Source organism: Scatophagus argus, chromosome 6 (assembly GCF_020382885.2).
Source record: "Scatophagus argus isolate fScaArg1 chromosome 6, fScaArg1.pri, whole genome shotgun sequence".
Taxonomy (NCBI): Eukaryota; Metazoa; Chordata; class Actinopteri; family Scatophagidae; genus Scatophagus; species Scatophagus argus.
In genome coordinates this window covers 23,293,819-23,782,637 of record NC_058498.1, presented here as the reverse complement: position 1 = coordinate 23,782,637, position 488,819 = coordinate 23,293,819, and the positions used below count along the sequence as shown (strand labels likewise).

The 488,819-nt window shown below is 38.9% G+C and overlaps 1 protein-coding gene across 3 annotated transcripts; it reads left to right on the top strand.

The window, feature by feature from the left end:
• Positions 1–15,772: 15,772 nt before the first annotated feature.
• LOC124061065 (inactive N-acetylated-alpha-linked acidic dipeptidase-like protein 2) lies at positions 15,773–482,502 on the top strand. 3 transcript variants are annotated; one of them, XM_046392589.1, is made up of 19 exons: positions 15,773–15,863; positions 36,661–36,723; positions 156,783–156,820; positions 207,801–207,887; positions 233,336–233,512; positions 235,991–236,168; positions 237,747–237,908; positions 294,239–294,506; positions 310,884–311,003; positions 314,788–314,920; positions 346,266–346,409; positions 360,970–361,062; positions 370,663–370,850; positions 372,886–373,014; positions 387,637–387,783; positions 421,320–421,409; positions 450,435–450,528; positions 465,398–465,596; positions 481,591–482,502. In XM_046392589.1, exons 1-19 carry the CDS (start codon positions 15,793–15,795, stop codon positions 481,832–481,834), a joined length of 2,625 nt encoding a protein of 874 aa, XP_046248545.1. In that variant the 5' UTR covers positions 15,773–15,792; the 3' UTR covers positions 481,835–482,502. The 3 variants fall into 3 exon arrangements, with proteins under 3 accessions (XP_046248545.1, XP_046248546.1, XP_046248547.1); XM_046392590.1 differs by lacking the exon at positions 15,773–15,863 and adding an exon at positions 91,450–91,484 and having other exon boundaries at positions 36,663–36,723; XM_046392591.1 differs by lacking the exons at positions 15,773–15,863; positions 36,661–36,723 and adding an exon at positions 102,487–103,047.
• The last annotated feature ends 6,317 nt before the right edge of the window (positions 482,503–488,819 follow it).

Sequence of the window (488,819 nt, the reverse complement as noted above, 5' to 3'; positions counted from 1 at the left end):
TTAAAGCATTGCTCAGCAGCGTGACGAGTGGTCAAAAGCTCCACAAGGTATCTTTAAGGCTGATGTTTTTTGTGTTGTAAAAACCTCATTTCACATTTGAAGTAAATTACAACATGCTTTCAAGTAAGGACTACAACTTAACAGACTGGAGCTGACAACCATTTATAAGTACGCCACATCAAATAAGCAATACTGTCATTCACGGTAACAAATATGACTTTGATTTCAAGAGATTATATGAGTTTGATTCAAGGCAGTAGCAGTGATAACACTCATTTTTACACTGTATAAGCTGCTCATAGACTGAGGATGCTGATTTATCCCACATTGCTGCTGATTGCGAAGAATAGAGCACATCAAAATATGCATCTCGACTTACATAGACTATGTGGACAAAAATATTGGGACATAGCTCTTTGTTATTGAATTCGGGTGTGGTATGCAGCTGTTTCTCAGTGAGGAGAAATCTTAATGCTTCAGCATACCAAGACATTTTGGTCAATACTATGCTTTCACCTGTGTCAACAGTTTGGGGAAGATCCTTTTCTATTCCAGCATGACTGTGCCCCAGTGCACAAAGCAAAGTCCATAAAAACATGGTTGGATGAGTTTAGTGTGGAAGAAGTTGGCTGACCCACACAGAGCCCTGACCTCAACCCCATCCATACATTTGGGATGAACTGGAACAGAGATTGCAGCCTGGCATTTCTGTCCAGCATCAGTGCCTGACATGGGCAAAAGTTCCCACAGAAACGCTACAAAGTTATAGCTGCAAAGCTGTCTATATATTTAGAATGAGATGTCATTAAAGTCTCTGTTGCTGTAATGGTCAGGTGTCTTAATACTTTTGTCCATATAATGTATATGAACTAGATCATCATCATTATTATTATTAGTGCAGAGGGTAAAAACTGGCACATAATGGCACATAAAAGAGCAAACTTGGAAATATGGAAAATAGCTTTTAGCCTGCCATAAGGAAGTAAATATTTCATATTTCCCCTAGACAATTCATCAACATGAGGCATTTACACCATCATGGGCCACTGAAACTTTCCACTGAAACCCAATTTGCTGAAATTCTTTGAAAAGGGTAGTTTTAAAGGCAGGGCAACTGAACCCTCAACCTTTTCATAGAGGATAATATTAGGCCTTTAAACTAAGAACTCATAACAATAAAACATGACTGAATAGTTAAACGAGCAAATAAAATATGAAAAGACCAAATTTAATTGCATCTTTTTTACTGTTTATATGCGGTGGCAATTTTAACAGGGAACATTATGACTTTCTTTTCTTCAGGGAACAGCGTAACTTTTGTTTAAGTTCTCTGGACCATAAAAAGATAAGCATACGCCTGTCTGTGCTCCATGACTAACTGTTTATGAAAATATGGGAAGCAGCATGCAGCAGGGGTGTGTTTCTTTGTGTGTTAGGTGAAACACACATCCTTTCAAGTTATAATACATTTGAAACATATGCCCCTCACAAGTGTGTGCCAGTCATTTTCAGTGAATTACATGGGAATTCATACGCTTATGTTGGTCATTCCTCCATACCACCTCCACCTCTATACTCCATTGTCAATAACTGAGGCTTGTGCGCATCCATCCGTGTTTATTTCTGCAGTGTGCCTAATTTTTGTTTCTGTGTTAAGATTTTTAATATTGTGTTATTTTGCGTGTTATCTGGCTTGTCCTGAATAAGACTTGAATTTGAATTTATTGGTTGTGTGCTTGCAGGAGCACTCGTTTTGAAACAACAACAATGCTCACATCCAAATGGCAGATGTAAGATAAAAGTCTGAGAAAGCCCCAGAGCTGAGAATGACTCCCATCATGTGTCCGTCATTCAAAGAGGGCAACTCCGAACCTAACCAGGTAGCATTTCTTCAGTCGTTTCTGTTGAATCCCAACACAGTCTTGCAGGGTGTCTGCAAATCCACGTAGTTTGGGACTGAAGATCATCAAGAAACCCTGTTCTAGGGGAGGGCTTCACTTTTGTTTCAGTGTAAATCTGCCCTGACTGTGGCCGACAGTGAGCCTGTGCTGTAGTGTGCGGGAGGGACGAGCACTGCGAATGAATGTAACGCAGCGTGCCATTTTCTAACCTCAAATCGCAGCAGAAATGACAACCAAAACCTCAGATTCATCCTGAGAGGTTTTTGCTAGCACTCTGAAAACTAAATGGTGGATTTGCTCTTTGAATTCCATGTGAAACAGGGGGCACTATGTGAGCTGGTCTGGCATTTGTAATGTAGATTATTTGTCACTTGTCTTTCTTTCTGGTTAAATAGTAATTACTCTTCTGGAGCACAATAAATGATTTTAATATGCTGATATGTTCTTCTTCTCTCGAGTCTTCATTTATTATTGTTTTCTTAAGACAGTCGATCTAATAACATCTTAGAAAAATGCTGCAATTTTGAATTTATTAACAATATTTGACAGTTATTTGACAACATTATATACTACCACAGACAGCAAACTTTAACATCAAAGTAACCTACGTTGAAAGAACCCCACAACTATGCATGCGGGAACGCTAATGCCTGAGAGCTCTGACGAGTGGATGCAGGGATTTACTGGGACACACTCAATCTGCAGATTGTCATTGTTAACTCCAGTGTGCTGTGTAGTTTATAGGCTGTACCACAGCGATTGGCTCCGAGTTCATCTGAATCAGCATGTATGCATAAATCACACACCTGCCATCTTCCCAAATGAATCATTTTATTAAATGTAATTATTTTCTGAATATTCAAATTATTTTCTTGTACTTTTTTGAATTCTTTCTGGTTTATAATTTTACCCACCTCCCTGGCTTTGATTTTTTTTTTTCCCCCAAATGGATTAATATACTGTCATGTTGTTGTCTGTTAACAATAAAAAAAAAAAAAAAAGTTGCTACTTATTATAGTTTACTTGCCATCTAAATGCTTAGATGGCAGGTAAACAGTCGTCACACAGTCTTGCAATGGACAGAACATTCTGATGATAAAAGATATTATTGTACTGTACTTCATTAATGTTTTTTCTTTATTTTTTATTGTTTTAGATTTTTGCCTTTATCTATTTTTTTCTGTAAGACTGAATTCTGGTGTACGGTGGATGTTAGCAATCCACATAGCACATGGCTTTTTTTGAATCATGTGACATGAATATTCTGAAATATAAGAAATGTTGCTGTCGGCTGTACTTTAATGCCACAAAACAAAAGCAAACAAAGTAAAAATTGACATTAGCACAGCATTCAGCTATTATGTGGCATTATTTGAAATACTACGATAGTAATAAGCGAAATGACAACGTGTGTCCAAGGTTTGTCTGGCCATGTTCATCACTTTTTAGTGCCCTTGCTTATTTTTTTGTTTGTTTGTTTTTTCTGAGTTGGCAGCAAATTGTTCTCAATACTGAGACGTTTACTTCATTTGCTCATGTTTCATCTATTTTTCTTTTTTTCTTTTACAGAGCTACTGAACCTGAGCTCCTCAGGTAAGCTATTCCAAAGTCCCTGACCGCGATAGTACTGATACAGAAGAATCTACAGAAGCTCTCAGGATACAAACAGTGAGATTATGAATGGCTTTGTAGGTTAATAATTAAATCTTAAAATCACCTCAAAAAGTGGACCTTGGACGGCAGCTAAATTCACAGTAACATGTTCATATTTTTGGAAGAAATTCAGAGCCTTGCAGTCATGCTTTGTACTGGCAGTAAGTGATGAACTCGGTTTTGGCAGAGTGCAAAATGTAAGGGATTAAACAAGTAGACAAGATAAAGTGAGATCACTTACCTTACCAACCTGAGATTAGACCTCTCCCTGCCCCTTTCTGAACCTTACATGAGGTTGCCAAAATGCTAATTGACCATACCTAAATGTTTGCACCAGAACTACTGCAGGACATAAACGCATTGGTTCGACTTTTGAAAGTCAAACCAATGCAGTTTTGAAATTGGGGTGCATTTGTTTGTCCTTGTTTAAAATGTCATATTTCAAGCACCTTCAAGCGACCAAGTCGTGCCACTTCTTTTTATACAGGTCCATTACTGTTGTAAAACCATTTACAAATGCGTATTGAAAGTTGTCTAACTGTATTTCAATCCATGTGTGCATAATCTGATTTGTAAAAATGAATGAATGTAGATTTCCAGATTATTGTATACATCCACACTCAGTACACTTTTAAAGATTCTTTTAAATATTTACAAATTAGATGACACACACAAAACTGAGACACAGTGAAACAACTCTCCACACACATTTGCAGATAGTTTTGCTACAATACTTGCTACAATGCTGCCCCGTCACATTTGGAAAACAGCTCAAGAATGTCTCAAGTACCACAACAAGGGCCTGTACACTCCCCGCTCTATACCTGATCGAGAATCGTCCCACCCGGTGGGAGATACAGGCCCCACCCTCAATGCACAGGACCCAGAGGATCCAACATTCAGATGCTGTTGACCACAAAATACCCCCAGAATTCCTGTATCTCTTCTGTCCTGGTGGGAGGGTGGATTCAGCTCACTTCAGTGCATCCCACCAATTCTTGATCAGGTTGGGATCTGGGGAGTCTGCAGGCCCTTGTTGTGGTCCTGAGATGTTTTTCAAATGTGACAGGGTATGCTGTTCAACTGGGGGAAGGCTGCTGCTGACAAGAAGAGTCGTCACCATGGAGGATTGGTGTATTTGGTCTGCAGTTATTAGGTGGGTGATGTGTGTCAAAGAACATCCACGTTTGCTCCTGCAGAACACTGCATTGTAAACATATCATTAATTTTATTCACATCTGTCAGTGGTTTTAATGTTGTGGCTGATCGGTGTGTATTGGATATTTTATATATTTTATTACTATTATTAAAAAAATGTTTCAAAAATTTGCTGTAAATGGTGAAATGAATTGAAACAATGTGTTCAAAAAGCTGCGAACCCTCACGGAAAGGAAATAAATGAACATATATCCAAATATATGCAGAATATATGTTGCATGTATGCCATGTTTAGGGTCATATATGTGCATGTATGTGGATATATAGGAAATATATGTGTCATATATGACATATATATCCACATATATGCCACAGTCAGGTGCATATATGCCATACATAATGCCTGACATAATGTCTGACTTTTTGCATATGTGCCATACATAATGCTTATATCTCACATTATTTGCAAATGATGTAATGTGCATATATATTCATACAAAATGTATTTATGATTGTACTTATTTTAATTCAATGCAGATTGAGGTTTGCAGAAGAAAATTCAATGTATAAAACAATAGCTGTTGATTGTTTTCTTGCATGCAGCAATGTATAGCATATATATGTGAATATATGTGTGCATATATGGATATATATGTACATATAGTTGAAAGACATATATGTAGGGGGCCAATTTCGAATATGTGCACATATGTTGGAAAATATATGTGGCATAGATAAAAAAACATATATGTTCATATATTTTCTTTCTGTATGGGAAACGGCAGATAAGGTGCACTTTAGTTGCAGAGCAGACATGCAGACACAGTAATACTGCAACAAACTGACACTTTTTGCAAAGAAAGAAATAACTTAATGTGTTGCAGTTAATGTCAAATTAACAAGGAGGCACAAATGATTATTTTGCAAAGTTCATTGAGTTTCATGATTCAAAATAGATTTAGATTTTTAAGATAGTCTGGGGTTATTGTGGTTTGTAGTTAAATGGTGAAATCAGTTCAAACAGACACTGTGTTCACAAACACCCACTGCCTACCTTGGCAGGTAAGAGAGACCAAACAGATGGAAATCAGACAGCATGTAATCATTATATGCCTGTTCTTGTGGCTTCTTGTTGAACAGAGGACATCAGTGAAGTAGGGGGTCCTTCAGTGTGACCCGGAAGACATTCACATAAACACACACTGCCAAAAGAATGTGGTCAGATGTGGGTTAGACCACCTCTGAATGTGATCTGAGTGAACAGATCTCAAATGCATCCTCAATGCATCTTGGGTGCTCAGACCTATTTAGAGATGTCCACTTGTAGACTAGATAGACCAGGTGGGACTTGTTCTATCACAGCAGGACGGACATGGCAGAAGCACTTGCTGTACTCCAGAGGCTGTCCTGCAGTGAAAACTAAACTGTAATCTTGTGGTTAGCAACACGACAACAAGCATACCCAACAACACGTAGGAAGAAGAGAAAATGTGTATCTGGTTTAAAGAAATCTTCACATTATTCACAACTTGGACTAAAATATTGAACAAACAATTTTGATACTTTTGATCAGTGGACCCTTCCGGACTAAAGAAATAAAAATTCATGAAGAAATAGACTCATAATTAGAATTTATGAAAAGTAATGCAGTAAGTCACCACTTCTCTCTCTCACTCTCTTTCTCTTTGGTTTACCATGCCTGTAAATCAGAATGAATTATTCTTTGGTGCTCATGGTTTCTATAAAACTGAACTACCAAACTGTGGGAAACCATTCTAACCGTGTATGACATGCCTTCATAGACAAGAGTTTTAACATTTAAATTATCATGAGCCATTCTGAACTAATCCCATTTGCTACTTCTGCATCTGTGATTTATAAATCTCAATTCAACTCAAATTGACAACATCTGCCATTTGATTTCCCCTTCGATAATGCAGGCGCAAATGAGGGTTTACTCAGCAGTAGCAAGTATAAAATAGAAAGGTTTGGAAAGTACTCTTTTAAGGTTTTTTTGCTCAAATCATGCTTGAAACAAATACATACTGTTAGGTTCAGATTACACAAATGGAAACCAATTAGCAGACAAGGACGAGAATGAAGAGAATAACAAAGTGGCATTTCACTGGCACACAAAACAGAAACAGGGTAACCGGAGCTGAGGTGAGCAGCGAACCTGGACAGAAGCGACGGCAAGTTAGAATCGCAAATCATGTGATGAACTGCCAAAAGAACAAAAAGCCTGACTAAATACATCTAGAAGTGTAGCAATAATCTGGTGGAGGTGGAGAGGTACAGTCAGACGACGGAGAGCAGATCAGAGAAAAAAAGGGAAACACAAATGCGATCCTCACACATACTGGATCAGACGTGATCGTGAGCATGTTTTCTAAATGAGGCCTGTACAGGTTGTCGTTAGGGGGTTTAAAGAACTCTTAAAGAAGCTGATTTAATCTACTCCTAATAACCACAAATCTGCGCAGTCAAATCTTTCTGTTTATGAGCATGTTGTTTTCATACACTCATATACACAAACAAGACTGCCTCTCTCTTTCTCACAGCAGCCTCTGAGTAAACACCCATCATTCAAGAGGTGAGATCAACAATGAGAGCAGAAATTAGTAAACTGAAGTTAAAAGTGTTATTTACATTAGATCTCAAGACATTTTGCTAATTATCTCTCTCATTCTTCTGTCTTTAATAACTCTAGATGAAGATGGTGTCTTTCTTTAAACGTTCTCTTATTTTGTTTACACGTGTTGCTTCCTATTCAGATATGGAATCATTCAGCAGTGCTTAATGTTTTATTGTTTTCCAGCATGTGATGGCTTTAGCGCCATAAATGCATGATATGAGCTGTAAAAACCCAGAGCAGTGTGCTTTGCGGCGCTCCGCCTACGGACTTCAGGATCTGTTTATGTGCCTTCGGGGTTGCAAGGCTGCATTATGTTTCCTCTGATCTTAACTACCACACCAATACAAGAACTCTCTAACGCACAGAGAGACTCACAAAAAAGCGTTTTTTGTTTTAGTGCTAATTGGAAATCAATCAGAATTCATCCTCCTTGGAAAAGGGTGACATTTTCCCGCTCTTTGCCAATGATTAGAAACAAATTATGCCAGAGACTGACATTTGGGGAGCAGGCGGCTGTTTGGAGTAGGGTGTAAAGGATCAACAGAGATGTGTTTATGCTCTCTGCCACTGCTCTGTGTGTATGTGTACACACATGTATTTGCCTGACCAAGGGCATACACTACTGTGGGCTGCTCAGCCAGAGGGCCCTGTAGGAATAGCATGATAAGAGAGGCTTATTTACCATAATAATGCATCTCATCTCTGCACATCAAACACTCCTGCCTGGTCTGATAACCCGCTCTTTAATTTAGCACAACTGTTTGATCTAGCTGTGTGCTGCTGCTGTCCCAGGGCCATTGTCGCAAGCAGTACAACAGTTGGGTAATTGCTGCATACTTCAGCACTGTTTCACAAGTAGAACAGTTATGTAACCTTTGTGCACCTATAGCACAGAGCTCTGATGAGTTGTTGGAAGCTGAGGAAGTGTAATAATGTAAAAAGTAAAGTTGCAATTACTGAATTTTAGAAGGCGTTGGTTGATATGAATACAGTATGACTATACCTGTTTATTTAAAACTCAAAGGATTCATATCTTTTTTCTCCCACTGGACAGAAGTTGATGGATTATCATGTTGAAGATGTTGTTTTGTCTGCTGCCAATCAGATGTCATCTAGAGTCACACAAACTGTTTTTTACAGGGTTGCTCTACCACTGAGAGTATCATATTTTGACCCGAGTGTGTAGTTAGCTTCTCTATAACCCATAACACATCAAAGGTTTTCAAAATAAAGTATGTGCTTTGGCACACTGATGCTTTTAGCTAAATAAATATGCTAGTGCTGTCAATACTTCTCTACAATTCCACTGGAATTTCATTTCTTATTATTTTTAATATTCAGTGCTCATATAATTTAGATTTACTGGCTGTTGGCTTAGAAAGAAGCTGAAGATTTGATTTTTTTTAAAGAAGCAATTCTCACCACAAGATGACTTCACACTTTCCAGCATGCTTGCTCTTTTTTTTAAAAGAAAATATGAAGCTGTTAGTCTGTTTTATAAATAGAAATTGTTATTTGATTTGTGCATGAAGAACACCCTAACTGGGAGGGCAGACATGTTTTTTTGGCCACCTGTTTGCATTTGCTTTTAAAATTTGACAGCCTATGACTTGTGACTTGAAACCAATCGGGCAGTGTTGTTGGCAGGACATTGAGTGAGACTTCAAAGAATGCGGTTGTATCAAAGTCAAAGTAACATATTTTAAAATGAATGTATTTTATGTTTCATCTTAAGGTGGCATTATTGCACTGATAATTGATCTATCCCTAGCGTGGAATGAATAGAATAAAATAGTCTTTATTGTCAGTGTACTTGTACAAAGAAATTGGAATGCAACAACTTTTTGAAATGGAGGAAATGGAATGTCATAGTGTCTGAATCAAGGTAAGATCAATATGGACTTTTTGCATGTGAAAAACTTCTTAGTACTCCCCTTGACAGGTAAACTGAACTTTATGTGCAAATTCTGTGCAGTTTCTCTTTAAATGGGCCCAAAACACATCTGAAAATATCTGATTCTTCAAGCTTTTTTCCTGTTTCAGGAATGTAATGCAAATGTACTGTGTCGCATGTGCTCAAAAAAATCTGATTTGAAAGGATGTGCTTCGAGGTTTCTGCGTTAAAAGGCACTTTTTCCTTGCCCCGTCAACAAGCGCATGCTAATAAGGTAATGTTCAGTCCCTAACTTTTGTTGCAGTTTGGGACTTTATCAATAAATTGAACTGTAAGGCTTTGTAAACCTGGCTGACAATAACATAAAGGCTTGAATCCATCTGTGAAGAGACAATTTCTGGGCTTGCTGCCACTCAAAAGACACAAAATTCCTCAACTACACTGCAGAAAATTTATTTTGGGGCTATATTTTTTAAGATAGATCATAACAATGAAAGTATTAGATGAAATTCCCTAGCCACTTATTAGATATCCAAAATTTGCCCTGCTTTGAGGCAGATGAGTCACACTTTCCCTGTTAACAAGAAGTTTTAATCACTCTTTTGTTCTGTTCCTGACAAACACACGCAGCAAAAGCTTTGTTCATCGTCTGTGTTGAATTTAATTGGGACTTGCTGACTTTCTGCATCGCTTGAGTCGGTCCACTGGATGCTACCCTCAGGTAAGGCAATTATCATCAGTGCGCTGTCTCTCTCTTGTTCAAGGCCCAGCTTCTTCTCAAAGAGTTTTCTTGAGCAGAGACACACAATATTTGATCGCAGTTCTGTTTACAAGTTTGGTGATCAAACACTTTAGGATTACAAATAACAGCTGTTCAACATGTTTGAGGTGCTTTAAATCTGAAAATTGAGTCCCAACATCTTTGATCCTATTTTGGGTTTATACAACAGCAGGCAAAAGATGCGACTGATGTTATTTCAGCTGTTAACAGATGTAAATACAGGTTTAAGAAAAAGAAAAGATGTCTGATGATACTTTTGTTGTAGTCAATATATGTAAATTCAGGCTTACCAAGAGCTATTATCACATCTCTTTTCATTTATTTCATTTGATCACAATGAACACAGAGCCATATTGTCTGAGTTAGAAATGAGTTACTGTCAACACGAGTGAATGAAGCATCTCTCTCGTGTTTCATCCTTATGTCTACAAGCGATCAGCCTGCCATGATTGAACCAAACAAATTAAATCTGAGAGGATCTGATGCTTCTCCCAGACTGTCCGTCTGAATATCTTTGAGCTTAATGAGATCTGGCAGTCAGCCTGTTCCCATTGTCTCTATGGAAGTGAAGAAAGTTGGAACTGTCCATATTGAAGCTAATTCAACAAATCTGCCCAACAAATCTAACAGCAGACTGTTAGAAGGTGCATGGCATGTAGACATGAGAAGGATCATTGAATAATGCAGGGAGACAGCAGTTCCATATACCTTTGCTCCATTTCATGAGGAACACTTCTTCAGTTGCCCACCACAGTGGAATATTTATTTAGTTATCTCGAACGTCAGAAACAAACCTCCGAAGTGAGCTCTATAGTGCGTGAAAATAATTTCATTTTCAATTAAATTTTAACGATGATTATCTTTTTATAACCTTAAGTTGTGTGCGCTGTGTTCCCTCAATGTTATCCATGACTGCTTTAATTTCCCATGGTGCCTTGTGACCCAGTGTTAGGATCCATCAGTTGTTTTCTCCTGATCCTTTCCTTGTGTTCTACTGTGTTTTCCCCTGCCAACCCAACCAGTCAAGGCAGATGACCGCCCACCTAGAGCCGGGGTCTGTGCCCAGGTTTCTACCCTCATTATTTGTTGGGTCTCTCTGTACTAAATTTAATTAAAGAGTTTGGTCTAGACCTGCTCTAATTGGAAGGTGTCATGAGACAACTTCTGTTGTGATTTGGTGTTATATAAATGAATAAAATTGAATTGAATGGTTCTGGTTTGTCTTGGTCTTAGGTCTTGTTTCTCCATGTGTGTCTTGCAGATGTGTGTCTGGAGGTACATGTGGCCTTCTGGTTGTCCCTCCTACTTGTGATCTGCACATCATCTCCTCCTTCTCCCTGATGTATTTAAGGACTGGTTTGTTCATCTACTCACTGCCAGATTGTACAGTCTCAACCCTTGGTACTAATATCAGGTCTACTTTTCCTCTTCACTCCCTGGACAACTCTGTGCCTTTTCCAGCTGGTCTTCCTCCATCTGACACTGCCAATTTGATTCAGTCTTTAGGAAAAGACTCAGTATCAGATAAGATTCATTTGATCAGTGTGCAACAAACAGTTGTGTAAATGATCTACTGTGAGGGTCTGAAAAGAGAACATTTTGCCTCTAGGCATAACACCCACAGAACTAAGTGGTCAGCCCCTTGTTGATCCTCTGTTCCTCTCCGTTTGTCACCTTCCAATGCCCATTACTATATATACACATTGCAAATTACACAATAGTATATTTAACAAAGATAACAGGCACTATCTGTCAAGGTTTGTTGTGCATAATGTGCATTAGTTCTGTCCATCTGACATGTCTGCACCTCAGCCATAGTTTTTTGCAAGACTGTCCATTGTGCCATCTTAAGCCCGCTTTACATCTAAATTAGTACATATATGCAGGGTTTTTAAAAGGTATATAAAATATAGAAACAAATAAATGAAAGGTGATTGACTTCCTTCCCATTTTCAGTTTGTCTCACTTCAGCCTCTTTAAAACTGTTCGAGCACTACTTGAGTGGAGACGGACACAAAAGTATTTATGTATCAATGTCGTTATTATCAATGCATGTATAGCATCACCCTGCAAAAGTGGTGAAAAGTAATATCAATATCTTACGTTAAAGTAGCTCCAAGGAACTTTCAACTTTTGTTAATTCTGGCTGCTGTTGCTGCAACACCAGTCTACAGATCAACCACTTTCCCTAGGCTGTGAGACTCTTCAGCACACTGCCATGAAAAACAAACAAAAGAAACCTTTAAATTTTAAAATAAAAGTTTGAATTTTCAGAATTCAATCTGGTGGTTGGTATGAAGAATAACTAAATACAAATCTCACTGTGGCCTTTAACTGAAACTTTTTCATAACCAATACTTTTAATTTAAAGGCAGTGCTATCTGTTACATGGTACTCTTCTAGAAAATAAAGAAATAAAACCCACATACAGTCTATACCATGAAGAAAGACTAAGGGTTAGCCAGCCTGCAGTCTCCCACTCTTAAATGGGGTAGATTACCATGGTAACCTATGCTGTGCTGCCTGTCAACACTTTTAAGTCAAGTCAAACTTTATTTGTATAGCCCATTTTTACAAGCAGTTTGTCTCAAAGGGCTAAACATAAAATCAGCAACATCCTCTGCCCTTCGACCCTCACATCGACTAAGGAAAAACTCCCAGAAAAACCTTTAACAGGAAAAAATGGAAGAAACCTCAGGGTGAGCAACAGAGGAGGGATCCCTCACCCAGGACGGGCAGACGTGCAATGGATGTTGTACAGGCAGGAAAGCAGTTAACAACATGAGAATGACATTACTAAAAAGACAACAAAATCCCAACTGTTTAGTTTCACTTTTGCTACCACCTCAATATGATTTTAACATTTCACAAGACTGAAATTATAATAATGAAATTATAATGAACTGCTGTAACATTCATGTATTTTTTATGTGCTGTTGAAATTCACTATCCTATCAGTTGAATTTCGGCCCGTAGGGAGAACCACCCCGCCGATAGTCGGTGCACAGAAGAATGACAGGCAGATGTCAACAGTAGACATTGGGTTGGTCATAGAGCCGGCTACAGTTCTACTTGAAGATCTGGATGGAGAGATACCTGCAGAAAGATACAGAGAGAGAGAGAGAGAAAGGGAGGGAGAGACATAAGACTACGAGGAGAACTGGATACACAGTTAGTGACAATGTTTGGACTGTATTGAAAGCTTTTGGAGCTACTGTTATTGAATTCAACAAATTCAAATCCATCCATCCATCCATTTTCTATACCGCTTATCCGTCAGGGTCGCGGGGGAGCTGGAGCCTATCCCAGCTGACTACGGGCGAGAGGCGGGGTACAGCCTGGACTGGTCGCCAGTCAATAGCAGGGCCAACACACAAAGACAGACAACCACACACTCTCACACTCACACCTAGGGGCAATTTAGAGTAGCCAATTAACCTAATGTGCATGTTTTTGGTATTGTGGGAGGAAGCCGGAGTACCCGGAGAAAACCCACGCAGGCACAGGGAGAACATGCAAACTCCACATAGAAGGGCCCAGACCGGGATTCGAACCTGGAACCCTCTTGCTATGAGGCGACAGTGCTAACCACTGCACCACCGTGCCGCCCCAATTCAAATCCATTGAAATAATAATTATAATATCAATGAAAATGACAATAGTTTACCTATGTTTTTCTAAGAATATATCCAACTTCCTGGCAGAAAAGGCTTAATAGTGAATAGTGACAAATGCATAAACATTCTATAATGCTTTATTTCATTCTTTGCATTAAGTTAGTGTGTATAAAATATCAAAAACAAGGGCTTTCATTTGAAAAACAGCAAATATAACAAGCGAAACATCTAACAAAACAGCATTTCATGGCTATTTATGGATACAATAGTGTGTTTTGGACTAATTGTGCTTTTTTTTATTTGTTTACTGTTTGTTGATTGTATCAGCTCCTGTAGTTGTGTATTGAACCAAGGAAGCATGTGGTTTGCACAGATATGGCCACCTTGTTGTGTGAATTATAGGACACAAGGACAAAAAGTGAGAAAGTCTGCACAGGAGGAATGTTGGGATAATGGAGGAATTAAACAAATGCAGGATTCAGGACCTTCACCCAGAAGACCAGTGCTTGTGTGCTGTGTGAAACTGTTCACTGTTCAAATTAATGTGCTGGCTTAGACATCAGAAATAAATGATACAAAAAAAAATATGAATACCCATACTGAGTGTAGACCTTCAGTGCCTCATCTTCACCACAAGATTGCAACTGTAACACATAAACTGCAAGCAGCCTACACTGCCCCTGAAGATCCTTTGTAGGCTATCACATAAGAGATCATTTTACATCCCATTCACTATTCAACTCTATACTTCAAGCTGCAGCTGACAGAACACCTGGGCTATCATTTGTTAATGCAAATGCTGAAATTGCCATGGGGACATTGACATGGCTGGATGGCTAGATAGTCTTTTTGTTTGTTTTTGTCTGTACGCAACATTACTGACTTTGAATCTTGCTAGTGAAATGTTAGCTTCCTGGCTCACAGCTGAGCCAGAACTGAGCAGATCAGAAATACTGTGTCTCCTTTTGCCAAGACTAAGGTTTGTCATATTTACTGGAGTGGTGAACAATGTTTTCATTGCATGGAAACCTTATGTAATGGAAATACTGAAGTGTGAAACAGAGTTAGAGCTTTTGAAAAATGTTAAAATCTTTATTGTAAAACACCTGAAATTATACACTGATGATCTTGATTCGTTTTTTCTTTGTTGGTAAAAGGTGAGAACCTGAGCCTGTTTCAACTTTATCTGTAAGACCACTGCATTTGGTTTCTTCTCTGGGAAAAACTCTATGGTGCACACTGCCGCAGCCTAAATGTGAAATACTTGTGTTCTCACTGCAACACCTGGTTTGGGCTGGCCTTCTAGAAAACACTCCCTCTAAAAAAAGTGCTAAAGCTTGACCATAATGATAATAAAATCCTCAATGATAATTAATGCTACATTCTAATGGCACATTTTTAATTTGATTCTATAAGCTTCCTGACATTGTTGATGCTTGTACACTTTATTCCATTACCTCCTTTCCACTTTGGTTTTATGTTATAATTTTATGTGGATCACGTTCAGTTTTTTTCATCATTAGTGTGAGGGACCAGAACGGTCTTCCCGAATAAAGGGATCTAGGCGAGTTTGGATTCAAGTGAAAGAGGTTGGAAACAGGAGGCAGCAAAGTGTCAGGTGCCAGTAAAAAAAAACAAAACAACTTTTCTTTTCCTGTAACACAAATACTCTAAACACAGTCTGAGAGCAGACAAAACACAAGAACAAAATGTCACTAGCATAACCTCACAGCAGGTTATAGTACTTCCCTCCCAGCCCTCCAGAAGCTGAATGAGGCTCCCTTAAATAGGGCTGCTGGTTGAGCCCAATTGGATGAAACCACTATTAAGGGGATCACCAAAAATCATAATGGTCCATACAGCATTATTAATCATAACAACTCAACACCAAAATAAACAATGCACTATTTCATTTTCTCACACACCATATATTCACACGTCACACAATAACTTTGTACAAATACTCCATAACCAACATAATAAAGAAATACAAACAACCCTGAGCGCAGTGGGCCGCGCCCCCTTGCCCCCTGTTCGATAAAGTCCGCCCCTGCAGCGGCGCGCGCTTCCGCAGAGGAGCAGTGGAACCGGACCGGGAGTGCAGATGAGTGTACGTGAGTGTATGAAAGACCAGAGTCTTCACAAACGGACAGATGAAGAGTGGGACGAGGATGGGTACCTCACTACACGCCTGGATGCTAGACCGCGGAGAAAACTGTCACGGGTGAGTTGTGGTTGTGGTGAGTGAGGGACGCAGCGGGCCGAGTTTCTGGCGCAGAAGCGTCCATGGCGCACGCCACGCCAAACATGTCACCAAGTACTTAAAATATGTACACGCTGTTCAAGAGTCCATCTGTGTGTGTGTGCACCCCGCGTGTACATGTCCAAACAGTCTTTATGTCCCGCGTCATCACAAAGTGCGCGCGCTCACCTTCTCACAATTAGATTAAAAATTTCATTCTCCTGAAGGGAGCCTTACATTTTGAAATTATTCCTAGTCTTTCTATGTGTTATTATTTTCTTATAGTTATGTGATTCTATTGTACTTCGTTCACATTATATATATATTACATATTTTCTTTTAATTTTTTAGCTTGTCCTTTTTTGCTCAACTTGATATATTGTGTTGCTCTGTTCCTAATACTTTGGCCTCAGATCTTTGCTGCTTTTGACCCAAAGCAAAGATCAATAGTTCAGTGGAACATTTAATGTTTCACAATGGATTTCTCGTATTAAGAGTGCGATTAAGCAAAATCAATACTTCTTTATCACAGGTTCAAATGAAAACATTAATCCTAAAGCTGGCCTGCATGAGTACTGTGTACTCTGTCACAGTGGAACAAACACAAGACATATGCTGAAAGTTGAAAATTCCACTGCAGTTGATCTTATAAAATCCCTAACGTCACCATCTGTGTCACGCAAGACAGGGAACATGAGTTTGTATGGAGTCGTTTCTGGAGATAAAGTTTATTCTATTACATTATTCTGAGTGATAAGAGGATACTGTGAAGTTCTGCCCTCTAGAAGCTGCTTTTCTCGTCATTTTCATACCTACTTGGGTTGTTCTGTCGTCTATAGTCATGCTAGCAGCCCTGTGAGGCTGATATGCTCATTGCACTCTTGTAAAGAAAGTCATTTTGTGACTTAAAAACTACAGACTTCAGCTCTATCAGTTCTAAGTTCTAGGGCTGTCATCCATCAGTTTTACTTGGCCTCCAGTTGCCATTGATCCAGGCCTTTCACAGACCCATGGATTTATTAGCATGCAGCACTGTTTAGGCACGTTCATAGTTTCTGCCTCTGTGTGTCATCATCCACCCATGTCCTTGTGGACCCTTGTTCTCTAGTTAGAAAATATATTCTCCACTCTAGCCCAGTTGGTGGCACGTACAACACTGGCTGGAGACCAAGAACAATAAGATGGGTGGTTGTTTGGAAGAGAGGTTGGTCACTAGATCTACTGTTTTTTTTGCATTTTTGATACTCTTTCACGTGCTTTATTTTTTTTTTTTTGTTTGAAACGCATATGCTTATTCTTACTGATGCTTAAGTTGGTTGGTAAACAACATTGTTTTGCATTAACAATACCTACTGGAGTGAGATGTGGAGGGCAAAGTGTGGATCAGACAGCATTTCCCCTCACTTGCCCTTAATTTCACCTGTTCTCTATTGTAATGCTTTTCCTCCCACTTACCCTTGTTTTGTTCTTATCTTGCCTGAAAGGTTAGCCACAGTATTTAAAACTTTATTTTCAAAGCAATCATTCCTGGCAGTTATGGTAACATTGCACATCCTTACAATTGCTAAGATCTCAAAATCAGGTGACATCTCTAGAAATTGGTCTGCAGGTCAGGTACTCTGATGTGTATACAAATCCCCAGATCACAGATGAATGCAGATGAAAACTTCCTGCTTCAACTTTGTACAACCTTCTTTGCCATTATTGAGGACAACCTTATGAAATATAAGGATTGTTAGCCATGCTCACTTTGAGTTTTATCTCAGATAACGTGGTATAATAATAAGTAATCTGGCAAAGCTTGTTTACGATATGTATATATGTCTAATCTCTTGTCCTTGTTATACCACCATATCCTTGGCTCTTCACAATTAGTTTGGCTGTAATTTTATCATGACCTATAGACAAGATAGCCAAAAACAAAAAATACAGTGCTTTATTAGCCTTGTATTGAAAAGCTTATGCTGAATCCTCAGTATATCTATGAATAGAGACATATGGTCTTGGCTTTGTCTGCTTTAAAGACAATATCTTGTGCAAATTCAATTATATATACTTGTATAGATATTTAAAAGCATTAAAACATTTTAATGTAAAATTTAAATCAGGTTCACTCTCATTCTTTGGTTCTGCCTAAGACATTTTTAACCGAAAGTAATGATACGAGTTTATATCTAACTAAAGTAAGTTAAATTTCATTGCATATGAGCTCACGTTAGATACAGATATATATGTTTAGGGAAGAGAGCAGGAACTTCAGCAGTTCTGTCAACATGCAGCTTCTCTTCTCAACACAAGGACAGCCTCCTTCCCTCCTCAGGTGCTGGGTTTCTAGGCACTGCCGTCCGTCATCCCGGTCAACATCACACACCAATTCTCCCACAGGACCAGATGGGACAGGTACAGAATATCTCTGTCAACCCTGACACACAAGTCACCCGAGAGGAAAAGGGGAATAAGACGTAGGGAGAAGATGGTAACGATGGATGGGACACAAACAGACAGAGAGGGAGGTAAAGTCCCCAGAGAGGAGGGTAAAGAAAGCATGAGCTGCATGCGAGGAGGTATGATAAGAGAAGTGAGGAGATAGGAGCTGAATGAATGTCAGGGAAAGATGTATAATGTTGTCGAGGTTTAGAAGACGATAGGCTTCAACTGTGGCACTGAGGCTGATATATAGGCCCAATAGTGTCATTATGTTTTTTAAACTTTGAGTCCAATCTGTGTCATAATGCTGCCGACTGACTAATTTTACATTTCTGGTACAGTGAGTAAACATTACTTTTTAATCAGCTACTTTATTTCTTAATTGAAAACAAAGGCATCTCCAATTTCATTTTGCCCTTTATAATACTTTTTTTTATGGCTCTTGCCGATACATACTTCCAGGAGGTCAGTCAAAACCTTCTATATGTGCAAACCTCTTTTCCCCTAGCTTTACCTACTGTCTACTGTCTATGGAGATAATCAAATCTTAATGGTTTGTTTTTTGTGTTTTAACAGACCCTACCACAACTTTTCACCTCCACGTACGCCTCAACCTTTCACCTGTTTAGATCATATATTTGAAGAAGGCTGGTTCCACGATTCATTCAGAGCTATTTTTAATAATAACCACTCTTTGCTCATTAAACTTGAGGATATTTTTACGCTTTCATACGATAACATATTTCTGTTAAATGAATTTCTTTAATGTTATGAAATCAGTCAGCAAAGTGGAGAGGACCACTGTGGTCAAAGTGCCCTGAAGTGCCATTCTCCAGTAAACTGCATTCATCTTCCAATCATTTCTATTCTTGTGTGTGTGTGAGTGAGAGATAGAGAGAGAGTGCTTGCCTGGGTGCAAGGTAGCAGTGAGAGCGTGCAATGGAATTTCATTTATTTGGACATTTTCTAAACAGATAAGCAGAATATTGTAGAATGTCCTGATTTCATGCAGTAAGTATGAAGATGCATCCAGTGCATCTTGTTGGATGCCAACTGCAAAAAAATCCCAAAAGAAGAAAAAATAGATGGAGGCGGAATAGCAGCAAGAGGTCCTGGGTAAATTATTATTATTTTTTTTTTATTAGTTAACAATTTTCTATCTTAATGGCAGGGTTACTTTTTTATCATACCATAGCCTAATTAGCAAGCTAATTAGCGAGCCCAGAGTAACTCATGTAGTTACAGATCTAGGCAGATGCTACACTTTAGAGATGAAATATATATATAAGACTTGAAGACATGCATTCAGAAGATTTGTTATGTTTTACCAAGGAATTTGTTCAATTGTGCTAACTTCAGCTGTACTAACTTGGCAATCTTGGCTAACTTCTGAAGAAGCACAAAGTAGTTTTGAAAGAAGCAGAGCAGCAGAATGCTGATGAGCTCAGAGGATTTCGCTTGGTTGATAGCAATGTTGGTCCAGGAACATGTCCATGTACATCATGTCCTGCTTTATCATTGAGACCAATCTAAATAACAGACAGTCCTCTTAAAGAGTTTCAATGAAAATATAATCTTCATGACGTAAGGAATTATTATAACTGTTGGTTTAGACTTTACCTAGCTCTTCCTAATCAGTGATAAAGATTTATTTTCCTCGAGCCAGAGTGGGTGCACAACAAAATTAGAGTAGGTAGTCCCCTTCATGCTGCACACATTGAATATAGAACAGGATAAAAAAAAAAAAAAAAGAGTAATATATATATTTGTTTACATATACACCTATACACACGAGAAATAATTCTGCACATTTTTTAAATATATTTTGTGTGACCAGACATTAGCTAGGATCAGACTCAAATCCAAGCTGGGCTAGCAAAGTTGTTCTTACTCTCCTCCCACGGAGGCCTAGCTTCTGGTTGAACAGTTGAAAGGCACCATGCGCTTTATTGCGCATTTAGTCAACATATACTATCATATTGCTGGAAATTCTCTCTAGAAGACAAAATGTCTCAATTTCAGATATGTTTCTAAAGACTAATTTCCCTGATGGTTAATCAGGAAATTTGAACTTAAACTAATTAAATAAGTGAAAGTAAGAAGCCACTCAGAAAATAGTCAGAACTGAGCTCAGTGTAATCTATTCTATTAATCTATCATTTGAAACTGTTAATCACATTCTTCTTAACATCACAGACACAACAGTTAACCAGCATTGATAACATTAGTAGCAGATGTTGTTTTTTTATGAAGCAACCGTTGACTGAAGACACAACACTTTGTTGCAGATTATGTCAGTGAGTAATATAAATGTGCACTGTAGCAGCCAAGCCTAAACTTAAAGCCACTGAGGAGATGCATGGACAGGCTAACACATGCTCTCTGTACAGTCTGACTTCCACTTAATATCTTTGATGGAAGGTTTATTGCTTACCGTTAAGGTTCTTCAGTGTGTTACATGTAACAATTCATAACCATTGGCTGTCCATACAGCCAAACATTTCACAAATACAAGAACAACAGAGCACCGTTGTTCACACACGAAACTCAAAGCAAACTGGACCAATGTGACGTCCTACATACACTTATATCCAGACATGGCTTCGTCAGAGTGGAACATCCTTTCCTTCACAGTCAGTGAAACTGTATTCAGATTGATTGAACCACCATTTTAATGACTAGTGGATAATTAACTTCAAATATAAAAACATCCTCAATAGGTTTGCTCCTTTTCTTCCTATCATCACTGTGTGCTGAATTTACCAACGCAGTTTTTGTTTTTTGATGTGACTAATATACCCACTGCAACTTTAATATTTAAGACAGAAGGTCACAAGGTGCAATGCCGTACAAAAAACTGGCATAATAGACACAGGAGCTGTCAGCAGGGGGCTTCAGCAGTGTGTCTCTGATGGCTTTGGAGCAAACCTAAAGGAGATGGAAGTATAAAGAGAAAACAGAAGTTATCTGTCTATTACAGAAGTTATCTGTATATCTATCTCTATATATAGATATATATATATATATATATGCACTCCTTTAGTTTTCAGTGGCTAGTGGGTAGATAGGTCCCTGGGGAGGTTAAGAAGAGGCATACATTTATGCTAGAAAGACAAAGCATCAAAAGGAAAAGAAGAGAAGACAGGGAAAAAGACGAAACATGACAGAGGTAGAGGAGTCATTGCGAAGTGTCTCTGAGCTGTCAATCATGGCAGAAAAACCAAATGGCTTGCTCTGAAGCGACCTGCAGAGGAAGAAGTAGAATGGAAATGAGGAGGTACTGTTTCCTGCAGCACAACAAATGCTCTCAGAATCTTTTAAATTAAGTTATTGGATTGAAGCAGACTTGTAACAGATGTGAGGTTAGTTCAGGTCAGATGAAACACGGGTAAAAATAAGAATGTGGGAATGGAAACTGAAATATGAGGTCTCTGGAGAGTGGACTTTGATTCATCTGGTGTACACACATCTCCAAATGAAGGTTAATTTTGCATTGTGTCGGCTGCATGTTCATAATAATAACTCTGTAAGTTAATAATATGCCAGGGGTGTGTTTTCATTTCATTTCTGCTACTCCCAAATGGCCTGAAAAAATAAACCGATCAATAAATTAAAAAATCAAAATGAAATCATTTGCTTTAAGTTAATTAGTAAAACATAGTTAAGCAGCAACACAGTAACAATACAGTTTGTGAAATAGTGACAAAACAATTAGATTCACGTACATGGCCACAAGTTGTACAGATTTGTTTGGACCGTTTGAACAAATTTTTTTTTTAGGTAAAATCTCCACTGTCCATACGTAAGATACACTGAGTTTTACCTGAAGATTATATGTTATCAGTATTTCTTTCCCTAAGCTTAACTGAAGTGAATCCCACAGATTATCTCATGCTTCATGAAACTAAAAATATCTTTTCCTAACTATCTTCAATGTGCTTTTATTGCCGAAACGTATATACAGATGTAAACCCTGGACTCTGGTGTGATAGTCCTGGTTGCTCTTAACATGTGTATAATCCACTCCTTTAGTAGAGTTTCATTAAGTCAAAGAAATGTGGTGCAGGCACAAAACATGAGAAAGGAAATGCTGAAAGACACACACACACACAAAAATAAAAGTGTTTAGTTCACAAGCTGATATGATATCATGTTAAGTATGGGAGAAATAACCTCAAAACTCTTGTTCAGAAATGTTACAGTGCCTTCCATTAGCTCAAGATTCTATTTATCTCTGATCGTGATGCAACAAATGGCTGAGAGCCTCAGTTTGTATTGCAGAACTTGAGGAAATTTGTAGTCACATCACTCACATTGCAATAGTCAGCTGAGTCTTGATCTTAGCAAAAACCTGTGAGACAGAAAAAAAAGGCACTGTTTCATTTACCTAATGAAGACTTTTACTCCATTTTAAACCTTTATTATTTAATTGCCCCTCATTTTCAATCAGATCTGTCAGGATCTGAAGTTTCTTTGATTTATTTCATGTTTTATTTTATAGATTTTCTCCAATTGTGTCCTGTTTAACTTTTCATTTCCTGTCTTTGTCCGTTGTCCCTCTTTTTTTGATTGTCTGCTCTGTCCTGATTGTTTTCCCCTGTGTCTAGTTCTTATTGTCTATATATACCTGCTCTCTCTTTGTGTGCTTTGTCAGTTTGTCTGTCTTCCAAGTACTTGGTTTGCTCCCCTCTGTGGCCTTTGTGTTGCTTGTGTTTGCCTTTTTGGATTTTTACTTTGTTTTTGCTATTGTTACCTGGACTGCCAGCTGCCTTTTCCTTTCATCTATTTTCTTTTGAGTAAGTTTTATTTCATTAAAGTTTCTTTGTTCACCTAATCCAATGTTGGAGTCTGCATACTGAGTATAATATCTTAATTTGGAATTTGTTTGATTCACTCAGAAATGTTCTTCCACATTAAACATGAATCGCCTACTTGATGCTTCCCCGGCGCTCCACTGAGTGATGGTCCATTACCTTCAGTCGATGCTATGACTTGTTTTGGCCTTGTTCTGGTCACACACAGCTGATGTCATCTGCTTCTGGTGTTTGTTCACTGCAGTGGATCTTTTTCTCTTCTCCTACAGGTCAGGAATGAACACAAATGCTTAAATTGTAAATGTGATTCCTGTTTGACTTTTTATTCAGAGGGGCAATGTTAACTTTGTTTTTTTTATGTCTCACAAGAGATTTAGTTTTGTCCTGCTAGAGTAGACTTTATTTCTTATCCTGTACCTCCGTCTGTTTTCCTGGCATTTGGCTAGTTCATACCTTCTAAAACATCTTCTGATACTTTTATGCTAAATTTACAAGCATTGCAGGATATACTGTTATGACCTGTGAGCAAAAACAAGCAGACACATAGCAACATTAACATTTCACTGAGTTTGCATTTCCTGCCACACTTTTATCAAATAATCACATCACCCAAATTTTAACTCTCACTTGGTTGACCAGCTTGTGAGAAAAATATGTTCCTTCAGCTTGAATGCTCAGCCTGCTTTACCAGCCGCTCATTTACTTTGACAATCTGTCACATTGCATTGGGGAATCAGGATAGTTATGTCAGCATGTGCAGACCATTCAGGGTAATACGGCTATAAACTGAATGTCTGAGCAAGATACAAACTGTTGTAAGTGGGAGAATACTCAAAAACTCCCCTGGTGCTGAATAATGCCAACAATATAGCGATCCTTCAATAGTAAGTTTGTTTTGTATCAGTCTTGGCTAAACTATGTGACACACACAAAAATCTCAAAGTCCTCATTTGGAAGAATTTTAAAATGAAAAATTCAAACAAACGGTCAAGTCTTAACTGTGACTGTCACTGCAATGATTAACAGCACACAGGTCAGCAAACTGTCAATCTCACATTTAAAAAAGGATCCCCAAGGTACAACAATGTTCGATATTTGCTAACTTTGATGTCTGTGACGAAACACTTCGCAACAGTTAAGAACCAGGCCATCAAATTAGAAAATCAAGCTGATGAAATCAAAGTAAAAAAAACCAAAAAAAAAAAAAAAAAACAGGTTGCTTCTACGATTTATTAATAGAAAACAAGACCACCAACAAAGTTAGCAAATTCAATTCAAAATTTTAGTCAGTGTTCTAAGAAGAAGAATCAGCTTTATTGACAGTATATATTTTTTACACATACTGAATTCGTCTTCTGCATTTGACCCATCCTTAGTTGAACACACACATGCAACACCCGGCAAATTACATGCAGTGAAACACACACAGGAGCAGTGGGCAGCATCAAGCGCCCGGGGAGCAAATTGGGGGGTTAAGTTACTTGCTCAAGGGCACATCAGCTGACTAATGGGGGGAGGGGGGAGCATTTAATATGCTGGTGATGTAAAAAGTGTTTCTGTTGAGTTAATATGTTAATAACATGTTCCATTGATAGAAAACATTTCAATATGTTAATTTTTCTGACAATTTTAGAATTGCTTTTATCTTCAATTTTCATTCTTCTTCTAGACGAACTATTTTAATCCAATTTACTGTAATTTAGTTTGGTATTAATTCTAATATTCATCTGGCTGTGCATCCTTTTTCAGTCATGTTTTTGCCTAATGATTAAAAAAAAAATAAAATAAAAAATGTGAATGCAATCAGTGCTGAGCAGGCACAAAGGTTCAAAGCCGGTTTCATTAAAGTGATACTTGATCCAAAGCCCATCTTTTATTTATTAGACATTCACTCCCTGTGATAGCTGTAAAAAAAACTTTGCAATTTTTGTTCTTTACAGAGAAAGGCAGCTGTGGTGAACTTGAATTCATGTTACTGTCAATGAAATTCAATAATAACTAAAGCTTGCCAAGAAACACCTCAAACCAGCATAATTTACTTCTCCACTGTCCATACTTTCAGTACCCTCAGTGTTTCCCTTAGTCATATCTTCACAGGTGCACACACCTGTTAAGCCCATAGTTATAAGTGTTGTGCTGTGCATTTAAGGAGCACCATTGCCTACTCATTCTTTTGTACAGTATATACAGTGGCTTGCGAAACTATTTGGCCCCCTTGAACTTTGTGACCTTTTGACACATTTCAGGCTTCAAACATAAAGATATAAAACTGTAATTTTTTGTGAAGAAACAACAACAAGTGGGACACAATCATGAAGTGGAACAAAATTTATTGGATATTTTTAACTTTTTTAACAAATAAAAAATGAAAAATTGGGTGTGCAAAATCATTCAGCCCCGTTGAGTTAATACTTTGTAGCGCCACCTTTTGCTGCGATTACAGCTGCAAGTCGCTTGGGGTATGTCTCTATCAGTTTTGCACATCGAGAAACTGATATTTTTGCCCATTCCTCCTTGCAAAACAGCTCGAGCTCAGTGAGGTTGGATGGAGAGCGTTTGTGAACAGCAGTTTTCAGTTCTTTCCACAGATTCTCAATTGGATTGAGGTCTGGACTTTGACTTGGCCATTCTAACACCTTGATATGTTTTTTGGTGAACCATTCCATTGTAGCTTTTGCTTTATGTTTTGGATCATTGTCTTGTTGGAAGACAAATCTCCGTCCCAGTCTCAGGTCTTTTGCGGACTCCATAAGGTTTTCTTCCAGAATGGTCCTGTATTTGGCTCCATCCATCTTCCCATCAATTTTAACCATCTTCCCTGTCCCTGCTGAAGAAAAGCAGGCCCAAACCATGATGCTGCCACCACCATGTTTGACAGTGGGGATGGTGTGTTGAGGGTGATGAGCTGTGCTGCTTTTACGCCAAACATAACATCTTGCATTGTTGCCAAAAAGTTCGATTTTGGTCTCATCTGACCAGAGCACCTTCTTCCACATGTTTGGTGTGTCTCCCAGGTGGCTTGTGGCAAACTTTAAAGGACACTTTTTATGGATATCTTTAAGAAATGGCTTCCTTCTTGCCACTCTTCCATAAAGGCCAGATTTGTGCAGTATACGACTGATTGTTGTCCTATGGACAGATTCTCCCACCTCAGCTGTAGACCTCTGCAGTTCATCCAGAGTGATCATGGGCCTCTTGGCTGCATCTCTGATCAGTCTTCTCCTTGTATGAGCTGAAAGTTTAGGGGGACGGCCAGATCTTGGTAGATTTGCAGTGGTCTGATACTCCTTCCATTTCAATATTATTGCTTGCACAGTGCTCCTTGGGATGTTTAAAGCTTGGGAAATCTTTTTGTATCCAAATCCAGCTTTAAACTTCTCCACAACAGTATCTCGGACCTGCCTGGTGTGTTCCTTGTTCTTCATGATGCTCTCTGCGCTTTAAACAGACCTCTGAGACTATCACAGTGCAGGTGCATTTATACAGAGACTTGATTACACACAGGTGGATTCCATTTATCATCGTTAGTCATTTAGGTCAACATTGAATCATTCAGAGATCCTCACTGAACTTCTGGACAGAGTTTGCTGCACTGAAAGTAAAGGGGCTGAATAATTTTGCACGCCCAATTTTTCGTTTTTTTATTTGTTAAAAAAGTTTAAAATATCCAATAAAGTGTGTTCCACTTCATGATTGTGTCCCACTTGTTGTTGATTCTTCACAAGAAATTACAGTTTTATATCTTTATGTTTGAAGCCTGAAATGTGGAAAAAGGTCACAAAGTTCAAGGGGGCCAAATAGTTTCGCAAGCCACTGTAGATAAAAGTATCCAGACATACCTCCTTATGGGGCTTATCAGGGGGTTGGGCTAGGCTCTTTACTTCCAGTGAAATGAAATCTTAATACATCAGCTTACCAAGACATGTTGGACAATGCTATGCTTCTAACTTTGTAGCAACAGTTTGGAGAAGGTCCTTTTCTATTCCAGCATCACTATGCCCCAATGCACAAAGCAAAGTCCATAATGACATGGTTTAAAAAAAATAACATGTCTTAAGGTCCCTGTGGGTGTAATAGTCAGCTGTCCCAATACGTTTGCCTGTATTCAAATTAACAAGGACTTATTGAATAGAGGCACAAAAGCACATTAAAGACATTTATTTCATCCTTCTTCAAGACAACATATGTAATTCTTGGCTGAAATTGCAGTGAATTTGAGTAAAATAACATTTAAAGGTTGAGAGAAAAAATACTCAAAAATCACAGTCTTACCATCTCTGATTTTGTACCAATTCACATTCCAGTGACTGATCTCTGTACGTCATTAATAATGTCACTGTGAAGGCAGAGTAAGAAGGCAAGAGCATAGGTGCATTTTTGGTTTCATGATTAGTTTTGCAAGACACACACACTTTTCTCTGTTTTTATGTTAATCACACAGTGTAATCAAGACTGGATGGTTTAACTGCCAGTTTCGTTTTGTCTTCAGTCAGCTATGAACATGATTGAATTGCTTTACTCTCAGTGAACTGGAATGAGAGCCTGAAACCACTGTCCATTTTCTATATATTCAATCAAGAATTTTATTATCATTAACCTCATGACAAGTAGCCTTGGGCTTGTACCACCAAAGCATAATGTGAACTGACTTCAAGGAGCTCCTGAAAGTTTATGGGAACTTGAAGCTGAAGTTGAAATCTACTTGTATTTTTTATGGGGAGGGGGGGTCATTTTTGTTCCAGGGCGCTTAGTGGATAAATCTTATCTGGCTCTTATCAAAACCCCTGCTTTTAGAGCAGTAGATCATTGCATGCTATTTTTCTCTGATGAAAACAATAACAAGACTTCTGTATATGCACAGCTCTCATTAAGGCTGATTCTCCCTCAGGTTTTTTTTTTTCTTTTTGTTGCACCTCATTAAACTGTTTTGTCATTTAAAGCAGTACACTCCATTGATGTTCGTTAGTGTGAAAGAGAAAGTAAATGGCGATTGTTACATCCTGACCTTTATCGTATTTATGGACCAATGTACTACATCAATAACACAAAGAGAACAGTGGGCAGTAATTATTGGTTTATCGGACATTGTATACACAAGTCATTTCGCTTTCCTGTTTTGCTGTTTGTTTAAGTAATGATTAAGGTTTGAGGGGGCATAAAACATGGTCATGTCAACATGACTGCTGTCTTCTCAACTCATCAGTTTAGGAGCATTGTTGAATGGATTGCTCTGCATTCAATCAGTCAGCCTTAATATTCAGGGGACCGTTTAATGAGAAATGTTTTTGCCTGTCATTGATTGTAAACAAAATTAGAGAGTGTCGTGATAATTGCAAAGACTTATCTGTTGCATTGAAAGCCATGACCTTATTAGGTGAGATGGCAAATTCTCTCTTTACTTTAGGCTTTGGAAACAGACAGCACAACAGCAGAGGTGCAGTGGTGTGTATTTGATTGCACACCATGTACAAAGTCTGTTAAAAATGAGTGTGTTTTTTTCTGTGTGTTTTAGGCTTATGATTCCTGGCCCACTCAGTTGCAGACTGCAAGTAGTCCGAATGCCTATTTGTTAAACAATTTATAATCCCTGGTTTCACAGCATGAAGTTTCTGAAATGTTGAAACTGGAACACATGGACATTAAATGCCAAGCCAGCAGTCAGTTTTGCATTTGCTTTTGTCCAAAGCAACTTACTTAACGTGTAGCCCAACCATACAGGAGTTAGAAATGGAGCTCAATCAAAATCGCACTACAGCCATTTGTAGTGAAAGGTTATTGCCGGTCATGTCACAGTCTTAAGTCATCTTTGATTGGAGCTCCACTTTTGTTCCCTTCATCACCTCATCCCTTAAGGTAGTGTCTAATCATAGGCAGACAAAACAGACACCGGATCTTTGGGAGAAGCAATGTATTAAGAGTTTTAGTTTTGCACTTGTATAATGTTTGATTGACTCATGATGGACAATTTCAAAAAATAATCCAACACAAAGCAGCAGAACCAGATATATTTTCTGTTTTAATTCATGCCTTATTTTTCCTTGTCCTGTGGCCAGATGCACAAACGTCTGTGCACATTCAGAACACTTAGATATATGTTCAGATTTGTAGAGCTTGCATATGCCCAATTTTGTTTTGTAAATCTCAGACATTGTGAAACACTTGCACAGTCATAAACAGATGTTTAAACATCCTTAAACTTCTGTTAGCATATCGATACTTGTGCCCGCCCCTCCACTCATTTGACCTATAAATGAGAAGAAGGTGAAAGAAGAAAAGTGCAATTTAACTGATTGTCTTGCATCAGTGAGGTCCCCCTACTGCATCAGAACAGCTGTCATTACGCACAGCTGCGGCTGTTTAACACCACTAATTCATCGCGTTTGTGTAGTTTGTTTGTTTGTTTGTGCATCACAAATTGGTATAAACTACAAAGCTCATTAATGGGTGGAAATTATATTTTGAATGTTCATAAAAAAAAGAATGATTAAAAATAAAGACTTGCAATTTTTAGGTTTATCTAAACAGTATAATGCACTTACTATAAGTAATTGGTAATGATAAAAATTATCACTCATAAATACAGTTGGGCCCCAGTCACTTTCGAACCAGTACTGGTATGTGGAACTCTAAAGCAGTGCCCAACTCTTTTTTGGTATTTGACTCTCTGTAATAAAAACTATAAAATTAATATCAGCTGAAGAAAATAAGTGACCAAATATGTTTTAATACCGGTATTGCATTAAAGCAGGATATAGTCTGCCTTATCTAAAGAAGTAGAAACACAAACTTTTTATCTGTCTGTTATGTTGTTGTTGTCACTATCACACTGCTTGCATATTGTAGTAATGCGTAATTCATACTATTGGTTCTGTACTTAGATTTTGGACATACTAAAAATCTCAATTATTGCTTTATTATCATTAAAATCCCTTTTGGTGTAATGGTCAGGTGTCGTAATACTTTTGTCAATATAGTGTACCTTGGTATTGTTCCATATATTGTTCATGGTCCTACTCCTGGTCATAAAGAATATTCAAGCCAAAATCGGACATCAAAATCCATTGTTTCTTATACCTAATTTCATCACAATATTTGAAGTATGACTTTGAATATGTGAAGTGGTGACCGATGATGCTGTGATGAAATGCTTTGTGGATGTACTACAAACCAAGTAAACCTTCTATCTGTCTGTCAATCTTTCTTAATGTGTCAAACCCCCTACAGTACATTTATAGAAATAATATGGCAGTTATACATTTGACAACATGTTCTTTCACACAATAGTTTCAAAATGTAAATGAGAGTTGTCAGTTGTCAAATAATAGCTTAACAATGGCCACCAGTGCTGAGAAAAAAAAAAAAAAAAGTTTAATTTCAGGATTTTAATTGATTGGTAGGTTTGGAGAAGTGTGATAAATATTAACATACCGAATTTCTTATTATCTTTATTTTAATACACAATATATAGTCTTTCTTGTTTGTCACTTTTCTTGTTTGCAAGAATATTAACTTGCAGCAAAATGATGGCCTTAAGTCCAAGGCCTGTAAGCTGAAAGACAGTATTTCCAGTAACCATGAAGCAATAATGGTCTGACCTTGCCTCGAGGAAACCAGTGAAAGCCAAGACTTTGTCAGTTGGAGAGATCCTCATCCAAAGAGACAAGGAGATGATTCAAACCCTCTGCTTCATTTAATGCAGAGTTGACCACCGACACGCTCACTCTGTTTGACCCTCCTCCATTTGACACTCAAGAGGAGTTAGTCGCTGCCATTAACACCCCTCTTCTCCAGCAAATCAAACTAATCTGAGCCACTACTACTGATTAACTGGTTTTAAAGCTTTAATTAAAGCTCTGTTCACTATTGACAGCAGATGTGCCTGTCAATAATAAGTTAACGCAGGCTTATTGTAAAAGGCCTTTGCACATGAACAATATAGTATTATTGACAGAATGAATGATGAAATTGACACTGACGGGAAATTAGAAAATGAATGTTTTACCCGAGAGTTTCAGTCCAGGCTCTCCAGGAGCCATTAGTCAAGGGGGGTTTTCACTGACATGTCGACTGACATTGACTGGAGGAAGTGTTCACTCAACGATGACAGTAATAAATGTGAGCCCACTGAAGCACAATGTTATTCAGCTCCACTGCCCAGTTGTTTTATAAAAGGCATCTGTTTTTATTTATGCTCAGACATTATAGAGATTTAAAACAGGATGAAGAGGGTGCTTAAAAATCCAAACCGTCATCTCCATAATCTTCAGCTCAGTAGGTTCCGCTGGAGTGAGAGAATGAAAATTACAGCCTGTCAGGCATCAATGACATAGAGAAATGGGAAAATGGTGGACTTTTTAACAGCCTTTCATTTTAGATACCCACAAAGGCAAAAAAAAAAAAAATAAAAAAAAAAAAACATACTTGCAGGTCCATTTAACACTGTGTCAGGCAAGGTCACTCCCCCTTAGTTAAGTTTGCTGGGAAATTGAACCTACATTTTCTTAGCTGAAGATGAAACAGCACCATAATTTAAGTGGAAGCTTAATTGAGCTGGGATTCCATAATGTAAGCATCGTAAAGGTAGGTGTGCATGCTCCAAAGCTATATAGACAAGAACATTCATAAGCATGATTTTTTTTAAACAATGGTGTTATTCAGACATCAAATTACTTCATCAACCAATTAACTTAACCAACCATTGATTACTAATTCTGTAGGCGACTGCAGAAGTGAGAACACACATCAAATTCAATAGATAAACATTACACACTTTTAATTGCAAATTATAAAAGTGACGATCAGGACTTTCAGTCAGGACTGCTCATTCAAGTTGTATGTTTGAGCTGAAATTGTTTTGGCCCTTCATACAATGCAAAAGTTCTATATACACTGAGTGATACGTTCGACTATGACCTAATATTATTTGGATTAGATGAATAGACTAAATAAAACAGTTCAATAAAAATTATACAGATAGGTTAGGATAGGATAGGAATTAATAGGATAAATTGGAACTTTAAATTTCATCTGTTCTATCTAGAAACCTGGATCAATTTACAGGTGTTTACTTTTGTGATAATGGCAGAGATAATAAACTTAAAACAGCATAGCTTATTTAATTCAAATTCAAAACCTGCACTATACGTAGGGACGACTTGTACGCAACAATAATAATAACCATATAGCAGTTAAAGCTCCAGATATCCAGATGTTACCGAAATGGGTCGTTGTAGCAGCTCTCTCTCTCTCTCTCTCTCTCTGAGCTAATGCTGTGAGCGAGTTCCATAGACTGACAGGATGGGACAAGACGCTGCTTGGCTCGAGGTGTTCCTGAAATCCTGATCGAGGTGATGAGCTTAAAATATTGATATGATATGCTTGGAGGTGTATTTGAGGAATTTTGACTTGTTTACTATCTGTTAGCATTAGCTGTCGGACATTCCTTGACTGCTCTGTAAGTAGACCACGAGGCTGGAAAGAGAGAGGAACAATTAAGCTAACACAGGATCGTTTATCAACATACAGACACATTATTCTCTTGGTGTAAGATAATTAAAGATTATTGTGTACATTTATAAGGACAAATATTAGATTTTTTTGTTTGGCTAACGTGACGTGAAATTAACATTAAGTGATGACAGCCAATCAAAATAAAACAAATTATACCCTTAATATTATTGAGGCGACTGGATGTAAAAGGATAACAGTGACAGGACTGTAATCTTTCTGGGGTTCATCACAACAGGACTGACTTAACACTGAAATCAAGATATGTCTGTTAATATTACATAACAGAAATATATCCTGGATAGAACAGGGTGCCTGGTCAATTAATCAAAGAATGCGTGCCAACTAGATCCAGGAAAAGTAAAATTTGTACACCAAATTCTGTCGTGTAAGTACAGCAAACCTAATGAACATGTACCTTGTTTATGAGCAGTGGTTGTGGCCATGGTTGAAATTAGGCTTTTGACTTTAACAACCATTCTGGAAAAAAGAGAAGAAATCAAACAAATGCCTCTTATTACACAGGAAGGTCTAAAACTTGTTCATTTTTATCCAACACTGTTCAGATTTACTTGCTTTTAAACATGGGAATGTAGACTGAAGCAGTTTCTATGGACTTGTGAATTGACCAATCCTTAGAGTAGTGTTCCCAAACTCTTTCTGTCATGCCCCTCTTCAGAAACTGAAATGCTGAAATACAAAATAAGATGAAAACTCATTTTTTGTGATTTTTATTTTTTCACCTACATAGGTCATATTCAGCTAGATTCAATCCATATTTTTCCAGTGGTCATCCATACCCTCAGTCACTCCATGCCCTACCTCTTTCAGAACTGTAGCTAGTATTCGGGAAAGCACTTTTTTTCCCTAATGCTTTTGTTCATTACCTTATGATGTCAGTTTCCACTAATGCCCAAATTACCTACATAACTTAAAAACATGTATTTAAAATGAAATGGCAAAAGCACATTATGAGCACATTTCCTCTTTTGCCCACTAAATCAAATTGTCAAAGCATTAAATTTAAAGTCATAGTGTCAAAATGCTCATAAAAATAACCTCTTAATATTACCCCCTATATGGAAGTTAATGCATGGTTCCATGGTTCAAGGCTATTTTTATTCAACTGCTGTGACTGAAACATCTGTGTGTGTCATGCTTAGTTACTACATCTGCCAGACTTTTATAAAGACTTCCCATGGATGTTGACATAGGTGTAGATAATATGTTAATGTCACTGTTGGCATGCTGCCTGAAAGAACTGAAAGGTACAGTCACTTTACAAGGTTGTAATGTACGTTTTACAGTCATCTCATGGGTTCCGACACTTTTACCATCCACAAACTGAAGCTGGTTGGTTTAGTTATCTAAGAGCTAAGTGAGAGATTTATGCCTTCAATTTGAGGAGTTCATATGTAATCCCATTGAATACAAGTTATGAGTAGGAAATATAGAAAGGTTTAAGGTGCAGTGATGGCACTGAGTAATTTTAGTGTCAACTTTTAGGTGATTGAAGTCTGTGTCATTATCCGTTCCCATTTTATGGGTGACCTTTACAGCTTTTCTTGTACCAATTTTGCAATTAGCCTCTGTCTTTACATACTGTCTGTCTGTCTTAAGTAGCACCTAACTGATCACTTTGGATTTTAGAGATCTGTTGAAAATGACGCATGTATCAACTACTTGGGGCAACAAAGCCTTGGGCAGCTACTCTGTCAGAAATGCATCAGACAAAGAGCAACTTGTTATGTACGATGACAACGCTAACGCTGAAAAGATAAATATGTTCAATATTCACTCCCCTTTCTCTGCCAGCTCCTAAAGGAATATTTATTTTTATTTCCTACATGATATGACAGTTCACCCCAAACTCAAAATAATACATTAATAATCCAAATAATCCTTATTCCAGAGAATCCACAGACCTTGTGAGCAGTTTCATGGGTGAATTATTCAGTATTATTTATATAATATTTTCTCACTACAATATTTTTGATTTTGGGGTAAACTTTCCTTCTAATTGTTTATCCACGTTTTAAATCAATTTACATACAACACTGTTGACCATATTACTTGCCCTACTGAGAGACCACAATGCACCATACAATGTTCCATTACACTGTTTACATTTTGTACATTATTACATTCACTACAAAGTCATGTGGACAGTGCTGGTGTGCCGTAACAATTACACTCAAAATATCTTCACAGAATTAAATATACTATGTTGTAGCTGCTGTTCAGTGAAGGTCTAATATAATTTAAATTTCACTTCAAATTCCTGTAGACTTCAAATCATACTGATGATTAATCTGATTACAGTAGCAGAGTTACTGTGGAATAAGTTAAATAAGTAAGGATGATGAATTAGGTACCACTGAAAGCTTTTTATCCACATGAGCTCTTTAATGTGAGACATAAGGCTTCTTTCTAATTTAATGGCACCTTGTACAACTTGTACAACTTGTACAACTTGGCCTCAGCCAAGCACCTTTACCTACATTGTTATGATGACCTGTAGCATTGTGCTCCTGAGAGCCAAAAATAGCGAAGGCATGCTACGATGGATTGAAGGTGACGTGATATCTGGGAAGGAAATTACTTGAGCTTAATGAAGTACATAACTCATTGCTCACATGCTGCCCAATATATAGCACACTCTCTCAATCTGCGAGGACAGTTTAGAGGGCACTACACACACTTTTAGAGGGTAATAGTTCATTTTCCTTGCTAGCTCCTCCACTGAGACCTCATTCCAGCTTGACCCAGTTTGTGGCAGAAAATTATGACTCAATCATTACTTTTTAATGGTTGTTCAATCATTTTAAATGATAATGGGTTTTGTATTTCCTGTGTGTCAAATGTTGAGGACCTCTTGGTAGGGCTGTTGTAACTTTTGTTGGAAACACTATTTAAGTCAGCAGTGGTGGAAGTACTCAAACCCATTAATTAAGAACCAATACCACAACATAAAAAATGGTCTCTCTGTGACTGATACAGATGCATCAATGGGTAAGTAGCATCTTACTGGTGTAGCTGGAAGTGGCACTCGTTTTACCTACTTCACAGAAAGGTTTAGTGTCATGATTCCTGATCTTTTGATTACCCCAGTCTAGTAAAGTTATAGGAAAGTAAAGTTATAGGAAAAATCTGAGAGGTTGTAAGATCAATCAATTGAACCTTCGCTCTATAATTTTTGCTTTTTGTGAAATATTAAGTTTTAGTACTTTGGGCTTCAAACAATAAATGAGACCATTTCAGAAGTTTCAAGAGGGAGTCACACTTTGGTAGAACTGCTAACAACTTGCAGACATCTGAAACTCGATAGACAATGTCAGGAAATGATGGGAACCACTTGTTTCAGCCACTTGTAACAATGCATTGTATTTTCCTTTCAATGTAAAAAGTTTGAAAAATAGCTAGCATCTAGAGAAGTAAAAAGTAGATCTCTCTCTTGGCCTGATATAAGTACAAAGTTTCATGAAATTGAAATACTCAACCAAAGTAAAAGTACCTCAAAACTGCATTTAAGTAACAAGATAATACTTCTGTTCCTACTGTTTGGCCAGGTTCTGTGAATCATTTCCAGTGTTCTTGTGGCTCCAAATGCTCCAAAATCCTTTTAACAAAAGCACTTGTAGCATCAAAGGCACCTCTGACAAAATAAACCCACAAAGAACGTTTTTTTCAGAGCACCAAAGAGGGTTAGTGTAGTTTTTCATTGGGTTAACCGTTTCCGAATGGTTGGGGTAGAAGATTGGAAGTGAAGGGCGTGCTCCTAGGCGAGAGAGGGGAGAGTGGATGAGAGAGCGGCCCTAATGCGGCATCTCATTACAACCTCTGTCAGGATCCCTCTATTCTACCATCAGCTCCCCTTAACTTGGTAAGAGCCCAACTGTCGTTTCGAGTGAGTGTGCCGCCAAGGAGGCATTTACAAATAAATGAAAAATGTCACATTTGATTTCACTCCTCTCGGACTGCAACGCCTCAGCTTTGTCACAAACTGTCTTTGTTGTTCTGGTCTCTCGCAGGTCCCGCTCCCGGTCGCCGTGGATGAGTTCTGGCAGGTTCAGGCCCTCTGCGTCTCTCCCAGGGTAAGCCCGGAGACAATGACCTTCGCTTAATGTTGTTGAAACACTGATTCCCCATTTTTTTTTCCGCCCTGCTCTGCTTCTCTCATCCTTGTCCTTGAATGGCATGCAAGTGAGCAGGAAGTTGGAGCTGGTTTGCAGTGACGGGGAAATAAAGAGCTGGCAAAATGGCGTGGCATGTCGTTTAGGGAGAGTCAGCATGGTATCGTCTTTAACCCTTGGCTTTGTGGTTCGCCTCGGATGCCCTCGCTATTGCTGCTGCTGCTGCCACAAAGGCAGGGAATTAAAGACACACGGCACCTTTTTGATCTCGTATGTTGGCTTTATTTTATTTTGTGATTTTAGTAAGAAATGTCGCTTGGCTTTTTAGTGTTTCAGGATTGAAATCTTTGGATATTGAATTATTCTAAGATGTTATTCTTGTGGAGAATTTCTGCTCCTAAACACACATACTGGAAATAATATGGTTTACCTCCATTATCACTGTGAAAGCATTCGTGAATATTTAATTTTTGATTTCGATCCATTAAATGCAAAAAAAGCTTCGCTCCATATTACGAAAAATGGCACAATATTCTGTAAAAATAAAACCATCTTTCTACTAATAGATTTGTAGGAATACATAATTTAGATTTCAAATTTGTACACAATGTTTACATTTTTTAGATCTTTCAAACTGCTACAAATATAGCATTGTCCTTTTATCACATTCATTTTACTGTGGAATCCATTGCTGTGATTTGTGAAGCCATTTTAGATCATCTCACAGTATTAGCCTGTTTTATCGGTTTGTACCAAACAAATAGTTTTCTAATCACTTTAAGGCATGTTTAATCTCATGGAAGGAATTCCACTGCAGTTGCGAGGCTTTCACTTCAGCTCCATGACGCTAACAATAGCAAACATGCCAGTAAGGTGCAATTGTATGTGTTTCAGTATATATGCAAGCCATATCCCATAATACGTACTACAGCCTTTAGTCTCTCTAACATCCTCAGCATATTGTTGCTAAATGCACCCGCAGCATATCAACATCAAACGCTGGCACTTCTTTAAAGCTCTATTGTCAGATATGAGGCAGTCTATATGTTATTCTCTGACATTTAATGGCATATTACAAGAAGCCATCAGCTTGCAGTACGTCAACCCTGTTGAAGCAGCCAAATGCTTGTTTTGATGTCGAAAATCACAACGACAAACGTCTTTTTCATTAAGGATTACCTTCCATCAGCCTGCTAACGCATTCACTTCAAAGAAAAGACCTGCACACTTCAACTACTTGACTGACGTATTAATATCCTGTACACTTTTCTAAAGACTTGAAAGTACTTGTATATAGGGCTTTCATAAGTTACCACAAGACTGCATGTTTTATCCACTTCTAACAATTCTCAGACCTCTTTGAACAATTATTGGAAAACAAGGGAGCTGTAGAGAAAACAGTTTTACTCACCTGCTGCTTCCCTTAACCGTCTCAGCACATCAACTGGTATATGTTCCAAAGGGGCGGTCAGTAAGGTACCATTTGTAGCTTGTAGCGTGGTTTTTTTTTTTTTGCTTTTTTTGTTTTTTAGTACAAATGCCCCATGCAGGCTTTTTGGAATGGGTTGTTAAGCCTCTTCAGTAACACTTTAAAGAGTGTGCGTAGTGGGTGGGATGTTGTAAGGAGGGGGAGATGGACGGCCTGTTAAAAGATCCTGAAGCAGAATGCCTCTGCAGTTTAAAAGCTGTTAATGATGCATGTCGTTCACCAAGGAATCAGTGGACTGCAGCCAGCAGGTTTCTTACACTAAATGTGTGTGTGTGCGTGCATGTGTGTGAGTGGGACACCTGTTGTGCTCTCTGTACTTGCCCATTAGGCAATGGAGATAAATAACAAAAAGTAAAGCTTTGTGTTGAGTAGAAGTGGAACCAGTATTTGTTGCTGCATTTTTGAAGCTGAAGACCTATTGATGACGACTGTTGTAATTGGAGGACATTTGTAATGGCTTTTAAGTGGCTGTAAGGAGGTTATTCATAAATTAAGGGCGCACTAGGTGGATGCTTTTGTTTAATGTGGTGTTTTTCACTGTGAATTGGGCATGGCTGCGATAGCTGCAAATCTCTGTTGTTCTAATCTATCACAGAAATGCACAAAGAATATTACAGTAACAGTGTGGAAAAGGTATTCCAGGGTCACACTCATTGATTAACACACTTGCAAGCTGCCCACACATGCCAGGTCTTTTGTTGGACAGCTCTGTCAGGGCAGTGAGAGGTTAAATCCCAGGCTTGAGGACACCTCTTCAAATGTTGCTGAAGCCAGGACTAGTTCACATTATTGGTTCAAAGGTGAGCCTTAAAAACATGCAGGGATGAGGCATTGAGAGGCCATTGCAATCAAATCCATTCATGACCTCCTGTAGTTAATTGTTTAAGTATACGAAAAAGTGTACTACTATGACTACCTTCCCAGCTGAGTGAACACTGGTGCGACTGGCTGCTGCTGCTGCTCTCTGGTGTTTTAACTCTCTTTTCCAAGCTAATTACCTTATTTTATAGCTCTTCATTCCTGTTAAACCCTTTTGCTGCTCTGTCTGACGGCAATCTCACTGTTTATACACTATACTGCTCTGCCTCTATCAGGACATTGTTCGACATCCCCATTCGAAATACAGCCACTGTGGGTCTCGACGGAGCTTCAGTTATAATAACACAAAAGCTATACAATCATTCTGTTCTTCCGCTGCCGGTGCAGCAAAAAAAAAAAAAAATCCAGCGGACTGTTGACCATAGTGTGCTAGTTAGCATAGTCAGTCCAGCTAGGTTTCAGCAGGGTGCAAAAAAGCTCAAAATTGGATTTCTCAGCATTAAAATTAAACAAGGGTCTTCTTATGAGCGACGTTATGGATGATCGTAAGGTTGACTCTTATGGTTCGGATGAGACTTGGCAGGAGCAAAATGACTTTTTAGAGTTGAATCAGGCATGTCCTCCTGGGTTTGTTTACATCTTGCAACCATGTCTCTCTAGACGTGAGGGAGGTCTTGAAATACTTCACAACTCGACCTTAAAGACATCTCTACTCACTGTACCAGTGGACGCATCCTTTGAATTGGTTACTTTACTTATCAGTTGTCCAACATCTCTGGTACTAACTGTTGTCTTTCGGCCACCAAAATACTTCAGCACTTTCTTAGATGAACTCTGTGTACTCCTCTGTGTACTCTCCAACCCACTATAAAGCACTCTGGACCCTCTTTGTTGTTCAGTTGTTACACCCCTGGACTGTGTTGCATCTGAAATACCCATATCTGATCAAAAACTGCTCTCCTTCAATGTCAAAGTTACAACTTCCAAACAATTCTCCATGACCTTCCGGGAATATAAAAAAGATCAACCCCTCAGCCTTGACCACTGGAATTTCTGACCTCCCACACGGTGGTCATTCAATTTTGCGCCTCTTAAAACCCAGACTGCATCATTCACTCAACATCTGTCAGCTCAAATCTAGAGGCCAGCACTTAGAACACCTTTATAAATGAGCTGGACTTATGGTACAGAGAGTGATGTATAGCAAACATGTTTGTCTTGATAAAGATGCTCTTTCTCCTGCTAAATCTGATTTTTATTCAGAACTAATTAAGTCTGGCGATGGTAACACTAAGGCCTTGTTCTCCACTGTTAATTGCATCCAAAAACCCCCTGACACACTTCCTGCAGGCCCGTACCACACTATTCAATGTCATGAATTTATCTTTTTTTCAATGACAAATTAACTGCCATCCATCAGCAGCTGGCCTTCTCTGCAATCCCATCCTGTACCTCTCTATACAGTGTATGAAATGATCCCTCTCCTTCCTTTCCTCTCCTCTTTTACCCTACCATCTGAACCAGAACTTTTCCATCTCATTCACAAATCTAATTTTTACACATATCTACTTGATCCCATAGCAACTTATCTGGTAAAAGCCTTCTCACCTTCTCTTTCTTATCTATCTTCCTGTATTATTCACTCCTCCCTCAGCTTCAATGCTGTCCCATCATCTTTAAAAATATCTACTAGAACTCCAATTCTTAAGAAACCTGGTGCAACAATCTAAACAACTTCTGCCCCATCAAATTGTCCTTTTATTTCCAAAATCCTTGAAAAAGCAGTTGCAGCACAGATCCATGCTCACCTCAACCTATATGAGTGTATAGTTTTTTCAGTCAGGGATTTGTCCTAAGCATAACACAGAAACCACCCTGTTAAGAGTAATTAATGGTCTGTTAATGGCCACTGATGGTGACCTCTTATTCATTCTTGCTATATTTGAGTGCAGCTTTTGACACTATTTCACACAACATCCTGTTGAACTGTTTAAACACAATTGGTGGTTACTGGTGTCCATCTTTCCTGTCAGGTCTCATGCTGTTCAGTCTGTTTGGGTTTGAACTCCTGTTTTATTTTGTAGGGATTCCCGTTTGTGTTCTTTGTTGGTGTCTTTACTTTCCATAATTGTCTACTCTTTTCATCTGTGTTGACTGTCATTGTGTTCACCTGTGTCTCAGTAGCCCCTCTCCTCATATATATATGTATATATATATACACATGTATATATGTATGTACTGTGAGTAGCTTTCTGGCATGTTTTTCCCCGTGTGGTATTCTTTCCTGTCTAGTTTCTCTTCCTCATGGTTTTTGACTTTGGCCTGCCTTTTTGACTACCCTTTGCATAGCATTTTTGTACTTTTGCCTGAGCTGACTGCCTTTTTGTACCGATCCTGGACTGTTAATAAACCGCCTCTCCACACCTGTTTGCCTCTGGTCTGCTCTGTGGGTCCAAGAATACTCTGTCTGGACTTGACATTGCCTAGTTAACGTCATACCTTTCCAATTGTATGCATTTTGTACAACAAAAAAAATTTTCATTCCCAACCTTCTTCTCTAAGCTGTAGTTTTCCCCAAATCTCTGTCCTAGGTTACCTGCTGCTGCTCTCCCCCTTGGCAACTTTTCTGCTAGATCTGACAGCGATTTCCGCTGTTACACTGATGATGCACAACTTATTCACAAAACCTTGACTCTGTGCTTTCACCTGTCTGTCTTCAACTGCCTTCTTGAAGTAAAAGCATGTTTTTTTTAGATTAAATTCTTTATTATCATTGTCACATGAACCAACAAAAACAGTTTAGCAACTCTATTTGGCAGTAGCAAATAAAGATGTTCAGATAAAAATAAAAAATAATAAATAAAAACAAACAAATAGGTAAATAGAGCAAGATATCAAAAGTGCAGTGTGGTCCCAATCATTCTTTTTCCTGTCTTATTGTGAGAGTAGGTACAAAAGAACAGTAGACCTAATAAAACTGACACTAAACTCAGACATCAGCAGTCAATGTTCAATAATTTAATCCAGAAGACAGTAGGAGTTATAAACAGTCCAAAAAGCCATAGTATATAAAAAACTAAACTGTAAGGTGGTGAGACCATGTCGCCAGAAAAATAGAACAAATCACAAAATTGTCCATAAAAACTGTCTATCCAAAACAGAGACTTAGCTGTTGATGTGAGACAGAAAATGTCAGTAGGCAAAAAAACTGGAAACTAGGGTGACTCTGAAGAGTAAAAAAGTAATCAACTTTGGCAAAACAAACAAACAAAACAAAACAACAAGAAATCAAGGCAACAACAGGAATAGCTTCAGTCAAACAAGTGAGCAGAGATGGGCGAGGGTAACGACAATTATAGGAAGATGCACCTGAGGCAGAGAAAACAGGTGTTAGCAAAAAGGTGACTTCAAAAACACTTGAATCACTGAGAACAGACAGACAATGCATCTGGAAAGTATTCACACCGCTTCTCTTTTTCCACATTTTGTTATGTTACAGTCTCATTCCAAAATGGATTAAATTAAATTTCTCCCACGAAAAATGTGACATGTACATAAATATTCACACCCTTTGCCATGACAATCAAAATTGCATCCTGTTTCCATTGATCATCCTTCAGAGGTTTCTACAACTTGAGTTAAGTCCACGTGTGGACTCCACCTGTGGACTCAACCACGAGAAACGAAATTGATGAAACAACGATTGAACTCTTTGGCATGAATGACAAGCGTCATGTCTGGAGGAAACCAGGCACTGCTCATCACCTGGCCAATACCATTCCTACTGTGAAGCATGGTGGTGGTAGCATCATGCTGTGGGGATGCTTTGTGGCAGCAGGAACTGTGAGACCAGTAAGGGTCGAGGGAAAGATGACTGCAGCAATGTACAGAGACATCCTTGATGACAACCTGCTCCAGAGTTCACTGGACCTCAGACTGGGACGAAGGTTTATCTTCCAACAGGATAACAACCTTAACCGTACGGCCAACATCACCAAGGAGTGGCTTCGGGTCAACTCTGTGAATGTCCTTGAGTGGTCCAGTCAGAGCCCAGATTTGAACCCTATTGAGCATCTCTGGAGAGATCTGAAAATGGCTTTGCACTGACACTCCCCATCCAACCTGATGGAGCTTGAGAGGTTGTGCATTGAGGAGTGGAAGAAACTGACCAAAACTCAGTGTGCCAAGCTTATAGGATCATACTCAAAAAAACTTGAGGCTGTAACTGCTGCCAAAGGGGCTTCAACAAAGTATTGATCAGAAGGTGTGAATACTTATGTACATGTTATATTTTTGTTTTTTATTTTTAATAAATTTGCAAAAAATTCAAGCAAACTTATTACACTTTGTCATTATGGGGTATTTTTTGTAGAATTTTGAGGGAAAAAATGAATTTAATCCATTTTGGAATGAGACTGTAACATAACAATATGTGCAAAAAGCGAAGAGTTGTGAATACTTTCCGGATGCTTTGTATGTGAAGAGGGATAAAGAATAACACACCCCATCTCTTCAACAGCTCCATTGGCTGCTCACCAAATTCTGCATCGATTTCAAAATTCTCCTCCTCACTTCCAGAGAGCTCCATAACCTCACTCCACCTTACCTCTCAGATCTCCTACAATGCTACACTGCCTCTCCAACTCTCTGCTCCTACTCATTTGGTCTCCTCCATTCATTCCCTGCTTGCCTAACTACTATGGGCGATGGAGAACAGAGAAAAGAGAATTCTCTCCCAGTTAACATCTGTAACTCAAAATCTCTACCCCAATTTACAGCCAGACTTAAAACTCGCTTACTCTTTAACTAGTGCCTGCACTCTAACCTATCTTAATCTTCAGTTTCTGTTCTGTTTCTACTTACTGTTGTCATGTTTTTATTTGTTGCCTTTATTTTCCAATGTCATTGCATCAAATGCAAATGCATCATCATCATTATTATTATTATTATTATTGTTGTTGTTGTTGTTGTTGTTACTATTAATGATACAGAACTGGGAAAGTATGACCTTTATAATCGAGCTCAGTGGGATTGTAGTTTGAACCCATGGCCTTAAGCAGTGCAAGCATCTGTGCTATTAGAGCTCAAATCTTGACAAACATTGTGAGTTAGAGGTTAGAGGGGTACAATAGATGCAAAGAACCTACTTGAAGGCATGATGTTAGGTCTCAGAGTCATAACCCTGATTGCCACATTATTGGTACAAACTATGTAATCTTTTTTCCATCTATAGCTAATTTGTCAGGACTCAAGTCCATCAGTTCCTGCCCTGGAGCAAATTTCAGCAGTCAGTAAAAGAAATTGGGCATGATGTGCTATATCAACAGTCAAAATATTAAAAATGTGATTTATAATAAATTGAAAGTTTAAGGGTTTCATCGTCCAAAGAAAAAAACATCACCATTTACATCTCATTTCTTACTTTCTTTATTTTTTCTTTACTTTTAATTAACAAAATAAATAAATTAATTAATTATTTTTAAAAAAGTAATGTTTGAGTATCTTCTCAACTTCAGCTTACTGCTTCCAGGTTTGAATCCAGTCACAAAGAACAGAAACACTGAAAATTAGCAACAACTTTACAGGGTGTGTGATTGGGAATGCTGCTTTTTACAGAATTTAGAAGTCTGTTACATCGAGAATTCAAAAAAAAAAAATCCAGCACATTACCTATTTCCTGTTTTCAATGCTAACTCATACTGTAAATGATCTGAAAATGTGAGAATCACAAATAAATCAGGAATTAGTAGAGCCACACATCACTGTCAGCAGTGTCATCTTTAGCAATGATGGAAGCAGATTTGGAAGAGGACATGGCCGACGAGTATCACCAAGCACAGTACAACATGCTTGGTGTCCTTAATGTTGACAAAGACCTTGGTCTGTGAAGCGAGAGGTTGAAAGTGTGTGTGTGTGTATGTGTTTGGCATATGAATGATGAGTTCTATTCACTCAAGGTGACTTTTGAGGAGTCATCCATTTCCCCAGTCATTGTCTCCCATTACTTGCTCCAGTGCACCACTTATGCTACACACACAAAAGCAATCATGGCTTGTTATCTGACTTTAAAGTATACTTCAATCTATATTGTGAACAGAATACATAAAAGGATGAAAATTTAAAAGGTTTTCAGCATGAAAATAATTTATGAACGCATTTCATAAATGTCAGATATTTCTTCTGAATATATCTCTGACGACATGTTAGCAAACAAAAATGAGTAACAAAAGAACAATTTTTATTTACATTCAGCCTCTGGATTGATTTTATTATAGGTTTGTTTTAAAATGTACTACAAGATTTTGTGTGTGTGCACCCAAAAGGTATGTTATTGCTGAGCCTTCTCTGCACTCATTGCCAGCTTAGTTTGCTGACGTGCTTCAAAGGCACCTGCTGTGTACATAACTGACTACTTGTCAGATTGTTGGTGATCTGTGCTGCAGAGTCAGGAGTATACATACTTTTTTTTCGGTGAGACTAGCGTGTTTGGTGCCTTGAATTGGTTCACAGTGGGCTTAGGTTCCTGTCTGAAGACCTCCTCAGATACACAGCAGCTGGATAGAGTAAGGGTTAACTATGCTGCTCGGCAACTCAGGGTTCAAGTCCTTGTCAGAGCACCCCCTAAGATAAACGATGTGGTGGATCAGTGAAGCATTGTGATGAGTGAAATAGGTTCAGTTGATAAATGAGCTTGATGAATGGTAAATGTAAGAGAGTCAGGTAAGGTCTAGTTAGATCAGTTTGGCAAATGTTTAGGTCAACCATTTGATTAGTTGGTTAGGTGTTAGAGAAGAAGGTTAAGAATGCTACAGGCAACTTGGTGACTGGGGTTCGAGTCCCTCAGAGCACCTCCTCAGATAAATGAGGGGGTTCAGAGGAAGGGAAGTTGATAAATGGGCTTGATGGATGGTAAGAGTAATGTAGGTGAGCCAGTTCACAGAGGCAGGATGTCAGACAGAGTCCCTCCTCAGATAAATGAGGTGGTATGGGTTTAGTTGAAGTGAAGCTGGTGTGGCTGTATGGTTAGTGAATGTCTCTGCTATCTGAGCCTCAAGAGCTGGGCTGCTAACGTGACAGCATTCAAACTCCAAATAGCAGTTACTGTAATGTGCTGAATGACCAAATCATTTTTGACTGTGAATGGCTCTTTGCTTCATTGTAATTCTCAATCACTCAGTTTCATATTTTCTAAGCCTGAAACTGTCATTTCTCTTTGCGTATAGCTTTCAATTTAGGCCAGTAATTTGAATATTCAAACATTTTAAAGAACATCACGTGGCTGATGGCTTAAAGAATTTTGTCTGTTAAGGACTATCTACAAAATATGGAGAAAATGAAGTAACACCTCTGCTCAGAAGATCTGTTAAACCAGAAAGAGGAACAAATAGATTTCCAGATGCCCTTGAAACATCTATGACTTATTTAGGTGATATAATACTTTCAGGAGTTCTGGCCAACAGTCTGGCTGCCGCCACAGCAAAAGCCATGTCACCTGTTAGACTTAACCTGGACCTTTAAACCCCCAGAGTCCTCTGATTAATGGATCTGGCGGAGCTAATATCTCTGCCTTTGCACATAGACAGTATTGTTTTTTGGGTTATTTTTTTTTATTATTTTGCCTCCAAACATGAGATGATATTTTTTTTCATTTGAGGCAACAGTTTCACTATGTTGCACAACACTACTTCGACACAGAGGGGCCCACATATTGTTTCTGGTTTTTGTTTCGGTGTCAACGTGAAGCGGCAGCTCCCATCTCTACGATCAGAAGATTTATCAAATGTACAGTCACTACAATGCAATCCGTAACAACAGCTCAAAAATATCTGAAAGCTTTCAATTGCTGTTGAGTCATCCTGTGAAACAGGTAATGGACACAGAATGGGTATTACACACATTCATTCATTTCTCATTTCTCATGATGTGAGTTGCGATAATCTCAAAATTGCCAGCGTTTTGTAATTCCATAAAGTGTCTTCTGTGTAGCTTACTAAGGTTGTATAACATGCCTTTATGATAAGAAATTTGCTCCTTGCTCTCTGCGAGATAGGGCATTGAGCATAGTTTACAAAGCTGCAAACATAAAGCGCAGTGCAAGTATACGTAATCATCATTTCCCCTTTCTTACGATCTTCTGCAGCAAGAGTTTGAATGTAACAACATGATGGGATTTACTGTTGGAAAGCTGAAGTTCTCTAATTACCAACAGGTAAAATAGCTGTGTTTGAGATACAGTGCAAACATAGCCTCTGCTACTGTGTCTGAAAACCACAGTTTTTTTTTGTTTTGTTTTTTCAACAGTCTCTGACCCTCTGAAATAATCTGAACTGAAGTGCAGTACTCAGTGGCAGTTTCAAAAGGTTAGGGGCTTCACTGAGTTGGACCCCAGCACTCTTCCCATTGGGAAAACAATGAGACAGCCAGCAAAGAGTGATTTTACCACTGATCGTGTGTAGAAGTCATTGAAAAAGAGGCAAAGGACCACAATAGTGGTCTGTGAGCGTCTAACTGTCACTATCAGCTTTCCTGCTTCAGGGATCAGCCAGGAAGCTTTGGCAGCAAGTTTCAAGCTGGGTTCTGCAACTGTGGGATGCATTGTTGGGGAGGTGCGCCATACTATATGAATTGGGCTCAGGCAGGAGTATGAGACTTTACCAGAGGGAGAACAGTGGGAGGTAATCAAGACTGATTTTTTGGGAGCTACAGGATTATCCCAATTGTGTCGGCTCAGCAGATGGGGAACATCAGTGTGAGAGCACCAGCCAACAATGGCAGTGGTTTTTATAACTACAAAGGTTACCTCAGTTTCATCTTGATGGCTGCCTGTGGTGCAAGGTACAACTTCAGGTATGTCAATATTTTTTGAACATGGAAGTTTGATTTTTCTCCATGCCTTAAAGTCTCTCTCTGCTGTGATGCTTGTATGAGTGCGTGATGGTTCGCAGTTGAGCTTTACTGAATGAGCAAATGATTGGTTCTAGCCTTTGAGCTTGCAGTTTAGAAGACCAGCTTCTTCCACCTCCTGTGTCGTTGTTTGAATTGCATTTTAAAATAAATCTTTTAATGGCAATAGATTCCTTGTCACTGGTTTTTCTTGGGAGCTAAGAAAAGAGGAGTGTCATTTATTTTGTGTTGTGCCTGTTAAGACCAGGAATTGTATATTGTGATTTGCTTTGCAAGTCAGTGTTAATATTGCTGTTATTATATATATTATTATTTGTCTCATCATTTTCCTTCTATATTATCTGTACCATAAAAGTTGATACTTAAAGGAGAGACTTTGGAATCTTGAGGTGTTCAGTTGAAAACAGTTGAAACAGCCATCAGAAAGGCATTTGTTGTTCTGCATAACTCTCTCTGTGATACAGAAAAGCTGAAAGGTGCATTATTCCTGTGCTGATGAATAATGGTGACAGGCAGTTCAGGGAGACACCAAACTTCTTGACACTCAGTGTTTGACTGCTAAAAACAGAATGGTGTGACTGAGAATGCTGCAAAGAATATTTTCTTACCGATTCGGGAAGGGTCAGTTGGCAGGATGCTGCCATTCAATAAGGCACATTGCATTAAAAAGACCACAACAACCATGACTGTAACAAATGTAACACCTTACTACAGCACAAAATTAATTTCAAGTTCAGTAGTTTTGTCAGTTGTGTGAAATAACAATATGGTGGCCTGTTGTGTTAATACTCTAAAAGCACTGTTCTGCTTTTTAAAATACTATAGGTATACTATGCAGGATTTTCCTAAACACAACATATAGACTCATAGAAAAGTAGTCCCTTTAAATCATCACTTATGACCCACCAGAAGAGTGTAGCGATTTTTGAAGCTTCTTTGATGCAAATCATTTCACGCCTTTACAGAGGGTTTTTATTCCATGTACTTGAACATCTGAAAGCGACAACAACAGTAGTTAATACACTAAACGACTTTGACCAGCTGTCTTCTGCATTACAGCAGAATATCTGGTCATTGTGAAAGCTGTTCTCTCCGTAATGCACAGATGTCTTTCTCCCATTCTGTGAATAATAAAGCCATTAAATGAAGGAGATCGTATGTTTTTCCACTGTGCCAGGTTACTGAGTAAACTGAATAACTTTGATTGAAAACCCAGAACAACTTCAAAACTGCAACACTAATTTACAAGACCGGTTCTTAGTTTTACTTTTGTTTATGCTGTAGTCATGGCGAATTTGGATCACTTAATATACTGATCAGTGTTACTTGAGTCAGTACCACCAAGAACCTAACGATGAAACCCAACTCCAAAGCCCTCTTAGGTCATGCACTCCGAGTTAATATCCCCATCACAATCCACGGGACTCATCACTGTAACTGAGATTTTACTGGCGCTTGGTTACAGTCACGAGTCCTGTGGTTCCGGATCTCTTTGCTGATGTGAGTCCTGCACGCTCACTCAAGTCAGTCGGTCACAGCCTTTTCCAAACGAGCTGGATCGGTAATGTTTCTGGCCATGCAGGAAGTTTTACTAACTCGACTCCATGAGTCCCCTGACGACGAGTAAGGTAGCAACTGCTGGTAGATTATAAAGAGATTATGAATTTATATTTATAATTTTGTATTGATATGGGTTGTTAGCAAAAAATGTAGACAAAGACTAAAGAGGGGGATTATTGATTATTTTTAGGAGTCAAGTGAATTAACCAACTGACTCTTGCATGTCTATTAAGCTGACACGCAGATAATCACGTACCTTCTTAAAACACCAGAAGCTTACCAGAATGGTACAGTTAGTCTACAGTTCTTCTTGGGAATAGTTGATTTCCGTCATGAGTTCCATTATATTTAAGCCTCTGAAGTGCTACAACTGCCAGCCACCTAATACTGTGTACGCAAACATACCTCCAGAGTCCTAATATGCCTGAAATAACTCTCCATTGTGGGAAAGAAAATGCTTTTCTGGGAGATTTCAAGAAATTGAAATTGCACCTGTAGAGCATCTGTGGTCATCTGGGGTGTGGAATCATTTTGATGGTATTAGAATTCCAATATCTTCACACATAGGTAGAAGTACAAGAATATATGCATGGAAATCTATGCATATTATCATGCATACAGTAAGTTTTTAATTAATAATACACTTTCCTTTTAAGTAAAAAAATGTAAATTCAAGAACTGAGTTTCTGACTATTAATTCAATAAATACACAGTTTGAAATGACAGGCATGTTGTCAGATAGTATAATGAATTTGTAACTTTACGTGCAAGGCTTCAGCTCCCTGAAAAAGTCTTTTTTTTTTGTGCTAGTATTGTGTAGTAGACGCCAGGCTGCACATGTTAAGAATTTCCCTCATCAGTATTAGTGAGAATGGTCAAGAAAGCATTCTTTGTCACCATGTATGACAAGGTACAATGTATCAATACAGTGATCTCCCTCACAAAAGGTTAGCTTTGCATTATAATTGCTGCTGACATTTCCCACTGAAATTGCACACAAGGACGAATCATGCACGTGGGATCAGCAGTGTGAGTCCCTTTCTCTCTTTTCCTGTGATCGGTAAATTCTTCTCACGTGTAGAAATTTCACATTTAAATTTCTTCAGGTGATTAGTTCACCTGATGATGTTTACAGTCTTTTTTTGCTCGAGTACATCGCCTATCATATCATCTTGTGACAGTTTTGTACCTGTTTATATTTTAGTCAGCATCATGCTTGCTGAGATCGCTCATTATCCTTTCATCTCTTTAGTCCTTGCTATGTTTCTCTCTTTCCTTTTGTATTAGTTTCTCCCTGTCCTACTCAGTCTCTTCTCGACCTTATTGCATCCTACAATGACACATAACTCAGCAGCACACCTGCGATCCATGACAGCTGAGCCCCTGGCCTGGTGCAGTGCTGTCACTCAGCTAGCTAACTGCCATTAAACAGCATGACCCTGCCGCCCCATTAGGCTTGAGTCAGATGGGAGTGTCAAACCATTCCCCGATGCACCTCGCTGTTTGGCGCTGCTGTGCAGATGTAGTTTTGGTAGATTTAAACTAACAGTGCAAGAGACTGTCTCATGTACAGTGACTCCGGAGAGTCATTCATATGTTGGTTTAAAAAAAAACAAAACAAAATGCAGTGAAAGAAAAAAAGACAGACAACAAAGGCAGTTGTTCAGTGCTGCTATGCTTGTACTGCTCGTTGGTGTTCAGCCTAATGACATTATGTGATGTAGCATTTATTATGGCATACTGTTGGGATGAGTTTTAGTTTTGTAGACCTTTAATGAATTTCCAAAAGTAAAAAATGCAGCTTTTTACAATGAAACAATGAAAGAAAATACAATTGTACATCATTTGCATGTCAAATGCACTGGAACTGTTTAGTAGGTATAAACTGATAAAAAATACTGAGACCCAATCTAAAATGGTTTCACAAATCATATCAATGGATTGCACAGTAATATGAATGCAATAAAAGAACACTCATACATTTTTAGTAGTTTGAAAGAACTAAAGAATGTAAACATCGTGTCCACATTGTAGTCCTTCAATATTTGTATATAATGGCATGAACATCTATCATAATGGAGTAATGTACCTTCAGCATCTTCAGCAATGCATTCTTACATTTCATGGATCAAAATGAAACCTGAAGGCTTTAATTCCCTGAATGCTTCACAGTAATGATAGCTGTAGACAATATTGTTGCCACTATGAGTACATGAGAATAGAAATTCTCCTACACAGGAAGAACATCTTACAGTATTAAAAATAAAATAAGTAACATCATATAGTGCCACAAAGAAAGTGTGACGCTATATGATGATGTAAGTCCTGGAAACTAAAAGGTAAAGCAACATTTATTTTCAAAATTACAAAATAAAATTGCCTAATCATAAGAGATTAAAAGGTGCAGTGTGTTTTTAATTCCCTGCCTTTGTGAGAGCAATATCAAGGACATCCCAGAGGGCATCTTAGGACACAGTAGTTCAAAAAAAATCATTACACAATGTTTAGTTCAGTCTAACCCACAAGGTACATTTAGACCAACCCCAAACATAGAGGGTACTCAGTTCATTCTTATTTGTTCACAGCTGTGTTTATGTAGTGTAGCATTGATTATGAATATGTAAATAAGCTCTTCCACATTCATTTCAACCAATTACCTTCTCATTGGGTGGTAATTAGTATTGATGATGAGATGTTACCCTTCGCAGTCACCTTCTGTTTTCAGAGATTTCAAAGGTTGATGGAATTACTTGAAGCAGGCTTTGAGGCAATATTTCTATATTAGTGTACATGCATTGTTCAAAATAATACATGGACACTCGCCTAATATAGTGTTCCAGCCAGTCCTGCTTTCTGAACACGCAATTTGTTAGGCCATTGACTTTTCAAGGTGTCAGAGGTATTCCAGTAGCTGGCCAACAGGTCAGATGCTTTCAAAAGTGCTGTCATATTGGCTGGTAGCAGATCTCTGGAAACCCTTGTTCCAGTGTATCTCACACATGCTCTTTTGGACTGAGATCTGATGACTTGGCAGTCAAGTTCCATAATGTTCACAGGACTGTTCCTGGACAAGTTCATCCTCAGGATGTGAGCAGGGACGCAGATGTGCAAATACAGGGTGGATATGTTGAGTAATGATATATATCAAGCCAAACAACCACACAACAACAACAAAAAACACACTACCCCCCTTACACAGAAAGAAAACTAACCTCACTTAAACTAATTCTGGCTAATTGTTTTGTAATAAGCATGGATGGGTTTGCCTTTTGCCTACATGATCTTTCATTCTCCGTGCAGGGTTATTTTATGGTGGATGGACACAGATGAAACTCTAACAGTGTCATCTTACTTTGCATTTCAGAGCATTCAAGTCAATTTCCAGTAAATGTTAGAATGGTCATTTACTCAGCACACCACACAGCCTTGCCTGTCTTCACCATCACCACCTACATCTGAATATGCTGAATATTACTACAGAATGGTTTGCCAAATATTATTTCTATGAAAACTCTCTGTTTAGGGCTGGGCTCATGAGGAAGCTCAGGTCATCCATTAATCACAGGTTTGGTGGTTCAATTCCCAGCTTATCCTTTCAACATGGCCTTGAGCAAGACAGGTGGCTCCATCACCAGTGGTGTGTGTGTGTGTGTGTGTGTGAGAGAGAGAGAGAGAGAGAGAGAGAGGGTGAATGGGAATCAAATTGTGCTTTGTCAATTAATGTAGAAAAGCAAGTCATAAAAATGTATTTACTATTTAACAAAGTATCTGTTCTGTACAAAACAGCAACAGATAAACAGAGGGTTCCAGTATTAGTACCGGGTGATACTTTACCAACTTTTCCTAATTTCAGAAAGAATAAGATCATGTCATTACCTTTTACTTTGAAAAAATTTACAGTACCAGAAACCTAGCTAGCCAGTTTGGCAATCATCATTTGGTCCATTTGGAAAGTAGCAAGCTTGAGAGAGCTATACACCAAACCAAACCTCATTTCCTCTTGTGTCAAATGGGTGGGCTGAAAATAAGAGCCATTACTGATATTCTTGGTCATGAGACCTTTCTCATGCTCATGATGACACTCATTTTAGGATTCCCTCCATACACTAAAGATATATACTTTATTCCTGTTCATACCATGTTACATAGTTGGTACCAATTGCATCCACTCTGTCATCAAATATAAAGTTACCTTGTGCTGCTATAAACTTTCAACTTTCAGCAGCTTTCACCATGAGCTACTTATGTAAAAACAGTACCATCAAATTACGCTGAATGCAGATCAGTATCACTTCAGGATCCCATTCTGTTTAGGGTCACTTCTTGTGATCACAGCCACTTATGGTGGAGACAGAAAACATGTTACTATGCACAATTCTTCAGTTTGCCTCGGTTTGCAGGGCTAAATGGACTAGCCCTTTTAATACTGGTACCACAAAAGGGTTAGAGCTAAAACTCTGGAGCTGCCTGCACTCTGTAGTACTCTAATGCTTCACAATCGAGATGGGAAGTAGAGAGAAGAGAGTGATAAGAGGGCAGTTAGATATGTGAGCACATACAGTAAGAGGAGATTGTAAGAATGGCACTAAACATAATTGTTTTGTCTTTAAAATAGCCAGAATGTGCTGTACCTGTGCAGGAGTCTCCTAGCAACTACAGCTGGCACCATCATGGAGGACGACTCCAATGGCTCCACTAAATAAATTGTTCTTGGAAATTATACTAGACTATTTTCCATAAGAATTGCTTTTTGACCAAAAATTACACTTTCACTTAGTCAGAGGATTTGTCTTAAACCATTGCAGATGTTGTGATGCAGATGTTACATTTAAAAAGTACATTGTATTGGCTATGCCTTGTGAATACCATGAGCTAGATAATGTTCAAAGCAAATTTCTTTACATAACCCACAACCCAGTATTTTAACCAACTTTGAATGTCATCCTCAATGCCCCTCCATGTGAAACACAGTAGTCTTTTGGATAATTTATAGATGATGATGATAAAATAATACCAACACCCAAGGGACTGGAGAACATGGTTAGAGGTGGAAATTGGTGCAAACTGGGTTCAAAATTGTGCCATGGTTGTTGTTGCAAAATGAAAGAATTTGTCACAAAAATAATTTAAACTGCTTAATGTGTTGTCAAAGCTTTGAAAGTGAAAGTTTCCAACTGAAAGCCTCTTTGAAAGTCTCTGATAACTTCTTTCCTTAAGTTTTTATGCATATGATCTTGCACTTCAAACTTATTAGATACATTAGCAGCAAGGCAGTGGGGATGAGGATATAAAGCAATGGGCTAACTGAGTGGATAAATCTGGAGGTGTTAAACGGATTGTCATGCAATTTTGCACACACATTTATAATCACCCCTACAAAATCCAGATGACTTTGGTGATTCTCTAATTTGTCCTGTTGACCCACCGTGAGGTTGACATTTTGTGTGAAAAGTCTTGATATTCAGTTGACATTGAGTATGGTATAGCTTCTCTTCTCAACAGAGGAAGTCCCACTCACTTCTCATTTGGTGCAACCAGCAGATCTGAGTTTTTAATTCACCATTGAAATATTCCAAAATTCACCAGATAGGCTGGCACAAAGGTGATGATGTTCAGGGTTATAGGAAAATAAACCTCATGGAGGCACCATCCATAAGAATATTTATTTTTAGTTACATCTGAACAATTCCTGCAAAAACCTAAAGCTATATATTTTATTTTTGTAGCTTGGTTTTCTTGTGCACTAGCGCTGTCTTTCCCTGTTTCCCTCCATAAACAATTGTTTGATCCTATTCTGATGCTTCTGATTGGTTCTCCTGTCATGTTTCAAATTATAGCATCAGCGTCACTGAGTAAACACGATGTCAGTTAAAAACGCTTTTCACACATGCAGGTATAAAACTCATTTCGCACAGATGTCATATTAGGGTGCAAATATAGTTGTGCAATTTCAAGAATGTTTACCTGCTATCAAGATGCTGTTGACCTCCAAGCATTCCATGTCCAACCTCAACACACATTTGAAGGTATGTAGCTAACTTACGTATGTACATGCTGATATGAACGCGCAAGATATTTATATCGCTAAAAAGCAACAATATGGATGATATTAAATGTGTAGATATAAGGGATATAGGACGAGATGTTATTTCATGCAGATTAAATAGTTCAGTGAGTGAAGTTGTCACAACTCTCCACCCGCATGTCTGCCTCTGCACAGAGACTCAGCTAAACCTGCTGAGAGAAGAGATTAGCAGCTAACCTTATTTTCTGATTGTCTCACTGTGGTTACGTTCAACAGCACGAGACATCTAGAAGTCGAGTCTTTTATTGATAAAGACAGTTATTATAGTTATTTGAATAAACACGATCTAGATGAAGATATGTTTAGTTTAATAAGTACAATAAGCTAAACTACTGATAAACTCTTAGACCAGTGATCCTGTGGTTAAACTTGTTATATATTTAATAATAAAATACAAATTTTCACTGATTTTCTTTACATATCGTTTAGGTAGGCTTTATTTTATTTACCATTAATGTCATGACTTATTACTCTGGGGAAATCTGGGTTGGCACTGAGTATGAAGCTAGAATGTAAAATCTTCATTAGGTCAGTACGATGTACTGTGTTTCATTACCAGTTGAATATAATATTTATGTACCGAAGAGTCATATTACAAAAACAGTGGTTGCAATCTATTTATTTTTTTTTTATTTATTTATTTTTTTAGAGGAAACATCTAAGGATTCTGCTGATGCAAGACACATCAAGTCTGCCTGATGAGAGGCAAGATTCAGAAAGCACTTCTACCCAAGGAGTTTCTCCACCTGCTTTGAAGCAAGCAAGGAAAGCGGCAAGGTTCAATGTGTGAACAAACTGGTATTCGAGTTGTGGTCTATGATGTACAGTGTTTTTCAGTGGTGGAGCAGCAGTCATTTCGAATGTTGGTTGAGGGAATCAGTGGCGGGAAAAAAAGTGATGTGTTGAAAAACCTTGATGCAGCGCATTGAAAGAGAGTTTGCAACTAAGAGCGTCGGTTTAGTCACGGAGGCAATCTTTTGACGGCATCTTGAAACCGAATGAGGGATGATCACATGGAACAGGTCCTCCTCTCTGTTACAACAATCCCAACACTATCCCAGTGATTCACAATAACTGATCTGTGTTGTGTGGACACCTGTAGTAACTTTATTTATTGCAGTACTTATTATTTTGTCCAGCTTGATTTTCACTGATACAGAGCACAAACTTTATATTGACCACTTCTCCTAAATTACACTGGCCCTTGTTAAATATTTGATGCAAATGTCTGATCTAACAGTACAAAGAGGTACTGAAGTTAAACCTTGTGGTGGCTGTTATTATATAGTCTGTGTTGAGTTGAGTACTGCTGGAAGACTCGATACTTGCTGCATCTGAGACACTGTCAGGTCTAAAAATGTAAAAAAATCAGTTATCAGTTAGATAACATTGATTCAAAGGAAGAAGTAGGAAGTAAGTTTAGAGAAGTAATCAAAAAGTAACCAAATGTAATGCTTAATTTTGATAAGGTAATTGAAATAGTTACATACTACTACATTTTCAAGAGAGTTCAAATGTAATTGTATCCAATTATATTTACAAAACAATCTTCCCAACAAGTGATTTAAGACAATACAAGTGATTAAAGACAATTTGCAACTTTGGTTCAGAACTATTATACAAGTAAGACAATCTGCCTCGTTCCATAGGCACAAAAAACACTAATCAGACCTAAATCATAACACTTCAATCATATTGCTTCTATTGCAGCCAGCAGTGCAACATAATTGTAGTCTGTAATAGCTCTAATAGTGTCACATGACTACCTTTGAAATTAGTTTTAGGCCACTTGCTTCAGAAAGCCATATTTTAACATCTAATCTCATGTCAAATCATTCCCTCTTTATTTCTGTTGCACTACAGCTCTGCTGTCCAGACCGGGACTCTCTTGCTGTGAGGCAATAGTGCCAACCACTGCACCACAAATCTCAGAAAAAAAAGATAATAAGAGGATAAAAGTATAAAAAGGTTCTTGCATTAAACCCAAATAAAAGTGTTTGTGCAGAAAATTAACAATACTTTTAATTCATTTGAAATACCTTCCCTCCCTTTGTAATATTATAATCATCCTTTAAATGGCAAATTAAAGTGTAAATAGACACCCCAAGTGTTTCCTCCCATGGAATTATTTATGGTGATACTGTGGTAAAGACAACACTTTCAACTTTCTGTTTTCCTTAGATAGCAGCTACCAACAACTGAGGACAAAAGCACGAGTTATTAGTTTATTTAAATGAGACATGAAAGAAGATATGATGCCAGGCAGGATACCTGAATGGATCACCAGTCAGCTTTCATTTTCTCAGGAGATTTCTCATTGTTCATTGTGCATAAATGAACAATGAGAATGAATAATAAAAAAAATGTCCATTTAAAGTTTTCCTCAAGTCAGAACTACAATTTTTTTATTCATAGCTATGGCTTCTGAAGTTGAAGACCCCCAGTATGTCTGCCAAAGAACATTAGCCATGACTTGAAAACCTTCCTTAACCAAACTAAGCCACAGCTTTCTGTCACTGCTTTCTCCACAGTTTGAATGGAGCTTGAACGTCATCTTAGTGGAGTTACAGCTGACTTCATTTCAGGATTATACAGACAGCACATAAACAGGGCATGTGTTTGCAATATGAATGCACTCGCTTTTCAGAGTAACATAAATGAAGAGCTTAGCTTATATTGTATAGGGAAACCACTATCTTTTAAGCATTTGGATACATTTCAAATAAACCCTGCGGAGTGATAAATGTGGTGGTCCCTTGAGACCACCATTTACATCTTTGTCTTAATAAGGTTTATCTTCACTTTGCAATAACACACCTCTCAGCAGACACATTCACAGCCACATTCAGATCTTGTACTGCAGACTGATGGGGTTGCTAAGTGTCATGATGCTAACTGTGGATACCTATTTGGAATAAAGGAGATTATTAGGCACTAAGAGGATTGACTGGTGAGAGGCATAGTGTGGGACAAGCCTTTCGCTCTCAAGGGACCAGATAGCACACAGGGAGATGATCAGTGGTGGAGGTAGAGATAGCAGTGCTGTTTAGAGTGAGATTAAACAGATTAATGCCAGCTGGGCATTTTTCAACCCCAAACACTTCTTAAATGTCTCTAGGTTCAGTGAAGGGTTTTACTTTAGATATGAGCTCCCAATTCTCTTAAGGCTTTTCCTTTTCTCTTTTTTTTGTGAGAGTCTAAAAATGTTCACCTCAGGCAGCTGTTCAGCTTTTTAGTTACCTGACCCCCTTTAAGCCCACATTTAGCCAAGCTTACCTTCCTCTGTGGAGCAACAAATCCTGTGGCACATGTCTAAATTGAGAAGGAGGGTGAGGTGGTTGGAAGACTGTCTAAAAACTAGCGAATGTAGTTTCTGAAGACATTGCAGCTGTGAATGCTGGATGTGGAAGAACTGATGCTGAACTAAATTACTGCCTTTAAAAGTTGAATAATAAACTGAAAATTTGAAAGATGTGTATTTAAAGGATTGTTGACAAGCTGATGCTAAACTGAATTGCTGACTTTATTTTTTTAGAGGTGAAGAAATTTGAACAGTCATTTACAGAAGAGTCTAATTAGTATGAATGGAATTGAAGAGAAGGTTGAAGAAAACTACACAAGGTGTTGGAGTTTCTGGTTTAAAGAATAAATGAGTAGGTAAGACTTTGAAAGAGTATCAGCAGTTGAAAAAAGGCAGAAAAAACTCATAATGTTTAAAATATTTGTTATTTGTGTTTTGTTTGAATAATACCCATAAAGTATGAAAGATGTGTAATATTGTAAGGTTTGATGAAAAGCTGCTACACTGAATTCTATGTGTGGTAGTGTGAAAAGTTTGGGAATAAATGCAAGCTAAAGAAAAGATTTTTAGACAATTTTCCAGCTTCCGTCTACCCATTAACTCAAGCAAAAATTCTGTGAATGTTGTGAACAGCATTACACCACAGTTTCTATGATGGGCAAAAATGGCCCGTTTGGTGCTTCTAGGTATGAAAGATTGCTCTCCCATGACTCACCAATTTCAGGAAAAGTCATTAACTGGGAGATCTAAGGGTTTTATTTAACACAGTTACATGCATTGAAAAATGGGGGATAAAAATTACCCTACCACTTTTGAAGTTTGAATGCTGTATAAACCTGTGAATGAATGGACAAGAGTTGAAAATGCACAAAAAACTGTGAAAATGGGGGAGTTTTAAACAATCTGTCCATTTATGTCAATTAGGAAATTTTCTTAGAAAATGCTCAATATTATGGAAAGTATTTAAGTTATCAAAAATCTGAAAATCAGCCAGAATGTCCTAATTGGGCTGAATATTTTGATGTTTGATCGAAGTTTCTGTGTAAAAAATCTTAGTAGTGTGTGGCAAAACATGGCTGAATAATAAATGAACAATATACTACACCCAATAACGCTTGTTGGCAGGAAGTTCCAATTTAGCAACACTTTTAAAAGTCCTCCAGAGAAAATTGAAAGCGGGAGGGGGTGGCTTTGCCCCACAGAAGTGTTGCAGTTATCAGTCAGGCATTCTTTGATAGAAAAGGATTGTGGATTACTATTGTGGAAGCATCAAGGCTGTTTTGTCCCTGTCTGAGCCCGTGATAGCCATCGGTACCCTCACTACCCTGTCGATGATGCTACCACCTTGCCTCTGGAGCTATCTGATACACACACAAACACATGCACACTGACACACTCGCACCCTTTCGAAAGCAGTCCATGACATACACAAACATACAAAGTTTGCTGAGTGAAATAATGGGGCAATGCATGGTATGTATTTAACAACCTGAGGAAACACCTCATTAAACACAAAATATATTTAAAATCTTTAGAGCGGGCCTTGATTGGTAACTAGAGAGCCAAGCCCTGTCAGCAGCCACAGCTGCTGAGGCTTCATTATCATTTGGACAAGTCATTACTAGATCTAACTGGGACAATATCTTGGATGACATTAGCTTCAATTCAGTTCAATTCAGTTTATTTATATACCAGCATTCCCCCATGAACAAGTGCTTGGCTGCAATGGTAAGGAAAAATGTCCTTTCAGAAGGCAGAAACCTCGAGCAGACCCCAGCTCTGGATGGGCGACCATCTGCTTTGACTGATTTGGTTGTGGGAGAGAAAGAGAGAGAAAAGAAGGGGCACAGAGACAGAGATGTGTAGCAACAGCAATAATAACAGAGAGCTGTATCTATAGGTAGTAGCCAACCTCATTAGTTAGAAACAAACAGAATTGAAATCCTTAGCATGAAATCAATAGGATATGAGCATCAGCAACAGCATATTCAGGAAATTATTACAATACACAAGTACGGCAGCACGGGCAACAACACAACCAACAAGGCTGGTGTTTCTTCTTCGGAGAAGTTTGGAGATGCTGCAGTGGCATATTGCTACCCTCCCGTGTTAGTTATGTTCGTTTTGATAGTTATTTATATATGTATTTATATATTTCAGTGCTATGCATCATTTCCATCAGTTTGTTCACTATAGCCCAATTATGCAAACTGAGCAACATGCTCAGATAAAAAGAATTTCTCCAGCTGCTTCCAGGTCTTTGAACAGTTTCCTCCTTTGCGATGTTACACCATATTTGCTGACTTATTTTTTTTGTAAGTCCTAAAGGTTCTTAGTTTATTCTTGATCTTGTTTTTGGTGATTTGGGTGAAATTACAAAACTGGGACTCCTTTGAAATCATTCTGCTTCCACTGACACAGGGGCTGACTCTTGTGCCCACCTGCCTCACAGTGGGAGGACGTGGTCAGGAATGAACTGCAGCAGTAATCATTTTCAGCATGACATCTTGCAGTAGGGTGCAATGTGGAGAAATCATCGCCTTTGTTAATATGTGTATACAGTAAATAGTAGATGTACATATTTCTACCGCAACGTGTTTAGAAACATTTTGCATGATAGATCCATGGTATTAGAACTTACACTGCTCGATGGCATTCACTGAGACACCTAAATAATGGGGTATTGATCGCTGGATGTGAATCATTGCCAAATAGTTGGAGGCCTTTGGTCACTTAAAGGGATATTGGATACATGCATCCTCTTGACCAAAAACATTCTCAAGAACTGTGATTGATAAAGACATCTCTCTATACAGAAGACCAGCTCAAATAATTTTGTTTTAGGGGACAGCACTTCAAAATCCATTAACATGAAGTGGTTGTATTTATCCTGATGTGAAATAGCAGCTACTCCATCAACTCTTACATTTTTACGATGGGTCTCCCTTTCATAATCTCAGCTCTGCTCTAATGTGTTGCCCTAATCAGCCTTAAATTGTCGTCTTGGTTTGATTTAAGTCCGCCATAATGAGAAATCTGCCTTTCGAATGACAGTAGCCATCCATTTATCCTTTCCATCTCTCTTTACGCAGCCTCTCAGCACCTCCTCCAGACCATCCAAATTGAAGTTAAAAGAGACAGCATGGTTGGATTGTGTGATGACAATATATAGTCCACTCTCCTCTAACCTCTCTCTCTCTCTCTCTCACTCTCTAATATTGGGTTTTTCATCATTCATATTGTAGGCTTATTAAAGAGTGAGGAGATTATTTGAAAAGTTCAAGTCAAAGGGTTCTTTGGAATAGATCATTAATGGGCTTTTGAAAAATATATTTATGAGTTTTGTGACCATGTTGACTGGATGGAAGCACAGAGTGAGGACAAAATCTAAATGGATGATTTGCACAAGGAAAAGGTCCTTTGTGTTCACAAGCATCACTCAAACTCAATTTCCCTCATATCTGTGAATAATTATCTAAGAATGAAAGTACAATGTAAGCAGACTTATTCCTATTTAGACTGTGTTTGGTTGGTGACATATTTGTTAGGTCTTTGTTGTGTTTTAATGGGAATATGCCTGAGAGTCTTGGTGTAGAATAGCGCCTTAGATCTTAGCTCTTTTCTCATGTCACAATGCATTACTTTCACTTTGCCTTTTCTACTGTTCTGACGGTTGTTTCAGTCTACATGAATGTCAATCAAGTAACTGTGTGTTGTGGTTCAGAGTGGTATTACTGCCCTGCTGGTGTGTATGCATTTATTTCTAAGTCTATGTGTTTGTAAATTTATTTTATAGACAGCAATTTACATGATTCCTTTCTTTACGCTTGCATGCTCAGGCACACAAGCCTGCATGAATGACTGCTGCAAAGGCTTAAATGCGTGTTTTTGTGCTCATGCTGCTGCTTGTGCTGCATTCAAAACTGATTCATTAGAGTTCTGTTTTTCAATATGTCAGCAGCAGTCAGCAACTCTAAATGAGAAGACAAACACTAAACCCATCCCAAACAGGAACAAAACCCAGTTTCTTTGTTATGTTATACAGTGTATACGGTATTTTAAACAACCATATTTATAATAGGGGAGAATGGCCTAAGTTGAGCCAATGAGTAAAATGAGCCGGTCTCTGTATTCTTCTATATTATTGTATCCAAGTGAATTTATCATTTATTAACCTGTCTTGTTTCTTAATTAAAATAGATATGTTTTCATATATGGCATGTTAATTTAATTCTGTCTAAGCTACAAAATAAGGTTGTGAACTTAGCAAAATTGTAGATGTGAGCCACTAGGTAAGACAGGTTTATTGGTTGATATAAAGAGCACCAAGACAAGTGTCGTTGGACCATTCAGTCATTGGCATAGGAGCACAGAGATAGACAGACAGACCAAATGACACTGAAAATGATTATACGCAAGTAAAGCGGATGTTCAGAGAACAGGAAAGGCTACCCTAACAATGTCACATCGCGGTGAGGTCTTGTCTTGTTCTGGGGTTTATGTCTCGTCATTTCCTGTTTTATTTTGAAAAGTAACTCTCCTCTCGTTTCAGGTCACTCATTCTTCCTTATGTGTCACCAGTCTGATTGTCTTCCCTGAGTACCTGATTGTGTCTACCTGTTTCCCATTACCCTCATGTGTTTAAATAGTCTACAAATAGTCTCTTTGTTTGTTCCTCCATTGGAGTGATTTTTTTGTTCCTTCAAGTTAATTCTTTTGTTTGTTCCTCCATTGGAGTGATTTTTTGTTCCTTCAAGTTAATTCTTTTGTTTGTTCCTCCGTTGGAGTGATTTTTTGTTCCTTCAAGTTTTTTCTAGTTGGGTTAGGGTTAGTAGGGTTAGTACTGACAGTAGTCTGACCTGGAGAAAATGAGGGCTCACTACCAAGGCTGATTGACGTCTGGGGATGTGGGGGGCTAAACAGTATAATTTCTGGTTTTGAGCTGTTGAGTTGAGGAAAGTTTTGAGCCATCCAACATTTTACATCACTAAGACAGTGAATGGCAGCAGCTAGGCTTATTGGGTCACCGGGTCTTAAAGGAAAGTATACCAAGTATAGCAGTGAAAAGATACTGTGTCTTTGAATAATTTGGCCAAGTGGGATCATATAAATAGAGACGATAACGTGTATTCACTTACGGTGACTGCAGAAATTCTGACCAAAAGATAAGAGCACAGCCAATGGAGTGCAAGACCCTGGATGCCCACCCAGGACTGCAGAGGGTTAATTAAAATGTTGTTGTCTACGATATCAAAGGCTGCACTAAGGTCTAAAAGGATTAGGATTAGGTCATCGGTCACCTTGAGGAGGGCAGTTTCTGTACTATGTAGTGATCTAAAACCAGGCCGAAATTTCGCGAAGAGGTAATTTTGACACACGAATCCTAAAACTTGAGTAGATACCACTTTCTCTAAAGCCTTAGATTGAGCCATTTTCTAACCATTTTCTAAGGAATTGTTTATGATAACTGAAATAATAGGCATTAAATGCATTAAAAACCACTTTGAGAAATTTAGTGGGAATAACATCAAGATTGCATGTGGTTAACTTTGTGTGTACCACAATATCTTCTAAGGAGGGTATTGAGATTTTCTTAAAATTACTAAAAAAAAAAAAATGAAAAAAAAAAACAGTCTATATCCCTGGGGGTGTGTAAAATCTGATCTGGTGGAGTTATTTGATTTCTGATATAAGTGGAATTGAAATTTATTACACAGCTGCACAGATGGGTCAATAATAACATGATTATTTAAAATTAGGTTGGAGAAAAATGACGCTCTGGACTCTTTAACTGCCTTTTGAAATTATTTCAATTTTATTGTGCTATATTTGATAAAATACCTTTTCTATTTATGCTCCATCCTTCTATACTCTCTTTTAAAAGTGGCTTCTGTCTCCTCCTTTGGCCAATTTGCTGTAGATCCTGGTGATGTCTCGTTCACTCTTGGCATACAACTTGATGTCATCCATGTAGAGCAAGGGGCTGATGGTTGCTCCACCTTGGAACCGGTATCTGTAACCACGCTTTGTGATGATCTGGCTGAGGGGGTTCAGGCCTATGCAGAACAACAACAGGAACAGCGCATCATGAATGTCGCACTTGATGGAAACTTGTGAACTTGGCATTTTGATCTCTAGAGTTGTCACATGTGTTGCTGGCAACAAGTCAAACTTGTTTCCAGTTAGGGTTGGACTCTGCACAGGGTTGGACAGGGTTTCCCTTTGTCACCGGTTCTGTTCATAATTCCATGGACAAAATTTCTAGGTGCAGCCAAGTGGCAGAGGGTGTCATGTTTGGTGGCCTTAGGATTCCACCTCTACTTTTTGTGGATGATGTGGTCCTCTTGGCGTCATCGAGCCTCCAGCTTGCACTTGGATGGTTTGCAGCCAAGTGTGAAGCAGCTGGAATGAAAATCAGAACCTCTAAATCCAAGGCCATGGTTCTTAGCCAGAAAAGGGTGGATTGCTCACTCCGCGTTGGAGGAGAGTTGCTGCCACAAATGGAGTTTAAGTATTTCATCTTGTTCATGAGTGAGGGTAAAATGGAGCGAGAGGTTGACAGGTGGATCGGAGTGGGAACAGCTTTGTATCCTAAGGACGATTTGGTGGAAGTAGCCAGGGAGAGGACAGTCTGGGCTTCCCTGCTGAAGCTGCTGCCCCTGCAACCTGGATTCGGATAAACGGAGAAAGACAAGACAAGACAAGAAGAGATGAGATGAGTCTTCCACAGTCCCATTGAGTTCTTCATGAAGGCTCTTCGTTTCCTGCTGATGGTGTACATTTCCAGGCATTCTTGTATCCATATGTGTTTCATTGAATCGTAGGCTTTCTTGTCGTCAGTCAAGGTGGTGCGCAGGTTGATCTGCCTGGTCCTGCTCTATTGGCTCCCCTTGGCTCCCCTGGTATTGCTGCCAGTTCCCCTCTGGGTCCCACTCATGTATGTATCTATGTGCAGTAGGCACATAGATCCATACTTAGCTGCTATGATGCCTGACAGCCGCTTGTATGTCGTGCAGAGTCGGGTTATTGGTCACTGGTTGGATGTAATTGCCCTCTTCTGAGATCCTTCATGATGAGGGAAACAGATGTATGATATAAAGTGATTTACTGGTGAATCATTGGTACGAGAGAATGCTGTTGAGTTACCTTTACTGTCTGCTGTAAGTGATAAATAATTGTAAATCCTGTTTTGAGACAGATTTGAAATTATGCTTATATACCCTGCAGCCATATAATACTATATCTGCATTTGATCTGGCATGTGTGTTTGTTTGTTGACAAACCGGATCAATAAATTGCATGCAGACATTATCAGGGAGGGGAAGTCCTCAATGTTATGTGCGGAAAGTAATGATTTAAACAGTTTAAATCTGTGTTTAGGCACTATTTTAGCAACCTATATTTAAAGCCTTTTAAATGAAGTAATTGGCACCTGGCCTTTAGTAGACCTTTCTTCCTAATAAGTTAATTTAAGCTCAAAAGGCTGGGAAGCCTGTAGGCAGACTTTATGAGGCTGAAGTGAGTTAGACGTCTTGCTGTGTCTAGTTTTCCCCTTACAGGACCATCTAGATGACGCTGAAAAAATGGGCTGGTAGTCACAGGCTAACAAGCTAACACATGTAGAATATACAGCAGATTCATTTGTTGTTCTGAAGGTGTGGTTAAAAGGAGAGTTTATGCTCATCGGTTTGTCTCTCGTCCATGTTCCATTCAAGCGATTTAAACACCGTAGCCTCTGATTGATGAGCTCTTCACACGCCTCACAGAGTGGTGCTCTGATTGATAACATGTTTCCTTGATGCTTCTCACAGAGATGGTGAGGATGCTTATGTGGATGGAGCATGTGGTGCTATGGCACACTCAGCCTTGACAGATGTGCAGGAGGAGGAGAAGATTAGTGTTGTTGCAGTTCCTTTATATAAAAAAAATAAATAAATAAAATCTTGTGTTACTTGTCCTGTGTAATTGAGGTTATTAGACAAGTCAGATATTTTTCAAGTCACAAGTTTATTTCTCTGTGTTTTAGTTTTGCGAAGTAGCAGAAGGCTGAGTTAGAAGTGTTCTTCACTGTGAGATGCTGCACCGTTTTAATATCTGTCAACATGCATGTTAACATGTTGACATATGATATATGTTTAAACTACTTGACAAACGTTTTTTTCAGATGTTTGTAGCGTAGGCTATGTTACATATGGCTGATGCCAACCAATGTTCAGCTCTCATCAGCTCTTTTCCAATATAAGTAGCTAGCAGTACCTCCAAAAGTTGCCTAAACTCATCAGATCATGGCATATGTTTATTTGCATAGGCGTATATATTTTTATGTATTTATCAGCTTTTCCCTGCCAAAGTTGTCACTAGTTGCATTTTGGAAATAAAGTCGCTCAAGGTCGGAAAAGTTGCTAAATTTAGCAAGAAAGCTAGGGGTGTGATCAGCGGCAACATTAAAATCACCTGCCTACTATTTTGCTGCCAAAACAGCTGTGACCGGTCAGGAAAACAGACACAGCACCTGTGGGGGGTGTTTTGTCGTCAGCAGCCTCAGAATGTCGGTTCTTTTGGGTCCTGTACATTGTGGGCGGGGCCACCAGGTGAGAGGGTGGATTCGGTTTATTCAGGTGCATCCCGCTGATTCTTGAGCAGGTTGGAATCTGGGGAGTCTGCAGCCTGTTGTTGCGGTCCTGGAGACATTCATGAGCTTTTTTCAAAATGTGACAAGGTACATTGTGCAGTTGGGGACAGGCTGCTGCTAAAAGGAAGAGTCGTTGCCTTAATGGGTGGTGTATTTGGTCTGCAATGTTTAGGTGGATTGGTGTGTGTCAGAGTACAATCACATGATCGTCAGGACCCAAAGGTTCCCCAGAGAACTTTGCAGTGTAAGATGGTGATTGCTATTATTCACTTCAACTGTCAGTGGTTTTAATGTTGAGGCTCATCAGTGTATAATGAGTCGAATAGACTGCCTGTCTGTGATAGATGGGTGAAATGGCAGGAAGGGACATGTTGCTTTTGTGTTACAACACTGACGTGCTATCTAAAATCACACACAGGCAGTATAATGCTTGTGTTGTTTTGTTCGGTGTTAAAAAGCAAAGCCTGTGACAATATAGCAGGATCCATTTAAAAAAAGGGTTTATATATCCATCTGTCTTGCTCCTTGTCCACAATAGACCTCTATCTTTGAACTAATGTAGCATTAGCAACGTTGTAGTACGAAGCTGTTCCATCAGGTCTTTCTTACAGTCAGCTATATTTCCATATGCTCCCAGCCTTTGCTTTGATGCCTCACTCCTGATTATTCTCCTTTCACCTAAACACATTTCCCTTTAATGCATTTTTCTTTACCTTAATACATTTATTTTCCCTGGGCAGGCTGAGGCATGGGCTGTTTGAGCTCCACATATTGATTGTTGTGGGGAATTTGATGTCTAGAGACTTGCTGTTCTCCTCTCCTCTCCTCTCCTCTCTCCTCCACCCCAGGGGAGTTTTAAATGGAAACACATTACTATGAATCACACAGCAGGGAGCACCATGATTGATAGCATTGCTTACCATTTACTAGTCACTGTCTGGAGATAAGCCCTGAATTTATAGAGTATTGAAAATCCTTGCCGCAGCTACATGCGGATTAGAGTGAGAAACGGCTCCCCCCGTACTGCCACTGGAGTCACCCGGTTAACAGCTTAAGTGGAAAGCAAGGAGCCCATTTCATTGTTTATTAAAATAATATTTAGTGTTTTTTTGTCTGGAGTGTTACTTTAAATGGAATGGGGAAGCCCAGCGAATGGTGCCTCTGTGTGTGTCTGTGTGTTTTTATGGTGCGTGACCATGCTTTTACATCTCCCTCCAACTCATTCTAAGTGCATCTCAGTAAAGCATTTGCTGACAAGTCACCATGACTTCGCTCACCTTAAACATTGCTGCTGCAAATCAGTTAAGGTAAATGGACTAAGGCCACACACCTGGTACTCTGTGTGTAGGGGTATATTTGGTTGAAATCCAACATCAGTACATCATCAACGAATGTGGTGACCTCAGTTGTCATACCTCTGCGGCACATTACAGACCTGTGGTTACATACTTCAAAAGCAACTTCAAGCTTTTATAACCCGCATGCAGTTAACGGACCCATGTTTTGCAGCTTATTTGCAGATCGAAGTTTTTCTACCTCAGAACCACATTAAAAACCTTGCAGAAACTTCTTCAAGAACTCAGTGTTTCAGTCGTTTGTCTGTGAGTGTGAGATGGAACAGATTCACTTTTATGATCATTTCAACTGTCTACACAAATACATAATAGCTTGTGTTTTACTAATGCTTTATGGGCATAAACGTTACCTAGAGTATTTGAACTCTTGTTTATTAGTTTGTTTAATTTGTGTAACTGCAGTGATTGTGTGTGGGGCTCTGACCACTGCCAATTCATGGTGACTCAATGCTGTGTCTACACAGAATGCATTTAGACGGAGGACTGAAGCCACAGCTGCTGCTTTGCTAATGTGCTGCCGGCGCTTAGCAGGCACTGTAGACAGTGTTAGAAATGGTTTGCACACACAGAACCAGTTTAAGCAGTTTATGCACCTCTTATGCTTTATAAAGCAGCATACAGATCAGGTTTTAGATCATGAATCAGTTTAGTTTTTACAACACAGAAGCAGCTTACAAACCTTAGATTTTATACCTAAGATGGACTTGGTTTCTAATCCACCAACTCTATGTTGCCTTACCAACAACAGAGGCAAAATACATACCTGTTTTTTGACCTCATGCAGTTTACAGATGTTTTTTTGTTTGTTTGTTTTCTTGTTTTGGATTTTACAACTCAGAAACAGCTTACAGACATTATTTTTATACTCTAAACAAACCTACATGACCACCACTTTTGCACCTATCAATCAACTTGCAGAACTAAGGTTGTATGTATACATCATGAAGAATGACTACCTCAGCCCCCCAACAGGCATGCAGACCTGAGGTTTTTACAAGCATTAAGAGGACTTGAGTTTTTTTACACAAAGAAGCAAGACATCTATTTTTGAAGCTTAGAGATCCCTGTCTCAGACCTCTGAGAGTTTTTTATACTTAGAGGCATTTTAAAGAGCTCAGCTTTTATCATTCAACAGCAGCTTTGAATTACTTTTGTTCACAAGCCCCTGTTTTAATACCTTTCAACCAGCTTCCAGACTTTGGCTCTCACAATTGATATCAAGCTAGGCTGCAGATTCTCCTCATTACAACCAGCTACAGACCTCAAATTTTATGGCACAAAAAATAAATAAATAAAGCAAAGCCCTGTAAAATGGTCCATATTGGACAATTTCACAGATCACAATTTGTGTTAGCTGCCACGGTTCAGTGTGAATGAAGGAATGAACTCCCTGGATTAAATCTGAGGTTACAAGTCTTCTGCTCATTGAAAACTCTGCAGCTTGACTATTAACCAGAGTCAAGAGGAGAGAGCACATTAGTCCAGTTTTAGCTGTGCTGCATTGGCAAGGACCATGCTACATTGCTAATTCCTTTGTTCACAAATTCTCTCCCAATTTTTAACTTTGTTTTGATTATTATTGTTTAAATATTATTATTCAATAGTTTTTATTTTCTAGTGGGATTTTCTCTCCATTTTATTTTACATTAATAACAGTATTTTATCCCTCTTTTTATAAATCTTCATGCTGTTTTTACTATAATTAGCAATTTTATATTAACTTTCTTTCCTTTCTGTGTGAAGCACTTGCATGCATGTGCATGTATTTGTTTTGCTGTTACGCCTTTTCAGTTGCATTTTTGTATGAAAACTACAATAGAGAAAAAGTTATTGATTAATATTACAGGCTCTTGCTCAGGATGCAGTGCATTAGAATTCAGTGTTCCAGTCATTGTGAGCACATTTCTGTCATATTTTGTCAAAAAGCCACTGAGTCTTGTCATCTTCTGATGGTAGGAGAAGAAGACTTTGTGTAGAGCAATTGGTATGTCCCTGCCAGCTGTTGCACAAATAAATAGCACTGAATATGCAAGTCAGAAAAAGCATTGTAAAATGTTTCCTTGTCTACATCCTCTGCACTGATATTTTGGGATTCTGTGTTTGCTGATGGAAATGTAGCTAGTTTACAAGAGCCCCCCCTTTGTTTTTTAATGGTAGGTGCTAGAAATCTAAGTATAGTTTTTCCTTCCTTCACAGCTGCATGCATCAAATGATGCCTCTGGTGTCACAAGAACAGATTATATTGGAAGAGCATATTTTGCAGCTGGAGAACTTGTCTTTCTTGGTCAGTTCACAGAAATTTGTTGCTCCAGATGACTACATTTATAATCATCATTGACTGGACAACCTTAGTAATCATGGGGTTTTTTCTTCTTTCAGAAGAAGAAGAACCTCACAACCATCCTGCAGACCTCAGTTTTTACACATCACAAGCAGCTTGTAGTCAGCAGAATTCATACCTCAGCAGCATTCAGGGAGAGGCTCATTGTGCCTCAGTTTTGGTAAACTGATGTTAGACTTAGGTATTGCTCTGGAGAGAGTCCAGCCTTACTTGAGTACAGAACCATTTCATACCAGGCTTTGTTTATCTAGCCACACTGTAGTGTATGCAGTGGTATGTTGTTCTGATCAACAGTCACTTTGGGCAAGTAGCCAGAATGATGACTGACCATGGAAGACTTGCCATGGCTGCAACCCTTGCCATCTGAGCCATTTTATCATATTAATATCCCACTTCACTGTGAATCTGATTTGCACTTGCTGATATTCAACAAGTTGTTTTACATCTACATTGAGCCGGCACATCACACGCAGGGGGCCATTTTTGTGGTGCGTGCCCCATTATGGAACAAGACTTAATTCTTGTTGACGCAAAGCCAATTCAGGGAGTGATTGTTTCACAGGTTCAGCCTCTCTCCCCATGCAGCGTGAGAGCAACGGGGTAGTAGTAGTGGTGGTGGTGGAGGGAGGGTATTAGGAGTTGAAAGACTGCGGTGGAGGAGGAAATAGCTGTCAGCCTGTGTGGACAGAGGGAGAGGACACAGGATAGCCCATCACTTCTGCTCCCTGAGAGACTTATTACAGAGGCAGGCCAGGGCGAGAGCTGGTAATTAAATTGGAGGGAGTAGATATTGGTTTTGATGCACCAGAGACTGACAACACTGAATGTCTGGTGCATGTGCCTTTTCACATGGTTCTGTGTGTGTATGTGTATATAAACAGGAAAAATGTTCAAGAGGAAGATCAGGAAGGAGAAGATGAGGGAAGGAGCTGAAGGAAAAGGAGGCGAATGACAGAAACCTTAGCTCTCGCTTGCAGCAAACGTCAAAGCTCCTCTACAAAGATAGCCCATAGCGTTGCATATTTATGCCTCCTCTCTGGTCCCCGGCCTCCCTGCTCCCCTGCAAATCGTATACTCACCTCTCATCTCTCACTTCCCTCTCTTTATATTTGACACCTATCCATCTCTGCAGTCATCTCCCTCTGTCTTTTGTTCCACTGTTCCTCTGTCATGAATGTGTGTCATTCAAGGCAGCTTTTTTAATGATGACTTTCTTCTATGTGTGGCAAATTTCTAATGTTGCAGAATGGAAATAACCCTGTTTTCCATCAGTTCATCCATTTAGAAAACTCCCAGACTGTATCGCAGCAGTACAATTACAGTGCTAAGCAGATGCAGAGATTGAGGAGTTTGTGCTCTTATTCATGCAAATCCATGGTTAGGTCACTACTAAGGACAAATTCAGGAATGTTTTGTAATGACTGAAGAAGAATGAGAAAATAAATTGGAAAAGACAGGATGCAAAATGGATTTATCGTATTAGCTGGTGTTACTCAAGGCTTTTTATGATGTACTGGGCATAGGTATTTGAGCAAATCTTTAATCATTTTTTATGCAGTTTCTTTTAACTCATGCCTTAGGTTTTAAAAAGCTAATTATGAAATCTTTGGATTGAAATTGCTCATGTTTTTCCAAGTGTTTAGTGGATACTAGATTTCATTACGATTAGAAGGACATTATTGGCCTGATTGTCATGCAAATCAATATCCTGGGTCTTGTCGACACCATCTTTGTCATTTTTTCACCACTGTATAGTCGCAATGGTTACCAGGTCACACCCAATGACAGTAAACATACCTCAAACCTGAAGAGACCTTCCTTGCATTAACCCTCTGCTGTCCACTGGATGCAGCTGTGACACAATTCACTGTCATTCTAAGAAGTGTGCCAATGTCTGTCAGGCACAGGTATTCAGTTATTATTTAGTCTATTAACATTTACGTTTAATGGTCTTGTTTGTCTTGTATGTGCAATCTCAAACTATTTTTTTATTTTATTTTTTTGTGGAAAAAGAGAATTAGAATCAAAATCAGAATCAGAATTCCTTTATTTATCCCAGAGGGAATAAAAATAGGATAAACAACAAGATAAGTATAAATCTAAAAAATACAGGTATTTATTAACCCCAAATTGGTCCCAATGTGCATGAACTACCCTGCATGGAAACTTGTTGCCATCGGTGTGTCTGTTAATTGGTGAAAACTTTCTAAAGTGTTTTGCATAAAAAAAATATTTAAATGTCGCCATTTACAAGATGGCTTACGGTAGTACAGAAAGAAAAAAATAAAGTACAGTCATACTGTATAAACCCAGTTTATACATTTGGCCAGATCACAAATCCAATATGAGTCTGTCCTTGTTTTGAGAGTCGGACCTTCTCCGGTCCAGAGGGAGGTAATAGTAATGTGCATAAAGCTGTTTGGGAGCTGTCAAAAATGTCACAATAAGATCTTCTGCACTTTAGCAATTTAGTTACAACAATTAGTTTAGCTAGCTTTAGTTAACAGTTATGCAAACTAATACAAACACATCATCTTCATATGCTCCAAGTTACGCTGCCTCCTCAGCTTTTTGGGGTCTGATAACCATCGGATCAAACCAAGACATATGAAGCGTAAGTGGGGACTGCTGCAAATGTAGCCTACTGTAAATGAACTATTACAGAACTGTGGTCCAGGCACACAGTGCAGCCACACAGTTGTTACATAGACCTCTTGTTCCAACTTTGTAAGAGCACTGTGAGAAATATGCTTCATAATTATCATTTCATAGGCACAAAGAAACTGGTTTAATGCACTATGAGATACTGTCAATTTAACTTTTTCAGTGTATTTGTGTATTTGGAGTGATTACCCACCATTTCCTAACCCCCCCCCCCCCCCCCCCCATTTTTTGTTTCTCACAAGCGCCTGTCTTGTAATCATCATGTCTAAAGTTAGAGCTTAGCATGCGAGCTGCTCTGTCCAACCAACACACTTCTCAGCCTTCCTGCCTCATAGAACCAAAGAAATCTGTGGATTAAGTAATTAAGTAATTAATCTGTGACTTCTCTAACCTCGGTTTGCTCAATGCAGGATGAACACATAAACTTTGTTTGAAAGAGGGATCAGTACCAACAGTCTGTGGCAAAAGTACAGATGGACATGTAAGTATCAAAAAAATAATTACACTAACAGCTGTGAATATCACATGTAAAATTATCTGTATTATTAATTACAGCCTAAACATTATATTTGTCAGTTGAATTTGAATTGAATTTCATCCTATCAACGCCAATAAATAACATGAAATTAAAATGAGATTATGTCCACAAGTTAGATGGCTCTTTGCAAGTGCCTTTACTGAAATTCCCAATATGTTTCAGGACTGCAGTGATTGCCATTTCACCCCCGTCCCGTCATACATATCATTAGCAGGCTTGCAGTCAAGTTACGGCCAACTAGTTGTATTAAGGTGCTATTCTCATACGGCTATGGGAGTATATGTACGTATGGAAATGCATGTTTACTTGTGTTATCTTTGTCTAATATTTAAATTTGTTTGATGATCTGCAACATTAAAGTGTGACAAACACGCAAAAAAATAAGAACTGTAGCCCGTTTTACCCTATCCAATATAGGAAAGCTACAGGTTCTTTAATTGATTCCTGTTGTTTTTTATTATCACCCCAATCTATGAATTGCACTTTTTAACCATGAACTATATGCTTTTAAATCATCAGGACAGACACCAGGAAATGTATTTTAGAAGGTTTTAGTCATCAAATGTATTTAAAGAAATAAGAAAGGAATATTAGAACAAGGGATTAGGACTGAAAAGGTCAGGGGAAATAAACACACTTGGGCTTTGCCCACTTTGGCAACACAAATGCAACACAAATACACACTCAAAATATTTCAATGCAACCAACACTGCAAGACCTCAAAGGCAACTTCAAAATACCAACAAACCTGTATGTGTGTGTGTGTGAACCTTAACACTCAAGCACACTTATCAAATCAATCATTCATCCATCTCAAACGTTCTCAAAACTTCAGGAGTGCACTCATTATCCTAAGCCGGCGTCTAATTTAATTAACAAACCCCACCCACGTTGCAGGCCTGTTAGGGTCCAGAAGATGGCGTTTCCAGCAAACGAGAGTCACTCACGACACACGTCCAACTTTCACATCCACGCTCCTGCGACAGCATCCACGGTGTAATCCACCCAGAAATCAGGGTTTGCTTCGGTCAACCTCCGTCGGGCTGCTGGCTGTGTCAGCTCGTAGCTTCTGCGGCGGGCTACCTGCGGTTAGCTGGCCGCTAACCACCTCGGCTAGCGTTGCCTCGTTGCGGCTAACGTTGTGCGCTAGCCGCGAACTCCACGGGAAAACACGTCCTCGCTCGTCACGAGACCTCGTCTCCGCAGCGCTCCTCGGCCAGTGACGTCGCCCGTCACCGACAGTTAATGTCCGAAGGATAAAGAACCGTTGTTCACGTTCAATCCTCAAACATCAGCTCACGCACTCATGCTCTCGTACATACAGCTCGCTCTCTCTGTGTCGCGTCTCCTCTCCTACGTCACTTTCCCTTTCGCGGCAAGCAAACAGGACCAAACTACATCTCTCCCAAACGAAATAAAACCTCGATACAGGACAAAACCTCATATGTACATTTAACAACCGACTCAGGTTAACATACTAACGTCTCCAATTAATCATATTCAAACTCTTCCTTGTCACATGTAATCACATTCACACATTAAACAAAAAGAAACCATCTTTTTAACAGTGGCCTTTTTTATATTTCAAAATAAATAAAATTACAGGGCTACAGAACTTATGAAGGGGATGGTAACACAAGTAGTAGCGTTCATACTACCTATGTTACCATCCTGTAGCATACATTCTCAGGCTCTGCAGGTAGGTGGTGTTTTTGCTCTCTAAAACTCTCTAAAAAACAAAGTTAAACTATGAGCTGAAGTTAGTCTGCTATCTAACAACTGTCTAAAATTGTTAACTAACCTACTGAATACTATAAACGCGAAACTATGAAATTTACACCAAAGCATCCATGCTAACATTACAATAAAACAAGTCGGTCACAATATTAAATTCACGTAATCCACTCAAACCGCTTATAACTCTCAACGGTCAGTGAAGTGCCGAGATCTCGGACTGGAGGAGGGAGGTGTGGGATGGTGGTAGTGGGGAGTGCTTAGGGTGTTTGGCAATGTAAGCTGCCTCCAAAACGTCACCTGTCTCCAGCTCAGCCACTCACAGGATTCGGTTCTAATAGCCGGGTTTCAACCAGTAGAGGGCAGTTGCTATGCATATTTATAACACAAAAGAGAAAATTCAAATTTTTTCCACTAAAATGTCAAGATTTGGACCTGGATTAATCCGTAACCCTATTACATAATTATTTTGATTGATTTTCAACAGAAAAAAACTTTAGTTACCCTTTGAGAATGTAAATTACCCAATTCCAACATTTCAGAACATCACTAATGTGATTAAGTAGAATGAGAAAACGATGCTAAATAGGTGCTAAATAGCAACGCAATAATACTAGTTAAAACGTGTTTGTATACATTCCTAACCCCCTAAGCAAGGCACATGGCTTTCTAATACCTACAACACTTGAATTTGACCGTTATTTATGAAAGAAGAACATCTTAATGATTTCTCCATAAATTTACATACTGTTATACAAATGCCAAAAGCCAAGCTTTGGATAACTGATAGATAAACTTACAATATAAGCACTGGATTCACTAGCAGTGGACTGTCCACGACACAGCTACCAAAGCTAGCAAGACCGTATAACTAGACCATTAAAAAATGTACCAAAAGAAATGTAGAGATGAAAAAAATGTTAATACTGTAACTAACCATTCAGAAGTGTTCTGCTGTGTCCTGGATTCATGAGGTTCCTCAGGAGATCCTTCTTGCTCTGCGTCTGACTCTGGATCAAACAAGTAACCCGGCAACACTGCCAAACTATTAGTAGGCTGCAGCGGGTTGTTATCTGCGGTAGCCATGTTTCTCTTGTGCTCACAGGTTGCCATGGAAGCGGGAAACCGAATCGTATCAGCACACCTCCTGGAGGATGGGGCTGGGCGTGAAGTTACTAATTAGCATTTAAAGCATTAAAGGGTCATCAGACATCAGAACATCAGTATCTTCCCTTGAATTTGCAGTTTACTGTTTGAAAATCTTATATCCATCAAAATGCTTCACAAACAGCATGTGAGAACTTTGGAGTCATGACAGTTTCAAGCTCTAATGTTTAAAACAGACTGATTCCTGTCAAACATCATAGGAGGCAGCAGAATTCTATTATAATCATCACTCAAGACTCCACTACTTAAGTATTTGTGATGGCTGCAACATGTGTGCAAACAGAAAACTGTCTTCTTCCTTTATGTTCAAATTGTCCACTGTTGTCCGGCGTTGCTACCTCTTCCTCTGTATACCAGATGCTACACATCACATAATCATATTGCAGCACAATATGAAATAGTCCTGTCATGCTTGAATAGAGCAGATGGAATGTTATGATGGAATGTTGGAACGTTAGATGGAATGTTATGGAGCTCTGTGTTTGAAAACACAATTCCTTGGTTATGTAGGGTAATTTGGAGCCAATTAGTACAACTTTACAGATTTCATGTCTGTAAAAAAAAGACGAGGGCTAAGGATTCATTCATTCGTTTGTTCGTTCATTATCTCTCTTGAGGGTGACATAGGGCTGAAGCTGTATCCCAGCATGCATTGGGAAGCAGACATACACCACAGACAGGTCAGCAACTCATCACATCTCATGTCTGTGTCTGCGATACATTTACAGATGAATGATGTTACATGTCACAGCTGGGAGTAAGTTGGAGGCATTAGAAACACGTAAACATGGTCTCATAGACGGAACAGCGTTGTAGCTGCTTTGTAAGAGTGTTCATAACTTGAACTCTCTGGAGTTCCGCAGAGACATGCTGCACATATGCCAAGAGCTCCAGACAGACAGCTGCTGATTTAAACTATATAGAGAAAAGTTTTCAGACACATCTCTTTATTGAATTCAGGTCTGGTATGGGGCTGTTTTTCAGGGGTTGGGCTTACTTCCAGTAAGGGGAAAACTGAATGCTTCAGCATGCCAAGACATTTTGGACCATTTTGGAAGTTATGCTTTCAACTTTGTGGCAACAGTTTGGGGAAGGTGATTTGCTATTCCAGCATGACTGTGCCCCAGAGTCCATAAAGACATGGTTGAATGAGTGTGGAGTGGAAAACTTGACTGGCCCACACAGAGTCCTGACCTCAACCCCATCCAACACCTTTGGGATGAACTGGAACGGAGATTGTGAGCCAGGCCTTTTGGTCCAACATCAGTGCCTGACCTCACAAATGCTCCACTGCATGAATGGTCACAAATTCCTACAGTACAGTACACAGTACATTCCTACAACACTCCAACATGTTGTGGAAAGCCTTCCCAGAAGAGTGGAAGCTGTTATCACTACAAAGCTGTCTTTATATTTAGAATGTAATGTCATTGAAGCACTCGTTGGTGTAATGGTCAGGTGTCCCGATACTTTTGTTTATATATGGTATCAGCTTTCTTTTCTCACACATTTTTTGTTTTTTTTTTTTGAAAATAACATTCAGCAAGTCAACTTCAGAAAGAAGAAATATCTGTTTACAACACGTTGTTTGTGCTTTCCCAAACAACCTATTCTATAAAAGCATAAAGGCTAACTTTCCCTGCTTTCCCTCCCTGCTTTCTTTTGTATTTAATGAAAGACAGAGACTTCCCTGTCTGGTTTGATTGATCTGAATTCAGTTTAATTGATGTATGCTGTTGCAGGGCTACATTTCCTCAAACTGTACTTTTCAGAGTTTACATTCAGTCACATCCAATCCTCTGTCTCTGTCTCATTCTCCCACCATCTCATTCTTTTCTTTTATAAATTGTGCATCTAAGACAGGGCCCATGGTAGCGGTGAAACTAGGTCCTGGGCTTCAAATAGCAGCCCACTGTATCCCAGGGGCCCACAGCCGAGGAAAGGCCAAGAGAAACAGAGAGAGAGAGAGAGAGAGAGAGAGGGAGCAGGAGAGTGAGAGATAGAGGGCGAATTGTTTGATGAAAATTAATATTTGTCATTTGGCGCAGCAGACAATACCCTGTGGACACATTCGGTACAGCGGACACTGTTTGAATCCATTTTCTTTTGAAGATATCACAGCGTACCTGTATTTCTGGCACAGTCAGGAGAATTTGGGTACTGAGGGATATGTGTTTGTGTGTATGCACACAAGAACAGTCCCTGTACGTTTTCTTTGATGTGCTCTGGGACTTCTGGCTATTTCGCATCGTGTTTCATTCCTGTACCAGGACCTTATTCATTACCATCCTGTGTGATGTTGTTTGGAAGTTTTGTGAGTATGTGAGTATGAGAGTGATTCTATAACCCTGACAAGGCAAATGAAGAAGAAACTACCTCATTTCCTTCTCATCATCCTTTCTTTTGCTTTCACAGAAGTCACTGTCTCTTTGTCATTTGTAATTCTTCCACAAATCCAGAGCCATCCTCTTTCTTGCAAGATCTCTGCTACATTCTAAGAGCTGTTGATGTCAGCATGCGACTCATATGGGTCATTCATACAAACACTATTACAATAAAACACTTTAACAAGATATTTTAAGGTAAATTGAGCTATGGAGCTGCTCCAGATTGTTCAAAATTCAACAGCTTCGTGACTGTAAGAAAGATTTTCACACATCACACCAATGTTGGCTTCACTGTGTTAGCTTCAAGTCCCTTTCAGAATTGTGCTTTTAATCACACACAGAGTTCTCAAAGATCTGATGCTCGACTATATAACTGAGCTCAAACAGGTACAGCCTTGAGCATCAGATAAGATGATTCTGTTGCTGCTTTTAAATTTTGTCTCGAGGTTTAACTTTACTTAGCAGTGGCTTTTCCTAACAGCTGACAGACTCCATTTCTGCATTCGGGGCATGCTGGGTTTTATTTCTTTCTTTGAGAATACTTATCTTTTGTGTGTGTGTGTGCAAAGCACTTTGTACTTATTGCTTGAAAAGTGCTCTATAAATAAATTATTGTTTCTATTATCATCATTGTCATTATTTTGAAAAATAAATATAGAAAAACTTATAATACAGTGTAGAAGGACATGTTGCATTCTCCGTTTTGTGTGTATATATATAGTGTATGACACTTCCATAGCCCTCAGGAATACTCACTCCTCAGTCAAACAAAATTTTGTTTTTAAACAGTGGTCTATAAATAAAGTTATTATTATTGCTACTACTGTTTTAATGAATTCCCTCAAAAGACCTGTCTCACAGCGGTCATTTTGATATGACATACCAGGAAAAGCAATGGTATTGCTCATAAAATTAGTGTTGGCAACATTCCAAATTAGGTGCATAGACATCTCAATAAGCCAGCATGCACAATACCAGAGCTCTGTTCAAACACCTAGAATACGACCAATCATGCACAGGCACCTGAAAAGAAAACAGCAGATAAGAAAACGTCTGGCCAACAGCCGATATTGACAAAGAAATTCTACAATATAATATGTAACATTGCTACATTAAAATGCCTAAACGCGACTTGACCTTTGTTTTTCAAGGTAACAGTGTGTTTCATTCGGTCGCCTGTCCTATAACTTCTTGGAGACAGTCAGAGAGTGAAGAAGAAGGTTGGCCAATATGACTAAATGTAACGTGAATTAAACTTGAATATTCCTGCTTGAGCATGAGAAACAGTGGTTCCCACATTACTTCACTACTTCATCAAACTGCGCCTTTTGTTTTCACTGTTTTGTCTGAGAGATGCCCAGTGACAGAAATTACAAACTGTGCATTTACTGGACAAGGAGAGATGTGTACGTGTGTGTGTGTGCGTGTGTTATAGCTTTTCTTTAATATGCCTCATGCAGGAATTATTCACATACATGTAGAACATGAAAATGGGATATATTGGCTCTGATCAGATGTTGCTATTCTAATACTGCACCTATGCATCTTTCATTTGCTCTGTGATGCAGTTGTGCAGCTCAACATCCCATAATGCCAACCTGCCTCAGTGTCTCCTTAGAGTAGTACAGCAGCCTTTAAACAGGGGTTACCGTGGAGACCACAGCGGTGCCACTGGCTGCAGCAGCAGCAGCAGCAGCCACTTGCTCGTTCAGGCTGACATTCAGACAAGCCCCTCAAGCACACACACAAACACACACACACACACACTAGAGAACTCACTCACATGAAGAACCTCGCACTAGCATCCCCATGTGCTCTACATACACAGTTCCTTGAACATACACAGCCTCAGACACATGCACGTAGTGACACATGTGTGACCGGGTTTTGCATTATTAATGACATGCGTACAGCTTTTTAACACAGAAGTCTCTGCAGGTGCCCGGCAGACCGATTACAGCACATTCAAGCATTTGTTTCAATAAGAATATGTTGTTTTTACATAACAAAAATCTAATTTCCATAGCAATATTCTTTGTGTCTCATGTCATCTAGTTGTCACTTCGATGTTAGATCCATTTTGTCATTTGGAGAGATGAGTGTGGGCTGTTTATAACGGAGCGCTGGAGGATGAGTGTGACAGCACTGTCAACAGCACCGTTGTCTGGACGCATATCCAATTTGATGCATTTTTTTTAAGCTGCTCAGTGTCATGTTCAATGCATCTTATTGTTGGTCCGAAAATTGGATCATAGGATAATAATAATCTATACAGCCTCATTGAGAAATACAACAAGATGCATCGCTAGTAAGCCTGAATCGAGAAAATGAAGAAAAAATGAGTATAGACACAGATTAGCATTAACTGAGAGATGAAAACCTGTAGTAAATCAAGACTAGAATTGCTCTAACACTCTTTATCCTTAATTTACAGGAATGATAAAGCTCCCTTTTGCATCTGTCTGGAGTCAGATTATGGTGATTTTTTTTTTCATTGCTATTCATGCTAGTTGGCGCGACCTGCACCGAAATACGCCTTATTCGTCTAGCACAGTGATCAGCCATTGTTACTATCAAAACAGATAGGTTTAAATAGGCATTCATTAATATTTTCTATCACGTGGCTACTCTGTAATGAGCTTTCTATGATTGCATTGTACTTTAACTTTGCATTTCCATGACAATGATACCATTTTCCAGTGCATTTATGGAATGATAGCACTACAGTAAAGAGAATAGTTACATTTTACGGTTATTACAAAACACAGAACTGAACACTTGAAAAAAGATGAAAAATAATTTGCTTTAAAGATAAGTAATACATACAGTGGTATCCTTATAGCCCCCCCCCCCCCCCCCCCCCCCCTTTTGTTCCCTTTTCTTTTAAATGAGCCAGTTTTAACTCAGTTATGAACATAACATAATTTTGGTATCATCTTCCCTTTCACCCCTCAGCTGTGGGGTCACTGACAAAATCACAACTTGCTAAACAGATACATTTTGCAAAACACTACCTTCATTAAGGACAGCATTCTCATGCGGTTATGATTTCTGTTTCTGAACATCAAAGAGATCAGGGCTGGAAGATGTAACAATAATTTTCACATTAATCTCATTCTTGCATAGGTATGTTGATGGACAGTACTCAAAATGCATACTTCTTCATGTTCATATAATTGCCTGGGATAACATTCCATCTTTCAAAAAGTTTTTTGAGCTTTGGGAGGTCTTCAGGATTGCCCCACTTGTAGTTTTGACATCTCCAAGTCTGGCTGTCAGACTCTCGCACCTGGACACCCGTAAAGTTTTTAACAGCTATTTTGGCCAGTTTAATTTCAAGGTCAGCATGACTTACTCATGTGAATGCTGACATGTTCAACAGAGATGGGTCAGTGAGTGTGGGATGTGTGTGACAGGGATAGATCGTGTAGTATGTGGCTCATCAGAGCCGACCCTAGCATTAATAACTTGGTTGAAATGACTTGGGGAAGAACCCAAAGAACCCCAGCTGATTATGTATGTTTCCAGAATGCTGTTTTTGAATGCTGAAGTTAGTGAAAGTAATTTTTTTATTTGATTTCTGTAACTCTGGTGTAACAAATTGCTGATAATTGCCTTAATATCTGAAAAGGGACTTGGTGATTTGACTACATCATGCCAGGGGTTTACCAATGCTGTAAAGGCTGGTTGTAATATGATTTAACACAGGTTGGAGCCACACATCATGGAAGTCAAGTACTACATTCATATTCATATGTTTAATTTCATATGAGTCGACTATTACAGTATGACTGTCTGCTTGTTGTGTTCCCCCACTAAGTTGTTTTTGTGGACCATGTCAGCCATATGAGATCATTGTCTTAATTGGACATGCAACGGCTCAGTAATATCCCACTAGTGTGCTGAAAGGGTGTCATTATTCATAGTGCTGAGATCACGATGACAGGCCCCTGACGCCTCTGACCAAGACCTGTCTGAGAGCCGGGGCCAATCACCATCATTCTGATGGTTTAATTGTACAATCATTTTCTGCATTTTTGTATGCTTATGTGACTGTACATGTGAAAAAGCATAATTGGTGTAGCTAAGTAGGGGGTTAAGGAAGCAGACTGGATAATTGCTGTTGGTAATGGCCTGGCTAGATGACTGGACATATGGATAAAGGGATGGATAATGTCATTTTCACCAAGGCAATTGAGGTCACCATGCAACTACACTCTAAGAAATGAAATGCTATACTTAATGTAGTTATCAACCGCTCCCACAAAACTTGGCTACTTAAATGGCAAGTACAATTACTTGTAATACTGTTTTAAGTAAATCTGAGCAATCTGTGTTAATTAAATGCTATAATGCTACAAAGTTATGTTAAATTAATTTAACATTATCTTAATTTTGCTACAAGATATAACTACAAGATATTATAATTTTAAGAAAGTATAGCCATAGTACATTGTAACAAGTTGTGGTGGAATATGCCATCTGTCAGGCAGAGACACACATTGTATTAACTCCACTTTAATTTCATCATTTACTCATTTAATGTTAAACTCTTACTTTGGTAGACTGGATGGGGGTTAATAAAGGTGACCACAGCTTTACATGTGGTTACAAGAAAATGGCATCTTTCAGAACTCATGCAAAGAACAACAGACTAAGTGACTGTGTAGCATATGTGGAAGGACTGGACTGACATTTCTCATTGAGAAGCAGGAAGCACAGGCAGATAAATAGGGATATCACACAACACAGGTTCATATTCAAAGTTAATACATTAAGGTTATTGATAGGGTTGAGCTTGGCTGAAACAATTGTCCAGTATGGATAACATACTTTTTACAGATACTTTTTGAGTAATATCTGAGTACAATGTGTCAAAATCCTTTAGAGCTCAGCAATAAAACTTAGTTAGTTGGGGGTTTGGATAAATATTCTTGTCAATAAATAGAATAAGCTTTGAGATCTTTGAGATCAGATCTAACAGCCTATCACTCTGAAAGTGCAACAAAACAGACAAAAAAGATCAGTTCGCCAAAAAGCTTGGTTGTTCAGCTTTAGTTGGTTGAACAACCAGAACCCAAACTTGCAGAAATGTAACACTAAAGTGCACTAAATTAACTTGTTGTTCAGAGCTGAGGAAATTACTGGAAAAAAGGTAACATGACCTTAATTATATGAAAGTAATGTGGATATTAGGCTGATCTGCAAGTATGCTGTCAGTCGTTGCAAGCAAAGAAATACAAAAAACTTCTCCATCTGCTGGAAAGTTACCATCTCAGAGACCACACCATTTTTTTTAAATAAATAACGAGGCAAGGTAGCTTGTACTGTTTTGTGAAGGTAGACAAAGCCTGTTTGCAAAGTGACATGTTTACATTGTTATTCTATTTTTTTTTTTACTTCTGATCAACTCCTATTAATTTCATGCTTACAACTTCCACCTAGATCCTCCTATTTCCAGGAAAAGTCCAGCCCATTCTAGATACAGATGAGAATCAGAATCAGAATAAGCTACATATAATGGATACAGATAATAAACTCACTCATGTCTAGTTCCGCAGTATTTGTCTTAGACTGTCAATGGCTGAAATGATCATTTATAACGCATCATAAACAGTTTTAAACAATATCAATATCAATCTGGTGTAATTAATTTTGATCTTGAGTGCTTTGTGTTGCTTGATAAACTAATCAAGCTTGAGGAAAGTTTCTGGTCTTGGTTTTGTGTGTTTGGCAGTGTGGGGACTGGACAATTTATCTTTCATACAGTGATAGGGACAAAAACAAACAAACAAAAAACCAAGATGAACCCTTATGGACCTGTAACTTCTTACTTTTCAGCAGGAAGACACTGAGTCAGTCTGAGTCATATCTGCAGTGTAATGACTCATGTGGCGGCTTGTGAATTTATTAATAACACCAATGCCTTGACCTCAGTGGACCATCATCAGGATTCCAGAAGTTCTTGTTCTCACCCACAGGTTTTAACTGATGTCATAGGCGATACATTCATCTTTGGGTGTTAAGTGTTCAGATTTTTATTTCTATTTTCATTTTTTAATTTTATTATTATTATTTGTCATTCCTCCCACCACAGTCTGCTTCCATTACACTGAGCTCTAAGAACTGTCCTTGAAGCTTTGAGGTTGACAAACATCTTCATGCCTGTCCACTGAACCTACCAACCTCTTCTTGTTCTCTCTCTCTCTCTCTCTCTCTCTCTCTCTCTCCCTCTCTCTCTCTCTCTCTCCCTCCCTCCTTGCCCTCTTTGAGAAATTTTATGAAATGACCCTCATGTCTTTCTATTCAAATACCTGCTCCATGTGCAAAAGATATTTAAAAAATAGATATTCCCTGCCAGGAGAAGATTAGCTGGAGCAAACTCAGCTGGAAATAGGCAGAAGTTTGAAATTAAGCTTGTGTTGTGAACAGTTAAAACATGCAGGTTACAGAAGATGGATTTAAGCCTGAAAACCCAGACCTAGTTCTCATTTCAGGCAAGAGAGTTTTCTTATTGAATGAGGTTTTCAATCTCAATGAAGGGTTTTATATTTTTAAGAATTAGAAGAACAAAAATCTCACTTTAGATTTGCCCTATGCAAGAAATGAAATTTTGTTACTTTAAACAGGCAATTTTAGGTGTCAGCTCCTTATTCATCCTGCCACTATGTTAGTGTTGACTCTTGTTGTACACTTTTTGTCGTACACTGTCTAGATTTATGGACCAGCACATTATCATGAAGAGAATGTAACACTCTTTATGGAGCTTTGCTTGCTTTCAGCTAGCTGAAAGGCAGAAAGTGTTTTTATATATCTGAATACACACCATTGCTTGACATAACAACACTTTATGTTCTGCCGCCTTGCTCATAATCTGCTTGCTCTCATTGAGAAGGTCGGGTTAAAGCAGACGAATCCTGTTTGTGCCACATCCTTCTGTTACTTCCCTGCTGAACAGGGAGACGGAAACAGGATTCAAAGTTGGACACATTTGGCTTCAATAGCTTTTCATCATGTCCTGACCTCTCTCACTTAAACATATATTTATCTGCAGTGAAGCCCTAGGCGCTTTCTGCTGCTTTTACTATGTGGTAATGACTCAGTCTGGTATCCCTAGGAGTTCTGTTCAAATTGGATATTTCAGCATTTCACAGTTTACACCCAAAGCAACATTTCATGTCAGCACAGAAGGTAGTGTGCCCTTTATGTAGCAAGGCCAAAGATAAGCATGTGCAGGACTGGGCTGGTGGATGGGTGTGTAGCACCTCAGACTTTCATGTCTTGTCACAGACTTTCAGTTAGTGTTTGATTTTCTATTAACCATTCCCATGATTTTTCCAGAATCATCACCACGTGTTAATAGATTTGACCACAGCGTAGTTGCCATAGCAAGGAACATTTTCTACTGAATATGTCTGCAGACTGATCACTGTCAAATCCTGAATATTTAGACTGAACATATCCAATGTCACAGTCAATGTATTTATTTTGGTTTTCAATAATATCTGATGCTGGCAACTATGTCATGATTTACTGGAGATTTTTATGGTTCTCTTTAGCTAACTCAAAGCACTACACAAAGATTGTGGCTATGGTTAAATATAGTAGGTAAGGAATACTGTATGCTTATACAATTCCAGTTTATTTCTTCAAAGAGATTTTAACTGAGTCTGCATGCCACATTAACAAGTAGAGCTAGTCTATTAATTGATTAATCAATTGTTGTCAATTGTCCAAGCAAAATATCAACATTTTCTGGTTTCAGCGTCTTAAATGTCAGGATTTTTTCAGTCATTTATGATAGTGAATGAAGAGTCTTTGGGTTTTTGACTGTTGGTTGGACAAAAGAAGCAGTTTGAAAATGAAACTTTGGGCTCTGGGAAATAGTGATGAGCGTTTTCAGGGTTTTTTTTTTTTTTGGCTATTTTTTTTTACATTTGAACAACAAGACAAAACAATTAATCATTTAATTGTGAAGTTAACAGGCAGATTAATAGATTAATTAATAGACCAGTTCAGTCATAAAAATTATTACTACACAGGATGCGTCTCAGACCCTGTCAGTGTGGCCCTCCATTGCAAAGAATTACTTGTAACAATGTGAACATGTGCAAGCAGAATGGCACGTGTCTGTCTGAGCAGATGCACTTTAGTTTTAGTCAATACAGTTGTCTTTAGATGTGTAATGGTTTGTTTCACCTGGACTTTACAACCAAACATCTTTTCAGGCTGTATTTTCTTTCATTTATTAAACTGCAGTTAGTAGCTTAAAACATACAACAGTCGTATGCTCAACCATTCACACAGACTACCTCTCTTTGACTTCTCTGAATTGTAACAATGTTACACTTCCTTAATTGAGGTAGAAATATTGGCATTTCCTTCTATCCAGCCATCCATTTTAGGCCTGGAGCCTCTCCTAGCTAACTACAGATGAGAGGCCGGGTACACCCTGGACTGGTCGGCAGTCAATTGCAAGGCTGACACAAAGACAGACAAGCACTCACGTGCACACTCAGACATAGGGGCTATGGATAGCAGCCAATTAACCTAATGTGCATGTTTTTGGTATTGTGGGAGGAAGCCGGAACATGCAAACTCCACACAGAAGGGCCCAGACCAGGATTTGAACCTGGAATCCTCTTGCTATGAGGTGACAGTACTAACCACTGCACCACTGTGCCACCAGTGTTGGCATTTCTTCCCAAATACATTCATCAGTTCTGATCAGTGTTATAGAAACACATTTTTTGAGGAGATAGGGTTGTAAGTTTAAAACATCCGTAAATAAGGACATCTGTGCATATTATCTCAACTATTTTGTCACTATATTTACACAGGTTTCAGCATTGCTGCAGGCTGTCGTATCAATATCTGATCCGTGTCAAATCATTTGCTAAGCTGTTGCTTAGTCTCTCATACGTGCATTTTTGCCATCTAATCCATATCCGAGTTCTTCCAACAGCCGCAGGCATACAAAGGACTGTTAGCTGCAATGGGGAAGATTGCCGACATTTGAGAGGGCTGGTTGTAATATTTTGTCATTTCACATTAAATGCTGTGCTCGGGAATCATGGTCCCAGTCAAGTCAAATTAATGGCAGGCATCTCACGATGCAATATGATCTTTCCACATCATACAACTGATATTCTCTGTTCAAATTCAACACAATGGCTGCTGTTATTCCGGGACAGCTTTTGAATATTGAATATCAAAGCACAGCTGTCTCCCACTGAGGCTGAGCTGCTAGAATTAAATCAACGGTGTTTCAGCGTTCACATTCCATTCTGTGCTCTCTGATAACGCTCCTAATTTAGCACCAGTCAAAGTGTTTTATCTTTAGTGACCAATCAAGCGTCGACTGTTTTAATTTTCAGCCCCATTGTGATATTGTAAGATCCATTTTACAGAGCTAAACTCAGACATTTAGGGATGGAACGATAGAAAGAGAGAGAGAAGAGGGATAAACACAAATACCTTCTGTTTTAGAAGCAGCAGTCTAATCTTATGAGTGCCACTTACTGAGCACCATTAACTTCCTAATGTCGACGGATGTGTTTGTATTGTTGCTGCTGTAGTAGGCCATCATGTGCATAGCGTATATTGCAATGTGTGTATATGAATGTGTAAGATGACATTAGATGTGTTGAACTTGCCCAGTGTTGTGCATTACTGATAACTGTGCAAACTATATAAACTATGCTACACAAATTTTCTTTATTTTCTGTTAAAATTAATTTGTTTTCAGCCTCAAAGCTAATGCAACAACTTTGTAAGGCAAAGCGGTGGTGAGAGTACCATACTGCTTGTTTGTTTTTTTTTTTTTAACAAAGCTAGCTACTTTAATATCTAAAATTAATAAATTTAATAACCAGTTATATTTCTATATCACCATGCCAGTCATCACGCATCATCGGAAAGGGGCAAACATTTTTGCCACTGTTAGCTAGATAGCATTCCCTCACTTTGAAAAGATCACAAACCATTGTGAGCATCTCAACATGAAAGAAGGAACTTTGAATGCTGCTCTGTGAGTCAGTGTCTCACCCATCACACCAGGACTTAATCTCATTATTTCCCAGGAGCAAGCCCAAGTGTCTCACTGAGGGTAAGCTGAATATTACAGCAAACAATGGCTTATAGCCCAGTTTATTTTTTCTGCTCTTTTGTCATGTCAAATTTTCCTCAGTTATTTGAGAAGGTAGTCCTCTGAACGTTTTTAGTAACCACAAAGTTACAAAACATTACATTACACCACTCTGTGTCATGCCAAGTCTGTGATTACAAGTAGACACACAAAAAACTAGCACCGTCTGAAAATAAAATATCAGATACAAAGAAAAAAGTATCCAATGAATATTCTGTTTGATTGTCAGGCTGATGGGAGAAGTCAAGGTTCCCATCGATTTATTTAAACAAAGATGGCAGACATACTGGAGGCTGGTGTACACGGTCGGTGTGTGCACCAACGTGAAGGCAGACAAAGAAAAGAGACAGAGAAATACAAAAGGGCCCAGAGCCTGACTGAGAAGCACCAGCATGGTGGAGGGAGTTTTTAGTGTGACCAGTGGAAGAGACAAAAACAGGGAGGTCACACCATGTTGGAAACTACTGGAGAAAAAAAAATCAAAAAAGATTAATTTTAATCAAAATATGAAATAAATAAATAAAGGAAGCACTTAAGCCCATTATAAAGTGGTGTGTCTTATTCCTTTGGTGTAGTGATTTGACAATCCTGTATTGATTTGTCCCTTAGTCTCATGACATTGAAGCTACGTACTTAAATAATAATAATACAATAACATATTAGCATTCTAATAGGCCTGCTACATGAGGTAGTGCACTTAAGCACCATTTCTTTAATAATAATGTTCATTAATATCAGCATGTCAGTCTATTGGTATTGAAAATAACTGCCACTAAACTCACTGAAAGCTCTGGGACAGAGAGTGAGCTTCCCATCCTGTGGGTCTGCCCCTCTTCACCTGTCTTTGGCATCCTTAATTTATCAGCGATTAATAACACTACAGACCTTGATCGTTCTGACTGATAAAGGTTTTGCTCAAGGCGACGCCTTTCTCCAGCCAGCAAAAGTATGCTCACCCCTTAAGACTCATCATCACTTCTTTCTGAATCATAGGCAGTAGTTAAAGGAGCACCCAATGCCAAAGGGTGAACCTGAGTAAGACGATACCACTGGATCTGGAGTGAATGTCTGTTTAATGTCAGAACCACCTTTACGTATGTTTTATAGTGAATTTCTGCTTTCTAAAATGCCTTCCTTATAATAAAATGTAGGCTACTAATGTTTGATATCTATTTACTAATGTAAAAACAAAAACAAAACACATGTTGAACCAATCAGAGCTTTATAGGCAGATTAATAAATAAACTGACATACAAAAATAGCTCTGAAATCAGCATGTATCAATACTCAACATGACAGAGGTTAAGTTAACTGCTTCTGTCAATGGTCACCACAAACTGCATCCTTTTCAACAGAAAGTGCTGTACATGGGAAAGCATTTTTTGTGAGGGCAATGTAACAGAAACTGGCTAACATGAACACAGTGCCAGTTAAGGTTATCCAAATAGTTCCTTCTTGACCATTATATATTGACAGACACTGAATTTAATTTGTAGTCCTTGACACTGTGGTCCCCATGTAAACGTTAAACAGTTTCATATTTTAGTTTTGTCATCTCTTGCAGGCAGAGAAGACTTTTTTCCAGTAGCCCAACAAGAAGTAAGTCACTCTATTTCATTTTATGTTGCATGAAAGGAGAGGTTGTGTTTCGCAGAAGCCTCTTGCCCAGTGTCAGCCTGCTCTCTGCTCCTGTAGTCTGGACTCTTTCTTTCTGACCAACACTGGAACAGATGCCCTATTGTAACCTTCTCCTATTGTCAGCCTCTCTCCTTCCATTTCTTCTTCTGTCTTTTTTCCCACCCTCCCTCTCCTTCTCCTTGTCCTGTTTCTCTACTTTTCTCTTGTAAGCCTTTAATGGTGATTAGCTGTGCCCTGCTGAATGTGTTCCTGTGTCTTCTCTCACTGGGAGTAAGTGCTGTCACTGAACTCAGCCCTGCACTGTTAACTGAGCTATTGATTCAACTCAGATGAATGGTTAGGATACAGTATAGGAATGTGGGATGCAACGTGTGTGTGTGTGTGTGTGTGTGTGTGTGTTTGTGGGTAGTGCTGGGTGCCTAAGTGGACTCCTGTTACCAATAACAGTGTTGTTCAGGACAGCGCTCTGGCTCCAACACACTGGTTGTTTCTTAATATGGAGATACTTTGGATAAAAAAGACACACAGTCACAAAGACACAGTGAATTCGACCCCGTAGATCTCAATCAAGGACCTTGGACTAAGATTTCCCAGGACAATAGGAGCTGGAGCTCTTTAAGCCCTCTTTCATGCAATACTTTACCCACTCAGATGCACTCATTTAACACGTTGGCTGATTTCTGTTGCCCTGTACCATGGGCTAAATGTACAGTTGTTTTTGCACCTGATTGAACAACCTGAATGACCTGAATCTGACTATCTGTCGAAACAGGGTGCCAGTCCGATATCAGTGTTTAATTAATGAGCTACTGTACATGCTTCACTGTGTGGAAGAGACATTCTTATGTGTAAGGCACCATCAGGCTTAATATGATTTAAATATTGCTTTCCTGACTGTACAACAACTCAAAAGAAAAAAAAGAGGCAACATTACACAACTTTACTATTTTGTTTGTAGTCGAGAGTAATCATGATGTAGAATCTGAAAGAAATAGTTTAACTCTTGTCAAAAAGTTAAAGCATAGCCTATTTCATATAACATTGCCATAAATTTTAACAAATAAAAATATAGGCACTTGTTACCAACATTTATTTGCCCCAAAGACACAAAGATCAACAACACCTGCAGGTATTTCAGATTCTATCACTAGGAGAGGTAAGGTTGAAAACTGGCCTGCAGATCCCAACTTAATCAAGAATTGCCATTCTGCACTGGAATTTTCAGAATCCGCCCTCCCACACTGGAGTCCCTCCCTGGTGGATTTGGATCTGTCAGGGGAAGGGACACATGTCCTCTGAAAGTATTTTGTGGTCACTGGCATGGAATGTTGGATTGACTGGGTCCTCTGCATTGAAGGTGGGGCCTCAATTGAATTGGGAGAGTGGATTCAGCTTATTCTGGTGCATCCCGTAGATTCAAGTCAGGATCAGGGGAGTCTGCAGGCTGTTGTTGTGGTCCTTGAGACATTCCTAAGCTGATTTCGAAATGTACATTGTCCAGCTGGGGGAGGCTGCTGCTGATGTAAAAAGCTGTTGCCATGTACTTGGTCTGCAATGTCTAGGTGGGTGGTGTGTGTGTAACCATCCACATGAGGTTTCCCTGCAGAACACTACATTGTAAAGATATGATTCATTTTATTCACCCAACCTGTGGTTTTAATGTTATGACTGATCGGTGTATTACAACATTAACATTAAAATGATTTACTTTACAAAATGTCTGACTTTGTATAAAAAGTCAGCTTAGTATAAAACCTTCACAGTACAAACCAATACAACATTCTAATGAATGCCACTTAAAAGGCTCGATTAATGTACAAAAATGTATAACCTTGAACAGAAACATTAAAACAGCTCTTCATAAGCGCAAGGTCGACAGTAATGTTTGACTGACTAGACCACAAGCTTGTTTTTGAGACTAATAAACTTGGAGATTGGTTTTGAGCACAGTGTATTGAGTCCCACAAAAAGTCTTTGAAAGACCTCAAAAATCGAATACTTGAGAGTCAGGGCATATGTCACAGTCGCAGGAGTAGGCAGCGTGCTCTGATCAGATTTCCAAGATTAGTAAACACTGGGATTCTCTCGATGATGATGCCCACTGCCTCTGGCTCACAGCAAATGTAGATCCTTATACAGTGTGTTTTCAAGTTCTCTTGCACAATGCTCTCTGCTGCTCCCTGTATTACATACAAAACCCCCACAATGATGAATACAAACTGTTGCCTTTGTAGATGAAAGATAACAAATTAAATAGAAGTTATGTGATTCACTTTATATGATTTATTATTGCAAATTCTTTAAAGACCACTTTGAAAACTCATAATTTGAGATTCTGTACGTCAGCGATTCCCAAGGCTGTAGAGGAGCTCTCTAATTAAAAACAAAAAGATTTGATTACAAAAGAGTACACACATTGGCTCAGATATAACAATTACTTTATATGTTATTGTAAGAAAGAGTGCAAGAAAACTTCTCCACCTCTACCTCCACCAAAGGCACTTGGATTCTAGAGGTAATAAATGGAAAAAAAATGTGCAAAAGTTTTTTTTAAAACACACACACACACACACACACACACACACACACACACACACACACACACACAGTCTTGTTTCCATCAATTTTTGGAACATTACATAGAGAGCTATAGTACATTCATCTTGGAAGCTTAACCACCACCTAACCATAACAATACACATTACTTGTCTTTTCCTTACCCTTACTTGAACCTAACCCTAACCACAACTTGATTTTTGTCCCCACAACTAAAGGAATATGCATCAACACAAGGTGGGTCCTCACATTGTGACAATGTAATAATCATAGTCAATATAATTTGGCTTTTTTTTTTCACAAAAAAATGTAAAACTTCTTAATGTCAAAGTGAAAATAATAACAATTCCTTTAAAAATATATGATGTAAAATAAGTGATTGCACTTGCTCCTGCAATTTTACTCCGTTCTCCTTTGCAAAATTGCTTAAGCTCTGTCAGGTTGCACGGGGTTCTGGCCTGAACAGCCCTTTTCAAGTTCAGCCACAAATTCTCTATTGGATTGAGGGCTGGGCTTTGACTCTGTCACTCCAGAACATTCACCTTGCTGTCTTTAAACCATTTCTGTGTAGATTTCGCTGTATGATTCAGGTCATTATGTTGCTGGAAGGTAAACCCTCTCCCAAGTATTCGTTCTGTCGCAGACTGAATCAGATTGTCCTCCCTGATTTCCCTTTATTTTGCTGCAATCATTTTAAGCCCTCCAGGGCCTGCTGCTGAGAAACATCCTCATGTCATGATGCTTGGGGATGTTGTGTTTCTGTGCAATGTGCAGTGTTTGTTGTCTGCCAGTATAGTGTCTTCTCTGGTGGCCTAAAAGCTCAATTTTGGTCTCATCAGACCAAAGAACCTTCTTTCAGTTGAACTTGGAGTCTCCCACATGCATTTGAGAGAACTAATTGAGATTAATATGAGCTTTTTTCTCTGGTGAAGAACTGAGGCAACAGTTGTTTAATGCAGAGTGTCTCCCATCTCAGCTGCTGAAGCTTCCAACTCCTTCAGAGTAGTCTTGGTGGCCTCCCTCACTGCTTGGGGGCAGCCGTGGCCTAGAAGTTGGAGAAGCAGCTTGTGATCGGAGGGTCACTGGTTCGATTCCCCCACTGGACGGGCAGGAAAAATTTGGGTGTGGTGGAGTGATTAATGCAAAAATGCATTAATCAATCCTCCATTAGCCGGCTGATGTGCCCTTGAGCAAGGCACTTAACCCCCCAGTATGCTCCCCGGACGCTTGATGCTGCCCACTGCTCCTGTGTGTGCTTCACTGCATGTAATTTGCCGGGTGTTGCATGTGTGTGTTCAACTAAGGATGTAAAAATATATATACTGTTAATAGAGCTGATTCTCCTTCTTCTTCTCTCCTTCTTCTGAAAGGTCACTCACTTTGTGAGGACAGCCTTCTGTTTCTTAATGATGAATTAAATTGAACTGCAGGGGATATTGAGTTAAATCCATTGTTTTTGTTGGGAGTGTTCTTTTGTCTTCATGGTATAATTGTAGCCAGGAATACTGCTTAACCGGTTGACTGGACCTTGCAGACACAGGTGTCTTTATACTACTTTTATTTGAGACACATTCATTGCAGTCATGTGATCTCCATTCCACCAATTGTGAGACTACCAGCTGAAACTGCCCCCCCCCACAAGATTACGTCTGTCACTTTAAAGGGGGAGAATATTTATGTAGTCACTTATTTTATATTACATAGTTTTAATTAACTGACTTTACTGTGTAGAAATCTGTTTTCACCATAATATTACAATATTTTTATTTTTTGTCAAAAAAATGCCAAATTATACTGGCTATGATTCCATTTATGTTGGAAAAGGGGATAATATCAAAGGGGGTGAACACTTATAAGACAGCAATTTTTGGCTTTTACCAGGGACATTCAGGAGGTGTTTAGAATTAGCAGGGGTTGGGAGCTAGGGTGGCTTTGCTCTGATAGTTTACTTCTGTTTTTGGTTCTTTGGTGTTTTTAGCAGATTTTCTGTCATGCCCCCTTCTGTGTTTCATCATGTTTATCAGGAGTTCAGAGCTTCCCAGTTCATTACATTTTGTCCAGTAGTTTCCACATTTGTATTTTAGGCTTTGCTGCCACTCATAAATTCCATTAAAAGAGCCAGGCTCCTTCAAGCAGGGATACTTCCCTACTAGTGTTTGTGCAACTGTAGACCTCAGGGCATCATTGGGGTAAGCTGAGCAGGAAAACATGTCCTCTGCCAGGTGCTGCAGGATATCAGAATTGACACTTGGTGATGTCAGTGGGATGCCATATCTTGAATAAATTGCATTGCCTTGTCTCAAAGCCAGCTCAGTGTTGTATGAGAAAGTTGGAATGGAAAATACAGCAGTCCATGGGTTCTGCCTTTCAGGGAGGGTGGAACTTAGAATCACAGCATCTTGTGAGTCCACCGAGTGTGTCGCAAAATCACATAAGGAACTCAGGTGGAGACATCAGGGGTGTTTTCCTGAGAAACATGACATTTCTAGTGGTGTAGAAGGAGAAGAAGAAGAATCAACTTTTATTGGCAGTATATATATATTTTTACATACACACATACTGAATTTTACTACTGCATTTATCCCATCCTTAGTTGAACACACATGCAACACCTGGCAAATTACATGCAGTGAAACACACACAGGAGCAGTGGTGAGCATCAAGCGCCTGGGGAGCATGTTGGGGGGTTAAGTGCCTTGCTCAAGGGCCACCACACCCAACTTTTTCTTGCCCGTCCGGTGGGGGAATCGAACCGGTGACCCTCCGATCATAAGCCGCTTCTCCAACCTCTAGGCCACGGCTGCCCCCACACACACTACATTCAATACTTCTTGGAATCTTTGTCTGTGTTTAGAAATTTTTGAGTGAAGATAAGCAATGCTATCTTCATTATAGCCTGGGGCAACAACAAATTCAATAATGTCATTAAAGGAACTAAGCAGAAGCCAGACTGAATCATTCGGAGGTATTCTGTGTCCAGTAACGACTAGCAACAGTTGTATAAGGGACCGATTTTCATGCACATTTCCTTCAGCCTTCTTTCACAGGGAGGCGGTTGCAAGCACTGGCTGAGGACATTCAGTTTTGTTTGCCCATTTGTAGGGAAACTGTGTGATGGCACTGTTAAGTTCACTTAATGTGAAATATTTATTTGAAGTGGAAAAAAATGAAGCACAGACCCTGACCTCAACTCTTTCTTTGGAAATTCCGATCACCCTCCAAGACAAAAACCTGATAATGAATGGTCTGGAAATTTCTACAAACGTGCTTCGGGGATTGAATTTGCACAATTCTTCCACTAAAAATGTGACACATGTTATCAATGGCTTAGTTATTTTTCCTTAAATGTAAAACAACAGTATCTCTAATTGCAGTTATGGATGCAGAACTTGAAATGAAAATCATCTAGCAATTCATCAGTGCACTGAACTGAAACATGAACACTATGCTATATACTCTACAACTACACTGCTTTCATCTTCCTCCTCGGACTAATTAGCATCAGTGGTGATCATTATCCTCCCCAGAGGTTTTAAAATCAAGTGGTTCCTTCTATTCTGTTAGTGGCCTTGGACAGTAAATACCTGACTTGAAATCTTGTGATGTATGTGAAGTGTGCTTTTTGTGTGTTGCAAAAGTTCCATAAACATTTGTTTGGTGATCCCATCCAGCCTGGACACACTTTACAGTCTCATTATTCTTCAGATGATGACCTATGTGCTCAAAAAATCCTTTTCACTTGGGAATCGGGTATATCTAATACAACAGGAAGTAATAAGTATAATATTGTACTTCTTACTTTGCCACGTTCTTTCATAATAACATTCATTTAAGCTGAATGCTTTTCTGCTGGTTTGATTCTTTGAGTCTGTATGCTTTAGCAAGTTAGGCTTTGTTACAACACTGATTTGTAGACAGAAAGCTGCTTACAGAGGAGATGCTTTTGGTGCTCTCCGCGATGGGATCAGATGTCAAACTATCATTATGAACCACCACCATTGTAATACTTCTAAACACACACATACACACACAGTGTTTAATAAGCATGTTAATTAGCCAGTCTCAGATGCTCCTGGACCTTTTAGTGCAGTGGAAAGGTCAACCAGTTTTGTATGTACCTTTCTAAAATTTATACAGGTGCTTAATTAGAGCTATCAAGATCTGAGTCATTCAATATTTATTTTAGATCTAAGTAATCACTAATAAAAATGAAAGGTCACAAATGGCTTTCTATTAACTGATACCTATACTCATTATTCTGTCAGTTTCTAGTATTTAAAATAGCATTACAACTACATTGCGCAAGATTTAATAAACAATGCTATAAGACAGGGTGTCCAATAACTTCTGACTGGCGAATAATGACAAACCATATCAAATGACATAAAAATAGAATTTCTGCCAGTAATACCAAAATCAAACGGGAGTTTCTAGACTAATTTGGTTTCTTGTCCTTCATGCCTATGGATGGATGAGGCAGAAAAAAAGGCTGCCTCCTCCACTGTTGGCCCATTATGTAGTCTTGTGCTTAGAAAATCATCATCTTCATGCCTAATGGCGTAAAAGGACAGACAAGCCTCCTCCACTATTGGCTATCTGTGGCTCACTTGGCAGCATGACCACAACTAATCATCATCACTGCCTTTCAGCTTTGCTTTTTATGGGCATAGCATTCCATGTCTTTTTTTTTTTTTTTTTTTTAAATTCATGATGATTTTTAGATGTAAGACTTCATTTGAGATGTTGGCATCTTGAGACACTGCAGGTTGAAGATTGAGGCCCATCTGTTGAATGTGCGTCCCTGTTAAAATCAAAGTGTGAGTATATCACTGTACTCATGCCTAGTGGCGTATGAATGAGAAACTAGACTTCTTTAGTCTTGGCTGTCCACAGCATGGTTGGCAGCCTGACCACAGCACATCATACATTCCTCAGCTTCTGCAGCTCTTCTCCATATTATATCTTTCCCTCTTTTTTAGGTTATTTTTTTTTAGTACATTTGTGTTTATTCCTTGCACCAAGAGCTCCCCTGATGTCTTGATTTTCTTCCTGATATCCTTTGTGGTCAAATGTGAGTTTGAACTAAATTCATTGATTTGTTGATTGACAGTCTAAATAATTTGACCCGTTAGCTCATGTCTGTACTGTTACTTTATATTCCAGTCAGTAAGAAAATGAGACTTGCCTTGCTTGTTAGGGCTGTAGGAATATCTGCCAGGTGATCATTGAAGAATATGGCCAGAGCCCTTGTTAAAGGAATACATTGACATTCACACGTGTAAGATTGCAAGATCTCACCACTGATGGCAAAATAGCTTATTATTACAGCAGAAAAGTAAAATGGCATGTTGACATTGTTGGATTTGTCACTGAAACCTTCTGGCACCCCTAACTGCAAGCTAGCTCATTATCTTACAGCTTGAAGCACCAATTGTTTGAAATGAGAAATGCTGACTGGGAATTCTAAGGAACTGAAGCTGGGGTACAAATTCTGAAACTTTTTACCCGATAATGTGAGAGGTACTTGGCCAACGGCAGAAAAATATTTTTTAATATATTTTCTTAAAATATATTTTCATCAGCATGATAACGGGGCTGCAAAATGAGTAATCCTAATTGCAAACTTACACAGCATTCAGTCGTCCAAGCTTTTGCCCAAAATTTCTTTTACTCTATTTTTATTCAGTGGCTTCTTCTGCATCAAATTTCCAAACCAAGCTTAACAGTAGTGTTATCCCCATCAGTGTGAAATCTCATCATATTTATACAGCTTCTCTCTTTTTTACCATCCATTTTGCCATATGTTTTGATTTGCATTTTATTTATCTTCACCTCTTTTCAACCTGCTAAACTTTTTTTCTTTTCAAAACATTGTGGGATTTTGCTTTGAATGGCGATTCTTTGCTGGGAGGTTATTGATGAGTTGCTAATGAAAAGCCTATTAGAGGCGAGCATATTGATCCATTGAGGCCTGATGACAGTATCATTGCAACAGGGACACCATTGAAAAAGACATGTGCTGCCAAGAGGCTGAAGAGCAAGGACGGAATAATGATCTGATGTACTGCTCCCTCAGTCTCACTGTTTATTTTTTCGTTAATATCTGTCTTACAATGCCCTCTGTCATTCTCCTTGTTTCACATTTGAATACAATTGACATTGAGCTGAACTGTCATTACGTGTGAAGTGAAGAACACTGAGTAAAAATCAAACAGTACTTTACAAGAAGTTTTGCTAATTTGACTTCTGTCTTCCCTATAATTTGTCATAGCCTTAAGTGTTTGAAACTACTGCACAAGCACATCAGTTAATAGGGAGGGATCTTTGTCCTAAGTGACTTTACAATAAGGATTTTTGAAAATGTTTAACATTACAATGTAATTCTAACTTTAACCCTATTATTTGTAAGTTATTTAAAAATTCCCTATTGGGACTTGGTTTGGTAGACCTTCAGGGAAAAAAAAATGAAAATTATTCCTCAATGTACAGTACAATACCTATGGAATTTAATAAAATATTCATCTCATGGATTGAACTGAACTGAACTAATTTGAAAAATCCATTTTTAAAACTTATTCTACTTCTGCATAGCAGCAGAGATGTTTACTGAGTTTTTTGAGATTCTGTCTCAGTGTCCTAAGTTACTTTTCATTCCTTGTCAAACTACTGTTCTAAAACTACTTGCATTTGAGCACTCTGAAACGGTAAATTTAATTAGATTTCATTCTCTAACAAAAGGGATACTTTACATAAAAACAAATCGTCTTTGATTTAAATATAAAATATTAACTTTTATCTGTTAGTCTAAAGTGAACTTCTTTTTTTTCTTCAGAATTGTTTAATCTCAGAAAAAATACAATTTTAACAATTTTCTACAATTTTAAAGGCATGCCATAAACTATAGATTGTCTAGAGATCAGGAATTGGGACACATTAGATTTAGGTTTACAGTCATACAGTCATTGTTTTGCTGAATAAAAAAAAAAAGGTGTGAGATGGACTTCTGAATGAGGTTAGTCATTGGTCTTAAAAAACACAAGGTAATTCAGTAAAAAAGTTTAGCTTTTTGCTGAACAAATATGTGTAGCCTACAAGCACATTCTAGGTAGGTTACGTTGTTACATGAACAGAGTACTCACAGCGCTGACCTCACAATTGTTACAATGAGACACATAAAGTAAGAATATAATAAATGAACCATATTGATAACGTTGCAGAGCTGTAATATCTCAGTGTATCATAACCTGTTGTGTAGTGAATCGATGACTCAAAGTGGAACTGAAAGTCCATTCTTTCCTTCATAAATTCTCTGTACTCTGCTTCATTCGTGCTGCCTTTTAGACAAGTAGAGAACATCTGAAAAAGTACATGTATTTAAACTCTCCTTGTACCACTTCCCTTTACATTATACATTGTTATTGGACTACTACAAGCAGTTTCTTTCAAACCTTTCAATATAAAATGTAAACCAAAAGCTTTTGTTAGCGTAATGTGTTAAGTGGAGATGTAGAATAGCCTGCAATCAAGTTTGGTGGGACATAATGAGACCGGAGGATCGTAAATAACCACATGTCACTGGAGTGCATAGAAAAAAAATGCTCCTGGAAAACACAAATTTTGGAGATACGTTTTTTTTTTCACGGAGTAGCGACAATATAATAATCAACCTATTTGTTTTTTAACATCGTCCCCTATGCTGATCAGCCCTTTCACAGACTGGGGTTAAAAGAAGTGTTTTTAAACATTACATTTTAATGAAGGCCTGAATGTACAGAAGTAAAATTGAAGCCCATCAGCTATCCTGGCCAGATGAAAACCCTGTGTTCAAGAAAAGTTAGTCAACAGACTTGAAAATGAGCATTTCTTTTAAATATCCAGTATAATAAATTAAACATATATATGTATATATGTCTAGAAGCATGCCTAGGAATCTGTTCTAACACGACTGTATGCATGACTGACATTAAAGTGTATAATGTCAACTGACAGAACAGAGTGTGACAAAAAACAAGACTTTGGTGTAAAGGTTTCAGACCTTCAACGATCATCATAAGAATTCAAAATGCCATACATTGTGCCACAGCAGGGACTCCTATTAGATGACAGAAACTCCTAAATTGACATATTACTTTGATGGACATGACTGACACTCCTAGCAGCCGACTGAACATGCCAAAGGTAATAACAAGGTGAAAATGAAAAGGGATTTATATTTCAGGCCAGTCATCTGGTATCAGTTATATAGAAAGAACTATAAGTGAGATAACAGATATTAAAGTCATAAATGGTGTTATATAAAAAAAATATTTAAACAGTGGCAATTTCAATCACATATAAACTGAGAGCTCAGTGGAATTTTAATTTATTTCCACTATGAATAAACATGTACTTGCAATTCAGTGGCAACAGAGAGCCATGTACTAACTGTGTATATGTATGTATGTGAGTGTGTGTGTGCGTGTGTCTAGTTACAGTGTGTTAAACCTAGCCACTCTGAATTACAGCATGAAAAAAGAGACCTGTCCGATCACAAACACACACACACACACTCTGCCAAACAGGTTGGATGAGTGCAGGTAGAGAGGAGGAAGGGCTTTTCTAATGTCAGTACACACACACAGAAGCTAGCTTTCAGCAGACAGTTCAACTAAAACACAGCCAGGGCAGACTAACAGGTGTAACTGTGAGCCCTTTGGGCAGGCAGTTACTGTAGACAGGTAAATAGTCAGGAAGGTCTAGGTAAGCAGTCATAGAAGTAACCAAGCAGTGTGTTTTGTCGGCAGGCAGAGTGTCAGGTAGTCAGGTAAACAAGCAGGCAGCTCTCCCTGTCTGCTGTAGCGTTGTAGCTGGAGAAACAGCACACAAAAGAAGCTATCACAACAGCCTTTATCCTCTGCTGCCCCCTCTTTGAGACACACACACAGACTGAGGCAACTACCGGGGCGTTCAGCCAGATCTGCTTTATAAGGTAAATGGATTGATTTAGTTTGCTTACAGCTCATGTACTCGAACTGGATGTGTGAATAGAGTTTGCATGCCCTTTACTTTTCTGAATTGAGATAATTAGTTGCTTTCTTTCATCCATCACTGGCTGTGTTTACATGCTGCTGGTCATTCTCTGGTTAAACAGTCACTGAGTTTAATCAGTTTACATGAACCTTTGCTGCTTTGAGACCAAACAAGTCAAAAGTATTTCCTCCTTTATAAGTAGTAGTAGATGCTTTGTTCAAATGCATTGAAAGCAAAAGAAATGCATGTTTGACAAAAAATATGTTTGCATCATAGCCTCATAGTCTACCCATAATGCAGTGTGACTTAACAGTGGAAAGCAAAAACGGCCACAGAAACCAAATTTCTCACAGTTTGAGCGTAACACTTAATTGCAGCTCAGTTTCATTTGGTTCCCGAGTAACCAAGTGATGGGAGCTGATAATGTTCCAAGGTGCAGTGGTTACCATGCAACACACCACACCAGGCCAGCCCTGTGGCTGTGTGTTGTGTGTACTCGGATGCCGTCCTCTGGAGTATCCTCCTCAGAAACATTCATTAACAGAGCAGCCAGGGGGAGATTAAGGACCTGCAGTTCAGTGTTGCCTACCTGCTGTGGTTTTGTCTTACCATGTTTTGCATGTGTCAGGGGTAGTATGTACACACGTACACACACAGAGATGGGGGGTTGGTATTTAACAGGTGTCATGGCTGCAGGCATCTGGTAGCACCGTATCCCTCTGTGTGTGTGTGTGTGTTAGAGAGAGAGAGATGGAAGAAGAAGGGAGAAAGAGTGCCTTTTAAATCTAAAGCTCATTAATTGAAGTAAAATGATTACAGAGGATAGCAGCTAAAAAAAATGAGCACCAGAGCAATAATTATGAGATGGGGAGGTTGATGTTTAATCACACATTGTAACAGTTTACTAAAGAACTGTACTTGGTCAACTTTGATGGTATTTGTACTCAGTGCTACTTAATTCTTTTTCACCATTTTTCATTTAATGCAGACCACATTATCACATAATACAATCCACTCTTGTACATTAAACTACCAATGGTATATAAAGCCGTTCATTTTTTTTGTTATGCTTTATCAAATAAATAATTAATTAGTAATGTGTTATACAGTATACAGCTCCATATCCCTTGCTTGGCTTAGTTTATTTTCCTACAACCAAATATTAGTCAGGAGCAGCCTTAAATCCGGACTGAGCTTGCATGTCTCCTATCCTGTGTCTGTTTCCCCTCTTCTGGGGTCAGTCAGGCCAGGTTGAACAGTTGAAAGGTACTGTCAGTCAATGGCAGTCATCATCCCAAAAAATCTTCTGCTATTAATCCAGATGCTGTGCCTCTTTCTGCAATACTGATGAGTCTATCTCTCTCATAGGTACATACTTACATATTAAAGCTAAAAAAACAAAAATAATAACAATAATAATAAAGAAAGCAAGAATGTAGCGCATCTGAACAAGATACGGGCCACTGCATCTGCAATGAACCACAGATGTAGGTAAGAAACAAAAACGGCAGGTGTGGCACTTTGAAAAGATAAGATAAGATGAGATAGATAGGCCTTTATTCAAGACATTCTGTGCAAAGACACACCTGGTGTAGCAATAATATGCTTACTGTCAGTCCCAAGTAAGAGTCAAGCTCCCAAAATCTAAAAAACTATAGTGCCTCTTCAGTAGATCCTTGTCTCCTGAAATATGCCTGTCCACAGCTTTCATACTCCACACATCAGCTTAGGCAGCCAGTATAATGTGTGTGGGTTAAATTCTCATTTGTGGAAGTTAGTCTCTGACATATCCCTCCAAATGACATCAGACAGGCTGTGAAAGACTGCAAGCTATGATTGGGTGGTGACCAACAAGTAGTCTGTCATGCTTCTTTAACGAGTCATGGCAAGAATTAACGACTCTGTAATCATCTAATCTGGCACAGTGACCATATTGACAGACAAAAATATTGTGTTGTAACGGAGCCCGGCTCACCTCTCTTGCCTTGATAAAAATGTGCGGTTAAAATTTAGGTGGTTCATGAAATTAATAGAGTTTAGTTTAGTCTGGGGCCATTTTATCATTGGATGTTGATCTGAACATCGATGCATAATTTTAAGGTTTCCAGAAACTCTCACTGACTGTTTTTTTTGTTTGTTTGTTTGTTTGTTTTAATAATCTAACACAATCATCAGCTCCAACTTGTGACTTATCCTGTGACATATCTCTTCAGCTACTAGGTGAATTGGCCGATAATTTTGTACAACAGCTGTTTTAAAATAAGTCAAGCTTAACTCAGATTTAGGGTGGCGTGGTGGTGCAGTGGTTAGCACTGTCACCTCACAGCAAGAGGGTTGCGGGTTTGAATCCTGGTCTGGGCCCTTCTATGTGGCGTTTGTATGTTCTCCCTGTGCCTGCGTGGGCTTCCTCCCACAATACCAAATACATGCACATTAGGTTAAGTGGCTACCCTCATTACACATAGGTGTGAGAGTGTAAGTGTGTGTGGTTGTTTGTCTTTGTGTGTCAGCCCTGTGACTGACTGGTTTTCAGTCCAGGGTGTACACCGCCTCTCGCCCGTAGTCAGCTGGGATAGGCTCCAGCACCCAATTGTATGTGCAATAATGAGCAATAATCTTGTCAGGCAACATCCTGCTACCATTTGCTATACAAATACAGATGCAGCACTCTTCTTCTTCTTAGCATATTATTCGTATTTCTGTGTAGCATTTGTATTTAAACTTGGATATTTTGGATAACTTTAATATTTTGTACAGCATTCATATTTTTGTAGCATTTGTGTTCTTGTACAGCATCTGTATTTTTGTATTTGTATTTATATTGTGGATTTTCACCCATACTGTGAACTATACTTTTTACTACCTATATTAGGACCAGCACCTCGTTGTAGCCCCTGCAATTTTGTTGTGCCTACAGCATGTCTGTTGTTGTCAATGACAATAAAAGCTTTCTATTCTATTCTGTTTTATTGAGGGTCCATGAGGACATAGTTTTCCCTGTGGAACTGAGGCATGGGTGTGTGACGCATGGAAGAAATTAATTTTGAAGCTTAACTTTTCTGACCCCTTCTTCTCTTCAGAATGTTGTCGGGATATTTTTGCTCAAGCTTTATTATTCTCTGAGTCATACTGATCTGTTGGGAGTTTAAGGAGTTTAAGAACATTTCATGTCTTAGTTTAATCTTTAACCATTTACTTTTAAATGAAATAAATATAATTAAATGCAAACAAGACAGAATCTAAAGACTGCTATTTGTAAACACATTTAAAGCCTACAACATGGTGATGACTTTGTAGCCAATGCATCCAAGAACACGACTCACAGGTAGCTCAGCCCCACCATCGGTCAAAGAGACTCACAGACCCACAGCTCTTTTCACATCCATGACAAACCGAGAGCAGAGGAAAGAGACTGAGCGATTAAACCAGCTCTCCTCCTTTTTATAGTCCCACACCCCAGACGCTGTTAATGGTAAGGGGCTACACGCTCATTGCCTAAAGGATGAGCACAGCAAAATACTATGAAAATAAGAAAATACAGGCGGAGGACAGGGTCTCTACAGATAAATACATGGCCACATATGTGAGTCATAAGTGAAGAGAGAGGGATTACTTTTGGTGAGACATTATTTTTTTTTAGGAAAATCCTGTGTAGTATACCTTTAAAACAGGGTTGGTCTTTTATCTGCTTTTCACATGTTATTCTTGTATGGTTTTGTTGTTCATGTGAACCTTTTTTCTTCTATCACTTTCTACAAAGTACTTTATGAATGCTCCTTTTGTACAAATGTTACATTATTCCCAGCTTCCTGACGCTGTTATGCACCTGCTGCTGTTTGATTTTCCCCAGCCTTCTCTTCTCTCTCAGTTTTTTATTCTTCTTAATACCATCTGACATCCCTTACCTGCAAGCAGAAGCTGTATCACCTGTCGTCTGTTCGCTTTTTCTTCTGCAACACGATCTGATGTGTCTCTCAAACAACAAAAGGCAAGAGAGGAAAAGAAGGGGAGGGTGACTGGATAGACGAAGGGAGGGGAGGATGGAGAGGATGGGAGGCTAGTCTGTGGCACGGTATCTCAGACAGTCCAGCTCTTTCTTTGTTATCTGTCCTCCATGTGGGAGAAAAGCATCCCACCTTCTTTATTATCATCAAGCAATGATAAGGACAGCCATGACTACTCGTCTCTGCACAAAGGCAAGCTGATACCTCAGGGCTGTGAGTGTGTGTGTGTGTGTGTGTTTGAGAGAGGGTGCGCATGTCTGAGGCCATGTCTTCAGGCCCATAATCAGCAGGGGATATCTTTTCCTTTTATTCTCTTAGGAGATAATAGTGGTGGTGTGAATTTTGTTGAACCATTGAGATCCCGTCCATGGCTCACCGCAGTACAATGGGGCTCCATGTCATTTGGTAGATGGTGGTGGTATTCAAAATTCCAGACCCAACAACATCTCTTTTCAAATGTAATCTTATTGTTTCTTTCTCAAGATAAACCGCATTGACTTGCTGTTCAGTTACAAGCTCCTGTCAGAAAAACAGGTCATAGGTGTATTAATGGAGGTGTATCAATTCTTTGCATACAACCCAGTCTCACAGCTGTTCATAAAATCAGCACCATAGAGACAATTGAAACTTTGTCTCTATGTACACAAATCTATTAGATTTTGTGACTATTTCACAAACTTATGTGATGCTGTGTTCACACATAATGCTGGTAAGCATATCTGAACAAAGAAACAACATAAGAAAACCTCTACCGACAAAAGCAAAATATAAACTATATATTGATGACACAAACACACACATATATATATATACTATGCCAACCTCTAGGCTACGGCTGATATATATAATTAATCAAGGCCTGAGGTGTGACATGATGTCGGCTAAGCATCTATCTCAAACAAAATAACTAAAAGGATTCACTTCCTTTGGAAAGCTTTTGGGAGCATGTTAGCTTGTCCCAGGAGTAATGTCAGTGGAGGACAGTTGATCCTTTTTTGTGCTAATTAAAACTCACTGTAATACTAGATTCAATTACAAAAACAACAACAACAACAACAAATGCGTGGCCAAAATCCGTAGTGAGGGATCCCTCAAGGAATATAGGGTTTTCAAGTTGTTTGATTTAGGAACACAGAGGAGCAAGTTTTAAAGCACTAGTAAATATCTAATTAAGAGAAAGTTGCATTTTTTTTTTTTTTTAAATTTTTGAGTGTGGTTTGGGTCTCTGTGGAAGAGAGATTAATGTATTATCACACTGCTAAGTATTGTAATGATTGTGACCATGCAGCCATCAAACTTTAATTCCTTTCTACTACCATGACCTTTACCCTCCACATTAATTCAAAATTCTGCTTGGTGTATCCCTCACATGTTAATTTAAAGAAAGAGCTACATGATTTGGGTTAAGTATATTAAGCAAAAGAGTTAAAATGTAGAGTTGAAATAACACTGTTAAAAGTTGATTTAACTCAGTGCTTCTCAATTATTTTCTGTTGCGCCCCCCCCAGCAAGTAGAAAACAATTCGCGCCCCCCCCCGCCGTGACTATAAATAATAGTAATAATAATATGTAATAATATTTAATAATATGTAATAATAGGATGCTAACAGTGCTCGCTGGTTTACTGAAGTAGCATTCACAAAGCGGGATGATTGTTGGCAATATTCGGCACGTTTTGGCTGAAAAATCTCCAGCGGCTTATCAGCATGATTGGGATGTAATGTCTTCAAGTGGGGCCTTAATTTATTTGGCTTCATGCTGTCCGCTGCCAGCATGTTTAGACACAGTAAACACACCGGTCTTTCGTCTCCCACTGTAGTCACAGTGAAGCCAAGCGCTACATATGCTTCGTCATATTTCCTCGTCTTAGCTTTCGGGTGAGTTACTTTTGTCTCATTATCTTCGTCTCTCTCCGCCTTTCTTCTCATCCCTGTTAAAAATTTCTTCATGTTGTCTCTTAAGGGTTCGTTTACTGCACTTCATATCGCCTGCTCGGTGCAAAAAAGCCGCTACACCATAGAGCTAATACTCCCTGCGCACACTCTGACAATGAGAGCGCCACTGCCAACTACTGTAGTGGATGTGCAATTACACTTTATTCTAGTACGGCAAAAAAAGCATGTTCCCCAGGGTCACACGCGCCCCCCCTGGCATCGCCCCGCGCCCCCCTGGGGGGGCGCGCCCCACTATTTGAGAAGCACTGATTTAACTGTAAAGGAGTCAGTTGCGTAAGAGAGTGTTTTGGGACACAACTCCTTGAGTTATGAAACCACGCCTCTCCTAATGCATGCTCATGGGTTTCTACCTCTAGTGTTATAGAGTTCATTTTTAACTCTGGGTAGAGTTACTTTAACACTGAATCTGAGGTGTATTAGTAACACTTTAGCAAGTGTTATATTAACTCTGGGGAGACAAAATAAGACAAAGCATAGTGTTAGAACTAGCTGTCTCAGAGTTGATTTAACATTATAACATTTGCTGTGCAACCAGGAACCATATAGTGAATAGAGACAACTGCAACATGATTGAAACTACACTCGTGTTCCCAACGGGACGACTGAAAACCAAACAGTCTGGAATTCAGAAATGTCAACTTTCTTTTCACTTGTGTGACATTTGTTTTGACAATATGTTGTCAATGGTTTCACTGAGGTTAAGGTCATTTCTTTCCCTTCTTGCTGTCTATTTTTCACAATCATCATGTCATAAAAATTCTATCCTGTCAATAACGATTTTACCTCTTAACTGCCTTTGCATTCTTTGTATTTCATGTAAATTAGCTACAGAGTGTTTGTGACAGTAGAAGTAGAAGTAGAAAAAATCCATGAATATAGAATATTTGTATGGGTCTGGCAAATGTAGATGAAATGAGAATCCAGAAGCATTTGAATATATATTTTTTTCAACAAGCTGCATATTATGCATCACTGTTCACCACAAAATCTGATGAGATACTGCCTCAAAAAATGATACATAAAGCATTAAATATACCAATTTGACAGATATTAACAAAATGTTAGACACCTTTAATAGGTTCAACTGGTAAAATAAGTAGACTAAGAATAAAAAAAATAAGCCAAAGATGGATAATTTGGGATCCTTAAGATTCATTCAAAGGCATTCAAGAAGAGAAATATTTTCAACTTGAGTTTAAAAGCAGTCACAATATTTTCTATATCTGCTAGCGCTACATAAAAATGTTAGAACTCGACCTGTCTATGTTTAGCTTGATCTCTGGAAACATAGCAGATCACTACCAGAGAACCAAGAGGATTCACATGGTGTTAGAAGGTACATACAAAGGCAGTTGACAAGAATTGAAGCCGTGCATAAAAATAAAGTACTGCATTAGGACTCTGTCTTCGGTTTGGAATATATGCTGCAAATGAAGGCAGTGTGTTTGCTGCATTGTTTAGCTTCAGCATAGATAAGTTTCACACAGGTACATTTAAACTTTAGATGTATCTATCTTGAACATTTATATACTGCATAAAGCATTGCGTCTTACTTCAAGTTGTTTCATTGTTATCAATACTATATGTATGTGGACATATTCACATCATCAACAAAAAAAGTAGCAATGTACAGGCAAGAAGAAAAGCAGCTGAAGCAGCAATACTCTGTGCACCCCCGACACATCCACTTGCTCACTGTTTAACGCTCAGTCCAGCTCATTCAGGCATTGGCGTTCTTGTATACAGCTCCTATGAATAATGTCGAGGTTGCAGTGAATGTGTGAAAGGGACTTCACATTATCAAAGCTGTGAGCCTGTATAACTGAACAAGACTGCAGTGTTTTGGCTGAACCTTGTAACTGATACATTTGTGTCTCATTATTTTTATTGTCATTGTTATATGTACCTTACATACTGCATCCTACTGCACATACCGGTATGTCCATTGACTGTACTTCTGCTGCTATGACTGTGTGTGTGTGTGTGTGTGTATTTTTATTGTACATAGTTTTATCAGGATGCTGTCCTTTTACTGCACACTGTGTGTGCCTGTTGTGGGTGTATGTGTATGGGTGTGTGTGCGTGTGTGTGTGGGTGTGTGTGTGTGAAATTATTGTCACTGTCTTACCTACATGTTTAGTTTTAGTTTTAGTTTTTAGTTTTTACTGCACATTGGAGACTGGTCAAACGAAATTTCAATTTTCTGTGCTAACCCCTGTTACATAGATCTTTGACAATAAAGTACACTTTGACTTTGACTTTTGACTTTGTATATATGTTACCTACTGGTAAACAGTGGGCAGCATAGTACATAATAGGGTTGTCAACTCTCAACGCTTCTGGTGTGTGACATATGCTTTCACCTTTAGTCTCATGCTCTCACATGGCTAAAACAATTCTCACACCAACACTGTGACTGCGAAGCTAATGTTAGTTATGCACATAGGGATCAAAATAAGGTATCAAATAAAACTTATAAATAAGGCGTGGTCATTAGTAACTCCTCACATCTGCACCATCTGGGTAAGAAGATCCCTCATTTACTATTTTTAGAGATTTTATGAAATTGGCCTGACAGTCAAGATGGAAAAATGACCTTTGTCTTTTTTTTGCTGCTTTTTTCTGTCTGCCTGTGAATTGCTGCCTTCAATACTGTGAGGTGTAGGCAAGAAGTGAAAGGGAACAAATGAGATCTGAAATGCCGACTCCTTGGTAAAACACACTCAGCATGACCTTTAGCTAACGGACAAATTGAGCTGTGGCCGGAGCACACTTCTGACTCGAGTCAGGTGAACATTCCTGGACAATGTGTGTGTGTGTGTGTTAAGGGTGGTTAAGTGTATGAAATGAAAGTGGAAATGTTGCAGCAAATGTGTTAATTCATAATTTTGTGTATTCAGAATGCATGAGGGAGACTTAATGGCACCAAGCAGAATAAGTTGTTCGTTTCATTATCTTGAAGCAACTTGCAGACATTTGCAGTCAACCAGTGACCTTTGCTTCCGATTCTTTGTGTGTGTGGGAGTGTTTGTGTGTGCACACTTGTGTATCTACAATTGCAGGAGAGAAAGATTAATGTGCATTCAAAGTGATAAGCCAAAGCATGCTTCTATCTGAATATTGTTTAATCTATATTTACAGGTATATCCTAGTACATAATTGAGTCTTTAATATTTAAGGCGAATAAGTCAAATGCATTGTGTATATTAAGTTGTGGGGTTGTAAATGTCAGGTTTGCAGCAAACATCACTTTGATTAATCATCACTGTGGCAAATTTTAGCCTTAATGGCATGAATAATATAATAATAAATTCTATCATATCTATATTGTATACTTTACACAATCTCTTTTTTTCCATGTATGGCAAATGGCCTACATTTAGCATGTTTATATAATGTAGCTAATTTAACGGTTATGGCAAGATGGAGTGGACTTTACTCATATGGATGTGATGGAGCTCCAGAGACGGCGACACAAGCAAGGCAAGCGGGAAAGACTGCATGCTAGGTTGAAAGCTTGCGCTAGCCGACCACCGCTACCTAGCCTCTTGCTAGCCAGCATGTGGTTTCTGGAAAACAAACTAGACTAGCTCAGAGCCAGGACTACAACAGGAGCGGGAAATAAGAGAGGGTTGCGCTCTTATGTTCACCTGGCTGTCAGACAAAGTCCCAGACTGTGCCATTTAGCTGCAGACTTACCACGTACACCAAGGAGATCAGACCGTGGCCTCTGGTAAGACTAAAGGGGAAGGTGTGTGTATTGGCGAACATGCACTGTGAAGTTGTTGCTGCTGAAATGCCAGCAAAGTGGTGCTTACAGAGCTGCACCCTGCCCCCACTTCAGACACTCTGACCACATCTCTTTGCTCTCCTGTACCCGGCCTACAGACAAAGACTGAAGCAAACAAATCCTGTCATCAAACCAGTTAAACTCTAGACCCCAGAAACTGAGACCACCCTACAGGACTGATTTGTCCTGACTGACTGGGATGTGTTTAAACCTGCAGCCACTCTGGAGGACTCTTCTGTCTGCATGCAAGACTATGCAGAGTATGTGACTGGGTACATCAGCACTTGTCCTGACAACATTACGCCCACCATACAAGTCAAGTTCCCCAACCAGAAGCCTTGGATATATAGTCAGGTGCGCAGCATGCTGCGTGCCCGCTGTCTTGCATTCAGATCAGGCAATGACACGGAGTACAAAGCTGCACAGTACAGACTGAGAGAAGCCATCTCAACAGCAATGGAGAATGCTAGACGGCTTCTATTCTACTGCTGACCCCAGGCGGATGTGGCAAGGCCTGCAGCACATCACAGACTACAAAACAGCCCCTAGCACCATCAGGAAGACAGCCTACTGAATGACCTCAATACATTCTACACTCGCTTTGAGTCCACCACCACCGGCACCAGCACAGAGAGGAGGTACACGCACAGCAGGGCCTTCGGACCCCCCTCCCCTCCACCAACAGTCTCATTGGGTCAAATATGCAAAGCCCTGATGAGGATCAACCCCTGTAAGGCAGCAGGATCTGACAACATCCCCAGGTGGGCTCTTAGAGCATGAGCCAACAAACTGGCTGATGTCCTCTCCTCCATTTTCAACCTCAGCCAGAGCATGGTTCCCTCATGCTTTAAAACTACAACCATCATCCCTATTCCAAAGAAGAACCCACCCACCTGCCTGAATGACTACAGACCAGTCGATCTTACTTCAATTATCATGAAGTGTTTTGAGAGAGTGGTGTTGGCCCACATTCAGAGCAATATACCGGACACCCTGGACCCCATGCAGTATGCCTACCAGCCCAACAGGTCCACTTCAGACACCATTGCAGCTGCCCTCCATTACGCCCTCTCCCACCTGAAAATAAAGACTCCTACATCAGGATGCTCTTTGTTGATTATAGCTCCATCATCCCCCACAAACTCACGGAGAAACTGTCTACACTAGGCCTGAACCCAACCCTCTGTGACTGGCCCTTCCTGACCGGCAGGCCCCAGTCACTCAGGATTGGCAGTAGGACTTCAGCCAACAAACACTGGCACTCCACAGGGATGTGTCCTCAGCCCCATCCTCTACACCCTGTCATGAGGAAGGAGACCCCTCCTTCCTCATGACCCACTGTTCATCCGGGAGCTTGAAGTTGAGATGGTGAACAGCTTCAAATACTTATGTGAGGACCTCACTTGGACACCACCCAGGTAGTTAAGAAGGCTCAACAGCAACTGTATTTACTGAGGAGGCTGAGGAAGTTTGGTATGTCACCCAAGATCCTCAGCAGCTTCTACAGCTGCGTGGCTGAGGGCATCTTGACCAACTGCATCACTACCTGGTATAGCAGCTCTACTGCTGGAGACTGCAAGCGCCTGCAGAGAGTGGTGAAGAAGATCACCAGGACTCCACTGCCCTCCCTGCATAGCATCTTCCCACCCACCCCAAACACAGACTGTTCACACTGCTACCCTCTGACCGGAGATACAGAAGTGCGAAATGCAAGACCACACCTTTAAAAAAACTCTTTCTTTCCCACTGCCATCAGACTCTTAAACAGCTGAGAGGAGTCAAGTCACTATCACCCGGCTACATGTACATTTGCACAAACTGCACAAACACGGCTGACTGCACATAAAGCCAATATTACCATTGCACAGCTTATGTTATCATTGCACAGTTTATGTATATACAGTAGTTCATTACCATTGCGCAGTTTATGCTACCATTGCACAGTTACGTACATAGTAACACATAGTTTATTACCCTTGCACAGTTATGTACATAGTTTATTGGCAGCTAGACAGAGGTTTTTATATTTTTCATACCTTTAGGATCTTTGCTCTACTGCATTACTCTTATTTCTTACTATAATACTTTTTTCTTTTCACTCTTATTTATGTTGGCATTCAGTACTTACAGCAAAGGAAGAATGTCATTGTACAGTGTTTCTTCTGTGCATATGACAATAAACACTTTGAGAAGAACAGCTGTTTGCAACTTAACTGTTAACTCCACCTTCACTATTGAAAAGCACTACAAACAAATGTGGGAAAAACCAATGCCTTCCACAGTCAATACATTTAAGGGTTAGTATAGTGGTATCTGGAGAAAGCAACTCAACTTCAAGCAGGAATTCAATTTCTGTCACAATAGGTCTTTCAGGTGATTTAATAAGGCTGTTATGATAGCATCATCAAGAGGAAGAAGACTGGAATGAAAGAAACATCAGCCTTAAGAAATTCATATTGGTGCTACCTTATTCACCATTACAGGATTCAGGGAGTTGGCAGAGTCAGTTTAGAAAACTTCCTCCATGGCCGGAAACATAGCAGATCGGGCTCGGTTGAATCGGGCTGTAACCGACTGACTCGAGTGAGTGTGCGGGACTCATAGCGCAAAACAGATCCGGATCCACAAGCCTGGTGACTGTAACCGAGAGCCAGTAAAATTTCAGTTACAGTAACCAGAATATCTAGCTTCCCCGTCTGGAGGTTAGAAACTCTCAAAATGCTTTTTAGTCTGGACTTAAAGTATACAAAGCCCAACTAGGGAACATAATCAGATAATCAGGTAATCTCTCAGGTAAATTTATACTTTTGAGTCCAGGTTGTTTTCCTGATCCACTAATCAACTAATAACAATAAAAGTGTTCAAATGCTTTTTAGCAGTGTCTTTCATGGCACCTTATGTGACATAAGCTTGTTGTCATAACTCGTTGTTTTAACTCCCTTAATGCTTTACTTAAAAATTTCTTCTTTTTACATTTTTGAAAAAGTTTGAGATGATGCTTGGTGTGTGGTGGTTGTCAGCCCCCTGAGATGAAGCATGTAATTACAGTACTTCAAAGGAAATGAAATCTACTCTTCACACTTGTCTATGTGACAGTGCATACTGTCATGTGTGACAACTCTGCTCTGACATGGAGCAGGTTGTCACAAGTTGTTTCATCTGTAATAAATTATTAAGACTTTAAAATTGCCATTTTTAGAGAAATCTTAGTGTCAGTAGTAAGGTACTGCTAAGAAATACACAAAGTAAAAAGTGACAGTTGGTTTCAGTCTTCCTTCGTTCTCACAGGAAACCGCACAACTTTACCGTTGAAAAATAAGACACAGTAAATAGCTTAGCATGTGTGACATGAAGACTGAGGTAAACGAAGCAGGCTTGGTCTTCATTCAAATGTTAGACACACATGTAGACATGTTCTCTTACACACATGCACTGATCAAAGACCACTTTGCGTCCATTTCTCTCCTTCCGAGCAGCTCCTCTTCTCCCCAGTCAATTTGACAAATCCATTAGGGATCCATTACAGAGACTTTATGAAAGGCAGCTACATTATTTTTTCCCAGCACTGAGAGGAGCTTCATAAATAAACCCAGTGATGGTAATGATAGTCCTGAAGGGAGTTTAAGTCGTAAAGTATATTAATATGTGGGCGCATATACATGATTTTTGCCTGGATATGTCCTACATATACCTGTGTATGTTTTACATTTGAATACTGTATTTGTACACATAAATAATGTCTAAACTTATAATATATAGCTATTTTTTTCACCCTGATTGTTCTTTCACAGTCATATGCACAGCCATATCAAAAACATTATATATCTTGATCATAATGTACTATATACGTGCATAGAATCTGCTTGACATATTCTCTGTATATTTGTATCATTTAGGTTGACATGTTTTGTTTCTTTACTATACTAGATATTAACTGGGATCACTTCCACCCCAAATAGCATATTCCTTGTTGCTTAGCTGCCACAGACTGCTTTCCTTTGCATGTGTGTTAGCTGCAGTGACCTGGGCCACATCATAGCCCAGTGCTGGATCTGTCCATATTCCCCAGCAAAAAGCTCCTTTCATTAGTGTTTCTGCGTCTCTTTAGTCTATTCTCACTTCCAACACAGCAGATGTGGCACTCTGGTAAGTGGCCCTTTGTTTCTAAGTATGTCACTGTAGCCCAAAGCAGCCCTCCAGTGTCATTTCTGGAGACACCTGTCTAGTATAGATTAGAGAATAAGAGTGTGGAAGAGTCAGCAGGTGGCTGGGGTGGTTTAGATGGCTCAAACCAGGGGATTGACTCTGGTGTGCATTACTTACATAAGTTGATTTTGTCCCTGAACCTAACCAATTAGTGTCTGCTTCTGAATCTTACCAAACTGTCACTGTTTCACATTAATAACAGTCATACTATGTCATAATGAAATGTTCATCAGCAAGATTTATTTACAAAGTCTAACCAGATTCTACATATATTTTTATTGTTAACTTGACAGCAGAGCCCTGAATATGACAAAATGACACTTAAGCGATAGGAACAGTGTCATAGTTTGAAACCTGGGGCCACTGACCAACCTTATGTATTGGGTTGAGGAGAGAGAACACATTGGTCTTTACTGAACAATTTGGAAGATAACATGACAGGGCCCAGCAAATTTGGTAGGAATATTCATTGTACCTCAGTAATTATTACCAGTGATTTTGGTAACCTCCTCACCTTTGATTGGGTGCCACTGCTGGGTCTAAATTCCCCCTTGACCAACACTTGGTCCTATGAGTAAGAATACCTGGGTACATAAGATTTTAGTAAGTTCTGATTCAAAAGGCTACAATGTAATTATAAAAAAAAGGTATTGATGCATCTTAATGCATCACAGTTTTTGATTCCTGTACTTGATTTATTTTTTCAAACTGTGTGACTACAAAACATAGCAAATTTGATCTATAATTGAAATAAACAGTTGAGTTTACTTAGCTCATGCTCAGCCAGCAAGCTAAGGTTGCTAGACTGCATTTCTGCAGCACAGACCTGTATGGGTTAGCTATTTCCACACTTATACTGAACTAGAACTAAGTGTATTTAAAATTAAGATTAACTTTTCAGTGCATGTCTGTGGATTCAATAGGAAGGATTTAAGGTTGCTGACACATGATCAGCACTAGATGCTATGATCATTGCAGGGTTAGACACAAAGCACTCTGGAGAGAGTCACAGTATATGTCAGATAGCCTGAAAATATACAGATATTGGAGTCATTTTTAGTTTAATTCAAATGAATGTGCTACACAATTATCTGTCTTTGGAGAAGAAGACAGCTAAGAACCTGTGGCCTCCTTCACCATTGCTAATGACACTAAAAATTGTAGCAAAGAGTTTCTTCTTAAGAGATTTAATTCTTTTGCTCTGGATGACATCATACTTCAGGTAAAAACTATATTTTTTTTATTTCACAATGGACTCAACAGTACCTGCTCAATTATCAATACAACCCAGTATAAATGATATGGCTTTTAATGTAGGTGTAGGGAGCTAACTTACTTACAGAATGCAATGCGGACATTAGCAGGTGGACAAAAACTTAAACTACTATAATATCAAATTCAGTTTTGTGTCTGCTGTTACTTTTTAAAGTAATAATTACTTATATTTTGGCACAAAGCTGCATTAAAAAGATGGAGAAGACAGATGTGTGCTATGTGCTTGTGATGTGTAACCAATCAGATGGTGTGGGCGGGAGAATGTGTGAGACTACAGAGTGGTGACCATTTAAAATAATAATAACATAATAATATCTTTAAATTGGAATAGGCTACTAATAATAAGAGAGAAACAGCTATATCAAAGCCAATCTAGCACATTTTTAAAATAATTTTCCCCAAACGCCCTTTACGTTTTGCTAACTGTAAACTGTGAGTCAACATTGGGTATGACCGTGATAAGTTGACTAGTTGTTAAAACACAGCTACCCTCACTAGTCGACACCAGAAATGCTGGCATTAATGTGCATGCAGGAGCCATTTCTGTTGTGTCTAAATGGCTGTTGTAGTATACGCAATATTTTTTCGACAACAGTTAACCCTATAGATTAAATTGTGGTAATTTTTTTCTGGTTCCCAAGTGTTTTCTTACTTTTAGAGGAGTCATCTAGTCTAAGTTATAACTTGACATTTCAACATCAGGGAAATTAGTCACCATAAACATCCCTACTCAAAACCATGATAACGTACACACCATGAGTTTTGTGATCCGTTGCAGTCCTAGCGTTAATAACTTTGCTTATTTAAAACCACTTACAGAAGTGGTTACAGAAGTCTCAGTCATACCTAAGACATGACATGCCAATCCATTACTGCTGTGCTATACGTTCTGCAAATATCACAATGCATTCCGCATTTGTAGTGAATGTTGGCAGAAATTGTGTCCTATAGATTAATCTAAAAAGAACTTAATTCATGGGAGACTGGGCTGAAAGGAACAATGTTGGACCTTGACCAGTCAGAAAGAATGACAAGACTTGCTCTCCTGTCAACGCCAAAAATGTATAATGCACCTTTACGATTGGAATTGAAATGAATTACAAAAAGATACGTCACTCGCTGATAGTCACTACCAAAAAAAAAAAAAAAAAAAGATCTGAATGCATGAACCATTAAAGTTACTGTACAGTACACATTTGAATGCCTCCAAGGAGAATAAGAGGTTTCTTGTAAAACTAGACCTTCACTGAGTGGCTTTGCCATCACTGCTGCTCAATGTAGTGTGTAGTTCAGTATATCTGTTCAGTTTGATCCCTGGCAACATGACAGGAAAGGCTGTGACAAACTGGGAATTGAGTCTGGGTGGTTGATACAAGGACTGTCTCAATGATAGACATGCACACACACACACACACACACACACACACACACAGATGGCACCTTCCTGTGCTAAGTGTTGGGGAAAAAAAGGGGGATCCCAGATGATAAGTGGCATTCTGCAGGATACCAGAACTGCACTGCCAAGTTGGCTCTCTCTCACTCACTCACTCACTCACACACACACACACACACACACACACACACACTGAAACCCCGGCAAGTAGGTATAGACACACACAAACTATCTCTGTGCATGAAAATGTGAACAAAGTGAATGGATAAATAATAGGCTGGCAGGTGGAAAATTGAGATATCACTTAAAACTGAAAAGTGGCGCTCTGAAACCTGAAACCAGGCAATCTCACCTTGCTGCTGTTGAAAAGACCTGCCACAAACAGGAAGTGGGTATTAGCTAAGTTGACAAGCTGTCACAAAACTCAGCTGAGCTGCACTTATTGTACAAAAAGGAAAGGCCCAAAGGTGTGTCTTCTTGCCACATTACTTAAAGACAGGTTTTCATCTTCGTGAGGCTACTCACATTTGAATCCTTCACAGTCTGCCCAGCAGACACCCAGATGTGTTTCATTTTTTTCCCATCCTTCCTGTCTTGTTCTTCAGCACCATCAAAGTCCCTGCCTTCCGCACATATGCCACATACTATTACAGTTCCTCCAAAATAATGTCAAAATACACACCTCCCTGGGGACTTTCTTGCTGCTCTTACTTAACTTGACAAATAACTTTAGTCAGATGTTGTGCTACAGTGGGTGAGAAGTGATAGAGCACCAATCAAGTAGAAAAGTAGGAAACTTCACATTGGTGCATGGAGCAAACGTGGTAAGACAAATGGAACTCGGGAAAGAAATTTAATATGCAACTAAAAAGACTATTAAAGCTGTTTCACTTGACTTAAAGTTCTTTATCAACCTTGCTTTTGATCTTGTAATATTTTGAAGTCACCAGGTATGTGTGATTATAGCCTAAAACCAGGCAAACACTGTGTACTCCTTGTGTTGGGTTCAGCCTACTCCTCCCAGCTACATTTCAGGGTAGCTGGGAACAAAAAAGTGGAGACGGTCTAAACTGCCAATGAGCATCCTTAAAAAATGAAATAAATAATAGGAAAAAAATGAAATAAAATGTAATTATGGCTTTAATGTACATTGTACATTGATTTAGTTGAATCACATTTAGTTCTCATTTAGTTCATTTAACCCCATTTAGTTCAGTTGAATGCCATCAGGGTCCCTTGGTTCAGCAACAACCTGCTTGAAGAGATAAGCCTCACAGAAAAAGTGACGTTTTTTAAAATCACTTTATAAACATATTTTTGTAGACTTTCCTTTATGTAATGAAGTCTTTTTCACCTCATTATTCTTTTAATCTGTATTTACTTGTTCTTAATTGGTGCAGTCTTTATATTGCTCTTGTATTTATAAGTTTAGTCTTCTTGTTTTAACTTTAACCTTTTGCTGACTTGCTTTTGCTCTTGTTTCTCTTTGACCTGACTGCTAGGCTTTTTGTTGTTATATTGTATATGAGTACCTGAATATTCTGCTTTTGTTTTATCTGACAAATTACTTAAACACAGTTTTGAAAGGGTCATTTAAATAAAGTAATTAATATTACCATTATCAGAAAAACACCAATATAGCACTGAAATTAGCAAAATGTCCAACGCACCCAAACTATATCCATGTGGTCAACACTCACAGGCTACAGGTGACAGTAGACGGTGGAATTCATTCCGGTACAAAAATATATAATCTGCAACTGCAAATTCTTATGGCATCAGAAGGAATGTTTCTCTTCATCTGTCACGCATTACTTAAAAAAAATAAGACATTAAATTCAATAGCATGTCACTAATTATGCAGTTGCATTCAGATCTCTGTTCCTGTCTGTTTATCTCATCTTGCTGATTAGAGTAATTACCATATAATCAAAATGTTTGCACAGTCATAATTAGCACTATTTAAACTATACTGTAATATGATTATAGTTAAATGCATTTCTACATTGTCATAATGATGTCTGCTAGAGTGTGTTCTTTCCTGTTGAGTGCTTGAAGAACTTTGCTCTTTTACTTTCCCTCAGCTCATTGTTGGTATTCATCCAACTTGTCTTTGTCCTGCTGCAGAGTTCACGGACCTCTGACATCAGATTTATTAGACTGTCGGTGGACTCAGCAGTACCTGCTTTGATACCTAGACTTCATGGTGTGTGTGTTTATTGCAGGTGCGACTGTGTGCATAGATGTGTTTGTGAGTGGAAGTAGCACAGTATAATAGTATGTGTGTGTGCTGCCCACAGTTGGCCACATGGTGTGTAATCAGCACCTGTACCTCAGTGTGGGAGTCACAGGTCAGGGACTGGAGCTTTAAGCTGTTCTGCTCTCCAACGAACACAACTGACAAAACCACTGGATTAAGCCATAGTCCTCCCAGGGAGACAAACTCTTACCACTAGATCTGCACTGTTTATTTCATGCACACAGAGGTAGTGTGTTTTTTACCTGTTATTTATCAGTGCAAACATTTCTCAGTGGCACAGCTGCTCTAGAGGCAAAAAATAATACCACTGGTTGATTTAACCTTCAATGTCAGCGCCACAGAACCACATTTATCAGTTGAGGGAATGTTATAGTGCTTCCCTGTACTTTACTGTAGACTCCACTGCACTGTTCACGTTGCTGGCACTAAGTCAGACAAGTTCAGCTGGGACAATGGACTGTCCTGTTATTTTTCATGCTGACACAGATTTTAACTAAATGACAAGACTACTGTCAAAAGAAAATATGAGTGAAGGTGTGTCTATCCACTACTATTAATCATTTATTATTATTTGGTTCATTGAGATAAGCATTAGGTAGCACCAATTCCCGAGGTCAGGTGTGATTATGTTGTTGCAAAAGAGGAGGGTGCCACCTACCCAAGTGTTTTTAATGAGCAAATTGAAAATGTGCTTACAACTGATGGATGGAAACACACCTACTCTCACACTGTCATGACTTTTTGGGAACACTGAATGGGCTGTTGTTAATGTTAGTCCAACACCTGTGCTTTCCCTACTATTTCAACTGTGAAAAAGGATTAGTGTATTTAAGGCTTGAACATGCCACTGAGACACATCTACTTTACAGCACATTTATAATAAAAGGTAAGCCAATGTACTTTTGCTAAGCAGCAGATAAAATTAGTTAACAAAAGTTAACTTTTCTTAGCTAAGTTAACAAAGCACAAGGCTCATAGCTGCTAAATTCTTCCGAAACTGATTCAAAAAATAAGTTGATTTAACCCAATGTCTACTGTTGACATCTGCCTGTCATTCCTCTGTGCACCGACTATCAGCGCGGTGGTTCTCCCTTGCGGCCCGAAATTGAACTGAATAGAATTGATAGGATAGTGATTTTCAACAGCACATACAAAAAAAAAAAGAATGTTACAGCAGTTCATTATAATTTCATTATTATAATTTCAGTCTTGTGAAATGTTAAAATCATATTGAGGTGGTAGCAAAAGTGAAACTAAACAGTTGGGATTTTGTTTTCCTTGTCTTTTTAGTAATGTCATTCTCATGTTGTTAACTGCTTTCCTGCCTGTACAACATCCATTGCACGTCTGCCCGTCCTGAGTGAGGGATCCCTCCTCTGTTGCTCACCCTGAGGATTTTTTCCTGTTAAAGGTTTTTCTGGGAGTTTTTCCTTAGTCGATGTGAGGGTCGAAGGGCAGAGGATGTTGCTGATGTTATGTTAAGCCCTTTGAGACAAACTGCTTGTAAAAATGGGCTATACAAATAAAGTTGACTTGACTTGACTAGATTCAGTCAGAGGAGCACAGATGCTAATGTGTCTTTGTGTGTTGGTTAGATCTCAAATGAGTATTTCATCATATCAAAAAAGTCAACCCCCCCCCCCCCTCATTTAACCAAAGAGGCATTTTTTGTTGTCATATTTTCAGCAAGTTGTGATATTTGTACCGTATATGCTGACAGCAGGGATAAATTCGTCTTCAAGAGACTGTCCAGATGTGCCTCATATATCCTTGCAGCATGAGCATCATCACTTGTTTTTGAATGAGAAACCTAAACACAGTGCAGTAAAAGTGCTATGGAAATCCCTCTCGCCTGCTACACCCACCAGGGTTTAACTCAACCAATGAGATTATTTCTGCTTGAAGAACATCACTGCCTCTGAGAAATGTTTGTAGAAGTAAAACTCCAAATCTCCTGGTTCTCAGCCTTTTGCCTGACATGCCCTTGTAGAGAATTTAAAGAATTTCAAAAAGAAAATAGATAATAGAGCTTAAGCCATTGATTTCACCCCAGCATGCTGCAGTTTGGCTCAAAGTGATATTCAGTGGCTGCTGGTGTTTGTTTAGCTGCAGCTAAATACAACAGGTTTTTATTTTTTCAAGTGGGTTTCAGTTGGGTTCTCTCATCTGAAGCGTCAAATGCTCACCTCAGTCTCTAGAGCCTCTAACAAACAATGGAGGGTACCAACCAAACTAAGTTGGTACTGCCTAGTGCTAAGGTTAAAGTAATCAGTGCCACAGTTTGGTACCTGAAACTGCATCTGAGTGAGTTGCCACTTGTTCACAGTGAGTCAGGGCAGTGGTGAACCACAAGGCAAACAATTTTGGTTATACTTTCCAAACTTGGGTCAGGCAACAATATCTGTAAAGGGAAATACAAAGCCAGCCTGGGCAAACACCTGATGCTGTCCTCGTTGTAGGCAATGCATTTTCAGCCAGTTTGGCTGAAACAATATTTTCCATTGCATTGCATCCTCCAATGGAACAGGCCATTTGTTGTGTTTGGTAGGTTTTAATGAGGAAATTATAATTCTTTAAAACTACAAAGAAGAACACAAAAATACAAACAGATTAATAAATTGGCAAATCATGCATAATATTAACTTAATAATACGTTTACTTTAGTATTTGAGTATTGTGCTTTTTACCCCACTACAACATTTGCTAACATTACAAGTTACTTTTCTGATTCAGATAAATACAAAACACCATATAATCAACAAATAAATTTGGACAGAATTATATCAATAAGACTTTATCAGGAAATTTTAGAAACTTAAAGTTACTGGACGTAAGTAATAAGTGTGTATTTGTCTTGAAGCTGAAACAAACACTAGCTTGCCTGCTGTAGCACGCGAATAAAAGACGCTGAACCATCCACTGACAAAGAAGCTTGATCTTTAGGTAATTCATTACGTTTGGATAAGCCACTAAGGCTTTAGCTGCAAAGTTTAAATTTGATTTTACAACTGCCTGCACCCTGAAGTGATTGCTGCAGTAGCACTGTTTTCCCAGCCAGCCCACTGTACAGACTTTTAATGTCTCCAAAGCATGGATCCTAATGAACAGTCAGGGTCAGGTTGACATTTTGTAATTTTGAATGAAATATCTCGACAAGCCATCCAGTAGGATTACAGTGAAAAATGCTACAGACATTCATGTTTCCCATAGGATATGTCCTTAACTTGAGTGAAAAATTCTATTCAATATTTTGGTTTAAGACTAACTAAATGTCTACAAACTTACTGACAATCTCAGAGAGTTGATGTAGTAAGTCTGGATTTGAAGAAACTTTGTATAACATGTATCATTGGGATTTTGAATTAAGTGGAGCAGAACACAGAAAACACATTCCAGGTGTCCCTCTGTCCATGATGTATTTACTGGTACCACTCCTGTAACTATATTTGGCACTGGCACTGTGGCATTTTTCTTTCAGTCTCCGTGGTAATAAATTCATTCATTCACAATTAGCTCCAGTGTTCAAAGTCCATTCTTGTCTCTTTCTGGCAGTGAGGAACATCTGTTTCCTACACACACACACACACACACACACACACACACTTTGGTCACTTAAGGGGACACACATAGACTTACATTAATTGCATAGAGAGATAGAGACATATGTGAACCATCACCACCATCAGCCTATTCCCAGTTGGAGACTGAGCTTTTGTTCCCCATTGGATAGGTCATCCCCAGTTTACATGTCTTTTGTTCCTGAAAGTATGCTAATTCAGAAACACTGATTCTCCAACACATGCATGCATGTATGCATGTACGCAGAAAGAAATCATGGCACAAAAGACATACACACACACACACGCACACAGTGCCTTTGTTAGTGGGCGAGACATCTGCTGTTTGTTGTTCACAAATTATTGATAGCAGTAAACAGAAAGTTGAGGAGAAAACAGACATTTCTCATGCTGATGAAATTTTCAAGACCTGTCAGCCCATTCAAACCGATGCTTTGTTACTGAGCGGGACGGCATGACAACAAGAGACACATCCCCAACACATATTTCCCACAGTGAGCAGAGAGGCAAAGGGAGGAGGGGCGTGACAGAAACAGAGACAATACACAGTGAGGAGAACAAGGACAGGTGGAACACTTTTCCAAAAAAACTTGCTTCCTTTTCTATTTTTTTATGTTGTAAATAAAAGTAAGACTGATATATTTTAAATCTAGGATAAAGAGGCATTTCCTATATTGTTGTTACATAACATTAAACAGCTGTTTTTTGCATTAAATATCTTTGATTGTATAAGAATACGGGTACAGACGCATACGCAATTTGACTGAAGAGGTGTTTATTATGGTAATAAGGAGAAAACATTCCCACCCATAATGGCATGCTTGACATGTTGTGCTATAATCTAATTAGCAGGGGGGTTTAAGCATGTAAATGACAGCCTATCTCCATGGCTCTCACCAGCTGTGCCCCTCTTACTCTCCAAAACGAGGCCTATCATGAAGCCAGATTATTGGCACTTGTAAATGGGTAGATCAACAGCCCTCACAGTACGAGAAGTATGCCCTGTATGTAGCGAGTCGTAAGGCTGAGGAGGTCAAGCTGGTGGATGGCCCAAATCCACAAGGATATGTGTCATTTATTTTGTCCAAACAGAAGTGGGAGTGTTAAAGACAGACAAAATTCTCTTGCCCCATATTGTCCCCACTGCCAACTTTGATATCATGAAAACAAGGAACCTTTCAAACATTCCTGTGTCACACTGTGAACAGTGAACACTTTGCTAAAAGACAATAGTTTACAAGAGGCTGGAAAACTGAAAAGCATCTCCCAAACTGAAAATAGAAAATTAGCATTCAAAGGAGTGTTAAGTTACACTCAATTATCAATAACTGTATGGCCACCCTATTAAAGAATAATTAGAGGATCGTGTTAAAATGTGCAAATAGTCTGCCCGCGAGCCAGTTAAAAGACATCAATCCTGTACAGTGTTTCAAAGGCTACTTTTTGAAATGTAATTTAAAAAATGACACATTACCAAGTTAAATAATGTAATAAGTAATGTAACTTATTATGTTTGATTACTTTTTTGATTACTTTTCTAACAAAGGTTGGGCAGCTAGGAAATTCAGATAGTCATGAAGAGAGGTTATACTTGAATATGTCAGCTATACTTGACAACCACGGGCCAAAATATAAGCTTAATTAAAATCTTTAACACACATAATTAACGTGAAGGGGCTGAAGGAACTTTATTTTCTCTGACCGTTTCCAGTTGCATAAATGCACCTGTAGATGATGCCTCAGGTTTGACATCAAACATGTCGAAGTTGACAGCATTTTATTGCTGGTGAACAAGCTTTACACTGTTCAGTAATGGGAGAGGCCCTTTCTGATTGTTGAGTCGGCAACACAAAGAAGCGTTCTTGGCCAATGTATGGCGGTCCACGTTGACATGGTCGACTGGTTCAAACTAGGTAGGGTCACTTACTGTTAACAGTAAGTTGACAAGAAATGACATGACATAAGGACATTTGCCTGTCAGTGACTTTCATCATGTGACCTTTGTTGTCTTATTCACATGACCTGTCTTATTCACATGGTCACAGTTAGTTTAGCTTTAGGCATTAAAACTACTTGGTTAGATTTATGAAAAGCAACATAATATTATAATATATGTGTTTACGCAAATTTACTTGAATTACTCATGCCAGTGTAGCTAAAAACTTAAGTTAACTTAAGGATGAAGGTCAAGTTTTACTTTTGATTTTACACAGTAGCCCTGTGATTGACTGGCGACCAGTCCAGCGTGTACCCCGTCTCTCGTCCGTAGTCAGCTGCGATGGGCTCCAGCCCCCCCGCGACCCTGAGAGATAAGTGGTATAGAAATGGATGGACTTGTTTCCACATAAAGCTTTTTAGAATATTAATCATATGGTAATATTATAATCCTTAAGAAAAAAAGGCCAAGGTTAATGTTGAGGATCAGTTCAGGAATGTGGGTTCAAGATGTGTTAAAGAGCTTTTTTGAATTAACCCACAAACTGAGCACTTCTTTTAAAAGCCATGCCAGAAAAAAAAAAAACAAAACAAATTCCTTTTCTTCAAGTTTTCCTCTTCAGGGTTGTTTACCTCTCAGCAACATCCTTCTGCTATTTCTGGCCTCTTTATTGACTCCTGCAGCTGCCTTTATTATCTCCCTACTGTGCTGTCTGGAAAAGTGGCCACCTTAAGTGTTCTTTAGTGCCAGCCCTGTTGTTGAACGTATTTCTGAAACAACACGGGATAGGCAGGGTGTTTATGGTGTGAGGAGATATGGCAAGGAAATACCCCCACTTATTTTACAGGCTCAATTTCACATAGGCCTCCTTTAACCAGTTTCTATGTGTTAGGACTTGAGTGTGTTTCTTTGTTTTTCAATTGTTTGTCTCCTCTTCTCACTTATCCTCACGTTTCTAACAAAGATATAAATGTGAGGGCACTGAAGGAGGAATTGAAATGAACTGATATTCATTACAGATAAATGATCCAAAAAATCAGTCCAAAGATCCACAGAAAACAGGTTGCCCAAATGCAGTCTTTTCCTCAACCAGTGTTGGGTAAGTCACTTCCAAAAATAATGAAGTAATATAATACATATTATTAATTACTTTCATTTGAAAGTGTTAAGGTAGTTTACAATACTTACAGTAACACATTAGTGATTGCACTACTTTTCTGTTTTCACCAAAATAACTGCGCAAGTACTTATATTTAGCTATATTTTAGGGTTATATTGTGGTTTGTAACAGTAATGCTGTCACTACTGTAAGCAGATATGCTTTTCCTATTTCGCACATCTCACACTACAGACCTGTTATTTTAATATGCACAGGTGTCTCATGTCTTTAAGATTTAGCTTTGGGAAATATAAATTAAATGTTACAGTTTTTATTTGTTGGACATTACATTAAACTCATTATGTAGATTGGTTTGTCCAAAGCAATACAAAATGAATGAAATTCCTATAACCACAGTAGGAACTGTCAGAAAGCAGATGTCATCTATAAACTTCAGTTCATCCCTCCAAAATAAAATAAATAAGAAACATCAAATTGAGCTTTGCTTCCTAATGGCGTTGTGTTGCATCTCCTCAAACCACAGTGCCATTCAGGCGTGCGACTTGGGCCTGCTGCCAGACTCACACAGTCTTTTCACCAAAACGTATTTGTTAAGACATCAGTGCTCTGCTCTCATTCCTACTGCCATGCCTGCTGCTGCATCGCATACCCGAGAACTATGTTGACACTCGCCGCTTATATAGCATTTCATAAGCCCACCTCCACCCCAGCCTTCACGAATGCTCTGAGTCTATTTCTCCAAGGAGGAAGATGTTATCACCACTCCCGACTCTGTGCTGTGCTAAGCTTGGGTCAGGGCCTAGACGCCAAACATCAATGCTGCACGTTATCATCCATTCACATAATAATCTACTCTGTATAGGTTGGTTGACTGAAATTAGCATCTTACTCGGGTGACTTGTAAAATTCTGGCAGTTCCAGTTCCTGGGTCAGAGGAAAAGAAGAAATAAGCAATGAGAGGGCATGCTGAAGGGGCCCTGAGCGTCATCACTGGTAGATGCAGAATGAGGTCAGAATACTGCGTTATATGGTTAGCCCTTAGAGAAAAAAAATCAGCTTACCCTGACTGTATATACAGTATATGCAAATTTCATGAAGCAGCTTTGCTGAGATGTGAGGTCAAGCTTATAGAACTCATATGTGGAGGGGTCCACATAATACACAGAACAAAGGTTAGTAGGACAGCAACCATAATTAAAATTTGAACTTAAAATACGAACTCACAGCAGAGCATTATAGCAGACAGAGATGACTTTGGTGCAAATCCTTCTGTCACATAAGGGATTAAATTCCACATTGGACACAAAACAAGCTTGAATGAATTAACCCCCCAACCCCCCAGAGCACTTTGTTCAATTAGTTTATCATTTTAAGCCGTTCATTATACTCCTATAATATTTGGAAAGAATTAATGTAGGAAGTATCTTTTGTGGCTTTACAGCGACTTTACAGGCACCTAAACACGTTTGGATTTGTTATATTTTAGACATTCATACTATTTAAGAGACGCTCTAGTCAGCATATGAAAACAGTTGTATAATACATTTTGTGGCTCTGGGGGAGGTTCCTTAAGTGTGAGAAAACTATTTTCACCACAGGTTTTTGTTGTTTATAAAACAAAGCCTGTGTTGCGAAATGGTATGGAATTGGAGGAATGGGGTATTTTCCATATGGTTAGTCTAATAAAAAGATAAGTTTTATTTATTTATTTATTAGTGCAAGCAATGAACAGTGCTTGAGAGATGTACTGACAGCCCTGATAACTTAACATGGTCAGCACACTCTTGCCTCCTCCGTGTCTGAAGTTGATATTTCATAGATAAAATTCAACCAGTCAGATTCTGCCCTAGCATGCCCATACTGGTCATCTAGTAGATGTATCCTCTGGCAGAGTAAATCAGAATTAACTAATAAGACTTAATTCCAAAGAAAAGGTGAATGAGCTCCCTCAAATATTAATATGAACAATTTTATCCTCCCAAAATACTGATGGGGATATGTCGCTGCTGTCCATCAGCAAATCTGTGCCCTTGCCGTAACCTTAAACGCATCATCTTCATCTTTTTTGTCACGGTCATTCTGGGTCATTTTTGAACAGCAGCATATTTTGTCCATTAGGTTTGAGGATTTGTTTAGTATTGCAGTTGCTGGTTGAATGATCTTCTAAATGCTGGGCCCTGAATTCACCTCTGAATTGAATTTAACTAACCATGCTCACACTGTCTGTACCCCTTTTCTCATTTAACCTTCATTTCCTCTCACCATTCCTCTCTCCTCTTCCTTCCATCTCCTCGCCTCTCTTGTGGATGCTGGGATTCTTAGGCATGTGTGTCGTTAATAATTCAGCCTGGAGGATGGATTTTGGTCTTCATTTGCAGCAGGAAATGCCTTGCTCCACTGAACAATGCACTCACGCCCAGGTCCCTGACGTGTCTTCGGAGTCAGAAATAGGAAAAGCCTTTTTCCCTTAGATGGCTGCTTTCAAATGCCGGGGAAAGAAAATGGACAACGAAGACAGTGGCAGTGATTTTATGTTTCTTTTCTTTGCATGCACCAAAAACACAACCCTCAACAAAGACAAAATACTCTCAGTTGAGGAAGTTTTCATTGTGGAGGTACAAGGCACCTGAAAAAGCTGAAACATCCTTTTTTCCCCCCTACTTTAAAACGTCTCTAATCGATTAGTGGGTCATTTTTGCTCCATTTCCACTGCCATCTTTCTGTATTTTGGTGTTTCCATTTTCTCCTGTTTCATGACACATTTTCATGCGGCGACACATTAGTATCCATCAGTTTGAAAGTGCAGGGTGATCGGGGAGGCCTGTCGACTGCTGTGTGTCATACATTATAGCACAGAACTCATTTCCTGCCTGAGTTTAACAATGTCTGTGTCCTCTGAGAGGTGAGACTATATGAGGGACACATCATGAGGTTCTACGTGTTCCAGACGTTGTGTGTGCATGTGTGGATACTGGAAAGAAACAGGAGCAAATATGGCCAGAAGGAAGTGGGAGAAATTCGTGTGTCCTCCAGTGTGACATTCAGTGTCTGGAATCATACTGTGTGATTGATGAAACTCGTGGTGGGCTGAATTTAGCATTTATGGTCTTTGTCTTTGGTTGAAAACAATAATGCTTTATTCATAAAATGCTCAGGAAACTTCTTACTTTTAAATTATGGCTGTTGATCTCTAACTATTAAAATTCTAACTATAATTACCACAAGTCTTTCAAACTAAACGACAGGAGTCATTTGTCATCACCCGCTGAAATGACTCAAGTTGTCTCACCTGGGGACTCTGGCACTGGTTCACCTGCAAAGAAGAAAAGATCCTATTAATCTGAAGTATATTTAAAGCTAAACAGAGTGAGGTTTTATATAAAGTCACATTGGGATTTCACTGTGATGACATTTTACTCAAGGTGGATAGATAGGTCAAGGATACAGGTGATTTCTTTTCTTATTTTGTTCTTATTTTGTTTCCCAACCATGAATTTTTGTGATTTTGTTTTAATTTAACTGAACCTTAACCACAGCAGTGACAACAACAAATAAAAAAAAAAATAGTGCCAGTGGAGTATTTAAGAGAGAATTTAGAGAATTTAAGACAGAATGTGGTGGATTCAGAGCAGAAGACAACCTTAAGACTTTGGGGTTCTAACTATTTTTGTATATTTCATCAGAAAAGGAGGCGGATCTTGTCTCTTTGACAGCTTTCTGATAGATTTCTGCTGAAGCAGTTCCATTCTTTTTGTTTTCCTTTTTCTTTTCCACACAGTTGTTTCGGGGATCAGCATGATAATTAAATCATGGGAGGGCATTTGGTTTTAGGGCTCTGGTTTTCACTTTAGCAATATGATCGAGAATGGAAAGACAGTAACTGTTAAAAGAGGGTCAAGGAAGATGGAAGGGTTTAAAATCAGAGTGTGAAGCTTCCACTGAGGCAGAGGAGTCAGCTGGAGTTAACCATGTCTCAGCTACCATTAATCAATCAATCGATAAAAATAACAATACAAATGTTCACTTGTACAGTATGTATCATTGTAATTAGCATTTTCAGTCCCAGTCCTAACACTGTGTTGTTATACTTCTTCCATTTCTGTGTCTAAGACTTTTATTCAGTTGTAATGTCTAAACAAATTTATCACAAATAATCAATACTGTTGAATAATCAATTTTACAACAAGATTCATTTCCAACTAGTAGCACTTCTGGGCTTTGGATCATGTCAGCAGACAGATTTTACCTGACTGTCTTGAAATTGTAGATGTTTAAATTATACTTTGTCTTTGAACCTTAAGGGCTTTTCATTTTTGTTTGTATTTTTAATTATTATTAATCATCCAAATTTGTTTTCAGTTGCCACAAAATCCTACAAAGTTTAAGTTTAAACATGAAATTAGTTTTTACTTTTTCTCCTGAGAAGTAAAAAAAGGGATTTAAAGAGCAGCTTAGTTACAGACCAACCGAGCTTTGTTTTCGCTCTGTGCCCTCCGATGATTCACTATCTCACAGATAAAATATTTAGTCTGTCAGAAGTAGAATAAATAATTGCAGCATTTACACGCCATTTGCCCCCTTTAGCTCTCAAAGATAGACTCCAACAAAGAGCAAATGTCTTACATCAGATGAATAACTTAATCATTTATTAATGAAAGTTGTCATTGCATATTAGGACGTATTGAGATTCATTTGTAGGACTCATGAAGAGTGAGTGATGCAACAGATTCCACTTTGCCCATCACTGGCTGGAGCCCTGGGGAAAATGAGGGTGATTTGTGAATATAAAACCTTTATAGTGCGATGACACAGTCTCATCAATGAACAGTCTGCTCTTTGTGTCCTAATGAAATGACAGCTATAAGCCTATTCACTGTCTCATTTACAGTACATTTTGCGGTTTTACTATAGTAATATAGCCGCAGGAGCAAGCAGTAGTGATACTCCTCACTGTTTTTACTTCATTTCAATCTGTTTTTTTAAGGGTTTTTACAAATTGGGTTTATTTATTTCTATGTTTATTTCCCTTTTCCACACTGGCTTGAATCAAAACAGCATTGTTTCATATTTTTTAAAATGAACAATGAGTCCATCATGTGAAAAGGTTCCTCAAAAAACTTTCACCATCTTTACTTCTTCGTACAGCTATTTAGTCTCTTTTATTGTTTCATTATTCATTAAAGGTTTCTAGATGGAGTCTGAGCTGCTCTCATCAGCCTGTAAGTCAAGCACTAAACAGAGAAAGTTAGTGATGAGCTGGTGAAGAAAGTTCATTGTACAGAAACACAACCCCAGGGGAATGCTAATGTTAATCTGGAGACTGGAGACTAGAATATACCATCACAGATGCACCATGGAATTAGAAACTAAAAAACACAAGAAAGTAGCCCCTGCCACCTGTTACCCTTGGAAATTTACACTCATTGCTTAGTCATTTATATGGCCAATTTCTATGACCTTCCAGTTAAAGAGCGTATCATGGCTTGGCTTGGAAACCAGACCACTACCACTAAACAACAGTGTGTGGTAAACATAAGGCTGAAGTTGTTCTGGAGTGAGTATGTAAGGCTGACATTGAAATTCTGACCGTGTCTCTTCAGCCATATTTTTGTATGTAGTGCAGTGTGCACCCAGACCTGTGCTAATGTAAGCAATGCATCTGAAGTAACATTGAATCTTGAGAGCAACAAGATACACTTTCTACTTAAGGACTTCAAAGTTTTTCTGCTGTTTTACCTGCATATCATCATACCCAGCTCAATAAGGTACTAAATGTTGCATTCCTGTTCCCATGTTCCCAGAGCACACATAGCATTGCCCGCCAAGCTCCGGTACCACTGACTGCAACTCTGTATTGCTGTCACCTGCACATCAACAATTTATTCAAAGAGAGAAACCTGCCACTAAAACCAAGGGTAATGAAGGCTATGTATCACAAATAAAACATGACAGTTGTTTTCTGACATATACTGAAAGAAGGGAAAGATGGGCAGCGAGACAAGAATGGCGCATAGGAACGTCTTTGTAAATGTCTTCACAAATTTGTTTGTAGCGTAATGTTTATTCTCAAGTTAATTTGCCAAAGATTAGTCATATTTCAGCAAAAAGGCTTATGTAATACTTAACACGCTGTTCAGAGAAGTGTCTCATATGCCAGATGAATAGATAACACCCTGCCTTCTGTTTCCACTTCTATAATTTGTTAATCCCTCAATATCAGGCTCTGTTTTTGACTTATTAATTCTACCTCAGTCTTCTGTCTCTTTCTGTCGTCATATCCACCCTGAGATGACAAGTCTTCCCTCCTCCCAATCATTCTTTCTCTCCGACACACACCTGTATCTATATATGAAATGGAGGATGACTGACAGGCCGGCAACTGCAAATAACTCTCACCTTCTTTATTCCTAGCGGCTAAAGCCCTTTAAAAGTGTCAGGAAAGGGGGTGCTGGTAGGCTGACGGAGGTCTTATCTCCCCCAAACACCTGTACCTGTTCCTTAGTGCCATTTGAGGCCTCATCGCTGCATAAATAGGTGACAATGCTGATTTTTGTGTCCCTTTAAGAGATGCGGCAGGCAAACCGATTAGAGAGCCCTGGGGATTGTGGACACCCTTTCTCTCCAACCACATCATCCTTCCTGAATCTGAGATACTTGTGCTATTTTGTGTGTGTTTGTTTGTTTGTTGTTTTATTCTAGGATCCCGTATTTGCAAAGAAGTTTTTCTGTTCTTCTTTTTCAGTTTTTTTGGGGGGTTGTCCCCCTTGAAATTATGCTCTGACTGATTGACTGTGTTTTTTGTTTCTCTCAGTGAACTAATCAACATACAGCAGTAGTCTTTTTTTTTCAATTCAATTCAGTTTATTTATATAATTCACAACAAAAGTTATCTCATGACACTTTTCAATTAGAGCAGGTCTAGACCAAACTCTTTCATTAAATTGTAATACAGAGAGCCCAACATTCCCCTTTGAGCAAGCACTTGGCAACAGTGGCAATGAAAAACTGCCTTTTAGAAGGCAGAAACCTTGGAGCAGACCCCAACTCAAGATGGGCGGCCATCTGCCTTGGGTTGAGAGAAAGAGAGAGAGAGACAAGGAGAGAGAGGGAGAGGGGGGTGGGGCTGCCACAAGCTCGTTGGTTTTGATGATATTAAGCTTCGGGTGATTATTGTTGCACCATTTGATGAAGCTCTCCATGGTCTCCATGAGTTTTCTGTGCTCCTTTCTAAAAATAGTCTCTGAGTGAAGACAGCAGGTTTCTTACTGGAAATTATCCACACAAATTATACATGTCAATCTTGTGATAACTACTATTTCTCTGAAAAATAAGCTTAAATTCTACTATTAAATTACTTTAATGTCTTCACTACATATATGAGTGTTAACAGACCGGGTTGCTTGCCAGAGCAATACAAGGGCAAGGAAGTAACTTTAGTTCCTTTAATTTTTCATTCATGGTTATGGCACGGTGGTGCAGTGGTTATCACTGTCGCCTCATAGCAAGAGGGTCCCAGGTTTGAATCCCGGTCTGGGCCCTTCTATGTGGAGTTTGCATGTTCTCCCTGTGCCTGCGTGGGTTTTCTCCGGGTACTCCGGCTTCCTCCCACAATACCAAAAACATGCACATTAGGTTAATTGGCTACTCTAAATTGCCCCTAGGTGTGAGTGTGAGAGTGTGTGGTTGTCTGTCTTTGTGTGTCGGCCCTGCGATTGACTGGCGACCAGTCCAGGGTGAACCCCGCCTCTCGCCTGTTCTCAGCTGGGATAGGCTCCAGCTCCCTCGCAACCCTGAAGAAAAAGTGGTATGGAAAATGGATGGATGGATGTTTGGGAGCTATAAGTAAAACATCACACTGAATAAACAGTGAGGAGTTTTCCTGCAAAGCTGGAAGCTAAACTTTTATGACCTTCATGTTATACTGAATTTTAAAAATCCTGTCAGATATGAATCATTTCTACATTCAATACATGTATTCCATTTTTAAAAGCAAACTTTTCTGTACATTATAGTTTATTTAATTGGCATGTGGGAGGCTCAGCACCTGCATTAATTTTTATTCCTCAGATTTTCTCGGCACAGATCTACACTGTATACCACTGGATCCTCTCTTAATTAGCAGCAGCTCTTGTTGTTAATTGTTTCATGGACATACAAGTGGCCAGCCCACACAGACATAGAGTGTAAGACGACAACAACAACAACAACACTGTTCCACTGGCAAAACTGAAAAATTAAAAATGGTCAGACAAGAAAATAGCTTAATACATGTACAACATTTGATTACAGTCATTACATCCACTCCAATATGCGGCCACTGCAGAGTTATTGTTTGAATTATAGAAAGTTGGCTATGTCGTGCACTTACGCATAATGTGCTATGACAGCATATGGCACAAAATAGAATGGAAACTGTACAACAAAAAAAATCTGTGCAGACTCAGTATTTTAATCCAATTCTTGTTACTGGCATTATATTACATCTTAATGTTGGGTATCGGAAACCGTTATATGAATGTAAAATGAGGATTAACATCAGTCTTACAGTGGCTCTCCGTTGTAGCTTGGCAAGGCTGACTCAGGCTGGACACCCAGGGAGCCTGTTAAATCTTAATACACTTAATTAATATGTAGATTTTAATTAGCTGTCACTGTGCTGAGAGTAAGGCAGCGGTAATGGGGATTTGTTGATGGTGCTCAAGGCTCAGCCCTGGTAAATATTCACAATACACTCAAGTCCTTAACATTGATGTTGCAATGAATAAATGTAGGAGCAGACTTCTCTAAAACAGGTAAAAGGAAAACATTTTCTATTGTTTTATGAGACTACATGTTATTTTACAAAGGATGAAATGAACTAAAATCACATGGTGGATAATGCATTTGAGCTCAGGCTGGTTTTTCATGCTGTTCTCTACATGAGAGCAAGTTTTAATATATCTTTACACTTTGAAAAGTCCTATTTATGTCCTTCAGCTTTCAGCGTGAAACAAAAAAAAACAAAGTTAGACAACACTAATTGTTTTACACCCACTGGGCCTTTCAGACAGTTTTGATAACTCCTTTTTAATGCAGCTGTCAAAGTCAGAGACAAGAAAATTAGATAGAATCCAATAAACTGTGTATATTTGTCCAATGTCAAAGAGGTGAAATTTACTGGTTAGAAGTTCAACAGTTTTATACAGGAGTAACACCCTTGTTAAGTTTTGTTGTTGCTGAAATTTCCATTTAAAAGTGGCATAAATGCCCATCACTTCTTCATTGACGGTATTATTTCATTAGAGATTAAAGTGAAAGTGAAAGTGAAACTGCTTTAAAGCAATGTCATCAAAGTCAGGGAGTCTGTAGGGAGAGCGTTAATTCAGTGGATGGCAGGGATAAGATGATTTTAATGGAGTGCAGTACTGTTTGCTTTGTTACTTGCAGTTAGATGTTGCAGGCTGGTGACTGCTAATGAATGACAAGTCAAGACACACACACAGATGTAAAAATCCATACAAGAGTTTCAGAAACATACACTCAGTGATCACTTTACTACGTTTACCTATACAAATTAACGTAATCCAAAATAACTGTTGTGCCACTAAGTCTATTTTATGATGTTAGTGGTGGTGTTGGATTGGACTGCATTATGAAGAGGTGTATCTAACATTCTGATGATCTCATGTTTGTGAGAAGGAAGACAAAAATGCCTCTCAATGTAATGTAGTCCAATACAACTTCACCCTTAATTATGACGTCAGCCATAAATATATCATTGAAGTTACACATTTACAACAAGGTCAGCAAAAACTGAACATTAAAGGACACATAGCTTAGTAAAGAATTTATGGAGGAGGCTCTGTACCGAATTGCATTATACTGTACAGGAGTAACATATAAAATGACAACTGAGAGTGTAAACTTTCTGGCCAAATCATTATCACACACACTATATAGACAAAATTATTCAGATACACCTCTTTATGAGGTTGCTATCGGGGAGTTGATCTAGGCAGGAGAGGAAATTTTAATGCTTCAGCATACTAAGACCTTTTCTGGACAATGCTATGCTTCCAACTTTGTGGCAACAGTTTGGGGAAGACCCTTTAATATTCCAGCATGACTGTACCCCTGTGCATTAAGGAAGGTCCATAAAGACATGACTGGATGAGTTTGGTGTGGAAAAACGTGACCTGTCCCACACGGAACCCTGACCTCAACCCCATCAAACACCTTAGGGATGAACTGGAACAGAGACTGTGAGCCAGGCCTTTTGGTCCAACATCAGTGCTTGACCTCACAAATGCACTACTGCATGAATGGGCAAAAAATTCCCACAGAAACTGGAAGAGTGGAAACTGTTATGGCTGCAAAGCTGTCTGTGCTTTTAGAACACGATGTCATTAAAATCCCTGTTGGTGAAATGGTCAGGTGTCCCAATACTTGTCTATACAGCGTATATTATACACATCAGGGGTTGAAAAAAGTATAAAGGAAAAAAGAAGAACCACATGTAAGCAACGGTAATGCAATAATTATGAACAATCAACTACAAAATGAACTTTAATATACATAAACCAAACTATCTACATTCCTAGCGTGTATGAAGGGTGCTATGTCAACATGGTAAGCACTTCAACTTCACTGTGGGATTTCAATGCTGATTATATTCTATGAAGGTATACCTTATGCACTACGCTATCTGTTTAGGAAATACTGCATTAGGGACACTGATGCAGACAACAGGGTGGACAACAAGTGCTGCCATGGATATTTTTATACTACATTGTATGTCTCTGTATGGTTCACAAGTGCACTCAGGGAAGTCATATATTTTAGGCTTCAGCCATTCAGAAGCTCTGTGGCGGAATTTGCATCTCACGGACCCTTGCAGTCCCTTGTGATGATGCTGTTACACAGAGGATAATTTAAACTTTGGTTTTCATCTCTTTAAGTGTGACCATATGTCAAGTCAAGTCAAGTCACTTTTAGTTAGAGATTCCAAAATAACAATAATAAATTTACCCAAAGAGTTAAAGCAAAGGCTTTCTGTAGTCTTTCTGTAGTATCTGAGCATTGTGAACGTGCACACGTATATGAGAAAAATGTGTTACCCCACAGCCAAAGCATTATGGGTTAGTTATGGCCTATTCCTCGCAAATTTCTTCAGTTTAACCTTTTGAAGGCTTATTTAACATGATTTACTGCTATGAGGAAATGCACCAAACAGCATCAGCATATTTGTAAGTCCCCCTTGTGCTGCCAGAACAATTCTGACCCATCATGGGAAGGGACACAGGAACTCTGGGGGTATTTTGTAGGGCCTACAGGTGGCAGGGTGGATTCGTCTCATTCTGGTGCACCCCACAGTTTCTTGATCAGGTTGTGATCTGGGGGAGTCTACAGGTCATTGTTGTGGTCCTTGAGACATTCTTGAGTCAGTCTCACACTTCACTTGTCATCCATAAAGTCTTTGTGCGAAACAAGAGGGATGAAATCAAGTTTATCCTGCAAGTCCCAGCTTTGTGCTCTTCCTTTATTCATCTGCTCTCTCTCTCTCTCTCTCTGACAATATGAGAGTTTTGGGCCCTTTGCCAACAATTAGATCTCAGTGGGGCCCATCCATATGGCCAACATGTTCAGCAGTCATTACAGGACCATTTACCACATCTAATTGTTCAACATTCGACACCTTGTCAAGACAATTAGTTCAGATTATTCCTGCACAAGACATTGTGATGTTGATCTTGTCACAAACTGAAACACAGTGCTGTGTATGGCTGTTCATACAATAATGGGATAACTGTCTGCTGTTTAGTTTTTATTTCATTTACATTTCACAGGCTGTATAAAATCATATATCTATCTATCTATCTATCTATCTATCTATCTATCTATCTATCTAACTCTCTCTATATATATAGAGAGAGATATCTGCTGAAAGGGGAATGTTTCTAAACTTTTACGTAAATCTGAGTTTAGAGGAAAAGTTCAGGTCATCTTAAAAATAACACTAGCATTTCCACATATAGCCCAGTTTTTGGTAGCTATGAGCCATCCACAGCATTTTGTGTAAAGTTACTTTCAAAGCGTAGCTCATAAAAATATGAGGGTTTAGTAATCTGATTTGTACCAAGCAGGAAACAAAGAAATAGAAATACCACAGTAGTAAATCTTAACATTTGAGAAGCTAGAGCAAAAGCATGTTTGGCAGGATAAATGATTTAAGTGGTTAATTATCAAATTATCAAATAACTTTCTGTCCATCAACAACTTTTTTAAGAAGCTAAATGTAACGGCATTGCATTAAAATTTTCCTGAATTAATAAACGTAATAACTAAATGAATGAATATCAAAAGACAGTGCTTAATCATTATGCTTAATCACAACGGTCGTCCTCTAAAGAAAAAATAAACAAGACTGTCTGTCCTCCATGTTGACATCTCTGTTCATGCACTGTATGTGGGTGTGATATACTACATGGTGAAAGTATGTTACTCCCAGGAGAAACCGTCGGGGCAGGGAGGAGGGGGAGGCTACCTCCTCACATCTGTCTCTTTCTGCCTCATCCACATGTTTAATCCCATCAACACTCCCATCATCCCTTTTTCCTAATCGTCTTTCCTGCCTGTTTATCTCTCCTCACCCACACTATCTCTTCATCTCTCCCTCTGTTATTTCTTTTTTTTCATCTTTCCGGAGTTGTTTCAACCCCCCCCCCCCCATCTTGCAGCTAAATTCTGTTTCTATGTCATTGGGAGTTAACAGGTCAAGCATAACGGCTAATCTAAATTTCATTCACTCTGTCACCAGGGAGTTTATAATAAAGAGTGGAGGCAGAGGTTGCCTCTTTCTTTAACAGCCTCTCTCTCTGTCTTTTACCATGTATTTTGTCTAGGTCTCTTGCCCTTTTCCTTTCTCTCCGTTCTGTCTATTGGAGTGTATACCCTACACTATTGCTATCATGCTACTGAAAGGCACAGTGTCACAGTGTTATGACTATTTGCCATATACCCATGTGTTAGCTTGGTTACTGGTTACTAATCCATACATAAAAAATAAAGGTGCAAATAAAAGGTTTTGTGACACAAAGACTGCCATCCCTGTCTAGAGCTTTGTGCTAATTGCAGCCTCCCAAAAATGTCCGGATAAAGTATCTTTTGTGGCTCTTAAGTGAATACTATCCAATTTAATATTTCATTATCCTTCACAGTGCTCTGGTTTTGAAATCTGCAAAACTGTCAACAAATTTAACAGCTTCCCATCTTGTCTGTAACCACCAAACTAAACCAAGCAGTCATGAAAGATACAAGGATGAACTTGTTCGTTGTTGAAGGAGGCACTTGACGAACATATGAGCATACAGCAGACAATGATGGACCCCAGAGCAGTTTCTTAAGACTGATGGAATATTGGGATTTGTGATATTATTGGCAGTATTAATGAGATGATTAACAAGAAAACAATCTCTTGTAGACCATAACAAGATGTTTACTCTGAACAAATTTAGTCATATTTTTTCAATTTTCCTTTTCACTCTTATCTGAAGGCAACACAGTAGGTTTTTATTTAATCATACAGCCATTTGTGTGATGATGATGATGATTAAATACCAGTTGTACCTATTTAACATGTCCTGATTACAGATTTAATGGACACCAAAACAACTCATGTGGTAAAATAGTGTAGGCTATTCAATGATAGAGGCCACATGTAGGGATAAAGTTTGTAGTCCTATTATATGACTAAAAAAGCTTGGTCTGCCAACCACTCAGGACTTCTCAGTTTAAGTGTGACCTATCTCTCTCTCTCTCTTTCTCAAAAAAAGGTCATATAATGTGTAATGTGTTAATATGTTGGTGAGTAGAACTGTTCCATGACTAAGTTGACACACACCTGGCAGATTACGTACTTGCATTGTGCATCATTTTCTAACAGAAAAGCTTGAAACTTGTGGTGACTGAGGTCTTTTGATTGGATGAGATTGATGACATCCAGTTGGCCTAGAGCAGGCATCTCAAACTGGTCCACAGGAGGGCCGGTGTGGCTGCAGGTTTTTGTGCCAACCAACCAAGAGCACACCGTTTGACCAATCAACTGTCTGAAGACGGAGATCAGTTGATTAAATCAGTCAAGTCTGGTGCGCTGCTACTTGGTTGGAAAGAAAACCTGCAGCCACACCGGCCCTCCTGTGGACCAGTTTGAGATACCTGGCCTAGAGCATCTCTGCATCTAATATCTGGTATTCACAGCAGGAGGCCAACATAGTCAATGAAAAAAAATTGACTTTAACTGTAATTTTGTACATTTTAAGATGGAACCCTTCACTGTTCTTAGATATTGCGACTATACCATATAGACAAAAGTACTGGGACACCTGACCATTACACCATCAAGGACTTTGATGACATTGCATTCTAAGTGCAAAGACATTGGTGTAGAGATGGTTCCTCCTTTGTGGCTGTGGCAGCTTCCACTTTTGGGGAGTTTCTGTGGGGGTTTTGTCCATTCATGCAGCAGAATATTAGTGGGGTTGGACACTGGTGCTGGACAGGGAGCCTGGCTTGCGGTTTCCGTTTCCATTTCATCCCAGGGTTGTTTGATGGGGGTTGAGCTTCGGGCTCTGTGTGGGTCAGTTGGGTTCTTCCACACCAAACTCATCCAACCATGTCTGGGGCACAGCCATGCTGCGGTGAACAGGGGCCTTCCCTGGACTGTTGCTGCCACGTTGGAGGCAAAGCATGGTCTAAATTGTCTTGGTATACTGAAGCATTAAAATTTTCTTTCAGTGGAAGTAAGGGGCCCAGCCCTGAAAAACCCATACCACCCAAAATTCAACAATAAAGAATTATGTCTGAATTCCTTTGTCTATGTGATATATATATATATATATATATATATATATATATATATATATATATATGTATATATATATTCCACTGATTATCTGAAAAAGCTAGCTAAAAGCTAAAAGTTAGATTTGTCTGTTGCAAGTGCCATTTATCATATTCAAAAATCAACACACACAACAAAGACCAGTAGCTTTACATTGTGACTGCCACTGCAGGTCACACAGTGGTCACATATCTTAAAAATGTGTCTCTTCTCCAGGACACAAGTGTTAACAGTATGCATGGATTCACAGTGTTGACCTTCATGTGCCATGTCACCTCTTCTTAACATGATTCAAAAGAGACAGCCCTACTAATAGACCGCTGAAATGGTGCTTTCTGTTCACTGCCCCTTCAGGAGGAGACGATACATTAATTAAGAAACAATTTCAAGAGAAATGAAGATACCCACATTTTGTAATCTTTTTTTCAAATTTTAAGCTCATTTCCTTGGAAATAGCTGATGGCAACTAATCCTGTTTTGTTTCTTATTTTCACAAAACATTAAATACTGAGCATTTCCCAGACTTAGTATGTTGACTTTATTATTAGCAATCCCCACAAGTATCCCAACACTTCCTAGCTGAAACCGATGCTAACTTGCAAACATCAGACTTTTTTGCTCTAACCTGCTCCATGTATCAGTGAACGGCCTGGTTCTTTTTTTGTGTAGTTCCACACACTTCCTCCACCTCAAATCTATTTTCATCGGTTAAAATTGTTTCCATTTTCCCTCCTGTCATTTAAAAGGTTGAGGAATAGCATTTTTTAAAACAAAATTAACACTTACTATTAGCACATTACTACCCAGATCATTGTCAAGTCCAGATTCAGTTTTATGAGAAGAGACTTAACAATTAATACATAATGCTAGATGAATGCTTGTGACATAATTAACCTTGTATTATGTAGTTCATTACCACATTCCTTCAGAGGAGTTAGATGAAGCGTAGGCAATTTGATGCCATTAAACTTCCATAGTACTGTGAACTTTAAATATTCAAACTCTATGCAAACAAGTTACCTTACAGACAAGAATGTCTATTGTTGAATTTTTGTTGATCTACTGTAAATCACTGGGTCGACTTGAACTGGTCCCTCCCTCACTGTATTTAGTGTCTGGTTTTGGATTACTGCGATATACAAGCTTCTTACTCAATATACACAACACGTGGTTATGTAGTAATGCACTGAATGTATCTACTCCATTAGCTTCCCCCCCTACAGTCCATGACCTGTGTGACCTTCTCAGTGATTATGTGCCATGATGGATGTGGCCAGGTACTTCTATTTAATCATACTGAGAGTCATGATGGAGAATTTACTCCCTCAGCGTGGCAGTGACATATGTTCACACACCCACACACACACACACACATACACACAGTTATAACACACAAAGCCACACATGTGCCAATACAAAAGTCCCTTTGGAAACATAGCTAGCAGCCTAGTGCTACACAAAGCTAACCATCTGTATGACAGAGGGGTGTGTGGGGGTTGGACAAGTGTACACTGAATTTACAGTCTGAATTGCTGGCTAAAATGAGGAGATAACAAGAGGAAGACAACATTGCACTGTTATCAAAATGCTCTACACCTCGCAAAGTCACTATTTTTGAATTCTACAGTTCTTCATGTTTTCAAAGATTAATTAAATGTCTGCAACATACTTTGAAAGGTCCAAGGTTAAAAGCCAAAAGCCAGGACAAAGCCATTTCCCAAGAGACCAAGGTAGAATTGCCAAAGCCAAAGAAAACTCTTATTGATAATAGACATATCTTCTTCCCTTCACACATGTGCTGATTTTTCATGTCACTCTGTAATTTGAAATGTATACCAAGTTCATTATTCTGCAGATAACATATTGCTTACAAAATGAAAACCCAGCAAATTACTTATAAAACAAGAGAGCTAACATCCCTGCAACTATGCTTAGGCTCTGCTTGATTGTAAAATGTATCATTAAATAGATCAAAATGATGAGAGAATGTATTAGTGGTTTCCACATGGTTTTATTGATTTGAAGGAAGCCCCTGCTCCCAAATTGTCCCAGTGTGATAACACTAGCAGATTTTGCTTGGAAAATTTTTGTTGTTCCTTTCTGACATTTTCCTGTTCATCTTCCTTTCCCTGTCTCCTGCTCAGCCACCTTTAGAATATCAGTCACATATCAGTAACTTACAAATAACAGTTTAAAGAGTCACTGCACCCAGGGTGGTATTTATTCTGCTTGTTCTACAGACTGTGTTGCAGTATAACACAAGGTCACATCTGAGCGTGGCCTCAAGTAAGGACATTACCTCTGACCACACCCTGCTGCCTTATTGGATGTGGTCAGAGGACCTTTCAGCAGAGGTTATTGCATTGCAGCAGTGCTTTTCCTCCACAATAGCCAATAGTGGAGTTAGTCTTGTTCTGTATATATATGTCACAATATGCAAACATAACTTTGATTCCTTAGAAGAGACGTGCTTTACAGACAAGCATATACATACATACATACATGCTGCACCAGCAGATGCTGTAAAGTAAGTAAAAGTAAAACCAACCAATAAAAAACTTGCACCAAAGTCTTGCATTGGATGGTTTTGGATCACAGAAGAAGAGAAGAAGGAAAAGGGGAGTTTGGAGGCAAATAAATATAACAAAAATTAAGAAATAGGTAGATGAGGGATAAACTGTGGTGTGTGAAGAGGGTGTTACAGTCAGGTAGAGCTGGTAAATGGAAAGCTCTGACCTTGCTTGTTTTCAATGAAATGTTACAACTGTAAAAAGATTTTATACAGCATCAATCACAGTGGAGCTGCACCTCCTGGAATAGTCATGGGGCATCAGAAATGAGACCCTTGCACTGAACTGCAGAGGCAATCACCACTGCATGGTTCAGGTCACTGCACTGCTCACAGTGAGGAGCAAATGGAGAGAAGTACTGAGAAAGAAATATGAAGGGAGGGAAAAGGCAAATGCGAGAAGGGAACTCAGCAATAGACATTTGCCATTAAAGCTGCTCATAGTCTTTATCTTGTTTTGACACTATCTTTCCACTACCCTCTGAAACGGCTTTAAGGAGATTATGCAGGTTAATTTGGCATCGCCAGAGCTGTTCAGTAAAACTCTTCTTCACTGCACTGAAAGAATTGCCCTGGAAAGACATGCAGTCTAGAAATACAGTCTTACAGCAAAACTACAAAATAACTCACTTGTCCTTTCTTCCCTTCTAAAATGACAAAAAAAAAAAAAAAGAAAAGCTAGCTGCATGGCCACCGTAACTCATCCATAGCCCATCCTGAAGAGTGTAGCTGCATGTGTGGGTTCTGTGACTACATGTCCCATTGCCTGTGTTTTCTTCTACATATTTAATGCTGGCAGGGATTGCTGACCGTGAAGAAAACGTGTCACCGTTTTAAGAAAGGCGCAGGTCTCTTTGTCCTTTTCTTCTTCTTTTTCCTTATTTCAGAAGGACACATCCAGTCATTTCCACTTGCAATCCTTCTCTTATTTGCTGTTTGTAGTGAATTACAGAATGTGAACAGGATTACTTCGGCTAGTTACTGCGTGGCAACAGTTGTCTGTCTTTTCCGTGGCATCAGTGTTCAAACTTAGCAACGGACACTCGCAAAATGTTACTAAAAATCTACTGTGAATAAAGAAAATGAGGTCACGGCTGCCATTTTCAGGTTGCTGCAAACAGGCCTTTGTTTTCTTTTGTTTTGTTTTGTGTGTCAGCCCTGTGATTGACTGGCGACCAGTTCAGACCATGACATTCTTTAGCCTGGCTTAATGTTGATTGAGCTGAGTACCAGAGAGCAAATTTTGGACTAACTGCAAAGCACTGACTAAGGAGAGACTGAATTTTTATTACCACAATGCCAAAACAATGAGCTGCAGTGTCCTGGACAAATAGAACATTCACCTGTAAGATGATAACTTACTTACTTACTTGTTCTCACCTTTTCTCATATGACTATGAATGATGCTACAATGCTATATAAATCTGTGCAGATTACAGAATTTGATGATTGGTAATTGGAAGAGTGGTAATTTCATCTATTGTGATTATAAAACTTAAACTTAGAGCTAGGACAAAAGAGGTCACTTGTGAGCACGAAAGTGAACAGGTGAGTTTAATATCTTAACTCAGTATCTATTTTCTGTCTTTATCCAGATCTTCCAATCTCCAATTTGGTCATATTACCTTATTTTCATTCTCAATTTTTTTTTTTTTCATGCAGAAACATATGACTTTCATAAACATGTTTTAAATCCAGCTTTGTGACATCCATGTTTACCTTCTTTTTCCCTGCCCTACCTTTAAAGATATCTGTAGACACTTCTAAACAACCTGTCACAATCAGGATTTGAAGTTTCTTTCATTTGTTTCCTGTTTTATTTTGTAGACTTTCTCCTTTTGTGTCCTGCTTACCTTTTCATTTCCTGTCTTTGTCCTTGTCTGTTTTCCCTCCTTTTTTGATTGTTTGCCCTGCCCTGATTGTTTTCACCTGTGTGTAGTCTGCATTGTCTATATATACCTGCTCACTCCTTGTGTGTTTTGTCAGTTCATATGTGTTTCTACCACTTGGTTTGCGCCCTTCTGTGGCCTTTGTGTTCCCTGTGTTTGTTGTCTTGGATAATTTCTTTGTTAGGGCAGTTGTTACCTCAGGTCGGCTTTAGAAAGCAGGCTTAATGAAAATTTTCGAGTAAGTTAAGCTTGAAATGAGGGAAACTCTGGGTCAACCATTTCAGTAAGGAAGGTAAGTCAAACCTGAGACAGAGGGGTAACTCTGCCCTTTTTCTGTTGACAAATCAAATGTTACTTTTATTAATTAATGAAACAGGATAGATAAGGACATTATATGAAGGATAAAGCTACTACACATTGAAATAACCACTGAGTGACTGTTACTTTGTTTAATATGTCAGATGTAATCACAGTGAGGTACAACTGTGAGCCTGTTACGTTTAAGCCTAACCTGACTGAACTGTGTTTTTATATTTCATTTTTAGCTGCTTCTATGTTCTTTGTCTCCCTCTGGATTGCATCCATATGAGAATTCATTTTTAGGTTCAATGTCATTTCACCAGTTTTCACCTGTGATATTGTGAGGGTGATTAAATCTGAAACTTGAACATTGATTGAAGCAGTATTTTCTTCCCACACCAGCTCTCTGTCCTTCACTGCTGCCTCCTTATTGTCTTTGCTGTAAAAGATGTGTTCATACTCAGCATATGCCTGCAGGAGGACTTGTAGTTCTTTGGACAAAAAGTAGGGGGTCCTCTTTTTCTCACTGTCCATTGCCATGGTGAATTGATGTATCGGAGCTCCATTGATGATGGCTTTTCATAGCTTAACTCGGTCAATTAAACTCAGATCAGCTGCTCTAAAACTCGGTTTTCCATCTCTGAGTAAATCTTTTGAGTAAGTTTCTTTGTTCACCGATTCCTTGTTTTAGTCTGCATATCGGATCCTCCATTTTGTAACACATAGCAGTCACTTTTTGTAGACTAACAACTAAGGGCAGAAAAATGGTTTGCTCAAATTCTGAGACCAGATGTGATCATTTACAAGACTACAGCACCAAAGGTAGGATTGCCAGTGTGCCAGATAGTGTTGCTTTTGCCCAAACTAAAATGTAATTGGAACCCTAGATTTATGACTGCAGTGAGGGCAACAATGTCTGGCACACTTGAAGACATTGCATTTGGCAATTAGTATTAATTTTTTTTTTCTCTATTTTAAAGTTATACCAAAGATAAACTGAATAAAACATCTGTTTACTCCCTCATACACAATATTTATCCTGCATCAATCCCTGTGAGGTATTGTAGAAAGCAGTGTTCCTTTGTGATTGAATGAGGCTTTTTATAGCCTCTGTTACACTGATTTTAGACAGCGTATGAAATTTTATATGACATGCAAAGTGCTTCAGATCCCCAGGCGTTTATGGACAAAATATTTTAGCCTGACTTTGTAGAAGTGCGAGAAGCAAAGTCTTTTATTAGAGAGGTGTGCGTTCTCAGACTGATTAACAAGAAGATGTTCAGAGGTAAATTATGTTGGGTAAACAGGATAAGAAGGTTGTACTGTTGATTTTACATTCACTTGCAGTAGCAATGTCTGATAAAACGTAAGGAGTGTTATTTGTTGTCCTTTTATCGGTGCATCTTAAAAGGAGAGGTTCAGGGTTTTCATAAGCTTGTTCCAGAAAGCCAGACAGCAATTCTGTGTTTTTACTTTGTTTGTTCTAGGTTATAAAAGGGGAAGTTTGGGTTTTTTAAGGCATAGTGCTTTAATTTCCTACAAAGTCTTATCTCTGAATTTTATGTGACCCAGTGTCTACAGTTAACCGACTGGCATCAATCAAAGTGACCTTAAACATGGCCCAAGAAAACGGCGTTAATTTACTGTAGTCTCTCTATTCTAACTTATGAAACAAACTGATCTTTGATCTCAGTCTCTGAAGTTGGACTCATCAATATTTTCATATTTCCAAGAGATGAAATGTTGAATGTTAAAATGGTTTCCCTGAGTTTCCTTTACAGTGTTTTAACCTCTTTCATTTTATTGTTTTGGATTTATGGTCCTTGATTTTACTGCTTTTTTTTTTTTTTTTTGAACTATACAGTTCTCCTCAGCATTGTGAAAGTAGTGGAGCATTTAGCAGTAAGCAGCGAGAGTTGATGGAGACTGAAAGAGGAGTGAATTATGTAAATACATACAGCAGGTGGTCAGAGAAGACACCAAATTATATATGTTGATATTCATAAATGTTGTAACAGAGGGTTATAGGTCATGCTTGTTTTAAGGATAACAAAACACTATGAGCCTCCATAGTCTAAACCAAGAAGGTTAACATTGGTAGAATGGTGGATTCGGCTTACTGTGGTGCATCCCAAAGATTCTCAATCAGGTTGGAATATGGGGAGTCTGCTGGCCATTAAAATTGATACTTTAATAACATCAGCTTATTTATTATTTCTGTCAGCTGTCTACCTCAGCCACTGTAGTGCAGCATGCAAGTGGCTGTGTTCAGAAGGAGGCATGGTTTAGACCTTGCAACTGCTTTACTGCGTTTGTCCCTTACAAACTGTGACAATGGCTGTGGTTTGAAAGGGTTGCAGTTTAAATTCTGCAGCTGCTTTACCGTCTTTGCTATGCAAATGTATCATCAACACTGCTCAGCTTTGCTTCCAATTTTGTGGCCAGTGGCCAACCATTGTATTGCAGGAAAAAAAAATCCCTTGCAGCCCACAAAACATTTTTCCCACAGAGCACCATTATAAAAGAGACAAAGTCAGTTGTGACTGCTTCTGTGATGAATTTTTGATGCATGGGGGTTTTGTTCGTAAAGCTTTTCTCACAACCCAAAAGCTAGAAAACTTTCTTGACATATGCATCTGGAGAACAATGCTGAACTGATTAGGAATCATCTTTACATCTTCTATTTATACATGTACTTTTGTGATAGACGAACTATAGTATGATAGTGGACATGGTTTGTATGTGGTCTGTAGGGTCTAAATGGTTGAAGTTGGACCTTTCTCCTGGAGTCTGTGGTCTATTTTTCTATTTCCTGACATGCAACATTGTTTTCTTTTAACTGAGCACAACCTATTCATAACTGTACTCAATCTAAAAGATTAACCAAGTCATATGAATTGTTATCAATCAATTAAAAACAAAATCATTCTCCCAAATTGAAGTTTAGACAATCTGAAAAAACCCTTGGCTTTAGACCTTGTCTGATATCTCATGGCTTTTCATCCATCTGATTTGAATCTCACTGTATTTCAAGTCTTCAAACATACAATGCCATCTCAGAGGCAGAACTCATGTTCACAGCCTACTCAAAACAGAACTGAGGGAGCTCATACAAGTCTCAGACAGACAGACAGTCAGTTATAAGAAAGGTCTACAGTTGTTTAATGCTTACTTGTCAGTGGCTTTGATGGCTTGGATGAAGTGTCGCATCTAATTTAACAACTAAATTACTTACCTTTTTCATAGTTAGGTGCACACAGACATCCCAGTGCAGGCTGGAGTACTTTTGGTATTCAACAGTGAAAACATCTATGAATGTTGAAAATAGTGAGTTATTAGAAGCAGTTCATGGAAAGCAGCCGGGTGCGATGAAATTGTTGGCACCTGGATGAAGTCGCAAATTGTCTTTTGAAAGTTTCATTGAGCTCAGTTATTGTGAAAGCACATGAGCTGAGCAATTTGATCAGTTCATTCAGTGAAAGCAGTGTTGATATAGATCTCCTGCATGAGACAATATCTGATCCAGGTCATTAACTGACTTATTAAGTGATTGTCTCATTGACAGAATTGTTCGCACAGTCAGGATCTCCATGGAAATTATCTGAAGCAGATGAACACATGAACTCTTTTGAAACTGTGTGTGTGTGTGTGTGTGTGTGTGTGTGTGTGTGTGTGAGAGAGAGAGAGAGAGAGAGAGAGAGTTTGACTGTAATTTTCTACAGCATTTACACCAGTATTTCTTAAGGAGGCACATGCATACTCTAATGCTGTTGTGTCATTTTAAAATATATATATATATATATATATATATATATATATATATATATATATATATATATATATATATATATATATATTTTTTTTTTTTTTTTTTTTTTTTTCCCCCGATTAGAATCACATTTGATCATCTGGTAAGCTTGGACCTCACTTGCTTGTTTCCATCAATGTGAGCCTTCGATTGCACGGTCTCCAGTCTGATAGCAGTCCTCGGTATCAAATCATCGCAGTAACAATTTACTCAGGTACATTCAGACTGGCATGATAAAGAATGAGTGATAGAATGAGACTGAGAAAAGAATGAATAATAGAGGGACTTCATGAAGTTAAAATAGTGGGTGTTAGTGCTTGTGCCTGGTGAGGCCTCAAGTTGGGAGGTATTTGGTTCTTAATGTTTAGGTGGGTGGTGTGTGTGTTAAAGGACATCAACATGATTACCAGAACCCAATGTTTCCCCTGCAGAACACAGCACTGTGAACAGATGATTAATGTCACTCACTTCAGCTGTCAGTGGTCTTATTGTTGTGGCCGATGGGTGTATGTATGTCTAAACCTCAAACACAAAGGTCACTATGTACCACAGCATATTACTTTTCTTTCCTTGGGTAAATTAAATGTCCCGTGTTCACTGGTAAGGCTGTGAAGATTAGCTGAAGGAACAATGTGTGGCAGAGTGGTTGGTGCATTCATCCCATGTACAGAAGGTTGAAATCCCTTCACAGCAGTCATCTGGGTTTGAGCCTGGGCCTCCAGTCCTTTGTTGCATGTCTTCTCCTCTCTCCCATTCAGATTTCCTGTCACTCTCTCTGACTATCCTGCCCACTAAAAAAAGGTATCATTTCCCCCAATAATATAATGGATATAAATACTAAGGAGAATAGGTGCTCTTCAAGATACAGGCATGGCTGACAGTTTTAAGTTGATTTGCCCAAAGAAAGGTAAATTAAGAAGGTAAGGTAAATTATTCTGCCTAGTATTTCTAAAAAGCCCTCAGTACAAACAGTATCTGCTCGATTTGATCAACATGGTTTACTAATAGGAAAATGGTTTGCCAGTAGGAAATAAGTCCCTTGAAAAAATAACAAATAAGAGTAATACACAAACAAAAGTAATTATTAAAAAAAAAACAAATAAAAACATTTATTTGTTTAGTTAATGAAATGTATAGACAAATTGAAATATGAATATTTGTTTGTTCATATATTTATTTCCATTTTTATTTAAGGATTTATTTCATGGATCAACCTATTCATTTCACAGGCATATTTATTTATGCAATTATTTATTTTGAATATTGAATTCAATGGCATTTGATAATATAGAGATAGTTGCATGGTCATAAAAGACAAAACATAAAGACTCTTACACTGGGCTGAAATTAAATAAGTACATATAAATTAGGAAAATAACATAACACAACATTTTCTTTCTTTTGTGGGGGGGGGGGTCCGGTCCTTACTGAAGGGATGTGCTGCTATCCTATGGTAGAGATGTGTGTGCTGTAGATGTTTACAACCACTCAGACACACTCCAGTTCACATCACCGTGAAACCTCCACTATTTCCATCCACTTCTTGCAGTCGGCGTACAGCTCTCGTGGCCGTCTTCGAACACGCCTGTGATTAGTTGAAACAGTAAAGCCATTCATATCTTTGAAGTGTACCTGTCACCACTGATGAACTTGGCACCTTTGGTAAAGTTCAGTCATGCTTTGAGATGTTCTGCAGTGAGAACAGCGCTTGTGCATGGTCGTCTGATTCTTATAACATCATCATGATATAAACTCGTAACAGTTTGATTGGATAATTGAAGTCCGGTAGCACAGTGAAGTCCGTTTCCAAGGACTGAGCTGTAATTTTGATGAGACGGGGTAAGATATGTAAATGATCTCTGCTGTACTGCTGAAGTATAATTCTGCCCATAGACTGGATAATTACCTGATGAAAGTCACACACAAATCCCTATTCCAAAACAGGGTTATGTTCACATGGTAGATATTTTTTTTTTCCTTGCATGACAAATTCCTCAACATATTCCAAACACTGGCGAAGCGCTCTTTCTTGCACAGCACTAAACGTGGCAAGAAAAGGAGAAGTGATGATCGCGTTGCTTGGTTGTGAAACACAGGAATCGTAACGATAATTTTTTCCTTCTGACTTTTAGACTTTCCCGGACAGCCAGTATCATACACAGTTTGTTTATTTACGTTTTTGAAATGAATTACAAATTTTGAAATGGTAGTCCATAAACTAGAGGGTGATGTACTCTTGCATGAAATCCATTCCTTCTTGTTCAAGATTCAAGAGTCTTTATTGTCATTATGCAAGCATAACGAAATTTTGTGCAGATTCTCAGCTTCAAAACACACTTATAAATAGGAAAATAAAAAATTGCACACCTTAGAAGAAAATATAAAAATATAAAATACAAAGTACAAAATGCAGAATACAGAGTGAGGTAGATAAAACAAAGTGCACTTCGTTATCATTTAGATGACGAAATAAAAGTTGTACAAGTCAGCCTGCTCAGACTCAGGACATCTAACTGAGGAGGTGATCATTTACAAACCTCCAATATGCTGCCAGGCACATTACAAGGTGAAACGGGGCAGCTTTGAAATAAAGTCATTACCAAGGCAAGGCCATTTCAGTGCGTAAGAGTAAAAATTAATAATTGGGTCTGTTGCTAGGGAAGAAGAAAAAGGAGATAAGAAAATGGGAGAAAATTAGAGATGAAAAGCAGCCACAGGTTAGGCGACAGCGGAAACCGTTTCATTTGGCCCATCGTCTCATCTCAACCTTGAAAGCAGGCCTTTTGTTCTTTTTCATCGCTTCACCTCACCCACACTCCCACCGTTTCATTTTCTTTATTACTAACTCTTTTCATAATTACAGTACTGATTTATTTGTGATGGCCTTCCACTCTGGATTCACAAATTCAAATTTTACAGCTCACACGCATATAACTCTACAGGGCTGTTCTTAAATTACACCTGGATATATATTTTTTTTTTTCTTAATGCTTGGCTGTCCAGCTAGTTTCTTTCCGTTAAATTGCGCGATTAAATAAACAAATTGTGGAGAGTAACAATAATGGAAAGATCAAGGAACTAACTGGTGGGATGACTCCCCCCTCCTTTTACTCTACCTTTCACCCTGCCTATATTTTCAGAATCGGCACCTTCTCTCTCTGCTTGAATCTTTCAGAATGTATCTTATTTTTAAAGAAGCACTAAGAGGCATTTGCTGCACTTGAGAAATCAATAAATAACAACCCTTTCACTGCACCACTCATTTTTTTTAACACAGGTAATTCCCAATGCAGTGGAGGAGTACCTCTGAAACAGGACGACCTCTGGCTCAATTCAGGGAAAGCCCACGCACATATATTATTAATACAAATTCATTTCTGCTCCTGTGTAGTCTAATAATGCTATTTCGGTAAGAGGGCGAAAGAGTGCTGAAAGGATTAGGGCAGACAGGTTGTCTGGACATCAGCACTGTTAGGAATGAAGTTGCCATACTTGCTTGTGGCATTACACTGCTGGTCAGCCAACAACTAAAAGATGGATAGCCATGAAATTTTGCATACATGGACACAAGGTTGACATTTGGTTTTGGGTATTTCAGCAGTTGGCTGCAAATGGTTTTGCTATGCATATATTTGTGGATTGCAGAGCTAGCCTCGTCTTTACATGGACACTTCAGTTCAGGACTGTATTTAAAAGAATGTGAAAGAAATCCAATCACACCTGAGCCTGTTGTTGGAATGGGACACTGGTATCTTTTGCTGCTATGTGCTCGATTGTTACGGTATGTTACAGCATACTCTGTGGCGTAGGACATTGTCAACCCAACCATCCATCCATTTTCTATACCGCTTATTCTTCAGGGTTGCGAGGGAGCTGGAGCCTATCCCAGCTGAGAACAGGCGAGAGGCGGGGTACACCCTGGACTGGTCGCCAGTCAATCCCAGGGCAAACACACAAAGACAGACAACCACACACTCTCACACTCACACCGAGGGGGCAATGTAGAGTAGCCAATTAACCTAATGTGCATGTTTTTGGTATTGTGGGAGGAAGCCGGAGTACCCGGAGAAAACCCACGCAGGCACAGGGAGAACATGCAAACTCCACATAGAAGGGCCTAAACCGGGATTCAAACCTGGAACCCTCTTGCTATGAGGCAACAGTGCTAACCACTGCACCACCGTGCCGCCCCATTGTCAACCAGAGGAGGTCAATTGTGTTGTCTTATTGCTTGTTAGTAATGCATTACAAGTTGGATTTAATGCCATCTGGGCAGGGATGTAGATTACTTTTTAATTTGCCAGAACATAACAATTATCAATTACCAGCTGGTTATGCTCATTTGCTGGACCTGACCGTCAAAAGTGGAAACCAACCTAACATTGTGCATACTGACAGAAGGACACAACTCATACTCGGTCCATCTGCAGGATGTTGAGGAAAACTCTCTCAGCCTTCATCTATGCTATTTTCAGAGGGAGCAGTAAGTGAAGAGCTGTGAGAGGTGGTACAAAAGCTTCCTTCTCAAGGGAGGAGAAAGAAAGACAGAGGAGACAGTTTGCAAAATATGACTATTCATATCCCTCCTTTTCCCAGCTCTTTCTCCTTTTCTGACTCTTTTTAAGCTCCTGGAAATGCTCATACACTATGACTAGAAGAATTTTCATTGTATTAAATAATGCAGGTAGTCCACAGTTCTTCCATCTCTCTCTCTCTTTTTTTTTTTTTTCCAGGTCATTTGAAACACCAGATTCATTCCAGCACATTAACCGTGAGTAACAAATGTGACCTATTATTATAAATACAGTTTTGCTTTGTAATTGTCCGTTTCAAGATCGAAATAACCAGAACATCCAACCATTTCACTATGAAAATTCTTGGCTGCATTGTATATTTCCTGTTTGATATGGAGTACATAGCAAATGAACAAGGTGAGTTATGTGAGTGAGGATCAGTAAAAAAAGCTCCACTTTTACAACAAACACAAACGCTGAATAATGAGTGAATAGCATCAAAGGCATTACAGAGGCAAACCAGAAAAAAAAAAAAACATTCTTCTGTTCTTAAGTAAAGACACAATAAGTAAAAATTAGTCTCAAATGAATTATGAAGCACAAATTAAAAAAACCCTGTAAATACATTATTGGCTTGTTGCAACAATGCAAATATTGACATTTCAGAAAGCTATTGAGGGTTAATATGCTATGATACTAGTATCAGATGATTAATACTCGGTTGAAATTCATGTAGTGGGTCACACACATGTGGCGCCCACTCAAATCCAGTTTAATGAAGATGATTTATACACTTGTTTGAACTGTGACTCAGATGGGGGGGGCATTATTACATTGCACGTGTAAGTGCCAGCGGATGCAATACTGAGAAAATTCTCAGTAAAAATACAATAAAAACACCATATCCTTTTAACATTACCTCTTTGCCCACATCTTTGCATCCTGGGGCTCTCTAATATATAAAATTGCAGTCAGGTCACTCTTTGTATCTATGGACAAAATACTTTCTCTACAGTGCCTATGAAAAGTATTCACCCCCTTGTATGTTTCCCCCTTTCATTGCTTTTATAAATGGAGTCATAGTCAATATAATTTGGCTTTTTTTTTTTTCAACAAAAATAAAATAAAAAAAACTTCTTTTTACTGTCCATGGTTCTGAAACCAAGGTGAGGAGATGATAGACAGATATGCCTGCTTAATTTACAACTAATGTGGAGGAAGGTATCCTGGCTGTCCGGGACAAATAAACACAAATGATCCTATAGTCAAACTCTCACAAGGCAAAAATGGCTTTGCTTTTTGTGAACTCAATCAAAATTTGAAAATGTGCTTAAGAAGAAAGATATTTGATTGTTGTGGCTCCCAAGTTGTCATACATCAATGCTTTGGGTTGGTGATGCAAACTATACTACTTGTGAAAACTATAAATATATAAACAATAAAGTATAATGTCAATATGTCTGTAACAGATACAAAGACAAAGTTCACTTAGCGTAGTCTGGTCTGGCCAACATGTCATGGAGGTATGGCAGCTTTCACAGAATGTGTTGTGCTGCTTGGCAATGCCTTTGTAAAGGTCGCCTGAAACTGTCATTCCTCCTTTGAATGGTTCAGTAACATGATACGGATTCAGCTGGATTTCGGCCTTTGACAGTGACATCTCTATAACTCAGTAATTGTAGCCGATAACACAGCTTATTTCCAGACCTTTCTGTGGCCCAGCATTGACATGCAGCAATTTGAGAATCTGAAATGTCAATGCTATTGTTTTTCAGTGGTCTCATAGATTGCTTTGTCTATGACTATATCTTGGCGTGTCTACACGTATGATGGCTGCCCTCAGAGCATCTGCTTGACTGCTTCATTTGATTGCTCCCTCCAGTAGCACTGTGGGAAATGTTAATGGAGGGCAGTTAGTGTCAGATACAGTTCAGCACCATCTGCACTCAACCCACCACCACCCAATGGAGAGATGGCTTAAAAAAGGTGGAGAAGTCCACCAAGAAAGGTTAAGGAAGTCAAAGAAAACAAAGAACACCCACTGCTGTATTGATGAGTCTGTTTAATTGCATTTCTGTGTGTGTGTGTGTGTGTGTGTGTGTGTGTGCGAGTGCGAGTGTGTGCGCGCATCTGCCTGTGTGTGCTGAAGCCTCATGTCTTTGTGACTGAAGTGTGTACTGGTGTGTAAAGCATTTACATCACTGTGTGTAGAAGGTGTAAAGCAGACAGACAGTCAGGTACATCTTGTCCAGTGGCCCGTCCACCACTTTGGTTACTGTTGTCACCGTTATCTCACACACATACACACACACATACATTCCTCGCTCTGTCGCCTCCCTGAGCAGAGATTGCTGTGTGCTGCTGCTCACATCCAGAGAAGCATCAGGCCATATATAAACACACACACACACACACACACACACACAATGATTTATGGCCTCCAATACAGTCAATAAGAGCCATGGCCAAGATGAAGGACTTGCTAGCAGGACACAAACACACACACACACACACACACATTGTTGTCCATTAGCTAAGTGCACTGGAGTGAGCTGCTTTTCACATTGGCTCTGTTTATTACGTTTCTGGTGGTTGCCTCTCCTGCTTCATGTGATAAACTAAAGGTGTATATTGCCCCTGCACAGAATATAGGATGGCGTGTGGATAGGTGTGTAATTGCCATGAAACCACTAGTGTGAGTGCTTCAACCTTCAGCATTTAATTGACACATTTTATGTTAAAACAAAACACTCTACAGTCATAACTGTATAAATAGAAGGTATATTCAGTGTCTTAATATCTATAAATCCATTATCATACTGCTAATTCTAATTCAGAAAAAAAAAAATGGGATCAGGTGTGGCCTACAGTGCACGTAACCCAATGTATGACAGGAACCATGGAGCCAATTAGTCCAAACATATTCATCCTGCTTGTGTCATTTACAACTACATTATTCATGCATTGCTCATTGGGTCAGCCCATCACTGGTTCAAAGTGACACATCTGGACAAATGTCTAGACAATGTAATGTAATGACTGTGGTGATCTTGCTGAACTTATTCAGATCTCCCCTTCATCACATAGCCTGAAAGTGAAATCCAAGCAGATTACCTGATCCATCTTTCTTCTGTTCTCTTTTCTAGACTAGTCTTCCTTTTCTCTCTTCTCCTGTCTTATTCTCTTCTTGTCCCACCTTTCCTAACTGACTTTTGTTTGCCTAATAAACATAGCAGTATCTCTTAGCTTGGAAATAAAACTCTTCTTTAGAGGAACCCAAGCTGTGCTTTCACATAAAACAACGGCCCATTAGACTTAAGACACTGAGCCTCTTCCTAGGCCGTAAAACATAGATAACAATGAACCAACTGAAAACAAGTGGAAAAGAGATTGCAACTTATTTGTTGGAATGTTTGTTTTTTAATTGTGTGTCTGGTTGCATATTGACTGGCACTGCTAAACTAAGTGCAAGCAGGTGTAATGCAGAATTGGAGATCACCCTGTAGGACTTGCTTACCTATGGGAATGGTTTCCAACCTTGGGGAAGATAAGTATGTGGCATGTTACCCAAGCTTGCATCATGGCTGTATGGATGGTAGTGTCAGAATGGCTGTCAGCTGGACCATGAGTTTGGTGTGGAATGAATTTGATGGATTACCATGAAATACCTGGAAAAAATAATTGCATGTCTGATCCTCAGCTGATCCTTGTGTTTAGCATTAGTTGAAAATGTTGCCGTGATAACATGCTTAACTAACTACCTACTAAACATTAGCATTGGATTTTTACCAGTAGGTGCCACGTTTCACAAAGCAACTCCTCCACTTGTGTCTATGAATGGCAGTGCAACAGCACCGCAAGCCATCAGGACAACTGTAATACAGTGTGCTTTCAGTTTTCACAACAGTCAATTAACTTAATTTTTCTTCTGCCAATGTTTAACATCAAAATGATAAATAAAATACATCTTAAGCCTGGTGCAATTTCAGAAAAGGTGGCAGCAGCTACATTTTACATGCACATGGGAACCTTGCAAGTAAATGAGTTTTGTACACCTTCATATAAATGTTTTACAATAGAAGCCTTATTAATTAAATGAAAGGTTTCTGTCCACTGAAATGATAGACATTTAATTTGTAACATCTACAGCAAGTATTGAAAATTTGCTCTTGTCTAGAAGTATAGCACTTAACTGGCTATCCCAAGGCTCCTGCTAACCTCTCATAGTTCTGTCAGGTTGCAAGAAATTAAACCAGCTTAAGTTCATACACTGGACCAGAGCAACAAAACTGGAAGCCTACCCAACTGCTGTGATACTATGTTGGATAGTTCCTTGTTAGCAAAAGAACTACAAATGATCTAGTCATGAGCCGAAGAGATTTGTCACTGCTGGCCTCAAGAAGATCACTGAACTGGCTGTTATGGAGGATATCAGGCTATTTGGCACAGTAGTATTTGCTACTGTACTATAAATATTAATTCTAATAATTTTCGATGGAAACAGTGCTACAAGTCGTGGTGGTACTAGATCTGCAAATGACAGTGTCTGTCTTTGCCTTAAGGTAACAGTGCCAGTGCTGTGAGGTGATTGGAAACACTTTGGATTTTAGTGACAGATTAAGAGACACTCGTCAGAGAAGTACTGGTCTAATGACAGGTCACTGGTGTGTCTGAAAAGGGCTTTTTCAGAGTGTACTGCAGAGTGGCTCCAGTTCTTCAACTTAAGCCGGGCAGTGATAACTTCTCCTGTGCAGCCTGACCTGGAGCTTAGCCCCCCTCATCAAACTGGCTTAACTTGAGAGGCTCACTGGAAAGATGAGGCCTGGCTGTAGTCTGGGCAACACAGACAGACAGACTGACAGATCAACATAATGCTAATCTACAATTTCTCCTTCTGCAGGTCAGCTCTGCTCAGTGCGGTTTTCTCGTGTTTGTTCAGTTAGATCTACATCTGGCCACATGTGTTACTAGTTATTCTGCTATAGGCTTAGACTTCATCATGGGATCTCTCATGATGCACTGAACTCCTCTCCTCATTTTCACATGATTAAATTACTGTTTTTGTCAATGGAGTCTGGATTCAAACTTAGCTTGAATTATTGTAGGGGCTTGATTAAATGATTTAAGTTGACTTGATCCAGACACACCGCTGCCTTGGTCTGTTAGTTACCATGTGGTACCTTTACTTTGCATAAATGATCTGAATACCTCTATTGTCACTCATGAAGATTTGAAACTGTAAAAAAGATGTGAGTCTGAAAACAAAATCTGCAAATGGAAAAAGTAATACTGAAATATAAAATGAAATGAAATTTAAATGAAAGTGAAAATTGAAAAGAGAAGAGAGAATTTAAGAACTGAATATAAATTATATTTAAACTAAAGTTCAAAATTGAAATTTCATCTTTCAATATCTTTTTTTTTCAATTTAATGAAATGGCCCTGATTTGGCTCCATACAAATGTACATGGTGTAGTCTTTAGTAATAAAGAGTGGCAAATATGAAAATGTTGTGGAAATTATTGTAATTTGGGTCAAGAGTTGGCACATTTTTCTTCAATGTTTTTACAAAGAGCATAGATGTGATGTAAACATAAAAAAAAAAAGAAGCAAGAACCATGGCAAATACAAGTAGTTGATGGAAAGTGAAAACTGCACTAAAATAGACCAGACTTGTTCTATAGTATGAGAGAGAGAGACTGATTTGGAGTGTTGGCCGCTGACTCTGCCTTTTCCTGCCGCTGGGTTATCTGTGCAGGGTAATGAATGGAGTCTGACGGAGTTAAGTTGAGATGAATGGATGTTCTGGATTCAGTGCACAGTTCTTATCATCACCGCAGTATGAAGATGGCTAATGTCTACAACACTCTGTGTGCAGGAAGATTGTTCTTCCTTTGGTGTCACAACAACCCGCTTATTCACACCTGTTTTCTGTTGTTGTTACTCAAGTCTTTTATTAGTTAGATGGACAAAAATTATATTAGCAGTTGTTGGCAACAAAATTCTTGTTCTCAGGCTCCCTAATGCTCACCTGTTCCAAAAGAAAGTTTCAGTAAATGAAGAATGACAAAATTCAGTAAATGAGAAATGACAAAATATAATTTAAGACATGAGACCTAAAATACTGCAGAAGTTAAATTTTAGCAATTGCATAATTAATATTATTAAATATAAATCTGTGATGGTATTAGTGTGGTGGGTCCAGCTCAGGTCCTCGCTGATATAAACGCCAAGGAAACTTTTTTTGTTACTTATGTCTGCATTCCATGTTTATGATTATATTTTAAATAATTCACGAGAAAGATAGCATGACATCACACTATTTAAAATGATGTGAAATGAGAAGCTAGCCTTTGGAGTAGCATGTGTACTCTAGGTTGAGGGACTACTTAATATTTTGCAACATTTCTCAATATAACAGATGTTTGAGCCATTCCCTGTCTGCTTATTTCTTTATATAAAACCTGCAATCATCACAATCATTAGAGCCAATGGATTGTCATTTTGAATTTTAAAATTGTGACAGCTCAAGGTTATTCCCAAAGTATTTTGCAAGGACTGCTTCATCATGTATGCTGAGTGTTTCATAGGCTGAACATCCTGTTTTTCCTTTGGGTCCAAAATTTAAATTGTACATGCATATGCCTGCCACAATGACCTGTTTTAACCAGAAAAGTAACAAAGCAAGCTAGCACCAACATGCTAATTTCTGTGTTTATTTCATCAATTATTGTTTGTTAACAGATTTCAATACCATGACATCATTTGGGGGGGTCAAAAGGGTAAAGGAGCATTTCAAAGCTTGAGTTTTAGAAACTCCTCTGCATGTAGATCCACTCAGTTTCAGGCTAGGGCGACAGGTGTATTTTTGCATAGAAATTATGGTTAGTGCAGCATCTGGAAAACCATTTCAGAGAGACCAACGGTTCATCTGACAAGAGCGACAGTGAGTACAATCAATTAGCAGTCTGAAACAATCAGCAAAGCATACTCACAGCACTGTGCTGGAACAGTAGTTTCTGATAATTGGTAGACTGTCCTCCCACTGATATGATGAATAACCATGGTGTTTCTGGGAAAGAGAGTCTCTAATATTTTCCTAAAGTGGGATCAGCGCCACTTCAAATGAAACTAAAGAGCGCCTTTTATGAGACGGGGAGAGCAAAAGAGAGGGAGAGAGGGGGCTGGAAGAGAGACAGTGAAATATATAGTGAGGGAGGGAGGATGTTCAGTGTGGGGCTCATTAACTCAGGAGATGTAATCAGTGGGAGGGAGTGAGACATTTTACCATCGATTAATGAGCAGCATGGGTTGCGTGGTGGTGAAGCTGTGCTGTATGTGCACTGACTGAACTCTGCTGTCAGCTCTGAGGCTCTGATGTAACAATCTGAAGAAGATTATGTATACAATTTGTATATAGATGCCCAAGGGTGAAATTGTGATGTTTGGGAGTTCTGCTGTAACCGCTTCACTGAAAACTGTAACTTATAAACAGATCTGTGTGTGATACAGGTGCTACATTATTGATGCCTTGTTCAAATTGAAGTGATGTGACCTTTGTTTGGCCCACCAACAACAATGACTCACTGAAAGTAGTTTGATAGTCATTTGCTTGTCAAGGTACAGTTGCTGAAAGTATAGTATAAAGCAAATACTTGGAAAGTAGTTATAAAACAGTATGAAGTATATAATGTAAAGCTATTGTTTTCTGTATGAAATTTAAATGACATTTTAATGTCAATATTACATCAAAAAATAAATAATGCATATCTAGTTTTGAGTGTGAAACAACAGCAGTAGAAAAAAAATGAATCAGGTAATATACTATACAATGAAATATACCATATTAGTCAAACACCTAAAATATAAGCATATGCACTGTAAAGATGATAAAAATCCAGCATGCGGTGCATTTGTGTAAGTACAGCATGCATCTCTAGCACAAAGCCATATGGGACACATTATGGGCCCACTGTGTGGTATCATCAAACTGACAGGACTCAGTGATTTAGCCCTGCTGGAATTGGATGGATCCATGCTTACCTTCAAAGTCATCTGTCTCCTGCTCTGTGAGAGTCTAAAAGCCCCCAGGGACACAGTACAGCATGTTGGCCATTCAAGTACCTCTCAATTACTGCTTTTAATTTCCCTTCCGCAGTGGTCTGTCTCCATTAGCTGTGACATTTCTCAGAGATGTGAACTATACAGATCTAGTGGTCACCATGGTTCTTGGTCCGTTGCAAAACTTTGTGTGTTTGCACATCATTGCTGGGACAAAACATAAGGCTGTGAAAGTTTAGGATTTCAGTGTCAAATGGGTTCTAAAAAGCTTACTGTTTCTCATGATCATGTTCAGATTTAAATAAAATAATTTGTTTTTATGAATTCAGTTCTTTTGATTTAAGAGGTCATGTTCATGGATTGCCTTTGGTTGTTACGGGGTCATGGTCTAAGTTGCAGATGAGTTAGTCAACTGTTTTTCCATGCATGAGAAATTTGAACTCTTCCACTGATTATGCATAAATTTTGAAAATATATTAAATATATTATATTATATATACATATATATACATTTTTTTTTGCTTGTTTTTGGTAATTTAAAATAGCAAATCAACACTCTTTGAGGACATCAGCCTTTGTGCACTAATTCACCACCTCAGTCTCAAGGGCTTTGTCACCCAAGTAGGTCCACCAGGATATAATGTCAGCAAGTGGGCTGCTGAATTCAAACATGGCAGAAAGAGCCTCATAGATGACCCCCTTCCTAGAAAACCTTTGACAACCTTCTTCCTCTTGATTCCTCTTGCCCTCAGGCTGATTTGGCTGCAGAACATGTTTGTGATTTAATATTTTGTGTGTGTGTGTATATAAATTTCTGTAATTTTGAATTACTTAGTGTTCATTGGATAATACAAGACATTTGAAGACATCCCCTTGAGTTCTGGTAAACGCAATGGGTATTAATCCCTGTTTTCCGAACATTTTATAGATGAACGATTCACCCCCCCCCCCCCCCCCCCCCCAAAAAAAGAAACATCATTATGTGGAATAGTAATTTTATAAATAAATGTTTAGACTAGCAGCTGGGATAGGCTCCAGCACCCCCGCGACCCTGACGGATAAGCGGTATAGAAAATGGATGGATGTTTAGACTAGCTGTTTTTTTGTTTTGATAAGCTTCACTTTAGCTGGTGCACACTAAGCACATAAGGACATTTCAGCTATAGCTTTAAATGTAACATTGTCATATGCCCCTATGTAGTATATATAATCATGGCTTGTTTAATTAATACTTACTGTACTAGGTTATTTCTAAATACCTGCAAAATTAAAGACGTTCCCTTCATTCTCAGCTGTACTGAAGTAACTGTGGCTTTAAGGGAGACTAGACACATTTGTTTCATTCAGCTGTGCGTTTGTTTTATGATACTTTTTTTTCATTAAGTGTGTAATTCATTGTGATTTAATAATGTGGTGTTGGTAGACAGGTATGATTCATGAGGTGAAAAGAATATATGTACATTGTAGTGGTTTTGTACTGCATTCATGGTACACATACATTTTCTAATATGTTCTAAGATTAGTCTAGTTATTAACAAACATTGTAGAGTGTTTTTAATCTATTATCTAATTTATCACAGGAAAATTAAGTGACATTTAGCCTATTGCTTTTATTGTACACTTAGATTTGAGGTGATTCTTCATTAAAGATTTAATATTTTGTAGACTGAGAACAGATAAGCAGACTTACCAATATACCCTTAATTGTTTGTGTTAAATGCTTCAAGGCTACAAATTACAAGAAAATACCCCTATTAAGTTCAGTTCAAATGAAAAACAATTTGTTTGGATTTTCACCTTTAAAATGCTGATAATGAGTCTGAAATGATTAATGCTTGCAATTTGGCTGCAATGCCGAACACAACGGTTCACTGCTCAACACAATGAGAACAGAGGGAGTGAAATAAAGATGAAATAAAATCAAATGAAATGGTTCTAAATTGGAAATTTCCATTGAGGGGAGAGAACTGCAAGTTGAAAGCAATTAACGGAATCAGAGGACAGTCTCCTCTGCTTTTTGAACTCTGATTAAGTGTTCTGATTGCCAGAGAATAACTGCCTGAGAGGGAGGTCCATGGTTGCCTATACTGTAAAGTGGGTTATTGGTAAATCCATTACACTCAAAGACAGACGTGTTCTTAGACAAACGCTATTAAGGATGCTGTTTGAGATCAAGCGGTAGTATTCTACAGATGCTACAAGCTGCTAAACAGCAACCAGGCTTTTCCTGCTGTCCTGTCAGCTGCTTCAGGCTGATGGGTAGCAAGCCTTTTTGCTTTTCGCCCCCAGTGTCCCTAGACAGGCCAGATGCTGCAGTTAGACATTCAAGATAGCAATGCATATATTCGTCCAGTTATCTGTCTGTATTTCAGCCACAGATGCAGTAGCTTACGTCCCCTGGGTCTTCCACACCAGTGCGTCCTTGACCTAACAATGGATACAGACAAATTAAATTTTCATGACCCAGCAAATGTAGGAAATGGACAGCGGTGTGTTTTGATGACCAGGGAAAGACCTGATGGAGGGATGGGGAGAAGGAGGAGGGGAGGACTTGTAATACTGGCCTGAAGAGCAAGACTCAAACAGCAGGCAGATTTAAACATAATTTATTTTCTTTCTCTCAGGATGTGAAAGCTTTGGGTACTTAAAGTGACCACAGGATTGTGATGCAATGCTCCTCTTCATATGTGATAAAATTCAGGCAAAGACCATTACCACTCTCAGATCCATGTTTCTGAGAGTGCTGGTTGTAAGCATTAGCTTGTTTAAATAAAACCAACCTTTTTTTTGCACTTTAATTGTTGTCAGGGATGCAGGAGGTTGGAGTTGGCATTGGGCATTAACACACCCATTCACCTGAGCTAACTTGAAGCAGGACACCCAGGAAAAACACAAACTTGAAGCAGATCCATGACCTCAGTACCATCACCTAACCCCAACCCCACATTTGGGACGGCATTTTTGTCCACCGTTAGTGCCTGACCTGACAAATGCTATACTGCATGAATGGGCAACAATTCTCACAGAAACACTCCAAAATCTTGTGGAAAGCCTTCCTAGAAGACCCAAAGCTGTTGTATAGACGAAGTTGTCTATAATTATAAATTAGTAAACAATATTTCTAACATGATTGACATTGCTGACATTCCAACAAGTGCTGTCGATTACCTTAAGTATAACTGGATAACATGGAAAACTGAAGTCTTTTTCTGGATATTGAGAAAAGAGGGGCCATGACACATCCACTGTGCCTTAACAATAGCAAATTTGTTTGTTTGTGTGATTTTGTAATAATATTATCAGTGTTATTACAAAATCTAATATAATAGATTTTATAATATAATATAAAATCTATAATATAATAATTTGATTTCAACTTGACACAGATATAAAGTATACATTCTCCTCACCTCCTCACTTTCCCCTTGCCCACACTGACATTTCTATTTGGCTGGCTATATGGACTAGAGGTTGACCTTTTCGGCAGACTTCCACTGCTGATGGAATGGCTTTGGCTGTCATGGCTCCCATTAACCCCCGGTCCCTGACTTCACAGGGCCATGGCTCTGTTATGTCAAGATAAAGTAAAAGATCATTCAAAGCCTTGCACAGGCGATCTTCTACTTTTAATCAAACAAGCATGTAGGGTTCAAACAGTGAGCTTGGACATGCATGTAGGAAGTGAGGGAAAGAAGAATGAATGGAAGTTACTGCAGCAGACTTGAGTGAGGGCGGTTAAAGAGAAGACTGAAAGATTCTTGGCCACTATATTAATATGCTCAGTGGAGCGCTTATGAAACGAAGAGATGGAGGTATAAGTCGGTGACATTTTCATTAATTTGTTGTCAGGTAGATTGTCTCCCCACCACTGAGCTTGACATATAGGGATGTGTCTTCACACATTTCAGATGAATTGCTTAACATACACCAGCGGGAGCTTGGCTTGATGAAGAAATAGAGCTGGTATGGGCAATGAACAGGCAAAAAATATATATGGATATCTCTGACACTAATCTTGCATTAGCATGTATTCTCATTTATGTAAAGATGTTGAAATGGCTGCTCATTTTGAGTGTAATTTTTATGTGAACTGAAAATTTCTGACCTGTGCAAAAAAAAAAAAAAGTAGATGTGATACTGTAAGCCCCACTATTTTTAATATAATTTCTCCGTTGCTGGTACCACATTCATTAACTTTGAAGCTGGTCCTTGATAAGCCTGTATGTTGAAAGAAGTCTGAAATTTATGTGCAAGATTAAAGTAACAGTTCATCCCAAACTGATTTTTAAAAGACATTATTGATACCATTTTTTTGAGAAGGTATCTTTACTGTAAAGTATTAATGGACACCCTGTCTGAAATGAATGCATGAGTTCAAAAAAGTGTGCATGCGCTGCTAAACAAGGGCAACAAAAACCTGTTGTGTGCTGGGGAAGCAGGTTGAGGGTAGTGGATATCAAAAGACTCAAACTGATTCAGAAAGCCAGTGATGTCATGGGGATGGAACTGACGGCTTTGTCAGAAAGGAGGATGCTGTCTAAATTACTTGGCCAGTGTCTTCCATCCACTCCACAATATCCTGGTGAGGCACAGGAATTCTTTCAGTGACAGACTGATTCCACCATGATGCTCCATAGAGCACCACAGGAAGTCAGTCCTGCCTGTGGCCATCAGACTTTACAAGTGTCACTCTGAGTCAATAGACTTTGACACTGGTCATCAGTAGCACTAGTAATGTAAATTTACCACAAACATGCTTGTACAATACCTGCATATATCTGTACAATACCTGAATATACCTGCACACAAACTTTATAAACTTTAGTTTTGTATTCTGGAAATATTAATTTCTAATTTTTTTGCCTTTAGACTAATCTTGGTTGGAGCAACTGTAACAACCCAAATTCCCCCCCAGGGATCAATAAAGTATTTCTGATTCCGATACCTCAGTGTTTACCTGCTTACTAGAAATCACATCTTGGATGTGCATTTCAGCGAGTGCTTCACCTGTCTTCACTTCAACTGTCTGTTAGCATGGGGGTGTGCAGATAATGAGTACGTTTATATTTTGGGGTGAACTGTTCCTTTTTTTTTCACATTGTATTCTTAATTCAAAATGGAAAGATGTCTAATTTAGTTGATGGGAAATGTTTGGTCCTTTTGTTTGAACCACTAAAGACTTTGAATTGTATACATAATACTTATGGGGGGAAATATATAACATGGAATGTGGTTGATGTTATTTGCCAAATTAATCAACTGTGGTGTGTGTCTAGGTTAACTGCCTTGTGCGGGCTATATAGTTTTCAAGTCCTGTGTTTTGGGATAAGGCACACCTTGCGGTCATGTGACTTGAGTAAACAGAGTAGGATACAAGCACAGTTTATTACAGATAAATTTCATATAAATTTGCCATTTAAATTTATGCAAAAATCAAATACATGTATATATACCCTGCATAAAATACTGTAGTTGGTTGATGGTTTGCTCTCAGAGCACAAAAAAACACTGCACATGATGTGATGGAAGTATTTGAAGACAAATCTCAGCAAAGTTACTTTAATTCAGCCCACTGTGCTGTCAGTATACAGTAGTGATGGGCACTTCTGGCTGTGACTGGGTGTCACAAATAAGACTTGCTGGTATATAAGAACCATGTAACTCACCATCTTGGAATTCATGGCATATCTTAGTTTTTGAGAGAGACTAAAGAGGATGGACACGTGAATTTCATCACCAATAAATCAGTCCAATTAGTCAGTAAGTAAGAGATGCTTTAGTTAGAGATACACAATATAGACAAACTTGCCCAGACACATACACTTCTTTAAGGGGCTGTTTTTCAGGGGCTGAGCTCAGCCCCTTATTTCCAGTGAAGGGAGATCTTAATGCTTCAGCATACCAAGTCATTATGGACATTTTGCATCCAACCCCAGCGACCATATCTGGAACGAACCAAAACGGAGACTGTGAACCAGGCTTTTTTGTCCAACATCAGTATATGACCCCACAAATGCTCCAGTGCATGAAAGGGTTAAACAAACCCCACAGAAAGCCTTCCCAGAAGAGTCGAGGGTATGGCAGCCACAGAGAGGGGACAAATGCAATACCAGTGCCCATGCACTTAGAATGCAATGTCACCAAATCCCCACTGGTGTCATGGTGAGGTGTCCCATGACTTTTATCTATATAGTGTATCAGCTGGTTTTTCAATGTGGTAAGCTGTTGAAATTAGAAATTAGAAATTTTCTTTATTAAACAGAACAGTACACCCTCTGAATTGAAGTTTTTTGGTTTTTTTTCATCGAACTAAGACTGAATTGCCTTGTTAACTCATTGTTAACCAACATAAACACACTTAATTTAAACAGTTTGCTACCCAAACATTTGCTTTGTCTTTCTACAATCACCTTTAATTTGAAATAAATCCTCCATCAAGTAAGATGTGAAAAATATTCTGCCTTTACACATCATTTGCCCCTGTGATCCACGGTTGGTCCAGGCACAATCAGATCAGTTATGAGGGCCATGAGGGCAGCTTAAGCTACAGCCAAAAGTACATCATACATTAAGTGAGCAGCAGTTAGCAATTACTCTAGTGATACCGGGTCCTAAGACTTCTCATCAAATACTGGACCTATTTTGCAACTCATCCTTTTAAAAAAAATACTCAAAAACGTACATATTTGATTAAATTAATCACTGAATTATTTGATTTTTTTTGTTTGTTTGTTTCTATGTTACATTTGAACTGATTTTAGCATTAGTTTAATTTACTGGAAAGTGGAAAAGTGAAACATTTGTAGCCCCATGGTTAACCGATTGGTAGTATCTTTAACCCACCAAGTAAAACTTGATCACTACCTTTCGTTGCACATGTAATTTGGTTTGAGTGCTTTTAAGTGTTTTCTATTTCTGTCTCTGTGCTTTCTAATTGACTAGATTCTCCTCTGCTTGTTTGTATGCTTGTGCATCTTTGCACAACATGATCGAAGCCCAAATTAATATAATTCTGAATATTTAATCCACCACAGGAGTTTTGAATGGGTTTTGTAATGGCAGATCAGGCAAGATTATTGTGAAATCGGGCCTTTGCAAAAACTTGGGAAAATATCACAGCCAACTGCTAGCAGTGTTTTGCCTTAAATAATGATACTTGGCGATTAACAACAGAGAGAGAGCTCTTGTTTTCTTTTTGCACATTTGAAGAGTTGAAAGACAATCAGGAGAACTGTAGATGTTATGTTTCTTTAATAAGCTGCTAAAAGTGTTGTTGCACCTAATCCGGTTGTGAGTTTCATAGAATACCTTCAAAGTGTCTTGTGGGCATACAAATCAGATGACTGAACTACCTCAGTCGGCTCCTTTTTCAACATATCCTGATCCCAGCTTGTGACATACCGACAATACTGTCTGCACAGTCTCTACACTTTTAGCCACTTTAGTAAAGTTTAGGCTCTAAAAGTACATGGTTTGTTTTAGGAAAAGATTGATCATCTAGTCCACTGCATGAAGGTCTGACCTTGATCTCTCTCAGGGCTTTGTTGTATTGTAAACTACGTTTCGTTGTGCGATTGCGATTGTCTCATATTGAGGTGTATGTGTTTTAGCTACATTCAAAGTTAGTGCGTCTCTCCCTGTTGCGCAAGGGTATCTTCTGCGCCTGATTGAGATGTCGAGTGACATACCAAAGGTGGTACGACACCCTGGGAATGACACCAGGCTCCCTTTTTTTACGAGAAGGAGCTGCTTTTCTTCCCCACACACTTTCCTGAACCATTTCTGCAGGCGGGTAGGCCCAGCCATCCCGCCATCTCATTCAGTCACTACTCATCATGTAGTTAGGATTATGTAGTCAGATTTTTGTTTATTTTGTCAAAATAAACAGCTATAATATGCCCAGATTACATCTAAATATGACAACATCTTTAAAGAGTGGCAGTTTTAAAATTACACAACTTTGTCACAGTCCTTGCTCATTAAACACATCAGACATATGAGGTCTTGTAGAGACGTGTCAGGTGCAGTATTTTCAATGTATGTTTTTGAAGTAATCCAAACGATTTTATTTATTTATTTAATTCCAATAAAACATGATAATGGCTGAGGGTTGAAATACAGAATGGTAAATCATGAGCCCTCTGTTCATTCTCAGCTCCTTCACCAGCCTGGTAGTATTGCATGCCTTACTGCTGACACTGCACTAATTCGGACTGTGTTAATCTCCTCTCAATCTTACACTCACTTGTGAATGAGATCCCGATATATTATGAAGTCATTCACTTGGGGCAATAACATACTTCAAACACAATGGGGGCAAACCATTGTTCTCCAGGAGAGCAGCATGGCCTCGGACATTTTATCTAGTGTTGTCTTTAATTCCTCTTACATTTTAAGTTGTTCACTATTTTATATTCAGTATTCATCACCACACCCACTCCATGATCACATCCTTTTCTCCGCCGTCCTCCCTTCTTTCTACTTCTTCTGACTCTCTCGTCTCCTTCCCCATCTGGTGAAACTCCCTCATCCTTCCTTTGTTTCCCCTTTTCTTTGTCCCCTCTCCACCACTTCTTTTCAACTCATCCTCTTTTGAATCCCTCCCATCTTCCTCTGTCAGCACAGACTGTACTCCCCCACTTCCTCGCAGCAGGGGAGTGTAGCGTTGTCCTGTACCAGAGAGGATGATTCATGATTGACTGGCAAGGGAGAAGGAGACGTATTAATCAAGGGGCGGCAGTAGAGCTCTGCCATAATGCAAATGGAGTGTTAATTGAGTGCTGGATGGCTTTGAATAATGGCTCTGGCTTTTCACTTCAATCAATGCACATCACAACAATGGGCTGACAGTGTGCTTTCACAATGTAGCATACATCCCCTAATACTATAATGCCTTTTCACTTCTTTGTTTTTTTTTATTTTTCACAATAATAGCAGTGGGTGGATGTTTATGCCTGCATATTAGAGTGGAGATGTTAATTGAGAGAAATCACAGGTTACACAAGAGATTCAGGGGTTATTCTCTGCATCTGGTTTGATATGCAAGTACCAAATGAGATTCTAAGATGAATGCAGTCAATGGAATGGAACAATGATAACATGTTTATTCAGCATAAGGCTAAATCAAGAAAAATGAGCTGTTACAAGAATTACATGAACAAATACAACTTCTCAAAAATCAAAACTTTTTACATGAAAAGTAAAATTAGAGTAATCTGAAGTATGTTTAGATGCTGATGTTTCCCCTTAGTTTTATTTCAAGAAGCATCTTTACTCTCTCATTGTCACATGAGCTGCCCTAAAGGGCCAAAGAAATCGAACTAATCAGTTAATACAGCTTTTAGACATTTTATTTATTTATTTATTTATTTTCTTTTTCCAGACGTTGCTCTTAAAATAGGTCTTTCTTGTTTGGCTATGTGAAGGTCTGAGAGGTTGTCTCATTCTCTCCTTGACTGATAATGGGTAGGCGATGAGTAACTCTAACAGGTGGAATTGGTTTCTGGCTTTAAACGTGGCACACACACACCCACACATATACATGGAAACACCCACTTCACTCCATGCCAGCAAAGATCTGGCATTTCTTTAGCCCACCCCCCATGCCACCCTTTCCTCCAGATTAACAGACTAATTAGCAGTCGCTCCAATATAAAACCTCCAGGATCTAACTGGGCACCAATAATGCTTTCCAGAGCTACTTTTAATTAGCATCAGACTGCTAAGTGAGAGCTGCTGAGGGACCCTGCGGGGAAAACAGATCGGAAAACACAAGATCACAGCCACTGCAGAGAGCTGCTTTGTCACCATTTACACCGGAATCCACAGGATTAAGACAAGCTCAAAAACCAGAAGAGGTCAAGGAGGCGCGCCGAACACTGCTGCCAGTAACTGAGAATGCTTCTTCACAAAATTTAAACTATGTCCACAGACAAACTGCATTGCATTTTTCACATACTTGCATTTGAACCCACACAGAAAGAAAATATATAAACATGTTTTTTTTTTTATCTATGCCACATATATTTTTCGACGTATGTGCACATATTCGAAATTGCCCCCCTACATATATGTCTTTCAACTATATGTGCATGTATGCTATACATATGTGGTAAATATATGTGTGCATATATGGATAAATATATGTGACTTTCCATTTTCAGGGGACTGAATAAGATACAGACATTAGGTTGTTTGATTATTTCAAACATTCCACTTCCTGTTACACATATGAGATGTAGTTGAAAGCTCCAAAAATGTAGTAAATGGTACCTTTAAATCTGTTATGTTATGCATGGTGTTTTCAAGGTCTAGAATGAACGTCCTTACTGAACAACATACTTCTGTTTTGTCAGTCATATGGGGACATTTTGTTAAATGTTCTTTATCACACACTGGTGGGAATATGTGACAACACTACGATCTCAGGTTGCATAAAATATTCTAAAGTCCACATACTTAGGCTGTGATGTAGCAAAATTAAAGCAAAAAAGAGGAAAAACTTTTATGAATGTAAACAGCGGCCAGCTGCATGGAGACACCAGGATCAGCTGAGGTCTTTGGCTTTGCTTCCACGTTGGAAATGAGAAAAATCTCAGCCCATCAATGCATTGCGGTTTTCCCACTCCGCTACGTCACACTTTGGAGCCCTACAGCCTTCTAAGCCGGGTGTCTCGGTTCGGCTTTATGAGTTGGTAGTTCGCCCGTCGCCGCAGTATGGATCGAGTTGATGATAGATGACAAAGTGTGAGGCCACTTTAAAAATTGCTGTTACTTACTTGCAATGTTACTTAGATGTTATATATTCTGACCACTAAAGAATTCCAACATTCCCAATAAATAGTTTTCTAGTCCCTGATAAGGAGTTCTGACACTGTAACATCAGAAGTTCATGTTAGAACACTGAACTGTTCCAGCTTTGCCAACTTTGGGTACTTTGCTGGAGTGAGATTTGGATGTGGTCTTATTGCATGCACATACATCTAATCGTGCACATATTTAGACTAAATTCATCATTCGGATTTAAAGAAGTATGCATCAGAGCTCAAGTTCAAGTCTAAGAGTTCAGGATATAGCCTGACTTCACTATCCCAGGGATTTAGAGCCAGGAAAATAATCGCAATGACCATCACGCATCATTTACATCAGTAATGCCATTGTTTTATTGCTTTCTGTGAGACAGATGTGTGCGATAAGTGTTGAGCACCAGTCAGAAAGTAATTTAAGACTATACTCATAGAATCTGGGGTTATGTGTGTAATCAACATTAGCTTGGTTTACACTATACACTCATATCAGTGGCTTCCACACTGTTGGCATGAGAAATGTTTATTCTGTGTGACTGTGAGAGTGAAGGTAAAGGCATGTGCCACAAGCCTGAAGGATGAGAGTTGGCGACACTGCTATTCATCGGTGGTGATGATAAACAGGCAGGCCAGAAAGTAGAATTTTATTTTTGCTTTTCTCCAGAGTCCACAGGCCAAGTGGGGAAAAAGAAGCCTGGACAATAAGAAACCGTAGTGAGTACAGTGGACCGCACAGCAAACCAAGAAATGAGAATTTTTCCTAATTATAATAAGTATAATTATAATTATTGTTGTTGCTTAATAGCTGGCCAAACAAGTTTGTACTGTAATTGAAGTGCTTTGCTATCAACAACGAAACACAAGTTGAATTACAGTTTCATCATCGACAAGTTGGTGACATCTTTACCAGTGCACAGTCATGTCTGCTTCATCACTGGCTGTTGCTTGAATATAATATAGGCAATGTCAGCATCAATCAAATGTGTATTTGCTTGTTGAAATTATTCTGTTTTTCAAATTATTCCCCACTCTGCATCTACAGCAGGATCACGTCCACACTAATGACAAGAAAATAAAAATCCAGATTGCTTTAAGAAGATATTGGGCTTGAATGCAGCAGGCAGCAAAAGATGAATGCAGCATGGTAGAATAATAAAAGAGAAAGAGACATATACATATTACTGAAGTAGAGGACCCATTAATCTTGTCTACATTTTCTGCAACCCTCTCTAATTACACTGAATCTGCTTTGAAAGATGTGAACTTAAACCACTAATCATACCGACTGGACTATGGAAAGACATCAACCAAAACCACTAATCTATTGCACTGCCCATTGCTGCTGCAGGTTTATCGCTGCTTAGTTTTCAAATCAAATGACTGAATGAATGGCTTCCTCTGAATGTGCTTTCAGACTTGACCAAGGCTCATTGAAAGGTTGTTTGGAAGAATTTTGGGGTAGTTTCACTGTTTTCTGTCAATGTGGATATATATATGAACAGGTGTGTGAACAAGCTTATGGCTCTTGACACATCTGACTGTATCATAATAAGTTTATTATCAAGCTATCTGTTCCAGAGGCAAGTCATCAGATACACTGACTGAAACACTGATGGGATGACAAAGCATTTTGTACTTCACTACCCCCACCCCCTTCTCTCTCTCTTCCCCCTCTCTCTCTTTGTCTAGCTTGCTATGTCATTTTAAAAAATAAATAATCTCACATAATTGACAGGATTAAATTAGCACATTAATAACATCATGTTCCTCAAATACTAATTCAATTAATTAACCCAAAATGAGATGTTTAATTTCCTTGTGTTTTAACAAAGGTATGTCTTTATATGCTAATGATGGAAGAGGGTGATGTTGGAGGTTAGAGATGAGCTAGTGAAACAGAATGATGTGGAACTATTCACAGAATTCTATTTTTCCAAAATGTTTAACAAGAGACCTCAGACAAGTTGTGTAATTTCTGGATTAAATTAAGCACAGTTGCAGTGTTGCATCATTCCATCACTGTCTGTGCTTTCTGACCTCTGTAACCTGTTTATGACACTTGGTTGGTTCCCGCTGAGGAAGTAATGCTGTAAAAGTAGATCACTGATACCATACTTCATAAGATAAGATAGACCGTTATTAGTACTGCACAGGGGAAATTCATATTGTCACAGCAGCACAAGGATAGCAATATAAAGGTGCATGTAGGTCGAGTAAAAAAAGATATACAAAGTAAAAAAAAAAAAAAAGTGGGGATATTTACACTCCCCCTTTTTAAAGAAACTATCAAAAACACACAATATACCCAAACAATATTTACAGAATTTCACAATTTTTAAATAGTTAGCAGTGAAAAAAAATTACTGTATAGCACAAGGAGATGGGGGGATTATTGCACAGTGATTTATTGAGATTCAGTTTTTTTGTGGAGTGCATCAGGAGGAAGGAAGGAAGTGCAGAAACGCTCCTTCACACACTTGGAGTGAAGCAGCCTGCCACTGAAGGAGCTGCCCAGCGCTGTCAGAGTCTCATGCAGGGGGTGGGAGTCATTCTCCATCAGGGAGGATAGCTTGGCTATCATCCTTCTCTCTCCCACCACCTGCACTGGGTCAAGGGAACTCCCTTCCTAATGATTTTGTCCAATCTGATCCCGTCTGCAGTAGAGATGCTGCTGCACCAGCAGAACAGGGCCGATGCTACCACAGAGTCGAAAAATGTCCTGAGGAGTGCCTCCTGAACTGGACAACAATGAAGCTCGATGGCTCAGAAGAAAATCATGTATTAGGTTTGAACTCCAGTCAGTACTTAGTCGGATACATTCTTGATTGGTTTGGGGCTTTTCATGGGATTTGTTAAGAGTAAAACATATAGAATATCACAAATATATTTCAAACATGTAGATATTCAATTAGTATTAATAAATTACAAACAAAACAAACTGTCTGACCTTGATGGTCATGTAAGGCCATCTGTAAATATGCAAGACAGGGCTTTACCACAAAAGTCTGGTGTTAATACTGCCCATGTCAGTAACCTAGGATGGTGTTTGAGTCAGACAACTCACAATTCAAAAACTTATTAAAGCAGCAGAACATGTTAAATCTGGTGTCAGGACTCCAAGCACAGAGATATGTTTCCATGAGATACTGGGGAGTGATGAGAAAACTCTAGAACCTCCACCCACTATAGGTTGCAGGTAGATTCTTGAGTGGTGGTGAGGCTGAACAGGCAGCAGTTCTGATGCAGGGTAGCAGTGGCACTGACAGGCAGATATGAACTTTTTGCAGTTTAAATAGAGATGCCAGATTGGGACGGTGTGTTTGGTGACCACTGGGGAGAGTGGTTGGTATATAGCAGTGCAGCTTGAGTTGACTGCCTCGGTCACAGGCTTTGCTCCATTTGCTGCATGAAAAATTTTGGAGCTTGTGTTTAGTTACTTTGTATAAATTAGCTATGCACTGGGAAAGTTATAGAGTAAATATCAAAGTGGGAGAAATAAAAAAAAAAAAACAATCCAGAAAATCTGATTTGTTATCACCTAGCATCAATGAGTACATCTGCTGTTTGGCAATTTATGCCAATGTTAACTATGTAGGATAACATTCACAGTAATTACACTGTTGCTCAGTTGTAGATTTAAAATAAGTTAAATTAAATCCTAACTATATCATGCCTAGATTTTGTATCATAGCCATTTCAAATAGCCATCTGTTAGTATTTAGGGAACAATGTACTATGAGCACCACTGTTAACCTGAATAACAACAGCGCCAGACAATATGGTTGAAATTGTTTTTTTATAGTTCTATGCAATGATTTATTACAGTATGTCCTTACACAAAGAACTGGAGAAAAGAGGTAGAGACAAAAATAAATTAAAACATTAATGGGAAGGTCTTTTTATGAGCATGCAGTTCATCTTTTTAGCGTGGGTGTGTGTCCATGTCTATTCTACTCATATCCCACCTAAGGTAAGGAGAATTGATTTCTGAGATGCAGCAATAATTACATTCCATGAGAACAATTGGATTTGACGAAGGACGACCCAACACCGTGGGCCAGTCAGAATGTGCAGGAAAAAATAACTGCAAACCGTTTTTGAGTAGCCATGACAATCAAGGTCACATCTTAAGCAGTGTGAAACCAAGCAGGCAGACTAATCAAGATTCTGCGAGGGTGAAGATTTGCCACATTATTGGAGGAACAAGGGAGGTTATAAAATCATCTGTTATCTAACCTCTACAGGGGACAGCTGCGTGATGGGACAAGAGTGCCCCGAGTTTAAAGGTTAGCTGACCACAAATAATGTCCTGAGGGACACAACAATAACTGCAGTGCCAAAATACGAGTTTCACCACATATTAATGCTTTGTGAAATGTTATTGCAGAACAAACTAAAATTTCAACTATTAAGAGGATCCAAGACACAAATGAGAAGGCTTTTAATTATTTTTGACAATCAGAAATGAGTTTGTTAGAAATTAGGCTTCAAAGTGACAAAGTGCAGTCAGCTTTAGCTGTGACCTGGTATTAATGTGTCCTGAGTGATCCGATCACAAGTCGGCAGCTCTGAACACAGACGTGAATGCACCAGAGACGCACTGAGGACATATTTGAGATCTTCTTATTCGGAGAAGATTCAGCTGTCATTCAGGTGCTATGGGCTGCACATGACCACGTTCTTTTAGTTGCTCACAACAAGAATCCACAACAGCAGGCTTAACTGATTCCACACTGTCTGATTTCCGTTTGGTTCAACGCAATGCAGATTACATTTTTGAGTTCTGTTGCCCCCCAAGTTAGACAGCAGATGTTTGTGAACACATTGTCCGCTTAAACTGATTTCACCACTCAACTAGTAACCACAATATGCTCAAAACTCTGTAATTCTGAGAGCTGTTGATTCAGGGGAAACTAACTCATTTGTGCCTGTAGATTTGGCATCAGTGAAAAATATTAGGTTGTAGTCCTGTCTTGTGAAATGTTTCCTGTGCCTGTCTGTCTGCACAGTATCTAAAGCGCATCTCAACTGATTTCACCATTTACGCCAACTTCATGAAAGAAGACAGTGTTTTATTGATGGCAAACATTAATAAAACATCAACTGGTATATGCTACTTGTGGGAAAGTCTCAGTGATGTATGTCTTTTTTGCATACAGAGTGAGTTAGCGAGGTCTGATCTTATTATTATTATTATTGTTCTTTTTTTCCCGTTTCCCAATCAAATTTCTACACATTTGAATCTTCAATATACAATTTAAATGTCTAAATTTAAATGACTATTTCCTTCCTGTTTCTTGTTATGTCTCCTTGACATAATCCTTTCATGGTGAGAAAGTGCAGTTTCAAACACATTATTAGCATTTTTATTAACATTTTTAGAAATCATGCTCATGTGCCAAAATTTGAAGATCAAACTTGGCAGAAAATAATCTGCTACCACAAAAGTGAGACTGGTTTCATAACTTTGCCTTCTGGAGTGTTGCTGTGTCTCTGGACTGCTCTCTGGGATTTCATGGTAAGCTTAGTGAAGCCCTCGAGGACCTGACGGTCCACAAGAAATGCAAGGTGGAGGTACTTGATCGTGTTCTCGAGTTAGCTGGAGAGAGCAAATAGTGGAGGAAGGGGTAATTGAAGGTGGTTCATTAGATGCTGATCCGGATTCCCTGGAGGTTCAGGGGAAGGCTGGAGGAAAAAGATTCATGCTGGGCAAAGAATTAGACAGAGGATTTGCTGCAGGCTTTGGCTCCTCTGGATGAGTCCTTACTCATCATACACTTGAGACAGACAGACTAGCTTGATAAGACCATTATAATACTCACTCATTAGTTGAGGAATATTAATAGCCAGAGGGACCTAAATTTCTACCTTGATAATGGACAAGAAAATCATATCTGTGCAAATTCTGTGCCAAACCCCTTATCAAGAAAGTTGAAAATAGAAAGTTTTAGGTTTCAATCCACCCACACCTCTGTCTTTGAAAAACAATAGTTTATTATTCTTCAAAGAATGCCCAACATGTTCATGCTGTTTTTTTATTCTTAATTATAAAGTTTTCTTCTTAATTTTATATCAGCCAGATAAAAACTGTACCACATACCCCTGTGATGACAAAGTCTTCAGAAACATGAAACAAATCATAATACTGACATCAAATATTAAGGTAGATTGGGGGAAAGCAATTAACAAGGAAAATGATTTGAATAAGTTGGACGAACTGACAGCACTGTCTCAGAGTCAGAGGGAATACAGGGAGTGCAGTTTGATGTGCTTTACGGAGACATGGCTGCACCAGGATATACCCGATGACAATACGACAGTAACGGGTTTCCATGCAGTCCGTGCGGACAGAGACTGCGCTGCTAGCGGTAAGCACAAAGGGGGGGGGGGGCTTGCTGTGCTCGTTAACAACCGGTGGTGTAATCCAGCTCACATCACAGTGAAGGAGCGCATCTGCATCCCGGATGTTGAGCTGTGTGCCGTTGGACTACGTCCATATTACTTGCCCAGGGAGTTTTCACATGTTGTCATGGTGACTGTTTATGTTCCCCCCTCTGCAAACCCCAGCACAGCATGTGAAACTATTCACTCTGCAATAGCCTGGATACAGACTCAGCACCCGAGTGCTAGTCATTGCTATCTCAGGTGATTTCAGCCATACTAACCTGGACAAAACACTCCCCAGTTTCACTCAGTTTGTGAACTGTCCTACCAGAGATTGAAGAACATTAGATCTGCTCTATGCTAATGTAAGCTTGGATTCTTACAGCTCTCCCCCTCCCCCCACTAGGCAGGTCAGATCACAACCAGATCCACCTCTCCCCCTGTTATGTGCCTCTCGTAAAGCGTCTGCCCGTAACTTCAAGGACTGTGAGGAGATGGACAGACGAGGCCAATGAGACACTCCAGGGCTGTTTCGAGGTGACAGACTGGCAGGCACTCTGTGAGCCCCACGGCCAGGACATTGATGGGCTCACTGAGTGCATCACTGCCTACATAAACTTCTGTGTGGACACCATTGTCCCAACCACGACTGTAAACTGTTACCCCAACAACAAGCCGTTGGTAACCAGGGACATCAAAGCCATCCTCAACGATAAGAAGAGGGCTTTCAGAGCAGGCAATAGGGAGGAGGTGAGAGCTATTCAGAGAATCCTGAGATCAGGGAGGCAAAGGAGAGGTACCGTCTGAAGCTGGAGTGGAAACTCCAGCAGAACAACATGAGAGAGGTGTGGAGTGGCATGAGGACCATCACAGGTTACGGGCTAAACAGCAGAGGAGTTGATGGTGGTGTGGAACGGGCGAATGAGCTGAATCAGTTCTTTAACAGATTCGACACAGGGACCCCAATTCACACTTCAAACGACTCCTCAGCAGTACAGCAGCAACTACCCACTCCACTCTATCTCTCTCCCCCCACATTCCATCTGGACAGCCTCGCTCACACCTCGTCCCCAGACACCCGGGTGGACCACTCTCACCTGGGTACCACGTGCACCCTTCCCCCACCCATCACCTCAACGATAACCTTCACAGCTGAGCAGGTGAGAAGACAGCTGCAGAAACTCTGTGCAGACAAAGCTGCAGGCCCAGATGATGTGAGCCCCAGGGTCCTGAAAGCCTGTGCCCCCCAGCTAAGTGGAGTACTTCATCATGTCTTCAACCTGAGTCTGAGTCTTCAGAGAGTCCCTGTGGTGTGGAAGACATCATGCCTCGTTCCTGTCCCGAAGACGCCATGTCCCAGCAACCCCAAGGACTACAGGCCTGTGGCTCTGACGTCACACATCATGAAGACCCTGGAAGAACTCGTCCAGGAACAGCTCTGGCCCATGGTCCAACCACTTCAGGATCCCCTTCAGTTCCCCTACCAGCCCCGCCTTGGAGTGGACGATGCCATCATCTACCTGCTCAACAGGGTCTACACCCACCTGGACAAGCCAGCAAGCACTGTGAGAATCACGTTCTTTGATTTCTCGAGTGCGTTTGACACCATCAGGCCGGCTCTGCTGGCTGAGAAGCTGACAGTGATGCAGGTGGATGCCCCACTGGTGTCCTGGACTATCTGACGGGCAGACCGCAGTATGTACGCCTGAAGTGCTGCCTGTCAGATGAAGTGATCAGCAACACCGGGGCTCCACAGGGGACTGTCCTCTCTCCCTTCCTCTTCACGATCTACACCACAGACTTTACGCACTGCACAGAGTCCTGCCATTTTCAGAAATTTTCTGATGACTCTGCAGTGGTTGGGTGTATTACTGGGGGGGATGAGAGAGAGTAGACTGTAGTGGACAACTTTGTCACATGGAGAGGGAAAAACCATCTACAGCTCAATGTGACAAAGACCAAGGAACCGGTGGTGGACCTGAGGAGGACTAAGGATCCAGTGACCCCTATCAACATCAAAGGGGACACTGTGGAGGTGGTGGAGGAGTACAAATACCTGGGGGTGTACTTGGACCACAAACTGGACTGGTGCAAGTACGTGGACACTGTCTACAGAAAGGGCCAGAGCCGCCTCTATTTTCTGAGGCGGCTGAGGTCCTTCAACATCTGCAGGACGATGCTGAGGATGTTCTATGAGTCTGTGGTGTCCAGTGCCATCACATATGCTGTTGCCTGCATATGTGATGGCAGAGCACGGAAAATCATTCCTGCCTGTCGCCATCAAACTGTTAAACTTTACACTGTGACGGACACACATACTTTTATATATACAATGTATATATGTACACATGTTTTTTTATCCTATTTTATACCTTTCACTTTTTTCTTGGTTGGGAAAACTGCAAGTGCAATGTCTGTACGAAAAAGAATTTCCCCTCAGGGATAAATTAAGGAATTCTGATTCTGATAACATTAACATAAAAATACCCTTTTATATATGAATCCTTTAAAGGTGCATTAAGCTATTCTGGTAGATTGATGAGTCTCATTCCCAGCTGGTCAAACACAGAAGCTCTGGGCTGGCAGCTCTTTGTCTAGGTTACAAAAATAAATATCTGTGCACGTCCTTGTAATAAGGATGGAAAACAGTCCTTGTACATTCCACGCATGGCATGTTCCACTGTGGTTCAAGACACGTTTGAAGAATCATTCAATCATATTAAGACACACCAGAGTCCGTAACAGGCTGCTGGCATTTGAAGTTATGGTAGATTATTCATTCTCTTATTGTGAGAGGCAGGCATGTTTCAGCAAATATGGGCCTTTATTTTTCGGTCACTGTGGGTCGTAATAAACATAAAGCACCCACTACTGAGATAAACCTCAAAAATCAATCACACTTATTGCTTTTCCAGCCACATGAAATAAAATCATGAAAAAGAATTGCATATTGTGTTAAGTGGTTGAGGACATAAAAAATGCTGGCAAGACATTTGGATGAATCACACAGGTTTATGGCTTAGTCTGATGATTTCAGAGGAGTTATTCTTTTGTAGAGAAGGTCAGTGTCAGTGAAGAATATTTCAGTCACTCTCATAAGTATTTTTACATTAACAGAGGATCAAGTGACCATGTACTAGTCCGGAGAATTATCACATGACTCTGTATAGTTGTTTTTTGGTGGATAAAGCTCTGATATATTCATCTGCTTGGCACAAAGCGGCAGACAGCCAATGTTAGTGATTGGCTGGTGAACACAGGAGAGCATTTAGAAGCTAAAAAAGATGGATATTTCTTTTCAACAATTGGCAGTGACTAAAGCATAGCTAGAATGACAGAGACCACTGGACTTACAGTGATGAGGAGGCCAGAAACTCTGAATAACTGTGTTGGCGTGCCCATGGGATCAATAAGTATCTATCTATCCATCTGCAATACATCCTATTACATAACATTTACAACACACAACACACTGTAAGAGTAACTGATGCTTGTCTAAGTTCTGTAGGCACACCACTGAAACCCACTCTTCATCGGGAAACACACCACTTGTTGCTAGCTTGCCTGTCAAATAGTTTTGCAAAGTCTTTTGCTTGAGTGTTGAGAGGACAATAAAAGTGAACTGTCTTTATGAAGTAAAAGTGGAAACATTTCCAAAACACACTGACAGTACAGATTGAGAGGCACAGGCTGTTTATTTTCCTTTTATTTCTTTGTAGCACCTTGTTTCTGTAGAGAAAAGGCTCTTACAAGATTGTCTCAGTACACTGAGTTTGCATGCATATGTGCCTTTCATGTTATTTGCTTATCTGTGACATTGCATCTCCTGTAGAATAAAAATTGCAATACAAATTAAGTCTTGCTTTAATTTTTTCTTCTCTGTAATGAGCCATTTTCCTGTTGGAGCAGTGGTATCAGGCAGCATTGTCTACTCTACCCCTTTCTGCTGTCTGTAACACTGCAATTATTTTTCTCCTCACTGAATGTAAGAGAGTGTGCACAGACTTTGTTTGATCAACCAAGCAGTTTTAACCCACAGTTATCAATAATAACCTCTGTGTAGATTTTTTTTAATACCAACCCAATTTCACTCAAGTTTGGATGCTGTGTAAAACATACAGAAGAACAAAACACAATGTGACCATTTGCATATCCTTTAGGCGCAGTACAAAGACAATATATGTAATGTTTCACCTCATCATTTTCTTTGATTTTTGTAAATAAGTGCTTATTCTGAATTTGGTACCAACAACATATATCAAACAAGTTGGGACAGGAACAAATATAGATTGGTAAAGTTGATGAATGATCCACAAACACCTATTTGGAACATTCCACAGGTAAAGAGGTTCATTAAAGGGGATTAGCAACAGGATTGGGTATGAAAGGGTCATCCTCAAAAGCTCAGTCACTCGCCCTGCAAGGAAACCATGGGCTTTGAAACACATGGTTGAATAAAGGTTATTACAACATGGTCTAAGGAATACTGTAAAACTGTATGCCCCAACTAAAATAACCAACTGTTGCTCTCTAATGCAAAATAAGATAAAATTGTGTGATATGCTGAAGAAATGAATTGTGACTATAATACTAATACCATAATCATACTTGAAAATGAACATGGCTAAAACGAAGACTGCTTAAATAAAACAACATGCCTGTTATCTTGTGTTGCAACTGATGTAGCAGAAGCACTGTGAGTGGACAGAACCCTATCTTTCACAAAGTAGCACATTTTTGGCAGAAGAGAATTACACTTTTACCCATTCTTTTTTTTTTGGTACATGGATTCTGGTGAATTTCCAACATGGTTCCACCTACTTTTAACCTGAACAGAGCTCCAAATCAACCACAATACTCAAGGGCCTTTACGGAAAAACACATGCATAATAGTATAATATAATGACTCTACTCTTTAACAAGTGCTGAAGTCCATGTTAATCACACATGAGCATTCTGCAGGCATTTTAATTCAAAGTTAAAGACTGTGATATAATGGACAGTACAATAATCAAGAAAATATGTGACATAACTGCCACGGACATTTCTGGTATCCTGAATTGTGGGGAAAATGAAATATAGCGTGAACAACCGTGGATCGGACCATCAAGGTCCCCATCTTTGTCTGCAGGCCAATCCACATTGCACTAGATCCCCTTTGATTTCTCGTGTGGGTGGTTAGGCCAATGGAGAACAGACGCCCCTGCTCCCAGATGTACCTGGCTGCCAGGCACTCACAGATGGGCCCTGTCCCCAGGCCTGGTGGGGCCCAGGTAACCCTCCACACAGGGTCCACTTATCCTTGTTTTTCTTCTTCAGAAACATCTTTGTGAAGACTTTGTCTGGCTCTTTCCTCAGGAATTTTTTGCCTTGGGAGACCCTACCAGGGGCAAACAGCCCCCGACAACCACAATTTGGTGGCAGTTTATCTGGAAAGGGTGGATTGCCCACTCCAGGCCAGAGGAGAGTTGCTGTCTCCCAAGTGGGGGAATTCAAGTACTTGGGGTCTTGTTCATGGGTGAGCCAAGAGGCAAAGCTCTCAATTTATCAGCCAGTCTACGTCCCAACCCTCACCTATGCACTCAGGCTGTGGGTAGTGACCAAGAGAACAAGATCGTTGGTACAAGCAGCTGAAATCAGTATGTGTGTGTATATATATGCATGTATTTATGTATGTATTCAAAATTCAAAATAGTATAATATAATTTTTGGTAAGCCTGAAATCAGGCATGCTTATTAATCTATTCTACAAAACATGTACAGTAATTTCTAGCACTAGATTGTTTATATAGAAAGGAAACATTGTGGGAGAGAGCGCATCCTCTTGTTTTACACTAAATGAGGTTGAAAACCGTTCTATTTTATTGTTATTAACTTGCATGCATGCAGCTGTGGTTTGGTAAAGACCTTCTGAGGCATGATAAAATTCACCATCTATACCAGATTTTAGTAATTTGAAACAGAAAACGTCATGATATACTGTATCACACAAGTACTGGAGCAGCTGACCATTATATCAACATTGCATTCTGAATACATAGACAGCTTTGTAGCTGTAACAGCTTCTACTTCCTTCTGAGAAGGCTTTCAACAAGAGTTTTTGCCCATTCATGGAGCAAAGCATTTGTGAGGTCAGGCACTAACGTTGGACAAAAAGGCCTGGGTCGCAATCTCCATTCCATTTCATCCTAAAGGTGTTCAATGGGGTTGAGGTCAGACCTCTGTGCAGGCCAGTCATGTTTTTCCACACAAAACTTATCCAACCTTGTCTTTATGGACCTTGCTTTTGTTGACAGGGGCATGATCATGCTGGAATAGAAAAGGGCCTTCCGCAAACGACTGCCACAAAGTGGGGAAAAAATAGCATTGTCCAAAATGTCTTGGTACACTGAAGCATTAAGTTTTCCCTTCACTGGAAGAAAGGGGACTATGCCGACCCTTGAAAAACAGCCCCAGGAAGAGGTGTCTGGATACTTTTGTCTATATAGTGTATTTGCAATCCAAAGACTTCAAAAATATCTATGAAACAATGAAAAGTAGATCTCCCTTCTTACATTCAAGCATAAGCCATACTAGATATAAATATATGTATTCAATACAGACTCTTTTAAAAGCCTTTTTTAACAGTTTATAACACACTTTTTTTTAACAATACAATAGCTCATTAAGAATACTAGAATAGAGTTTCTAAACACAGTTAAGATGATTTATCCCTAGATATGCTCTATTTTCAATTCTTGCTTTCTATCATATTGTCTTTCATAGGCCTACATTTTTGTCAAATTGTTTTCAAAATTTTGTTGTCCACTTTTAGTTTCCATATATTTCAATTTTCAAGTAGCTCATCTCAAAATCTTAAATTTCCTTATTTTTATTTGTTTATTTGTTGTAGCAAGTTCAGTTTTCACAGTCTCTGTTTTCAATGAATAGCATGTCCAGATTTTGACAAAATGTATGTTGTTTTCATAGTTTCCTAATTACATACCTAATTATATTCATTTTCTTTGTTTCACTTCGATTTTTTTATTATTCCTTAGAGAACTCCATATGTTCTTCTTTCCAGTTTTAAAAATGTAAAAAAAAAAAAAAATCCAACTGTGAAAGCTGCCTGTCCTTAAAAAAATAAAGTTTCAGCAAGAAAAGAAGGCAGGAGAGAAAGCGAGAGAAAAAAAAAATAACTGTGAAATGACTGAGGCTCCAAGAAAAAGCATAGAGACTTGGACTGTCAATTTGTTGACATTAACCAGGTATTACCAGACAGCATGCCTCATTCGAGCATCGTATAGGAGAAAGCCAGGGTTCCTGGCTCCATATTCTGCAATAATCAATGCTGCTATTTTGTGTGGGAGATGTGACATTGTGTGCTTGAGGCGCTGAAACCCGGCCCGCGTCTCCTCTCCTGCTATGCTTCATGGTCTCATGCTGCGCTGCTTCTCAGCTGGGCTTTTCAGCGTCAAAATCCCATCATTTCAACCTAATCCTCATTCAGTCAGCAACTGCTGCTCTTTGCAAAAGGCAAATGGAATCAGCTGCAGCCATCTCCCCTCGCCTCTAACCACACCCCTGTTCATTATGAATCTATTACAAAGGGTTATGCGCTGATAGCATTTATGAAAGTACTGAATCAGACATTTACATGAGTAATACAAAGTGGTACAAACAGATCCAAAAAGTGAATGGAGAGTAACACTGTGCAACACAATAACTCATAAAAGCATACCAGCATATATAACATCCAATTTTGCTTCTCCTGTTTTTTTTTTTTTTATTTTATTTTTTTTTAAGGAAAGGATATTTTTCTGTGCAGTTGAGTTATGGCAGCTGCAAGCATATAGGCATGAAAACTCCACTTTCAACCTGCTCTTATCACACTGCTGTTCCATTCGACTATCCTCAGATCAGAATCGCTCTCCAGAATTTAGCATGCTTTTATAGTCCTGTTATAGGCTTTATCCTCCCCTGTCCTCTACTCTGATCTTCTCTATTTTTCTCCTTTTTCTTTCATCTCTCTACACTTCCTTCCTCACTTTTCTGTCTTTGATTACAGGCTCTCATCTACCTTTTCTCTTCTCTGCTCTGCTTTCAATAGTCCCCTGTGGCTTTTTACCTTTCTTATGCCCCATGCACGTGGAGAGGTATATGCTTTCTATGACCCGCATGGATCAAGGCAGAGTATACAACCCAGCAGTAGCAAAGCAATTTATTTATCTCTCTTCCTGGCTTGACCCCTTTTTGTGGAAAGCAGATTGCCTCTTAAAGTGTATTTTGAGGGCAAAGCCAAGGTCCTGTTTTGTGCACAGGTAGATATGCCACTTCCTCCCCATCAATGCCATGTCAAAGTGCTAGGTTGAGAACCTCTGCAGGTTTTTTCTCTCAAATGCAGAGAAATTTTTTGGATTGTGGGCTTAGTGCTAACAAGAACCGCAACCAGTGCGTGATCCATGTTGAACCTGTGCAAATCTAAAATGGGTCATTCATTTTCCTTGTGCATCCACAGGATTAGAAAATGTCAGGTTTGGGATGTTATGAGAGCAGGTGATTTACTGTACATGGCCCAGGCTGTTTATAATGGGGGCAGCTCTTTTGTTGCTTTTTATGTTATGTTCATTTTCTAGTTGAATGGTGTTGGGAAATAGAAGGAAGGGGTCACTGTTGGCGGTCAGTTAGCCATTCAGGCTTTCCTGTAAAGGCATCTAAGAAACAAGATTAGACAAGTCTGCTCATAGCGGATTGCTGCTTCACTCAGCTGAGTACAAATCATCTTGCTTTGAATCTGCAGTATACTGTACTCACATTGTAGGATTTGAGTAGAGCCCAGTAGGGAAACTGTCTTAGGCCTGTTGGCTTAGTATATGATAAAACCAGTATTGGCCAGGCTGCAGTTGTGTTTAGTTGTCGCCAAAAATAAATATGCCATACGACATGCTTAGAGACGTGCTATCCCGGTATGACTACCACACCCTTGCTTCATGATTAATCCTTTTATGACTGTCCTGTCTCGGTGAAGTTATGTTACGCCATTTTATGCATATCATGCTCTTCCGTGTGATTTTTCTTTTGGCAACACGTGCAGTCTACTGTTTTGAAGGGGTGAAGAAGAACATGATTTAAGGGAAAATAGAACTGTTGTTATACCTGTGTGAAACTGAGCTGATTTCTTGGCACTTTTAACCTGGTGTATTTTCCCAGATACAGAAAGGACAAATATAAATTTGCTGACATGTCCTTGATGTTACACAAATCCCTTGTCATTCACATTGGCTTCTTGTGCAGTAAAGAAATCTGTTAAACTCCATACAGCTTTTGGCTAATACACTGTGTGGTATTCAGTCAGTGCACAGACTGGCGTACTTGCCAATATAAGACCCAGCATTTTGGACAGTATTGGAGGCATTGCTGATGCTGGTGTCAGTATTTAAAATTTGGAATGTTTAAAAGTGATGCAAGTAGCCTTTGCAAAGAAAACTATCATCCTTCACACCTCCACATACCTGGCCAGTAGGGTTTTAGATGCCTGTTGAGACTATGGCCCTCAGCCTTACACTTTAATTCATCCGGAGAGCCTGCACATTTCATGGTTCATAGAAATACATTAATATTTAAGTCTTTAAAAGTTGGAGCCTTTAACATTGAGCAGACATTATTAAATGGTGCATTTTTGGAGACTATTTGTGATAGGAGCAGTGTTTACAGCAGCAGAACAGTGTGTGTGGGTTTGAGTCAAGAACACTAGAACAGGTTTTGTTTGATATAGCTTTCTGATGTGTTTTTAATATACAGTATGTTGGACAATAGTGGCTCTCTATGCCCATGTCACAGAGGAATAAGATATAACAGGCTTTGGATACACAGACCTTATAAAGAAATAGAATTACACCAGAATGTTTAATGTGCATTAATTCCCGTAAACTGCACCACCTCCTCATTCACAGCAAAACACTGATTGCATTTTCTGTTTCTATTACTTTATAATGGAGTGTATATTGCATTAATGAATAATGTTATTTGTGACTGGACAGAAATCAATAACATGCATTTACACTAATAAGGGCAATCTCACACTTGACTGATTAATACCAAATAGTGGTAATAGTCATTCGTTCCAGTAATTAAAAGTCTAACATTATATCACCCACAATGCAGAATGCGTTACTTCTTTGATTAATAAGTGGATGAATAAAACTTTATCACAAATTACACAGAAAAATCAAATCATGCACATTCTAATAGTCTGAGACTGTGTAAATAATTCTGTTAATTTCTCACAATATTCACTTCAATGATCACAACAGGAAGTAATCGCATTGTGCAACAAGTCATTTTTCTGTCTGGTTATTAACTGTATCATATTTTAAAGTGGAAAGATAAAGTTTTATTTACACGAAACAGACCAACATTGGATTTATCCAGCTAACAGTCTTCATCTGGTCATATGAATTAAACTAAATCTCCAAATTCCCAGATGTTGCTGTATGAGCATATCCTCAGAGATTCAGGCTCAAAATGGTGCACAGTGGTCAAGAAAAAAAACACTGCAATTAACAAGTTCTTTCATTCATCTTGCATGCAGTATAGCCAGTTAGTTCACATTACGTTCACCACCTGACAGAGGTGACAGCGAATTCTTCTCCTGTATTTGCTGCTCAGTATCTAGTGTGGGACACCAGATGGCAAACTTGAAGGTTGTAGCCCCTCCGTTGTACCTGCATGCATTATTCAAAGCCCATTTATCACAGGAAAAATCCCAGTGTAGCCACATTAAACATCCGCTGGTTTGTTTGTTTATGCCTTATTTATGTCTTCAAAAAACAGAGCAAGGTTCCATAGTTGTACAATTAGTGACCTTTATTTAACCCTATGTGAATCTCCATGTATTATTTAACAGCCATCATTTTATTATGTCACTTTGTTATGCTACATACTGTCTTGGAGGGAAATACATGAATATGGAATGCCTGTCATCAACATCTGTACGCAGTTTACACCCTATGGAATTGTATAATGTTGTTGGGCTGATAATGATTTATCTGGGTGTGGTAGCACAGGTGAGCAGTCAGCAAATAGAGTCTACTGTGGTTGAGTAGATTTCAGTAAGATGCATTGATCAGTTTCTTTGTCCATATTTTGAAAATACAGATAATATACATTATAGGCTCATAGGGTGCCTAAATAAAGTGAGGATGGTGCCTGTGCACGGGCAGTTGTAATTCATTTTATTTCACATTGACTTTTTTTTTTCTCTTTTATCAATTGGCCTGCTTTCTGTTTGACACTCTGTCGAGCAAGTGTGTTGAATGTGTCAGGGTGGGCTTAAGCAAGGTCCAGACCCACTTTGATTTACTTACATGTATACACACACACACACAAACAACTGCTTTTTAAGGCCTCGTGGTGAAGATGAGGTCACAGTCTGGGTGATCGATAGCTCAGTAGCCAGCAGATCTCTGGAGGGCCCAGATTTCACAGTGGGTGAAGAGAAACAATACTGCAGTATTGTACAAGGTTTCAGTCCTGCATTGCAATGAGTTGTCCCTTTCTTTTAGTTAACTTTGACACTGAGAATGCTGTCTGAATGTGTGGCCCTCTCAAACTATTTGTCTTGTGTAACATAAAGTAAAGAAATAATATTGATTTTTTTTATTTTTTTTTTACTTTAAAAAATGTCAATTCTCCAAAGACAGACATTCTGTAAACACAATGCATAGAGGTTTGAGTGTGTTAGAGAAGTCTTGATTTCCTAACACTCACTCAGTATCACAACATTGTGACAAACTGACAAAATTTGATGGGTGAGGATTTTCAGTGTTTCAGTGTAGGTGGTGGAAGGCACAAGGCATGTGCGTTTTTAAGTAATAAGTACTATCTAACCATCCCCATCCACAAAATATTTCTGCATTTTCACAACAAAACAGTGTTGCAGCATTCTCTTATGCAACTGAAAAAGCCGGAAACAATTAAAAACAAAAAAGCCCTAAAAAAAAAAAGAGAACTGAAGGTGCATTTTAGCAGTTTTGTATGCTTTTGCTAATTTACTACTTTGATTTGGTCTCCAAAGATTTTCAGTGAAAGAAAAAAAAAAGAGATGTGATAAAACTATTGTACCTGCTCAGCTGGTAGCTGATTCGGATCAAAACGCAGTGCTTATGCTGGACTACATCTGCTTGGTGTGTAAACAGGAAACAGTTTGCTTACACTTTTGCTGTACCGCCTTTGAGTCATGGTAATTTTGCGCTTACATCTTGTGCTTTCTAGTCTTGAGGGAGCTGTTTTTTTGGTACACTTCTTTAAAAAATATATGTTTCTTTCAGTCTTTCATTTCATTACATTGAGTTAAGAACTGATTTGAAAATCACCTCGGCAGTATCCTTACCATAGCTTAAGCACGTGCTTTCTTCAAACAAACATCTTTTCAGGGAGTATTTCACATGGCAAGGAGCTGGTCTCCGCTGCTCAATATCAGCGTGTCCTTTTAACCAATGCACAAATCAATTGAATGAATCTTATTGTACTTCTGTAGAGGGGAGCTTTCAACTCCAACTATTGGTCCTCACTGGCATTAAACAGTGTTTGTTCCAATTACCACCAAGATGAATTGCAGTCCATCTAATCAATGGCTCTCAGAGGATTTCTGCTGCTATGATAAAAAGCCAGAGATTAAGGGCTAAAGGTATTTCTTGTGCCCATCTGTCACATAGAAAACCTGAGGGATGATGGGAGATCGGTAAACAGGAAGTGATGCCATAAGGTCACAGTGGTCTTAATTATCTCACAGAGAGATAAAGAATTAAAGGTGCGAACATGACCTTGTTTGACCTTATGGATGGATTCTTTTTTTTTTTCTTCTTTTTTTTACATATTTTCTTGTGTTTTTATAGCTTAAATCAGCAGCACATTAGCGATGCCACTCACATGCACAAGACGATATCCGCATCATCAGCAGGCATGGACTGGATGACACTGATGATCAGTGACATATGTGCGTTCATTAATCTGAGTGGCATTTCCTCAGACCAGATTTTAAATACCCTCTTAATTGAATATAAGGATAATGTACAAGGATTACTATTTATCAGTTGCATGTTAATTACAGAGGAACAGCTAATTAACTAAACAACCATGCTGCTACATGAAGCAAGGTACCCGCACCCAGTTCTCTCTCACGTTTATTAATTTGTTCATCAATTTAAATGGATTTTCCATGTTGCGTCATATTTTGTTTCCTTGTTGCCGCTCAGTGATTTATTATGGCCAACCAATAAAGCAGTGAGGGGAGGAAGTGAACTTCCCTGCACTATAATTAAATTTGTTGTATTTGGGTTTCTAAAGCCAGTGATTAATCACAGGCTTGAGGCCAAATTTATCACACTCAAAGTGGAGTTGATTATTTCATTATGGAATTTTGAACAGGAAAAAAAAAGTCCTTGGTCAAATGTGCTTTTGCCCATCCTATTTACCACCAACGCACCACACAAACACTCCACATTCCAGTTACCTCTCCTTTTTCTGCTCCACCATCACCCTCCTTCACCTCCTCTTCCACCTGCCCTCCTGGGATCCAGCACATATATAAATTACAGTTTTGTCACAGTTAATTAAGGCCATGGAGAATTAATGTCAGCAATGTGAAAATAGAGATCTTCTTTGTTGCTGTGATGATTCTATTCCAGACCTTCTATCTCAGTAGTCGACCACTTGCGTTGTTTTAAAATAAACAGTGGAAGACACAAAATATGAGGGGTCGTCAGGGACATTATTCAGAATTACCATTCACACACATATATAAAACACAACATACTCACACACTATAGTAAAAACCTCACACACAAGTGAAATGCTTTCACATACACTACTGAGATGCTCTCATACACACAACGAAAATGCTCTCACACGCTACTGAAATGCTCTCGTACACACTACTGAAATGTTATGCTCTCTCACACGCTACTGAAATGCTCTCGTACACACTACTGAAATGTTATGCTCTCACAGACACTACTAAAATGCTCTCACACACACTACTGAAATGCTCTCACACACACAACTGAAATGCTCTGATACACACAACTGAAATGCTCTCACACACACTACTGAGATTTCAGTGTAACCGGAAGGCGGCTTGGAAGTGGAGCGTGAAGTGGAGCGCACATGTCATCTCAGGAGCTCTCCGGTGGCCGAACAGAAGCTGCCGCCCTGTTAAACAATATTTTGTTTTGTATTTTGTCTATGTCTTCTCAGTCGCTGATAGCAAAATATGCATCCCTAGTTAGAATGTCAATACATAAATATCCATCTCACCTTCTTCTCCTTGTGTCCGATGTCGATGTGCTGAAGCTCTGCTGAGCTTGATAACACGGCACGGAGGTCCGGATCGGGCCAGCAGCTGCCACTGCGGCGGCGAGATGGGGATAGCTTTGTAAGTGGACTCTCCACCGTGTCGCAACCTGAGGCAATGTGTGATTGTTGCCCGGTTGTTGTTTCATTAGACAATGTTCAAATTGTCACCCCCCCACCCTTGGTACATAAGAACCCCCCCCCCAAGAGAAAAAAAAAAAAAGCAGGACACACATATTCATATTTTGTTTTCAGACTCCCTTTCAGTTTATTTCACATATTGTAACTAATGCAAGCCTCAACCTTTCTTTTGAACAATTAAAAGTAAACTGCCATAAACTACGGGTAGCAATAAACTATTTCTATCACTATATATTTGCTGGCTGCAGTGTCATCAAGCTTAGTTGAAACCATGTCCATAGCGCAAGGAAGTATTAATTCCTCCACTATTGTGTGCGGCTTGTTACACCGTGCCACTCGGCAGGCAACTTTATATGACGAATTGAGCATTTGCCGGCACGGATGCAGCTTTAGTAAAGAGTGACTGTTAAGCACGGCAGTTTACGAGTTTTTGTCGGAAAAACTCAACAGGCTTGTCTTAGTGCTCTGGATGTTTTTTGTCTCTGCCGATGCCAAAATATTGTTTAACAGGGCGACAGCTTCTGTTCGGCCACCGGAGAGCAACCTGAGATGACATGTGCGCTCCACTTCACGCTCCACTTCCTCTTCCGAGCCGCCTTCCGGTTGCACCGAAACTCCTTCTGGTTACACTGAAATAGTCTATGTGAGAGCATAACATTTCAGTAGCGTGTATGAGATCATTTCAGTAGTGTGTGTGTGAGAGCGTTTCAATAGTGTGTGAGAGAGCATTTCAGTAGTGTGTGTGTGTGACAGCGTTTCAATAGTGTGTGGGAGAGTGTAACATTTCAGTAGTGTGTATGAGCGAGCATAACATCTCAGTAGTGTATGTGAAAGCATTTCACTTGTAAGTGTGTGAGGTTTTTACTATAGTGTGTGAATATGTTGTGTTTTATATATGTGTATGAATGGTAATTCTGAATAATGTCCCTGACGGCCTCTCATCCAAAAATATGCACTGACAAAAAGCCCAAACAACAGGGAAACACTGAATATTGAATCAATTTGGTCTTATCTGCTAGATGTGAGATCCAAAAGTCTTGGGAAACACCTTTGTGCTCCTTTTTATCAGAGATGAGAAAGTTAAGCGTATATCTGGCTGAGGTGTGATTAAATCTGCCCCTCGAGTTGACTCTGTGGTAGCCTACAGAAAGTGTGCTTGAGACTCTTTGCAAACTTGATGATGTGGGTTTGGACAAAACCAGGAAGACATTTGGATTCAGTCTGTTTCATTCTTTTTGTTGTTTCTTGCTAAAACTCCTGGAAATTTGTCTGCATTCTGAAAACATAGGCATTTACTCTCTTGTTACAAGATAATTCACCTTGTTGGGAGCAATATCATGTAAAAACTATTTTCTTTCTGTATCACCACGTAGAAGAAAACATGCTTGTATTACAGCTCAGCAATAGTGTTTACATCCTGCACAGTCATGAGCACAGGCCTCTCATCCGTGAGTAGATGCATGTTCCCTTCTGCATGGTGATACAGCAGTAAATGGATCCTTCTAACAATATCTTTTTCAAATGTATTTTTTGATGCTTTTGATGCTAAAAGGCAGGCATGCTACAGTGTAGAAAAGTTTAATATCAGTTGGAAATAATGATGGCCTTCTATAGTGTGCATTTGTGGCAAGTGAATTGACTGGAGATGGTGCTCTCACGGCACAGTGATAAAACACTGATTAAGACAGATAAGCCATTTCATTAGTCAGTCAAACAAACAAAGCACTTGGTCAGATTGACAGACAGAAACACATAAATTCATCCAGTCCCCAAGTCAGTCAGTCAGTCTGTCAGTCAGAGAGATCTAAAGCCAGTCAGTCAGATGGATGCACACAAAGCCAGTCAGTGGGTCAAGTCAGTGAGACAGATGGAGATGAAGAGATCAAAGTGGGAGAACTAGATGGAGCAGCAGTCCAGATGGCCAAGGAGACAGACCCCAGCCCAAGTTAACAGTGGCCCAGCCAACACATTACCAGACAGAGAAGTCTCACCAGCGGCCAACTGCCCCTCAGCTCAGCAGGCTGGCTGTGGATGCCAACTCCTTTCAGTCTGAATGGATCAACACAGTTATGGTCAGACTTGATGCTTCATTTGAATCTCTGAACATTAAGTCTTTTTTGTTAGACCGGTAGAAAGTCCTACTGTAGATGCATGATTATAGTTTTTCAGGTTTCAGCAGTCAAATACCAATTAGTGGAGCCTTAGGGTGCACAGCTCTGAGCGTAATTTATACTCTGAAACGTATAAAAATAGTTTTCATTTTTGAAGAAGCATTACATCAGTCATGTTTTTATGCACAACTCAAATTAATTAACCTGTAAATAAAAAAACAGTCATAAAGGCAAGACAACAAATACTAAAGAAGAAATACAGATAAACAGAGAATGATACTGCTTCTTGCATTTGATGAAGGGCAAAGACCAATTTTTGTTCTCAGTTCCCCACCTTTTTTTTTTTTTTTTTGAATATGTAAAAAAAAAATAATAATTTAAGTCTTAGTGTGAAATGTGTAAAAAAAAAAAAAAAAAAACAATATACTGATACTTTCAGTCTCAAACATTTGTGTTCTAGGACTAGGATTCTCATATTTAAAGATTAATTTATAAACTCAAATGTGTATTATCATCAACAAAAATACAGTAGAAAATAAGTACCCTTAGGTTGTCAGGAACTACTCCCTCTGCCCCTCATAATTATATGTGGATTATGGACTATGAGTAAGGTGCCATTGATGGAGAGTTCACAGTAATGATGTCTGACCACAAACATAGACAACTGTGAAGCACTGTGGCAACTCTGCATAGATTATTAAGTATCTGAAGTCTTAATACAGAATATAATGAGGTTATGCAGTGGGAGGACAAGAAAGGTGCAGCTGAGGCGAGACAGACGTCAGTCCCCGAGTTCTTTGGCACAGGAAGACATTATCCACGTATAAGAGAGAGAGAGTTTCGATGTTGGCAATGTTCATCACTGTCACTGACCATAGGGAAGCTATTGATGTCTGTCTAGGCTTCGGTTTGCATGCTGATGTTCAAACAGCAGGACTTCCCTGCATTCTTAAAACTATGGAATGCTTTGTTCAGCTTGTTTTATTAAGCCTTCGCACAAGGTACTGGTATTGTATTGGTATCGGAGAAACCAACCTTGTTTCAAGTTTTACCTCACTATTTAGTACTCTCCAGGACTTTGCTACAATAGCCTTACTTTGTCTTATATGACAGTGTCTCATCAGGCATTAATGGTTAATGGAGGCTGTGTATGTTCAAACAAATTAAAGAGATTTGTCCTGATAGTTTTTAATTAAGTTCATTACTGGATGAGTGAAAAGTTGACTGTCACTCAAAATATTTGCAGCCGCTATAGCTGAATGTAATCATAAACAGAAAAGGGGAGTTGGCAATATATATGGTTCCTTCAAATCCTGAAAGCTTCTTAAATAATTAATTTGTCCCCTACTCAAAGTATACCTGAACTGTACCATTTGGGTGAGACAGAATGTTCTCCTCCAGACTTAAGCTACTATAAAATACAGATGTATATTTACAAGGTTATATTTAATTATATATCTTTATTTTGGGGGAGGGGATTTTGAATTACATTGGCTATTATTTGATCTGGTTGAATATTCAGTTCTGATTTTCTGAAGGGTGTGTTCACTACTCCCAATTAATGCACTGGAAGTGACGTCAGAGACAAATGACATAGAAAAAAAAAATCTGAGCGTCTGAGCGTAGCGCCTCATCCTCATCACAGGATGGGGACCGTAACCCACAAGCTGCAACCACAATACACTGCCTATCTGAACTTATGCTGTAGGTTCTCCCATCGGGGGTCATTTCACATCCCATCCTCTGTACAACTCTCTACTTCAGACTGCAGCTGACAAAACTCATAGGCTATCACTGGTTGGTGAAAGTGCTGAGATTAACTTGGGGTCAGTGACATGGCTGAATGCTAGATACTCCTGTTGTTAAATGTACTGTCAGATTAAATTTACTGTTTGTCATCTGTACTGTCTTACCTGACGTTCTTCCTGTTTACTGATGTGGTCAACAATATTTCTATTGTTTAGGAACCTTACTGAGTTACAGTTTAGAAAAATTTTAAAGTTTGGTTGCTAAATGCAATAAAATATAAACTGATCTTATGTATTATTATTATTATTATTATTATTATTATTATTATTATTATTATTGTTATTATTATTATTATTATTATTATTATTATTATTATTATTATTATTATTATTATTATTATTATTGTTATTATTATTATTATTATTATTATTATTATTATTATTATTATTATCATCATCAATAATAACAATAATATCCTTTTGGTAAGCAACCATGGTATAAGTGGGATAATGTCCATGTCCATGACTTTTGATATTTTTGAGGCATGTATAGTTTGGTTAATGAAATCATATTACATTATTTCTGTTCAGTGGAGTCCTTAAATTAAATGAAATAATAATACAGTTGTGAATCCAGTGCAGTATTTTCCCCCTGAACAGACAAGGAGCGCCACACTGTCCAGAAGAACTGACATCCCACAAGCACGAGGTTTTTGTTATTGGTTAAAATACTCTTTCAGATGATTACATTAATATTGGTTTCAGTGGGCAGTGCTAGTGCCATACGGTTTAAACATTGATTGATTCGTAAAATTTCATTTGTACTGGTTGCAGTGGACAGTTTGGAGTAATGTGGTACACATACAGTATCAGAGAATTTCATTAGTATTGGTTTCTGTGCAGTCTGGCCTGGTGTAAGTGCTGCTTCAGAGGACTCTTCTCCTCTCTGCCAGGAAACAAGTCTCAGAGAAATGCTGATCTGACGCCTGTATTCAAAGAAAGTTTTTTGAGGAATTCATGAGTCTGGCCTTCCGGATCCTGTAACGAGTGACTGTGGATGCACAGTCCTTGATCCTCAAAACTTGTAAAGCATTCTAGCATCTCACATCTCTCTGAACCGCCAGCTCAAATCCTCCCCTCTCCCACTCTTTCTCTAACTCTGTTCATCTCATCAGCCAGAGCTTCATATTTCTTTCCAAAGCCCTGATACTCACACCGATGAATCTTTTTCTAACTGTCTGAAGACAAAACCTTCCAAAGTGGGGATATGTCATCTTCTCAGAGAGGGTAGTTTAGATCTTAAGGTCATTCTGGTGGATAAGAGCAAAGACACACGCACACAATGGTTGGTGTTTGAAAATAAGAGAAGAATTTACACATTCAGACAACTGAATGCTGTCCTTAAGAAATTATGTCATGACTACAAAAATGACTGGCTACCACTGTTGTCATTTTTTGTTTTTAAAATTAAAATACTTACCAAATACCAAATTTGGTTGTTACAGCAACCAGCAAGACAAGACTAGAAAGGATTTATACATATATACAACTGAGTTATTGCACAGGTTACAAATGAGTAAAATGGTGGTTTAGTGATGACCTGAGGATTTAGGTGATTTAGGCCATAGAGGAAAAGTCTCAACAGCAGCCTTATCATACACTGCTGTTGTAGACTGTGACTGCTGTCGGGGCAAAGGATCTTCGGTAGTGTTCCTTCCTACAGTGAAGGTGCAGCAGCAAGAGCTACTTATGGTGAGTTACCACTGAGCAGTACAGTACAGTCTGGTTCGTTACGTAACGGTATGGTATGGTTTGTGTACCCACTGGGGATCCACCTTGTGCCCCCGTCTGTCAGGTAGTGGTCAAGTAGGTGATTGCTGCATCAGCTAGGTAAATAGCATGACATCATTTAAGTGCAGGAAAAACCTAAAAGTAAACAATAATAACACAAATATTTGTGTACTGAACTGTGCCGTACTGTTCATACAGAGGATGAGAGGGGTTGTTCAGGATACCTGACATCTTAGTCAGCATCCTCTTCTCACCCACCACCTCTACTGAATCAAGAGGACAGCCCAGGACAGAGATTGCCCTCCTTATCTGCTTGTTCTGTCTTTTTTTATCCCTCTCAGTGATACCTCCGCTCCAGCAGACCACTGCGTAAAAGGTTTGCTGATGCAACCACAGTGTCATAGAAGGTCCTTAATAGCGTCTTGCACCTTCCGAAGGACCTCAGTCTCCTCAGCAAGTGTAGGCGACTTTGTCCCTTCTTGTACAGAACACTAGCGTTGTCTCATCATTCTAGTTTGTTAATGTGAACACCCATTCTCGATGTCAGGTCCCTGGATGTTCACACTTCTAATGGAGTCTAATGGAGCCCTCCTGCAGAAGACCATCTCCTTTGTCTCGGTGGCATTGATGTTAGGGTGATTGCGTTTGCACCAGTTGACAAAGTTCTGAATCACTTTCATATATTCTAGGTTGTTCTCCTCTGGTACTCATCCAGTGATGGCTGTATCATCAGAGAACTGGATATGGCAGCTGTTTGTGTTGTAATGGAAGTTTGATGTGTCCAGGGTAAACAGAAAGGGAGAGAGCACTGTCCCCTGAGGAGCCCCTGTGCTGCAGACCACCTCATTGGGAACGCGGCCGTTAAATCTCACATACTGTGGTCTGTTGGTGAGGTAGTCTACGATCCATGCAGTCAGCTGGTTGTCCACCCCCACTTCCACCAACTTCCCCTTGAGCAGAGATGGTTGTATGGTGTTAAAGGTACTTGAGAAGTCAAAAAAAAGGTCATGACCCTCACAGTGCTTAAGCGGTCCTGATCAAATATGAATTAATTGTGTGTTACTACATAACTTTAGATATTCCAGAAACTTGTTTTGATGTACTGTGCAATACAAGCAGGTTTCATACCAGTACAAGAAGGTTTCTTACCAGAAAGCCAAGTCTATTTTCAACAGGCAGCAGTCAGCCATGTTGAAAATAGACTTGAGAACAAGGAGGGACTCTGATGCACCAACATACATACCACAAAGAATAGAGAAGCTGCTAAGACCACAACACCTGCGAATGGAGTGTAACTTCATTCTCTGTTCATTACTCTCATTACTCCACAAGTAGCTGTCAACTCTGATATTAATGTCCAAAATCATCAAATGTTTATTTGTTTGACACATTGGTACCTATCCACTGACATTCACATTATTAAACCAGACTAAAAACCACTGTAAAGATACACACATTTCTTAACTAACAATCTGTATCTGTTCAGCTAACTAAATTATATCTGTACTTTACATGGGCAGATCTTAACCAGGCACTGTCATGGTTAAGCACCACTGGTTAAGCTGAGTTATGTTGTTAGATAAAATTGGTAATGTTCCTGACTATTTAACTCCAGAGCTTTATACCTCTGTGTAATTGTCTTGTGATTGAGTCTGAGTGAAATGCATCAATATTGGATGAAGTTTCAGGTCCAGAAGACATTTGGTCCAAATTGTTCCTTGTGGCTGTTTACTTGTTCAGCTACATTTTTAACTCTGGCATGTGTAGCCATAATTTCCCAGTCCCCCATGTCCTCTGATACATGCTGTCAATGCCTGAATACTACCTATATGTCTGTATTTGAAATTCTGCAAATTTGTAAATAGAATCAGTTTCATCAGCATTTAATTTGCCCATCAATGCAGACTCATCCAAAGATTTCTCTGATTAATTGTCATAATGCCAGTATGTACTCTTATCATGTTAGTTGTATGTTAAAAGATATGGTTTCATTTTTACAAAACTAATGATGAGGTGGTTATATTTTTGATTTCCTTTTCATACGAGTTTTTGACTTTTGAGAGTACAAAGTGGAGGTGGCAGTATATCACCCATCCTGACAGTAAGGAATCTTAAGCAAAATCTAGAAGTCGGTATATGTGGACTGTATGTGCATGCTTATGTGTGCATGTGACAAAAAGAAAGACAAAATGAGTGAAGTTTGATGCATTTTTTTTTTTGATGTAAGATATTACCTTCTCCTGGGACATCATCACACTCATGATGTATTAAAAACACATGTTGATTAAGGTAACTTTGATGTATTGATTAGTATGTGTGCATATATGTCTTACAAGCATGTTAAAGGTTATATACTCTGAGAGAATAAGCCTTTTGTCATCTATCTCTTCTCTTTTTTAGAACTATGCTCATATTGAAGTTCATTGGGAATCTAACAGAAATATTAAATATCACTGCATGTCTCTGTGTTTGGATAATTGCACACAGCCAGTGCATTTTAATATGACAAGCTTGCGAGCGTGTGTGGCACTGAATGCACAATGAGTGCATGATGAGTGAATGTGTGTGTTTCACATTACAGTGTGAAATATGACAAGATACGGAAGGATAACAGGTAACTTTATGAAATGAAGAAGAAGCAGACTGAAACTGGAAATAGGAGGCATGGCAGTTAAAAGATCCATGTAGCTGAAGAGAGCATGAAAGAATAAACCCTTCTTCACATCCCTCTGGCCTCAGATTTGATGTTATGAAACAGCTCTCCCCCCACTGATAACTTCCCAACCAGCCCTGTGGCCATATTCACAAATATTCTGAGAATACTCTCAGACAGTTCTTAACTTCGCCCAAAAATTATTTCCAAGGACTCTCAGCTGAAAAATTATTAAGGACCCTGAACAAGAAAGGGCAAGCAGTGAGGAGATGAAACTGAGCATTATTTGTGGATCACAAATATAAGAGCATGTCCACGGATGGCTGTTTGGATTGCTGCCCCATGTGACCCTAACAACGCCAGGGAAGGCCATTATGTCCATTACTGCTTTTGTGTTGGGTTATGATGTGTGCTTCTGGTGGGAATGAAATCAATCAAGACTATGAAACAGCGTTAGTGGTCTAATAAGAGTCACTTTATTGAAAGAGAATTGCAAACATTTCTTTAATGAGATTATGATCAATGTTGTTCCTGCACAGTCTGATCTATAGCATTCAGTTAACTCCCTGAACGCTGATAATAAGTCCATCCATATTGCCTACCCTATCAGATTATGTTATGGAATTTTCCTCAAATCTTAGCAATAAATTTGGTGACCTAAATGTGATCAGTTATAATAATAACCGATATTTAAATCTAAAGCAAGACACTAAGAGTCCACAACCACATTATCAGCACAGAGAAGCTGTTAGCAAACAGATGTTTATATAGCTATGGAGCAGCATTAACATTATCTCCACCAAGGAGATATGTTTCTTTGTCTGTTGGTCAGCAAGAAAAAAATACTACTTGCTGATTTTGATGAAATTTTGTGGAAGGTTGTCACATGGGCCAAGGAAGAGCCCATTAAATTGCAGAACAGATCTAAAACACTTTTTTTTGGTCACTAATATTACAATGGAGGGCTTTATTCCTTAGTCGAACAGTCTCCATACATCTTAAAATCCAGTGAAATGTAGTAAGGTTTAACTGTGATTTAACATATCCAACTGTAGAAATATGATCTCATATCGTAATTCACATTAAACTGCACATGGAGACAAGGCAGTTAGTGCATTAATGAACTTAGTGAACTGACACAGCAGTTTTAGCAACTTTGGATTTATTAATTAGGTAAAACACCTGCTCTGGCATGCATTGTGAAAATATATACATGGTTTACACAGATCGCTTCAAAATCCTGTTGGTCCACTGGGTTTTACACAATAAAAAAGCTGCTGTATGACTCATGTTTAAATGGAAATGATGAATTTATTGTGCATGCAGAAATCCATTATTGTTAAAGTATATGATGTTGTGTGACTAAACATACCACAAAACACGGTCCACCTCAAATTTCACTTTAGAACCACCTGCAGCAGGTATGTCATAGAAATACATCCTCATCCAAGGCGTTTGGATACAGACGTCATTTTGTCTTGTCCTACAGCGACATGCGAAGCCACAATGTGGTATAATGTTTAAGTTTAGGTAAAAAAATCTATTTGGCTAGATTTAGGAAAAGATCAGTGATGTTTGGTTTCAACACAGGGTGTGACCTTGGTCTCCTAAGTGAGTGAGTGAACCCAGACTGTCTTATGCAGATCTAAAGGGTGTGTATGAGATGCCAAGGGATGTGAAAAAATGACAGTATTTGATGTGCTGGAAATGAGACGGGGCTCTGAATTCCCTTCTAGGTGTTTCTGATGAATGTAAGGCCCAGTATTCACAGTCTATTAGCCCGTTTTTTTTTTTTATTTCTACCAACTCCTGAAGGAAATACTTGGCTCCTCGGCTAGTCCTCAGCTGTATCTGTCTGCCATTTGGTATTAAGCTTTGATCAACCTGGGATGACACATAATCTGGCAGAATGTGTGGACATGAATACTGAACAGTTAAAATGTGCATGTTGTATTGTCACTAGCTGCTGCTGTGTGTTTTTTCCCTGATCAACACACAAGCATACACAGCTTTGATGCATCAAGGAAAAAAAGTGCATTTAAAGGTAATTGCACACTCCGGTACAAAGAAATCACCCACACCCAGAGTTACTCACTTTACCTGAGTGTGTGATATGCATCAAGTGATTCAAATGATTACAGACACTTCAAGCCCATTGGCAAGCCCTTTAAATGTTTTCATCTCCTTCATTTGAAACATTACTGAATTGTTTTTTTTAGAGTTCTTGTGTTTGATTTTGTACATGGACAGCATGGATAATATTGATACCATCCAAATGTTAATCCCATCACTTTTTATGTCCATGTTTGACCAGAGATAAGTACTATCCTCACCTTGTTATATTCAGTGCTCATTTATAATGTTGTCTCTTTGTCAGTATGCATCATCCCAGTCTCTTTATTGGGCCAGTGGCTATGATATGACCACTCAGCTCAGGCACTGCACACACTGCCAATGGTGCCTAATAGGCCCTGCAGGAAAGGCACTCTGCCTGCTGTGTATGTGCCTCATTTTGCTTCGAATACTTGAGGGAAAAGTGTTCAAATCTAAATTACCCATTGCCTCAGGGTTGACTGAGATTTTGACATTCAGCCATCTCTCTCTTTCCATCAGCCTTGCTCTTACTTAATTTTTTTTCTTGTTGTGAGCAACAGTGTTTTCCAGCTGTCAAGCAAATTTTGCAGAGATGTTGAAAATTCCACAAAAACTCAGTTTCCACCAACTGTAACAAAGTGAATAAATCAGCTCTCTGCACTACATGTGATTAAAACAGACATCAACACAATTAAATCCTTGTTTGCAGAAAACGGTGAAGTTCCTCTGTGGAAATGTTGTACAGGCAGAGGGAGACTCAAGCTATCTGAGGAGCAGGGGTGAAAAACATAGAAAGGGCATTAGCTGTGTGCAGTGGGTGACCAGCATGCAGAAACCAATGATGTATTGATGGTGAAATGGTTCAAAATTGCCAAACAAAGTAAGCTTATTCTCATGCCAAGCCTACCATGACAAATCTGCTGTTGATTGAATAGTTTCAGCTGGCTTAATAATGTTAATAATGTTGCAGTCTTGAGGAAAAGAGATCTTGCCTTTTCTACATTAACACATCATATATTTGGATTGAGACTCAGCTTAGAGACTCACTGCCCATGTCTTCCTGTCTTTCTCTCTCTCTCTCTCTTTCTGTAATACTTTGTATCTCTGCTCCCACAAAGGCATAATCAATTTAAGAGTTTGTCTTGGGTCATTATTACCTGCTGGAGGACCATCTGTTCACCGAGGCTGGCTGAGAACTCTGCCAGGTAGACAGACACACACACACACGCGCGCTGAAACACACTCATACAAGGGCAAATACACACAGCCTGAAGGATTGCCAGGTAGATTTGGACAGCAGTACTATGTGATATGTAAAATAACTGTGTCTCAGGAAGAGCTACAGCTGTTGAAAATTGTTGCCCATATATGAGCATATATGGGTGTTTAGTAATGTGTACATGTGCACATGTTTGCAGGTGGCTCTGGTAATATAATACATGTGTGCATATGCATGATGAGGTGGCTAGTGGGTGTACAGCGCGTGTACGAATTGTAAAGGCCAACAGGCATCTTATTCAGCCAAGTGGTTCAGCTATTGGTTAAGAGTAGCATGACTAAATATAATTACACCCACAGCTTTAACAGCAACCTGACTACCTCACTGCTGAAGGAAACAAGAGGTGGTGAAAAAGAGGTGGCACCAGCAGGAAGGAGTCAGCGTGAGACGGATGCACCTTTGTTGTAGGACTATGCAGCTGACCAAACACTGCCCACCTTCGAAGCATAACATGTTGTTTTCCTCAACAGAGTCTGTAGCATGATAATCTAATCTTTTCTACTTCTAGGGCTCTTTCAGTGAAAAGACGTAGTTGGATGATGTTGTGAATTAGCATTGTATTGTAAAGTAATCTACTCTGCATCAGTTTCACATTTTTGATTATAATGACTGCATTGGGAAGACAGAGTACCCTGGGAAAACCGACACTGGCACAGGGAGAACATGCAAACTCCACACAGAAGTGTCCAGACTGGGATTTGAACCTGGAACCTTCTTGCTGTGAGGCAACAGTGCCAACCGCTGCACCGCCATCTTGCTGAATACTTTTGTTAATTTAACAAGAAATCTAACAAAGCAGTATTTAGACACATAACATGTCATTTCTGCTGTGAGAGGTATCTCAGTCACAACAGTGACAACAAAATACATAGTTTGATGTAGTAAAGTAGCATGGGATCACAACCACCTATCAATGGTTATCGTAGCCTCTGTGTTCACTGGTTGGGTGATTTGGCTGTGACAACATGATCAGACTGTTTGACCAGATCAAACTTCACCTTCACAGCTTTTCACTAACTTTATGTTTATGTGCATGACTTGCATCTATTCTAAGTGTTCGCTTGTATATGACAACCCCAGTATAAACATACATGCCATTATCAACACAGTCTTCTCATAGGGAAGGTGAAGGCCGTGTTTATGACTCTGTGTGTGTGTGTGTGTGTGTCAGCACTGTGACAATGACAGGCGATAATGAGTGATGTGCATTTGCCGTTCAGCAGCTTGATCCAGGCTGTATTTGGAGATAATTGTGTTTTTGTGTACAGAGGGCTTGAGAGAAGGTGTGACTTTCATCAAAGTAGAAGTTCATCATATGTGAGTCACAGAATGGGTGAGAAAAACAACCTCATTTGTCTCTCTGATGTCCTCGTGACACTTTCTGTGAAAGTATGGGTGTTACTCACATCTAAGCACATCACAGAACAGAGTACATTACAGTTGTAATGTACACTGCCATCAAAACAAAAAACTCTCTGGGATGTACAGTATGTCCAGCTACTCATAATGTCAGAGTATCTTTTTATATTTATACTTTGAGAAAGGTGTGTTTAGGCCTCACAATGCTTATGACGGTATTTTATTTAACTATTTTCTCCAGACTTCACCCACCTGTTATCTTGGTTATTTTTTCTTAACCTAAGAACAGCTACTTCTTTTATATTCAGTGTCACAGAATTTGAAGAAGCTTGTGTAATAATGGCAGAAGAAAAAACTTTTACATGTCGTTTGACCTGGCATTCATGGCTGCACCCAACATGTAGTTGTCAAGAAATGGGGACAATATTTAACACAACGAAAACATAAACATATTCAAAAAATTGTGTTTCATCTGGACACCCATGGGCTTTCATTAACAGACAGGTGTTGACTATACTGTTGCACATGACATCTTTTGACCCATTGCAGTTTACACATCCACATGATTTTAATGCTGTTAGCAATTTCTATGTTAGATTCCAGTTTTGGCACCCACAACCCAGAATTTCTGACAGTTGGCCAAAATGTTGCAGCAAGTCATATGTCAGTCTGCTCGACCAGCAAAGAGGGAGGCTTCCACACACTTGTACATTTTTGGGCCCATAAAGCATGAATGGTCCTTCTCCCTACTTGCATGCAGTTGGAGAATTTTGGCTGTGCCAGGAAACTTCTTGTTGGCTTCCAACGTAAATGGAATAAAAACATTTAAGCATATGGCTCTCCTAGGCTTTCCAAATGTTCCTGTGCCTAATGAATCGCATTCTGATAATACAAAGAGTCATTCTGAGGGATTTGTGATGCTCCGGAAAAGAAAAGCATTCACTGTGCTGGTCTGCTGCTCTTCTAATGTTTATTTATGGGGAAAATGTGATGCTGTCAGAAGTTGGACTACCAACTGTGGCCACTCTGCCAAAATTGCCTCACAGCCCAGCACTGATCCTTGGGACTTGGTTCAAACCATCAAAACCATTGTGTCAAAAAGTTTGGCTCATTTATTAAGACTGTTGCAGTGGATGAGAAAGCCCTTGCACTCTTGTCACAGTGCAGTGCAGTATGGTAGGGAAGTACTACAAAAGTACCACAAAATTTATGTTGTTGCATGTAGCATGCATTGTGCAATTTTCACTGTTTACTCCTTTGCTGATTGAAAGCAGACTCAATCAGTAAGTGCTGTTGCTGTGTTTGATCAGCCTTTAAATTGGACTTTATGGTTCTTGTTTCATCCTCTCATCAGTAAAACACACAACATGTCCACACTGATGCAGACCCATGTGTTGTTTTGCCAGAGGGCTGTTGTCAGTCAGAAAGCACTCTAAGTGCTGTCTGAAAGGCCCTCCTCAGGGCAAGGAACATCCCCTAACTGCTGCAGCATGTTTTCAGTATTACACGAAGCCAAGCAAGTGAGCGAGCCTCTGGTCCTGGGATAATGTGTTTATCTGTCAACTACATTACCAGTCAGACAGTCAAAAAATCATTCTGAGCTACATAACCATGCAGCTTGCCTATTTCGCAGCAGTACTCATAGTAGGAAACACCAGGGTGTTAACATTGACATCAACAATGATGTCCCAGTAAGATGTTACAATGAGCCAGCATGAACAGTATCATGACCCTGACACTGAAGCAACTAATGGAATTCAACTCATTTAATTCATTATTATTATTATTATTACTGACAATCACTTTATGGTTGTTAATGTTAGCTACTGGTAGCAAGCTTTAGACAGATATTGGCATATAATTGTCATTAATGACTATGTTTGCTGACTATGATGCTTCTCTATTTGTGCTACAGCTGTAGCTTTCAAACGCCATTGCATTTTTGCACCTAAAAAAGATTTGAATTGTTTACATACTGAGGTCAAAGGAGCTCCAAAGGCAGCTTGAATTGGCTCTAGTGGTTTAATTTCAATTCAATTTCAATTTATCTATATAGCACCTTATACAATCAAAATTGTGTCTAGATGCTTTACAGAGACCCAGAGCATGAACCCCCGAGCAAGCAGACAGTGGCAAGGAAAAACAGGAAGAAACCTTGAACAGGACCCGGCTTGCAAGGGAGAACTATCCTGCTGATAGTTGGCTGGGTGAAGGGGGGGGGGGAAGAAGAGGTAGACAGGACAGAGAGGATGAAAGAGAGAGAGAGAGAGAGAGAGAGAGAGAAACATACATGCAATAAACATCATAAATTACAAAGGACAAACATGACAGGTTGTTATAATTGGAATTCTGAAGACTGTGTATTGTATGTACTGGTTTGCTTATTGTTATTCAAAAATTAAACAATCAAATGAAATAATCACTTGGTATATTTACACCATTGAGTTTTTGTCTCATATATAACAGGGACAGCATCACAACATGAAATATCTTAACAGGGTCTATTCCAAGACAAAGACAAAGATGATTATGTACATTACATGATTGTGTACACTGTTGCATACTGAATGACAAAGTCTAAGTCTATTATAGCAAAACATGAAACAAGCATTTAGGACTACATTTCAAAGATGAATTTTGTTATTTTCAAATGATTCTCACATCACAAAATATGCTGAGAGACAGTAATTTCCCAGCACTCCCAGTGATAAAAGCTCATCTTTCATTCTTTCCTGCCTGCTGAAGTCCAGAGTGGATGGGAACCCCAAGCCCCAGTTAACTGATAGGCTTGATGTGTAATTAATGGTCTGACACGGGCTAATGAAGCTAATGACGCTAACTGTGCTAGCATATGGGCGCCCCATGGGGATCCGCACTCGGCAGTCTAATTTAGATAAATGACGCCCCAGGTTATGCCGGGCTATTTGCATTTCATTTCGTGAAGGCCAGGGGAGAAGCAGGGATTAAACAGGGGGATGGATGGGAGAGATCAAACAGAAGAGGTGTTTGGGGTTGGAGGGATGGGTAGATGGAGGTGTTTACGCATGTGAATGTGTGTGTGGGTGTAGATCTCCCCTTGGCCATGCATGATGCTGTTGTCAGATAAAAGGACTGGTAGCAGAGGGGGCTGATAGCAGATGTCAGCAACAGACAGCAAAAACTCTGTGTCTGTGTGTGTGTGTGTGTATTTTTATAGATGTGTACAGGTTTATAATTACTGTATATTGGCCCTTGGGAGGCATGTCATTGTCAGCTAGTCTCAAGAGGCAAGGGAATGTTCTGTGTTTGGACTGCATTATTGTAATACATGAGGGTATCTGCCTGTCAACACAGCTAGCCATGTTCTTGTTGTAACTGAATTGTATAATACTTAAAGGAATCTCACAGAATATGGTTCTGATAGTTTACTGGAAAGGAAGGAGGCCTTATTGATCAACCTGTTTGCTGCTTCATGTTTAGAAAAATAAAAAGCCTTTAAACTTCAGATTTACATAATTTTCAGTCACCTCACACTGACTAGTCCCTTAAGGGATTTGATCAGGATGTGGCATCACTGACAAAAATCACATTGCATTCCCACTATTTAGCATGTTAGCAGCTGATAATTCACAAAGACACTTCTGACAGCTGTCATCAATTTTAGGGTTTTTTAAAAGACGCATCAACAAAATTTCAGATGTAAGCCACATAGGATTTTGTTAATAGTCCATCAACTATCTGGCCAGATATTTTTCAGCCAAATTGGAGGGAGAAATCTAATCTGATATTAATATGACATAGAATAAGTAAAGGCAACAGTAATGTACCAAGACTGTCATAAACAGTATAACTAAATAATTAATTTTAATCCAAGTGCTGCTTATGTTTCCTGCTAAGTTTCTGAAATGCACTGAAAATGCATTCAGGTGTGAACATCTATTAAGACAGCATGCAGGATCTTATTTTAAGTTTAAGTGGACACTGTAGTGTATAAACAGAGTGAGGTCCCACTGTGTGACAATTCCGTCTTTACAGAAAAAAGTTTGACAAAACAAATTCAACTTAAAAGTGCCATTTGAAAACTCTCTGAGCGTTTACTGTAATACGTTAATAACAAAAGAAACTCACAAAATGCCAAGAAAGTAAATATTGTTACCTTACCAAACTCATGAATACAACTGTCCACCTTCTGAATTCAAGTTTCTCTTTTATACTAAACTAAAGTTTAACTGCCTTGTTAGATGAACATAAAACTTACTTCATCCAAACAAAATATAATCTTAATCTTGTTGGTCTTTCCACAATCACCTTTGTTTTGATCAAAAGAAATCCTGAATCCATCAGATAACAGCGCCTCTACAGCTTTACCAATCCCCCATCATCAAACTTGCTTTTGTCAGTGTTGAAAGCTATGTTGAGTCCCAGCCTGGTGTCCAGCTGTGCTCACTGATGAGCAATGTTGCCTGTGGTGACACTCCCTGTGATCCGAGGTCACGGTCCAGACACAATCCAGTCAACTGCAGGGCTAACTGAGCTAACAAAGCTAATGGTAGCTATGGTTACAGTCAAAGACATATACAATCCAAGGTATCTACAGTAAACAGTATAGTAAGCAACAGTTGCCATTAAGTTTACTAACAGATAAGGACCCCAAATAAGCAGACAAAAATGCAAGAAAGGCAAAAGTAATCTAATCCAAAGAAGGAGCTGAGCAACAGGTAAGTGCATGTGGTCTACCAAAAGATTTGTACAAAGAGCCAATTTAAATCCAACAAAGAACAGAGATCCAACTGGAGAAACTTCCAAAGCGACTGGGCAGGAACCTGAAGACAAAAACATGCAAAACCAAACAGAGATTAAGCCTTACATGTATACTACTAGGAGTGACAGTACAGTCTGGTGAAGATGGAGATGGAAGACCTGTCTTTAGTTGCTGGAGGTAGTTGGGTTGACTGGCAGGTAATGCAGAACAGGTGTGGAGGAGAAAAGATGACTGAAAGTCTGACAGGACCCGCTTGGCTCAGCTCCATATAGGCTCAGAGAGGTAGACAACCAAACATGCAGGACAGGAGTAGGGAAGGAGGGAGGGACGGAGAGACATGCGAGAAAAACAAAATACAGACTCAGTTCTAACAAGTTGCTAGCTGGCTGCTGATATTTTGTCCCCTATATTTTTGGAGCTACTTTTGTTCTTGCCATGTTTTACAAGTTGCCCCTTTAAAGTCCTCATCTGAATTTAACTGCATCATTAGCAGATCAAGTTTGCTCAGTTTTCATTATAGGACCCAAATATTGACTTTAAATGTAAATAACTTGAGATGTACCAAACCAGTTTGTGAAATCAATACCCAGTGCTGACTTTAGTAAGCTGAACAGTGGGCATCTACCATACATATGTGACCAGTCCACATTAAATTTGTAATTTGTGTCACTCTTGGTTTTTTACTGCCTATGTTTTGGTACCTATTTGCACAAATCTGCTACATCTTGTGGTATTAAAACAAAATAAATAAAAAAATTAATTGCCAACAACTGGCAGTGAGGACCAGAAGTGTGCAACTGCAAAGTAAAAATGTTGAAAGAAAAGAGCAGTTGTATAATACTTCTAAACAAGTCAGAATGGTGACAAGGACACAGAAGAGTGGGTGCGGTGGTAATGCCATGGCAGCAACCACCACAGCAGCAGCCAGTCAGATTCACTGACAAGAGCAGGCACCTACCACAAGTTGGTGATGTGAGCATTTGCATGTGTCATGCTGAGTAAGCAAGAATATATTTTTTATATTATGCAAATTATTTGAAAATGAGGCCTGTAAGTTTTGATTAGTAAGTGGACATTTAGGTAGAAAACAGGTCCATCTTCTGTACATGTTCCAAGACCAGCACCCACCTCATCAGTCATTCATGCTCATACACACATCATGTCACATCATCATTTTGTCTCCAATTACCTGTCTGTGCAGTGCCTGATAAGCCCTCACACTCCTGGATTTGTTACTCAGACTAGACCTGCTGGATTCTGTATCACTGGTACCTGAAACAACACAACCCATCATTCAGCCCCTTGTGTTGTTTTGGGGTTTAGGGTTACCTTTGCCGTGTGTTCAAATCTAGACTCTAAACGCTGTGCATAGAAGTGAATATCAATAAACAGGTAGATGAAGGTCTGTGGACTGAAATGTCATGTCTTGAAGACAGTTTTTTGCAAGTTTTAGGACAGTGCACAGGAGTTCTCTCTTCTTTTTTTTTTTTGTTTGTGTAAACTTTGGCTTGAAGTTCTGACTATACATCATGTATAGAAGTCCTTACGGTGGTTCCCACTGATTGATCAGTCTCTGTTCTAGTAGGGGCGGGACCCTCCAACACCCTCTCCATGTACATGTTGGTGCCTCAGGACAAGCTGCACATCTCTCTCTATCCCCCTCCTCACTCAAAAGATGCTGTGCTCTGTGTAGTAGGGTCCTTATCACGGATATTTAATGTTGTTTCATGGTGGTTAGCTCACTGGTGTACTTGGTGTCATTGCTATGCTAGTATGTTACAATGGTGAAGACCATTGACACAGCTCAAAGAAGAACGTTTAGTACTTGCAGTTAAGATTATTCCCAGAGAAATAACAGCAGTTCAAGCTCTGCTTTGCAGAAAATATTTAGAAGTGATGTGTGATGGTGGAATTTCACTTGCTTTATGTGGGTTGTTAGTGTTAAGTGCATATTAGATTGAAATGCAGTTACCCAAACAGAACATCAGATTATTTGTTTACCTGCTGTATGAATTATTGCAAACAAGAGCATGTAATGTCATGTGTATGACATGTCACTAAAACATAATTATGTATGTGCGTGCATATGTGTTTTAGCATCCAGTACATGAAAGAAAAGTCATCACATTTAAACCCTGGATGGTTAGCCAGGCAGACAGGCTGTTTACAGTGCTTTAAACATGCAGACTTTCAACCTTATTTCCTTGTACAAACACTCCAAGTGGAAATGAATTAACTCACAGTTGATTTCATGATGAAAGAGGGTTATTTAAACCAGACCCCATTACTGCAGAAATATAGAAAGAAGTTGAGAAGGACAGAGTGATGTTTAATTGTCATCACAAGATGTGAAAAGGAAAATGCTAATGACAGATCTTGTGTTATCTTAGGTCTTGTTCAGACATCCAAAGAAATTTTGCAAAGCAAAGCACATTCCTCTGGGTGGGTGACCATGATGGGTTTACACTTGGTCTAATTGCAAATTTAGAACATTTTCTACAGTTCTGAACCATTATATTTAGATAGAATGAGCTCACGCACACTCAGAAAGTCTCTGGTTTTTAACGGGTCATTGACGTAGACTTACTTGCCACCTACTAGCATTCTTATTATAGAATCATATTATGGAATTATCTTGACATTCTTGTGTTATCAGATTTATTTTGTAAGCAAAGGTCCTGTGGACAAGTTAATATTTTTTGAGTCAGAGGATAAAAATGTCCCTTTATGGATGGACAAGGTCTGAATATATTACTTTTTTTGTTAGTTTGGTCTGCTAGAAAATGATTTGAACTTCAGCTAGACAACTTTGCATGTGCAACAATGGAAAATCTTATCATAAAAGCTTCTGCTGCGAGATGCAGTTCTGCCACCACAGTTATTATCCAAACATACCAACAACCTGCACCACAAGCCGCAGGTTGCAGTTGAAAGAAGAGGCAAGTTTTAGCATTGTGACATAAATGAAAAGCCAACTATATCTAGCTAACAGAATTCCTGTTGTTTATTGGCCCCAAGTGAATATCAAATGTTGTTAAAGTTAAATGTTTGTTGAGTGTGAAAACGTGCTTTGACCTAACTCAAGATCCACTCACTTGCTTTTCTGCAGCTTTCATCCATGTCACTGTTTTCATCAGAGGATGGACTTGACTTAGTTGTCATGGAGATGGTTACATTGTTACTCATGCAGTAACAGGTGGTCATACAGTATATATGAGGGAGATCATGCCCCTGTCTCTGATGTGGGATCTCAGTGGTTTTCTTGATGATTCCTCAGTCATCCACTGAATCCTGGTCAATGATTTGTGACCCCTTTGCAGTTTATGTTCTGGTTTTGGTTTGGTTTTTACAGTGTCTTGTCCCCAGCAGATGTAGTGCATCCGGAAAGTATTCACACCGCTTCACTTTTTCCACATTTTGGTATGTTACAGTCTCATTCCAAAATGGATTCAATTAAATTTCACTAAAAAGTTGTTTAATTTTCACACAAAATACCTCATAATGACAAAGTGAAATAAGTTTGCTTGAATTTTTTTGCAAATTTATTAAAAATTAAAAACAATAAATGCGACATGTACGTAGGTATTCACACCCTTTGCCAGATAGGCAAGATAGGGGGGAGTGTACAGAAAGATTTCTGCTGCATTAAAGGTCCCAAAGAACACAGGAAGTTTGGAACCACCAGGACTCTTCCTGGAGCTGGCTGCCCAACTAAACTGAGTGATCGGAGTAGAAGGGTCTTAGTCAGAGAGGTGACCAACAACCCAATGGTCACTCGCTCCAGCATTGCTCTGTGAAGAGGGGAGAACCTTCAAGAAGGACAACCATCTCTGCAGCACTCCACCAATCAGGCCTGTATGGTAGAGTGGCCAGACGGAAGCCACTGCTCACTAAAATGCATATGAAAACCCACCTGGAGTCTGCCAAAAGGCACCTGAAGGACTCTCAGACCACGAGAAACAAAATTCTCTGGTCTGATGAAACAAAGATTAAACTCTTTGGCATGAATGACAAGCGTCATGTCTGGAGGAAACCAGGCACTGCTCATCACCTGCCCAATACCATTCCTACTGTGAAGCATGGTGGTGGTAGCATCATGCTGTGGGGATGCTTTGTGGCAGCAGGAACTGGGAGACCAGTAAGGGTCGAGGGAAAGATGACTGCAGCAATGTACAGAGACATCCTTGATGACAACCTGCTCCAGAGTTCACTGGACCTCAGACTGGGACGAAGGTTTATCTTCCAACAGGACAACGACCCTAAGCATACAGCCAACATCACCAAGGAGTGGCTTCGGGTCAACTCTGTGAATGTCCTTGAGTGGCCCAGTCAGAGCCCAGACTTGAACCCTATTGAGCATCTCTGGAGAGATCTGAAAATGGCTTTGCACTGACACTCCCCATCCAACCTGATGGAGATTGAGAGGTTCTGCATTGAGGAGTGGAAGAAACTGACCAAAACTCAGTGTGCCAAGCTTATAGGATCATACTCAAAAAGACTTGAGGCTGTAACTGCTGCCAAAGGGGCTTCAACAAAGTATTGATCAGAAGGTGTGAATACTTATGTACATGTTATATTTTTGTTTTTTATTTTTAATAAATTTGCAAAAAAATTCAAGCAAACTTGTTTCACGTTGTCATTGTGGGGTATTTTGTGTAGAACTTTGAGGGAAAAAATGAATTTAATACATTTTGGAATGAGACTGTAACATAACAAAATGTGGAAAAAGCGTAGCGGTGGGAATACTTTCCGGATGCTTTGTATCACATGCTGGCGTTTCTCATTGCTAATTCATCTTTCTCTCTTTCTTACTTTTCTCATGTTTCTGCCCCATTTTTCACCCATAACAGAAAACTTTTACTTTAATCAATATACCTGCCCTGATGTATTGATCACAAAAAAAGGTGCTGGTAAATGTTCAACATCCAAAATCAGACTACATAGCAGTATGTAGCATAGACTGACAAATGCAGGTTTATCTGACTTTCAGTATCTTCATGATGAGTATTTTTGATGTTTGTGTTTCAGGTTTGTGACTTACACAAAATAAAGAATGACTTCAGTTCACACTATTTTTCTGCCAAATTCTACTAATCAACACAAGTCTTTTCTCTGCCATTTTCACTAACAAACAAGACCTATTTATCACAGATACCCCCCTGATATATAACAGAAACCAGTGTTGATCTAATCTTTGTAAATTTTACACAACGTATAATTTGGTTGTTTTTCAATGTTAAATTAAAACATCAAGGTCCTGACTTTTTGCACACAAACAAACCCTGTGAAGGATGTTGTTGATATTGTAACTTTAGACTAGGTATTGGTGCTTCCTGAATCTGAACTTTATTTATGCCACCCAGGCCCATCTGCCTGTTCTCCTATTCGAGGTCCATCGAACATAGAACAAGAAAACCTGACCTTCAGCAGTAATGGACTACATAACCTGTTGACTTGTGGGTAATGCAGTTTTTAATGGACTGGTTCAAACTTTCAGAGCAAGGAATGTAGCGAGAATGAGAGCAAGGGCAGGAAGCGAGAGAGAAAACAAGAAAGAAAACTGGTATTAAGAGGAAGAAATACAAACAGCTAGATAAGAATGTTTGGCTGTTATTGTTTTCCGTGTCTAACATCCTGAGACATGGCCTGTGGTATTCAGAAGATTTAATGCGGAGGAGAGAGAAAGAGATCCATAAAGCCTCCACTTTCCCTCAACACCCGAGGGGAAGCCATCTTTAATTCATGAACACTATAAAAATAAAGGTTTTTCTCTGATGGCCCTGCAGCCTGTAACAAACTCTCACAGCTACATGGCACCGGGCAGATGTTGATGCCGTGCTTATGGATAGATATTGGCTTGAGAGATGCAGCTTATATGTTACAAGGAAATGAACAGAGTCTACCTTTGGCTGTGCTATTAGATGGATTCCAATAAGTTGTATGGTGATTCTGTCTCTCTGCTGCCTGTCTCAGCAGACAGACTTTTTAGGTTTAGGTTTTAAAAGAATAGACTACCAGTTAGGTACCACAGCTGAATGGAATATAAGAAATGAGACTTTAATGCATTCTATTTCACATCACATGTGGAATTTTATATGATTTTTTTTTTTATATGATTACGATTTTATATGAATTCAGCCCTTATTAAACAAACATCAAACATGTTTGTTTAATAAGGGCTGAATTCATATAAAATTTCTGTCTCAAGCAGTTTTTTTTTTTCCTGATGTATCTGTGATGGTCTCTTCTCTAGCTTATTATAATAGCATAACTTGAAAAGCAACACAATGTCATGTGAGTCCAGCAGTGTTACGATATATTGATGAAAATAAGAATAATAATTGAGAAAATGAAATCTTGATATTAATTGTTAATCATACACATAAGCTAATATTGTATAAATCAGTGGTTTTCAAAGTGTGATCAATTGGCCCCCCAGGGTCCTGACTGTTCTAGATGGTCCTCAGTAAAAAGGGGAATTATATATTTTCATGACATTTCCCTCCACAATGATCTAATTCATGACTATTTTGGCCATGGTTTTCTTACATTTTCTGTAATACAAAAATCTTAAAAAATCTTCTCAAAGGGGGGGCATTTGTGTTAAAGTTTATACGAAGATGAACACCAAATGAGCAGACGAACAGAGACAGAGAAAAAATTCAAACGAGTCTTAGGTTTATTCAAAAGAAAACAGCGAATCACTGGAAAAAAAAGAGGAAGAACACAAGCAGCAAAAGCAACAAAGACCAAAAACAACCACAAGATGGAAACCCTGACAATTTGTGGGCTAATTTGTGTCAGTTGAAGGGTCTTTAATGTGAAGACAATTGGGAGCCACTGGTAAAAATAAACCACTGCAGATGTTAGGCCTTGTGGATTGTTTGTTTATCAGTTCATCTGGTTGCCTCTTCACTATACACCCATCAGCCACAACATTAATACCTCCTGATTAATATTTTCTAGGTTCTGCTTGTGCTGCCAAAACCGCTTTGGCCTGTAAGGGGAAGAGACACAGGATCTGTGGGGGGATTCTGGGTTCAGCAGCATTGGAATGTTGGATCCTTTTGTCCTGTGCATTGAGGGTGAGATCTCCAGGTGGGAGGTGTTATTATGTAGCCATAATAACAATGTATCAAATCCAATGTGACACAACTTTACTCTTTCATATTTCTCTTTCATAAAAAGCTCTAACACCCACTGTATACTTTCTGCTCAGCAGAAAGACATTGTTGCAGAATAGCTTGCAAACATAGTGGAGAATTTTACAGCTAGAGTGACATATATGCTAAGTATGCTAAATGCTAAGAATGGATTTCAGTGATCACCACACCCTTTCTTTTAAATGTCAGAGTATTTTCCATGTCATACCTAAAACAATACTTCTTGTACTGCAGTCTTCTGAAATGCAGTAAAATGAACAGAACCTTAAACAACACAGATACACAGATTTATATTTGAAGTGAAAATAAAGTACATTAGTATAAGATTGAAAATGTTCAGTCCAAGCAGTGCAAAATTACAGGTTAAGAGAGCCTACCTGAATAAGGCTTTGAAAGACACATCACTACATCTTTCTTTCCTGTTTAAACAATTAGGTGACACACAAGGCTATCACTGAAGATCCATAGAACTGCCAACAAGCTTATTTATTTATAAATGCTGCCTTATGTCACACATTCCCAGTTACTTGTCATTTGGCAAATAGGCTTGCACTTCCACACTCCCACACATGGAATAAAGCTTTGGTTTCCTGCAAGCATATGATTGCTACTCATTTGTCACTGACCATTACAAAATGTGAATCGAGTCTCCATGGAGACGCTCAATCATTTCATTACACTGCGTTTGTTTTCCTTCTCCCAAGTGCTTCACATCATTTCTTGCATTATCTTAGAATACCACCGGGGGACTTATCAGAGAGTTATTGTGTAAAATACACCTGTATTATTCATGGATGTGAAAATATACAATGAATGGTAACTTTTTATACATTATTTACATAGGAGCATGAATAATTTGTGGTCTTTGCAAGAGTTTCCCTTTGCCCTCCTGGTGCTTCTCTGTGCCAGGGAGGGGGAAAAAAAGCCATGACTGACAGCTCACTTTATGTTCTGTAACTATGGCAGCTGACAAGGTCATGCCAAATGAAATGATTGGTGAGGAGGAGTGTTAGGGGAAATATTCTCCCTCTCTCACTCTTTGTCTTTCTGCCCTGATCACACTAAACATGTTCGACAGCCTCACCATCACGCTGGTGTTGCAGTAATTTATGAGAGATGAATCTACTATGGAGTAGTGAAAGATAGCAGATACAGCAGATGACCTGTCAGTTTGTTCGGAGCTGTGAGAAGCAAGATGACAGACAACTTTGTTCTTTAAGCATGCATTTTTTTTTTATTTATTTATTTTTTTTACAGAAGTAGGAGGTTTATGCAGATGGGTGTGTGTGTGTGTGTGTGTGTGTGTGTGTGTGTGTGTGTGTGTGTGTGTGTGTGTGTGTGTGAAGGCGGACTTTGTCCCAGCATACCAATGCTGTTATTTCTCACCTCTTCAAAGCCACAGAGCTGTTTCTCATTATGGAGAGCTGTGAAGGTCAAACACAGCAGCTGTTGCATCAGACTTTTCGTTGTTATGCAGAATTTGTTCTTAAACGTGGCACTGTAAATGACTGCTATTCCAAAAAAAAAGAAAGGAAAACCCTACTTTGATCTGCAATTGCACATAATGGAGGCAGTTAAGACTCATTGAATAGAGTACATAATTGATAGGGCTATTTTTTCCTCACTGTGACAGGCTTGTGTTTCCTTTATTACCATGTTTCTGTTTACCCAGAAAATACTTATACAGTATCAGTGCACAGTGCAGTGACATCTACCATCTACTACACCACTATGTCTATAAAATAGAAACTATGTACAGTGCAAAAACAGCTGCAAAGTTAAAGAAATCTAACTTGAAGAAAAAATTTTAGGATTATTGGCAAATAAATGAAATGTTTAGTTTGTCACGATTACTCTCCAAGTAAAGTAGCAACCAGGGTAATAGCTTCCCACCACTGATTGTAATTGAATGAACTGCTGTGACTGACAGTAGAGTGCTTCTTGTCATTGCATCAGGCAAGTGTATGGTTTGGAACACTATATCACAGCACAACTGTGACTCAAGCTCCAAATGACATCACTGAGGCAAGATGGCGGCGTTCCTATCCAGGATATTTTGACTTCACTTTAGTACAGTGGGAAGAAGTAGAGATGTGTTGTCTGTTATCATATACAGTCAGTGGTTCATATAGTTTATTCAACAGATGTTTTTGTACAAACCATATAGACCTGATGCTACTCATCCTTGCTACCAATTTTGCCCAGTGGCCAATCATGTAATTGCAATGAAAAATCCAAAAAACATTTCTCTATAGATAACTTTATAAAGTCATCACCAACATCTGTGAAACTGCCCACTGGACACCTCGAACTGCAAAAAGGTCATGTATCATTGTGAATTACGTCTATAGACTGAGTGAGAACTCATTAGTGAGGCCAGCAGGAGAAACAGTACAGTGCATATTCAGTGGGCCACATAACCAGGAAGTGAACCCAGAAGCTAGAAGACGTTTTATTCATGTGCACTTTTGGACTGAATTGGTACAATCTTTGCTTCTGCTGTCTAGTTCATTTTATACATCTATATTTCCAACAGCATATGACATATTGGAGGCAAAATGTGGATTTTCTGAGGATAAGTAGGCAAAGCCTTCAATCTTCAGCCTTCACAGTGATAGAAATTAGTTTGTAAGATGGAGATTAAATGTCTTGGGCTTAACTAATCCTCATTTTAAAATGACAGATGAGACAAAAGAGATAAGAATTATCTTGATGTCATGTTTTGCTTTTTTTATTTTTTATCTTTTTCACTGTTTTATTTAAACCCCTAAAACCTTGCAGAATTTAGAGAATGATTGTAATCCTGCATATGAAACAATAAAAAAGAAAAAAAAAAATAGAAATTTACGTTATTTGCAATAGCAAAAATAGCTTAACAGTTAATGTACCTGAACTTTTTAACACACAGTTGGATATCAGAAGTGCAACTACTCCATCCCATTCCTCAGAGATGATGGGACTGTCACCTCGGATAAAGTTAGGTCAGAAAAGCTGTGCAGATTGCAGTACGCCGGCAGTGTCAAATCTTGCTTTGAGCACAAAGAGCAACATTTAGTTGTCATACCAAAACCACAATGAGGAATGCAGCCTTAAACATGCAATGACCCATCAAGCCAAGATGACAGGCTTGAGTTGCACCTTTTACACATGATTTATTGAAAAAGAGCTTTAAAGTATGGTGATGTTTTGGTCACAGGCATCAACCATGAACAGCATATGACAAGAAACGACAAGCAGGCGACAGAGCAGCAGTCAGAAGAGGACTAAGAAATAGGCTGCTTTGGTTTAGACTAGCCCAGAGACTTAATGTGACAAAATCATGTTGAATGTTGAATTGCTGCTCTGGTGTCACACTGTAAAAAGACTTTCAAATGTAGACCTATATATTTAGGTGAGTGCTTACTTAAACTGCAATAGAATGCTCCAAATAATAATGCAACCCTACTTTGACCGTTAAAAAACAAAACAAACCAAAAAAAAAAAAAATCAGTTAAAATCAGACATTTTATTTAATTACAAATAATAGACTGTATTCTTTTTCACCAGGATTCAATCACAATAATTGGATGTTGCAATTAATGTAATTACAATTATATTACAATTATATCACCAGGGTAGTTTGAATCACAAGGACTCCCCATCTACAATATGCTACTTTAATTTCACTTGACATAATTACATTTCTGTGTCATGGTGGTGCAGCACTTAGCACTGTCGCCTCACAACAAGAGCGTTTTTTTTTGTGTGGAGTTTGCATGTTCTGCCTGTGCCTGCGTGGGTTTTCTCCGGGTTCTCCGGCTTCCTCCCACAATCCCAAAAACATGCACATTAGGTTAACTGGCTACTCTAAATTGCCCCTAGGTGTGAGTGTGAGAGTGTGTGGTTGTTTGTCTTTGTGTGTTGGCCCTGCGATTGACTGGTGACCAGTCCAGGGTGTACCCCGCCTCTCGCCTGTAGTTAGTTGGGATAGGCTCCAGCTCCCCCGTGACCCTGACGGATAAGCGGTATACATTTCTGAAAGAAAATAAAGATTTTACTTTCGTGGTGTCAGGCAATTATATCCCAATGTGTCTGCAGTAAATCCTTCAAGAAAAACCTGGCTCCTTCTTCTTTGCTCTTTCTTAAGATGACGTTAGTGTTTGTGGCACATTGATTGTAAAGATGATTATGGGATTTAGGGTCTATGATTTTTATTTTAAATTGCAGTAGATCATCAAGGAATATGCAGTATGACTTAGATCGATCCATCACAATTATTATTTGATTTATGACTGAACTAATATTTCTTAGAAATATTTCTTTTGACAGGGAAGAAATGTGGCACAGCCGGCAGACAAAGCGGGGAATAGAGGACATGGATAGACTGATTATGGACATATTATACAGTCACAATTAATCCAAAATAAAGAAATAAATATATTTCATGTCCAATCACTGAGGTAACACTGGACAGCGAGTATTGATTTAACCAATGTACTAAATATTATAGTAACAGTTTTAATTCTTGGACACACAAGCCGTTTGTTTGATGGGGACTTGCAAATGCACATTTAGCAGTGAAGCAGTGTATATTGGGTCCCTGTTGTTGGTCACCAGAGGCTATTTTATGAGAAAAAGCTGTCTATTAGCATGGAGTGGAATATCAACCAGAGCCTCTTTACAGGCAGGACCTTGTGAGGGGTGGAGTACTTTGTATTTACATTGGAACCCTTAGCAGAACCCGAATCTCTGTAAATTTCAACATCCTTATTTTTGGCATTTGAGGCCCAGTTGTTTCTTCTTAAAAAATACATTTTTAAAATGAAATGACAAGTATAATTTTATTTAAGATTTAGTGGCGGAAGTTGTGGATTGCGACCGACTGAACTTTGGATCTTTGTATGGGATGTGTACACAACATAGGATATTGCTATACTATTGCATTACATGATTACAGGATTTAGGCAATGTAAAATTACAAATAATAATATTAATAAAAATTAAAAATACTGCAGCCCACTACTGATATTTTGCAACTTGTGATTTTTGGACAACATAGGCCACGTTAACAACATCAGGTAATGTATCTTAGGGAAAGAGCCCGTTCAGTTTTTCAGTTCTGTTCAGTTTTTTGTTTTTTTTGTTTGTTGTTTTGTTTAGGGTTTTCTTTTTCTTGGAAAAGTGTAAATTATCAAAGGCAGACAGTCACCTTTGTTCTTAGGATCATAGTGTCCATATTTTACAAAGCAACAATTTCATAATGAAAATTTTCTTTGAAATCTCTAAACAGCACTGTCAAATTACATAAAAAAAACAGACAGAGAGACTCCAGGTCTCTCCAGCAGTGATAGGTATCAGCCTAAAATCCCATTGAAGTGTGTGGCTGTAACAGCAGGTCAGCAGTTAAATGAACTTTTGTTCTATTTTACTGAGAGGATCCTTCATCTGCATTGAGCTCGAAGTAATGAAAGTGTGGTGGAGCATTGAAGATTGATGCCAGGGAACTCCTAGACCTCTTCCCTCTGCTTTTTACCCTCCCTCTTTCATCTATAAACACTTTGCCTCTCTGGTTTTAGCTGTTTTGCTTTGTGTCTCTGCCACTGCCTCTGTGTGTTTTCCTCCTCTCCAGGACTCTTCCTCTGATTGCCTCCATCTGTGGATCTCTCCTTCTTTTTCAGCTCTCTCTATCTCAATCTTTTCCTGAAGCTGTTTTCTAAAACAAAAGAGGCCACTCTGTCTAAACAAGGACTATTCTGCAATTACTCAGACATCTGTGACCTATAATGCAGAGCTGAACTGATATGAAACTGTAACTGATTGAGTGACAATCGGTAATATCGCCTAATGTTTCTATTCTTTTGTAGTCGCGTGGGTGTGACAGTGAAGAGAGCAAAAATGCATTGATGTGACCAAGAATTTCATAATTTGAAAGAATTTTTTTGCGTGGGAAATGTCGAGGGGTGTGGGGCAATCACTTACACTTGAGAACCGGTTCCAAATCATCAGATCAATCAGAATTGTACGCCTCCAAGGTTATTCATTTCCGATCAGTGCTGAAAGGTTTTTCTGCAGTCATGTCTGGATATGTGGAAAACATGGCTTCATGTCACCAAGAAAGATGACAACACTGCTAGTTGTAACGTCTGGAAAATGATTAAAGATTTTAAGATTAAAGATTAAAGTGACATATTTTGTCATTGGAGGGAACTCACTCCAACGAAATTTGTTCTCTGCATTTAACCCACCCAAGTGACGTGCACACACACACAGCAAACCCGGGGCAGTGGGCGACCGCGTGCAGCGCCCGGGGAGCAGTGGGGGTTAGGTACCTTGCTCAAGGGTACCTCAGCCATGGACACCGGGACGGGGAATCGAACCAGCGATCCACCGGTTACAGGTCCGACACCCTAACCGACACCCTAACTGCTGATCCACGACTGCCTTTACTTGAAATGACCATTTCAAGTAAAGGCGAAAACAGCAGCAACACCTGCATGAGCCAACTTTTGTTTCCACAAATGAACTGATATCCATAACTTATCAAACCAATAAGCAGAACTGATACTGTCGCTTGTAATAAAATTTTATCACTTCCCATCCCTAGTCATATCTGTATAATGTTACACAAATGGAACAATTGTACAATACAGTCATGCAGCATCAATTTAAGTGTCCTTGTATAGTTCATAGCATATATGATGTTCTAAGCTACCAAAAACTATTAACTATAAACTATTGCATCCTCAATTTTTAACAACATAATAATAAAGCGACCATTTTAATGAATGTATCTGAAAAGTTGCAAAATGATCACACTGAAATATATCTGAAAAACATTTATGGCAATGTTTTTAGTTTGTCTTGCACTCCTGCTAACTGTTTTATTAGACATCATTACATAAACATCCCAAAGCTGAATGTGGTATGGGTACACAGGATGTCAACATTGACAACACTGCATGGTCTCCATTGAGAAAGTCCTGGGCTTCACTGCTCATGGATATGTTGGCTGGTTTTTCACTCATAGACAGCAACATGACAATTTTTGGTCATAAACAAACCCCCAGAAGCAACTGGGCTGTGAGTTTGTTTTAGTGTGCCACAACCACAACGGCAGGTCTTGTGACACCACCTGACCCATAAAGACTTATTCCCTTGGACAGTCATTAAAGAAGAAACCTCTGTAAATCTGAAACATTGGATCCAGCTTAGTTGGAAAGTCTTAAAGAGTAGTAACAGCTATTTTCCATCATGTGATTTCATATGTGCAGGCGGTGAAAATAAGGCAAGCCAGGGAATGATGCTAATATGCTTTTTCTATAATGGCAAAGCTTTACATTCTTGTAAGATGCCACATGATATAAATGTCCTCTTTTTTGCAATGTAAAACAAGTGTATTGAAAATGTTGGGCAAATGTCTTACCTTGTTTAAAGAAGTTTCTTTGGTATAATTTACTAGTTACTACTGCTTATCTTTGCTTTGACTCCAGATGATTTGATCCTGTAATCATTAGCATAAAAAAATCTAGTACTCTCTAAAAACTACTGGGTTGAAAACAACCCAAATTGGGTTGTTTTCAACCCAGGTGCTGAGTCACTATTGGACAGCAAACGCGCTGGGTTAGAATGACCCATCAAGATGGGTTGGTATTTTAACCCAACATGTGGGTAGCTTAATCCACCCAGATTTTGGGTTATTCTGACACGGACGTTGGGTTACAGTGACCCAGAAAATGGTTGTGAACTTTTGACCCAATAATGGTTTATATTAACCTTTTTAGTTGGGTTTATTTGACCCATCAATTATGTTGAATTATGTTATGCTCATTTTTTTTATATTGCGGGTTATAAAAATATAAGTTATTTAGAGAAGCAAACAAGTTTAAAGAATATAATACTGACAATTTTGAACAAATTACTCACTTAGTACTTCATCATCATCATCACTCATGTAGTACATCTATCACTACTATTTATTTTTACGTTTTTTTCAGGAGCCAAAATATGTACTCTCTACTAATGACATGTAATGAAGAAATAGAATTTAAATGAATTTATTTAAAATGGGAAAAATGCACAACAAGTTGAAAAAACAGTAAAAAGTAATTATGTACAAGAACAAATGTAATTATTGTGTAATTATATACAAGAACAATAATTATGTACAAGAACAAATAGTTAAAAATACATAACAGAATGAACAATTCAACTACACCATAAACCTGGGGACCCAGTTCAGTTTCCGCCTGCTCTCATCCCTCAAATATTCAACCATGTTGATGCCAACCTGCAATACAAGAGCAATCAAAATGACAAAAAACAATGTGTTCAATGTTAAAACAAAGCAACAAAATATGACATTATTTTCTAAAGTTTCTAAATATCACTTACAGGTTGAAGGTCAATAAAGGCCTTGAAGGCTTCAGAGACAGTGGGCTGCATCATTTTTTTGCCCATTTTGAAGGCTTGTGGGGGCAAAAGGTTGGGTAGCAGCCTCAAGGCCTTGTATCCCTTGACATCTAGAAGAAGGAAAAAGGGGTTTTAAACAGAAGACAAAGGGCTGATTATTTAAAATATGCAGTAAAAATGTACATGGTCAGGGTTAGCTGTGGTAATATACATACAATAAGTAGATGTAGACATGGAAGTGCTGGAAGTTGTGCATTGCTGTGTAAAGTAACTACAAAGAGGACAGCAACCAATTCCAAATCACAGTTGCTTTCTAGTTCATTGTATTTGCAGAAGTTGCATGTGGCGAAGTGTCAAATTGTGTGTGAGTAACCAGTCTTCTTTGTCTCTTGACTACCCAGTTCTAAATTCAAGATTTAAGAATTCCTTATTATGTCTCATTATGAGAGCAAATTATTATTAGTAGTATTATTGTAGTTTGGTTCCCCATGCAATTCAAAAGTGCATGTGCTTATGTGTGTGTGCTTGTGATAGAGGTGAGGAAAGCATAGTGTGAGAGCATACAACTCAATACATATTTCTTTATGTGTAGGAAATTGAGAGTAATCTATTTACTTACATTACAATTACATTTACAGTAAAAATAATTATACCTTGTGGCAGTGAGTCTGAGGCACATTGTAATTTCCCCTCTGGTCTTGCTAGGCGAAGGACTTTCTCAGCAATGGTGACGTTCCATGTGTCAAAGAGCTTCGGTGAAGCCTCTGCATAGAGAGTCTGGAAGTCCTGAGCGATCTAAGAAAAATAAATCAGAGTGATTGCTCTTATACTACATACTAAACATTACACTCACACAAAATGCATAAGTAGTACCTACCATTCCAGGACAAAGGAGGATGGACAAAGGAAGCATACCATTTTAGCCCTCTGGAGTCAGGTATAATTGTCAGTTTTAGACTATTTTTGATTCTAATTTTAGATTTCAACTTAGAATTTTTTTTATCTTGCCATTTTGGTATCATTTTTGTTCAGCACAACCTCACAAGTGTGATTTACTGTTGTTTTTTTCATTTTGACATACTGTATTAACACACTGGACCTAAAATCACACAAAACTCTGGGGAAAATGCGCTGAAGTGCGCTGAATGAAGTGCGCTCAATGCGCTGGTGTTTACTGCGTCTTCTTGCATAAAACTCGCCCCAAACGCGCACCAAACGTGATGGCAATGTTCATGAAAAAAACAGTGCATATATTTTTTATCATAACTCGGGTTTTACTTGACATATTAACAAAATTTAAAAACTTGTATATAGTTTGAAGTGCCCACATTCGACACAAATTAAAACTGAGATTCAGCGAGGCTGCGTCTTGCAGCTACGTCGTCTTAAATTGGTCTTGTGATAAGGACGCTCCGGCGCGTCTGTCGACTCCACGGTGTTAGGGGTCCGCCCATATGGAAGTCAATAAAAGTTCCCGATGTGACATACTGAGAGGTTATTTCCCATCTTTGCTCCAGGAATGTCTCTGCTGCTGTGCATAGCTAATTTGCTAGTGTTAGTTGTGTTTGCATTAAGCTTCGTGTGCGCTAGCTAGCTAACAAACGAACTATCTGCTTATCTGCCTGGATTGCTGCCTGACTAAACACATCATGAGCCGTTCTGTGATCTATTGTAAGGCTTTCATGTATGTTTGACATAACTTCTAAAATCATAACATAATCATATAATATATAATTTTCAAAACACAAACCTCAGTCTTCAGGAAGGTAGTCTGTCCTCTGTGATCATCCCAGGGAAAAGACCGGTCGTGGCCAGTTGTAACCGGTTAAACGTAGTATGACCCAGTGCCTGGGCTGTGTGTAGCCTTTGACCCAGCACCTGGGTTGGACTTGACTTTATGATCACAATACTCCAGGTTGAAATATGCCACAGCTCTGTATATGGGTGATGTAGTGTGACATGGTGTGAGAACAACAACCTCATCCCCAACACGGGCAAGACCAGGGAGATGATAGTGGACATGAGGAAGGAGAGGAGCCCTCATCAGCCACTACTCCTTACTCTCCTACTCCTTAAAGAAATTCCCTTTGGGGATAAATAAAGGAATCCTGATTCCTCTACCTGAATTTTCCGGTTGCACTGTGCCTAGAGCCCATTTCAACAATGTTTTGTCAGCAGCCAGTGCTTTGTGGGCATTTATGAAAAGTTCACTAACAGAATATAAATTATTAAATATTACCACTTACATAACTCTTTAACTCAGTATTTGCTAGGTTGTTGAAAGTGTCTTTTTATCAGCAACATTTACCAAATGAAAGCTAGACAAAGCCAAAACAATTTCTTTAAATACTGTATACAACCAGTACACAGACACAGGAGTTGCACGTGTGCTAATTTTTTAGACTGGTATTTCACTCTCAAAGAATTTGTTCAGTTCACAATTTTCAGTATACAAAAGACATTTTTATTTTATTTTTGAAATGCTTCTTGAGATGATGACCTTAAAATGCTCAGTGAGTTAACCCAGTATTTAGGCTACCGGTAGTAAAGTGACCCAGACAGTGGGTAGAATACCATGTATCTGTTGGAGGTTGAGTTCCAAACCACCAACCATGCAGCTGGGTTATAAAAAATAACCCAGCATGGGCTAATATAACCCAATAAATGGTCAAACTGTCACAACCCAGTAATTGGGTGTAGAAATAACCCAGCATTTTTTAGAGAGTAAAGTGGCAAGTTTTCATTGAATAATGGCTTATGACTTTAACTGCAGTTTTGGAACATGTGATTTCATTGAAGTGTGTGTGTGTGTGTTTAATCCCAAGAAGTTATTGATTGGCCAGTTCATTTACCCATTCATGGTGGACTTTGATGATGGAGTGTGTAAAAGGGACTGTTAAACTTCATGACATACCAAGACACAAGCTGGGAGGTTTTATATATCAAGTCTCACACAGACGCACTCACACACACACACACACACACACACACACACACACACACACACACACACACACACACACACAAAGTCATGTATAGGGACATTGCATAGACTTACATTAATTTCCTGGCGGCTTAACCACCACCTAACTGTGATAATAAACATTACTTTCCTAACTTTTCCTTACATTAACCTAACCCTAACCTCAACCTAAAGCAAGTCTTCACCCTAATATTTAATGATTTACATTGTTGGTCCTCACAATGTGACTGTGCAAACACATTTTTTTTTGTCCCCACAACTACAGGAATACACATCCACACACACAAACGAACAAACACATGCTGTATTGAATCCAAAGCTGGTTTACCTGTGCAACATGGACACGCAGCTCCAGTACTCAAGCCTGTCGTCAGCCTAACTTGCACATTAAAGTGTGTAAATGCATCTCAGCACCCTGTGGTGCTTTTACTCTTCATAACTGTGTGCTGATAGGCTCTGGCCAATCACTTAGGCTTAGCTTTTAACCACATTCATCACATTTTCTTCTATATCCAGCACTAACTAACCCATTACCTTGGTGTCAAATGAGCTTCTTATGTCTTAATCTTACCCAAGTGGTTTATATCATACGCACTTCTTAGGTTAGCTACAGAGAGGTCTAAGTATAGACTGCAAATGTCAGTATGCCTTATGCTGATTAGGAGTACAGCAAGCTCCGATAAGCACTGAATGTAAGTTTAGTAAGCAGGGTATTGTCATGTTTTTATATGAAAATTCAGGTGACATCATGGCGTACAGGAAGGTGGGCGATGCTCAGGGTGGCCCAATGGTTGGTGAGGTTCTTCACTGCTCTGGAGGTCTGGATCTTGACTGGGACCTGGACAAGGAGGAGCTCCAGAAACCAGGAACCAGCATGGACCGTATGCAGATGCAACATGTAGACTGCCAGCGATCAGGTGGGATTTGCTTTACACGCTCAAAACTTCCAATCCATGAAAAAGCTGATTTCATGTGACTCCCAGAATGACATTGCTGTCACCTGATTTCCTCCTACTTAGTGTGGCTGCTTTGGGATGCCATCCCTCAATAAATGTAATGTATAAATATGAGTTGTACTAAGCTGCTTGCACAGCCTATATGTTTTTCTGATGAGGACAAGCTGACAGTTTTAACTACTAAGACTGATTCGAAATTTCACTTGGGCACAGTTTACAGTATCCTCTGAATAAATAATTGTGATACAACACCCATTTCACACATCATGACACTTAAAGATGTTTATTGTTGTGTGTCATGCCATGCAGCTCACTTAAACAATGTGATGCATTCATGAAATGGTGATTAGTTTGGTCTACTAACAGGACAATTACAGCTCACATTCAGTGTAAATGAACACTGTGACTGATGTCAGGACAGTTAACATGATGAGTTTGTGAATTATTTATTGAACATTTTCTCACATTAATGAGAATCCCACAGCTTGTAACTCTCAAACAAAACAGGAATTTTTGGAATATCAAATATTGCTCAAATCGGCTGATTAACATTGTTAAATCTTATAAATATTGCATGACGTGTTCCTGTGATCTGCCTGAACGTGATAAAGTTAGGTGTGTTTACAAACCTTCTCATGCCTGATTCATTAGACAAACATATGATTTCCCTGATGAATGCTTACAATAGACATTATTGTTCAATGTGATTCTTAATGTAACCTAATGCATCAAGTTTTTTCTCATACTTTTGATGATCTTCAGATGTGCTTCATTCAGAATATTTTGCACATAATTTTAAACAACCTGTCACTGTGAAAAAAAAAATACTATATTCAATATGAGAAGTTTGCTGATGCCAGCAGCTACAAAGGAGAGAAACTTCATAAGTGCCTTAAAGCTAGACTTGAGTTCCTCAGCTTAAAGGACTCTGTTTTGAAATGTGCCTGGAGTTCTGTATCAGTGGCAGTTCTCACAAATGCCTTCTCAAGCAAACGGGCTTATAATTCCAAAACTCCCAACTAAGCATTAAGACTTTATTCCTTTTGCAGTTTGTTTTTACCATTATCTTTGAAGTGTGCTCTTGGTAACTTTCAACAAACCGAATTGTCTCTTTTGTAGTCCACAGAGGATAATCATGCAATAATTGTTATGTTTTCTCTTGCTTGTGGATCGTAATATTTTAATAATAATTATATTTTTATAATATAATAATATTTTTTTTTGTTGTCACTTTGACATAACTAATTTTGTTTTTACATCATTGTGATCTCAACCTAACCCAGAGTATTATCTTCAGATATCAGATATAAGTCTATAGCCGTGTTGTAGATGGCACCAGATTAAAAGTCATGGGATCACCACGAGGTTATCACGATTCAAAGGTCAACCTCATGGTGGCGTCAGGGGAAGAGTCGGGGTATCATTATAAGGCAGTAGGCTTTGTTCTCTGGGAGGAATAAAAGTTTGTATAAAACCAATCAGTAGCTGACCATAGACCAACAGACCAATATTATCATTGAAAATGAGCAAGAATCTAATATGATCCTGATCTACAATCATACAACCTCTGCCAGAACTTTATATCTAATCAAATGCATCTATACTCAAAAATGAGAATCATCATTATCATTATTTTTCCGGCAGGTTTTCATCTAAAATATATATATTCCCAGTGTGTTCCACTTTTAAGTTATCTTATTTTTTCTACAATCCTTAAATTCCTTGACTTTTCAAAAAAAACATAATTAGCTATGAAGATCAGATTGATTGGATTGGTTTGTCAGAGAAAAAATATGATGATCCATACATTTTTAGTAATTTTGACAGATGCAAAAATTAATCGCACAAGAGTGAAACATGCTTATGCACACAAGTGATTGTTTTTATTATGCTTAATATCTCAACGTCAATGGATTGGCTTGAAATCCACAAAAGTTTTGATTCCCAGATGCTGAATTTTAGTTACTTTAAAGCCCATTCATCTCCTGTCACAATGAGGAAGACGTTTTCTGGTGAATTGCCATGAATTTTACTTTGGCCATCATATGCCCTCTCACTTGACATGTAGTGCCTTAATCAGATGAACATTTAAATTTGCCCAATACTTTTACATCTATTGTCGTCACATCAATTTTGGCTGTACTTTGCACAGGCCAAATTAAGCTAATGAACATACATCATGCCTACATGGCATCAAATTTCCTGCATTATGTTAAAAGAAGAATTTTCAAAATATCAATTTGTGATAAAGAAAATATCAATCAAATAGTCGTTAAGTATCAAATGACCTTGTATTTCATCTGATTTAATTTTCTTACGATGTAAAGATTTTTACTCATTTAACTTGATTATTTGCCTGTCTGTGTTTACAAAGTGCAGGTAAATTTGACATATGACATAGGAGATTGTTGTTGTTGTTTTTTTTTTGTTTTCTTTCAGCGTGTTCAGACCCCGGCCCTGATCCTGACCCTGAGCTGATGGAATCAATTCAGTCATCTGTCTCGGTTTCACCACATGGACGATTTGAACGCCTCCAGGAGGATCCCAACTACATCTCCCACTTCACCAGGGCCCCGGGCCATAAAGGCCAACGACGACTGCATTGCTTCCTGCTAAGGTAATTCAGGGACTGCTGAAGTAGCCTTAAGTCATATATTCCCTGCTACAGCCACTGTAGGTCTTATTCAGAACTTACAGCAGGATAGATCATACTCACCAAATCCTCCAAAATGGACACTTTTTTTTAAATGGAACAGTATTAAGGACAAGTAGTGCTCCAAAAACAAACCAAGCCATAACATTTAGAAGAATATGAAGCTATTAAAAGCAATCATTTAATATATTTGCAGTCTGTGCTGTCACACTGTGACCTTACATGCTGTAACTCTGTTGTTTCATATTATGTTCTTGATTAAAAGGGGTGATCAGCCTCGTTATTTTCAGTAATTCTGCAATATTGAGTTAGGTATGCAATTCCTTTATAAGAGTTATGCAGTTGTGGATTGATTTGACTTTAAATGTGTACATATTTTGGATTCAGTTGTTTAAACTCTGACCACCTGATGTCCATACTCATGACCTATTCTGGTACTGACAAATCAAACCTGCATTGCTCATAACTTTTCCTTTTCATTATTGCTGAAGTATTCTGAGTATTCTATCTGAACTCACTAAAGAGTACAAAAAACTATAGCATATGAAATAAGATTATTGCTCTTGAATGTCTTTTAACTGCATGTTGTGATAAGACCAGTAGGAACAGGGTATGTTGAGGGACCTTGATTTCCTTACCAAGAATTACATTTTTTGTTTTTGTTGTCTGACTGAATGTCACTCACACACTATGAAATTTACTCCCTTTTTCCCATTTTGCACACTTCTATTCACTTGTTAATGGAATTACGCCGAGGACCAGAAAATCAATCAACTTGAAAACAGAGCTCGTATTTAATGGTTTCTTCCTTGGGTTTATTTCTGTGGAAACATTCTCATGTCCTTTGAACGACAACAGACACATGGTACCCTGATGGTGTTGATAAGCCACACGAAGGGCCCTTTACCAAGAACCAGTTTGCACATATCAGTATTTTTTCATATAAATGTTTAATTTCTCCTAATGTAACCTGAAATGAAAGAATCATGGATTACCTGCCTTTGTCTTGTCACTGTAGCAACCATATATCATCTACCCTGAGAACAATCAAGCTTGATTGTTCCTGTTCTCATATCATCGTCTAGACAGTATATGTTTCAATTACTCCATTCATTGCGATTAAAGGTTTGCACCAGCTGGGGGAAGAGTGAAGCCTTCAAATCCCTAAAACACTCCCAGACATCCACCCCAACTTGCATGTTATTTTGATACAGAAGGGTGCCCTTCATACTAACCCACCTGCTGTGAAAAGGTAATAGCAGCCTACTGAATATCAAACTGTACATCGATGACAAGCCCATCTTGCCTTTAAAATATGAGAAGTACCTGAAGGACTCTGCCTGTCAGTGTGTCCCCATTTCAACAGGAAAGTCCATCATGATCTCCCGAGCAAGAATTTGTTCTTAACCTTACAGTCTGACGAAAAAAATCTTTTCTGCTTTCTAGCTTGTTTTATGGCATGTCACCAACCTTTCTTTTTTTTCCAGATCTTAAATAAGTGGACATAACATTTATTTTTGACCTATCCCTCATTCTTTATAGGTACTTATTGACAGGGGTGGGACTTTTTGTCCTGGGTCTCCTGGTTGGCTGGTTCAGTCATACGCCTGCTGTCAAACCAGCTGCTCCACCCTCCGACAGCTCAGACCTGCTAGAGGAGCTGCTGAGAGGAATCACAGCCGACAAGATAGATGCTCTTCAAAAGTAAGATCCCCACCCCAATTTCCTCAATCAACAGCCCTTTACAACTCCCACTGGTTTCATAGTAAGAGGGAGGTGCTGAGTGGTTGCAAAATAATAGAAAAGAGAAGTACAACCTAAGAATTCCATAACACCAATCAGTTCTCAGGCCCTGGCGAGACTCGAATGTCTGAATACAAAAACTTCCATAGTGTATGGGTTGTGCGAACTAATTTTTCTGTTCTTTGAATTCCAAAGTAGGGTTGACACATCAAAAAATTCTCTCGTGGGTTGATTTGGAAGGCAATGTATTTAAATCTCAAAATGGGTTGTGACTCAAGGTATCCAGTATGTATGTCATTAATTCTGCATAACTTTAAGTAACTTTTTTTTTTTTAACTTTGCAGATACAGTCAGAGAAAAGTGTGAATACTGGTGATGAAGGCTAAGAAGGATAGGGAAAGACAAGATGTAAATAGAGGATTTCACTACACTATAATGATGGAATGGAATGGAATTGAACTGATATTTACAGGAGGTGTTTGAGGTAGGCAAACAGATAGAGGTGATCATAGTTTGATGACCCCTAAGTCTAAGATCATCATAATCAATGGTCTGACTTGTTGCCTTATAACCAGGCATTAATCTATTTATACCTAAAGAGGACTGTAGAGAGAAAGCAGAAACAAGAGATAAAGTCTTTCCAACTGATAGAACATATTTTTTCTTACACTGATGCAAACCTCTGTCAACCTGTACACTGCCTTCTCCAAGCCAAAGGATCACAGGATGCCTCGGTATATGTGTCTCAGTGAGATAACTGGCTTTGCCACTGAACTGAGACAATCACGTCAACATGGTCTCCCTCTCTGAGTTCTCCACAATGTTCATTATTTATTTTCTCACATTTATATTTCAAAGTGCCAGAAACACTCCCACCGACCCAGATATACTGTAACCAAAGACCCACACATACTATATCTCTATCATTTGTGAGAATTTGAAATTGAATTGTTATTTTCACCACCTACAGGTGTTAATTATATGTAATTTAATATGATTTATTTATCATTGACCTCTGTGTACTCTGTGGCTGTCTGAGACCAGCATGAACTGTAACAATACTGAATGGTACACTCCCACAATATCTTTAAACCCTGAACTATTGTGGCATGTAGTTGATCTTTACTGTATACTGTGCCATATTGTCACCAAATAGATTGTTAAATTAGTTAATTAGAGATGAATTCCAACAGAAACATCCAATCAAACAATAATATGGTGTCATGGTATGGTTTGAGTCGTTGAACCTTATGACTTAACATACATTATTTCTCTGATACTATGGTGCCTATAAACAAGTATTCAGCCCTTTGGATATTTTCCCCTTTTATTGCTTTTATAAATGAAATCATAGTGAATTAAAACAAGGGTCTGCTGCTGAGAAACATCCCCACAACATGATGCTGCCACCGCCATGCTTCACAGGGGGAATGGTGTGTTTGTGGTGATGTGCAGTGTTTGGTGTACTCCAAACATAGCATCTAGTCTGATGGCCAGAAAGCTCCATTTTGGTCTCATCAGACCAAAGAATCTTCTTCCAGTTGACCTTGGAGTCTCCCACATACCTTCAGGTGACCTGTAATAGAGATTTAATATGGGCTTTCTTCACCAGTGGCTGTCTCCCATACAGCTTTGACTGATGGAGAACCGGGGCAACAGTTGTTGTGTGCAGAGTCTCTCTCCCATGTCAGCTACTGAAGCTTTTAACTCCTTCAGAGTAGTCATAGTACAAGTAGTCTTGGTGGCCTCCCCCACCAGTCTTCTCTTTGCACAGTCACTCAGTTTGTGAGGACCGCTTGCTCAAGGAAGATTTGCACATGTGCCATAATGATGGATTTAACTGAAGTCCAGAGGATGTTCAGTGATTTGGAAAGTTTTTTGCATCCATCCCCTGGCTTATACTTGAGTTGTTGGGAGAGTTCTTTTGTTTCCATGGCATAACTCTAGCCAGGAGTCCCGATTAACCAGTGACTGGACCTTTCAAACACAGATGTCTTTATATAATCACTTGAGACACGTTCACTGCACTCAAGTGATCTCTATTTCACTAACTGTGAGACTCCTAGCACCAGTTGGGTGGACCTCTGCTGAATTAGATCAGTCAACTTAAAGGGGGGGGGGGATATTTATGCAATCACTTATTTTACAAGTCTGGAGCCTGCTATGGCTGCTCACATAGTAGAGTTAAGATAGTGTACAATTCCAAGGAAGTAAAGCCATCAGTAAAAAGCATACAATATACTATACTAAATACTATTCTTAAAGGATCTGATTGAACAATCCATCAAAGGCAGTTAGAAACCACGTTTGGACTGAAAGTGGTTCTCCATGTCTGAAACCACTCTGCAAAAGTCTCTTCCTGCCTCTATGTCAGATAAAATGTGAAAAAGTTCCCTTTCCATTAGACAAATGTGATAAAGTGCACTAAGAGGTGCCCTTAAAATGGAGAAAACACAATGCAATGCTGCCTGGCATCTTAGAAAATTAGTTGGCCTCCATGTACCTCTGAATGGTTAAGTAGTTAATAATGTACTATGTGTTTTAATTTTTTCAATGCACATTAGTCAACATTTCTGTAAATGTACCAGTGTTAGCCATCTGACTAATCTTGAGCTGTAGTCCTTTGTCAAGATGTGAAACCTGTGAAGCGATAAAACAACAAACACTACAAAATTCCATAAAGACAGCAACTACAACAGCACAAGCACCCTGAAGACAAAATATAAGCCATGCAGAGCCACAACAAATAACAAGACTGTTGTTAGAAGGCAAGAGTCCAGCACCATAGTGACAAAGAGCACAATTTCATCACATATAACCATGCAAGTAAGGACAACACACGGAGTTGTAGTATTTATAGCATCTGAGTGTCATAATAAAACGACTTCAGTCTCAACCAGGGTTTGTAACTATTTCACCAAAATGCATCACAATCATCTGCATGCCGATCCCCCACTGCATACAGCTTGTGCAATTTTTATTTTTTGCCAGGCAGCCTGAGTCAGCCCCTGGTTAATCATCCATTGTCCATTTGATGACATACCTGCTAGTCAATATAATTTAAGTACCAGCTTTCACACTTTCTTTAAAATTCAAGTTGTTGTCTGACAAATTCAGAGGTGCATACCATCACTGATGTTTTCAGCAGTGAGCCTAACATAAAATGTCATCCCCACAGTTTCTGTATTAGCTCAGTGATGGTTGAAGCAAATTATTAGACATTAAACTGGTGCATTTACTGGCAAGTATACAGTAGACAAATAATATATTATCAGTCACTAGTGATCGCTGCTTCTTTATATAAGTGAAAATTTTTGAAGGCAAATAATGTTATACAGAGACCTTTGCCATTTTTAGGGGTTTAGTGAATGGGTGCTCCTACCCTAATGCTGCCAGACACTCTCACAATGAGTTGCCTCTTTCATTTGGCCAACAACACATTTGTCTGCATTCAAACCTTTAGGTTTTCCTTTAAGCCTAACAGAAAACTGAGAAATAAAGCTGCCTGAGTTACTTAGCACTGAGTCTGGGAAAACAGAAGCAAAGGTGAGAGCAAGGCAAAGAGAGAAACACCTGGAGAAATAGAAAGAGACTAAGCAGATAACAGCAGTGGGGAATCACATTTTAACAGCTCTTCATAACTATGCAGGGAAATATCTCAGTGTTAATAATGTGCTGTTTGGTTTGTGGGATCCTCATTACATGATTGATTAAATGGTTTTCATATTAGCTCCATACCCAGCGAATAACATTCAACGTTTGTGTCCCTTTGAAATAGGAAAATCGTCCTTCCACAGATAGATGACCTGTGCTTTTGTGTCTCATATTTCTTACTCTTCCTTGTTTCTCAGCCTCATAATAGGGTTGTCAAATGAAAACATAGCAGACGTCTGTATTCAAACTTGTCACTGTAGAAACTTTATGCATTCAATTCTTTTTTTTTTTCAATTTACACTTCAAAGAGGTGTGTAAGCATGCAGAGCTACTCTGAGAGAAACTGGATTAAGTTCAAATCCCTAGAAGATGGCTTCCCACTGCTAGTACCTTGGCCTGTCTAATACTTATCACTGGAGCTAATTAGACTACTGTAATAAACTCCTACAGCTATAGGGAAGTGCATCAGAGCATTTCATGCTTTTTTGTTTTTCTGCATATAGCCCCCCACATATCTCAAGTGCATTGAGCAAATACATTAAGTCTGAGAGTTTTTTATGGCGTGCTTTAAGAGGGTAATCCTTGAGATGCTGTTTTTAAACCCTGGGCTGTAATTGCTACTGATTCTACTGGATGATATCTCGGGGTGACAGATCTTTATCTTGCTGATATGGCTTTTATCTGGATGATAAATATCTTGCTGAGCTGGCACCAGGACAACTAGCATCACAGATCACTATCTTGTTATGCTTGGAGTCTTCCTGCTGTGCATTCTTTGTTTTTTGCTTGAATTTTCGGTTTATATGAAAACGTACTCTATTGTACTCTCTAAGGGAAACACAAGATGGACCTCAGTTGACCAAAGACGAGATGGATTATGGAGGTAAATGCTTACGATAGTTCTTAATTACTTACTCGGTCTATTCAGAATGGCATTGTTTCTCTCAGTAAAATATTTCCTCACGACTGATGACAGAACATGTTGCCCAGGCCCAATTCATTAATTTTAGTTTGAAATTTCCATGCGGAAAAGCTGAAAAGCTATTAAATCCAGTTTGCTACACCAAATAAAATCAATATTGTTCTTAAACTTTTTGCTCCTAAACTACTATTTCCAGGAAAAGAGTACAGTGCCAACACTGCCAACTGTAAATACCATATTTTTAGACAATTCTGTTCATCTTAGCAAATACACTAAGCTTAATACTTCAGTATTAAACATCATGTCCCAACATACTGCTTCAAAAGGAAATACTGATACTGATGTTACTGATGTTGGAATCCACGCTGTCACTAACACCATTAAAGAAGAAATCTTTTCCAATTTTTGAATTAAAGTAATATTAGAGATAAGCAGAACGTACATTATATGTTTGAAGGATATATCCAGGATGTCAATCTGACTCAACAGCGAAAAAGGTTTAAAAAGACGAAGGCAGAAACTAAAGCCTATAGATCCTAAAGTAAAAGTTAACCACTTCTTCACCTAGTAATGAAAACAGAAGTCAATGAGGTAATAATTCTTTGCAACAGTGACCAACTGTGGTTTGGTTGAAATAAATCCTTAATTCATTGTTTTATTCTCTTGTTACACTCTACATGCCCCACTGCATATTGCAGCTCAGTGGAATCATGGCCTTTTTCCTGCACAAGTTTAAACCTTTAGATGATTCAAATGAGTCACATAAAGGGAAAATAGCCATAGGGACCAAGCCAAACATGTTTAGTGCCTGATACAAGGCATTAAACATGTTTATCTCTGCTGTAAAGTCAGACATTTTAAAATGAACATTGACTCACGTTTGGAGCCAGCCTCTACTTTTTAGAGATGTTTTTCAGCCCCGGAGGCTGCCACATGGCTAAAACATTTCACAAGTGTGCAGAAAAGCTCAGAAAGGCCAGTTTCAATTAAATGGTGGCCTTCTTCACCAGTCTCCTCACCAGTAACTCAGTTTGTGAGGACCGCTTGCTCTAGGCAGATTTGCACATGTGCCATAATGATGGATTTAACTGAAGTCCAGAGGATGTTCAATGATTTGGAATTTTTTTTTTTTTTTTTTTTTTTTTTTTTGCATCCATCGCCTAGCTTATACTTTTTGAAAACCTTTTCTCGTTCTTTTGTTTCCATGGCATAATTGTAGCCAGGAGTCCTGATTAACCAGTGACTGGACCTTTCAAACACAAATGTCTTTATACAATCACTTGAGACACGTTCACTGCACTCAAGTGATGTCCATTTCACTGACTGTAAGGCTCCGAACACCAGTTGGGTGGACCTCTGCTGAATTAGATCAGTCACTTTAAAAAGAGTGAATATTTATGCAGTCGCTTATTTTACATTATACATTTTAATTAATTGACACTACTGTGCAGAAATCTGGTCTCACTTTGACACATTCTGGGGGTCTGAAAAGCCTGCAGCCTACCAAGGCTGCCCACATGGCAGAGTTAGGATGGTGATCCGGCACAGGAAGTTGTAGTGGAGCTGGTTCAGGGTGACTCAGTGGAGACTCTTCTTCTTATTTATTTATTTAGTTATTGCATCAAACAACCACCAGACTCCATGTGGCAACCCAGGAAGATTCAATGGACTTGAGGAAGATTTGGTAAGAAGAGAATATAGCATGAAATAATAATAAAGAAAATAGCACCTAATTTTGAAGATATGCTTTGTGAGTATCACCTCCTATAGTTGTTGAGTGTCTCCTGTAGCTGTGATTCCTAACAGTATCCCAGAGTGAACGATCAGTCTAAAGCTTCTCATCTACCTTCACATCAATGCTGCTCATTTCACTGATTACTTACTCTTCTCGTCAAAGTGGTGTTAATCAGTAAAATCAGCTGCTTTAGTGACTGATTGCAGTGACTCTCTGGCCATAATAGCACAAGCAATTTTCTACATCAGTCATTTGTGGAACATGATCACCTTAAAAAACTTGTATGAGTGGGATTAAGTCCTTCGAGGGATCCATAATCAGGACCCCCGATAATGGATACCTCATTTGTTATTTATTGGCTATCACATCTCCTTTAGATATTTATATTAGGATACTTCAGTGATAGTTCTAGTCAATAGTAACAGGTTTTATATAAAACCTTGTGTAACATCTGTAACAATAATTGTGCCTGATATTACCAAAATCTTTGTAACACAGTCTCAACAAGATGTTGAACTTAATAAGCCATCCATCCATCCGTCCCTTTTCTATATCACCTTTTTTCGCGGGGGGGCTGGAGCCTATCCCAGCTGACTGCAGGTTAGAGGTGGGGTACACTCTGGGTTGGTCACCAGTCAGTCTCAGGGCTGACACACAAAGAAAAACAACCACACACTCACACCTAGGGGCAACGTAGAGTAGCCAGTTAACCTAATGTGCATGTTTTTGGTATTGTGGGAGGAAGCCAGAGCACCCGGAGAAAACCCACGCAGGCACAGGGAGAATATACAAATAGATGGAGGTGGGGGTTTAAATGCATGTAAATGCCGTTCAGGTACCTTTTTAAAAACAAGATAGACCCTATCCATCTATTTATGATGGTTTACACACTTGACATTTAACGATTTTCTGAAGTTTTCAAATTCAGCTCCCTTATTTACTGAGCATTATATCCTCTGAAGTGTTGCCTGGCACATATCCCCTCCTCTCTCCTCTCCTTCATGGACAGTGTGCTTCAGGGCTGCATGATATGAAAGTGCTGTTGCATGCACATACATCCACTGACATGAACATCCAGTAGTTATTTGGTGTGGTTAATCCGTGGATCAGACATCAGTATGATAAAAGTTGACACTATGATTAATAACAGATAGGTGGGTGAAATAAGTTGAAATGTCTCCTCAGACAGTGTGGAAGCACATACCAGCCACAGGAACTTAATTTCACTGATTATTTAAACACGCAGACAGGATCTGTCAGGATCTGATTAATGCCTCTGTGTTTAACTCACCATTAACAAGCGATCAAGTGACCTTATGTGATTAGTTCACACAAAGATGACTGAAATTACTTCTGCGACAACAGTTACTTTATGCATTTATGCATGCATTTAAGCTTCTTTATGTAAACGATCTAACAGCCAGTTTGATTGAAAAAACAGACCAGCTTCATACTTCTCATACTTCATATATAATCTATATATATAATCCACAATATATATATGCAATCTCTGCTGCTGTTTATATCCATGTATGTGAACTTGAAACATAGACTTAGTCAAAATAACACTGTGACAATATGACAGCCATATCAGTAACACTGTATTTGGTGTTCCAGACTGTGCAATGTGATACTGAATAGATGAATACCAATCCACCTCATAATAAGTAAGAGACTATCTGACCTGACGCATTATACAATTTGTTACATGTAAATTATTCTAATACTCAATGTTCTAGTGTTTGCTGGTGAAATATTTTATTCTCACGAAGATGTTTTCTTGCTGATACAAAGTGATCAGGAGAGCGGAGGAAGAGCAGAGAGGAGGTGGATACACGGAGAGGGGAATGAGAGAAACAAATGAAGATGGAAAGGGGGAGCCAGTGTCAGGGAGTGAATACAAATAAGGAAAGAAAGAGCATCTTAGGCCATGATACACAGGCACTGTGTTGATGCAGTGTTCACACTGGAAGTATCTGCTGCAACAGCGAGAGGAAATGGTGACAAGGATTATAAATTGTATGGTGGATTAAAACTTTCCTAATACAATAGTTTCTTTTTTTCAGGACAGTTTTACTGCTACAAATTCATAATATTCACAGGATAATGTGTCCTGTCACTTGAAAACCATTTTTTTTTTTTTTTACTGAATAGTTAAAGCGTAGACCAACAGGACAGTAGCGAGAATTAATGTTGGTGTTGTACATTTCTTCAACCACAACTGTGTTGCATTTGTAGGATTCATATACAACAGGTGGGGCGGCACGGTGGTGCAGTGGTTAGCACTGTCGCCTCATAGCAAGAGGGTTCCAGGTTCGAATCCCGGTCTGGGCCCTTCTATGTGGAGTTTGCATGTTCTCCCTGTGCCTGCGTGGGTTTTCTCCGGGTACTCCGGCTTCCTCCCACAATACCAAAAACATGCACATTAGGTTAATTGGCTATTCTACCTTGTCCCTAGGTGTGAGTGTGAGAGTGTGTGGTTGTCTGTCTTTGTGTGTCAGCCCTGCAATTGACTGGCGACCAGTCCAGGGTGAACCCCGCCTCTCGCCCGTAGTCAGCTGGGATAGGCTCCAGCTCCCCCGCCACCCTGACGGATAAGCGGTATAGAAAATGGATGGATGGATATACAACAGGTGCTTGTAAGTGTCTTATAATTTAACAAGATCATGTTTTTGATGCATCATCACTTATATAGATCTTGTCAACATATAATAATGTTATCATGAAGTGTTACTGTTTAATGTGTTGAAAGCAGGAATCATGATAGCAAGTTTGTGTCTATATGAAACTGAATATAAGCAATTCTTCCATTAATTGTTCAGCTGCTTTATTCTGTATGAGAAGTTTCTCCTTCAGTTCACTGAATCCCTGCATACATGTGCCAGTAGGACAGATATGTTGATCTGCTGATCTGCTGTGTGTGATTTGAGAAGCACCCCCACCCCCGAGCACAGTGCTGTGATGCAGTATGTGGTACTGCATTCACATTGTGCTGCCCTGCACCTTTCAGTCAACAATATGGTATGAATATAATTCTTCATTAATGTCCCAGGGTTACTGATCATGTAACTACTGGTATCAGTCGGTGGCTTTGAATGAGTAACCAAGGTCAAGACCCTGTGATAGTGATGCTGGAGCTTTAGCAGCTGATGCTTCACTGAGGTACATTGAAATAAATCATCTTTTCACCTGACATATGAAAGAGACAATAAGAAAGTGGCACTTTCAACATGTGCAGTCATGCAGAAGCCACAATATGCTTTTTGTTAGCTGTTAGTAAGCCAACCTGTTTTTAGCACATTATTCTTGTTCTGCCTCTGGACTGAAGTTAGGCCTGCTATGATCTGAATATGGGGCAGGGAAAGGAGGCACATGTTGTGTCCACCTGAGGTTCAATCATGCTGATTGATTTGAAAAAAACATAAACATTATGACAAAAATCTGTGTTAAAAGTATAAAGGAAAGAGCCACATGAAAGCAAAGAAGTCCAAATGAAGAAGAACGGAGAAAAAAAGTTTCCATTGTACACCAGTGGTATGCAGACGGAAGAATGGACAATAAAAAATAAATCATCTGAGAGGGGCAAGCTAAAATTCATGGTCAAAATTCAAGGAAAGATTGGCCGTATGCATAGTGCATAATATGGCTTGTGTCTCGCAGCATGAACGGAGGAGAAAGAGCAAGCAACAGCAGAAATAAATAAGAGACTGAGAGAGAGTGCTGCTTTTTGCTGAATGTGCATATGTACCGCTCAGTCAAGACTGAGCTTCATTACAAGGGTACAAATCTGTAGTTGCAGTATAGTGGGTACCAGTGATATGCTCTGAATGTGTATGGTCATTTACTTCATCTGTTTTTGTCATAGTTACATTTGATGTCCAACTTGTGTTTCAATCAAACTGAATAAGAGAGTCTGATAGTAACATTTTCATTCAGAAAAGTATTGTCTTCTCCTGTTCTCACTTCTCTGTGTCTCTAACACATAAAACATGCTCTGTATTTAAAGTTCTTTAGTAGCTGAATCATAAATATAAATCAATCACATATAAAAAAATCCAAAGTGAGATGACAGTGTCACTGGTGGTATTAAATTCATTTCAGCACTGTCCCTTTGCACAACCTGCATTTGGATGGGAGTGTGATGAGATAGAAACACCTCAATCCTGGTCAGAAAGCTCATTGGTATTCTTTGAACCATCATGGCCACTAATGGAAACTTCATTGCTTCAGTCAAAGTTGTCATCACTCCTTGCTGGTGGAAACATCATTACAGCTCACTGGTAGAGGTGATGGTTAGTGAAAATTCAGTCAGGAGGGCCACTTTTCATGTTTCTTATTGATGTGTTTTCTGTGTCTCTAACTGAGTCAATTTACTGTGGGTGTTTCAACTATTCCCCCGATTATTTCCCCTAAAAGAGGACTCTGCTGAAAATGTTTAGAGAATCTAATATTCAATATCTGTAGGTTTTACAATTTGGCTCTCAAAACTTTTCAGTGAGGTCCTTTGTGGATAATGATTATATTTTGCTTGGGTTTGAAACAGCTTTATTAGATTCAAATGGTGACATCACTGTCTCATTGAGAGTGTAGATTTGAAGCAGATATGCTTTAGAAAAGAAGAGTTCTGATAGTGATGAAGTGAATGAAGATGAATTTGCAAGCCTCAGACAGAGAAGCAGGGAGCTGTGTGTCAAAGGACCACCTCCTTCGGTAAAAAGCAGTGTTGTCAGCAAGGTCGGCCCTGTTCTACTGAGACACAATTCAGACTGATGAGGATCAGGATCAACATCTGAAAAATCTTCTTTTTGGTCAAGTTTTCAGCCATGCTGTCAGCTTCATGAGGCTGTGCCTTGGTACATCAGCATGCTAACATACTGACAATGACAGTACTAACATACTGTGGTTTAGCAGGTATGTTTATCATATTGACATTTCAGTTTAACTTGTTAGTATGACAACATTAAGCAGCTTAAGCTTATGGGAATAGCTGTGCATGTATTGTGTTATAAGCTGTGGCCCTAGATTAAAAGAAACTTAATAAATGTATCCTGAGGGCAATATGAATGTCTGCACCATATTCCATGGCGGTCCATACAATAGCTGCTTACTGACTTGACTTTCCATACAGCTTGACTAGTATTGATTAGGTTTCCAGTTTTTCTACTCTGGTCCAGCAATGCAGTAACTGTGGAGTCAATGCTAGCTGAACTAAATCTGCTGGGAGTAGTACATTTGAAAGTACTGAAATACACAGACAGTACAGTGTTGATTGGACCCAGTTTCACCAAAGAACGTGCACAACTGCAGTATGATAGACTGATAGTTTACATAGTTTAGTTTATGATAGATTACACTTGCTAATGATTATTTTGGTCAACTGTGTGCGATGGCCTCGTAGCATAGCATTAATGTTTTATTTTGTTTTTATTTATTGTAGTATACTGCACCACTCCATAGTCCATTATTTGAGCTTAAACCAGTTTGATTTTATGTATTTTATTTATCAAAACAGGTTTTAATTTTTACACCACGTCAGTCCTATGATTCTCCAGCAATGATGTCCCCGGAGCCATGCTGCTAGCACAGTTTACAGATTGACTTTGTGGTTTATAATGGTTGTGCATACACAGTTTTAGTGTTTTAGTTAGCAGGAACTTTCCAAACAATGTGTTTTGTAGTCTAACCACTTGTTCCTTGCCCTTTTGCCTTTTTGTTATAGCAATGTCAGTGTGTTCCCAAATCTCAGCCATTACCTTAAGTAGAATGTCACCACATACTATATAAACAATGGGCTCCTGAACAAATTTGTAATAAACTGGAATTTTCTTGTAAACTAGACTAGATGGCAAGCAGGAGCTAGCTGCAAGCCAACAGAAAATGGATTGCTCTATTTATTAAGTGGCATGGTTGGCTACGTTCCCAATATTTCTCCCACAGCAATAACTTGAGACAGAATGTAAAACATGTCAATCAGTACAGTGTGAGTGACACACTTCCTAGTCGGACAGTTTAGTGTGTTTTGTGTTTCTTGTTTTATTTTGGAAAATTTCTTCACACTTCCTGTCTTTTTTTTCCCCCACTGTAAATGCTTAACCTGCCTGGATTGATTTCACCTTGTGTCTAGTGCCCCCGAGTATATGTACCTGTCCTCCCCATCCATTGTATTCAGTTGCCAATTTGTAATGCATCACAGTGTTATTCACTCCAACATTTCTTCTTGTGTTTTGATCTCTTGGTTATTTCAACTCTTGCCTGCCCGTTTGACCCCGCCTTTGTCTGCTCCTTTGGATTTGTTTGCCTTACTTGACTGCACACCTGTGTGCCGAACCGCTGCCTGTTCATTAAAGCCAGTGAGTGTTTTCTGAAACCTGTGTGTTGAGCCATGCATCTGGATCCAGTTCCATGTGCCACACCAGCCCTAAACAATGAGTTAACCCTTAGAGGCAGGTGAACGCAATGTGCATCCAAATTCACACCCCCTTCTTTTCCGTTGAATTACTTCAGAACTCTTGATTCAACTTCTGCATCAAAGGCATCGTGTTCTAAAGACAGATTAAATGACTGTAAAATAATTCAATTCAATTCAGTTTATTTGTTTAGCGCCAATTCACAGTTAAAGTTATTTCATGGACACTTTCCATTCTAGACCGAACTCTTTAATTAAAATAATACCATGACTAATTTCTTATTCACTCATTTTACACTCCGATTATCAGTGGCTTCATAATGTGAAGAACAACAGAACTTAAAGATTCCGAAGCTATGATGTGTTTCTGTGGCAAACCACGTTCATAAACCGGTCTTGAAATCACAGCAAATTTCTGTACGGTGTCCACCAATATAAGGCTGACACTGCATCCCACTTTGATAAAGAAATACTTTTTTGCTTTATGCTTTTCATTGCAATGATTCAGAGGTTGTCAAAAGAAGAGCGAGCGAAGGTCACCAGTGTGTATGCGGGTTATTGTTAATGTATGTGCACAGAATCAGTAGCCTTGGTTTATGGTCGGGTCGGGTCAGTTCAGGTCACAGAGCAGAAAGTTGAGAGTAAGAGCAGAGAGAAGTAAACACAGACACAGCTACACTGCACTTACTTCACTAATTCTCTATTCTGTAAGACGTATATATTCCATGTTTGTTTCAAATAAATATACTTTTTTAATGAGGAGTAAAACAATTATTTCAGTGGGAAAAAGGCATAGAACATACCACTATCATGGCTCTTATATTGGCAGATTCCAAAGAGACTGAGTATGAAATAAAGATGTGTCTACTGGCAGCTTTCTATGGTGAGATACATGTAAAAATCGAAGTGAAAGTGAATTTCATAATACGCTAAATATTTTTTCTGTTAATAAGATACATAAAAATGTATATAAAATATATGCAAATATTACCACATAAAATTATGGCAGATCTGGATAGCCTAGACTGTGCTGACAAAAACCCTTAAACAATATATAGCATGTACGGATTGCACTTTTGATGACCAAAATAAATGCTTGTAAGTTAAGGTAGTGGCCCTAAAAATAACCTAGGCCTCTAAGGTATAAAGTGAAGCATGTCATGGCATGTGTAGATGTAGTGTGCTATGAAACTGTAAATGTACAAAACCATTTGTGAAGTGAATATTCTTCCCTCACTTTCTTAAAATTATTTCTTCTACCCTGATGTGATTTTGTTCTTTCTTTGCACCGGTTACACTGTGGAGTTTGATTTAAGCTGTGTTCTCAATACAGCAGCAAGCCAAATCCTATTTTGAAGAATGCAGGAATCAGAATATAATATTCTGTCTCCTGGTGCTTCAAACAGCACTGTGAGTAGTGAATCTGAACAAGATGAATAAAAGAACTCAATAAACAAGTGAAATGCATACTATAATTGAATTCTTCAATGTAGACCTCCTATGTGCATACACATAATGTGGATTTCTTTGAAAGTATAGCACAACTGCGGGGAAGCTGATACGCACTAGCTACAGTAGATATATGCAGAACACATACATGCACACAATTTCAAAGATAGTTCCTCCACATTCAGGCCTTAAGAAGCATCAGAGGTTGAATGCAATAGTAACGTAACAGCCACCAGCTTCAAACAGAGGAATGAGTTTATATTCTTCTACGTAATGTTACGGAGTTTTATATATCATCAGAGATTATGATAAAAATCTTTTGCCTTCAACCTGCAAAACTACAGCCTCTTTAATAAATCTACTCATTTGTCTAAAAGTTATACACCTGGTAATTGTGTTGTACTTGCATACATACACATTGCCTTCATGAACAGTTATATTAATCTACCAAGTAGCATATGATATGGAAACAATTAGAAGATAGACCATGTTTTATTTGCATCTTATTCAGTAGATTAAATGTTGCAATTAACGAATTTTCAAGATAATCAAAGTACAGCCTCTACTAATCACAGAGCTAGTGCAGCCTGTCATGCTACCTGTTGCATAGAAGTCCATGAAGCACTAGCTGCCTGTCAAGGCAGACCTTGACCTGAATGTATGGTAATAACTGAAGGCAAAACAAGGGTGACACGTCCTCCAAACCCTCAGTGAAAAGGATCCCAATGATTTACAGTACATGCACATTGGACTACTGTCAGTGCCAATGCAAGAAGGACAGTTGCTTGAATATAGTAAGGCTAAGGCAGTGCTAGTTGTAGGTGTTCGAATGGAGACTTCCACCATGTTTGTATTACAAGTAGAAGACTGAAATGTGCTTCCTTTTCAAGACCTGCAATTAACAACACCCCTTTATTATCTGAAATCACAGTCTTTTATTAATATTAACAAAGTTTTTAGTTGTGTGTTGCTATGCATTTTAACATAGTGGTGCTGTATTGTGCGGAAAAACAATACAGTTTATGATCGTGTACACTATATAGACAAAAAGTATTGGGGCATGTGACCATTACACCAACAGGGACTTTAATGACATCGCATTCAAAATACATAGACAGCTTTGCAGCGATAATAGCTTCTACTCTTGAAGATTTTGGAGTCTTTCTGTGGGAATTTTTGCCCTTTCATGTAGTAGAGCGATAATGAGGTCAGGTGAAAAGCCTTGGCTTGCAATCTCCAGTCCAGTTCTTACCAAAGGTGTTGGATGGGGTTGGGGTCAGGGCTCTGTCCAGACCAGTCAGGTTCTTCCACACCAAACTCATCCAGCCATGTCTTTATGGACTTTGCTTTGTGCACTGGGACACAGTCATGCTGGAATAGAAAAGGGTCTTCCCTAAATTGTTGCCACAAAGTTTGAAGAAAGCATTGTCCAAAATGTCTTGGTATGCCAAGACATTAAGATTTCCCTTCACCAGAAGTGAAGGCCTGGCCCAGTTTCCTGTACCATTATTCCTCCTCCATCAAACTTTACAGTTGGCACAATGCAGTCAGGCAGGTAATGTATTCCTGGCATCTGCCAAACCCAGACCCTCCCATCAGACTGCCTAAAAGAGAATGATTCGTCACTCCACAGAGCATATTTTTACTGCTCCGGAGTCCAGTGGCGGTGTGCATCACTCTATCCCACACTTGGTATTGTACACAGTGATATGAGGCTTACTTGCAGCTGCTCAGCCATGGAAACCCATTCCACGAAGCTTCCGCTGCACAGTTTTTGTACTGATGTTAATGCTGGTGGAAGTTTGGAACTCTTCAGCTATGGAATCAGCAGGGCTTTGGTGACTTTAATGCACCATGTGCCGCAGCATTCAGTGAGCCCACTCTGACTTTACGTGGTCGTCTGGTGCATGACTGAGCTGCTCCTGCTCCTAAATGTTTCTGAAATTCTCTGCTTTTAACCCATCATTAATTGAAACACACACATGCAACATGTAGTGAAACACACAGGAACGGTGGGCTGCCATGTCAGGCACTGGGGAGCAATTGGGGGGGGGGGGGGTTGAGTGCCTTGCTCAAGGGCACACCAGTCGACTAATGGGGGGGGGGTTGATCAATCACTCCACCACACCCAAATTCTATCTGCTAGTCCGAGGTGGAATCGAACTGGCGACCCTCCAGTTACAAGCCTGTGGAATATCTAGCAGTGATGAAATTTCACAAAGTGACTTAATGCAAAGGTGGCATCCTATTACAGTACCACGCTTGAATTGACTGAGCCCTTCAGAACACATTGTTTTCACAAATGTTTGTAAATGCTTGATTTGATTTTTGGCAATGGGTCTGATTGAAACACCTGAATTCAATAATAAAACGGTGTGTCCCAATACCGTCCACATAATGCTTATTGAAAACCAAGAACCAGATATGAAGAACTGAGCCTTCATTGAGGATCTGTCTGTTTACCAAATTTGATTCAAATGTTTCACAATCATTGCCAGACAGGGGTGAAACTTATATTAAAGTACAGATGTGTAGTCTCAGCTTCACCAGAGTTGCTTTCATTTCCAATTCTTTGGAAAGTATGAACAAAAAGACTGCCTACAGCAGATATTCAGTGTGTCCCAGTGCCTTGATCAACCAGCTTCTTTCCCTGCTTGGGGTCAGTGCATGTCAGCTAGCTGTCATACTAAAAATTCCTAACAAGAATTATAATTCTAAAATGTAGCATATCAAGGAAGAGCTCCAATTACGTCCCGATCCACAAACACTCTTATGCTTATACGAACTGTGGTGCAGTTGAACACTTTTCTGATCCAAGGCTCAAATTTGTTGTAAAGCCAAAGGACACCAGTGAGGATTTGCTCATTGCTCTCATTTTTTCTGTCTGCCAATTTGAATCTCACTCTCTTGCACTCACACAGACATAAACATGTGCATACAGAACACACACTCTGTTAGAGATAAATTGCTTTTCACAAACCAGTACCTGGAGTTTCACACTCTGACAAGTCTGAGTGCAGTTAATTGTATTTTTGTCTTTGAGTGTGTACCTCAGAGTGTATTTGAGTTAGGAGGATAAAGACAAAGCTGTACTACCTCTTGTGAGTTTGCGATACCTGCCTTATTTGCAAGGTTCAGTTTTTGACTAAATTGCCACCTGGTATGCAAATTAGCAGCAGAGAGTTCAAGCGAGCGAATTGTTCAAATCTGGTTTGTGGCCAGTTAGTCAAACAAAAAAAATGTAAATATCAAACCAAATGAGAATTTCAGAGAACTGAAACAAAAAAAAAAGCTGTCTCAAAGTAAAACTTATAACTTGTCAACAAAATATTTGTGTAATCATTAACAACTGGTCTTTTCCACTATTTTTTTTTTTGATAGTTTGTTCTTTTGTTTACAGTTCTCTCTGCTTCATTCTCATCAGACTTTTGCTTTCACTGTCAGCTTTGCTGTTACGCTGTCAGATCTCTCATTTGTGCTGCCTGACTCTTTGTTTGCAGTTCTGACACAAACCTCTCGTGAGGATGGATATTTTTAGGAGAGCATTGTTTTTGCTGTGGGATCGAAAGCACGTAATGAAATTAATGTTTAAATTATTATATATTAACTCACCAGCAACCCAATTGCTATTGATCATAAAGTTAGTAATTTATTTAATATTATTTTTATATAATCTACAAATCACCTTCAGAGACCACAGACAGGCTCTTTTTTCTTCATAGTTCATACTTATGTGACAAGATCCCAACTGTCAGTTTAATTTAGTAGTCATTTGGGGGGTGATTGTGGCATGGTTAGGTAATCCTTGTGAACATGGAAAAAGTGAAAGTGGCAGTATATAATATACATTATTTTAAAATACAGTTTTCTCCACCATACAAGTTTTCAGGTGGCTTTTCTTCTGGCTGATGATTTTGCTAGCCTTTGTAACACACACACACACACACACACACACACGTGTATAATTAAAAGGCTAGTTTAAACATTCAGGGCTGCCTGTACTAGTTGGTACTCAGTGGCATAATTACCTTTTCCTTTCCTCAACATGAAAACATGACTATGAAGCATGATTTAAAGAGGATGCTTCAGAGCCTTTCTTGTGGTGGTTGTACTAAAAGATTAATCTGTTGGAATAAGATTTCACTGTTTATAACACCTTCAAAGGAGAGATCTAGAAACTTAAAAGAATTCAATGTATTTAGCTTACGCCAAGTGTTTATTCTCTGCACTCTTCCTCATCTCCATGCTGTGTGGTTCTATAGAATCCAACGTAGGCAGCTGAAACTAATTACATGCTAACGTCACTCAAACTGAGAAGTATTTTCCAAATGTATTAGATAGATAGATTTATAGATAGATACTTTGTTGATCCTGAGGGAAATTCAAGAATGGACTTCCTAATTAAAAATGGGACATTCAGTTCATTGATTTCAGTCTGAATTTCTAGGAATCAGGATTGTAACAAATCTTCTCCCACATTATGCCTGTCACGATAATTGTGTCAGTGGCTTATCATACATATCTTCTTGACTTATCAGTGTCTATGTGCATGACTTCAGTCATTTGACATTAACACTGACTCCTGATGTTTAGCACATTTATTGTCATAGGGACAATATCCATCTGAACAAAGGCAGTTGTGATGGACCTCTCCCTCATCACAGAATAATTGTCCAGCCAGAAAAAGCTAATTATCTACAGTGAGCTAGGCTAAACGTTTCCAATTTGTATTGGATTTAGCTTGTCAGGAATATTGAAATTGATTTTAAATAGCCATAAATTTAAAAAAAATAAAATTTTTGAGTTTGTGTTGTAACATTTTTCTGGTACTGAAATAATGGTTGGACCATGGAAAGCAGAGTAGTGTTACATGTTCAACCTGCACCCAGCCAAGACCATGGCCTAGAAAAACTGTTTAATGTACATATGTTTTAATGTCCTGGTGTCTGACATTTCTATGAGATGTTGGGAAGTACTCATCTTTTCAGTGGGGATTTCATTGCTCATGGGACTTAGACTGATTCACCAAGATGGGTTTTATAAAACAGGCATTCCTGCGCATGAACGCATGAGGTTTTCAATTTCTCTCTAACTGCGTGAAGTGGCTGAAAAAAAAACTAATAATAATGATCTACAACTGAAGCAGGGAAGATTCATATATTACCTGAAAACTGCGCAGTCTAGCAAGCATCCTGAGTTATATGTTTGCGATATACTATATTGATTCCACCTACACACAAGCTTTTTAATCAGCTTTTTTTTTTTTTAATATATTGTTGTTGGCTGTGTTTTTAGATTTGTGCTTTGTGAATTTGCCTACAGCAAAGATTTGGATAACATTCTACAAAGGTCCTGGCTCTGACTCAAACCTAGGATGTCATCTTTTTACATGGTACATGCTTTAGCCCACTAAGCCTGTTCTGCCAGGCTTTGTGGGAACAGACATAGTGGGAATCCATATGATTTTTAACAAATCAAATCATCTGCCTTAATCAGTTCCTTCTCGTAGAGCTTCAAGTCCTATTACAGGACACACATCACACACATTGACAAAAATTGTGACAGTTTGTGTAACATAAATGGTTTGATTTTCCCAGTACAAGGTTGTCAAAGGTCACCCCAAGCTGTTGTACAGGTCTTATTAAGTAAGAACACTGTACTCTTACAGAGAAAAGTAAGGTGTTGGCTTACGTCATTAGTGTAGCTCTTGCATTGTTAGCATTTTTTTCTAAGGAAGGTTATGGATTTCCCCTCTTTGCAGCCCATGAAAGTGACTACAATTAAACTTGATATGATTTTTCTAGGTAGACATAGGCACCAACCTTGTTCCCTAGCAACAACTGTAAACACTTGTGCTTTGATGAGGACAGCATTGCACAGGTCTGAACAATTGGACAAAAGAAGGTCAAGGGAAAATTTGTCTCATAATCACAACATAATGAGGGTTTGTTTGAAAATGTTGTAATATTCAGATACAGAGAATTTACATGAAGCCACATTAAATGAGGTGGCACGCTGGTACAAAGGGTAGTGCTTTTCCCTCATGGTACAAAAGGTCTTTCCTTTGAGAGTTCTTCCTGTTCCTGTATGGGCTGTCTTCCCCCAGTGCAAATACCTGCATGTCCACTGACAATTAACTCTAAATTGCCTGTTGTTGTGTGAATTTGAGTGTGGATGATTGTCTGTGTGTTGGCCCAACTTAAGGATAGGCTTCATGAACAGGTTCTAGCCTTCTACATCTCTGCTCATGATATGCCTCTGGTCTGCACTGATATAAGTATAAATGGATGAGTGAAAAACTAAATGATTTAATTATTCATCTTATAAAGCTGACTTTCACTATGAACCGTGGTTGTGCTAACCTTTTGTATCCCCATTTTGTCAGGGCTTATTCTCTTACATTAACTAATAACAATAATATCTCTATTATTGTAGGCTGTACCTAATGTTGAGCCTAGCCCTCCTGCAGCACCACACACACACATATGTTATGCACACAAGTACACACTTTCATTCTAGACTTAAATACTTTGACTAATTTTTAGCTGTATAATCAAGCAGCATTCTTATAAGAAGCTTACCTATAAAAAGAAGGAGCATCGCGGTTTAGAATGATTTGTCCAGTTGTCTTTACAGACACAGTCCAAATCTATATTTTACAATTAAATTATGTTTAAGTGGAGTAGTGTTGGGCGGCACGGTGGTGCAGTGGTTAGCACTGTCGCCTCATAGCAAGAGGGTTCCAGGTTCGAATCCCGGTCTGGGCCCTTCTATGTGGAGTTTGTATGTTCTCCCTGTGCCTGCGTGGGTTTTCTCCGGGTACTCCGGTTTCCTCCCACAATACCAAAAACATGCACATTAGATTAATTGGCTACTCTAAATTGCCCCTAGGTGTGAGTGTGAGAGTGTGTGGTTGTTTGTCTTTGTGTGTTGTCCCTGCGATTGACTGGCGACCAGTCCAGGGTGAACCCCGCCTCTCGCCCGTAGTCAGCTGGGATAAGCGGTATAGAAAATGGATGGATGGATGGATGGAGTAGTGTTTTGGTACCAGAGAGTGATATCCTTAAAACTGGTCCCAAGACCACTTTTTGAAGGTCTTGAAAATTCCCTCAAACAAAATTCACCTCTGCAGTGGCTTTTAATTATTTAATCTAGACATTCCTTTCTACCTATATACATATGCACATCCAGTATATACAGTTAAGTATAAAAATGCCTGTAATTCCTAAATGGTTAATACCACACTTTTGTCAAGCCCCTTGAATTAAAGGCTGAAAGTGTTCATCCATATCTTGAATGTCTCATTTTAAGTTCAATGTGGTGGTGTACAGAGGCCAAGCGCCAAAATCATATATATGTACCTTACTGTATGTGCATACACACATTCAGCATATATATGGCAATAAAAGAGCTGAATAACAAGGAATCTTCATTTGTTTTCTATGGCTTTTTATGTGGGAACATGGATCTTTCAGATGAAATTGCGGAGTGCTTATGGTTTGCATGCTCCTTGTTTTAATATAATGTGTCATGCAGTGTGGGTATTGAGTCTGTCTCTTGTACTTGATGCACTCTGGTCTTGGTCTTGACTTGGCCTCAGTTTAGGTGGTCTTGACTGTAGCATTAGGGAGCAATTGTGTGTAATTGTTGTAAAATTTGCCACAACTTAATGAAGCCTTCATGATGGCCATGGACATGTTGGTTAAAAGAGATGACAATTCAGTAAATCATTACTACAAACTGAAAGCCATTTGAAAATAATTGTGGAAATGAAGGGACACCATTATACCATGCCCAGTGAAGGAAAAATGTTAGCCTACTCTTATATGCATTTTCCTATTTGTGTATTTATGTGTGTGTGTGTGTGTGTGTGTGTTTGACAGACAGAAAGGTTTTGCTTAAGGTCAAATGTCATGGCTGATCCAAACAATGTGCAGCAGGGCTGTGGTGCATCAATGACAAGTGTCATATCGTATTTATTATCATAATGTCAGGTTGAAGGAGCATCAATCCAGTCACAAAGGTCAATAGTTTACAGTCTACTTTCGATTTAAAGTTTAGAGAGGCACCACACTCTAAAAGCAGTTCAAAGAAAAACTTACTGACCTGAACAGAGGGCAGTCAAACATTACCACCCATACAGATCATAGCCACAGAGCAATGTTGGCATGCTATGTAAATATATGTTTAAAAGAAAATAATATGATTTTTGTTAGCCCTTTCTGACATAGACTCAATTAAAAATAGTGCAAAGAGAATATATTTAATTATTGGGCTCAAAATCTTCGTTATTTTTTATGTAAATATATGCTAATTCTGAGTTTGATGCCAGCATCTTAAGCTGGGACAGGAGCAATAAAAGACTGGAAAACTTGTGGGATGCTTTAAAACAACATTCAAACAAAATGAAACATTCTGTCAATAAAAAGGTTCACTGGCAACAGGTGATAGTATCATGACTGGGTATGAAAGGGGCATCCATGGGCAGAACTTGTAAAAAGGATATTACCACATAAGTATATAATCTACTATTAAAAACTCCACAACCATTATTATAATGGTGTGAGAAGTGTAATGTCATGAAGCTGATCATTATTGTTATTGTTTGCTGTAATGATCTAACCAATTAGAGACAGACAATTAGTATTGTTTTACCATTTAAGTGCTGCTACAAAACACAAAAATATGTAGGAGTCAGTGACTGCCACTCCTACACACTTAATACTCCAGTTTTCCCCCAGAACAGAGTTCAGGCCATAAAGTGCCAAAAACAATTATTGAGTCATTGATGATAATGTCAAACTCCCTGAATTAGTCGGTCTATATCACTGTATCAGTAAAAGTCCACTTACTTTGGCTCTCACTTGTTGGGAGTCACTTGCACCAGCCTTTTTATATGTGAATCAGGATGTATAAAGCCGCTGACCCACTTACCAAGCAAAAGGTTCCTACTGGATGATTAAGGTAATTGAGGATATTGTAAAAGGGTTATGGTTATGAAAACAAAATTATAATTTTCTTTCTTTCATTTGTAAAAATACAACAAACAAATTGATTTTTTTCCACTAACACATAATGTCTGTGTATCCAAAGCCTGATGCATCTTATCCATTTGTGCCCCAGAGCTTCAATTAAAAACACATCAGTGAAGCCACACAGTTGCATGTGGTGCTGTTCCTCCACTACCATGGACACACACACACACACACACACACACACACACTGTAGTTTGTTTTGACTAAGTTACACATACACAAAATATCAAGCTGCTAAAAATACTCAAGCAAATTCTAATTAAAGTGTGTAATGTGTGTTGATCCACCACTGAAAACATTCACCATCAAATGCATATTTCCTTCTGTTAAAGTAACATTTGCTAAAAACTATGGTGTTTATATGTTTAAGTGTTTTACAGAGCCCTTTTCAAAAAAAAATAAAATAAAATAAAATAAAATAAACCTCAACCTCATACTTTCAACAGACATTAGAATCAAGATTCAAAGATTTTTATTGTCAATTCACTATATGTGCTGGACATACAGGAGAATCGAAATACTGTTTCTCTTTCACGTTAGTACTAATGCCATGCAATTAAATCTAAAAAAGAGAAAAGATAAAAATATAGCAGTATAAAATAAATAACATTATAAAATCCAACCTATGTATAGCCAATAATGGCAGTAGTGCAAATATGTTCATACACAGTGAGTGCACTGAGTCTTTTATTACAATACATTACACTTCATTTAACCGATGCTTTTATCCAAAGCAACTTACAGAGTGAGTAACAACAAGTTTCAGTACAATAAAATTGAACTAAAGCAATAAGAGCTAAAACATAATCACAAGTGCTTATGTAGAAGAGCAAGAGTGGAAAGCAGGAGAACATGAAAGAGTAAAGGGTGTTAGAGGGTTAGGGTTGTTAGGAGAGAAGGTGCAGAGTCGGGTTTTAAGTGCTTTTTTAAGGAAGAGAGGGATGCCCCTGCTCTTACTGTGCCTGGTAGGCTGTTCCGCCAGCATGGAACATCGTGAGAGAAACAGCTGAGGTAAGTCCTTGTGTAAATAGGTGTGTTACAGTCCGGGGGCAGGGGGCAGAGGGGGAGGCAGTGGACGGAGTTTAGCATCCTGACAGTCATTAATGATGTCTTTTAGAATACCTAACATAATACCAGACTGTCTAACATAATACCTGGAGAGACTGGGTCACTATTTGAGGTGAGTTTGCTCAGATAGCCTATCTTTCTGCATCTGTACTTTTTGAACAGAAAACTAAAGTTTTTTGTTGTGATATTTAGATGTTTCAGAATATAACCGACAGGAAGTAGATTTTTGTTAGTGATGGTGTGTTTTCTTACCAGAAACTTGGTAAGAGCCGGCTCCCTGACAAACTCCCTCCATTCAACTGCCACCTTGTTTAGGTTTTTGTAGTAAAATGAGAGGTACTGCATTAAGTGAAAAGTGTGCCTGACATATAGTGTTTCTAAGAGAAGTGCTCCACTTTGTTTCGGTTGTAGTAGGGGGAAAAAAAAACAGCTGTGTTGAGCTAAAATGTAATTTTCAAAGAGAAGCAGTCCATCCATAAATACATCCTTCCATTCCTCAAAATATCGCCATTGCTTTGATCTCAAAACTGTGCAACACAAGAATGTCTATTTCCAGTGCCGTCTGGAAATACAAAACAGCATTCTACAGTATCTACATAGTTTCCACATAATGATGGGTGGGGCTAGTACACTGGTTGGCTTCTAGATTGCCCCTAGCAAACAGACCAACTCAGAGAACTGAGTACAAGGAATGGGAAAGCAGTCCGTGAACATTCAAAAAGTATATAACAAGTTATGTATTATGGACAACCTTCTGGTGCAATCTTGGCTCATTGTCACTTGAAAAAAAATAAATTCTATTTTAAAGACATCCTATTAGCAGAAAACAGTAAAAAAAAAAAAAAAAGAAGAAGAAGAAAGAAAGAAAATCCCACATGCGAAATTGAGCAGTCTAATTCAAGGAAGAGACAGCTTAAATTCCTGAATGTCAATCCAATTAATTCGCAGCAGCTACCTCATACTAATCCAGACAGTATTTTCCATGCTGGCAAAATCCCATAGCAACTGTGTGTTCGAAAGAGAGAGGAAGAAACTGAAGTAAATTTAGATGGAGAGCCCTTCTAATGTCATGTTCCACAATCTGAGCCAAGTCTGTGTTGATAATAATGCTGCTACAGTGAGTGAACACAATGCAGTAATGCAGACACGCACTGAATATCCTGCACTGCTTCAGACAAGCTTTGTGCATGCATCTAGGGACAGATTTAGGAGTTTGAAGTGAGTGTCTAGTCTGTTTTCAGCCCTCTGAGTGTGGAGCGTTTCATTTAAGGACATCAAAATCTCTGTTGCACTCCGTTCACGCTGCTTTACTCAAAACATCCCATCCCACTTTTCTCCTTATGTAACACCCAACATCCGTCATTTCTTACACCGCTGTGCTAAGACTTGACAAGACAGACAAATGTCAGTGCTGTGTGAGTTGATGGGAGGGGGGTTGTGTTTGTTGCTGAGATGTGACAAGACAGTCAGACATCAACTAAAAGGTTACATGGCCAATCAGCCTCAAACATGACTGAGAGCTGCCACGACAACAAATCAGTGGTGTTGATGAGGGCTGGTGCTACAGGCACTTGACAGGGAGCGTGTGTGTGTGTGTTTGTGTGTCATTTGCCATCAGAACAGATGTCTCTGCTGCCTGTCATTTTGATGTAGACCTACATCAAACAGTTTTCCTTGATGGCTGGTGACGATAGTTTGACACATTCGAACTAAATGCTTAGTTGCTGGTGGGCAAGCACTCATTCTGCCGTTGTTTTTTTCTAGCTGTAAAAGAAAGAAAGTTTCACAGTCATTAGTCTTTTTTTTTTTTTTTCCTTTCAGAAAGCTTTTGGAATTTCCCTGGCGTCGTTTCTGCCCTCACACGCTCGCAGAGCATAAATAAACAAAAAGTTGGTCGTTTTGCACAGCTCAGTGCAAATTACAGTGGATAGTCATTTATCTGGAGCCAGTGGGAATAGAGGCTGTTAAGATGGCTGAGACTTATTCACTCATTCAAATGCTCACATATGAGGCTTGAGGAGATTGTACACCATTTGGTGAAGACTTGAGTTTACACAGTAAGGGGTTCTATTTTTACTTGTGGCTTCAATGGGAAGGCATCTTGCCTTGTCGATCGTATGACAGTATAACCTAAACACATTGTCTTGTTGTCTTTTTCATTCAATTTTATATAATTTATCAGCTCAGCATTAATGTTCTTCTGCAAAACCCTTGTCATAAAAAATTCCCATAGGCTACATGCAACATAAATCCATGCTTATCCAAGAATATTTTTTCTTTTCAGGTCAGCACTGTTGCAAATCAATATCTATAAATGTCCTGTTTATCCTAAATTATTAGAATATATTTGCATAGCGGTGTGGTTTTTAAGGTAGGCTGTGTGACATTCAGATAAATGAGTTTGTGCTGTTTTCCTTTATTCTTTATTAGGATTATACCTATAAGGCATTAATCAAGGATTCCCTTAGCCTGTATGCATCCACTTAGTGCTCCATTCGCCCCCTGTGAGTTCCTCAGACTCCCCGGCTGGGTAATTACCAGAGCTTGTAATAAGCTGGGGACTGAGACATTAATGTAGTTTAGTTCTCTAACATGGAATGTGCTGTGGCGAGCCATCCCCATTCAATTACAGTTGTGCGCATGTCCATGTATCATCTGACAGGCTCTACACACACTTACATACATGTATACACACCTCCCTGGAGTGTGATGCCTACAGGTAATTACTTTGCCACTGTGATGTCTTCCAGTGTCCCTCTGATCAATACTGTTGTTAGCAGCAACAACTCTACAATGAAGCTAACTCCTAGGGTTTCTGTTAAAGCTATAGATGGGTCTCCTAAGGAGTGTCATGGAAGGAAGTAAATCTTAGTATTAATGGAAATATATAAGCTCTTGATTACCAGTGCAAACTGATTTATTTGAAGATATGGCAGTTAATAAAGTCAAAAAGAAAAAACAAAACAAAGTGAATGCATCCAACACTAGCTTAGATCTTCGTTAATGAAGTCACTGTTTCACTTCTGTATTGAAAAAAAATAATTCTGATTGTGTTAACTTGGTGACTTTTTGCTCCTGGACTCTTCTGTTATATCTTTGTTAAGGCCATGTATACAACTGAATATTGTTGGTTAATTTTAGTAATGGTAATTTCATGATGTTCATGAAACTGTGTTTTTGTGGAATTTCACTATGGTGCCATTTCATCTGTGTCTTTCATCTTTGAAATGGCACAGAAAAAAATAATAATACAACAGCCCTGCAATGATAATAGTAATTCTACATTCGGAAAGATAAAAATGCTCATTTTGGGCCCTGTAGTTTGTGATGCTATTGAATTGTTTTGTATCAAACTGAGAAGTGTTTTTAATATTTCTACTCCTATTGATATATTATAAGCACAGTGCGAAACAAACTCACAAAGATACACCTACATGTATGTAATACAGAAAGCCAAGTAAATACTGTCGATATTGTTGAAGAGTAAGTTGAGTGCATATTCTACCCGGGCTGTAACCATGAAGTCAACATTAGGGGTCTTCATGTGCCAAGGGGTCATACCCCTCACCCACCCACCCCAAAAAACAAAAAAAGAATGAATGAAATGGAATAGAGTGACAGTACAGTGTTTTACTACCCACAGCAGCAGAGTAACGAACAGCATCTGCATGGGTATGGCAACACCACTTGGACAAACCACACACAAAATAGTTAGTAATAATGTCTGAGGGATGTGTCACGCCAAAGCTGTTCAGTTTTCTTGTGATCACTATCACTGAGATGAGAATTTATCATCAGAGCGTAGGCGTTTAAAGATGGTATAAGTGATTTATTTTGCTAAAATCAATAGTCTTTATAGTCTTACATGATGGCAAACAAAATGTACTGCTTAAAATAGGTATATCCCAGCTTATTCCTGAAATACATTAAACAACTTACCATTCATGGTAACTGTCTAAAATCACAAACTAACCTACTGAATACTATAAACACAGAACTAACTCTAAAATTAACACCAAAGTATCCACGCTAACATTATGATAAAACAAGTCAGTCACAATATTAAATCCATGTAATCCACTCAAACGGCTCCTAACTCTCAACGGTCAGCAAAGTGCGGAGATCTCAGTTTTATAGGAGGAGGAAGGAGTTGGGTTGGGTTGGGGTGGGATGAGGTGGTGTGGTGGTGGTGGGGTAGGTGGTTGGTGACATAGGCTGCCTCCAAAATGTCACCTGCCTTCAGCTCAGCTACTCACAGAATGTATAGCCAGATTTCAAACTGAAGAGGGCAGCCGGTATGAATATTTATAACACATAACATAAAATTTAAATACTTTCCATCTAAAATGTCAAGATTTGGACCTGAATCAGTCAGTAAGCCTCCTAAATACCTATTTAAATTGATTTTCAGCAGAAAACAAGTGAACTGGGGCTTAGTTAATCTTTAAAGATAGCCTGTTTTCAATCAAGCAACTTTTCATCCACTACTGACAGTGCAGACCAATGTTGTCACAATGTTGCTCTTTTGTCTGTCTTGCACATCTACAAAGATAACGTAGATAGGCATAATGTGCTGAGGCAATGTTGAGGAAGAATTAAGTAAATAATGCTAAAAAATAATTCAGGAATAAAAATATGAAAAAAAAAGTTTTTTGTAGGTTATATGAATACGGAAAAGCATTCAGTGCATTTGTTAGACTTTAAGAATACATGGTTTTTGGTATGTAAACATAGCAGAAAACTTCACAGGGCACATTTATTATGCATTTAATTTTTCATTCACATAAACTATCCAGGTAACTGCACAAAAGAAAGAGCAAAAAATACAGTTCTTTGTTCAGTTAATTTGGCTGTATAGCTACTGACCAAGTGAAGCACTTAAGTTCTTTGAAATAAGATTTTGAAACAGTCATTGAAGTATGAACACAGCATATGATGTTATTTTAGGACAAAGACAATGAGATGATCTCTGGAGATAAACGATGACAATGTATGCTGGATATTTCAGCCTTTTCAGGAACTCTAAAGCACAGAGGGAGGTCTGGATGTGGAAGTAGAGAAACAGCATAGCAGGAGCTCACTCCTTCTAGCCTTCTCATCTATGAAACTTGAAACAGAAGAAAGAAGGAGGGAGAGAAGTGAGGAATTTGTGGGATGAATAAGTGTGGAAAAAAAGGCAGCATGAGGATGGAGAGAAAGGGAGGAGAGGAACACAAACCAGGAGAGCAAAAGCAGGATAGACACAGGCGTAAATGGGCCTCAGGAGGGTATCTGAGAGTGACAGGCTGCTACCACGATTCTACTGTGCTGTGGGTAAACTGTCAAAACATTGACTGGTCCACCTGGCAGTCCTCCCCTTCCTCTTTCTTTTCCAAGTTTTTTTCTTGCTCTTTTTAGCTACTCCCCCCAAAAAGAAATTTCCAACATTAAACTGGCTGCCAGACAGAGTAAAAAGAAAAAGAATTTCTTATTTCCATCTCCTGCATTTAGTATTTTCTTATATTAGTCAGGAAGTTGCTGCCAGTAAAGACTTATTGAATGCTGAGCTCAAGAGTGTGCAATACTAAGAATGTGTTTAAATGCACACTGGTGTCACAGTTTGTAGGAGCACATTCGCCATAATAAAATGCTGGCATTTTATGCAAATCATTTTTTTTCTAACCAGGCATATGTTAGTTTGGGTCATGTCCCCATTGGTCCATTTTGCAGCCGTTTGTGGCAGCACAGTGGCTCAGTGGTTAACACTGTTGCCTCGTAGCCTCCTGGGTTTGTTTCTTGGCTGAAATCTGTGTGCAGTTTCCATGTTCTCCGTGAGCTTGCGTGGGCTTCCTCCGGGTGCTCCAGTATCTCCACAATCATAACACATACAGCATGTTAGGTCCATTCTCTGGTCAGTGCCCTTGACCAAGGTGCTGACTTAGATCTGATGTTGGTCCCCATGTGCTGTATGGTGCTGCCCACTGCTCCTCAGGGATGTGTTGAATGTGAAAAACAAGTTTCACCACATGGTAAAAGTCATGACTTTGAACACAGTTTTGGGAAATTTTCAAGCTATGCTTGTGGCATTTGTGACTAAAGTGGATTTTTTTTAAAATTAGTTTTGAATTAGAGTTTTGCAGTGAAAAAATAAGGCCAATTTTAAACCATGACACGATATTTTCCAAAGCCTTACCAAATGTTTTTTGTGCCTAAACCTAACTTTAAGAACAGTATTAGCAAAACATTCAATTCAAAACAGTTGCAACAGTTGCAACATCTCAAACAAAAAGTTTCAATATGGTTTGCAGAAACATACAATGCCAGTAATTACTTTGGTGATTGGGTTGACTTAGTAAATGTCCAATACAGAAAGGCCAGAGTGGCTGAATGTGGATGATTCAGTTGTATTTTCAAAGCTAAAATAAAGTTATATAAATAAAGAAATAAAGTTATTATTATTATTATTGTACAACTTGATTCAGCTTGGCTGTAGAAGATATCTATGCTGAAAGTCAGAGTTTCAAATGAGGAGGCCGAAGTTACATGAACATTCCACAGTTACAGAGAGAGGACCCTGACAAGGAGCAATAATATAACTTTTCCTGCAGCCATGCATCACATTATATTGCAACTTAAAATGAACACCACACATTCATATGTAATAACGTTAAAATAAATTCAAGGTTAATAAAGCTTAAAGATTTATTTGAGCGCATCCTGAAAAATGTCAAGATCTCTTCTTTGTTTTCTGTCCTTTTAATTCTGTTCTTTTGTTTAGAAGTGGGCAAGCATGTGAAGCTTTACAAATGGTAGGATGTTGGCATATTTGTATGCATGCGCACTTATTTGCATGGTAACACAACTGTGTGTATGGCTGTCACACTGACTGATAACCATGCCCCTCCAGCCCAGTATGTGATGGCCTGGGAGACCCAGAAATAAACACACAGTAATTCTTCAGCCATGAATCTCTGCCAGCCGCCTCATCTTCACCTCTCCACCCAGAGTTACACAAACACACCATCAGGATGCTGCAATTTTCAACAGCAGCCAAGCAACTGTAGCTCCACTGTCACCTTACCTGGCCTCAATAGTACTCCACCTATATCTGAGGAGCTCCACAATATACTTAAAGTCTAAAGTCTTGACTTTAAAGTCAAGACAACTATCAGTTGTGATGCAACATTACCCTGAATGCCATTTAAACATGATTTGTTGGAAAACACAGCCCATTTGCTTAGCAACACAATCTTTTTTAGTTATTTAATTGTGTTTGAAAGCAATATGGATAAAACCGACTTAGATATTAGGCACAATTAAGATAAGAGATAAGATAATCCTTTATTAGTCCCATAACTGGGAAATTAGAGGTCATGTAATATAAACCCCTGAAATGTAATTTTCCAAACTGACAGGAATGACCAGCATCCCACACATATCAAGCATGTTGGCATTCATTTGAGAAGCAGAGCCATTCTAGATGCAGAAACAGCATTGTGGATGAGCAGAGGCAGACTTTAACCTCTCTGGAAATAGCATAAACCAAGTGGTTTAATGAATCTGAACACAAAGGACAGAAAAGAACAGAAACACAATGTTGAGTTTTTAAAAGACCATATAAAATGAGGTGATCAGAGATGTTAGTTCAAAAATACAGTATGTCTTATATATAACAAAAACAACTGATAAAGAAATCCACTTTAAAGAATTCAACTTGAAATAAAAAATACTATACCAATAGAATACCTTATTTCAGCTCAAAGGCCCAGCACACCCTACTGTTTTCAAATTCTGGCTTACTAGCCCTCTGCTCAGGCTGAAGATGTTGGGAATTACATGAATTTGCCAAACCTACAAGTAAAAATGATGAAAGTATATTTTTTTTTGCCATTTAAACAGATGCACAAGTAGAAACAAAGAGAATGTGAAGCAAGACAGACCTAATCTGTCAAAATAATAATACATACTAATATACTTTGATAATGTTACATTAAATTTAATGTCTGTCCTGAGCGGTAGAAATGCAAAATTTCATTTAGAAATCAAGGAAGCCTGATTTCAATAACACTAACAGTTCTATAACTGCAAGAATAAGGTTTCACCTTGTTAGGTGTAATATATATTTTTTAATTAGTTCATCAGTGGCTAACGCATCTCCAGCTGGAAAGCAGGCTCTCTGAAAGTAATGTCATATGTCCTAAAAGATACAAATAAGAAAAAAAAGTGTTTGTTGTTGATAATATGCTTACACGGTCTGCAGCCAGACTACCCCCTTAAGCAGGAAGACCAGAACATGTAGCAAAATATCCATGTTAGCATGCAACATGCTCACAGTGCTCACAATGACAATGCTAATATGTTAGTATTAGCAATCACAATTTGTACCATGTAGACCATCTCATATGGTAATATGTTAACATTTGCCAACTTGCCTTAAATAAAAAGTACAGTTGAGACTGATGAGAGTAAAGTTTTGCAAGTCAAAAAGCAATTATTACAATTACAATTATTACAGTTCATCTTGTGACGACTGAGTCAAATTTCATGCCAGTCCCTCTAACAGTTGGCATCACCAACCTGCAGGTGATGCCAAATTAAAAGTCAAGGGGGCGTCATCTCTACATCATTGTGCACAGTTTCATAGAAGTCCAACCAAGAGTTGTTGAGATGTTCCAATCTGGACCAAAGTGGTGGACCCACCAATTGAGCAACTGATTGATGGAATACTTAATATTGTTTCATCGAGCATTCCGCCAGTCAGCTATAGTGGATATGCAACTGATTGTGTGCTGCACGGGCGACAGCCATCCATCCATCCATCCATCCCATTCTCTTGAACATGATGTCTCAGGGGTGGCTGGAAGGAATGTTATTTGCTGACATCAAACTAGGAGAAGAGATAACACAGGTTGTTTCTTAAGGATAGTTTCACTTCATCCCCTTAGAGTTGTAAACATTGACACTAGCTTTGACAATAGGAAGAGGCGAGACCCTTGCATGATTTGTGGGGCTCTACACAACATGCGTAGTGAGTGTATTATGCCACTCTCGCCACAGACAAAACACATGGGCAAGAATGAGGGCTCATTCTGCATATTGGTACTTCTGTGCAGAAGTGCCTGTATTGTGTACCAGTGAGTACTGGAACAACTTTGAGCACTGATTTCACAAAAAAAATACATTCATTTTAAATTTCTTACAAGGCTGATGACATATATCATGAGTCTGGACAGATAAAGATGTAAACTGCAGCATTGCTGGTTGGTGGACAAACACAACTCCAAGGCAGTAATTTTAGCTCTCCAGTGTTTCTTTTCAGTATTTTTATCCTTTCCCTTCACCCTTTTAGCTCATGACCATAAGCACTGGGGTCACGTTCAGAAATGTTTCCTAATTATAACTGATTTCCAGACTTCTCATCTTCTCTTCTCATCTCATCAGTGCATTTAGTAGGTTAGGAGCAATTAAGCAGAGATTGATTGCTAGTGTTTGTGCAATGTGAATGTGAGCTACAAAGAAACAGCATAACACCTTGGGTTTTAAAGATTAAAGAACTACACTGCTATCTGTCTCAATGCCCATAGCTAGAATAACTTCAAAAAGCATTTGCATATTGTTCGTGCATGCACATGTGTGCAGGTGTTATTATAATGCCTAATGTTTTTCAAGACTCTAGGGTGACTCACTGATTCAACCAGAGCCAGGTGAGAAGGGAATGCAGTGCATCAGTGGGAGGCACTGTAGAGGGTTAAGTGCGAGTACATCTGCAGTCGAAAAAACATGCTCCTCAGGGCTTAAATCAACCAGTGCATATATATCATACGAACAACATCCAGCCCACACACATTCACTCACTACAACTTTCTAAATGATGTGTTTTCCATTTCATCATGTGTCAGTTTCTCCTGCCTGTCAGAGTGAATGAATCTGTTAATGAGCAGGTTTATGGGGAAAAAAGTGCAGTCGACAGGCTCAAGAGTGACTGTATCAAAGTGGAAGCAAATGCAGTTTCCAGTTCATGTAGATTAAGCCAGGAAATTGCATGAATAATAGCTTTTGTTGTTGAAGGAAGCAGTCTGTCAACTTTTGAAAAAGTTGTGTGCAGGTGGCACGGATGGTGTTCATCTGGAAACTTAAATGTTATTTTTCACTGAGAAATGGAATATCTGCTGGCATAGTGGTACAATGGCCAGCACTGTCGCTTACAGTAAGTGGGTTCCGGGTTCAAATCCTGGTCTCGGCCCTTCTGTTTGCATGTTCTCCCTGTGCCTGCATGGGTTTTCTTCAGGTACTCCTGCTTCTGCCAGCAATCCCAAAAACATGCACATTAGGTTAACTGACTACTCTACATTTTCCCTAGGTGAGAGTGTGTGGTTGTGTGTAAGCCCTGCAATTGAGTCACGACCAGTCCAGGATGTACCATGCCTCTCACCTGTAGTCAGTTGGGATAGGCTCCAGCTCCCACATGACCCTGACGGATAAGTGATATAGAAGTTGGATTGAAATGGAGCATCTACTTTTAACTCGATAACCATCTGGACAGTATGGGCCTACAGTGGTAATAAAGAGCACATGATTTGAACAACTTGAAAAATTAGGAGAACAATAAAGAGGACAATGCACCTGATTTGCTGTGAAATGTGAGAAGAATGAAAGTAAAAGAAAGTGACCTAACAAATGTTCTTCTACATGAATGGGCACACTTTCCCACAGAAACACTCCAAAATCTTGTGGAAAGCCTTCCCAAAAGAGTGGGAGCTGTTATATCTGCAAAGCTGTCTGTGTATTTAGAACGTGATGTCATTAAAATCCTTGTTGGTCAATGGTCAGGTGTCCCAATACTCCCAATACTGCATGAAATGAATTGGTGCAAAACAATTCATATATTTTTTTTACTTATGGGACAAAGAATATTGGCTGTATGGCAGTGACCATGTAACCACTGCTAACATTGCTAATAGCAATGTGGAATAAATGCTGCCAGGTGAAGATTAGCTTTAGTTGAGGGAGAACACTGAAATTACACTTCACCTGCTCTTCAGCATGTTGGCTCACTAATCAATTGCTTGTCTACCAACTAACTAGTTATGTCCTGTCACAATGTCACAGGTGTCCAGCATGGCCATTATAACAGCGCTGGCCAGGCTACAAAATTACCCTTAAAATTAAATAAATCACTAAAATGTGCAGAGAAAAGTTAACTCTTACCATACAATGTAAAAAGAGGAACCTATCTAACCTTGTTCTGTGTGTGCAGTCTGAAGTGCAGGTCAGCTGCTCACATCCATAGTTAGAAAGCCACAAACACACAGATGGGTTGGACTATTAAGGTGGCTTCCTGCAGAGAAGGTGTGAACCGTTTAAATGTCACTGACTTTCATATCAGCTTATGCCCTGCTGTTACATTGCAGGTGAGTGGCAGTGTGTATGGAAGCTTAAGTATGTGTTCTGCTTAAAGTGAAGATCAATGACATTTTCCTAAAAATACATCTGTTTTGCTACTCTAGACTGGCATATGAAGTGAAAAGCTGTAATAGCTGAGAGCCAGTTGCGAATGTCAACATGATATTTGACACTTTTTACAGCATTTACTTACCTGGTTTTAATAAATTCTTATATTTTTATTTCAAACATGTATTTTGTATTTCAATGTTTGCAATTATCTTTACACTATGGACAAGTTGTGCGGTGTGAAATCTTTTGATTTACTAAGGCAAAGGCTGATTATACACTGGGCTCAGATCAGCAAGCTAATAAAAGTCAAAATGTTGCATGATTCTCTAAAAAATATTCCAAAACATTTCCAAAGGCAGCTATTAAGCTGTTTTTGCATTTATTGCTCATGAGACTGTAAGAACAATTTTGATTTCTGAAATTAATTCTGTAGGAGTAATTTATGGCTTGAAATGATGAATAATGAAATGATGTAATGACATCACCCACAGACAGGCTCCCTGTAAGGCTCCCTTAAAGGTGCTTAAGCACACCTAAGTTTCATCTCAGCACCCATAAATAATAATTATCCCTGTAAATAATTTTTCCAGGCATTCATCGTCTTTTATTATTTTGCTAAAAGAAACAAGATTTATTTTATAACTTAATTTATGTTCACTCATTTTATTTCAGCTCAGCTTTTTGCTGTCATTTCTGGTATTGCTAGGGTTAGGCCTCTACACAGATCAGAGACAGGTGAAGATAATGTTACGTGAGTTGACATGAAGGTCGAGGCCATCAAAACATGCGCCCTGCCAGTCATTAGATACCCCACTGGCATAAAAAGCTAGCCAACATATGTACAGATATTACAGAATTGATATTGCCACTACTGTCCATGTTCATATGTCTTTTATTAGTTTTTTGTATGTATTATACTGTATTTTATTGTACTTTATTGTGTAGCTTTTATCTGTACAGTGACCTTGCGTGTTTCCTTGCCGGAAAGAACCACCGACAGATCAGTGGCGGGCCATCAGGGCCAGCAAGGCCTTCTCTGCTGGCCTAAACACTATGAGAAGCACTGACCTACATTTACAACCTAAATTCTAATATTTGTTCCATAAAATTGGATTCATTTATTCACAACAGTTTATTCTCTTCATTTTGTAGCATTTCTCTCGGCTGCACCGCTTCCAGTACGTGTATGTGGATGTTTGATTTTTGTCCAATCAGATTTCAGCCTCTATGTGTTGCCATGTCAGTCTAATCTGCCCAGGGCCTTCAGAATCAGTAGTGCTGGCCCACGCAATTTAGACTATATTAGCCATTGACTGTTTCTTTAACCAATCAGATTTCGGAATCCTCGCTGTGGATTCAGCATTCTTCCATCCTCTGATTGGTCGGTCAGAGCAAAAGTCTCAGTCAATTGTGACTAGCAGTTCTGAATTGCTCCAGATGATGTACATGGCACAGTTGCGGTTGTAGTGTAGAGGTTTGGAGTTGTCTTAACTGTGTTTCTTGTTGTATTAATAATTAGAATTATCCTCAACACATGAAATTCTTTTCCCTCTAATGCTACGCCTTGCCATAATGCGTTTTTGAATAGTATTGTTGTTTTTTTATAATAGTGATGTGATAGTGGTTGTATTAAGAGGTGGATTAAGTCAGGTATGTCCCTACTGACCGCCCAGGTACCAAATTCACGGCCCGCCACTGCAACAGATAGAGGAAGTGGCTGATATTAAGAAATCTGACCAATGGCTGGAGAAGGCTGGACTGAAGGGCAACACACAATCACTGATCATGGCAGCACAAGAACAGACACTCAGTGCAAGATCAATAGAAGCTATGGTCTACCACACCAGACAGGATACCAGACACCTCCTAAGGTGATTGAGAATGACCACACAACAATCCTGTGGGACTGACACAATGGTGATGGATGATCCAGCCAGACCCTGTGGTCTGAAGAAGGCAGAGGCGATAGATGGATTTTTTTTCCCAACAGTTTCTGATAATTAGTATGTAAACTGTTTCACTGAGTAAAATTCATATTGATGGTTCTGCCATTGCACATTTGTGCCAAGACAAGGAAAGGGATGGAATGCTTGGAAAAAAATATGTGTGATAATAGTGAGACAGATTAAATGTATGGAGAGAAAGGAAATAAGCAGGGAAGTCAGAGGGAAATTCAAAGAAATGGATGTGCAAAGAAGCAGGAAAAGGCAGCAACATAAGAAGAATCACTGAAGAAGAAGCACATGAACAAGAGGCACATGATGAGTGAACGAAGTATTAGAGGTGTGATCTTATTCAACATTCAAAGCCATCCCACTGGGATTTTCTGAAGGGTTAATAATCAATGCCAACACATCGGGCTGGGCCAATTAACACACAGCTAGGGATCTTCCATGACCTGGTAAATGGTGCGAGAGAAAGTGAGAGAGGGGAGAGATTGATTTTGTTTACACAGAACGGCAACACTATCTGACTGAAGAAGAAAATGCCTGCTTTGAATTGCTGATATTATTTTTAAATAGTCTCCTTAAATTGGGCAATCAGACAACCTAGGCAGTGGAAAATAATGGTGTTGTTGAAGCATCAGAATGTAACCCTTTCAGAGCACTTATGACCTTGTCTTCATCAAGGATTCAAGGAGCTTTATTTGTCACTATGTATATCATGTATGTCACCTATGTATATTCAGTACATAGAACAATGATGTTTTTGTATGTGTATGATTATGTTAGTCCTGTCTCTTGAAGTTTAAGAGTTTGATGGCTTAAGGAAAGAAACTGTTTTGGGGTCTGGTGGTGTTGGACCAAATTCTCTGATACCTCCTTCAAGATGGCAAGAGGGTGAAGAGTGTGTGTGAGGGATGAGTGGTGTCATCTACAGTAGTGCTGATTGCTTTGTGGATGCACCATGTGGTGTAAAGGTCAGTGTTGGAGGGGAGAGAGACTCCCATGATCCTCTTGGTTGTCTTCACTATACACTGCAGGGAGTTGTGATCCAATTCCCAAACCAGGCACTGATGCAGCTGCTCAGGACACACTTGATAGTTCCTCTGTAAAATGTGGTCTGAATGAGGGATGGAAGAAGAGTTTTTCTCAGCCTTCTCAGGAGGCAGAAACACTGCTGGGCCTTACTAGCAATGGAGCTGGTGTTGAAGGACCAGGAGAGGTTCTCCACCAGGAGAACACCAAGGAATCTGGTGTTCTCCACAGAGGATCTGTCAATGGTCAGCGGAGCATGATCACCTTGGCCTCTTCTTCTTCAACAACCATCTTTTTAATGTTATCCAGACTCAGAGACAGGTTATCTGTATGCTGACTTGTCGTTATTTCTGGATGGACCCACCACAGTCGTGTCATCAGCAAACTTGATGATGTGGTTCAAGTTGTGCATTGCTGCACAGTGATGATTCAGCAGAGCGAACAGCAGTGGACTGAGTACACAGCCCTTTGAGCCCCCAGTCCTGCAGTTCCCAATTCGGACCATCTGAGGTCTCCCTGTCAGGAAGTCCAGGTCCAGCAGACTCAGCTTGCCAATCAGATGCTGTGATTCACGAACAGCATAAGTATTTATGTGGCCTTATTGTCCAGGGAGGTAAGGGCCAGGTGGAGGGTGGTGGCAATGACATCATGGAGCATTTAGGAGCACTTCATGATGATGGGTGTGAGTGTAACAGGATCGTAGTCATTGAGGCAGGACACTAGTGACTTCTTTGGCACGGTGACGATGGTAGTTGACTAGAAGAGATATCTTGGAGATAGTCACGCCATCGATGCATTTGCTGTTGTAGCTGGTCAGTGATGTTGGGTACTTCTCCAAATAGGTAGAGTCGCCATCATTTGCAGCATCCCTGAATACAGTATATGCCAGTCATTGTGCTCGAAACAGTCCTGAAGACCAGAGATGACTCCTGCTGGCCAGGTTTTCACCTGCTTCAGAACTAATTTAACAGATTGAGATACACATCACAGCTGATGAAGGTACAGAGATGCATCTGTATTCATTTTCAAGTCACTAAAAGGGTAGAAGAAGTAGGAAATCAGATAAATATGAGATGTCCACCACAACTGCACTGTCAGGTTTGAGCTATGGGTAACACAAAATGACTTTCACTCAGGAGACCTTAATCTTTGAACATTAAATGGCACGTTGGTTAAGTTTAGACACAAAAAAGAAGGAAAAATGTTAGGTTTTGGAAAATATCTCTGACATTTTATTTCACAAAGGATGCAGATAATCACTGAAGCCTTCTGCCTCCCTTTAAGCATTTGTTGGAAAGGCTTTGTGACAGGAAGACTTGGCGTGTCACACAAAGGTACTAAAAGGTACCTTGTGCTTCTAAATGAGATGTGAGGGGCAAGTGACAAGTGGCGGTATCTGACAGACCTGGGGTGAGGGTTGGTTGACTGCACTTGTAGTGTCTTTATCTGCAGAATATCTCAGAGACATGAAAAAAAAAATCATCAAGTGAAGGGCAGTATTTTTCTGGTTCCCTCTCTCACTCAATCTCCACTCACCCACCTATCTCTGACTGAATAAGAGTAAACAAAAATCACTTCGTCGTCATTATTTGTCATTATCAAAGGCAAACTCTATCTCTGTCATTAGAAAGACTGGGCTGGCTGTAATGAACACATGAACCTTGTGTGTCGAGGCTATGAGTTTATCAGACCTTTTTCACTGAAAACAGATTCCTTGTATATGGAAATGGCGCTGATGAAACAGTTGTGGACTGGAAACCAAAATTGACTAAAAAGACTCCTTGGCTTGTGATAGAAAGTATAGTCAAGTGACTCAGATTTCTGATTCATTCTTTCTGCAATTTAATACTGATTAGGCAGAGGCAGCATGGTGGAGTTTGCATGTTCTCCTTGTGCCTGCGTGGGTTTTCACCAGTTTTCTCACAGCAAGGGGGTTCCTCCCACAATCCCAAAAACATGCACATTAGGTTAATTGGCTACTCTAAATTGCCCCTAGGTGTGAGAGTGTGTGTGAGTGGTTGTTCATCCTTGTGTGTCAGCCCTGTGATTGACTGGCTAAACAGTCCAGGGTGTACCCCACCTCTCGCCTGTAGTCAGCCAGGATAGGCTCCAGCCCCCCCGCGGCCCTGATGGATAAGCGGTATAGAAAATGGATGAATGAATGGATGATTAGGCAGATTGCAGCTTTAAAGGTCCAGTGTTGGGATTTAGTGACATGTAGTGGCGAGGCTACAGAATGCAACCAACTGAACACCTTTTGTCTTACCTTACTGTCTTGTGGCTACTAAATTAATCTGAAAAACACTGACAGTCCTCTCTAGAGCCAGTGTTCAGTTTGTCCATTCTAGGCTGCTGTAGATACATGACAGTGCAACATGACAGACTCTGGAGAATAAAACCCTCTCCTTCTGTAGATATGAAAGTCTCATTATAATGTAACAGGAACACAGCAGTTCCTTTTCAGGTTGTTATACACTAATTAAAACAATTATGAATACATATTATGCTGGATGTTTAAATTAAACTATTTTATTTGAATAGATTTATAACTCACTGACCTTTCTGCAGAGTATTCAAAGCACTGGATGATCTTTCTTTTCTTCTTTTTCTTCAGCAGCAACAAAGGGCTTCAGGTGTGTTTTGGTATCAAAATATCACACAGGTGTACAAAAGTGCAACCATCTTTTCTCCTTTAGATGTCTGTTCCTGTTCCTGTCTCCTTGCTCCTGTTCCTGCTCAGTCCATTAAGTGTCACTCATTACGTATGATATGTCAGAGACTTTAGGAACAACAAATGCAGTGCCTTCTTAGTTTTCTCTTTTTAAGCTGATAAAATGCCTAGAAATAGCCTCAAGTAAAACTAGTTCTGTCCAAAAAGCAGCACAAAACTCAAATGGAGATCAGAGCTAAGCTTCTACTGCGGACCATTTATACAGTTTACTTTCCAACCAACACTTCAAACACAAATTAACTGTGACATGCATATGACCATTGGTCTATTTCTTAAATGATGAATACCCATAAAATGAAGATAAAGGAGGTAAACAGTATCTATGTTCTCAAACTTTAATTAAATATCAAACACATACTCATGTTCATTTAGAGATGCAAAATCAACTGATCATGAACCAAAAAGACTTTGACAGCACCAATTAAAATTCATAATTCTGGCTGAGGGCAGGTTACTATCATTTGTTTTCAAATTTGATGGTGCAATATAATCCTTTGGTTTAATTTTGATAACTGGTCACATGTTCAGAAAAGTAGCATTGTGTACTGTAAGGTAGAAATTTCAACTTTGGAAAGTAGTCTCTTCGAAAGGAATGGGAAGATATACTTTAGCACTGTGTTCTTGTCAGGTTGAACATAACTTTATAATGAAAAGCTCTTAGCAGCTCTTTTTACACGAATCTTTGTTCCAGCTGTGAGAGTGTTGCAGATTTTATTCATTAAAGTTAAATGCTTAACAGATATTTTGTGTATATGGGCTCCAGTGTCTAAATTTGGCCCAATAATGCGTACAACTAACTGTGACAAAAATATTAGCTTTATGTTCTACATTTTATACTCACTGTCACGTTCTGCAAAAATGACCAAAATGACCGGTGCAATGCTATGATTCTAAGTGATCCATTTCAGGTGTTACCTTCTGTGACCTAGAACCACACAAAGTCAGAGACGTGGTCTTAATTCTTTTATCTGATCCGACAAAACAAGGCAAATGCAGCATTGTTATTTAGAAAATGTCTGGCCGTATGGAGATTTATGGACAATGGTTATGGATTCTTGCATGTAACATGCTGAAGAACATTCACCACGAGCAGTGCATTTTCCATCACATACAGGATGTTGGACCGTTATTTCACAAGACACTGCCTTATCGACAAGTGTTGCTAGCGGGAGCACGTCAGTTATTAGCCTGTCTATGCAGCCCCTCTGTGGCTTTAGGCTTTACCTGCCACAGTATGCAGATAAATCATGAGCACTGAAATTTCATGTCTCATCAAATGTCACTTTATAAGAAACAGATACAAACATTAACAACACCAGTTAACTATGTCAAAGAATTTATTGAAGAATTGAAGTGATTATCAGTTTCAAATGGCTGTAAGACAGCGTTTTTCTGACAACATTTAACCCTGTAGATTCAGTTGTGCTGAAATTTTGCTGTTTTCTGAGCTTTTATTGTACCTCCATACTATTTAACTAGTCTAACTTTAAACTTCTTTTTGATTATTATGGCCATGTTGCACATGCTTCAGTCTGATCAAGGTATGGTCTTTGAGTGGAAAGAACCTTTTCTCTATTAGCCCAAACAACAGAAGTTTACACCTAGCTGTAGTGAAAAAACTCTTCCACATTACATTTCCAGATGTCCAAGCTGAGATACAGTGCGTTCCAAAGGTTGAAACATAACCTATATCGTTAATTATCAAAACAAGCAAGTTCTAATAATTTTAGCTATGTTTTATACAGTACCCTAACTTTCCTGCAACCGGTGTTGTATCTACGTATGTGAAAGAGAACACTGGTTACACATTGCATTGCTGGTTCCAAGAGCTCAAGCAGTGCTTTCTAGTCTTGACACTCAGTCACTCCTTAAGGCACCAACTTGCGTTTGTTTGATGTTTCAGAGGTTCATCCTCTACTGCTGAGCTGGTGCTTGTAGATTTTTTAATCTGCAAGCACTAGCTTTTAAGATCTCTATAGGCACATGATGTGGGCAAGTTCTATTTCATTGTTTTATAAAACCTGGGTGTTTTCCCCACCTGCTCTACACTGATTCTGCCTTTTTGAGATTTTACTGGTCTTAAAGTTAAAGGTGTGAACTCACTCCTTTATATCAAAGCACTTTAGCTTGGAAGTTTGTGTTAGTTTAACCGCACTATATCGTATTGCTTTTAATCCTCCCAGTTTCATGCTAGATGGAACAGCCATTTGCAAAGTTTTTCACAGTACATTCAACAACCTGCAGGAAGACTGAGGAGAGTATGGAAACAATTATTTTGACATTAGAAGATCACCTGAAGTTCTTTGTCATCAATCTGTCCACTTATTCATATGCTACTGATGTCTGTTCTGTTTTCTGCTGTCCAGTTCACGCACTCTGTTTCACTTTTATCTTTATCATCCTTTTTTTACTTTGTATAATTGCAAACCATTTTAAATATGCATTTTGTAGTATTTTTTCCATCTGTGGAATACAAACTGTTTTGTATCATTTGAAAGAATAATTGTCTTCTGTTTCAAAATAGTGATTGCATTATGATTATAACAAATATCAGTATCTTTGGCCAATTTCATCTTTAGAAGTGCTACCATCCTCTATTATCATCTTCTCAATTTGAACATCAGAGAGTATGTGTGTTTCTCAGTATACTGGATTTGCTTTCAGGACCAAGATGTCCAACCACACTTAGGAGAAGATGTCTGTCTCTGCCTCAGCAGCACACTTTTACAAGATCTGGAACAAGCATTGCAACCTAGCAGATAAAAATGAATGAAAAAATAAGGTGCAAACACTAAGTATTTGATTGGATCCCATGATGTATTGTTTTGTTTTGGACAATCAATATCCCCCCAGTAATGCATTACTGTTAAAAATACCCAGATGTGAGGAGAGGGGACTGCACCCACTTAGGAGACAGATACCATTGCATACTATTGGTGCAGATTGTAATGGGTCAGCTTCTGTTATAGACAATCTTTGGTTTCACTAGTTGCTGAGCTCATGGAACAATACTTAAACCATGTCTGCAGTAATCCCTCTTTGCACTGCAAAACCGTGCGAGGGCGCACAGCTGCACCAAGTAAGCCTACAGTAGGTGCATATGCTGTTTTGTAAAATGTAATAGACTGTAATGTTTACAACTGACAGTTTGATCATGCATATTTCACTGTTTGCCTATTTTTCTTTGAAATAAGTGTGACTAGCCTTGAGGTTTGCTTAAAACTCTCAGGCTTTTTCGTAATTTTGTGACCTTGTTGCCCTGTCAAGACACTGTTTTGGCTCAGAACCTGTAAAATTGAGTCTATTGACTATATAATTCACCAGATTTTATCAATAAAGACAACAAGTGATTGTTATGAAGTGTAAACACATGCACATTTCTTAGAGATTGTGTTTGATAATAACTTTTCCCTCTGTGACCTTCAAGCATACACAGGGTGCAGCTCTCCACTACGGCTTTGTCACAGAGACGTGAGCCATTTGTTTAAAAAACGTGTAATGCGGAAATTTCGTAACCTCAAACTGCAAAGTAAAATGATAAGATCACCCACTTTCTTTACCTTGGTTATATCAACAAAGATAAATTTAAGCACAAAAAATTGTTGTATCCCTATAAACAAAAGTCGGATGCAACAAATTAAGTAACTGATAACAAATCGTCTACGTTGGCAAACAAGGGACTCTTAGAGAGATACCAGTGCCACATATTTCAAGCTAGAATCAATGAAGTCCTAGATAAAATGTGCTGCCAGCATGTCAAGCTTTCATCTTGTTGCCATTATTGTCCCTGTTGTTTGGATCATAACCTTCCATTACTGACAAGGATAAAAGCTTTTAGGACTGCAGATTTTTATTTCTGAAACTTAGAATAACTTTTGTAATGTAAATGATTTATTGAATTCATAACAGATTCAAAACAAATTTGAATTTTAAAGCTATGAAGAATACTTGGAGTACCTATTTCTCTCTCCGTTATCTTTCTCTTGTTTTGTGGAGTCCTCTCGGTTATGTACATCCATGCAAACCGCTATTACTGCCATGTTTTTGCACTTCTGAGCTTTTTGCAGCTGAGCTGCAACAAGACCGGACAACCTTGCAAAACCTAACGAGCATCTGTGCACACATACAGTATATATAAATGGAATAGTAAATAGACTGTACTTATATAGCACTTTTCTAGTCATACTAACCACTTAAAGCGCTTTTGCACTATTGTCACAATGACCCGTTCATTCACACAAAGATGGCAGAGGCCAGTATCCATCAGATAGTTCAGATTCACACACACAATGTCACATCAGGGGCATTTTGAGGTTCAATGTCTTGCTGAAGGATAACTTTAACATGCAGACAGAGGAGCTATGGCTCGAACCACCAACCTTCTAATAAGTGAACAACTTGCTTTACCTTCTGAACCAAAGCCATCCCTATATAGAAATGTACCTCAATCTGATTTCCCCAGTATGAATGGTTCTACTTTCCGTTTAGTCATTAAAGGCTAATTCCTGCACATTGAGCTGCATTTAGAGGCTTCATTGTTGAACTGAGTAGAATTCCCTTTAAGCCGTCACACCACTTAAAGTCATAATGAAAAGTGTTTCCATGAATAAGCGGTAGGATTCATGGTCTTTTTATCTCTTCATGCCTGTTGTGTCGAGTGCCTACTTTGAAACATGCCTTGCCAAATCGAGATACTGACAACATTCTGTTTTGTTTCCCTTTTAAAGCTTTTTAAAATCACCGTCAGTCAAATCACTGTGGAATATAAAAAGTCATTTGCAACGATGAATCCCTGGAAAGCTGTGCCCAGTTCTGCAGTTGTGCTCAGTTCTACAGAGCGTTTTAGCGTCTTTCAGTCTGTTTTGGTTTCCTGACCCACAATTTTACTCTCCCATCTCCTTGTTTCCAGCTGCAACTTTCAGAGTTCTGATAGGTCCAATGAACAATACATGCCCATCACCAAAATGCAGATAGACTAATTGATTATCATTTTATTTTATAACTTTGACTTTTGGTTCCACACAGGCCTCAAACTAAGGTCTCATGTGTGAAAATCACATATTTGACTGCTTCTGTCCTGACCACCTCTGAACACAAACTTTTCAGTGTTTATATGACTATGCCAGAGGGGCACCTCCTAAAATGATGCTACACTTTAAAGCATAGAGCTGCTGATCAGACTGCCATATTTGACATACTGGGAATGAAAATGGGACGTGTAAACTCAGCCTAGACATTGAACTTCATAATCCTTTGAGAGGGATTTATGCTTCACTTTTAGCCTACAAATCAAACTGCTGGCTAAAAGTTTCTAGGATATAAAAACACCACAGCAGTATTCAGCAACATAGATGGTGGGAACATTTCAAAATCTTCATTGCCAGTGAGTGAGTTTGTTTGGAGTAATTGTGTGACTGTTATTTCATCTCACTGTACCACACATCTATAGTCCTATCTTTCTCTTTCTCTTCTCGTGCCTCTCATGTTACAGCATGTCAACTTTAAATGTGCTGCCACAAACCGCAAATAATCATTTCCTCTCAGAGTAGGAGTGTTATTCTTTTTTTATTGTATAAATCACATTTTTCTCCACACCCCATTCTATTCTTGCATGCCCCGTTGTACATGTGATCCTGTGTGGGAACTTCTTTTCCAAGCGTGAGTTGCTTTGATTTGATCTCAACGTGTGTTACAAAGTCAAACCTCCCCGCAGCTTTCCATCCTGATGAAAATCATTGCCTTAACAAATGCATGTTGTGTGGGTGGATGACAGGTTGTGTTTCTTTATTCAAACAGTGTAATCCTGAGTATACAGTCCTGAATACGTTCAAAGCTGATTCAACTTAATCATGTAACTCTGAATCGGCAAGTAGGCTGCTGGTCTGTAAGGGGGGGGGGGGGGGGGGGGGGGGGGTTGACATTACAGATCTTCACGGTATTCTGCACATAAAGCATCACTTGGAATCACACCATCCCATCTAAAGTGATTCATCTAAACACAAACACGTTCTCTGAGTTTATTTACCATAATGTTCTGGCTTTTGTTGGTACCATATAGACTGAAAGTTAATCTTGAGCAAAACTTGTCATGGTAATATATCACAGCAGTTAGCTGGAAACCTTGTATATCCACACCCGTTAGTATTCAGGAGATGAAAATCCCCATTGGCTCTTGTTTCAGAACCCTACACATTTATATTGTTTCAACATTATTTTGTAAATTTGTAAAATACTGATGAGATTACAGTATATATACATACTTTATACCAGAGTTTAACCACCACCTAACCATAGCAATGAACATTACTTGCCTAATCCTAACCCTTAACTTAACCTAACCCTAGCCTAATATCTGATGATTTATGTTGTGGGGACTTGCACTTTGTCCGCATAAGTAAGACAGGTCCTCACAATGTGACTGTGTAAACAGATTTTTGTCCCCACACCCATACATTTATACACTGATAGCAAATGCTGCCATGCAAGGTGCAGACCTGCTCATCAGGAGCCATACATCCAAAGCAGACTGACTGTCTGACTGTTACCCCTAACAAGGAACAGTGAGCTGCATCAGCATGGACAGGAAAGGCTCAATTCACTGTCCAACATCTGCAGCTACTTAGCTAGAGTTTGAATGGATTTCATATCTGAAACCATTTTCTGCATCAGATATCGAACAAACAGTGAGTGTATGAGTAACATGCTAGTTTCTCAGCCATCGAGACACACTGTGCTATATTATACAATGCCTCTCATTTTAACTATCCCATAACTGAATGTCTACAAGTTTTATTTGCAGCAAACAGCCAACAATATGTCCTGCAGCCACCATGTGTTCTGCAAAAAAAACCCAGAACAGGTACATACAGTTACATACTGTATATGTGTAAGCACACAAATTAGGTTTCAAATGCAGACAAGACAGGCAATATTAATGCACTTCTCTTATTTGTGAGGTAATCTTGTAGACAGCACATCCATACCAATGTCTTTTAAAACAGCTGGTCTTATCCATCCATCCATTCATTTTCTATACCGCTTATCCGTCATGGTCATGGGGGAGCTGGAGCCTATCCCAACTGACTATGGGCGAGAGGCGGGGTACACCCTGGACTGGTCGCCAGTCAATTGCAGGGCTGACACACAAAGACAAACAACCACACACTCTCACACTCACAACTAGGGACAAGGTAGAATAGCCAATTAACCTAATGTGCATGTTTTTGGTATTGTGGGAGGAAGCCGGAGTACCCGGAGAAAACCCACGCAGGCACAGGGAGAACATACGAACTCCACATAGAAGGGCCCAGACTGGGATTCGAACCTGGAACCCTCTTGCTATGTGGCGACAGTGCTACTGGTCTTATCAACTTTCTTTGTTATTTAGCCGTGATATAGTAGAATGTTAAATGTAATATTTAACTATGTGACCACCTTTAATTTTGGTGCTCAAGATGGTTTTTTTTTGTGTCTGCACCACACACAACTACTATGTATCCCTTTTGTAGGCTGCAATTGTCTGGCAGCAGCCAACAAACCATAACCAAAGTAATTGTCCTGCAGATAGGAGCATGAACAAGTTAAACAAGAAAAGGTAGTTTCATTTCATTTGACAAATGAAAAGGAGAAAGTTCTCACCTTTTCTTTCTTTCAGTATACACACAGGCTAATTAGAGGACAAGGTGCAGCTGAGGAGGCAGGTAGAACCTCACAGGGCTAATGAGGTAATGTGCAACAGGTGTGTAGTGCAAGGGAAGGAACTGTGGAAGATGCAGGAGAATGTACAGGTGAGCAACTGATTTTTCTGAACACAGACATTACGAATATGCTAGTTGCACGTTAATTCAGGGACAGAATCCTCTGTAGTACACAGACACAGTTTGAATTGGTTCACCAGGTTCAATGAATCTCCCTGTGGTTGTAGTCAGCAATTCAGGTAGGGGTTTAAATATTTCTCTTTGAAATGCTAGCAGCAAAAACACTGAATACACAGCTGCTGCCGTCAGCCACCACAGCCTGGTGGGCACAGGTGCCAAAAAGTGATTGAAAAGTCTGCCAAAATAAACTGATTACATGGTCCATGTTTATATACCTACAGCTGCTTTTATAATAAAACAGTCATAATGTGGAATTATTCATCCACCCATTTTCTATACTGCTTATCCATGCAGGGTCGTGGGGCTTATCCCATCTGTGAGTGGTGGGTTAAACCCTGGACTGGTTACCAGTCAATCACAGGGCCAAGGAGGTCATTACTGGGATGCCTCACAGCCATTAACCATTACGTGTTGGTCAGTTTTTTAATGGAGTTTTCTGGCAATCCATGTTAACCCATGAGTATGTCATATTTATCCAGTATTTAGTTGCGTTGTAGTGGTCATCACCCAGTGTTGTCACATGGAAGGCAATTGGATAAGCCAATGAGGAGTGTATTTATTGAGTGGATATGCTATTATTTACAGAAAATGCACAAAATAGAAGACGTACAGGTAGATTAACAATGATACAAGAATCAAGGAGTTTTATTGTCATTACAACCATGTATGTGTGTACATACAGCAATGAAACAACATTCCTCCAGGATAATATCCACAGTATACATAATAAAGTGACAGTATGGGAGTTAAAGTGGTGTGCTAGTATTTATATATTTATATTTATATATAAGTATTTTGATGGTGTGCGTGTGCATTGAGTGTGGAGAGTGTATGTGTGTATTTGTTTCAGTCCTGTCCCTGGGAGTTGAGGAGTCTGACGGCTTGTGGACAGAAACTGTTACAGAGTCTGGATGTGAGGGTCAAAGTGCTCCAGTACCTTCTGCCTTCTAGAAGGCAGGAAGTTAAAGTGCGTGTGTGCTGGATGTGTGGTGTCATCCATAATTTTGCTGGCTTTGCAGATGCATCAAGTGGTGTAAATGTCTGTCATGTAGGGGAGAGAGACTCCAATGATCTTCTCAGCTGTCTTAACTATCCGCTGCAGGGACTTACTGTCCTGGATCGTGCAGTTCTCAAACCAGGCATTGATGCAGCTGCTCAGGATGCTCTTTATACAGTAGTCCCTCTCTAGAAGGTGGTCAGGATGGGGCGTGAAAGATGGGCTTTCTTCAGCGTTCTGAGGAAATAGAGACACTGCTGGGCTCTCCTGGTGATGAACCTGGTGTTGGTGGTGTCCTCGGCAAACTTGATGATGTGGTTCAAGCTGTGTAGTGCTGCACAACTGTGAGTCAGATTTGTAGATAACTTGATACTTAATTGGTCAGTGATGTGCTTTTGCTCATTGGAATGGCTTTCAGGAAAGCTTTGGAAAGCACTGCTAATATATTAGAAATACCTACCATATCTGCTTTCCAACATGTCTTGCCAAATAAAATTGCCCACTGACTTAAATATGATAATTTAACTTGATGGTTTGTGTTTCTAACTGAAATTTTGAGGCACCTTTGAGTTCACATTTCATCACCCCATAGAAATGGAATTCATGAAAAGTAAAGGATGGGGTTAAACGTAAACTTTGGGGTTAATTGGGCAAGGCCCCAACATAATATTAAAATTGTACAAACCAGGATCATGATGGCTGTAAATGGCTAACATGGTATTGCTTTTCTTTCTTTTCTTCATTCTCATCTCCTGACTGCCCTTATTAGCAGGATGCAGAGAACAAAATGTAATATTTTGTTCAGGGGTGTTGAAGGTTAATTGTACATTGTATGTGCATTGCTATTCAGCAGTGTGCCTCTAGCTGGAGTTGTTTTACATTCAGTGAGAAGCAGTTCTTAAACTGCTGCTTTGTTCAAAGTCTTTGTGTCTCTGTCTTTATTTATCGCTGCTGTATTAGACTCATGGCTGCTACACACACACGCGTGCGCGCACACACACACACACACACACACAGAGTCATGTTTCCATCTATAAAAAAACTGTTTTCACAGTAGAAAAACTGTGTTTTGTTATATTGTTTCTTGGACGATAAGAAAGCCACCATATAGGTGCTGAGACATTATTTGCCGGGGTTATTTACAAGAACAGACCAGACAGTCCCTGTTATCAGTCACGTCCCCATCACAACTTGGTGGAAGGATGACTGTGGAACGGTTTATGAAACACGGTGGGGGTGCGGGCGACCTAAATGAAACAAAATATGCAGTAGAATAAAAGAAAATAAAAATATGATAAATGAATTATAAATTATGAATTATGATGGATTGAAAAGATGGATTCTAACTCGGTAAGCCAATGAAGCTGAATACTGAATAGTCTTTTAATCCCAGTGCTTAGCAAACCAGACAAAATGTATACATGTTTCATTCACTGAATATCAGCTGAATCTCTACTGTATTACTTCTGTCAGGTGAGTAATTCTTACATTTATTTATGAAAATGTTATTGATTACTTTAATTGTAGTTCAGTGTACATCTTGAGCAACACTGCATCAGAATCGACTCCTGTCCTGGTATCAGTGATTGAACTCTCAGATGATGTACCTTTCTAATTCCTCCCTTCTGAGTTATACTGCAAAGCACCGCATAGAACAGCCAGTGATGTGTTGAATCTTCTTTATTGGCAGCCTCCATCATCACTTAGATTCCACCTTAACAGCAGCCCTGGCACCTGAATAAAGATTTCCTATCATGGAGCCTGAGCAGAAGCGCCACGCTCTTAAAATGTGACAAATGCAAATGGGATGAGAGAAATCAAATGTGACTAACGTGTATGGAAACAGAGAAAATCAATTGTCTCCTGAACAAATGGATGAGCTATTAAAATGATTGTGTGCTACAGGAATATATTATCCTCAGCTGCTGCCAGCAGAGGCAACAGCAACTCATATTCTATGTCTGCTTGGTCCAAGGCAGCACAAAAGAGCTCCTACTATGGAAATTATATCCACACTCTGGATGAGCAGAACATCTGATTTATCTCCCTGCTCACATGATCATTATAACAAGCACACAGCATGTAATAAAAAATGTGGCTGCACAAAGAGAAATAAGTGGAACTTTTAAAGTGGACTTGTAGTTTGTAAATTCATACTTTGCCAAAGTTAATTTGTCTGTTTGTGTGTCGGAGGAGACTGTGCATTGATGCTTAAAACTTGGCTTTGAAGGATCATACCTATTTTCAGCTTTAATAATACAGAAGCTTCTGACTTGCACATGAATTTAAGCGTGGGAGTTAGGGACCAGATTTTGAACTACTGATTTAAATCACGATGAAGAGATGTTTCATTTCCTTGCACATTTTTTGCAGTGATATTGAGAATAAAGTAATTAAAGCTTAGATGCCAAAGAGACAAAATATGAAACTCTTTTCAAAAGGCTTTTATGAAACAATTGCATCTGGCTGAAGTTTAGATGAGCGGTTTTTCCATCATTCTCTGTGGGGAAGAGAGGCTTCAGAGGAGAGCATTCAGTCCACTCATCAGATAAAGACAGTAGCAGGGTATCAAATACAGCCTGTTAACACTTCAAAACAATCAGAGCATCTCTGCAAGCATGGGAAAGGTTACACAGTGTGGAAATATCACACTTGTTTTTTGAAGATTCTCTCTTTTTTTAGAATAATCCCTCCAAAATAAATACAGATGGATGTACATGATATCCATGCTCAATCCTATTAGCTTGAAGAAAATGTCAAGAAGCAGAGCCATCTTCCTTAAAACAGGATACATCTCCACATGATACTGATGTGGTAGGAACCTTCGAAGATGACATGTTTAGTGGAGCCATTAAAGTTTTAATAAACTAAAATCGCACAAGCCCACCGTGCTGAGGGACTAGTGTCCTGCAGAAGAATTGAAGCATCACACACTCCGCCGTTCTGTTTGTCCTGATAAATTCATGTGTCAGGTTTCAACACTAGTGGGAAATCTTTTCCACACAGGAAGTAATGAAACGACAAATGAAAAGAGTAAAGCAAAATGTTTCCTAAATGGCAGGGTTTCACAGTGACAGTGACTGGCACTGACAAGTGCTGTGTTGCCAGAGAACACATATACATACATATGTCAGGAAAAGAGCTGAATAACAAGGAATCTCCAGTTGTTTCCTGTAGCTGTTTTTTATGGGAACGTGGAGCTTTCAGGTCAATTTGAAGAGCGTGCTTATGCTTTGCAAGTGTGGTACTTGCACTGGTCCAGTAGTGGTCTTAACTGAATCCCTCAGCCTTGGTGTTGCCTTGGTCATACTTGGTCTTGGTTTAGGTGGTCTTGACAACAGGGGGACATACAGTAGCTGTGTTTATGGCCTCCTGAGCTGTGTGGCCATAATCAAGTCTTTGTATCTGTTTAGTTTGACTTATGCTGCACTATGTTAGTTTAAATTCAGCTGTTTATTGTTCATTGCCGGGCAAGTAGTGTGGTGTAGTGTCGTAGCGTTGTCTGTTTGTTTGGTGTTTCTTTTTTTTAACAAAAACATAAAATCATAGGAAGGGAGATGAGATGTGGGGTAGGTTTTATCTTACAACATATATAAACACAGCTGTGTAGATCAACACAAATATGCAAACAGACGCACTCAAAGTCACTCAAGACATGAGACACTGTCAGAATTGGGCACGTGTCCCAAACCATAGGGAGTCCTTCCAACAGCCTGGCTTATAGATGAAGGCCTCTGCAAGCATGCACATACGGAAATGCACACGCTCACACACATGCGCGAAAACACGGCGGCACACGCACACACACACACGGCCTCCTGCTGCTGCTCCTGGCGAGGTATGAGACGTGGTCCGCTGACTAGAGAATAGTAGAATTGTGTGCTTGAGCCATCTGTTGCTGAGACTGATATAGATATTATACACACATGCACAAGACACACATTGACAAATACTCCATACTGCAAGCCTGTACATGTTGCCTGATCTGACAGAGACATAAAGAAGATTATAGTAATTTAACCCATGAATACCTCATCTATATATTGCAATAAGGACATTCTGAAGGAATAGTTGTGGTTGGAATGCTGAGAAAAAATTATACTTTAGAGACACTGACAGCACTTTACAGCTTGGTATTAACACTGTAACAGGGGGATAACAGGCAATGTGTAGGTACCACCACAAGAACCAGGTAATAGCTTGGTATTAACAATGGGTATATAGAAGGCTGAAAGCAAAGGAAAGTGAGTGAGTCAAAACCATTCAGTAACATGAATGTATTAATTGGATAATAACCTGATAACAAAATAGGACTATAGATTGATATTATAAGCTACTAACAGAGTAAAGCCTCCAAAGTCCTTACATTAGAAAAGCACACTATCAGTCAAAACTGATCGTTACCAAATTATAATGCTAGAATTCATTCATTATCCCTATGCTCCAAAGCTTCCCTTTTGTTTCAAGGTAACACTATATAAATCATTATTTAATGTTAGGACTTGTTACCTGGAAACGCTTATAATATTTTCTGTGTAATAACCCCGAATCAGGACTGCACAATGTTGAATGTGTAGATTATAACTCTTTATCCCTTAGCTAGGCTAAACATACCCAGGCTCCTATTTCTTAAATAACACACACAAATATGACATTGATATCAATTTTGTTAAGTGTTAAAGTGAAAATTTTCAAGAAATTTTAAAGGAATGAAACAGGAGATATTTAGACCTTTCTCGATTGTCCCTTCATAAAGGATTTTTTAAGGTGTTTTCACACTTTCAGTGGTCCAAATGAACAAAGAGCCAATTAGTCAGCACTTTTTGTGAACACAGCAAACAAATTCAGACCCCTCTGACACGAGACCCGACACCAGAACTGAGACCACCCCCTGAGGTTTGGTTCAAGTCTCAAACCTGTGCAATGTGAACAAAAAGCGCTCCAGGTTTACTTTGCTTTCTTCTTCTTTCTATGAACAGAAAGAGGACTTAAGCCTCATCAGAGCCGAAGAGGACCAGAAAGAGAACTGGACCCGCTTTCTAATGAACTCGCAGTGTGAAAGCAAAAAGAACTGAGTCCCTTTCCTGTTGGTCCACTTTAAGGAGACTGAGTTTGGTTCATTTAAAAAGGACTATATGTGAAAACACCCTAAATTAATTCACTCTGATAAATAAAATACCTACTATTTTTAACGGTATTTGTTCATCACCAAAAGGCTGAAATTCCATCCAGTTCTTTCAGGTGATGTCTTTATTGCTGAACTTTTTGAGTTCACTCCACGCAAAGTCAGAACAATAAAGAGAGTAAACAAACCAGCAGAGGAGACTCAGATAAGGCTTGGATCAAATTTTATTGACATGTCTTTCATGCAATTATGAAACAGGGATGACAGTGACAAACAGCTCCTGTAAGGGGTCAGGTGTGTGCGAGAAAGAAAATGGTTCATATTAAAAAAGAAGTAAAGCTATTTTCAGTGTTATGAACATCAATTAGCATAAGCATTTTAATTATCATCCTCCTGTTTTGCCAAAAGCATTTTTCTGTAGTCTATGAAGATATCTTTTAGAAACATTTTCCATTTTAAACAAAATATTTTAAAGATTTGTCATTATCTGGACATTCTTATCTTATACCATTTATCGAGGTGAATTGTTACGATTATCTGTATAAAACATTGCTCTTAAAATTTTAATACATGTGCTACGATAAATATGTCTGATTTTTCAATAAATCCTATTCAGTGACACAATGACTCCCTGCAGCTAAAAAAATGATTTAGTTATGTTACCATAATATTGCTTTTTTTAATGTCGGACTTGTTTAGCTGGTTACGATAGCTGTGGTAACACATGGTGACATTCATGAAGTTTGGACATAGAGTCATGATAGCCTTTAAAATACTAACAGGGCACACAGAGGAAAAATACTTTTAACCCTGAGTATTGCTTATTGCTATTCTGAATGACATAATACTATAGTGACACACTTGTCATCTCCTGCTTGCAGGTCTTTCTCCAGCCTATCCGATGACAGTGAGGAAGCCAGGGCCAGGTACCTCTACAGACAGTGGGTGGGACTTGGTTTGACCGATGTTCGTCTGTTCAACCACACGGTCCTGCTCAGCCTGCCTGGTTCCACACCCAACACCGTCACTGACAGGTCTAGTCACCAGTGTTTCCTGCCAAACGGGATCCCCTGTGATCAGCGTGGACAGAACGACATGCCCAAGCAGCGGTTCGCCTACGCAGCCTACTCCGCTGTTGGAAGTCTGCAGGTACTGTGCCATCACCACGTATTGACATTTCTGAAACCAAAGGTTGTTTCACCCTCCTGGCTGCTGCAATGTTTTCTTGCTCCTCCTCCCCCTCATCAACTTCATATTGTCAGATTGTCCAAGTCCACAGCCCCTGGCCACTGAGGGGTCATCAGTAAAGGTCATAACCAGAGGTTGTGGCTTTAAATGTTATTACTTGACCGACCACGGTTCACATTCCCAAAATTGTCCCAGTGCTTATTGCCAGCAAGTCAGTCAACAGTGCTATTTTAATTTGTATTTTTTCGTGAAATGTCAAATGTTTTGAGTCCTTAAAAGTCCTCTTTGTCTGTAACTTGTATATAATATGTGAACTCAATTTCCGAAATTCAGTCTGCTGCAAATCATGTGTTCCTGCATTCTTTCACCTCTTGGAATCATTACTTCAGTGTTTTGTAACAGCAACATACTCATACATTCAAAATTACTTATATAAAGCAGACTATAATCACAACGTTAAGCAGAAAATAACATGGCTTTTTGACACATTTCGAGAAAGAAAGCGTGTATAGGCACTGCATCCCACAATAAAGGCCACATTTTGAATAAGGTAATCTAGAGTACCAGGATCTGTCTCATTCACCCTCACACACCTCAGCAGGTGACAGTGATTCATTGACCAATCTCACTGAACAGTAGGGCTTTGCAGTTTAATTAAAAAAGGCCCAATCAACCTCAATTGTCACAAACTAACAGAGTGTACATCAAGTATTATTCTATATATACATATGTGCTTAGCATTTCCTGTTGACAATCCTTTCACACTTTAATTTCAGACAACCAGCAGAACTTAAATTTCGACCAAACTATCACCCCACGCTGACTCTAAGGCCTTTAAGAAGGCAAGTCTCTCAGTCTTTGAATCACTACTCTAATGAGACATTTCCAAGACAGCAGTCACTTAGTATAATACCATCATAACCAACAGAACTGATGACTGTAGTTTAGTGATTGCTGCCACAGTTCCATTAATAAAATGCTGCCATATCGCTTCACGACATGATTCAGTTAGTTGTGGGTAATGTTTTCAGACATGAATCTCCAACACTACTGTGGAATCTGATCATCATTCATTTCCAGGTACAAATCAGTAAAAATCAGCTTTAACAGACAAAGATATAGCAAAGCTCTATCAGCACAGAGTTATGTGACAAAATATTATTTGCAGAACTTTGATTATTGTACACATGAATCACCAGAAGTAACAGCAGCACATGCAGCAACCACACACTTTTTTTTCTTTTCAGGAAATGAAATTTACCTTTAAAATCACCTTGATAAGAAATTCATGATTTACTCATTAACTACTGCACACTGTATTGTTTCATGTTTAGGCTGTCAGCATCAGTCGAGATTGGAACAGATAACTTGATGATAAAACAAGTCAAGCATATGAATGACAGTTATTTTTAGTACAAATCGGAATCATAAATCTTACCTAATTCCACATTTTAAACCAATATCTGCCTAAGAACAAAAATAGCCATGCTTCTGAATACATATATTCACTAGGTTTAAAAACCTAGTGAATATATGGTTTCATTTTATAATTTGCATTTGTGCTATTCTCAAGAGGATGCTTTTTTATAATTTGAACAGATGGAAAAATTTTCTTGAGCAAGTGCCTCAAGCCATCTCTTACAGGCAAGAGGTTGTTCACACACATTATATATTACACTTGATAAAAATAGAATGTGCAATCAGAACAAGACCAGCAAACTCAACACGGAAAAGTAAAAAATTTCAATATTCTATTTGCATCATGCTAGATGCACTGTAAATCTTTTCCACCATCCTTCAGGAGTGTGAAGGTTAATGGAAGTCATTATGGATGTAGTCAACCCGTGCTAGCAACACACGCACGCGCACACACACACACGAGAGAGAGAGAGAGCGAAAGAAAGATATACAGTCACGCTATTTTTAGAGGGTTTTACTTCTCTGTATCCTGGGAACAGAAGAAAGGGTTGAAGGAGACGCTTGTTATTCCCTTGAGCCACAGCCGGCCTGAGGGCAGATGAAAAGTTGGAGTGATTCTCTGAATACCAAGTTTTCCCCCTCTTTTCTCTCGCTTCCTCTCTCTTCATTCTCCTTTCTCCGCTTTGCTCGATCCATCCAGCTGTCCACATGTCGGAGTCTACCCAAAGGAGGGTCACAGTCATCCATCACCAGATTATTTCCTACCTCCGTTCCTGCACGCTGCCTTGAATTAAGCGGCAGTTTGCCGGATCTAAACATGGCTTTCAGACAATTAAATATGGCGTTTGTGATGGATGGATGGTGGCCCAGTGAAAGTATACCAGGCTAATAAGTCCTGCTGTTGGTGGCACTGTTTTGCTGGTGCTGCAGTGACTATGCTCTGACAAACACATAACAACACATATGTACTCACACAAAATTAATATTATATATAATATAATAATATATATAATATTATATAATATTTCACAGTCACGGCTAGATGAATATAATATGACCATGCTTGTTTTATATAATATTGCAATATGCAAAGTGTAAAACAAAACCAAAACAGATATATTACACATTATAGAATTATAATATAGAAATATGGGCCGCTCACATATTTGCTCTCACTTTTCATGTAACCAAATCTTTCATTGGCAGTAATAGGACATTAATTGGCACCTATTTCTCCCAATGAAGAGGGGGAGGGGACTGAAGAGAAGACTGCATGCAGTGCTGGCATGATCCAGAAAAGAAAAAACATTGACTCTAATAAAAAGTAAAAAACGAACAGCTGCCGATAAACTTATACAAATAGACTCTACTACTACCTCACAGGTTGTCTCTACTTGTCTTATAATCAAATTAAAACTAAATTAGATGGAAATTTTAGAGCGATAACAAAGGATAGTCTGTGTTTTGGCACACTCAAGGGTACTGAACAATAACCACGGACAATTCCAAGTTCCTTTCTAGACTTAATAATCTTACAATGCAAAGTGAAAAAAGGCAGAGCCATAATAAAGAGTATCCTCAGCTCTCCATGGACTGAAGAAGACGGGAAAGATTATAGTTTTCACTAATAGCTTAAATGGTGGCAAAAATATTTAAACATTCCTAATGGGAGGTTTGAAACTCTGCAAACAGAAAAACCAGTGGTGCACCCAGAGCTCACATACAAAATGACCTTTGCAGAAGATTTTAACATTTCAAAAACTCAAGTTTCAAGTTTTCAAAACTTTTTTGCAAACATGCACGCAGCAGTTTCCAGATCTCATATTACAAGGTTTCAAAACTTTTTTGCAAACTGATGTGGTGGGACAACAATGCCATATTTGAAACTCTGAAAATGTATACTTAAAAACAGCAAGGGTGCAGCAACAGGTTTGAATCTCTCTTGAAACTTTGTAATATGCATGTTGCACTTATGAAAAATAAAAAGTCATGTACAAAATTATGCTTGCAGAGATTCAAATGTTTTTTTCAGACTTTCAAAATACTTTTCAAGGTTTCAAAACTTATTTTCAGACTTGCAAAGCTTCATTTCAGGTTTTAAATTTTCAAACACTGACTTCCAAGGTTTCAAAACGTTTTCTTTCGGTTTCGGAATATGGCAGGGTAATAATTCCATATTCATCCTGATATCCACATAAAATTGCTGTGAGTAGAAGATGATGAGCAGAGGCAAAGGGAATTAGAATATTTTGTTACCTTGCCCATTTATGGTTATACAGCAGCTCAGTCACAGAGAATCAGTAAAAAGTAAGTAATAAGTGTTATGCATGTTGTATTTCTGCTGTGGGAAAGAACATTTTGCAAACAAAATCAGACCATAAAATTTTATTTTGTTTGTTTTTATTTTTCAATGTAAGGGCAAATTGCAGTGTTTCGTTTGTAGCCTTGTGCTCACATAACACAACATACTGAAGCATCAGCATACATGGTCATTGCATATTTTTTTTGTGCTATAGGAAAGAAAATAACCAGTAATGAGAAATAGCAATGGATCTGGAAAGTGACACCAAAGACAGACCCAGTTGTCACAGGTGCCGTAGGACTTGTAAAGAATACACAGAGAAAATATACAAGCAGCATCCCAGGAGACATCAAAATCCATGAAGTACAACAAATCCTCCTGGCACCATACACATTCGCCACAGGGTGTTATCTATCAAGTAAAGCAAGATACCAGCCTCCCTGTTGTGCCACAAAACCACAAGGTCACAAGAATAAGGACTAGAGGTGAAAATCACAAATAGCTAATGTGAATCACTTTGTTCAGCTCATTTCAAAGATCTATTTTCACTGACTTTGTACTTAGTTTGCTTTTTCCAAAGGTAAACGGTTAAAGATAACTGCCCAACAGTGGATGAATACCAACCTGTAACACTGAGTTCTGTAGTTCACATCACTAGCCGATGCAACCGTTGGTAATAAAGTAAAGAACTCACCAGCGTTGTAATGACTGATTCATCGGATTCTAAAATGAATACCATTAATTAAAACTGAGTTAACAACAATGTGCTTAGTCACCAGTGACAAGAGCTGCACTGCTCCAATTTAATGTAGGCAGTCGATTTGTTGATATATGTATTGAACTCTAGTGAGTTCACATAAGAATACATAAGACAGGCAAGCAGATAGTCCCTGCCAATAGTTATGTTTACTGTTATACAGCAACTGTAGTGGCCATAGTAATTATGATGAGATCAAAGTAGGAAGTCAGGTGATGTAGTAAAAGAATGACAAAGTCTGCACAAGCAGAAGAGATGGGTCAGACACAGAATTTTCACCCAGGAGATGGCTGTTCCTCTCCCACTTGAAACCAAGAGTCACCTGTAACTTATTTTAATTTACATCAACAACTTAGGTCATGTACTGTATGTCATGTAACTGAGTTTACACACTTATTATAACTTGTAACCCAAACCATGATCTTTTCCACAAACCTAGTAATGGAATTTTGTTGCTTAATCCTAACCAAACTGTCATCATTATATATGTTAACCATATGATGATGGCAGGTTAAATAGTGTATCATATAATAAAACAGTATATTCATTCATACTATTTATGCCATTTAACCCTCTGGAGTCATTGTCCGTTTTTGACTACTTTGATTTTACCTTTAAATTTCAGCTCAAAAATGGTATACCTTGCTTTGCCTATAAATTGTAAATCTCAAAAATTACTTACAAATTTAGCAAACAACAAGTTATTTATAACTGTAACTTAAAATGCAGTAAATGCTTCAGGTGTTTTTGTACAGCTTTTTACAACTATTTACAACACAATCAGGTGTCACAATAAAATGCACACACAACTTATTTATTAAACTTAAAACTTATTTATATTATTTATTTATATTATTTCTAAAACTCGCACCAAACATGCAGCAAACATGACAACAATGTTCAGGAAAAAGCATCGCGTATATTGTTTATCATAACTCGGGTTTTACTTGACATATTACAAAATTTAAAAACTTGTATATAGTTTGAAGTCCCCTATTTCGACATAAATTAAAACAGAGACTCAGCATGGCTGCGTCTTGCAGCTACGTCATCTTATTGCGAAGTGCGATAAAGATGCGCTGGCACGTCCCTGGACTCCAGGGGCTAAGTTACCTCAAATAGGGTGTAGCCGACTCTAGCTGTGCTCTTGCTTTAACATACCAATTTATAAACTTTTTTGTTTAAAATTTCCTCCATATTACTTTTCAAAGTCACTCTGCTGGCTCATAGTCAAAGAGCTACATGGTGTGAACTCAGTATCAGAAAGTTTCTTACCAAGGGCACATCATTATGTAAGGTGGACGAGAAAAAGCCATTCAATCAAGCAGTAGCTGAAAATATTGTGAAACATTTGATAATTCAAAGGTTCTTATGAACTCTGACAAAGTGACCTATTTTATATAACTATTACCTATTTTATTCTGCCCAGTTGTTATTATACCAAATGTTTGGTTTTATGAGCAAAAGTACTGTTTGACAAAAATCTGTATCATACTTGCCCACAGTTTTTCTTGACAAGATTTATTAATGCAAAAGGACAAATTCATTTCACTTCAAATCCAGCTGGATGCAAATGACGTTGAAGGTAAACTGGGGTAAAAGAACAGGCTTCATTATGTGACTCAACATTACAGAATCAAAAAACTCACTGATGCTTTATAAATGCTCACTTTTCCGAGGACGGGCTGCAGAAAAGCCTCTGACTAATTCAACACAGCTATAGTGAAATACTCCCTCCCCTGTGCTCATCCCCATCTTCTTTTTTTTTTTTCACCTTTTATCTCTTCACTTCCTCTGTCTTTTGAATAAATTCCCATATTTGTCCAGTGCACTTGCAAAGAACCATTTTCGAATTCTTAAAAATTCTTAATACTTGAGACATTTATAGTTATTGCCCTCAGTAATTGGAGTTGTATGAATAAATGTGCCAATGGTAGGATTTGGTGTGGATTATCCTGGTCAAACTTCATCATATCACTGTTCTCCCTGGCAATACTGACACTGACTATTGCCCCTTGAACTCTGGGCAAGTAGTAAGGTACAAGCAGTTACCCATGTACTCATAGAATTGGCATTGCTCCAGTTCTACGTGAAATAGTACAAAGTGTTTCCAGTTTGTACATGCTCTGTCTTCTAACAAGCTTGGGGTGAAGGCTGCAAGCAATATGATTTACTCCCTTCTGGACCTGCATCATCCATCAGCTAGTGGGAGAAGAAGAAGAGGTGGTATTTTTCAGAACCAACAATTTTAGGACTGTTGTACTATTTTAAATTTTCCACACTCTAAAAGTATTCCATCATCAGCTTTTTTAACAAACTGGTGCTGATATACTTTCAATCAGATTAGAGGGTTGAGGAAGGAGGTTTATCAGCTTTAACAGTACTCAAAATAAGCAGTGGTGTCTGCATGCAAAAAATGGTAGCTGAAACCAGGAAAATCACTAAACCCTGAATTACTCTTTCTAACTGGAGAATTAGACAGAGCGTCCAGGATACATGAACTGGAAGGTGGCTCACATCCTACAGCCTAGTAAAGAAAAATTAAATTGCTGGCACCTCAAACCGTTGATGAAGGAGAAGAAAAGGCAAAGGACAGCCTGATATTAGATCTGACTCTCCTCTTTTTAATCTTACATAAGATAGTATAACGATACACTCCACCCCATGTGAGGCCACTTTGGGATATAGCTGACATCTCCAACTGAGACAGCCACAGATTTAAAGTGTATTGGGGAGGTTAGGAACTTTACTCTTTGAGGGAAAGTGTAATGTATGAAGTGCTGCCCTTTACTAGAAAGTAGTTTTGGCCCTCTGCTGTCAGAGGCAGGTGGACAAATGGGGTCATCCATTCTGCTACCACCAGACTCTTAGCAAACCACAGGAAGAGGGGGAAGATTTGGAATGTTGGTAAGTTTCTTGATCAGTGACTCAAGTCACCTTTTCTGGAGGTATCCTGGTGTGGAAAGGTCTGCGAATGTAGATGGAAGTCTGATTGCTCTGAATTCATCTTTACAGCAATGAGTTGGTTCCTCGGTGCTGAATGTCTGGGCCAAGAATAAGGGGCCAGAATAGGACTCTTTGGAGAGCAGCACATCTTTGTTTCTTTCTTTGTCAACTTTGAAGGCTTGTGACATCAGGCTATAGATGATCTCATTGACTAGGTCCTGTGGATTTTATTGGAAGATGGTGGATGTAGGAAAAGGTTGTGGGAATTAGTGAGAAAAGGCTATGTTGACATTTTGGTACCAATGAGACAGTGGCAAAAGAGCCTGTAAGTCTATTCCTTTGGAAGGCTAGTCTAGCTGAAGAGAGTAGGAGGTGAACCATGACTTTATCCTCCTTGAAAGGTTCAACACTATGCCTCATCTGGCTCTACAGTAGGTGCAGATAACAGTAGTAGGATTGGTGCTCTAGAAAGATTCCCACTGTTTTCTGCATGCATTAAATTATAGGCATGTACTCAGAGACTGGGACATCATCAAGTGGCAGCAGAGATGAGAAAGCTCTTCTTCCTTGCAGATCCAGATTTGTCTTTGTTGTATCTGTACCACCACACCAGGATAAAGAAACTACTTGGTCACACCAAGAAATTTTTCAATACATCTGTGATACTGTATCTAATGTCCATGAGCAAAGCCCTCATACCAAAGTCCTCAGCCCAGACATACCACCCCCCTGTAGCACACATTCTCTCCCTTCCTATACTGTGCATCTAGTTACACACCTTCTTACTTTCCCTAGCTGCTCTCCCTGGATCTTCAAGGTTTACTAACCCGCCTCCTGCATGCATAAAAACACCCACACATACGCATACAGCCGCTAACATAAGGACAGCCCACATTTCCAGGTATAAATAGACCATTATTTCCCAAGTTCTGCATGAGCTTTTTGCTCCTAAAGAGCATACTACATACTAAATACTACTAGTAGGTTAGCAATATGTGTCATACAGGTACATTTATATGCATGTGAACACTTGTGCATTCATAATCACAGAGTAAACATTTACAGGATTTACCTCCTCTGTGTAACCGGCTTGTTGGAACAATCTACATTCCAAAAAACCCTGATATGTTAATGAATGATTAATTATATCCCAACAGGATACTAACCCAATTAATCTGGAAGCCCTGCTGTATTATTTGGCTTTTGTCAAAGCCTTTCACTTACTTATATCATCATATTTTTCAGTTTTGAATCATAAAATGCAGAAATACAACACTCTGTAAATGTCAAATATCATTCACTACAAATAAAATACAGAGTTAAAGGCAATATACAGGCATAAATATTCCATAATTCCCACCAGACCAGAAATAAACCTTATTACATTAAATAAAAGTCTAAATAATGTCCGAGTTAATTGATTGAATTGATTTGGTTTTGAATTAACAAGACACTTGAGCTGCCTAATCCCACATCAACGCACAATAATTTAATATAAAAAGCTGTACTAATAGATCTGCAGTTAAGGCAATTAGCATTATTTAGAAGCTAGTAGTATGTCATCATACTTATCGTCACATAAATCCTGCCTGCAATTAATATGAGCTATGCCTCTTAGTGCATAATGGAGTTCTTGCGGTTTCAAGAAAACTACAAGGAAAAAAACTGTTTTCCCTCATTAATATGCAAATGTAAGCACATGTGCTCTAGAATCTAATGAAATCATCTCCTCTATAAGGCCAGCCTGCAGTGTGATTATGAACATGCTGCAGTTAATGTCTGCACAAGAATAAATTCACAAGATTGTCCCCACACACACTAAGAACAGACAGTTACATCATGATGGCATAATGCTCTTTTTACCATTTACAGTGGTGGAGGTTGTTAAAGTTGATAGTTGTTGCTGTGTTTAATGACCATGGCCCTGGAACAGGAATTGCATATGACCATGAAAATATATTAAAAATAGTCTCTGAGCCACATGATGCACAGAACTTCTGTTTAATTAAATATTGACAGTGCTGTGTGTGTAATTTATAGTATTACTTCAACTTCTGATGATAATTGTTTTACAATAGTAGAAACAAGTGATTTTTATGTTCATATATCCTTATTTAATGTAAACCACATATTTAAAATGCATAAATTCTCAATATTAAAGTTAAACAATGAGGTATTTACAAAAATAAAGCAATAAGATTTGTTAAAATTTCCGTGTTGTACACATGCCAGTATGCCATACATTTCTTTTTTTTTTCCAATGTATTTTTCTACATCTCAGTACATTAGTTCATATATGTCATTCTATATATTCACCAACAGAAATAAAGTAATCAAAATGTAAATGTGTAAATATATGATTATATATAATTGAAAAATAATTCTGATCCTTTAGATCAATTGTATGGTGTCCTGGTACGTATGTATACTCTGGTTTCTATTCCTTTGTCCATGTTAGCCTTTGTCTTTGAGCAATAATAGCAATAATAAGCAATAATAGATAAAGTTTAATAAAAATAAACATTAATTGAGATAATATTAATGTTTTTTGATGTTTGTATTCAACAGTGTATTGGGAAAAGTCACTTTTTCATGTTTTTAAACTACATTTCATATTTATTGTTTGTTTTGTTTCATTATGTCATATCCGAATTTTGACAGCCAGCTGAATACAGCAATACTGACAAACCAACCAGCAATTAGTTCCCCTCCATTTCCATTTTAAAAATGACTTTCCCAAATACAAGTCCTCCCGTAGCCTGCCTCTCCTTGTTGTCTGACACAATGACAGCATGATTGTGAAGGCACTTCATTTACTTGATGTGAGTTAATTACAGGTTGGGTCTGAGCCGCCTTCAGTCAGTAGACTGCAGAAACAATCCATGACCTCCTCTATCTCCACACTGCATGGCTGCTCCTCTTTTCTCTACAATTTCCCCCTCCCTTCACATAGTCTACTTTGTATTTAGGCAAGGGAGGGCTGGGAAAGAGACAGTCATATTTCCTTTTTATTCAGACAAGATTACAGAAAAGTTGAAGCGCTGTGTAAAAACAAATAAATAAAAAGCAAAAAGAATGCAACCATTTACAGTGTTTACTGACAGTTTTACAAAGTGTTCCTGAGCCAATGCAGTACAAGTACACCTCAAAAAATTAGAATTACATGAAAAAGTTCAATATTTTTTGTCACTCATTTCAGAAAGGAAAACCCATATATTATATAGATTCAATACATATAAAGTGAAATATTTCAAGCCTTTTATTTCTTGAAATTTTGATGATTATGACTTAAAGATAATGAAAACCCAAAATTCAGTGTCTCAGAAAAAAATGTGAATATTACATAAGATCAATTAAAAAAAGGATATTTTAAACAGGCTTCTGAAAAGTATGTTCATTTCTATGGACTCAATACTTGGTTGGGCCTCCTTTTACATGAATTACTGCATCAATACAAGCATGGCATGGAGGCAATCAGCCTGTGGCACTGCTCAGGTGTAATGGAAGCCCAGGTTGCTTTAATAGCAGCCTTTAGGTCATCTGCATTGTTGGATCTGGTGTCTATCATCTTACTCTTGACAATAGACATAGACATAGACAATAGACATAGATTCTCTATGGGGTTCAGGTCAGGCGAGTTTGCTGGCCAATCAAGCACAGTAACACCACAGTCACTGAAGCAGCTTTTGGTACCTTTGGCAGTGTGTCCTGCTGGAAAAGCAAATCAGCCTCTCCATAAAGCTTGTCAGCAGAAGGAAGCATGTGCTCGAAAATTTTCTGGTAGATGGCTGCGTTGACTGTGGACTTCAGAAAACATAGTAGACCAACACCAGCAGATGACATGGCAGCCCAAATCATCACAGACTGTGGAAGCTTCACACTGGACTTGAGGCAATGTGGATTCTGTGCCTCTCCACTCTTCCTCCAGACTCTGGGACCTTGATTTCCAAATGAGATGCAAAATTTACTTTCATCTGACATTGTTTCTGGTTCAGGAGTGTCTTGACACGAGGAATGCAATTCGTCTGTGCTTAGTGGCTCTTGATGCGCTGACTCCAGCCTTAGTGAAGCTCCCCCAAATTCTTGAATGATTTTGCCTGACAATCCTCTGAAGGTTGTTGGTGCACCTTTCCCTAACACACTTTTTTTTCCACTCAACTTTATATGAATATGCTTGAATACAGCACTCTGCGAACAACCAGCTTCTTTAGCAATGACCTTTTGTGGCTTACCCTCCTTGTGTAGGGGGTGAATGACTGTCTTCTGGACATTTATCAAGTCAATAGTCTTCCCCATGATTGTGTAGCCTACTGACCCAAACTGAGAGACCATTTAAAGACTGAGGAAACCTTTGCAGGCATTTTGAGGAATTGACTTTCCAATATTGACTTTTTTCACAATATTCTAATTTTCTGAGACACTTATGGGTTTTCATGATCTGTGAGCCATAATCATCAACATTTCAAGAAATAAAGGCTTGAAATATTTCACACTATGTGTAATGAATCTATATGTGGGTTTTACTTTCTGAAATGAGTGACAAAAAATATTGATCTTTTTCGTGATTTTCTAATCTTTTGAGATGTACTTGTAATGTCCTTTGCATAACCATGCACTTGACAAAGTAGTATAATTTTTCATATCCTTGCTGGTGATCTTGCTGGCTGAACCCTTTGAGAATGCCCCTCTCATACCCAATCATGATCCTATCGCCAATGAACCTCTTTACCTGTGGAATGTTTTTTGAATATTCCACAACTTTCACAACCCAGTCTTTTCTGCTCCTGTCCTAACTTGTTTGAAGCATGTTGCTGGCATCAAATAATCAAAGAATAAACAGTATATTTACAAAAATCAGTGAGGCTGTTGGTGGCTTCATCTGTTACCTTACCTGTGTAAGGGTGTGGAGGTAAACCTACTCATCAGTCTCAGCAAGCCTGTAAAGAAATTTCTCTCCCCTTTAAAATCTGCTTACTCACATTGAAACCTTCCATTCAGTTATCATATCCCACAATGGAGTAAATGTGATTTAAAATACCTGAATGCAATATTGGCAGACACACTGAATATTTATAACTTTATAGGGCAAAAATGGCCAGAGATATTGAACACTGACGGAGTCCATCAACATATATTGGCCAGCTTTTCATCCTTAAAAAACTCAACCAAAATTTTGTGTGAATGCCTGACTGCGTTAAGAGGAAAAATTCATCATCACGACAGGGGAGGGATGCTCACAGCTTTGGCCAGACAAGAGGCCAATACATTGTTAATTTCATTACCTCGTTGGGATGATATAAAAAAGGGAGGAAAGAAAGAGATGGATCTGGTTGAAGCAGCACCATCTCAGTGCGTACAGAGATTCTCCTGTATTTCAATTTGCTGCTTCTTGTACTGTTCCATGGTCTGCAGTTTAAATGGAGGACTTTTATGATGCAAATGCAGGCAGGAGCAATAAATCTCTCCTCTCCCGGGCTCTCGTGATGCAAAAGATGTGCGCTCTCTCTCTCTCTTTCTTTCTCTCTGTCTCTCTCACACACACGCTTACACATTCAGGCGTTCTTTCATACTCTCCCTCACTTTCTCTCCACTGCAGCATCGTCTTACACTTGCCCCCAGGCCACATGAAAAATGAATCAGGCCCAGGTGATGCAGTGAGGGAGTGGGAAGGGGTGAGGGAGAAAGAAACAGAGAGAGGAAGAGAAAGAGAAAGAGAAAGAGAGAGAGACCCCAAAAAGTAATGCTTTGACTTTCCTCAACAACTTCTAGGTCACTATAATTTGGTGGATGACAATACCTACTCCGTCACAGAGACACGTGCGTACACACAAAACACACTTGTGATTCCAGTGTGCTGTAAGGTAATCAAACTTCCCTATTATTGATTATAATGACCACATCGGGAATGAATACATACACACTGACAATTCATCAAATTTCTATATAGTGGCCTTTGAAACTCCTAATCAATATTATAGTTGCAAAATGCTATTTTTGTTTAAATTAACAAAGAATTTCACAGAATGTCTCCAACAAAGCACTGTTTGAATGCACCATATGTGATTCCTGCCACTAAGGATATCTCATTTAAAAAATGAAAACAAAAGGAATAGTTTGATGACTTAGGATCCTGGGTGTTGTTGTACTCAGTGCTAAATTACCACCATTGTTGATGAACATCTATCTGACCTGACTTGGGCAGAAATGATCACAGATATTATGTGACATTAGGTCATGTTTTATTCACATTAAGTTTAGTCCGTTTAGTTAGTGACTGCCTCACTCTCTGACTTTCTTCTGGGAGTTATAATGACAGTCAACCAATGAAAACACACACACACACAGTTACCCTCAAGGAAATTACATATTTCTCTGGGTTGCTAATGTAATAAAAATGTAATAATATTAATGCGTTAGGTAAATACAGAACTCAACAGTTCTACGATGTGTTAATGAAAAATTGTTACATATTTTATTTTTAAATGGAAACTTCTGCAACTAGTAGTACTGAACATAGAGCTGGGAGACTGACAATCAACAGATTTTAGAAGAAATGTTCAAAAAGGAAGCAGCAAAGGGTGAGATATCCCAACTTTACCTGACCATCCCTTGTGTTGGTCAAGCACCAAGAGCACTGGATCCTATATTTCTCAAAACGTAACCCCATATTTGTGCTTTTGTTAAATCCCTAGCTGTTAATGATCCTCTCCGCACATGTACACTGAGCCATAACATTAGCAAAAATGACAGCTGAAGTGGATAACATTGATTATCTCGTTACAAAAGCACCTGGCAGTGGGTGGGATATATTCTGCAGCAAGTGAATATTTTGTCCTTGAAAATGAGCAACTTTGGAGAGGGCCAAACAACTGGGTCAGAGCATTGCCAAAACTGCAGCGTTTGCTGGATATTCCAATTGGAACCAGGATGCACTATGGAAAGAAGGCAAGCCAGTGGAGGTGGTGTGATGCTTTGGGCTATGTTCTGCTGGGAAACCTTGGTTCCTGCTATTCATGTGGATCTTACTTTGATACTTACCACCTACCTAAACATTGTGGTTGATGAAGTACACTCCTTCATGGAAATGACATTCCCTGATGGAAGTGGCCTTTTTCAGCAGGATAATGATAATTAGATGTTGACTCGGCCTCCAAATTCTTCAGATCTCAATCCAATTGAGCATCTGTGGGATGTGTTGGGGAAAAAAAGTCTGATTCATGGAGGCCCTATTTTGCAATTTACAGAACTTAAATGACCTGTTACTAAGGGCTTGGTGCCAGATATCACAGTATACCTTCAGAAGTCCATGTTCAGTCCATGCCTCATTGGGTCAGTGTTGGTGGCAAAAAGGAGACCTATTCAATATTAGGCAGGTCTTCATAGTGTTATGGCTGATTGGTGTATTGCTGACATGAATTTTGTCGAAAAAAAATCCTTGAAATAACATCTATTTCTTTTTCCTCATTAAAAATTCCAGAATATATGAAAATATGCAAATATTGTTCATTTCCATAGTGCTGGACACAAGATGTCTCATACTTCAGTGTAAAGTCTCATTATCTGTGAACTCAAGGCTTTGAGTTTCCATATCACACTTTGTGCTGAATATTCAACCGGGACTGGCTTCCAAACCAGTTTGTAATGTCACAAATTGTGCCTCTTAAAATCCAGTTTTCCCTGACTACAGAGAAAATTTACATGTTTGAACCCAAGCAGAAATAACCCTTATGACATCAGCTATTATTATTAGACTTAATGAAGTTCCTCCATAGCTACTGATGACATAACAGTTTTCGCTGGCCGAAAAGAATAGTTAAATGACTCTTTAAATCAGTGCCTTTGCGCCTCTTTAATATTGCCTTAACATGGGCAGCCAAAGATGAACTTTGTTAACTAATGTACAACATATGCAAAGTTAAAACTAGACATATGTGCTCAAACTAAACATAAACCAAATCTGACAACGCAAACCAGGTTACACACAGAGTAAGGTTACACACAGAATGGATAAGCAGCATATAAGCACATGCCTTCATCTTCTCCAGGTTAGACTACTGCAACTCTCTTCTGTCTGGTATCTCCCATAGGTCCCTTTCTAGCCTTCAACCAGTTCAGAACACGACATCTATAGGCTTCTCAGTGGTTTTAACAGAAATCATCACAACACCCCCATCCTAGCTTCCCTCTACTGGCTGCCAGTCCATTTTAGGATTGATTTTTTAAGATTTTTTAAATTTTACTAAATTTTAATCACTTTTAAAGCACATCTGGGTCTGGCCCCAAGTTACATAATAGCGTTGTTGACCCCATATGAGCCAGTCTGAAGCCTGAGATCCTCGGATGGAGCCCTTTTGGTCGTTTCAAAGTCAAGGTAAGGACTAAAGGTGACTGGGCTTTTGCTGTCACAGTTCCTCGGCTTTGGAACGACGGCCTGAGGAGATAAGGCTTGCAATGTCAGCATCTTCTTTTAAATCACTTCTCAAAACCAATTTTTATAGATTGGCTTTCAAGTGATGCTGTCTTTTGTTTTTACCATTAGTTTATTGGTTTTAAATTCTATAGTTCCCCTATTTATTGTCAGTTACTTTTGTCTTACAATGTTTTTGCTGTCCTTTTAATCTTCAATTTTCAACCTTCTACATCTATTGTTAACTAATTGTCTATTTTTATTTTGCTTATTGCTTTCTGGTTGTGTATGTTTTGTTGGCTTTGTTTTTAATTGTTAAGCACTTTGGAAACCTGGTTTTTGAAAAATGCTATATATGCTATATAAAGTGATTATTATTATTATATACTTGACCTAAACCTGGATGGCATATCACAGAACATACATATTGGGAAAACATTTGATTAAAGGAGATTTAATGTTTTTAGCATCTCCTTAGCCTCTATGCTGTTTCTCCTTCTTCTCCAGGGGGAATTGGTGGATGTCCAGTATGGCAGTGTGGATGACCTGAGGAGAGCCAAAGACAGCTTGAACCTCACCAACCAGATTGCTCTGGTCAAGCTTGGCCAAGCACCTCTGCTGTACAAGGTAAAGTCAAATCAAAGCTCTGCAAAGTGCTCTGCTGATAAGGGAATCACACATCTGATTTAATGCTGTACTTCTACTTGATATTAGAATCCTGAAGCAGGAAAAAATATATTCACCCAGACTGAGAATGAGACCTTTTTATCTTTAAAATAAGTGCAAGTGTAAAGTATGTCAAGAAATAATTCTTATATAATAAGGGGGTTTAAAACTGAGTTTCCAAAATGATCTTGGCTATATTCATATATGTGCTTGCTACAGCTCACTGCCCTTTGCAGTAATCAAATACAGCTTGCTGTGTTGGGATTTGTATACCGAACAGGGCACAATATATACGGTTTGTCATACATCACTAATTCTTTAAATTATTGTTGCCAGAAATTTATCATGCCAAACTCCTGTACCTGCACCTCTGTGATGCAAAGATGTGTGAATGTATTTGTTTTCATAAGAAATAACACTAGCAATTTACTGATTGATTAGGCCTGTCCCTGCTTGGATGTGTGCCACATGAAGCTCAAAGCAGTTTTCCCATCAATTAGGAAATGGCAGGGAAAATCTAAATTCCGATTCAGTTAATGAAAACATAAACATCTACTTACATGTTAATCACTGATAAATTTATCTTCAGCTTCTATTTAACGAAGAGTAATTCAATTATACAAACCTGAATATGACCTCCATGTGGACTGCATTATTGAGTAGTGGAAATTTTTACTGCATGTAGCTTTTCACACAACTGTATCCATGGATGTCAGCTTACTGAATAAATATGGACATACACAGTCAAATGTCAGCGCTGAATGCAATTGAAACGGGTCCATCAACAGATGTATTTTATTGTTGAAAATTGAAAGTTCTGGGAAAAGCAAGTAGGAGGACTTTGACTTTGGACAGCATGCCAGATATTAACTTTGATATTTCATAAGTCTAAAATTTTACTTTCAGCGCTATAGTACATAAGGGCCCTGAATTAACTTGAAAATCATCATTGCTTCATTCACACAACATTACTGGACTTCTAAATGTGAGGACAGTGATAAATGACAGGCTAATGAGCCATAACAGGAGTAAATGGAGGTCACCAAAAAATGAGAGGAAAATAAAGAGGTCATCATGCTGTATTTTCATATACACAGTGAGATTTTTAAAGTCCATTAAATCAGAGTGCACCTCCTGTCACATGGGACCCTTTAAAGCAACAGGCTGTTGACCCATTTTTTCTCCTTGCCCACAGTTTGTGACAAATTTGATCAGGTGTGCTTCATAAGGCCTCTGTGTGTCGGCAGCTGAGAGAAATGATCACCTTTTACATTTAAATGGGAGAAGAATGATTGATGAGCCTTGTACCCTCGACTAATGAGTGTGTGACGGTGACTGCAGGCCCAATGTTACGCCAACAGCCAGATTCATATTTGATATACACACGGAACACACTTTGACCATGTTAGCTCAACTTATTTGGTTCCATTAGCTGTGATACTCCCTCGTACTGTCAGAAGAAGCAAGAACATATTGCTGGTGTCACACAAAGAGCTTTAAAACGGGACTATAAAACAACATAATCTGGAATGTACTGATTTGTAAATTTCTTAATATGATCTCTATTTTATCACCAGATTCTTGCCAATGCACAGCCCTAATTGTTTAATAATTTTCTTTTTCTTTTTTTTACAAATTGAAAACACTTGTTTCTCAATAATAAGTCTACTTTTACAAACTCTTCACACAGCCAGCACACGTCAGAGCACTTTTCACTACTTTGACACAAAATGCATTCATTGTCCACATCTTTGAAAGTCCAGGTAATGTTTTGTCACTCAAAGCCAACCACCTCTGTGTATGTACACTTCAACATTCTTACATGCAATAGTCAAAATTTTAAAACATAACAAAAATAACACAAAATTACTGTGAATTAGATTGCAAATTACTGCATCTTGTTATATGTAAGTTGGCCATGGTGGAATAAATTCTACAGACACTTGCATCATGTCAGGCGTTTCATGGGCAGAGACTGAGTCAGGTTTGATGTGACTTCAGAATTAACAGGGAGTACAATTGAATGAATATGTCATTTTTGGCATTGAAAAATTGATGCTGCATTTTGTCTTTCATTTCATTCATAAAACCAGGCTGCTGCGTAGCTGCGATTTTACAGATATTTCAGATCAATAAAAACTGCCGTACCAGGCTTGTACAATTAAATATGATCCCATTCCGTATATTGTCATAGCCCAGCACAGTTGCTGGTAATAAATGTATTGATTGTTGCTTCTCATTATAATCTGTGACCTCCAATCACCACTATGTCAAGATCTATGAAAATCACTGGTAATTTTTCTCCTGAAAGCTTTCCTGATGATTAATGGTTTATTACACATTTGCCTTATATTATTTGCCCACGTGAACGTAGTTTTGTCTGTATGCATGTGTGTGTGTGTGTGTTATGTAACAATGTTTGAAAGTTGATGCGCTAAAGCACAGCTGGCACCTACATGTATCTGTGTGTGTGTGCGTGTGTGTGTGTGTTTGTGTGTGTGTCGTCTAGCTCTTTTCCTGTGAAGGACAGAGTTGTGATGAGAGGAGAATGACCATGGCTTGTGTCACATATTCAATAAAATAGTCATCTACGCTCATAAAAAACAAGGATGCTGCATCTTCCATGGACAACAATAAAATACAGCTTTGCACAGTGGCAGATGCAGCTGCAACACACTTCCTCCCACACAGCAATGATTCTGTATTAATACCAGTGATGTTGGCTAACTTAATGACAACACAGTATGACCTCTGGTCATCATAAGGAAACCTAGTAGTGCAAACAAATATTTACTTCAAAAAGATAAAGACAGAAATGCCCTCAGTATTAATAAATGTACCTTCTATCTTTTCTTTAATCAATATTAGACAAGAAACATTCAACATATAGCCAGTTGTGTTGTGAGGTAAAAATGAACACAGTTTGACTGCCAGGTGGTCTCTGCAAAGTAGAGCACAGAAGTGACACAAACTGACTACAAAAACACACACACAAACACACAAAGGGAGAAAGAAAGAGAGCTATAAGCGAACACTGCATTTTCCACCCAGAAATGCTTGTAAACATACGCCTACTGCTCACTTGCCCTTGTTTTTCGGGAGAAAAGAGACAATCACACAGAGAAACAACACTGAAAATGTGATCCCTGAAAAACCACTTATATCCAGCACAAGTTCTATAGTCCATCAAAATGCTTTGTATATTTGAATGGGCAATATGGATAAAATTCTCTGTATTGATAGATTATATTTATGTTATAATATAACAGTAAGTTTTTTCTGGTAAATCAGTTGAGGAACTGTTTGTGAATAAAATAACCCAAAGTGATTGTGTGTTACTGGGTGATTCAGAAAATACCTGACGAACCAATGTACTTCATCAAACTGATCACATCATATAACATCATATAAAATCTAACACTGGCATAAAGCCGTCCTGCTCATTGATTTGCAGCATTGTCTGCAATAGCCCAGAACACCCAAAGATATTAAAATGATAGCTGCCCAAGATATAAACAGTGTGAGGGCTGACAAATTTATATTGTTATGTCACTCAAACTCAAGTACTGAATACACACAAATATTTTCGTTTATTCTACTTACTGTCTTCTCTTGGATACTGCCACTACAGCCATTATTTTACTGTTTACACTGACATCATGTTGTGAATCTGTAAATTTGCCCTTTTTTTTGCTGACAAGAATATGTTAAATGTGTGTGTGTGTGTGTGTGTGTGTGTGTCCAGCTGTCTTTGCTGTCTGAGCTGGGTTTTGGAGGTGCTCTGATCTACATTGACCCATGTGACGCCCCACCTGGACGCCACACATGGCATCAAGCCTTCAGAGTCACTCTCAACCCTGGAGGAAACCCTGCCATTGGTGAGTGCACATGGCTCAGTGCTTTAAAGTGTAAAATCTACTTCGACTTATCTGTTTAAGTTTAGAAATACACGTAAAAATACTAGTTTGGCCTGACTGGTCAATCTTTATCCTAGAACAGGGTCATAAATTATGTGAAGTAATAATAAAATCAATAAGTCGTTTTTGTTTTTTTGTTTTGTTTTGTTTTTTTTTTTTTTTAATTTTGCTGTATTAGTTTAACTCGTTTTTGTGTTTTGTGTATCCTGTGACCAAAGAACAAAATTTGCCAGAGCAAGTTACTGTAAGGTTGCTTAGGGAAATCTTCTGGAAATTGCAATAATTTCATGCTAATGTAACAAAACAGAAACAGGAAACAGCAACCATCCTTGTTTACATCCTAAGCCCATGACAAAAGAGCATGAGTTAATACTCAGATATGACACACAGTGACTAACCCAACACCACACAACCTCAGCACCTCTAACAGGACCCCAAGGGGGTATACTACCAAGCCCACAAAACATGAAAACATGCATAGACAGGAATAGCAAAAATGCACGGCTTTGCAGTGATCTCTTATATACAAGAATATGTCTGGAAAATCTTCAAGAACTTGTTACTGTGGTTATTTGCTTTGGGTATTTTTAACAGTCTGAATACAATACATACCATCTATCAACATGTTAGATAATCGTCATGTCTTTGAGTTGTTCATCCACAATACAATTAAACACAATTGACATCCCAGGTAATATTTTATCTATGCCCACACAAATATAAATTGCATGGACACACAGACAAAACACAAGACAAAACTAAACAAACAACAATGGATTAAGATCTGGGCTGGGTGAGCTAACATTTTCTTCCCATGAAATTCATCTCCAGAGAAAAACAGTTTAAAACCTATAACAAAAGATTATTTTATTAATACTACAAATTTAAAAGCATCCCAGTTTTACACACAATTCTCTGTGGAATCTGGTCAAAGCCTAAAACTTACTTACATTTTCTACTTTGGCCTCGGGCTGAGAATGTTATATCTATGTATCTCTTTGACTCTTTTCTACTGTATTTAAATCACCCTCCCAAGATGGATGACCTCTCCGACACTCATTCTTGTCCCCACTTCCTGTTTTTCTGCCTGGTCTGGCCAATAGGGACGTGTCATTACCGCTGAAGTATCTTTAGTCCTTGTAAGAGTCCCAGTACCACAGTGGCAAGACCCAGTAGAGCCCCAGCAGATGTCTGGACTGCTGTGTGAGCATGTGTAAGAGTGTGTGTCTGTGTGTGTGTTTAAGTGGAAGAGAGAGTGAGACAGATGCTGGCTGTCTAGTCTCTCACCAATCACAATGCTCTCAGGTCCCCGGTGCTAATACAACTCAAAAGAACAGAATATGTGAAAGGACACCTCATTACTCATATCAACCATACTTTATTCAACTGCCAGAGACTGCCGAGGTTAAATCCTTTTTTTTTTTTTTTTTTAATACTGAAAAATATTATTTGAAATTAATAATAACAAGAGAGGTCTGCACAGCAACTTCTACCCAATAAGCTTTAAAACTGGTATAAATTTCTAATTTTCTAGTATTTTATTAAATATGAAATTCTCACTTTTGACTAATTTACCCATAAGAGCATCATTTTTATTGCTTAAAGCTTAGGGGGGATTCACAAGTTACAGCAGAACAAAATGCATGTTAAGAACTAAGACTAGGACAATTAAATAAGAAAAAAAAATACACTTAAGCTATTATCATAGAGACTTACTGTTTTTCTTTGTCATTTATGACAGTGACTGAAGAGTTTGGGAGGGGGGTTTGAGTGTTGGTTGAGAAAATTAAGCAATCTGAAGACATTACTTTAGGCTCAGGAGAATTGTGATGAAAATTTTTTCCACAATCTTTTGCTAATTTTAGATTAAATGGTGAATCATGAAAATAATCTGCAAATTAACTGATAATGAAAATAATCGTTAGTGGCAGGTCTATGTCAAAAATATACCAAGTGTGATCTAATTGGAGCCGGCCTACAATCTGCAAAACTTCCCTGCTGATTATTATCGGCTGCCTGTCTTAAGTTTAATCTCTAAATGGGTCTTCATTGGGTCAACATGGAAATTGGATCCATTAGCACAATTAAGTAAGCAGCACCATTATTAGATCAAAAATGCAACAATATTCTCCAGGACATTCTTGAAAGTGATTACTAAATGTATTACACTTGTTTGTCAATGTGACAATGCTGCAGTGTTGTTAAAAGTCTGGCTCATCAGACAGACATGCTGTACTGCATTGCGGCGTCTCCTGGTGGCAAGACGGAGAAGAACACGTGTGGCTTTCAGTCATTTTGGGCCAGTCCTTCCCACATGCAGCAAAACAATCAACCACAATTTCCCAGTATGTAGGCCATTTTTCCACACTTCATGTGCACTTACATTTCAAGAACTATTTCCTCCTGTTCTGTGTGACTGTTGAAAAGCTATTGCGTTGCACCTGTTTTGCCAAGTTTGAAATGCTTCTGCCTTTCAGACTGTTGGTGTTTTAAGAGCTTCAAAACATGCTTAGTTCTCTGTGGTGTCAACAGAACCTCCCTCTTCAAATGGAAAAATGAGACACAAGAAACCATCACAAGTTCTCCCCAGTGGAATTGCTGCCAGTGGAAGGAGGTGTTTAGAGTAAATGTAATTCCACTGTTTGCCAAGGCATTGCATTATGTTCCCCAGACTTTCCCCACCTCTCAGTTTATTGTTTTGGACTTTGTTGTCTTCCTGTCTCCACCTTCTCCTCCTCCTTCCTCAGCTTGTTAATTTGTGCTTACATACAACGCCTGCTGAGACAGCTACAACAAATCAAAGCCTTTGCCATCTCACATACATATTTCCCAGTTCCGTCGTGTAGCATGTTATGCACATTTGTATATTCCAGTGTGTAGGTTTGCATATGTGTGTAGGGATTCAAGGGGAACCAACTCTTTATTTGCATACTTAAACAAATTCATTAAGATGGCGAACATGTGTGTGAGTCTGTTTGAAAGCCAACTGGTGTTTCTTAGTTGAGGAAGGGTATACATTCATGCATGTGTTTTCCTTGTGTTTGCGCTTTATCAATGAAAAGAGAGAAAAAAAATCAAGTTAGATCTGCAGATATTGGTTAGATATTGTCGACAGGTGTTAGCTGTCAGGTTTACTCTTCGATGCTGCAACATTCATGTAGACTGATATGCACCATGTTGCTGTAACATACCCTTTGAAAATGAGGTGAAAATAAGGAACATATGCTTAAGCTACACATTGCATGTTTTACTTACGCTATGAGACTTCATTTATTCAACCTGAAAATTTTCAGCTAAAATCGTATTCCACACAGATGCCACAGGAACGATGGTGAGCTGACTACATGGTGGGATGCATGTAAATTACACTGACAAAACACTTCGGACAAGGTTAGAGAAAAATTTTTTCAATATAGAAAAAGTAAACACGAAAAATAATGGTGATGAAGCTTTTTGGCTTGTGATCCCCAAACAACATTGTCTCCAAGATAATAATTTTATTTACAACTAATTTGTAACAACATACATTTAGGAGAGAAATTTAATATTAATTAGCCTAAGTAGCACGTCACAAAAATGTTTGCTAAGAACTTAACATTTAACTAGAAAAGCAGTGTTTTCCTAAACTTAGCTGAAGTGCTTTTCCTGTCTGAAAGTTACTAAAAAAAATAATCATTTCCAAACCTGCTTTTGTTGCCTAAACCTAAGCACAGACTATTGCATAATTGTATGGACCCTGTTTCTGCTGTCACACTCCTGTACAGCCACCCTCCTGCAACTCCAGGGCAGCACATAAATTGTAGAGTTTCATGAGGCAAATGGGGCAAAGCCCTCAGTTGGGAACATATATGCTGTGGCAAATTATTCATATTTTATAAATTAGTATTAGTGATTCTTAAGGCTCAGGATTGATTTCAATCCAGACTGGCCATTGGGATAATGAAAATGAGCTGAATGTTATCACAGTAGCAATATTGATGAATAATAGTGAAATATTTCAGTGAATAGTGAAATATTACTAATATATAAAATTGTTGGAATGCTGATTTTGGCCATGTTTCTGTCCATCACAACAATGCGTCAGTCTGTCTGGAAGACATGTCGTGTTCCATACTCACAAGAGCAGAACACAAGATGGAAATACACAGTGTTCTCTTTTTGTGGAAAAGAGAAAAAAAATAATTGTTTCTAGCACCTATTTCTTATCAGATACCTTGTTTCTCACCAATTTGTTGCCACTGGTAGTAAAGCAATTTCCTCTGTGAATGTAGCTGCCATGTGTGCCACTTATCTTTCACTGATTTCTTTCTATATCCCCTTGCTGTCTTCAACAAATGAGAACTTCTGGTCATGTCAGCAATTATATACACCGCCATTGCATACTCTAATTATTAACCTTTAACATGCAGCACCTCTTTCCCAGTATCCCACTGATGTAGCCAAACAGAGAAGGTTCAAACCATTCCCTTGATTCTTTTTTGAACTGCCTGGCGGGTGGGTATTTTCACTGGGTCCCTAGAGTTCTTTTGAAACCTATGCTGGATTAAAAGGAAGCCAACAAATGGCACATAGTCACTAGCATATTGATTTCAATACCAAATTGCAAAAGACAATTATTTTTCCCCTGAATGTGGACAATCACAGTCATGGTGTTGTGAATAGAGGAATGGAACAATGTTGCTTCTCAGTTGGATATCTGAATGTGTGATTAGAATATCTATGCTTCTAGTCCCTCTGGTGAAGGGAGAAAATGGGTATTTCTATACTCAAAACCAACCCTGTTTTCTGTGAGGATCATTTTCATTGGCAATATTTTTTTTTCCCCTTCCAGAAGATGCTGTCATGTATGACAAAGCTTGTATAAGGACCATCAAACTGAATGAAGGATATATGAATTTCAGGATTTTAACACTGAAGAAGAAGGATTCAATTCTGTATACTAAATTTCTTACAGTTCATTAAGGTTGCGAAAACCAAATGGTCTCTGGAACTCAAATACTGTTATCAAAAATGATAATGTCACACAGCTGAGTGCCAGTTTGTATAACTGTAGGAAATCTGATAAAGCGATATTATTTTACCATTTCCTAATTGATCGCCAAATGAATCTACAGTGGACAGTGAAAATCCAAGAAGGGTCATGCTGCAATATCATAGACTGCACTTTACAACACCCACCAATATCTTTTCCTAAGACTAGCCAAGTAGTTTTGGTGCCTTGACCTAACCGTTGCAGCCAGACCAGCTTTCACACTTATGGGAAGTTTTTCCACAACATGTTGTCCTGTGTTTCTGTGGGAATTTTTGTTCATTCATGTACTACAGTATTTGTGAGGTCAGGCACTGATGTTGGACCAAAAGGCCTGGCTCACAATCTCCATTCCAGTTCTTCTTCTGTTGGATGGGGTTGAGGTCAGAGCTCTGTGTGGGCCAGTCAAGTTCTTCCACTCCAAATTCATCCAACCAAATCTTTATGGTAATGGGCTTAGCTCAACCCCTGAAAAATAGCCCCATCCCAATGCGATTGTCTATATATTGTATCATCACACATGTTACATTAAGCCTGAAAGTTGAATACACTACATTTTTTCAGCGTTTAGTGTAAATTTAAGATGATTTAGCATTAAATGATCTCCTCACAATGGTTTTTGGTCTACAGAAACAGCTGAGGGACACTTTCAGGGATGCCTTGTAATAATAAATAAAAAGGCAACTGTTAATTGTAGGTTTATGCTGGGACTTGAGCACCAGTCACCTGCGTGAAAGGTGGATTCAGTATACGTCCATCCACCACCCATCATAAATAACATAAATTGTGAGGTGCAGAATCAGTCAATGTCAACTCAGTTTCCAGGATACTGGTCTGGATATTTTGGAATGGCTCATTCTAATGTAGAAAAAACAAAACACATGACTTATTTTAGGATGCTGGATATTTGTGTTTCATTAAATAAAATCTCCATGCAATCAGAAAATATTCCTGAGAGGGGAGTCTGATGTGCAAATGTTTTATTGCAGGCTGCATGAATATTGCAAATGGAATAGGCAAATGGGTGACAAGAGGTTTTTGTTGTTGTTGTTGTTGTTGTTGTTGTTTTGTTGCCAAAACCTCAGATAAAGTTACATCCATTATTCAGACCTAATCTGTTAAATTTGGTTAAAATGGTGGTTTGGTTTGGCTGGTGCTTTATCTGTGTGGGTCATTCAAGCTGATGTTATAGCTGTCAGTCAAACCCTGTTGTGGACCAAACAACCAGACTGCACCCAATTTAAAAAGGTGGGTTTCAGTCCACTTCCATGATAACACTTGTATGTTGGGTGAAAGCAACAGGACCAACCACAGGATCCATCTGCTGATCGTGAACAGTTAAGGAAGTCATCTTATAATAAATCTGCAGAAGCTCTGTATAAGCCTGTGCAATGATGAAAAAAAAAACATTTGGTAACCACAGTAACACATATGCACAAAAGCACAGCTATGTTTCCTGATTAATGGTAAAACTGCTGTGCTTCTATCCTCCTTGTGTACTTTGTCAGTTCATTACGTTCTTTAGTGTGTGGCACCTATCTTACAGTGATAAGTCCTGAATCATTTCATCATCACTTTACAAGACTCCTAATTTTCATCCTTCCTCTTCCTATTGGTTATTATTCATAATGTGGTTGATTATTACTCCCATAATACTAATAATGTTTATAATCAGTTAGAACTTTGTTAGGTGTTCGTGACACCAAAGAGTAAAAATATACACATTAGAAGCATTATTTTTGCATATGCATATTTTTTTTAGTACATTTATCTGCTGCATGGATTTAAATTATCATTACAGGAACTTGAGATGCAATAGATAGATATGTTTTCACTACAGAGAAGTGTCATGGCTTAATAGGTTGAGGAAGCGATTTCCTAGACCTTTATTTAGTTGATATTAACTAGGACATTGGTTAGGTTGATATATTCTGCATTTTGCAGAGGTGTATTATTTCAGAGAAAGAAAAGAAAAAGACTTTCAGAGCAGTAATAGTCTGCAGCTTGAGATACTTACTTGTGTTGATGTGTTACTGTACCTGAATAAGTGAAAAATGTTGCATACCCTGAATACGTATTTGGTCTATTCCAACACTGTCTAAATTCCAAATGGTAGTAGTATATAGTATTAGATAAACCATCCCCTTTTTGTAACAAGCATTAAGGTCATATAATAATGATCTCTGTTGATTTCACTCTTGATCTCCGGTTTGGTTTTTGCAACCCATTTTCAGCTGATAACACCCATGCAACAATAATCTAAAATTGATGAGGATGGCGGTCATCATCCCATACGCTCTCTTCTAACTTTCTAGCAGTTTAAATTCAAAGAGAGTTAATCAGGATAACAAATGGAGCTAGCCCACGCAGTTCTCAGCCTGCTCAAAGTGAGGGGGTTCAGTGTAAGTGACACTATCACACTACGCCTGACCTCTCATCTTGTTTCAAGGTGAAAAAACTTGTAGTGAGTTCTCATCAGGAATGAGCTCACGCAGTTTTCAGTAGAAAGTACTTTCACTGTTCATTCTGCTGAGAGTTGGACTTTGTTGGATTCATTACAGTTAATTGGATGTTTAGTGGGACACTACTGAACAGTTGAGTGTGGGAGCTGCAGCTGTAGCATTAGCATCAGCGCCAGCTGAATTATGCATGGAGGTTAAAGCTTCTGAAAGCTTCTCCTTATGATTTATTAATGTCTGCTTGCAGATAGGAAGGGATTAGGTCTGCGGGAGGGATACCGAACGATGACACATTCACAATGGTCACGGCAAAGTTATGTTACAAAACCGGATGGAAATCGAAGCCAAAATGATGATATTATTCCATCGACTTCCAACATTTATGAAACGGTGGGTGTTCAAAGAATCTGAAGTTTCATAAATTGTGAGACAGATTCAATAACTGTGGGAAGACAAACTCCTCACTGTGAGTGGCTCTGTCAGGCCCAGCAGAGGCTAACTGCTTCATGGTATGTCACAGTTTGATCTTATTGATTGACCTAGCTAAAGAGCAGCATTGTTCAAGACAAGCATGTGGTAGAATTCAAAACTGCTTTTAGTTTACGTGTTAAAAATGTACTGATTTTTTTTCTTTATTGAACATAACCTTTGTGTTGTAACTATTATGTAAGATCAAAGGCTTCACCTGCTGTAAAATGAATACACACACAGAACAGTCAAGGCTTATTTAGAATTTGTTATAGTATCAAACTAGGTTAGGCTATGTTCTAAACAAAGGCAAAGAAGGAAAAATTAATGATGTCATGTTGGGATTACTGGATTTAAATAATCTGTAGGTATATTCTAATTATTGGAAAACTACTGAAGGTGACATTTAGGACGATTAAAGCAGATGTGTTATGTGTTGTATTTTATTTCAGGCTTAACCCAAAGCCAGGTGATACGTCAGAAGTTGCTATATTTTTTTATCTATTGTTATGTATGTTTATTATTTATCAATTTGCTTTGCATCAGCATCATAACAGCAAACACATCACATCTAAAATTTGCCTTGCATTTGGTCAGAACACAATTAAAGACCTCAGTATAAGTAGATTTTTGCATAAAACATGTATGGGTTAAGAAGTAATACTGTCTTGATCTTCTGGCCACATCCAACATGTAGGTGTGTGTGGACAAATCTCCATGTCTTTTAAACATGTCCAGTTTGTAACACAGCCTGTATTCTTCAAGTCAAAGGAAAATAACCCTGATGATGTCACTAATAGGTATATAAAAAGGCCAATTAAAATTTTTCCATCAAGTGCATGGACTTTACTTGTATTAGCTTTGGGAATGTAATAACCTGCAAAGTAAGAGGGAGATCTTTTTAAGGTCTTTTAGTCAGTGTGACCTCTGTAACTCGAACGGAAGAGCAAGGTTCTAATACTGGACTTCTGAGCTGTAAATGTTCACTATAATCTGTGTTTTTAATCATGCTGCAAATACGCATCGTGCACAGTCCTCAGCTCACTGAGCCACCAGGATCCCCCTCACATCCTAATCCTCTAGTCCTGTCACAACAACTAAATCTGCCACCTGTGTCATACAGGATCCTATTATCTTCCCTTTACAATCTAAACACCACCAGAGCTGCCTGACACTATGTGAGGAAGATAGACAGGTACATCCTGTTTGAAATTCCTGTCACACTGGCTTTGCTGAACTTTGCCTTCCAGCCTATTTCACGGCTGATCCATCATGCATGTCAAGTGTGTCTGTTTAACCCATTAAAGGACAGAGCTGGCCTTCATTATGCTACTTCCTGTCTCCCAAAATGCTTTGCTCTCCAGTTTTTGCCATGATGTTGGTGTGTATAGCTTGTGCGTGGGCGTAGGTGTGGGTGGATGGGGGATGTTGGGTGTGCAGCAGAGCTTCAAATTGGCTCTCCTTGCCTCATGTCGAGAGCTGAGGTTTTGCGAGGTAATAGACATGCAAATAACACGGGGCATGTGCACATATTTCCAGGCGGCGTCGCGTCTTGGCACTCGGTCAATACCATTATGGAAATGTGCAGTGTATTCTTTGGGTCTCACTGTTTGAGTTGGATAACAAGGCAGTCCAATGAGCCTGTTAGCACGGAGACAGTGACAGAATGAGGTGTTTGTATTGTCACACACTGTATCACAGTGTGATGTACCATAGACGCAAAAAAAAAAGAAAAAGGCAGCAAGGGAGATAGAAAACACAAGTGATCAAAGTTCTACACTCCCTTTCCCTGTTTACTCCTTTCACCAAAGGAAACATGTGCAAACACATTTTGTCTCTCATTTTGTGCTCGCACTTCTTATTTTCTAACTGTCAAAGTTTCCATTTGTCAAGTTTAATTGCTTATCAAACCCAACATCACACCCTGATGTGAATCTACTATATTCTTGCATAATTGAGTTCTCAAAACTACAGTTCTCACTCCAGCACGTGTGTGCTTAAATACAGCAGCTCGGACTCACTTAAAGGACCAGTGTGGTGTTTACAGAGCCCAGCCTCAGCCCTGATGATTTTCAGATGTAACAGGATGACAAATAGAGATGTGGCTTATGTGGAGCATGTTTGCTTAATTGCATTGACATAATTATCACCACTCTCAAGACAATTTCTCCTCCCGAAGAAGGTTTCTGTGTGCCATTTCAATGTGCAAGTGTGAAAGAAGTCCAGTGGGAAATTTGAACATCTGTGTCTCACTGCCTCACTGTGCCCAGGAGAGAGCTGAAAATAGACGGTTTGCCTATAAGGAATCTGCTTCAGCATGTTGAATATCAAAAGAAAAATATATATAACATATGGTTAACTTGGCAATTACTTATAGTTTTGTATAGTCGCAGCTTGCACTCATTACACTTGAATAAAACTGTCTTCCATAATCATGTTGTCCTTCATGGGAGAGAGAGAACACCTTTAGAAAGAGATAACATCCTCCCTTCAGAACACCGTCGGCTGCTCTCAGACCCAGCCAGTTACAGTTTGGTAAAATATTTGAAATGTTTTGGGTGGCTTTGGATTATTTTCTGAATAAGACATAACATGCAAGAGCAAAAACTTAAAGCACTGATGGACACTGTTGCTAAAAAAGTTGTCAAACTGTGATTTTGTGAAAACCTTATAACAAAAGGTAGTTTTTGTTTAAATACAATGTGTCATTACAGGCAGATTAAAAACCTTTCACACGCAAACTGGAATTGCTCAGCGATTGACGTAAAGCATAAAGTATATGTTGTTGATATTTCAATCATAGTTTAAAATCTTATTTTTACCCTCCTGATATTTTGATTTGCTCAGGTAAATGTTTTCTGTGTGGACAGATTAAGGATTACAGTGAGAAACCTACCACACAGCCTCGTAATAAAACAATGGCTATGAACTTGTAAACATGCATATGAATTGAAATCTGCACAATCTATTATCTTTAGTTACGTTACTGTTGTAATGTGTTTATTTGTATAGTTTTGTAAACGGAGATACTACAGGAAAAAAAAAGACGTAATCTCACAGGAGGTTGAGTTGTAAAAACATTTGACAGATCAGCTCCACATCGATCGATTTAAAAAAAACAAAATAAATAAATAAATAAATAAAGCCCAGGTTCTTTATCCAAGTCATGAATAAAGAGGAGCAATGGGACAGAATGAGACAAGCAGAGATGACATGAATACATGAACAACGGATGGGGTTTTACACTTGATATTCTCTGAATTTCTCTCTCAAGCCATTGTCTTTCTTTTTTCTGTTCACCAGCCTATAACAAGTCTGTTTTTCCTTCACGGGGTTTAGTCTTCTTTCTGCACAAAGTAAGCTAGATTGAATGGCAATAAGCATTAAGGCAGAATTAGTAACCAAACCCTCTATCTGCACTGCAGTTGCCTCTTCTGGCCAATTAAGCTGTATTCCATTTCTCTCTCTCTCTCTCTCTCTCTCTCTCTCTCTCTCTCTCTCTCTCTCTCTCTCTCTCTCTGCCTCCATCCTTTCTGGCCCTTGCTCCTTGCAGCTTATTTGGGATGAGAAAGAAACCTAAGTATGGCCAAATGCAAAAGTGTTTTACCCAACAAGGATTTATTGTGAGCGTGCAGTCTTGCCCCCACAAAAATTAGTTCCTATTTAAACATGCAATAGTACAGGAGGGGATTACTGACGGGGATGACAGCCATCGAAGGCATTTTACTTCCATTTCTTCTCCCTGTGTCTACATGCTGATCAGTTACCAGTGGTGGACTTTGATTTGAGTGGCCCACATCGCACTCTCCGCACAACCATATGTGTATATATCTTTGATAATAGTGTTTCAAAAAATGGTTCAAATTTAAGGTCTTAAGTTGTAGTTGTATATTTACCGTTGCCAGTTTGTAAGGTACACCTTGGTAAAACAAATTCAACAATACAATAAACCCGACCTTATTGTTTTAGAGAGGTGTTGATTCAACTGTACATCCTAACTCTGGTCGCAAATTTGAGGACTTGAGACACGTCACTTCATGACTGGGATTCTAAAACAAATACCACAAAATATTATTATTTTCATTTGTCTAGATATTAAGAAGTTGCTATTTGATTTTTAAACACAACTAGGTGATTTTTAATGCTATGCACATAATCCTGGCAACCTACTGGGACGCAGCAGACGAGCAGAGACCATGGCATGAGGCAGATGTCACGGAGGTGGCCAGTCCAAAAATATGGATTATGTTGTTGATGGTGGTAATAAGAAGAACACAGTGGGATGCAAGATCTGCAGCTAAAAAAAAAAAAAAAAATTGTGTGATGACCACAACATCATTCAGCTTCATTCATCACTTCCAGAACCGTTAAGACAGATATCTGAATAGGGTTTCCATAAAATACAGGATTGTTCCATTTTAATTATAAAAATAAAATGTACTGTCACTTACTAAATCAGTGCATACACTGTTTTCACATGATTGCAACGACATGTGAAACAACTAACCAAAAGAGTTTCACAAGACATGTCTGTTGCTCAACATCACTGTCGCCCTGGTTAGGAATGAAGGTCAGAGGTTAGATATGAGATATGATATGACAGAGTGGAGTAATGGCGTCCTGAAGAGAGAATGATGTCACGCTGCCTCTGTGTGTGTTGTAAGAGGAAAGAAACTTCATTTCATCAGCACTGCCTAATTTTACAATTTATTTGAGTTTCCTAAACAACCTTATTTAATTTAACGACAGAGAAATTCTGAATCTGGACTCAGAAAGCATGGGGAAATATGACAAATAGATTGCAGCTGTTGCAGATGTGTGTGGTAGGCAGTCCAGAAAATATGATAATTCAAGAGCAAAAGGCATAGGGAGCAGTCAGTAGCAGTCTTAAGTACTTCACAGACCCCTGAAAGTGACCTTCATTTGTGAGCAATCTAGCTAACGTTATCCTAATGGCTTCCACAACATCACAGTATAAATCATTGCGTTCACCTTTCTTACCAGCATTCTGAGGTAGTTGCTTCTGGGAAAAATGTGTTTGGTGATGAAGTAATAAACATTCCAACTGGCTGCAAAAGTTAGTAGGTTGACTCTTACCAAGCACATTGTACAAATGAGCATAATCAATGTCTTGTTTTACTCCCAGGTTCCTATTGGTGAGGTGGACTTAGAGCAATATTAAATGAAATAAATCACCCTGAGGTGTGCATGTGCACGTTGTCTGTCAGTATCATGCTTCTGCAGATTTTCATGACCCTGAAAAGGAAAAGGTGGTTAAAATAAAAGACTTCTCCAAACACCAGAGGGGAACTCATGGGGCCAGTCTGTGACAATGTGGCCCACACTCCATCAGAAGGTCAGCAGGATGGTCGGGCAGTTAGGTCGGTTAAATGCAAGCTCATCCTTTCCAGCCAGGCACAGACACGCTGTAGCATCCTTGGGAGCATCCTTGGGTACAACACTTAACCTCACACCCCAACCAAAGGGAGGAAAGAGACTTTCTCTTTCGGGGTTGAACACAGTCTGTTGAATCAAACAGTGAGTGTTTATCCCTCCATGACTCATTTCCCCTGTCAGTCAGTGTCATTATGTCTTTTTATCTCTTTCGACCCCTCTCTCTCTCTCTCTCTCCATAAGCAGCTTTAGAAGCACCACTCTGAGTTGAAACCACTAGCCAGGCATGTCTTTCCTCCGGCTTACACGCCAACTGCAGCGGGTCAGACTCTTCAACTGTGAGCCTGTGTATACGGCATGATCTGTCTGTACAGTAGCCACTTGTCTTTACTACAGGGATTAAATCCCCATTCCATAATTGCAATGCAGTGGTGCCCTCTTGCGAAGCAGCATTACACCACTGCTTGCTTTGTTTACGCTTTAATTCAATAAAGTACAATGTAAATCAATAATTTAGAGAGACAGAACCTTCTGCACAAGAATATTTGTCTTTAATTGTTATGTTCTTGTGTGTGTGGTGTTGATTTACAGATCTGCCGTTTGATTTATAAATAGAAGTCGGTCGTGAATACATTCTGAAGTGGTCAGGAGACAAGAAAGCAACCTTTAGTTCAGAGACAAATGTCAGCAAAATGTATGTTTCTGAGGAGCAAGATATAAAATTACAGGATTTAGACAAAATTTAGAGTGTATAGTACCTTTAATGTACATCATGGAAATAATTAAATGATTGGTTTTCCCAAACTATAAAATACATTTATCCTTACCTCCCATAGTAGTATTTTATCAGTTTTTGTTTTATTGCTTTTATGATATCCAGTACAATAGAGATTATTTTGTGTTGTTCATAAAGACAGCATATGACAATATTCAACAGTATTTAATATTCAAATCTCGGCACATTGTTTTTTTTTTTGGGTGGGGGGTAAATTTGTGTAATCACAGATAAGCTGTGAACGTAATTAGAACTACTTTCTACCAAAGATATATTCTCTATGAAATCTGTTGAGGGGGTTCTGCAGAATGATGGAGGCTGGATCTGGAAAATCATGCTTCTGTTGAAATATTAAAAGCTATTTTTGGTCATGGTTTATTGATAACATTCAAATACATTATGAAACATAACATGCTAGACTTTGTCGGGGATGGAACAATTAGGTACTGGATTTACTCTATTGTTCTCTTGTGGTTTAACAGTTGTCCAACTTTGATCAAGATGTCTGACCAAAGAAACAGGGGAACCTATTAAGTAACATCTACTGAACATCTTGGTTTTAATCCCAGGGTGTCAGATACTGACAGGAGGTATCCTTCTGCATCTGGAAGAAATGTACCGGGCATTAATGAATCTCCAAAGGAAAAACATCAACGTCATTATCAGACAATCAGAGCAAGTGCACAACACACCATAGTTTACAAAGCAGTCCTAAAGAGAACTGGAGGTCAGGGTTGAGTGATGGGTCACACACATGACCTTCACCCAGGAGACCAGGAGTTTGTGTTTTTCTGAAACTAGTCATGTAGCTTTTCTTTCCTAAAGTTAACCAACGTGTCATTTCAAACAGGAGTTAGGAAGCCTTTATGGCAAGAAGGCGCTGTACATTGAGCATAAAGACCGGGGATACTAATATGTTGAAACACCGGAAATAATATTCAGTTAATATATATGAGAGCATGAATGGATGAGTTAAGATGAATTTTCTAATGAACTGTGGCACAGATTCATAATGTATGGTTCTAACAAATGCTTTTACGCTCTGCTGGATGTTACTCATTGAGCATACACTATGCACGCACATACACACACACACACTGCATAGTTCATACATACTGTATACTGTACTCAGAATGTGTTCTACATTGCAGAAATAAAAGGACAGCAGATGTACAAACAGCATCAATTTATTTATGAAACACATATAAGAGCAAATGTTAGATTTTTGGCATTCAAATCAGTATTCCCACATATGTTCCTCTATATGACCATGGACACTGTGTCAGGCTTACTCTGCTTTAACCTGGTTCATCGCTTGAGGTTGCACACTGTACAGCATGCTGCCAGCTTGCCATATTCACACACTGTCAAGTGGAAGTAATTATAAATGGCATGGCCTGTGTGTGCACATGTATGGGTCGGTGTACTCTGTGCCTATGTGCACAGCAGTGCATAACTCTCATGTGTTGGTGCTTTCTCTTCATTTCCTGGTGAGAGGAGGTAATTCTGGGCCACAACCTCTTTATTAACATCTCTGTAGTCTGAATAATGCACCCAGCTGGCATCTGATGACTTTTGACTGGCTTCATACCTCGTTATCTTTTCTCATGTAAATGGGAAAGAGACCTCTGGCACGTTGCTTCTATTTCTCTTTGCATTATGTGAATTTACAGATATGCTCTCATAGTTTTTTGTACTTTCAGAAAATGTCCTTTTTACCAGGGTCTTAAGAGAAAATAAATTACAATGCAGTTTTACTCTTAAGTGTTATTAAAGTCATCCAATCCTATATTATATTGAGCGGGACTCATCAACTGTCACCATAGTAACCATGAAAATCAGTTTCTGTTGTATAAGGCAAATTATGCAACAGAGATTTGATTTTTTTTTTTTTTGGTTTTGTGTTTTTTTAAATGAATGAAATGGTAGTTGGCACCCTTGAGGTTTTGCTTTCTTTTATCCTTATTAAAACCTTGACTCTTCTACTGCATCAGTAGCAAATGATCAGTGACAGATTAACTGTTCACATGTGAAACAAACAGGATAAATGTTATTTTCAAAAGCAGGAAATGTACACAAACTGTAAGATGGTCTTAATCTATGTATTCTATCAGATTTTATTTCCCACAGCAACACTTGCATCAGTAGCAGAACCTTGTGCAAAATAATGCAAATTAACCCTTAACAATTTTAATGGTGCATTTTCTTGTCTAGTAGTACAGTGCAGAAATAAATATGACTCACAGCACTGTAGAGCAGCAAAGCTATATCTTTACAAGGTCTGATGCGAAGTGTCAGGAAATCGTTAACGCTCATTGAAATGCAAGTTTTGGTGAAAACTCAAGTTGTTCTAATACCTGAAGTAATGGATATGAATTCCCATTAAGTGGTTATTAACTATTCCATTTAAAAATGATGTGCCATTTGGACAGCTGTCTGGCTTATAAGCTAAACACCAGGCTAGAACTGAACTCTCTTAAGTGTTTCTGCAATGCATGGAGTTGGACTACATGGTGCCAGTGATAATTGTGTCTGTGGGATATGGGAAGCTTGAGGAGGCAACTCACTGTTCTTCAGCCCAACATGTCTATCATTAAGTCTCAACCCCCCCACTCCTTCGTTCTCTCCCCATCTTTCTCTGTTTTTGGCAGACACTGACAGTAAGTACACCAGGGTATTAAGAGTGTCATTAAGCTTTCATTAAAACACCATCATCATTAGAGAAGGATTAGTTATTCCCTGGATCCACCACTTGAGCAGCTCAGGAATATCAAAATACAATCAAAGTCTATTAAAACAACAATGTTACCGGCCCACTGAGAGGCATCAGTTGGCTTCCACCACCTTTTTTTATTTTTCTGAGTGAAAGACTATGTCTATTTTGGCAGCAGATATATCTGGAACTGTCAGCAATGTGCCAAAAACATGTTGGCAATGAGCTTGTTAGCATGTAAAAGTAAACTGCACGCATACATACTCATTTGACCAAAAACTAAGAGCAATGTTGATCAAAGTGGTTACCATGGTGTGCACATACACACACACACACACACACAAACATTACAACAAGGCTTCTGAGGATTCACCCGTGAAAAATATTCTTGGGCAGTGCTGCAGTCTTACAGTATTTTTGTCTAACTTCAAGTAACTTCAAAGATAAAAATGTGTTTTAGGAATAGTTTAATGTCTTTTCATCCTGAAAAACTGGACATATTTACTTTATTTTGGTGCCAGTATGTTACCTTACATTTTTGTTTTATGTTTAATTTATCACTGTCTGAATTTTATGAGTTTTGTGCATGCAGGAAAGGATGAAGTCAGGTGACTTTGTCATGTGGCCTTTGTTGTGATAGTCATATAGCTTGAGGTTGCAGTTCATGTAAAAAAAAAAAAAAAAAAACGTGATTAAGTTAAGGCAACTAAAATGGGAAACAGCCCTGTAGCACTCATTCATCTTTGTCACTGGAGTTTGCCACTGGAGCTTTCTTGTTGAGGTTAGTTGTTTCGGGTACCTGTGAGACAATGCAATACACCTCAGGGAGGCCTGTTAAAGTAACAGATCCTGTGAATATCTCTTGTTGCAACAATAGGCAGTTACAAAGTACCAATGCAACCAGGAAATTCCAACTGCAATAAATGGCCAATGCAATACTGGAAAGAGTAGGTTAAAATGCTGTATTTTACTGGGGTCTTAATTTACACCCTCGTTGCATTAGCAGAATGGACTGATTAACATGAATTAAGGAACTAATGTTGGACTGAACATGTCCTCATCCTCCCTCTGCTGCCAATGTGAATGGATTCACTGTTGGACACTGGTGTTGGGGGGCGGTGGGGGATTTGGGGTTGGGATTGGGAGTGGCGTTAAAGAGTTGAATTTAGGCAAAGAAGTCCAAAGTACCTTCTCTGCGTGACTCGACATCATGCATGTTTAACAGAAGTTTGGTCAATTGCTCATGCTGCCTTTCTTGGAAGCAAGTTTTTGTTGCACCTATGGTAATGAGCGTTGTCACTGAACTGGAGCATCAAGTAACCACACTTTAAACCCTGTGGTTACATGCAGAACAGGAACTGGTTCCCATTCTGAACGATGTTGTCAGAGGACTAAATATCAATATGTGGTGCTGACTCACAGTTGATTTTCCTGTATGTGTTAGTACAAAAGTACATCTTTCTGCTCCACAGAGGAACCAACTCCTCAGTACTAGCCAAGAATTATTATGTCTGCTGTTGTGGGGCTGATCGTCACAGAAGGATCATATTCCTGAACAGGATCAAACACAGCACAGGCAACTCGCCCAGAGCACTGATTGTTTCATTTAGCTCTATGTGGTTAATTAAAAAGTCTCAAAACAGCTCCCTTTCTTTTATTCCCCACAAAGGAGAAACACTAAGGTAGGAAAAGACAAGAATAAAGGTGGTCTCATCATTAAACCTTTCAAAAATAAAGATGTTTGAAAGTTGTGGGGATGGAAAAAAGATCAGTGCAAGCAATTATACAAATTTAATCATCCACATTTTTCTTGAAAGCTCAAGTAAGAAAATAGATTTGTTGAAGAAATGAAAAAATGAAATTAAAATTACATTTTTCCCTCAGAGGACTTCCTACTTTTACTTCACTACATGTAAGAGGAAAAAATATGGACCTTTTACCTTTTTTCTACATTTATCTTTTAGCTTTTGGTACTAGTTGGTAAACAAAATAAGCTTTTTGCATGTGAAACATATGAAAATGTACAGGTACAGCTGAAATGATTAGTTCATTAATCAGCTGGCAAATATTTCAATCATTTCATTTTTCCTGTAAAAATATTAAATGATTTTAACTTCTCAAATGTGGAGTATTGCTGATTTACCTTTTAATCATTATATTTTATTTTAATAAAATATTTTTAATACAGGTTTGCACTATTAGTTTTAATAGAGGTTTGCACTGTTGGTTGTTCAAAAAATGATTAATAGAGAAAATAATGAGCGGATTAATTAATGAATGGAAACAATCATTAGTTGCAGTCCTATACAAAATAGTTAAAATTAGCTCCACCTCACACCCAACTGCAACAGTAAAATCTTGTTTGAATACATGAGTCATGATAATCTAATGTTATCACAGATAATATACAAGTCACAGGGGCCATTTTACTGCACTGAGTACTTTTACTTTCAGTACTTGATGATTATACTCACATACTTTTACTTAAGTAACATTTCCAATGCATGACTTTTACTTTACCAAGCTGCCAAAGACTAAGCAGAAAAGAAAGAAATGTGCACAGACCGGGGGAAACAATTATTCTGTCTTCATGATTAAAACATGTTTTATTTTGGCATTGTGTCCTCAATAAATTGAGTCAGTGCCTCCTTCTTCTCCGACTCTGCTCTCTCCTTATGTCTCCATGCCTGTCTCTCCCTTTTCATTTCTTGTCTGCTGGCGTGAGCTCAGCAAAGTGTCTAATAGTGAGGTGTCACATATTCACAGAGATGAGAGGAAAAGACCGTCCTGCAGTGCTTATTAGCTGTAATGCAGTTTTCTCCTCTGCTTTGATCACTGTGGGAGATCATGTGATGCTTCCTGCCATCTCATTTGTTTCATGTCAAAAATGTTCTGTCTCTCTCATCTGTCTCATCAGTTTTTCTTCCATCCCGTCTTCAAATATGTACACGCATATTCATACTGACACATGAATTGCATGATTGAGCCAAGTCTTGGGGCTACATGTGGTATCCTGTTCTATATCATTTTGTTATTTAGCTCACTTTGTAGCCATGGCTTTAGGGTTTGCAGTGTTCCATCTGTCCACCTGTCTGCCAGAGAGTCAACCACCACTCAGATTGAAATATCTCAACAATTATTGAGTGTTAATAACATAATTACACAAATGTGCATGTGAACACTGTCGTCTTTTGAAGCCCTGAGTGACCAGGTGACAAAAAATCCCACCTGTTTTCATTGAGAGAAAAAAAAGTAACAGGAACATTTTCAGTTTAGATCAAACTTAGAAATTGGATGACCAGTATCTTTTTTTCCTCCACGTTCTTCTTGAAGGTTTCCCTTATGTTCTATTACAGATCAAAAGTGCTTAATTTTTAACTGAGAAAATAAACAGATGTCAGTATGGAGACAGTGGGTGTAAAAGTCACACGGATGCAAGCACAACATACAGTGACCTGTTTTAGGCTGAGGTACCTGTTAAACTACGTCACCATCTCAGGGTAGTTCTGCTCTCTCAGCGGCATTGCGTCAAACTCTTGGGTAAATCTTGCTGGCTGAGTAGTTTATTTCCTGAAACAGGTATCAGCTGTGATACGCTGTGACCATTTGACTTGCTCTTTATGCCTGAATATCAATAGAATGACAAGAAATGCATACAGTAGAAACCAGAGATTAATGAATGTCTGCCTTAAATGAACAGCCCAGTGCTGGCACTGAGATTACCTTGGAATATCTATCAATAATGCAGCTTTGTTCAGTAGTATAATACACAAACATCCATCATTACTTGTCAGTCAGGCAGACAGTCTCTTTATGAGCGCTTTCGAAACAATTATTAGTTTATAAAACACGAAAATATTCAGAGTAGTAAGATACTTCCACTTGTTCTCAGTTTCCCATGTTTCCCTTTCTTTGGAGAATGTTACTGAAATGAGTCCCAGCATTTTGAAATAATATCTGAATTTGGCACAATGTTAAGAGATAGTTGACTTTTTTCATTTTGTTTAGAGAAAATCCCTCTGAGAGCCCACAGCTATGAAGTATGTGGGACTTTGTCCATGTATGTTATGGAATGTGGCATATATGTATAAATCTATATATGGAATATAAACTGAAGTTTAACAAAATATGACCAGGGAGAGTTGAGTAACTTCTAATGACATATACAATTTTGTGTTTCATGTCAGATTTTCACATGCTTCCCACGTTACATATTGAATAACTGCAAATGAAGATGATAATTGTTGCAGTGCCCTTTTAACAATTCATCATGCAGCATAATGACAATGAATCACAGACAGATAGGAAATCAAACAGATTCTCCCAATTCCTCAAACACTTCATATTTGACAGTTTTATCAAAGTTTTTTGAAAATTTTCTGCCAGCCCTGCACATCATAGATACTGCAGCTCGTCTTTCCTTTGTGAATATGTCAAAATGTCAGAGACCTGCACAGGTGTATACACACACACACACACACACACACACATACATGCACACACATATACACAAAAAGAAACACTGGTCCTATGGAGGCAGTCTGTCAATCCAGGTATCAGTTAATATCAGTGTCCAGTAATGGAAAGGCTGATTTACAGAGCATGGACACTGCCAAGGTATTGATTTCTAGAGTTCTTGCTCTACTGAACATTCAGATGATGGAGAAAGAAGGGAGAAGAAAAGCTGAAGAAGGTTAAAGTCCAAGTAGGAAGTTAATAGTAAAAGAGAAGAATGTGAGGAAGGCAGTGTATGAGGAAAGGTGAGAATGGAAGTGCATCACTACAGCTCACTGCTACATGGAACTGACAATAAGTCTCATGACTCTGAATTGGAGCACTCATGTTAAATAGCTTAGGCTTCCAAGAGTGTTATCATATTTAAACCATCTTGAAAATCTTAGCTGAGGTGATAATTACTACATTGTGTCACGTCCTTCAGTTTCCTCTGTATGTTTAGTCAGACTGTCCTCACCAGCAAAAATCTAAAGTGACTTATATTTAGATTCAGTAGATATTAGGAAAGCTGTGTGAAGTTCATATAAAGGGCAAAGGGCAATAGCTGAAGTATTTCACTATCATCTTTTTTGCGTCTCAGCACATATCAACAGCCAGCTTTGGTTCCACCATGACAGTTACCTGTAATTACTTTAGCTTTCGACCAAGATCTCTTCTTAACAAACACCTCAGCTTCACCAAACTACAACCACTGAGGGACAAAACATGGCTACATGCAACATTTATAATGTAAGTTCAGCAGTTCCACACACATACACACTACCAGTCAAAAGTTTGGACACACACACTTGTATAATGGGGGCAGGCGTGTCCTAGAGGTTTAGAAGCGGCTTGTGATCGGAGGGTTGCTAGTTCGAGATCCCCACCAACTGGCTGGAAAAATTTGAGTGTGATAGAGTGATTAATGCAAAAAATGCTCCCCCCTCCATTAGCCAGTTGGATTAACCCCCAATTTGCTCCCCGGGCGCTTAATGCAACCCACTGCTCCTGTAGTGTTTCCTGGGTGTAGCATGTGTGTTCAACTAAGGATGGGTTAAATGCAGAAGACAAATTCAGTGTGTGTGTATATATATACACACACAGTATACTGCCAGTAAAGTAATTCTTAATTCTTCTCATTTAATTGTTCTTTTTTACTTTCATGACTATTTACATTGCAGATTCTCACTGAATGTATCAAAGCTATGAATGAACGCATATGGAATTATGTAGTAAACAAAAAAGTGTGAAATTACTCAAAACATGTTTTATATTTTAGATTCTTCAAAATAGCCACCCTTTGCTTTGATTATTGCTTTGCACACTCTTGGCATTCTCGCGATGAGCTTCATGAGGTACTGAAATGGTTTTCCAACAGTCTTGAAGGAGTTCCCAGAGATGCTGAGCACTTGTTGGCCCTTTCGCCTTCACTCTGCGGTCCATCTCATCCCAAACCATCTCAATTGGGTTTAGGTCAGGTGACTGTGGAGGCCAGGTCATCTGGCACAGCACTCCATCACTCTACTCCTTGGTCAAATAGCCCTTACACAGCCTGGAGGTGTGTTTGCGGTCATTGTCCTGTTGGAAAATAAATGACGGGCCAACTAAACGCGAACCGGATGGGATGGCATGTCGCTGCAGGGTGCTGTGGTAGCCATGCTGGTTCAGTGTGCCCCAACACTGTCACCAGCAAAGCACCCCCACACCATCACGCCTCTTACTCCATGCTTCAGGGTGGGAACCATGCATGTAGAGAGCATCTGTTCACCTTTTCTGCGTCACACAAAGACATGGCGGGTGGAACCAAAGATCTCATCAGACCAAAGCACAGATTTCCACTGGTCTGATGTCCATTCCTTGTGCTTCTTGGCCCAAACAAATCTCTTCAGCTAGTTGCATTTCCTTAGCAGTGGTTTCTTAGCAGCTATTTGACCATAAAGGCCTGATTCGTGCAGTCTCCTTTGAACAGCTGATGTAGAGATGTGTCTGCTACTAGAACTCTGGATGGCACTTATCTGGGCTCTAATCTGAGGTGCTGTTAACTTGCGATATCTGAGGCCGGTGACTCGGCTGGACTTATCCTCAGCTGCAGAGTTGACTCTTGGTCTTCCTTTCCCAGGGTGTTCCTCATGTGAGCCAGTTTCGTCATAGCGTTTGATGGTTTTTGCGACTGTATTTAGGGTCAATTTTCAAAGTTTTTGCATTTTATGTACTGACATTGGCCTTCAGTTCTTAAAATAAAGATCTCTCTTTACTTAGCTGATCGGTTCTTGCCATAATATGAATTCTAACAGTTGTCAAATAGAACTGTCAGCTGTGTACCAACCTGACTTCTGCACAACAAAACTGATGGTCCGAACCCCATTAAGAAGGTAAGATATTCCACAAATGAACCCTGACAAGGCACACCTGTGAAGTGAAAACCATTTCAGGTGACTACATCATGAAGCTCATTAAGAGAAGGCCACGGGTCTGTAGCACTGTCAACAAAGCAAATGGTGTCTACTTTGAGTAATCTAAAATATAAAACATATTTAGAATTATTTAACATTTTTTTTCTTTGCTACATAATTCTACATACCCTGCTTCATATATTTGATGTCTTCAGTATGTATCTACAATGTAGAAAGTAGTAAAAATAAAGCGTATATATATATACATATATATATATATATACATATATACATATATATACACACATACATATCAATTTAGTAGTTTTGGGCACTATAATTTAGTAACTTTACAGAAGAATTATGTTTTGTTGGTTCTGGAAAGTTTTAAGGCTGAGAAAATAACCCTGACTATGTTTTCATCTCATGTTTTGGGAACTACAATACTCTAACAGAAGGTCTGTCCTTCTCACCGAGATTGTGGAGTTTGGAAGGAGAGTGCATTTATCAGGCAGAGAGGGTCTAAAAAAAGGGCTGCATAATGGAAAATGTAAGATCTTGTGCTTTTGGAGCTGAAACTGGCGTTGAAAGTCACCAAATTTTATGGAAATGTAATACTAACTATTTGTGGAGTAAGTAACGACCTGTAGTTCCAAATGCAAAACTACTCCTCAGGTGCTTGGACAAATGGATCGAGGTGCTCTTTCTTTGTGTAGAGAATGCAGTGTAGCAAACAGTGTATTTAGTTTACAATGTTAAAGTCGACATAATGATATTGACACCATGCAGTCAGTGTTTGCCAGTAAACAGAACGCATTAGTAAGCATTCTTAATATTACCATTCTTAATTACTTAAAGTAAATTACTTAATTTAAGTAGCTTGTAAAGACAGGATTTATGTGGAGGGGGAAAAGATGAGTGCGACAAAAAAAGTCATACATCAAAGACCATAGTTCTCAGTCATCTTGGAGATAGGTCTGGAGTATGTGGTAATGAATTGCTATGAATCTCAACACAAGTATTACCATGCACGGCCCTCTTCATCATCATGTTTTGTATGTGCCTAAATGTTAGATAGATATTCAGAAAAATACTTGTCTCTCAAAATCAAAGCTCTTCTTTGTTCCAGGGAATGTTTTCCAAGGGTTTTTCTTTTTTTTTTCTTTGTTTTTTTAAACATACACTATAGACAACTCCATGTGAATGTCCATGTAGTATATGTTGTGTTTGTCTGTATATACTGTGATTGATAATGTAGAAGGAGATATACAGTTCTAGTTCCATGCACATGCATGTCAGATCTTTGAATGAATACGCAGAAAAATTGAGCTTAAAACCGTTTTTGTTTTCAGATAAAAAAAAATTGCAGCACTGTCCAAGGGAATGGACAACACTGGCCTTTGAGTAGTCACCTTCCGGCTGGTTCTTAAGAGATTAGCAGTTTGTAACTATGGATGAGACTTGGGTCTACCACTTCCAAGCAGAGATAAAATAACAATTTAAACAGTGGAAACACCCAGAATATCTGGCACCCAAGAAAGCCAAATCAGTGAGGTCGGCAGGCTGTTTAATGAAATGTAAAGGGAGTGCTGAAGGTCACACTATTAAAGGGCCTTATTTCACTGATCTCCTGAGACAGCCATAGGAGAAAATCAAGAGAATTCAGTATAATAATCTGTCAAGAGGAGTGCTCTTCCACCAGGACCACATTCCAGCCAACAAGTCCACAGTGACAATGGCAGCTATCCAGGAATATCGAAGTGAACTCCAGCACCCACCCTATTTGCCTGTTTTCACACCCTCATATAACATTGTTTTACAAAATATTGAGAGAGCTCAGTGATAGTCATTTTGAAAGGGATGATGCCATTATTGCTGCTGAAGTCCACTTTCTGGATGTCCAACATGCCAATCTGGGTGTGAAAATATAGCACCTTAAAAAAAATAAACGTTTAAGATTTTTCAAAAATGTAATCCTATCACCTTAGGCAATGAGCTTATCAATCACACCCTTATATATCATATATTGGTATGAAATAATATGTGATATATAATATTTAGCACATATTGATGGTAATATCAGCCCAGTTACAACAGAAAGTGACAAAGCGAAATACATAAGTTTATCTTCATGAAGACGATACTGTAAATAAAACTGGATGGTGCAACACAGCTAACATGCTATGATGACTTCCTTTGTTTTGGTCTTCCCAGCCCTGCATTTCTTTCTCCATAGGTAGCAGTTTCAAATGGTCAAATTAATTTCATTTGGTCAGTGGTCAAAGGTCACTAATGGTGAACTCTATAAAAATGACCTGCAGTCTACCAATTGCAGAATCCCATTTAAATGAATGTATTTCACTAGAAGGATGATGCTTTACAAGAGTGAATGAAAAAAAAATGGAAAATAATTATCTGGCAATGAGAGGTAATGAAGCATGTTAGTAAACAGTCAGAATGATGCACGACTTGAAAATAAGATGAAAACCAATACTTTATTAATGTATAGTGTTAATTTATACAACGATCAGCCACAACACTAATACCATCTGCTTAATATTTTGTAGGTCCCCATTTTGGAGGCCCTGCCTTGTGGGGGGGTGGGGGGGGGGGGTGGATTTGGCTTCTTCTGGGGCATCCCACAGATTCTCAATTAGGCTGGGATCTGGATAGACTGTAGGCCATTGTTTTGGTCTTTTAGAGTTTCTGAAGATATTTCCGCAGAACAATGCATTGTAAAGAGACGATTTATGTTATTCACATCACCTTTATGTGGCATTAATGTTGTGTCTGATCAGTGTAAAATAATGATTAAATACTTATTAGTAGCATATCCAATCCATTCACCAGAATAAATGTTGCCATTCTATGTTTCTGCAAACAACGTGATAATGATGTAACATTAAATTTGATATGTTGAAGCTTTCTTCAAATTTTAGTTTTCAGTTTTATGCTATTGTAATGCTGTGTTTAAGGTCTGATTAGGTTTGGACGGACAGACACAGACACACGCACATGAAATGGAAAAGATAATGTCTTGCCTTAAAACAGAAATTCTCCCGACATCTCATTCAAAAGTTGTCACATAACAACCTACAAAATTTCCCAACTGTTGCTGAAATGAGCCGGTTTGATGGTTGGTTGAAGTGGAAGTGGTCTCAAACAATGTTTTCCTGCTTGGTGTCACTCCACTGCCAAACCCTATAACATACATGTAATCTGAAAGGTGATATTGATTTTAATGTCGAAATGATGATGTGATACATTGTAATTCCTTGCTATGTGCCATATTAAGTGTCACCCTCCCTGCTAGCCTTGCTGTGACACCTCTCCTCTAACCTCTTATTTTTTTCCCCATCTTGTTCCGCCACCTCTTGTTCTACCTTCTGGTATTCACTTTTTTTTTGTCTTATTTCATCCCCTCAATTTTTTTCATCCTTCATCTCTTCCTTACCCCCCGTCTCCTCCTTGCCTTGTCTCCTGTGTCGTTCATGGATTATTAATTGCCTTGTGGAACAGGAATGCCACACTGACACTCTCTAGACAAGCCACAGGAAAGCTATTGACTAGAACGTTGGTTCAAAGAAACCACAAGGGATTTTTCAAGGGTTGCTGAACTTGTCCTCATAGCTAAGGTTAGGATATAGATTATTCACAAACTTGGACAAAGTATAGACCAGCTTTAAGAGAAATAGAAAGTAACAATATGCTTTTAGTTAATAGGGTGTATAAAATGCAACCGGCTGAGGAAATGAGTTATAAGGGGGAAAAGGATGTATGCTTTTTTAATGAGTTAAGACTTTGTCAGTTATGACTGATTGCAGCTCCCATTTGTTTGTAAAGATATTATACTATATGTATGATGTTTTACTATAACAAAAGACAAGAAAATGCAACAGAATACATTGTTTTTCCAAATGAGCAAATTCTTTATTAATCCTGGCAATGAGATATTAAAGAGATTTCCCGAAACTGTGTAATAATAGTGTTGTGAAATTATGAGGATACTTTGTGACATTGTGTTGTGGTGGGACAAAGGGACACTGTTGGAAAATAAACCAAGATGTGTCAGTTGCACACACAAAGCAAAGATTCACTTTGCTGAAATGAGCCTTTTATTTATTTTTTTTTTTCTAATGGCTTCAGCCAATCGCAGCAAGCAACAGTAACTATAAAAGCACAAACTTAAAGTTTCTAAGATTGTTTTCTATTCTGAAGCTACCCTAAGATATCACATTAAGAAATTTGATTCTCAGATGGGACAGGGATTTTCAGTGTGGAGTCTGCTTGTTCTCTCCATGCTTGGGTGGATTTACTCTTGGTGTTCCCCTGCCAAAATATGTTTAGTCCTCTGGTCAGTGCCCTTGACCAAGACACTGACTTGAGGCTGGATGTTGTACTGAGTACAGTTATGAGAAAGATTCTTCCCCTTTATTGTCTCATCTACTTGGATTTCATATTTAAAAATCAATTTTGCCCCTGTGAACCAGTTGCAATGGTCTATATTAATTAATTCATCGATCAGTTTTAGTTCAGTCACAGCTACATATATGAACAAATATACTTTACACTGCACCTATTTCCATGGAAAGGACAGTTTGTATTGCTGGGTTGAGGGTTTACTTGCGCATGTTTTGCAGTTTATCTCGTTGTTCCACTATATTGGTCAATGTAATATAAAAGAGACTTTCTTCAGTCATTCCATTTTTCCAAGTTTGTTCGGGTCCATTTTTGGGTCCCAATCTTCGTAAGCGTGTCTTTTCTGAACATACAGTATCTTATGAGCCACCACAAGGACTAGAACCATCTGATTCTCAATCAGTCACAATCTTGATTTAACTTCCCGTAACAGATACTCCCACCGGTGATGTCATTTAACAGGGAATAGCACTAATGAGGCCTTTAATCATCTATCCGTCACTTTCAGAGAGCATGTTAAAAAGATTTAGTCAGTTTTCAGGTTTATTTGTTCATCTTTCTGAGTTCATTGCATTTTCAAGCATATATAAAAAAAAGTGTTGTATTACTGAAAGACCTTGCTTATTGGTCTAATTCAATTTTGGCATTTGCACCAGCATTCCACTTGTGTTAGGTAAGGACATTTTTGAAAATATTAGATACTTTCAATGCTAATACTGACACCCAAGGATAATTTAGAAGAACAGTTGCATAGGCAGTACATGGTTCTATACAAACAAACTTTAGTTCCTACTTATTTTTGCCATGGTAACAGTCATAGTGTGTTCAATGTCAGTGAAGCTTTCACTGGAATAAAATCACAAATAATTAAACATTTCTTCAAAATCTATCATCATTACATCAAATAAAGATGTTTGTGGTGAATAGCTACACACAAACACAAACATATTAATGATGATAACGCGAACCTTCAATCTGTATTTGGTTTGCAGAATCAGACTGTGTTCATGTATGTGAGTGTAAAATTGTATGTGCATCTGCATAAACTACTCCTGCCTCACCGCACTAATGTATGGATGTCAGTCCATTTTGGTGTGTGAACGGTTTGAGTTTTTCCTTAGGCATTATGAAAAAAGGGCTACTCTCATCCAAGATTTCTCATGAGTGATTCAACTCTTGCATCAATTATACTCCATTTGAGCAGGAACGAGAATTGCTCTTAAAACCTAATCAGTAAAAGGACAGTAATTGGTCTCCTTTTTATGTTTTTTTTTTTTACAAAAACATCCGGCTGTCTACAGTATAAGTCCTAAATCCTGCTCCCTCCATGTCAACACTTGTGACATGGCCCATACTAAAAACGTACACATCAAATACATTTTTCCCAAGAATGATTTCTCAGATTTCTCTCAAATTCTTAGGTGGCTCTCAGGCTGATGCATGTTCACATATGAATTTTTCTGCTAAGTCTGGTTATAATGTATTTGATGCCATAAAAACTAGGTGAAACGTCATGAGTAATTGCCCTGATCCTGCTGCACCTATATAAAGCAAAGTAGCAATTGCATGTGCACATTTTGCTTCCGAACTCCAAACAAGTGGCTTGAAAGCAAGTACACTTTTTAGTCTCTTCAATTGCTTAGTGCCCACAGTGCAATAAAGTGCAATAAACAGCCTTTACTGCTGTTTGAAACAATGAACCAAACCAGATGGGTAAACACACCAAGCCAACCAGGTTAGGTGTGAAAGTAATTTTAGTAAATTTGTCCTAGTCAGGTGAAACATAGAAAAAAATACTAGATTAAAAATATTTAAAATGAACAGAATAAAAGAAAGAACGTTGCGCCAAACAACAACCAGTAGATTTCAACATAAGTGACCCTTTATGCTAAGCTGAATTTCCTACTTTACTAAAACACAACGAAAGCTTCTTTCTTTCAGGAATTTCTTTTACCCACTAGTGACAGGAGCTGGACATGGTCATGATATTCCTCCATATCCAGTATATATTATGTGTGCAGTATATCCTACAAACTGTAAATATTCAGCTGTACAGCTGAATGAAACAACGGCGCTATGAACTGAACATGTTCAGTTGGACCTGAAGTGAGGATTAGGAAGAAAACAAGGGCAATTCTCTGCTGGCTTGAGCATTGCCTATACTGACTGAATTGTTCCAAGTGTAGAATCTTCATTTCTATTAAATTCAGTGGATGAAGAAGAGAGGAGCAGGCATAAGAAAGAGCAAGTCAGCTAGGACGTAGTAGCAATGGGAACAAAGATAACAGAAACATGCACACACCTACACACACTTTTATCCTGGATGAGTTAAACCTGTGAAGGACAAACAGTATCTATGGTGGCTAACTAACAACCCTGAGATAAAAGTGCAGTCAGGCTGATCGAGCCCTGCTGCCCATAACAATTACTGAGAGACAAAATAGACAACATACAAACAGACAACTTAAGCCCCGACATCTGACAGACCCTCCTGTGTGTTTGTTGTTATTTTTGCGTTTTGTATTCTTTGATCGGTAGTGTAGAAGGGTATTGCAGAAAGAGAAAACTCCTGCATCATATTAAACTGACTTACAAGCTGGTGGCAGTAACAAGTTTTCATGACAGTTGTGTGTATCTAAATGTACCATTTGCACGACTCCTCTTATATCATAGCTACAGGATCTACAAAGATCAAACTAAAGTTGGATATCTGAGCTCAGTTTACGATTACACAATCGCAATTAAAGTGTTGATTATTTATAATTTTGGATTCTCCATCTGAATCTTCAAAGTAACTAGTTATCAAATAATTGCATTGGAGTAAAAAAGCACAATATTTGCCCTTAAAATACCAAGTAAAGTACAAGTACAAAAGAGCTGAAAGGGTATTTAGAGGGCTTCACAGGTACTGTCTGCCGTAGCAATGCACCAGTATGACTGAATGTTGTCAAATGTGGCAACAGAAACAGAAAGGGATCTGAAGCAGAACGTGAGGAATTCCATATTATCTCTGTGGTGGAGCAGGTGAAATTACCTGGGACAACAGAAAACTGTCGGTATATGAATGGCTGTCCTTTTTTTTTTCCTTACTGCTCTGCTTTCACTCTGGTTTCCGCCTGATATCTACTGATTCTCTTCCTGTATTTTTGTGTTTCTCTCTAGCTGATTTGTCAAGACAGGCTGGAGGTAGTCTGACATCTCTGTTGGTTCAGCCCATCTCCGCCTTCCTGGCAAAGACGTTACTGTCTTCTTCATCCACAGGACAAGGAGACTCCTGTGTTCCCCTCGCCATGCCTCCCAGTGCGGGTAAATATGCAAAATACAGTATGACAGAGAATTGCTGCAATATGAATTGTGTTATATAACATCAAACAATATATGCATATTAAACAAATATTATATGCAACCACATTATTCAACTGTCTCAGATAACTAAGTTAGAAGAAAGATGACATAAGAAATTCCACAATAAGTCTCCTCTCATCACTTATTTTACTAGTAGTTTCTAAATAACAATAATACCATATAACTATAATAAAGCTGGGTCTGCCCAGTCTGGTGCTTTATGGAACACCATATCCTCTGTGGGGTCTATGGGGGGTACTATCGAGATAAGAGGGACAAGGTCACTATCCTTGGACCACCAGGATGGCAGCTGTATGCACCCATTCTCAGGAATAAGTCAAGTGTGCTCCTCTTGGGGGTTCCACCAAGGTTATGTTCAATCTTATGGTGTTTGTTACTGTCATGACTGAACTCATTATACAGAGTTGAAGATGTAATTTGCTACAAGAAGATTGCATCTCTTCTTTTAACTAATGGAAATTATACTTTAACCCCCTTGAGCTGGAACCAAGCGTCTACCTCAAGTGAAGGTATGCAAGGTTTTGTGCATGACTGAGATTCAGTAGATATGAAGCACAAGATGATTTGCTGCTGCCATTGTGATGAAGAAAGAATTGTGCCTGCAGGCAATTCTCTTGATTAAGCAATCAACCTAAATTTCACCCCTCTGTCAAGAGTTTTGGGTCGTTTGTGCAGTCCTTTCCAATAGCTGAAATGAGCTTCCATTACAGGGTAGCTGGACTCACCCTAAGGCATTAGTTGAGGAGCTTAGATATCTGGCAGGAGTTAAAAACTGTTCCTTTTCATTGAAAGGAGCAAGTTCAGATCACCCAAGATTTAATGAAGAAGAACAAAAAAATATAGCAAGTTTGAAGAAACTACTGGCTGCTGCATCTGCACGCTCCACCATCACCAGTGATGATAATGATTTGGGCATGTGGTTAGGATATCCACAAAATGCCTCCTTTTGGATTTATTCTAGGATGACTTAATGCTTCAGGATCGCTGAAGCCACAGGAAATGCTAGAGTGTGTGGCTAAGGAGAACAATATCTGGACTTTACTTATCCTTCTGCAACCACATTCTCCACTGAAACAGGTTGTGTCTGTCTGTCTGTATTTGTGTCAGCATGCTGAGTTCAATTTTTAAAAAAAAATCAATTTACAAGTATGTACTTACAAGTGTGTAGTTAAATTACAAGAAGCTGAGTAGCTGAGTTGAAAAGAGTCAGTGCAACAGTAGACAGAAAATCTGCCACTCTTAATAGTTGTTTCAGTCATTTTTCAAGTTAGAATTACCCTGCATTCCCTTGTACAGGTTTCTAAAATGTGTGGATTTGCTCATTTTCTCTGTTAATTCTGGATTGCATTTTTCACACTTAAATGAGGAGAGTTGACAAAACAAATAACTGTTTAGTTAAGAAAGTGCTAGATGTCTTAATTGGCTAATTTCTACTGTGGCTGTAATATTTACTGAAAGTTTAAAAAACAAAAACTAAAACACAGAGCAAGACAGAGAGAGCACACCAGAACCCAGTGTTGTTTTAATTTCTTTGACAATCCACAGATTGAGATGTTTTCACTCTCTACTGTTGCTGAGAAGCACATGCGGAAAAAGTTTAGATGCTCAATGTTTAGATGATGTGTAATAAGCAGCTCTGCTCACACAGGTGTTAATATGGGTGCCAAAACTTAAACAAGGGGTTCTGCAACGTGCATGTTCACTCAGGAAGTGTGTCCTGGTCCTCTCAGCAGGCTGCAAACAACATGCAAGCAGTCGAAGTCTTTCCCAGGGGAAATTGCTTTCATTGTGGATGTAAGGCAAGCACATCTCGTCAAGATAGTGCCAGCATGATTATCCAAGTCAGTTTGTGAAGGCCTAAGCTAAACATCAGGCTTACTACATACACGGGACAGAGACTCTGTACATGGTTTCAGTTTTTGCAGAAGCAGTATCTGTGAAAGCTGAGGTAGTCCAGGCAGAAAAGATGACACAGATGTGGATTTGGGGGTGGACTAGGGAAAATCAATTATAACATCAGTCTGCACTGCAAGCAAAACTTAAGCTTAAGCAAAACTTGAGCATAAGCATAGCAGAGCTCAGGAAATGGCCTGTGACACTCCCCTAACACGACCAGTGGACACTGACACATTACATAAAATGAGGTCAAAGTCCAGCCAGAACATAATGCGGCCTGTGGACACTAGGAGAACATCAGACACCAGGCTCCTTATAAGGAGTGCTTTTGCTTGATGCTACCTGGTTGACCTTATCATATGACATCAGATGATCCTACCAATATATATAAATTTATTTGCACTAGCAGTGGTATCTCTGTGGTACTGTTGGCAAAAGCAAGACAGTATTTGTTGTAATATCAGTAGTAGCAGTAACAGTAGTCAGTAGTAATGTCTTATCCAGGACCTCTGAAGGCATGTGCTTATAGTCTTTCTGAACAGCTACACTCAACTGCAAAGAAAAGGCTTTTCCAGGCTTTTCTCAAGACAAAAAGCAAAAACGCTCAGCCTTTCTATCCAAGTTATTTTGGTCTTAAGCTTTGAGAGTCCATATACTTTTACCATAAGTGTGGATAAAGAGAGAGCAAGAGGAATAAAGGTAAGGAGGCAAACAGAGATAAAATGTAGTCTGTATGTTGCAGGCAGTTGCACCTGTCGCCCAGCAGACAGTCAGTCAGTGACTCATGCACAGTGTTGCTCTCATTCCTCTATTTCAAGTCTCTCTCCCAATACAGTACAATCTAAAAAAGTCTCCCAGAAAGATTAGCATTCATAGTAGCTTTCTATGTAGACCTGCTCTCTAACCTTTCTTTTATTACATTTCCTTTTTATTGTCATTGTCTGTCGCCCCTGCACTTGTTATTTTAAGCTGTTTAATTACTTGAATTATTTTTTTATTTTATTTTTTATTTTTGCAGTGCAGTTTTGATTGCCTTGAAATGTGACTTGGGCCTTGGGTGCACTTAACGGTCAGGTCATCATAAATGAGATGCAGTTGTTAATTAACCTATTGTGAATGAGGTGAGAGAAGAGATGCCGTGACAAGCTCTTACTGTAGGAGCTGTTGAGACCTTCCCTCACACTAAAGGAGAATGAACAGATGGATGGAGAGATTAAATGAAATAGATACTTTTTTTGGGATTGGGGTTGCAACATTCCTCCTGGAAGGAAAACAACAGGGAGCCGGGACAGGACATTGCAGACCTTCAGGGCCAAAACTGATCAGTAAATACTTGTGAAAAAAAAGGTGTAAATCACTCCTACAAAAGAGGACTGAAATCACCAATTGCAGCAGTGTCTTCACCAACAAAGTCAGTCCTGTCACATCTGTCACATTCATATTAAAGCTGAAAATTACAAAAAAAAAAAAAAAAAAAAGGAATAAAAGAAGGAAATTCATAGCGAGAGTTTAATTTCCTTTGCTGGGAAGAGATGAATATGATAAGATGATAGGAGGGCAGCGGAGATATTTTCACATCAGGAGACTGCCTTATAGAAATACAGAGAGGAGTGAAACTGGAGGCAAGAAGAATGGAGGTAAAGAATATGATAACTGGTGCTGAAGAATGACTTCAAGGGCTGGTTCAACCAAATTTAAAAATATAATGATTTTCTCATTTACCTCTGGTACAACTAATATCTACTAGTGCTGATGGTTTTATCTTCTCTCTATATGTGTGTTTGTATGTGTGAATGGGTGAGCAAAGTGACTGGTATGCAGTTGTTGTTTTTTTTTGTTTGTTTTGTTTGTTTGTTTTAACCAGAGACAACAAATTCCATTGTATGCAATGACAATAAAGGTGTTTTGATTCTGATGTGATGTGAAATTTCTGCCACCACACTAATAATGTGGGGCAGTCGTGGATCAGCGGTTAGGGTGTCGGACCCGTAACCGGTGGATCGCTGGTTCGATTCCCCGTCCCGGTGTCCATGGCTGAGGTACCCTTGAGCAAGGTACCTAACCCCCACTGCTCCCCGGGCGCTGCACGCGGTCGCCCACTGCCCCGGGTTTGCTGTGTGTGTGTGCACGTCACTTGGGTGGGTTAAATGCAGAGAACAAATTTCGTTGGAGTGAGTTCCCTCCAATGACAAAATATGTCACTTTAATCTTTAATTTAATAGAATTAATAGGAATTAATAGTGCATTTGTGGTTTCCACAGCATTGAAAATTATGTTTAAACAAGACTAGGAGTGTACAGCCACGGTAGAGGCTCAGTAAGACTGTATTCTGGCACAGCAATATTTTGAGTTAAATACTAACAAAAGCATTGCAAATGGCTTAATGACAGCTGGCTTTAATTTCACAATAATCCATCCAATAGTTCATTGCAGTAGTGGCACTGGAGGAAAAGCCAGGTCATTGGGATTAATTGTCTGAGAACCATGGATACATGTTGCATGACAATCCATGAAATATTTTGCTCTGAACCAAAAATGCACTTCATAGAAGCACTTGAGAAGAAGTCAAGAGGTCTCCAAAGTCAGAAAGTAGGATCATCTGGGCACCTTGAATGTCAAAAAGTGTCATGGCAGTCCCTCCACCAGTTATTGAGTTATTCCATAAAAAATAATAAGGTGGAAGAAATGTCAGTGGCAGACGTTTCCAAACCTTGGCAAATAAAACCAAACCACTATTCACACAGCTTAACATCACAGCAGGTGACAAAATATGTTTGCCGTCTGTAATTTGGGGTGAACCATTCATTAACAGCATTAACAGCATTTTCGTGATATCTCACATAGGTTGGCCAACACTAAATGGATTCTATATGTACGCTAAATTACTCTGGCAAGTGACTTGCAGTTGACACCTCTTTGACACCTCATAGTAAACTGAAACTACAAATCATCGTGAAATCACCACTTCCAACTCAACTACATGCTATATCCTGTTTAAAAGGTCATAGAACGCTGTGTTTTGTGAACTACGTTTGGGCATCTAAGCTGATAAGAGTAAAGTTAGGATGAACACTTCAGTCTTTGTGGGGTTTTGTGCATTAGGAAACAGCTAACAGAATGTTCTTTCAAGCATACATTTTCAGATTGATTTTATGGTAGTTCTGGGTCCCATTTAGCACAGCCATGGATACTCAAAGACCAGCAGTATTAATTTCCCCTCTATTGTGGTCACTGTTCAGCACTTGTACGTGTAGGAGGTGAAGGCAGGTCTGTGTGGAATCTGTCCAACCCAGAGAGGTTGCTTGCTAAAGAGATGACCAATACTGTTGTTTTTCTGGTTAGAACACTCTCCAACTGACTAATCATAGCCAGTGAAAGAGATGCATTTGTCTTGGGTCTCAAGGCTCTACATGTGTCTAAGAGCTGTGTCTCTATGTCATTTCTTTCCATGGTGTCATCAGTTTGGTGAGATCTTACACTTTTGGCCTGAACTCATAAGAGAATGCTTCACTAAGTGCCTAAGTGCACCGGAGACAGTAACTTGGCATATGGATATTTGTACCTGTGTGTTCTAGTGTGTGTGGTTTGGTAGAGTGTATATCCGTGCAACAGAGAGACAGAGAAATGACATGGATATAACATGATAGGGGGTGAGTCCTGAATTTGAGAGCATAAATCCCCTATTACTTCAGCACCATCGGCGAAGGCCTCCACCACACTGCCACCTTCTGCTCCTTCGCTCCTTTGTTCTGAGTCTTCATCTTCCTCCCTCTATCCTACCCCATCTGTGTGTGTTTGTGTGTGTTTGTATGTGTGTGTGTTGAAGGGGTGGGGGGGGATCATCGCTAGTCACCGGCATGTTTCCCCATGGTACGTGTGTATGGTCTGTCCATTTCCATTTATTCCCCAATAAATCCAACCACATGGTCATTCTCTGGAACACTGCTTTCTGCTGTTTCCCATGTTGCACAGATAACAGATACACACACACACACACACACACACACAGTGTGTCACTGTTATGCACCCATGCTTTGTGAGTGAGACTCACCGACAATCAATGAGGCACCCCCAAAAACCAGTGGCCATAGACATGAGTACAGTTGATCCTTCAGTGTAGAGGGGGGCACTCTTGCACTGCTATTGCTTTCAAATGCAAGCTTTAAACCCATGGAGTAACTGCTATTTCATAAAATTGTAGCAATATTGGATTTTTATTTGTGTTTTAATTGTTTCATGTTTAAGTATTTTTCATTGACACTTTTGGTCACTTACAGATTTGTAGAATCTTATCTAATTAGTTTGTATCTGGCAGTGGATATCTTTCATGTGCCACAGAATCTGAAGTGTGTTAGAAGCTGTTCCATCTCCAGTAGAGGTAATCTTGGTTTTGAAGTACACATGTTGTTTGTGTGTATGTGTGTGTTACTGTATATGTGTGTGTGCCCATTTCTGTTTGGCCCTTCTCTGAGGATAGGCATCTGTGTAGAGCGAGCTTAATGTACATTCAATGGTTCTGCAAGGTAGGCTTCTTTCTGAAGTGTTTCCATTACATTAAATTAGTTTGAGAGAGGGGGAGAATGGGTGTAAGAAAGGGAAAGAGACAAAAGGGGAGACAAAGAGACAAAGCGAGAGAGATGTAATCTGTTTCCAATCGATTGGCTGCACCTCTGACCACTCTTGGGATCCCCCTATCATTTGTTTCCATCAGTCTGCCTCCTCTCATTTTTTCTTTTTTAAGCACCTTTTCTACTTATTTTTCTCTTTAATTCCCATTCAATTAAGGCTGGCTCTATTGGCTGACCATTGGTTAATTGCTCAGGGGCCCTCCGTGGAAATTGGCAGACCTTAACGAGATGACGTGGTTGACTTCACAGTAGTCGCACTGTGCAATGCACAGACACATTCATTGTAATTCTGCCTAGCTCCTATTACTTTTATTATTTCTCTCCCACACATATTTATGCTTATGTTGCACCTCGTAGCTTTGCCATGTTCATGAATACATAGCATGCATAGCAATGACTAACCACCAACTACCTACCACGTCAGAAGCATTTAGAACATCTTACCAGCCACTTTGCATGAATCAGCTAAACTCTGGTTAAATGTCTCAACATATAACACATATACACAAGAGCTACCATTTTGAAATGGAAGTGGGTAGTGTCATGATTTGGAGTTTTACTTATTTTTGTTTCTATTGATGAGAGAAACCCTGCCCCCAAGGTTCCTCTCATAAAGTATCGTGTTTTGCTTTCCACTTTCTGTCTTCCTCTTTTTTCTGCCTTTTTGAGTGATAAATAGTTTCATCTGTTCCTTGTCAGCCTTCCTTCCTGACTGAATTAAAGTCTGTGTTTTCCCCTGATCCTTTGTCAGTTGGCCTTTATAGCATTTTTTTTCTCATGGTTTTGGATCTTTGTTATGTGTACCTGGACCTTGACTGTTTTGGGCCTTTTAGTTTGCCTACTCCCTGTGGATATTGTTTGCCTATGTTGGACTGCTTTCCTGGTTTTGACCTGTGACTGCCTCTACCTCATAAGTCTTCTGTTTATTTGACATTATTGAACTTCTGAACTGCACCTGCTCTGCCCCTCTATCTGCATCTGAGGTCCAATTGCTTATGCTCCTGTTGCACAAGTGTTAACAGGTAGCTAATCAACTAACACCAAGCAATTCCTTAAACAAGCCAAGCTCATATAAAAATGTCTTTAGAAATGTTCTAGTAGTTATTAGGTCATAGCATAAAAACCAAAACCGCTGCTGTGTCTTTCAGACATCAACTTTGTAAGATGAGTTTTCTTTGTTTTGTATTTTTTTTTCTTTGAATATTTTTGCATTTAGTATTTTACATTTGTTTGCTTGTCTGGGTAAATATCCTCTGCGTTTTCTTGTGTCTGTAGTCATGTATCTGTTTGTGTTAGGATTAGTATGTGTTGTGCCACAGAGAGTTGTCCACCTCTCAACCTTTCAGCCCTGTTAGATTGATTAATTTACTGAACACACCCTGTCCCCATCAGGCCTTGAGGCTTTGGCTCTGACTCTATCAGAGCGGTTTGTCTGTTGACCAGACAATTACCAAGCTAGTCAATCACTACCTCAAAGGCTTGTTGCAAGCCCCTGTTTACCCTGGCAAGGCTGACTGATGGTGCTCACACATTAACACATGTACACACAGGCGCACACACACACACACACTCACTTTCCTGCTACTTCCAGCCTTATGTTCATGCACTTTCACTTCACTTCACTCTGTCTCAGAACCACCACTTAAGATTCTAATTGGCTTGGTTGGCTCATCTATAACTATTAAATCTTTATTTGCTGTTGTTATTATCATTATTATTTTTTCTCACCGCTCCGAAAAATGATCCTTCACATTGCTTGAGCTGCACTCTAGAGATTTCAAGTTTAATGTACACGTATGTGAAATACACTATATGGACAAAAGTATTGGGACACCTGACCATTGCACCAAAAAGGACATTAATGACATTGCATTCTAAATACACAGACAGCTTTGCAGCTATAACAGCTTACATTCTTCTGGTAAAGCTTTCCACAAGATTTTGTTTCCGTGTCTCTGCAAAAATTTGTGCCCTTTCATGCAGTAGAGCAACAGTGAGGTCAGGCAATCTCCGTTCCAGTTCATCCCAAATTTTCAGTGGGGTTGAGGTCAAGGCCACTCAAGTTCTTCCACACCAAACTCATCGAGCCATGTCTTTATGGACTTTTCTTTGTGCACTGGGGCACAGTCATGCTGGAATAGAAAAGGACCTTCCCCAAATTGATGTCACAATGTTGGAAGCAGATGTTTTCGTATGCTGAAGCATAAAGATTTCCCTGCACTGGAAGTGAAGACCTGGCCCTGCCCTCCGTACCATTATCCCTCCTCCACCAAACTTTACAGTTGCCACAATGCAGTCAGGCATGTAATGTTCTCCTGGTATCTGCTAAACCCAGACCCTAACAGACTGTACTGATGTTAATGCCAATAGAAGCTTGGAAGTCTTCAGCTATGGAATCAGCAGAACTTTGGCGATGTGACTCAGCATTCAATGAAGCCGCTCTGCAACTTTATGAGGGTGAGTTGCTGCTGTTATAGCATTTGTAATGTAAATGTTTCCACTTTCCCACAATACCACCTCCAGTTGACTGTGGAATATCTAGCAGTGATGAAACTTCACAAACTGCAATGGTGGCATCCTATCATAGTACCATGCTTCAAATCACTGAGTTCTTCAGAACACACTGTTTTACACAAATGTTCATAAATGCAGACTGAATGGCTTGCTTTTATTTATTTGTTGCAATGGGTTTGATTGAAACACCTGAGTTTAATAATAAAGAGGTGGGTCCCAATACTTTTGTCCATATCGTGTACAAGAATTTAGCTACTGACCCTGGCCGACTTATGGTCAGCAGTCCAGGTCATCCCAAGGGTGTTATTGCAAGTTGTTGCTTTCCAGCCTGGTAACTCTGTCCACTACGACACTATTTTGATGTTGTTTCACTTTAATGATGCTGCTGATGGTGGTGAGTCAATATTATCATAAAAAATAAAATGAGGGCCAATGAGTGCCTTTTTCACTCACACATACATCTTAAACCAATTAATGCTCCAGATAAAATTACAGTAGAAAAATGGAACTTCAGCAAACCAACTTTGCCTGAATTCCATCATCTCTTTTTTACCTTTCTGTTTTACACAAGCTATTCTTTCTCCCTTTCTTTCTGTTTCTTTATGTCTCCCGCTCAAAACAAATTCCAGAAGTGAAACAAATTTCCGTGGCAATCACATTGCGAGGCCATGGAGGGAGATGCGAGCGAAGCAGAACAACTTGAAATGGCTTTATAGAAAGGACTCCCAGGCCCTTTAATTACAACACTATTGATTGCTGTGTACAGGTTTCCCACATTCACTTACTGATTTTTCTTCTCAACTCGGCCTTTAATACCGTGTAGAGAACAGCGCTGAAATGCTTCTGAATTTAGCCTCTATGATTATATATCAGCTCTTTTCATTAGGTGGCATTTATGTTTTAACGTATGGTTCCATGGAAGATAAAATCAGCTTGCTTTATTGCGAGATGTGCTTCATTACTTGTGGCAACAGCTTGTGTTTCAAGGTTGCTGAATATGAATAATGCAGTACGTGTGATGATACAAGGATGTAGGATGATTTCATGGCATTAAAACAGATAATTTTGCAAGAGCTGCTTCACAGCTATGCATGAAGCCAAATAAAAATGCGATAATGTTAGGCCCCCTTTTTTATACCAGTAAATGGTCTCATGCAGATCCATCCATCTTTTATACCACTTTTCCACCAGGGTCACAAGGGGCTTTAGCCTATCCCAGCTGACTACAGGTGAGAGGCGGGGTTCATCCTGGACTGGTTGCCAGTCAGTCGCAGGGCTGACACACAAAGACAGACGACCACACACTCTCACATTCACATCTATGTGTAATATAGAGTAGCCAATTAAGCTAATGTGCATGTTTTTGAGATTGTGGGAGGAAGCCGGAGTACCCAGAGAAAACCCATGCAGATACAGGGAGAACATGCAAACTGCACATAGAAGGGCCCAGACCGGGATTCGAACCTGGAACCGTGCTAACCACTGCACTACGAGAATTAGATGCTATCATTATTTTTTCTTCAAACAACAGTTTGTCCATGCCCCCATTACTGTGCATCATCGCTGGGTAGTTAAGCATAAAGACTTTTGGTACAAAAGAAGGGCATCTGAATAATACACCACTCCATCCATCCATTTTCTATACCGCTTATCCGTCAGGGTCGCGGGGGAGCTGGAGCCTATCCCAGCTGACTACGGGCGAGAGGCGGGGTACACCCTGGACTGGTCGCCAGTCAATCGCAGGGCCAACACACAAACACAAACAACCACACACTCTCACACTCACACCTAGGGGCAATGTAGAGTAGCCAATTAACCTAATGTGCATGTTTTTGGTATTGTGGGAGGAAGCCGGAGTACTCGGAGAAAACCCACGCAGGGAGAACATACAAACTCCACATAGAAGGGCCCAGAGCAGGATTCGAACCTGGAACCCTCTTGCTATGAGGCGACAGTGCTAACCACTGCACCACCATGCTCCCCAATACACCACTCTCTTAAGTCATTTCACATTTATTATTTACATCTATTAAAACATTTTTTCTTGCTTTATGCGCATCATTTAACATCTTGTGCATTTCACTTTTCTCATGTCATTTTAGGTTTGAATGTCTGCTGCAGTATAAAGTGCATCAGCACACAAATGAGGTTGGGATGGGGAATGGATCAAACAAACACAGAAAAATACAAAATGTCAGTGAATTTATTTTAACCCAAACCACAATCTTTTCGTAAATCTAATCAAGTACTTTTGTTGCCAAATACATTTTTAAAATATGGAATTTTTATGGCTAAACCTAAACAATCTGCAACCGTTTCACAGCTTTCACCAGTATGAATGTCATCTGAGTAAAATGTGTTCATTGATGAAAATTCTCATCAGTTAGCTGGCTAAATTTTAGCCATTCAAGTTCATAATAAAAAACTTGTTCTGTAGTTCTCTTACTCTTGTGATAAAAAACATTGATTTGAGGCTCAGTTCTGAAGCGGTTCTGTAATTTTTTCCGTTTTAAGCCTGAGTATGGATGCGATAGATGGATAATTTCATTGTCTGAACTAGGGATAATGAACTCGCTCATCCCTAATAATGACAGAGGTCATCTGACTTGAAAACTCATGCAATGAGAACAACATTAAATGACACTTAAAATGTGTTAAATGACACATGACACACAAGATCAGCCTGTAAGTGCATCAGTGCATTGTGCTAAATGCAAACAAACAAAAAAAAAAAAAAATACTAACATGCAAGTAATACAATGTTTATCATGCAAGACTGACGTATCAATCTTCGCATCAACCGCCCAAAAACAGGCAAGTAAATTTACTTCCCAAAATACTGAAATATTCCTTTGGGTAAACCTTAACTATAGAGGTCGCCAATCAGAAAGCAAATACACTGTTATTTCCATGATACTTGTGTGGGTTGTTTTGGAAGTCAATATCTATTTTGTTGTTTTAGTAAGAGGATTTGTTAAAAAAGTTCTTTTTTCCAGGGCCAGTCGTGTGATGTTCTTTGGAGCAGAGGTTAAGTATCTCGTTTAAGAGACTGAAAGGCTGTGTAATGGGCGGATCTGTGTCTCTGAGAGAGAGTCTGACTAACCACTCTGCTACCCTGCTGCTTCCAGGGCAAATCATGAAATCTATCAGGATAAAATGACACAAAAAACACTAACATAACGTAGCACTTTTGGTCCCATGTCAACGTCTTTCGAGTGTGATATATTTAGTGAAGTTCCGCCATTGACATAAACTGTACCACTGAAAGTAGCACCTCGGAAATTATGCAATGTCTGGGGAAGAGAGAAGCTGTGGAAAAATCTGCTTTCACATTTCATTTAACTTGTGAAAATCTCTTTAAATATTTTCATAAACTCTCAAAACTTAAATCAGAGTCCCCCTTTACCTGTAGAACCCATTCATCATGAAGTGGAATTACTCGATGACAAATCTCTCTTGCTGCTCTCTGTGCGTACATCTGTTGAGTGAATACACAAACGGGCCACATGTTCCATCTCTGCTCTTTAGCCAAAGTCATTTGTGCCAATGTCAAAAGTGATAAATGGGTTATGCGGCACCTTTGAGAAAAAGCAGTGAATTTTTATAATGTATTAAATAGCAACGATAGGAGGGCGAAGAGACAGGCAGGGAGGCACGGAGGACGAGAGTGGAGCTGGGAAAGTGGGCTGTCATGCTGTAGTGCTGTGCTGTAGGCAGGGGACCTCTGTCACACAGTCTGAGCCCCTGCTTCACATCTTCACTGGCACCACGTCTACATTTCCCTCAGATATCCAGCCATCAGCCCCCCTAGAGCTCACAGCCATCCAGCAAGGCAGCAGAACTGGCACGCACAATATCTGGTGACTGCTCTGTCAAATGCATCATATGATACTGTACAGTGTGTGACAGCGTGTGTGTGTGTGTGTGATGCGTATTCCTGTAGGTGTGGGGATAAAAATCTGTTTACACAGTCACATTGTGAGGACCCACTTTACTTATGGGGACAAAATACAAGTCCCCACAGTATAAATCATTAAATATTAGGATATTAGGGCGAAGACTTGCTGTAAGGTTGAGGTTAGGGTTAGGATTAGGCAAGTAATGTTTATTGTGGCTATGGTGGTTAAACCTCCAGGAAATGAATGTAAGTCTATGTAATGTCCCCAGAAATGATGGAAACCCTGACCCATATATATTTCTGCTGTGAATAACCTAAATTAAATATTTATACACAGTGTTTTTGTTAAATTTGGGCTTATAATAAATTCCCATTGCAAGTTTAATTATAGTCAGTTCACAAGTGTTTAGAGAAATGTATGCTAAATGTCTTTAGAGTGCTTTTTTTTAATCATACATTTTATCATTCTCATCTAACTCATTAATTCTTTTTTGCAATATAGCCTTTAAGGCTTACAATATTTGATCACCATACGTAGGGTAATCTACAGGCACTGTGAATGTACTCCACTGCATTCAAATCCTTACATAAGTAAAAGTATGTAAGCATTATCTGTGCAATGTACTTTAAGTAAAAGTAAAAGCTGCAATAAAATGGTCCCTTGATTTTGGATTAATATTACAACTCCATTTTTTGTGAGTTTGGCTTATCTTTTCTCTTCTTCTTATAAATGAATATTTAAAAACTGAACAAAAAAGCATGTTGTTTCAATTTGATTTTAATGTTTCAAATTAGGACTGCTTGACAGCCTATTTGTGCCCTGCTTTTTGTTGTCAGGTTGCCCCTGGAAACATTTACATTAAACCTGTCTCCGAAATGTTCTGGCAACAATTTCTTTTAATTTTGTAATAAAGTTAGTAAAGTCTGTCCACTCCTCTGTCTCCTCTGTGACTTCTGGGCAGTAAAACAATAACAGACAGACAGACTCTTGATTGAAAAAGAAACCAAAAAAAAAGAGAACAAAAAAACCAATGAACAGAACTCAAGCAGCAATAACATTCCTTAAAAACACATTTGGCAGTATAGTATGTGAGTAGTAGGGTTGAGATATAATCCCCACTTTTGGACCAAAGTGGCTGCTAGTGTGGATCAATAAGCCAATGGTGCATAAAACTAAAATGTGGTTGACTGGTTGCTGATTTTACTTTTCCATCCTGCAGCTGAAGAGCATGGTTTTAGCTCCAGCAATGTGGGAGACTTTCACTTACCACCACTTTCATCTGATTTAAGTTTGTATTTTCCTGCTCTGCTATCCTTGAATTTATACAACAGGAGTAGGTGTAACCAAGCCGTTGAACTGATTGTCATTTACATCCTGTCTCTGGGTGACTACTAACCAAATAAGGCTGCTATACCCACCTGTATCATTAAACCATTAAACCACAAATTGACACTCAGTATCACTAAACAACTTGCATAAGGGTATAAAACTGACCAGAAATCATGTTCAAAATCACAGAGAATTTCAAAAGGTCTTAAAGTCTGACTTTTCTTTTTTTTCTAGAACGAAAGAAGATTACCCTGACTGTCGGAAACCAGCTGTCCTACAAAAAAATCTACAATATTGTGGGATATCTGAAAGGAAGGAGGAACCCAGGTTAGTGCAGTGTTGTGTGTGTTCAGTGTTCATACTGTCTAAATTTAGCAGTAGACTTTAATCATGGATCCATGATTCTTTCTCTCCCAAAAAAATAGTAGACTAAAAGTAATGCTTCAGTTATGTTAGCATTAGTTCACCTTAATATCAATGTGTCTGTTTGCCCCCCTCTCATCTAATTTTCTGTGCGATTGTGAATGCATTTAGTTCATAATAGTAACATCAACTGACACTAAAACACAAAGCTGATGTGACTGAAATGCATGATGCTGCTTGTCAGCTGAACAATGCATGCAGCAAAATCCACTTGTGAAGACATCCTGCTTTGGACAGAGGAATTGGAATATATTGCCCCTCAGGAGTGTATAAAATCTTATTCTCTATATAATCACCATCATTAACATATACTTTTGATTTAGTTTATATTTTGTTGTTGCGTTCCTCGTCATTGTTTTCACAGACCACATTTACGTTGCAACTTGAATTGTGTCACAGACAAGATATTGTTTTTAAGTTTTGTTATGTTCAGTCACTTTTGCCAACTTCCCTCCTCATTCTCTGACTCTCTCTCCCAGAAGTTAGTATAGACATTTTTGGATATGTAATACTACATACATGTCTTTCAGTATTTAAGTGTAGTCATAAAAATAACAGTAATGTCTCCACAGGAGGACGGGGTGGTAGGTGGGGCAGACACACACAGGACATTAGGAGCTCAGTGTTTGTGTCCCATGTAAAACCAAAAGTCAACACTGACCTGCTTTAACATACATCTGTAAGTTTACTTATGTAACCTTTTTTAGTGATGTCACATATGTAAAATATATTTATTTTAGCCCAAACCATGATTTTTTTCATTAACCCAAGTGCTTTTGATGTCTAAGCCTAACCAAACTGAGGCCACAGGTCATGTCACTATCGCAAGAACAATCATGACAAAAGTCTCTTGACTTTGTCCTTTAATGCACATTCAAAACACATAAAATATAGACTGTGCTAAATGTCATGTGAAAAGCTTAAAATGTGGGGAATATTCTTAAATTGCTATGCTATTTAGATGCCATCTCATAGGATCACATTGAACTAAACTCCTGTCCTCTCTGGCTTGTCAGATTCAGCTGTATTAGTCACAGTGTCCACAGCTACAGAAATAAGATGATCTGTTTCTAAACATTGCATCTAAAAATAATTTGCCTCCAAAAATAAAATCATTTCTTATGGATTTTGTTTTCATGTTTTCTCTGAGATGAACAGTACTGTGAAGAATTTCCCCCAGGGGACAGTAAAACCTGAAGTTGTACTTCTGTAATGGCCTGCCATCAACAACATCATGATTCAGACATATATGAATTTAAAAAAATCCTCCCTTTTTCCAGTGCCCCCAGCACAGGAACAAATGACAGGAACTTTATGTACTAGTCCAGTGTTCCTTAGATACACTCAGTCTGAACTGGCCTTTAAATAGGGGAGGCAAGCAGAATGACTCAGTTCCCTGAAATGCCGGCTGCTTAGAGAATCCGAGTAGGTTGTGTTGTGACAAGAAACTGTAGAAAGCCAACTGCATCTAACCATAATGTGTTCCTGTGTGTAACTTTTACTGATGGATTATCCAGTTACAGTTTACTGTTTGCAAAATTGAAATTCAATTGAAAAAAATCAACAAAATTCACGACACACATAAGATGAATTCATTTAAGATACTAATATGAAAAACACATAGGCCTGTAAATACAACCCAGATACAAATGAATTCATGAGTTCTTAAATGGACTGATAAGAAATGGATATACGTAATATGAAATAGGGCACAACACAAGCCACAAAAAAAGCTCTGAGTTCACATTAGCATGTTAATGACTTCAGACCATTTATGTAATGGGAGGGACTCAGTAAGACCATGCGTGTGCATCCATGTCCGTGACTTCAAACTGAATTTATTTATTTATTTACCAACATTTTTTATTGGATTATTCTTATTTATTTATTCATTCACTCCAGCTTCTCACTTTCTCCTGAGCAAATAAATCTCTTTGGGCTTTGATTGGACAAAACAAACTTTTAAAATATTTCAAATTGCTTTTTTTTCCACTATTTTCTGATATTTAACAGACCAAACCATTGAGTAAGTATTAAGTTAACTAAGTAATTAAGAAAATAAACAGCACATTAATCCACAATAAAATAATTGTAGGTTGCAGCCCTGATGCTAACAAATTGTCCAATAAACCCTGGAGGAACAAAGACCTGAAAAAGCACCAGTCTTGTACTAACTTTAGTGGTTGTTATGTTGACAGCATTAGCAAAGAATTACATTTTTACATACCAAGAAGATGACAGACAACGTAAGGTTTTATTTCAGGTCATGTTTTTATCCATCATTTAGCTTTGCCATCCACTGTGTCCTAAGGTAAATATCTTGCTCTTTAGCTGCTGAATACTATATGTTCCTCGGCTGTCTGACTTTGGCTGCCGTTTGATGTACACACAGGTAATGTACAGAGGATTTCTGAGAAGTTTTGAGTAAAAAAAGTTGATGAAATATTAGAGCCTACATGCAAAGCAGTGAGGGAAAGTGAAAGTGTCATTATTTTAGCCCAATTACCGGATACACCAAGTGACTCATAAGCTTTTTCAGTATCAGTAAAAAAAAAAAAAAAAAAAACAGTGTAAAGGTTTAGGAAGTAACATAGACATGTGAATTCATTCTTTTCCTTTTCCTCCTACATTGGTTCTCCATCTCTTTTTCAGTCGTGCGCCAGCTCGGGTCATTTTATGTCCTTTTAATGTTTAAATGGCAGCCTAGCCACTCCTGCTTAGCTGTTTCTGCCCTTATTTTAATTGTCATTCTGCAGAGGAGACGCTTTATCTTGTCCTTGCCATCATCCCCTCCCACCCTCCCCTCTACTCGTACCAGTTCACTGCTACTGTTACCTGTCCTGCCCAGTCACTGTTGGAAAATTACCTTGCTGATTTACAGTGTGATATTAGGGTGCCATAATGGCCCACTAAAGCAGATAATATGGGCCACAAATCTCTTGAAGGAGCGACACTTTAACTGGTTGTTGGCCTTTGATCATATGTCTGTTCTGTATTCATTTATCTCAACCTTAAACAGAATGAATATTCATGTAGATTTGCAAAGGTTTTAAATCAACCCTCAACAATAAAAAGTTATTTTGTGTGAATCTGTATGCGCAAAGAATGCTTAAATAAATGTTGTGTGCTTATGTGCAAGGACAACATGCAACTTGAGACCAACCTTGGAGTTTCACTCAGAGCAACCCAACACAACTAGCACACAAAAATACAGTCAACACAGTTTAAATAACTCTCAGTGGAATATGTTTTTCAATGTGAGTTTGCACACAAAAGAGGTTTACTAATCTTTAATTGGAGCAAAAGATGTAGGTTGGTTTGTATGGGCAGTTGCATCCCCTCCCATATTTTTGCAAAAAAAATTACCATTAACCATGAGTTCTTAAGTGGTATGAAGCTTCATCTTGATCTCATTTACATCAAAAGATTTTTTCCTAAAAATGAGAATCAGATGACATGTCCAACTCCAGAAAGTGTTCACTCTTGACAATCTTCTCATGTTTACAAACATTGTAGAGATACTGTGAAGTATGTGCTGTCAACCCCATTTGATGTATTTCAAGATGGACTATGCATCTCTGCTTCCACTGTACAAAAGTGAAGCGACACTATTCTACCATCTTGTGCTGATGACATCATTTGAAAATAGAGCCTGTGCAGCAGTTACTGAGTGGTGGAGCTGCGGGCTCGAGTTACCACCCATGCACTCATCTGACCCAATCGCAAGCAGCGTTCAGCTGTCAAATATGTTTCAGCTTCTTTTTACATCAAATAAGTAATTAAAACCAAATTTATTGGAAAAATGAAAACTCGAACATTCATCCATGTAATGTATGTTTATACATGTATACATGTTCATAATGTGTGAACATACATCAGAGCAATGTATGTTCAAGTGAGAACCACCACAGTAGGAACCACCAACACTGACAGAAACCATTACCAAATTTATTTAATGTGTTCTTTTAACTTGTAGTTTGGCCCATGTCCTATCTGCTTCCATGGAGGAGGGATCTATGATCTATACTGCAGCCAGCCACCAGGGGGTGATCGAGATGTGTTGGCTTCACTTTTGGGGAACTCTCATGTCGTCCATCACTATATACAGTCAAAGGCTTTGCTTCTCTCCTACTGCAGGCTTTTTGCCTTGCCCTCACATGTGACCATTCATAAAAACAGTTGCCTGTGTTCTGACCACTGCCTGACCAATCCTGGAATTTTGAGACTGAGGAGTTGAGGAGTTGAAATAAAATCCAATAATGACTGGCTACATATAATCTTACAGTTGAAAAATCAACACTTCGAGTCCGAGTCCAGCTTTGAGTTCCCAGTGTTCGAGTCAGAGGCAAGTCATTAAAGAAAAATCCAAGTCAAGTCCAAGCTGAATCCACTACTGATATAAGTCGAGTCCAGATACTATCTTATTTTATCACAAAATAAAAATCTCAGGACTAGTGACAGGAGTCACTGAGAAGGAGGACTCATGTATCCGTTGAGATCCAATTTTCCTGTTGTTTCATAGCAGCACATACCTGTACGGTCCTCTTCATGGTCCTGCAATTAAATTGACATAATTCTGGGATTAGCTTGTCAGGTTGCAGGGTAACTGTAGAAGCAAAAGAGGAAAATGTTTTAGACGGAAGAGATCATATGCAATTAAAGGTTTAAAGTTGCTCTAAAGTTGCCAACTGAACAATTCCTTAACAAGAAATCAATAAAGTGCATGCATATCAAATGTGACATGAAGCCCTGGATTTTAAATAATGAAGATATGTAAAATGTTAATTTCAAATCAATATGCCAACATCAGTTAGCTTCTGGTACAAAACCAGATTCTTCTCATCACCGCTAATTCCCAGAGTTTAATTTTAGGGAGAAGCACGAATGTAATTTTATTTTGTGTGTGTACCTGAGATATCCAATCTTTGTCTTGTTTTGTTTTGCTTGTTTCGTCCAACTCCAGTCTCACTCCCTGAAGGTTGTAAGGAGCATTCTATCTTGCTGCATGACATCTGGTCTGCTAAGAACATTGTATAGCTAGATAAATAATTGGGGCAGCTGACCATAGCACCAATGGGGACTTTAATGACATTGCATTGTAAATGCATAGATAGCTTTGCAGCTATAACAGCTTCCATTTTGCTGTGAAGGCTTTCCACAAGATGCTGGCGTGTTTCTGTGGGAATTTTCTCCCATTCATGCAGCAGAGCATTAGAGAGGTCGCTGATGTTGGACCAAAAGGTCTGGCTCACAGTCATGGAGATTGTCCAGTTCTATGCAGTACTTCTGAAAAGTGCTGGATGGGTCTGAGGTCAAGGTCCAGTCAAATTCTTCTGCTCCTCACTCATCCATCCATTTCTTTATGGACTTTGCCTTGTGCATTGGAGCACAGTCATGCTGGAACAGAAAAGAAACTGTTGCCACAAAGTTGGAAGCATAGCATTCTCCAAATGTCTTGGTATGCTGACACATTAAGATTTCTCTTCGCTGTGAGTAATGGGCCTAGACCAACCCCTGGAAAACAGCCCCATAAATAGGTTTGTCTGGATAGTTTTGTCTATATAGTGTACACCTAAGGAATTCAAAGCATACAGCCTTCTGTTATATAATGACTCCTTCATCTACAGCATCGGCGCTGATTAGTCCTTTGGTGAATTATTACTTTAAACAGGCTATTGCAATGCAATATGAAAACACAGACACACACACACACACACAAAGGATTGCATTTGCCTTGTAACATGGACATATGTTATAGACCAAGTATCAAGGTCCGACTTAAGGAGGAAAGAACTTGTCTGTTTTTGAATCATAAAATACTCTTGCTAAATACTTTTTTCGAATGGAGAAAAACAATAGATATGGCAAAAAATGGACACAGACCAAAATTACTAGTGTATTGTATGCATACAGCGTATAGTTATACTGGGTAGTACTAGTAATTACAGTTTGTAATCTACTGTAAAGTAAAAAAAATCATCTAGTCTCTCAAATTAAGTACAATAATAACTTAACAAGCCTGTACATTACCTGGTCAACAATAAACCTATAACCTTCCTGTAGCCAATGTTAATAATTAGCACGGTCTTTCTCTCAGTTTAATGTTAACACTAACCAGCTGATGGTGACAGAGGAATGTGGATGATTAAGTTACCTCATGGCAAAGCTAGTGAGTTCACATATTACATTAATGCTAACATTAGATAGCTGATGCTGAACTAAACATTTTCACTAATTGTCAACAGGCACAAATGGTAACTTTCAAATTACCAAGTGACTCACCTACCCCATCTGCTGTGCAGATGCCTGACAAAATCTTAAGTTGTCGATCCAGCTATATCATGCAGATGTTACATTTAGTGATTAATTTGTTTGTGTCTTGTGCAAGGTTATTGCCAAAGGTTGTGACAGATGTCTCAGCACCTGCAGGTGTAATCCCCATGGTGTTGTTATTGCAGTTTACAGTCATCTGTGGCCATGTGCACCAATTAAAGTTACACATGATAAGGAATGACATACCGTTTGTCAGACATCCCATCCGAATCAAGTCTCAAGTCACAGTTAAGTGCTAACACTAGTCCCTGTCGCTGGTGTGTACAGTTAAGTTAAATTAACTGATTTTGGTTGAAAATATGACAAATGTTGCAAACAACATTTAAAGAGCATGGCAGACTTTTGAGTCAGAAAGATAAACGAAACACGCAAAGGAGAGAAAAAAATTAAATCCTACAGGCTAGTTGTGTTGCAAATGTCACAATTCTATATGTGACACCAGTGAGGTCACAGAACAGAGCTGCAAAAACTGGATAATGCCAAACCATATAAGCAAGGGAGGGAGCCAGACACAGATGGAATCTATGTTAGGAATCTATGTTCGTGAGCTTAACTTCAGAGAAATACAGTTGATAAAGGATGAACATATAATGAAGATGTACATACACCCTCTGTCAGCTGTGGAGACTGCTTTTCTGTTTTCCCAACCCCATATCTACTTCTTAAGTAGATTTTAAAATATTCTAATCTCTGTCTAATGAGATATTCTGCAGGTTAGACCCTTGATCTCATATTAAAGCTGTTGCTCCTATAGCTGAGGGAGTGCTTATAAGGAGAAAAGTGGAGGAAGTTAATTAACAGCCAGAAGCACGAAAAAAAAATGTTACTATTCATAACTTCCAAGATATGAGAAAAGTCTCAAATAAGATCTTTCTCTCACACAGACTCTCAAGTCAACTGTTTAACTTAGCTTAGCACAAAGACTCGAAACAGGAGGAAACCACTAGCTTGGCAGTTGCTTCAAAGTCTCCCAGCACTTTTAAATTTCCCTATTGTGAAAGTTATACTTTGCAGTTACTTGCTGGAGTTTTGTTCTCAGTGTTGAAAGGCGACCAGGAACTCCGTTCAGTTACTTTACAAAGCAAAGAAATAATCCACTGTATATTCTCCTGTAACGTGAAAATGTATTAAATGAGACGTAAAGTTTTGATTTGTGAGCTTTAGAGGTGCTGGGAGGCAGTTTTCATTGCCTTCATTTACAGTCTGTGATAAACTAAGCAAAACTGACTACTGAGCATAACATCACAGTTACCTTAAAGACGTGAGAAAAACAGTTGTGTACCTCATGGATGTGTTTTTAATTATTTTTGGACAATAACTGGGTATTCTCACAGAGGAATAAGACACATGAGGATTTGATACAGACATGCACAATGCTTCACAGCAAGATTAATTGTTGGCTTTATTAAGGGAATTTAAGAAAAAACAGATTATCTCAAAACCTCTCCTCATGCTTGTACCAAACATCTAATTCATTAAGGACAAAATAATAACAGAATGACCAGTAAAGTCAAACTGTATTTATCGTTTGCAATAATGCCATTTAAAGAAAAAAAGTAAAAATTCCCCACACCAATCAACTGCACTAACCCTTAGCTGGTGCCTCCAGAACTGTTTATGATTTTCTTCTGAGCAATAAATATAACCATGAAAAAAGATTTTAAAAAATGAAGAAAATTGCTCTTTGATTTGAAGCAGTTTACAATAATGGCTGATTTTACCCTCCAAGTTGCTCTCAGTGCAATAATATGTTGTCAGATTCTTAGGCTAAGCTAGCAGGCTTCTCTAAGCACCTCTTTTCTCAAACAAAGTCATCAGTGCTCTGTGTTGGAGTGATGAGGTTTGCTCTGTTCTTTTCTTTGCCTGCAGGAAGCTGCTTTGTGCATCCGTACTCAACACTCTGTCTTTGCAGAGAATATAAGGCATACAAAGAACCCTGAAGCGTTCGTGTTTGTGTATCTGTGTGTTAATGTGTTACCTTGGAAAAAACACTGTACTTGAATTTTTTGATGGTTTTACTGAGCTACAGTATTATCCACTTTCATTGTATATATCTTTATGTACCATTTATTTTTTTAATTCTCTGTTTACATGTCATTGGTCTTGATACAAAGACCTCTCCTTATAGCTTGTACATGAAGCAGAGGCTTTTTATGAATGCTTTTAACAGTGTCTGGAGTTACTAATAATGATAAAACAAAACTGAAGGACAAACATCACATCTTTTCAAACAACATTAAAGAGAAATATTCGAGCGGCACCGAACCAACAGTTAATGGTACATACCATTAAAAATGAATCTCTGAATACTAAAATGTGTCCCTCAGTTAAATACAATGCAGTAAAACTGATTCAAAAGTGACACAGAGTAAAATGTAAGCTCCAAAAAGCACTAATGAGGACGTAAGACCACATTTAACTATCACATTTGTTTAATCAAAGTTTTGGCTATTCAGGGTTTCTTGCCATATAGTTTTGTGGACGTATCCGAGTAACTTTTCTTCCAGAATATGCCTCAAGTAGGTTAAAAATTTTTTGACTTGAGCAAAATTTTTGACTTGCATGGCAGATTCGAGACAGAGTGTATATGCACTGTGTGCCACAGGACATTGAGGTGTATTAGAGCTGTTTCATTTAAAGTAGCTAACCAGTGTAGATATTTTTTCTAAGTAAAAAGTCATATGATATTTAGCTATCATTGCTAGCATGCTAGCTGTGTAACATGCAGATTGCATACATCTTTTTGAAGTTTCAAGTTTAGTCTCTCTCCCATGAGACGTTGTTTCTGGCTGCCTGTAGAATTGCATTTCCTTGCATTGAACACGAGGGGCGTATGTTTCTGTGTGTGTGATACCTGTGATATAATATACGTGACAAAGAAGCTGGTGCAGTCACAGGAGAGTGTGCCTTTTATATTTCATTTCTTATTGTTTTGTTAAATTAATCGGTTCATCTTTGTTTCATAAATAATTTTCTAAATAAATGCCCACAGATCTGCTTTTAACATTCATTTTCAAGTTTTCCAATGCCACACAGCCTCTGCTGCCCATTACAAGGGAAATTATCTCTACTACTTCTACTGCTCTCACAGCTGCTTGTTATGATAACTTTTGTGTTAGTTTTTGATCCAATAAACACAGACACAAGTAAAATCTTTTTATTGATTTTCAGATCGCTATGTGCTGGTTGGCAGTCGTCATGACAGCGACCAGGGAGGTGGAGCTTCAGCTATTATGAATCAGCTCATCGCTGCGCTGACAGAGCAGACCAAACGAGGATGGGTGCCAGATCGTACCACTGTGTTTTGCTCGTGGGGAGGCTCAGCCCTGGGGAACATTGGGTCCTTTGAGTGGGGAAAGGTCAGCAAGCACAAGAGCATCTGCTTTATTAAATGTCAGCTTAGGGGTAGAAAGGTTGTGGCTTCTAGAATGATTTAGGCTGTAGCAGATGTACAAACAAAATAGATGAAAGTGGGCACAGGTAATAAGCTTGTATAACATACAATAATAAGTACACACAAACACTTTTTCATCTAATCAGAAAACATTCTTCTTCCTTTGAGATACAGTACATCCGGGATTCACACTGCTTCACTTTTTCCACATTTTGTTATGGTACAGCCTCATTCCAAAATGGATTCAATTAAAATTCTCCCTCAAAATTCACACACACACACAAAATATCTCATAATGACAGAGTGAAACAAATTAGCTTGAATTTTTTTTGCAAATTTATTAAAAATGAAAAATGTAACATGTACACAAGTATTCACACCCTTTGCCGTGACACACTTTAATTGAGTCCACCTGTGGTAAATTCAGTTGACTGGGCATGATTGGCACACACCTCTCTATATAAGCCCTCACAGTTGACAGTGCATGTCAGAGCACAAACCAAGCCAAGAAGTCAAAGGAATTGTCTGTAGACCTCCGAGACAGGGTTGTGTCGAGGCACAGATCTGGGGAATGGTTGGGGTTTGCCAAAAGGCACCTGAAGGACTCTCAGACCACGAGAAACAAAATTCTCTGGTCTGATGAAACAAAGATTGAACTCTTTGGCATGAATGACAAGCGTCATGTCTGGAGGAAACCAGGCACTGCTCATCACCTGGCCAATACCATTCCTACTGTGAAGCATGGTGGTGGTAGCATCATGCTGTGGGGATGTTTTCTGGCAGCAGGAACTGGGAGACCAGTAAGGGTCGAGGGAAAGATGACTGCAGCAATGTACAGAGACATCCTTGATGACAACCTGCTCCAGAGTTTACTGGACCTCAGACTGAGACGAAGGTTTATCTTCCAACAGGATAACAACCTTAACCGTACGGCCAACATCACCAAGGAGTGGCTTCGGGTCAACTCTGTGAATGTCCTTGAGTGGCCCAGTCAGAGCCCAGATTTGAACCCTATTGAGCATCTCTGGAGAGATCTGAAAATGGCTTTGCACTGACACTCCCCATCCAACCTGATGGAGCTTGAGAGGTTCTGCATTGAAGAGTGGGAGAAACTGCCCAAAACTAAGTGTGCCAAGCTTATTGAATCATACTCAAAAAGACTTTAGACTGTAACTGCTGCCAAAGGGGCTTCAACAAAGTATTGATCAGAAGGTGTGAATACTTATGTACATGTTATATTTTAGTTTTTTTTATTTTTAATACATTTGCAAAAAATTCAAACAAACTTGTTTCACTTTGTCATTATGGGGTATTTTGTGTAGAATTTTGAGGGAAAAAATGAATTTAATCCATTTTGGAATGAGACTGTAACATAACAATATGTGTGAAATGCGAAGTGGTGGGAATATTTTCCATATTGGTAGAAATGGTCACAATTAACAATTACAAGAAGAAAAAAGAGAGCCAATCAGAACAGTGGATAAGGGCCCACTTTATTCTACCAAGATAAGAATCCTGACACAGTAAAAGAACAGCCTGCCACAGATGCAATCAGACTATATTGTTTTGGACCGAGTGGGTCTCATTTATGAGTCATTATGCTTTATTCTTATAGTCACATAACTCTACAGGTTTGCTGCCAGTCACTCACTTCAGAATTAGAACACATCGAGCACCAACAAAAACATGTTTGTGTTTCGGTCTTAGATTCTTATGTGTACTGCATAAAGCTGTCAAATATAATATCACAATTTAGGTTTTAATTTGAGGAGAGAGATGAAATTACTTTGCAAACAACAACAGAAGACCAGAAATGACTTTAGGAGGAGAACTCGATAATAATGTAATTCTTAGAAGCAGAAAACACACTTAATGTGGACTTGAGATACTATAGATACTATACTAATAATTATATAGTGGCAAGTATGATGGCAACAATTATGGATTTACAAATATGCTCTGGAGTGTGATCATGATGTGCATGTGTGTGTCCCCTCCAGGATAACAGCGTTGTCCTTAAGAGCAGTGCGGTGGCCTATGTTAGCCTGAACTCTCCAGTTAGAGGGACAGAGACTCTCAGAGCTACAGCGTCTCCAACACTACTGCAGCTCACCTCAGATATACAGAGAGTAAGTATCACTGCTGCTTCTAGCTCTGCCACTACAGGCACTACTATGGCTGCTAACACCGCTGCAGCTTTTCTCACATGTACTGTGTAATATGAGTGCTGTGACAACTACCAATGGTACTAATACTGCTGCAAAGTGCTACTGCTGCAGTACACCTTATGTATAATCATAAGTTTTGATTTGTTAATTCTATTTTGTTATGTTAATCTCAATCCAAAGAGTAAGTGAAGTTATTAAGTAAATATAGTGGAGTAAAAAGTATAATATTCACATCTGAAGTGAACTGGAGTACAAGTAATAAGTAGGAGAAATGAAAATACAAGTAGTGCAAAAGTACAGGTACTTCATTATATTCAATTATATTACTTGAGTAACTGCACTTTCTCAATATTATGGTTATGCAAGACAAGCCATGAAGAGTACGACCTGTAGCTTGCCAAATAATGACTGTTATTATTATATCGACTGATATCTGTACTGTTAATCCTCAGACTTTGTCCTCAGCCAACCTTTATACCTGTCAGCTTCATTTCATCACAGGTTTCTAGCATTTAATCACCATCAGCATATTGATAGTTTAATTTGTAAATAACATCTTAAATTATCAGATTACAAAGTAAGGATTTGGTATAATTACCATCATTATTATCATTATTCTTATTGTTGTTGTTGCTGCCAGTCAGAAATAGCAACTCATTGATCAGTAAGATTAATGAGCATATTAATCAGAAAGATTAGATTAGAGTAATTAGATCTTGTCATAGTGATTCCACATCAATGTATGAAAAATAATGACTTTTTCATAATTGTTTATTTAGTGTTTGCAACCTAATGATGAGCACTTGGTGTTGGCACTTGATACTTTCAAGATATTGACCCAAATATCCCACTACAGCCCTTACATCCATTCACAGGATTAGTGTCAAGTACTCTCTTGGTACTGATATCATATTTAATACCGTGGCCGAATAATTATAAACCATTTATACATTTTTTAAAGGTTGTCTTATTGTAAAGTTGTACCCAATAACATAACAAGATATAAGAAATTAAATATAGAATGTTTGACAGAAAGTGTAACTCATCATAATATATCATATTAACACATTTCTGGTTTTGTTACTGTCAGCTTTTTTTTCTTAGCAGCATTGCTGCCCCCATACTAAGAGACAGCCTTTTGACTTTTTCACCCATACTATGCTTATTTTACCTCCATCAGTTCCTAATTTGACTCCACTTTAATCTCTTCAGCTCCTAGCTCTCCTCACGCTCTGTTTGTACTCTATCCCTACACATTCTTGCTTTCTAAAGCAGACTGACATGACAGTTAACACAATAATGAGAGAAACGTAATCACAAGAAATGGGGAGACTTTGACTGTTTTTTTAAAGTATACCAACCAATTCTGTGAGAGGGGGAGGATGACACTCTCAGTATGATCTAAATAAAACTAACTTCACTCTCACCCCATCCCACACTTCACATTCACATACAATTTGCAGTGACCATTCTAGTGATTAAATATCGCAGCTCTATGATTCAGCCTTCCAAACTGTCTCTTTATTCCAACCTGGGGGTGTTTTGGAGTTATGTTCAGCCCTCGCAGACATCTTCCCTACTTTCGCCATCTCTTTAAACTTTGAAAACTTTTGCCTTTTGAACAAAAAAACACACCTCATCGTTACTCTCTCATTTCCTTCCTCCGCCTCCACTGCCTCTTCCTCCTCCTCCTCCTCCTCCTTTTTTTGTTCTTCCCCTTCCCTCCCTTAAGCACTACAACCCCTATCTTCATGCCTCTCTCCCCACATTGCTCCCTCTCCTTCTCACTTTTTCATCTCCTCTTCCATCAGCAGCAAGCAACTCAACTCCTCAACTTCTCATTTTCCTCATTAAAATCTCACCCTCACTTTTCCTCTGCCTTCTCTCTTTGTCTCCTCAGGTCACGGTATTTTTATTTGTGTCTTAAGGTTAGTCATTTATCCTCAGGGAAGATTCATGTTCCTGCCAGGTACTCAGGCGGATACAAGAGGTCAGGAATGGACAGACAGGACAGTGTATTGTCCCTTTATTCCCCTGCTCTACCATAAACTAACTAATTAGCAGGTCCAGTCTGCCTGTGACATTCAGCTGCTGAAACCCCATATAAAGAGAAGATTTAAGAAAAAAAGCAGACAGAGAGAAAGTAACTTTTACTTTTCATTTTCTTTCATGAAATCTTTCCCAGAAATATGAAAAAATAATAATAATAAATAAAAAATCTCAGACAATGTGCACACATTCTTGGAACTCTGCTTCTCATTTTCTATCAAATTCACTCATTCTGTCAAGCTTCAAGTTCAGCTATTCATGCTTGTAGCAGCAGCTCCAATGCTGTCTTCTTTAAGGAATATGGTGTATATAGTCCTTATGCTCAGGCACTATTCTTACTGACCATAAATACCCAGGGGACATTAGCGCTGCTGTAAATACTGCTGTAGGAAAGAGGAAACTTTCAGGAGCTTGTATGCTGCATGCTCCAGTGTGACTGACTCTCTGTGCATTGCCTGAAGATAATTTCTAACTCAGCTCAACACTTTTTTTTAATTCAAATCTATATCTGTCTCTAGTAATCTAGAGTGCAATTGCCTATTTGGGCCATTCTACAGAACTGGTGCAGAATCAGGAATGGAATGTAAATGGGAATTTTCCATCAGTTACTGTTCTCAGAGCTGGGTGCATCAAGAGAAACAACTGGTGGATCTATTTCAGGTCAGGTCAGTGAGGTTCTGTTAACCATTGTGGTGGAACAGCACATAGTGTAATTAGAAGAGTGTCAGTCAGACCACAGTTATGAGGAAAACATGATGGAAATATGTCAGTTATGTTTTTTTTCATGGCTTAAATTGAGGAAGGTTACAACCTCTTCATCCGAGATATTTTCAACCACCACAACTTTTTATCTCTTTAGCAGAGCAGAAGCTTCAGTGGACATTTAAGTCACCTGCTTTGTGTAGGTCATGATTGATTTGTTAAATCTATTTCCACGTGTCACATTTTGCATTCATCAACACATCAGCTTTCCCAGGTCACCCATAATTTTATTTTTATCACCAGCTTTCCACTTTTCTTCTTACTGGATTTGTGTAGCTGCAAAATCTGTTTTGGTGACACATCCTTGCAGGAGACTCTCGAACAGCATGTCAAAATATTTCCATGTAGCCACTTTAGTGCTGTGCACAGACCCTTTATAGTCCTAAGAATGTTTTGTTGTGTGAACAAATCATAAGGGGAAAATGTATCATTACAGCACCACAAAGTAACACGTTACTAACCAGCGAATCCTCCAGCAGACCCTCTTCTATTTACTCTGCTGTCTCATCTCGGATCACCTCGCTTTGTTGTATCTAATTGTGCGTTTGGTGGCACCTGTATCTCTGGCACACTCTGTCGCTCTATTCATCATCTCAAGAGTCTTTGAGATGCCCCAGGTATGCTCCCCACTTTCCAATATTTAGAAACAGAACTAAGCATGTCGTTAATCATGTTTGTGCGGTGGCTGTAATACTTCCTACTTATCTTACTTTGCTGGGACCTGTCTTCCAAATCGAGATGCTGCTGCACTGATAGTTTTGGAATGGGTGCTTGGGAACCAATTATATTACAACGAGATAGTTCTTTTGTGTGGGATTTAAACCAGGGGGTGGTTAGTTGGAGAGAAAGAAGGCAAGTAGAAGAGAAACATGCATGGAAAAAGAGAAACAAGGGAAGCTTTGGTGGTCAGAAGAATACAAATGGAGAGAGGCTTGTGCTTTAATTGGGTATTGTTCCAGAGATGTATGTGTGTCTAGTCTCCAGTTGCAGTGTGGGTGGTTTATAGCAGGTACCTCCATTTGAAAACAAATGGTCACCAGTGGGCAGTGCATTGTTAGAATGAAAAAGGACCAGGGTGGCAAATCCTTTATCTGCCCTCTCTCCAAGAAATGGTCATGAACCTGTGCAGTCGCATAATGTTTCTTTGTCTGACTGTGTGTGTGTGTGTGTGTGGGTTGTGTGTATGTATGTGTTTTGTTTGCTTTCTACAAGTTTAGCTGGCTACTGTGGTGTGATTGAAACTCCTCTGAGCTCTGTGTTGGGACCTAAGTCGTTCATATTACATGTCACTGTGTGTTCATTATCTCAACCAGCATTAAATCATTGTTAGATGGATAGATGGATAGATACTTACATGGTTGGTGTGCAGAGGTCAGGATTTCCCCACATGTGCTGTCATTCCTAGCTCACCAATAATGCCATTTTGGCACATCCCTGAGCTTCTCATCCTAATCTAGAAAATACACACAACTGTTTCTTGTCCTGGGAACCTATTTTATCACTCAGTTTCATACTATGAGCAGTGAGGTACCACATGAACACATAATAGTCTGCAAAAATATAACAGTTTTGATGAATTCACATGAATGATTCTTGTATTTTAATTTCTGTTCTTATTTTTCTAAGCATTTAAAATAAAGAAAATAATAAAATGAGTGAAGTTTTTACCAAACTTTAGCTTTTCTGTTAGTTATTCTGTTATGTTAGTTATTATTAACACATACAGCAAAACTTTACACTAAGTGGAAAGTGAAACTCCCTCCAGTCAGCCTTCATTTTCCTGACAGTTTTAGCAATGTATCCCAAGCCTGCTGCTGTGGCTCTTCCTCTATGGCAGGACCACCTAAATCCTCAGGTCACCACCAATAATCCACCATTTTACTCACTCTTAACCTGTACAATACCTCGGTTGTATATATGTATAAATCTTCTCTACACACCTGTACTATAAACTATATTTTTTGTAATGTAAATATAACTTGCATTTGTTTATTTTGATTTTTTCATTGTTATTATTATTATTTTAGATAATCTTTTAAATCTTTTTTATACCTTCTCTGTACTTTTTACACTGTCTCGTCCTGTAGGCTGCTGCAATTACCAAATTTCCCCTCGGGGATCAATAAAGTTTCATTTTATCTTATCTTATCTCATTTCGTGTCCAGTGGCAGAAGAACAAAGCGAAAGTGAGTTTATAGAGAACCCATCCAAATGCCGGTGATGCCTTCAATCGAGTAATCGTATTGTAAGATCAACATTTTGTTAATAATGGTATGTTAAAGGGTTTTGTTGGGCCTCTCTGTGCCAAAAAGTAAATTAGAGTTTGGTCTAGACCTGCTCTGATTGGAAAGTGACATAAGACAACTTTTGTTTTGATTTGGTGCTATATAAATAAACTGAAATTCAGTTGAATTAAAGCAAAAGGATTGTCTGTTGGCAGTTAAAAGTTTGAGATCAACTATTCAGGGGCTTCGAAGAATAAAAATTTAGCATAACATAATGTAATCATGACACTTTGATGGTACTTTCTGTTGCCTCATGCTAATGGCCAAATCTGCTAATGTCACCATCAGTTTGTGAGCCACTTTTGTCCATGTTGCTGTATCCACATTTAATTTACATCTTATTGGTTTAGAGTTTATATCATCCAGTTCAGCAGGGACAGCGACTACAGCTTAGTACTGCAGTGAAACCCTGACTCTATGTTCTGTGTTTCACTCTGTCTTTCCAACACCCACTTCGCTCTACCATATTCAGTCCAGCGGGCCGATAGTATTTTGTAGAAGGGACTTCTCCTAACAATGCCAATAACTTTAAATAAGTCCAGATACTATCTAGTATCTTTAAATTATATTGCTTTATGGTATTCATGGCTTATTAGTCACATATTGTACTTATTGCATTCTGTTTATTTACAGAGCTCATCTTGGCAAACTATCTGGGTATCTTACACATCTATTTAACTATAAATAAAGTTCACACAGCACTAGGTCCTTTAAAATCAGCATATTAATGCCGAGATTGGGAAACTGGCTTTTAAATATTATACCTGACAAAAGTGGAACCATTTGCAGAAATGTGCAAAATTAGAAGGCCTAGTCCTTGCTGTCTGGGGCTCTTTTGACTGGCTTGGAGCGATATGAATGTATATTTTCTTTGACTGTTTGTTATGTGTTTGTTGTATTGTAATGGAGGCTGGTATATAAATGGATAATGAATGACAAACACATTTGTTACAATATGAAATCTGTCTTCCTGGGAAAGGTTACATGTGTAGAAATACTAAAAATATTATAACTGTAACAACTACAGTATAGTGTGTTATGGGCCGTTTTTTACTTGTATTGTATGCTGCCACCAAAAAAAAAAATGAAACAGACACCAAGACAGGACTTGCACACAGGAAGAAGGGACGACAATACAGTCACACTGTGAGTGGTAATACGAACAAGATCCACATTAGGGAATATGCGAAGGAGTCTAATTTATATGTCCATTTTATATGTTGTCACACATAAAACCAGTGAATAAGAAGCTCACAATAAATCACCAGAATGAATATTTGACTTTATAGCCGTGCAGCTATCCAACACAGTTCGAGCAGCACATTTGGCATAATGTTTGAAGTAGTATGCTGCCTACAATATGCTTTAATTATGACAGTTCCTGTATTGTCAGGAAAGGCATTGTAAAACTGCAGTAGGCTCCATGAATATGTATCATCATGAGGAAAAGCTTGCCGGCCTCAGAGGGTATTTATGTGTCTGTCAGTGTAGCTCTTCCATCACAGTTTGCTATCATAGCAACAGAACATAAGTGGAAGAATGCATATGAAAATGTGTGTTCGGGGAAGAACTAGCAATGTCATTACTTGTGGCTGTAACATTTGTCAGGTGCTGTGGTGTGATGCATCCAACCAACAATGGTTTTTGGCTTGTATGGTAAGTAGCAAACTACAACCCTTGCCAGGCCATGCAAGGCTGATCGTTTGTAATAAGTGAAGTCAGGTGTGGTAATGTAGCGGAGCTACAGAGATTAAATTCTACTTAATAGATGGCCCCTAAATGAATTAAGGACAGATTACAGCCTAATTTGTGTATAACCCATGGCCCTAGAATATACGTAATTGCTCTTAGCTAGGATTAATAAATGCCCATTCCCTAAGTGCACCATTTCTCTGTGGGCAATCTTCTGCAAGGTTGACTTTTAACCCACTCTGCAATCATTTTCTCAATTGCTGGAGAGAAAGGTCTGGAGGATTTCTTTACTATGAGTGGCAAAATACATTGTACAGTATGTAGCTAAAACACTGTGTGCCACATATGGAATGAAAAAATGGAACCATAATTTAGAAAACCTTATATATGATTTATTTGATAAGAATGTGGCTGTGTGTGTGTGTGTGAAAGGTGGTTGTAATGGATGTAGCTACTACCGTGGCTGCATGCAGTTGTTGATGGTTCTTATTATTATCACTCATTATTAACTCATTATTTTTATAGACAGTTAAGCTTGACAAAATATGTTTTTTTTATATATTAAATATATCCTATATTTTATACCTGACGAATGCATTGTTAAAGTTTGCTTGTGAGTCTCTTCTTGGGTGAGCGATGTATTCGATTCAGATATTCAGGTGGATGTATTCTTAAGAAGTTTTGGGGCTTTCTGTATATTTGTGCTGAACGTCCTGCACATTTTCAGAGGGACAGGTCTGGACTGCAGGCAGGTCAGTCTAATGCCTTCACTCTTAAGTAAAAATCCACACAGTTGTAATGTACAGAATATGACTTCTTGTCTTGCTGGAATAAGCAGGAGCATCCTTGAAAAAGACGTATTCCTGATACGACGTTTGAAATCTATTTGATAGTACACACTTTTTGGCATTTTCAGCTGATCTTTCATGTATAGTCATATTGTTTTAGCATGATGGATGTTTAATTATAACTACGTTTCTCTCTTTATATGTAACTCTGTTGGATCTTTTCTTGACTTTTTTTCCTTTACAGTCAAGTTAAAGTGTTTAGTAAACATAACTAGTTGTAACATAACTATAACAACTAGTTCTGGACTTTTTTGGATCCACTTCTGTTTATCTCTCAGTCCTTCTCTTTACCATCCTCCCTCCCTTCCTCCTTCTATCTCTTTGTTTCTTTAATATCACAGTCACTCATTTCTGGATGACTGGGACATGCTTTTCACTTCAGCAGCTGCAAATGGCTTTTCCAAAGACCACGGTCCGGAACAGAATTATTATTATCATCACACTCATAATGCAAAGTTGTTTTTGTCATTTGGCACTTTGTTGTTGCTGTGGGTTGCATTCTGATTACGGCACACAGCCGTTCTCTGCCAGCTTCCACTTATTTGATGTGTCATAATGCTGATGTACGCAAAGTGTACAAAATGTCAGGGCCAGATATTTTTTGCGGAAAATGGGAGGAATTAATTTGTCCCAGTGTGGTTGTGAAAATAGAATGTTAAAGGCAAAGGCAGACTTTTAGACCTCGGAGAAAAGACAGTATTGGGTGTCTAGCGCTCAATAATGTACTAATTTTCTTAAAATGTAAAAATACCTGGAAATGCAATAAAAGTTGCACCTAACTTGATGAAAAATTTTACAAAATCATATAATACAAGAAAATGTCTTGAATGATATTGTATCAATCAGTCAGTTAAATTTTATTTGCATAGAACTTTCCATATAAAGATCCCTCGGTGTGGATTCTGCTTATTACTTTGGTTCTAATTAATCGGATACTACCAGAACACCTGCAGTTTCTAGAGGATTCATAAGATTAAAGGCAACCTGATAAAGATAATAAGAAGGACCAAGACTTTTAAGAGCTTACTAAACAATAAAATGATCTTAAAATCAATTCTGAAGCAGACAGACATCCAGTGCAGAAACCTCAAAATAGGTGTAATGTGTGCTTGCTTTTTGGTCTTAAAGTTTTGAAGCAACTGTAGTTGGTATAACCGGGAGACCAGAAGGCAGTTTCATCTTGGTTTTCTCTCTCTGTGCTTCAGTGCTTCAATGATTAAAACTTCAGTTTTATCCTTACTGAGCTGTAGACAATTCTCTGCTGTCCAGAATTTCATACTTAAAATATAGCTTAAAGCTTTTATAATATAGTTGTAGCTTTCAGATTAAGATTAATCCAAAAAATTCTCAGAGTCCAACCATTTTGTGAAGTCTGTCTGAAAGCAATGAGTGCTGTATGATGTCAAGGGCTGCACTTAGGTCCAGCAGTACTAATACTCAGAGGTTTTTTCATATCCATATTAGACTTGAGGTCATTCACAATCTTGGCTGGCGCTGTCTGTGATTGGTCTGAAAACCAGATTAGTGTTTCTCAAAACATACTATGGCAGTAAATAAAATCATTTAACTGTTTAAAAACAAGCTTCTTTAAAACTTTTCTGAAAATGGTACGTTGGATACTTTACTTATTAAACACTGAGGCATCTAAATCGTTTCTCTTCAGAAGAGTTTTCAGTGCGGCAGCAGTTGGAAGACACCCATTGTAATAACATTTTAACTATACATAATACCTTATTACATTATTTGGAATTTATATTATATTTAGGTCAATGGGTCAGTGCGAGTTTTGCCTCCATCACTCAATTGTTTAACAATTCATCTTCTGCACCGACCAATGAGCTTGCATGTGGGCGGATTCAATTCTTATTGATAATAACATGTACCGTATGTTGTGAATATCAGCTCTTACATAAAGTTTGGAATTTACATCTTCAAACATTAAGTGTCAGGTGTTTTCAGGAGACTGACGTGACACTAACAGTACATTTTGTATACTTGCATATTATTGGGTTTTATTACATTTTTGATTAGGTGAGTGCAAATCTTAGTATATTTTCATTAAAATATTGTATTATTAGGCATTACAGGGTGCAAGTTAGTTTCAATAATCAACTCTGGCACTCACAGACTAGTAAACTAATCTTTTTATTTACTGTGGGCAGTTCACTCAGTTTTCTTTGAGTGCCAAACGCAACCTCTTTCAAATACAGGTGTACTCATTCAGGAGCATTATATATGTTCAAGCTTCACTGTCCAGTCTAGAAAAGCATTTTGTGTAGCACATATGATTTTGTAAATTGAATGCTATTGAGTGGTAAGCTGAGATCTCAAAATGATTTCAGTCTCTCCTGATCATAGCAGACAAAGAAATTAAATATTGATTCCTGGTGTGGCACCACAGGCTGAATTTACCCATTCTCTCTGCTCTTCTTTGCTCCTCGCTCACTTGTTTATTCTCTCTGTCCTCCCATTGCATCCCCATTTTCCACCTCTCTTTTGTAGTATTCCCTCTCTAAAGTACTCTACTTTTGTTCTGGCTGCCTCTGTCTCTTTTTTCACTCTCCAGCACTCTCTTTTAATGCATTGTGTCTAGTTGTAAGAGAGTAAAAGAGAGAAGAGATACATGGGCTGACTTTAAATCTCTCCAGTTGATGGGATGATAGTCTATCTCTATATAATCCAACTTTGTGACTGAAGTTGAGGTATTTTTCTCTTTTCCCTACTTTGCTTTATTGCTGGAACTCAAAGACTGCACAGCCTTTTGTAGTGCTGAGTGAATGCAATAACCTCAGGTCACCTAAATGCTTTGAAAACCATCTCTATATTTTCTAAAATCTTGGTTTGATGACAACAGGTGAGAGGTTAAGCTAGATTTTCATCCAACACAGCAGTCTAAAATATTTTTTTTTTCTTTTTGAGATAGGGAATATAAAATAGCTGCCAAAGTCAACAGGATTTCTTTCACAAAGGTCAGATGAGTGGGGGATTTCACAAGCTAAATTACGTGCTGGGTTACAGCTGCATGTGACCAAAGCACTTTACATACATATGTTTTAGATTATTTTCCCTCCAACATGGAAATGCAGGCTACTACAATGATATACTTTCTGATTTGTCAGTATCAGTGGTAATAAATAAATACCAGTATTCATTGTTTGATTTTAGATATTCATTCGTCCCTCTATCCATTTTGCAACACTTGTCTAAAGCCACATCCTCCACATCCTCATAGACATTGCCTAGCCAGAAATGGAAGATTTTCTTGTTTAGAAATCTTGGATGCACAAAGCAGGGGAGTAAAAATCATTGTCACAATGTCACAATAGCTTGTATATGGGCAGGTAAAGGTAAATTTGTATGTAGTTCTTGTCCTTGCATTCCAAACACTTTTTCTCTATTTTTGCATTGCCCTTAAAAATGACATCTATAGTGGACAATTTTGCACCTTGTGATTTACATCCAAGCCAACCTCAAGTGTCAGTACAGGAAGTAGTGTGCCGTCAATGTGACATTGAGTTGATGTGTGCAGTGTGTGGCCGAGTGAAGAAAGCGTGAAGAAAATATCAAAAAAGTGGAATGCGTTAAAAGTAGAAAAGCAGAGGAGGAAAGTGCTGTTGACTGTCGCAAATCACAGATAAATTTACAAGCAAGAGACATGATGAGTGTTAAAAGAACAAACGCATCGCAAATAATGTGCTAGCAAGGCTTTGAACCCTTCACGCATCATAATGTCACTGTTCTTCCTGTATTAATTTTATGTTTTTTTAAAAAAACTGAATAAACAACACCAATCATGCTGTGAAAGAAATCATATGTGAAGCATAGCATAGAACATGCATGTGCATAGAATCAGTATTGAAAATAAAAATCTGTATACTCTTTTGTGTCAGGAGGAAGTACCTTAGCGCTTCAGTCAGAGCTTCTTCATGATGTGCAACAAGAGCTCTGAGAAGAAAACACTCCAAAAGTGACCAAAAACTCTTTAAAAATCCTTAAAAGCTTTCCGTATGATTTTGGAAGCAGGTTTTGTATGAAGCAATCAAGATCTTACCTATGAAGTCAACATTGGGAGGGACCAAATTTGCTGCAGTCAGCCCCCGCCTAAACAAAATTCCAAATTTGAAAACTCATTTCCTCTCCAGACATCTCTCTTCCTCTTCTCTTCTTTTCTTTGGCTCTCCTCTCTTAATCACACATAAAATTATAATTTTCATATCACTTCACAGAAACAAATTGACAGTGATGTAGTCTTTGTAACATTCTCATTACACTTTTTAATATACTTGAAAATAATGAAATTGAGATAGACAGTATGGTGTTTCACTATGCACAGCACTCATCAGCTTCTGCTGTGTTACAGTAACACCACTTGGACAAACCACACACAGAGAACTGCAGTAAACAAGAACCAGTGGTAACGATAATGGCAATTTGTAAAGTGCATGTTTTTCTGTGTTTTTAGATGAAACATTGAAAGAAAACAGTTGCATATGGTCTGTTGTGAATGAGCGGAGATGGCCTGGGCTGACGTTAGATTCCCTGCCTGACTTATCGTCATAGTCTGGCCTTCGGCTGTGGAGGTCAGGGTGGTTACAGATTTTTGTTTTTTGCAGGAAACTACAGGGAAGCCTTGTCATTAAAGACAATGCAGGTATTTAGATATCAACATTATCGTCTGGTTTGGATGTTTGATTGACCTCATCTGTAGTGACTAACACTAAGGTTTTTCCTAAGCACTGACCTTGGGATTAGCTACTGTAAATTGTTTTAACTTCGGATACAAGGTGGACAGTCAGTGCTCGTTCAGCGGCATACTTGTTCACAAATTGGATTGCTCAGTGTGTCAGTAGTGCCTTTTCTAATCACAGGAATTCATGTAAATCAGGTTCAAATGAAGTTCATCCAATATCTTGGTTCAGCAGCAGCGTTCCAGTAGAAAAGGTGAGGACATGCAGTTGTAGCTTGTGTTTAGTCTGATGACAGAGTGTGACTGAGCCTAAAATGTGGGTGGATGCTGGACGCAACGAAAGTAACACAACATAATCCAATTTGAAATACATACCCAGTATGAAGTCCAACACAAGAGTACCACAAAGTATTGTGCTAAAATACTCATACTTGAACTAAACACTGACCATTGAAAGCTTAGAATGGTTATTGCAGGACTTGTGAATTGAATTGTTTGTGCTTTAATTGTGTCCACCCCTTGTACGTAGACTGCAGTGAAAGCACAAGGTGTTTTCCTTTTCCTTTGGTGCTGGCTTCAACTTGAGTCCAATCAGATTATTTGAAAATTTCTCAAAACCTGTGAGAGACACATGGTGTGATGAGTCAAGATTATACAATATTATACATTTAAATCATTCTAATATTTGAGAGCAAATCATTTTATGTTCTTACTACTCATCTTAGTCTGTACAGTTGCACGTAGTAAATAAAAGTTGCTGAGCAGTAGTGATAATGGTAGCATAAATGGAGTCATTTAAAAGTAATATTGTAATACCACAGCAGACTGTGTCCTGGATGCAGGAAATGTGGTGCACTCACCCAGAATTTTAGTTCTGACATGGTTGCACATCTGTGCATGTGATTGCAGGTGTTTTCTGTGTCGGAGTGGGAGCCACTGTTACTATTACACTGTTCGGTTTTTACACTTATGAGAATGATTTTTTGCCAGATATTTTTATTTGAGAGAGGCAGGCTTTGATGTGCTTTCACACCAGACTCTCAAAGCACTTCTTGACTGTGGGTGTGAGTGCGACAGGTCTGTAGTCTTTCAGGCTGTCCGTGGCGGGTTTCTTTGGGACGGGGATGATGATGGATGACTTCATGCAGGGTGGGATGATGGCTTGTGCGAGTGATAAGTTGAAGATGTTAGTGGAGACAGGTGAGAGTTGATCAGCACATGTTTTGAGTACGTTTCCAGGTACTTCATGCAGGCCAGCAGCCTTTCTCAGGTTCACTGACCTAAGCGGCCGTCTCACTTCCTGTTCCTGTACAGTGAGTGTGGTGGTGCTGGTGGCAGATGGGATCGGTGTGTTCTAGTTTGGTGCCTTAACCTCAGATGTTGCAAAGAAACAGTTTCGCCCCTCTGCCAGTGCAGTGCTTGATGACGACACAATTTCTGACCATAAATTAATTTAAATTTAAACAGAAAATTGGACATAGTTATTTGCATTTTCTAAATGTTTCTGATGTTCAGTTTTAATACTAATATACAATGTGTTATATGAGTTACAGTCTTTATAGTGCATGAGTACCTTAAGTTTAACTTTATTCTGCTCCACTAGTCTGATTTACAAATGTTCAATTTGAAACTTTACTGGAAGAAAGCACTCACTGGACCATCTCAGTGGACTGTCTTTCTTTCAGTAGATATGACACTGTGCAGTACAAAGGCTATCATGCACATACTGCACATACACACACACGTATGCGTGTAAATGCGGTAAATATTCCATTTTACTGCTCTCATTTGTTGGATTGTTCAACCCATAAATGAATACTTAATCCATCTATTTGTCAGGAGAAAAAAAAATCTATATTCAAAATCACAAATTTAAAGATACATGCTTTCAATTGGCCAGCGACTACATTACAAATTTTTGAAAAGTAACTAGTAAAGTTGCCAAACAAATTTAGTAGAGTAAAATATCTGCCTCCAAGGTGTAGTGGAGCAGAAGTATAATGTTCCATGAAAACAGAAACACACAAGTACCTCAAATTTGTACTAAAGGACATTAGGTGAGTAAATGCACTTCGTTACTTTCCACAGCTGAATGTAACACTTACTGATTCTGATAAACATACTGTATGTCTCATATGAACAAAGCATTCTTCTTTTGCCACTATCATCAGTAAAACATGAACTATAAGCTGACAGTGTTTTATATGTAGCTCATTTAATTCATTCACCTCATTCATTCATCTTTTCTCCTGTCTGTTAGAGACAGCTGCTGAGTTGTATTCGTGGTGGGAACTGCCCCGGACCCAATGTGAGCTCTCTGCAGTTGCCTGGAGATGTGGATTTCTTCGCCAACCAACTGGCTGTGCCCACCATGGAGTTTGCCTTTGAGCAGACCAAAGCAGAAGAGGTACACCCATTCCAAAACAACAGAAATTGCTACTTCCACTGCCTTCATTTTGCCATTTTTAGACCACCCTGTCACTGCATTACTTGAAGTTTATGCTAAGGCCTATGACCGCCGCAGAGCAGAGGAGCTACTTTAATACATGTACGACACAGTCACACCTTGTTTCCCAGTTTCTGACAGAAAGTTGTGCATGGATTTAGTGGGATAAACTTCTGAGTTTGTCATACAATGCAACTTGTTAATCTATTTGTCTTAACTAGAAGCAAAACCTCTCTTGGTGAGGATGGACACACCTGTCAGTAGTCTGTGTGCATCATATGTTGAGGAAAAGCGTCATACTTAAAGGAAAAGACACCTACAGTATGTCACTGTAGTAATTAGTCCAGTTCTGACACATTGGGGACTGGATGTGGGTGACAACCATCTGCAGCCTAAGACTAATAGTATTACTTAGATAGAATAAAAATATTTCAACTTTATTTCCAGACTCAGCTTGACACACTGCAGTATGGATTATATCTCTATACACGTAACAAACACACATCACAGGACTTGCAAATTATGCATACCCTCATTTAATTCCATTAAAAATGCAGTATTGATGTTTGTTGTGCTGCCTTGGGGTGGAAACACAGAGATTTAGCCCCAGCTAAATCGGCCCACTCAAATTTGGAACTTTTGGCTAGGACAGCAACTTTGAGCTTAATTAGTGCGAGAGATCTTCATGATGTTTGTCTGCCCTCTAGGCATCTTGACAACCTGAAAATAATAGGTAGTCGGGGATGAAATCCACAGCACTGGCTTTATTTAGGAGGAAAGACAAGGCTTGAATTGAATGAAAAAGAGTCTGATACATAAATATGCTTGACACTTCTTGGGGAAAGTCCAGTGTGCGTACATTAGCATTAGCTTAATAGCATTCTTACTGAACTGCTATGTTGAAAATCTGTGGGTAATCCACTATTCTCTTCTGTTCATGTCTTTACTGAGAAAGCTGACAACATAGGTCCTGTATGGACTTAAGTTTTTCACAAGGAGAGCTGTACAACATGTTTTACAGAATCACAAGTTGTATTTATCAAACATCATAGGTGCAAAATTTGGTGATAGTTGCTCACTGGAGTAGGAAGGATAGTGTTTCTCCACCATCTATAATTTTAAATAGAGATAGACCCAAATAGACCCATTAATAGCCCACAATTTGTGTGAATGTATTTTTCAACAGCTTTACTCTCAGTGGTTTGGAAAGAAGTGAATCTGGGGAGCAGCAATCAAAGATTAATATATTGCTGCCAGAATTAGTGGTTATGACTGACCCAGAACACTGCAAAGCTACATTTTCCCTGTTACTATAAGGTTGTGAGCCTGTTTTCTTGTTCTTGTCAGTCAGTCAAAAAGTTTGTCAAAATTGTGTCTTTAAGTAAGCTTGGTACCATCAATACTCATCTCTTCCCCTTTAATGTTTGCATGTTTGCCTGAACATCATCTCCTGGGGAGTCCTAACAGGTCAGGACACTGTGGAGCTCTCCTAAATATCAGCACGAATAGGGACAATTTAAGAAAGTTGATAAAATACATTTACCTCCAGGTCCACTAAGTGGAACCAAAAATACATCACGTTGAGAATCTTTGAACAGTCTGGACAGATTCTCTCCTCTGAAATGCTTGGTAAATACAGGCCCAGGTAAGTTAGATATATCTTAGATGATAAGGACAAACACCCTGTAGGCACAGTAGTAGATATTAAGAGCACTAAGTAGTACACAATCTGGATCCTGGATCACATTAATAGAACTTACAGCCTTTGTGGGTGAATATTGTTGATGCGGCGGTCGTCATTTTGTTGCATGGTCATTTAAGCCAAATTAAAATTGTGTGTGCATCAAAAAGGGCATTTTGAAAGGCAGATGTCTTAGCACCTGGCAATATAATCATCAATAAAACTGCTTCTGTCAGTCTGTATTGTTTTGGTGAAACAATTGGAGTTCAAAATGCCAACAACACTGTCAGTTTATGAAATGTTTAAATTCCCTTCACTTATTTTTAACAGGTGCATCTGTCATATTTTAACAGTCACACACTGTATTAGTCATACCTCTCATTTTTCTTTCACACTGTGAACGTAGATTGTGGTCTGCTCTGTGGTTTTCCCACCATGATGCATTACCAGTACTGTCAATGGCCCTAATTTTAGGGAGGGGTGGATTTGTGACATTTCTCCTAATTCTTTAATACCCAAAAAGAAACTATTGTATTAAGAGCAATGAACTTGGGTAATGCTGTAAAATAACTAAGTATGTTTAATTTTTGGTTTTTAAAAGTTTTTGGTACTTAGTATAGATAAGTATAGATAACTTTATTCGTCCACTTTTCTACATTTATTTGACATGAGCTCAGTTGTTTCTATTTCTTTTTCATATTAAGATTTAACATTTGATGACAAAGCTTGAAGACTACAATGCGAACCAAAAACCAGTGAATTCTGAGGCCCAAAAAGGTAAAATTATTTTTTCACAAGACAGATAGACAAATTTCCATAGCTTTACTTTATTCTTCTTTCAACATTTATCTTTTACTTAAGTACTTCAACTCAAGCCTGACCACATTTTACACCACTGTGTTAGCATGATCACATTTGATCAGTGGCAGTAGCTATAGAGGGAGCATAGTAAAGGAAAGTAGTTATGTAAAAACATGTTAAAAATTAACCCCTGATGTCAGATGTATGAACAATGTATGTGTACAAAAATATATATATAAAAGAAATTTAAATAAAATGAAATACCTTATTTCCCACACAATAGCTGCTGTTTGATTAAAGTATGCACATTTTGCTAAAACCTCTTGTTATTCCTAAAATGGCTTGTAATTTTAGGCCTTTAGTCAGTTTGACTGAGTTATGGTGATTGACATACATCTGTAAATTTGCACAACATTACATTTGCAGAACCAAGACATGAGACTTGGTGCAGAAAAAGTGAGGTTTTAGCCTCTGGCTGATGATGGTCAGTGACTCTGCTGTCCTTCCTTTAGTATGCAGTTCATTCTACCACTGTGGGACCGTAGCTGAGCCTTGACTGACGTGAGCGATCACAAAGTTCATGAAGTGACCTTAGAGCCAATCATCCAGAGACAACAGAGCACAACAGTTTGACTAGTGTATAGGGTTTGATCGTGGCTTGTTAGAAGGAAGGTAAAGTTCCCTTCACTGACCCTATAGGTCAGCGCCACAGTCTTGAGTACTGCACTAGATGCAGGTGGCAGATGCATGGCCTTTGGCAAGGAGGAGGTTGCAGCACTCCATGTGGGAGATGAGTCTGGATGAGCATCTGAGTCATCCCCTAATAAAGAATGGGCAAAGAAAAACAAAAAGAAAAGAAAATCTGATGTTGCCCCCCAGCAATCTATAGATGGGGGCCACTGCTCTGGTGTTTCCTAAGAAAACCAGGGTCATGTTCCTCACCATTCAAGTTGGAATCACCTCAGTATTTTGGATATTGATGGTTTGGTCTCAACGTGGACATCTCTTCCCATGAAAGGAACACAGCTTACAGACAGCCTTGAATTTGATCCAAATAATAAATGAAAAAACAGTATGGTGAAACTGTTTGTACAACAGCATTACTTTCTACTGTTATTCTCACATTGACTGACTCGACTGATTGCCAGTGACTCCCATTGACATGTATGACCATTTCCAAAACAACACACAAGCCAGAACTTTGAAACCTCTGATTTTATTCACTTCACCTGAATGGTGAGTGGCTTTAATGTTGAGGCTGATTGATGTATATGACTCAGCTCACCTTAATTCAGTTACAGTTCGTACTAAGCTGCTTTCCCAGTTTGCATATAGAACATATTTTCTGGTAAGGCCATGTTGGTTTATATGATTGCTTCACTTTTTCCCTTGTTTTGCTGTATGTCGTGTTCTAAACTGTCCCATCACATTGTTTATAGCTGTGCACTATAATACACATCAAGAATAAAACATGGACTCCTGAAAAAGCTAAAAACAAAGTTGCAGAGGAGGTAATAACGTACAAGACTAATGAGCCCCAGAGTGGAAATCAGATTCATGGAATAACAGATTATACATTAGCCTCTGAAGTGCACTTAACATCACTCAGTGATGTCTGAAAAAGATTAGTTATGGGATATTTTCTCAAAGTAAAAAACAATGTTGAAAGAGAAATATGATAGGGGCAAAGTCTCAAGAAGACAAGAGAGCTGACTGAACTCAGCTCCCAGCAGATAATTTGTCGATGCAGATACATATGGAGCCAACCACATAAGCACCTACTTGAGCAACTTCTGTCTCCTGTGTTGCAGCGCTGTTCAATATTCCAGGCCACTAGATGTGATCTACTGTTGGTATAATTGTATTCATTCATCCTCATACGCCCAGTAAACAGAGTTGTGATGGTGGTAATGTGTTTGAAAACCACCAGATGTTGTGTAGCATCGCCACGTGTCCGTGACAAGGAGTGTGGTTCGCTGAACATTTGTTTTCTCGTTTAGCATCTGTTTTTCTCTCTTTTCTTTTCTCTTCTGTGTAGTAACGCTCCTCACACCGTCCTGTGATTATTCAGCCCTACCATAAATTTACAAAGTTAGTTTTAGAGAGTTTGCACGGTTGTTGTAATGCAGCCGAACCATCACAAAGATGAATGTGGATGATGTGCAAATTCAAACCTATTGTGTGCATAAAAACTGAAACAGGTTTTTGTTTTTACAGTAGGTTACTGATTACAAATGTGAAAAAAGAAAGTGACCATCACCACTCATATGAAAATTGGCAATTTGCCTTTTCACAGCTGAAAATGACAAATTCTGAATTGAATTGAATAATGAATAATGAAATAATGACACATGAACTGGCCATTTTAATTTTTGATCGGCTTCTTTCACATTTAATAGAAAATTTCCACACAAGAAATATACGTTTTAGAATTGCCACATGTAGAAATAGCGATTATCATATCATAATTATTGATGATGAGATGATAAGAGGTGACAATGTAATTTGAAAAAAAGGAAAAAACTCTCAGACACACACAGAAATCTGAAAGTAAAATTCCACCTGACTGGTGCAGTGTGTGGGAGTTCTCTCTGACACACGTTAACAAACGCCTGGCTTTCGGAGACCTGAAATAGAAAGTCAGACAGGCTGCTAAGGTGGTAGGAGAGTATTTGACATCCCCTCATCTTTGCTGCTCCTTGATTTAGGGCTACATTCAGGTTAAAGTTGGGATTATTAGAGCCATCGTCATATTGACTTTGGCATGTACTCTGTCTAGACCGGAGGCCATTACTGCAACCCCCTCCAGACAAATATAATCCCCCAAACATGTAAGGACTAGGCTGGTGACATTTTGCCCTTCTGTGACATCCTTAAACTTCTCTTTGGCAGCATTACTATTTGAAATATAACAGACAGCTCTGCAAGTAACTGGTATCAATAGATGTCAACTGTAACAACAATAAACTGTCCTTCCCTGGCTTCACCTTTAATTTCTTCTCTCGCTACACCAACAACAGCTGTAATTATGTCATTACAGATTTTAACCCATGTTCCAGTAAACACTTTATAGTTTGAGAGGCTGTAATACAAACCTTTGTTACGTGTAGACAAAAGGAATAGAAGCTCGTAATTGCCCTTTGGTGTTTGACTTGTTCCCCTCATCGTGGCCCCTGAAATCAGTTCCCATTTAATCAGCGTCTTCAGCACGTCCTTATTTGTCTCTCTCATTGTCTCTCTTGTTTATTGTGCATTTCTATCACCCTGCTGTTAGTTATGGAGTCAGACCTGATCCAAAATGTGGTTTACCTGAACAGACCAAAACAGAGAAAAACAATGTGTGTGTGTGTATACATATACATCTATCTATCTATCTCAGAGAGAGAGAAAGATACCGATAGATGCAGATATAGATAGATAGATATGTTAAGTGGAATGTTTGTTTTTGATTTCGATTACATTTTTGATTAACATAATGAGAAAATATTGTTTATAACATGTGAGTGTGTTGTTACTTAATGCATCAGTAGAATCTTCATAGACAAAGTATTTCCAGCAGTTATTTTCTATCCTGAACAAACTTGGGTCTCAAGATGCTGATTAAGGAAGTAGCAAGGCAGAAAATCAGAGTGTGGATGCCAGAGTCAGAAGCAGGTCAGAATTTAAGTTCTGTAAAAGAACTGGCCCACATGTAAAAGTTAAATCGGAGTGTGAGAAGTTCATTGATTGATTTTTTGATTGATTGATTATTTTTCTTAGACTGCTGTCTAACTGCTGTCATTTCAAACACCAGCATTTTATGGCAAAAAAAATAATAAATCCCAAAAAATGACTGCAATCAGCTTTCCATTAGCTGGTTGCTAACTGTCAGTTTGCAAACTAGTAAGCTCAGAGAGTTACATCTGACTGACTACCACTAGTATGGTCACAGCAGGGTATTATGTTAGTAATATCAGAATCAAATTTACCGACCAACTATGTTCACACATACACACAATTTGACTCCGGTTACACTTGATCTCAGTACTTACATAGAAGGACATAAAACTATAAAGAAGTAAAGATAAACAAGAAGTACTAAATAGACAGTGAGAGCAGAGCAGTGAGAGAGTAGCAGTGAGATTAGTGCAAAGGACTGGGTGGACGGAGGGTGGTTGATGATGTACATCAATTGCTTTACAATACTATATACAAATCCCTTATTTACATATTAACAGGTTCATAAAGTGTTGGCCTGGGGGAAGAAACTGTTCTTGAGTCCAGTTGTTTTGGCGTTTGGTGTCTGGTAGCGCTGTCCAGAGGGGAGAAGTTCAAACAGGTTGTAGCTGGGGTGTGCTGGACCCGCAGAGGAGAAAGCACACACACACCTGGGAGGCGCAGGTGCTAATTGTCCGGTGTCGGCTAATATCTGCAGTAGTTAGCCAACAAACAATGCAAGCTGTCACTGCATCAACAAATTCATCATACCACATAGCTCATGAATGATTCATTTTCATTTTGCTGTGCCAGTTTTGGTGAGAGCAGGCCTAAAAAGTGGCCTTAATCTGACCTCCTGTCCCACAATAATTATGTACTGAACTGTTTGCAGAAATGTTTTCCCAGTTTTCTGTTAAATGTGTGGAAGTGAAGTGAAAAGTAAGATTTAAGATATATACAGCGACATCCGTAAACTTCATGTTACTCATAATAGTGACATTTTTTCCATTTCGAGTGGCACTCCTTAACCAGCCTGTTGGGCTGGAAAACACAGTAAATGTAGTCTTGTTAAGAGGCAGTAGATACCTGTCAGTGCCTCCAACTGTCCTGGAAGTATGAAACTGATGAGAATCGATAGAAGGATATTACATCTGCATCCAGCTCTCCCCTGCACAGCTGTCAGGCCAAAACCCCCTTTGGTGCTTCAAATGGTAATAGTACCAGCGAGCAGCCATGCAAGCAAAGCCATACACCCATGTGCATGAGTGTGCATGAGTGTGTGAACATATGCATATCTCAACCTGACACATCTCACTTGAGGTAATTCCATCAACAACTTTGAAGATGGGGATAAATGAGGTTGAGAGGGCATATGAATGAGGAGGAGTGGATGCGAAGTTGATGGAGGAAACAGGGAGAGAGTGAGGTGTTGGAATAAGGTGGTAGAGTGAGAGTAATATGATAGGCTGTGAACATCAATAAACCATTTTCATATTAAATTTGAGGTATTAGCACAGATTACTATATACATTTGCCAAGAGGGCTCAGTCTCTAGAGTACTCTACCTTGCACTTCTTACATTTTACTAATTTGCTGGATTAATTTATAGCACAAAAATAAAGAATGGTGTCATTTTATACCTAAGAAAGCTCCTGTAGGGTTTCACAGGCTGATTACTCCCAATGACAAGCAAACTGGTCTTGGTGTAAAATGGATGGAGAGCCCTCTTTTTCTGTCCATTTTCTTTTCATTTTAGTTGGGAGGATTAACATATACAGACAGGTGACAAATGAATAAAGGAAAACTGAATAAATCAGTGGATAAATATAAAACAAATGCAGATGTTTCTTGCAGGTGCACTGCATGGTTCAGTTAGCTAAGCAACACCCAGTCACGAATGTGTCAAAATGTTTATTTTGATCTTTTATCAAGATGGCGAGAGGAAAAGAGTGGCTTTGAAAGAGGGTTTATTGTTGTGGCATGGGCGGCAGGAGCTTCAGGCTCAAAGATTGCTCAACCAGCTAGTGTTTCAGCAGGAATAGTGACTAAAGTTTGATCTGCGTGAAAGACGTCGGTGGACAGGATGGGAATTCATCGTTTACAACATACATTTGATGACCATGACACTCATTAGTGTGATATATATGATTAACAAAAAATCGAGGGAGAAACTCTTCCTCAGGTGGCTGAAAATATCAGAGCAGGACATGAAAACTGCCATTAAGAACAATTCCTGACAATTGCAAAGAAGGGGATATTATAGTAGGGCTGTTCATAAATCCCTCACAACAAAGATGATAACATTTGAGAGTTCAGTGGCACCAAAATCATAAGCACTGATCTACACAGATGTGGAAAGAAGTGGTGTTTTCAAATGAGTCATCCTTCCCCATATTCTTGACAAGTGGGTAGATAAGAGAAGAGTCCAGGTCCGAATGCTGGACTCCTACAGTGCTATGCTGTAGGTACAGGGTTTGGGTCCTCCTATAGGGAAGTGTCACAGCAAATCTCTCTTCTTTTTTCACTTGTCTTAATTCATCACAGCGTTAGACAAAGCATTTACACTCAGTTTTACTCATAGAGCTAATTCATAGTTTTCTGCACTGCATCTTCAAGATGAGCACTTGGAAGAAAAACCCTTAGCCCATTCAAATGGTGAATACCAAGTCAGGCCTTTCAGCCAGTGTGAAGCAACAGTACATCCTGAACGACTGTTGCTTGTTATATATTGTGAAGTCTGATGTTTGTGGTATTGTTAGTGCTCCAGAGTAAAAGAGCAGCACTACTTAAGTTTTCAGTTTTGCTAAAAAACCAAAAAAAGACACAATGATGTCACGGGTTTACATTTCTTATAAGACAGTATGTCAACACTTGTCGATACCCACTGCACTCAACATCAGGCGGAATATGCTTCTTCAAAAGTAGTAGCAGGTTTAAGTTTGCAGAGTGTCGCTGTTTTTGCCATAGATGAATGTCTTTCTTTGGTATCTTTTGTCTTTTTGCAGTCCCATGTAGCTCATCTGATTCTTCCTGTTTGTTGAAAAGTCTTTTTAGGATTTGTTCTCCTTTTCTGAGGTTTTCTGAAGTTGTCTCAAACTGCACACTCCTCTGTCAGCTGCCCAGCAATGCTCATCAGTCTGCAAACATAACCTCTCTGTTGCTCTTTAGCCTCCACTCCACATCAGACCTCAGCTCTCTGAGTTTCAGTGTGTTCTTGTGTGTGAGTCACTGTCACATAAGAATGGGAATCCTTTGTCTAGTTTGGTCTACAGCTATTGGACAAGTCTGACACTGAAGTCAGACAGCAGAATTTTTCAGGTGCACAAACACAACCGTTTGGACCTTTATTTGTTCTCTTTTCTTTATGATTTTTGAACTGCACTTTGCAAAGATCATTTGTCAAATAGGATGATCAGAACCTTGAGAACTAACCATGTACAAGTCCTGAGTCAGTCGGTTAATTCACTCAGCTCCTAAAAATACCAGAGATTTACAAATCCTCCCTCTTCATATACCCAGATCTGTTGAGTTCTTGGCTAAACTTGCAGCTAACAACCCACATAACAACAAAATTATAAACTGCGCCATTCATAATCTCTTTATAATCTAGCCCGTTCGTTCTAAGTAGTTGTTATTCATCATCTGGGGACTCGGGGGAGTTCACAGAGTCGAGTTAGTAAAACTTCCTACGTGGCCAGAAACGTTCAGCTCAGTTGGGTCAAGCTGTAATTGACTGACTCGAGTGAGTGTGCAGAAGTCACAGTGCCAAAGAAACACACTGAGAGCCAGTAAGATCTTGGTCACAGTCAGAAGGTGAGTAGAGAGTATAATCTACCTCTGAAATGTAGTGGAGTAGAAGGATAAAGTAGCAAAAAAAAAACTACTCAAGTAAAGTAAATTGTAGATAAGTATTGTACATGAGTAAATATACTTAGTTACTTGCATCCACAGTATAAATAACACTACGGCTTCTACTACTGTAAACTGTTCTGAAATCCCCCAGTCCTTCTTCTCCGACCTGGTGTTTAGAGGTTGGATGTCTTGTTTGATGGGTTGACATTCCAAACACAAATCAAATTATTCTTCCTTGAAACATCGCTGTTGGAGCCGTAGCTGTCACATCTCCCTCCTGGCAGCCTGACATGAGTCAGAGCCCTGCTGAACAAAGTTTTACACTGAATCAGCCTCATCTGTGAGCGTGTGAGACTGACTGTGGTTCAAAACAGCAGTTGCCAGATGTTTCATCATTCTTACTATATTTTGAGAACAGTCTGTTTTAAGCTTAAACTCACAATGTACAGTTACTTATCAGCTTAGCTGACAGCTGCATTTGCCTTATCTGAAATCCAGTACGGCTTTGATTCACAAAATGCTTATCATAAAAAGTGATAAGTAGAAAGCTCAGAAAGGTTGAAGACAAGGTAAATCTTTCCTTCCCTAAATCTTCTGTCTTGATCCACTTATCCTTATTCTGCATCTCCGTGCATACAACACAGTTAGAGGGACTTTAAACTATGCACTGATCTTTGAGTTTCTGTTATCATTTGCAGTTTCTGCAGTTTATCAGAATAATGGTCCTCATTTTAATAGCAGTAGCCACTGTTTCTAGCAATTAAGAAAACATGTGATAAGATCAGACAGCTTTACTAGGAGGTCTTTCACGTCAAATCTGATGCATTGCAAACAAACCAAAGTAACACTTACTAAACTTTCCAGGTTGAAGGTTTCCACCATGCCCATTCTCTCTGTTTTTATGATGCCATATTCTGTTTTTGTTCTCCGTCTTTAATCCCTTCCCCTGGTATCCAGTCCTCTTTCTCTTAATCCTCACTGTCTTAGTGTCTCACTCCTCTTCTCACTTCATCTAGGTAGCATTTATTTTCTCTTTCTCGTAAACTATGACCTTAAGCTGTCACAGCCGCACATTTAAACAAAAGTCAAACAGATTTTCAAAGGAGCATTCATTTGTTATTTTTTCCCAAAAAAATGCTATGATATATGCTATGAATTCTATATAATAAGGATTAATGTCAGCCCAGTAAGGCAAGTAAATCCTATTCAGAAAATAAAAAAGTAGGTAAACTGATTTAAGGGTTTACCCTTCGCTGCATCCCTTAGTTATTAATCTTCATCACCATCCTCTATCGCTGCTGTCCTCTTCTGTATCTTCCCCTCTTTGAGCATCATCCACACCACTTTAATAGGATGTGAAAGCTTCTCTCCATCTTTCCCTCTCTTTCTCCAGCTTCAGCAGCAAGTCTCTCAAATATACACACTCATACACACCCTCAACAGATGTTCAGTCCAATCAACTGGATTAGAGGGTTTAGTATCGGTATCAATTACCTCCTCAGGAACAGACGGTGCCAAATTTTTTTCTGAGCTGAACGCCCAGACCCCGTGGAATCAGTGCAGGAGAGAAAACGAAATGGGGCAATTTCACTTTTCTGTGCTGCAGAAGACGAGTTCCACAGTTCATGTTTCATTTTGCTGAACGGTTTTGTGAGCAAGGAAATAATAGGTGTATTTGAGAGTCAAATATGTAATTTTTCAGCGTCTCTGAGTGTCTGCTTTACTCATATAGAACCTTTCATCTCCTGGGACACTATTCAGTTTCAGTCCGTCTTTTTCCATGAAGTACAAATCATGACCAGTCTTGGTGCACCTTGCTGCCACTGTTATAAAGGCTGTTTTATTAGGAATCATGTTGGTTTCATTTTGACAGTCACATATCTGTAATCACATTTCTATCGGGCAACATCTTACAGCATGTTCTTCTTTTTTTATTTGGACTTGGTAATGTGGTGAAAATGTTGCAGTGCCTCAGCACCTGCAGACGTTCTGCTGGTTTTGGGCTGAATTTTGAAGTAGTGTGTTTAAAATTATGCACATTAAGAATAGCTGCATTTGGTGAAATTGTGTAGCCATAAAACACTGAATATCTCTGAATATGTCACTCGGTGTTAACATCAAGCTTAATTTCAGAGAAGAAAATTTGATTTACAGTAACTATGGAATCCTGTAAGAGAGAGTGTATTGAATGTGAAATGCATTTATGCTGGTAAAAATATGTCAATTATAATTGCTCGCAACTATTGTAAATCTGCTTTACAAAACAGGGCCTGAACAATGAAACATGACTCTGCAATGTGCTGTGGGCCGTCACACCATCTCCTGGTGACATCCTGCAATTGAATGACTGGCACTTGAAAAGATGTGTTTACTGGAATGTAGACACACCTTGTCAGGCAACAGGAGGAGGGTGGACCAATCCCATGTCTAGGAGCCAAAAGTTTAGACAGTCCAGTCCAGGTTCATTGGTAACAGGTGATAGTATCATGATTGGCTATGAAAGGAACGTCCTCAGTTGTTCGTAAGAAAGGATGGGCCAAGGTTCAAGATTTTGTCAAACACATGATTGGATATGTGTTTATTTCAAGGATCAAGGATCAAGGAACTTTATTGTCATACCAGCTCACATTTACATGTTTATGGTACGAAATTAGGACTCAGGTCCTGGGAGCAATAAGAATATAAAAAAATATGAAATGAAAAGTTGAATAAAATAGAAATATGAGCTAAATAAAAAATAGAATATATAAGCTAAGTACAAATACAATATAAAAACTAAAGATTTGAGAAAAAGAAACAAATAAATAAAGAAGCCAGTTTTAGCATGAGCAGCATAAATATGCGTGTGTGTGTGTGCTAGTGTGAGGTAGTCCAGGAAGTAGTCCGTAATATTGCACTTGTAAAGTGTTTGTAGTGCAGGTCTGTGTTGTCGGGGGTGGGGGGTCTACAGGGCATGGCTAGAGTTCAGTAGTCTGACAGCTTCAGGGAAGAAGCTGTTTCTGAGCCTGGTGGTCTTGCTCCAGATGCTCCTCAGCTGCCTGCCTGAGGGGAGGGGTTGTAAAAGTCCATGTGCAGGATGGGTGGAGTCCTTCATGATGCGGAGGGCCCTCCCCCTGCATCATGCTGTGTAGAGGTCTGAGGTGGTGGGGAGGCTGCCCCCCATGGTCCTCTGTGCAGCCTTTACCACCCTCTGCAGAGCCTTCCTCTCAGCAGCGGTGCAGTTTCCATGCCACACAGTGATGCAGGTGCAGAGGACGCCCTCCACCGCGCAGTGGTAGAAGCTCCTCAGGACTGAGCTCCCGAACCCAGCTCGCTGCAGCTTCCTGAGGAAGTAGAGACGCTGGTTGGCCTTCCTGACCAGCCGGGAAGTGTTGGTGTTCCAGGTGAGGTCCTCAGTTATGTGCACACCAAGGTACCTGTAGCTGGAGACCACTTCCACAGCTACTCCTCCGATGTGTAGGGGAGGGGTGGGGCGCCTGTCCTTCCTGAATAAGTGACATATTTTGTCATTGGAGGGAACTCACTCCAACGAAATTTGTGCTCTGCATTTAACCCACCCAAGTGACGTGCACACACACACACAGCAAACCCGGGGCAGTGGGCGACCACGTGCAGCGCCCGGGGAGCAGTGGGGGTTAGGTACCTTGCTCAAGGGTACCTCAGCCATGGACACCGGTACGGGGAATCGAACCAGCGATCCACCGGTTACGGGTCCGACACCCTAACCGCTGATCCACGACTGTCCTTAAAGTCCACCTGAAGTCCACCTCCATATCTTTGGTCTTTGTCACATCGATGCAGAGGTTGTTTTCTCTGCACCACTGCACCAGGTGTTCCACCTCCTCTCTGTATTCCGACTCATCATTGTTGTTGATGCGTCCCACCACTGCTGTGTCGTCTGCAAACTTCACTACGTGACAGCTGGGAGCAGTCGTACGTCAGCAGAGTGAACAGGAGGGGGCTCAGCAGGCAGCCCTGGGGGGAACCAGTGCTGAGGGTGATGGAGGAGGAGGTGGAGTTGTGGATCCTGACAGTCTGAGGTCTGTTGGTCAGGAAGTCCAGGACCCAGTTCCCCAGTGTGTGACTCAGACCAAGGGTGGAGAGTTTCTGTACCAGGGTCTGATGGTGTTAAAAGCAGAGGAGAAGTCCAGGAAGAGCAGGCGGACGTAGGAGTTTCTGCTCTCCAGGTGGGTGAGGGCTGTGTGGACCACTGATGAGATGGCGTCATCCGTGGAGCGTTTTTTCCTGTAGGTGTACTGGTGGGGGTCCATAGTGACGTCAATGGAGTCTTTGATGTGGGCCATGACAAGCCTCTCGAAGCACTTCATGACTACCGGGGTCTGCGCTATGGGTCGTTCAGGTGTGTCACTGTGGAACACTTTGGGACGGGGACAATAGTGGCCGTCTTTAAGCAGGTGGGGACAGATGCCAGTGACAGTGAGGTGTTAAAGATGTCTGTCAGCACCTCAGACAGCTGGTGTGTGCAGTCCCTCAGTACACGCCCTGGGATGTTGTCTGGGCCAGCAGCTTTGTGGGGGTTAATTCTTTTAAGAGTCTTCCTCACATCCACTGTGGACACACAGAAGGGCGTGTCACCATTATTGTTATTTATGTTATTATTTAAAAAGCTGCATGGCAACTTATGTTTAAACTGGTGATCTGTTGTTTGGCAGCTCATAAATAACATTTTACTTTCCCAGAAGGGTTAAATGTAAATATGGGGCTGTTACTATCAAATATTGTCATGCTCTGGTCTCCCGCTAACATTATTAATTACTCACCAGACTTGTGAACCCCTTCAGTGGGAATGCTAATTTAATTCTCAGAGATGCTAATGCACTAATAAGATCATTAGCACTTCTTTATTTGAAAAAGCCTGCTAATATTTTCATTTGAAAGTATTTGCTGCTCTTAAATTAAGTGCTAATACAATATAATATTGGTAATTGTTTTAATCAGTATCATTTTGAGGCATTATGGGTGTGATATCTCTTTATGAATAATGCTCATTTACATTATGTTACAAATGTTATCATACAGAGACTTCAAGATCTGCCTCAGATGTACACTGATTAGTTTTTGTCTCAAACATTGTGCTATGTTCTTCTTCTCTGACCTCTTTGGTTGCCATGGAAACACAGTTTCTTTTAAACCAGTTAATGTCTAGAGTCTCAAACAGTAAGTCTCAATTTGATTTACTAGAGACAGTTTGATTAGAAACAGCAAGAAATATTGTTGCATATTGTTTAATGGATGAAATGCCTTCTCTCACATAATATAATGCATTAGGGATTTATGGAGTTTTTGGCACAACATCCAATTTGTCCTCAGGCAACACATGAGAGAAAGCAGTTTTATATTTGAGAGTCTTGCTTCTCTCTTTTTTTTTTCAGTAGCATAAAGAAGGATGGAGGATCTTTTTGTCTATTGGGGGTTAAAAGTCATCTGTCCAACTTTGTCTTTTCAAATGAAAAGTCAAAGGCAGTAAAGAACTCTCTTCAGAGCAGTATGTGGTTCCGTTTTCTCCATGGCTATATCTGCATATACAGGCCCATTTCCACCTGGTTAAAGCAGGTTACCCTTCAGATAGTACTGCCGTGTGCAAGGTGAAGGTCACATGACAGTTGGACACAAATGACTTTTTGGAAGATTTGCTATCTGGGCTAACTTATACTATAAGTGTAAGTGAGCCACTTGATAAATCTGCGAGTGCTTTTGTCAGCTTAGCAGTGTCTCTTGGTCATGTGACCCGTGTCTTGAGAGGCAGTTTCAGAAGAGTCTCCTGAAGCAGTGGTATGGACGAATGTAGCGTTTCGCCAGACAGCTTGAGCTAGCAACAGGTTTTGGGTTTATGCTTGGCCAATCTACATGCAGACTGCAACCTTTGTGTGTTTGTTTGTCCTGCACACACACGCGAGAACACACTTCACACAACATACATTCTTGCATCTGGTTTCAACAAAAACATATTAATGCGCCTGCAACAACAGACAAGCAACAAACATTGACAAAGCAATCCAGGACTTTAGTGAGAAATGTCCCTCTTTTTTCATTCAAGTAGTTTTTGAATACATCTTAGGTGCATTTACGCAGGTATGTTCTGTGAGTAGGTGGGTTTCGGTTCACCGTGGTCATTGTGAGAACATCAAATTCAAGTCAGCCTTTACTACAAAACTGTCCCCATCTCACAGAAATTATTATTTCTTTCTTTTTTTTTTTTTTTTTTGCATCAGTTGTATTGCTGACTGGCGACTTGGAAAATTGCTTTAAATTCTGGCACCACTACTCTTGGTTTGGTATTTGTTTCCTTTGTTTTCTTGTCATGGTGGGAAAGTCTCTGAATAACATTTAGACGATCGCACTATCCATTTACCCCTACAATCTAACTCTCCTCAAAAAGAGACTAATGGAAATCTTTTAACTGGTTGACAGTTTGTTAAATCGGGGCGAAGGAAAAAAACACAAAGCCATTCAGTAAAGAATTGATTTAACAATTAAATGAATACATTTGCATATAAATAACATTTTATTGCAGGTTTTACTGACATTTTTATGTAGCTGTCGTCAAGAATATTGCTGAGGTCAGGGAGGAACCTCCGTCATGTTTAAGGTTTATTCCAAACTTATCAGTCTACACCTCGTTTAGCTGAAGAGCATCTTCTCAAACAAACAGCTCTAATAACACAAACTCTCTCTGCTGCTTGTCTCTGAGTGAGTGCATGAAGCTCAGTCCACAACAATTTTTTCTTTTTTATTCTGTTTGAAATTACATAACCATATCCCTATGCCAAAAGTTTATAAATGGTCAAGACGAAGGATACCAGGTCATCTGAAGTTCAAGGCCTATGGCTAAATTGTGACTTAGAGGGAGGCTGACAGGTATAGCATGGATCTTAACAGTACTTTGCCCATGTGCAACCTATGACTCTGGGTTAGCTAGCTTTGTCTGTCTGTGTGTGTGTGTGTCTGTATGAGGAGGCATTTACTGTTCATGTCTCCATATGTGTGCTCATGCATATCGACAACATATATCTAAAACATATCCCTGGGTCAGCAAGTGTGTTTATATCACTGTCTTTTCTATACATTCAATGCAAATGTTTACTATGTGACTATGTGTGTAGCTTTGAGTAGCTTTGACTGAGTGTCCTTCAATTGCTCTGTGCCCACCCTCACAGCTAGCACAGTGAGTGTAATAGGATCATACATGACTGAATGCATGCAAAATGCCCCAGTGCCACTGCTGTCTGTGTGTGTTGTCTTGTCACGCACCCATAACACAGACTGACAGGCCAACATGCATCTAATTTGGTACACTGGAGGATGCTGTAAGGGCTGGGATCCACTTGAAGGAAATGTGCAAAGACACAACACCCACATTGCCATACATACAAATTCAGTTCACAGTATGCATTTCTAGGACACCAGTGTAGAAAACAAAAATGTGAAACTGTATTCTCAACCCATAAGTCGGCTGACATTTCACAGTATTCTTATGGGCCTGAATTTAAGATCCTAAAGCTGCTATAATCATATGAACTCAAAGCTGAAGTATTGAATATTTGTATTCTATTGACTATGTGTAATGTGAAGGTAAGGGATTGCTCATATTAAGAAAAAACTGCAGAGAAATATCACAAACTCTGCAGTTCCCAAACCATTTTATCATCTTTCAGCCTTTTGTTGTTTTGTCTGCAACTTTTGTGATTTGGGTCAATCTCCGCAAACAAGCTAAATCCAGAACCAAATGGAAGACAAAAGCAATATGGTTTTACATTTAGCAGCATAAGGCCCAGATATTCCCCTCATAAGTCAATACAAAACAGAGCTAAAAGGAGAGTATATTTGAAATGTATAAAGTATTTTATATATATATATATAAACAAGAGGATAAAATACACAGCGCTTGTATTGCAAGTTGTATTTTAATTGCACCTGAACTTTGGTATAATCAATTATTCTAATGTATGACTGCCAATAAATTCCCAGATTTCCTACAATAAATGAGATGATGATACATGTTAAAACTGAAGATTCCTGGAAACGTGCATGGACACAGATACCTTGACCTTCTGTTTGTATTATATGACCATACTAAAAAATCCACCGTTCTGAAGTTCAAAAATATAATGGCAAAATAGAGTTCTCATACTCTCCATTCTGGGTCCCTCATTTTAGGTTAAGATTAGACAATCAAATAATAACCTGGCTCCATTGGATGTAATACTGTGTCAACTCAGCCAGTTGTATTAGGTCGTGGTTATAAAATTGCACTGTACTAAGAACAGGCTGTACAACACATGGTCTGCTGCACTAATTTGGCTTATTTCCGCTGACTGATCTTGCTTGGCCTACTGTCGCACTAATAAAATGGTTCCAACATCAGTTGGGATTGACAGTCTGTTAACTCCACATATCTATTCACTTGTAAAATGAATCAAACTTTTCTATTAACGAGACATACCTACTGAATTCAGTTGGAAATAAATAGGTTGTGAAAATGTTTTTCTTTTGTGGTTTGTGGCATCACACTGCATTTGCGTGTGTGTGTGTGAGAGAGAGAAAGAGAGAGAAAAAAAAATATTCTTTTGACCACTTTTACAAAGGTGTGAAAGCTTAGGAAACACTATGAAGTATAGTGAAAAGCTTGCCATCTTAAATCTAAATAAAAACCCTGATCACTTTTACATAAAGGTCACGATGGCACTCTTAGTAGGTTGCGCTTGACACATTACCTGTCACTCTCACCTGAATGTCAACGTAAAGGCTGCAGCAGCCAGGTGTAACAAAAGTGCAAGTCTTGTGTCACATTCTAAGAATGAAGTGTGTGATCTTAACATCATCATCATCACTGTCTCTTATACACAAAATCAGTTAAAAAATTAAGAAACACTGTTAAGGAGCTAGTTTTAAGGTGTTGCTATGATTGATCATCTCATATCAGATCAGACTAAAAACAGTTCTTCTCTCGAGATGCAACTGGGGCAACTCTACTGAGGTTTCATAAACCCTCCTACAGTAATGACCACACTAAATATCCTAACTCATTCTGTTAATGTCCTAGCAATGTCCTGAATGAAATGGTGTACAACTGGTTCTGAGGTAGTTGACTTGTGGGTGTGTTAGAGATGGTATCCAGACAGCAGCAGTGTGTGTATATATTCCCAGCCATATTACAAAGGCAGTGCACTTGCTTAACATGAGTGAATCGCACCAATGTTTCAGTTACATTTTGAGCTCGTCCCATGTGTTGATTATTGTAACCATGACGTAACCAAACTGCAACCGTTTCGCTCCATTATGACAACAGCTTTTTGTGTTGTCCAGTATACTTGTCACTGATTAAAAAGACCATTTATGTCATTTTGGTGTGTGAAATAATGGTATAACCTATTACTATTTCTTACTATCTACTGTCAAACAAGGAAAAAAGACCCTGAGGAAAAAAAAAAAAAAGATGAGTACACTTCCATCAAGAGTAGCTTTACCAACATCACATTCTCAGGAAAGATGGCTGCCCCAGTGGAGCCTTTCAGCAGTCTGAACCATCGGACCGTGACTGTATGGGCCATCTCCAGGTGAAACTGTATCAAGCTGCGTGAAGCAGAGCATCAGCAAATAAGTGAGCTCATTGAACTCAGACCACAAAAACAAAGGTGTTTGAAAGAAAAAGTGGTTGTACAGGGCATGGGACAGGTGAGAAAAACCTGGCAGGGCATTTCTGAAAGAGAGGCATGTCTGCTCTAATGTGTTCAGATGACCTCAAGTGTAAATGGAGAAAAACTCAGTGATTCCATGCTGTCAAACCTGGAAGCCATCTGCAGTTGTCTCCTCCATTTTGCTGTCAGGACCTTAGAAATCATGTGATTAATGTCACCCAGTAAATGTCATTTTAATGTGAATGATTGTACAAATTGTATGTTAGACACTCAAATGGCATGGAACACTATTGTTCTCAGTTAAGACTAAATGACTTTGAAATGTGTCGCCTACATTTGGGCAATTTTTCTTCCCATCTAGTGTCGTTTTCACAGATCAGTTGTTGCAGCTCTATGCCATCTGCAGTGCTGCTAATTTAGGCCTTCTGAAAAATGTTTTCAAGAAGCAAACACCGAGCTAATTCCTTTACATGCTGCCAAAATGTAAAAAAAAAAAAAATCTCTAAATGCCACTTGAGCAACATAATTTACCCAAAGTCAGATCACACTTTGGCAACAATGAGACCCTTCAAGTTTTAGTCATCCACATATCATGTTTTTCTTTTCCTCCCATACTACAACAGAACAGTATGTATACAACCACAGTATGAAATTACTAGAAGCTGTTGGAGTTATAGCTATGAACTGGTCCTGTTCCATGGGTGTGCAGACACCATTACTGGATTAATTAGACACATAAGTAATGTAAAGATATCTTGGGAAAGTACAAATCACACTGAATATGTGCAACATGTGTGTGTTCAGCTTTAAAGTCAAAAGCTTTAATTGCCTCCCTGAGTTGTATGTGACAGCTACTGCTGCAGCTCAAACGGCACCATGTGTTACTGAGTGGGAATTTCTCCTACTTTTATTGACATTTACAAATTGTGCTCACCTTCCTGGCTAAGTTAGGTTGTGATATATAGAAAGTGTTTCACTGTGCTTATGTGCTAAAGCAGAAAAACAACCAGAGAACACTCAACAGATTGTTGCTATGAGGCACACAGGTGTCTGGTCTCTTCGGGATTTTAAATCTCTTTACATCTCTGCCGTCATCCTTTCCAACAGCCATTCAAACATCACACTATTGAAATACTAACAACAACACAATGTTTTCAAGTTAATCTTCATCGCTGGTTAGATTTGGAGCAGAAACAAACAAAAATGTCGTTAGCTTTTAGAGACTGTTGAAAGGAAAACAGGCTGTATTTCCTTATGCAAAGTACCCGGTACCTACCTAGGATAAAAGATGGCCAAACTCTGGAATCGCAATGTCAAACTGCAAGTTTTGAAAGGACCTAGTTTGTTCCATGTGGTTTCTCTCCAAAACCAAAACTTCTTCAGTGTTCCTCTTTTTACTGATCAGCAAAAGTTCACTGAGGTTACTGTTGTACTCCATACAGCAACACAGTGTGGGTTTAGAAATCACTTGTTGTTGCAGACTTCAACTGTACAACCCAAAGTTCCTTATATTCATCTATGGATGGCCAATGTTACCCACAAAGCAATGTTTTAATGAGCTGTTGTCTGTCTTAGTTCGTTCATTGTACCCCTTTGAAAGCATTCTCTCTGGAATGGCCAGTAGCTCAACAATATGGTGACTCTCAAACCATCTCGCAAACATCTTAACTCTCAACTTTTTTAAAAAGTTTTTTGATCATTTCCTTCTGTAGTTTGGACACTTTTGGAATGACTTAGCATCTTTGGAGCTGTTAGCTTTCCCATTTTCTGCAGAGAGTTTTAGCTAATTTAAGCACGGCTTGCACAGAAACATGTCTGTAGCATTTATTTGTGTGTTAGAGAAGGATAATTAGAGGAGCGGTTGATTCTGACTGTATTATTCATGCAGTATCTGAATATTTCTACAGAGAAAATATTTATACCACAGTGCTGATGTTTATTATGATGATGATGATGATGATGATAATTATTGTTATTATTATTATTGTTATTATTATTATTGTCATTAGACTGTGTGCCTCAACAGCTACCAGGATGCAGTAGAAGTCCTCCTCTCCTGCATTAATGCTACTTGGATTTGCTGATGTACAATGGAAGATATTAATAATAATGAGACTCTACAACAACATTATCGCTGGTGGGATCGAGATATTTCCCGCCCACCCAGCACCAAAAACAGATTTAACCAGACACTGACTTGCTAATAGAACAGCCTTCATTTGTGACATTGCCTTCATTAAAATGTGAAAGGAGCCCAGCTTTGGTCTGCTACCAGTTGATTTTGGCCATCTAGGTGCTCTCAGTGGCAGAATGAGTTTGCAGTTGCCTCTTCTGTTTCCCCAGTGACACCCAGTGGTGAACTACACAGAATGGGGTAAGACAGAAGAAGGATAAGTTGTGGTTACAAAGACAGCAAAGATAGAGGGACAGAAGGAGAGAAACATATAGTGTGTGCTTACTTTGAGAACCCCAGCAGAGTCCAAATGAATATCTCAACAGACTATTGATCCAGACACTGTCACTCCTATTCTTTATCTGAGCCCTTCCACCTCCTGCTCCCAGTCTCTCCATCTTGGACTTTCTTGCTGTCAGATTCTAATTTGTCTCATGTTTTTCCTCGCCTCTCTCTCCTTCTCTTGTTAAGATTGTCTCTCGCTCCTATGGTGCCCCAGGGAGTAATCAAATAACTGCCACAGAGATGGAGTGTATCAGGAGCTGGCATGCAGCTCAGTGTGTGTGAGCGTTTGAGCATGCTCTTTTACCTAATGTCCTCACAAAAATAGAAAAACCCCTGAGGGGTTAGTTACAGTGCAAGCCTATGTGTAGGGTCTGAGATTAGAATTAGGAAATTTTCATTCTTTGGTTTTTCTGCGGTTTATCTTTTCAAGCTGTACCTCACAGAGATTATGTCAGTCAAACACAACTCATCACTTCCTGTGCTGTACAGACATTTCACAAGAAAGATCTGCCAAAATTACCAGGATAAATTAAATTAGTTAGGCAAAGTTAGGCAAAGAGGATGACTGTGATGAAGATTCATTATTAGGAGTGTCACAATTTGATTCAAAATCAAAATTCAACCAAAATGAGCTTCCACTTTTGATAATCGAAATCAAAGGTAGGACTGGCGATTCTCTTAAGTGCTATGCGTCAGTGGAAAAAACAAATTAACTTAACACCATAGTTACTACCAAAACTGGAAATGACAGAGCAACAGAACTGGAAAACCCAGTGTGCTACACACACTGACTGCTGTGTTCATACACACACACATGCTGTTAAAAAGCATATTTTGGCTTTTTGTAGGTGAGGATGCTGTTTGTTTGTTTTTTTGTTTTGTTTTGTTTTTGTTTTTGTTTTTTGCAGGACAAAGGAAGACACAAGACAGTAAGCAGGCAGGTTGAAATAAAATAAACATACATACAAACATACAGCTGGATCCAGACAGTCAAACTGACATACAACAATAACTAAAGTAGGATGAGGCAAATTCAAAAACCAAAGAGAAATACAAAATCTAAATGAAGATCAAACTGGTGAGGCACAGGGATCACACTGGCAGGAACAATGAAAAATACGAACAAATACACAAGAGGGTAATTAAATAATGAAACACAGATGGACAACAGGAGTCTGGTAACAGGTCTGCAGAACTAAAGGACTGCCCCTGGCAGGGGAGCTGGTGGAGCCAGGTAAAAAGAAGGGTGCAGAAACCCAGCCACAGGAGAATGCTGCAGCGCCATAACAGCTAAAAACTCCATTGTGAAGCTCAGTGTGGTGGCTTCTGCTGTCATAATCTTGGAAGTGTCTGACTGTGCCTAATCAAAAATTGAGCAAAGAGGTGGAGTGTGGGTGGAGCTGGGGAGAAGCGGGCTGAATGAAGCCTAGTAGCTGAATGGGAGCAAACGTGCTGCAAAAAGCCTACCGAAAAGAGCAGTGGATGTTACAGATGAGTGTCTGCATACTTTTGGTCAGATGGTTTGTATTATGTAGTGTGTGTGTGTTTCAGGCCTTCAGAGGAAATTTGTATTGAGAAAAATAGAGACCATTACCCAGGCTTTACTTGTTTCTGCTGCCTAATCAGCCACTAACTCCCCTCGATCCTGCTGCCGTGATGGCAGTGCGACAGAGGAGGAGACTGAAGGAGAGAAGCCCAGTGAGAGACAGTGACGGATAAATGAAGAAACTGTGGGGGAATCAGAGATGAAGAGGAATAGGATCATGAGAAATTGCTACTAAGCTGAAGAGAAGGAAGCAGGGTGAGAGGCTGTAGGTCACAGGGGAAAGTCAGTGAAGGAAAAAACAAAGTCACTTGATTCAAAAGAACAAATTATTGCTAAGTAGTTTTTGTTTTCTGAGGTCTAGACTGGTGCATTTGAAAATTCAGCTTCCCACACTGCCTTCATCTGGTTTCAGCTAAAAACCAAAACCACAGATGTTATCACTGTAGAGTTTAACCATTTAGTCAATATTTCAGTACAGAAAACCATTCAGCAGGGGTGCAGCAAGGTCTTTGCCATTTAAGTGGGCAGAAAATATCACTAGGAGGCAAAATTATTTGGAAGTAAAAATGAGAACACTCGATGAAAGCTTTCATGATCGCCTTGTGACCTTGGAATCATATCTGCATTCTGAGTGATTTTGACGTATTGAGCCTCACAAGTTTTCACATCTTAGATAGCAAAACTGATTTTTGAACTTCCATTTGTCAAAAGACACCCCGGAGGCGCTCTAAAAATGTAGTGCAATATCTGCTGAAGTATGCAAGTTAGAATCAAAACAGAGACAACCTCAGTTAGGAGCACAGTGGAGTCAGCACAAGACTATACTGAGATTAGCAACTAGCAGCACAAACAGGATTTATGTCAGATATATAAATATTAAAACTCCAGCCATAATTGCTGTCATCTCTACATTTTTAGATATTAATGATATAATTTCTTCTCATTATTCTTTCTAATAAATATTAGTGTGAGCTGTAGTTCAGATCGGCAAGCTGTCTTCCGAGCTTGCTACTTGATGGAAAAAGATTTTTTCTAAGTATAAACAAGATTTTAAAAAAGAAAAAATTAGTTAACTTAAATAAATAACTTAGTTTCTGTAACAGTATTATAAAATCACCACTTGTGAGCTTTCATCAAGTCGGATCAAACACAATTTCATGATGCAGAGCTCCTTTACCATCAGAGCGGTTAAGCGACACAGTGAAGAGGACGAGTTTGATTGGCAAGAATATAGAAAAGAAGCTAATGACTGAACCTTATGTTGTTTTTTTGTTTTGTTTTGTTTTTTCAAATTGTAGACATTAGAGAGAGAGAGATAATAGCTTGTATTTTATGTTTTCTAAGCAAATGATAGCAAATCTTTGCGGTTTAAGTATAATGTTTCTAAAGGGACATAACATGCAATTAATTTCACTGTTTCTATTAGTGTCTGCACAGGCATTCACCCATTCTCTATCACCCCAAATTCTATAGAAATGTCACAAGACCGCAAAACAAGGTAAAACAAGAGTTTCAAAAGACTAAAACATTTCTAACTCCCTGTTTTTGCTTTGCTGTTGTTTGTGCTTGACACCCTTTGAGGCCAACAACACTTTCTACACACTTACCCACAAAGCTGTGGAAAGTGTGTGGCAGTCTCCTTCTGCCCTTCTCCTTTGTCTGTCAATTTGAGCATGTGTGTCCTTGAATACTGATGATGGAATATGATGAAGTCTGCCAGTTGTTTATGTTGTGCTTTGCCTTAGGCTACTGTCTAATTAATCATTACCACCCAGGGTACCTCTCTTGTGGAGCATTCTGTTAGAGGGTACCTTTACATTTTCAGTGTCAGGAGGGCTTCTTCTTCTGCCAAGTGCTTGTTATGTTGCACTTTAATATTCTAGTTTGGTACATTTCAGACTAGAGCTCAGAGAGGACATCATCTAAATTTGTTACTTTGACACTGTGATAGAGAAATGTCGTGTAGTCTGCATCCCAATCTACATCTGCATCCAAATATAAAATGATGGACAAACATGCCAATCTTCAGTGAACATGTATATTTGAAGATTGTTATGATCTTATACGAGGATAGACAGATATACTTGCTTTTTAACCCGAAGTACTGACTGTTTGACCACCTATTTTGACATGCACATTTACCACTGTGCAACAGCAGTGGCACATTGCAAAGATGGAGGTAATTGTGAACTTAGTTCGCTAGCTTGTCTTCTGAACTTTTTGCCATTGTTGTCACTGTGGATGTGCTTACTGACCCCTGACCCTGCCACATCCCTATACTGCCCTTGCTGTTCATGTGAACAGTAGGGGCAAGAGAACAAAAAGCAAAGTTGAATTCAATAGGTTAATATAAACACAACTCAAAATCAGTGAAAATATTGCTCTATATCTGCTAAATGCATAAGCAGGTAACAGTTTGCCAAAAACGTTGGCCACTTTATACGATGATATGATGTCAGTGTTGTGTACAGAGCTGCAGGTTTAAGGAAACTAATGTGGACATAACAATCTCAATTTGAATGCTGAATTATGACAACAATTATGTGCAAACATCAGTTTATCATATTTGTACCCACATTTAGATGTGGTTACCTGCAAATGTTCAGTGGAAGGGTGGACTTTCCAACTGTTAACTTCTTCACTTTATTTTACAAGCATGACTGACTGTTGAACCTCACTGTACACCCCTCCTCCCCCTCCAGAGCCTAAACCCACAGTTTTACAGTAAGGGTATCCAATTACATCCAGCACCTAGAAAGACAGGAGAAAGAGAAAAAGACAGACAGAGGGGAGCCTGAGGAAGGAAAAGAGAAAAAAAAATCAATGACAATACAACTGAGGTGGAACTAAGCTTGACAGTGCAACTCCTTTCTTTGCTTCACACTCGTTTTGTTTTTCCTGGAGCAATAAAAGCGTATGACTGTCGAGGTGTTTATTTCACATGATCTCACCACATTAAACTCAAACACTCAAGGATTTTCAAGTTATTTATTTATTTATTGTTTTTGTTTCATGTCTCTTCCCCTGCTTCTGTTCTCTAGTGTTTTGCTGTCTCCTCTGTCATTGCTTTCATCTCTTCTGTGTTTGAGTTTGCAGCTGCCTCCCTGTGCTGTCTGTATCAGTGTTATCCATCGTTAATATGACAGATTAGACTCACATTTAGTTATCAATTTTCATTTTCATTTAATAAAATTTATTATATTATTTGCCATTTTTCAACACAGGTTTGGAAATGAAGTTGTAGCCTCTTCATGGTACACCTTTATATACAAAAATACATGGGTGTAGCATAGGATAAAACACAAGAAAAAATCTAATTAAACCATTTCTACAATTACTTAAATGCATATACACAGCCAGAAAGTATGTGCAGTATGTGTGATGTCGGTGCAAAGCTTTATGTCATTTATTCATAATGGTGTGTGGCAGATGAGTTTAGGAGTCTCAAAGCCTGAGGAAAGACGCTGCTGTCAGTCTGCCTGGTGGAACAGCAGCAGGTACTTCTGTATCTGTTGCCAGACAGTGGCAGTGTGAACAGGTTGAGGCTCAGGTGGGTGTTGTCTTTTCATTTGGACATAGCATAAGAATAGTGATTAAGTAGAAATAATGTTTGCAGTTGACACTAAGTGCAGAAGGTTTACAAATTGTTCCACTAAGACACAATGTATGGCTTAACAAGAACTTCTAAATAATTTATAAAATTAGGCTAAAAAATAATTGTCATTGGTTTATTAACAAAGTTAATTATTATTACTTATACTTACTAAAACATATAGACAGATTATTCTTTGCTAGTCATTATTAGCTTCAGGCTATGACAAATTACAGGTGTTATTTTATAAATTCTTACTTGCCTGTGGTTTGAATAACATCTCAGACAGAACACCCCTCTCCAAGAAAAAGAAAGTTACAAAATGAACATCCTGCTCTATTGAAGTGGTCTATAACAGATCACTTAAGAAAGACTCATGTTCTCATAGGCTTTCATACAAATGAATTTGTTTTTGAAACTAGTGGAGTCAGTCCCCTGCTGGTTATTAGAAAAAGTGCTGGATTAAGGCACCTATCCTTTGGCTTCACTTTCCAGACCTAGAAGGTTCATCCAATTCTTTCATGTATTGTATGGTCGCCCATAATAGGAGCTAAGAGGCTCAGCTCAAACAATGAAAACCAGAGCAAGAACACACAGCAATACTTGGACAGTGGTGTCCAGATATATCTGTGTTAATGAATGTGAAATTAGTGCACACTCATTTAAAGGAATCAAAATTAGACTGAAATAAGAAATTCAACCTGTGATTTGAAAATCTTCACAAATTTCCACCATCGTCTTGTTAATAACCTGTTAAAAATTATACTTTTCAATATGCATAAATATATTCTTTCCAGAATAATACATTGTAGAGTATTTTAGTTTGTGCTATGAAGAATAGTGCTGTGGATTTCTTTTACTCTGGTTTTGAAGTGTCTTCACTTCCCTGTTCTCTCAGCTCTTTCATCAGTTCTTGCAATGGCTCTCTGTAGAGTCACTGTCTAGCCTATAAACAATTCATTAATGATTTCAAACACTGCTAACATCATTTTGTCAAAATACTGCCTCAAAGAACTTTTTTCAGTCTTTTAGGTTAGATTTAATAATATGAGGCTTTACAGAGTAGATAAAATAAATAAGTCTTTTCAAGTTGTACTTGCAGCACTTTATTCAGGGAATAAGGTTAAGAGTTATTTCTGGGTGATAAATCACTTCAAGGCGATGGAAAATTGTGTTCTGTATAAATTAACATTTAGTAGTCCAATCAGACTTTTCTTTTTGAATGATAAAAGATAACTCCCTCAGGCAATTGATTGTTCCTTGACCCTTTTGTGAGGCACCACAAGTCACAGTATTATCACTCCCAATCATAGGAAAATATCAAAGTATTAAGCAGTTTTAAGTTACTTCAGTCTTTTCTCCTTAGAAGTCAATCATAGGAGGTCAACCATAGTATGCATAGTATAGAATTAGGGATGGAAAGGAAGACATATGAAGATTTTGAATTGGATTGTGAACTGTGATAAATCTATAGTACAAGTAATACATGATCAATAGTCTATTACATCTCACAAAGCAGCTTAGGAGGATGCTATAGGGCTCATAGGAATATAAATAATCACCAGGTCAGTTTTAAAAGGTGGTATCATCATTCTCTCCCATATTTTCTGTGAGACATAGACAGAAGTAGGATTGAAGAGTTGACAAAATGAATTTAAACATGCACAAAATGAACTTTCCACCATACTATTCTACAGCAAACTGTTGTTGTTGCCAACAGTTCTACCCCCCGTTAGTGCCAAGGTCATACTGGATGTATGTTATGGAAGTTAGTAGATTTAGGTTAAAGTACAATTTAATTGAGCTTTGGCTGCAAAACGTGTAAAATCAATGTAGCAGATGCACTGGAAATAATCGCCTGGCCTTACACAATGCTGAACTTTTGAGGCAGTCTCAGTGAGCTTGTTACAAGATTATATTTTTTATTGGAAAAGTTTATGTGTAAACACAGCTTAACAATGGTTAAACACACTGTAAACAACACAGAGTGAGGATAGCTGCGGTGTCAAATGGGCCCTTCTTTTTAGTGTGTTGATAACCCCATTAAGATGGCTTTATTTAAGGTTAGAGATGAGATGGTATTCACAAAAGACCTTAAGGCTGGAGGCCAAAGTCATGAAAAACTGTTATTGTTAACTCAAGGACTCCCAAGTTTTTGGTTGCTAGATCTACTACAGCAGTGTGTGACAGGTTTGTATCAGTGTTTTGAATGAGTAAAATGATAAAGAACCTTTTAATCTATGTTTTGATACCATTTAATAAAGACTCATCTCAACAACAAATCAGAATCACCACCAGAGACGTTATGCTATTTGGACACTGGTAAAATACTGTTGTATGACGATGTCCTCAGGCTGAATCATCTGACAGGATAATTTATTAACTCAAAATTGCTCTTCAGATCTTGATTTTTGTTTATTGATTTATTTATTTGGCAGTTAATTAAGTACACATTAAATAATCACCCACTGCAATAAATACATAAATAAAAGTGATTTCATATCTGTTCTGTAAAATTATCCAGTAAAAAGTGCTACATGTAGAATTTCCACATCACAGCATGATTTCTTTTTTCTTTTGTCTTTTTGTTATCACATGCTGATGGTTAAGTCATTATTTTACCTTCTTTAATGTATGAACTCTATGACACAATTGATAAAATATCATTTTTTTAATCTATCTAAATTTGATTTGTTTCCCTCTTATACACGAAGACGAGTGAGAAGAATAAGAATGATGACTCAGATCACAGATCACAGATATAGTAAGTTCATTCAAAATATGTCAACCAGGGTCAAACCCCACCTCTCCTCCAAGCTTTAAAGTTCCTTCAGTTTCTTACTAAAAGTTGCTCTTGGCAGATAGCATGATAAGTTACCATGGTAACTTCTCATGAGCACAGCCTCTGACCTCCTGAAAATTATCACGACTCCGTATTTGACCTGTTGAACATTAGGCCTACACACTCTGAATGAATGCTAAAGTTACTCTGTTTCTGCTGATATTGTACTGATTTTTTTTTTGCTTAGATTCACAATTACTAATTGACACAAAGTCGTCCCTATATGTAATTATGATTTGAACAAATTAAGCATAGAACTTTTCTGGTCTATCAAGCGTTATTGTATGGTCAGTTGTCTCAAGTGCAGTGTTCAGATCAAGACCAAAAAAAAAAAAAATCCTTTTTAGTCTTGTCTAATTCCAGGATGTGTGTCATTTCCAAAATGCACAATAAGTGTGTCTATGCCTGGATGTTACAATTACAATTGTGGCAGTGTTTGGACCATGTTGCTAACCATAAGAGACAGACAATAGAGAGACAGACCATAAGACCATAGACCATAAGACAGACAACCAAGTTTTCAATTTCAGACACCTGACCATTATACCAACAAGGACTTTATTGATATTGCATTCTAAATACATTGACATTAATATGGACTTGGTCCTGCCTTTGTAGCTGTAACAACTACCACCCTTCTGGGAAGGCTTTCCACAAGATTTTGGAGTGTCTCTGTGGGAAGTTTTGACCATTTATACATTTATGCACTGGGCAAGACCCATACCTCCAGACAATTTAGAGTCTCCAGATTACTTAAGCTGCATGTCTTAGTACTGCAGCAGAAACCTGTACCATTCAGAGGAAGCCCATGCAGACAGAGAAAGAAAAACACTTCACCCAAAAAAGGCTAATCAGGCCCGCAAAATCCTTAGAGATCATTAATATGGTAAATTCAAAATCTGTGCTTGTGCAGTCCTCAGGCTGAAACATGTATACTGGGGTTCGTACAAACCTCTCATTAGCATAAATGTATTAAGTATTGTCATGCTATATTTCTTTTGTGCAAAAATCTGATTTTAATTTTATCCAGCTATTATAATTTCATCATTCATCAAATCATCATTAAAATTCATAAAAATAAGTTTGTCATATTATGATCATTAAAATACCCAGCAAGCGAAAGGACAGGAAGACGAAAGAAAGAACAAGCTTAAGATCAAGGCACAGAGAGGGTCTGTTGGGTGAAAGATGAAGTGAGGGGTAGATAAGCGCTACAAAGGGCTCTAAGTACAAAGTGAATGGAAGTCTGGTATCTTTGATCCTGGGTGCTTTTCTCTTTGTTTTAAGGCTTTAGCTCTCCAAAACCCTTCATCCTTGCCCTGTGAAGTACAGAACAGAGCACTTGATTTGGCCTACTGCTCAGCACCTCATATCCATGGCTAATGGCACTGTACTATAGTGGGGGATAGGATCCACGGGTGTATACCGTGGAGTGTTTATGTCCAGTATATGTGCATGTGCCTGTTTAAGCACTATGTTTCTCACTGGGAGTAAGGAACGTCACTGCGTGATTCTACATCATCTTTCTAATTATTTTGTCATATGAACACACAATGACTTTCTAGCATTTTTAAAATATTAAGACGTTTCAGGATGTCATCTTCAACTTTGGGAACACTGATCTACATTTTTCACCATTTTCTGAAAAATTCTCAAAAACAGCCCACTACTCTTATAATCTTTTAACCATATTTGTTTGATTTTTTTTTTTATCATGGTCCTGATTTTAAACTACTCATCATTACAAGTAGTTGCAGAGAAACAGCTTAACCACAGAGACTGACAGCTGCAATAATCTCTAGGGTTCAAAAAGCTCTTGAAGCCATGGTTTGTGAGAGTGCACCACAGATGTAACCATGTGTTTGATTTTAATTCTTCTGTAGGCAGTGCGGCATCTTTTTGGGGAACACTACACATATTCAGCTTGACATCCACAACAGGGGCATATTTTGAGGCAGCTGCTGCGCTCAATAATTCACATATTTATTCGGAGGCAACACTCAAAAAGGCTTCATAAAACTTTCTCCTTGTGCCATCTTTGAAAGCGTAAATATGTGAATTATTAAGTAAAACTTCTATTCCCCATATGTGCCCACACTGCAGCTGCCATCTTGACTGATTGAGATTGTTGGTTAGCTGCTTTTCCTGGATTAGAAATATGAATATTTCTTTAAAATCTTACATAGTTTTCTCCCAGCAACCTGAAAGCTGCGTGAGCTGCTCATCTACTGAGTCTTTGGCTATCACATATAAAACACCCTGTTAATCACAGCTCTGCTTAGGTCAAACTCAGCTGTCAAAAGGCTTTCTCCAGCTAGCAAATGTATGACACACATTGTACATTTTAAATGTGGTGACATTACCTGCTTAATGAAAAATCCAACTCAGTTTTCCTAAGATTTATTTTAATATTGGATAACCCAAGTATTTACCTTCAATGTCAACTGTCTTGAAATGAAATGGATGTGCATCAACTAACTTTTGAGGGAGAAGAGAGAACTGACATTTTAGAGAGAGAATCCTCTCTGCTGGACTGTTAGCTCCAGGGAAAGCCGTCACTATCCCTGATGCTGAGCAGGCGCACACACAGACTGAGCATAGGGTTCATTTTTTCACCACAGAGTTCGTTTAAGATGTTTACTGCTTCAGTGCATGTTTGTCAGTCAGGCGTGTTTGTTGCTGCCGATTGCTGCTCCATTTGGTAGAGCTGGTCTTTCAGTGATGGCATAGAAAGTATTGACAGTATACTTCATGTTTGTCTCACGAAGGTAATTATTTAGTCATTAAATTTAGAAAATGCCTGCAACCACTGTCTTTTTAGAAGATGAGCTGCTCACGCAGGTTTCAGGTTGAAGGGTTGTCAGATATGTCTTGATTTCCAGGCTATCCTGAGTATAATTTGAATGTTGGAACCTTTGATATTCTTATCTGTCTGTCTTACCTGACTTGACTTGACAAAAAAAATCTTTCTAAAAAGGCAGCACTTTAAGATCGCAATGAGCGTTGCTTTGCTTTGGAACATTGCAAAGTATGACAGTGTGGTAGTTTTTGTGTGTGTGTGTGTGTGTGCATGTGTCTTGAGAACATTTACTGTTGTTTCCTGTCAAAGCCTGACAGGTCACTTGACTCTTTCACATTCTTAGAATAGAACAAAACAAACTAGAATAGAAAAGAAGAAGAAGGGTGAAGAGAGAATGGTAAGCGTTTCTTTCATTTTGCCTTGGTCCTTGACCTCGCTGTGATCTCACAAAACGGAAAGGTTACTAAATGAGATAATGATCTGACATGAAAAGACAGAAGACGGAAAATAAAAGGATAACTGTTTTGGTGTCATGTGTTACAATTGCCTCTTTTCTCTCTTTCACCGTAGGCCAACAGTTTCCTGTCAGAGGCCCAGTTTTCTGCTGAATCACCAGAGACTCTGGATCCACTTTTCAAGTTCCATGAGACCATTGCTAAGGTAGGACCACCACCAATAATCTTATATGATGTGTCCCAAGTGATGTCACACTGTAACAAAAATAACAGTCAAATGTTATCCTCTACGCAGTTAAAAAAAATACTATTACACTTGGGTTAGGACAGGACAGCTTGTACTGAGCCTCTTTGTAGAGAACAGCCAAATTCTGCTCAATTCCAAAACAGCATTCAGTCCTGGTTCTTCTGCTAGCACCATTTGTTCTGTTGCACAGAAAAATCACGAGACACATAATCAAATAAGCTGCCATGAGAAAATCCTGGCTTCCATAGCATTTACTTGTAATGTGCAACGTCCACAGAAAACTTTATTGAAGAACAACTTCAAAACCTTACAGTATCTTTCACAGATAGATAGATCTATCCTCCATTACGGCGGAAGGTGAATGATTTTCAAGTCACAGGAGCAGAGCAGATGTGAGGAAGCATAAGTGAGCGAAACCCATCAATGTTAGCTATCACTTTAATGGAAGATAACTTTCTTAATCAGAATCATTCATGTTTTTGTTACTCTATACCTACCTCCTTTCTTTTTCATCATTTTTTCCCCTTAAACATCACTAAAACCTAAACTTAATTCAGTTTAAAGTTTGTTTTGAAAGATTCTACCCACTGACTGAGTGAAATATCTGGGTTTCGGGAGATAGCCACTAAGCTAGCACAAATCATCAATATTTGGGCCGGCTTAATAAAAAGTGGAATATTAAAATGGATTTTAATTATTAATGGTACATTTCATTCACTTCAGGGAGCCAAAAAATGTTCTCTGTATCTTTATCCCTTTAGCCTCATATCAACCTAACCTTAGGTTTAGAAATCTGAAGTGCACCACTCGCTTTTATTTTGAGACCTCCGTACTGGTATTGTCCTTTTGCTGTTTCTCCACAATATCGATAGTGTAGTACATATAACAGGATTTATTGACATTGAGTGGAGGTGAAACAAGCTGTGCAGGAACAATCACAAGCAGCTTTACTTTCAGATCCTTTCAGCAGCTCTCATCTGGAAGGTCCTGTGTCTGAGGACGAAAAGCCACAGAGCTGTTCAGCTGTTTTCCACACCTGTTTTTAAACTTTGCACATTCAGAGTAACTCAGAAGAAGTGACAGAAGAGACATCTTGGGAAAAAGCAGCATGGGAAAAATGCATCCACTGCTAAATGTGTGTCATTCGACTTTACTTATTCTTTAAGGGTTTCTGTCTAAGGATTTCTCACCACAGCTAGGATGGCTGTCACACTTTAGAAATGACATAACACACAGTGATATTTTCGTCATTCTTTACAGAGGACCAGCTCTAAATGCACATACTTCATTTTGGAACGTCCTTACCTCGGCACCTTGTATGTGTGAAATTACACTCCAGTTTACACATACCACCCTAGCAGGAGAACTGCACTGCAAAATCTCCCAAAACTCCTTGTGAGGACAGTAGTTCAGCCCACCACTGTGTATTTTCAGCTATTTTCAACGCCCTCTCCAGACGAACAAACAAAAGAAACTTTCAATATTGTGGGGTAGAGGAGAAGGCAGATACTGTTTAATTTGGGTGAGCAGGATGTGTAGGAGAGAGGAGGACAAATTTGCACAAGAGAAGCTTTTCTGCTGGTGAACATGGTACCATCTGTGTATTTAGACTCCTGTAGCTTTCTATCTGTTGTGTCTGCCTGCTTCATGTATGCCTGATCCAGAGTGTGAAATGTGTAAGTGGGGCTGTGAATGTGCTGGAGTACCTGTTCTGTGTGGCTATAAGCCTGGGTCACATTTCTGTTTAAAGCAGATGCTATCTAAACGTGTAGCATCACCTTGTCCTCGTGTTCTTGAGTCATGGTAGAATGCATTTAAGTTCATGTTTCTTACTTTCAATATATTAAATAAGTGTCTGAAGTGTGATTCAAGAAGGACATTTATAAGATTATCTTAATCCATGCTTAAATCTCCATGAAACTGGTGTCTGGTCAGCCTTTTGTTCTTATTGTGTAACCTCTTTCTTTTGCTGTACATTTTGTCCAGTCGGTACCGTGGCCGACGGGGATCAACGTGCTGCAGCTTAACAAAACATTTGCAAATACACAAAACACAAGCAAATTATGAAAACATCATATTTAGGAAATGAGACAATAGAAGATCAGTCATGTTGACATGTTGACAAGATACTGAACCTCAAATTGCTACATCACTGTGTGTGTGTGTGTGTGTGTGTGTGTGTGTGTGTGTGTGTGTGTGTGTGTGAATGGCTGGGCACAGAAATATTGTGGAGTGCACCTGTTGGGCAGTTTGCCACCTCGCATATCAGCCTCACTGTATGAATGTGTGTGTGAATGGATAAATGTGAAGTGCTGTAAAACGCTTTGAGGAGCCAGTAGACCAGAAAAGTGCTACACAAATGCAACACCATTTTTCATTTACTTTCCGCACAATCGTACAAAAAGTAGTAGAATTTTGACAGTTATTCAGACATTGTTATGGACCCGCTACTCTGAGTCTTATTGCTAACCTTCATTGGTGGTGTTGGTTAGATTTTGAGCATGACTATGAGTTAACAATCTGAGTCAAACATAGAGGCGGTATTATGTATAGCTTTCAGTGTGTCTGTGTTTTTCTTGGAGTTGGCCTGTTTGCTGCTAGCTGTGGAGCTGATACAACACATAGTGAGCTGCAGCTTCCTCAATAAAAACACACAGCTCTTTGACTGCCACCACCCTTCATGCCCGGCCTGATGCTGATCCAGCTCAGGACAGCTCCTCCTCTTCACTGCCAGAGTGTGTTGGTGGAGTGGACAGGCCAGGTGCCCGCTTCTTCAATATTTCTAACAGCAACTGTTACTGCAACTATAGATTGTGTCTTTAAGTGAGCCAAAGCGATGGGTGCATTGCAGTGTTTTTAACACTGTAACTCTGGTCTGAAATTTGAGGTCAGTTAATTCCACTGTGAGCTTCATAAATAGACCTCCAACAAATATTCTCTCAATGTGCTTGGATGTCAGTAATGTTGCTTTACTTTGGTGCTATAAAGTCATTACACTGCATTCAGCAAGCCTTTCTTCATGTGTACCATACAGCAGTTGACACTTCCAGTCACCTCTATTGTTCTGTATGCTGCTTACCTTTGTTCAATAAAAGACTTGCTCTTCAGAGAACAGAAAGAGAAAAGGGCAATTCCTGATGACAATTACATTCCTCTGACTGATGCAAAGATGACAAGTTGAGAGACACTTCATCCTGGTGTTTGTAGGGCTATAATGCACACAGTTCAGTGTGGGGGAGTCAATTTTAAAGTGCCAAGAACTACAAGAAGAAGGAGAGTGCCTCAAATTGTCTAATTAATTTTTAGTATACATAGAGATTTTCGAAGCTTTGATGACAATGCTTCTGTGTGTGTGTGAGAAAGGTTGTAACCATGGTGGGCAGAGGAGAGATGGGGTCGTCGTTTGGCCTTAATCATCACATCCTTGGAGATCAGGCAAAGTGCCAGATGTTATTTGTGCAGCTTGTAAAATGATAGAGAGAGAGAGAGAGAGAGAGGGAGAGGGAGAGGCACAGAATGACAGTTACATAAAAACACAAGGCCAAGACTACACTGACACAACATGTCATGATGAAGGGCAAAAGGGAGGTAGCAGAGTTGTTATTCCTTATATTAAATATTCAGGGTGTACAGAGAGAAGCCTGTGTGACCTCTTTTGTAGCTTGCGTGTGTTTGTGTGTGTGTTCTGAAATGTCAGGCAGTCTCACCACTTATCAGTGACAACTTCATCTGGAGGGGAGACGGGGAGAGTAAGTAAACACATATGTATTGTGTGGCCCCCTGCTCGATTGAATTCCAGTTTACGCGCAGATTAAGAAAGCATTGGTGAATAAAGAGAAATAAATGCAGAAAAAAAATTCAAGACCTTCATCTAGGGAAAAAAAATATATAAACGCTTTCACTCACATGACTGTTTACAATTGACTGACAAACAATATGTGAGTGAAAGCTTATACACTGAAAGAGTGCCTTCACTTTTTCCTGTTTTTCTCTTTTCTCTCTTTGTGTTCTCCACAGAAGAGGACCTTCATCACATCTTGTTCAAATTTCTGAGCATTAGTTTGATCTCCTTCCACTTTCTATTATGTTGTTTCTCACAAATATTGATAAGAAAGGATAAATTGTATTTTTCTTTCTATTAGATTCTGAGTTTCACAAGTACCAAACTAATTCTTCCCTTGAGTGTGTCAAACAAGCCACACAAACCTATTTGACCCGTAATGTCTCCCCAAAGTTGGATAATGCAACACCTACTCAAGGTAATGACATTACAGCAGTTGTGCCTATAAGGAAAGTGGTGCACTGAAACAGCAAATGAAAAGCAGTGAGCAAATACAACAAAGGAAAATATAGCATTAATGTCACCACTGATAACTCTTGATAGGCTCAATAAGCAGAAAAGCGCTGTGCTGCTTTCTGCACTTTGAAACTAAGCACAACAAAAGAAGACAAAAACTCACTTTCCATTCGCTCAGCAAGAAAAGGAGAAAGACAAAAAAAAATATTTTCTTCTCACTGCAGAGATTAATTTCATTGAACTTTAGTCCTCAAAATTGTGAGGACCTAACATATTCATCTAATCATCCAAAATAATTAGATTTTCAGTTATTTTATCGTCTGATCTGTGATAAAGGAAAGAAGACATTTTAAGAAGAAGACAATTATAAATTTGACTTTTCTGATATCCTTTCACTGTCTTATGTCGGTTTTCAGGGCTCCATTCTAACTATGCTATTTGGCGAGTGAATTTGACCGAGCCACGTTTGGCCGTAACATCACAGCAAGTGTTGGATGTTAGCTGTAAGATGTGTCTGACATGCAGTCTGAGGCCCACTTACACAGTAAGAGCTCACCTGGTACCACACAGAGAGAGAAACTGCAAAATACTTTAGATTGCAGATGCAATGAAATTGTTCATTGTTGCCCTTTTTAATGGTTCAGAATGTGATGCTTTTCATTGCTGGGGAAAATTGTTCTGCACTGTTTCCTTTTTTTTTTTTTTCCTTAGCTCATTTTCTTCTATGCCCAGCATTAGTCTTGGCCGGTGTTTTCTCATCTTTCTCCCACTGTTTCTTCCTCTCCTCTCTCACACACACCTTTACTCTCCATGGAATGGTGTGTGTGGATTGTTAGTGGTGTAGCTCAGGGACTGTGCCTATGCTCTGCGTCCCTGTACTCATTTGTCAAGTGCGGTTTCGGATGGAGCTTGGTTGGGAGGGTTCAGGGTGGCAGGTGGCAACAGCAGGCACCTCTCTTTCTCTCTCTCTCTTTTTCTCGCTCTCCCCTTGTCTCCCTAGCTCCCTTGACCTCTCAAACAGTCTCTCAGCGGGCAGTGTTCTCTGTGCAGCTCATTTTTTATGCACAGCGTTGTGTACGAGTTGGCTTCCCCTGACTTGGCAAGGCAAGGCTGGCATTGATCAAGCCAGCAAATGACGGAGAGCGCTTGTCTGCTCATTTACTGGTCCCTGATGCACACCGCTGGGTATACACATTAGAGTTTCAGAGCATGTATTTGTAGAGCAGAGGCATTATGTCTGAACTTAGGTTTCCTTGCAAAGGATGATGGCAGGAGACCATTATTATGTTTTCTATGTCCGTGAGGGTGCTCAAGTCCGCTCAGATCCACATGACATAAATTTTATCACCAAAGGATGCACAAGTAGGTTCTGTGCAGACTTGTGTCTTCTTATTCCCCAGCTGGAGCTCAGCATGCTGCAGGACATCCAAAAAAAAACAAAAATCCAGGTGTTCAGGAACTAAAAGATCCCCCAAATATGTCTAAAGCAGAAGTGGTCTAAATAGTCACATTTGAAGGTGGGGCAGGAGACTCTATGAACTGCGCAAAGGAAAATAACGGCATGCACTTTCGGGCAGGATTTCTTCAAAGGCATTTATAATGCTACACTTGGCTGTGCACATAAATAAACATAAATAGTTGTGTGGTGAATGAAAAAGAAAGCTTTAGAGGCAAAGAGAGAGTCCAAATTCTGCATAATTGCACATCTCTGCACACCTGGCCAATCACTGCATGAATTAGACACGCTTCATGGCTCGTTGTTTTGGAAATCACAAAAATTGTCTGACACAGATCTCTCAATTTTGGCTTCAAGGGGAGGTTTTCATATGTTCTTTGGTGACAATACATCATACTGAGACATTTACCTTGATGGTGATTATGTCTTCCTTATTCCCAGCTGCTTTGCCTGAGACATGTCCAAGGATGCCAGGCCCCAAAAAGGGTTTGCCCTGGATTTAACATGCTTATTTTAATGGTTTGTAACTTATGTTGCTTTTTATGTTGGTGTTACAAAATGAGCTAAAAAATATAAGATAATTGTGTTCATTTTAAGACATGGCATGATGCAGATATTATTACAGATATTTGTTGTTAACCTACCTTTAGCCTTTTGCTTATTATTGGCCTACCACTGCAGATAACTTGACAAAAAAAAAAAACAAACACAACGATGGTTGTGTTGGAGTATTGCAGGGTGTTTTCGCAGCACATATGTTGTCAAAATGATGATGTTTTCTTAATTTGCTTGTTTTGTCTAATTGCATTTCTGAGGTGCAGCATGTTGAGCTCTCCAACTGCTGTACATCAGTGCCTTCAAAACAAAGCTTTGACACCAGAACGTGAGCAGACAGTCAGTGCAGAGTTAGTATAAAAGACTCGGGTATAAAAGACTTCATCCTCCATCCTCAGGACATGAGTTTTTGCAGGTATTTTCTCATCCCAAGACATTCTAACTATATTTATAAGCAATTTACAGCTATCATTGAAATTGATTCCAAGTCCTTGTCCTTGAGAGAAACAAAAAGGGAAGCAGGGAGATAGCAAGGTTAGGTTGTAACAGAGCAAACAGTCAGGAATGGACATGTGGATGGTGGGGGAATGACAAAGTAGCATATAAGTCTTCAAGTATAGATGAAGGTGATAGCAATGAAGACTAAATGCCCCAAATCCCTCCTAGAGAGAAATTGATTGGTATAAACAGGAATGGAGTTGAAGAGAGAAATGGAGGAATAGACAATTTAATAACAGCAAAGAGAGAGGGAAAGGGCAAATAAAGACGCTTCAAGAGCCGGATACTGGAACAAAAGTCAGTTGATGAAAAGAACAAAAATGTAGCGGGAAATAACAAAGGAACAAAGACCACAGAAAGAAGAAGAGAGTAGTAAGAGACACATTGACTGGGATAAGAGCCAGATATATGACTGTTAAGAAGATGAATAGGGTGGATTATTTAGTACGTTTTATCTTCAGTTCATTGTTCACATGTCTACTGAGTTCTCTTGGAGAGAGATGAGAAACTGAGGATTCAGAATATACAGGGGTTGTCCGATGTGACTGGTAAAGGGAGTTGTGAATTACCAGACTGAAATTTTCCACTTGGTATTTAAGCCAAGAGAAAAAAACAGAGGTGGAACCAGGCCACAGTCTTGCAAGTCGCAAGTAAGTCAAAGCTGACAAGTCTGAAGGCAAGTCCCAAGTCATGAGCCTTATATAGTACAGTACTGTAGTAATAGTTGTAACACTGGAAGTATTGTTCTGATTTTGTCAAGCCAAGACTCAAGTCTGACTTGAGCATCACTCAAGTTCAGAAATCTGGAGCCTATCCCAGCTGACTACAGGTGAGAGACGGGGTACACCCTGGACTGGTCACCTGTCAATCACAGGGCTGACGCACAAAGACAGACAACCACACACTCTCACACTCACACCTAGGGGCAATTTAGAGTAGCCTGTTAACCTAATGTGCATGTTTTTGGTATTGTGGGAGGAACCCGGAGAACCCAGAGAAAACCCACGCAGGCACAGGGAGAACATGCAAACTCCACATAGAAGGGATTCAAACCTGGAACCCTCTTGCTATGAGGAGACAGTGCTAACCACTGCACCATCCTGTCACCCTACATTTAAAGTTATTTTTTATTTTTTTATTTTGACAAGGCGCACTGGTTGTGAAAACAAGAAGAGTTCAGTCATTAATTCATGGTGTTTTGTTGTTATATTCAGGTTTTTGAGTAGGGTGTATTTATTTAATCTACAATACAAAAAGCTCAATCAAAAGAGCAGTGTCACCAATTGTAAAGAGCTCAATAATGTAATTCAACATTTTCAAAAATGCCAGCTCTAAAACCAGATTGAACATGATGACTCTGAACATCCAGTAGTAACCTAGCTGTTTAAAGAAATGTGAGCAGTAACACCTTCCGAAATGTGCTTTTATTTAATCTTTCCAAAACATTTTGATTGTGAAAGGTAATAAAGTTGTCTTTTTCAATCAGTCAGTGCTGAGCCACCATTTTCATCATCATCTGCCACTGGGTGCTTTCTGTCTAATTCACTAATTCATCTTTTTGAGCTCAATCCTTACTCAGCATTGACTTTAATGTTACATTTTATTTCAAACAAAGATGAATGAGCAAATACATTTCTTCATTTTTACATTATTATTAATTTACTGTATGTCACCATTATTGTGCAACTGCAAGTTATGCAAAAAGACAAATCCAGCTTCTGTTCACTACCTCACATATATTTGAGTCTTTTTAAATCCATTTTCCCTCAAACCAACTGGTTTCAGTGTAATGGGCCCAGTGTGCCATGAGAACCATATCCTTAAGCCTATCTTGACTGTGCTGTAACATTGCAACACTGAAGTTTAAATGTTAATCACTGTTGTAATGGATTTATTCCTTTGTACTTTTGTAGACATAACCCAGAGCATAGTCATCCTCTTAATAAAAGTATTTCAATCTGATTACTGTGCTCCACACTGAAAGATTTTTTTTTTTTTTTAATTTTGGTGGAGCCGGTTTGTGTAATGCACTTGCTTCCCAGCATTGCCCACTGCCTTCTCAATAAATGCTCAAGAAGAGAAAATCGTTAAAGCAGCCATAAAATGGAGATTATAGCAGAGCAAAAAGGAGGAGGGAAAACCGAGGCTTTTCAATCCTCTAAGACCAAAGTGTTGATAAACAGGCCTTATCTCCGTGCCGTTAGGGCCGGGGGGGCCCTCTGTAGACACTGGGGCACCTCAGACTTTTCCTAGGGATCAAGAGTGAACAATTTAGAGGGTCATTATCTAGAAATGTATTTCAAGCAGAGAACTTGGGGCTACTGCATTATCAGATTTTTGTTAATAAATAAACAAAAAACATCCACAACAGCTACTGTATCTTTTGTGCTCAGTGGGAACATTCAGCATTCATTCCTTTGCAGTAGTCACCAGTATTAACCAGCTCTGATCGACAGTGGTGGAAACATGACACCTGGATGTAAATCTTCATGTCTTTTTCTTCACAATCCTAAGATGCGTGTTGAAGTGCCACAAGACACTGGCATGTATACAGCTTACCACCTACTACCATCAGAATACTCGCAAAACCCGCATACGTTCACGCAGCGTTACAGGTCTGTTGTGGTGGCTCCCAATTTACCAGTCAATCTATGTTCCAACCCTCAGCTGTGGTCACGAAAACCTAACAAAGAAAACATGTGACCAATGCACATAATCCAATGGATAACATGTACAAATGTATTGGAAACTAAATTCTTCTGGGTTACTGTGGAATTACTTTAAAATGAAACACTGAAAAAATTTGCACCTAAAATGAGAAATTGGATACAATTTCTTTTTTTGTTTCTTTGGCTCTCTGAAAACATGCTTTCAACATAGGACTGCATGAGATCACTGATGTAGGCAAGTGCCTGACGATGCAGACCTCTATAAGTGATCACAAAGTGCACATCAGCCTCAGTGCAGCCCATAAAAAAGCTACAGCAGCTATGTGAGAAGGTCCTGAAGCTACAGTTAGCACAAATGTGAATCCCCCTTTAACTTCTTCTAACCTTTTTCAAACAAAGTCAAATGTAGTCCACCATCTTGGGAGCTTGGATCATTAAAATGTATTACTACTATTATCATGCAGGGACCCACCATAAGTGGGTCTGCCACCTGTTATAGGGGCCGCAATTCACTGAAGGATGACCAGACACCTGCATAATACAGAGCTCATAATCCATCTTACAACCCCCACCCCCACCCCCACCCCAACTCTTTCTTTCACCTCTGTCTGTCTGTGTGGCGTTCCTCTGTCCTGCCTTTGCTGTATGTGTACACACAGTGCCAATCATTATACATGTATACATAATCACACATGTATGGACATACATGCATATACAGTACACTGAGTGACCATACAGAAATACACACTCGCACACTCCCTATACATTACATATTATTGTCGGACTTCTTAAGCCTATAAACTTGAGTTGGCCATGTCAAAAAGAGTTTGCAGGGGCCCTCCTTCTCATATCTTGAACACTCAAAATATGAAGTCGGACCATATATTTTATACAGTCAGTGAGTGGAACCATGGCATCCACCCCTGCTGGGGGGTGAAAGTTGTCTGTTTTCACTTTAAAGAGTAAAACGCAGAGTAAAATGCTGAGCTAAGGACAATGAAGACCAAGAAATAAGGTAAATACAAGATAAGTACCAATGTAACTTCAGTGATTGTCTGTTTACATTGGCAACTTGCATTGAGCATTGGATTTTTTTTATCAGTCTACCTTGATACCAGATATTAGCATACTGCTATGTATTTGCATAAGTCAGTTCAGGAACATGACACTTTTATATTACACAAAAAATGTCTGAGATGTCAACTCATCAGTGAGTATATGCTTTGTGAAGAGAAACAGATTGTAAGTAAAATAATAATAATAATAAAAAATAAAGTCTTTGCCAGTCAGTCAGTCTATCAACTTAGGATTCAGCCAGTGAAGGAGAGTTTGAGCCAGTCACTCAGCCAAGCAGCCACACACGCAGCCGTAACAGCCCAGTTTACAACAGCCTGCTATGAAACATGAGCAGCTGACAGCTACAGTCACTTCTGTCTGACACACTGTGGAGTTGCTGTGACGTTACTACAGCAGCAGTCTGCATCGCTGCGATGACAAGCTCCTTTATCACCTGTTAACAGGAGGTTGAGTTTGTGCGTGTGCACGTTTGAGAAAGCACTGAAGCAAGTACAAGCTGTATGTATGCGTTGCTTAGGTGTGTGTGAGCTTGTGTCTGTAGCTGGCTGTGTATGTGGGAGTGTGTGCAACAGAGACAGGAGTGTGTATGAGAGCTGACAAGAGGCGTCCAGGTTGACAGCCTTTGTAATGGAGGAGAAGGTAATTTGTTAGACGGATCCTCCTCTATGGCCGCCTGCATGTCTCCCTCCGTTCATCCTTCTTTCCATCGCTCTTCCTCCATTGCATCTCCTGTAAATCTCTCTCAACCACTCTTTCTTTCCCACTTACCCTCCATCTCTCGCCATCCTTCTTGTCCAGTGCAGCTCCTCCATCCCTCTCCTCTTCCTCCCCTGCCCAGCTCGGGACCTCATCCATCAGGCCTAATGATTAAGCTGCTGCCCTGCTCATCTGAGCCCTTGCTTCATATTTCCCAGAGCTGAAAACTGGCTTGAGCAGAGCAGTGGTGGAGCATGCTTCAGCAGCAGAGCAAACTGAGGCATATCCATAATGCAAGTAAACTGATTAAAGAGCACATCCAAATTCTGCTATTTATCCAAAAAAAAAAATGAAAAAATGTATGCATAATAATCAAGGTTTAGCCCATTAGTGATAGCCCTAGTCTTTTAGCATCATGTATGTGCACATTCAGACTGGTCTTACCAAATGGCATATGAATAACATGCCACTGTCTGAAGTCATTCTGCATTTTATCAGAATGCGTATTTGTGATTTCTTTATAAAATTTGGGCATGACACACAGAACACTTGTTCTTAAAAGTACTGTGCTATTTGTATGAAGTCCCATGAGATTATATTGGCACATTTAGAACCCTCAGTTTTCTAGCTATCACAGATTTTTAAAAAAAAAAAAAAAAAAAAGCACCACTCATTATTTATGTCAACAAAGACAAACATCATGAGATAGAAATGAAAAGGTTGATTGGCACTCGTAGGTGGTGGGATAATGGTGTGATAACAATGAACGTGAAGCATAATATCATGTGCAACATTTTTATTGATATGATAATAACAGGTGACTGAGGAAGCTGTTCCTTTCTGACCAGTTTAAAAAGAACAGAGTGAAAAATCAGTGTCGTGCTTGTCTAATGTCTGCAGTAGCATTTTCTTTCTCACTATTTTTCACACTATTTGCTGAGACAACCACTGTGTACGGGACTAACGTTCAAGCTTTCATCCATAACATGGCTAACATCCCTGACGCACAGTACTTTTCCTTCCTCATGTCTTTTAGCACCTCAGCAAGGAAGTTATCATTTCTATGTCTCTTTGCTTCACCACTCTTATAGACTGCAACAAATAGCACAGAATTGAGAAGAAAAGAGTTCAGTGAAGTATGATGCCCAAGGCATTTATGTCTGTCTTCGAACCAAGTGTTTTGACCATTTCGAAATCACCACTGTACAAGACGAGTGGAAGTGCCAAACTCTCTGAGAAAATGTCTTTTGACCTGTATCTCCATTTCTGAACTCATACAGCCCATCAGCCCTACTGAGAGTTTCTACTGAGATATCACCTGTTGAACAGGAAGGATTTGTGACTGAAGGGGTAGAAATGTTACTTCTTGAAAATGAAAACATGACTTTATTGTGCCCACGCCTCTGAAAACTGGCGTTCCTTCAAACTGTGTTTATATCTAAAGCAATCGTATGCAATCTTAGCAAAGTCTCTGCCTCTTCAGTCATTCAGATGGTGGCAGGCCCAAAAGATTAAAAAGCTCTTTATATATTTTATACAAAAAAAAGCAATAGTAATATTTTTTGTTTTAAATGTTTGCTTAAAATGTCATTTATACATAAAACACAAAAATGCCCATAGTGCATCTCTTTAACATTAATGGCTTGTTTGTAAGCAAAGACGCCCCAGAAAGTTATAACGTTATGGTAAAAGTAATCCTTCAAAAATGTATTAATACTATAATGAAATAATAATTCATGTAAAATGTTTATACAAAGGCGGCACGGTGGTGCAGTGGTTAGCACTGTCGCCTCATAGCAAGAGGGTTCCAGGTTCGAATCCCGGTCTGGGCCCTTCTATGTGGAGTTTGTATGTTCTCCCTGTGCCTGCGTGGGTTTTCTCCGGGTACTCCGGCTTCCTCCCACAATACCAAAAACATGCACATTAGGTTAATTGGCTACTCTACATTGTCCCTAGGTGTGAGTGTGAGAGTGTGTGGTTGTTTGTCTTTGTGTGTTGGCCCTGCGATTGACTGGCGACCAGTCCAGGGTGAACCCCGCCTCTCGCCCGTAGTCAGCTGGGATAGGCTCCAGCTCCCCCGCGACCCTGACAGATAAGCGGTATAGAAAATGGATGGATGTTTATACAAAAAACAAAGCTGTGATTCGAAAATAAACTTGTGAAGTCATGTAAAGTACAAATAAACGTGCCCACGCCTCCTCACGAGCCTGCGGGAAGATGCCACATTGCCGACTTTTGTGCGAATTCGGACAAAGCACACATACACATAAACACATACATGCAGCTCTTTGTGCATCCATGACACAGACAGAGCAGACAAAAGAGATTTTAGCCTGTACTCTGACCTCACACCCTGCACAGCCTGTTGCTGGCTGGGGCCTACAAGCCCACTACTGAAAGACTGACAATGAAATTGGATGTCAAGCACAATACAGTCTGAAGAATGAAAATATCAGCAGACTATACTGATCAACAGCTGTTGCCTGAGGGACCAATACTACAAAAGATTTTTTTAATCAGATCAGAATGAAACGTGTCCACAAACATCACAAATGTTTGAGAGTGCTCACTGAACAGAACTTATGTTGGGCTCGTGATGCTGTCTGTTTCCATTTTCATTATCTACATTTGTGTAACATTCTCGCTTGAAAGTGCGCACTAGTTTTCAGTCGGCAGAATGACTACGTTAACACACTCGCTGGTTTAAATCCGGTGGGTTGCGGTGATGCTTGTCATGCTCTTAATTAATGTGACATTTACAATCCATTTTTATACTGAAAGGTGCTAATCACATGACATTTTCACAACAATGTAGCACGTCAAAAGGAATGCAAATGTTAATGTGAACGATAAAAGATGCTGAGTTGACTGTTGTTTCTACTGAGATGTGACTTTACATAGAAAACAACAATGTTTATCATAATTGTGTGTTTCATCCTTTGCTGTAACTAAGATAACTAACTCTACATGGTTCAGCTTTGAATTTAGGAATCTGTATCATGCAGACAACTTGTGTCAGATTAAAGTGTCCTCCTGTAATGCCAAACAATAGCTAGCTAGTTTAAATTATATTACAAGCCATTGTTGGCGGAAGAAGCACAGCCCAAGCAGAGCCAAGACTGAAGAGTGGCTTAAAGTAATCTTTTGGACCTGCCACCATCTGAATGACTGAACAGGCAGAGACTTTGCTAAGATTGCATTCAATTGCTTTAGATATAAACACAGTTTGAAGAAACGCCAGTTGTCAGAGATTTGGGCACAATAAAGTCATGTTTGTCATTTTCAAGAAGTAACCTTAGTAACACCCATCACCAAAGCTGGGTGTAGCCATGTTTGGATCAGTGTACAGTAGATGGTACGGTGCGCAAAAGACTTTGAGGGTGTTTTCACACCTGTAGTTTGGTTCATTTGGTCCGAACCACAGTGCTAAATCTGACACATTGTTGCTTTACCGAACGATTGACGACCGAACTATGCACAAAGCTTATACAAATAAATTATAAGATGACACAATCAACAGATGGATAGTTTAGCTTTTAAAATCGTTCTAAAATAATCTCTTCTCTTACAAATGACGTAGTTGGGCCACCACAAACAAACCACTCAAAAGGCCACCTGACAGTGGACTGAGACCCACGCTTAACGGACCGACTGCTTGTCGCTTGCCTGTCCTCTCTCCACTTTGCTCATGTTAATTATTTCACAAGGTGGAGAGCTGGGCTGCTTTGACGCCAGAGATGTCTTTCTTTCTCTGTCTTTGCATAAATACTCTAGTGAGCCCGTCTTCTCTTACTCCCGCTCTTCTCTGGCTCTATTAGTCAGTCCCACAATGTGCCCTGCAGTGGTGTTACCCAGTAAAGCCAATTAAAGGAGTGAGAAACAAATTTTTAGTTTGGCAAAATGACACTTAAATTTAAATTGTTAAAAGATGTATGTGAATCAAAACCTCACTGATGAGTTCACGTGCTTCCCCTTCTCCTCAGGGGGATGGAGAAGAACATGCGTCCACTCATCTTGTATCACCATAGACGCACACAAACACACAGTAATAAAGCCATCCAGGCGTACAAAACTGAGTTTACACCTAATAACACAAGGTTACATGACAGGTGTGTGACTGTGAGTGCATTTTTAACACCACAGCACACAGCCTCTCTATAGGCTGTAGGCTGAGCTGGCAGGTATGGCACTCTAACTTTCAAACCCCACATCTGATGAATTATTAAAGCAAAACATAATGCAGCTCTACCCCAGCGTTGCCAAAAAACACCAGTGGATGAACATATTGTAAAATGGCCCAGGGCTTCTTTTATGGAATAACACAAGTGTACTGCTACTCTGCTTTTGTTATTACCTTCTTGGTTTTTATTCTCCTCCATTCTTTTCTTGTGATAGTGAATGCTGTCTTCTCCAACACACACTTTCACAACAGCACTGAAGATGCAGAGGATAAAAAATTGATTGGCATTACGATTTAATCAATAGACGGACATGAAAATGTGATGCGGCTGCTCCCGGGGTGCTGTTGATGGAGAGAAGTTAGATGTTTGAGAGAGAAGGGAAACACCTCAGAGACCCAAAGATACGGGCCAACACACACACACACACACACACACACACACACACACACACACACACAGAGAGAGAGAGAGAGAGAGAGAGTCCTGGCTATAAGCTGTATGGATGGAGTCAGCATGTGTGCTGTCGTTTAAAATAAAGTATTTCTACTGGGAGTCAAAAAGACGAGTTATCAGGCTCGGATGATTGGCAGGCAGGGGAGAGGTGAGGTTTTCATTGTGTTTTCTGGGGATTAAAGATGAATGTGAGAGAGATCTCTCTCCCACAAGACCTGATCTGTGTGCATGGATTATGTGTGTGTGTGTGTGCATGTGTGTGGGTGCGTGTCCTCTTACTGCCTCCATTGCTGTCACATCCAATCACAGCCCATCAAACCGACTGAAAGCTGAGCTGACAGAGCTGTTTAATAAACACACACACCCTCTACACACACACACACACACACACAAAGGTAGAAAACTTTAAAGAGACAATAAGATCTCACACCACACACTTTCATCAGCTCTCTTATATACTGATGATTGGAGGCATCTTCTGCCAGACCTGAGAGGGATGTATGGAGATACTGAATATAAGACACCAAGGGTGACCATCTCTCTGAAAGGTTCTTTCAGTCTTTGGGGGTGACTTATTCATTTACTGAACATGCTAGAATTGTTAAAAGTCTCCAGTCCCTTAAATAAATTTAAGAAAAGCAGGAGACTGACAGTCAGTTGTGCGAATGTAACACAATGCCATTACATGTACAATCAAACACGAAATGTTAGCATTAAAAGTACACCATGTTTTTTTAAATTATTATTACAAGCGCTGAATGAATTAAAGAATGATTAGGGAACAATGCAGGACATATCAGAGAAGCCACAGACACTGTTTTCAGCCCCTGTGATGTTAACTGCGTGTGTTTTCAGTCGCTTTTAAATTCTCTGGTAGTGAGGAACTCACAGAGAATTATCATCCGTCTTTTCGGATCCCCACAGCTCTCTGAAGGATTTGAGCATGTTTTTTGTTCATTGCTTTTGTTTTTAAAAGAAAAAAAAAAAAAAAAAAAAAACCCTCATTGTTTTGGTCCAGTCTCACCATCCTGTACGACGTTGTCTCCAGCTGCAGCAGGCAGCTGTTTTTGGAAATAAAGCTCAAGTAAATCGGCGGTTCCACTTCCAGCCTGGAACCAAACTTCAGATAGATAAAGTTAGTCACTGGCTGGTGGAGATCTTCATGTAGTCAGAAACATGACTTCAAATAAATGTTTTCACACTGATTGTAAAGTAGTTTACCAAATCAGCTTCAAAGTTGTGTGTTTATAGCTTTTTTTTTAAAACTGGTCTTCAAGTCCCTAATAAAGTCAACAAGGTTTCAGGATTGATTGTAAAGCTAGTGGTCTGGCTTGTAAATGGTTGTCTTCTACACGTGACTCAATTGTCCTTTAAACAGATAAAATGATACAGTTCAAGGCACTTCTTTACTGGGCTTCTTGTGCTAAAGCATGTAGATAAACACCATTGAGATGAAAATTTGCTAAATTTATGTTGTCCACGTTGTTTTACATGGTTTGCATGGTTTACAGTGTGCCTTGCAAAGACAGTTTGCAAAGATATCATCTCCATTTGCCTATGAGTTGTGAAAAGGAGTTGTGAATTGTGAGATATACATGATAAACCCTCTGCTGTTGGATTTGCTAAATTTGTGTATTTTAGCACTTCTTCTGTTTGGTGTTTATTTCTCCATATTTGACCAAATTATATATTTTTTTTCTTTGGAAATGCAGGTCTTTCATGAGTGGACCATAGCTGTGTAGGGCCTTCCTATTGTAAACTCTTATTTCTGGTTAAACACTCATGTAACAGCATATGCTTCACTTGTATTTCTCTCTTTTGGTGGAACACATTTTATCTGAGTCGTGCATAAGTTGTTAGTTTCCACTTAAAGCACAATAAGCTGGTATCGCTCCCAGTCAGTACATGCATCGACAAGCGTTAAAGCGAAGCGTTACGTAGAGCAAATCATCCACCGGGGACACCAGGAGGATTTTGCTGTCTGTGTTCCCAGCACTTCAGATCTGGGACAGTCTCCCAAAACCTGCTGTATTCTTCACTTCCTTTTGTAACGCACACTTCAATTGAGTCTGCCTCGCTTTTTGAGTTAGCAGGAGTGCCATATGTTTCCTGGGAACACAAAGAACGTTTAATACTCTTCATGGCACTCTCCACTCTTTCTTTTAGCTTGTGTTTTTTCTACCTTTTCTTCTCCTCTCGTTTCTCATGACCTCTCCCTTCTCTTTCTCTTAAGCTCATTTCTTCTGCTGATCTCCCACCTTCTTCATCGGCTTTTATCTTTGTCTGCTCTTCCCTCCTCTTCACTTCTGTCCTCCATTTCCCTTCTCTCATCAATTTCCCATGCCTTTTCATTATTTCTTTCTTCTCTTTACCTTCTTCTTCTCTTTGTCTCTTTTCAGGTCAAGTGATTCCTGACCTAAATGTATTACAGAAAGCCCCCCTCATGCTATATGCAACATATATGGTGCATTTACAGTCAAACTGTGCTCTTTCTGCTGGGGATACCATGCACTCTGTCCACTCACAATACTTTTCCGCATTTCCGCATTTTCTGGCTTTGTTTTCTGGAGTGGGTACAAAAGCAGGTGTAGCTGTTTGAAAGCCGTAACGTGTAAGGATTCCGCGTGGGTTGATTTATTCAGAAAGACCTGCTATTGTGTTGCTGACACACACATCCAAACCCGGTGAGACAAGCTTTTATACAAACACAGCAATATGGAACCACTTGGCCTGGAAGCCGTGCAGAGAGAGAGAGAGAATCAAGGTTGAGTGACTTACTGAAGGGCACAGCAGAAATTCAGCACCTGGATGAAAACTATGAACATCCAGCTTTCACAAAGTACAGACACAGAACACGGGAGAAATGTAATCTGCATGCTACAAATGTCAACCTGTCTGTGAGTGTGTGTGTGTGTGTGTGTGTGTGTGTGTGTGTGTGTGTGCGTGCGCATGTTTTCTTGGCAGCTTAAGGTGAATGAAAGGTTAAATTTTACAAGAGAAAACACACCAACTTCCCCATCAAAACATTTTGTCATTGTTGAAGTTCAGCAATACAAAAGCATATAAATGACTAATGCAGGCTGTTTTACTCAGTGTAGTGGTCGACGTGTGACAATATCATTTCAAATAATCAGCAAATAAATAACCCTGAATATTATTTTGTTTGTTTGTTTCAGAATATATAGAGACTGATTAAGTAACTACCAGCCTCCTTGTGTTGGTTCACCATGCATAACCTTAAGAGAGTCACTATCAACTCGCTGCGCTGCCTTGTGTCATCAGCAGGGCTTGAAATTGACTTTTTGGATGCTCATTTCAAAGTTAGTGAGTTTCTACTCACGAAAGCAATTTTCTTGACAGTGACTGATAAGATCATGCACTGCATTCAACATATTAATTAGTGAAAATCAGACATCACTGTAAATCTGTGCCAAGCCCCTTCAGTCCTCTCGCTAATGCAAGCTGCACATGTATCACTAAATCTAAATAATATAACATGAAGTTGAGACTGACACAAGTGAAAAGGAGAACCAAGAAATATTTGTTTCAATAACGTGTCGCTCATGTAAATGCAACTAAACGTAACTTTATATGACTTTGTCATTTAAGATAAACAAAGGAGCGATAACCAGCAAAATAATGGAATGGGTTTTTGTTTTCTTGTGAACTGTAAATAAATCGCACAGTGTGTACCTGCGAAAGCACAATATACTGTAAACAGTACTGAAAACAGATACTGCAAATTATTTCTCGATAAATCATGAAAATAAAATACTAAGTTCTGATTTGTATCTAGCTCTCTTAATACATCTGTGAGTATGACTCATATAGCGAGTGCTGGTCGCTATGGCGAGAGCAACGAGAGCTTAAGAAAGAGCGGCTGATGAAAACTGTGTGTTTCTGGGGCTTTGCAAATTTAGTGGAATGAGCCCTCAGCCTCAACACTCTTATTTATTTAATCTTCCTGTAAATGCATATGGACAAAGGAGAAACGTGTGCTTCACTGCAGACATGCAAAGTGCCCTTCAGATGAGTGGAAAACTGCTTTCCGCTGCTTTGATAAATAAGACACAAATGTAAATAGTAAATCTTACCTTGTCACTACTGCAGTAACACACACACACACACTTGCCTGTTCCTGTACTCATACTCGTATGTCATAAATACAAGCTCAAAAAACTGTACAAAAATCTGTCAGTCTGCTGCCGTCTATATTTGTCTCTCTCTCTCTCTCTTTCACACACACACGCACACACACACACACACACAACCATCTGCTGCTGTAATGAGCATGGCTGAGCACCACCATTTGCAGTATCAATCTTCCAGGCTACATATGTCATGCAATGCCACGCAGAGACAGCAGGCGGAAAAGGGGGGGCTTTATGGTCGCCAAAGTGTGAATTAATTAGCACCATGTCTGAGGGTTCTCATTCTCATCTCCTCAATATGTCACGCTCTATGATCTAACAAGGCCCAGAGCAGATAAAAAGCACAAGCTCTCCAGCACATCCTTAACTTGTCCTCCAGCACATGAGCTGATTCTGAATGGCAGAAATGAGTTTCTTCTCAGAGTTGTTTTTATTTATTTCTCCAGGTAGTCCGTTCAGTGACATGAAGAAAGACACAGATACTGTCCCACATCTTTTTACTTTATGGAACTAAGGGTTATTTGACATTATGACTGAGATGATTAATCAGATGATCTGAAGATGATACTGATTGCAGAATCAGGTTACATTTTTCTTATCCATATGTATCCCACAGTTGTCACACTTGTGGGTAATGAAGGTTTAACTCTGCTTTTATCCAATTAAAGCTTTGCCAGTTATGCATGCTCATAACTGCTTGTCTCTGGGAGAAATTTCTTCCTTCAACTTTGTTGTGTGTCAGTAATATTAAACACACACACACATACACACAGAGTGTGTTTGGAGAGAAGTGCTGCCGATGGGACCATCTGTTATTAAAGCTCAGGCTCGTTGAAGCAGGGAAAAGATATCTTCCAGAAACCAGCTCATTGCATGTCTTGTGTCTGTAAATATTAGTCCTGGCACAGGCCATGGGTGCTGGTGGTGTATGAGCTCTTGCACCAACAGTCGTGTGTGTGAGGGTTTTTTGTATTAATGAGTATAGAGACTTCACCATCATTATAATAACCTTCCCTGGGAACATTGTGAACTGCTTTGCACAAAAAAATGTCTTCAAGGTCCTAAAAGGCAAGATTTGCAAAAATGTTTGGTCTCTTACAAATAACCAAAAGTGATTACAACGAGGCAGCTGAGCAAGTGAAGGAAACTGAAGATCTGACCAATATCTGCCATTGGCATAGTTTATCATAATACTGTGTACACCCAACTTATGAATGCTATACTTTCAGTATAAAAAATGATATTATATACATATAAAACAGTCCCACGAGGCATCCAATAACCCATGCAGTGGATCCTAATCTGCCAATTGTGGACCTTTTCAGTCATCGAGACTCCAAAGAAATGATGTGAGGAATTAATTTTATCCACAGATTCCTATAATAGGAGCACGCACAACTAAAAGTATGCCCTGCAAAAGCTCCAGTGCATGGAGACTGGGGGGCAACCAATATTGATTAGTATATCTTTAAACCCAAAGCCTTTTTGTTGCTTTCTGTCCATCCACTCATTCAGTGTCTGATCTGTTTGCGTGAGGCATGCCTTACATCTTTCATGAGATTATATTTGATACATTGACTATGTCATCAAGGACAGGTATTTTCAAATTCCCTGTAGTTGGGCTTTAAATAAATATTTCCTTGTAGATATATTAATACAGTAACTGAAAGTTGAAGCTACACTTACAACAAGATCCCAAGATTTCCTCCCGGTTCAGTGATGTTACGTTGAAACTCAACACAGTTCAAGTCGAGGGCTGCTACCTGATTTGTCTCCATCTTTGTTCCTGTCCCTGGAGATTCCAGGTACATTTACCTGAAATAACAAGAGATGATCTACCCTGCCTACTTTACTCTGGCCAATCTAATTGCCCATTTTGCAAATTTGCTACAAAAACACTTGAACCTTGAACTGTGATTGTTTAGAAAAGCTCCTCTCTGGCACAGGAGTGTGGTTTGCTCTTGCCTAAAGGCAGCAGACGGCTCATTGTCACAAAGCACCGCAGCTGCCAGCTGAACCCCAGTTCAATTCCAGCGCACATCTTTTTGTATTCCCTCTGCTCCTAGGCCTTAGCTGACTTTATTCCTATGATCGCTTTCTCACTAAATCCCGTTTTTAAGTGGGAGAAAAAGCAGAGACATCTTTATTTTTTACCTTTTCAGGCAGAGAACAACGGGAGTCACTGAAACTACTGTTATAAAATCTGATAATGGAAAAAAATGATCAGTAATCATTTAAGTCAAACAACTTCTTTAACCAGTCTGTCCGCTGTCTGACCTGCTGTCTCAAGTTGCATGTTCATTATAATGTTGACTAAGGATACACCAGAACACTTTATAATGAGCTTTGATGTTTGAATAGTAGATATAGTATAATATTAGATATTATTAGTTATTATTAGCATTAGTTATTATTATAATATTAGTATAATAGTAGAAAATGAAAGCAAATAGAATCACAAATACATTATTGGATTAAATTAAACGGCATTATGGATAACACTTCTTTCTATGTACAGCTGTGTCAGATAATTTGAGGAGTGTTACATTTTAGCTACATGCCTGTTAGCATGCTAACATTTAGAAAACGTTAACATGCCAATCTGGATTAAACTAATATGTTTAATATGGTAAACGTATGCTAAACATCAGCACAGTTAGCAGAGCTGCTAACAAGCCTATCAGCTCTCAGTCTCAATAAATTTTGTGTCCAGCTTGGGTGCTGTTCAGCTGTAGTAGCTGTTCATCCTAACAAACACCCTTTTACCACCTGGAAATGGAAAAAAAATTGCACTGTACCCCATAATTTTGGTGTAGGTAGCTGCAGTATCACACACTGTTTTAAATATAGGTAATATTCCCTCAGGTGACATTAATTAACAATAGCAGCTAGCCATGTGAAATATTACGAGTACCACTTTATCACGTTTCTTGCAATGTTTGTTAATGTACTCAACTACAACTTGAGAAGTGAAACTGAACGCCACCCCTGCTGCTCCTACTGTACTTTGCAACACTGCATCTATTCATGTGCTGTCGTTACATAACTTAACTACATAGTTTATGGTTTATTCATGAGGCCTATTTTGGCCCAGAGAACTGGGCGTCCTGAATCAGAGGAGAATCTCTCCATCTTTCCACGGGCCTCAGGGGAAAACAGGCGGGCAGGCGAATGAGATCGCAGACTCGGACAGAATTACCACTTCACTGAGAGAGAAAGAGGAAAATGATCTCTGTCACCTGCTCTGCTTCTTCCATGCACCCATCTGACCATCATCATTCCATTTTCTCGCCTGCTTCATCTGTGTACATGCACTTGTGGAGATGCGTGCCGATGTGTGTGTTTAAGTGCTGCACTGCTCTGAATTTAATGCTGCCACTCTAGATGTCTACACGCATACATTTATGTAGACTGCAAATGATGCTACCAATCTGAATAGGACAGGGGTTGGGTGGGAGGCCGTGTCATTGGTGCGTCACTGACAATATACTACATCTTTTCTGAGTGTGTGTATGAGGGGGAGAGAGGAAAGCAAAGGTAGCTAGCATGTCACAGGAGAGCCCTCTGCTGTTTGAAGTACCAATCACTCAGTCTGGCATCTCTTCAAGGCTTGGTTTTAGCTGTACAGGAAGTCGTTATCACAATGTCAGATAAAGTTTTCCCTCCTTCTTGTTGCTTCTTTCTGTTTTGAATATACAAAATGACTATTGATTTGGCTGCAGAAATTTTTTCAGGAAATTATGAACTTTCACCATGTTTCTGGCATTATTTTGGCAGTTTTCTTTTCTACCTCCTCATGTCTCCTTTAGAGCATCCGTTCAGACATTCAAGTTGTGCAACAGTACAAAAATTATAAACCTCATCATATGATCATTTGTTTTGAAATTGTGTCTCAATCAGTGTTGTGTTTTCAGATTACAGTTTTATTAACCTGAAATCATAACTACGTGCAATGGAGTACAACCCCATACAGTACAACACCATCTTTAAAAAAACAAAAAGACCCTTCAACTTGATTTTAACTTTTGGTTTATCTAACTGTCATCATCAATCAACATCAATCTTACATTCAAACAAAAGGTTTATGTTTGATTAGCAATCAAACAGTTATAGCAGACAGTCCCTTTCTTCAGAAACTTGATACAATGGCTTCACCATCAGATTAAGACGGCAAGTACTTTGGCTCTAAATGGCATCACCAGTGCAAGATGGACCTTAAACAATAATTATGTTTAAGCTCCCTCTCACCTCCATGGGGTGTGTGAAATTTTTCTGAAATGTAACTAGACATGTGGTACTGTTACTGGTTCCATCTCTAACCTTGTGATAAATATTTACATATGCTGTACTGTATATGCTGTTTTAAAATTACCACAAGGTACTATACTAGGTACACGTTTCCGTTGACATATTGCTGTGATGACAAACTGCGTTTTGTTGCATTGTACTTGTACATGTGTAATGACAATAAAATTGAATCTAATCTAAAACCTAATCTAATGTACTGGCACCAATGAATAGATTAAAAATGACTTCAGAGCCAAAAAAAGCAAACATTTCTCAGATTGTGAAGTGTGAAAAATGATTAAACTTGAACTCTACATTATTGCAGGTACATGCATATTTAGCATGCAAATAAAACAATGCTATTAAAGAAAGAAAAAACAAGACAGACTGTCACGACCAGCGACAGACAATGAAGCTGTGGGGGGCTTAGGTAGTCAGATAATTGACAAAATGAATAAAAAATGGAAAGACCTTCTAATGTCAGACTATAGAGACTCAGGTTCACTCAAAAACCACCCCACGCTAAAAGCTCACCCTGTAGCTTTGAGTTGACTTGTTACCTTTCAAAAGGCCAAGAGGCTGTGAAGGTCACCTGAAGGTGATATGATAAGATATTTACTCTTCCACATCAAAAGCAATTCCATCAGACAAAAACCATGAATGTAACATGGCCGCCCAAAACTGTGGGCCAATAAATAGTAATAAACTTGTTTCCCACCGAGTACACAAAGTTATGAGGCAAGTTTTATTTTAATGAGACTGCATCTGTTGCAGAGAAACTGAACCCGCTTCCACCATCACCGGTAGCTTGAGATCAGAATTTTAAGTCCGTGTTACTGGAGAAGGAAATTATAGAAGCTACAGGTGAGAAAGTGTTTATGAACAGACAATTGGATTACTGCATAATCCAATATCATACAACTAAATAAATGTAATTCCCTGAATAAATAAGTGACTTGTTTACAAGCTATGTGTACATTCTTTTTTCAAGCTGATCCAATCAAATGTGATATTCTCAAAACATTCAACTTCTAGATTTTAAATGAAACAACAATTTAAATGTAGGGGAGAATAAACAGGAGGTGGCCATATTATCTTATTGAAGCATAAGCCACATGCTGTTCTTGAACGCTCCTGTGCAGCTGTCAATGATAGGCTGTGAATGCACACTGTTGTGTAGTTGTACTACCATAGGTGTTCTGTCCTGGGTACCATAACAAGTGTCATCACCGCTTCTTTAGACTCACCAAATATTATGCCATCTTGGAAAGTAGTCAAGACATTTCACTTAACACCCACTTTTGGCTAGGTGTAAGATTTAATCTCAAATGTGCAACAATTGTTCATTGTACATAGGGTTCATGTTGCATGTTGAATCTATCCTGGTCTTATGATTCAATTTAGGCCCAGCTGGTGCAATCTTGGCCAGGAGAGAAGGCCATGACAGGAGAGGAGGAAAATGTTCATGCTAGTTTGTTCTATCTTCCACTCCACTCCAACTGTCATATTTCTTTACTTTGGATTGTCTTTTACTTTCTGTTATGTCACGGCCTCTTTTCTGCCTTTCTTCCTCCATCATTATCTCTCACCATTGCTCCCTCTCTCCTCTCACTGCCTTTTCCTCTCTCTCTCTCCTTTGCCTTAGAAAGAGACGCTCCAGAAATAAGGCCATAAATAAGAAATCAACGGCCTTTTCTGTCCCACCACATTACAGGCTTTTGATGTATGCTTTCTGCAGTAGTATTACTCACCAGCCTCAAATCAATGCTCTAATCTTTCCCCCTGCCAGATTGATTTCAGTGGCAGAGAGGTGCTGAGCAGATCTGTACACTGTAGGCCATTTCCCAAATACTGGCAAAGTATTGTTATAAAAGTATAGCTGCTTTGGTAGATTAAGCAAGAGGCCAGATAGGACATAGCCACACAGGTATGAAAGCTTATTATGCATGATTTCAGGTTTGGTATGTTGTTCAATCCCATAACAAAATAGGCTTCGTATAACAACAAAGTGCTAAATAGCTGAGCGTTAGAATTGCAGTATAAACATTCTGTTAGTGATTCTCTTGACTGTCTCACAATATAACAACACTAAACCAGCATTGCCCCAAACTGTGGTTCTAGTAGGTATATTAAACGAGCAACATGCTAACACCAAATTTAACAGGCTAACCTATAAAATTACAACATAAAACATGGTAAAAGTTACAACTTCCAAATGCTGTCTGTAATAAAAGTCACACAAGTAACCAGAGCAGTCAGCTGCATAAAATACACAATTCAACAAGATTTTGTGACTTTGCAGACGTTTTACAAGCACCGAAGATATTCAACTAAAATTAAAACAGCAAAATATGTCCTTTTTAAACAACAATATGATTACCAAGACTAGAAAACACTCAGAGAGGACCTGCCTACACTATTTATGACCCACCACTATTTATGAGGAACATAAAACTTTTAGTCATTTAAACTGTCGTTTTCCTATCATGATGTTGGGAGATGCCATCATTTTTTGCAGAATTACTTAAATGGGACTTTGAAAATTGGTTGGTCATGTCTATAATTTGATATCAAATTTGGATTTTGGCACCATTTGATCTTTACTGAAGCACCAAAACAGAATTACTAATTTGCAGCAAATTCCAAATCAACCACTCTCAAATGGGAACAAATTTCTTAAAAACTGACATTCTTTTAAAACTGGATGGCTCTATCTACTTTTTTTGTCAAGAGCAGTGCTTTTGTGAAGCAAAAAAATACACTAGATCATGCTTGCAGAGGCCCTTTGTTTTTACAGTAGTTAAGCCAGTATATTAAATCCATCTAGAAAGAATTGTATTGTTTACATGTTAGCCTCTGTGAAAGTGAGATGCTTGAGTGACTGCTGTGGCTTCCTCACCTGATTATGTGACGAGGTTGTTGGCAGTCTGCCTTTCACTCTCAGTGCAGTTTTTGGTCAGGCTGACCTCCAACACATTCAACCTGTGAGGGCCTGGAGAGACAGGGAGAAAGAGAGAGACAGAGAGTGTGTGTGTGTGTGTGTGTGTGTGTGTGTGTGTGCGTGTGTGCATTTGTGTTTGTGACGTGTGCCTTGAGTGGATGAACAGAATACTGGGGTTATCATCCAAGAGTCAACTCAAGTGGAGACAGACTTGAGGCTCACTGGCCAGGAATGAACCAGGTCAGCTGGAACACACACACACACGCACACACACACACACATAGATAGCTCCACTGCAAACTGACCTTTACTTTCTCTGCTATGGAGCAAAAGGTCTCATTGTGTGTTTTTTGTTTGTTTGTTTGGTTTGATTTGTTTTATTTTGTCTTTTGTCATGAAAAGACAAGTGTCGGTCATTTTTTTACACTGAGACACAAATTTTTATCTTATTTTATAAAAGGTGTCCTGGTAGCCTGATGGATTCCTGGTTTGATAGCAGCTGAAGATGATTATGGCATATCCACAGCTCTCTCTTTCTCTTAGTTTGCTGTCTACTTCTCTATAGGACAGAAGTGCAAACGAAGTTCTGTATGTTGCATGTACAGAATGTTTGTGAATGTAGCTCCAGTTATATTAAACATGCAATGTTCTTGGCTGATAAAAAGACACAAGTTACTTTTTTGTTTAGAAATACTTTTTTTCTTGTGTTTCTACAGAGCTTGTCACTGTTATGTAGCACAAAATGATAAAGTGTTATAAAGAGTTGCTTTAAGATGTCAATGCTAACCACCATGCTGTCCCCAGTTGAAAATCTGCAGCACAAACCTACTTTGTGATGAATTAAGGGCTGCAAAAGCCTCCTGAGTGAGCTCTCCCAAATGACCAGCAGAGGCAGTGTACCTTATGCATTCTGGAAATGGATGATGATACCCAATACCCATATTTCTATACAATTTGAAAAGTGACAAACATAACATGATGGATTGTGCATGAAAATTATTATATGGGCACACTACATATATTTAATTTTTCAAATTGTTTTTACAGCTTTCCATATGTTGAAGCATCCAAATGTTCAAATGTTTGATACAATGAATACTTTATCATGATGAGATATGCATAGAGCTTTAATGTAGCCATAACATGCCATCTTTTGAGGCCTGCTATTGGCTATTTAGTGAATGAGGCAACAGCATTGTGATTAGACACGATTGTAATGCAACACTTTACAGTCACTGCAGTCACACTGAGTGTTGCTAAAAGTTACTTTTTAACTTCTTTATACAAATCTAAAGACAATTAAAATAATTTCTTTTAAGGTGAAAACTTACTATCCTTGGACTACAACTAGCCTTTTCCTGGAGAGCTCCGCGTGACTACCTTCTTCATCTGGGTTTATTCAAATTCAAGAAAACAGCTAGTAAGCTTATAAAGACTGACAAGTCAAATTATATGCATGCAGTTTATTTTGTCTTAAACATAAATGTAAAAAATTAAAAAATTCTACCAAGCCTAAATGTCTTAAAGGTCCAGTGTGCAGGCTTTAGTGGCATCAAGTGGCACTAAGTATAATGTCTGTTCACCTGCACATTTTCTGAGTACATCATTACAGAGCATATCCTACCCAGGTACCCATACCCTGTTCTGTGCTTACACTGGAATGACAATAATACATGCAAAAAAATAAATTCATTCAAATTTCTTTTGGCTGTGTTTCTACAGATGACAGCAGAAGCCATTCTCCGTCTGGTTAATGATCCTGTGCTGCCATTCTACCCTCTGGACATTGCCCTGGATGTTCAAAACAAACTCAAAGGTAATAGTGAAAATAAGACATAATATGAAACAATATACTGCATTATGAGCTTTATTTAATCAGATATTCTCATTAAGATTGCCAACCAAGGCTATTATTGACCAGCCAAGACCTCTTCCATGTCAAGCTTCCATGGTAAGCTGAACATTCCATTTTTTCTTTCAATTCATCACTGATGTTTGTCATGGAGTTTTTCTCTAAGCACTTGTAACTTCATGGAACTAACACTCAAAAGCACTGATGAAGAATAATTATATTGTAATTATAATAAGAGACAAGCAAACTTTAATACAGGAAGACAGGAAGAAATTCTCAAAAGGACAGGGTGAACATGCTGTCTCTTATAGTACAGCTCACCGATGGCAACTTTCCAAGTATAAATACAAAGGCTAAGAACCTTCCTTCTTCTACCTTTTACAGTGGCTACACACGAGGCTAAAACAGCTGCACAGATAGAATATCATCTCCTTTTACATTTTTTCTTTAGGTAATCTCATTCATTACTTTCAGGACATGAACACAAGAAGAGCACAGCTCTGTGCGCCCTCCTCATGACATGACAGAATAGTAAGAATAGGAGCACCACAGTGAATAAATAATTAAGTTATAATTTTACTTGTGCACCCTATCCTTGAAGAAGAGTTTGATTTTTTACTTTAATATTACTTCATCATTGTTCTTGATTAAGTCCACCACTCCCTCTCCACCAATTTATAAGAAATACATATAGGCTGGACAACCACAATCAACCAAGAACTGTTTTAAATGATTACATGTGTCATAAAAAACATGACATATTATAGGGACCCGACAGGCCAGGTCGGGTTCAGGCTTAGTTTCCATCATTATATGGGCTGGGTTCAGGCAGGCCTGACTGTAAAAATGTATGAACGACTCCTTCTTGACAAAAGGCAAAATGTGTATGCACACATTTGAATAATGTCAGGCTGTAGCGGCTTCTGGGTTTGGACGGGTTTGGCCGAATTCTATCGGGCTCGGACCATATCGAGTTTAATTTTTAAGGTCCGATTACAGCTCTGTTTTGGACTACGTCCTGGTATACCAGTGGTACATCAGAAATATACACCAGAGTGAGGCCAAGAGTGAACTGCTACATTGACCACAGAGTGATCTGCTGCAAAGTTGCAAAGATCACAGGAAAAGGCTTCAGATTCAGTGACTCTTGAACCCTGGTGTGGAAGTGAATCTTCAGGCAGAAATCAGAGAGAACCTGTGTGAAGAGGCAGAGCCTGCCACAGAATGTTACACGAATCTTGTAGAAAGTATTGAAGGATTCATTGGCTCCTTCTAGGAGACACACTGGGCAGAGTTTGGCCCCCATTACCAAACCCAAGTCTACTACATTCTGTTGAAGTGTCAATCCTCCTGATGTATAAGGATGGCATAATGCAGTGCAGGGGTCCTTACTGAACCTGACATGCCAGGTAGACCTTGACCATTTTAAGATGGTCAAGGTCTCAAGTCTTTTTAAGACTGAGAAGGACACTACCATGCTGTAGAAGAACAAGAGAAAGACCAAGAGAAGACTGTAGCCTGTGCCCTCCTGAACGAGCTTGCCTCCATGCTTGCCACGGTGAACACACCAGAAAGTCAGTGCAGCTTCCGTGCAAAACAGGCACCATAGTCCTGATCTTCGTGCTGAAACACAAGAGAAGTGCAGAGAGCAGAATGTGGGTGTCTACACTGCCTTGCCAAACTTGGCCAAAGCCTTTAACACAGTGATCTGTGAGAATCTGAGGAAAACCTTCGACTTCCCATCAAAGTTTCTCACAATCATTCGCTGGCTTCACCAGAGTCAGTGAGGACAGGTCAAGTTTGCTAGCTCCCTGTCTGACAGTCTTTCCATTCCATGTGTACTCACCACAACACTGCTCTCAGTCTTCTTCAGCATGATGCTCCATGAAGCCAAGGAAAACACAGCCAAGGTCAACACAGCAAAGGGCATCTACATCTGCTTCAGAACAGACAACAGAACCTTACAGCATATGGTCCTGGAGCTCAAGTTCCTGTCCTTCTCATTTACTTGTAAACAGCTGCATACAAGTAAATGAAAAGATTGAAGTGGAGTGGCTACTGTTTTGTAAAAACTAGTGCTGCATGCAACCAGATTTAACACAATCTGGAAATATTCTGTTGTCACAGCAGGATTATTCTCTATGTCTACAGTAAGATTGCTGATTATCTTGCAGTGCTTATAATACAGATTATATACAATACAATATATAATCCATGAAAATGGAAACACATTTTCTCTAGTCTAGTCTTTACTGCGCAAATGTATATTTGTATATTTGGGCCAATACAAATTCGGAGGACTAGAAGCTATTGTAATATTTCACATAAGTCTAGTTAGCCTACAGTTATAGAGCTTCCAGTGTATGATGCAGTGTAGGTTAGGGGAAGAACATAATGAATCATTTTTAACCTAAATTACACTCATGTTAAATTTAGGAGAGGGTTCCTCAGAGTTACATCAAGTGATTTACATATTTATCACCCAAAATGCGCAACTTGCATAATAAAAAGAATGCAGCACTTTATTCAAGGTCTGAGCGAACCCTGTGCAAATTTACATTGCCAAATATTCAGCAGTTAGCATGCTGCACAACCTCTCAGGTCGTCTGAACCAAAATCAGCTTATTCAGTCACAGTCTCAGAGCATGCAAATACTCTGTCCTTGAATATTAAGATGACCTTTGAAAGAGGATGAACAACAGAGGCTTTGACACATTTATCCTGCATGCTGTGTTTGCATGCAGACTCAGAATACACAAATTGTTACGTTACTTTTGTGGTATACCAAGAAAAATCCACAAGTACAAGCACTGTCAGCAAGAATGAGATTTATGAATAGATAGTTTATACAGTGTATGTGTTGTTCTGAATTTACAATTATTTCTATAAAATTCTTCATTCTTTAGATAAAATAAATCTTTATACTAGCATCTGTCATTCCTTACATGCTCAGATCAGGGACTGAAAGTGATGGAGACCATCATATGTAACTTGAGTCTCATTCAAGGTACCACTAAGGTAATTGCTCACTGGCTCAGGTTCACTGGCTCTGTCTAAGCATGTAAGCACTGTCCCATTAAGGCTTAGATTGAGTGGTTATGCTTCCTTGTCTGAGACTAATGAACAGATTATGACCCGAGAGAGATGAGTGATTATTATACCTGCCTGTAGCCTCTGTCTGTTTCTTTGTCACTTTGTCCCTCGCTCTACCCCCTTTTCCCCTACCCACTTTCTCACTGCTATCAATTCAATTCAAAGGTACTTTATTGGCATGAAACATACAACTTCTTGGCATCATGGTACATCAGTGGTGAAATGAAGAAGGGTGCTATAAGTGAGCATCATTTTATCAAGTCTAAAAGGCCTCATCATCCAGCCAGAACACAAATGATAAAACAGAATTACACGATTAATTAGCAGTAGGATTTAATACAGCTTTATGTGACATTTCTGTTATCTGGATTACTCCTTTACAGTGTAAGGATCAATGTTTTATCATTCTTGGACATTACTCCCCTCCTCCTTATCCCACTGTCTGTCTGTCATATTTCAATAAGAAACACTGATTTTAGCAAATGATCATATTTGCTATCCGGTGTATGTAAGACCACAACAACACCTTCTAAGAACAACAATCCAACCATGTAGGAGCACAAAGATCATCTATGAAAATACAGCGCTACTACTGGTTAACCTTTCCGGTCTTCCTTGAGACAATATGGCAAGATATTCTGACTCTTTTTGAATTTCTAGAGAACTCAAAGACATTTAAGAGAAATGACAAAATGACAACAGACAAGGTTTTGCATAAATATATCATAGTTTACAACATTACATACACCTATCTAATCAAAGCTTAGAACAATTTTTGTGGCTATTTTTTATGGCTATCGTTTACAAAATGTAGCTGTCTATATCTGTCTAACTATTCAGAAAGATTATGTTAAAAAATTAAATCCTGAGCTTTGATTGGTCGAAGTTAATATACAGATAGTGGAAACAGCCATCAGCACCAGACCTGTTTGAAGCCCTGGATAATTCAGAGCTGTATTCACAGTTTTGGAACCAGGCAAGAGACAACCTGTCCATTGGTCGATTACAAAGAAAAAGCAACAATTAGTGAATTTTATGTGGACATGATCAAATCACATTAGCCACTTAAACTAACTAATTTATTAATATTTCAAATTCATCTGCTGTTACCTTAAATCTCAGACATACATGTACAAGCATCTGGTTGGGAAGCTAATTGTGATTTGCAGAGACTGAATTTTACAGTGACGTGGTAGACATCATTGTCCAGGAGTAACATTTTTGAAATAAACTGTATTTGTCGAAACACAGGTTCCAGATTTTTCAATGAGAGAACAGAAGTAGGTGTAATAGTAAGTGTACAATATGTTTACATTAACAATGATGTTTACTTTACATTTGGGAATATTTAGTCCACAAAGTTGGAGTTGGATGATTGAAATAGATTTTTTGAATTGTTTTTATGGAACCACAATAAAGCTTGATGTGGTTTTTGTTAAGAAATGAAGACATTGGGGAACAGGCTTTATTTTAATTGCACATGCTTTTCAAAAGGCAGTGGGACATCATGTCCCTACATTTCATCTCCGACTGTCATTTTCCTTCTGCTTGCATTTAGTTTTATTATTTCCATCAGCTGCATGTAATCAAAAAGAGGCTCCTTGTAACAGTTTTGGATTCTTTATTGTGGTCATTAAATCAGTATTAAATTTAATTCCAGGTGGCATTATGAACATCTTTAAGTTATAAATCTGACTTTTTGAAATGTGAAGACACTCTCAGTGCTTTGTACCAAGCAGTTCCTGTTCAACCAGAAAGCAGGTGGGAGAGAGCTTTTATCTCTGCTGGTTAAAAATACAGAGAGGCACCAGATGGAGAGAAAGAAGAGGAGGAGGAGGAATAGGACAGTGAAATAAATACTTTTTGATGTGTGTGTGTGGTGACAGATAGTGAGGCACGATAAATAGTTCCTGGTATGTGTTAAGATTGCATGTAGGTTGGTTAATGGCAGTGGTTGGAGGGTAGAAGCTGGCATGTTGATGGTAAAATCTGAACATCTTATAATTTTAACCAATATAAAAAGGATGAAAGAATGAAAGAGCCAGTGATTCTGTATTTTTCAGCCCTAAAAATTATCATTTCAAAGTTTACTTTAATACAATTCAATTCAATTTCAATTCAGTGTATTTATATAGCGCCAATTCCAACAAAAGTTGTCTCATGACATTTCCAATTAGAGCAGGTCTAGACCATACTTGGTAACAGTGGCAAGAAAAAAACTGCTTTTTAGAAGGCAGAAACCTTGGAACAGACCCCGGTTCTAACATGCATTCATGAAAAATGTGTGCAGAAGAGGGGAGAGGAAGAGAGAAGCTCAGTGCTTCATGGGAGATCCCCGGCAGCCTATAGCAGCATAACAAGGGGCCGGCCTAGGCCAGCCCTAACTATAAGCTTTATCAAACAGGAAAGTCTACTCTTAAACACACTCTTAAACACACAGTTTACTTTTGAAGACTCTAGGAACCACAACTAACCCTGCATTTTACAGGCAGCCAATGTAGAGAAGCCAGTACAGGAGAAGTATGATCTCTAATGCTGGTTTTTGTGAGTCAACTGTGCAGCAGCATTCTGGATAAGCTGGAGAATCTTTAGAGACTTATTGGGGCAACCTGATAAAAGGGAGTTACAATAATCCAGCCTGGAAGTTATAAGTGCAGGGACTAATTTTTCTGCATCTTTCTGACTCAGAATGTGCCTAATTTTTCAGTATTGCGGAGGTGAAAGAATGCAGTCTTTGAAATGTGTGTTAGTTAAAGGACATGTCCTGATCAAAGATAACTCCTAGTTCACCTAGAAGCCAGGAGTTATTTTTTACCTTCAATGCTCCTCAACAGAGTATAGGCTTGTGGTTATTTTAACAGTAGAATGGGTTTCAAGCTGCTCTAAACAATATTTCTACATGAACAATGGATCAAATTACTTCATGTAATGCGAAAGGTGTTCATTGTGACAAACCCCTCAGCTCGGTTCACCTCAGGTCTAGAGCACATTTTAAATGCCTTTCTGCTCATTGTTGTGGTTTTGCAGCTTGCCAGGTTTGCCACAAGTTATAAGTTGAAACAACACAAGGTGAGGTTGTGTTTACAGCTTGTTCTGCTTACCCCAGGGTGCCCAAACAAGTCTGTTATTGCAGATTTAACATAATTAACCTCATGAATCATATCCTGCCCTGCTCCCTAGGTTATGTTTTTCGTTGTTTAATGTCCTTCATTCATTGTTTCTATTTTTATTTTAAACTATTAGGCTGCCCAAATAGAGCCTGGGTTTACTCCAAGGTTAAAAGGCACTTTTCCCTTGCCACTGTCACCAAGTGTTCGCTAATGGGGGAATGTTGGCTCTCTCTATATATTAAACAGCATGGTCTGGACCTGCTGTATGTGAAAAGTGCCATAAGATAACTTTTGTTGTGAACTGTAAATGTGTTGTGACTTGACTTGACTTTGTTTGTTTTTGGACTTTTGATTCTTGCATGCTCTGTAACAGATTTATTTGCTGGCTTTATCTGATTTATTTGTCCTTGGCCTGCCTCACCAGCCTGTAAGCCTTTTTCTACCTTTTTGTTGTGTAACTGAAATTTTGTACTGCTTCAGCTTCACATGTAGCACCTGCAGTTGGTCCTAATCTTTTGTTTTCTTCTGGTGCATCTTCAGTGAATTGAAATGTATTCAGTTTTAATCATCCGCTTAAGTATGAAGCATTTGATTCTCACTTTTTCACACTAAATCCAAAAACTTATCATGGAAGTTGTTTTTGAATACTAAAATGATCATTTTTTAAAATGTTTAAGAAGGGTGCTTATGTTTTATTCTACAAGATGTGCAACTAGTTCAGAGTAAGGACAAAATTCAACACATACTTCAGCTTTGTAGAAATTCTAAGCATCTTACGTGAAAAAAATAAGTTGCTTTAGAGAAACGAAAAGAACAGAGGCTGGCAGGATGAGTGAGCAGGATTTTTGATCATGCATGCCACAAAGTAAAATCTGTATGTTTTACTGGTCAGATGCTGTCATCACTGACATTAACTATCTAGAAACAAAAGTGAAGTTAAAAAAAAAAAAAGAAAAAAAAAGAAAAAAGGAGTAGTTTCTGAAAGTAATGTTTCTGCAAGCAGAATGTTAGTGGATGTGATCAAGAGGGAGTTGAAACAGCATACTATGTGTGGTTTTGTCTAAGTAAGAGAGGACACATGTTTGTACGTGTGTTGTGTAGGCTCTTTGGGTAGGTGAGGACACGTGTTTTATGGGTCTAGTCAAAGATCAGTGTGAGTATATTTTGAGTTGTGCGAAATGGCTGTATGCGTGGGTGTTTGAGTTGAAATGCTTGGGTGTGTGTGTGTCTGAGAGAGAGAGAGAGTTAATGTGTGTGCATGTCTGGTCTCTGGGTGTTTTAGCAGCCCCCTGCGGCAAAGGGCCAGTGATATTTAATGGATTCTTCACAGCCTGCATGGAGCACTGCAGTATTCATGACTGGCAGTCATGGAAGGGACTCAGATCAAACAACCAGTGCTAATTGAAACCCCCAAAAACCTTTTGTTCAACTTTTTTTAATCACTGTTCTCCTTTCTTTTCTCTTTTCATATAAAACTGCCTTTGGTCTCGTCTGATCTGACATAAATCTCCATTAATTTACTGTGGTGATAGTGCTCAGTGGCAGTTCTGCCTTTGGTTCTCAACTGCCCTGCCAAAGAAAGGTAGAAATGGCTGTTGTCAGTGCTGGGAATTAGTAGAATACACTGAGGAAATGAAAGTAAATTGTGTGCCCATATGAATAACACTAAATATTATTGTACATTGTATGAGCTGTAATTAGATATATCTCAGCGGCAAAGCCAAAGTACATTTGCTGTATAATTAGATAGCAATAAGAGAGAAGGTGACCACGGTACATCCCAGCGCAGTGACTTTCAGTTCAATTCAATTTATGTATATAGAACCAAATCACAGCAAAATTTATCTCACGACACTTTCCAATTAGAGCAGGTCTTGACCAAACTCTTTCATTGAATTTTTTAGGGCAGAGAGACCCAACAAAACCCCCATTAGCATGCGTTTGGTGACAGTGGAGAGGAAAAACTTTTAGAAGGCAGAAACCTCAGAGCAGACGTTATTTGCAAGACCTCAAACGGGCATATGCGTGGTTGGGTAATGTTTTCAATCAACTGGGATCTCGATGACAATGAGTTCTGGTGATTATTTAGCCATTCAAGTAGGAGTCTTCCAAAGTTACAGTCTCTGTTGAGTATGAATAAGAGTTTGGCTGCTGACACCTCCTCCTGTTACCTTCAGAAGGAATTTAGAATGCGTTCCTGCTTGGAACGAGGACAGTGGATTTTGTGCCACATCTTTAACAGTGTATTGGCACAGAAGGTTTACTTGACGGCCAGTGTTGAGCGTAGGAATGACAGCAGAGAACAATAACTCTTTCACAGTACATATGGCACGTGAATACTGTAAGGTAGACTCAAATGTCCATTGAGATTTTGTGGTGAAGTGTTAGCTGGTTAGCCTAATGACAAGCAATGAGCTTTTAGAGTCATAATCAAAGGAGTCTGTCGGCATGGTTCCTCAGCATGGAATATGCCTATGCATATTGCAAGTACATGGATTTGCATTTCAGAATGCATTTGCTAAACTAAATTTAGAATGCAAGCATGATGAACACAAACACCTTCTATGTAGAATATGACACACCCCAATATGCATTTAGGACACAATAACTTTAGAAGCTGTGCCTTGTTTGTTTGTAATGTTTTGTAAATGTGAATATGGGATTTAAATAATTAATAGCACATGTATAACATTCTAGAATGAGAATTGGATGGTAGTTTAATTACATCAAGCTTAGTTTGCTTACATATAAGTACAAAAAAACATTTCACTGCAATGTACTGAAATAGACTGAAGTGAATACAGCCTGTGCATGATGGACACTGAAATCTTCTCTTTATGATCATGAACTAAAAAGCCAACACTGTGTGAATTTTTCTTTTACATTCTGTCTAGAGGGCCTTTCAAGCTTGCCATTTAGTTAATTTATGCCTCTATGCTTCTATGTTTTTTGGCCTCACTCAATCATATTAATTCAGTTACGAATCCAGAGTTGCCGGTCTTGGAAAACAGCAGACTACATTTAATGAGGCTGGACTTTCTCCTCACAATTTTACATGCATTAGAAAGGAATTTTCTATTCACACAATAAGTAGAAGATGCACATTTCATTTAAGATTTCTCAAAAATGTAGCCTGACCTTGACTTTGGAGAGCACTTTTCTTTGAACAAGTTCTTATATGAACATGAACAACAAGCAGTGAAACACTTATATCCCTGGTTGTAATCAGTGAAGTAGTTTAAATTAAAAAAGAGGTTAAATTATGACTGCCTAATCAGTGATCAGAAAGGACATAACAACTGGCAATATGAACAAAAAAATTACAGAACTTTCTTTTATTTAAAAAAAAATTCTATGCTCAAATAATGTTTTCTTTTCTTCTTTCAAGTATTGTATTTAGTATTGTGCTATCTATATAGATAGATGGAAATTCCATATTCTTAACATCAGCTGAAAAACATCATTAAACCCTAGCTTATTGTACAAAGAGCTGATGGAGTGCAATGAGCACTATTGCCACACAACACAATGAGTACCAGAATGTGTGTCCTGTTTGTCATGAAGGTTATCTATGACGCTGTATTTCCTTGCATTCCCCCTCACTCAGCCCATGCTTGCGTGTATCTATGAGACGTACTATATTCTTGGTAGTTAATCCACTTTACTCTGTTTGCTTAAAAGCAGAGCAATCTGCATCAAACTAATGTAAAAAAATGTATGGCTGTGTCCCAGTGCACTAAGCAAGGATTAGATGAGTGGAGGAGCCCACACAGAGTTCCTTCCAAAGGAACTCCGTGTGGGCTCTGATCAAACTCCAGTTCATCCATTTGGGATGAACTGGAGTTTGCGAGCCAGGCCTTTTGGTCCAACATCAGTGTCTGACCTCACAAATCCTCTATGGCAGGAATGGGCAAAAAATCCCACAGAAACACTCCAAAATCTTGTGGAAAGCCTTCCCAGAAGAGTGGAAGCTGTTATAGATGCAAAGCTGTCTATGTATTTAGAATGTGATGTCATTAAAGTCCCCATTGGTGTAATCGTCAGGTGCCCCAATACTTTTGTCTACAAAGTGTATTTTTGAAAATGAGACAGTGGTTGTTAAGATCAAGTCTAAGTAGTTGGTTATTCTTGGAGCCAGTTTCACATTTATAAGAACCAGGAATTCATGAATTCTATGTAATTCCTCTCATAGACTCCTGACTGGGAACAGTTTCATGCCCAGGAAGTATATTTAATATGTTAAAGCATATGTTACATTGTTTAAAAATGCAATGCTTTTTATTTCCCCAGTCATAGACATAATACCCCAAAACCAGCTACAGAAAAAAACAGAGCATCAAGAGAAAAGAGAGCTACAAAGAGAGCACCTGGGGCCAGATACCTTTGCACCATAATCTAAATTCACTATTTCCCACATATAAACTGTACCTTAGAAAAGGAAAACATGCAGTCACCTCAAGCATAGCTCAGACCAGGCAAACACATGAATTTCTAGTGGCAATTCACTGAGACACTGTAAAGTGGCAATGGCATGAGCCCAAATCCAAAATGCAGCACTGTTCCTCAGTGTGCATGTGTTCATAGGCTTTGTAGTCTGTTTAAGTACTAATTTAACTTGTGCTTGTCAAGTAAGCAGCAGAAACTGTAGTTGTAAGTCTGTTTTGTCCTCACTTTTTAAATTCTTCATGTATATATTCTGTTTATTGCCATTTTTATTTCACATTTCCACACGATCCTTACTTATTAAGCACTTTGTGATTTGTATTTTCATGTGATGATGATGATGATGATGATGATCATGATTGTGCTAATGATGATTTACATCTTATTCTGTATGAATTATTATTATTACCACATGTGTTATAAATAACACAGCTGTGTGTGCTGGTAAGAATGGCTCTGGTGCTGTTTGAAGTTCTCTCCGGTAGGTGAACGGCACACTGGTGGAATAAAAGCATCAGTTTGCAAAAGGCTGATTTGGGCTGTGTCCACATCCATTCACACTGTGGAAGCGGAAATGAGGCATGTGCAAATAAGTCACGTTGACTTAGAATAACAATAATGCATACATACAGATTTATAAATCTGACAAAAACATCACAGAATACAGGAGGAAAGGTACACTTTGTTAAATTTTCCACTTAAAAGTAACAATAACAGCATGGATTTATGCAGGGTTAGATTTATACATGAAGTGGGCTAACAGTATTATACTTCCTGTTATTCTATAATTTAATGAAAACAAGTCACACATTCACAACTCATTTGTGAGTAATTGTTTGTAGTTTTTTGTAAAGGGACAGTTCACCCCAAAGTCAAAAATACATGTTTTTCCTCTTACCTGCAGTACTATTCATCCATCAAGATTATTTTGGTGTGAGCTGCAGAGTTTTGGAGATATCAGCTCAGTTTAACATAACGGAATTAGCTATGCACTTGTGCTGCTCAAAGCACCAAAAGATTTGACCATAACTAAGTTCTGACTAGGCTGGCAGTAGTCCAGATGTCCAGCCCTGATTCCAAACAAACTGGGACGCTGTGTAAATTTCTATTTTTATCTATTTTTAGTTGAATACAATGATAAACTTATTCAAGATCATCCGCAAACCTTGTTGTGTGCAGTACCAACGTACACCTCTTCACTGCGCAGAATCAAATGTATATCTGCTCATGGTCAAGAGGCTTGTGCCCGTGACAGCGTGGCATGTAAACATTTACAGTGCATTCATCAGTAAAGCAGAATGAGAATCAATTGAACATAAATGACCTCGAACGCACCAACCTTCATAAACATCTGTAGATGCGGATGTACTAACAAGTAAAAGTATTCCATCAGAAAAAAAAACCAAAAAAAGCTCTCTTCTCTCAGCCACTGTTATCGCAGGAGGCCAAGTCCCAACTGTATACCCAAATACAAACACACTCACACATGTCCCTGTGTGTCAAAAGATATGATGGATTACAACAATCAAACAATATTTCATGAGTCCCAGCTGGCTGCGAGGAGCCAGAGCCATTTAAATTTGTAGGAGAGAACAGTTCTCTTTGTCTATTTTTGTCCCCACTGTCTTCCCCTCTCATCTCTGATGAGTCACGCTCTGTTCCCAACCTAAAGTGGCTCACTTTGATCCAAAAAATCACCAACACACACCAAGATGTGTTGATTAAGACCAGTATATTACATTTATTAGCCTGTAGGCTCTAATTGATTCAAATTGTTTTTCTCCAAATAAATGTGTCACATATGTGTGTACGATCTTTCTCATGCAGACCAATCAGCCTTATGAGCGTTACATGCAATGACAGCTTTTTGTCTCCATCTACAGTTTCTGTGCTAGCAGTCACTGCATGGTGTGGCTAAAGCTTGGGAAAGATGGTGGTTGCAGTTACTGTACATTTAACATGAATTGCAGATCAGTGAGCATCTTCCAGGTAGAAATGTGATCAGGGCATTCCAGAAAGAGAGAGCAATTTTGCTCAGTGAATAAATAAGTAAGTCAATAAAGTGAAAAGGTGTTCCTCTATTATGAAACACTGGATCTTTGATAAAACTTTGTCGTTCTCTGTGAAGAATTTCACATAAATCAAATGTTTTGGTTGAGTTTTGGAGATCAGATGAATTATTTTGCCAAGATGCATGAAAGTCAATGCAAGCTCTTCACCTCTGCAGCAGTTTCATTGTTTTACTTTCAATTTTGTGTTTATGCCAGCTGTCCTGCTTATTATACATCTGCTTGTTCTTGATAGTAAAATGGTCAGCCGCTTGAATTTCTAATGCAGAAACTGATCCTCTGAGTTGACCCTCCTCTTTATTGTGAAACCAAGTCACAATGATGTGCACCTTTTCAAATACAGCATATGCAGTACTTGAATCACATTATCTTCAAACAAATAGCTAATAATAGTATTTTTTGACCCACAGGATTGCAGTGACATTATTGAGTTCATATGAAAGCATCCATTGTGGCTGAATGAATGTAAACAATGTAGAGCTGAACACCTGAATATGAACTTTTGTCCTCAGACAGACCACCATACGAAAGATTTCAGCCTGTTTAATACGGACCCATTGGATTCTACCTGATATCATTTAATAGAGCAAAGAATACAGGCCATTTCCAACTGTAACTGTAAATGTCAATGCAGTGTCATATGGGCTGAAAAATGAGTCGACTATGTGTGTGGGTGTGGACATGAAATCATGCATCATGAAATATTAGGGTGAAGAGTTGCTGTAAGGTTAGGTTGAAGTTAGGGTTAGGTTAAGGTAAGGGTTAGGATTAGGTAGGCGGTGTTTCGAGTTATGGTTAGGTGGTGGTTACACCTCCAGGAAATGGACGTAAGTTTATGTAATGTCCCCTAAAGCGATGGAAATACAACTGTGTGTGAGTGTGTGGAGGAGGAGGGGAGGAGAGGGTCAGTTTAATATATTGACGGTCTCGTGTGTAGAATTTAATGGCAGTGTTTGATTGAAGATGGCAACCAACTACACATACTCCTCACTCTCAGCTACGGTGGCTGCTAAAAACACTAAAGGTCTTCTCGAGTTTGGCTTGTCCATTGGGGGCTACTGTAGAAGCATGGTGGTGCAACATGAACTCTGAGAAAGAGGACACAGATATAAAACATTCATTCTTTTCCTCCATTAAAGCCTACACACCGGATCTTTGAATTATATCCTGAGATAATTTGTTCATACAAGTGTGTGTGTTTGTCTGAGATATTTTAAGGGTGTGACTCAGAGGCCCGCTGATAAACAGTTGATACCAAGATGCCAGCGTGAGAGAAGAGTATGCTGAGGCAAATTAAAAATGAATAGCTGTGAAGTCTGTCATATTTAATGATACCATGAAGAATTTCTTATACTTCCCATGTCCATTTATTATCTGTATCAGCTTATTCTGGCAAGGTCGCAGGGGGGCTGCAGCAGTAATTACTGCCTATGGCGCAGTGTAGGGTGGAGAGCACCAGTCTATCACACAGCAGAAGTACTTCTCACCTTTGGCTATTCCACTTTATCAAATTTAAATAATTCAGAGTAAGCGAGCTAAATAAACTATATATGTAAATAAATAATAAATAAATATGTAAACTGTGCAAATGAATTTTATTTTTTAAAGGTATAATTCATCCCAAAAATCAAAAATATATATTTTCCCTCCATCCCCTCCTCCTTATCCATCTAGATAGTTTTGGTGTGAGTGGCAGAGTTTTGGAGAAATTGCCTGTAGAGATGTTTATCTTCTCTTCAGTATAAAAGAGCTAGAAGGCAAAATACAGCTTAACATCAATGTAAAACCATCAATCAAAACCCAGTTATTCAAGATAAAAACTCAAGATAAGATTCTCCCCAGCTGTCCTTCCAAGCAGAAAAAAAACCCCATTGCACAGGTTTTGTTGAAAATGCGTCACAAAGATTATGTTTCAGTTTTTAAAAGCACAGTCAGCTTCAACACGAAGCCATCACCTCTTCCTTGTGATTTGACTGTATTTCCCAAATGTATTTCTTTTAGCCATTGCACATTTCAGTCATCTATGAAACAGACAACTACGTACCCTCAAGTTAATGTCAGTTTTTCATGTGTCGTTCCTGTCCCTCTGTCTCTTTGTGTCCCTGCATGTATGTCCAGAGAAGAGAGTGGTATCTCAGGCCCTGCTGTCTTCAGCCTCCTCTTTGAGAGACCATGCAGCTTTCTTCCAGTCAGAAACTATGCGACCGGCAAATGACCCTAAAGAGCGCGATCCCTCCCACGTGCGGATGCTGAATGATGTACTCCGTGACCTGGAGAAGAGCTTCATCATCCCACAGACACCGCCCGGAGTGTACAGGTAGGAGACATGTTACTGTCTCAGAGCTGCAGCAGTGGTTGGTTACGCACTCAGTACTGAGTATCTTAAATACATGGAATCATTGATTAAGTTACAGATTCTGAGTTTTTGTAACTTAAGTTAGCATGGTTTAGTGTTTCTTAAAAGTCCCTTCATGCAACACTGGCTTTTCTGGTGAAAAATTAAAGTAGTCATGCAGACTGCGCTTTAATGACTCAGCAGTTCCTTTCTGTATCTTTTTCCAGTAATGAAATTAGTCTTGTTTCAGCAAGGTCCTAAAACTGAGCGGACTAAACTTACACGCAATGTGAACAACATTCATACCAGAAAATTTTTCCACTTTTGGCACTGGGCTCCTCGTCTCCACTGTTCATTTACATAATGTGTGCATACTTCACTCACTCGCACCTTATATCTGTTGTTTTCTCTACAGTTATGTGTGAAAGGCCTATAGAAAATGATTGAGAGCATTGTTGTACTTTTTAAAAGACAGGAAGATTTAAACAGGAAATTTAGAGTGCTGTTGTTCCACCTTTAAGCTAGCAGCCGAGGAGGTAACACAGCCGAATTGACATGTGTGTAAAAATGGTGAGAGGGCAGGATGAGACGAGCTTGTTGTGTGACACACGCCTCGTTTGCCTCTGGAATGCCAGCATGCTAAAACCGCTCAATGGGGTGACTTTATGTTGGCGTTGTTTGGTAAAGAGGTTGGTTTGGACCTGCTCTAAGTGGTATGGTAACTTTTGTTATGATTTGGCGTTATATAAATAAACTGAATTGAAAATTGAATGAGAGTAAAAAAGTAAAGCCAGCGTAATGACAGGTCTTCATTGCAGCAGTATTGTGGGGTCTCTGCTTTGATACTCTGGAGGGATTGGCCAGATAGCTGCTTGGGTCAGAGTCAATGGGCCTCATGCGAGAAATTATAATGCCATAATCTGAATAAATCTGGAGTCTTGCACCTGACCTTGTAACATCGTTTATAATTAAGCATTATCTCCACCATCTCTGTGGCTGGTATGTCATGACTCGGACTGCTTTGGTTTAGCAGCATGTTTGCATGCTGACGACAGCTGTGACTGGAGGCTTAATCAATCCTGGTTGTCCGTCCATCTGTACTTCTTTACATCCCATTCTATTACAACATTCCAGGAACAGTTGAGGGATTTTTTTTTTTTTTCTTTTTCAAATTTAGCACAAATATTCACTTGGAATTGAGGGTGAACTGATCAGATTTTGATTAAAGGTTACTGTGACCTCATGAAACATGTTTTTGACCATAACTCGAGAATTAATGCACTAATTATGACAAAATTTCACACAACTGTCTGATAGGATAGAATGACAAAGTGATGACATTTTGTATTCAATGATGAAATTTTTGACACAATGTTCTGCAAAAACATTTTATTGTGACCGGCCCTCCTGTGTTCACATGTGGTCAGATACTGACTTGGTGATTCTAATCTTGGGTGTTCACCTTGAACTGTGTGATTGTACAGATCTTCTGTGCTGCATGGTTGGCCAAAGGTGTGACGCATCCACGTTTCAGAATTTGTAGCTTCTATCAGAATCAGCTTTATTGGCCAAGCATGTGAACACAAACAAGGAGTTTGACAGTCTTTTGTTTCTCTCAGTGAACTTACACACTAATACACATACAGCAGTAGTCTGCCACAAGCTCAGTTTTGATGATATTGAGCTTCAGACGTTTGTTGCACCTTTTGATGAAGCTCTCAATGAGTCTTTTGTGCTCATCGTAAAAATAATCTGAGTGTCAGTTACCATTTAACTTATTTCACTTAAGAATACTTAATTTTTCTATTAAATATCTTCAGGGTCTACATGTATTATATACATCTGGACATACGTAGATGTAATGTACAGTTCAGTTTGGTGTTTGTTTCTTTTCATCTCAGTCATAGTACAGTGACATGGTGCAGTAGCATAGGTGACATTCATCAGGCTGAAATGAAAAATAGTGCAGCTGAGAGAGTTTGTTAAATATACCTTGGAACACTGGTAAACCTCATGAAAACAAGTTCTGGCATGAGGGCCACTGTTGTACAGCCATTGTGCTGTGTGAGATGCAGCTCTCTTCCCACATTTTATTGTATTCATGAAAAAAAAAACACAAAATAGATCTTTCTGAATTGAAGACAGCCTCAAGGTAAGGGTTATTGCAGTCACAGCTCATGGATTTCCCAGCATCTCATATGTCTGACTCACCATCTTATAAACAGATGAACCTTGAACACATACTTTTGTTATGTGCTTTAGAGAAGTTTAAGCTGGTTACACATTAAACAGAATATTATGTTTAGATGGTTCGGATTGTGATTAGAGATGTTTTTATAGTGATAAAAATGGCAAAAACAGGTCAAGCAAGCAAGCAAAAAAAGTTTAGAAAGAGTAAAGAGTGTTTAGACTTCACTCTACTCTAAGAACTAGCAACAGCGTAAAGAACAAGAAGTCCTGGAAGTGATGGCTGCCCCCCACAGAGCCCCGATCTCAACATCATCAAGTCGGTCTGGGATTACATGAAGAGACAGAAGGACTTGAGGAACCCTACATCCACAGATCTGTGGTTTGGTCTCCAAGATGTTTGGAACAACTTACCAGCTGTGTTCCTTCAAAAAATTGTGTGCAAGTGTACCTAGAAGAACTGATGCACTTTTGAAGACAAATTGATTTGAGTTTAGATTTCTCTTCTGTTCGCTCACTTTGCATTTTCGTAATTGATAAAATAACCCATTAACACTTCCATTTTTGAAAGCATTCTTAGTTTACAGCATTTTTTCACGCCTACCCAAAACTTTTGTACATCACTGTATGTGGAGAGGACTGCTCAGAAACCTATAGATGATGTCACAGAGGCTCCTTCCACTGCTTATTGTACAGTTTATGGTAACACCCCCACAGCCCGAGTTCCTGTGACTTGGTTAGAAAAAAAAAAAAAATGAAGTAGTGATGGCCCTGAAAATGATAATAAATAATTTTCAAAAAACATACACATACATTCAGCAACAAAGGAAAATACATAACCCTCCTCTCCTCTGACCCGCTCACCCTGCCTTAATATTTCCCACAGTCCCTGAATCACAAACACTCCTGTATTGTGACAGCTATGATTTAAATCCCCTGTCAGCCTTCCCTCTTGCACTGGGTAAGTTCACTCCTCTTTATCTTGTTCTACATGTGGAGCAGAACAGCAATAATGTAACATAAAACCTGAGCTTCACACATATTAAATGAATAAATGAACGCATATTTATTCCTTCTGACTACAAAAAGGGAAAGAAATAATTTACGGACAGCAGTGTTTGAATTTTCTTTTTTTTTTCTCCCAGCAGCAACTTTTCAGGGCAGAGTAGATGTAATTCATTGGCTTGACACAGTGCATGTACGAGAAAGTGAGAGCTCCAGATTAGTTGGTGAAGTTATTTTAGTCAAACTGTACAGCTTAAGAATAAACACAATAAATCATATCAAATCACTCTTACTTGGAGGACAGCTGACCTTGACTGATAGGAAGGACTTTTTTTCAGCAACTATGTCTCAAAATAGTAACACCTTTATTCTGTTTGATTTTAGCATCTTCACAGGTACACACTCTGTCTTCCCAAGCAGCACTTTGGCTGTCTGCTTTTCAACAAGATTCTAATGGAATAAATGGCCTCTGCCGTTCAGTGTTATTCACAGTTTATGTCAGTAATAGACATGTTAATTGTCCTGGACTGCCATTAGCATCCAAGCTAAAATTAGCTGCTCCATCATGCTCAGAAAGCATTAAGACTTAATAGCACTCATTTATATAGGAAGTTACCATTCACTCACAGGGCTAAGACAATTAGACTATGAGCACAGAATTGTCTTTAAAATGTCTACCTTGATGATCTATATTGTATTGTATGTCAGCCAGAAGACCTATGGTAGATTTTTAAGAAACATAAACTAATAATTATGGCATTTTTGGGGGCAGTACAGTAACACAGTTACAATGATGTCTCTGATTTGTAATTTTTTTCATCATGTGATACTTCTGTTAAGTAACCTCATAAAATTGCATACTGCACCTTTAAACACTTCCCAAAGAATCCCATCCACTTGCGACCATAACTAAAAACAGTCTTCTATTGTCATACTTTTCGGAAAAATGCCTTAAATCAGTCACACCTGTCTGCATCTGATCCAGGTGTTCAAAAAAGCGTATCGTTTTGTTCTGTCTTGATGTGCGGCTGGTCTCAGGTCCAAGCTACCATAACAGGACTCTTGCACTCCCAGTGTTTGACTGGTAGAAAAATATACCCAAGAATCTCTTTTACTCGTTTACTCTCATTTTACTTACTAAATACCTAACATTTACCTTGCTCATTTAAACAATCTATATCTTTAATGTTTTTAAAGTGTTATTCAATGACAGTCTATGTGACTTTTCTTCATGTTGGGAGGGGATCTGCTGTCCTTGTGCCCTCTGCCAACCAGTGACCACTAGTTAGAACCCAAAGAAAAGCTGAGACAACCTGAAGCTGGATGTGTTCTTCTGTGAGGTCCTCGATCTCAACCTTCCTTTGTGCCTCCGCTTGATTCCAAATCTTTGACCAGCAGCATCTCCTCCAGCTCTCCTTTTCTTTGTCTCACTGTCCCCATCTCCCAGATCCATCAGAGAGCTCCGTCTTGAGTCTCTCCACCTTCTCTGAGAGCTCCTTCTGGTGGCTGTCAGCTGCTTTCCGAGTTTTTCCTGCAGAGCTTTACAAATCAGTTTTCTCTGTTTCAGAGCTGACTGTGTGCCATTCAGCAGGGCCAAGGTGTCCACATGAGTGTTGGTATGAACTTGTATTTTTCATTGGCTTTGCTGATCTGTTTGTCTTTCCCAGTGAGAGGCTTTTGCAGCTAGCTGATTTTCTCTTCCTTCACCTGGAATCTGTCCATTCTTCCAGTGAGGCTCTCATCCTCTCTGTTTCCACCAGAACCTGGAGGCTCTGATGAAGAGAGTTGATATGCTCATCTCTCTTTTACTTTTGTCCTCCTCAGCCTTCTCCTGCTCTTCATTCAGCTCTCTCTCATATCTTTCCCCCAGAGCACAGAGATGGAAGGTGTCAGTCTGTTGTTCTCTTCATCCAGTCTCCTCTTTGCCTTCTAGAGTTTTACCTTTAAATTTCTGTTTTGTCCTTCAGCTTCTTCTGCAAGTTTTTTTTTTTTTTTTTTTATTTCCCAGCAGCTGCTGCCTCTCACTGCTCCAGTCCTCCCTCTCCTTCAGGACCTTAATTTTTGCTGTGGTCCTCAACTTTTCCTCTATTTCTTTCTTTTTATCCTCCATCTGTCTCCTCACATTTTCTATCGCCATACTAAACACCTGTCCAGAACAAGCAAAGAAATACATCTTTTTCATATCAAGGAGCAGGAAGTCCCTTGGTCCTATTATTACTTACAGAACAGTACAAATACTGTGTGGAAATATGTCCTATTGCATACAAGTCTGAATAGAAACCCTATGTTAACTATTAAATAAATACTTTTTGTTGTATATGAATTACAAATACTGCAAACCACAAGTTAGAACACCATGCATTTCACTTGTTTTGTTGAGCTTAAAAACAGCAGTAGTCAAGTCTCTAAGTGTAGGTGTGAATAAAATTTGTCCTTCGATTTGAACAGTTTACCCTGCTGGCTGCTCTTGCTCCTTTTGTGATTGTGGTTAGGGATATAGAAAAGAATGCAAGATGAAATAAATGAACACATTTTCTCAATTTTCTCTGTAGACACAAATGTTCCTCAGCTCAACTGATGAATCATTGAAGAGTGAGTTTCTGGATAGTTGACTGTGGGGAATTCAGTTATATAAAAAGTTTACTTTCCAGAAAAGATTTTTCATAAATTACATCATAACAGGAAGTCAAACAATATTTAGTACACTGTCAATCATAGAGCTGAAAGACCTGAATCGGTTTGAATGGTCATATATTTGTATTAGAATATAAAACAGAGTATAAAGAACTTGTGCTGAGAATGTTTTTTAGTTTTACACACAGAAAGTGAACAGGCTTTTTGCGCTGCCGTTCATTGGCCACAACAACTCATATCTAAAATACAGTTTTACATTTTTTAATATTTCAAAATATTGTGTGATATTTAGAAAAGTGGCTGGTTGGAGCTACAGATGACCTGAGCTCAGTCATGCAGAAAGAGTCACATTTGATTTCATTTGAAGTGACTGTCAGTATCAGCAGAAACAGGCTTTAATCCATTAACTACAAAACACAAATACTGTGAACCAATGATGAAAAGAATACTTCTGCTTTACTTCATGTTGTTAATGCACTGGTGGATCACCACAGATTGTAACCGTTTTAGTTCAACAACAACAGGTCAGTGAAAACATATAAATTGACTCAACAAAAGGTCACTGCATGGCAGACGTGACCATCTACTTTAAAACCATTTCATAAATTCTCTAAAAATAGATGTTGTTGAGTTTTGGCATGCTGTGGGTAGAATTTGTGCTAAGCTATGCTAAGCTTTGCTATCAACCCAGCACATCAAGAGCAACATCCCAGTCAGGCTGGATCCCCACTAGTTTGTATTCAGAGCCAACAGATCCACAGAGGATAGCATTTGCATTGCTCCACACTCAGTCTCCGCCCACCTTGATAATAACAACACACACAACAGATTGCTGCTTGTTGATTTTAGTTCACACTTTATCTTATCTGCCTCATGCTTTATTTGAGTTGTTTTCATATTTTGCACTATATTTTTAACTTAATCCTATCAATACCATATTTTTTTTGCCATGTAAAAGCACCTGGGGTGGTGCAGTGGTTATCACTGTCGCCTCATAGCAAGAGGGTTCCAGGTTCGAATCGCGGGCTGGGCCCTTCTATGTGGAGTTTGTATGTTCTCCCTGTGCCTGTGTGGGTTTTCTCCGGGTACTCCGGCTTCCTCCCACAATACCAAAAACATGCACATTAGGTTAATTGGCTACTCTACATTGCCCCTAGGTGTGAGTATGAGAGTGTGTGGTTGTTTGTCTTTGTGTGTTGGCCCTGCGATTGACTGGCGACCAGTCCAGGGTGTACCCCGCCTACCCCGCCTCTCGCCCGTAGTCAGCTGGGATAGGCTCCAGCTCCCCATGACCCTGACGGATAAGCAGTATAGAAAATGGATGGATGGATGTAAAAGCACCTTGTAACCTTGTTAAGAAGGATATTGTATAAATGAAGATTTTTCTTGTTCTTTTGCTTATAATACTATTACTACTACTGCTACCGTTGTTGTTGTTGTTATTGTTGCTGGTGTTATTCCTTTGAAACAATAAGTGGCTGAGTTCGTAAAGTCAGTAAGTTGCCCCCAAAATGGCGTCATACGTTCAGCAGCCCATCATACATTTTAATTTAAACCACACAATTCAGCATGACAGCATGGTGGCCTGACTCAGTGGGATAAATGACACAGTTTATCTGCAAACAGAGCCTTGAGCCTGGCCACAAAAGGTGTGAGAGCCAAGCAACGGCAGTGACTCAAGTGCTGCAGTACAAACATAAACTGAATGGATTTGTATATTTGTCCATTCATCTTTGTATTCTATTGTACTTTTCAAAATACATAAAGGGGAATTCTTCGTCTATACGGTTAAAATCATAATCTATATATTAAGCCCGGAATCTGGAAATGATTCTTGTTGACAGTTTCTCCTGATGAACAGCAAACTCTAAACTGCTCTCCCCAAATCCTTCCAAGTCTGTCCACCTGCAACAACTCACCTCTCATTAGATTTATTTTATCAAAATATGTAAATATAGGGTCAAGGTTAAAAAATCTAATTATAAGTAATAAATAACATTATTCCGCTTAAAAACAATATGACGCTCACAGAAGCTGGGAAGGGTCCTCACAAACACACACACATGCGCACACACTAAGATATACATACACAAACACACAAATACAGTAGCGGCTATGCTGCACTCTGCAACAAACTGTGTGTTGACACACTGAACGCACAGTGGAGTACAAATTCAACCACCCAAGAAATGCTAAATCACATACGTAATGTAATGTAGTCCAGTCAGTCTCTCTTAAACACGTTGTTCATTAATCCTAACGAGACATTATTAGGCATATTTGTTTTTGTATTTAACGGGACTTCAGTTTGAGTTTTGGAGGAAAGCTGAATCACTGGCAGGGCAGTGACATCACTTCCTTTACAGCCAGGTCACACAGTGAGCAGCAGGATAATTGACAGGCATGCAATGTCAAAGGGAAAAATGTCCTCCTAAAAGATGCTGGTATGAGGGAAAGCTATGATAGATGCATTTGGAAAATCAGAGACAAAGGAAGTAAGAAGAAGGAAAAGTAATCATTGTCATAAAAGGTTTGAAAGTTGTGTCTCCACTTCTTTCCAATGTACAAAAATGAAGCCAAAATATCCCAGATATGAGTGGAGCCATAACATGGAGTTCCTGTCCATATGACCGTCTGACCCCCCTCTTTAAATAACTTGTTAAAACCAAAGTTCTCAAAAAAAAATAAACACTTGAACATATATCAGAGTGGTATACCTAAAATGACAGTGAACATTAGCATGAGAAGCGGTTTACTTACCAGGTTAGAAGAAATGTTCAGCATCAAACTTCTCACTAAGAGCTTTTCTCATGAGTGGAAACAACCACCCTTGTTTTGGGTGGCTTTTTTTGCTTTGTGGGCAAATGTAGTTTCTTGCTGAAATTGTGGTTGTCAGAGTTGGTGATAAGGGTCTCTTGCCAAGAGCATAAACTATTTAGCATGCCATTTATTGACCACCTGTCCTTAATGGTCTAACCAGCTTAAGAAGGTAAGAAACCTGGAACTGGATTTCCAATATCAAGATTCTGACTTTCAGATCATGCCAACTCCCCAAACAAATAAGAATTTTCTGCATATGCACCTTAAAAATTCCATTTTCAGAGTGTTACTCTAAATTAGAGAATAATATGATTTTTGTTCCTTACCTTATTCATTTGCCTAATGCCTAATATTTAATTCTCACATTGAAACTAAATCTTAAATTAAAGATTAAAATGAAAAAGAACACACAGACCCACCATGCAGCTCTCAGTGTTGAATGGATGCTTCTGCTCCTGTGTGAGTGAGACCTGGGACCAGTAGACATAGTTTAAACCCAATTTGTTGTGTTGCAGAGCAGGAGCTGGCCTCCATTAAGGGTGGATGTCAGGCTGCCGAGGGCCACATCGATCGATGGCAGATGTCTTTATGTACACTCTGAGGTGCTTCAAGAAGACCTCTTTCGTGATTGCATATTCACTGAGAGATGGTGGAAGACTGTTAGCAGACACGGACAGACAAGATTATGCAAGCTCTGATGCATTTTTGGGCATCCCATCAACCCTTTTTCTCTTTTGTTTGTTTGTTTGTTTCTTCTGTTTTCATCTATGCAGTTTCTATTGCTTGTTATTATGGTAGTTTCTAGTATTTGAAGTCATACCTGGCAAATTGTATATTTCTGTGGTTTGCCAGGTGAAGGCCTTTTTGAAATTAAATTTGTGTGGTTCTTCATATTCAGCGATTTACCTAAAAATAAATTAAAATTATATTAATATAGATAATAGATTATAAGATAGATTAATAGATTATAGTTTGCAGTTACTTAAATTTAATCGACACCTGCCAGCCAATTAGAATTGAGAATTTTTAATGACCATGACATTACCGTATTTTCCGGACTATAAGCCGCCACTTTTTTCCCACGCCTTGAACTCTGCGGCCTAAACAACAATGCAGCTTATCTATAGATCTTTACGGGCTAACGCCCCAGTGATGCGAAGAGGAAGACGCTAATTTTAAGCGTAACTTTTAATAGTCATTCTGCGCGTCATGCACAACCGTCATCATGGAAAACACTCGAAGAAATGCATATGATGCAGCTTTTAAGTTAAAAACAATTGAACTGGCTATCCAAGAAGGAAATAGAGCTGCTGCACGTAAGCTTGGCGTAAATGAATGATGAATGGTGAGATGTTGGAGACGGCAGCGTAAAGAACTGAGGCAATGCAAAAAGACGACAAAAGCTTTCAGAGGTAATAAAAGCAGATCGCCCAGACTTGAAAACGTATGTCATGTTACAATGTGGACACCTGCGGCTTATAGTCAAGTGCGGCCTATATATGTACAAATATTATTATTATTATTTAATTTGGTGGGTTTGGCTTATACTCAGGTGCGTTCTATAGTCCGGAAAATACGGTATGTCATTGGCTTTTTTGTGTTTGCATCTGAGTTGTAAGTTGATCACCTCCGTTCCCCAGCAGTGCAACCACTCTCTAGTCTATAAGATAATCAAATAATTATAAGCATTGCAGCTCTAGCCATAGATCTATGTTTGACACAGATTGATAAAGCCAGCAATGCTACAGATTCCCAGTCTGAAAAGGCTTATACCAGTCCTGTTTAAACTGGCATACTCCATAACTCCATAAGCAGGATAAACAGGTAGAGACCATGGATGGATGATGGTCTTAGTGTAAAAAACACCAAGATTTATTTCTCATTGCCAGGGACTAGTTGGGAAAATGTTTTTGTTCTCCTAGCAAAACAAAACCATCACCAAAATGTATCTGTGGTTACAGTGTTACAAGATGTGAGCACAATGCTGACTGATGTCACAAAAACTCCACACAATCATCCAAGCACTTTCCAGTGCGAGGCAAAGATATTCTCTGCCTGTCTGACTCTTTCTTCCCTCAGAAAACAAATTTTCTTGCTGATTCTTATTCACAGAAGGAATGTTCCCAAATATGAATGCAAATATGAATTCAGCGTAGTATAAATAATGCATGTATTACAAAACTTTGTTCATACATATGTTTCAGTAATATATGATTTTTTTGAGTCATGTATTCCCTCAAAAATCACCTGACTGAACTAGAGTTTATGCATGTTTTTAGCTTGTAATCATCAGAAAATTATGGATTCTTTAAATGTAAAAATGAAATTAGGTACCAATTGCAAGATTTAGTATCTTGTGATTTGCATCCAGTGCCAAAACAGTAGTGTGCCCATTATGAAGCAAGGCAGAAAGTGGGATGTGGTGGTCAGGATAGTAAATGGATGTGTACCATCTCAGGATTTTGTGCAGGAGAACACAGTTGGTGTCCCATTACAGATGTGCAATCAATGTACTACTTTTTATTTGCTGTAACGCCTTATATTCTCTTAATCATAACCAGTATTTGGGTTTCCTAAATCTAACTATACTATTTTAGTTTAAATCATTCGAAAAAGGAACTAACATTATCCGTAGAGTGTGAGGAAGCATCAGTGTTGCCGTTATGTCAAAGACATCTGTGTATTGTGTTGCAGAGATATCTACTGAAGCTAACATGCTAACCAGCTAGCCCTGGCCCCTTCTGGGAGATGCTGGGAGACGTATACACATGGCAAGTTTGTGAAATTTTGCAGGCTCTTTTAGTATTAGGTCTGGTAATTAAACAAAACAAAACAAAATCTCAAGAAATATTTTTACACCAATTTTCCTTACTAAACAGAAAAATACAGTCATGCTTTTTGAATTCAAGTTTCTCTGTTTTACCAAACCATGACTAGCTTTACCCTCAGGAGTCGACAGACGCGCCGGCGCGTCCTTATCACAAGACCACTTTAAGACGACGTAGCTGCAAGACGCAGCCTCGCTGAATCCCAGTTTTTTTTGTGTCGAAAGTGGGCACTTCAAACTATATACCAGTTTTTAAATTTTGTTAATATGTCAAGTAAAACCCGAGTTATGATAAAAAACATACGCACTGTTTTTTTCATGACCATTGCCATCACGTTTGGTGCGCGTTTGGGGCGCGCATTTTATGCAAGAAGACGCAGTAAACACCAGCGCATTGAGCGCACTTCATTCAGCGCATTTCAGCGCATTTTCCCCAGTCGGATTTTAGAGTTTTGTGTGATTTTAGGTCCAGTGTGTCAATACAGTATGTCAAAATGAAAGAAACAACAGTAAATCACACTTGTGAGGTTGTGCTGATCAAAAATGATTCCAAAATGTTGAAGTTGAAATATAAAATTAGAATCAAAAATAGTCAACAACTGACAATTATACATGACTTCAGAGGGTTAACCAACTTGTTAACTCACCAAAAAACACACTTCATTCACACAAGACATAAACTAACTCACTGACCAAAAGTAACTAAAAGTCGCCAAAACCAACTTGGCATATCTTTCCACAATTTGATTTGGTTCAAATAAATCACTTTCTAGAAGAAGAAGAAGAAGAAGAATCAGCTTTATTGACAGTATATATATTTTTACATACACACACTGAATTCGTCTTCTGCATTTGATCCATCCTTAGTTGAACACACACATGCAACACCCGGCAAATTACATGCAGTGAAACACACACAGGAGCAGTGGGCAGCATCAAGCGCCCGGGGAGCATATTGGGGGGTTAAGTGCCTTGCTCAAGGGCACATCAGCCGGCTAATGGAGGGGCGGAAGCATTTTTCGCATTAATCACTCCACCACACTCAAATTTTTCCTGCCCGTCCGATGGGGGAATCGAACCGGTGACCCTCTGATCACTTCTCCAACCTCTAGGCCATGGCTGCCCCCGCTGCTTTTGTGCACATCATCTTTCTTTTGTCCCAAAGTCCTCACTGAAGTTGCTGTACCTCTTTATTGCATCCCCTGTTGTCAAATTAGGTCCAAAGCTAACTGTGCCAGCAGCAGCTATAGCTACAGCTACATAACTAGAGTAAACAGTATAGTGAACAGCAGTGGCAGTAAGTCTGGTGATATGCTGCTTCCTATATTTTTGGAGCTACCTATGAATTCAAGCCACATTTTACAAGCTGCGCACCAACTCTGCAGTTCCTCACTTCTCTGCAGAGGATTTTAGTATCTTTTAGCTCATTGTTTTGGTTTTACTACTCACAGCTTCACTGTTTTTTGCGGTACTTTCAGTGCAAAAGCTCAGATGAGCTGACTATACACCATCTGGCCTGCGCTACACAGCAGACAAACAAAGCAAACAGCTGATGAACTTAGTGGAATAGCTAAACAGTCGGATATTTCTCTTGAGAGTTAGGAGTGATGAAACTGAGCTGAAAGGAGAGTGAATATACTAATAGAACTCCAAATAAATGCAAATGAGCCACCATTGCTGCTGTGTAAACTGGCAACTGTTTGCCAACACATTAGTAATATCAACTTTGGAACTCAGTGTTTTGTTCACAGCTTGTTGTTCTGCCCCCAGGTGCTCAAAATATCTACATTTTAGTGACATTGCTTTAATAATTCTTAAACCACTTTTCGTATTAACCATGGCACAGTTGCCTTGCACTGATATTATAAAAGACTAAAACTTTTAGATACAATTTGTAGCTTTAATTTGTAGCTTAGTGTTCTCTGTTCTTTTCATTGTTGTTTTGTTGTTACCAGAGGTATATATTCATATACTCATTTGAAAGCCTGCTGCTGGATTTATGTGCTCATCTGCTGCTCAGAGACCCTAGTTATAAGAGTTGGCTGTCATGTAGCATTGCATTCATGAGCTACATTATGTTGCATATGGTAGCTGCTTACATCTAGTGACTGATGTTTTTACATTGCTTCTTTAAGAATGCCAACGCATATATATTACAATAGCCACACAGGAGTGTCATCATACAATGGTGTAGACACCGATTCTTCACTGTGCTCTGACTTTGAGTATACATTTTGTGCTGAAGGTCAGAGTTCCTTTGCTGCCTACAGCTCACAACCTGTGTCTTAACAGATGAAGAATCACTCCATTTACTCTCTAAGACTGTCTGTTCAGCCACTTTAAGAGAAATCAATGTTCTTCAGCCCCGAGGAGAGCAACAATGTCTGCCATTCTGACCTACAAATGACTACTCTGCTACCCCTAAAGGCTTGTCTGTGTTTATATATGAGCTTTGCTATATGTGTGTGCATTCTGGTGTCTACTACATGGTGACAGGAAGACAAAGAGACATACACAGGTTGGTCTGTAAAGGACAATAACTCATATGGTATAGCATGTTTGTGACTTGTTTGTAACAAAATATTAAGCAGAGGTCAAAATATGAATAAACTTTTGATGTGTAGTGAGTCTTTGAATGGCAAGACAAAGCAGTTTGACATAATTTGTAAATGAATAATATAAAAGGCTAACATTTATTGTACACCTGATACAAAGAATGGCTTCATACATGTTGACTGGCAGGGGAAACTTGAATTTCTTAAGCATCTAAAGAGCAACTTAACATTAATCTACTTTGGAGTTAGTAAATTATATGTGTTGTCATTTTGAACACTGTTTCTGTTTTCTTAAATGGTAAGAATTGGTAAGCATTCTTTAGAACAGGTGCTTTTACTTCTAATTCACCATAATCACCATAACTAATTGAACATAACGCCCAGTGCTAAGCTGCCTTGAGTGCAATTTACCACCAACCAGATTATTCACTTTGAAGCATTTTGTCATTTGTTGATCACAAATGGTGAAATGGTGAGGGAGACAAAAATACACAAACCTTGAGACAATCGAAACATAGCAGAAACATGTGTTCGTGTTATGATTGGAAAACCACAGTGAACAGGGTTCAAATGCAACACTCAGAGAGCAGATCTTGATCCAAAAAAAGGGGGTTGGTACACAGGAGATCCATCACAGAAGGCAAATAAATCCAAAAAGGCAAAGGTAGAGACAGTTTCCGAAAGGGAAGCACAGATTCTGGAAATCCAGAAAAGCAATTGACACAAGGAATACAGGGCTGGGACGTTAGACCCTGAGAGATCTTTACGCTTTTGTGTCGCTTGAATTTTATTGACCACTGAGATCAAATGCATAGCACCCACTGAAAAGTTTAAGCCTCCTCAGGGAAGGGCAAAAAATTCATAAATAGGCCTAAGTAAATAAATGGTGAGTATGGCGGATAACTCATGATGATCACCAAGTTATGTCCATATTTTATGCTTCAGTATTGTGATGGCATTGGTTGTACTATTATACACACAGATTATGTAGCAGTACATTATCTCCACTGTGTATGTAAGTGTTTGCTGGTATGTTACCTGTTGTTCCTATGTCTGACAGACGGCAACAGCCTACAGCATGATACATTATACAGAAAGCTCAATAACAGTGATTTTGTGACACTCATCACTGTTGTGGTAATTACTTGCTTTGGGCAAAAACATCAATTGTTGCCTATGACTGAGATAACATTGACTTGGAATGAAGCTGGTTTTGTCTGAAGAAAATAGCTTAAGTGTGATGAAGCTTCCTTTCCTGCAGAGTAACTGACAGCTTTGCTCAGTGTGTTTTCGAAGTAGTTTGTCCAACAATGCTAATGCATTTCCAAGAAGATGAACGTGAAAACAAACTCTGCGCGGAGCCTACATCATTCTGTACACTGAAGCTCAAACAACCATGTGAATTAACAACAAAAACATTTGTGACTTATAAAAATTAATTTTCTATTAAGTTAAGTTGTCAATATAAAAAAATAAATAATGAGGCTCCACCGACAACAACTGGCATCTGAGCCAACATAGCCAACCAGATGTTGGTGACCACAAAATCCCCCCCAGAGTTCCTGTGACTCTTGCCCTCACAGGTCAGGTGGGGCCTCCAGGTTGGAGGTCTGTAGTATTTAGGTGGGTGATGTGTGGCAAAGAACGTCTACATGATTGCCAGAACCCAAGGTTTCCCAACAAAACGCTGAATGATTTTATTCACTTCACTTGTCAGTGGCTTAAATGTTGTGGCTGATTGGTGTATACTAAACTGCCTTTCGAGGATGCCCCTTTATTTATTTACATTAAATATATTGTTCATGTACTGTTTTCTATTGAGATGGATGTAAAAAAAGATTATGATGATTACATTCTCTTGTTTGTTTTACACATCTTCACAGCTTTTTTCAAATCGTTCATATGAACAGAGTTATTCACTGGTGCTCTCCTCTCTGTCTCTCTATAGGAACCTGTTGTACAGCCTTCCAGGGAAAACTCCTCAGTTTTCCATCCTCAGGTTCTCACAGGAGGCTGCCCTGCATTGCAATGTCACCAGCAAAGTAGCCAAACACAACTCAGCAGAGAAGGAAGTACTGTGCCACAGCACCATGAACCAGTCTCTGTCCCTCATCCTCAGGGCCATCCAGTCAGCTGATAGGCTGGTGTGTTTTGGTTTGGACTTGTTTGAAAATTATCCAAATGACATATGATCTCGGCTCAACAATGAGCTTTAATGCACTCAAAAGCAAAAAAATACCACTGATCAATAAAGTTTAAATACATGCAAACATTAAGATACAATTGACTCTCTGACTGACCTTGTCCAAAACTTCCCCTTACTCAAAAAGTTATAAGTCAAAAGTTAAGAATCCTCAAAAACAAATACTGAATCAATTTAGACAGTATGCAGTACAAAATGTAGTGAGAAGTTTTAGACTTAAACCTAGAAAATGATTTTCATATCAGGGGTAAATATTTGTTTTCTGATTGATGAATGTAGTAAAACTGACTTGTTGCACACTAGCTTTTAGATATGCAAATAATATTGACACAGTGGGGTCATTTAAATTGCACTATACCCTCCTCCAATGAAAGCAGGCCAGTAATGTAACAGTAATTTTTGCATTGTTAATTTTCTTTCAGCAGACATTTGCTCTGTTGTCCATGCTTTCCTGGATAAATCCCAGCACAGGAGGTTTTGAGAAAACTAAAGCACCAGTTCAGAAATGCTTACCTGAAAAATTAGGAAAATGTTAAAAGATCTGAATTCTGTTTTTACAGGTGTAGCCATGTTAAAGAAAGAAAGTGGTTATATGGGGTTACACTTTAGTAACACACAGTGGGAGATGGGTAAGCTGAATAAAAAAACAAGACATTGGCTATGCGTAGATTTGTGTCACTGATGATACTTGTTTTCACTTTTTTGTGTGCTCATAAAGGGGAATTTTATAACCTGGGTCTTTCTATCATTAATTTTGCATTCATCACTGACAATGTAGAGATCTGAGAAATGCAAATCCAACAAAACAATGTACAGCTGGGCAAGTAGCTACCTAATTTTGTCCAAATAAAATCTTCCATGTGGTACACCTGAATTAAAGACTCACTGGCTGCCCAAACAGTGAGCTTGGGTAGTCAGCAAGCTTCTCTAGAAGTAGACCCCTATGCAGTTAGCTACAAGAGATAACCCAAGGGATTTATGTAAAATTTAACTTAGTTTGGAAATTTATGGGATGCTCATGCAGCTTGCCTCAGTATGCTTTGTTTTGGCTAAGCTGTGTTTCCTGAATTGAAGGTAGAGACAGTAAAGAATATAAAGTTAAGAATGAATGATGAATTATACAGTTGTCTCATCTGACAACTGTAAACTATAAAATTAAAATGCCAAGTCATCCATAAAGGCCTTGTTAAGCAATAAGCCATTCTAGTATCAGCCCAACAACACCCTTTAGCTGTTCTCACTATAAGCCTTGGTATCTTATGGCTCATCACTTTTATTAAAGAGCAATAAGTCACATTTAAAACAACAGAACACAGCTATTCAAGAAATCTAATGCTTTAAGCAATAAAAAAATTACATTCATTCTGCAGTGCAGTCAATGAACAGCATCTATAATAGTTCAAATAAATGTTTGCGGGGTGTGTTTACCGATGACTGATGAGAGTCTATGGCTTGGCCTGGAGCCCCAAACAACACCCACAGTAACTGGCAGTGTTAGCAGGTGGGAAGCCGGTGGGGGAGTATGTCCGTGTTGTTCACACTAACTTCTCCTGCTGGTAAAACTGGTACAGCTGCTCACTGCCAGGTGAAAAGTAGCAGTTGGTGGCTCCATGTCCTTTGTCAGAGGCATATGGAAGGTAGTGTGTACCTGTGACAAGCCAATAAGGAAAGAGGGGAGAGAATGGTAGTAAAAAGTAAAAGAAGAACATTTTAACAAACATTCAGTAACAATAAACATTCAAGGCAAGGCTTTTTAAGAATCTCATCTAACCTAAAGCATACAACAGCTGAAAATGCCAAATGCTGCCACACTATTAGCGACCAAGAAACCCATTCCTGTGTAGCCTCACAGAGTAGATGAGGTAAAACACTCAAATGTTTCAGCATAAACAAGTGAAATTAAGCAGCAGAATGAGCATCACAACACACAGTAATTCCAGCTGGATACATTTGCAACCATTATGCTCTATTTGATGGTTACGCTCCATTTGTCATTCTCTCTCATTTCCTCAACGACTGTTCTACATTCTGAAAACTCTTAATATTTAAAGTGGCAAAAGCCTTCTCACATTCTCTCCCTAATTAATGCCACCATTCAGTGATCTGGCACACTGTGCAGCAGTTTGTTCTTCTCATGAGATCCTGGAGCCTAAGGTTGGAGATGTACTTGCTTTTCAACCACACGTTTGATTTGAATGTAAATTGTTCACACACTGGCCTTTGTCCTGTGTGTCTTACAGGAAGACACCACCACCAGTGGCTGCACCAGAGAATATCGACTGCTTAGAACCAGATTTGCATGATGTAAAAAAATATATGTAGAAACAATAAAGGAGGTTAATATTTTGTTAATTCTGAGATCATGGCAGAAAAAGAGACAGCAGCACCATTGTAGATCAGATGTAAGGCCCATAAATTCAGCAGATTGCGACAACCTCAAGTTGCATTCAGCCAATGTGAGTAATCAATCATGGGAAACACCACCAGTAATTTCAAATATCCACCACACCAAAACACAGTGACCAGGGAGGTCAGAAGAGTAGAAGCCGTCACCCCCCACTTTCCAGCACTTTCCATCGCCCCCATACTGCCCCCACACTGCCATCACACTGTTCTTGCCATTCATGTGTGTATTGCATCTTATGTACGAGTAAATCCTGAGGACATGCACAACCACCATCACATGAACACGCAATTAAAAGCAAGTACATCTCTGTCCTGCTAGCTTTAATATCCTGCACAAACATAAATAGAAACCTGAGCAATATATCTTGATATGATTATGAAATGGCATTCAACAAAGATTACTGTGAGGAAAAGCAGCTATGTATGTTGGTTTATGGTTATCGAGCTATGACTAAATCATTCAGTCTATCCAACCAAAGCTGCAAACCACAGACCAGCAGCTCCACAATCCTTTCAGATTACATGGAGTTGTGTGATTCAACAATTTTAAAAAAAAAAAGCTACTGGTAAATGGGGCATTAGGTTTTTATGTAGTTAGGCATGATGTATACTGCAATAGTGTTTGTGTGAAGAAATAATAAAAATTAAAAAAAAAATAGAGCACTATTTTATAATGTCAAAAAATCAATTTCATACTTTAACTTATTTGTAATAGTTTGAATGTGCTACTTTTTTAGCATGATGAAAGGGTGGGAGGGCATGATATGGACTTAGGTTTCATAGTTTGTAATTTCCTATTGAGTCTGAATTTTGTAGAGTTTTAACATTTTAAAAATGTTCTGATACATGACTTAGCATCTGGAAAGGTACCAGCAGCTTTGTCTACATTTGCTTCTTTAGATAATCTGTTTGTTCTGGTATTTACTGTTTACATGGTCATAATGATGCATTCAAATAATTTAGTTTTTTCATGAATTACATCTCAATCTCAGCAAGATTTGATACACATTTATTAAACATTTTATAAGGTAAACTGATAATTTGTATTTGCCCAGTTTGCAAAACTGATTTTAGAAAATAAATCGTTTCAGGGATCAAAAATGTAAATGTTCATTGCTTTAAATCATGTGCCTTTTATCAGAAAATAAATGCTTTAATTTACAAGTATAGTGTCAAATAGAATACCAAAAAATGATTAAGATTCACATTTTCATGGATGTAATTCACAATTAGAGTTCCTCACCTCAGACTCCACAATCAGCTGCAGAATCCAACCAATTACATGCCACTGTATTGATAATTAATATGTGCGTTTCACTATAACTAGTTAACACAGGAATGTGCGTTAGTTCAGACAGAGCACAAAGTGAATTTTAGTAACATTGTGATTGCAAACACAAAAAAAGTCAATAGACAACAGAAAGCTAATAGTGTTGTTAGCTAGCTACAGCTAGCCCAGCTACAGCTTGTGATTGGCTGCACAGATGTATGACAGAACTAGATACTGGCCTCAAAGATGGCACCTACTGAGTCCAATGAGAAATGCTTGCTTGCTGCATACTAAAAAAGTTTTCTAGCTTCCAGGTTTACTTCCTGAGTATGCATCCCATTGAATATGCGCAGCAGCGTTTGTCCCGATGGCCCCATCTGTGAGTTCCCACGTGGCTCGTAGACTTTACAGTGATGATGTCAGGGGGTTTTTATATGGCTTTTCTCGGCTCGGAAAAAGTTTTACAAATTTAACACCTCGGACTCATTTTCCCTTCACAGAGCTGCAGCAGCCAACATGACCAGAATGGGAGTGATTTACACCTCTTTGTTTTTCTGTGCTAAGCTAACGGCCGTATTGGTGTTGATGAAGTGTAATGTTAGAAATAATCTAAGCTAAAACATAGTCTTAAGCTAAAAATAAGCTTTCAACCATGTTAGACTTCAATGCACACTATGTGGCACAGAACCAGACTCAAAAGTGTGACACAGCACATTATTTTCTTCGACCATAATCACTTTTTGCTGAGTTCTAAAATGTTGAAAAGTGATTTTGATTCCAGTTGGCCTTATGTTTTATTGTATGAAAAGTCTGCCTCACTGCATGAACTTTTTCCACCAATTCCGGCCATTTGTTTTGCACAATAATCACACAGAATTCTGTTATTCACTTATTATTGTGCTATGACATGCTTATGTGTTACAGTGTTGTACATAAAACTCAAAATTGGTTCTCTGCCTTTTTTTTTTCTTTTTTTTTATTATCTAGAGTTAAATTAGAGGATACAGGCATTCACAATTTTAGCATCACTAAAAGAAGATATTACATAAATGTGACAATTTGCAGTAAAAAAAAAAAAAAAAATTGCATCATTGCACAAGCAGGGTCTGCACCCTTCCTCTTAGGAGGTCTCAACTCACAGGTTGAAAAATACTTGACTTGGTTGAAGCATGGGTTTATTGTGTACAGTATTTATTTGAAAATTTGGACAGTTACAGTAGTTTGACTTAATATGCAATGTCAGATCATTTTTGATAGAAATCGACAATACTGGATACTGCTGTATTGTGGAATTTGCACAAAGTTGTGAATGTTGTATGTGATATTATTATAACTAACGCTCACACTGTTATCTATTGTTTTCTGAACCGTACTTTTAAAAAAAATGCAAAAAAAAGTCTTGGAAAAAAGTGTTGGAATTATTTCAAAACCTATAAAGAGTTTTGAAATGTGACTTATAAATGACTTGTATTGAAAACTGTTTATTGTTAATTTGCTGATTCAGTATGGCCTGGTTTCTGCATGCATGACATAACTTAAGTAGCTTATTCAGATATTTTTCTGGCATGGTTTTTGTCTTCTGAACTTTGAAGTCTTGTTGAATTTTTAATGCAATAAAAAGCATTTTAAGCATCAACCCTTGTTCCTGCTCACATGTAACTGGAAGACAATAGAAAAGGACATACATTTTGATAATCAGCACAACAAACATCTATAATTCCAGCAAACGCTGTTCGCCAGACAACCAACACCACTTTATTACTGCCACTGTGGTCTCATACAGACCCCTTTAGCATATGTGTGTGAAATGCAAAGCTTTTTTGGTTAATATTAAACAGCATTTTGTTTAAGTTTACACACAAAAACTACCTGGTTAGGTTCAGGATGTTTGCATTCATATGGGACACAAACCCTGGTCTCCTGGGTGTGCGTATGACCCACCATTCAACATCAACCTCCTTACGACTTTCTCACACTTTATACTACATCAGATTGAGCAGTTACTAAGCTCACATTGATGCAGGTGGGTTTTACAAGCTGACTAGTTTAAAGTCTGGTGCATCTCACATAAAAGCTAGAGGCATGACAAAACAGCAACATTTCAATTCAATTCAATTTATTTATATCGTGCCAAATAACAAGAACAGTTTTCTCATGACATTTTCCAATTAGAGCAGGTCTAGATCAAACTCTTAATTTGATTTGTAGAGATACCCAACAAAATACCCATCAGCAAGCACTTGGTGACAGTGGCAAGGAAAGATTTCCTTTTAGAAGGCAGAAACCTCAGAGTAGACCCAAACTTAATGTGGCCGACCATCTGCCTTGACCTGTTGGGTTTAGAGAGAGAGAGAGAGAGAGAGAGAGAGAGAGGGTGAGATAGTGGGCGGGCGTACAGACATTGATATCAAAAGAGTTTTGGAATGAGAATGACAGTATTAACAATAATAATGATGATAGTAATAGAAGTAATAGTAATAGTAGTAATAATAATAATGCAGAAATATAACAGGCGGTGATAACAGTTGTTGGTGTCAAGCAGGACCACAACAGGAGGTCCAGACAAGATTCATGAGGACCTGAGAGATGAGAAAGCACAAAGAATCCAGGGAAGAAGTGAAGTTAGTGATATGCATTGATGGGACATGAATATGTGTGGAAGGAGAGAGAAGCTCAGTGCATCATGGGAGATCCCCCGGTGGTCTAAGCCTATAGCAGCATAACTGGGGGCCAGCTAGAGCCAGCCCTAACTATAAGCCTTATAAAAAAGGAACGTTTTAAGCTTACTCTTGAACGTAGAGAGAGTGTCTGCCTCCTGGACTGAAAGGAAGGAATCTTGATAATTAAAGCCTCTGGTTCCCGATTTACTTTTGCTGGAACCACAAGTAACCCTGCACCCTGGGAGCATAGAGTTCTGGTTGGATAATAAGGTACTATGAGGTCTTTGAGATAAGATGGTGCTTGACCATTTAGGGCTTTGTATGTGAGGAGGAGTATCTTAAAGTCTATTCTGAATATTACAAGCAGCCAGTGCAGTTAAGCCAATACAGGAGAAATATGCTCTCGAATATGAGTTTTTGTTAGTACATCATGTGTTGTGGCATTCTGGATTAGTTGAGTCTTTATGGACTTACTGGGGCAGCCTGATAACAGGGAGTTGCAATAGTCCTGCCTCGAGGTCAATAATGAACTAGTTTTTCTGCATCTTTTTGAGACAGAATGTGCCTAAATTTTGCAATGTTGTGAAGGTGAAAAAAGGCAGTCCTTGAAATCTGAGCTATGTGTGAGTTGAAGGACA

Bases quoted from the DNA above. Each gene is read 5' to 3' on its own strand.
- LOC124061065 (XM_046392589.1), top strand. From the start codon at position 15,793: ATGAAGAGTGGGACGAGGATGGGTACCTCACTACACGCCTGGATGCTA. The intron at 207,888-233,335 runs GTAGACAGACAC...ATGAAAATTCAG, and splicing joins CTGGCTGAGAACTCTGCCAG to GTGACATCATGGCGTACAGG. The intron at 370,851-372,885 runs GTCAGCAAGCAC...TGTCCCCTCCAG, and splicing joins GGTCCTTTGAGTGGGGAAAG to GATAACAGCGTTGTCCTTAA.